The 471,450-nt window shown below is 38.1% G+C and overlaps 3 protein-coding genes and 2 pseudogenes across 13 annotated transcripts; 2 read left to right on the forward strand and 3 right to left on the reverse strand.

The window, feature by feature from the left end:
• Window positions 1-4,343: 4,343 nt before the first annotated feature.
• On the reverse strand, window positions 4,344-4,862 carry LOC118906713 (annotated as a pseudogene).
• Window positions 4,863-117,879: 113,017 nt separating this feature from the next.
• Window positions 117,880-381,544, forward strand: GREB1L (GREB1 like retinoic acid receptor coactivator). The gene is given in 34 exon segments (XM_036822897.1): window positions 117,880-118,077; window positions 242,866-242,973; window positions 255,495-255,659; window positions 255,867-256,064; window positions 264,387-264,496; window positions 264,498-264,564; window positions 276,312-276,488; window positions 278,737-278,859; window positions 308,656-308,772; window positions 309,369-309,488; window positions 310,512-310,649; window positions 312,230-312,415; window positions 316,646-316,972; window positions 318,015-318,143; window positions 318,683-318,817; window positions 321,201-321,398; window positions 341,867-342,047; window positions 343,861-344,053; window positions 350,760-350,893; window positions 354,037-354,376; window positions 358,388-358,503; window positions 359,174-359,418; window positions 361,702-362,273; window positions 362,478-362,580; window positions 365,229-365,384; window positions 365,654-365,793; window positions 367,654-367,815; window positions 367,958-368,162; window positions 372,638-372,803; window positions 373,782-374,009; window positions 374,940-375,081; window positions 375,919-376,119; window positions 376,965-377,103; window positions 378,122-381,544. Coding segments are annotated over 32 exon segments (5,769 nt in total). The 5' UTR covers window positions 117,880-118,077; window positions 242,866-242,973; window positions 255,495-255,502; the 3' UTR covers window positions 378,286-381,544.
• Window positions 328,604-329,169, reverse strand: LOC118879826 (annotated as a pseudogene).
• Window positions 381,545-384,100: 2,556 nt separating the features above from the next.
• Window positions 384,101-450,328, reverse strand: ESCO1 (establishment of sister chromatid cohesion N-acetyltransferase 1). Of its 7 annotated transcripts, XM_036874646.1 has the most exons (14): window positions 450,197-450,319; window positions 437,066-437,155; window positions 433,155-433,235; window positions 429,281-429,383; window positions 425,990-426,092; window positions 423,617-425,748; window positions 419,563-419,680; window positions 417,897-417,957; window positions 416,866-416,980; window positions 413,978-414,109; window positions 396,002-396,091; window positions 393,323-393,466; window positions 390,709-390,896; window positions 384,102-385,408 (listed from the first exon to the last, which is right to left on the reverse strand). In XM_036874646.1, the coding sequence occupies exons 6-14, from the start codon at window positions 425,162-425,164 to the stop codon at window positions 385,261-385,263; spliced, it is 2,544 nt and encodes an 847-aa protein (XP_036730541.1). In that variant the 5' UTR covers window positions 425,165-425,748; window positions 425,990-426,092; window positions 429,281-429,383; window positions 433,155-433,235; window positions 437,066-437,155; window positions 450,197-450,319; the 3' UTR covers window positions 384,102-385,260. The 7 variants fall into 7 exon arrangements, 6 of the variants coding, with proteins under 6 accessions (XP_036730546.1, XP_036730541.1, XP_036730540.1 ...); XM_036874645.1 differs by lacking the exon at window positions 433,155-433,235; XM_036874651.1 differs by lacking the exons at window positions 433,155-433,235; window positions 437,066-437,155 and having other exon boundaries at window positions 384,101-385,408; window positions 450,197-450,328.
• Window positions 450,329-450,588: 260 nt separating this feature from the next.
• On the forward strand, window positions 450,589-464,690 carry SNRPD1 (small nuclear ribonucleoprotein D1 polypeptide). Of its 5 annotated transcripts, none has more exons than XM_036874656.1 (5): window positions 450,589-450,723; window positions 459,901-459,977; window positions 461,483-461,674; window positions 464,228-464,332; window positions 464,497-464,690. In XM_036874656.1, exons 2-4 carry the CDS (start codon window positions 459,908-459,910, stop codon window positions 464,302-464,304), a joined length of 339 nt encoding a protein of 112 aa, XP_036730551.1. In that variant the 5' UTR covers window positions 450,589-450,723; window positions 459,901-459,907; the 3' UTR covers window positions 464,305-464,332; window positions 464,497-464,690. The 5 variants fall into 5 exon arrangements, with proteins under 5 accessions (XP_036730551.1, XP_036730549.1, XP_036730550.1 ...); XM_036874654.1 differs by lacking the exon at window positions 450,589-450,723 and adding an exon at window positions 454,537-454,689 and having other exon boundaries at window positions 464,228-464,336; XM_036874655.1 differs by lacking the exon at window positions 450,589-450,723 and adding an exon at window positions 454,537-454,689 and having other exon boundaries at window positions 464,228-464,336; window positions 464,517-464,690.
• The last annotated feature ends 6,760 nt before the right edge of the window (window positions 464,691-471,450 follow it).

A 471,450-nucleotide genomic window follows, 5' to 3' on the forward strand; every position in this document is an offset into this window, starting at 1 on the left:
ATTTATCTCATCTTCTTTTGGAACATCTATTATCAATACCTAGGATCTCGTCTTTGTCTTCCTTATCTCTATTTCTCTTTGTTCTTTTCTTCTACATTCTGGGAAAGCTTCTCAAGTTTGTCTTCTGAAACACTGGTTTGATTTGCTGCCCTGAAGAGTCAGCTATATATGACCTCCCAAATGGATTTTATTTGAGTTACTGCATTTTAAAATCTTGGTTTCCTTAAAGACTTTTCTACCCTGTTTTCTTTTCACCTTAATCTGTTTTCATTTCAATTTAGCCTGCTCTCTCTTTTTTAATACGCTATTCGTATTTCATACGCATGGGTTTTTTTTTTAAAAAAGATATAACTTAGATCTAGTAAAATGCACAAATCTTAAGTGTACAAGTCAGTGGAGTTTTATATATGTATACAACTGTGTGAACACCACCAAATCTATTATAGAACACTTTTAACACTCCCAAATATTTCCTCATTTCCCCTCCCTATAAACACCTCACCAAGGTTAATCTACATTCTGATTCCTATCACCATAGATTAGTTCTTCATGTTTTAGAATTTCATAGAAATGAAACAATATACTATATAGTTTCTTGTGACTGACTTGTTCTTTTTATAGATTTGGGGGCATTTTTTAACTGTAGTAAATATATATATAACTTAAAATTTACCACTTTAACCATTTTTAGGTGTACAGAAAAGTGGTATTAAATATACTCACATTGTTGTACAACCATCACCACCATCCATCTCCAGAACTTCCCAGCTTCCCAAACTGAAATCCTGTACCCATTAAACACTAGCTTCCCATACCCCCTTCCCCCAGCCCCTGGCAACCACTATTCTACTTTTCATCTCTATGAATTTGGTACTATTCATAGTACTCTATGAATGAAGTACTATTTCAGGTACCTCAAATAAGTGGAATCATAGAATATCTATCTTTTTGTGTCTAGCTTATTTCACTTAGCATAACATCTTCAAGTTCATCCATCATGTAGCACGTGTAGGAATTTCCTTCCTTCTTAAGGCTAAATAGTATTCCATTGTACGTAAATACTTTTTGTTCATTTATTCATCCACTGATGGACATGTAGATTTTTAAAAAACAGTCCTCCTAAAATTTCTTCCTGTTCCTGTAGTAAATCAGTATTCGATTAAGACTTTTAAAAAATTTCTTAAGAGATTATTTTCCTTGTCTTATACTGCAGAAATTTATTCCATAGTTCTCATTCCCCACCCCCCCGCCCCCATTTTCTCAACTTTGAATTGGGAGAAAAATATCTAGGCCCAGAGTTTGAAAACAGATTAGATGCAGTGTTGTTATTTTGTTTCCTTATCATATAGCTTAGGTACTGATGGACTCTGCTTCTCTAATATTCTGTGATTTGATATGCACAGGCCTTATTCTAGTTTTTTTTCTGCTTAGCAAGCATTTCTTTTGTGTAGTTCTTTTGAAATGAAGTAGAATCACTTCCCCATGCTCTATTAGAAAGAGGATGTTTAACCTAGAGAATGTAACTGTATTTACTCTTCCTTAAGCACAACTTTACCCCTCCCTGCAGCTTTCACTGTTTTTAGGGTTCCTCTACCTCTACCTCTACCTGAAATTCTTTTTTTTTCCATAATTGGTCAATTAAATTTTTGGGTTTTTCCTAATTTTTTTTCTTCCAGCATTATTGAGATATAGTTGACATACAGCACTCTATAAGACTAAGGTATTACATCACCTGAAATTCTTTACCTTTGTGAAGACTACCTATCCCAAGGTCTCCACTCTCTTTATCCTAAGCCTTATTGTGTACTGGGGATTGTAGAAACTGAATTGGTTAAGAGGCGCTGTTAATGACAGGAAGGGGCACCCTGACCATTCAGACATCTGTTTCCACACAGTGAAGGCCATGGCTGCCTAGATTTCTCATTAGGGAAGCTCTGTGTTCCCAAACTATGGGCAGTCAGTGAAGGGAATCTAGGGGAGCCATGAGACAGAGTCCCTTCTACCTAATTTACAGCTTTCCATATTCAAAAGATGCTGTATGGGGAATTTCCTGGCGGTCCAGTGGTTAGGACTTCACGCTTTCACTGCTGAGGACACGGGTTCGATCCTTGGTCAGGAAACTAAGATGCCGTAAGTGCGTGGGGTGGCCAAACCAAAAAAAAAAAAAAAATTGCTGTATGCCTCAGATATCAATTCTGCTTCTTAGTTTGGCACTAGTGAAAATTTAGTAATAGAAATACTTTCAGCATTCTCCTTTATGATTGACTTTTATCCTTTATTTCGAGAGTGATTGTTCATTTTCATCTTTTTGTATTACTTTGTGAATATTTAATGGAAGGCTGGGAGATGAACTATTAAATGCTGTTGTTACTCAGCCATCCCTAAAGTGTGGGTCCAAGGTTGTTTAACTTACTTTATATAATCTCCGTGTTATAAGACACCCAAGGAAGAGTCTCTTCCCCACTAGCTTGATACCTTAAATGTAAGTATTAAAATAATCTCTTTGTGTTAAGTACTTGCCATTCTCAGGAGCCTCATAAAAAGCAAATATTCTCCAAAGGGGTGAAACAGGTGCAGTATCACCCTGGTTTGATAGCTTTAAGTCATCAAGCAACACTGGTTTACTCTGGCAATGAGGGAGTAAGGCACACAAACTGGTAACAGCCCATGCTGCATTTTCCAGTATTCAGACAAGCACTTTAAATCAGAAGAGCAGAAACACTTTTACTGCTTTGAACTTCCCATAGTGCCCCAGGCAATCCCAGAAAAGGCCTCAGTACTTCTTATCTAGAATATCTCAGCTGTTTTACAAGCATCGATGAGAAGAATTGGAAAGCATCATCACAGACAGCTACTGCTGATCAACCCAGGCTCTTTACTGTAAACTAGTGGCTTTCTATTTTTGTTTTTATTTTTTTTTACCAATGCAAATACTAGCTGTTATGACATCTTACAACACTGTCCAATAAGAACAACAGATAAAAGTGGGCTGCTGCAATTGAAGCAGGGAGTAGTACCAGGGCATCCACCCTCTCCCCACTACTTTTGGTGGGGAAAGGGCTCCATGGAATGCCTAGAGCTCTGAGTAACATAATTTCTAAATCACTATCCTAGACATCACTAAAGGGTGTTTGTCCAAACTACCCACAAAAGAAGAGTATGAGAAAGGGCATCAAGACATCTCGGCATAACTAAAATGCCTGAGTTCTGACTTCGTGCGTTATTTTAAGAATACACTTGATTGGTGCTGTCTATACTTAGCACTCTTACCCCCTTCCTATTCTAGGCAACTACTGAGGGAGTTCCATTGGACCGTGTGATCACCAAGACCTTACTCTTCCTTATATTCATTTTACATATCTTTACAAACATCCTTGAAAATTTTTTTCTTACATCTAATATCAGGATGTGACTTCCACTTCCGACCAAGTTAGAGTACATCCACTATGGCCCATCTCTCCTGCTGATTACAGTGAAAACTATGGACAAAATACACAAAAATCTAAGGACTCTCAAAAGTAAATGAAATCAGGTGGATTGTGGAGTGGAGTCAAAACTTGAAGGAGCAATTCATTTGAGAATGAGTTTTCTATTTTTTCCCCTCTTTTCTCCTGTGGCTTTGCCCCAACTGCAGAACTGTTTGCCAGCAGTGATACAGGCACTCTAAAACTCTAAAAGAAACCTTGCCTTTTTGCCCAGAAGAACTGGGAAAGGGGGCCTCTGTGGGGCAGAGAATGTAGGAGGAATCCTGGAGAGAAGTGAGTTGGAGAAGAGGATATCTCAAAATTGTGTAAGAAACTAGACAGGTTCCTAACTTACCCTTGAGCTGCATATGCATGGGACAGACCCAAAGCAGCCTAGCAAAACTTTGAGAATTGAATTACGATTTAAACCACGAACCAGGTCTCAGACTAACCTCTTAGAGATGTATGTGGTTGAACAGACCCAAAGCAACATCAGCAAGGTTAGGAAACTGAACTGAGATTGGAACCACTGTCCACAGAAAGGGATTTTTTGGTTGCTGTTCTAACAATCCGTTTATTATTTATGTATCCACCCATAGAAACACCCCCCGCACTGAAGAGGTTATTTGGAGTGAGTCACAACCTGGGGCCTAGAGTCTGAAATCTGAGGTACCCTCCTCCCTCATTTTGTGGCTTAGGTGGGGGCATACACCAGACAGAACTGGCATCTCTTTTTTATACTGCATAAGCGGAGGGGACCTAGGCACACCCAGGAGAGGTGATTGGCAGGCTGGAAGATAAATTCTCTGAATAGCAGCACTTTTACCTCAATACAGGGCTGGGAGTTGGCTGGGAGTGCTGTAGGGATGGGGGGAGGAGTTAATTCGATGGAGGAGTTATTTGCAGGTTACAGAGAGAAATGAAGGGAGTACACTGACACAGGGCCAGGGTATCAGCAGGGTCAGTAGGTGCTGCTGTATGTCTTTATTATCGCAAGGGGAAAGTGACAGAGGCATCATAGCCAAAGAGGCCCGTAGAAATTAGGCCCAGTGCCCCTGCAATGATTCTGGAGCGGTTTCCTCTCTCAACAAGGACAACAATGGAGGTGATCAGGTAGAGGATGGCCGCTATGAGGGCTTGGAAGAAATCACTCCAAGGCCAGTGAATGAATTGTATCTTGGTGTGCAGGTCACACATGTAGATGACAAAGAAGATAGAAGCAAAGATCAATTCAATCACAGACAGAGAGGAATATCCTGCTGTTGAGGCACTGAAGAGGGTCAGAATCACCAGGCACAATATAATCTCAGCAAACAGGAGACTTCCCTTTTGGGTGCACAAGAAGTTGGTGCAGGTGGTCCAGCATCAGGGGGCAGATGTGTGCTGGGAATCTGCCATGGTGGGGCTGGAGTCCCTGGGGGCAGGGAGGATCTGCTTGCAGGTTCGAGGCTGGTGCACACCCAGCTGTCTTGCTGGATGAAAGTGATTTTAAAAATGTGTAGGTTGAAGCTAACTGGTTCTATCACCTGCTAAAACAGTAATAATGATAATGATAATAATAATGAATAGCATCCTTTAGAGAATTTTAACAGGATCCGTATCTACACAATTTAATATTCAAAAAGTCCAGAATATAATCCAAAATTACTTGATAAGCAAAGGGCCAGGAAAACGTGACCAATTCTCAAAGGAAAAGAAAATCAACAGATGCCAACCCCAAGGTGACACATATGCTGAAATTATAAGAGAAAGACTTTAAAGCAGATACTATAATAAGCTTCATGAGGTAAAGGTAAACACACATGAAATAAAATGAATGGAAAGATAGGAGGTCTTTTAGCAAAGAAAATAAATTATAAAAAATGAACAAAATAGTATTAAAATATACATTCTCTGAAATTTAAAATTTACTAATGAACTCAATAACAGAATGAAGATGACATGGGAAAGAGTCAGTGAACTTGAAGACAGATTAACAGAAATTCACCAATCTGAAAAACAAAGAGAAAAAAGATTTAAAAAACTGAATAGAACTTCAAGGAGTCATGGGACTATATCAGAAGTCTAACGTTTGAAACAATTGAGTCCTATAAAGATAATTGGTACAGAAAAATATATTTGAGGAAACAATGGCTGAAAACTTCCCAAAATTGGTGAAAGACATTAACTTGCAGATTCAAGAAATTCACAGAACATAAAACAGAATAGACTCAAAGAAAACCACACCCAGACACATTATAATCAAACTACTGAAAACTAAATGTAAAGAAAAAATCTTAAAAGCAGCTAAGGAAAAATGACACAACATATATAGGAGAACAAAGATGTTAATATTGATGGACCTCTCCAGCCACATAGCACAGGGAGATCAGCTTGGTGCTTTGTGACCACCTAGAAGGGTGGGATAAAGAGGGTGGGAGGGAGACGCAAGAGGGAGGAGATATGGGGATATATGTATACATATAGCTGATTCACTTTGTTATACAGCAGAAACTAACACAACATTGTAAAGCAATTATACTCCAATAAAGACGTTAAAAAAAAAAATGATGGACTTCTCATTGGAAACCATGGAAGCCAGAAGACAGTAGAACATCTTCAAAATGATAGGAAAAAACTTTTGACCAAGCATTCTAAATCCAATGAAAATATCCTCTAGGAGTGAAAGAGAAATAAAGATATTCTCAGATGAAGGTAAACTAAGAGAACATACAGCCAACTAAAAGAAATGCTAAAGCAAGTTCTTCAGACTGAGGGGAAATAATACCAGATGAAACCTGGAACTTCAGGAATCAAAGAAGAACAAAAACAGTAAAATCTGAGTAAACATAGAAAACTGTGGGGTTTTTAATGCATGTTGAATTAATACATATGACAAGTATAATATAAAGGGAGGAGGTTAAGAGACTTATATGATTGTAAAGCTTCTAAATATTAAATAGTAAAACATTACTCTAACTATACTCTGAAATGTTAAGTATTTCTGTTGTATTATTTAGAGCAATAGTTCTCAACTTGGGCTGATTTTGCCCACCAGGAGACAACTGGCAATGTCTAAAGACAATTTTGACTGCCATAATTGGGGAAGAGGTGCAACTGGCATCTGGTGGGTAGAGATCAGAAATGCTTTTAAACATCCTACAATGTATGGGACAGCTGTCCAGAACAAATAATTATTTGGTCCAAAATAGAAATTGTACTGAGTTTGAGAAATTCTTCCCTAGAAAAACCAGAAAGAGAAAGGGAGGGAGGGAGGGAGGGAGGGAGGAGAGAGAGAAAGAGAACACCAAAAAAGCAGTAGATAAAATAGAGTGGAATACTAAAACTATTCAAACTATCCAAAAGAAGGAAGGAAATGGGGAATAGGGAAACAAAAGAGCAAACAGAACAAAAACCACATAGCAAAATAATAGACCTAGATCTAACCACACCAATAATTACATTAAATGTAAATGGTCTAAATATACCAATTAAAAGATTGAAGTAGTTGTATTAAAATTTTTAAAAATCTACATGCTGGTCTCAAGAAACTCAGTTTAAACATAAAGACTTAGATAGATTAAAAGTAAGAGTATGGAAAAAAATATTCCACAGAAACAATAATCAAAAGGAAGCTGGAGTGGCTATTTTAGTATCAGACAAAGTAGACTTCAGAACAAGGAATGTTATTTAGGATAAAAAAAGGACATTACAGATTTATAAAATGGTCACTTTACCAAGAAGACATAACAATCTTAAATGAGTATGCACTTAATAACAAGGCTTTAAATAAAATACATGAAGCAAAAACAAACCTTGACAAATTTAAATAAATTAAAATCATACAAAGTATGTTAAACCATAATAAAATTATACTATTATAAAGCAACAGCAGAAAGATTGTTCTTTTTTAGTTTTGCATATGGATGTCAAATTGTTTGATCACCAGATGCTGAAAAACTATCCTTTCACCATTGAATTTCTTTGACAACTTTGTCAAAAATCAATCAATTGACCAATTTTGTATGGATCTACTTCTGGACTCTCTGTTCTATTCAATTGATCTATATGTTTATATTTACCAACACTACACTCTCCTGATAACTGTAGCCTTATAATAAGTATAAATCAAGTCATATAAATTTTCTTCTATGTCAAAGTTGTTTTGGCTATTGTACAGCCTTTGTTTATCCATATAAATTTTAGAATCAGCTTGCTAATTTCTACAAAATACACTATTGAGTTTACGATGGGATTACATTAAATCTGTAGATCAGTGTGGGGAGAATTGACATTCTAATAATATTAAGCCTTCCAATCCATGAATACGGTATGCTTTCCATTTATCTGGATCTTTTATTTCTTACATCAATAGCTTATAATTTTTAACATGTATATTATATACCAAAATATATCATATTTTTACACTATTGTAAATACTACTCTTTTCAAATTTCAATTTCTAATAGTTTATGTTACTTTATAGAAGCACAATGAATGTTTGTACATTGACTTTGAATCCTATGACTTTCTTAAATTCACTTATTAGTCCCAGTAGCTGTTTTACACATTCTTTGGGATAGTCTGTCTGTTGATAGCCAATAGAGACAGATTTCTTTCTTTCTTTTCTATCTACATTTACTTTATTTATTTATCTTGTCTTACTGTACTGGCTTCACCCTCCAGAACAGTATCGGATAGAAGCAATAAGGATGGACATCCTTCCCTTTTACCTATCTTACGGGAACATTCAGTCTTTCACCATTATGTTAGTTACAGGTGTCCTCTATTAAAACGGTGATTTTTTTTTCTATTCTTGGCTTGATAAGCTTTTTAAAAATTCAAGTATGGACGTATTTTCTGCATCTGTTGAGATAATTGTGTGGTTTTTCTCTTTTATTCTGTTGATGTGATAAATTACATAGATTGTTAAATGTTAAACCAACATTCCACTCCTTGGATAAACCCCCAACTTACCATGAAATATTATCACTTTTATATATTGATGGATTCAATTTACTTTTTTTAAAGGTTTTTTGTGTCTATGTTTATATTTCCTCCCTCCCTCTTTCTCTCCCTCTTTCTTTCTTTTTTCTTCTTTGTTTCACTATCATGGTAATGCTAGCCTCATACAACAAGTTGGGAAAGGTTCCTTCCTCTACCATTTTGTCATAGAGTTTGTGTAGAATTGTTATAATATCTTTAAATGTTTGGTATAACTCACTAGTGAAACCTAGAGTATTCTTTGTTGAAAGTTTTAAGCTATAAATTCAGTAGTTTTAAGCTATTATCAGTAGATAATCAGGTTATCTATTTCTTCCTGAGGGAGCTTTGCTAATCTGTGTCTTTTAAAGAATTGTCTATTTCATCTAACTTTTTAATTTCTGAGAATCAATTTTTTTCATCATAATCTATTGTCCTTGTAATGTATATAGTGTCTCTAGTGATGTACTGTCTTTCAATCCTGAGATTGGCAATTTACATGATCTCTTTTTTCTTGGTCAGTTTGGCTAGAGATTTATAAAATTTACTAATCTTTTCAACATATCAGCTTTTGGTTTCATTGGTTTCTCTATTAGTTTTCTGTTTTCAAATTTATTGATTTTCATTCTTATCTTTATTTCCATCCTTCTACTTGATTTGCATTTAATTTGTTCCCTTTTTCTAGATTCTTAAACTGAAAGCTTAGGCTACTGATTTTAAACTCTTGTTCTTTTCTAGTACAAGCATTCAGTTCTATAAATTTTCTTCTGGCTACATTTCACAAATTTTTATATGTTGTATTTTCATTCAGTTCAAAATATTTTCTAATTTCCCTTGAAATTTCCTCTTTGGCGAGTGGTTCATTTAGAAGTATGTTGTTTAATTTTCAAATATTTGAGGATTTTCCTGATTTTTAAAATTGTTTTCTCATTTGATTCTGTTCTGGTCAGATTATATACTGTGTATGTGTGGGGTTTTTTCCCCAACTGATTTTTTCTATTGTGGTAAAATATACATAACATAAAATTTACCATTTTAAACATTTTAAAGGGTACAATTCAGTGGCCTTAAGTATCAATCACAATATTGTGTAACTATCACCACTTTCTATTTCGAGAACTTTTTCATTTTTCACCATCCCATATAAAAACACTGCATCCTTAAAACAATAACTCTCCCTTCCCCTCAGCCACTTGTAATCTCTATTCTATTTTCTGGTCTCTATGAACTTGCCTATTTCTAATTCTTTAAATTTGTTAAGATTTGTTTTATGGTTCAGACTACAGTCTATTCTGGTAAATATTCCATATGCATTTGAAAAAATAGTGTATTCTGCTGATGGTGGAATATTCTATAAATGTAAATATGGTCAGGTTGGTTGATAATATTGTTCTTTTCTACACTATTGATACTAAATTGTTCTATTGATTCCTGAGAAAGAAATGTTGATGTCTTCATGTATATATGTGGATTTCTCGCTTATTTCTACTAGCTTTTGTTTCATATATTTTGAAGCCCTATTTTGAGGTGCATACACATTTAGGTTTGTTACATCTTTTAGATGTTACCCATTTATAATTATGTAATGCCTTTCTTTATCCATGCTAAAACTTCTTTTCCCAAATCTTCTTCAATATAAGCTCTCCAGATTCATGAACTGGAAGTACCCCATTTCACACTCCCAGTCACATATCTAAATCTAATTTTGTCAGATAACTACAGTAGTTTATGTGTTTCTAAAAACAGAACTATGTGGCTTACAGAACAAGTTGAGAGCTGTGTAGTGACTGAAACATATGCCCTCCCAAAACAAGGCAATCTCACGTTAGCAAAAGAGAAAAATTTTAGAAAGGATTCTATAGTGGTACTTGAAATTTGAAATCCTGTATGGAATCTTGGTTGTATTTTTTCTTACATTTTAGGACCTCTAGACTGTTTCCTTGTCCTGTACTTCCCCAAAACTAATGTTCTAGTAAACATCAGTGGGACTGAGCATCAGAGTGACCCCTAATGCCAGAGTACACACACTCCCACTCCCTAAATGCCAACCTAAATTCCTGAGGGAGCCAAGATCGACTTGATCTCTATTTCTGGATCTTAGAATAGTGGAGAGTTTTGTTAGGTTGTTTTTAGTCCTAAGAAGGCAGCAATAGCTGCTGTTTCAATGGTGAAGAAAATAGTATCCTCTCATTACTATTTATGACTGTTATTTCCCTGGCATGGGACTTTAAAAACAAAACAAAACACTGCAAAACCAGAAAACAGCTCTTACTGCCTAAAGAAAGGGAAAACTATCTTTGTTGTGTTTTGGCAGAAAAGTTAAATAATGAAAATGAGGATTATTCTTTCTGAGTCTCAGATTTCTCATCTGGAATATGAAGATTATGATAATGCCTGCCTCAGATGGTTCTGAAAAACAAAAAGATAACTGATAAGAAATAATAAGTTGTAGAACTCTAAGTAAATGTTAGTTATTAATATTGCTTTTTATATGCACCTGTAAGATTTATCACCTTAATAATTTAGTTTTAATTGGAAAAGTTGATACCTTTTTTAGCTTATATTTCTTTTAAATTTCTTTTTTACTTTATGGAGAAAAGCAGTTGGCATTTCAGGAATTTTTATTCTTTCAGTTTTATTGAGATATACTTGACATATAGCACTGTATAAGTTTAAGGTGTATAGCATAATGATTTGACTTATACTGCAAGCAAATTATTTTTAAAAGTCCTTTACCCCCTATACTAATTCCTCTGCTTTTTATTTTCAACAAGATGATTCAATCTGTTCACATTATTTTCAATGAAGCCATGTTCATTTAAAGGTATTTTAAGAATACAAAATATTTCCACAAATATACATGGTACATCTTAACTTTTAAAGACTAAATTTGAAAAGCTAAAAATCTTTCCGCAGCTATTTCTAGAATACTTTGCCCATAAATACCAGTCTTCAAGTTCTCAGAATTCATACCCAATCATCACTACAGCTCAAGAGGCATATATATATATCTTCTGTTTCAGATAAGGCCAGTTGGAATATAGTCTTACTGGGTAATCCAGCTTTTTCGTCTATGCAAAACATATTTTTAAAGTCTCTGCACACATAGTATATGGGTTTTTTTGAAATGTGTGAGGTTGACAGAGGTACTTAATACACAATAAATTATATATTGTTATTTTTTAATTTTTTAATTTAATTTTATTTTTTTATACAGCAGGTTCTTATTAGTCATCAATTTTATACACATCAGGGTATACATGTCAGTCCCAATCACCTAATTCATCACACCACCACCCCCACCACCCCGCCGCTTTCACCCTTGGTGTCCATACGTTTATTCTCTACATCTGTGTCTCAATTTCTGCCCTGCAAACCGGTTCATCTGTACCAATTTTTCTAGGTTCCACATACATGGATTAATATATGATATTTGTTTTTCTCTTTCTGACTTATTTCACTCTGTATGACAGTCTCTAGATCCATCCACGCCTCAACAAATGACCACATTTCGTTCCTTTTTATGGCTGAGTAGTATTCCACTGTATATATGTACCACATCTTATTTATCCATTTGTCTGTCGATGGGCATTTAGGTTGCTTCCATGACCTGGCTATTGTAAATAGTGCTGCAGTGAACATTGGGGTGCATGTGTCTTTTTGAATTATGGTTTTCTCAGGATATCAGTAGTGGGATTGCTGGATCATATGGTAATTCTATTTTTAGTTTTTTAAGGAACATCCATACTGTTCTCCATAGTGGCTGTATCAATTTACATTCCCACCAACAGTGCAAAAGGGTTCCCTTTTCTCCACACCCTCTCCAGCATTTGTTGTTTGTAGATTTTCTGATGATGCCCATTCTAACTGGTGTGAGGTGATACCTCACTGTAGTTTTGATTTGCATTTCTCTAATAATTAGTGACGTTGAGCAGCTTTTCATGTGCTCTTGGCCATCTGTATGTCTTCTTTGGAGAAATGTCTATTTAGGTCTTCTGCCCATTTTTGGGTTGGGTTGTTTGTTTTTTTAATATTGAGCTGCTTGAGCTGTTTATATATTTTGGAGATTAATCCTTTGTCCGTTGATTCGTTTGCAAATATTTTCTCCCATTCTGAGGGTTGTCTTTTCGTCTTGTTTATGTTTCCTTTTGCTGTGCAAAAGCTTTTAAGTTTCATTAGGTCCCATTTGTTTATTTCTGTTTTTATTTCCATGACTCTAGGAGGTGGATCAAAAAAGATCTTGCTGTGATTTATGTCAAAGAGTGTTCTTCCTATGTTTTCTTCTAAGAGTTTTATAGTGTCTGGTCTTACATTTAGGTCTTGAATCCATTTTGAGTTTATTTTTGTGTATGGTGTTAGGGAGTGTTCTAATTTCATTCTTTAACATGTAGCTGTCCAGTTTTCCCAGCACCACTTATTGAAGAGACTGTCTTTTCTCCATTGTATACCCTTGCCTCCTTTGTCACAGATTAGTTGACCATAGGTGTGTGGGTTTATCTCTAGGCTTTCTATCTTGTTCCATTGATCTATGTTTCTGTTTTTGTGCCAGTACCATATTGTCTTGATTACTGTAGCTTTTTAGTATAGTCTGAAGTCAGGGAGTCTGATTCCTCCAGCTCCGTTTATTTCCCTCAAGACTGCTTTGGCTATTTGGGTTGTTTTGTGTCTCCACACAAATTTTAAGATTTTTTGTTCTAGTTCCATAAAAAATGCCATTGGTAATTTGATAGGGATTGCATTGAATCTGTAGATTGCTTTGGGTAGTATAGTCATTTTCACAATATTGATTCTTCCAATCCAAGAACATGGTATATCTCTCCATCTGTTGGTATGATCCTTAATTTCTTTCATCAGTGTCCTATAGTTTTCTGCATATAGGTCTTTTATCTCCTTAGGTAGGTTTATTCCCAGGTATTTTATTCTTTTTGTTGCAGGGGTAAATGGGAGTGTTTCCTTAATTTCTCTTTCAGATTTTTCATCATTAGTGTATAGGAATACAAGAGATTTCTGTGCATTAATTCTGTATCCTGCAACTTTACCAAATTCATTGATTAGTTCTAGTAGTTTTCTGGTAGCATCTTTAGGATTCTCTATGTATAGTGTCATGTCATCTGCAAACAGTGACAGTTTTACTTCTTTTCCAATTTGGATTCCTTTTATTTACTTTTCTTCTCTGATTGCCATGGCTAGGACTTCCAAAACTATGTTGAATAATAGTGGTGAGAGTGGACATCCTTGTCTTCTTCCTGATCTTAGAGGAAATGGTTTCAGTTTTTCACCGTTGAGAATGATGTTGGCTGTGTGTTTGTCATATATGGTCTTTATTATGTTGAAGTAGGTTCCCTCTATGCCCACTTTCTGGAGAGTTTTTATCATAAATGGGTGTTGAATTTTGTCAAAATCTTTTTCTGCATCTATTGAGATGATCATATGGTTTTTATTCTTCAATTTGTTAATATGGTGTATCACATTGATTGATTTGCATATATTGAAGAATCCTTGCCTCCCTGGGATAACTCCCACTTGCTCATGGTGTATGATCCTGTTAATGTGTTGTTGGATTCTGTTTGCTAGTATTTTGTTGAGGATTTTTGCATCTATATTCATCAGTGATATTGGTCTGTAATTTTCTTTTTTTGTAGTATCTTTGTCTGGTTTTGGTATCAGGGTAATGGTGGCCTCATAGAATGAGTTTGGGAGTGTTCCTTCCTCTGCAATTTTTTGGAAGAGTTTGAGAAGGATGGTTGTTAGCTCTTCTCTAAATGTTTGATAGAATTCACCTGTGAAGCTATTTGGTCCTGGACTTTTGTTTGTTGGAAGATTTTTAATCACAGTTTCAATTTCATTACTTGTGATTGGTCTGTTCATATTTTCTATTTCTTCCTGGTTCAGTGTTGGAAGGTTATACTGTTCTAAGAATTTGTCTGTTTCTTCCAGGTTGCCCATTTTATTGGCATAGAGTTGTTTGTAGTAGTCTATTAGGATGGTTTCTATTTCTGTGGTGTCTGTTGTAACTTCTCCTTTTTCATTTCTGATTTTATTGATTTGAGTCCTCTCCCTCTTTTTCTTGATGAGTCTGGCTAATGGTTTATCAATTTTGTTTATCTTCTCAAAGATCCAACTTTTAGTTTTATTAATCTTTGGTATTGTTTTCCTCATTTCTATTTCATTTATTTCTGCTCTGAGTTGTATGATTTCTTTCCTTCTGCTAACTTTGGGTTTTGTTTGTTCTTCTTTCTGTAGTTCCTTTAGGTGTAAGGTTAGATTGTTTATTTGAGATTTTTCTTGTTTCTTGAGGTAGGCTTGTATAGCTATAAACTTCCCTCTTAGAACTGCTTTTGCTGCATCCCATAGGTTTTGGATCGTCATGTTTTCATTGTCAGTTGTCTCTAGGTATTTTTTGATTCCCTCTTTGATTTCTTCAGTGATCTCTTGGTTATTTAGTAATGTATTGTTTAGCCTCCATGTGTTTGTGTTTTTTATGTTTTTTTCCCTGTAATTCATTTCTAATCTCATAGCATTGTGGTCATAAAAGATGCTTGATATGATTTCAATTTTCTTAAATTTACTGAGGCTTGATTTGTGACCCAAGATGTGATCTATCCTGGAGAATGTTCCATGCGCACTTGAGAAGAAAGTGTAATCTGCTGTTTTTGGATGGAATGTCCTATAAATATCAATTAAGTGCATCTTGTTTAATGTGTCATTTAAAGCTTGTGTTTCCGGGCTTCCCTGGTGGCGCAGTGGTTGAGAATCTGCCTGCCAATGCAGGGGACACGGGTTCGAGCCCTGGTCTGGGAAGATCCCACATGCTGCGGAGCGACTAGGCCCATGAGCCACGACTGCTGAGCCTGCGCGTCTGGAGCCTGTGCTCCGCAACAAGAGAGGCCACAGCAGTGAGAGGCCCGTGCACTGCGATGAGGAGTGGCCCCCACTTGCCACAACTGGAGAAAGCCCTAGTACAGAAACGAAGACCCAACACAGCCATAAATAAATAAATAAAAGTTAAAGCTTGTGTTTCCTTACTTACTTTCATTTTGGATGATCTGTCCATTGGTGTAAGTGAGGTGTTAAAGTCTCCCACTATTATTGTGTTACTGTCGATTTCCTCTTTTAGAGCTGTTAGCAGTTGCCTTGTGTATTGAGGTGTTCCCATGTTGGGTGCATAAATATTTATAATTGTTATATCTTCTTCTTGGACTGATCCCTTGATCATTATGCAGTGTCCTTCCTTGTCTCTTGTAACATTCTTTATTTTAAAGTCTATTGTATCTGATATGAGTATTGGTACTCCAGCTTTCTTTTGATTTCCATTTGCATGGAATATCTTTTTCCATCCCCTCACTTTCAGTCTGTACGTGTGCCTAGGTCTGAAGTGGGTCTCTTGCAGACAGCATATATATGGGTCTTGTTTTTGTATCCATTCAGCAAGCCTGTGTCTTTTGGTTGGAGCAATTAATCCATTCACGGTTAAGGTAATTATCAATATGTATGTTCCTATGACCATTTTCTTGATTGTTTTGGGTTTGTTTTTGTAGGTCCTTTTCTTCTCTTGTGTTTCCCACTTAGAGAAGTTCCTTTTGCATTTTTTGTAGAGCTGGTTTGGTGGTGCTGAATTCTCTTAGCTTTTGCTTGTCTGTAAAGTTTTAATTTCTCTGTCAAATGTGAATGAGATCCTTGCTGGGTAGAGTAATCTTGGTTGTAGGTTTTTCCCTTTCATCACTTTAAATATGTCCTGCCACTGCCTTCTGGCTTGCAGAGTTTCTGCTGAAAGATCAGCTGTTAACCTTATGGGGATTCCCTTGTATGTTATTTGTTGTTTTTCCCTTGCTGCTTTTAATATATTTTCTTTGTATTTCATTTTTGATAGTTTGATTAATATGCGTCTTGGGTGTTTCCCCTTGGATTTATCCTGTATGGGACTCTCTGCGTCTCCTGGACTTGATTGCCTATTTCCTTTCCCATATTAGGGTAGTTTTCAACTATAATCTCTTCAAAAATTTTCTCAGTCCCTTTCTTTTTCTCTTCTTCTTCTGGGACCCCTATAATTCGAATGTTGGTACATTTAATGTTGTCCCAGTGGTCTCTGAGACTGTCCTCAATTCTTTTCATTCTTTTTTCTTTATTCTGCCCTGCAGTAGTTATTTCCACTATTTTATCTTCCAGGTCACTTATCCGTTTTTCTGCCTCAGTTATTCTGCTATTGATTCCTTTAGAGAATTTTGAATATCATTTATTGTGTTGTTCATCATTGTTTGTTTGCTCTTCAGTTCTCCTATGTCCTTGTTAAACGTTTCTTGTATTTTCTCCATTCTATTTCCAAGATTTTGGATCATCTTTACTATCATTACTCTGAATTCTTTTTCATGTAGACTGCCTATTTCCTCTTCATTTGTTTGGTCTGGTGGGTTTTTACCTTGATCCTTCATCTGCTGTGTGTTTCTCTGTCTTCTCATTTTGCTTAACTTACTGGGTTTGAGGTCTCCTTTTCGCAGGCTGCAGGTTCGTAGTTCTCGTTGTTTTTGGTGTCTGCCCCCAGTGGCTAAGGTTGGTTCAGTTGGTTGTGTAGGCTTCCTGGTGGAGGGGACTAGTACCTGTGTTCTGGTAGATGAGGCTGGGTCTTGTCTCTCTGGTTGGCAGCACCGCATCTGGTGGTGTGTTTTGGGGTGTCTGTGACCTTATTATGATTTTAGGCAGCCTCTCTGCTAATGGGTGGGGTTGTGTTCCTGTCTTGCTAGTTGTTTGGCATAGGATGTCCAGCACTGTAGCTTGATGGTTGTTGAGTGGATCTAGGTCTTAGCATTGAGATGGAGATCTCTGGGAGAGCTTTCGCCATTTGATGGTACGTGTAGCCGGGATGTCTCTGGTGGACCAATGTCCTGAACTCAGCTCTCCCACCTCAGAGGCACAGGTCTGACACCTGGCTGGAGCACCAAGACCCTGTCAGCCACATGGCTCAGAAGAAAAGGGAGAAAAAGAAAGAAAGAAAGAAAGAAAGAAAATAAAGTTATTAAAATAAAAAATAAAAAATAATTATTAACAATAAAAAAATTAAAAAGTAAAGTTTAAAGAAAGAAAGAAGAGAGCAACCAAACCAAAAAACAAGTCCACCATTGATAACAAGTGCTAAAAACTATATTAAAAAACAAAACAAAAAAAGAAAGAAAGAAAGAAAGAAACAAAAAATGGACAGACAGAACCCTAGGACAAATATTTTATTATTTATTTATTTTAAAAATAAATTTATTTGTTTATTCATTTATTTTTGGCTGCGTTGGGTCTTCGTTGTTGTGCAGGGATTTTCTCTAGTTGTGGTGAGCGGGGGCTACTCCTCGTTGGAGTGCATGGGCTTCTCATTGCGGTGGCTTCTCCTGTTGCAGAGCACGGGCTCTAGGTGCGCGGGCTTCAGTAGTTGTGGCATGCAGGCTCAGTAGTTGTGGTTCGTGGGCCCTAGAGCACAGGCTCAGTAGTTGTGGTGTACAGGCTTAGCTGCTCTGCGGCATGTGGTATCTTCCTGGACCAGGGATCGAACTTGTGTCCCCTGCACTGGCAGGCAGATTCTTAACCACTGTGCCATCAGGGAAGTCCTAAATTATATTTTAAAATAGTTTACTTAGTACAGTTTATATCAATAATTCAAAGATTTTTAGTGAGCTTCAACATCATCTTTTTTAACATCATGTAACAATAGGAACATGACTGTTCATAGAAGCTACCCGGAATTTTTTTTTTTTTAATTTCTCTGGGGGAATTCCCTGGTGGTCCAGTGGTTAGGACTCAGTGCTTTCACTGCTGAGGGCCCGGTTTCAATCCCTGGTAGGGGAATTAAGATTCCACAAGCCATGTGGTGTGGCCAAAATAATAATAATAATAAATAAAATAAAATAAAATAAATAAAATAAAGTAAAATAAAATAAAATAAAAAAGTTCTCCAAATCAGCTTGACTATTTGGAATGCATTTTGATTGGGATTTTCTTTGAAAATATGAAGTGTACAAATTTTTTCAATTATTTGATTATCTCAATTGCTTGCACTCGAAATAAACTGGAATTTTATGCATTTTTCATTAAATAGGCAATTGGGAGAGGGAAAATGCATTCATAATGACTAAGAATTGGCATTTGTGTAAGATTAAAAACACAATCATTAATAAGTGGATTGTTCACTTCATTATTCATTTCCTCACTATTAAAGCCTAATGACTAGATTTTTCAAATTGAAGCATTCAAAAAGATTAAAAAATTAAAAATATGTTTTGTATTTTTTCACAGTTAAGAGACAGCTATAGATATTTCATTAAGATATATTAATTTTAAACTTTGTAAATTATATGGAAGAAAATGCAGAGAAAGGTGTTGGATGAATTTAGTAATAATAGTTAAAATTTATAATTTTAATGAATATTTATTTATCAATATTTATTAAGCCTTTACTATGTGCCTTGTACATCCATAGAATTTTATTTGATTATCTTATTTTAATTATCATAACCCTCTGACATATCTTCATTGTATAGATAAAGTCATTGAACCTCAGAATATGAATTAACTTATACATGTCAGGAAGCTAGTATATGACAGAAACATAATTTTGAACAAGGTCTATGACTTCATAGTCTGTTAATCTGCATGTGTTTATATGTATTTGTGTGTGTGTCTGTCAATATACAAGTAAAGACTGTACTATTTTCACTTGTATTAAAAGAGGAAGCTAGGAAAAATTTTTTTACTCTAGTATCTAGTATAAGAGACCAAATAATTATATAACGTTTAAGGGTTTTCAAAAATATATGGTTAGGGCTTCCCTGGTGGCGCAGTGGTTGAGAATCTGCCTGCCAATGCAGGGGACACGGGTTCGAGCCCTGGTCTGGGAAGATCCCACATGCCGCGGAGCAACTGGGCCCGTGAGCCACAATTACTGAGCCTGCGCGTCTGGAGCCTGTGCTCCGCAACAAGAGAGGCCGCGATAGTGAGAGGCCTGCGCACCGCGATGAAGAGTGGTCCCCGCTTGCCATAACTAGAGAAGCCCTCGCAGAGAAACGAAGACCCAACACAGTCATAAATAAAATAAATAAATTAATTAAAAAATAAATAAATAAACTCACTTTAAAAAAATATATATATATATGGTTATTCTAACAGGTGTGTAGTGGTATCTCATTATTGTTTTAATTTTCAACTCCTTAATGACATATGATGTTGAGCATCTTTTCATATGCTTATTTGCCATCTGTGTATCTTCTTTGGAGAGTTGTCCGTTAAGGTCTTTTGCCCATTTTTTAAAAATCAGATTGTTCATTTTCTTATTGTTGAGTTTTAAGAATTCTTTCTATATTTTGGATAACAGTCCTTTATCAGATATTTTGCAAAATACTTGCAAATATTTTCTTTCATTCTGTGACATTGTCTATCTCAGAGTAGAAGTTTTTAATCTTAATGAAGTCCAACTTATCAATTATTCATTTCAGGCATCATGCCTTTGGTGTCATCATATCTAAAAAGTCTTCACCATACCCAAGATCATGGGTTTTCTCCTATGTTATCTTCTAGGAGTTTTATAGTTTGCATTTTACACTTAGGTCTGTGATCCATTTTGAGTTAATTTTCGTGAAGGGTGTAAGGTCTGTATCCAGATTTATTTCTTTGCATGTAGATGTCCAGTTGTTCCAGTACCATTTGTTGAAAGAACAATCATTGCTCCATTTTATTGCCTTTGCTTTTTTGTCAAAGATCAGTTGACTATATTTATGTGAGTCTATTTCTAGGCTCTCTATTCTGTTCCATTGATCTATTTGTCTGTTCTTCCACCGATACTAAACTGTATTGATTATTTTAACTTTACATTGTCTTGATTAGTATTTTAGACCATTGACATTTAATGTAATTACTGTTATTTTAGGAATTGAATGTGCCATTTTTTTGTTTTATGTTCATTCTTTCTTTTTTGCTTCTCTGTGTTCTTTCTCCTGTCTTCCAATGGGTTATTTGAACTGTTTAACAACTCCATTGTTATGTATCCATGGTGTGTTTGCATATATCATTTCGTATATTTTTTTAGGTATTACATTTTATATATGTAGAACTTATCACAGCTTTCTGGGGTTGACAATTTATCAGTTTAAATAAAGTGTAGAAACCATGTTTCTATTTATATCCTTTTACCATCCCCTGTTTTTAATATAGTTGTCTTAAATATTTCCTCTATATGCATTTAGAACTAGGTCAGGCAGTGAGGCACCGTCCCAGGTGTGCCTGACCAAATCAAAGGAGCCTTTTAAAGAAGATTAAGCATCAGAGGCCACACTCCTGCTGGTCTGCTGCCTCTGGGGGCCCTCTGAGACCCGAAAGTGGTCCCAGACCAACAGATAGCAAGAAAATGGGGATCTCTTTCTTACAACTGCAAGAAAGTAAATTCTTCCAACAGCCTGAATGATCTTGGAAGAGGACTCCAAGCCTCAGATGAGAATCATAGCCCCAGCCAATACCCTCACTTCATTTCAGCCTGGTGAGGCCCTAAGTAGAGGAACCAGCTAACTTGTACCTGGACTCCTGACCTACAACCACTGTGAGATAAATTTATTGTTGCTTTAAACTGCTGTTTGTGTGTGTGTTTGTTACACAGCAATAAAAAACTAATACACAGTTCCTGCTTTTGAGCTTTGTTAGGTGGAACTACAGCAGCTTTGTGTCTAGGGCTAATTTTGTCCCACTACTGATGCAAAACCTTTCTGCCCAGTCTCTGTGAATTATGAGGCTTTCCACTCTGGCTATGAAAACAGAAACCATTTTCATCAATGGATTAACTCCAGAGATTATTCCTTTTAATCCTTTTGGCTGTTCTTTCTCCAGCCTCAGGTAGTTTCTTCACACGAATATCTTAATCAGCATTCAGCTGTAGAGTCCAGAAGGAATCTCTTCAGGTTCAAGGAAAATGGAGCCTCCTGAGACTTCTAGTTCCATCTCTCTGGTCAGGGAGACCAGTGAGCCTTGATTGGGTTCCTTCTCCCTGAACCATGGCCTGGAAACTCCAGGTAAGTTGGGACAGTCACAGGGCTCATCTTGTTTCCCATCTTGCATCCATCACTGTCCTTTGTCACCTGTGTATAATATCTTGAAAACATCATTTCATATATTTTGTCTGCTTTTTCAGTTGGTTCAGGTGAGAGGATAAATCTGCTTCTTGTTATGCCATCTTGTCTGGAAGCAGAATTACAGTGCCATACTCTGTACTTTTAAATCTTCTTGTCTTTTCTCATTGTGTTCTCTCTTCTAGATTATCCACTTGGTGAGCTCCTTCTCATGTCCCAAGGACAGGTCAAATGTTATCTTCTCTATACAGCCTAATCCCAACCTCCAGGAAAAAGTAATCATCCCCTCCCTTGTACTCTCACTGTATCATATTTCTACTATAAGATGCATCATATTATAACCCGACTGCTTGATCAGGTGTCTGATTTTCCTGTTGGAATGTGAAAGGAAATAGTTTTTATTCAATGGACATTGCATATATCCCAACAAATCAGACCCATGTTAGGATTGGGACTACAATGATGAAAAGATATATTCCCTACTATTAAGGAATTCACAATTTAGGGAGAGGGCATCTTTTTAGGCCAATAAGCAATCACAACTCCATAAGAGAGCTGTAAGTACAGGATGCTATGTGTGTAGGAAGAAACATCACAAAACAGAGGAGTCTGTCAAAGCGTCACAGAAGTGTTATTCCTCCATCTGAAACTTGAGGTTTAAGTAGCAATCTGTAGGTAAAAGGCTAGTTCAAAAAAATTCTACACTGAGTAAGCAATGGGTCAAAATACAGGGAGATGTAAAGAACATGGTGTGTTTGGGTAAGGGCAAATAGCTTTAGCATGGCTATTTCAATGCTGTTTTCTTTCTTTATTTGCATTTGGAAATGTTCAGAAAGCGTAAACCAAAGCCACTTTATCCCTCAGTATTTATTGAGTACCTATTGTATGCCATGCTCTGCTAGATTCTTGGGCTATAATGATGAGCAAAAGGAGGTCCTATCCTTGCTCCAATGTAACTAATGGCCAACATCAATTGCTATATTGCCTAATACAGAATGTATATGTAGAGTAAAATAGCATCCAGTTGTCTTACTAAGGAAGGCCAAGTAAGTTCACGAAGCAGAAATTCCAGGTTGAATTTTTTTCACCACACTATTAGTCCACTTCTCGTCACTGGTAGCCTCAGCATCTGCCCTGTGCTCAGGGAATACAAACTCATACTAATATTAGCTGCATCAGCACATAGGAATGAAGGGCAGAAGGAAGGAAGAAAAGAGGAAGGAAGGCAAGTCTGCTGCCCTCGAAGGCAATTAAAGCATTTTTTTAACCTCCTGTTTTTGTGTTATCCATGCTACTCTTTTTATTGGTTCATTATATTTAGGTAAATACTGGCCTAGAGTAATATTGAACAGACTGTGTTTTACATCCCTGACCTTCTCTTCTATCTATAGAGACCTGTATTCATGGAAAGTGGGTTTCTCATGGGAAGTTATTTGCAATTTTGTTAAGCAACATGGTTTAGTTGATCTAAAATAAACAAATCTAGAAGAATAAGGCATTAAGGGGATGGTTAGGGATGGGGAGTCTGCTGGGCCCTGTTACTAAAGAATTGCTGTTTTCTGAGCATTGCATGTGTGTTTCAAATAGATCTCAAGAAGAGTTTATAGATCATTTTTAAAAGGAGAGGGAGAAGAGTTTGGTACTATCTGCCCTTATCTCACCAAGATGCTTTTTTCTTTTTTTTTTTTTTTTTTGGTGTAATGTATTCTTCCTCAAAAGGGCAGAATCCAGGCCTGATGCAGTGTGAAAGAAGGCGTTAGTCTGTTTCATAAACTGTTAGAGAGATTTAAAAAATAGGCAATCTAATTGACTCATACATGGCTCACAGCCACATAAATGCTTGCAAAATTGCTTCTTGCACGTTAGTAGTGACCACAGAGAAGCAGAAGTAAAATGGACTCTTAGGAAATCTTTAACAGGACTTTGAAACTTTTGTTAAACCTTTGGTTGAACCTTGTGTAGAATTGTCCTTTGGAAAATTAAATGCATTTCGATGAGCATAACGCAAGCTAACATTCACATACTTTGCCTGCAAAATAATACCTCTTCGGTGTTAAATTTCATTTTCTACAAATACATCGTCTTTCAGAAACAACTGCTGAAGAGAAATATTTTTTTTTTCCAGGAAAAACTCTGGCTACATCGTTACTAGGAGATTTGTAATCTCCTTTAAACATGTTACTAAAATAGAAGTTGACATACTACTGAGTTTGCTGTTTACATTTAATTAAAGGCATTGCTTAAAGTAAAATATATTTGGGTGTTTAAGCTATTAACATACACACACATAACTTTCTCTTTATTCACTTGTAACAAAGATTTTCTTTCGCTATCTTCTTCAAGACTCTCTGCCTTATATTATTGGCTTTACCTGTGATTATTTCCTAGGTTCTCCTTATGCTCTGCTGAAACTTGCGTTATATCATCACTCAGTATCATTTGTTTTTCCCTTGTCAATCATACTCCAAAAAAGCCTCATCTGTTTGTGCTTTCCTTTTACTAATCAATTAAATGTAATCAGCTGAGGGACTTCCCTGGTGGTCCAGTGGCTAAGACTCCATGCTCCCAATGCTGGGGAATGGGGTTCAATCCCTGGTCAGGGAACTAGATCCCAGGGAACTAAGACCCGTTGCAGCCTAAATAAATAAATAAATATGTTTTAATGTAATCAACTGAAATATAATACCATTGGTTTATAGTTTTAATCTCTAAATTGGTTGGTTGTTCCCCAACTTGGATGTAGGAATTATTTCCTTCTGTGTAAGACTTCATTCTAAAATCCTAAGTTGTCATAATGATCACAGCATAGTTATTCAACATGTTGCTATAAACAACTATCTCCCCAGTTACCAAAGACATTTTTCAGGCATCCACTTGAATTTTTAAACTAACTTTATAATTCGTTTCATTACACTTTGTTAGTTTTTTTAAAAATTTATTTATTATTTTATTTTATTTATCTTTGGCAGCATTGGGTCTTTGTTGCTGTGAGCACAACTTTCTCTAGTTGCGGCGAGCAGGGGCTACTCTTCATTGCGGTGCATGGGCTTCTCATTGTGGTGGCTTCTTTTGTTGTGGAGCACGGGCTCTAGGCATGCAGGCTTCAGTAGTTGTGGTGCATAGGCTCAGTAGTTGTGGCTCTCGGGCTCTAGAGTGCAGGATCAGTAGTTGTGGCACACGGGCTTAGTTGCTCTGTGGCATGTGGGATCTTCTTGGCCCAGGGATCAAACCAGTGTCCCCTGCATTGGAAGGCGGATTCTTAACCACTATGCCACCAGGGAAGTCCCTGTTAGTTTTTTAAAATATGAATTCACTAGAACTTTATGATATCATTTTGAGGCAAAATGAAAGACTGAATTTCTTTTAGAAACTAACAGCTAAGATTCATTATTTTTCTTTTGCCTTCTGGTTGATTTAGTTATGAAAAACTTTTAAACATTTTGCATATGTGTGTACATGACCTACTAGACTATGACACTCACTAATAAAAGAGTTAAACCATTCTAAAGGAATAAAAGTTTTATTTAAGTATTTAATTTCTTTTTATGCAATCATTAAAATTATATATATAAAGCATATATATATATATATATATATAGTTTCTTCCCTGACCTCAGGAAATTTGCCCTTCATGCTATCCCATAGCTAGTTCCAATAGTTTGAAATTTCCTATGCATCTCATGAGATATTTTGGACATTTTCCAGATCAAAAATCTTCTCAATCATTCTCACAGAATTTAGCGATTATAATTAAAATATGTGGGAAAAGGGAAGCTACCACATTTAAATTATTGCCACTGTCCTGCCCTCTTTCTCCTAGCCTTTGTGGCTTCAAACAAAGAGGCAGAGGTCAAACGAAGTTTGGGGAAAATACTACAATTCTTAACCCAAAGAAAGCCTAGGGGGCAGAGCCATAGTCATGGCTTTAGCCACGGCCACCATATTTTTGATCCTTCCTTTAGGAGAGCGAACAAATAAAGAAAGAAACTTATGTCCAGACCATCTAGATGAAGAGTAGATGTGAATAAATTTAACTTCTACATTGCTGACATTTTAGCTTCCAAACCACTGGCTTCTTGGCAGAATGATTTGGTTTCTCATCCACTTCCAAGTTTACATAGATGGGCCTAGCTTTACTCTGGAACAGAAAGGCTGTCACTGAAGTTCTGTGGGCAAGCCCTTTACCTGTGTTGACAGAACTCCACAGGGCAGGCCAGGCAAATGAATGTGCTTGTTGCTAGGACACCAGGCTGTTTCCAAGGCAGCAGGCCATTGCTGTTTGCTATTCTCCTAACTGCTATCACTACACATATTCCTTAAGAAATATGCTTGTTTTCCTTCATTATAAAGCAAACACTAAGTGGGAAATAACATAGGTGCATGGCTGCAACTTCTCTGTAGTTTTCCAGGAGGAATGTAATACACCAAATATAATTTGATTTGTGGAAGAGGAATTCATGTATTTATATAACACCTAAGTCTACATATGTAATTAAATGTATGATTGTTTGAGTCATTGTTATATGTATTTTTAGCCCACCATGTGCCACCAAGGATATAAGGCAACAAGGCATATTCTGAGGCCACCCCACATTTGCCCCATATGTGCTCATGGGGTGACTATCTTTTCATGAATTTTTCAAAGACAACCCATGATGGCTTCCTATGGAACTCACCATTTTCCTCCTCCTACTAGCATCTAGTTGTCACCGAAATTGCCATCTTGCTGTCTATGACTGCTAACCAGGGCTGGGACCATGGTGTCAAGGCACAAAATTTAAGGAGGCCCTCACTTTTGGGGACATGCATGTGCCCTGCTGCCAACACCTGCCCAAAGGTGGTAAATACCTGAGTCAAGGGTACTGAGATCTGTGTCAAGAGCAAGTCTCCTGTTACTGATGAAATCTCGAATTCCAAGGGTTCTTAATCTGTCAGCGCAGTTTTAATCCCTCCTTCATTGTCTCCCCAGTACTCTAATACTAAAGATAAGTCTTGGGAACCAGGCTAGAGGACAACTTAATTGACAGACACTGCCTTACTGAGAACCATCCTCGTCCCACAACACTGACTGTCCAAGCAGGATCCTTGGTGTCCAAGCACGGGCTCTAGGCACTCAGGCTTCAGTAGCTGTGGCACATGGGCTCAGTAGTTGTGGCTCGAGGGCTCTAGAGCGCAGGCTCAGTAGTTGGGGCACACGGGTTTAGTTGCTCCACAGCATGTGGGATCTTCCCGGACCAGGGCTCGAACCTGTGTCCCCTGCATTGACAGGCAGATTCTTAACCACTGCACCACCAGGGAAGTCCCTGTTTTCTCTCTTGCTGTGTAAGTTCTTACATAATATCCATGATTTTGCCTCTTGACCTGCGAAGCCTAAAATATTTGCTATCTGGATCTTTACAGAAAAAGTTTGCTGACCTATGCCTTAAGCACATCAGAGTAATTCAAATCCTTTAGCTTGAGGCTCAAGAACTTGCATGACCTTCCCTCAGCCTCTTTACAATCTTACCCTGGATCCCAATCTGTACTTTCACTGAACTATTTATTGTTCTATATTTTCCAGCTTGTTTTCTTTGTGACATTCTCTTTCCCTGGAATGTCCATCGCCTTCTATCTCTTGATATTAAAGTCCTCCCTTTTCTATGAGGTCTTCCAAGATTTCCATTGTCTGATTATATATTCTCCTTATCTGTTCTCTCTTACACAATATAATCAGCCCTCAGCTAATTAGGGTAATAAGACTATATGTGTGTTGGTGGCAAGAGTGGAGGAGGAAATAATACAGGCTGTCATAGTCAAAATATGGTTAGAAGTGGATTTAATGTAAACTTATTTGGCTACGGTTACATCTCGTGTACAGAGAGCACATTTATTACTTGCCTTTCCAGCAGCCATTCACTCAACTTCTAACCATAGTCTGATTTCCAGCCTCAGGTCACATGATCTGAGAAGAACTCTACCCTCAGTCTAAGGTAAAGTACATGACCTTGGCTTAAGCCAATCAGAGCATTACACTTCCTTTGCCAAAGTGGTCAGGGTGGACATATGACCTCAGCTGATCCAGAGTGAATCTTGGGACTTTTGCTTGGAATACATGGAAATATGAAGTGGAAATATACAGCCCCAGGCAACCATCTTGCAACTAGGATGGGAAAATCTTCTGAGAATGAAGTCAGAAAAAAGAGCAGAGCCAGAATTGGAGAAAGAAAATCAGGAAGCTGATAACATTTTTTGGTGTTCTATATCCAGCCACATCTGAAAGTAGACCTTAAGTTTAGCTAGCCGTCTAAGTCCCTTTTTAAAAAAAAATTTATATATAGATATAATTTTTTTTTTTTTTTGCATGTGGGATCTTAGTTCCCTGACCAGGGATCAAACCTGTGCCCCCTGCAGTGGAAGCACAGAGTCTTAACCACTGGACAACCAAGGAAGTCCTCTAAGTCCCTTTTATGATTAACTAGTTTGGGTGGGGATTTCTGTCACTAGGAACCATAAAATCCTGATAAAAGAACACATTTATTGGTCTGTAAATATCATTCAAAAATATCGCAAGAATACAAACGCAGTTGTCTGGATGAGAGCATACAGTTAAGTACATCATACAGGATGTTGGCTGTGGTACTCAGCACTTCCACTCTTCTATTGCTGCTATTCTCTTCTCCACTAAGCAAACTTGCAACCTCATGCAAGAGGTTACAAAATAAATTCATTAAAAAAATCTAAAAACAAACTAATCATTTGATCCCCATTCCAAGATAACATTTATCTACATGTGAACTGGAAAGGGATGGGTTGCTGCTAGGTTCACATAATGTGGCAAATATTGTAGTTTATAGCAATATGTAGAGGTTTTCACTGATTCATCATTATTTTTATGCTTTTTAAGTATAGATATACACATATATTGTGTGTGTATATGTATTTACCATGTTTGATCTCAAAACTGGATCAATCCACTGCTGATTTATTGAGAATTAATTCTATTGTATGGAACTGGCCATAGGTAGGTGGCGCATGGGAATAAAAAAAAAAAAAAAACCCTTAAAACTAGAACTTGTTTTCTTAGTCATAATGGAATAATAGAAACTAGATTTACCGCAGCTCACAGGCCACAACACGGGGAGAAGGAAGACAAACCAAGCCCAGTAGTGTCACTGGGTTGAGGAGCCTGAGCTGAGAGCTTGAGGACAAAGCAACTGAAATTAATGGGGGAATCTTCAGAGAAGAGAGAGCCTCACAGAGAGAGGCCATTGCTCTCAGAGGTTTGCAGAGAAGCCCCTCCTGAGTTTTAGGCTGAGGGTGAGGAAACTACCGAGGCTGAGGAAAGAGCCACAGGAAAGGGGCAGCAGGAAAAGTCCCTAGAGGATTATCCATCCATAGCTAAGAATAGTTCATGTTCCCACCAGCACTGGGTCAAGTCCCCAGAAGGGCACTGTCTCAGTAGTGAGGTCAAATTAGCCCTAGACTCAAGGCTGTTCTGACAAAGCAGATCAATGAGCTTCTGAGGCCTGGGGTAGAAGACGGACATTTACTGTAAATGGGCACACAAGGACATTTTTTGGAGTGATGGTAATCGAAAACTGGATTGTGGTGATGATTGCACAATCATATAAATTTACTAAAAACCATTCAAATGTGCATGATGAGTGGGTGCGTTTTTATCACAAATACATTATATCTCAATAAAGCTAGTAACAAATAACCAACCCCCCCCCCACACACACACACTCTGTAGACACCCTTATATCACTGAAGTCATCTTCGAGTATCTTTTATAATTTGTGCTATTATTTGGGTATGTGAGTGTGTCTCTTACATTTGACTGTTAAGTTCATCAAACATAAGGACTGCATTTTACACACCTTTGTAATTTCACCAGTGGTCAGCTGGGTTCCTGAACATAAAAAGTGTTCAATAAAAATTTGTTGAGAATTTTATGACATATTTCTTGCTTCCTGGATCTCTACCGTTGGCTCTTCCTTGCTAGTCCAACTTTATTGCATTTCATATTCTACCACCACAGATACTAGAAATATAAAGCATATTATTATTATTTGCCCATGAATACATTTTTTTTCACTGTTCTAGTATAAAGACCTGTTAGAGGTCAATGGGCAGCAGGGTCTGAAGAAGCAGACAAATTGAGTGAGAAACAGTGACTGATTTGTGTTTCTTATTGCACCAAAAGTAATTTATGCTGTGCAAAAAAGGGGAGGAGAAAAGAGGATGGTGGTTTTCTAAAACCTCCTGTCATATTTACTCAAACTATTCCTTCCTCTTTTCCATAGGATATTTTCACTATAAAAGGAGAAAAATGTAAGGGGATTTATGGCATGGAAAAATGAAAAAATAATTTCCAGAAACCAGAAAGTCTACAGAAGATCACACCTTGTCCCAATTAGATATCAAAACAAACATAAAGAAACTCACAAAAACCACTTCAACTATAGTATTGCTCTGAATCAAAATTCTTGGGGAAAAAATAAAACAAAGAAAATCTGAGTGTTCTATGTAAACTAAATTTAAAAAATAAGGCATAATTGTAAGCAAAAGTCCTTTGAAACTGATGGAATTACTGCTGCCACCATAAACAAACAAATCTTGTCCTGAAGTAGTAAACAGATAAATCTTGTATGCTAACGTTGTTTAAAATTTATGTAGAATACCAATCACCTATCTTGATTATCATAGTCTTAAATTCTTTGACAGTCATCTTTCTCTTCTGCTTTAACTTAGAACAACTGCTGATACATCACTCTTTTCTTCCCCTCTTCCCCCCATCCAAGGATAAACAAACTCACCTTATTAAAAGAGTTATCAGGACTTTGAGAATGTTGTCATGTAATAAAGCTGGAGAGAAGAATTGAAAGGAAGGTTGATAAAAGAAAATTTGAAGATCTATTTCATGGAAATCGACACAAATGGATTAATCCTTAGCAGTGTTACCTATTGGACCTACGTGTACCAGGAATCTTGCTCCCAATATCTCTGTACTAGTGTCCTCAGTATTCAGACTCAGCACATTTATTACCAATCCCTTACCATGTAGCAGAATAAACATGGCTGACATCAGACTCCTTTGCCTTATTCTATCCTGTGCATTTCTGGTCTTTTTTCTCCCTTGTGTTTTTTTAAGGGAAGAATCCATGGTAAAGTTCCTAAAGTTTTGGCAGGATCCAGATTGAAATTAGGAAAATAAAATGGGATAATTGGGACTATTCTAGTCTGTTTTAATAAAGTTAGTTTGAATTATATTTTCTTTGTTTTCCTTATTAGGACTGAATCAACTTTGTTATTTATTTACAAGGACTTTACGCTATGGACTGAGACTTAAAATTTTGAGATTAAAAATATGCTATAATTCGCTTTCACATAAATTTGCCTTTATGCTGTCTTTTTTGTCATCTCTCTCGCTCCATAGAATTATTAAGTAAATAAAGTTTTGCTATAAATTTTGCATAATATACATATCAAAACATTGAGGAAAGAGCTATATGTATCAGTTAAAAAGAAAAACTAGAACCCAGGTTTAAAATAAAATTGTTGCTTTGTTGCTTTCAATGTACATAGCAACTTAGCCTCTTTGTTGAAATACAGTTGTATTTTTTTTTAATAAATTTATTTATTTTATTTATTTATTTTTTGGCTGTATTGGGTCTTCGTTGCTGCGCATGGCCTTTCTCTAGTTGCTGCGAGCTGGGGGAGGTACTCTTCGTTGCAGTGCACGGGCTTCTCATTGTGGTGGCTTCTCTTGCTGTGGAGCATGGGCTCTAGGCGCATGGGCTACAGTAGTTGCAGCACGTGGGCTCAGTAGTTGTGGCTCACGGGCTCTAGAGCGCAGGCTCAGTAGTTGTGGCGCACAGGCTTAGTTGCTCCACGGCATGTGGGATCTTCCCGACCCAGGGCATGAACCCGTGTCCCCTGCATTGGCAGGCGGCCTCTTAACCACTGCGCCACCAGGGAAGTCCCAGTTGTATATTTTGATATCTCATGTCAACGATCCAATAAACTGCAATCATGGAATTCTTTGGCACATCTACGGTTAGACTATATCCTCATCTGACTCTATAGCTAGGAATCATCTTATATACAGATTGGAAACCCTCCTTCATGGTGTGTTTAAGGGGTTCAGGGAATGTAGCCCTTTTTGAGTACCTTGCCCATGTGTTGGTTGATGCCTGAAATTCCACTAAATTAAAAGTAAGTAGTAGTAGTAGTAAGAAGTAGCAGTAGGGCTTCCCTGGTGGCGCAGTGGTGGAGAATCTGCCTGCCAATGCAGGGGACACGGGTTCGAGCCCTGGTCTGGGAAGATCCCACATGCCGCGGAGCAACTGGGCCTGTGAGCCACAATTACTGAGCCTGCGCGTCTGGAGCCTGTGCTCCGCAACAAGAGAGGCCGCGATGGTGAGAGGCCCGCGCACCGCGATGAAGAGTGGCCCCTGCTCGCTGCAACTAGAGAAAGCCCTCGCACAGAAACGAAGACCCAACACAGCCAAAAAAAAAAAAAAAAAAAGTAGTAGTAGTGACCACATATTAAGCAACTACTGTGTGCTAGACTCTGATGTATGCTTTTTATACGTTATATAATTTAACCTAGAATTTTTGCCAGGCAGGAATGATTTATCCCCAATTTACAGACAAGGAAAATTAAGCTCAGCGACATTAAATAATTTGCTCTAGCTTACTCAGCCTGTGGGGGACAAAACAGGGACTTCAACAGGTGTGGGGCACTCCAGTCTCTTTCCATTGGCCCATATAGCCTTTCCATGGTTTGACTGTCTTCCTACAGTCCAAAGATACAAGCAGGTAGCCCACAGATGAATGCAACTGTCAGGTGTGTTAAGTTTAGCCCTCAAACGGCGGAAGTCCGAAATTTTTTAAACTGGGGGTTTTCTCACAAAAATCTGAACTGTAAATGAAATGTCAGAAGAATGGGGGAATACTGGAGCCCACAAACTGGGGTGCCCCCAGTTTGCGAGAGGCCAGTGATCTTCTTTGTCCGGGTCCCACCTCCCTGCTTTCCTTAAATGCTACTCCCTTTGCTCATTTACATCACCTGCCCAGCCCCTGTGGCATGTGATTCAATTACACTTGCTTTCGCTTAGGCTTTGATCTCCGTAATTACCTCTGGGAAGAAACGGATTGAAGCCTTGTTAGCCATGTGTATTTCTCTGGGAATATATCTGATATATTCCTGAGAACAGAAAGGAAGAGACTGTTGGAATGAACAGGGGAAGGGGAGGGGACGAGGACTAAGGGAAGGGGAGATACTTGATGTCAAATAGAGACTGTCTCCTTCACGAATCTGCCTGGAGCTGTTTTTGCGGGGAGCAGCATTTCTCTACTGGAGGACGGATGGAACTTCTCGCCGGTGAGCGCCCAGGCACAGCGCCCCTGACGCAGCCACGGCTCCAACTCCCCGCTCTTTTCTGTTCTTCACATTACTAATAATCTTGAAATATTACACCAGTGATAATGCCTTACATTTATAAAATCACTCTACCGTTTGAAAGCACTTTCACTTTCTTACCTCAATTAATTTGGTTGTCACAACAACTCTGGAGGTAGGCAGGTAGATGTTATTACTCCCATATTTCAGACGAGGAAAACAAGTCTCAGAGAGTGAAGTAACTCGTCTAAGATAACACAGAGAGTAAATGATGGAGCCAGGACTAGAATGAGCCCCCTGACTCGGAGCCCTGCTGCCCTTTGCATTTACCATGCTGCCTGCCCCGCCTCCTCCCCAGCACAATAATGACCATTTACTCTCCTAAAAATATTCGCCTGATAGGGATTAATTATACCTATGATATTCCCTTGACCTTGGTTTCCAAAATTTTATACTACTTTTTCCATAACACATAATTTTTAAAACCTCAGCCATGAGACATTTTTCTCTGGGCTGTACTACTTTTCTCGGGTCATCATCCAAAGGAGGAAAAGCATTTGTGTTAAATGAAAAGCATTTGTGTTAAGTTTTGAGGATGCTTGGCTACACACCCTCAATAAGATTTGGCCAGATTATTTCTGGCCTGACAAAAATTGTGCAAGTTAAATTTACTGCTTAGAAGTTGGAGGTCTGTTTTTCTTTTTGTTGTAAAGCTTGTCTGTCTTTCCCAGTAAGATTTTTAGATGCATTCACACGGAGAAGAAGGAACTATATTGGCAACACAGCATATTATGCCTAAGTGCATCTGAATACAAGCCACATGAAAGCAGTTTAATTTCCTTCTGGGTCTTGTATGGGAGAGCAAGTCAATATGATTCGCTCTTTAGGGCTTTGATTCCATTCCACATGACAGCCTCATCAACACACTAGAAAAATGATCTGAGCTGTGTTATCACCGGGGAGGGGTGGCTCAGGCATTAGTAATCAAAGCATATGGGCTTGTGTTAGAAGGAAAGAAAACACATTTTTCACAGAACATTAGGTGCCTCGAGTATGTAATAAAACTATTAAGATAATGTTAGAGTATATTACCAGGAATTCTATTTTAATTCCTTCAGTTTGAGAATTTATGATTTAGGAGGAATAGGGAGAAACTTAAAAGTATGGAGAAAAAAAAGTAAAGACTAAAAAAATAGCATTTAGAAAGAGGCTGAGGAGATGGAATGTTAGGGAAGAGCAAAAGGCAGCTGAGATGAATTCAGAATAAATGAAGAGTCACTATGATTAGGAGTCCTCTCCACAAAAGATTCCTAACTTGAGATATTTGGTCTGTGAACTTTGTGACAGTAGAAGTGACTGATTATGTCACATTAAAATAATATTTAAACATAGTTTTAGAAATCATCCTGCTAAATACTAGTCACTGATCAGACTTAGGATCTATACCTTAGGGGCTGCTACCAGTGATACATGGGGGAAGATTGCTTCTCAGACTCTAAAAGAACAGTAAATTTACTTATTATGCTTTGACTCATAAGGAAATCCACCTCTAATTTTACTGAGAGATCTGCTTTTTATATCTGAAAAAAAAAGGTATGTGGCCACATTAAAATTTTCTTCCATATAACTGGAGAAGATCAAGAATCCTCCATTTCAGCCCACTGGACTTAAAATCACTTCTATCTTCAAAATTCCTCAAGGCTAGCTGCACTCTGTATACAATATCTCAGCCACCATCATCTCCTCATTTTCTTTCCATTGTCTTTCTTGACTCAGTGGCTGCATTCTCACCCATGTTGGTGGTAATAACAATGTACGAGGGTCAAAACATTTTGAAATACCAGCATCGCATGAACTACTTATTTGACAGGTGTGAATGATAAATAGTAAAGACAATAAACAGTAACTGCATGTGAATCTATGGCTTGTCCCTGACACAGAAGTCACAAACTTATTGGGACAGGAATTGTTTGAGGTCAAGGTAGTTAGTATTGAAGTGCCAGACATGCTTTTAATAACAACAAAACTTATTTATGGAATTTTTTGAAGAATTAGATCTCTTTTAAAATAAAGACTTAATCTTGTAGTTTGGAAGTGTAAAGTAGTGTCTATCAATAGGCATGGTTTTGTCAATAATAAAGTATTTTTTTAAACTTGCAATACTGGTTAAAAGAAACCAAACTCTTGGGAGAGGAAAAGTAAAGTTTGGTCAGCCCAACATTAGACTGATACTTTCACATTATGAGTAACAGTGATAGAGTATTATCATGGCGGGAATAAAATTTAGCATCATCAAGAATTCAATTTTATATGTAGGAAGGCAAACTCTAACGTTTAAGTTTCAAAGGCTTTAATTCCTATATCCTTCAGGATTTGTGCACAAAGGCACCTGTTGGCATGTTCTCGGGGGACTACTATCCTGATAAACTTTGTGATACCCAGTTTACTCATTCTTCAAGATCCAAATCAAAGAAAATATGTAAGTACAGGAATATTCCTCTTAGTATTACCTACCATAATAGAAAGTTGGAAATCCACCTAACTATCCTACAGTAGAGGTCTAATAAAATGAGAGATGATATTTACTTATTCTGGAATACTATATGGCTATCTTCACTGTTTTTGATAGTTAATGATACGGAAAACTGCTCATGACATAATGTTGATTCAAAAGAATAGACAACAAAACTATATATACAATATGAACTCAATTCACTCACCTACACAAAAGAAATTACTGCAGAATAACAGTGGTTTTCACTGGGTGGTGGGGTATCAAGTGATTTTTATTTTCTTTTAGAGACTTTTCTGTAACTTAAAATTTCTCTACAATGTATTTGTTACTTTAAAAAAAAAAAAGCCAGTAAGCAATATTATAACTTTTTAAAGATCCAGCTCAGATGTTTCCTCTCTGAGGCCTTCACCAACAGGTGTTAATTATTGCCCTTCCATGTTCACATAACACTCAGTATGTATCACCTCTAACCATTCTCCATTTGGATCCAGAATGATCTTCCTAAAAATTAAATCTTATGACCCAGCAATTCCACTCCTAGGTATATACCTAAGAGAAATGAAAACATATGACCGTTCAAAAACTTGTACACAAATGTTCATCGCAGCATTTTTTCATAATAACCAAAATGTGAACACAACCCAAATATCCATCAACTGATGAACAGATAAATAAAATGTGGTATATCTTACAAAGGGTAGTAGGCAAACCATTGTACGTCTACATCTTAATCCCCAGAATCTGTGAATATATTATATTAAATGGCAAATGGGGAATCAAGGTAGCAGATAGAATTAAGATAGCTAATCAGCTGACCTTAAAATAAGGAGATTATTCTGGATTATCTATGTGGCCCCAGTGTAATCACAAGGATCCTTAAAAGTGGAAGATGGAAGCAGAAGAAAACATTGGAGTTATGCAGTGTGAGAAGGACTCAGCCTGCTGTCACTGGCTTTGAAGAAGGAGGAAGGGAACTACTAACCAAGGAATGCAGGCAGCCTCTAGAAGCTGAAAAAGGCAAGGAAACTGATTTTCCTCTAAAGCTACCAGAAAGGAATGCATCCCTGACAGCACCTTGATTTTAGCCCAGTGACACCAACACCAGACTTCTGACCTACAGAACTGTAAGATAATAAATTTGCATTAAGCAAACATGTTTGTGATAAATTGTTACAGCAGCAATAGAAAATGAAATCAGTGGAATATTATTCAACAATAAAAAGAAATGAATACTGATACATGCTGCAACACGGATAAACTTTGAAAATATTATGCTAAGTGAATAAATCTAGTCACAAAAGCCCACATATGGCATGATTACATTTATATGAAATATCAGGATAGGCAAACCTATAGATACAGAAAAACTAGTGATTGCTTACACCTGTGGGGTGGGAGGGTGGAGTGGGATGTGATTTGTTAATGGGTAAAGAGTTTCCTTTTGGAGTGATGAAATGTTCCAAAATTGATAGTGGTGATGGTAGCAAAACAGTGAATATACTAAAAACTGTATGGTATGTGAATTACATCTCAATAAAGTACATATATACACACATATAGGTATGAATATATATATGAATGAACAAATATATATATATGAATATATATACATATATGTGTGTACCTATTCTGTGATGAAAAATCTTCAAAGGTTTGGATAAAATACAAACCCTTAGGGCTTCCCTGGTGGAGCAGTGGTTAAGAATCTGCCTGCCAATGCAGGGGGCATGGGTTCGTGCCCTGGTCCGGGAAGATACCACATGCTGCGGAGCAACTGAGCCCGTGTGCCACAACTACTGAGCCTGTGCTCTAGAGCCCGTGCTCCGCAACAAGAGGAGCCACCGCAATGAGAAGCCCGCGCACCGCAACGAAGAGTAGCCCCTGCTCGCAGCAACTAGAGAAAGCCCGCGCGCAGCAATGAAGACGCAATGCAGCCAAAAAAAAAAAAAACCACACGAACCCTTAGAACAGCACACACAGCCCTTACTTATCTGGCTTCTATTCATCCCAGCTGTACCTCTTTCCACCTTCTATTATACTATGTACCTAAAGATCCATACGTACTAAATGAATTGCAGTTTTCCTCACGTTTGTACCTTTGCAAAAGTTGCTTTTCTGTCTAGAACATCCTTATCCCTCTTCTTCCTCTTCCTCTTGTTAGTTTTGCAGAACTCAGTTTAACTTTCACCTATGAGAAGCTTTTCCTGCAGTATCTCACAAGGTTAGGTTACGCACCCTTGGGTAAATTCTTCTGTATTTGTCTGTCTCCTCTATTAGACTATAAGCTCTTAAAGTCTTATGTCTTATTATTAATAGCTAGTATAGGGTCTGGCATATGCTGGCAGTAAATTCATTCAAAAATATTTACTGATTAATTAATATCTCAATGATAGTACCCCTTGTATTGTATTATAAATTGCCTTTATCCTCATCTCTTCAATACGTTGTGAGCTTCTTACCCTTATTCATCTTTGTATTCCTCAGGCAACACAATCACAAGTATATAATAGATATTCTATAATAGAATGAATGAATGGATGTTATACATAGTCATTTCTTAGGCACCTTAACAAATTTATCACATGTGACTCTCCAGAAGACTGTTAAGCTGTGGCTATTGTACTTTCTTCCTTTTTCAGAACACTGACATTTTAATGGCTTTCTGAAAGCCCCAAAACATATTTTAAAAAATGACAGCGTATGCTGCAAGTGTGATTTTAAAATATAATAGAAATATATCAATAATTTAGTTTAATTCATAAAGAAAAATTTTATTCTGCAGAGAAATATAATTTGTAAAGTAAATAGGCTCAAGTTGGTTAAAACTCACACATATTTAAAGTAATTTAACAATTGAACATCCTTGCCCAACAGACATTAGTTCAAAACAATCTTGTCTTTGTTTGTAGGATATGATCGAATCCCCAGCAGCAAATAGAATTTGCTGGTCCATTATACTAACACAAAAGCTGGTAGAATGTGCATGCCTGGTGAGTATTAAGCGTGGACATTCAGGGGTCAGGTGGAACAGTGTTTTATAAATGCAGTCTTTATTACAGAAGCAATAACAAATACTTTCACAGAAATAATCTCCATAGTCATCATATCACAGAGAGTTCATATAATTCAAATCTGAATGGCCACATTTGAAAAATAAAATGTATTTTCTACATAAGATAATAATAAAATGTTAATTTTGAAAGCACTGCAAGTGACAGTTGATTCAGGAACACTTATGGAAATAATCATATATCCATTTACAGATGAGGAAAGCAGGGCACAGAAATGCTAAGTAACTTGCTCAAGGTCACATCAGTAAAAAGTGGCAAAGTCCAAGCTGGTACCAAAGTGTTCTGGCTTTAAACCCAAGGTTCTTCCCACTGCACTGTGCTGCCTGCATCTTTTCAAGACGTGCATTGGAGATCCAAAGTCATATGAATTGAAGAGATTATAAGACCTCATGTCTGTTGATTTAAAGTCCAGTGACCATCTAACTTAATGTTGGGAGGTGCCAGAGTAAATGGGCAGTCCCCAAATTTGGTTTCACAGACATTTCTTCCTGACCTCATGGACTGAATCAGGACTTTTCTCCTCTTTGGTTGGCAATGACACTGCTCCCAGACACTCAGAAGTGAGCAATAGGGGCTTAAAGGGAGCGACTTGATCTTGAAGAAAGTTGTCCCTCTTGGCTTTTTAGCCTGGCTAAATTCATACCAGCTTTCATAGTACATATGTTAATTTACTGAGTACTTACTGTGACCAGTCATTGTACTAAGTGCTTTACACAATTTACTTCATTTTGCATTATCCCTGCAATAATTCAGGGAAACACATACCATTCTTACCATCTCATTTTACAGGCACGGAAACTACAACTTAAGGGAGGTTAAGTAATTTGCTCCAGATCATGAGGTACCAAGAGGCTGTTCTGTGATGAACTCCCATCTCCATGCCTTCAATCACTGGGTCTAGCAATTAAGACCTCCACAAAGATTTTGTATGGTTTCAGACTAATAGCTTACAAAACAAATAACAAAAGTAAAATATACATTTTGGACCTAAAAAAAGTTTCTAAGATTTAACATGATAATAGAATATCACTCAGCAATAAAAAGGAATGGACTACTTATAGATGCAAGAACACAAATGAATCTAAAAGCATTATGCTAAGTGAAAGAAACCAGATTCAGAAGACCTCATATTGTATGATTGTATTTATATGACATTCTGGAAAAGATAAAACTATAAGGAACCAAAAGAAAAAAAAAAGCCCATCAGCAGCTACTCAGGATTAGGGAGGGAAGATGGGGTTAACTACAAAAGAGAACAGGGAACTTTTGAGGGTGATAAAAATATTCTGTAAACATTTGCCAAAAATCTTATGTGCACCTAAAAAGGTGAATTTACGGTGCAAAAATTATAACTCAGGGCTTCCCTGGTGGCGCAGTGGTTGAGAATCTTTCTGCCAATGCAGGGGACACGGGTTCGAGCCCTGGTCTGGGAAGATCCCACATGCCGCGGAGCAACTAGGCCCGTGAGCCACAACTACTGAGCCTGCGCGTCTGGAGCCTGTGCTCCGCAACAAGAGAGGCCGTGATAGTGAGAGGCCCGCGCACCGCGATGAAGAGTGGCCCCCGCTTGCAGCAGCTAGAGAGAGCCCTCACACAGAAACGAAGACCCAACAAAGCCAAAAATAAAAAAAATAAAAAAATAAAAATTATAACTCAGTAAAACCAACGTTAACCAATAAATGAATAAATACTGTCTCCAATGCAGTTTTCAAATCTCCACTAGTGAGACATAACCCATCAGTGAGTTGTGGACTCAGTTTTGGGGTAGTGACTGGTATTTTATAAAAGTGAAATAGAATAGGAAATATCAGAGCCATTGCACAAGGTGAAAGGAAAATTGTTAATGAAACATTTGCTTCAGGAAACTAATGTATCAGGAAAACAGAAACCATTGTCAAAATAGAGGGAATTTAATACAGGAAACAGGCTACACAAATGATGAAAAAGTTGAGAAGCAAAACAGGGGAAGGTGAGGCAACTCAGAGACCAGCAGTGGCAGAAACCATAATACCCAGGGACCAGGGACCAGGGACCCAGGGAGGGGGCAGTGTTGGTGGATCCTGGAGCTGGGATTATCCAGCAGAAGCTGAAATCAGAATGTGCCTATTTGGCTGGAGCTAGAACCAGGAAACTCAGCCGCTGTCAAAGATGCACTACAGGCAGAGGAAGATGGGGAAAATCTTCCTAGCTTTTCCATTCCTCCCACCCTCCACTGTCATAGCAGGGCTGCCAATGGGTAGCACCCAGCCAGAAGTCAGTACATAACCTGGGAGCCTCGGAAACATAGCCTGTCGGGATCAGCATCCCTGTGACACAGCAGAGGAAGAGCAAGAGACAGATTTGAGAGCAAACAGGCCAGGGACTGGCACAGATGTGAAATAAAAGGAATTTCTGATTGAAGGTCAGATTTTAAAAAGTTTAAAAGCCATTGCTTTAGAAGGCAAAGATATTCTCCAATTTATGCTATTCTTTCTATATAAAAGAATAAAATCGAAATTTTGACCATTAGAAGATGCCAAACGTTTCCATTTTGATATGTTTGAAAAAGGCAGTTTGAACTAAAGAAGTCGAATTGGGAGACTAACCTATTTTTCTCATTAGTTTTGGAGTAGTCATACAAAGGTCTCTTAGTAGAGAAGAGAAATCTAGCAGATGAAAGTGAGGTTTAGGCTAGAAAAAACAGTGGGAATGAAGTACACAAGTGACAAATATGTAAGCAAAGGAACCAAATGTTCCTCTTTGATAATGGGCAAGGAAAATAATTACAGTTAAAAACTGGTAAGCTGGGTACCAAACTGCCTCTGTCAGCAGTTATTGGTATGACTCCTTTATAAAATTGCCTGGATTCACAAAGAACAGCGGCCAAATTTCATCAACACCATCTTATTCCTGACTCTGATGATGATTCACTCCTTCTAGTTCCAAAGCTTTGACCTTATATTATTTGGGGTTTCTAATCCCAAGAAATGGCTCTCAAGGCTCCCTCATTGAGTCAAATCTAATGCTTGATCCCTTGTGCTTAAAAACATGCAGTGCTTACTTTTTGACTTCTTCATCTATACCAATTGTGCAGGAACACTGTACTTCAATCTGTTTCTTTTATATCTGGGCTCCTTCAATCAGTCAATCAATCAGTCAACCAATCATTCAGTTGTTTTAAAATATGATTTTGGTAATATTGTTTTAAACCCAACTGTATCATTATCAAGAGTTCTTTTTAAAGGCAGTGAATATTTGTGGGATGAAGGGATGATGAATGGATGATTGGATTGGGTGGGTGCATGGATGGATGGATGGATGGATGAAGGCAGTGTGAGTCTCTGTTCTAAGATTCAGCCAGGTTGATGGGAATCTTCAAGCCAGTTTCCTGGTTCTGACTGACATGCAGTTTAGACCGTCAGAACGTCACCGCACTGCTATCTAGTGGTAGTATAACCCATATGTAGGAAATGTACTTGCAGAAACACAAGCTTGAACGCAAAATGACCGTGATTATCACAGTTTTTTTTTTTTTCTGGTTCCAGGTGCTTATAAAGTGCCTCTTTTCATTTGGCTATCTTTGATAGTAATAGAATTTCACCTTGATTCTTTAACACATGTACAAAGAACATTAGCAGGATTATATCAATAGGTGTCACCAGCTCAGGCACCATGTGGTAAGGTAGGTTCTCCTTGGTACAGTAAATATCAAAGGTCTGTGTGTATTTTGAGGCAGCCAAAATGGGCCCATGGTTTTTTTAAAGCATTATGATCACCTGTTTTCAAGGGGAAGGATGATAATAATTTTAATGCTTTTGTACTTCAGTTTCATTTTGATGATTCTCTTTAAAGAACATACATTTTTCCCCCTTTCTGTACAAACACTAGCATCTTAATTGGTGAAAACCATTTATCTCAGAACATAATTATGTAAAAATAGAATAGTTTCAAAGTTTAAGAAGACAGGAGTATAAAATAAGAACTCCATGTAATAATAAATTTATTGTATAACATGCTAGGAAACACCTCCCTCAAGGATTTTATGTTTGCCCTCTTTTCTTTTTTCTTTTTTTGGCTGTGTAGCTTGTGGGATCTTAGTTCCCCAGCAAGGGATTGAACCCCGGCCCATGGCAGTGAAAGTGCCAAGTCCTAACCACTGGACTGCCAGGGAACTCCCTTATGTTTGCCCTCAGTGGGATGTTTGGGGACAGTCAAACATGTGCCCAGAGATATTTCAATGTTTGAATGGGGCTGAAGAGTCCTATAGAAAAAGAGTTGATCTCTCTTTACAATTGGATGTGTTTAATGGACTCAGGGGTGGAGGAAGAAATATCCTAGGAAGCAGATCATGAAGAAGGTAAAAGCCCCAGGGGAATTCTCATGAGTGTTGAAGAAGTCTGCTGCGTGGGCCAGGCTGTACATCAATCTACTCAGGCCTTCAACTGATTGGATGAGGCCCACTCCTATTATGGAGGGCAACCTGCTTTACTTCAAGTCCACTGATTTAAATGTTAATCTCATCCAAAATGCCCTCACAGAAACACCCAGAATAATGTTTGATCAAATATCCTGTTTGGGTATCTGACCCAGCCAAGTTGACAAAATAAAATTAGTCATCACATGTGCCTTGGTGCAGGCCTGTTTTTACCCACTGTGCTGTGCTCTCAATGGACACTTTTAATCTACAGACTCAGATGCTTCAGTTCTGAGAAATTTTATTGAATCTTTTCTTTGAATACTTTCTTATACATTTTCCTTGTTCTGTATTTCTGGAAGGCCTATTATTAGGATTTTAGAACTTCTATTGGGCCTCCAATATTTCTATCTGCTTTTCCTATTTTCCTCTGCTAGTCTTTCACCTTGTTTTCTCAATGATTTCCTTAATTTTTTCTTTCAACTTTTTACTGGAGTGTTAATTTTTTCTATCATAATTTTAGTTTCAAGAGATTTTTTTCTGTTGAGAGGCCTCTCCTTTCTTTTAAAACAGTATTCTGTTCTTCTTTTATGTGGCAATACCTTCTCTCTTTTATTTTTTTAGCTGATCTTTTCTGCTAATTTTTTTTAACATCTTTATTGGAGTATAACTGCTTTACAATGGTGTGTTAGTTTCTGCTGTATAACAAAGTGAATCAACTATATGTATACATATATCCCCATATCCCCTCCCTCTTGCGTCTCCCTCCATCCTCCTTATCCCACTCCTCTAGTGGGACACAAAGCACCAAGCTGATCTCCCAGTGCTATGAACCTGCTTCCCACTAGCTATCGATTTTACATTTGGTAGTGTATATATGTCAATGCTACTCTCTCACTTCATCCCAGCTTACCCTTCCCTGTCCCTGTGTCCTCAAGTCCATTCTCTACATCTGCATATTTCTTCCTGTCCTGCCCCTAGGTTCTTCAGAACATTTTGGTTTTTTTAAGATTCCATATATATGTGTTAGCATACAGTATTTATTTTTCTCTTTCTGACTTACTTCACTCTGTAGGACAGTCTCTAGGTCCATCCACCTCACTGCAAATAACTCAATTTCGTTTCTTTTTATGGCTGAGTAATATTCCATTGTATATATGTGCTACATCTTCTTTATCCATTCATCTGTTGATGGACACGTAGGTTGCTTCCATGTCCTGGCTGTTGTAAATAGTGCTGCAATGAACATTGTGATACATGACTCCCTTTTGAATTATGGTTTTCTCAGGATATCAGTAGTGGGATTGCTGGGTCATATGGTAGTTCTATTTTTAGTTTTTTAAGGAACCACCATACTGTTCTCCGTAGTGGCTGTATCAATTTACATTCCTACCAACAGTGCAAGAGGGTTCCCTTTTCTGCACACCCTCTCCAGCATTTGTTTGTAGATTTTTTGAAGATGGCCATTCTGACTGATGTGAGGTGATATCTCATTGTAGTTTTGACTTGCATTTCTCTAATGATTAGTGATGTTGAGCATCCTTTCATGTGTTTGTTGGCAATCTTATATCTTCTTTGGAGAAATGTCTATTTAGGTCTTCTGCCCATTTTTGGATTGGGTTGTTTGTTTTTTTAATATTGAGCTGCACAAGCTGCTTGTAAACTTTGGAGATTAATCCTTTGTCACTTGCTTCGTTTGCAAATATTTTCTCCCATTCTAGGGTTGAGTTTTCATCTTGTTTATGATTTCCTTGCTGTGCAAAAGCTTTTGTTTCATTAGGTCCCATTTGTTTATTTTTGTTTTTATTTCCATTTCTCTAGGAGGTGGGTCAAAAAGGATCTTGCTGTGATTTATGTCATAGAGTGTTCTGCCTATGTTTTCCTCTAAGAGTTTTATACTGTCTGGCCTTACACTTAGGTCTTTAATCCATTTTGAGTTTATTTTTGTGTATGGTGTTAGGGAGTGTTCTAATTTCATTCTTTTACATGGAGCTGTCCAGTTTTCCCAGCACCACCTATTGAAGAGGCTGTCTTTTCTCCATTGTATATTCTTTCCTCCTTTATGAAAAATAAGGTGACCATATGTGTGTGGGTTTATCTCTGGGCTTCCTATCCTGTTCCATTGATCTATATTTCTGTTTTTGTGCCAGTACCATAGTGTCTTGATTACTGTAGCTTTGTAATATAGTCTGAAGTCAGGGAACCTGATTCCTCCAGCTCCATTTTTCGTTCTCAAGATTGCTTTGGCTATTCGGGGTCTTTTGTGTTTCCATACACATTGTGAAATTTTTTGTTCTAGTTCTGTGAAAAATGCCATTGGTAGTTTGATAGGGATTGCATTGAATCTGTAGATTGCTTTGGGTAGTATAGTAATTTTCACAATGTTGATTCTTCCAATCCAAGAACATGGTATATCTCTCCATATGTTTGTATCATCTTTAATTTCTTTCATCAGTGTCTTATAGTTTTCTGCATACAGGTCTTTTGTCTCCTTAGGTAGGTTTATTCCTAGGTATTTTATTTTTTTTTGTTGCAATGGTAAATGGGAGTGTTTCCTTAATTTCTCTTTCAGATTTTTCATCATTAGTGTATAGGAATGCAAGAGATTTCTGTGCATTAATTTTGTATCCTGCTACTTTACCAAATTCATTGATTAGCTCTAGTAGTTTTCTGGTAGCATCTTTAGGACTCTCTATGTATAGTATCATGTCATCTGTAAACAGTGACAGTTTTACTTCTTTTCCAATTTGGATTCCTTTTATTTCTTTATCTTCTCTGACTGCTGTGGCTAAAACTTCCAAAACTATGTTGAATAATAGTGGTGATAGTGGGCAATCTTGGCTTGTTCCTGATCTTAGTGGAAATGGTTTCAGTTTTTCACCTTTGAGAATGATGCTGGCTGTGGGTTTGTCATATATGGCCCTTATATTGTTGAGGTAAGTTCCCTCTATGCCTACTTTTTGGAGGGTTTTTATCATAAATGGGTGTTGAATTTTGTCAAAAGCTTTTTCTGCATCTATTGAGATGATCATATGGTTTTTATCTTTCAGTTTGTTAGTATGGTGTATCACATTGATTGATTTGTGTATATTGAAGAATCCTTGTATTCCTGGGATAAACCCCACTTGATCATGGTGTATGATCCTTTTAATGTGTTGTTGGATTCTGTTTGCTAGTATTTTGTTGAGGATTTTTGCATCTATGTTCATCAGTGATATTGCCCTGTAGTTTTCTTTTTTTGTAACATCTTTGTCTGGTTTTGGTATCAGAGTGATGGTGGCCTCATAGAATGAATTTGGGAGTGTTCCTCCCTCTGCTATATTTTGGAAGAGTTTGAGAAGGATAGGTGTTAGGTCTTCTCTAAATGTTTGATAGAGTTCGCCTGTGAAGCCATCTAGTCCTGGACTTTGTTTGTTGGAAGATTTGTAATCACAGTCTCAATTTCAGTGCTTGTGGTTGGTCTGTTTATATTTTCTATTTCTTCCTGGTTCAGTCTCAGGAGGTTGTGCTTTTCTAAGAGTTTGTCCATTTCTTCCAGGTTGTCCATTTTATTGGCATATAGTTACTTGTAGTAATCTCTCATGATCTTTTGTATTTCTGCAGTGTCAGTTGTTACTTCTCCTTTTTCATTTCTAGTTCTATTGATTTGAGTCTTCTCCCTTTTTATCTTGATGAGTCTGGCTAATGGTTTATCAATTTTGTTTATCTTCTCAAAGAACCAGATTTTAGCTTTATTGATCTTTGCTATTGTTTCCTTCGTTTCTTTTTCATTTATTTCTGATCTCATCTTTATGATTTCTTTTCTTCTGCTAACTTTGGGGCTTTTTGTTCTTCTTTCTCTAACTGCTTTACGTGTAAGGTTAGGTTGTTTATTTGAGGTGTTTCTTGTTTCTTGAGGTAGGATTGTATTGCTATAAACTTCCCTCTTAGAACTGCTTTTGCTGCATCCCATAGGTTTTGGGTCGTCGTGTTTTCATTGTCATTTGTTTCTAGGTGTTTTTTGATTTCCTCTTTGACTTCTTCAGTGATCTCTTGGTTATTTAGTAGTGTATTTTTTAGCCTCCATGTGTTTGTATTTTCTACAGATTTTTTCCTGTAATTGATATCTAGTCTCATAGTGTTATGGTTGGAAAAGATACTTGATATGGTTTAATTTTCTTAGATTTACCAAGGCTTGATTTGTGACCCAAGATATGATCTATCCTGGAGAATGTTCCATGAGCACTTGAGAAGAAAGTGTATTCTGTTGTTTTTGGGTGGAATGTCCTATAAATATCAATTAAGTGTATCTTGTTTAATGTGTCATTTAAAGCTTGTGTTTCCTTATTTACTTTTATTTTGGATGATCTGTCCATTGGTGAAAGTGGGGTGTTAAAGTCCCCTACTATGATTATGTTACTGTCGATTTCCCCTTTTATGGCTGTTAGCATTTGCCTTATGTATTGAGGTGCTCCCATGTTGGGTGCATAAATATTTACAATTGTTATATCTTCTTCTTGGATTGATCCCTTGATCATTATGTAGTGTTCTTCTTAGTCTCTTGTAATAGACTTTATTTTGAAGTCTATTTTGTCTGATATGAGAATTGCTACGCCAGCTTTCTTTCGATTTCCATTTGCCTGGAATATCTTTTTCCATCCCTTCACTTTCAGTCTGTATGTGTCCCTAGGTCTGAAGTGGGTCTCTTGTAGACAGCATATATACACGTCTTGTTTTTGTATCCATTCAGTCAGTCTATGTCTTTTGGTTGGAGCATTTAATGCCTTTACATTTAAGCTAATTATCGATATATGTGTTCCTATTACCATTTTCTTAATTGTTTTGGGTTTGTTATTGTAGGTCTTTTCCTTCTCTTGTGTTTCCCACCTAGAGAAGTTCCTTTAGCATTTGTTGTAAAGCTGGTTTGGTGGTGCTGAATTCTCTTAGCCTTTGCTGGTCTGTAAAGGTTTTAATTTCTCCATCGAATGTGAATGAGATCCTTGCTGGGTAGAGTAATCTTGGTTGTAGGTTTTTCCCTTTCATCACTTTAAATATGTCCTGCCACTCCCTTCTGGCCTGCAGAGTTTCTGCTGAAAGATCAGCTGTTAACCTTATGGAGATTCCCTTGCATGGTATTTGGTTTTCCCTTGCTGCTTTTAATATATTTTCTTTGTATTTCATTTTTGATGGTTTGATTAATGCATCTTGGTGTGTTTCCCCTTGGATTTATCCTGTATGGGACTCTCTGCGTCTCCTGGACTTGATTGCCTATTTCCTTTCCCATATTAGGGAAGTTTTCAACTATAATCTCTTCAAATATTTTCTCAGTCCCTTTCTTTTTCTCTTCTTCTTCTGGGACCCCTATAATTCGAATGTTGGTGCATTTATTGTTGTCCCAGAGGTCTCTAAGAGTGTCCTCAATTCTTTTAATTCGTTTTTTCTTTATTCTGCCCTGCAGTAGTTATTTCCACTATTTTATCTTCCAGGTCACTTATCTGTTTTTCTGCCTCAGTTATTCTGCTATTGATTCCTTTAGAGAATTTTGAATATCATTTATTGTGTTGTTCATCATTGTTTGTTTGCTCTTTAGTTCTTCTACGTCCTTGTTAAACGTTTCTTGTATTTTCTCCATTCTATTTCCAAGATTTTGGATCACCTTTACTATCATTACCCTGAATTTTTTTTTCAGGTAGACTGCCTATTTCCTCTTCATTTGTTTGGTGTGGTGGGTTTTTACCTTGCTTCTTCATCTGCTGTGTGTTTCTCTGTCTTCTCATTTTGCTTAACTTACTGTTTGTGGTCTCCTTTTCACAGGATGCATGTTCGTAGTTCCCGTTGTTTTTGGTGTCTGCCCCCAGTGGCTAAGGTTGGTTCAGTGGGTTGTGTAGGCTTCCTGATGGAGGGGACTAGTGCCTGTGTTCTGGTGGATGAGGCTGGGTCTTGTCTTTCTGGTGGGCAGGACCGTGTCTGGTGGTGTGTTTTAGGGTGTCTGTGACCTTATTATGATTTTAGGCAGCCTCTCTGCTAACGGGTGGGGTTGTGTTCCTGTCTTGCTAGTTGTTTGGCATAGGGTGTCCAGCACTGTAGCTTGCTGGTCGTTGAGTGGAGCTGGGTCTTAGCATTGAGATGGAGATCTCTGTGCGAGCTTTCGCCATTGATATTACGTGTAGCCGGGAGGTCTCTGGTGGTCCAATGTCCTGAACTCGGCTCTCCCACCTCAAAGGCTCAGGCCTGACATCCAGCCAGAGCACCAAGTCCCTGTCAGCCACTCGGCTAACATTTTAGGAATAATCCTTTGAATAGCTAATTTATTGGGATTCCAGCCTGAAAAATATGATCTCAATCACTTCTTAGCAGAGATATTCATGTCGCGCTCATCCTGGGGCCGACCTGGCCGTCAACCCCTGCCTGGACCCCAGTGTAAGCCAGCAATACCTTTTCTCATCTCACTCAGGATATTAATGGTGGCATTTCTTTTAAAAAGTATTTAGTTTCGTTTTGTTTTGTTTTTTCTCTTGCAACGTTCATTTCTTCCAAGTTGCTCTTTTCTGTTTATTTCTTTGGTTTCTATCTTTCATATTGGAGAATTCTCTCAGATGTCTGATAAATTCTTGGTTATTTTCATATCTTCAAAAGTAAGGAATTAAAATGCTGCTTGCACGCTCTGATGGGGAAGGGGGAAGAGAGTATGTGTTGAATGTGACCTTTACAACAGGGTGATCTGGCCAGATCACATAATTGGGAACCTCCACTGTCAGTCTGTTTAGATCTGCTTTATTAGGGTGGTCAAATTCCTCAAAGGAAACCTCTGATCTCCTTTCTTAAGGACAGGGCTCTGGTTTGCTGATTGGGAGACAAGGCCAAGTGTCTCAGGATGCAGATGTAGAAGTTTCCTTAATCTCTGTGTTCAGTACTATGTGTCCCACTTTCGATCATGGCTAATGTCCTCTGTTTTCACCTCTCCTGAGAGTGAACCTCCCAGGTTTCACCATGTCCCACCAGAGGCCCAGCTGCACAGTGGGGAGACCTGGGGTCCAGTTACTTAACAGACTCTCAAAGCGATGGTCCTATTTTCAACCTCTCCCCACTCCACTTCCTGCTTCCACACGCTGCCCCTGCCCGAGCCCCCTGGAGACTCCATAGTGTAAACTGGGGTGGGTATCAGCTTTCCCTGCTGCTGACTTCAGATTCTGTTTTGGGGTGCTTTTCTAATCCATTTATCATCCTATCTGTTTTCTACCTTCAAAATCTTACTTCTGTTGCCTCTTCTCACTTTTCTCTCCATCCTTGTGGGTTTATGTGTTTATGACAATCACCTCACTGGCGTTTTAGTGGGTTGTGAGAAGGAGCAAAAGCAGGTGCCTGTGTATAATCCACTATCTTTACCTGCAAGACCCTCTTTGGGATCTTTAAAAATAGCTTCTGTTTATGAAGTTGCCATTCATTTTAAAATTCTTTAAATATTTTTAAAGTACAGAAGTTGAGTTTTTTTTTAAGTCAAACATAATTAAACTTGTATGTATTATTTTTTTCACTGTTTCCAAAATTAAGAAGTCTTTTTCCCATAGTAGGATTAGGTAAATACTTAGATTTGTCTGAAGTAAAACTGTCAAGTAGTCATGTGTTTTTTTTGGCAACAGCCCTCAGTCTTCTATTGGTGATATGTCCTAGCCCTCCTCCTGGAGTGTCCCCAGTGCCTTTCAGAATCTCCACGATGGCACCTGTTCACTAACATTCTCAGCCAAGGCCTTTTCTTGCTTTTCATGGTAGCTCCATATGCCTCAAACCTTTTCTGATCCCATCCGTCACATCAAAACTTACCTGTCCAGGGTCTTATTTCATTATTCTTTGCTCTTTCTTAGCTAACAAAAGGTACCACAAACTATTTCAGAGGAAGTTTACATTCATTATTGATTTAATCTTTACAACAGCCTGGTGTGATAGACACTATTAGTCCCATTTCATAGATGACAAAATTGAGGCTGAGAGGTTAAGATGCTCTCATTCAAGATCATAAGGCTAGTAAATCAAAGAGGGTCTACAGCACAACAGCTTTTAACCACTGCATACAGTCTCCCTATACTAGAAAATATCTACTGGGCTAACTCACACAGTAAGACATTAAACACTTTTAATGGCTATTTTTCAAGACAGTACTTTAACCTGAATAGCGAAAATTTCAAATACATCAAAAGTTTCAGGCAGGAGGGCCTTTCACTGCCATTTAGAGTTACCTTCTTCCATCCGGCCCCCACAAAATGCCACGTCGATTTGGCATTTTTAACATTGCAGTTAAAGATTATAAAAATAAAGCCATCTCTGACCATGAAAAGCTCTGTGGAAGCTACGTTATAAACTATAACTGAGAAAGACTAGTTTTTAAGCAGTGTATTTAGGTATGTTGGTGTGTTATTAGACACATACTTGAGCCCGTTCCCCATTTCACCCCTGTGTTTTTCAATTCAAAGAAGGATTTTTATTCTTCATGGAAATAAATGATGTCGAAATCACAAGATTTGACATCTTCTTAGATTATCTCCATCTAAGGTTATATAAACACACAGTACTTATGATTTAATACACATTTTTTATCCTTACTGGGCTAAGTTGTTTTCCAAGAAAGAATAGCAGAGGATTCCAGATCTTCTCCAGAGATTCAGTATTATCTCTCCTCCAACCCAGAACACTCAGCTCTTCACCTCTGACACCCAGCTGATCAGATCCCCCACTTTCTCTCTCTCACACATACTTATTAGACTACTATGTGTAATGTATGTCATATCAAAATGAATAAGACAATGACCAACTCTTCAAAGAGCCCATGGTCTAGAGAAGAGAGACATAAAACTATAATATACAAGAAAAATATAAGAAAAATACATTAAAAATTTCATTCCTATAGGGAGAATATGAATTTTCTCTTTTATACTTCCAGACACTTCCAGACAAAGCATGGAGGTTTCAGACTCCTTGGTCACTGCCCCCCTTCACCCCAAAAAACAACTAAACCTGTATCTTCTCATATCTCTGCCTTCTCCTCTTAGTAAATGGCACTCAGGTAGTTTTTCAGGCCCCAAACTTCTGCTATTAATGTCAGTGTCTGTCTCTTCCTCTCTGCCTCCAATCCAATCCATCAACAGGTACTGCCAGTTCTAACTTCAAAATGCACTCAATAGTATACCGGTCCCCGTTTTGACTGCCACTCCAAGGATCTGTGCACCATCGCCTCTCACTTGCACTGCTGCAGTACTTCCTGAATAGACTCTTTGCTTCCATTTCTTCCCTTTTCGCTCCATGACAACCTATTCTTCACAGAGCAGTCAGAGAGCTCTTTTTCAAGTACACACCAGCTTCTGTCTCAGCCATAATCGTGTAACAGGGTCTGGATTTACCTTCCCCCATGACTAGAAAACTGGACAAAATATATTGGACAATGGTTTTCAGACATTAGACAACTGGCAGCACAGAACAGTTATCCCTGAGACAAAGGAAACAATAAGGTGAGCCCTATGGTTGTCCTGGTTACCTGAGGCAGTTTGCAGGCAGCACACATCCAAACAGATCCTGGAGGTCTTACTAAATTGAGGGACAGAGATCAGAGTTTGGTGAGGTCAAGGCAGCTAGAATTTGTGGAGCACCATTTTTTAAAAAGACATTACTTTCTGCATCAAATTACCTTGGTTCCTATGTCACATATCAACTGACTGTGGGTCTATTTCTCAACTTTCAATTTCAGTTCCCTTTATCTATTTATCAATCACTATATCCTTATCACTTATGTCCTTATCTTTACTCTGTTGTCTTAATTTCTATCTCTCTCAACAAAATCTAGTGATAAGATAGTGTATGTCTTCCAGCTTTGTTCTTTTTCAAGTTTGTTTCAGCTATTCTATGTCTTTTGCATTTCCATACAATTTTTAGAGTCAGTTTGTCAATTTCTAGAAAAAATCTGTTAGGATTTTGGTTGGAATTGGTAAAATTTACAGATCACTTTTGTAAGACTGTTTATCTTAATATTGTGTCTTCTAATCCATGATCATGATATAATTCTCCATTTATTTAGCTTTTCTTTAATATCTCTTATCAGTGTTTTGTATTTTTCAGTGTAGAAGTCTTGCACAATTTTTATAAGTCTATTCTTAAACAGTTTATATTTTGATGCTATTGTAAATGGTATTTAAACATTTATTTTCCAATTATTTGACAGTAAACAAATATAATTGATTTTTGTATATTGACCTTACATCCTATGACCTTAAATTCAGATTTTTGACCTACTAGTTTTTCTGTACATTGATTTTGATATTTCTGAATAAAGACAATTTTACTTCTTCCCTTCTATTTCTTAATTCCATTGTGGTCAGGGAACCTACTCTGTAAAATTTCAATATTTGAAGTTTCATGAGACTTGTTTTATGGCTTAGCACATGACCATGTTGGTGGATGTTCCAGAAACACTCTAAAGATGGGTTTCCATGGTCTCTGGCATCCATTGTTTCTCATGAAAAATCATTTTGCTGATGAAATGCCATCATATACCATTGTTCCTCAATATGTAACATTTTCCTCTGACTGCTTTCAATACAACCTCTTTATTTTCCTTTTTGGTAGTTGAACTATGAAGTGCCTAGTTGTGATTTTCTTGTATTTATCTTGCTTGGAATTTGTTGACCTTCTTCAATATGTAAGTAGATTATTTCCACCAAATTTGAGGAAATTTCAACTATTTTTTCTTCAGCTATTTTTGGGTCTCATTTGCTTTCTCTTTTCATTCTGGGACTAGAATTCCACTTGTGTTAGACCACTTAAGATGTCTTACAGATTACGGAGGCTCTGTTCATTTTTTGCAATCTTATTTCGCTTCGTTTTTCAGAATGTATGATTTCTTTAAAAAAAAATTTTATTTATTTATTTATTTTGGCTGCACTGGATCTTAGTTGTGGCATGAGGACTCTTAGTTGAGGCATGAGAACTCTTAGTCGCGGCATGCATGCAGGATCTAGTTCTCAGATCAGGGATCAAACCCAGGCCCCCTGCATTGGGAGCATGGAGTCTTACCCACTGGACCACCAGGGAAGTCCCCGGAATGTATAATTTCTAATGTTCTTTCTTCAAGTTCACTGACTATGGTGGTCATGAGAATTGCCTCCCAGGCCACCAGCTGTCAGGAGCATAACTGACTGAGGGCACGAGCTGCTATTCTCTGAAATTCATCATGTGTTTGTGCTGAGGCCACACTTCCTGCGGGCTGCTGCCAGTCAAACACTGAGAGTGGCAGTGGTTCTAAGGACTCCTCTGATGACTGACTTGGGCTCCAGGACACCCTGTTGGTCTTGCTGAACTTTTCTTAGACTGCATGACATCTCACCTTCCTTCCTTCTCTTCTTCACTCCAGGTCAGTCTTGCAGTGTGATCTGATGGCTATCACAGCCTTCCCCAGTCCCCTCCCCATTTTCTAAAATAAGCATTTCTCTGAATAAAAGCCTTTCATGTTTAATTCATTCTTAGTGTCTGCTTTGAGGTGGGCACCTGGATTAACACAGGTAAAATCAGGAGTAGTCTGAGAAATCAGGTGGTAAGATAAGGATTTGGGACTGGCTTTCCCAGCACATGGCAGACAAATGGGATGCTATTCTGTTGGCAGATGGAACAAGGATAGTCCCTGGCAAAAGGTAGTAGCTCAACTGCTGACTATTTTACTGGTGGTGAATTGGGAAAATGTATCAGAGGAGAGTAATGTTGTGAAAGGTAAGACAATACAGACATAAAGACAGACTGTGCTCTGGAACCTATGGCTGCATTTGCATCAAAGGCACACTTGCCGTGAATGAGTGTGGCAGGGAACTAAGGTAAAACTGCTCCTGGGAGACACAGGACTTCTCTGACAGCAGACTTTGCTTCATGGACTCTTCATTGTCCTTTCCAACCCTTCCTTAAACTGCACAAACAGTCCTCTGCTCAGATTTTCCTTCCCTCCCTCCTTCACTTGGAGTCAGACCTGCATACAATCAATGGCTTACCCAGCCTTCTCCTGCTCCTTCTCCGTTTCCTCTCACAAGTGTTTCCTATAATAAAATCCTTGCATGTTTAATCCTTTCTTGGTATCTACTCCTCAGAAGACCCAGATTAACACACTGACTTCTGCTATCCCCAGTCACTATTCAGCCCATCCAGTGAATGTTTTTATTTCAGAAATTGTACTTTTCAGTTATTGAAAACATGTTTGGCTCTTTTTTATATTTTCCATTTCTCTGTTGACATCACCCATCTACTATTCAGTCATTATTCCAGTACTTTTCATTAGTTTTCCTAGAGGAAAAAAAAACCCAATTTATTATCTAGACAAGCAAACTATAATCTAAAATATAATTGGAAAGGAGCAAATATGTCAAATGTCTTTGACTTTGAGAACCTCAAGATTTTAATCTAGCTATTCTACTTCTGGGTGTATATCTGAGAAAAGTGAAATAACTGTCTCAAAGAGATATCTGCACCCCAGATATTCATTGCAGCATTATTTATAATAGCCAAGACATGAAAACAACCTAAATGTCCATTTATGGATGAATGGATAAATAAAATTATATATATATGAAATTATATATATATAAAATTATATATATGTATGAAATTCAACCATAAAAAAGAAGGAAATCCTGCCATTTGTGACAACATGGATGGGACCTTGAGGGCATTATGCTATGTGAAATAAATCAGACAGAGAAGGATAAATACTATATGATCTCACTTATATGTGGAATCTGAAAAACCCAAAGTCATAGAAACAGAGAACAGATTGGAGGTTGCCAGAGGCAGGTGGGTGGAGGTTGGGCAAAATGGGTGAAGGTGGTCAAAAGGTACAAACTTCCAGTTATGAGATAAATAAGTTCTGGGGATGTAATGTACAGCATGGTGACTATAGTTAACAATACTGCATTGTATATTGAAAGTTGCTAAGAGAGTAGATCTTAAAAGTTCTCACTGTAAGAGAAAATTTTAGCTATGTGAGGTGATGGATGTTAACTAAATTTATTGTGGTAATCAGTTTTTAATATATACATGTATCAAAATATTATGTTGTACACTCTAAAGTTATATAATGTTATATGTCGATTATATCTCAATAAAACTAGGGGGAAAAATAAGAATCAGAAAAAATAAACTTGTTTCTAAGGGCAAAAAAAGATTAAAACTTTTTTCCTTTAATTCTAAGGAAATGTTACTAAATATAACAGTAATAGCGCATCTTAGTTGACTAGGAATTCCTGTCACAATGCTTTAGAAAGAATGCCATCTTCTCCAGAATAATAAAATTGTCAACTGACTGTATTGAGGTCACTTGACTGTAGTGCTGTTAGTTAACATTAGGGGAAGCTGGGTGAAGGATATATGGGAACTCTCTGAAGTATTTTGCAACTTTAAAAACTAAAATGTTAAAAGAAATTGCAAGTACCATGAGTCTCCTTTTTAAGATATTAAAAGTGCAAACCTGTTTCAAAATGTGTAGAGATTCCGTCTAGTGTATTCACTTTACTTAGCAAACAAGAAAATTAAAAGCAGTAGACATCTATTACCTTTTGTCTACCCTGTAGTCCTTCCTTTTTGGAATTGCCCTTTTCCAACTCCATGTGAGTTTTTAATATATACATATATATTTGTACACCCATGTTCACAGCAGCATTATTCACAATAGCCTAAAGGTGGAAGCAACCCAAGTGTCCATCAGCGGGTGAATGGATAAACACAACGTGATATATACATAGAATGTAATACCATTCAGCCCTAAAAAAGGAAGGAAATTCTGAACATGCTACACCATCGATGAAACTTGGGGACAACATGCCAAGCAAAATAAACTAGTTACACACACACACACAAGATACTGCATGATTCCACTTATATGAGGGACCTAGAGTCACCAAATTCATAGAGACAGAAAGCAGAATGGTGGCTGCCAGGGGCTGGAGGAGGAGGGAATTGTTTCATGGGGACAGAGTTTCAGTTTTACAAGATGAAAAGAGTTCTGGAAATGGATGGTGGTGATGGGTGCACAACAATGTAAATGTACTTAATGTCACTGAACTGTATACCTAAAAATGGTAAATTTTATGTTATGTGTAATTTATCACAATTAAAAAAAACTGATTTAAAAAAAAAAAAAAAAAGCCAAACCCAACAGTTGTCCAGGCTCCTTGATAGTCACCTTTGAGCTGCTGGGATCACAGGTCAATCTGAAGCTGAAGAAATCAGAGTCTCTAACAAGTCAGAGCAATGTCCACATGCAGACACAGTGCCAGGGGGGCTCAAACTCAGACCTCACTTAATCCTTACAGAGACCTTGCATGGCAAGTGAAAGGAAGTGACTGGTCCAGGGACACACACCCTCCAAGGAGAAGAGCAAGACAAAGGATGGGAATCCAGCCCTGAAACCAGAGAGGTTCTCTCTCTTGCAGGTCCTTAGGGCAGGCTTGGGTCCAATTCACCTCTGTGTTGCCAGCATCTGGCACAGGGCCCGGCACATAGTAGGTGCCCAACAAAAATTTGCTGAATAAATGAAATGTGCTGAACTAGACATGATCTCTCTTCCTGAGTGGTTCAAGGCTAAGGAAAGAGTGTGGTGGTTTTGTGATGCATCAGCTTGGGGTGGGGGCAGGGTAACATGTCCCAGAATTCACTCCCTGAAGCTTTCCAGTTAGGAGAGGCCACAAGAGGCATCTTCACATGATATTTGGTGGAGATGAAGTGGCAGCCGCTTTTGTGTTTTCATGCTTGGCAGTCTGGGCAGGCACTTGTGTAGCTCACACACAGTATCTGCTGGCTCATGTGGTTGGTGGGGGGAAGGAGGCGGGCCTGCAAAAGCTCCGCCTTCCCCTGCAGCCCCGTCAGCTTCCTGACTCCTGAGTGGATGTGTGTTTAGCCCCAGCACGGAGGACGCCAGCTCTCAGGAATGACATCCTGAGACAATATGGCTTTCAAGAAGCTTTCTCCAATGAGGAGATGTTCCTTCCACTGAGCTTTCATAGTCTTTGCTTGTATGTTAGTATCTACATTCTTCCTCGTATCCAAACTATTTATCTTAATGGTTATTTTCCTGGAGGAAACAACCTTCCCTTGCAATTCTGAGAGAGCTTTGTCTGTAATGCTTTTGGGGTGTACCACAACCCAGGGGGACCAATCGGAGTATTTTGTCCCTCTGGACACCGTGATTGGTTCCAGTGATAGGCACAAGCTCAAAGTCAGCCAATCAGAGTTTTTTGGGGAGGTCAATGTGACAAGGGAGGGAAAGAGAGGTTTGTTCTTTTCTCAGTTGTCATTAGTTTTACATTCAAACTAGTCCTGTAATTCTTTTTTTTTTTTTTGCCTCTGCATGAAAATGAAGTCAATACAACAAAGTACAATCCAGACATGAAGAGAGCCCCCTGAAGACATGGCATTTCGATCCAGCTGCACCTGGAGCCAGCCCATCCCCTGAGACTTCAGGTTACCTAGCAATGAAGTCTTACCCATGGTGGTTCAGGTAAGTCCCTATTTCTTGATGAAGGAGTCCTGGTTAATATAGTTAATAAATAGAACATGTATGCATTTGGTACTACAGTGGTCTTTGTGTGGATACACCTCAAAAGGCAACCTCTGAAATAACGATCCTTTTGGTAAATTATACTTTGATGTTGAAGAAACTGTATCCTTTTCTTCTAATATATTCTAGATAAATCCAGCTCCAAATTATTATTATTTTTTCACTAAGCATTAACGATGCCTTTTCTATCCATGCTATTATTTTATACTATATACCCTTCCTGGGCAATCGTATCCACTCTCATTGTTTCTGCAACCACCTATATGCTGATGAAAGTAAATTCACATCTCTTCCTCAGTCCTCTCCTCAAAGCATCAAGAATCAGATACCCGGAGAGACCTTCAATATGGTGCAGGAGAAAGACATGGAGATCACCTTCCTCCCCACAAATACATCAGAAATACATCTGCATGTGAAACAACTCCTACAGAACACCTACTAAACGCTGGCAGAAGACCTCAGACTTCCCAAAAGGCAAGAAACTCCCCAGGTACCTAGGTAGGGCAAAAGAAAAAAGAAAAAACAGAAACAAAAGAATAGGGATGGGACCTGTGCCTCTGGGAGGGAGCTGTGAAGGAGGAAAAGTTTGTACACACTAGGAAGCCCCTTCACTGGTGGAGACAGGGGGTGGATGGGGGGAGAAGCTTCTGAGCCACGGAGGAGAGTGCAGCAGCAGGGGTGCGGAGGGCAAAGCGGAGAGATTCCTGCACAGAGGATCACTGCCGACCAGCACTCACCAGCCCGAGAGGCTTGTCTGCTCACCCGCTGGGGCGGGTGGGGGCTGGGAGCTGAGGCTCGGGCTTTGGAGGTCAGACCCCAGGGAGAGGACTGGGGTTGGCTGCGTGAACACAGCCTGAAGGGGGCTAGTGTGCCACAGCTAGCCGGGAGGGAGTCCGGGAAAAAGTCTGGACCTGCCTAAGAGACAACAGACCATTGTTTTGGGATGCGAGAGGAGAGGGGATTCAGAGCACCACCTAAACGAGCTCCAGAAATGGGCACGAGCCATGGCTATCAGCGTGGACAACAAAGATGGACATGAAACGCTAAGGCTGCTGCTGCTGCCACCAAGAAGCCTGTGTGCAAGCACAGGTCACTATCCACACCGCCCTTCCAGGGAGCCTGTGCAACCCACCACTGCCAGGGTCCCGTGATCCAGGGACAACTTCCCCGAGAGAACACATGGCATGCCTCAGGCTGTTGCAACATCACGCTGGCCTCTGCCACTGCAGGCTTGCCCCACATTCTGTACCCCTCCCTCCCCCAGCCTGAGTGAGCCAGAGCCCCTTAATCAGCTGCTACTTTAACCCTGTCCTGTCTGAGTGAAGAACAGACGCCCTCAGGCGACCTACACGCAGAGGTGGGGCCAAATCCAAAGCTGAACCCCGGGAGCTGTGCGAACAAAGAAGAGAAAGGGAAATCTCTCCCAGCAGCCTCAGGAGCAGCAGATTAAATCTCCACAATCAATGTGATGTACCCTGAATCTGTGGAATACCTGAATAGGCAACGAATCATCCCAAAATTTAGGCAGTGGATTTTGGGAGCAACTATAGACTTGGGGTTTGCTTTCTGCATCTAATTTGTTTCTGGTTTTATGTTTACCTTAGTTTAGTATTTAGACTTTATTATCATTGGTGGATTTCTTTATGGATTTGGTTGCTCTCTTCCTCCTTTTTTTTAATATATATAGATATAGTTTTTTCCTTTTTCTCTTTTTGTGAGTGTGTATGTGTATGCTTCTTTGTGTGATGTTGTCTGTATAGCTTTGCTTTTACCATTTGTCCTAGGGTTCTGTCAGTCCGTTTTTGTTTGTTTGTTTGTTTGTTTGTTTGTTTGTTTTGTTTTTTAATATAGTTTTTAGTGCTTGTTATCAATGGTGGATTTGCTTTTAGGTTTGGTTGCTCTTTCTTTCTTTCTTGTTTTAAATTTTATTTAAAAAATTTTTATTGTTAATTATTTTTTATTTTAATAACTTTATTTTATTTTATTTTTTTCTTTCTTTCTTTCTTTCTTTTTTCTCCCTTTTTTTCTGAGCTGTGTTGTTGACAGGGTGGTGGTGCTCCAGCCGGGTGTCAGACCTGTGTCTCTGAGGTGGGAGAGCCGAGTTCAGGCCGTTGGTCCACCAGAGACATCCATATACATAACATCCCATGCTACACATAACATCAAACGGTGAAAGCTCTCCCAGAGATTTCCATCTCAATGCTAAGACCCAGATCCACTCAATGACCAGCAAGCTACAGTGCTGGACACCCTATGCCAAACAACTAGGAAGACAGGAACACAAACCCACCCATTAGCAGAAAGGCTGCCTAAAATCATAATAAGGTCACAGACACCCCAAAACACACCACCAGACGTGGTCCTGCCAAACAGAAAGACAAGACCCAGCCTCATCCACAAGAACACAGGCACTAGTCCCCTCCACCAGGAAGCCTACACAACCCACTGAACCAACCTTAGCCACTGGGGGCAGACACCAAAAACAACGGGAACTACGAACCTGCAGCCTGCGAAAAGGAGGCCCCAGACACAGTAAGTTAAGCAAAATGAGAAGACAGAGAAACACACAGCAGATGAAGAAGCAAGGTAAAAACCCACCAGACCAAACAAATGAAGAGGAAATAGGCAGTCTACCTGAAAAAGAATTCAGAATAATGATAGTAAAGATGATCCAAAATCTTGGAAATAGAATGGAGAAATTACAAGAAAAGTTTAACAAGGACGTAGAAGAACTAAAGAGCAAACAAACAATGATGAACAACACAATAAATGATATTCAAAATTCTCTAAAGGAATCAATAGCAGAATAACTGAGGCAGAAGAAAGGATAAGTGACCTGGAAGATAAAATAGTGGAAATAACTACTGCAGGGCAGAATAAAGAAAAAAGAATGAAAAGAATTGAGGACACTCTTAGAGACCTCTGGGAGAACATTAAATGCACCAACATTTGAATTATAGCGGTCCCAGAAGAAGAAGGGAAAAAAGAAAGGGACTGAGAATATATTTGAAGAGATTATAGTTGAAAACTTCCCTAATATGGGACAGGAAATAGGCAATCAAGTCCAGGAAGCACAGAGAGTCCCATACAGGATAAATCCAAGGGGAAACACACCAAGACGCATATTAATCAAACTATCAAAAATTAAATACAAAGAAAATATATTAAAAGCAGCAAGGGAAAAACAACAAATAACATACAAGGGAATCCCCATAAGGTTAACAGCTGATCTTTCAGCAGAAACTCTGCAAGCCAGAAGGGAGTGGCAGGACATATTTAAAGTGATGAAAGGGAAAAACCTACAACCAAGATTACTCTACCCAGCAAGGATCTCATTCACATTTGACAGAGAAATTAAAACTTTACAGACAAGCAAAAGCTAAGAGAATTCAGCACCACCAAACCAGCTCTACAAAAAATGCAAAAGGAACTTCTCTAGGCAGGAAACACAAGAGAAGGAAAAGACCTACAATAACAAACCCAAAACAATTAAGAAAATGGTAATAGGAACATACATATCGATAATTACCTTAAATGTGAATGGATTAAATGCTCCAACCAAAAGACACAGACTGGCTGAATGGATAAAAAACAAGACCCGTATATATGCTGTCTACAAGAGACCCACTTCAGACCTAGGGACACATACAGACTGAAAGTGAGGGGATGGAAAAAGATATTCCATGCAAATGGAAATCAAGAGAAAGCTGGAGTAGCAATTCTCATATCAGACATAACAGACTTTAAAACAAAGACTATTACAAGAGACAAAGAAGGACACTACATAATGATCAAGGGATCAATCCAAGAAGAAGATATAACAATTGTAAATATTTATGCACCCAACATAGGAGCACCTCAATAGTTAAGGCAAATGCTAACAGCCATAAAAGGGGAAATCGACAGTAACACAATCATAGTAGGGGACTATAACACCCCACTTTCACCAATGGACAGATCATCCAAAATGAAAGTAAATAAGGAAACACAAGCTTTAAATGACACATTAAACAAGATACACTTAATTGATATTTATAGGACATTCCACCCAAAAATGACAGAATACACTTTCTTCTCAAGTGCTCATGGAACATTCTCCAGGATAGATTATATCTTGGGTCACAAATCAAGTCTTGGTAAATTTAAGAAAAGTGAAATCGTATCAAGTATCTTTTCCGACAATAACACTATGAGACTAGATATGAATTACAGGAAAAAATCTGTAAAAAATACAAACACATGGAGGCTAAACAATACACTACTAAATAACCAAGAGATCACTGAAGAAATCAAAGAGGAAATCAAAAAATACCTAGAAACAAATGACAATGAAAACACAATGACCTGAAACCTATGGGATGCAGCAAAAGCAGTTCTAAGAGGGAAGTTTATAGCAATACAATCCTACCTCAAGAAACAAGAAACATCTCAAATAAACAACCTAACCTTACACCTGAAGCAATTAGAGAAGGAAAAACAAAAAAAAACCCAAACTTAGCAGAAGGAAAGAAATCATAAAGATCAGATCAGAAATAAATGAAAAAGAAATGAAGGAAACAATAGCAAAGATCAATAAAACTAAAAGCTGGTTCTTTGAGAAGGTAAAAAAAATTGATAAACCATTAGCCAGACTCATCAAGAAAAAAATGGGAGAAGACTCAATAGAGTCTTCAATTCATTTCAATAGAATTAAAAATGAAAAAAGAGAAGTAACAAATGACACAACAGAAATAAAAAGAATCACAGGAGATTACTACAAGCAACTATATGCCAGTAAAATGGACAACCTGGAAGAAATGGACAAATTCTTAGAAATGCACAACCTTCTGAGATTGAACCAGGAAAAAATAGAGAATATAAACAGACCAATCACAAGCACTGAAATTGAGACTGTGATTAAAAATCTTCCTACAAACAAAAGCCCAGGACCAGATGGCTTCACAGGCGAATTCTATCAAACATTTAGAGAAGAGCTAACACCTATCCTTCTCAAACTCTCCCAAAATATAACAGAGGGAGGAACACTCCCAAACTCATTCTACAAGGCCACCATCACCCTGATACCGAAACGAGACAAAGGTGTCACAAAGAAAGAAAACTACAGGCCAATATCACAGATGAACATAGATGCAAAAATCCTCAACAAAATACTAGCAAACAGAATCCAAAAACACATTAACAGGATCATACACCATGAGCAAGTGGGAGTTATCCCAGGGAGGCAAGGATTCTTCAATACATGCAAATCAATCAATGTGATACACCATATTAACAAATTGAAGAATAAAAACCATATGATCATCTCAGTAGATGCAGAAAAAGATTTTGACAAAATTCAACACCCATTTATGATAAAAACTCTCCAGAAAGTGGGCATAGAAGGAACCTACCTCAACATAATAAAGACCATATATGACAAACACACAGCCAACATCATTCTCAACGGTGAAAAACTGAAACCATTTCCTCTAAGATCAGGAAGAAGACAAGGATGTCCACTCTCACCACTATTATTCAACATAGTTTTGGAAGTCCTAGCCATGGCAATCAGAGAAGAAAAGTAAATAAAAGGAATCCAAATTGGAAAAGAAGTAAAACTGTCACTGTTTGCAGATGACATGACACTATACACAGAGAATCCTAAAGATGCTACCAGAAAACTACTAGAGCTAATCAATGAATTTGGTAAAGTTGCAGGATACAAAATTAACGCACAGAAATTTCTTGCATTCCTATACACTAATGATGAAAAATCTGAAACAGAAATTAAGGAAACTCCTATTTACCGTTGCAACAAAAAAAATAAAATACTTAGGAATAAACCTACCTAAGGAGACAAAAGACCTGTTTGCAGAAAACTATAAGACACTGATGAAAGAAATTAAAGATGATACAAACAGATGAAGAGATATACCATGTTCTTGGATTGGAAGAATCAATATTGTGAAAATGACTATACTACCCAAAGTAATCTACAGATTCAATGCAATCCCTATCAAACTACCAATGGCATTTTCCACAGAGCTAGAACAAAAAATGTCACAATTTGTATGCAAACACAAAAGACCCCAAATAGCCAAAGCAATGTTGAGAAAGAAAAAACGAGCTGCAGGAATCAGGCTCCTGGACTTCAGACAATACTACAAAGCTACAGTAATCAAGACAGTATGGTGCTGGCACAAAAACAGAAATAGAGATCAATGCAACAGGACAGAAAGCCCAGAGATAAACCCACGCACATATGGTGACCTTATTTTTGATAAAGGAGGCAAGAATATGCAATGGAGATAAGACAGCCTCTTCAATAAGTGGTGCTGGGAAAACTGGACAGCTACACGTAAAAGAATGAAATTAGAACACTCCCTAACACCATACACAAAAATAAACTCAAAATGGATTAAAGACCTAAATGTAAAGCCAGACAGTATAAAACTCTTAGAGGAAAACATAGGCAGAACACTATGACATAAATGACAGCAAGATCCTTTTTGACCCACCTCCTAGAGGAATGGAAATAAAAACAAAAATAAACAAATGGGACCTAATGAAACTTAAAAGCTTTTGAATAGCAAAGGAAACCATAAACAAGATGAAAAGACAACACTCAGAATGGGAGAAAATATTTGCAAATGAAGCCACTGACAAAGGATTAATCTCCAAAATTTACAAGCAGCTCTTGCAGCTCAATATCAAAAAAACAAACAAACCAATACAAAAATGGGCAGAAGACCTAAACAGACATTTCTCCAAAGAAGATATACAGATTGCCAACAAACACATGAAAGAATGCTCAACATCACTACTCATTAGAGAAATGCAAATCAAAACTAAAATGAGGTATCACCTCACACCAGTCAGAATGGCCATCATCAAAATATCTACAAACAATAAATGCTGGAAAGGGTGTGCAGAAAAGGGAACCCTCTTCGACTGTTGGTGGGAATGTAAAATGATACAGCCACTACGGAGAACAGTATGGAGGTTCCTTAAAAAACTAAAAATAGAACTACCATACGACCCAGCAATCCCACTACTGGGTATATACCCTGAGAAAACCATAATTCAAAAAGAGTCATGTACCACAATATTCATTGCAGCTCTCTTTACAATAGCCAGGATATGGAAGCAACCTAAGTGTCCATCGACAAATGACTGGATAAAGAAGATGTGGCACATACATACAATGGAATATTACTCAGCCATAAAAAGAAACGAAATTGAGTTATTTGCAGTGAGGTGGATGGACCTAGAGACTGTCATACAGAATGAAGTAAGTCAGAAAGAGAAAAACAAATACTGTATGCTAACACATATATAAGGAATCTAAAAAAAAAAAAAGGTTCTGAAGAACATAGGGGCAGGACAGGAATAAAGATAAATAAAGGGGCAGACGTAAAGAATGGACTTGAGGACATGGGGAGGGGGAACGGTAAGCTGGGACGAAGTGAAAGAGTGGCATGGACTTGTATATACATTATACCAAATGTAAAATAGATAGCTAGTGGGAAGCAGCCACATAACACAGAGAGATCAGCTTGGTGCTTTGTGACCACGAAGAGGGGTGGGATAGGGAGGGTGGGAGGGAGATGCAAGAGGGAGGCGATATGCGGATATATGTATATATACAGCTGATTCACTTTGTTATAAAGCAGATACTAACACACCATTGTAAAGCAATTATACTCCAATAAAGATGTTAAAAAAAAAAAAAGAATCAGATATCCAGTTGCTTGTTGGCAACCACACATCACTATTTCCCAAGCACCTCAAAGTTAACTTGTCAAAACGGAATGGATCATCTTTTCCATTAACCATGCTCTTTTTCTTATAATTTAAAAATATTTACTGATGAACAATCTACCTGACCTCTGAAGGATGGTGACATCGTTGAACCTTTCCCTTTCTACTTCTATGTACAATCAAGCCATCAAACCCAACTATTGATTTTGTCTCCCATTTTATTAAATCCTTCTTTTCTTCTCCTTACCACTACCATCATCTACTTCAATAACATCCAGTTTTAGTCCCGACCCCCTGCCCAGCATCCCCCAAGAACTGCCACGGTTCTATCTGAATCAAAAGTCTCTCTCTAGGGTGGCTTCCCATTACGTAGAAAGTACAAACTCTGCTTGATGTCAGCTTAGCCTCCCTCTCCTGCCTCCCTTCCAGATGCTCACTGTCCCCTGCTTTTCCCCAGGGCAGTGGGACTTATCCCATAATATCATGCTGTTACTTGATTTTCTACCTTGACTCATGCTGCTGTCTCTTTTGACAGCAATGCTCTTCCCACCCTTGTCACCTGTGACTTTTCTGCTTTATTTGCGAATCAGCTCAGGAAGTAACTACTCAGGGTGCCATTCTTGAGTCTCTGAAACCAGATTAGGGATCTGAACTCTCAGAAATTATGCACCTATTTCCCATTATTATTATTATTATTATTAATTAAACAAATACCTTTTATTTTTCTGATTTTTGTCCTGAACAGGAAGTAATACCAAAAACATTTTAATGCTGAGGATTAAACTCCAAATTGCAAGGTACAAAATGGTTGGCGAGAAGTAAACAAAATTAATTGTATACCATCATATGAAAAGCAAGTCACATACAGAATAAAATTTGTTCCTGTACTATAACTACTAATTTAAATCATGATGCTAATAATTATCAAATTACTACTAAGTATTTTCTAAGGATATATTATATGTATAGGACTATATTCTAGGCTATATTCTAGTTCCTGATTGGGTACACAAAAAATATAAAACCTAGGTCTACCATATGTTCTTTTCTTCCTTTTTTAAATTGTGTTAAACATAATATAAAATTTACCTATTTTAAGTGTACAGTTCAGTGGTATTAAATTCTTTCACATTGTTGTGCAGCCATCACCACCATCCATCCCCATAACACCATGTGTTTGTTTTTTTTTTAAATCATCTTTATTGGAGTATAATTGCTTTACAATGTTGTGTTAGTTTCTGCTATATAACAAAGTGAATCAACTTTATGTATACATATATCCCCATATCTACTCCCTCTTGCATCTCCCTCCAACCCTCCCTATCCCATCCCTCTAGGTGATCACAAAGCAGCAAGCTGATCTCCCTGTGCTATGCAGCTGCTTCCCACTAACTATCTATTTTACATTTCGTAGTGTATATATGTCCATGCCACTCTCTCACTTTGTCCCAGCTTACCCTTCCCCCTCCTCCTGTCCTCAAGTCCATTGTCTTGTAGGTCTGAGGCTTTATTCCCGTCCTGCCCCTAGGTTCTTCATGACCTTTTTTTTTTTTTTTTTAAGGTTCCATATATATGTGTTAGCATACAGTATTTGTTTTTCTCTTTCTGACTTACTTCACTCTGTATGACAGTCTCTAGGTCCATCCACCTCACTACAAATAACTCAATTTCATTCTTTTAATGGCAGAGTAATATTCTGTTTTATATATGTACCAAATCTTCTTTATTCATTCATCTGTCGATGGACACTTAGGTTGCTTCCATGTCCTGGCTATTGTAAAGAGAGCTGCAATGAACATTTTGGTACATGACTCTTTTTGAATTATGGTTTTCTCAGGGTATATGCCCAGTAGTGGGATTGCTGGGTTGTATGGTAGTTCTATTTTTAGTTTTTAAAGGAACCTCCATACTGTTCTACATAGTGGCTGTATCAATTTACGTTCCCACCAACAGTGCAAGAGTGTTCCCTTTTCTCCACACCCTCTCCAGCATTTATTGTTTGTAGATATTTTGATGACGGCCATTCTGACTGGTGTGAGGTGATACCTCATATTAGTTTTGATTTGCATTTCTCTAATGAGTAGTAACGTTGAGCATTCTTTCATGTGTTTGTTGGCAATCTGTATATCTTCTTTGGAGAAATGTCTATTTAGGTCTTCTGCCCATTTTTGGATTGGGTTGTTTGTTTTAAATTGAGCTGCAAGAGCTGCTTGTAAATTTTGGAGATTAATCCTTTGTCAGTGGCTTCATTTGCAAATATTTTTCCCATTCAGAGGGTTGTCTTTTCGTCTTGTTTATGTTTTCCTTTGCTGTGCAAAAGCTTTTAAGTTTCATTAGGTGCCATTTGTTTATTTTTGTTTTTATTTCCATTCCTCTAGGAGGTGGGTCAAAAAGGATCTTGCTTTGATTTATGTCATAGAGTGTTTTGCCTATGTTTTTCTCTAAGAGTTTTACAGTGTCTGGCCTTACATTTAGGTCTTTAATCCATTTTGAGTTTATTTTTGTGTATGGTGTTAGGGAGTGTTCTAATTTCATTCTTTTACATGTAGCTGTGCAGTTTTCCCAGCACCACATATTGAAGGGCTGTCTTTTCTCCATTGTATATTCTTGCCTCCTTTTTCAAAAATATGGTGACCATATGTGCGTGGGTTTATCTCTGGGCTTTCTGTCCTGTTGCATTGATCTCTATTTCTGTTTTTGTGCCAGCACCATACTGTCTTGATTACTGTAGCTTTGTAATATAGTCTGAAGTCCAGGAGCCTGATTCCTCCAGCTCCACTTTTCTTTCTCAAGATTTCTTTGGCTATTCAGGGTCTTTTGTGTTTGCATACAAATTGTGAAAATTTTTTTCTAGTTCTGTGAAAAATGCCATTGGTACTCTGATAGGGATTGCATTGAATCTGTAGATTGTTTTGTGTAGTATACTCATTTCCACAATGTTGATTCTTCCAATCCAAGAACATGGTATATCTCTCCATCTGTTTGTATTATCTTTGATTTCTTTCATCAGTGTCTTATAGTTTTCTGCATACAGATCTTTTGTCTTCTTAGGTAGGTTTATTCCTAGGTATTTTTTTCTTTTTGTTGCAATGGTAATGGGAGTATTTCCTTAATTTCTCTTTCAGATCTTTCATCATTAGTGTATAGGAATGCAAGAGATTCCTGTGCATTAATTTTGTATCCTGCTACTTTACCAAATTCATTGATTAGCTCTAGTAGTTTTCTGGCATCCTTAGGATTCTCTATGTATAGTATCATGTCATCTGCAAACAGTGACAGCTTTACTTCCTCTTTTCCAATTTGGATTCCTTTTATTTCTTTTTCTTCTCTGATTGCTGTGGTGAAAACTTCCACAACTATGTTGAATAATAGTGGTGAGAGTGGGCAACCTCGTCTTGTTCCTGTTCTTAGTGGAAATGGCTCTAGTTTTTCACCATTGAGGATGATGTTGGCTGTGGGTTTGTCATATATGACCTTTATTATGTGGAGGAAAGTTCCCTCTATGCTTACTTTCTGGAGAGTTTTTATCATAAATGGGTGTTGAATTTTGTCGAAAGCATTCTCTGCATCTATTGAGATGATCATATGGTTTTTCTCCTTCAATTTGTTAATATGGTGTATCACGTTGATTGATTTGCATATATTGAAGAATCCTTGTATTCCTGGGATAAACCCCACTTGATCATGGTGTGTGATCCTTTTAATGTGCTGTTGGATTCTGTTTGCTAGTATTTTGTTGAGGATTTTTGCATCTATGTTCATCAGTGATATTGACCTGTAGTTTTCTTTATTTGTGACATCTTTGTCTCGTTTCGGTATCAGGGTGATGGTGGCCTTGTAGAATGAGTTTGGGAGTGTTCCTCCCTCTGCTATATTTTGGAAGAGTTTGAGAATGATGGGTGTTAGCTCTTCTCTAAATGTTTGATAGAATTCACCTGTGAAGCCATCTGGTCCTGGGCTTTTATTTGTTGGAAGATTTTTAATCACAGTCTCAATTTCAGTGCTTGTGATTGGTCTGTTTATATTTTCTATTTCTTCCTGGTTCAGTCTCGGAAGGTTGTGCATTTCTAAGAATTTGTCCATTTCTTCCAGGTTTTCCACTTTATTGGCATATACTTGCTTGTAGTAATCTCTCATGATCCTTTGTATTTCTGCAGTGTCAGTTGTTACTTCTCCTTTTTCATTTCTAATTCTATTGATTTGAGTCTTCTCCCTTTTTTTCTTGATAAGTCTGGCTAATGGTTCATCAATTTTATTTATCTTCTCAAAGAACCAGCTTTTAGTTTTACTGATCTTTGCTATCATTTCCTGCATTTCTTTTTCATTCATTTCTGATCTGATCTTTATGATTTCTTTCCTTCTGCTAACTTTGGGGTTTTTTGTTTTTCTTTCTCTAATTGCTTTAGGTGTAAGGTTAGGTTGTTTATTTGAGATGTTTCTTGTTTCTTGAGGTAGGATTGTATTGCTATAAACTTCCATGTTAGAAGTGCTTTTGCTGCATCCCATAGGTTTTGGGTTGTTGTATTTTCATTGTCATTTGTTTCTAGGTATTTTTTGATTTCCTCTTTGATTTCTTCAGTGATCTCTTGGTTATTAGTAGTGTATTGTTTAGCCTCCATGTGTTTGTATTTTTTACAGATTTTTTCCTGTGATTGATATCTAGTCTCATAGCGTTATGGTTTGAAAAGATACTTGATACGATTTCAGTTTTCTTAAATTTACCAAGGCTTGATATGTGACCCAAGATATGATCTATCCTGGAGAATGTTCCATGAGCACTTGAGAAGAAAGTGTATTCTGTTGTTTTTGGATGGAATGTCCTATAAATATCAATTAAGTCCATCTTGTCTATTTCCCATTATTATCACAGCTACCATAGTGGCCTTTTTCATTTGCTCCCTCTCATTCGTGTTCATGCTGCAGTCAATATCTTGCAGGTGGGGTAAATTGATGAAAAATGACAGATACTCCCAATGAACACTAGATGTCACCCTTATCCTTTGTTTGAACAAATGAACAGCCACTGATTCTGTGTCTAAACTCAGTTTTTAAAAATTCTTTTTCTGATTAGATCTTGGAGTTAAAAAAAAAAGCTCTCATCTTGAAGTGTTTTTTTTTTTTTCTTTTAAAGAAACCAACTTTTTAGATTTTCATAGGTTCAGCAGTGCTTAAAGCTCAAAACAAAAACGACTCTAATGTATCTTTAAAAATCTACTGAGCAACGTTATATGAGTTAGCTCATCACCAGCCCAGCTTGTATTTGCTGACTCTCAGAACAGACATATGGATTTCAAAAGCATGTAATTAATTGTATTTCCTTGAAAAATCATGGAACTTCAGAAAAAGGCTGAAAAATTTTGTCTTAAGATTTTTTTCTAATCTTCTGGGATTTCTTTGTGTTTTTTGTTTGTTTTGTTGTTTTGTACGTCATAATTTTATTTTATTTCTTTTTTTATTAAAGGATAGTTGATTTACAATGTCATATTAGTTTCAGATATACAACTTAGTGATTTAATATTTTTATAGAGTATATTCAAATTAAAGTTATTATAAAATATTGGCTATATCCCTTGTGCTGTACATTAATTACATGCTTGTATCTTATTTATTTTATACCTAGTAGTTTGTACCTCTTAATCCCCTTCACCTATCTTGCCCCTCCCCTCTCCTCCCCTCTTCCCACTGGTAACCACTAATTTGTTCTCTGAATTTATGAGTCTGTTTCTGTTTTGTTATATTTGTTCATTTGTTTTATTTTTTAAGATTCCACATATAAATGAAAACATACAGTATTTGTCTTTGTCTGACTTACTTCATTAAGTTTAAGTTCCTCCAGGTCCATCCATGTTGCGAATGGCAAATTTTCATTCTTATGACTAATATTCCAGTGTATATAAATGTACCACATCTTTATCCATTCCACTGTTGATGGATACTTAGGTTGCTTCCACTTCTTGGCTATTGTAAATAATGCTGCTGTGAACATTGGGGGTGTATGTATCTTTTTGAATTAGTGTTTTCTTTTTCTTCAGTTAAATACACAGGAGTGGAATTCCTGGATAGCATGGTAGTTCTATTTTTAGTTTTTTGAGGAACCTCCATACTGTTTTCCATAGTGGCTGTATCAATTTACATTTCCACCAACATTGTACTAGGGTTCCTTTTTCTCCACATCTTTGCCAACATTTATTATCTGTTTTCTTTTTGACAATAGCCATTCTGACAGCTATGAGGTGATAACTCTTCATGGTTTTGATTTGCATTTTCCTGATAGTGATGTTGATCATCTTTTCATGTGCCTGTTGGCCATCTGCAAGTCTTCTTTGGAAAAATGACTATTCAGGTCTTCTGCTCATTTTTAATTGGGTTGTTTGGTTTTTGATATTGAGTTTATGAGTCCTTTATATATTTTGGATATTAATCCCTTATCAGACACATCATTTGAAAATATTTTGTCCCATTCAGTAGGTTGTCTTTCCATTTTGCTGACGGTTTCCCTCACTCAGCAAAAGCTTTTAAGTTTAGTTAGGCCCCATTTGTTTATTTTTGCTTTTGTTTTCCTTGCCGGAGGAGACAGATCCAAAAAAATATTGCTAAGACTTATGTCAGAGTGGACTACCTACATTTTCTTCTAGGGGTTTTATGGTTTCCAGCCTTATATTTAGGTCTTTAATCCATTTTGAGTTTAGGTGTGAGAAAACGTTCTAATTTCATTCTTTCACATGTAGCTGTCCAGTTTTCCCAACACCACTTACTGAAGAGACTGTCTTTTCCCCATTGGATATTTTTGCCTCCTTTGTCATAGATTAATTGACCATATGTGCATGGGCTTATTTCTGGGCTCTCTATTCCGTTCCATTGATCTATGTGTCTGTTTTTGTGCCAGTATCATATTGTTTTGATTACTGTAGCTTTGTAGTGTAGTCCGAATTGAGGGCGCATGATACTTCCAGGTTTGTTCTTTTTTCTCAAGATTGCTTTGGCAACTCAGGGTCTTTTGCAGTCTCATATGAATTTTAGGATTATTTGTCCTAATTCTGTGAAAAATGTCATGGGTATTTTGATCGGGATTGCATTAAATCTGTAGATTGCTATGGGTAGCATGGACATTTTAACAATATGGATTCTTCCAATCCATGAACATAGGGTATCTTTCTTCAGTTTTCTTCATCAAAGTCTTATAGTTTTCAGAGTATAGGTGTTTCACCTCCTTGGTTAGGTTTATTCCTAGGTATTTTATACTTTTTGATGTGATTATAAATTCTCACCTTTGCAGTAAGAGTGGGTGGTAACTATTTATGATTTATTATAATTATCTATAGAAACTTCAAAGTAATAAATAATTTAAAAGAGGTCTGAAGGATACACTAAAACAACACTGTACCAAAGAAAAAGACTTAGAACATACTTTCAGAAGGAAAGTCTTGATAGAGCTTTCATTTTTTAAAAGTATTTTTAAAATATTTCTTTTCACAGAAAGACTCACCTTATATTAACTTTTATTTTCCTTCTCAAACTAACAATCTCCCAGTTTACCAGATTTGTAAATGGTTCTACGCCCATCTAATTATTAGGTTGTTTATTTGAGATTTTTCTTGTTTCCTGAGGTAAGCTTGTATTGCTATAAACTTCCCTCTTAGAACTGCTTTTGCTGCGTCCCATAGGTTTTGGGTCATCATGTTTTCGTTTTCATTTGTCTCTATGTATTTTAAATTTTCCTCTTTAATTTCTTCAGTGATCTGTTGGTTATTTAGTAGAATATTGTTTAGCCTCCATGTGTTTGTGTTTTTTGCAGTTTTTTTCTTGTAGTTGATCTCTAGTCTCATAGTTGTTGTCAGAAAAGATGCTTGACGTGATTTCAATTTTTTTAAATTTACAGAGGCTTGTTTTGTGGCCTAGCATGTGATCTGTCCTGGAGAATGTTCCATATGCATTTGAAAAGGATGTGTATTCTGCTGCTTTCAGATGGAATGTTCTCTATATATCATTTAAGTCCATTTGTCTAATGTGTTATTTAAGGCCTGTGTTTTCTTATTGATTTTCTGTCTGGATGATCTGTCCATTGATGTAAGTGGGGTGTTAAAGTCCCCTATTATTATTGTGTTACTGTCGATTTCTCCTTTTATGTCTGTTAATATTTGCCTTATATATTTAGGTGCTCCTATGTTGGGTGCATATATATTTACAATTGTTATATTTCCTTCTTGGATTGATCCCTTGATCCTTATGTAGTGTTCTTCTTTGTCTCTTGTAAAGTCTTTATTCTAAAGTCTATCTTGTCTGATATAAGTATTGCTACTTTGGCTTTCTTTTGATTTCTATTTGCATGGGATATCTTTTTCCATCCCCTCACTTTCACTCTGTATGTGTCTCTACATCTGAAGTGAGTTCCTTGTAGGTATTATATATACGGGTCTTGTTTTTGTATCCATTCAGCTACTCTATGTCTTTTGGTTGGAGCATTTAGTCCGTTTATATTTAAGGTAATTATTGATACGTATGTTCTTATTGCCATTTTGTTGACTGTTTTGAATGTTTTTGTAGGTCTTTTTTTCCCCTTTCTTCTTCTTTTGTTCTCTTCTCTTATGATTTGATGACTCTTTAGTGTTATGTTGGATTCCTTTTTCTTTTTTGTGTGTATATCTATTATAGAGTTTTGGTTTGCAGTTACTTATCACCTAAAATTTTGTGGTCATTCTTTTTTTTCTTTTAATTTTATTTATTTTTTGGCTGTGTTGGGTCTTTGTTGCTGCACATGGGCTTTCTCTAGTTGCGTCGAGTGCGGGCTTCTCTTGTTGCGGAGCATGGGCTCTAGGCGTGCAGGCTCAGTAGTTGTGGCACGTGGGCTCTAGAGTGCAGGCTCAATAACTGTGGTGCACAGGCTTAGCTGCTCCGTGGGATGTGGGATCTTCCCGGACCAGGAATTGAACTCATGTCCCAGGCAATGGCAGGCGGATTCTTAACCATTGCGCCACCAGGGAAGTCCCTGAGAAGTATTTCTAAGGAAATAATTCTCAAGCCACTAGGATGCCTCAACTCTGGGGAAAAAAGACCAACTGCATTGTAAATAATTCTACATAGAACCCTTAAGGAACAACTCAGGTAGAAACTCCTTGTAAATTTGAACTAATCTAAGAAAATTCACATGCTATAAAGAACTATGAAACACTTTAGGTGACCAATCCTGGGAACATCATGGTTCATCTCAGTCAGGGCTTCAAGAAAAGAGAATTTGACATTGCTGTCTTTTGATCACAGCAGATGTTACTGATCATGTTGTTTTCTTGGTTGGATTCTAAATGATCTGAACTGCCAAAATAGTGTTATTTATATTAGTGAAAGAACACTGAGTCTTTTTTTTTTTGGCCTCACTACGTGGGATCATAGTTCCCCAACCAGGGATTAAACCTGGGCCACAGCAGTGAAATTGATGAGTCCTAACCACTGGCACCAAGGAATTCCCAACACTGATTCTTGAAAGCATTTCTCTTGTGGTAATAATGTTTTTTGTTATACTGTGAGTGCAGCTTCTGCAAATAATTGAAAATTTCATCTTCTTATTTTAATCAAGCAGTTCAGCCTCTTTGCAATTCATTTTGTTGGTGAATATCTATTTGACAAGCCTCCAGTTCCAAGGTGATTTTTAGTGATTGAGTTAGAAACAAAGTAACATTTTACTCCTTTCCTCGAAGAGGGGTAATTTCTCCCATAAAACTTACTGGATACAATATAGGGTAGGCTAATCTATTAAATTTTCCTGACATTTATTATTGGCTTCATTTAGGAGATCAACCTTGAGCCTGAAACTAAGCAACATTTGTATTTTGTTGCCTGACTTAAGAGGGAAACTAAGAATCATGTTTTAAGGTATTGGAATGAAGTGTTCAGTTTTCCTTTGTCTCTTAGGGTCTTCTGATTCTGGTTCTGGTTATATTTTGCCATGTGCTTTGATTCAGTATCTTCCTTCATTCTCAGTTTATTGCAGAGGAGGAACATTAAACACATACAGCTATCTGAAAATAAGATTTAAGCACCACTTTTAATGCAGAGTGTTTTGTTCCCAAATTAAAATTAATTTTTTCTAATATTTGTGTAAAAGTATATATTTATATATATAGAAAGCTTTTATCCTTACTCCAAAAAAATTTTTTCCAAGATTGGATAGAGGAAACTGGGAAAAACTGTCCAGATGATGGTAGCCTACATTATAAATAGAGTCCTGCCTTAGATATTTCTTCCTTCTCTTAATATATTTTTAATAATATTGGTTGCCATTTATTGAACATATTCTATGTGTCATTTGCTAAACTGGGCATTTTTTGTGTTTTTCATTTAACTTATTTAGTCTGCACATCAACCCTATGAGCTAGGTTTTACTATTCTGTTTTACAGTTGAGGAGATGGAGGTCAGTGACATTAAGTAACCAGCTAAAGTCACACAGCCAGTGTGTGACAGCACAGGGACTCAAACCCAGTTCTTTCTGAACCCAAAGTATGTTTGTTTGTTTTTAACCACACTGTACTTTCTCTTATGCCTTTCCCCCCAAAATATTCTCAAGTAGATAGTCATACAAATAACTTACAACCTTCAAGTGTTTGGGAGATTTTGAATCTTTGGCATTTTCTGTCACTTTCAATGAGCTAGTCTAAAATGTAATGAAACACAGAGGACTTATCTGAGTCAAGTGGACAATTTTAGAAAACACTTACCAGATTGTCTTTTAAAATACAAAAAGAAATAAGACATACAAAGTATTTTTCAAAATTAACCTGAGAGATTAGATACCCTTTGTAGTACTGAAAAAAGTCTTTCCCCATTATGTACATTCTGTGTCCATGAGAGTTGATATAAAAGCCGAAATCTGGTAGAGCACTCAATTTTTTTTTTATTTACTTATTTGGTTGCACCAGGTATTAGTTGTGGCACATGGGTTCCTTAGTTGTGGCATGTGAACTCTTAGTTGCAGCATGCATGTGGGATCTAGTTTCCTGACCAGGGATTGAACCCGGGCCCCCTGTATTGGGAGCACAGAGTCTTAACCACTGTGCCACCAGCGAAGTCCCGAACACTCAACTTTTATTGTGAGGTAGTAAAGAATCCTGTAGATGTCTAAGAGCCTTAGAAGCCTCAAGGGCTGTTAGTCCTCTGCTCAGACTACCAGGGAAAACTATGAAAGTTTATGTTGATAAATATGCTGAAGGAGCAGTAACTCAAGACCCCAACATAGATTAAAGGTGAAAGGACAGATGATCACAAGTGAAGTCAGTGGACCATGTGGAAAGGCCCAAAGAGGTGCTATACTGAGGTGCTATACAAGTCAATTTATGACTGTAGTTATCATCTTAAAAAAAAAAGAATTTATTGGGCTTCCCTGGTGGCGCAGTGGTTGAGAATCTGCCTGCCAATGCAGGGGACACGGGTTCGAGCCCTGGTCTGGGAAGATCCCACATGCTGCGGAGCAACTGGGCCAGTGAGCCACAATTACTGAGCCTGCGCGTCTGGAGGCTGTGCTCCACAACAAGAGAGGCCGCGATAGTGAGAGGCCCGCGCACCGCGATGAAGAGTGGCCCCCGCTTGCCACAACTAGAGAAAGCCCTCGCACAGAAACGAAGACCCAACACAGCCATAAATAAATAAATTAATTAATTTTTTTAAAAAAGAATATAAACATAAATGTAACTAGCAATAGTTAATTCATCATTTTATTTGCAGAACATTACTCTTAATTTCTGTTATTCTCTAGGAGGTTTGCTTTATTTATTTAATAAATGTTGGATATTAGATGCAAGCTTCATTCAAAACTGAAATATCGTCCATTTAAACTGTCACCAGAATTAGAGGCACGTATAACTTAATTTTTCATCCCTTATTTTACCCCCAGGGAAAATGTTTAAATTAAATTTAGATTTGATTTTTTTTTCAATATATTTCAAATATATTTTTTCTTCCTCACTATATTAGCTGTGATATTCAGTCATAACCAAAAACAACAACAACCCTGGAAACTAGGCGCCTCACAAATTAAAGGGAAATTAATTTTGTCCTGATTATAAGATAACTAAAATTTAGAATTATATAAATTACGCATTCTAAAGGCAAGATCTAAAGAACTTTTAATAACTATTCAGTGTTTCTAATTAAACAAAAATACTCTGTAACCATCTAAGTAAGAAGGAAAAACACTATGTAAACGTATAGGCCTTTGAGAAGTTAGAGGATTTTAGAGAAATGGGAAAACGTATAGACTTAAAAATAATAGATGGAACATTATTAAAGCTATTGAATGAGGATTTAGGTTTATCCTTCCTTCCCTGACCAAGCACAGCAGAGCTATTAAGGGAAGTAACACCTATTTAAAGGATGTTAAGAAAGTAAAATTTTGTTTCACACCACTAGCCTAACATTGCAGCCTGAGGTTGGTCAGATGACACCTTTTGTAATTACGGTGGCAGATGCTGGTCTGTATAGAGTCCCAAGAGAATTCTAGGCTCTGGGCTTAAAATCTTCGTTTCTCTTTGATATGGAGGGCTAGAGGATCCTCCCTGCCCTTCCCCAAACCCTTCATCTCACTATTCCTCTTCCAAAAGGCAGGTTCAGCAAAAACCCATTAAACTTTTCTTTATTCTCTCCCTTAATCACCCTTATTTCTTGCAATTTCATGTTTATTTGTCATCTATTTTTTATTTTATCATATTAGCCTTCTTTACCTATGTTCTCTTTTATCCTTCTATTTCCCAATAATTTTAAGCCAACATTTAATTGTTTAGTAGTTATAGAATAGGCTCTGCCTTTAAAAGAGGATGTCATTTCTCATGCATATCACCTGTAAAAATCACGTGACAGCTATGTCATTGGAACCTATTGAACTTTATAGTTCAGTTTCAATCACTAACCACTGTTAAACCTTATTTAGGCAGCATCTAGCTGTGTGTTAAGAGCTAATTGACTTTTTTTTTAAATGTCTTTGTATACTGCTTTCCCAATGTATATGATCTTTTTATTTTTTTATTTTTATTTTTATTTTTTTTTATTAGTTGTTTTGTTTGTTTTTTTATACTGCAGGTTCTTATTAGGCATCAATTTTATACACATCAGTGTATACATGTCAATCCCAATCGCCCAATTCAGCACACCCCCATCCCAACCTCACCGCAGTTTTCCCCCCTTGGTGTCCATATGTCCATTCTCTACATCTGTGTCTCAACTTCTGCCCTGCAAACTGGCTCATCTGTACCATTTTTCTAGGTTCCACATACATGCATTAATATACGATATTTGTTTTTCTCTTTCTGACTTACTTCACTCTGTATGACACTCTCTAGATCCATCCACATCTCAACAAATGACTCAATTTCGTTCCTTTTTATGGCTGAGTAATATTCCATTGTATATATGTACCACATCTTCTTTATCCATTCGTCTGTTGATGGGCATTTAGGTTGCTTCTATGACCTGGCTATTGTAAATAGTGCTGCAATGAACATTTGGGTGCATGTGTCTTTTTGAATTACGGTTTTCTCTGGGTATATGCCCAGTAGTGGGATTGCTGGGTCATATGGTAATTCTATTTTTAGTTTTTTAAGGAACCTCCATATTGTTCTCCATAGTGGCTGTATCAATTTACATTCCCACCAACAGTGCAAGAGGGTTCCCTTTTCTCCACACCCTCTCCAGCATTTGTTGTTTGTAGATTTTCTGATGATGCCCATTCTAACAGGAGTGAGGTGATACCTCATTGTAGTTTTGATTTGCATTTCTCTAATAATTAGTGATGTTGAGCATCTTTTCATGTGCTTCGTGGCCGTCTGTATGTCTTCTTTGGAGAAATGTCTATTTAGGTCTTCTGCCCATTTTTGGATTGGGGTGTTTGTTTCTTTGATATTGAGCTGAATGAGCTGTTTATATATTTTGGAGATTAATCCTTTGTCTGTTGATTCATTTGCAAATATTTTCTCCCATTCTGAGGGTTGTCTTTTCGTCTTGTTTATGGTTTCCTTTGCTGTGCAAAAGCTTTGAAGTTTCATTAGGTCCCACTTGTTTATTTTTGTTTTTATTTCCATTACTCTAGGAGGTGGATCAAAAAAGATCTTGCTGTGATTTATGTCAAAGAGTGTTCTTCCTATGTTTTCCTCTAAGAGTTTTATAGTGTCCAGTCTTATATTTAGGTCTTGAATCCATTTTGAGTTTATTTTTGTGTATGGTGTTAGGGAGTATTCTAATTTCATTCTTTTACATGTAGCTGTCCAGTTTTCCCAGCACCACTTATTGAAGAGACTGTCTTTTCTCCATTGTATATCTTTGCCTCCTTTGTCATAGATTAGTTGACCATAGGTGCGTGGGTTAATCTCTGGGCTTTCTATCTTGTTCCATTGATCTATGTTTCTGTTTTTGTGCCAGTACCATATTGTCTTGATTACTGTAGCTTTGTAGTATAGTCTGAAGTCAGGGAGTCTGATTCCTCCAGCTCCATTTTTTTGCCTCAAGACTGCTTTGGCTATTCGGGGTCTTTTGTGTCTCCATACAAATTTTAATATGATTTGTTCTAGCTCCGTAAAAAATGCCATTGGTAATTTGATAGGGATTGCATTGAATCTGTAGATTGCTTTGGGTAGTATACTCATTTTCACAATGTTGATTCTTCCAATCCAAGAACATGGTATATCTCTCCATCTGTTGGTATCATCTTTAATTTCTTTCATCAGTGTCTTATAGTTTTCTGCATACAGGTCTTTTGTCTCCCTAGGTAGGTTTATTCCTAGGTATTTTATTCTTTTTGTTGCAATGGTAAATGGGAGTGTTTCCATAATTTCTCTTTCAGATTTTTCATCATTAGTGTATAGGAATGCAAGAGATTTCTGTGCATTAATTTTGTATCCTGCAACTTTACCATATTCATTAATTAGCTCTAGCAGTTTTCTGGTGGCAGTTTCAGGATTCTCTATGTATAGTATCATGTCATCCGCAAACAGTGACAGTTTTACTTCTTCTTTTCCAATTTGTATTCCTTTTATTTCTTTTTCTTCTCTGATTGCCGTGGCTAGGACTTCCAGAACTATGTTGAATAATAGTGGTGAGAGTGGACATCCTTGTCTCGTTCCTGATCTTAGAGGAAATGCTTTCAGTTTTTCACCATTGAGAATGATGTTTGCTGTGGGTTTGTCATATATGGCCTTTATTATGTTGAAGTAGGTTCCCTCTATGCCCACTTTCTGGAGAGTTTTTATCATAAATGGGTGTTGAATTTTGTCAAAAGCTTTTTCTGCATCTATTGAGATGATCATATGGTTTTTATTCTTCAATTTGTTAATATGGTGTATCACATTGATTGATTTGCGTATATTGAAGAATCCTTGCATCCCTGGGATAAATCCCACTTGATCGTGGTGTATGATCCTTTTAATGTATTGTTGGATTCTGTTTGCTAGTATTTTGTTGAGGATTTTTGCATCTATATTCATCAGTGATATTGGACTGTAATTTTCTTTTTTTGTAGTGTCTTTGTCTGGTTTTGGTATCAGGGTGATGGTGGCCTCATAGAATGAGTTTGGGAGTGTTCCTTCCTCTGCAATTTTTTGGAAGAGTTTGAGAAGGATGGGTGTTAGCTCTTCTCTAAATGTTTGATAGAATTCACCTGTGAAGCCATCTGGTCCTGGACTTTTGTTTGTTGGAAGATTTTTAATCACAGTTTCAATTTCATTACTTGTGATTGGTCTGTTCATATTTTCTGTTTCTTCCTGATTCAGTCTGGGAAGGTTATATACCTTTCTAAGAATTTGTCCATTTCTTCCAGGTTGTCCATTTTATTGGCATAAAGTTGCTTGTAGTAGTCTCTTAGGATGCTTTGTATTTCTGCGGTGTCTGTTGTAACTTCTCCTTTTTCATTTCTGATTTTATTGATTTGAGTCCTCTCCCTCTTTTTCTTGATGAGTCTGGCTAATGGCTTATCAATTTTGTTTATCTTCTCAAAGAACCAACTTTTAGTTTTATTGATCTTTGCTATTGTTTTCTTTGTTTCTATTTCATTTATTTCTGCTCTGATCTTTATGATTTCTTTCCTTCTGCTAACTTTGGGTTTTGTTTGTTCTTCTTCCTCTAGTTTCTTTAGGTGTAAGGTTAGATTGTTTACTTGAGATTTTTCTTGTTTATTTAGGTAGGCATGTATAGCTATAAACTTCCCTCTTAGAACCGCTTTTGCTGCATCCCATAGGTTTTGGGTCGTCGTGTTTTCATTGTCATTTGTCTCTAGGTATTTTTTGATTTCCTCTTTGATTTCTTCAGTGATCTCTTGGTTATTTAGTAACGTATTGTTTAGCCTCCATGTGTTTGTGTTTTTTACGTTTTTTTCCCTGTAATTCATTTCTAATCTCATAGCGTTGTGGTCAGAAAAGATCCTTGATATGATTTCAATTTTCTTAAATTTACTGAGGCTTGATTTGTGACCCAAGAAGTGATCTATCCTGGAGAATGTTCCGTGTGCACTTGAGAAGAACGTGTAATCTGCTGTTTTTGGATGGAATGTCCTATATATATCAATTAAATCTATCTGGTCTATTGTGTCATTTAAAGCTTCTGTTTCCTTATTTATTTTCATTTTGGATGATCTGTCCATTGGTGTAAGTGAAGTGTTAAAGTCCCCCACTATTATTGTGTTACTGTCGATTTCCTCTTTTATAGCTGTTAGCAGTTGCCTTATGTATTGAGGTGCTCCTATGTTGGGTGCATATATATTTATAATTGTTATATCTTCTTCTTGGATTGATCCCTGGATCATTATGTAGTGTCCTTCCTTGTCTCTTGTAACATTCTTTATTTTAAAGTCTATTTTATCTGATATGAGTATAGCTACTCCAGCTTTCTTTTGATTTCCATTTGCATGGAATATCTTTTTCCATCCCCTCACTTTCAGTCTGTATGTGTCCCTAGGTCTAAAGTGGGTCTCTTGTAGAAAGCATATATATGGGTCTTGTTTTTGTATCCATTCAGCCAGTCTATGTCTTTTGGTTGGGGCATTTAATCCATTCACGTTTAAGGTAATTATCAATATGTATGTTCCTATGACCATTTTCTTAATTGTTTTGGGTTTGTTTTTGTAGGTCCTTTTCTTCTCTTGTGTTTCCCACTTAGAGAAGTTCCTTTAGCATTTGTTGTAGAGCTGGTTTGGTGGTGCTGAATTCTCTTAGCTTTTGCTTGTCTGTAAAGCCTTAGGCTGTCTTCATTTCTTTTCATTCTTTTTTCTTTAGTCTGTTCCGCAGCAGTGAATTCCACCATTCTGTCTTCCAGGTCACTTATCCGTTCTTCTGCCTCAGTTATTCTGCTATTGATTCCTTCTAGTGTAGTTTTCATTTCAGTTATTGTATTGGTCATCTCTGTTTGTTTGTTCTTTAGTTCTTCTAGGTCTTTGTTAATCACTTCTTGCATCTTCTCAATCTTTGCCTCCATTCTTATTCCAAGGTCCTGGATCATCTTCACTATCATTATTCTGAATTCTTTTTCTGGAAGGTTGCCTATCTCCACTTCATTTAGTTGTTTTTCTGGGGTTTTTTCTTGTTCCTTCATCTGGTACATAGCCCTCTGCCTTTTCATCTTCTCTATCTTTCTGTAACTGTGGTTTTTGGTCCACAGGCTGCAGGATTGTAGTTTTTCTTGCTTCTGTTGTCTGCCCTCTGGTGGTTGAGGCTATCTAAGAGGCTTGATGGGAGGCTCTGGTGGTGGGTCTATATGATCTTTTTAAATGTTAAGGTAGATGGATTAAAATTTGTTGTTGTCACTGTTTTATATGAAAACAGTGTCAATGCACATTTAAGTAATGTTCCCAAATGGCAGCCAGTAGGAGCTTTGAACATGGAGAGAAGGTACACCACAGTAATGCTAAACAACAGCAACCACAAAAGGCAACAACAAGGGAAACAAACCCAAGTACTTAAAGCTACCTGAAGTAGCTTTGATTTGTGGAGATTGAGTATACACTCATTTGATTTGAATTTGAAAATGAATCATACTTTGAATCTGACCCCAGCCTCACAGCCCATTCTGCCTTATCTTTGCACAAAGCTCCAGTATTCTGGAAGCAACAGAAGCATAAAAACTGAGAGTAACACAATGACTGACAATTTCTAGGGTTCCTTATGCTGCTAGGCCGTTTCATTCAGACACAATGATCCTTTAGGGAAATGGGTATTGTTATCATGATCGCTCCTTTTCTAGAAACTGCGGGTTGTCTATTAAATTCTGACACTTACAGAATCATTTCATGATTTCTGAGGGGACATATGTCCTCACGAGTGTGTCCTAGAGCATTCTTCCTTTCATTCCACAAGTGTGCTGGGATACAGGCACACATGGTACAGATGTGAACAAGACACCACAATCTCTGATTTTACAAAAGGATGCAAGGCTGACCCTCATCCCCTTGGAGGGAAACTGTTCCTTCTTTGCTGCAGAATCTAGTCAGAACCATCTTGATTTATGTTTGCAAGTTTACTGTCAAGATTTTGAACCCTTTGAACCCGCTCAGTTTGTCTCTAATCCTGCTTCCATAAAACAAAGTTATTTTGATGGTTCATCCTTTTCTTCAAAGAACTCACCTTAGAATTAATAATAATAGTAATAGTCGCTGAAAATTAATTAGCACTTACTATATTCCAGGTATTGTACTAAATATCTCTCATGCACTTTCTCATTTAATCCTTAGAACAATTTATGAGGTATATACTGTCACTATTATTCCATATTTTAAAACAAGAGAAACTGAGGATTGGAAAGAATGCAAAACTTCACCAAGATTATGCCTAGTAAGTGGTGAAAAATTGACTTTGAATCTGTCTGACTTCAAAGTTCCAATTTTTCTCCTTATTTTCCTATTCTCCACTCTCCGCTCTACTTTAGTTTAAAATTAGCACAGATGCTTTTTTCTGTCATGTGGATCATTAACAGAACTGTTTAATCTGGGATTTTTCATTACTCTGGGGACTATCACTTTCATTTTTAGCTCTATCCCAGGCCAGATTAACCAAATTTGTTGATTGGTTTTAATAAACACCTTTGGTTGTTTATTCACTTAATTAATTTGTGGCAAGGGTATTGTGCTGCCGTTTGGTCACCACCCATCATATCATCTGGCTTCTAGCTTCCAGCTTCTAGTGAAATACAACTTAATGCTTTTTTCCCTGTATTTTTCTCTTGAGGTGAGTGATGAACTCATCCAAGTTGAACTTTTGATTCTAGGTTCTCTCTAGTTAATAAGGCAGTTCTCAACAAATTGGCATCTGCCCTGTTAATGACTTACTTGTACAACTGCATCCATTTTACCATTCAAGGCTGCCAGGTTCTCCCCCACCATCGATGTCCTGACTTTTCCCATGGTGACAGCCACCAAAGCTTATGTTCAACGTGTGTCTAATTTCCTGAGGAGGGAGTGGGGACAGGGATTCTGACAACACCTGAAGAGAATAGAAATAAAAGAGTATTTGCTTCTGTAATGGTGACTAAACATTAGAGCTAAATTACTGTTACTTTTTTATAACTAGGTTATTATGACTTATCACTAAATTTGTTTTCTATTTCGAATTCTCCACAATGTGAAGGTCTTTATTCTTGAAGTTCCTCAGGCTCTTACAGCACAGGAAACAAGAACAAAATGCTTGATTTTAAGATGATTTGTAGTGCATTAATCAGCCCTTTTCAAATTTGCTTTAAGCAGAGAGAATTCTTTTGGTGATACTATTTTACCACAAGTTATGCTTGCCACGACTTCCAATGTTTACATAAGGAGAATAAAAAGATGACTCGCCACTCTCCTAGATGCCGCATTTTGCCCATCCATGCCTTTACCACAGTGCATCAAAAATAAATACAATTTAACAGCTCAGAAAGTTGATCTTATTTGAAAGAGCTTTTATAATGTTCTAAATGACATGGGACATGGGACTTGTCTGTAGTCATCGGTTATTTCTGCCTGCCCAGAATCATTTCCACTTCTTTGGGTAAACAATGTCCGGATTTTCCTTTGGAATAGTATACCTGAACCTTTCTCGGTGGGCGTGGTCTGCATCAACGTGAGACCCTGGCTCTGCCGCCTCTTTCCAGTTCAAGGATTGATCATGTGACCGGGGTCTAATTAATCAGAGTTGCTGTGATTGGTTCAGGAGTGAGTATGTGATCCTCTCCAGGCCAATGAGAGTAAGCCTTGGGTCTTTTCTAAAACAGGGGAGAAAAATTTGTCTTCTTTCTGCCCAGTTTACTAATCCCTTCAGATGTACCTTCGGAGTTGCTTCTGGCCGCCTTTAATAATACTGCCCGAGCTCATTTTCTCAGAGGAAGGCAGGGCCAAGAGATGGAGAGTGACTTGTGATGATGTTGTTTATAAACACCTGAGGTCAAATGTGCTTCTAAACTCTGCTCTACCCATAGCTTCTTTACTTACATTGAGTAAAAAAAAAAATCCCTTTTTCATTTAAGCTAATTTGAATTGGGATTCTGTCACTTGCAACCAAAATAATTCTGACTAATGCAGAGAGTAAAGGTAGAGGGAATCAGGAGAAGTACATGATAGAGTTAACCTGTTCTCCAGGAAATAATAGCCTGCTTGGAAAGGAGAGAGAGGCAGCACATGTAAAAATAAACAGATAGTTAAATGTCAAATTATATGGTGTAGACTCTAAATGCTATATAAAGGTAGCAAACACAGAGATCAACTTTCTCTGAAGTCCCTGGGAGAGGAGGTAATGGAGAAGGTAGAAACTGAGTCAGCCTTAAAGGGTAGGTAGGAATTTGAATAAGGGAGAAGGTCAAGGGAGAGAATTCCAGGTAGGAAAAGCCTGAAGGCAAAACACTGAACTGCAAAGGGTGCATTGTTGAGAGTAGGGGATAATAAGGAGGTCAGGAAGACTGGAGTGGAGGTGTGGTGTTAGAGGTCACCGACAGTAAAGCTGCAGAGGTGACTGGGACCAGGTGTTGTTGGCCTTGAATATTGAGCAGAAATTTTGTAATTTTGGGGGGGCAGGCATTAGGGAACCACTATATAAATTTGAATGGGTGATTAAATATTAAACAGGAACATTTATCTGGCAGTGTTGTGAATGATGGATAGACTTGGAAATATGGGAGAGACTGAAGTCAGTTTGACTAGGTATGTAGCCCCAGTAGCGGTTAAATGTTACAGACCTGCCAATTTATTATTATGAGGAGGTCTTTCACTGCCTTGGTTAAATTTGTTCCTAGGTATTTTATTCTTTTTGATAAGATTGTAAATGGGATCATTTTCTTAATTTCTCTTACTGATAGTTCATTATTAGTGTATAGAAATGCAACAGATTTTTGCATATTGATTTTGTATTCTACAACTTTACTGAATTTGTTTATTAGTTCTAACAGTTATTTGATGGAGTCTTTAGGGTTTTCTGTATGTAATATTAAGTCATCTGCAAATAGTGACAGTTTTACTACTTCCTTTCCGGTTTGGATGCCTTTCTTTCTTTTTCTTGCCTAATTTCTCTGGCTAGAACTTCCAATACTATGTCGAATCAAAGCAAGTTGTCTTGCTCCTGATTTTGGAGGAAAAGATTTCGGCTTTTCACTTTGGAGTATGATATTAACTGTGGGCTTGTCTCTTGATTTATTTATAAATAATTTTGGCTCACAAGAATGATGAGATGAAAAAAGTAAAGCATAATTAAGTTCTTTTTGAAGTCTTCTGTCAACAGTATAGTAACTACGCATTTAAAAAGCCAACTGAAATAAGATATAAGAAAACATTAACACATCAAGCATTTGTACCAAGATCAGGATGTTCTAAGGCTTATTAACTAGCTGACTTTTTTTTTTTAATTAATTAATTTATTTATTTTGGGCTGCTTTGGGTCTTTGTTGCTGCGCACGGGCTTTCTCTAGCTGTGGCGAGTCGGGGCTACTCTTTGTTGTGGTATGTGGGCTTCTCACTGTGGTGGCCTTTCTTGTTTCAGAGCACAGGCTCTAGGCATGCAGGCTTCAGTAGTTGCGGCACGTGAGCTCAGTAGTTGTGGCTCACGGGCTCTAGAGCACAGGATCAGTAGTTGTGGTGCACGGGCCTAGTTGCTCCACAACATGTGGGATCTTCCCCGACCAGGGCTCGGATCCGTGTCCCCTGCACCGGCAGGCGGATTCTTAACAACTGCACCACCAGGTAAGTCCCAATATTTTACTTATTTATTTATTTGGCTGCATCGGGTCTTTAGTTGTGGTGTGCGGGCTCCAGAGCACGCGGGCTTAGTTGCCCCGTGGCATGTGGGATCTTAGTTCCCGACCAGGGCTTGAACCCACATCCCCTGCATTGGAAGGTGGATTTTTAACCACTGGACCACCAGGGAAGTCCCAATACATTGTTAAAAGCAGGTTTAACTGTTATCTTTGAAATGTCTCCTATCCATCCCTGCCTTTCAATTTCCACCAACCCTGTTCAAGTTCAGACCCTCATACCTCTGCCCTGGGTTATTGAATTGGGTTCCTCCTTATTTCCTTGCCTTCTTTTTGTTTCTCTTTCCAGTTCAACTCATGTATTGCTGCCAGATAATCTTCCTAAATTACAGCTCAGATCATGCCAATTCCCTGCTCCAAAAAGTTAACAATTTCCCATTGCCTTCCAAAAGCTTTAATGGAGTTTTCAAGGTCATCCAAAGGTATGTCCTCCGCTTCCCTCCGCAGCCTTATTTCTCAGCACATCTTGCTTGCACTGCATACTCCATCAAATCAGATTATGCTTTCCTCCTTGGACAAGAGCATAGCTTTTCTGCCTGTCTGCCTTTACTCACACAATCCCTTTACCTGGGATACCCACCACACTAATCTCTACCTGCTAAAATTCCCCCATTTCCTTCCAGACCTGACACTAAAAACCTTTTTATTTCTAAACTGTTTACCTCTAAAGCCTGTACTTTCTCTCTCCTCAGGGTTCTCACAGCTTTCTATTCTAACCTCTTAGAGCACATGTCACATTTAGTCTCATACACAATAGCTGAATATCCCTCTTCCCCCAAGTTGACAATGAGCAATTTGAGGGACCTGATCTTATTCATGTTTTATCCTCCACAGAACCAGTATAAACTTTACTTTTACTTTTGTCAATATTATGCATGCAGGGACTTCCCTGGTGGTGCAGTGGTTAAGAATCTGCCTGCCAACGCAGGGGACACGGGTTCCATCCCTGGTCCAGGATGATCCCACATGCCTCAGAGCAACTAAGCCCATGTGCCACAACTACTGAGCCTGCGCTCTAGAGCCCGCAAGCCACAACTACTGAGCCCACACGCCACAACTACTGAAGTCCGCGTGCAACTAGAGCCTGCTCCGCAACAAGAGAAGCCACCGCAATGAGAGGCCCACACACCGAAACGAAGAGTAGCCCCCACTCGCAGCAACTAGAGAAAGCCTGTGCACAGCAACGAAGACCCAATGCAGCCAAAAATTAATTAATTAATTAATTAATTAAAAAAATATTATACATGCATATAGTTGAAAAAGCCAAATAGTTCTATAAGGCTTATTAGGAAAATTAGTTCTCTTCCATTAATTCCCCTGTTATCTAATAATTTTGCTATTTATCTCTATTTATGTAAATAATAAACTTATACTACTATTTTATGATTATTTTTAGTTTTAGACACAATAATTGGAACTCCATTATGGAGGACAAAGATTTAGCTCTCTGTCACCCTGACTCCCATGTTCCCGTAACATCCTTGCATCCTTCCCATCCCTCCATCCTCCCAATGCAGTTACATTGTAATTTTTGTTAGATCCATATTATACATAAATGTATACAATACATAATTATATAATATATGTAATATAATGTATTTATTATGCAAATACTATTCACAGTCAAGCCATATAGGGAAATTATTATTACTTTTTCTTTTCTGTATCACTCTTTAGTTTCTTTAGGATTAATCATTGTATAGTTTCTTTTGCTTGCTTTGTTTTCTCTATATTTTCACTAATTCAACTCCAAGGTCTCCACTAATTGTCTAAATCTCTTAACACATTTGTCATGCATCAGGTGTTCCATAAATTTAATCTTCTTAAGAATCCTTCCCTGAACTTTCTGGCTTGTTGCCATCTATCCTTGATAGCTAGGCATTATCTTGAACTATTTCTTCATCATCATTCTGAGGATTCTGTTTGCCTCTCTATTGTGTTGGATCCTTTGTTTCCTGTACTCTATATCTTGCATGTTTGTGACTTCCCCCTTTGTTTTAATGAAGTACATCCTCTCATAGTTTCCTGAGAAAGAATGCATGGAAGGTGAATCTTTGAGACCCCACATGAATGAAAATGTCTTTACTTGACCATTCCACTTGATTGATAGTTTAGCTGGATCTAGAATTATCACTTGGAAATAATTTTCCCTCAAAAATTTGAAGGCATTTCTCCATTATCTTCTAGATTTCAGTGTTGCTATTGAGAAGTTTAAATCTATTCTGGTTCTTGATTCTTTGTATGTGACCTGTTTTTTTCTCTCCAATAGCTTGTAGAATCCTCTCTTTACCCCTAATTTTAATAAATTTCACAATGGTATGCTTTGGGGTGAGTATTTTTATTCACAGTGTTGGGCCTTTTCAATTAAAATTTTGTATTATTCATTTCTAGAAAAAAATTTAATTATTTCTTTGATGATTTCTGTCCTTTCACTTTCTCTGTTGTCTTTCTGGAACTTGTATTAGATGTGTATGTTGGATGTCTAGGGCTGGTGCTCTAGTTTTCTTAACTTTTCTTTCCAATTTTTCATTTCTGGCTTTTTTGCTCTACTTTCTGAAAGAGTTTCTAAATTTTGTTTTTCAATTTTTCTATTTAGGTTTTCATTTATACCATCACATTTTCATTTTCCAAGAGCTCTCTTTTTATCATCCTGTTCTTTTATATATTCAATATCTTCTCTTATCTCTCTGAAGCTATTAATTCTTTGACATCTCCATGCATAGTTCTGTTTTCTCCAAGTTTCTTTTTTAGTTTATTTGTTTTGGTTTTTATCTTTCATGTCAGAGACTCTTCTCTAATGTCTGGTGGTCCTTAGTTATGAATTCACATTTAAGAGAAGAGCACTAAGAAGCTGGCAGGAGTCTCTGAGCATGTGGGTAGTGCTTCAGTGTAGGATGATCTGACTAGGTAAATCATTTGAGGAGTCTCTCCATCAAATACCTTTATGTCTTTCCTCTTGGAGAGGTTTGCTTTCCCCAGAGAAGATCTTCTAATCACCTTCCTAGAGGGTAATGTCCAGGTGCTAGAGTTCTCTGAGCTCAATGAGAAAAGAGGGCTTATAGGATTCAGCATGCAATTTACAGATATTCACTTAATACCTCTGTCTTCAGAATAATACCCTCACCTACAGCTGTACCTGGTGTGCCTAAGGCCTGGGACTTTCTATTTTACCCTCTTCAAAGAATAAATCTCCGGGGCTTCCCTGGTGGCGCAGTGGTTGAGAATCTGCCTGCCAATGCAGGGGACACGGGTTCGAGCCCTGGTCTGGGAAGATCCCACATGCCGCGGAGCAACTAGGCCCGTGAGCCACAATTACTGAGCCTGCGCGTCTGGAGCCTGTGCTCCGCAACAAGAGAGGCCGCGATAATGAGAGGCCCGCGCACCGCGATGAAGAGTGGCCCCCACTTGCCGCAACTAGAGAAAGCCCTCGCACAGAAGCGAAGACCCAACACAGCCATAAATAATAACTAAATAACTAAATAAATAAACCCCCAAAAAAAGTTAAAAAAAAAAAAAAAAAGAATAAATCTCCACTATTTTGCCAGGTGAGAGAAGACAGTCATCCAGCCATGTGGAATTGAGGAAGAGATCTAAGAATTTAACTGCTTCATAAAGTTTCAACTTAGCTTCCTATTTCAAGCCCCAACTTCCAACCATTCCTGATGCCACCAATTCCCAAGTCTTGTGGAAGGTCTTTGTAAATTGAGTTACTTCTAGGTTTTCCCCACCGCCAGTTTAGGAATTAGCTTTCTCAGATCTGCTAGGTTAGGTGCCAGACATCCATCTCTTTCCAGCTTCCAGAGTTTTGTTCCTGTTGTCTCCTTTCTGGTCCTTTATGTCCTTATGCATTTCTAGCTTCAAAAAAATCCCTTTTTTGTTCTTTTTTTTTTTTTTTTTTTTTAATTTATGGGTGTGTTGGGTCTTCGTTTCTGTGTGAGGGCTTCCTCTAATTGCGGCAAGCAGGGGCCACTCTTCATCGCGGTGCGCGGGCCTCTCACTATCGTGGCCTCTTGTTGCGGAGCAGAGGCTCCAGACGCGTAGGCTCAGTAATTGCGGCTCACGGGCCTAGTTGCTCCGCGGCATGTGGGATCTTCCCAGACCAGGGCTCGAACCCGTGTCCCCTGCATTAGCAGGCAGATTCTCAACCACTGCGCCACCAGAGAACCCCCCCCTTTATTATTCTTTTAATAGGGTTTCAATAAGATGCAAAAATAAATGAATGAGCTGAATTTGTCAGTTTCACCCATAAACTGACTTGGTTTGAAATATTCTATTCTTTCTAAAACTATATTGTTTTGTTTTATCTTGTTTTTGCACATAACTGAATGTTGTATTTGGGATTATTTTCCAGCAGTGAACATGCTTCAGTTCATCGTATAGGATAAATTGGTAACCTACCACTATGCCTTTAGTTTGGGTTTAGTCAGAAATTTGGGGACCAAACTGCAACAAAGAAGGGAACACACATCTGGCCCGGGTCCTAAGTATATATTTCTAAACTTCCTTAACCTCCAAACTCTAGGACGCATCTGATTAGGTGTGGCTCTAGCTGTTCCAAATAAGAAGCTGGTTGTCTGGACTTCATAGACCAGTTTTGCTCTAGTTAAAATCTCATGGATCACTGGGTATAGCAGCAGAGTGGGATTAGTGAGTGAGGGGACATTTACTTGGCATTTCACATTCTTAGCTGCTTTTTTTTTTTTTTTTTTTGGGCTATGAGTATATATTGCATTTACAAAAATAAGTTCTAATTTCTCCAGATCATTTATTCATTTATAAATATTTTTGAGGGCCAGCTGTGTGCCAGGAACTTGGGAACAAAACAGGTAAAATACCCATTCCCTTGGGGAGCTTATATTCTAGTGGATAACAAACACTTATGTAGCACTAATTATGAGTCAGGCACTATTTCAGCCCTTTAAACATAGTACTTTATTTAATGAAACCCCACTTTTTTATACAGCTTTACTAAGCTATAATCCACATACGTACAATTTACCCATTTAAAGTGTTCAACTCAATGGCTTTTAGTATATTTCGAGTTGTGCATCCATCACCACAATCTATTTTAGAACATCTTCATCACTCCATAAACTGCACGCCCCTTAGCTGTCACTCCCTAGTCTTTTAATCCCATCAGCCCTAAGGCAATCACTAATATACTGTATGTCCTATAGAGTTGCCTATTCTAGACATTTCATATAAATGGAATCATAAATATATGGTTCTTTGTAACTGGCTCCTTTCACTTCATATAATGTTTTTGAGGTTCATCCATGTTGTAGCATATATCAGTACTTAATTCCTTTTTATTGGCAAATAATATTCTGTTGTATGGTTATGCCTCATCTTGTTTATCCATTCATCAGTTCATGGACACTTGGTTGGATTGCTTCTACTTTTTGGCTACTATGAATAATGCTGTCATGAACATTCATATAAAAGTTTTTATGCAGATGTACATTTTCATTTCTCTTTGGTATATATCTGGGAGTAGAATTGCTAGGCCATATGGTAATTCTATCTTTAACTGTCTGAAGAACTACCAGCCTGTTTTCCAAAATGGTTGCACCATCTTACATTCTCACCAGCAGTGTAATTTCTCCACATCCTTACCAACACTTGTTATTGCCCATCTTTTTAATTATAGCCATGTTAGTGGATGTAAAGTAGTATCGTATGTGGTTTTGATTTGCATTTTTATGATGGCAAATGATACTGAATATCTTTTCATGTGCTTTTTGCCCATTTGTATATCTTCTCTGGAGAAATGTCTGTCCAAATCATCAGGCAAGTTTTCAATGGGTTATTTATCTTTTTGTTATTGAGTTGTAAGAATTCTTTATATATTTTAGATACAAGTCCCTTATCAGATATATAATTTGTACATATTTTCTCCCATTCTGTGGGTTTTTTCACTTTCTTGATTTTGTCCTTTGAAGAAAAAAAGTTTTTACTTTTGATGAACTTCAACTTAGTTATTTTTCCTTTTGCTTCTTGTGCTTTTGGTGTAATCCATCCCCATTTTAAAGGTAGGAAAACTGGAGCTCAGATTTGCCTAACGTCATAGAATGAGTAAGTACAGGAGCTGGAATTCAAACCCAAGAAGTCTGGTTCCAAGATTCTATACACTTAATTGCTTCACTATGTTGCCTCTTGGGAGTATGATTTCTCCCAGTTTATTTCATAATTTTAGAGATAACTACTTTAATTGGCATTCTAAAATTCTGTTTATATCTTGTAGATGTCTACTGTAAGGAAGTCAACATGAATGAAATAACAAGGCGTTCTTGTTTTATCTTTTCAAGTTGTTTTTATCATAAGAGCAATTTAATTCTCATCATAGTTTGTGATTAAAAAAGTAAAATTAAATGTGACGGCTGCTGAATATTTCAGCTTGCTATAATTTATAATTTGTTTATTATATAGATAGATAAGCATGACCCAGCTCTACTTATTTGTCCAGCCTTATCTCCTGCTAACCTCCAACCACATTAATTGCCTTCTCTATTCCTAAAGTAATTTGTTCCTGCTACCCTTACCTTTAACTCCTATACACTTCAGGCCTCAGCCTAAATTATCAATTTCTCAAGAAATTTGTCACTGCTTCTCTAAGTTAGACTTTCCTGATATATGCTTTCATAGCTCTCTATATTTTTCTTTGATGACACATACTATAATTGTAATCATGTTTTTCTTTGTATGTCTGTCTCCACCAGCACATTTAAACTTGACAGGCATCTTAATTACTTGTGCACCATTTTATCTCCAACAACTAAAAAAGGGCCTTGCACATAGTGACCACTTTGTTTTTATTTGTTAATCAACTATATGCACACAACTAATAACTTTAAAGCTAATAAGCCAAATTATTGGCCTGACTCTGCCAACTGGGAAATGGAAAATTGAGCAAATTTATTTACAGACCACTAAAATAATAGTATATTAAAGGTAGTTTTTTAGAAAGGTAATAGCCCAGTGATTGAAAGTGTATTTGTTTATATATGTTCTGCCAATCAAGAATTGGGCATCTTAAGGAATTAACAAAATGATGTTTTCTGAAACTGGAATGGACAGCCTACCTCCTTTGCCTCAAATCCCATCCCCCCTTCAGTGTTCACTTGCTGTCCCATTTTCTTCACAAAGTCTTCTTTTATGACTGAAACTCCCAATGACTTTTCCCCCTTCACTGAATTTCTGTTGCAGTTAAAGTCTAAGGTCTCCAAGTCAGCACTGGATCATATATAATGCCTTGTACTGTTCACAGTTGTTTTCTTTTTAATTTAAATATTTATTTATTTATTTGGTTGGTTGGTTGCGCCAAGTCTTTAGTTGCGGCAGATGAGCTCCTTAGTTGTGGCATGCGAACTCTTAGTTGCGGCATGCATGTGGGATCTAGTTCCCTGGCCAGGGATCGAACCCGGGATGCCAGCTTTGGGAGCACGGAGTCTTAACCACTGTGCTACCAGGGAAGTCCCCCACAGTTGTTTTCAATGTTAGTCTTATTACACTTTATTAGATTGTAAATCCATTGAAGAGAGGAACCATACTTTTATTCATCTTCTACACCCCACAGTGCCTATAGCAGTGCTGAAAACATGCTGTCTACACAAACAACACACATTGGTTTGTTTGTAGGCAAAAACAATGAGTTAATCTGACTGTACTGGTCCATATCAATCAAAGATGCATACATAGCAAAAGTTGTATTGATAATTCCTGGGAACAGTGGAAGATCTCACTTTGTGGCTACTGGGTTTGTATAAACCTTTTTAGTACAGAGTTTGTCCTCTAACCAAATTCGGCCTGGATCATCAGTGACAGGGAGGGATAGGGAGTATCCTTTCTTCCTTTTCAACTTTTTTAGGGTTTTGCCATAAAACAGGCTAAAACATAATTAGAACTATCCACACTCTGGGATCAGCTTCTCATTGAGAAAGACAATTTAACTGAATGTCAGAAAAGCAGCTGCTTTGTACTTGTGGGGAATATATTTAATTAATCTGAAGCCAAGCAAATAGAAACAAAACCAGGCTTCCATTTTATTATTGAGTAAGGCCCATTTGATCTCCAAATAGATTTGGGGCATGACATGTACTTGTCCTGCTGATTTGATGAGCTTCTCCCTGATCCACTGGAACGTTGGTAGGTTCAAGCAGTGTCTTATGAGCAAAGGCAACCTAGCTTACCATGGACCCCTAAACAATACTGCCAAGAGGGAATTGCTAGCCATACAAGCTGAGAAAGAGGGAGTTCTGAAGGTAGAAAGAAGGTGAAAGGCTGGATTCCTTTTCCAATCTTTTAGGCTGAATATTTCCCCCTATTCCACGCAACTAGTCTTTTGTGAGTCATTCAAAAGTATTTCTTGAGAAACTATCATGTGCCTAAGGTGACTCAGAAGAAAAGTAAGAATTAGTTCTAGCATTCTAGGAGCTTGCAATCTGTTTAGGGTGATAAGACATACACATGGGCCAGGTAAGTAACAATAGATGATGTAACTTGATTACATACTGATCAGAAAAAGGCAAAATCACTGAATGGGAGTTGTCAGGGAAGACTTTGCAGGGTGGCTGGAAACCCTACTGAAATCTGAAAGAGATATGTATAGTGATATTTTCGTAGCTAGGTCATTAACAGGTAACTTACCCTCCCCCCAAATTTAATTTACCTCAGATGCCTATTTACTTGATTTACAGAAACCAATTTAAGAGCCAAAGAAGACTGGAGTGTGTAGTATTTTTTACCAAGGGTCTAGCTGCAGAAACCAAGGGAAGTCTAGATTGTTTTTGCCTATGATCACTGATAGTGCAAAGCAAAGTTTCAATGGGAAGAAATAATTGCAGTTGCAAACTTAAAAAACATGTTCATTTTCTTCCTCAGGTAATCCAAACCAAATTGTAGTTATGGGTAAATCTGTATGATACTAGAACACTGAAATTGTGCCAAGTACATAATTGAAGCCCAATAATTTTTTTGGTATTAATTTTATAGTCTCTTGATTCTCTAGTGTTTCTCCAAAGATACTGCCTTAGAGACAATTTTTTTTGTGCTTAAATTTATCCATTAAATAGGCTCTGTTTGATATATGGTGGAAAATTACCTGATTAAAATAATAGTTAAGTCTGAGAAAAGTTATCTTTTAAGTAAATGAGGCCTGAACCTTTATTTGTGAGTTTGCCATCTGATAACTGCTGGAAAGTTTTTTTTACATAAAAGAGACCAAAAAAAAAAAAAAAAAAGATGCTAAGTCACATTTGTTTGTTTGTTTCAAGAATCTGCAAACACTCACTTTTTTGTTAGAAAAAATTCACCCTACACTGAGATGTCATAGCCTCTGAGGTTTTGTAAGACCCCTGCTGATTGACCCTACCCTTGACCTTAGCTCCAAAGCCCAACTCCATTCTGGCATGTTGATGTAGAGAATTTATTTATGTTAACAGTAGGGAGTCAGAATTCCAGGAATATTCTTACAAAAAGCCCCAAGATGTATTTACCAAATCTTCAACCCTACATGACTGGGAGGCCTCCACTAACACACAAAGTGGATTCTAGTGAATGGTTGCTATCAAGGGCTATGTGGATGTGGTTCAGCTCTAAGCAATAGGACCTATAGGGGTGTGAGAGAGTTCCACTAGAAATGGCCTTTTTGATCATCAAGGAAAAAAATGAAAATAGGCATATTTTAATAGCAGATTCTTTTTGATAAAGTAGGGGGGGTGCAATCCTATAAGTAATTCAGGTAACATTTATCAAAGCAGTTAGGCAGTCTTAGGGCCAATTCTCCATCTGATCTACCTTCCTCTATCTGATGATTCCTATTCTTTCTCATGAATCCTGCTGATTTTATTATAGGATTGTAAAGTGCAATTTACTATGCATTTTTACTTTTTAAAACACTTTACTTTTTAAATTTGAATTGAACAACATGCTCATTAAACATTTGTAAAATGCTAAAAAGTACAAAAGGGAAAAATTAAAATTACCCATATGATGCTGTCTAAACACATCTACTAGTAATAATTTAGTAAATTAGTTTTCTTGGTGGGGGGGGAGAGGCAGAGTCTCTTTTTATATACAATTTTCTCATGCTTTTAAAATATACTACTTTTTATAAAAATTTTCCTTATTATTCAATACATTTTCATAAGATTTTATTATAAAAATTGTGAAGCATAAGAAGAGTCAAAAACACTTTACTATGAACACCCATGTTCTCATCGCTTAGATTCATAAATATAGTTAATATTTTACTATAGGGACTTCCGGGGCTGCGCAGTGGTTAAGACTCTGTGCTCCCAATGCAGGGGGCCCAGCTTTGATCCCTGGTCTGGGAACTAGATCCCACATGCATACTGCAACTAAGAGTTCACAAGCCGCAACTAAGGAGCCTGCCTGCTACAACTAAGGAGGACATGTGCCTCAATTAAGAAGCCTGTGAGCCACAACTAAGGAGCCTGCTGGCTGCAACTAAGGAGCACACATGCCGCAATTAAGGAGCGCACCTGCTGCAACTAAGATCCGGTGCAACCAAATAAATAAATAGATAATAAATAAAATATTAAAAAAACACATTTTACTATATATGCTTTGTTGCATATCTATCTCTCTATTCATCCATCAATCATCTTATTTTTGATGTATTTCAAAGTAAGCTTATAGATATTAATTTCATGAACAGTCCTTGGAGTGAAATATTATTTTCTTTTAAACTATTTCCCTATTATTGACTGATTGCTCAATTCTCATTTTCCACTATTTTATATAAGACTTCATAGGAAGGATACATTTCTGTGGTTTAATAGTAGTTTCTGGCTGGAGTAGAGGAGTAAGACTGAGAAGATAGATACGGACCATATTGTGGAAGGCTTTGAATGCCAAGGAAATTACAGCAAAATGTAGTGTAACAGCTGTATTCTTGGAATCAAATAGATCTGACAATTATTAGGTAATTGACCCTGGGAAAAAGTATTAAACGTCTCTGAGGCTCTGTTTCCTCATCTGTCAAGTGATACGTGTATTATTTGTCTTATGGGTAATTGTGAGGGTTAAGTAACATGTATGCACTCTATCTGTATTTCATAAACAGAAGATTTCCCAAAACAATAGTTTCATGAAAAATTCAGAAAAAAAATTCCTTGGAGGCTTTACAGTAATAGTACAGAAACATGATCAGACCTGGATTTTAGGTAGCTTAATCTTGTAGAATTATGTGTGATGGATAAGAGTAAGGGAGAAAAAGTTACAGAGAGGTAGATTTGATTCAATTTAACATTTACTGAGTATGTATGAAATGCAGAGCACTATGCTAGATGCCTTGGAAATACAGAGCAGAGTGAGATCTTGACAGTTACCATAAAGGCTTGTAATGGATAAAACAATTACGCAAACGAGCTATAAAACTGAGCAGAATTCATCTATCCATCCAATGAATATTATTTTTCTCTTGTCCTACGCCAGGCATAGTTCTAGGTGCTGAAGACAAAGCATGGAAAAAAACAGACAAAAATCCTTGCCCTCATTAGCACACATTCTAGTGGAGAAGACCTATAATGTACAAATAAATAATAAAATACAGATAATAAGTACTTGAAGAAAAGCAAAGCAATGTGAAGGGATAAGCCATGTAAAGCAGTGATAAGGGTGCTATTTTGGATAGCTTCTGAGAATGTGCTGTTTAAGCAGAGAACTGAAAAACATTAAGAAGTAAACTGTGTTACTTTCTGAGTGAACAGATTTCTAGGTAGAGTCAGCTGAAATGGCAAAGACCGGAGGCAGGAGTGGGCTTGGAGGAACACCGGGGAGGGGAATAAATGTGATTGGAATGGAGAGAGAAAGAGGGAATGTGGTAGGAAGTCAGGTTGGAGAGATCGGCCGGGCTCAGGTAGGGCCATTGAGGCCTTGGTAAGGAGATTTGCTCTTATTCTGAGTAAGTGGGGAACCAATTGGGGGTTTTGATAGGGGAGTGATGTGATCTGTCTCAAATTTTAAAAGATGATCCCCTTGACAGCTCTGTGGAGTACAGCCTGGAGAGGGGGCTGTCATGGGGAGAGGGCAAGTCAGTGAAAACTAGGAGGCTGCTGCAAATGTCCAGGGTCTCAGAACAAGGTGGTAACAGTGCAGAGAGTGAGAAGTGGTCAGACTTGGGCATATTATTAAGGCAGGGTCAAGAATATTTCTTGACAGAATTAATGAGCTGTGTGAAAGAATGAGAAAAGTCAAGGATGACTCCAGATCTTGACATGGAGTGACACGAGTGCTTTAATTAATAGAAAAATGAGCAAAGAGTTATGGTAGCACATAGGACAAGCAGTTACTTTTGACTGGGGTTATGGAGAAAGAGTAGATGAGCACTGAAGCATGAATAGCCTTGTTGTACTCAACAGGCACCCAGGGTGCAAAATTTAGGGAGGCTCTCACTCCCAGGGTGGTGGAAATGCAGGGTTGGCACCTGTAAGTGATGCTTCCTTACACTTTGTACCCTAGGGCCTTGTTTGCCTCACCCTTAGTGCCAGCTCTGGTACTCGAGAAGAGGTAAATGAGCACTTAGGTTGAAGAAATGGCAGGAGCAAAGACAGGAGACATAAGAGGCTCGTTAAAAGATGGCTGCAATTCTCTGGACAAGAAGAGTTAAAAGTGTTGGGAAACCAGAGAAGCTTCTAGGCTGTTGTGCCTAGGCAGCTCCCTATCCTCTCCTGTTTTTGTGTGTGGGAGGGGCGGAGGCCCCAAGGGTAGCCTTCTTGTCTTTCCTTTTTTATGTTGCCATTGTCCCTGCATTCTTTTTCATTTTCTTTAACAAGACTGGCTTTAGAGTCTTGGAATTTCCATAAATTCCTTCTTCTTCAGATGCCCAAAGGCAAACAACCTGTTCCTTAGGTTTTGTGGAGTTTACTGTTAATCACTAAAGAATCTAATAAATATAGAGAAATCACAAAGCTAAGAAATTCCTAATATACAGAATATGAAAAATGCTCATACAACTTAATACCAAAAAAATGAACAATCCGATTTTAAAATGTGCAGAGGATCTGAGTATAAACATTTTCCCCAGGAATACATACAGATTGCCAACAGGTACATGAAAAGATGCTCAACATCACTAATCAGGGGAATGAAAATCAAAACCACAATGAGATGCTACCTCACACCTGTTAGAATGGCTATCATCAAAAAGACGTGGAGAAAAGTGTGCTCATGGTGGCAATGTGAATTGGTACAACCACTATGGAAAACAGTATGGAAGTTCCTCAGAAAATTAAAAACAGAACTACCATATGGTCCAACAATTCCACTTCAGGGTATTTATCTGAACAAGATGAAAATACTAACTTCAAAAAAATATACATCTTCACATCATTGCAGCATTATTTACAATAGCCAAGGTATGGAAACAATATAAGTGTCCATCAACAGATGAATGGATTAAGAAAATATGATCTATATTTATATAAAATGGAATATTATTCAGCCAAAAGAAGGAAATCTTGCCATTCGCAACAACAGGGACGGACCTTGAGGGCATTACGCTAAATGGAATAAGTCAGACAGAGAAAGACAAATACCATATGATCTCACTTATATGTGGAATCAAAAAACAGAACCAAGGGAATTCCCTGGTGGTCCAGGGATTAGGAACCTGTGCTTCCATTGCGGGGGCCACGGGTTCAATCTCCCATCAGGGAACTAAGATTCTGCAAGCCGTGTGGCGCAGCCAATAAATAAATAAATAAATACAAAACCAAAACAACAACAACAACAAAAAACCACCCCAAAAACCAAAAGAACAAGCTCATGGATACAGAAAACAGATTGGTGGTGGCCATGGCGGGGGTTTAGGGAGTGGATGAAATGGGTGAAGGGAGTCAAAAGGTACCAACTTCCAGTTATAAAATAAATAATGTGGCTATAATGTACAGCATGGCAACTATAGTTAATAATACTGTATTGCATATTTGAAAGTTGCTAAGAGACTAGATCTTAAAAGTTTTCTTCACAAGAAACATTTCTGTAACTTTGTATGGTGACATATGTTAATTAGGCTTACTATGGTGATCATTTCACAATATATACAAATATTGAATCATTATGTTGTCATTACGTTTCAATCATTACTTGAAACTAATATAATGTTGTCAATTATACCTCAAAATAATTGTATTGGTGAAAAACAAGAAAAAGGAAAGAGAGAAATTCCTTAAAGTTTTTAACAGCCTTAATTATGACTTCATGCCTGAGATAGTTGTAAATATGAATCTTCTTGAGAAACCTCTGTATTAATTTGCTCAGGCTGCCATAACAAAGTACCACAAATTGGGTGGCTTAAACAACAAAAATTTATTGTGTCATAGTTTTGGAGACTGGAAGCCCAAGATCAAGGTGTCAGCAGGCTTGTTCCTTCTGAGGGCTGTTAGGGAAAATCTGTTCTATACCTCTCTCCTGGCTTCTGATGGTTTGCTGACAATTTTTAGTGTTCTATGACTTGTAGATGTCTTCCCCAATCTTGCCTTTATCTTCACATGGTGTTCTCCCTGTGTGCACGTCTGTGTCCAAATTTCCTTTTTTATAAGAACTTCAGTCTTATTGAAGTGGCCCACCCCACTTCAGTCTGACCTCATCTTAACTAATCGCATCTACAATGACCCTATTTCCAAACAAGGTCACATTCTGAGGTACAGGTGTTGGAACTTCAAAATATGAATTTTGGGAGGACAAAATTCAACCCGTAACAACCTCCCTCTGCAGTGTTTTATTCCTAAAGGTAGATGGTCAAATCTCTTCTCCTTTAACACTTAAGCCTTAAGATCCCAACAGGCTAATTTTGCATCTTTTCTTAAGGACAAAGAGAAGCCATCAAAATGTTCTTAGAGGCACAGTAGACTCTGGAAACAGATTGCCTGGGTTCATGTATCTTAGGTATACCACATATTGACAGTGGTACCAGGGAAAAATCTCTTAGCCTATTTGTTTCTCAGTTTCCTTTTATATAAAATGAGGATAATAATAGTACTCAACACATAAAGTTGTACCAATTAAATTAGTTAAAAGAGCTTAGAAGAGTGTCTAGCCTATCTTGAGCACTATGTAAAAATTGCCATACATATATACTTTGAACAGGGGAGGGATATGTGTAGATTTTTATTTTTAAACACCACTCTGGTTTCTGTGGAGAAGACTGGATTGCAGGCAGGCCTGAGTGAATGCAAAGCTAGCCAAGCATCTGATGGAATGGTCCAGGAGAAGGATGCTGCTGACTGCTAGACTGGTATGGGTACAGGAAGATGGAGAGAAATAGACTGATTCAAAACCAATTTAATAGTAAAACAGAAAGGAGTTTTTAAAAAATCCCACCAGGGTAGAATGTTAGCTTTCAGTTAGTCTCTGTATTTAAAAAAAATTTTTTTTATTTTTTAACATCTGTATTGGAGTATAATTGCTTTACAATGGTGTGTTAGTTTCTGCTTTATAACAAAGTGAATCAGCTATACATATACATATATCCCCATATCTCCTCCCTCTTGCATCTCCCTCCCACCCTCCCTGTCCCACCCCTCTAGGCGGTCACAAAGCACCGAGCTGATCTCCCTGTACTATGTGGCTGCTTCCCACTAGCTATCTATTTTGGTAGTATATATAGGTCCATGCCACTCTCTCACTTCGTCCCAGCTTACCCTTCCCCCTCCCCATGTCCTCAAGTCCATTCTCTATGTCTGCGCCTTTATTCCTGTCCTGCCCCTAGGTTCTTCATAACCATTTTTTTTCTTTAGATTCCATATATATGTGTTACCATATGGTATTTGTTTTTCTCTTTCTGATTTACTTCACTCTGTATTTTTGATTACTCATTTCTGATGACCTCCAAACTGAATGATACTCAGATCACTGGGCATCTGACTCATCCTGGGGATCCCCTCACAGTTCTGAACTAGAGGGAGAAAGTCGAAAAGGAAAAGTGAGGATTTCTTGGCACAAACATGGTTGAGAAAGAATCTGTAGTATTTGCCCACTGGTTGAAGGTGGTAGAGAAGGGAAGGTGAAGAAACTAACTTATAACTATGACTTTTGAACCTGATTTGGCCAGCAAGATGGTCATGTCAGTGAAAAATGTATAATCAAGAGAATTAGGCTTGAGAAGAGGGATTAAAGTCAGCTTTTGACATCTTGAGTTCAAGGCCCTATGTTGAGTTTAAGAAAGGGGCAAACATCTAACCACCCGTTAGAGATGTGGACCTCCCTCTGAAGAGAGTAGATGAGCTAGAAAAGAGGTGATGATAGAAGATATGAAAGTGGATGAAATTGTCAAAGAAATAAATGTAGAGAGAAATTTCAGAGGAGTTATCAAAGAGTTATCAAAGAGTCAGACAAGGAAGAGTAAAAAGATAACAAAGAAAATAACAGATCAATAGAAAACAAAGTAGAAGACAGTGTTAAGAGGGAAGAAATAGTGAAATGTTTTAAGTACTGCCTTGAAGTTGAAAAGAATGGGAACAAAGCGAAGGCTATTGGATACGGCAATTAGAGGATGGCAAGTCTTTGTTAATTGATGATATGAGACAGATCTAAAGATTTAAATAGTGTGTGAGCACATGAGAAGTCAATGGTAGAGTTTTAGGTTTAAAATGACAGGATAGTAGAAAACACAGGGAAAAATTTGTCGCATATATGGAAGTGTGATAAGCAATGTAGGAAATTCAGATCAGTGGAGGAAAACACTATTCAATAAAAGGTGCTGAGATTACTGGTTATCCATATGGAAAAAATAAAATTGGAGTCCTACTTCATATTTGTAAAGAATTTAATTTTATCTGGAGTAAGAACTTAAATGTGAAAGGAAAAGCTTAAAATTTTTTCTAAAATGTAGGGAAATGTTTTTAAGACTTTGGAATACGGAAAGATTTAAACAACAACTATAAACTATGAGAAGTAAAAGATTGATAAACACAACAAATTTAAATTAAGAACTTCTGCTCATCAAAAGACACCATAAAGAGAGTGAAAATACAGGATGCAAAATTGAGAAAGGTACTTTCAACACATACATATTTCAAGATATTAATTTATGTGATCGTGGGAGCCAGCAAGTCTGAAATCCATAGGGTAGACCAGCAAGCTGAAAACTCTCAGGGAGAAGCTAATGCTGCCATTTTGAGGCAGGATTTCTTCTTTAGGTAAACCTCAGTTTTGCTCTTAGGGCCTTTCAACTGATTTGATGAGGCCCATCCATATTATCAAGAGTAATCTCCTTAACTTAAAGTAAATTGACTGTAGATGTTAACTACATCTGCAAAATACCTTCACAGCAACACTTAGTGTTTGATTAAGTAACTGGGTACTCTAGCCTAGTTAGGTTGACAAATAAACTAAACATCACAGTCACAATCCCAAGCCACACATTATGAAATGTGCTTGCCAAATGCTGTTAAAGCTGGGGGCCATGAGAAAGAGGGTGCTTAAGAGTTCAATAGGAGCCTCCTCATGCTCTGGGCGAGACGGTCAGGGACTTGAAAACATGTTCAAGATTATTATTATTATTTTTTTAATTCAAGTATAGTTGGTTTACAGTGTTGTGTTAGTTTCTAGGGTACAAAAAAGTGATTCAGATATCTATATATCTATATATCTATATCTGATATATATATATATTCTTTTTCAGATTCTTTTCCATTATAGGTTATAACAAGACATTGAATATTGTTCCCTGTGCTATACAGTAAGACCTTGTTGTTTACAAGATGCTTTTTAAAAAAAGTTTATTTATTTATTTATTTATTTTCTTATTAGTCATCCATTTTATACACATCAGTGTATACATGTCAATCCCAATCTCCCAATTCATCACACCACAACCCCCACCCCCTGCCGCTTTCCCCCCTTGGTGTCCATACGTTTGTTCTCTACATCTGTGTCTCAATTTCTGCCCTGCAAACCGGTTCATCTGTACCATTTTTTAGGTTCCACATATATGCGTTAATATACGATATTTGTTTTTCTCTTTCTGCCTTACTTCACTCTGTATAACAGTCTCTAGATCCATCCACGTCTCTACAAATGACCAAATTTTGTTCCTTTTTATGGCTGAGTAATATTCCATTGTATATATGTACCACATCTTCTTTATCCATTCGTCTGTCATTGGGCATTTAGGTTGCTTCCATGACCTGGCTATTGTAAATAGCGCTGCAATGAACATTGGGGTGCATGTGTCTTTTTGAATTACAGTTTTCCCTGGGTATATGCCCAGTAATGGGATTGCTGGGTCATATGGTAATTCTATTTTTAGTTCTTTAAGGAACCTCCATACTGTTCTCCATAGTGGCTATATCAATTTACATTCCCACAAACAGTGCAAGAGGGTTCCCTTTTCTCTACACCCTCTCCAGCATTTGTTGTTTGTAGATTTTCTGATGATACCCATTCTAACTGGTGTGAGGTGATACCTCATTGTAGTTTTGATTTGCATTTCTCTAATGATTAGTGATGTTGAGCAGCTTTTCAAGTGCTTCTTGGCCATTTGTATGTCTTCTTTGGAGAAATGTCTATTTAGGTCTTCTGCCCATTTTTGGATTGGGTTGTTTGTTTTTTTAATATTGAGCTGCATGGGCTGTTTATATATTTTGGAGATTAATCCTTTGTCAGTTGCTTCATTTGCAAATATTTTCTCCCATTCTGAGGGTTGTCTTTTCGTCTTGCTTATGGTTTCCTTTGCTGTGCAAAAGCTTTTAAGTTTCATTAGGTCCCATTTGTTTATTTTTGTTTTTATTTCCATGACTCTAGGAGGTCTATCAAAAAATATCTTGCTGTGATTTATGTCAAAGAGTGTTTTTCCTATGTTTTCCTCTAAGAGTTTTATAGTGCTACAAGATGCTTTTAACAGAATGTGGATTGGACTTCAGTAAAAGCTGAGAATGTTCCTATAGAAACCAAATTATATGTCACAGAACATCTGAGGGAAGTGGAGCTAAGTAATGTAAGCATGTCATTAAAAAAAATTGAAATATAGGTGATTTATAATGTTTCAGGTGTACAGCAAAGTGATTCAGTTATACATATATATATATCTATTCTTTTTCAGATTCTTTTACAAGATATTGAATATAGTTCCCTGTGCTCTACAGTAGGCCCTTGTTTATTTATTTTATATATCATAGTGTGTATCTGTTAATCCCAAATTCCTAATTTATCTCTCCCCTCTTTCCCTTAAGTTTGGTAACCATAAGTTTGTTTTCTATGTCTGTGAGTCTGTTTCTGTTTTGTAAATAAGTTTTTTTGTATCATATTTTAGATTCCACATATAAGTGAAATCATATGGTATTTGTCTTTGTCTGACTTCATTTAGTATGATAATCTCTAGGTCCATCCATGTTGCTGCAAATAGCATTATTTCATTTTTTTATGGCTAATATTCCATAAACATGTCATTTTTGTCATTAACAACCTAGTCTCTAGGCCAAGGGAGACTGTCAGAAGATGGAAGGAGAGGAGGAACTGACTTCTAGATCACAGGGAAAATAGCCTGTGACACAGAAGCTTCACTGTGCATAACACTATCTTCTTAAAGGTCAAAAGCTAAAAGGAGACGTGCCTGTGGGGAAAGGATATATCAAATTTGGTGAGAGTGTATTAAAAACAACAAAAAATCCAAACAGCTGGGACTGCCCAAATTCATTTTATCTTTTTTAAAAAATTAATCAATTAATTAATTTTTTAAAAACTTTTCCTAATTATTCCACTCTGCACTGTTCTTCAGCAAACAAAGGTAACTTCAAACAAAGACAAGCAATGATAAGAAAATATCAGCATGGAACATGTGTGTGTATTAAAAAAAACTGGAAAGTAATAAATAAATAAATGAAAAGGAGGAAAGAAACATAAGCAAAATGGTACAAAGGAAAACCCAATTTCTCAGAAAACCTATTGAAGGAAATGTAAGAAATTCCAACAACTAGTTCTATATGGTTTCAAAGAAATCACAGATATCAGGATCTTTCTATAAAAAGTGTCTACAAAGAGATTCAAACATGTAAGGAGGAAAGGATAACATATCTTAGAGTTTAAAAGCCAGTTAGCATAATACTCTCAAGGTTCATCCATGTTGTAGCATGTGTCAGAATTTCCTTCCTTTTTAAGGTTGAATAATAGTCTGTTGTATGTATGTAGCATATTTTGTTTGTCCATTCATTTGTTCATGGACACTTGGGTTACTTCCACCTTTTGACTATTGTGAATAATGCTGCTATGAATGATGGGTGTACAAATATCTCTTTGAGCCTCTGCTTTCAATTCTTTGGCATATGTACCCAGAAGTAGAATTGTTGGTTCCCATGCTAATTCTATTTTTAATTTTTTGCGATTTGCTATACTGTTTTCCATAGTGGCTTCACAATTTTATATTCCCACCAGCAATGCAGTGGGGTTCCAATTTCTCTACATCCTTGCCAACGCTAATTATTTTCTAGTTTGTTGTTGTTGTTGTCAGTAGCCATCCTAAATGGGTGTAAGGTGATATCTCTTTGTGGTTTTTATTTACATTCCTCTGATGATTGGTTCCTGTTGATCATCTTTTAATGTGCTTGTTGGACATGTATATGTCTTTGGAGAAATATCTATTCAAATCCTTGGCCCATTTTTTGACTGGGTTGGGTTTGTTGCTGTTGTTGAGTTGTATTAGCTCTTTATATAGTCTGTATATCAGCTCCTTATCAGATATACGATTTGCAAATATTTTCCCTCATTCTGTAGGTTGCCTTTTTACTCTGTTGATTGTGTCCTTTGATGCACAGAAGTTTTAAATTTTGATGTAGTCATTTTTTTCTATTTTTACTTTTGTTGCCTATGTTTTTGGTGTCATATCAAGAAATTATTGCCAAATCTAATGTCATGAACCCCTAGGTTTTTAATGTGTGTGTTCTCACTCTTCATAATTTTAAACTAATCTGTAATTGCAGATTAGATTTATTTTTATTTAGAAAGATTTCTTAATCATCAAGTAGTTTTATATTAGTTATCTCTTTTATAATTAATGTATAGCTTTCCAATTTTAGGATCAAAAACTATGGCCTAGGCCCTAGATTTCCATTCATCAGAATTTGATAAGATTTTCTTTGTGGCTTAAAATATTTTAGTATTTGTATATATTCTTAGACTTTAGAAAAGAATGCATACACCATGGTTTAACTCTATGTACTATATATGTGTTTTCTTGCATTATCCAAATCCTCTCTCTTTTTTTTTTTTTTTTAAACTTTTGGCTGCACTGCACGGCATGCAGGATCTTAGTTCCCTGATCGGAGATCGAACCTATGCCCCATGCAGTGGAAGCGTGGAGTCTTAACCACTGGACTGCCAGGGAAGTCCCCCAAATCCTCTCTTTTCTATTTATTTTTGGTCTATGAGATCTGTCCATTTCTTAGAGAAATGGGTTAAATTTTTAAAAATAGATTCTTCTTTTATTTCCACTAGTTATTTATTTAAATATTTTGGTGCTATAAATTTACACTTTGGAATTAGCAGATTAGGGTTTGAGTTCCATGTCTATCACTGTGTGTCAGACACTGAAAACACCGAAGCTCTCTAAAGCCTAGTTCCTCATCTGCAAAATGGAAGTGTTAACCACAGTCACTGCGTAGTGTCGTAAGGATTACTATAGAAAATCCTCAGTTGAGTGCTTGACATGTAGTGAGTGTACAGTAAATGTCTGCTATCCTTCAGAGTCAATTGGTTTTATTGTCCTACTTGATTCTTATTTTTTAATCATGACTTTCACTTTGATTTTATATTGCCACTTTTTTCCCTGCATTTGCTTGTAACTTTATTGGCCATCCATTTATTTTCAATCTTTCTGTGTCATTTTATTTCAGGTACAATTCATAAGGAGAATATAGTTAAATTTTCTTTTTTTTTTCACTCAGAGATTTTTGTCTTTTAATAGGGAAATTTAGCTCACTGAGTTTATTGTTATTAATGCTAAGAATGTATTCATACATCTTGTTTTCTCTTTATTATTCTTTATTGTTTTTGCCTCTTTTCCTGACTGTTGTGGTTCTGGTGAAGTTTTCTTTGTATGTTTTTTCCCTCAAATTATTTGAAAGTTCTACAACTTTCAATTGTGGCCATTATCTTTAAATTTAAAAAAACTGAATATGCATATAAATATCAAGAAAAAAAGTGATTATTCTTTATGCCCTGTTCTCTTCCCCAAACATGATGAGACTTTTAACAGTTATAATCCTCTCTCCAGGAACCCATACCTCCTACATTTTATGAAATAAACTGGAATTTAAATTCTACATTATTTTTGCTATTTTAATTTTTGCTTTCCTATGTAATTACCCTGTCTTAATATTTACATTAGATTTTATAAAAACATTATCAATAATTATAATTCTCTGGGTTTTTACTCTCCGGTATTTTTTGTATACCCTATCTTCCCTTTTACTGAGTCTTTATTTAATTGCAAGAAACATCAAAGGCATCACAAAGAAACTTAATTTTTTTAAAAAATGGCATTTTGTCTCATTTAACAGAGTTCAGAGGCAAGTTGCAAACACAGTTTGTTGAGGGCTCCAACTCGATTTTTGATTTTTTTAAATCTGCTCTCTTCCTTGTGTTAGCTTCCCTCATTGTATCAGGATGGTTGTAGCAATTCAGGATACACAGCTAAGAAGGGAGAATTGTTTTTCCTTAATCATTGAATAAAGCATTGCCCTTCACTTTAATGAGAGTAACACTAACCAAACTCAGTGGCAAGGAAATGCCATGTATTCGTTGGTTCAGACCTATATTATTGTCCATCCCTGATCCAATCACTAGGGTGGGGTGAGGGGAAGGAAACTGCAATGTTCATTAAACTGCTGCCCAGTGGGAGAAGAGTTGCTTGGGAGGCAACTGTGCTATAGTTTTTGAATTCAAATTGATATAGTTTTCCTTCAGAACATAGTCCCATAAATATTTCTTCATGTAATGTAGAGATCTCAGATGATGACCTGATTATTTTTCTTTATATATACCCTTTTATGGGAGGTCTGAAATCTCATAGAATTTTATCCTTTTTTTTTTTGGCTGCACCACGTGGCTTGCAGGATCTTAGTTCCCCCACCAGGGATTGAACCTGGGCCCACGGCAGTGAAAGTGCAGAGTTCTAACCACTGGACTGCCAGGGAACTCCCTAGAATTTTATTCTTTATATTCAAAATCAGAAACTTCACAAGGATATGTGTAAATGTGGTTCTTTTTGAAATAATCTTGCCCTTTCAAACTGAATACACAAATTTATATTTATCTCAGGAAAATTTTCTTCTATTATTTGTATTAATGCTGTTTCTCCTTTATGCATTCCATTTTAAAAATTGAGATATAATTTACATACAGTAAAATTCACCCTTTTAAAGTGTACTATCCAGTGGTTTTGAGTATATTCACAGAGTTGTGCAACCATCAGCACAATCAGTCTTAGAGCACTTTCATCACCCAAAAAAGAAACCTGTACCCATTAGCACTTACTCTCCATTTCCCTCCAAACTTCTTAGCCTAGATAACCACTAATCTACCTCCTATCTCTGTGGATTTGCCTGTTCTAGATATTTCATATAAATGGAATCATACAATGTGTGACCTTTAATGTCTGGCTTATTTTACTTAGCATGTTTTGAAGGTTCATCCATTTTGGAGCATGTATCAGTACTTCATTTTTTAAAAATTACTGAATAATATTCCATTGTATGGATAGACCACACTTGAATTATCCATTCATTGGTTGATAGACATTTGCATTGTGTCTACTTTTTGGCTATGGATAATGCTGCTATGAACATTCATGTATGAGCTTTTGTGTGAATATACGTTTTAAATTCTCTGGGGCATATATCTAGGAGTGGAATTGTTGGATCATATTATAACTCTGTTTTGATGAACTGCCAAACTGTTTTCCACAGTGCTACACTGTTTTACATTCCTACCAGCAATGTATAATGCTCCATTTGTTATTATAGCTTTGCTAACATTTGTTATTATAGCTTAAAAATTTTTTGAGTCTCTTTTTTTATTATTATGGTTAACTATACATAACATGATATTTACCATTTCAACAATTTTTAAGGGTACAGTTTAGTGGAATTAAGTATATTCACATTTTTGTGCATTCATCACCACCATCCATCTCTAGAACTTTTTTCATCTTCCCAAACTGAAACTTTAACCTTAACCCTAACCCTAACTGTACCCATTAAACAATAACTCCCCATCACCTCCTGCCCTCTCCAGGCTCCTCATCCCCAAATGAACCACTGTTCATTCTACCTTCTGTCTCTAGGAATTTGACTACTCTAGGTATCTCACATATGTGGAATCATACAGTATTTGTCCTTTTGTGACTGGTTTATTACAATTAGCATAATGTCTTCAGGTTCATCCACATTGTATGTGTCAGAATTTTCTTCCTTTTTAAAGCTAAATAGTATTCCATTGTATGTCTCCTGTTACTTTTTTTTTTCAAATAATAGCCATCCTAGTGGGTATAAAGTGGTATATCATTGTGGGTTTTTTTTTTTTGTCATTGTGGTTTTGATTTATATTTCCCTAGTAGCTAATTATGTTGCACACCTTTTTGTGTGATTATTGGCCATTTGTATATCTTCTCTGGAGAAATGTCTGTTCAAATCCTTTGACTATTTTTCATTTGGATTATTTGTCTTTTTATTGTTGAATTGTAAGAGTTCTTTATATATTATAGATAATAGGTCCTTATCAGATATGTGATTTGCAAATATTTTCTCCCATACTGTGGGTTATCTTTTCACTTTCTTGATACTGTCCTTTGATGCACATAGGACAGTTTTTAATTTTATGAATCAATTTATCTAGTTTTTCCTTTGTTGCTTGTGCTTTTGGTGTCATGTTAAGAAACCATTATCTAACCTAACGTCAAAGAATTCTATGAAAAGAGTTTTATTGTTTCAGCTCTTACATTTAGATCTAAGATCCATTTTAAGTTAATTTTTGTATCTGCTGTAAGGCAGATGTCCAAATTCATTCTTTTGCATGTGGATATCCAGTTGTCCCAGCACTGTTTGTTGAAAAGACTATTCTTTCGCCATTGCATTATTTTGACACCCTTGCTGAAAATCAGTTGACCATAGATGCATGGGCTTATTTCTGGACTCTTAATTCTATTCCTTTGATCTATATGTCTATCCTTATGCCAGTACCACACTATCTTGATTACTATAGCTTTGTAATAAAGTTTGAAATTGGGAAGTGTAGTCTGAATTTTTTTATTTTTAAAAAAAGATTGTTTTGGCTATCTGAGTCCCTTGCATTTCTGTATGAATTATAGGGGCAGCTTGTCAATTTCTTCAAGAAAGAAAAAAGCAGTTTTGGAATTTTGATAGGGATTGTGCTGAATCCGTAGATCAATATGGGGAGTACTACCACCATACCAATATTAACTCTTTAACTCCAACAACACAGAATGTGTTTCCATTTATTTAGGTCTTTTTAAATTTCTTTTAATGATGTTTTATAGTCTACAAATACCTATTTGTATTTTGTAGTATACGAATACGAATAGGTATTGGTATACTACAAAATAAGTACTGTAAAATATTCCATTTTTGCTTTTAAAACTTCCAACATATAAATATTAGATCTCCTGGATCTATTTTTAATATCTCTAAAATATTTTCTTTCACAATTTCTATTTCTTTATCTTTTAGCTCTGCACTCTGGAAGGACTCTTTGATATGGTCTTATAATTCACTAAATCAGTTTTCAGCAGCATCTATTTTTCTGTTAACTTCTATAATCTTTTCAACTTAAATATTCATCTATTTTTTTAATTTCCAAGGACATTCTGGTTCTCAGATGCTGCATTTTCACAATGAGCTGCCCTTGTCTCTCTTTAAATTTCAGTTAAGAACATGAACAGGATTTTTAAAAAAAGTTTTCTCCTATTTCCTGCATTAATTCCATTTTAGTGAGTGATAGCTGCTCTAATTTGGTCCTCTTCTTTCAAATGGTGGATCTTCTCTTTATGATTAGTGATATTTTTTATCTGCTCATATTTATAAGTGGAGATCTAGATCATTCAGCATCGATAACTGACGTCCCATATGGAATTGGAGAGACCACTGTTCAAGTCCCCATAGTGGGTCTTACCCTCTGAGGATGATGGTGGCAGGGTGGAGGTTGGTATTCAGTAGTGAAACCAGTGAATTGGCTTTGAGTAGGAAAATAGTATCTCCCTTCCTCATAGAAGATAATGGTTATGATGGTGCACAGGATGCTGAGCCACCAAGTCTCAAACCTTAAGCTGAGAGAGAAAGGAACAGGGTGAGGAAGCAAAGAAATTAATTATTTGAAACTATGCCCAGGAAAGAACTTTACATGGGACTATTGGCACACAGAACTCAATGGAAGCAAATAAATATGAAGTCTACTAAGTGTATGAGGGAATTGTATGGCTGAATCGCAAACCCAATTTTAAAAAACTAACTGTAAATGAACTCTCAGGACCCCGAACTTGAACCAACAGGAAATGGGCTGTGAAAACTGTGAAGTCTCCAAGGAGGGCTTACTTCCCAATAACCATTTCAGATGTGGCCATAGAAGAAAATCAGCAAGGAAGAGACTTCCAGAGTGTTGAGCCAAGGGTCACAGAAATTAGTGCAAAAGGGTATTCATTCTTGAGAGCAGAACCAGGATGTAATCATAGAACTTCCCCCATCACTGAGACGGAGGATCTTCCCAATAATCACTCAGAAGGAGTCCATCATTTATATCGACCCTGACTGCTCTGAGTCATATTTTTCACTGAACTTGGTTCTAATGCAGTGTATCTGTGGAGAAGCATTTGGGAATCATTGTTATGGAGAAGAGGAGGGATTCGCAGATGATAGCAGTTAACATTTTATAGTCTGCTAGGCACTATGCATTGTCTCAATCCGCACAGCTACTCCCTGAAGTATGTGCTATCATGATGCTATTCTACAAATGGGGACACTGAGATGGAGTCCAGTAACTTGGTCAAGGTTATATAATAGGTAAGTCTTGGAGCCAGGATTCAAAACTATGGGGCCTAACTCCAAAGTGTTTACACTTAATTCTGTCACATTTTATAATCACAGAAGTCTATTGGACATGATGAGGGATACATAAACCTCAAAAAGGAGACAAGACATATACACAAATAAATTCAAGGCAAGGGAGTGTGTTATCTAATGAAGGAGACACTGAAACATTTTCAAACTACCAGAATATAGATAGATTACCATCACTAACTTTTAACCTTGTTAGGGACTTGTTTTGTTTACTGATGAATCACCAGTTCTCACTTCGCCATCTGGCTCACAGTAGGTGCTCAATAAATATTTGCTGAATGAATGAAGAATGAATACCAGAGTTCTGTAATATTAGTCTAAGGTCCTTGAGCAACTGTGCCAAATTTACCTTCACATCTTCAGAGTCTAGTGTGTTTGGCGCTCAACGAATGGTCCTTGAACTAAACTAAGAGAAAACTGCACTGTGGTTTTATGTAAAGGCTGCTCATTGTTCCCAGTTCCCTTTTCTTTAAAATGGAAGGTGTTCCCCTCCTCAACTCTACAGACCGTGTGACAGACTGGGTTTTTCAAAAGATTCTCACCTGCTTTAACCTCTCATGAGCTTAGTTTTTATTCATGGAGGTGAACTTGAAATCTCAAGTTTCTACTTACTATCTTTTCCACATGTATGACTGGTTTTCCAGTTGAGTTTGACATTTGATTCCTTTTGGATACCTGAGCTATACTCTTAATCTGCTGCACCTTTCTGTGTTGTCGTTATTTAAAAACCACATTGATCTCATTCAGTAAGCCTGTATTGTGTGCAAGATCCAGGACTGTGACAATACAGCCATGACTGAGAAAGACATGGTTCCTGCCCTCGTGGCACATAAAAGTGTTCCTATGTGTTTTAAAAGACTGGACAATAGGGATTCAATTGTAAAACAAAGCAAAAAACATTTCTGCTCCTTATCCCCATAAGGAACAAAACGATTAAAAAAAAAAGATGGCAGTTGGGCATGTGTTCCCAGTGGAGGACGGAGAGAAGACAATCCAGATCACAAACAAATCGCTTACTTTTTGCAAGTCACAACTGAACTATGCCTTGAGTTATCTTCTGGTGATTCCGGACTTCCCGTCAGAGTCAATTCCATCTGTATTGACCAAAAGAGAAACAGGGGGGAAAAAATGCATTTCGGTTCTTAAAAAAAAAGAAAAGAAAAAAAAAAAGGGCAACACGAGCAAACAAAACCCACTGACTTAGAGATCATATGAGATCTACTTTAATTGAAGCTGTTTTTAAACGATAATTGACAATGATACCGAAACAACAGACTGATAAACAACCTGCTCGGGGCCGGGCACGGCTGTAGCATCCCCACTGCCAGGAACCAGCTGACCAGGGGCTATACGGGCCCCAAAGGCACTACAGATTGAGCAACTTTTCTTAACCTAGACTCTTCCACCACATCCAGTATGGACCTGCTTCTTCCAGAGTGTGGGCCATCCAGTAAAGGAGTCTAGTCGCCCATCTCTGGCAACAACGACAGTTAAAAAAAAAAATGGAGCTACAGCTCTAATAACAAAACCCACCAGCTGTGAAAAGTGGAGCCACATCTGTCACTATCCGGCCTCAGCATCTCTGGAGAACGTTTGCTCCCGCCGCGCCCGTCAAGGCCCTGGGAACGCGGTTAGTGGCTGCCCTGCGGGCGGAAGAGCCCTCTCGTCCCGGCAGGCTCGGGACGAGCCACCGCGAGCAGGCAGCCTCCGTGAGCGCCCGGCCGGGGTCGGCGGGCCGGAAGGCGTGTTCGTCCAGGAGGTGCCCAGACGGCTCTGGCCGGAGCTCCCGGGTCGGTATGGTTTTGTCCCCATCCTGCCCCCGCCCCACCCTCCCCCGCTCCCCTTCATGCAAAAGGCCAAGGGGTTTTGACCCACCATCGCCCAGACCGAGTTCACTCTTAGGGCCCTTTCGCCGCCGTCCAGAGGACAGAGAAAGCAATCGCGCAACGAGGCGAGAGCACTCTGTGAATGAAGGTGGAGTCGGCGAGAAAATCATTTTTCTTCTTGGCTGCGCGCGTCAGCCGCCCCGGGGGGCAGGCCTCCTTCCCAGAAGACCCCCTCCACACACCGCCGCCCTCCACACCCCTCAGTGGCCACACGCATCACTGGTGCCGCGGAGTTTGGAAATGGAGGCGCGAGCACACTGGGCTGCGGGCTCCACACGGCGTGGGGGCGTTCCCGGAGGGTGAGCAGGGAACCGTGCGCCCGCTCCACTCCCGGAGGGCCAGGGAGCCCTGAAGGGCCCTCGCGGGCGCCGAGGCGGCGGAAGGCCGAGAGGCGGGGCGGGGGGGGGGAGGGGGCGCGGGGGTCCCCGCCGCGGAGCTTCTGGGGAAGCGGGAGGGGCAGCACCTGAGGAATCCGCCTCCGGCCGCGGCGGCCGCCGCCTCGCTCCGCCCCGGGGAACTGAGCGCGCGGCCAGCTTGCCTGCCAGAGAGACGCCAGCCACCGGCGGCGCTAGCACCTCGGAGGAGGGCGGCGGAGCGAGCGGAGCGCGGCGCTGCGACCCGGACTGGGGGTGGGGAGACGAGCCCCGCCGAGGCGAGGGCCACCCCCGGTCCTCTGCCCTCGCGCGCTGCCAGGGCCAGGTGAGCGGCTGCGGGGACTCTGGGCGCGGGGAGGCGGGGAGGTGAGAGGTCGCCCGCCGGGCGCGAGTGCACGCCTCTGCCCGGCAGGGGCTGCCCTTTGGCGGGCTGTGGACACCCTTCCTGCGCGGGGAGGCGCAGCGGCTGACTTTTTCTGGAGGAATCGGAAGGCGGAGCGGGGGTGTGAGCGCCGGTGCGTTTGTGTGGCGAGGGCGGGCGCCCGTGCCAGCCCCGGACCCGAACCCTCGCGTCAGCCGCCTGAGGAGACCCAGCCCGTGCGGTCCGCGCCCAGAGGCCAAAGGCCTGTCACCCCGGCTCTCGGCGCCGCCTTTGTGGCGGGAGCGAGGGAGCCCGAGAGGGGGCTGAGGGAGGCAGCGGCGCGGCGCGGCGGGGAGCGCCCGGGACCGGCTCCCCCAGCCCGAGGGCTGCTGAGGGGGGTGGCCCGGGCGGGGGGGACGGTAGGTAGGGAGGCGCGGAGGTGACGCGGGAGGATGGAGAGAGCTCAGAGGGGCAAAGTTGAGAGGGTCCAGCGGTGGCTGGGCGTTTGCTCAGGGTCCCTGGGCTGCTTTGCTCCACACCAAATGTCACTTGGTCACGAGCGCGCGCGCGTGTCTTCCGGCCATCATTTCCCTTTTTCGTGAGTGAGTGAGGACGACCACTCTTGAGCTGAATGAGACACAAAGGGTTGTGTTGACAGCTGACCCTGACACGAGTAGACAGCGAGGTGCGGTGTGTGCCCTGGCCTGGGAGGGTGATGAGGAGGCGGTTTGTGAAAGTTAATCAATTCCCTCAGTCCCTCTTCCGAGCTCCGTGAAGAGAAGCGATCGGTACAGATGCAGTTCGCGGGGCTTCTCAGTTAAACGGAGCCCAAGTCGGGTCCAGAACCCGATTCATCTGCGCGGGGACAGCTGCTGCCTCCCGCGGAGGCGACGGAGCCCGGATCCCGGAGAAACTCCTCGATCCTCTCCTTTCCTCAAGGAACGTGACTGTTTCAAGGTCCTTATCCCCACCGCGGCCTTCTGTCTCCTGTTGAGACGATAGAAACCACATTTTAATTTCTGTTTTTTCACCCCTTAAGAGTCCCCTCTCCACCTCGCCCTTGAGGTGGGAAAACCCGCTTAAATCTCATTTTAAAACCTAGCCATTTAAATATGGGGAAGAGCTTGTCCGAAAAAGGTTTTTGAATTAAATGCCCCCCTTAGAAACCTCTCTTTCCTCTGAACATTAAAAAAACAAACAAACAAACAAACTTTAAATCCTGGAATTCTCTTTGAGTTTTGTGACTGTGTTGCTTCCTTTTCTTTCGGAATATTTCTATGTAGTTTTACAAATTGCAATACTGAAAACTTAAAATGTAGAAAAAATTTAAATTGTTTTATTAAAAATAGTACTAGAATTACGTGCATGTAGGCACGTGTTTAAAGGGAAAGTTTTAATTAACGAATATCGGAAAGTTATATGCATAGGGTAGAAATTGCAAACAGCAGTGTAAAGTACGCCCTCTGTCTCAGAGACCCCTACTCCCAATGCCCTAGTCCTCCTCCCCAGAGGCAACCACTCTCCTCAATTGTATATCCTTCCATAAGCCTTCTATTAGAATGGAATGACATTGTGGAAATAGAGGATGAAGGGAACTGAATATATAAGACGGAACTGTGTCTCAGCGGTGATGGCTCTTAATTTGATATCCACTCCTGATGATATTAGATCCTTTTATTTAGCCTAAGGCACTTATCAGAGTGCTAAAAATCTTATAACAGTATTCAGTGCAAAGCAGAACTATTAAACTGTTATCTCCCCCCTCCCTCCATCACTAGTGTCTCTATACTTGGTTTTTTATAACCTTTGTTGGATTTTTCTTCCATTTTGGAGCTCTTTAGGAAGTAGAGAATGAGAACTGTAGTTTATTCTATCCAGTGCAGTGCACATCTGAAGGCATTGAAAGGACATATGAATACTCCCATTGACATGAGATAATATAAAAATTTCAGAGGTATGGGAGAAATACGAAGGCCAAGTTTAAGACATTTGGTCACATCTCTTAGTTCCAGGCCTGAATTTGCCATAAACTAGCTAAATGAAGTAACTTTCTAAGAAATGCTTTTGTTTCCTACCCCAGTTAAATAAAGGAATTGAACCATGTGGCTTCTGAGTGTCCTTCTGACTCCAAAATCCTGTGATTTTTGGTAAAATGGTAGTTCTGTAGGTGTCCTAAGACTGGCTAAGGATAAACCAGTTGGATCTGTGGGTATTAGACAGTGGAGTGACAAAAAAAAAAAAAAATCCTAAATGGTAGATTCATAAAGAGGAAGTCAGAGATGTTTAAACAACATTTCTGCTCTTATGAGATTGATATCATTGAAGAACAGCTACTTTACTTTCCCACAAAATGTCTGTTTATGTTACTGATAGAGGCCAAACCCTGAATGGCCCTCTGTGCATCACCTTGTATGGCTAAGGAGAGTGAATTTTCTTCACAGCTCACGGTGCCACTTTTAGGAAAATTATTCTTACCAAACTCTTACTTTTCTTTTTGGTAATGTGGAAATAAAGTTCATTGACCTACTTCAAAGGGACTTTACATAATTTAATTAGTGATTCTACAAAGTATTTAGACTATGAATAATCCTTATAGCTAAGCTATTTTAGTTACTTTATAAGTATTCACTTAGAGATCATGTTCTTAGCAGGAAACTTTTCTAATCTCTAAAACACCTGAAACTAATGATTCCTGGATGGGTGCAGAGAGCTGAGGAGTGATTTCAAGGTTATGAAAGTAAAAAGAATTAGGTGATTTTAGTCACTATATATGATCTCAGTTAAGGGATTTCAAACGTACACCGTAAGTGGTGGTTACAAAAATCATTCATGTTAAAGAAGGAGATCTCATACTTTGAAGATTCCGAGTCAATAATAAAGAATATTATGTAATTAGTTTGAATGTCAGTAATATAAATAAATTATAATGGAGTTTTAGGAATTGTTTGATTGGGGTGATAAGAATATGAACTAGAATGGTAGATTTGTAAGGGTGCTTAGAGAAATCTTGATTGACAAAACTAACAAAAACAAAAGAAAATTAAGTACTAGTACTAGTAATGAAGTTCTTCTAAAATGGAATAGTTTTTGTTTTTTGCAGCTTCCTTCCCACCCTTACCATATGAATATGTATTTTTACAGATGTCTTATCACATTGCAGGCACATTTTTACTCTGATTTTTTAATAAACATTTTTCTATAATTTACTTTCTATTGTTTGCAATTAGTTTATTGTATCATAATTCACTTAGCTTTCTCTATTTTATGATTTTCCAGTTTTTAAAAAAAACATAATGGCCACCCACATGAATGTGACTTTCTTATTCTTCTTCTTTAAAATTAAAAAAAAAACAAACTTAGAATTATTTCTCTAGAGAGGCAGTATAGGTGAGCTCTAAACTTAAAGGTTCAGTGTCCAAACATAGCTCCATCACTTATGGGTAATATTGGGCAAGTAACTTATTTTCTTAGAGATTTCTAATCTGTAAAGTGGGTATAGTAGTAGCTCTCTACAAGGTTAAGATAAAAAGCAGTAATGCATGAAAACACATGTAAATGTTAGCTCTGTTTTTAATTAGGAAATTTTTGTAATTTCCAAATTACTTTCCAGGAGGATTACATAAATTACACACAACAACAATGCGTGTGCTTATGTAATTTTATTTATGTAATTTTAAACATTTATATTATTGTGACTGATTTGATCAGTGTAAAATTGTATCCCTTTGTTTTGATTTGTATTTCTTTGGTCTTGTGCAAAGTGAGAGGTAGTTCTCTCAGCAGTATTGCTACAGTTTTCTACTTGGAGTGGTGGCAATTTCATCACCTCAGTCATTTTGAACTAGACTGTAAGACAGACAAATAGGACAGGTCAGTTACAACACTAATAAGTGAACCAAATTTTCCAATAGGTTCTTTCAGATTAGTTGTAGTTTTCTTGTATTCTCAGCCGATGGTAGTTTTTATTCGTTATTATTATTTTTAATCTTAAAAATATAGCTGTTAAAATTGATAAATAATGTTATATATCAATTCTATTTAAGCGAAAATGCAATCTTCTCTTTTTTCCCTTGAAGGACTGATTTATAATTAGCATTATTATGATCCAATTTGGTGGATTTTTGCTAGGAATGCTTCCTAAAACTCGGGGGAAAAAATCAGAGAAAGTTTCATGATCGCTAATCATGTTATCTTTTGGCTACCCATGGATAATGAAGTTATACCCTCTAACTTGAGTTCTTATACAGTCAAGGTAATTTAGACTACACAAAAGCATGCTCTTGTAAGTTCTGGAGTTCCAGCAGCCCTGATATTTCTGGCAAACACACACCCAATGTGGATAACAGCAGCTCTTTGTGCTCCTGAGCCCCAGGAGGGCTTCCTATTGTGTACTCTTCCTTCCCTCCCATTCTTGACTGACTGGTGATAGCAACTCCTCCAAGTCCAGATGTGAAGCTCCCACAGGGACGCCTCTCTTCTACCCAGCTCTGTATTTATCTCCACCACCCACCCCTTCAGTGCCTTTGCTTTTGTCCTATGACATAGAGAATTCACTCTCTTCGCAAGGTTGTGGTTTCAGATTTTACTTTTAATTTATCGCTATGCTTTATGAGTGTCTTCAACAGTCCCTACAGTGGAAACTATAGGCACAATTAGCATAGATTAACACATAATCAGCACTGGATAAATGTTTGTTGCTGCGAACCATATCTTGTATGGTCTTCTCTGTTCCTGGTCATGGTTCTATTTTTAAGGTAAAAATAAAAAGCAGGCTCTGGTTGTGTGCTGCATTACTGTGTTTGCCTATATTACCAAGGTTAGGAATTAGGAAACGTACTTGTTATGGCCCGTTTAACTTTTTCTGTGTTTAGAGGAGATTCTTAACTCTTGTGCCTTTCTTTTCTTCTGTAAAATGGGATTAACAATTAAAGTACTGCTCTAATTATCAACCTTCTGCACAGAATTGTTGTGAAGATAAAATGAAATAATAAATGTGGACATGTTTTAGAAAAAAAAGGATGCACAAATCCATACAGTGTTGTCATAATTACACATTATCACTACACTTCCAGGAGTGCCCATATCTTTGAGAAAGCCTCATCTCAATGTGGAGCTGCACTGGGAGCTTGGGGTTAGATGAACATTCTTGGGGCCCAATCCATACCCTGAGGGTGGGGCCTGTTCTGTCTTTTAACAGCCCTTCTGATGCTGAACCACTGCTCTAATGAGTAGTAAATGTCAACAACCACTAGAAAAGTATTCTTTTGCTAGTTAAAAATTAGTTATAAGATAATCCAGAGATATCATAACATCACTTTTGCATGCTAAGTATGAAATGAAAGTTAGCTATTATCATTAGCTGCTGTTTGCCTTTTAACCTCTCAGAATTTAATTCAGAGCAGGAATTGTAAACTCAGGTGCTTTTAGAGGCCAAGCAGGTAATCTGAGTGAAGCAGGACACCTGTAAAATAATAGGGGATGCTAAGTCCTGGTGGGCAAGAAAGTCTGAAGGTGGCATGATTTCTAAGACTGCACTGATTTTTGCCCTGTGTGTCACTGTTACCAGATCATTTGATTTTTCAAGTGGAACTGGAAATTCATATTTTTGTATGAATTTAATGTTGGTAATAAATTTTAAAGAAAACATGTGGACCCAACAAAACAAATCTGGAAGCCAGATAATTTCCAACTTCTCAAGTAATTAACATGGGTGAAAATATTTGCATTTGAATGAGTATGATGACAGAAAAAAGCACCCTGTTCAACATTATTAATAAAGAAATGCACATAAAAACCCCACAGACATATTTCAACTTTCAGATTGTAAAGATTTAGATCAATAATATCTAACATTGGCAATGGGTAAAGAAACGGTTATTGTTATACACTATAAAATGAAGGCAAATATTACAGCTTTTTTGGAGAGCAATTTGGCATCATGTATCAAGATTTTAAATGTTTGTACTGGGACTTCCGTGGCGGTCCAGTGTTAAGACTTCCCCTTCCAACGCAGGGGGTGAGAGATCGATCGCTGGTTGGGGAGCTAAAATCCCACATGCCTTGGGGCCAAAAAACCAAAACATAAAACAGAAGCAATATTGTAACAAATTCAGTAAAGACTTTAAAAAAAAAAAAGGAGGCTTGACTGAAGCTGTTAAAAAAACTTAAAAATTAAATGTCTGTACCTACCCTGTCCAATATGGTAGTCCCTTGCAATGTGTGGCTATTTAAATTTAAATTAATTAACATTATATGAAGCTAAAGATTCGGTTTCTCAGTTGCACTATTCACATTTCAAGTACTCAATAGTTGCATGTGGCTGGTGCCTACTATATTGGACTGTGATGATATGGAACATTTCCTTCATTGGAGAAAGTTCTTATGGACAGCACTGGTCTAAACTCTGACTCAGAAATTTCCCTTCTAGGAATTAGTTAGAAAGAAATAACTAAACAAATGCAGATAGTAAAAACATCACCTGAAACATTATTTATAACAGTAAAAAATTAGAAACAAACTAAACATCATGTTTTTACTAAAAATTAGGTTGCAGTAAATATCCATGATATATTGTTATGTGAAAATATCCCTGTTGTAGAATGATTTTATTTATTTGGGTAGATAGCTTAGGTACATAGAGATTAGGGGAACAAATTTTCTCTTCCCACAAATGATTGTAGGTTTAACAAAACTTTCCCTTTCTAGCCTAGAGCTCTTGTCATGTAGTAGACTAGGTTGACTTTCACTAAAGAACAAGCAGAGGCACTTGACAATTCGCCAAGCTGCATCAGTATCACCTGGGTTCCTGTGAGAAATTCAGGGCCTCAGACCCCATTCCAAGCCTCCTGAATCAGAATCCCTGGCGGAGCCCAGCGATCTGTGTAGTAACAAGCTTTCCACTTCCTGCCTGTATCTGCCTCCTATCACTGAATCTCTCAAGCTTTATTTGTTTTATCTTGGCCAAGTGAGATCTCCTTGAACTCTATCCAGGCACCATTCTAGGTGCTTCAGAGGCTGCAGTGAAGAAAACTAACAAACATCCCTGTCCTTATGGGAATCAAACAATAAGCAAAGGAAAAACTGAGTAAAATATGTTATATTTTAGGTAGTGAGAAGTGTTAGGGAGGAAGCTGAAGCAGAAAGGGGACTTAGAAAGTGAGATGGGAGTTGAGATTCTCTCCAGGATGTCACTGAGAAGTGACACCTAAGTGAGGACCTGAAGGCTGTGAGGGACTGAACCATTGGAAGTTTAGAGGCAGAGCATTCTTGGCAGTCATGAGAGGGGTAACTAGGAGGCCACTGCTGCTGAAGAGGAGAGGCTAGTGAGGGGAGTGAGGGGGGATTAGGTCAGAGCTGTAATCTAGATCTTCTGACTTCAAAATTCTTTGTTCTCTCTAGTGTACCACACTCCTCGAATTCTTTGGTTAATCAGTTTGTAAAGAGATCAGACATCCTTAAATTCACTGTTTTTCAGTGTGATCTGTCAACACCTGCCTTATTCGCCTGGGGTGCTTGTTAAATGTGGATTATTGGTCTCGACCTGCTGAATTAGAGTTTCTGGGGTGGGACCCTGGAATGTGCATTTTAGTGATCTTCCCAGGTAGTTTTTATGGACACAGAAGTCTTAGAACCACACCTCACATTTATCATTCTGTAAGTTTAGTTTTTGTAGAGGAGGTGTGCCTAAAATTCTCACCACTGCCTGTGGAGGTCATAATGAGAAGATGTAATTGATATAGTGTCTCATTTACTTCCTGCATTTTTAAACTGATTAAATCAACACTACTTATAGTAAGTTTATGTGTATATCTCTGTTGGAGTATTCAGCAACTGTACGATTATTGTCATAATTCTTACCCACATCAGAGGATGGGGGAACCTTTTCACTTGAGGGTTCTGTCTCTCCCTCATCCAGTCTGTTCTGCTTTTTGGAAAGGGCGAATTTAAATTTAATTGATTTTTAAATTCATATTTTCTTTTTTTCTTCTTTCCATTCTCTTCCTCTCTTTCTCTCTGGTCCCTCCTCTCTCTCTGTCTCTCTGTCTCTCTGCCTCTTGTTTCTTTTCTTCTTCCTCTTCCCTTCTTCTTGAAATCTAACCATCCTAAATTAAACACCATTAATGTTTTGGTCGCCATTATTTTATGCATTTCCATGCATATTTATATATATTTACCAACACAAACAACTTTACATGATAGGGTCATATGTTTTTTAAAAAACTGTAGTCACGTCTTTTAAAAAATTCAGGAAGCCTAAATTCCTTCTTTACCCTCCCTTTTCACCTCAACAGTGTGACCAATCTGCTGTTTATTTTGTTAAAACTTTTTCCATGATCATGCAACCTAATAAACCTTGTATATCTTCAACATCTTATATATACTGTCGTATATCATATATATATAATTTATTTTTTCACTTAATACTTAATAAAACACAGGGATATACCTCTAAGTCAAATGTTAAGCTCTTATTTATTCTTTTAAATGACTACATAATATTCTGTGGTATACATATTCCACAAACAACCATTAACTTTACTGAAGGATATTCATTTTAACTAAACAAGAAACTAGAGCTGTATACTAAATGTGAGGCATATCTGATTATATAATTTAAAAACATTTTTGTAAAGCAAAAAAGAACTGAAAACAAATACTACAGACGAATGATAGATTGGAAAAAATATCTTTACATATGCAGGCAAAAGATTAGCATCTCCAGTATATAAGGAACTCTTCACAAAATGATAATAAAAATATTTTCTAAAACATAATTTTAAAGTTGTTTACAAATGATATGCCTAGGTCATTCACAGAAGCACAATTCCAAATGATCAATAAGTATGAAAAATGCCTAGCCTTATCAGTTGTTTGGAAATGCAAGTTAAAAATAATAGTAAGCTACACTTGACACCGACTTGATATTAATATAGAACTTTAGTCCACACTGAAATTTCCAGAATTAGTTTCTTTATTCACTGAAAATCTATGCAGAAACTTTTTTCTGGAAAGTTATATTAAAGCTATAAAACATAGTTATCTTCCAGGTTTTCTCTTTTGCTCAGAGAATTTGAGGGGAGATTGACTTTTATTCCCTTTTAGACTCAACTCTTAGCACAAGGAGTGAGAACAGAGCTTAGAAAACTGAAGTTTGATATCAATTGTGGGACTTTGTTTTTTATTCCTAAGGGTTTTCTTCCATTTGAAGACAGAAATTGTTGGATTTTAGAGCCATAGGTCAATCCTAAGAGGAAAACAGGGCCACAGGGTTTTACTTGACTTCCCAAGGTCACCTGGCTATTCCTGCATTCTTTCTGGTTTACTGTCCTGTTCCTCAGTATCTTTTCATGCCTTTAATTGCAGCTAATGCAGAGAAATCACATTTCAAAAATTTTTCCATTTTTCAAAAAAGTATTGAATGTACAGCATTTAGAGAAATTCAGTTGTTTAGATTTTAAGTAGAAATAATAACATGTGAGAATAATTTAAAAAATCAGCAAAGACACATATCACTTACAACCCTACTGCCCTTACAAAATGAGCTGCTTCCCCAGTTTTACCTCAAGTACTAATCTATATTCATTAATGATTTTGCAAATGGGAAGAGTTCACTAATATTTCCAAAATCTTTTGGTAACTTTGATTCAAGCCTTTTACACTGGTCTGCCTGACCCTGTCTTTCCTTTCTTCTGACCTGTTTTTCATGCATGTCATTTTTAAGCCTTGAACATTATTTCATATCAGTCTCAACCCTGATCAAATGCCTTCAGTGGCTTCCAATTGCCTACCTTAGCATTTCCCAGAGGCTGTCACCCTAAGCATTAGTATTCCAGTCTAATGCTGTCAGCTGCATGGAACCGAACAAACAGCTAAAGATGTTAAACAGTAATTAATTCCTTATATCCCCAAAATATATGGGGAGGGGGAGGGGAGGACAATTCTTGGGTTAATTCAGGTGCTTGATGATGTCGTCAAGGACCCAAGTTCTTTCATTCATTCTCTGCCATCCTTAGTTTGTTGGTGTTTGTCTTCCATCTTGTCCTTGCATTATACCAAGGTGTCAGCAGCACACTGAAGCCTCACACAGCTCTGACTGGAGTCAGAAAAAGTTCTGTGTCTTCAAGCTAAATACTTTTTAAAGCGTTTACCCACATACATAGATGTCCCAAATCCTATTGGTTAGAATTTACCACGTGCTCATGTGTAAGCCAGTCGCTGACAAGGAAAACAGAAATACCGTGACTGGTGTAGAATAATCAAGATTCACCCCAGAGCCTGAGGAAAGGTCCACTCTCTGAGATGAGCATGTAAAACCCAGGGGTTGTTAATATTGAAGAAGATCAGGAGATGGTTCGATTAGACAACTAGCAGTGTGTGCCATGAAATCCAATTTCTTCAGTTCCCTTCAAGGCTCTTTATAATCTGACCTAATGATAATCTAATATAAAACCTCTATTTTAGGCAAGCCAATCAGTTGTCTTTCTTGTCTTTCTCATGTGCATTCCTACCTATGGCTTGGCTCACCTTTCTCTTAGAAATCTCTTCCTATTCCCTAGAGCTGGCTGTGGCTATTTAAATTAAAACTAATTAAAGTTAAATAAAATGAAAAATTCAGTTCTTGAGGCATACAAATTGCATTTCAGGAGCTTAATGGCCACATGCGGCTAGTGGCTATTGTATTGGATAACACAGGTATAGAATATTTCCACCACTGCAGAAAGTTCTGTTGGACACACTACTCTAGAGATTTTTGCAAATCATACCTATTATTTAAACAGTGTTTGCCAAACTATAGGCCACCTATATCAGAATCAGCTAGAGATGTTTTATTTTTTTCTCCCAGTTTTATTGAGCTATAGTTGACACACAGCACTGTATAATTTAAGGTGTACAGTATAATGATTTGACATATATATCACAAAATGATTACCACAGAATGTTTAGGGGACATCCATCATCTCATATAGATACAAAATTAAAGAAAAAATTTTTTTTCCTTGTGATGAGAATTCTTAGGATTTACTTTCTTAAGAACTTTCATAACATATAGAAGTGTTAATTATATTTATCATGTTGTACATCATATCCTTAGTACTTCTTTGTCTTATAACTAGAAGTTAGTACCTTTTGACTACCTTCATCCAATTCCCCCTCCCCTCTCCCCACACCTCTGGTAACCACAAATCTGATCTCTTTTTCTATGAGTTTATTTGTTGGTTTGTTTCTGAAGTATAATTGACCTATAACACTATGTTAGTTTCTGTTATAGAACATAGTGATTCTATATTTCTATACATTTCAAAATGATCACCACAATAAATCTTGTTACCCTCAGTCACTATATAAAGATATTACATAATTATCGACTGTATTCCCAACACTGTACATTTCATATTTGAGATACATTTATTTTGCAACTGGAAGTTTATGCCTCTTAATCTCCCTCACTTATTTCTCTCCTTCCCCCACCCTCCTTAGGCAACCTCTTGTTTGTTCTCTGTATCTCTGAGTCTTTCTGTTTTGCTACGTTTGTTCATTTGTTTTGTTTTTTATATTCCACATATAAGTGAAATCATACAGTTTTGTCTTTCCCTGTTTGACTTTTTTCACTTAGTATAGTACCCTCTTCATCCACCCATGTTTGCAAATGGCAAAATTTCATTCTTTTTTATTCCTGAGTAATGTTCCATTTTATATATATATAATCTCCCACATCTTCTTTATCCATTCTTTTTTTTTTTAATTAATTAATTTATTTATTTATATTTATTTTTGGCTGTGTTGGGTCTTTGTTTCTGTGCGAGGGCTTTCTCCAGCTGTGGCGAGCGGGGGCCACTCCTCATCGCGGTGCGTGGGCCTCTCACTGTCGCGGCCTCTCCCGTTGCGGAGCACAGGCTCCAGACGCGCAGGCTCAGTAGTTGTGGCTCACGGGCTTAGTTGCTCCGCAGCATGTGGGATCCTCCCAGACCAGGGCTCGAACCCGTGTCCCCTGCATTGGCAGGCAGATTCTTAACCACTGCACCACCAGGGAAGCCCTATCCATTCTTCTGTTTGATGGACACTTAGATTGCTTCCATATCTTGGATGTTGCAAATAATGCTGTAGTGAACATAAATGTGCATGTATCTTTTTCAATTAGTGTTTTTGTTTTCTTCAGAAAAATACCCAGAAGTGGAATTGCTGGATTGTATGGTAGCTCTATTTTTAGTTTTTTGAGGAATCTCTGTGCTGTTTTACATAGTGGCTGCACCAATTTACATTCCCATGAGCATTGTACGAGGGTTCTCTTTTCTCCACATGCTCCCCCCACACTTGTTATTTGTGGTCTTTTTTGATGATAGCCATTCTAACTGGTGTGATGTAATATCTCATTGTGGTTTTGATTTGCATTTCCCTGATGATTAGTGATGTTTAGCATCTTTTCATGTGCCTGTTGGCCATCTGTAGGTCTTCTTTGGAAAAATGTCTATTCAGATCCTCTGCCCATTTTTTAATCAGGTTGTTTGTTTTTTTTTATAATGTGGAGTTGTATGAGTTATTTGTATATTTTGGATATTAACTACTTATTGGATACATGAAAATGCTGTATAAATGCAGATACCAAGTTCTAAGTGTTGGCCCCAAGCCACTTTTATGCCCAAAAAAGTTGAAGAACCACTATGAGGTCTATTTATTAGTTTATTATTTAAGTCTATTTATTAGTTTATTTCCTTTATGGAAATATACTAAATATTGGAGTTTTCATTAATTTTCTTCTACTCTAAACTTCTATAGCATTTGTAGTTTATGTATCACATTTTTAGATTTTCGTTATAACTATTTATAATCTCTCTTCCAGAAAGCATTTTTTTTCTGAATGTTAGACTGTAAGCCCCTTGAGAGGAGGTACTATGGCATTCTCCAAAATGTCTAATACAATGTTGGGTACATAGTAATACAAAGTATTGACTGATTAATTACATTCTACAGAATTGACTGTGTACAGTCTATATTTAGTTGGCAGTTCTTTGAAAAGTCATAATACTGTCTGCAGTATTGGTGATAGAAGACGGATGATGGTAAGGGTATTTCCACAATATTTTTCCTCAATTTCGTTTGTTAGAAATAAACCTGAAAATTTTCTGGTTAGATTTTTAACAAATATTATATGATGATGTTCCCTATAAGGTTTGGATTTGCAGCATTTTAAAAAATGGCTATTTTTAAAGTGCTCTGATCCCTTGGTTCTCTTGTGGAACATAAGCTAATCAAACCTCCAGATCCATAGCTGATAGAGAAACTTCCTGTTGCAACTGAACTCCCCATGTGGATCAGGGTTCACCTCCTATCTAGAGAATCCAGTAACTGTTCTCCTCTACTTTATTTAATAATCACTTGAGAATTGTTGGAGCAGGAGGTTAAGGTCGTGATATATTAGAGAATGACTAGACCTGTATCTTCACAAGTTGCAGCACAGTGAAGGATCAAGTTAGACTAATAATATAACTAATATTAGTAATAGCAATATTACTAGTAATGGTAGCCATGAGCAGCAGCATCTTATTTAGGACTAATGTAAGGAATGTTTCTCTTATATTCTCTTGTGCATAATTTCACAGATTGTATCATTCTATGGGTTAACATGAAAACAAATGACAACATTTTCTGGTAGGCTCATTACCTTGTAATACAAAATGAATCTAATTTATTTTTTAAGAAATAAAATCTTTATTGAAAAAATAACTATTTTCCACTGAGACTCTTGATATATTTTTGATGCTAAGACAGTTGACTTATAATTGGATTCCAAAACAGTCACATTTCTGAGATAATGGATCAATACACCAAGCAGGATGCCTAGTACAAAATCGTCCCTCAGGAAATGTCAGTTCTTTTTCCTCACCAGACTTGCTGAATGACAGGCCTCAGACTTCATCAGAGAGTAGCAATTAGCATTAAATGTTTTGCCTCCCAACTAATATTACTGAGTTCTTCTTTTTCTAGAAAAGTTAGACCATGTAAAAATCACCTTTCTACCCCTCATTCATATAATGGAATAATCTAATATTAGGGGTAATATTTTCATAGTATTTTGGTCAAAAGATGTATAGGAGCTCTTTGATATTGGCAGGTATTAAGTGCACAATCTAAAGCTAAAGCTAAAGATCTTTCGGAGTCTGGAAGTGTAGTGTCTGGGTTATGGTATTTCACATATTCTAAATGTTTGAGGTTTTTTGCCATCATAAAGACTCGTGAGTCAGTGGTATGCCTTATCTCAACTTCTGCCTCCAGAACAGGAAATGTAACAGAACAGTGTAATACATCCCATAGTTATGTATCTGGAACATCAGAGAGAAAGTATGTGTGTATGTCAGAGAATATGTGTAGGCACAAAACATAACCTTTACTAAAAAACAACCATAAAGGTCTTTATGACCCATATATGCTTCTCTGCCTAGTCCTTTTCTGCTATTATTTAATTTATAGCAGGAATTAATAATTTAACCCAATATATTAATAAAAATTAATGTACACTACATCAGGCGTTGTACACATATTATTTCTAATCTTCACAACAGCCTTGTAAAGTATGCATCATGATCCTCATTTTTATAGCTAAGAAAACCAAGCCTCTGAAAGGTTTAAGTAAATTTCATAAGCTCCCATAGGTAGTAAGTAGAAAAGTCAGAATTCAAACCTATGGGCTGGCTAATTCCAAACCTTTGTTCTTTCCTCCGTGTCACATTCTTGGGTACCTATCTTGTGACTCAACTAGAAGGTAAGATCTAGATATCAGGAATTGTATCTTACGGAAAATGTTGCTGCTCTTGCTGAAGATGGCATACATAGGTGCTAAGGGGCATATTAACTCTTTCAGGCCACCAAGGGATCATTAAGTACCTAATTTTTGAGAAACAGACTGTACCAAGGCTGTATCTTGGTTGGTGAGGAGTGTAATGGAGGTCAAGTCTTGGATTTACTCACCAAACTTGAATGAAATCTCTATGACTGGAAGTGCTTTGTTTCTTTTGCTCACTACTATATCTCCACACCTAGAACAAGCACATAGTTGCCCCTCAATAAATATTTGTCAACAAATGAATGAATGACCTCTGTAGGGACCTGTTAGCTTTCTTCTATGGCTGTGGAATCCATCCTTAACCTGAGCCAAGCTTCTTTCATATCTAAGCCACTGACTCCGGTGGAGCTGGGAGAAGGGAGGGCAGATGGAACAACATAAGCTTATCACCTCTACTGGAAATACCAAGATGAGGCCCAGGCCCTTCAGAACCTAGTAGCATTATCTTTTGCATAAAGGATGCTAATAAGAAAAAATAAATCCAAAACAATACTGTGGCAGAGATGAAAGGAAATGCATTTTATTTTCTTTTTGAGTTTTACAAAATGATGATGTCTTTGTAATCCTTCATGCATGTTCAGTTTATCATCATATTTACTTATTTACAAATTTACATACATAATTTAGGTAATATGGGCTTTAAATTTGTCAATAAATATCCTAGTTAATAAAAAATAATTGAAAGCCATATGTTTCCAGGATAATACTGCATAGTGGAAGAGAACCATGGAATTGGTAGTCTGGCAGAAGTGTTTTGGAAAATGGGACAAATTTTTTGTACTGTTTAAATATTACAATTCATTTTGCTCATTTGATTTTAAATTGATAAGTCTTCCAAAATCAAAATAGCATGGACTTACTTTAGATACCATTACATGGGAGATTACAAGATAGCTGTATGGTGTTTACCCTTGGGAAGCTAAAGTTCACGTATTGCAAACAGACACCATAATTCTGTCTTAGAGTAAAGTTTGTGTTTAACCTGTACTGATTTTTTTTTAAGGCTTTGAAGTAATAATTGGCAGCAGCAGTTGTAATATCAAACTGCCTCTCAGTTTTCGTTTGGATAAAATGTAATTACTGCATCAAATACATTTGTTACTTCCTTAAAAATGATTTTTCTCTTCACAGTTTTCCTACTGAGCAAGAAGTTTATATCCAGTGGGGATAAAAGAATTCTCCATTGGGCAGGAAATTAACAATAAAAGTCAACTTAATAAGTGTTTATCAAGTACCTATAATTGGAATGGTGCCTTGGAGAGAGAGAAAGGAAAATAAAGAACTATCCCTGACCTTGGGGAAGCCTGCAGTCTAGTTAAGACAGTTATGTGACTTGTGGTTTGGTAGATTTAGATCTAATTTTGTTTAAACTATGTTTCTCAAATCATAACTCATATAGTAAAAGATTTATACAACATAATATGTAAGCATGTTATTTATTCTGTTGCTAAATACCAAAATTACAAAAAGAATTCAGTTGAACTGATATCTAGTGGAAATTTAGTGTCCATTTCATTTTTTAAACTAGAAGACATTTTAAACTTTGTTCATGAGGCACTGAATGTAAAATTTGAAACAGTGCTGGTGATGTTAAGGAAATCCTGGTATAAGCCTTAAGTTTGTTAGTACAACTTCATGGACATTAAGTATTCTACTAATATCCTTTTTTTATTTTCTTTTTTTGGTAGAACAGAAATTAATTTTATTAAATAAGCTTATTAAATAAGCTCCCTTTGAGATGTTCTTTATGTAGTAAATATAAGGTATGAGAAATTATCATTGAGAGAGAAAATGAGTGAAAGCTTATTTTGACCTTCAGTCTATGTTTAAAGCACATTTACAGTCATACGATTAATACACTACTATTTTACTAATGCATATATAGATTATATTGAGAAATAATAAACATTTAAAGCATCAATCATAAAGCATTTTCTTATAAATACAATTCACTCTTTAGAAATTCGGTTTCTTGTCAATTTTTCATCAGTGAAAGCTATACACACTCTAATTTGGCCCTTGATATATGTTTCTTATTATGTATAGTAATAAAAAAAAATAAGACTAATCAGTGCCATATTTATTATAAATATGTTGTCTTTTTACAAGTTTTCTTTGAATTGAATGGAATTAAATTTTCTACCTGATTTGTGGGCCACCAGAAAAAGGAAGATATATGTTAAGGAAGGAAAAAAAAAAGACTTAAAGGATAACTGGAACTTAGTACTTACACATTAATATTTTAGCTTTAAACTCTATTACTCCTTTATATTAGGGCTTATTAAAGAACAAGATCATAATTTAGTCTGTTGAATTCTAACATGTTACATTTATTGTTGTTGATATAGTTTTTGTTTTTATCTTATTTAAAAGTTGGCCTTCCAGAAACTTATGTGCATGAGAAGTCTGTTCAGAGTCGACTTTTGTTGGTAGAATTCTGTTTCGAACTAACTGTTGAGATGCTTTTCCCTTAACTCTTATATTAGATTAAAGCATTAGCATATAAATCCTATTGCAATGATGTATAAATAAAGCTGACTGATTAAAAATAGTTGTAAGTCACAATTTTCTGTCTCCTAAGAACACGAGATTTAAGTCTCTGAGAACACTCATGTGTGTGGGATGGTTATGATAGTCCAGCTGTTCTTTGTGTGTGTTTCATTTAAATGTAAATTTATCTTAGAGATTCTAAAGATGAGCTCAGAAGGTAGAGAATTTTAATTTGAATAGTCATTTACTTCTTTCTTCATGAATACTGAAATAAATTCCTATTTTACACTAAAGAAAAAGAACTTGTTAAACAGACAGTACTCAACTACCTTACTTTAAAGCTTCTTAATGGATTATTAATTTTTCTCATTAGCAGTTTTTCTAATATGATATAATCCTATTAAAAGAAAATAAATTTATATGCTATAGAAGCACATATAACAATAGTTCAACAATTTCCAGTATGATGTTGAGTACTATTTTTTAGTACAAATCATAGAAATATACTTCAAATAAATCTGAGATGTTAAAAACAAAGTATTGAAGTTAGCAGAAGCACACTGACGTATGTATCACACACATACATAACGCACCAATCTATATACAGTGCTATGTATATATTTAGACTATATTTTTAACCACTGCTGAAAACTTAGTGTGATACTTTAATTTTAACTCAACTTTCAGGAACAATTTCTGAGGACAAGTTTTTGAAAAAGTTTCCACTTACCACTATTCCCTTTAAGACAGAAGTTCAAGATTTGAAGCTCTGTTATTTGGCTTCAGTTTATACCTACTTGTGGGCGTTGTGTAAGCTACAATGAATGCTCTCTTAATGGAGGTTATTTGTGCTCACTTTTTCTACTTCCCTACAATAAAACAGGCCACTTGTGTGAGTTGCTGTTGACTGCATATTTTGAAGTCATTTTTTTCTTTAGCCATTGCATTACCAGCCTGTGATTATCTTGTGTAAAAAAAAACAAACAAATAGACAAAAAAACTCTTTGATCTACCCTAACCTTTCTACATGTAAATTTTGTAAAGAGTGGCACTGTAGCATACCAATAAAATGTACTCATTGACATTTCCAAATTAACGTCAAAGGATGATAAAGTTTATTAAAGGAATTGCTATTTGTTGGTTGATAAAATTTACTTAGGTCACATAAATGTAACTACTTCCCAAGAAACCACTACGGTCATGGGTTCTCTTCAAAGAAAAGACCTTTGTTTAATCTAAGTATCTTTCTTTTACACAATTAGGAAACGTAAAGGAGTGTTTTCTGAGTATTTTAATTGGGAGATCCTGAATTTTTATTTATGCCATTTTTTAATATTTATGTTTCCATAGAGTGCTTGCAAATTTTAAGACATAATTCTGCATGTTTTGCTTTAATTAATAGTTGCTCTTTAGAACTTAAAACTGAGTTTTACAGTACCCAGTAGGGGTGTGAAATGTGTATTTACAACAGTATCCTAACTTACAGATTCTGCGATACGAGGTCAGACACATTGGTTTATAATCAAAATCAGTGATTACTTTTGTTGGTAGTTTGTCATTGGTAAAAAGTGTTCCTCGGTTACAAACCACAAGACTCTGCAAGGTGATGGCCCAGTGGTCAACCTGTAGAAAATGAGTGTGATAAATCAGTTTTCTCTGCGTTCATTTCTATTTTGTGTCATGGTTTGAGAAAAAACAGTAGATGAGAACAAATCAGTGTGAATATTTTAAATCATCCCGCCTGGTAAAACTCCATGCCATGCCTAAGAAACAGGAATTGGGTTTTCAGAGGTATTTTCCTTTCAATAACTGCTGCATAGTACCTCTTTTAACTTTTCATAAGGACTTTCAGTTTCAGTAAATTAGGTGGTGTTGAGGTGGGGGGTGGTATAGATAATTGTAAGAGGTTTATACCTTACACTCAGGGTTATTACTTGGTAACCAAAAATGCTGTCTGAATCTATTTCTGTAGTGCCAGGGAGGGTGGGGGATGGAGAGAATGAAACTTGAATCAGTGACCATCTGGCCCAGATTTGGCTGATTTCCTGTGTACTGCCCTTTGTTTCGGCCAGACAATGGATTGTTCCTTTTACAGATAAGAACGCTGTTTGATGACTTTGTGCTGAATCAGCAGGTTTGGTTTGGGATTTCAAGCATAGACTCACATTGAGGGGATTTCTGTTGTTCTGACAGCACTAACTTTTTATTTATTATAAAAATATTCTTAAGGTTCTTTTCTATAAGTTTAATAAAGTGGTGGCATTGCAGACAAGTCAAATAAAATAATTGGGAATGTAGCTTTCTTGTTATATAGTACCCGTATCAAAGATTGAAATTTTCCTTGTCCTTAGTTTCCAAAATTAATCTCTCCCTGATTGTTATTTTTGATGAATCTTTATATAGTCTCTCTTCTCTGTGTCTGAACTTGAATTTTCCACTTGAACCTTTGATGATTTAAATTTAATGTCCTAAATCTAGGCTAGGCTTTTATGATGTGGTTATGTAAATGGTTAAGTTTTCTGTGGCATCTGTTGCCATATATCTGCAAATTACATCTTAGGGTGTTAGAGCTATTTTCCTTACTTTAAATGCTATAAAATCATCACAAGACTGTTAAAAAAAAAATGGTTACTGACTAGAAGCAGGGTCCTTTGTTGCCCAGCATTATAAGTAAGCCAACCATCAGCTATTGTAGGTTATCTCAGAAGCAATAGAGATCACAGTGTGGTTAAATGTCACTTTTCCAGAAGACAAGAGGAAATGTCAGTGCTACCATTTTGCTGTGTGGCCAAGAAATACAAAAATACTCATTTTTAACTTCTGAAGTTTTAAGAGATTGTTGGCAGAGTTTAAGTCAAACTTTTAGTTTAACTCCTCTCTTTACAGCTGAATTTCCATCAAGCAATCTAATACAGAATTTTCTCCAGACAACTTTTTTCTGAAACCACTTATAACTTTTAAAATCAAGCACCTGACCAAAAGGAAATCTGATCTGCTTTGAGATCTAATCTATAATTCTTTTGTGTAGATAAAGGAATGTTCTTTAGATAGAATCAAGGGGACTGATCGTAAGAAAAAAGCTTTTTAATAGTTAGTTCCGCTGGGATCTAATTATGTAGCAGATGGGACCACACAGCGCAGTGCACTGTCATTTGATGTAATTAATTTTAGGTCTGCTTGCAGTGAAAGTGAATAACAACAAATGGCACATAATCTTAGTTTGCATCCATATGGGTCACTGTCTATTCATATATGTTGCTCCTGTTCTCTTTTAGATCTCTTTAATCAACTGCTTGCTCTATTTGATGCTAATAGGGCCTCAGAATTGCTTGTTTGGTGTAAAAGCATGGGTGGTTTGGAATATGAGAATGTTATGGATGTTAACTGGAATGGAATATTCAGATTTAGAGAACTGGTTAGTTAAATCGTAGAATAGGTAGAATTAAAAAGCTATAGTGAGAATACCGCCAAGACAAGTTCTACTTAATTTGCCCCCCTGCTTTATCAGAGACTAGTTCAGGGAACTAGTTCCAGGTAGAGGGGAAGGTCTTATCCTTTTCTCCCCCTCCCCCTTCCTGTTCACCCTTTACCCCCCCAACCTCTGACTCTCCTTCAAATCTCACTGAGGACTTATAGTCTCCACAGAGGCTTGGTTGCAGATGCCTGGAAAGTTTACACTGCAGAGAGTTGTTTTGTTTGGCATAGCTAATCAGGAGCCAGGCTGGAATTGCTCATAGCTGTCATTCAGGTTTTGTTTCAAAGTCCAAGGACCTGCTGGGAAAAACAAAAAGCTAATGAAAGCTGACTGTATTTAGGCCTCAAATCTGCGGAATCTGAAATGATGTCCTGACAGTGTATTCTTATTCTTCCACATTCTTGCCGTTACTAAGGTAACAGATTTTTAGAGGCTTTCCATCTTCATTGTCAAGTATTTGTTACACGTATTGTTGTTTTTCAGATTAGAGCAATTCAGATTATCTTCTTTCGAGATGAAGGAAAAGAGAAAAATAATGGAAATAAAACGTCTGAATCAATTTCACTGAATGCTAGTAAGATCATTCTTTTTTTCTCAACACCTTAAAATTCTTAGATTCATAACACACATTAAAATTTAGGACAAAATCAATTTCCCCAGCTTGTAAGTGCTGTGTCCGTGTGAAAATTCCATTTCTGTAATGTACAATGGTAAATATTCATATAATCACTAACAAATACATTTTTATGAGGAAAAGATATATATATGAAATACTCTGTCTTTAAGATCTTACTTCTTGAATAATAAACCAAGTTATATGAAACACTGATGTGCTTGCATTCTTACCTGTAAATGGGAAAATTAAGTAACATGAGAAGATAGACTTTGATGAAAATATTTGCTCCCCCAATCGATCTTTTAGTATTTGTTTTCACGGGATATTTTGCCTTGGTGGATTAGCACTCCTATATATGAAAATGCTATTGTTTTTATAGTCAGGAGACCATTTGGGGCACATATTACCTGTGGTGTGATAAGTGATAAACAAGGTAATTTCTTAGAGGCAAGGTGTTCTTTGGATTTGCTTTAGATTTGAGAATCCCCAGGGATGTTCCTCAATAGTGTTACAGCCTTTATGAATCTTCTTGTCAAGATATTTATTCATTGAAAGATGACAGTTTGTTTTTTTACAGGCTTATTAAATATCTTCAAGTACTCTTTCCCTGTGGCACTAATTATAATATTGAAATGATCTAGTTTTAGTACTGATTAGATCATGGCTCTCATTAGGTGTTTTTTTTTTTATACAGCAGGTTCTTTCTCATTAGGTATTGACACAATAGAAATCTAAATTCATGGAGATAGATCTGGCTTAATTTTCTTCTGAGGAATACAAGAGAGTGGGCAGCTGACCAAATGGAGAACCAGAAAGGGTCTGGAAGAGAACTGTTCAACGTGTGTCAGGAGGCCCTCATTTTAATTTCTGTATCTTTGTTCATGCTGGTTTCCCAGCTTGGAATTTTATCTTCTGTTCTCCCCACCTATCTAAATCCTACATTTCTCAGGGTCCAGCTCAGGTCCTTCTTCATCCACTAAGCCCTTGTCCACTTCTGTTACTGTCCAGAGAGTGAGAGAGACCGTATCCTTAGCTGATCACAGTCTCTAAAGAATTGTGTTCGGATATGGTTTCTGCATTTTTAGGAGGAGAGTGATCAAGAAGAGGGAGTTATGGGGGAAAATGACATAAAGGGAATAGACAGTTTGAAAGGGGCAAGTTTATTTCAAGAAGATTTAGAAACAAGATAGCTGTCTTCAAGGGCTGACATATGCATCTCGAGTTAGATTTGCTCTAATTACCTTTAAAACAGTGGTTTGCAAATTTTTCTCTGCAGAGCTGCAGGCGTTCTGTGGTGTGCCTTGGGCTGCAGGGGGAGCGGCAGAGAGGAGATGGGGGCCCAAGTGGACATGCTGAGGGCCCCCTGCAGCTCCCAACAGAAGAGTTCCACTTCTAACTGCTTTATATATTGAGCTTGTGCCTACTATTTCTTTTAAAGGCACATTGCACTGGTTAAAAAAAATAAAGTTTTGAAAAGCTTTACTGTATAGGTGAGAGTTTTGGTTCAATGTAGGATAAAATGTTTCAGCAATAAGAGGCTTCAAAAAATGAAATGGACTGCTTTTGTGAAATGTGAGTTCCACGTTAAGTCAGAAGCTTAATGGCTCTGACAAGGATGATGGAAGATTTCTACTTATGGGGAGAAGTTGTGTTGGATCCTTCCTAGGTTTCCTACAGTTCTAAGATTGTGTGGTTGATTTCTTCTTTTATTGTCAGTATCAGATGATTTGGCACTTAGCTGTTCTCAATTGGTTATTTGGGTAAACCCCACCTCCCCATTAAATCATGAGGCTCCAGAGGGTAGGAACAATGTCTTTACTGCTTTTGGATTCTTCAGATCCCAGCATAGATGTAGGGGCTCAGTAAATACCTGTTGATACAAGAAATAACTGCAAGAAATGTATGCTTGATTGCCTTATGACCTCTTCAAATTATAAAGGGTGATAAGGGAAGGTATTTGAAGGGTTTTTTGGTTTTTTTTTTTAACTATTGCTTTCTGCCCTCTAGGAATAGTAGAAATGACAAAGGAGATTTAAGATAAGCATTTATATATATATATATTTTTTTTTGGCCAGGAGGCCAGAATACTATTGTGTACTACTGTGTCTGAAAAAGTGAACATGACCTCTCCCCTCTCCCTTCTCCTCTAGGCGCCCCCTACCCTCACCGTTGGGGGGGTGCTAAAAGGTGAAACTTTGAATGTGGAAATCATGACTCTCCATACAAATTGAGAAACTGAGACACAGTAGGAGGGCAACATGAGATTTACAGGTATCCCAAGTGCAGATAGGGGAATGCATTATAAAAGGATCACATTTCTGGACTTCAGGTGTGGTTTTTTTTTTTTTCTTTGCCTCATGATTCTGTTGGTTCTGATGTTATGAGAACTAGAACTAAAGGGTATGAATTACAGGAAAATTTTCCAGATGCAAGATTTGAATCTAGTCATCGTGATAGAACTGATAGGAGCAGGCAGGTGCTTGATGAACACAGCATCCTCTCAAGAAGCCCTTTCACTCATAGGAGGCCTTTTATATTTCTTCTCTCTGTACTGGGTGGAAAAGGACAGGGTTCTCCCCCACCCCCAATTCAGGGCATGTTGCCTTGTGCCCAGTAGACACTCAAGAAGTGCTTATTTAATTGAGCTGAATTTTATTAACGGGACTTTCAGCCAATTACCAGTTACAGTCCACACCGTAGCTGGTGTTAGTTGACGTCATTGCTTAAAGTCTCCACTTATACCTCTGCAACCTCACAACCTGAGTGTCAGGATGACAGGTTTCATGGTGTCAGTATCTTATAATTCAAATGGGGAAATTGGTCACATCTGAAAATACAAACAGACTTGTGAAGGATCTCTGTCCAAGTTTGTTGTTGATAAATAACAAGGAAAATGCCTGGAGCCAGTAATGATTCCAGCATTAAGGAAGCCTTGGAATACCCCTAGGGATGCTTTTGTTAGGTGAGTAGTTATAAATCCAAACTATGTGTATTGTAATACCTGAGTACCTTCTGGAGTGAAGATGTCGTAGACAGACAGAAAGCTCAATAGGGAAGGGCTCTCAAAAATAGTCTAATACCTGTACCTGTGATACTGATGGAGAATAAATTGGGGGCCCAGATTTACTTAAAGAGCCAGGACTAGAACATAGGTTATTTGATTCCTGAGATAAATGCTTATTCATAATGCTGAGATAATATCTTTATTCATTCTGTAAATTTTTCATAATATTTAGAAATGGCCTTTCTTCTCAAGCCTGTTTTGAAATTTGGGGATTATGCATAATTCTGAAACTGTTAATATAGCCTTAAAACTGCTAAACATGTCTTAGGGCTTCAGGTAGTAAGAGGGCACTGCAGGTGTCAAGAACATCACAAAGCTGCTTACGTAATATACAGGATAACATCATAATGCCTTAGGCAACAAATTTCTTATGCAATATGGGTGAAAATAAAAGACCTATGTAAAAAATTTAAGATGATTAAGGCAACTGATTTGGAAATTGTGTGTGTAAAACAATAAGTATTGTTTAAGCATATTAAAGCATGTTGGACAGGGACCTGTATTCAATATCATGTAATAAACCATAATGAAAAAGAATATGAAAAAGAGTATATATATGTATAACTGACACTTTGCTGTACAGCAGAAATTAACACAACATGGTAAATCAACTATACTTCAATAAAATAAATTTTTAGAAAAAGCATGCTGGAGCCAATTTTTAACTCATTTAAGAGAATACGCTACTTTTGAAGCCTTTAATAAACCTCAGTTGAATGTGCATATGTACATGATTCTTAGCAACAGTTCATTAAAATATCAATCAATCCATCAACATAGCTGAGTTATGCTGGGCAGCTCCAGAGATCAGAAATAGGATCAGGATGAAAGTTTCACAGAAGAAGATTTAAGTATCTAATAAGAAAGAACTTAACTCATATTTCACTTATTAATTTTTAATTATACCAAAGAATCTAAAAATGAAAATTGTCTTCTTCTGTCTCCCAGCCATCCAAATTCCCTGTCCAGAGATAACCCCAGCTTCTTGGATATCCTTCCTGAGATTTTCTGGGCATATACATGCACATAGGGAAGCATACTGAATGTACTGTTTAGTACATTGCACTTTCACTCACTTAGCTGTATTTTGGAGATTGATGAAAACCTTTCTGTTGACTAGTGCTCTTTAGCAGTGGAACAGACTGTCTTGTGATGTAGCTGAGAAGTGTCATCAAGTGTTCAAGAAAGGCTGGAGGATTGGGTCTGAGGAATGTCGAAGAGATTCCCATCCTAGGTGGGCGCTGGCAATAGATGACCTCCAAGGCTCCCCTTCTCAAATTCTGATATATTTAAGTGCCTACTAGGTGCTAAGCACTGTGGGTCAAAAAAAGAAGTGTAATAGACATTTTGAAAGAAGACATACAGATGACCAACAGACATAAAAAATGCTCAATATCACTAATCACAACCACAATGAGATATCACCTCACACCTGTCAGAATGGCTATTATCAAAAAGACTACAAATAGCAAGTGTTGGTGAGGATGTGGAGAAAAGGAAACCCTTGTGCACTGTTGGTGGAATGTAAATTGATGCAGCCACTATGGAAAACAGTATGGAGATTCCTCAAAGAATTAAAAATAGAACTGCCATATGATCCAGCAATTCCACTTCTGGATATTTTTCTGAAGAAAACCAGAACTCTAATTCGAAAATATATATGCACCCCCCTATGTTCATTGCAGCATTATTTACAATAGCCAAGATATGGAAGCAATCTAAGTGTCCATCAATAAATGAACAGATAAAGAAGATGTGAGATATATATATATATATATATATATATATATATATATATATATATATATACATACACACACACACACACACACACACACACACACACACACACTCCAATGGAATATTACTTAGCCATAAAAAAGAATGAAATCTTGCCATTTGTGACAATATGGATGGACCTAGAGGGTACCCTAGAGGGTATTATGCTAAGTGAAATAAGTCAAAGAAAGACAAATACTGTATGACTTCACTTATATGTGGAATCTATTGTAAAAAGCAAAACAAATGAACAAACATAACAAAACAGAAACTGACTCATAGATTCAGAGAACAAATAGGTGGTTGCCAGAGGGGAGGAGATGAGTAAAATAGGCGAGGGAGATTAAGAGGAACAAACTACCAATTACAAAATAAATGAATGATGGATGAAATGTACAGCATGGGGAATATATTGTATATATTGTAATGAGGAATATATCAATAATATTGTAATAACTTTGTATGGTGACAGATGGTAACTAGACTTATCATGGTGATCATTTTGTAATGTATAGGAATATCGAACCCCTATGTTGTGCACTTGGAACTAAAATAATGTCGTAGGTCAATTATATTTCAATTAAAAAAAAGAAGTATAAGGACCTTACATTTTAGTTGGGAAGACTATACACCATTGGTGGAAGTGTGAAAAATTCCATAAGAAAAAATTAATGATATCACAGAGCTCTATATACAAATAGTTGTTGAATGAGCCAGGTAGATGACAGTCAGTACTATGAGTTAAGTGAAGGGTGGAGAAGCCTGGGGGGCTGGGGAATGAGATTGTACCTAAGCCTTGAAGAATTGAGTTTGGATTGACAGGGAGGAGGTAAGCAGAATAGTTTGGCACTGAGGAACACTGAAAGTGAGTACAGGGACACTGGGTAGGACAGTATAAAAGTGGGGAAGTAAGAAGTCGACAGGGAATAGAGCTGGTGGTTGGGACCATGTTATGGAGCAGGGGAATTCAAGGCTCTGAAGGGCAGCCTACGTTTAGGGAGTGACAAGGGCCCACTGAAAGTTTCTGAACAGGAACGTGACAGTGTGGTGTGTTAGAAAAGTGAGTGTATCCTGTTGCATAAATATGGGGTCAGGGTAAAACAGACCTCAATGTTAGTGTTGGCGATAAAAGAGAAAGAGAATAAAAAAAATAAAATGAAAAGAGATATGTGACTGCGGATTGAATTTTGGAGTCAAGGGCAGGGAATGAAAGACTGATGACTCCATGTCTTCAAGCCCCATTTGCCTGGGAGAAAAATGGTGCCATTAACAGAAATAAGGAAGACAGAAATCGGTGTTTTGGGGACAGAGGTGATGAACTTGATTTTAGATTAAAGTTGACATGATCAGAGAGATTCAGATAAAAGCGCGTAGTTGAAATAGTGGGACTAAATAAAGCTCTTGAAAGAAATTAGAACTGTGGATGGCCACATCCCCAACTCTGTACCTTTAGGTCCACAACTGCCCCCTGAGTGCCCCATCAACCCACCTGAGAAGGTGAGCTAATTTCATATCAGACTCACATCAGTTTAAGTGGGAGGGAATTGTTTACTAGTAACAATGTAATGACCACTGCAGGAAAATGTAAAAATAAGTAGACTTTTATTTGACTCAAACATTACATTTCATCTCTATGGAATGTGTTTTGTCCTACTGTGACTGAGAGTCATTTAAATCCTTGCATACTGTTTCAGCTTGTTGGATTCTGAAAAAGAGGTCTACAGTAGTGTTCTGGTGAGTTACCATCTAATATAGTATTATTGTCTTTATAGTTATTAATAAATGCAGCACTTATTTGAGTTTGAAATTTAGTGAACTAGCTTGTATCCTGTGACATAATTGTACATGCCTCTCTTTTAGCAGCTCGCACATTGAAATGTAATTATTTGAAACGTCTGTAACATCCCAAGGGAGAAAGTATATGATATTTTAGGGTGAGGGATAACTTTTATTTGCCCTGAGGAACTGGTATGCATCCTCTTCTCTGTTGATAAGAGAGTGTTGTGGTAAAAGAGCATTGTGTTCCCCTTTTTATTTACTCTGTTCCCCAGGAGCTACATCTGATGCTGAACTGTATATTTTTTGGTTAGTATTTTTTATGTCTTCTCTCTTCTAGACCCGAACTTTCTCTTACTATTTTATTATACAGTGTATATCTCTTATTGTAAGCCAGTGCACATCTTGTTGGGGGAGAGAGAAGGTACAAATAAATTAAATTTGTTATAACTGTTAAACTATTCCCAAAGCATCAAGACCATTTCCCCTCAGCACATGGAATAATTCCAAGATCATAGTAGATACTAAAAAATATTTCGAATGTTCAACAAGGATTCAGAAAAGTCAAGGAGACTATCTGAGAGGGGAAAACTAGAGATGCTATTTTGAAATAGGAGGCATTTATGCTAGACTGATAAATGAATAGGGTTTTGACAGGCTGGTGGGTTTTTTTAAGGAGGGGAGTAGCACTAGCAGAGATGTGAAGGCAGGAAAATGTGGAGGTGGGCTGTGTCCTTGTAATGGTGAATAATCCGTTTTGGAGAAGCATGGGGGAGGTGAATGGAGAGGTGGGAGGGGAGCCTGACTCACTGCCGCTGTTAGGATTATCATCTGTGGCTATTACTTGCTCTTGTCTCTTTGTCATCTTGTCTGGGGTGAGGCTCCAGAGTCCACACGTCCAGGGTTAAAGAGTTCACAGGGACGAGAGGGCACAGCCACCACTGTCCTCTCTCTGCCCGCCCTTGACTCTTAGTCATTGACTCTAATCCTTTACTTAAAACAACTTAGCTGTGATGTTATTTTAACCCCGCTTAAAACCCAAGAAGTCCAAAGGCTGTCCGACAATCTTAATTATTCTTTAGTTTGCTCACCAGGAGGCCCTGAATGTAAAGCACGCTTACACCCAGAGGAAGCAGAGACTCCCCCTCCCAGAAAATAGATTATTTCATTACTTGAAGCTGTATGGATGAAATCTGGAGGTAATAAACATAAAAACTTTTATTTATTAAGCATTACGTGCCAAATATTCTTCTCAGAACTTTCTAATGATTGTGTCATTTAGTCCTTATCACCGTCCTTAGAAGCATATATTTATTATTACCTCCATTTTAATAATGAGAAAAATGGACAAAACTTCAGTAGCATTTAAGTTTGCACAGTAAATGCCAGAGCCAGGACCTGAATCCAGGCAGTCTGACTCCAAAACCTGAGCTTTTAGCCAGTGCATTATACTGATTTAAAGAAACACATTAAAGGGAATTCCCTGGCAGTCCAGTGGTTAGGACTTCATGCTTCCACTGCAGGGGGCACAGGTTTGATTCCTGGTTGGGGAAATAGGATCCTGCATGCCGCAAGGCAAAAAAAAAAAAAGGACGTTAAGAAAGTGTGAGCAATATGGAATCTAAAAAAAAAAAAAAATGGTTCTGAAGAACGTAGGGGTAGGACAGGAATAAAGATGTAGAGAATGGACTTGAGGACACAGGGAGGGGGAAGGGTAAGCTGGGATGAAGTGAGAGAGTGGCATGGACATATATACACTACCAAATGTAAAACAGCTAGCTAGTGGGAAGCAGCCACATAGCACAGGGAGATCAGCTCCGTGCTTTGTGACCACCTAGAGGGGTGGGATAGGGAGGGTGGGAGGGAAACGCAAGAGGGAGGAGATATGGGGATATATGTATATGTATAGCTGATTCACTTTGTTATAAAAGCAAAAACTGACACACCATTGTAAAGGAATTATACTCCAATAAAGATGTTAAAAAAAATAAAGTGTGAACAATAAACATGTTGTTCCATATCCAGTAGATGATGACAAAAAATTAAGAGTTAGTGTTAAATTAATAGACCTTTATATGTCAAATTTCATGAACTGAGTGGCTATGGGTCCACTGAGGCCTTCGTTTTGTCATATCAACGTTTAAATAAAAAATTATTTTTGAATGCCTTTAGATGGGGTATGCAGTCTTCTTTTCATGAATATCCCATATTAGCCCGCAAGTTTATGGCATTGGAAGACACGTTCTGTTAGTTCAGAATGCATTTTATTATGTTAGTTCAGAATGTAGGTCCCTGCTTGAGTCAAGGAGAAGGAAGAAGGGATGAAGATGATGCCGTCTACATAGGTCCCCTTTTATCAGGAGAGGAAAGCCTTTCCCAGAAACCCCTGCAATCCACTCCCCTTAGGTCACCTCAGCTAGAACTGGGCTGCATGGCCATCCCTCACTGAAGGGAAGGCTAGAAAAGTAGGGAACAGGATTTTCATGATGAGTTTAGACCAGTCAAAATCCTTCACCTGCATTAGCACACCAAACAAAATTGGGGTCCTATTTAGCAAAGAAGGGGGATGGGTATTAGAAAAGGGACTAAGAATACCTGTCATCATCATGTTGTTTAAAATTCTGATTGTCTACATAGTACACTTACAGTGGAATGATTCATCTGAATGAGTTGACCACTTTAACAAACATCCTCAAAATTCCAGTGGCTTAATTAGTTACTTGCTGACACTTCAGTCCATCATGGTGAAGTCCTCACAGTTGCTCAGGGATCCAGGTTCCTTCTGTATTGTTCAACAGCCATCTTCGAATTCCAGCCGCCAAGATTGCTCTAGAAGGAGGAGAGAGTATAGGGAAGGCACACAACACTTAACTGTCTTGGTCACCACGGCAGGCACATTCCATTGTGAGAACTAGGAAATGTTTGGCCATGTCTCTAGGGAGAGAAAGTGGGTTTGGTGAGCCTCTAGCCAGCTTCTGCCACACTACAGTTGAGTGAAATCCGGTTTTCACTGAAGACAGTTGACAAAATGGATAAAGGCGTTCTTTACAAATGTGAAATTTGTGAGTTTTGCAAGAAGTAATAAATGAGATTTACTATCTTTTGATATTTCTTGAAGGTATTTCACCAGATATTCCTCTTTTTTTTTTAAATTTTTATTTATTTTTTGGCTGTGTTGGGTCTTCATTGCTGTGCCCGGGCTTTCTCTAGTTGTGGCGAGTGGGGGCTACTCTTCGTTTCGGTGCGCGGGCTTCTCATTGTGGTGGCTTCTCTTTTTGTGGAGCATGGGCTCTAGAGTGCGTGGGCTTCAGTAGATGCGGCGTGTGTGCTCAGTAGTTGGGGCATGTGGGCTTAGTTGTTCTGCGACATGTGGGATCTTCCCGGACCAGGGATCGAACCCGTGTCCCCTGCATTGGAAGGTGGATTCTTAACCATTGCGCCACCAGGGAAGTCCCGATATTCCTCTTTATAGACAATTAAAATATGGAGAGTAAAAGTCTCAAGCACATTATTTCCAAAGAGCCGTCCTGACCTCTCAAGACGGCAAGCAGCCTGCTGTTTTTAATTCTGTGTGTGCTGCCCCTTGGCTGTAATAACCAGTTAGCATGTATCTCACTTGGCTGTAAACTCCCAGAGGGCACAGACCATGTACAATTCATCTTTCAGTCACGAAGGTTTAATGCCAAGAAGATAATCAATAAACGTGTAATTGAATGAATGATTAAATGGATAAATGCATGAATGTATTGACAATAGTAAAACTTCAAATCAGACTAAAGGGGGAAAAGGCTCGTTTTGAATTCATGCAAATTTTGATTTACAGAATATTTATAAAAATATGTTTTTCTCTTTATGAGCATAAATCATATGAACGAGCTGCTCGAAAATAATTAGCATATGTAGTAACAGCATCTAGTTGTATACAAATGTTTATGAGGCAAAGATCTTAAAATTTTTTCATAAATAGATTAAATACATTTCAATTTGAGTGACCTTAAATTTTACACCTGTGGAGAACAAGTTAGTGAGATTTTTATTTCACTAGTAATATTTGTGATACTATTCAAATTTTCTATTCATTAACTCAACCAATATTCAATGAGTTCTTAAACAGAAGACACTGATAAACACACTAGTCTGTGATTATATAACTGTATGATTTATAATTGGAATGAATGCTAGAAGGGCAAAGAGTGACAGGGAGTACATAATTTATATTGGAAATTTAAGGATGTTTCTGAGGAGGTACTGTCTGTGTTAAGATGAAAAGGAAGAGTGAGACAAAGCTAGAAAAGAGAAAGAGCACTTCAGAATGTGTGAAGGTTCTTGGGGGAAGCGCTTGATGGGTGGGAGGACCTGAGAAAGAAGCCCAGGGCCATCAGGTTGGAGGGGGAGAGGCTGAGAGGTGGGCATGGCCAGGCCTCACGGACCTCATTGGACCTTTGCTTTAATCTATTAGCTCATGTGATTCAAAAAAAGAGAAAAAAGAACTTAGCTGTTTTAGATGGCAGCATATAATAAACCCTTTAGCCTGACCTTTTAGCCACCATAAAGCAATAAAATATATAAACACCAAGGATATACATTCAATAAGTACAATTTTTATTTGTAAATTAAAAAAAAATACCACCCTTGTAGCAACAATGAAAAAAAAAAAACCCTGAAAATATTGGTTACATTCTGGAAGTTAGATTGAGAGAAATGTGGTGGGAGATGGATTTAAATAAATGGAGGGAAAATAGTGTTTGACCTCAGACTCACTTTTTTAATGAGAAATTCCAGATGAATTAAAGACACCAAAATAACAATAGCTAACATTTATTTAGCTTGTACTATGTGTCAAGCCCTGATTCGAGCACTTTTTATTATATTGCACATATTTTACTCATTCACTCCTTGGAGCAACCCTATAAATTAGCAACTATTTTCCCCCATTTTACAGTTAGAGCAATGGAGGCTTAGAAAGAATAATGAGTAGGGCTACAGGCACTATAAACCTGGGCATTCTGGCTCCAGAGTCTGTGTTCTAATCTGTCATACACACACTGCCTCTAAAGTTCTAGGAAAAAATATATGTATTCTTGGTATACGGAAGATCACACTAATCATGATTATAAAGTCAAAAACAAGGGAAAAGATTGACAGATTTGACTACATGAACATATATTTATTTAAACTTTTACATTTCCCCCAAATAGCCCAAATGAAAAATATAAACAAGAAGAAAAAGAGGTTGGTAGTATATGTAATAGACAGAGTGTTAATATTCTTTGTATATAAAGCATTGTTAGAATCAATAAAAAAGAACGAATCCCCCAGAAGAAAATGGCTTAGGGCAAGGGTCAACAAACTGGTCCTGGACTGAATCCAGTCCACCATCTGTTTTTGAAAATAAAGTTTCGTTGGAGTATAGCCATGCTCATTTGCATGCATACTGTCCAGGGCTGCTTTTGAGCTACAATAACAGAGTTAAATAATTGTGACATCAAAGGCCGCACTGTTTACTATCTGGTCCTTTACAGAAAAAGTTCCCTACCTCTGATGTGGAGGAATATCCGCTTCTGGTGGTCTTGAAAGACAAGAGAGAGTCTGTTCCCTTTGGAATGGCTTTAGGTGGTCCAGTTGGCCTCTTGAGGTCCCTCCCTCACCTCCATCCTGTTTTATATTGAACTCATCTTGGGTTGAATGCCTGTAGACATCTGTCCTCTCTTATGCACTGATTCCTGCTAGGTCAGTCCTCCTGTTGACCTGTCTTTCTAACCTTACCTTCCTCTGCAGCCCCACCTCTTCCATGGGAAACAAACCCTGAGTCTTCAGTGCTTTCAAGACATGTTCTCTGGCCTTCATCAATACCTGACTCTCCAACCATCTACTTTTCTCTGCTCTTGCATCCATATCTTTTTGACTTTTGCTGGAGAAATTCACACAACTAGGGCAATTGGTGATACAACTACATTCATGATCTCTTACCTCTGCTAGAACTCTGTCCTGAATTCCTACGTGACCCCATGTTGGCTTCTCTCCAAGTACATCTCACGACTGCCCCGCCTAAACTTCCTTATCTCCTTCACTTTCTTCTCACACTTTACCACTCCTGTTCCCTTTTTAGCTATCTGAAAATGCACTTGCTTCTAAATCACAGAGGAAAAAAAAGAAGACAACTTCATGCAGTAAATACTGGCTCCCAACCTCTTCTGATTCCTCAGACGAGGAATCCATTTGTATCTTCTTCCTGCTTTATTGTCAGCGTTTGCCTCTAAACTGTTTTCCTTCCTGTAGCTTAGACCTATTTCACCTCTATTCTTCTATTTCAAAAAATGAAAGAAGGAAAGAATAAGGAGAGAAATAAGAGAGATAGGGACTTTCCTGGTGGCACAGTGGTTAAGAATCCGCCTGCCAATGCAGGGGACATAGGTTCAAGCCCTGGTCTGGGAAAATCCCACATGCTCTGGAGCAACTAAGCCCGTGTGCCACAACTTCTGAGCCTGCGTGCCACAACTACTGAAGCCCACATGCTTAGAGCCCATGCTCCGCAACAAGAGAAGCCACTGCAATGAGAAACCCGTGTACCACAACAAAGAGTAGCCCCCGCTCGCCGCAACTAGAGAAAGCCCACGTGCAGCAACAAAGACCCAACGCAGCCAAAAATAAAATAAATAAATTTTAAAAAAAGAGAGAGAAAGAAAGATGAGATAAAGACAAAGGGAAGGATGGAGGGAGAGGAAAATAAAGAAAGAAGAGAAGAAAGGTAGAAAGGAAGCTCTTTGATGATCCTTTGAACCCTACACTCCTCACCAGCTGTCCCTGCACATCTCTCTTTCCCTTCACAGCCAAGCATTTTTTTTTTAAATATTAGCTATATTCCCTGTGTTGTACAGTAGATCTTTGTAGCTTTTTTTTTTTAAACTAAGTTATTTATTTATTTATTTATTTATTTATTTATTTATTTATGGCTGTGTTGGGGCTTCGTTTCTGTGCGAGGGCTTTCTCTAGTTGCGGCAAGTGGGGGCCACTCTTCATTGCGGTGCGCGGGCCTCTCATTATCATGGCCTCTCTTGTTGCGGAGCACAGGCTCCAGATGCGCAGGCTCAGTAATTGTGGCTCACGGGTCTAGTTGCTCCGCGGCATGTGGGATCTTCCCAGACCAGGGCTCGAACCTGTGTCCCCTGCATTGGCAGGCAGGTTCTCAACCACTGCGCCACCAGGGAAGCCCACAGCCAAGCTTTTTGAACACACACTCCCCGCTTGTCACCGTCTCCTCACATAGTGTCATATGATTTACCTCCCACTGAGGCTCGTGAAGGCACCCTGGCCAAGTTGCTACACAGTGTGTACCCCTCCCATCCCTGCCTTATTGGACTCATTTGAGCTTATGATACAGTTGACTGTTACCTCATTCTTAAAACTGGCTTCACTTTCTTTGTTGGTATTGCTGTCTTCTGGTTTTCCTCTTTCTTTTCCCTCAAGAACTTTGCATGCTGCTACTCATTTTCCCTCCTCTTAAACAGAATTCCATCCTTGGGCCCCTCTTCTCTCCTAGGCAATCTCATTACCTCTATACTACTGACTCACAAATCTCTACCCCTACCCTGGACTTTTTTTTCCAGACTCCTCAGTCAAGTGCCTACTAGTATATCCACATGCCTTAATGTCCTAAGATCATTGCAAACTGAACACAGCAGAATTCAGCCCCCTATAATCCCCCTCATGCCATTCCACACTGTGACTCCCTATTCCCTGTCATATTGCATGAACCGCTGTGCCGTAATGCTCCGTGACTTGTATCTCTGCCCAATTCCATTCTGAGCTTCTCGAGAGCAGGGACTACTTGTTTCATCTCTGTATCTCTGTGTCCAGTACACTGAGTTTGCTCAATAAATGTGTGAGACAGTGGAAGTAAGGAAGATGAGTGAAAACAAGAAAGGATGGAACCTATTTAGGATTCAAGTGTTCCCGACAGAAATCATGACTAATCAATCAGTAGATTGTCCTCTGAAATGAACTGAGGATGGGAAATTGGCTGGATGATGAAGTGCAAAAAACATTCTTCTTTTCTAGGGCCTGTTGATAAAACAACAAAAACTCATGAGACTTGTTGAAACTGATTAAATAGCTATGACAGATGACTTTTATTTAGTACTGAAGCCTTTTAGGCTTGTAGACTGTAGGACGCAGAGGCTACAACAGTGTTCTCCTCAAAACATGAAGTTTAGCAGTAACCATTGAAAATTTTACATTTAGCACTTAGCACAGTTTCAGTTAGTACCTGAATTCTTGGTACTTGGCAGCACTGAGAACACAGTGTAAAATGTTCTGAGTGTAAAATGTTCTAGTATCAAGTGTTCTTAGAATGTTTAAGTCAGAGTACTAATCCTTGAGCAATTTGTAACACCAACTATAAAAATAAGCAAGAGAGAAAGCACCAGTCACATTGTATTATAAAGTAGAGGAATTATGATCTTCAGAGCCTAGATTTGAATAAATAAAGTGGCAATCAGAAGTCATAAAAAAAGGTATGTATGTCACACTCAGGCCAGAAACTGATCATGTTTCAACGTGTTTATATGTTGTAAACTCAGATTGTCTTAATGCCAATAATAATGTTTTATTTTTTAAAAAGTCAATTCAAGACTTTTGGAAATTTGAAATTAATGAACATTAGAATATCCTAACAGTCATATTAGAATAGTAATAGTTCCTATACAACTGAACACATGTCCTATAAAGTAAATTATCTACAACTAACTCCGTGTTTCTCTAATTTTTCTGACAAATATTTATTGTAAAAGTAAGCATTTAAGGTCTAAGTCTTCCATAGGGTAAAAAAGTATCATTAAGACACACTAGGGGCTTCCCTGGTGGCTCAGTGGTTAAAGAATCCGCCTGCCAACGCAGGGGACACGGGTTCAAGCTCTGGTCTGGGAAGATTCCACGTGCCGCGGAGCAACTAGGCCTGTGCGCCATGGCTGCTGAACCTGTGCTCTAGAGCCCGTGTGCCGCAACTACTGAAGCCCACGTGCCTAGAGCCCGTGCTCCGCAACAAGAGAGGCCACGGCAATGAGAAGCCCGCGCACCACAACGAAGAGTGGCTCCTGCTCGCCGCAACTAGAGAAAGCCCGCGCACAGCAACGAAGACCCAACGCAGCCAAAAATAAATAAAAATAAAAAAATTTATTAAAAAAAAGACATCACTAAATCCAGTATTACATTAAAGTAATACCAACAATGCAATTTGTCTCATCACTTCAAACCCCTTCCTTGTTTAAATCAAATATAACATTTTAGGGAGTTTGGGAGATAGAGAAAAAGGGAATTCTGTAATCCCACCAACTTCACACAGCGTTTTGCAGAAATTTTTTTTATAATTATAATTGCGTATATAATTTTGTATCTTGCTTTTAAAATTAGCATTCCTCTCATGAAAAATTTTCTGTGACGTTACTAAATAATTATGATTATAATTTTTATCGTTGCCTAATACCATCTAACGATGTCCATAATTTATTTAACCATTTACCCACTGGGTAATTTAGATGAGATCCACTTTTTTACTTGGTACTATGGATCTTTCCCCACAATACTTTGTACTTTTTTCTTATGGTAGATTTCCAAAAGTAAGATTGCTCAGTTGAAAGTTATACTTTTAGAGACACAATAGCATAATGATTTTCCAAAGGATTCTTGCAATTAATAGTTCCCCCTGAAGTGTAAGAGTACCAATTTCACTGCTAATTTAGCAAGTGTTTTAAAATGAGTACCTTATTGGTTGTTTTGTCTTGTTTTAGTTTATAAACTTTGTTTTCTAGAGAAGTTTTAGGTTTACAGAAAAATGGAGCAGAAAGTATAGAGGGCTCCCAGATATCCCCCCGCTACCCCCTCCCCATAGTTTTCCCTATTATTAACATCTTGCATTAGTGTAGTATATTTGGGTTTTTTTGTAATTATTTATTTATCTATCTATTTTTGGTTGTGTTGGGTCTTTGTTGCTGTGCTCGGGCTTTCTCTAGTTCCATCGAGCAGGGGCTACTCTTTGTTGCGGTGCACGGGCTTCTCATTGTGGTGGCTTCTCTTGTTGCGAGCACAGGCTCTAGGCGCGCGGGCTTCAGTAGTTGTGGCACACAGGCTCAGTAGTTATGGCTCGCAGGCTCTAGAACGCAGGCTCAGTAGTTGTGGCACATGGGCCCTGTTGCTACACGGCATGTGGGATCTTCCCTGACCAGGGATGGAACCCATGTCCTCTGCATTGGCAGGCGTATTCTTAACCACTGCGCAACCAGGGAAGTCCTTAGTGTAGTATATTTGATGAATGAATGTTATTGATGAATGAATATTGATACTCTATTATGAACTGAAGTTCATAGTTTATATTAGGATTCACTCTTCATGTTGTACACATCTGTGGGTTTTAACAAATGTTTAATGTCATGTATCTACCATTACTGTGTTGTACAGAAGAGCTTCACTGCCCTAAAAATCTGTGCTCCGCCTATTCATCCTTCCTCCCCATAAGACCCTGGCAACCACTGATCTTTTTTTTTTTTTTTTAAATATTTATTTATTTATTTATGGCTGTGTTGGATCTTCGTTTCTGTGCGAGGGCTTTCTCTAATTGTGGCAAGTGGGGACCACTCTTCATCGCAGTGCGCGGGCCTCTCACTATCGTGGCCTCTCTTGTTGCGGAGCACAGGCTCCAGACGCGCAGGCTCAGTAATTGTGGCTCACGGGCCCAGCTGCTCCATGGCATGTGGGATCTTCCCAGACCAGGGCTCAAACCCGTGTCCCCTGCATTGGCAGGCAGATTCTCAACCACTGCGCCACCCTGGAAGCCCACCACTGATCTTTATACTGTCTCTGTAGCTTTGCCTTTTCCAGAATGTTAATATAGTTGGAATCATACAGTAGGAAGCCTTTTTAAACTGTCTTCTTTAGCTTAACAATATGCGTTTATATTTCCTCCATGTTTTTTATAGCTCGATAGCTTGTTTCCTTTTATCATTGAATAATACTCCACTATAAGGATGTACCACAGTTTACCTAGTCACCTTTTGAAGAACATCTTGGTTGCTTCTAGTTTTGACAATTATGAATACAGCTGCCATAAACATTTGTGTACAGGTTTTTTTATGTACGTAAGTTTTCAACTCATTGTGTAAAGTGTGTTTTTATATCTACCTTATATTGTTTTAGACATGTGGTCTCTTCTGTCTCTGAATATATTAATGAAACAAATGTTTAAATACCTTTTTCTGCCTATAGAGTCTCTGTTTTCTCTAGATTGCTTTTCATTTGTTTGTTTGTTTTGGTCGCTATCTTCTATGTCTGAGATATTCCTCAGTTGTCTGGTGATCCTGGTTGTCTGGTCTTACTTAAGAGCAATGCCCCATAAAGCTGATAAGAAGCTCTGATCCCATGGTGAGGCCTGCCACCTGTGGGCCATTTCACTAAGAAATGCTCGCTGTTGGTATGTTAAGACTTTCCTCTTGGACTAGTTAGATTCCCTGGAGAAAAATCTTCTGACCTTCTCACTTGATGGTGTAGGACTGGATACCACCTTTTTGGAAGCTGAGTTGGAGAAGAGGTCTGGCGGTGGGTGGACTCAGCTTTCAGTGTATAAAATGTTCACCTAATCCTCGTATTTGCAGAATGGTACTGCTCCCCCTGCCCCCTGCCGCCACCCCCTGTAACTGTGCCTGTCCAGCTTTCTGCAGATGCAGGAGATAGAGTTACCTGCTTGGACTTGGGGAAGAGCTCTGGGGCCTTATCTGATTCTTAAAAGAGAATTTCAGTTAATCCTCCTGTTTCTAGCCTCACCTTTATCCTCATACCTGGAACCTAACCTTGCAGTGCCTTTGGGGGAGGTATGCGGTTTACTGTGTAAACTGGTTGTTTCTAAAACTTGACATGGGACTCAATTTTCTCAATTCTGCGAGGTCATCTGCTTATCTATCCGCTTTCCAGTTTAAATTTTTTGTTGCTATTTCTTTTGCTTCTGTTCTCTTTTGTCCTTATGATTTCATGCCTTTAAAAATCCTTTGCTATGCTTTTAGTTAAGTTTTTATAGGAAATGAAAATAAATACATTTGCATAATCTGCCATATTTATGTGAAATTCTTATATCCATTTTTGAAAGGAAAGCAAAACCAATACCCTTCTCTATAGGCAATAGATGTTAATTGGTTTAAAACTTAAGAAAAAAAAATTTTTTTTAATGTTTAATTAACATTATCTATAAATGGACCACTGCGTAAAATTTTGGTGCATGTCCATTATGACTTTTCTGTATGAATACATAAACATGTGATTTATTTTTATTAATTTTTTGTTTGTATCAAAAATATAAATTATGTCTATAGAGATAGAAAGCAGATCAGTGGGGTTGGGAGTGGGGATTGGCTGGAAACAGGCATGAGGGAAGTTTTGGGGGTGATGGAGATGTCCTAAAATTGGATCGTGGGGTTCATTGCATCACTTTATAAATTTACTAAAATTTGTATGGGTGGGACTTCCCTGGCAGTCCAGTGGTTAAGACTTTACCTTCCAATGCAGGGGGTGTGGGTTCGATCCCTGGTCAGGGAGCTAAGATCACACATGCCTCGCGGCCAGAAAAACCAAAAAACATAAAACAGAAGCAATATTGTAACAAATTCAGTAAAGACTTTAAAAATGGTCCACATCAAAAAAAATCTTAAAAAGAAATCATTGATGAGTATATATTATGGTATATAAATTATAACAATAAATTTGCTTTAAAAATTCCCTACTGGCCAGCAAACAAAACAATACATGATTTTATCATACCATATATATCCTTGTTCACTTAAAAATCTGAACATGAACACTTTTCACGTCAACAAATTTAGACCTACAAAATAGAAATTTTATGTGCATAATTAACAAATTGCACTTCTCCCAGCTCTTCTCCCTTCATCCTGCAAACAATAACATGTAAAATCCCACTTTTGTAATATATTTTTGCCTTCTTCCATTCTTATTCATACACTTATATATTGATGCACAGTTGTAATTATTACATACAGTTTAGTGCAGTGATTATAAAACAGCATCCTAACCATTTTCCCATGTGCTACATAATTATTGTTGACAATTACAAAATACTCCATAGAGTACATGTGTCATACACTAATTACTATATCCTTATGTTAGAACATTTCAGCTGTTTCAAAATTTATATTGTTAAAAATAATTATATAATGCATAAATTTATGCATATAGCTTTTCCTTTTTTAAATTATTTACTTAGGATAATTCCTAGAAAGGCTCTACTGCTCTTGAACTTAAGTAAACATAAATAAGTTCAGAGAAAAACAAATTGGCTTTTACATATATAATTTCCTTTCAGTTTATTTTAGAAGATTATGTATATGGGGAACCTATCATTTGTTACTATTACCTTTTAAGTTGTTCTGTGTTATGGCTTCTGACGTTTTGCTGAACATACTTTCTTTTAAAATAAATTTATTTATTTATTTTTGGCTGCGTTGGGTCTTCGTTGCTGCATGCGGGATTTCCTTTTTAGTTGCAGCCAGCTGGGGCTACTCTTTGTTGCGGTGCGCAGGCCTCTCATTTAGGTGGCTTCTCTTGTTGTGGAGCATGGGCTCTAGGTGCACGGACTTCAGTAGTCGTGGCACATGGGCTCAGTAGTTGTAGCTCGTGGGCTCTAGAGCGCAGGCTCAGTAGTCGTGGCGCATTGGCTTAGTTGCTCTGCGGCATGTGGGATCTTCCCGGATCAGGGCTCGAACCCGTGTCCCCTGCATTGACAGGCGGATTCTTAACCACTGCACCACCAGGGAAGCCCTGAACATACTTTTTAAGTCAGATATATTGATTTGAAGAAGTGAAGAAAAGCGGGAATTCTATGAAAAAAAAAAAACTCTAGATATTGTCTTCTTTTGCAGAAAGGCAGAAGCAACCTCACAGTGCTTTACTCTACTTAAATTTTCCAAATGGAGGGGTACGGTACCCGTCTTAGTTTGGGCAGCCTCAGATTTCTGTCTGTATTGGGATATCTCATCACTGGTTTGTAGCTGTGCTTCACTGAATACATGCTGAGAAGCCTTCTTTTAAACCAAAAACTCAGTTAAAATTTTTTAAAAATTAGCATTAATGGATTACTACTTGGCCAAGTGAGGAAGAGACTGGGCATTCTGGAGCAGGCTCCAGGAGTTCTCAGCATCCACGAAATATACCTCACCCTTTACATAAGCAGATACTCAGGTCCCTGGAGGGAGGGAGGCTGAGGGTTTTGTTCTGAAATGAACAGCCACCCGCAGCCTGAATTCACTGTCTTTAGGACACTGTGCTCAATGGATGAGTTAGATGGTAGGGTCTCAGGAAGCCCAAAGTCAAGTTGGTTCCTGAGAAACAAGGCATGCTGTCTGCAACTTTCACTGCACTTCCCTCTGTGCTATAACCAGGGCATGACAACTGGGACCTTGTCACTAACACTTTAAAGTGTAATTTTTAAAGATTGTCCAAATTGTAAAATTAGCTCCCTCCTTGGCAGCTACTTCTCTTTCTCTACCCTCTTCAGTCCCTGAGTGGCCAGGAAAACCCAACATGAGGGGCAGGGAGCACTCCATTTCCTTCCCCTTTGTGTGTGGTGCCCATCAGCCTTTCACCCTCTAGTTGATTCAAGTACCTGTTATTTTTAAACAACTTTATTGAGATGTAATTCACATGTCATAAAATTCACTCATTCACAATGTATAATCCAATGGGTTTTAGTATATCCACAGAGTTGTGCAACCATCACCACAATCAATTTTAGAAAACTTATCACCCCCAAAAAAGAAACACTTAATCATTAGCAGTTACCTGCATTTCCTCCCAAATCCCCCAGCCCTAGGCCATCACTAATCTACTTCCTATCACTACAGATTTGCCTATTCTAGACACTTCAATTTTCATTTTATGTTTTCAAGCTTCACCCATGCTGTAGCATTCATTTTCTTGGTGGTGTCCTTTGAAGCATAAAAATTTCTAATTTTGATAATGTCTAGTTTATCTGTTTTTTATTTTGTCACTTGTGCTTTTGGTGTCATGACTAAGAAACCACTGCCTAAACCAAGTGTCAGAGATTTACACCAGTGTTTTCCTCTAAGAGTTTTATAGTTTCAGCTCTTACATTTAGGTCTGTGATCCATTTTGAGTTAATTTTTGTGTATAGTATAAGGTTGGGGTCCAACTTCATTCTTTGTATGTGGATATCTAGTTGTTTTAGCACCATTTGTTGAAAAGATTCTTCTCTCCTGATTGAATTAACTAGGCACCCTTATCAAAAATCAATTGACCATAAAGATAAGGTTTTTTCCTTAACCCTCAGTTGTACTCCATTGATCTGTATGTCATTTTTATGCCAGTAGCACACAGTCTTGATTACTGTAGTTTTTGGATTACTGTGGTTCTGAAGTTGGAAGCGTGAGTCCTTCAACTTTGTTCTTTTGGAAGATTGTTTTGGCAATTTTTGGTCCCTTGAATTTCTGTGTGAATTTTAGGATAAGCATGTCAATTTCTGCTAAAAAGTTAGTTGGAATTTTGATAGGGACTGCACTGAATTTGTAGATCTCAGGCCTTTTTTTGTGTGGTTGCTTTGGGCACCAAAATGGCATCTTAGGAACCTGCCTTTCTTATTCTTCTCCGAGTCAACATGGTTATCATTGCCCTTAGTACTGAGAGAAAAGGAGAAAAGTTCATATAAAATTCATATAAATGTTAGCATTCATATAAATGATAACAATTTAGTGTGTTTTTCTCTGCCTCAGTTTCCTCTTATGTAAAATGGGGTTAATAAGTGTTTTTATGTCCAAAGATATTGTGAAGATTAAATGAGAGAATCCATGTGAAGTGCTCAGCAAGCACTTGATAAATGTTATCCATAATAATAACAATTATACTCCAAGGCATCTTTCCATCTAGACTGATTCTCCAAGTCCTTCATCCATTGGTCTCATCTCCTGCTACTGTATCAGGTATGATCTGCATTCTGGGAAAACCTGCATCTATCTGATTCTCAAAAGCCCATGGTCTTCCAACTACATTGAGAGATACATGATAGGTTAAAACAAGGAAAGTAAGGAATATTTATGAAATGTAGCAAAAAGGATGTTTTCCATTAAGAAGACTTTAATGGGAAAAAATATCATTTCTAAGCTCCAGGGAAGTGGAGAGTAAAGAAACAACTGTTGGAATATATATTTTTGATCCTTAAGAAATTCAGTTTCCTGGTCTTGGTAGACTGGACACTCATGATTTACAGCCAGTCAGGAGCTAACATATAAGGAGAACCTGGGAGTCTGCTGAGATGAAGTGTCAGGTAGAGATTACCTGTGTTTATTTTATTGTGATCTGAATGTCACATGCTCTCCAGCTTGCAGGAAGAGTCTGCTTCCTTTCATACCCAACTAGGTCTGTTCCTCAGTCCAGCCCCCTCCTCAAGTGTCTGAGAATTCCTAGGTGATACAAGTTCTCTTCTGGCTTGTCACCTTTCACGCTAGAATGTTGCTCTGGGCTTCTGCACGTAAAGATGCTGATGTTAATACTTTATAACTAAAGAACCTTGTTAATATTATAAATGTAAACTGAACATTTCTTTGAGTGGACTGTCCTTTTCCTAACATTGGAAATTTGATTTATTATATTCACTTTTTGAGTTAACAATCGTAAAATACGATATAATCCAGTAATGAGAGAAGGGATTTCCTTAACAGTTTACAGCTTTTACAAATGACATAATAGTTTTTTTTTTTAGATTTTTAAAAAAAATTAATTTATTAATTTATTTATTTTTGGCTGTGTTGGGTCTTCGTTTCTGTGCGAGGGCTTTCTCTCTAGTTGCGGCAACTGGGGGCCACTCTTCATCGCGGTGCACGGGCCTCTCACTATCGCGGCCTCTCTTGTTGCAGAGCACAGGCTCCAGACGCGCAGGCTCCGTAGTTGTGGCTCACGGGCTTAGTTGCTCTGCGACATGTGGGATCTTCCCAGACCAGGGCTCGAACCCGTGTCCCCTGCATTGGCAGGCAGATTCTCAACCATTGTGCCACCAGGGAAGCCCGATATAATAGTTTTTGATACAATTCCCACAGACTTTGAGGAGGATGTTTATGGGCAATAACCTAACGAGTGTGTGTGTGTGTAAAACTAATCTCATGCTCATTTGTTCATTCTCCACCTCATCCTATTAGCTGTTGATGCCTTATCCATCCTCTTAAGTTTCTTTCAAATGCACCTTATTCCATAAAACCTATCCAGACCCTCCCAGCTAGATGTGAGATGATCTTCTTTGAACTTCTATATAAACAGAGGTTTATAAATCTCTCACAACACCAACTAGATGTCACTTTGTATGACAGTTGTTTGTGTACTTATATTATTCCACAACTAGGTTGTAAGCTCTTTGAGTCTGGACACTGTGAATTGTTAATCTTGATATACCCTCAGCTCCTCGTATAATTCTTTGGACATACTGCGTGTTTAAATATCTTTGTTAACACTATGAAACTAGATATCAATTACAGGAAACAAATCTGTAAAAAATACAAACACATGGAGGCTAAACAATACACTATTAAATAACCAAGAGATCACTGAAGTAATTAAAGAGGAAATCAAAAAATACCTAGAAACAAATGACAATGAAAACACGATGACGCAAAATCTATGGGATGCAGTATAAGCAGTTCTAAGAGGGAAGTTTCTAGCAATACAATACTACCTCAAGAAACAAGAAACATCTCAAATAAAAAACCTAACCTTACACCTAAAGCAGTTAGAGAAAGAAGAACAAAAAAACCCCAAAGTTAGCAGAAGGAAAGAAATCATAAAGATCAGATCAGAAATAAATGAAAAAGAAATGACAGCAAAGATCAATAAAACTAAAAGCTGGTTCTTTGAGAAGATAAACAAAATTGATAAACCATTAGCCAGACTCAGCAAGAAAAAAAGGGAGAAGACTAAAATCAATAGAATTAGAAATGAAAAAGTAGAAGTAACAAGTGACACTGCAGAAATACAAAGGATCGTGAAAGATTACTACAAGTAACTCTATGTCAATAAAATGGACAACCTGGAAGAAATGGACAAATCCTTAGAAAAGCACAACCTTCCGAGACTGAACCAGGAAGAAATAGAAAATATAAACAGACCAATCACAAGCACTGAAATTGAAACTGTGATTAAAAATCTTCCAACAAACAAAAGCCCAGGACCAGATGGCTTCAGGCGAATTCTATCAAACATTTAGAGAAGAGCTAACACCTATCCTTCTCAAACTCTTCCAAAATATAGGAGAGGGAGGAACACTCCCAAACTCATTCTACGAGGCCACCATTACCCTGATACCAAAACCAGACAAAGATGCCACAAAAAAGAAAACTACAGGCCAATATCACTGATGAATATAGATGCAAAAATCCTCAACAAAATACTAGCAAACAGAATCCAACAGCACATTAAAAGGATTATACAGCATGATCAAGTGGGGTTTATCCCAGGGATGCAAGGATTCTTCAATATACGCAAATCAATCAATGTGATAAACCATATTAAGAGATTGAAGGATAAAAACCATATGATCATCTCAATAGATGCAGAAAAAGCTTTTGACAAAATTCAACACCCATTTATGATAAAAACCCTCCAGAAAGTAGGCACAGAGGGAAGTTACCTCAACATAATAAAGGCTATATATGACAAACCCACAGCCAACATCGTTTTCAATGGTGAAAAACTGAAACCATTTCCACTAAGATCAGGAACAAGACAAAGTTGCCCACTCTCACCACTATTATTCAACATAGTTTTGGAAGTCCTAGCCACGGCAATCAGAGAAGGAAAAGAAATAAAAGGAATACAAATTAGAAAAGAAGTAAAGCTGCACTGTTTGCAGATAACATGATACTATACATAGAGAATACTAAAGATGCCACCAGAAAACTATGAGAGCTAATCAATGAATTTGGTAAAGTAGCAGGATACAAAATTAATGCACAGAAATCTGTTGCATTCCTGTACACTCATGATGAAAAATCTGAAAGAGAAATTAAGGAAACACTCCCATTTACCATTGTAACAAAAAGAATAAAATACCTAGGAATAAACCTACCTAAGGAGACAAAAGATCTGTATGCAGGAAACTATAAGACACTGATGAAAGAAATTAAAGATGATACCAACAGATGGAGAGATATACCATGTTCTTGGATTGGAAGAATCAACATTGTGAAAATGACTATACTACCTCAAGCAATCTACAGATTCAATGCAATCCTTATCAAGCTACCAATGGCATTTTTCACAGAACTAGAACAAAAATTTTCACAATTTGTGTGGAAACACAAAAGACCCCGAATAGCCAAAGCAATCCTGAGAAAGAAAAACGGAGCTGTAGGAATCAGGCTCCCAGACTTCAGACTATACTACAACCTACAGTAATCAAGACAGTATGGTACTGGCACAAAAACAGAAATATAGATCAATGGAACAGGATAGAAAGCGCAGAGATAAACCCATGCACATATGGTCACCTTATCTTTGATAAAGGAGGCAAGAATATACAATGGAGAAAAGACAGCCTCTTCAATAAGTGGTGCTGGGAAAAGTGGACAGCTACATGAAAAAGAATGAAATTAGAACACTCCCTAACACCATACACAAAAATAAACTCCAAATGGATTAAAGACCTAAATGTAAGGCCAGACACTATAAAACTCTTAGAAGAAAACATAGGCAGAACACTCCATGACATAAATCACAGCAAGATCCGTTTTGACCCACCTCCTAGAGAAATGGAAATAAAAACAAAAATAAACAAATGGGACCTAATGAAACTTAAAAGCTTTTGCACAGCAAAGGAAACCATAAACAGGATGAAAAGACAACCCTCAGAATGGGAGAAAATATTTGCAAATGAAGCAACTGACAAAGGATTAATCTCCAAAATTTACAAGCAGCTCGTGCAGCTCAAAATCAAAAAAACAAACAACCCAATCCAAAAATGGGCAGAAGGCCTAAACAGACATTTCTCCAAAGTTATACAGATTGCCAACAAACACATGAAAGGATGCTCAACATCACTAATCATTAGAGAAATGCAAATCAAAACTACAATGAGGTATCACCTCATACCAGCCAGAATGGCCATCATCAAAAATCGACAAACAGGGCTTCCCTGGTGGCGCAGTGGTTGAGAATCTGCCTGCCAATGCAGGGGACACGGGTTCGAGCCCTGGTCTGGGAAGATCCCACATGCACGGAGCAACTAGGCCCGTGAGCCACAATTACTGAGCCTGCGCGTCTGGAGTCTGTGCTCTGCAACAAGAGAGGACACGATAATGAGAGGCCCGCACACCGTGATGAAGAATGGCCCCCACTTGCCGCAACTGGAGAAAGCCCTCGCACAGAAACGAAGACCCAACTAGCCATAAATAAATAAATAAATAAATAAATAAAATTTAAAAGAAAAATCAACAAACAATAAATGCTGGAGAGGGTGTGGAGGAAAGGGAACCCTCTCACATCGTTGATGGGAATATAAATTGATACAGCCACTATGGAGAACAGTATGGAGGTTCCTCAAAGAACTAAAAATAGAACCACCATATGACCTGGCAATCCCATTACTGGGCATGTACCCTGAGAAAACCATAATTCAAAAAGAGTCATGTACCACAATGTTCATTGCAGCTCTATTTACAATAGCCAGGACATGGAAGCAACCTAAGTGTCCATCAACAGGTGAATGGATAAAGAAGATGTGGCACATATATACAATGGAATATTACTCAGCCATAAAAAGAAATGAAACTGAGTTATTTGTAGTGAGGTGGATGGACCTAGAGTCTGTCATACAGAGTGAAGTAAGTCAGAAAGAGAAAAACAAATACTGTATGCTAACACATATATATGGAATCTAAAAAAAGAAAAAGAAAAAGAAAAAAAAAAGTTCTGAAGAACCTAGGGGCAAGACAGGAATGGACATGGGGAGGGGGAAGGGTAAGCTGGGACGAAGTGAGAGAGTGGCATGGACATATATACACTACCAAACGTAAAATAGATAACTAGTGAGAAGCAGCTGCATAGCACAGGGATATCAGCTCGGTGCTTTGTGTCCAGGTAGAGGGGTGGGATAGGGAGGGTTGGAGGGAGATGCAAGAGGGAGGAGATATGGGGATATATGTATATGTATAGCTGATTTACTTTTTCATACAGCAGAAACTAACACACCATTGTAAAGCAATTATACTCCAATAAAGATGTTAAAAAAAAGTTTGTTAAATTAAATTTCTGACTCAAGATAGAAGGAACTTAGCCAGACATCTGCTTAAATAGGTGGCCATTTTTGTGCACCTGATCATCAGAAATCTCCAATAGAAGCTTTCTGTACCTGGCTCTGCATATGGGGGCTGGGGTTTATATTCATGTAAAATGCACTAGTAAAAGTCCTCTTACAGATAAGGGGATGATGTTGGTGAAGCTACACTACGGATGAAAGAACAAACCAACTAGACCTTCCTCATAATGTTGTCCTCAGGGTTCATGCAGTGGGAGGACTTATTTAAATATTTTTCTAACTGAAGCATCTCATCGAAGGAGTGAAAAAAACTTAGAGAATGGCTAAAAGGGGCCAAAATGGATTAACCCTATATTAAATTCCATGCCATAGTAAGTTGTCTTGTAGCAAGATTCCAGTGGGCAAAACAACTAACACAGGTATATAATAGACGACTGTGTTTGCTCCTGAGGCAGAGTGGGTTCTTTAGAGCTTACTGTTACCTTCAGTGGTCAGATTACCTGGAACCCACCACATTGGGTAAGGGAGACTAACTTTGCTCTAGGGTCCTAGGAAGATAGCATTTAATTGAGCAGGACAGTACATTAAAGCAGTGCTTCTCAAACTGTGTGTGGTAAAGCACCAGTTTATTTCTTTTCAATTCAAGTAGACTAATAATTTTGTAAAATATGACAAGCAAAAATAACTAGAAAAAAATGTTTAAAAGACATACAAAATATAACCTCCATTTTAAAAATATTAGATCCAGCAGACTAAAATTACTTAGTCAAATTGCTGGACCACACTTTGAGTAGCACTGGTTTAGAGGGTGGACTGTCCTGATGTGCCCACACATGGACTTGGATCACATGTCCATGGAATTGATTAGGAGATCTATTTGACTAGAATGAATGCTCAGGGGTAAGAAAAGGTGCTTTGTGTTTTGAGGTGACACCAGGCTGAAAATTGAGCTTATTCTTCATTCTGTAGGCTGAAAGGATTTGAGCAGGAAGGGGGAGTCTGTGATGTAATTGAAATGGTACCTTTGGAAATGATTTTCATGTTTAAGATTGATTTTAGGGGTAAAATGAAACACAGTGGGACTTTCAAGAACTAAGTCGTGAGAGTTTAAGCAAAAGACGAGTAATAAATACCTGGTCAATTCTGAGGCTGCAGAAGTGAAGACAGAACAGTAGCAGAAATATTTACTGACTACCTATTATGTACTAAATATAGTACTAAGCTCTTTACATAGGCTATCTCGTTTCATCTTTACAACAGTCCTGTGTGGTAGTACTATTAACCTCATTTTTCAGATGAGGAAACAGGCTCTAAAAAAGGTTGAGTAACTTGCCCCAAGGTCGCTTCAGATGAATGGAGTGATTGTCAGTTGGTTGGAATGTGTAACCCAGAACCCGAATTTCTTAGGTTCTTAAGTGAGTGTCTAAATATAGAGATTTTGGCAAATCTTGCTTAACATTTTGAGCCGTGGACTTGAGGATTATCACTGTCCTTGGATACCAGATAGCCCATTTGCCATTCTCTTCAGCACTTCAACTGTTTTTTGTATAAATTTTTAGAGATTTGGCCTTGAATAGAAGAGATGAAATGGTTTAGCAAGAGGCAGTTCTGAGGGTTATAGTCATGGCTGGAGCAAATTAACCCTGCGAAGTTGACTGAACCTAGAGTGGATGATAACAATAGGCCAGAGATTCTCAATTCCAATTTTTAAGTGGCATTTTATAAATCTAATTCTAATCATGTAGTTCTGTAGTCTCTCCATTGTGTAGGCTGTGTTAAGTCCAGTTGGTGCCATGGCTTTCCAAATGAGCTTACCCTCTAAAAGATTTACATAGCCATACACAGTGTGTGTCTCAAGACTGGTGTAATGAGGATGTTGAGGGACCATGTGGTAGCAGGAGAACAGCAAGTCTGAGATACACCAGAAGAGAGACATACTTTTCAAATAGAAGACACTCACTCCCACCTCTCTTGTTATTCTTCCTTCTTTCCGGGGGAATGGATGTGGGAACGTTTCTTCCTAGACTTCTTCCTTCCATTCCCAAGTCCATGCCTGGCAGGGAGTATGGGGTAGCCCCTGATTTAAGCGGCTTGCTTTGGTTTTAGAAATTACTCCTTTTATCACTGAGCGTGTGGGTCACCATAACTGTTCTGTGTAGACTTAGCCTATGGTGACTTCTTCTTGACTGAGGAATTGAAACAACTGGCGTGAATTTTTTAAGGCCACCATGCTTTCTTTCTCTTTCTTGTTCACCCTCCTAGGGCTGAGGACGAGAAGATGAAGACTGCACATCATACCCATCAGTTAGAGATTGAGCTACCCAACCCATTGAGGGGACTCTGATTTACTGAAAGGAAACTGCTAACAGCCATCTCTCTTTCTTTTTGGTTCCCTGAAGTGCAATGGTGAAGATTCACCAGAGGGGAGCTTCAGTAAAATATGCGTTTTAGTCTTGTTCTTAATATATGTACCTATTTGGATAGAATGTAAACTACCATTTTGCTGACACTGGCTTAAATAATTATCTTGTGCCGGTTGATTCAAGTTTACTTTGCACTCAGTCTTGCCCTTGATTTTACGTAGGAAGGGGAACAGTCTGTGTTTATCTGGATGAGAAAAGTACAGTTGCTGCTGAATACAGCAACAGGCTGCATTCTTGGTTGCTATTAATTGCCTCCAGAATTATGAAGGCAAGGAGGTTTTCCTGCTGACAATGCATAGTGTTTGTAGAAAATGCAAAAAAGGGCTCCATCAGAGCTACTTTATTCATAACCAGCAGCTCACTGGCTATATTGACTGAGCTGGATGTGTTATAGGAGCTTAGTAGTGACTTACTGCTCTGTCTTCATGGTTGCTGACAAATGCTGTGCTGCTACCTGGCTTCTGGGAAATGGAAAAGGTAAAGTGGGCTTTGGCCTTGGAGTGTTGGAAAATATAATAGCATGAACACCTGGTTTCCTGTTCTACTTCTTCATTCAACTCCCAAATGGATCATTTTAATTACCTTCCAGATGTAGCCAAAAAAGAGAGTGAGGAGGCTACAGTGAATTCTAATGGTCTTACCATATTCCAAGGATAAAGTTTTTTAGCCTTTAGTTTTCAGATAAGTTGCTTGTATTTTGTATGAAATGGATGATTCATCTTTTGGTATTTAAACCACTAAGTTTGTTTTATCTTGATATCACAATACTCGAATGTAAAAAATGTTGTTACTTTTTAAGAAAAAATACATTTAAAAAAAATAAATTTATTTATTTAATTTTGGCTGCGTTGGGTCTTCGTTGCTGCGTGCGGGCTTTCTCTAGTTGTGGTGAGCGGGGGGCTACTCTTCGTTGCGGTGCACAGGCTTCTCATTGCGGTGGCTTCTCTTGTTGCGAAGCACGGGCTCTAGGCGCGTGGGCTTCAGTAGTTGTGGTGCGCGGGCTTCAGTAGTTGTGGCACACGGGCTCAGTAGTTTTGGCTTGTGGGCTCTAGAGCGCAGGCTCTGTAGTTGTGGCGCACAGGCTTAGTTGCTCTGCGGCATGTGAGATCTTCCCCGACCAGGGATCGAACCCGTGTCCCCTGCATTGGCAGGTGGATTCTTAACCACTGCGCCACCAGGGAAGTCCCCAAAATTACGTTTTATATAAATGCTTATCTAATTCCTAACTACCGGGCCGATGGTTCCATTTCTCTTTCTAAATCATGATTTGGATATTATTTTCCCAAAAAACCCCCAAAACTCAGCTTATTTAAAGTAGAACATCTCAAGTTTATGGTGAAACTTTATTGTAGGTTCAAGGTGTGTAACATTTAGCAGACCTGTACAAGTGACATTATTAGCTGTCGTTTAGATAGAGATTTCCCTTTTTCAAAGTGCTTTACTATGAGCAATATTTGTCCTACTGTAGGATGTTTTTCCAGGCAAGCAATTCATTCTCTAAAGGAGTTTTCTGTATCATTCCACTGATGTCATTAAAAATGATTCTGAGGCCAATATTCTGCCATATTCTTCAGCCAGGTGATCACAGATCAAAATCAGGCTGTTTCATCTCCTCTCCCACCTGCCCAGGCTGTGCCCGAGCCTCACTGAGGACTTGCTCCTTTGTTTCTGAAACCCAAAGCATTCTCACATCTCAGTGACTTTGCACACACTGTCCCCTTGGCTAGCCTGGAATGCACTCCCTGCCCCTGCTCTCTCAGACGCGTTTGCCTGAGGAAAGCCTGGCTCAAGTCAGTTCCAGTGTTACCTCTGTGGTGAAGCCTTCTCTGACTCACTGTCACCCTGAGTTAGGGACACCTGGGGCATTTCCCTGTTGGGCACATGCGTGTTTCACCATTACGGAGTAAGTGCTTTTTCTCTTTTGTGTTCCCGACACCTGGTGTAGTACCTGGTACTCAGTGTGTGTTGGGTGAATGAGTACAGGGTCAGAGAAAACCCATATTTTTATTCTTTTATACTGCTAAAGGAGGGAAGAAGAGAGGAACCCATGTTTCCTGAAGATATTGTGAACAGGATGGCTTTGTATTAAACAACATGCTGAAATTGTGAATCAGCCAATCTTGGACTTAACTGTGAAGTCGGCGAAGTAACTGGTCGCCTGGGCTTTCCTTGTAGGGCTAAATTCAAGCGTTTCACTGGGGACTCAAACCTTAAAGAAAGAGAATAAATTAAGTAGAGACTACTTTGGGGCATGAGGGGTGGATTGTGGAATTTCTAGGGGCCCTGAAACCACCAGCACACCCATGTGTGCAGGTATCTCTATGTAATGACACCAAAAGGCTGAAAGATTTATGAAGAATAACAGAAGCCACACTTGTGAAGTAAGAATCACTGCTCTACATAGTTTACTCTGAATATTCTATAGTATGAACTGTAAATGTTTTAATGGGTTTTCACTTTCTTCCTCTCTGGGAAGCTGGTGATAGCTCTTACCGCGTAGCCAGGGACCATTCTCTGCTGTGATGTGGGTTGAACTCTGTTTGTGTCCTACATCGCCGGCTTTAGTACGGGGATGCCTGCCCCTTGCTTGAGAACCTTAATTACAAACCACAGAAAAGTAGAAAAGTCCTTGTGTTTTACTAATGTATTGATACTTGCTCCAGAGCAGGCTCAAATACCATTTCCACATGCTAGATTTTTGTACAAGGCTGTCCTTCCTGTGAATATGCTTTGCCTAGTACTGGTTGTCCACATCATCCGTTTATGGTGCTGCCATTCTGTGCCTCTTTGTTTTCAGTGGTCTCTTGATTAGATGCCTTTTTTCTCTGTGAGATGAATGTTTGTGTGGCATGGCAGTAGATGGGGTGTTTTAAGCTATTTCTGAGGGAAGTGCCACTTCCTATTTGTAATTCCAGTTGAAAGTAGATCTTGCATTGCATAGAACCTGAATATGTCCTGTCTGGCATCCTTAGACCTGCTCCAATACCAGCAGCTCTGGGGCATCCCTGTTTAACTCTTCTATGCCCAACACCATCTTGGGATGTGTACTTTGGGTAAGGTGGAGACAAGAGGGCCAGAAAAGCGATATCTGTGCATTGGTTTTAATTATAGAACAACATTTGAAGAGTTTTATCTGCTGGGGCAGTTTTATTGTAAAATTTCCAAAGACAGAACTGATGGGCTTTAGAGAAATAGGTGGAATCAACGAATGAGAAGGAAACAAACTAGGCATGAACATGAATAAAGACAAGATAGAATGATTTACTTGAGAAATCTTGTTAGGTGCTACTGGGATCAATTAGTAACTCCATCCAAAATAGTTTGATGAGCTTGCTTTAAGACGCTGTTTTTCCTTGATGGTTCTGTCACTTGGACAGAAAACTGTACTCCCAGTCAAAGGCAGAAACAGTTCTTTTTAAAATTGAGATATAATTCACATACCATAAAATTCACCCTTTCAAAGTGTAGAGTTCAATGGTTTTAGTATATCCACAAAGTTATGCAACCATTACTACTATATAATTCCAGAACATTTTCATCACCCTAAAAAGAAAGTCCATCCCCATCAGCAGTCACTCCCATTTCTGCCTCCCACTGGCCTCTGGCAACCACTAATATTTTCTATCTCTGAGTTTGCCTATTCTGGACACTTCATATACATACAGTTACACAGTATGTAGCCTTTTGTGTCTGGCTTCTTTCCCTGAGCATAATGTTTTCAAGGTTCATCCATGTTGGAGCATGTATCAGGGCTTCAATTCTTTTTATGGCTGAATTCAGAAACATGGCTCTTGACCAGAAAATCAATGAGCAAAAGAAATTCTGTCACTTTCTGCTTGGAAAATTATATGGCATGGAATGAATGCCATTACAGGATAGGTCCTGAAGTTTGGTCACAGGAGAAAGACCACGGGAAAGCTACCGTAATCTTAGTTAAAATTTATTAACTTGACGCAGCAGAGGAGAGAGCACAGCAGGGGGACTGTGGGACACCCAGCAAGATACAGGTCTTTTTGTAGGGTTTGGACTTGGCTGAATGATTTTAGACGGGACAAGGGAAGAGATGACCAACACTAGACTGGGTGGTATCGTGAAGCAGGGGCAGTTTAGTAGCTGGGTATCTCAGCAATCTTTGTTCAGTGTGGGCAGTGGACAGAGAGAGGCTGGGGAAATCATAGGGAAGAAAGCAGGATTCACAGGAGTTGTCTTGCAGCCTGATCCGGCCTCAGGAGAAATGTTTTCTGTTGGCCATGCTGCTGGCCTGGTCTGAGTCCGTTGGAGACATCACAGAGCTGATTTTCACACTCTCGTGAGGAGGAATATACTCTGGTGCTGAGATTAAGGAGCAAGTAGACTTGGCAAGATTAGGCAAGTAAGATACAACCAAACTACCAAATAGGACTGACCATTCAACCATTGTAGAGACTTCCCTTAAAATAAAATCTTAATGGTCTTCTGGCAGAATACCTTTACGAATTATATCAGAAAGCAAGGAATTCGACTTCTCAACCAACTCATTCATATGATTAAGCACCCTTTATTCATTGCCTGCCTTGTGGTGGCCTTCATGCTAGGTATTTTATATACATTTTCTCTTGTAGGCTTAAACATAAATGAATAATTAATCCTTTCTCATTCAGCCAGAAGAGTATGTATAGACATGCCTGTATTTGTCGATATTGTCATTCATTTACAAACTCACTATAGTAAGTGCTAGGCACTAGGAATAAACAAGACATGATCCCTGCCCAGGAGGTTGAACAGTGCTGTTTAACAGAATATTCTGTGATGATGGCCCAAGACAGTATTCATAGCCACATGTGTCTCTTGAACACTTGAAATGTGGTTCATGAGACTGAGGAACTGAATTTTAATTTTAATTTATGTTCAATTAATTTAAATGTTAATAGTGGCACATGAGGCTAGTGGTGACCACTTTGGACAGCATGGCTCTAGAAATTCACAAAGAAGAGAAAGAAACACAGGTGCTCACAATTCAGAGTGTGAAGTGTACTCCAATACAGGTCCCTCTGATATGTTCTAGGAGCACAGGAGACAGCCTCTGATGGTGGAGGTGACAGGGAAAACACCCAGAGGAGAGGAGGTTGTATGGAAGTGTGACTTCAAAACAAAATAATAATAATAGTAGCAATAATTAATAATAGTAGTAATAATTATTATTATTTTGGCAGAGGAGGAGGGGAGGAAGTTGAGAGGGTCATTCCAGGCCAAAGCCATAGTGTGCAGAAGCATTGAGGCATTAAAAACATGTCTGCAAGTTCAGGAAAATGTGTGTGGCTTGGTAGGGTCTAAGTGTAGGTCACTGTAATATAACCACTATGTGACATTTTTAGCACTTATTGTGTGGTAGACATTGTTGGAGAAATGGCCACATTTATCATTTAAAATAGATGCATGAGTTGCCCTTAGGATCCCCATTTCACAGAGAGAAAACTGAGGCCTAGAAAGGCAAAGGAATTTGCCTGAGGACACAGAGTAGACAGAGTCAGGATTTGAATCCAGGCCTATTTTACTTCAGAGATCAATATCTTTATCAGTGACCCTCAATCTCTCAATTTAAATTTTTCTCAGTTTGGAATTGTGATGGATTTCCCTTGGTCTGTCTTCTGTGACTCACTCTCACCACTAGAAGTCCACCTGTTTCTGTTTTTGTTTTAATTTTCTTATTTCATATTGAAAATATTTTCTGGCCAAGAGACTGATATGAGATAGTTACTCCATTAACTAAGCATTTCATGAACTCAGGTTTTGAAAATACCTATATTGACAATTCCTTTCTTTTTCTGTATATTTATGGCACTAAGAGCCTTTTATATCCAAAAATGGAGTGGTTAGGGAATTAGTTCGTTAAATTGGAGGACCCAGTGCATTCATTCCCAGATTTGAATGGGCTCCCGTGACCATCCTGCCCAGAGAATTCTTGCTTCCCCATGGGGGGAATGGCTTGTTATTTGAGCCTCTTCACATCTTACCCTAAAGGTCATGACCCTGGGCTCTGGCTTCTTTCTTCCTTTTTGCCCTTTTCTGAGAGCTAATCTTAGTGACTGGTTAGAAGTTCTGCTATCCTTAACGAAGAGGAACTTAACTGAGAGATCTCTGCACCTGTCTGGCAGACACGGTCAAGTCCTGAAAATATCCCTTCCTGGCTGAGAAAGCACTTGTGCTCTATGAGGACTTTTTTGTTTTGTGTTTTTCTCTTCAGACGCGAAAGAACTCATTTGCTGTTATTTGCTGAATTTCCCGAAAAGTGCATCTCAAAGTCATAGCAAGGTACATCTAACATTTGTACCTGCCAGGTCCTGAGAGTGTGAAGATGGGTAATAAACAGCACCTGTTTGGATCAGCACACACTCCACTGCTGATGCAGGACAGAGGATAAGGACGGGACAGGCAGTATAGAGGGTCTCAGAGGGTCCAGCAGATATTATCCAGGGTTGGAGACATCTTCCTAGAGGGAGGACTAGCAACAGGTCCTACAAGGAGGGCAGGACTTACCTGAGCAGAGAAGGGGCAGAGATACAGGGAAGGGGGAATAATGAGAGAACGGTTTGTTTGGCTGAAGTAGAAAATGCAAATTTGACAGCACATTAAAGTCACCTGTGGAGCTTTAAAAACAATTCTTCTAAAGATTCTGGTTGGTCTGAGTTGTAGCCTGGGCAGCTGGCTTTTTTAAGCTTCACAGGTGATTTTCAGGTACAGCCTCGGTTGAGGACCATTGCCATAGTCTCCTTACTTAGAGTGCAGTCCTCGGACCAGGAGAGCCGGCCCCACCTGGAAGCTTGTTAGAAATGCTGAATTTCAAGTCTCATCCCAGACCTAGCGAATCAGAATTTTCATTTTCACAAGATCCCAAGTGGCCCGTATGCACAGTAAAGTTTGAGAAGCCTTGCTGTAGAGAAAAAATGAGAGATACGGTTGAAGAGGGCAGATTACCTAACCAGATTTTCCCAGCCCTTGTGCTGGGCTAGGAATGAATTGTGCTAGGCAGTGATACTGCTTTGCCCTCAAGCCATTAGGGATGCTTGTACTTCTTGTTGCAAGAAGTCTCTGGTTATCTGTATGTGCTCCATAAATATTCTTGCATTTTCTCTGGGTGCCTTGAGGCGAAAAGTGGCAGGGCAGTACCAGCTAAAGAATTGGACTGCACTCTATCAGTAGTTGAGATCCTCTGAAGATTTTTTTATCAAAGGGTGTTATGTGTACCATGCTGTGGTCTAGAAAGATTTTCCTGACAGAAGCATAGAGAATGAACTGGGTGGGGGATATTGTAGGGTCTAGGAGACATGGTAGAGGGCAGTTGTAATACCCACACAAGGTGAGAGAGGGCAAGAGTTAAGAGCATGGTCATGCTTAGGAATCTGTATAACATGTAAATACCTGTCCCCAAATATCCAGGGCAAAGCTTGGAAGGAACTACAACAGATATTTTTGTACCTTTTTGGAGACACCTTATAACTTTTTATTTTAGTTTATCCTTGTATGGCATTCTCTCAAAGAGTCAGGAAAGTTTCTGATGATTAAAATCTACTTGGCATAAATAAGGTGATAAACATTCAGCCCTTAACTCTTCAGGATCCTCTAGTTCTTGGTGGGTGGGGTCATCTGACTTGAGGGTTATTAGTGATTTCAAAGGAGAAAGGATAACAATGATGGTCATCATTTGGTGAATGGGCAGCGAGGGAGAATTTCAGGAAATGGAGAGGTTAAAAGTCCAAGTATGAAAGGCTGGCTGATGTGGAGACTCAGAATGATACATTCTAGCTGGGACAACACTTACATGGGAACCTGTATGTTCCAGGAGATTATTTTGTTTGGAAAAAAAAATGTTGAAATTATCAGTACACTAAATTGCTCATTCTTAGACACCAATCTTAAGTTGTCCCCTTCCATGAATTCTTCCCATCACCCCAGGTCATAGTTTGTTCTCTCTCCTTTTCTCTCTTATTTCCTAAAATTCTCTTTTAATGAGTCAACAAGTATTTTTTTTAGTCCTGATATTTGAAAAGTTCTGTGATATATTTAATATATTCAATACTTATTTTGTAATAATGCACTTAGGGTTTTTAAAATTTTTTTTCTTATTTATGAGTGTATCCTATATCCCTCAATAGACTATAAGCACCTTGAGGACATGGACCATGTCTAATTCCTCTTTGTCCCCCTGGGAACTTGTGACTTTATGAAATTGTTCTCGGGGTGCTCATAATTGCGTGTAAATGATTAAAAATAGTTTACCATATACTTTTTTGTTTTCCAAGTTTGTTAATGTTTCTTTTGAGGGAAAAAAATGAAGGGGTGGAGGGAAGGCTGAAGAATCTTCAAAGATACAGTAAAAATACATAGGGCATTTTAAACTATATTCTGCAGTTAAAAATTAAGCAAAAATGGTACCTTCAGATAAAATAATTTTTGTGTGTGTGATTCATTTCAAAGGAGGAGGTTTTAAAAAATTATAGATGTATAGTATCTTAGTAAATAGTCCTATTTTCCTAATCTTTTTATATGGTACCCATTTTCCTTAGTTGCTTTTCTCATCTTGCCATTTGGGTTTGTTTTTCTTTTTTCTTTCTGTTTGGAAGTGATACCATTTGTTTGAGGAAGGTAACTCCTGACCATGTTTGTAGGCAAGAGTGTCACTAGTCATATGGATGTGACCCACTAACACGTTTAAACTGTTAGTTAGACTGTTTTATGGGAAAGTATTGAACTTAACTACCTTAACAGTTTTACTTAGTTTCAAATCATGACATGCTATTTTCATGCCTTTTCTTCGAATTAGGAAAACTAGTATTTGCCCAAATTTAAAAGGGATATATATTTTGAAACTTGGGACATTGAAAAACTGTCAGTGTCACCTAAATTTTGTAGGGAGCAGGGAATTATTTTGATTGTAGTTTGTCCTGATATTTGACATTATGGTAAAAGAAGCATGTATTACATACAGAAAACCAGGTAGAGCTTGACCAAAAAGAGTGAAACTACTTTACCAGGATTAAATTTGTAAAAATATAATAAAAAAGCCTAAGATGGGGAAAACCTTTTAAAAGAATTCCTTAATAAATCAATCAGTAGTTTATATCCTTAAAAAATTTTTTATGGTATAATAATGAACATTTATAACAGAACAAAAATAACCTATTTCCTAACATTAGCCTCTCTGCCTGCGGAGGTCATAAGACTTGTTAATGCAGATGAGGCTGCCTTCTGTTGTGTGATGCTAATAGGAAATGGATCATTGCAGTTTATGGGGCACTTAGCCATTTTGGTTCATGATAAATGACTGACTTCAAGTGACATTCCTTCACTGATTTCCCACTATTCATCACCTGAAAGAATGGAACCCAAACATGAAGTTGATTTTGAAGTTGTCAAGAGTTTCACTGTGGTGTAAATCTATCATAAGCCAATGTTTTCATTGATTTAGGAAGAAATAGTATGAATGAAAACACTCATAAGTGTTTTATGCTATTTGCTTTTGTTCAAAAGCCAGTTTTGTAACTATTTTATCCTCCTCTAACTTCTGTTGCCTCTTCCCCTTCCCCTCCCCCTCTCCAAACATGCTCTGGGTTTTGAAAAGTCCCTAGATTTTATCTTTGCAGATGCTTTGATGTAGTTACGTTGTTTTGTTCTATAAAATCAGCCCAAAATAAGTAGGAAGAATGGAATAACTTTTAACTCATATGTCCACCTGCATGCCAGGCATTATACAAAACTAGTATGGAAAACTTCTTTCACTGCTATGTTCTTGCTTTATGCTATTTTCTCCCCTTTCTCATCATCTTTTCTTGAAATATTACCTTGAAATACTCCCTATTCCCTACCCTCCTGAACACACACAACATTTCTGAGCAGGAAGGAAAAAGGCTGCCTATCTGAATAAAGTCACACTACCCTACAATTAGACTCTCACTCTTAGAGAATTATTCTCCAGCTTAATTTCAGGGAGGCCTTTCCGGCACTGTAAGGGTTACCCAAGATCCAGCCATGCCTAGCATATGCCTAAAGGAAGTTTGAGTCTTTCCTGTGTTGTCTCCGTGTTTGGAAGGTAGAGCCTGTGTTTAATTCAGTATGTGTGATACCCTCCATGTTGCTGGCATTTGGAGAGTGTTTGATATCTGGCAGAACGCTATTCAGAAAAGAACATATAAATATTCTTGCAGATTGTCGTAGAATCATTTAGTGTAATTGAGATAATTTGCCATTTATTTCATTGGTTCTTAAAGGAATTTTGGCCTCCCTTATCTATGTGCATTGTTGGAGCGAGGATGGCAAGTTTTGTTTGCTTTGTAGAACTTAACAGGAGGAAGCGCATCCTTGGTTGCTGGTATCCTGGGAGGGAAGCCTGTGTGCAGAAACTCCCTCCCAGAGGCTGTCTTTTGACTCAGAACATCTTAGTTCCTAGCAGATCCACCTCCTTCCCCCTGCCCCCCCACCCTGGGAGCCCAACTACTCCTTTTAGCAAATAGTATCCATGTATAGCTTGTTCCCAGAGAACTTTAGGCTCATGAATTAGAAGCATTTGAGGTACCTGCATTCTTTTCATGCTCTAGAACCCTAAACATTGGCGAAATTTTGGGAGAAAGCCTAGAAGTGGTGGAACTGAAATATTATTTAGGTCTCCTGTGGTCATTTTTCCTATTAAAAGACTAGAAATAGCTAGAGGACATGATTTGATTACATGTCAGATAAATCCTATCAGACTTTTATTGCTGGTTGTGAGGTCTGATTGGAAATAACAAAACATCGTTGTTTTATTTTCCCAAATTTGTTGAATGAGGAATCACTAATTTGGAATACTTAGCTTGGCTCAAACCAATTACCAAATCTTTAAACTGGCTAATTCTAATATACTACACTAATTTATTACGACTGTTGAAACATATCCATCATTTGATTTCCGGCCTGCTTCGGCACGGTATCCATTGGTGGCATAGAGACTGGGGTGGGAGGAGGTTGCTAAAAGGAGGAAAACAGAGGAAGGGAGACAGAAGAGGAGGAAACTTTGAGAAGAGAGGCTGAGAGCATGGACGCCCTGTTAGACCGTGTGCCTTTGACAGCATTTACCACTTCTTAACTCTGCCATGTTAAAGTGAACATTGATGGCCTTTTGCTTTTTTCCTTCTCTCTTCTTTTTTCTTCTCTTTTTCCCCCCGTCCTCTCTATGGGTGTATAAATATGTTGAAACTAAGGAAAAGCAGACTAAGATCTAAGATGCACAAGATTTTTTGAGGGGGCGGGGGTTGGAAGATTGGAGAAACATAACACACTGCCCAAAGGATGTCTCAGGATTGAACTGCAGTAATATACTTTTTGGAAGGAGGGGGGAATTCCGTATTCAGAGGGTCTTAATGATCACTTTCAATCTATGTTGCCAAGCCTTTTGAATGCAGCATGTTCTTAAAGTATAGATCTTCACATGGGCACGTTTAAGGTAAAACCTGAAGTGTATATACACTGTATTCTTACCCCCTGGGTGCCGTTACTGTCATTTATTAGACTTGCACAGAAACCACCAAATAATCTCTCAGATTTACACTAAAAGTAGAAAAAGAAGTTCCCAAAAGGAAAATTACTATGCTTTGGGAGGGTTTTTTTTTTTTTAATTCTGAAATATATGGGTGTGGGGGGGATTTCCTAGAAGGACTAAACTATTAAGCATAAATATAACATTTTTCAGAGACTTTCTAATTGGTTTTGAAAGTCTCACTAAAGAATAGGTTAGCTGCTAATGATCTTCTCTCTTCACTTACTGATTCAAAGGTGTGATGTTAGTTTTATCCTGTAGGCTGTTACTCTGCTTCTTTGCACTTCAAAAAGATCTAAGGTCACTGATTATGACTTTGCCACTTCCTGCCCTATTGATCTTACAAAGGGGTTTTGTGGGGTTAGACCTCACTGTAAAGAAATCAGCCCAAGTAAAAATTCTCGATATTTGCATGTCTATTAAATTCAACACATTGGCTTCTTATTTGAACCTGTTTTATTGTATAATTTATAAGGTAATACTTATTGGGACTTTAAGAGTTCTACTTATAAGAGCTGAAATGCTTTTTGCCTTCCTTTTCTCCCTTTCTGAATCCATGATGAATCATCTACTGAGTAAGATGAATGGATGAATGTGTAGTTGAGTAAGAAAGCCAATCAAGCAGGAGCTGAGACTGTGTTGAGGAGCAACCAGTCAGAAGGTGTTTATATCTCTATGAAATTCTATTGATCTACAACGCCCCCCCAAAAGGCATTATTAACACCTTTTAGTCAGTTGCCCCTCATAGAATTTTCTCTTCTTTTGAAGTAGCAACACTGACAGATCTTTCCTGAGGTTGCCTCTTCCTAGATATTGTCAGTGAGGGACTGTTGTGTTCAGGCTTGAGCTAGAAAATCAATACATTTGCTTCTGAATCAGTACAGTATTTCAAATCTTCATTAGCTAAGCCCATATTATTGTTTTCCTGATTGTGGTAATTCTCTGCTACAAAGAGTTGTCAGTCATATGTTTTTTGGTGGAGGAATACTAGAGCTAAGCTGGTAGGAACATCAAGCAGACAAATCAAAAGTGATATTTCAGGTTTGGGTTTTATAGTTACTACTTCACACTGTCCTGTGTTTTTTCAGCACTTCAATATTTGAGGTACAGTTGCCTCCAGAGTAAATTTAAACATGCAGTCCCCACCGCTCTTGAGTTTGTTTTTCTAATAATATTTTTCATTTAGATGAAAAAAAGTATGTCTGACCTTTCTCCAGAACTCCAGATACATACGTGCAACTGTCTGCTTTATACCTCCATTTGTATATCTAATAGGTATCTCAAATATAATATGTGTAAAATGCAACTCTTGAATCCCCTACATAGCCACTCCACCTACCTCATACCTGCTTTTCTCCTTTTCTTCCCCCTTTCAGTTAATGAAAATACCTAGTTGCTTAGGTCAAAAACCTAGGGGTTATTTTTTTATGTTTTTCTTTCCCTGAGCCTATCCCCATGCAATGTGCAAGCAGGTTTGTCTCCAGAATAGGTCCTCAGTCTGTCCATTTTCCCACCATAGTTCCAACCACCATCTTCTCTTACTTGAATGACTGCAGTGGCCTTCTCCCTCTTACAATCTTTTCTCCATTCAGAGCCAGAGTTATCCTTTTAACAGAGATCATATCCTCTCTGTCCCAAAACCCTACGGCAACCTTCCATCACTCCTGGAACAAAATCCAGATTCCTTGCCCTATAAGGCACTTCATGGTCTGGTATCTGGCTACTGGTGCTGTCTTATCTCCTATCATTTCCCTCTCACTTACTGACCTTCTTACTCAAGTGTCCCCAGCTCATCCCCACCTCAGGGCTTATACCTTAGCTCTTCTTTGTCTGCAATGCTCTTTCCCCATAGCTCCACATGGCTGACTTATTCCTATTGTTCAAGACTTACCTATCAACTGCTTACCTGTCAACTCCTCACCTGTCAACTCCTCAGAGTGGCCTTCCCTGAATATTTCACCTAAATTCTCCCTCCCCTGTTTCTCTTCATCCCATTACCTATTTTATTTTATTCTTAGATGAAAGGTCACTATCTAAAGTTCTTATTAACTTCTTTACCTACTTATTATAATTTGCCATCTCCCCTAGAATGTAAGCTCGACGAGGGCAGGGACCTTGCCTATCTTCTTTGCTGATATATCTCCAGTACCTGCACCACTGTTTGGTATGTGCAGTAGGTGCTCAATTAAAACTTGTGGTTAAATTAGTGAATAAGAATATTTAGGTCTCCCTTCTCAGAGTGTGGTTCTGGGCTGGCAGCATGGGTAACGTGGGTGCTTGTTAAAAATGCAGCAACTCGGCCCCCGTCCAAGAGACCAAACCAGAATCTTCCTTCACAGCGTCTCCAGGGCTTTTGTGGCACATCGAAGTTGGAGGACATGGCTCTGAGCCGTGTGGCTGACAGGGTCTTGGTGCTCCAGCCAAGTATCAGGCCTGTGCCTCTGAGGTGGGAGAGCCAAGTTCAGGACATTGGTCCACCAGAGACCTCCCGGCTCCATGTAATATCAAATGGCAAAAGCTCTCCCAGAGATCTCCATCTCAATGCTAAGACCTAGCTCCACTCAAAGACCAGCAAGCTACAGTGCTGGACACCCTATGCCAAACAACTAGCAGGACAGGAACACAACCCCACCCATTAGCAGAGAGGCTGCCTAAAATCATAATAAGGTCACAGACACCCCAAAACACACCACCGGACACGGTCCTGCCCACCAGAAAGACAAGATCCAGCCTTATTCACCAGAACACAGGCACCAGTCCCCTCCACCAGGAAGCCTACACAACCCACTGAACCAACCTTAGCCACTGGGGGCAGACACCAAAAACAATGGGAACTACAAACCTGAAGCCTGCAAAAAGGAGACCCCCAAACACAGTAAGTTAAGCAAAATGAGAAGACGGGGAAACACACAGCAGATGAAGGAGCAAGGTAAAAACCCATCAGACAAAACAAATGAAGAGGGACTAGGCAGTCTAACTGAAAAAGAATTCAGAGTAATGATAGTAAAGACGATCCCAAATCTTGGAAATAGAATGGAGAAAATACAAGAAACGTTTAACAAGGACCTAGAAAAACTCAAGAGCAAACAATGATGAACAACACAATAAATGAAATTAAAAATACTCTAGAAGGAATCAATAGCAGAATAACTGAGGCAGAAGAACAGATAAGTGACCTGGAAGATAAAATAGTGGAAATAACTACTGCAGAGCAGAATAAAGAAAAAAGAATGAAAAGAATTGAGGACAGTCTCAGAGAACTCTGGGACAACATTAAATGCACCAACATTCAAATTATAGGGGTCCCAGAAGAAGAGAAAAAGAAAGGGACTGAGAAAATATTTGGAGAGATTATAGTTGAAAACTTCCCTAATATGGGAAAGGAAATAGTTAATCAAGTCCAGGAAGCACAGAGAGTCCCATACAGGAAAAATCCAAGGAGAAACACACCAAGACACATATTAATCAAACTATCAAAAATTAAATGCAAAGAAAAATTATTAAAAGCAGAAAGGGAAAAACAACAAATAACATACAAGGGAATCCCCATAAAGTTAACAGCTGATCTTTCAGCAGAAACTCGGCAAGCCAGAAGGGAGTGGCAGGACATATTTAAAGTGATGAAAGGGAAAAACCTACAACCAAGATTACTCTACCCAGCAAGGATCTCATTCACATTTGACAGAGAAATTAAAACCTTTACAGACAAGCAAAAGCTAAGAGAATTCAGCACCACCAAACCAGCTTTACAACAAATGCTAAAGGAACTTCTCTAGGCAGGAAACACAAGAGAAGGAAAAGACCTACAATAACAAACCCCAAACAATTAAGAAAATGGTAATAGGAACATACATATCAATAATTACCTTAAATGTAAATGGATTAAATGCTACAACCAAAAGACATAGACTGGCTGAATGGATACAAAAACAAGACCCGTATACATGCTGTCTACAAGAGACCGACTTCAGACCTAGGAACACATACAGCCTGAAAATGAGGGGATGGAAAAAGATATTCCATGCAAATGGAAATCAAAAGAAAGCTGGAGTAGCAATTCTCATATCAGACAAAATAGACTTTAAAACAAAGACTATCACAAGAGACAATGAAGGACACTACATAATGATCAAGGGATCAATCTAAGAAGAAGATATAACAATTGTAAGTATTTATGCACCCAACATAGAAGCACCTCAATAGTTAAGGCAAATGCTAACAGCCATAAAAGGGGAAATTGACAGTAACACAATCATAGTAGGGGACTTTAACACCCCAGTTTCACCAATGGACAGATCATCCACAATGAAAATAAATAAGGAAACACAAGCTTTAAATGACATTAAACAAGATGGACTTAATTGATATTTATAGGACATTCCATCCAAAAACAACAGAATACACATTATTCTCAGGTGCTCATGGAACATTCTCCAGGATAGATCATATCTTGGGTCACAAATCAAGCCTTGGTAAATGTAAGAAAGTTAAATCGTATCAAGTATCTATTCCGACCATAACACTATGAGACTAGATATCAATTACAGGAAAAAATCTGTAAAATATATAAATACACAGAGGCTAAAAAATACACTACTTAATAACCAAGAGATCACTGAAGAAATCAAAGAGGAAATCAAAAAAATACCTAGAAACAAATGACAATGAAAACACAATGACCCAAAACCTATGGGATGCAGCAAAACCAGTTCTAAGGGGAAAGTTTATAGCAATACAGTCCTACCTCAAGAAACAGAAAACATCTCAAATAAACAACCTAACCTTACACCTAAAGCAATTAGAGAAAGAAGTACAAAAACCCCCGAAGTTAGTAGAAGGAAAGAAATCATAAAGATCAGATCAGAAATAAATGAAAAAGAAATGAAGGAAACAGTAGCAAAGATCAATAAAACTAAAAGGTGGTTCTTTGAGAAGATAAACAAAATTGATAAACCATTAGCCAGACTCATCAAGAAAAAAGGGGAGAAGACTCAAATCAATAGAATTAGAAATGAAAAAGGAGAAGTAACAATTGACACTGCAGAAATACAAAGGATCATGAGAGATTACTACAAGCAACTCTGCCAATAAAATCGGCAACCTGGAAGAAATGGACAAATTCTTAGAAAAGCACAACCTTCCGAGACTGAACCAGGAAGAAATAGAAAATATAAACAGACCAATCACAAGCACTGAAATTGAAACTGGTTAAAAATCTTCCAACAAACAAAAGCCCAGGACCAGTTGGCTTCACAGGCGAATTCTATCAAACATTTAGAGAAGCGCTAACACCTATCCTTCTCAAACTCTTCCAAAATATAGCAGAGGGAGGAACACTCCACAGTCCATTCTATGAGACCACCATCACCCTGATACCAAAACCAGACAAAGATGTCTCAAAGAAAGAAAACTACAGGCCATTATCACTGATGAACATAGATGCAAAAATCCTCAACAAAATACTAGCAAACAGAATCCAACAGCACATTAAAAGGATCATACAGCATGATCAAGTGAGGTTTATCCCAGGGATGCAAGAATTCTTCAGTATATGCAAATCAATCAATGTGATACACCATATTAACAAACTGAAAGATAAAAACCATATGATCATCTCAATAGATGGAGAAAAAGCTTTCAACAAAATTCAACACCTATTTATGATAAAAACCCTCTAGAAAGTAGGCGTAGAGGGAACTTACCTCAACATAATAAAGGCCATATATGACAAACCCACAGCCAATATCATTCTCAATGGTGAAAAACTGAAAACATTTCCACTAAGAACAGGAACAAGACAAGGCTGCCCACTCTCACCACTATTATTCAACATAGGTTTGGAAGTTTTAGGCACAGCAATCAAGGAAGAAAAAGAAAGAAAAGGAGTCCAAATCAGAAAAGAAGAAGTAGGTCTTCCCTGGTGGCGCAGTTGTTGAGAATCTGCCTGCTAATGCAGGGAACACGGGTTCGAGCCCTGGTCTGGGAAGATCCCACATGCCATGGAGCAACTAGACCTGTGAGCCACAACTACTGAGCCTGCGCGTCTGGAGCTTGTGCTCCGCAACAAGAGAGGCCGCGACAGTGAGAGGCCCATGCACCACAATGAAGAGTGGCCCCCACTCGCCGCAACTAGAGAAAGCCCACGCACAGAAACGAAGACCCAACACAGCCTAAAATAAATAAATTAATTAATTAAAAAAAAAAAAAAGGAAAAGAAGAAGTAAAGCTCTCACTGTTTGCAAATGGCATGATACTATACATAGAGAATCCTAAAGATGCTACCAGAAAACTATGAGAGCTAATCAATGAATTTGGTAAAGTAGCAGGATAGAAAATTAATGCACAGAAATCTGTTGCATTCCTGTACACTCATGATGAAAAATCTGAAAGCGAAATTAAGGAAACACTCCTATTTACCATTGCAACAAAAAGAATAAAATACCTAGGAATAAACCTACCTAAGGAGACAAAAGACCTGTATGCAGAAAACTATAAGACACTGATGAAAGAAATTAAAGATGATACCAACAGATGGAGAGATATACCATGTTCTTGGATTGGAAGAATCAACATTGTGAAAATGACTATACTACCCAAAGCAATCTACAGATTCAATTCAATCCCTATCAAGCTACCAATGACATTAGTCACAGAACTAGAACAAAAAATTTCACAATTTGTGTGGAAACACAAAAGAACCCGAATAGCTAAAGCAATCTTGAGAAAGAAAAATGGAGCTGGAGGAATCAGGCTCTATGACTTCAGATTATTCTACAAAGCTACAGTAATCAAGACAGTATGGTACTGGCACAAAAACAGAAATGTAGATCAATGGAACAGGATAGAAAGCCCAGAGATAAACCCACACACTTATGGTCACCTTATCTTGGATAAAGAAGGCAAGAGTATACAATGGAGAAAAGACTGTCTCTTCAGTAAGTGGTGCTGGGAAAACTGGACAGCTACATGTAAAAGAATGAAATTAGAACACTCCCTAACACCATACACAAAAATAAACTCAAAATGGATTAAAGACCTAAATGTAAGGCCAGACACTATAAAACTCTTAGAGGAAAACATAGGCAGAACACTCTATGACATAAATCACAGCAAGATCCTTTTTGACCCACCTCCTAGAGAAATGGAAATAAAAACACATAAATGGGACCTAATGAAACTTAAAAGTTTTTGCACAGCAAAGGAAACCATAAACAGGATGAAAAGACTACCCTCAGAATGGGAGAAAATATTTGTAAACAAAACAACTGACAAAGGATTAATCTCCAAAATATACAGGCAGCTCATGCAGCTCACTATCAAAGAAACAAGCAATCCAATCCAAAAATGGGCAGAAGATCTAAATAGACATTTCTCCAAAGAAGATATAAAGATTGCTAACAAACACATGAAAGAATGCTCAACATCAGTAATCATTAGAGAAATGCAAATCAAAACTACAATGAGGTATCACCTCACACCAGTCAGAATGGCCATCATTAAAAAATCTACAAGCAATAAGTGCTGGAGAGGTTGTGGAGAAAAGGGAACCCTCTTGCACTGTTGGTGGGAATGTAAATAGATACAGCCACTATGGAGAACAGTATGGAGGTTCCTTAAAAAACTAAAAATAGAACTACTGTACGACCCAGCAATCCCACTACTGGGCATATACCCTGAGAAGACCATAATTCAAAAAGAATCATGTACCACAATGTTCATTGCAGCTCTATTTACAATAACCAGGACATGGAAACAACCTAAGTATCCATCAACAGATGAATGGATCAAGAAGATGTGGCACATATATACAATGGAATATTACTCAGCCATAAAAATAAATGAAATTGAGTTATTTGTAGTGAGGTGGTTGAACCTAGAGACTGTCATACAGAGTGAAGTGAGTCAGAAAGAGAAAAACAAATACAGTATGCTAATATATATGGAATCCAAAAAAAAAAAAAGTGGTTCTGAAGAACCTAGGGGCAGGATAAGAATAAAGAAGCATATGTAGAGAATGGACTTGAGGACACGGGGAGGGGAAAGGGTAAGCTGGGACGAAGTGAGAGAGTGGCATGGTTATATATATATACTACCAAATGTAAAATAGATAGCTAGTGGGAAGCAGCCGCATAGCACAAGGAGATCAGCTCGGTGCTTTGTGACCACCTAGAGGGGTGGGATGGGGGGGTGGGAGTGAGATGCAAGAGGGAGGAAATATGGGGATATATGTATATGTTTAGCTGATTCACTTTGTTATAAAGCAGAAACTAACACACCATTGTAAAGCAGTTATACTCCAATAAAGATGTTCAAAAAAAAAAAAAGAATATTTAGTTCCATGAAGAATATAAACTACTGAATCCATAAAAGTGAGTATAGGCTGTATCTTAGAATACTCCTGTCAAATGTTCATGATAATTAAATGGCCCAAAGGCAAGGGAAGAGACCTTTCTCTTCTGGTTATTCTATTAATTTGTGGCAAGGCAAATGAGATTGCCAGTTGTAGTCAGTTGGCTTTGCAGTATCTGTGCATATAAACTAGTCATCATTTATCAGTTGTGCATATCTTGTATTTGCAACTTGTTGTGCGTGTTATATGCTTGAACAATGGAACAAAGTGTACTCCTTGCAGATGAGTCTGAAATTTTGATAAGTGCTCATTATGATGAGTACAGCTTGCACTGAACAGGCAGTAGCCATGCATATGTCTCTCTTGAGAAAGAAAACATCAAATTCCAGACTGAGTATGGGAAGGAGCAATTAATTTAACTGTAAAGATTCTGAATATATTATGATTTTCCAGGAATTAATGAACATGTAGATAATGAACACTTACATATTTATTTTGTGACTGTAAATCTTTGCAAATCAAGTATAATACGTTGGCTGTATGCCTATGATTAAGGCAGAAGAGAGGAGAAAACTGAAGGATCTTTTTCTTTCCCTTGCTGTGGTTTGCTAATAAATGTCAAAAGGCTGCAGGCCGTATACTCACCAAAGTTAAAATATGATAAAGATGTTTTGGTTTTGTTTCTTTTATTGCTGAGACCACATCAGAATTCTTCTTAGCCTCTTCTTTCCAGTATTCCATTGTGTTATTTTTTGTCATTTGATGGATAATGTTTTCCTCTCCACTCGCTTTGGAAAAGTAGCAGCCTTCAAGGTAAGAGAGTTTTTCTCATTGACTTTCTTCACGAATTTCCCAGTCCTCAACTGTCTGTGTTCTAATGCATGGTAGTAATTTTTCCTTAGGAGCTTTGGGCACCTTTCCTTCCCCCTATTCCATTGACAAACCCCCAAATACTGAGTTCTGCTATATTCTCTAACAATAGAAGCTTTAGTTATATGCAGCAATATATTATCCTTTGATCAGTTTTCCTGATGGGAAGTACCACACCTTCACCTCTAACCAGGAGTCCAGAGTGAGTGTATTTTTGGCTGACCTTCAGGTCTGGCAGAATTAAGGTTCATAATTTCTCTGTTATTTGAACTTAACTTTCCTGTTGATTGGGATTTGATTTTTGACCTGGATGAAATCCCATTTTTAAATTAGAGTGGTACTCCTAACACTCAGTTATTGACCATCAATATAGAATAAGAGTTTTAAAGTGATTCTTTCTCATTACATCATGGAAAAATTGATCATGAATTGGCATCTTTTTTTTTTTTTTTTTTTGGCTGCGTTGGGTCTTTGTTGCTGCACGCGGGCTTTCTTTAGTTGCGCCGAGCGGGGGCTACTCTTTGCTGCGGTGCACGGGCTTCTCACTGCGGTGGCTTCTCTTCTTGTTTAGCCCGGACTTTAGGCCCACGGGCTTCAGTAGTTGTGGCACGCAGCCTCAGTAGTTGCGGCACATGGGCCCTAAAGCACACAGGCTTCAGTAGTTGCCGTGCATGCGCTCAGAAGTTGTGGCGCACAGGCTTAGTTGCTCCGCAGCATGTGTGATCTTCCCGGACCAGGGGTCGAACCCACGTCCCCTGAATTGGCAGGTGGATTCTTAACCACTGTGCCACCAGGGAAGTCCCATGAATTGGCATGTTAAACATTTCCAGACACCACCAGTTCAGGGATAGCAATCACCTATTGTTAAGGAAATCTTCCTTTTGCTCCTCCTGTTCTGCTCTCTACCCTTCTCTTCTCTCCCTCCCTGTACCCGGGAGGCTGCCTGTGAGGACTACACAAGGGCTCCTGTGCCCCCTGCCTTCTGCCAGCAGCAGAGTCCCCGTAGGAGATCCAGGGAGGGAGAGCGAGGTCAGGCTAATTATTCTCCGAGCTCCCTCCTTGTGGGGTTGCCTTGGGCTGCCTGTGGCCCTCGACCTAAGGTCATGGTTCTTCACTCTAAGACTTTCTCCTTTCTAGTTCTTGTAATCAATCCTTCCTCTCATCTCTTTCCTCTAGGATTGGTAACAGTGTTGCAGCTACAATCCTGAATTTCAACAGTATCCCCAGCACTGTGTCCCCAACTTTGCAAATAGTCCCTTTCAAATTAGTCTCCGCAAACTATCCTAATTTAAATGTTCCGTCTGTTTCCTGTTGGGATCCTGTCTAATGCAAATGTTATCATTCCTTGTATTTTGGATACTATCAACTATTCTTGTGTAAGTATCTACTGTATACCTATCACCTGAATAATCTATGGAGCACACACAAAATAAAAGAAAAAGTCACTGCCTTCTGGGGGAATCTATCATGTGAGATAGACAAGCCTTACCTTTATTACTTCATCCAGTATTCAGTCAATGTTTATTGAATGGCTTCTGTAAACCAGACATGGTATATGGAGGCTAAAACACAGGTGAGCACTATTTAGTCCCTGCCCTCTTATATCTTTATTTTAACTGTGTATTTACAGAACATTCTAGTGTTCAGATAATTATAATTCATGATCCTGAACCAGGCAGTCCCTCCATCCCAGCCTCACACATTTGCCAGGATTAAACAATAGGTTAAGAGTATCACCACCACCGTCAGCATTGGTCCATAGGGGCTGATTGTGAGCACATGGAGGGCATGGGCTTTGCTTTATTCATCTTTAGAGTATTAGCACCACACAGTGCCTTGCTTGAGCCTGCAGGAGACTTTCACCCTGTAATTTATTTTGTTTTGTTGAGTTATCCCACTAGTTCTCTAAACCTCTCTAATGCCCAGTTCCTGAACCTCTGTCACTGCTCTTTTTGGCCCTGGGCTGAGTGGGCAGGTGTCAGCCTGATTTCTGTGTCCCTACAGCCCAGGTGCTATAGACCTTATTAATCTTCAGTGGCCTCCTGCCTTGAGGGCTTGATAAGAAAGCAGAAAATCACCAGCCTATCTAGTTGTGCCTGATGCCTGATCCTGGCCTGTTCTGTTCTTAGTTCCCAACTCCTGGTTCCATACAGTGACCTCTGTGATTCTCAAGCGTGACCATTTCCTGAGCCCATAACAGGACCTCTTTTGTGCCTTCATCTTGCTAGACGGAAATCTTTTAGAGTGTCAAGGAAACCCTTCTGGGCAGATGGAAGATTTCAGGTTGAATACAGGTCTTCTTTTCTTTATGTTAACATCGGGTAAAACATATTCAATAGGTGTTATTTCAGAAGAAGGGGCCCATGGTTAAATAAATGTGGGCAATTGTCTTTAAAAAGTGTCTTCACTGTAGGACATCCCTTAGGATGGGTGGCCACCTTTTGGGAAACCTGTTTTGCATAGTTGACTTGTAGCCAGTAGAACCCCAGGCTGTGGTAACTTTTCCCTACATTGCTCTCAATGCCTGCTAACCCTGAAGAGCTGTAAAAGTCAGAGGCCACAGAATTGGGCAGGTCAAGGAGGATGTGACAGTCCCTTCCTGTGTTGGGAGGAGGAATGTGTGTGAGTGACCCTGTCCAGTTAGTAAGGCCTCCTGGTTATCTTTGACATCATTATGTGATGATTTTTGGCAGCCCTGCACTTCATGCTCCCAATGGGAGACATCATCAATCTACACGTCAGCCAAAACTCTCCCTGATATTTTCAGGGTGTGGGATGGGGGCATTGTACCTTATGATGACCCTGTTTGAGTGTTCCAAGTGTCATGGGAGCAGCCAAAGAAAATTCACTGCACTTTATTGAAGGACTAGGACTTGTTACTAAAATGTTGTAATAAACTGCACAAGAGTTTTGTGGAAATCTTCTACTCTCTGGTCTCCTTTCCTTACTCTATCTCCTGCTCCAGATATATCTCAACTCCTGCTCCAAGTATATCTTAACGTAGTTTTTTCTTTGACTTATCTTGCCCTTCTCTGTGGGTGAGCAAAACACAATCTATAATTGAATGGTTTCATCTAAACCAGAGTCTGGGAACATCTGGAGACATTTTTGGTTGTCACAACTGGAAGAATGCTACTAGCATTGGTGGTACAGGATAGGGATGCTGCTAAACATCCTACGATGCACAGGACGGCCCCTCCCAGCCCCTCAACAAAGACTTATCCAGCCCCAAATGTCAATATTTCTAAGGCTGAGAAACCCTAATCTAGACCCTAATCTATCCAATAGAACCTTCTGTGATGATGGAACTATTCAGTATAGTTGTTATTACTATATGTAGCTATTGAGCATTTGAAACATGGCTAATGCAACTGTGGAACCGAATTTTTAATTTTAACTTTAATAGCCACGCTATAGCTAGATGCTACCATACTGGACAGTGCAAATCTAGACCATGGGTCCCCTGTCCAAATACCTTGGCTTACAAAAATGATGGACAGAAAAGGTTGGTACCTTAGAGGATATTTAGAGGAATCTGAAAAGGGGGGGTGTCTTTAAAGAAGCCATGAGGCTGAAGTCAGTGCTGGTTTCCTGTGGAGAAGACAGAAGGTTTGGAGGGGCCCCATCATCAGGAAGTTTATGTGAAGCAGGGCCCAGAAAGCCATGTGGTGCCTTGTGTTGACAGATGAAGCCCCATATTTATTTCAGAATGGACAAAGAGTTGGATAAACTGTCCAGGAGGAAGAAGAAGCTTAAGTTAGTGAATTAAAAGGATTGGATATGGAAAGAAGAGATGATGATGGATAAAGTAATGAGGAAGGTGGATAAGAAAAACATGGAAGGAGAAGAAGGTAACTTAAGATGGGAAGGGGGCTGGAGGAAGAATGTGGCCAAGACAGGTGAAAGGCATGTTTCTTGGAAGAAAATTAGTTATCAACTCTTCTCCTCCTCCTTCTGCTCTCTATTTAGTTTCACTGAATTTTTTTTCTGTACCCACATATATCGATCAGGGTCCAGCAGGAAACACATGGTATACTCAAATTGGAATGGTTTGAGGGGTTCATAGAGTGACTGTTTACGAAGGTGTAGGCAGGAGGTAGAGCAGCGCAAGGGGCAGTAAGGACCCCAAGACTGGTAACCGCAAGGTGTGCTTACCACCCTAGGCCTGAGGTTCTAGGGAGGGAGCCACTACTGGGACCCAGCACCGTGGGGGCCGAGGACAGGGCTGCCTGGCAGGTGCTGCAGTCTTCAGTGGAGGACTAAGCCAGCCACAGGTGAGCTGGCTCGTAGGAAAATACTCTGACTTCACTCTCCCCCTTCCTTATACTCTCCCTCCCTCCAGGGCTCCCCTAGGCCAACCCCAACCAGAAGCCAGAGCACAGGTAACCTCAGTGGATGTGGTGCATGCAGGTCAGCCTCCCAGCACAGAGCAGGGTGGAGATGGGGACAGGTGGGGTCAAAGGGATGAACAGGAGATATCCAGCACACCTTGTCTGCTCTTTTTCTCAACCTTTTTCCTTTCTCACTGACCTTACATGTAATTTTTTCTCCCACTGTTACTCATCCTTCTCTTGTTAACTCTAGTCTGTCCTTCCCCCAAGTGCATGTGTAGTATTGGCATTATAACCCTTTGGGATGACTCCTCAGTGTCTCTGCTCTGACTGCCTAGCAGTAGAATCTCAGGCTCTGTCCCATACCAAAGCCCTGCTTCTGTCCATCTTGAGGTCGTTTTTTCTGTGCTGGAAGCAGCCATGTACCTACACCCAGTGATAGAGTGAATGATGAATGACCACACAGCAATCTCCAAAAGAACTTTCCAAGACTGTTTTACAGTATTTACCTGACAGCAGATGGCATTAGAAGTCATAGGGGCACTAAAGGGTGTTGGTTTTCAAATCACTGAGAATTTGAACTTCTTGACAAAAGAGAAAGGTGATTTAATCACCTAGGGCAGAATTAGGAAGGCCAAGACTAGGTTGGAAATGGACGGGAGAGAAGCAAGTGATGTTTCGGAGATGGAATGTATAGGCCTGGGAACCTAGTTAAATGTGGGAGCACTGGAGAAGAAGTAACAGGTAACCATCATTTCAATAGTCCAGATCTGAGTAGTTGAGATAACTGTGGTGTCATTGACTAAGGAAAGACAACAGAAGAGTGGCAGATTTGCTTGGGAAGTTGAGGAGTTATGTGTACCGCATACTGAACTTGAAGTGGTGGCAAAACAATCTATGGAGATGTCATAGGAGCATTTAAAGATGTATGTCTGGAGCTTAAGAGAGTGGCTGAGGCTAGAAAACAAAGAAGAGGTGTTTAGAATATGGAAATGGGTGAGATCCCCAAAGAGAGGACTAGAGGCTTCTCAAACTTAGGGTCATCCTAAGAATCACCCCTGGATATTAAAAAGTTGACTACTCTACCCTCTCCAGAGACTTGTGTTTCAGTGGGTTTGAGTCAATACAATTGTCCTAAAAATATTCATTTTTAATGAGCACCCCCAAGTGATTTTGTTGCACTTTGAGAAGCAATATATTTTAGCAGAGAGACGTTTCAGAGACTAATTTAGGAGAATGACTGGTGCTCTGTCAGGTTAGAGGGGAAATGGGAGGAGTGAAGAATAAGGATGAGATGAGCAGAAGGGGATTCTGTGCTGTGCCCGGTGTGAAGAGGGAGGTGGGGGTATGGAAAGAGTACCAAGAATGTAGCTATTAACAGTGTTGATGCTGTGGAGCAGAGGTTCCCAACTTTTTTGGTCCTAGGAACTCTTTACATTCTTAAAAATTATTAAGGATCCCAAAGAATTTTTAAGTGAGTTATATCCAGTGGTGTGCTGGTAAACCAGTTCTTCAAAACAAAAGCTTTGATTTGTGGCATTTGCTGATTTCTGTGGTGTAAACTCTCACCATGGACTATTTCTAGCTATGAATAGCTCTCTTGCAAACTGGTAGGAGCCAGCTCCAACACATTATTGTATCAGTATATCTATTGATATTTACCATATTGATATTTAAAACTAAGATTTAAAAATATTTATTTCACTTAAATATAGCAATAACCATTCATTACATGTTAATATAAATAACACTTTTATGAAAAACAACTTTTCTAAAACAGGACAAAATTTAATGACAAGAACATCAGTGTTTTACATTTTTACAAATCCTTTTAATATCTGGCTTAATAGAAACAACTGGGTTCTCATATCTGCTTCCTCATTCAATCTGTTGCAATATCCCATGTCATGTAGCTTCTGGAAAACTCCACTTTATACTCATGAGAGAATGAGTGAAAAAGTTAAATTCCATCTTAGTGTTATTGTGCACAGTTTTGACCTTGCAGATGCCCTGAAAGGATCTTAGATGCCCCCAGGAGTCTCTGTAAAAAAAATACACAAAGTCAAAATTTTAAGGTTAAATTTTTAAATGTTAATAAAAGTTAATTTTTTTTTTCTTTCTGCACACCAAGTATTGTCTTGCATAGCACACATCTTATTAGAGACCCATTGTTGTAGAGGATGAAGATAGACATGAGGCCTTTGGGTTTGGTGAGTAGAGGGCCTGAATGGGCAAACTTTGAGAAAGCAAAATCCATAAAGCTGTGAATATATAAGTAACATTTACAAGGAGTGAAGGGGGAGTGATGGAGGAGGAGGAAGTCAAGACAAACTGCTCTAATACTTGGTGAGGGACAGAAGGAAAATAATTGATTTTTTTGGCCAGGCAAAGACTAGGTAGAAGGGACATTCGAAGCACTTGAAAAAGAATGTAATAATCAAGACACTTTACAGAAGCCAACTGGTAATGCAAGTATTAGTTATCTCTGACTTCTCTCACAAGAGCAAAATAAACAAAACAAAGACCTTGGCAGAGACTTTGGAGATATTCTGAGAACTGTGTTTTTATAACAGAGTTGGGCAATGCAAATAGTTAATAGTTGCATGGAGCTTTGTTTATTCTGAGTAGGTCAGAACAAGTCATTCTAATGGTTCTAAATTGCCATGAACCCAGAGGACTGGTCTCTCCTTTTGCAGATAGGTATTCCTCTTCGCAAATGAGCATATTTCCACAAATAAGCCATTGGAGATAAATCCTTGACAAAATGATAAATTATGCCTAAACTGACACCCACCCACCTGCCTGCTAAATATTTCTTGCCCTTCTCCAGGCACATACGCTGCTTAACGAGGGAACTTTATCCTGAAGACATTATGTTCAGCTAGATACCACCTAATCCCCAGAGATGGCTCAGCTGATAACATGTCAAGATGTCAAGCATGAGGAGGCATACACATTTTTGCTGACCACTCTCAATGGGAGAAAAGATTTCAATAGCCAAAGGAAGACATCTCTGTTAGTAGAATTTTAGTGACTGAAAAAGAAAAATGGGAGCCAGGCAGGTAATTGCCAAGGCAAACCACGGAGGCAAGTGCCTACCTCACGAACTCTGTGAAGTCTGGTTTGGGGGCTTTAACATATATTGTAAATTATGATGACTACAACAGAAATATATTTTATTCAGCAAATAAATGCCAGTAACTGTCTTATGAGCTGACTCATGTTACCTTACTTAGTCCTTGAGAGAACCCAGCAAAGTAAGTGTTATTATCAAAATTTTGCAGAGGACGGGGCTCTGAGAAGTGAGGAAACTTACACAAGGTTGACCAGCTAATAAGAGGCAGAGGAGGAGAGCAAGTCTACAGACACAGACTCTTCTCTCTTTTACCCCAGTGATATAGGATAGCTGTACCAGTGATGATCCAAGACAACAGAGCATTCAAGACATTGGCTTTTATTTGGCCACGCCGCACGGCTTGTAGGATCTTAGTTCCCCGAACAGGGATCAAACCCGTGCCCCCTGCAGTGGAGGCGCGGAATCCTAACCACTGGCCCGCCAGGGAAGTCCCTCAAGACATTTGCTTTTGGTTTGTAGTTTTCTAATATAATTTTATGACAAATTAATTGTGCCAACAAAAAGTGAGAAAGTATCTGGGTTGTAAATAATTTCTCCCTTTTATTTTTTCATTAAAACTCAAAAAATACTTCCCTCAAACTTGGATCCAAATCACATTTCTTAGAATCTTCTGAAATACTTGGCTCAGGTTTTTGTCTTTTCCCAAAGCCAAATTACTCTGTTATTGCCCCCATCTTTATGGAGAGTAAAACAATAGTGCTGGCTTCTTTTATTTGTCTCTTTCCTCACTACACATGTATGGGCTCTTTCTTATAAATAGGAATTTTAATTTTTTAAGTAAAACAGGATAACAGTTTATCAATCTCTTGCTCATCCTGATGTCAAAAAGTGGGCAATTCTTTTCCCTGACTGGCTAAGGCAGAAACATCAAAGGAATTTATGCAGGAGGAATTACTTGGTACACAGGAGTTGTTTGTTTTGCCTGTTTGCCTGCTCTTCCTGTGTCTGCTATCAGTGATTTTTCACCAAGGTGGCTTAATTATTGCAGTTCAGACTCCAAGTTGCTACAGTAAAGATGCTTCTGCTCTCTGCCACAGTTTCTTTATAACACTTGCTCTTTACACAACTCATTCTTAGAACCTCCAAGGTGATAGGAGATGGTCTAGGAAGATTGGAATGATCCCGTTGGCTTTATGAAAGCTTGGACACATGCCCTTGGAAAACCAGTCATCTCCTTGCAGCCCCAAAATGGTGAATTATTCTTCCATGAGCCCTCAGCCCCTGGTACAAAGTCTGATTGACACATAGTAGGTACTTGATAAATGTTTGTGAAGCAGAGGAAATAGCAGCAGCTTGATCAAGATGTCAGCAAGAACACCAAAACAAAAATGCCATGCCTGCTCAGGCCAGAGCACCTGATTTGTGAAACGGGGAAGAAACTCTTGCAGATTTACTACTACTCAGTATTCTCTAACTCCCTGTTTCATGGTTTGTATTCTGAGATCAGGGGTCGGCAAACTTTTTCTCTAAAGACTCAGATAGAAATATTATAGGCGTTGTAAGCCAGCCATATATGGTCTCTGTTGCAGTGACTCAACTCTGCCATTGTAGTGTGAAAGCAGATGTACACAATATGGAAATGAATGCACAGGGCTGTGCTCTAGTGATACTTTATTTACAAAAATGGGTGCAGTCTGGATTTGGCCCAAGGGCCGTGGTTTGCCCATTCCTGATTTAAAGGATTGAAATTTAATGGACTTCGAAAGAATATCAAAAGATATTTTGTGGATGTTAACTAGACTTATTGTGGTGATCATTCCACAATATGTACAAATATTAAATCATTCTGTTGTACATCTGAAAGTAATATATTATTTGCCAATTATTCTTCAATTAAAAAAAAGATACTTTGCAAGTCAGCATCCTATCTTGAAACAAAATGACCATGTATAAAAGTCTTTAAAAATAGGCATAGTCTCTGTAACCATTAATGGAAGTCAACGGAATTGGTATGTAGGTAGAGGGTAGAGAGAGAGGTAGGGTTTGCATTCAGTGAGGTCTCCCATTAATCTAACCATTAGTTTAAGATATTGGATAGTAAGAGTTTATACCCTTTGACCCAGTAATTTTTCTTCTCAGAGTGTATCATAAGAAGCAATCAGTAATGAAGGCAAATATATATATATAGACAGATGTTTAATATATGTCATTTAAAATAAAAATTTAGGAACTACTTAAATGTTCAACATTAGGAGAAGGATTAGGTGTATCATGATATACGCCCATGAAAAAATATATTTGCCACAACGTGTTTGGAGCCTAGGGCAGGAGGAAAAATGGAGGCTCACATAACACGTCTAAATATTTAGAAGCTATAAATCAAGGTACCAGACTATGTTTCACCCTCCTACTTTGACTATCTCATGTAATTTATTGAATACTGTACTGAAAGTGAAAAACGGAATGGTTGTCTGGGTGCAGAATGGTTGTAAGCACATCAGGGTTTACCCTCGTGATCACGTGGCCGACGGGAGCTACACTCACTGCCGCTGCCCAGCATCGTAAGAGAGCATCCTGGGGTTACCGCTAGCCTGGGAAAAGATCAAAATTCAAAGTATGGTTTCTACCACATGAGTATCCCTTTTTCACCACTGTAAAGTCACAAAATCATAAGTGGAACCATCGTAAGTCAGGGATCATCTGTTATTTCCTACAGTGAGCATGCTGTTGTGTTGATAACCAGGAGAAAAATAACATAAAACACTCTGAAATTTTGACAAGAGTGTTAATAAGTACAGCATAGTTGTACAATAACTGGTTTTCTTTATCATAGTTCTCAGGAGGCTGGAAAAAGTTATTTTTCTTCTCCTTTTTATCTTTAAAATGGCATTCATTGCCTTTCTATGATGAAAGTCTTACCATGAAGGACCTCTTAAAAATGTGTAGAGGAAGGCAGTGTGGGACAGTGGGAAGAGAGGGCGGAGATCTTGGTTTGGATCTTATCCTGACTGTTTACTACCTCTGTAACACTGGAGAAATCTTTCAACTCCTCTGAACCTCGAGTTCCCTTTTTGTAAAATGGGGATAATAATAGCTGAATCATAAGATGTTTGTGGGGAGTCAAAGTAATAGCATATGAAGAGGACTTGATGTGCAGTGGGCCATCAGTATTACTTTGCTATCTGTACCAGCCTCTCCCCGTTTCTATGACTTGTGAGCTAGGAGCAGAACAAAGATAGAAGTTCTCTTCTCTTGGGATGTTTGCAAATTAATGGGAAAGAGAACACATAAAGCATAGAATGATCAGCTAGAGAACAGTATCCCAGCAAAATCTAAGTACAAAGAGTGAAACTAAGATGAACATGTTTGGAGGTGGTGGGAGCTGTTGGCAATTCATTTTTTCTGGGTCTGGTGAGAGCTTCATAATTTATTTTGATGTTTATGCATAGATGTTAAGATAACTTAAACCAAAAAATTTAAACCCAGAACTCCCCAGAGACTATGACTGGAGTTTCCATCATCTTGGGTATCTTTGTTAACTGGATAGAAAGGCACATCCTTTTCTATCCAGACCCATCTCTTCAAAATTCACTGAGAGGCTGGGTGGAGAATGTAGCTATTAATTTTACTGCGGAGTAAGTTCCTAGCTACAGCCTGCTTATTGCAGTAAACCAGGGAAGCATGTATTTGTGACAAGCAAGAAGCAAATCCGCCACCTTTAGCATTTGTGTTATTGAAGACTTCAGCAGAACTGGGACATGAGCAATTTCCTTTTGTTCCAGTCATTGTCTAAGAGAGAGGTCTGACTCAAATTACAGAAAATCAGAAAAGGTGCAATATTATGTTTAGAATACTCTTAAGATTACAGCTGAAATTTGTCTCCCAGATCTTTTTGTCTCTGCCAAATGGTAGTGACTCATTTTGATGGTGGCTGAAGAGATGTAGCCAGTATTAATGGACAGAACACCAGGCACAGAGATGATTATTCCTGCCTTAGCCACATACTTTTATGTTCTTGGGACTTTCTGAGCTTGCTTTCTCCCATGTTAACTGGCAGTAACAACCACCTCTTGCTACTGGGGTCTTGTGAAAGATAGTAGGCAATGTCTCCAGAAGTTGTTTTAAGTTGCTGAAAAGAGAGAATGGAAATACAGAGTTATACTTACATCACTTATTACTATGACTTTTAAAAATTTATCTGGTTATTACCATTTCTTGGCAACTAGACAGTTTATTGAGATAGGACCCTTTTCCTAATACATTTTTAAAATCCCCCTATCCCAAGTTATATAATGTTTAAAAAATAATAATTGCAAACTCGTTACACAATAATTTTGTATTTGTGAGACAAATCTAAGTTTAGCAATTGTATTTCATGGAGCTAAGAAGTACGATCTCCTACTCATATTCTTTCCAGCTCTGAAGTGAAAAGCCATTGAGCTGACCTGGAGTCAGTTTCAGCTTGACTGCTTATATCGGAGTAACCTTGGTTAAGTCCCCAACCCTGCTGATCTGTTTCCTCATATAGAAAAGCGGAATAAATCATGTCCTCCAGGATTGATGTGAGCGTTAAATAAGATGGTACCTGTGAAAATAGCCATTTCAGAACTTGCTATGTAGTAAGTATTCAACAATGTTTAGAGAATCTTTAGATTTATCGTTTGATCAGGCCGCAGCAAAAGAAGGAAGGTTAAGACTAAAAATAAGTAATAGTGGACTAGTTCTTAAATTCAGATGAAGACTCCACAATCCTTAGGGTGTCTTGGATGTTTTTTTGCTTTTTTTCTCCCCAAATATAGACAGCAAAATGACCTTAAAAGTTCTATCTTATCCTTTCTACATTCTTTTAATTACACACCTCTTATAAGAATCTGATCAAGATTTTTCCAAAGAACTAGTGTGACCTTAACAAGGCCACATCTATGGGTCAAAACGCAGTCATAATCGGTCTCTACCTTCCAGTACCTAAAATTTAGAAAACTCAAAATAATGTGAGTCTAATGATTATGAAACTCAGGTACTTTTTGTGCATATTCTATTTTCTGTTTTCATAGAGAGGACGTAAATGATAAGTAAACATGACAGATTTATTCCAAAAACGATTTGTGGGATGTGACAGATTCAGATTATAGTGATAACTCTTTTAACTGCATAGGAGTAACCAGGGTTCTCCATCACACATGTAAAACGTGCTTACCAGATACCCATGGGTAGCACACCAATAGCTGAATAATCATGACTGTTATCCGGTAGCCCATGCATTTCTCCTTCCAGGAGTTATTTGTTTGTTCCCAAACGTGTACTTGCCAGTTGTTACTATAAATGCACATTTTAATTAGACATTAAAGAACCAATGAAATATAGATTAAAAAAAACAAAGACAGTTATTGTTTCTGTGAAAACTATGTTAAGCAATTTGGGCAGACTTTGCAAAGGTGAGTTGCCAAAAACAATTACTGTTGAAATAGATGTGGTGAAAGTTCTATAAAAGATATTGATGGGGGAACCCTAAAAATCTAGAAGTATTCTGGACTCTGGTAATGGCTGTTTCCTCACTTCCACCTCCCAAATCTCACACCAACGTCCTCCACATCTGGCAACTCTAATACGGAACTGTATAACTATGGTCCCTAAAGAAGATTTTTTTTAAAGGGTGAAAAATAATATTTAAAGATATAACTTAAGAAACCTTATCAGAATCTAAAGAAATCTTTGATCAACAGATTGAAAATGTTATTTCCCAGCTTTTAAAAAATTAAAGCACAATAATCAGCATAAAGACATATCCTAATGAACTGAATGAATTTCAAAGATAAAGGCAAAAGGATCAACTCATCTGGAAAGGGGAAAATTAGGCCAGCCTGAGACTTCTGCACAGCAGTATTCAATTCTAAAAGATAGGTGACATATTATAGATCAGCCAGGAAATTTGTGTCTTCCTACCCCCAAATTTCATACTCAGGCAAACTATCATTTAACCTTTAAAGGTAATAGATGAACGTTTTCAAACATGTAAGAACTCAGGAATATAGCTCCCATGAGTCTTTTGTGACTATTGAATAAACTGTCACAGGATCAACTGAAGGAGTATATTGAACCCATTTAACTCTGGAAATAAGACTTTAAAATATCTGGAAAGAGAAATAAAATTTTAAAACCTAACCGATATAAAAAAAAAAAAATTCAGGGGAAATGGGGAAGGAATGTTGCAGACAATTGAAGAACGCTGATTTCCTTATCTTTTATAGCCAATGGTCAAAAGATATGATTTAAATCAAAAATAGAGGTATAAGTGTAATTTAAACTATGAGGGTAAAAACTCAGAAAAAAATATTATAATAAAACCAGATGACAGAGTAAAGAGTGGAAGAAAAGAGTAGAAATATACTAAACTTGTCATTACAGTATGGAGTCAGTAGATAATGTATAAGGAAATAGAAGATTAAATGTAATCTATAAAGTTATAAATAACCAAACGCAAAAATACTTCAAAATTACCAGAAAAAAACATACATACATACAGAAAGCAAATACAGCTCACATTGTAAAAGATGATTTTTAAAAGAAACAATAAAAATAGAAAGCATAATATAAAAGATGACTTAAAGTTGAGATTAAACCTATCCATCATGTAATTAATTCATTCAAGAACTATTTTTAACACCCCTACTATGTGTCAGGCATTGCTCTATGTATTAACCCATTTAATCCTCATAATAACTATTCAGTAAAGAAACTATTATTATCCACATTTTATAGATGAGAAAATAGAGCCACAGCAAGGAATAGTGACTTGCTTCCTAATTTTACCACTGGTAAATGAAGTAGATAGGATTTGCATCCACGTAGTCTAGCTCCAGTGCTTGGATTCTTAACTGCTATGCAGGACAGCCCTAGATGCAGTTAAAGCAGCTTTCACAGAAACATTTATTATCTAGAATGCATAAATTAGTTAACAAAATAGAATGAAAATAAGTGAATTGAGCAAACAACTAAAGTTAGAACAACAACAAACACAAGGAAAGCATATCAAAGCATAATAAAGGTAGAAGCAGAAATAAATAAATTAGAAAACAACAAAAGGCAGCAATGATAAAGTAATGCAAGAACTTGAACTTTGGCAGGGGTAGGGGGAGTAAGATTTGTGATAAAAAATTTAATACAAAAAGAGGAAGAAAATATAAATCACAAAGTAAATGCTAATAAGGAAACAATCACACACAAAAAAGAGTGGTTAAAATAATCCTAAAAGATAATGTTGATCAACTATACAAATAAATTTTAGAATATGAATGGAAGAGAGAACTTTATAGGCAAATATAATTATCAAAACTGATCTCAGAAGACAGAGAGTTTGTAAACTTACCAGTCACAAAAAATAAAATAGAAAAAATTGTTGAAGAGCTCTTCAAAAGAGAACAAATCCCAGATGTTTTCATGGGACAGTTCTATTAAATTTCTAAGAAATAAAAATTTCAGGGACTTCCCTGGTGGCATAGTGGTTAAGAATCCGCCTGCCAACACAGGGGACATGGGTTCAAGCCCTGGTCCAGGAAGATCCCACATGCTGCGGAGCAACTAAGCCCATGCACCACAACTACTGAGCCTGCGCTCTAGAGTTCATGAGCCACAACAACTGAGCCCACGAGCCACAACTGCTGAAGCCTGCACGCCTAGAGCCCGTGCTCCGCAACAAGAGAAGCCAACGCAATGTGAAGCCTGCGTGCTACAATGAAGAGTAGCCCCCCGCTTGCCCCAACTAGAGAAAGCCCATGCACAGCTACGAAGACCCAACGTGGCCAAAAATAAATTAATTAATTAATTTAAAAAATTTTCAGTTACATCTAAACTATTTGAAAAGCTTTAAAATTATTTTTTATGATACTATCATGACAGTGGTATCAAAAACCAACAAAGATAGCACAAAATGGATTAACTACAGATAATTCAAAAGCATTCTAGAAGAATGAGATAATATTAACAAGTGGGGCTTATTCTAGGGATTCTAGAATTGTTCAAAAAATTTTCTAATAGACATTTCTCCAAAGAAGATATACAGATTGCCAACAAACACGTGAAAGGATGCTCAACATCACTAATCATTAGAGAAATACAAATCAAAACTGCAATTAGGTATCACCTCACACCGGTCAGAATGGCCATCATCAAAAAATCTACAAACAATAAATGCTGGAGAGGGTGTGGAGAAAAGGGAACCCTCTTGCACTGTTGGTGGGAATGTAAATTGATACAACCACTGTGGAGAACAGTATGGAGGTTCCTTAAAAAACTAAAAATAGAACTACCATATGACCCAGCAATCCCACTACTGGGCATATACCCTGAGAAAACCATAATTCAAAAAGAGTCATGTACCACAATGTTCATTGCAGCTTTATTTACAATAGCCAGAACATGGAAGCCACCTAAGTGTCCATCGACAGATGAATGGATCAAGAAGATGTGGCACATATATACAATGGAATATTACTCAGCCATAAAAAGAAACGAAATTGAGTTATTTGTGGTGAGGTGGATGGACCTAGAATCTGTCATACAGAGTGAAGTAAGTCAGAAAGAGAAAAACAAATACTGTAGGCTAACGCATATATATGGAATCTAAAAAAAAAAGAAAAAAAGGGGAAAAAAAAGGTTCTGAAGAACCTAGGGGCAGGACAGGAATAAAGACGCAGATGTAGAGAATGGACTTGAGGACATGGGGAGGGGGAAGGGTAATCTGGGACGATGTGAGAGAGTGGCATGGACATATATACACTACCAAATGTAAAATAGATAGCTAGTGGGAAGCAGCTGCATAGCACAGGGAGATCAGCTCAGTGCTTTGTGACCACCTAGAGGGGTGGGATAGGGAGGGTGGGAGGGAGACACAAGAGGGAGGGGATATGGGGATATATGTATACGTATAGCTGATTTACTTTGTTATACAGCAGAAACTAACACACCATTGTAAAGCAATTATACTCCAATAAAGATGTTAGATAAATAAATAAAATAAAAATTTAAAAAATTTTCTACATCAAAGAAATAGCATATAATTTTCTCCACAGATGTTGAAAAGGCAATTTGTAAATTTGACAGAGGCCCTTGAATACTCCTAAAAAAATAATAGGAGATGGATACTTCAATTGCATGGTACACTATTCCTTTGCATGATATATAATACCATGTGTCTGACCCCAAACCAACACTATGCTTAATGGGGCAATATTAGAAGCATTCAGAATAAAGATGTTCACTATTATCAACTTGATTTATCATCATTGTGGACCTCTAGATAATGCAGCTGGAAAAGAAAAAGGGAAAAATATTTTTAAAATAGAAAAAGAGGAGGTGAAACTATCATTTTTCAGATGATGTGATTACCTCATAAGCTTATGAGAATCAACTGAAAAGCTATAAGATACAACGAGAATTCAGAAAGTGGCTGGATATATAATCTAAAAGTGGAAATAAGTAGTGTTTATATGTATATGCAAGCAACTAACTAGATGACATACTAGAAGAAAAGATATCATTCAGATTAGCAAGAAAATGAAAAAGCAAAAATACTTGGTATTAAACTTAAAGAGAAGTATGCTTGATCTAGATCAGTAGTTCTCAAACTAGCCAATTTTGCCCTCCCCCCACCCCCTCCAGCCCACGGGACATCTGGCAATATCTAGAGACATTTTTGAATGTCCAGCATCAATAGCGCTGAGGTTGAGAAACCCTGATCTAGCTGAAGAAAACTTTGAAATGCTACTTAGGACCACAAAGGAAGGCTAATCATGTTCTTGGATAAGAAGTTCCAAAATGGTAAAATATAAAATTTCCCTAAATTAATATATAAATTTATGAAATCTCAATAAAAATTACAAAGTGATTTTTTTGAACCAGAAAGCTGATCCTAAAGTTCACATGTAAAATGAAGCAAGAAATTCAAAACCATTTTGAGTAAGAACAGTAGTGATGGGCTTCCCAGGTGGCGCAGTGGTTGAGAATCTGCCTGCCAATGCAGGGGACACGGGTTCAATCCCTGGTCCGGGAAGATCCCACATGCCGCGGAGCAACTAAGCCCGTGTGCCGCAACTATTGAGCCTGTGCTCTAGAGCCCATGAGCCACAGCTACTGAGCCTGCAGGCCGCAACTACTGAAGCCCACGCGCCTAGAGCCCGTGCTCCACAAAGAGAGAAACCAATGCAATGAGAAGCCCACGCACCACAATGAAGAGTAGCCCCCGCTCGCCACAACTAGAGAAAGCCCACGCACAGCAACGAAGACCCAACGCAACCGAAAATAAATAAATAAAATAAATAAATTTATAAAAACAAAACAAAACAAAACAGTAGTGGTGTAGAGGACAATCTCAGATATTAAAACTTATATATGAAGCTATGACAAATATAACATTGAAGTCATTATAAGAGACCCAAATACACACTGGAACTTAGGATATAATAAAGAAGACCTTTCAAATCAGAGTGAGAAAGTTGCACTATTCCGTAGATGGGCTTAAGTTAATTGGATGCAATTGGAAAAGAAAATTATCCATGTTCTATATCTTATACTGAAATAAATTACAAATGAACTAAATATATAAGTATAAAAATTATAGGAGTAAACATGGAAAATTTTCCACTAACCTAAGTTAGGAAGGGCTTTTCAAGTTTGAAAATAAAAGACTGATAAACTCAACTGTATAGAAATAAAAATTGTGTAACAATATTGCTAAAAGTCAGAAGACAAATGATAAACTGGAAAAGTATTTGTAACTCATGTGACAGACAAAATAGCTAGTTCCCTTAATTTGTGAAGAGTGTTTCTACAGCAGCCAACAAAAAGTGGAAAAATGGGTAAAGAATATGAACACACATTTCATAGAAAGGAGCTTAAATTGTTCTCAAACTTGGGAGAATGCTTAACCTCACTCATAATAAGAGGAATACAAATTAAAACTGCAGTGAGCTATTGTTTTTCCAGTTTGTTTTTTCATTTCAATTTCCAATGAAATAACACTATTTTCTTCAGTTCAATTTCCAATTGAATAATCAGTTCTAAAAGTTATGATTCTGTGGGTAAAGGTATGGTGACCATAACAGGCTCTCTCATACATTGTTGATGGAAATCAATATAATTTCTGTGAAGAGCAATCTGGCAATATCTATCAAAATTTTAAGTGCATATACATGGAAATTCCACTTGTAGGAATTTATCCTACTTAGGTACATGTTTGAACTGGTTGTGTATACAATTAATCATTGCAGCATTCTTGGTAATAGCCAAAGATTGGATACTCACTAGTGAACTGTTTAAATCAATCATGGAATACTATTCAACCAGAAAAAAGGATATGGAAGCGCTTTATATTCTGATATGTAAAGATGTCCAACAAGAGTGTTTGTAGTATGCTACCATGTGTGTCAACACATACATTGTATATATATGATATATGTACATGTATGTATTTATATTACAGTTACATTCCATCTTCCCTCAGAAGAATAAATAAGACACTGATAATAGTGGTTGTCCCTAGGGAGAGGTATTAAATGGAAGAAAAGTTACTTTTCATTCTCTATATATTACTGTGAGTGTACGTTGCCTACTAAAATCGTATTTTTTTTTAATTTTTAAGAGAAGTGTATAACCCACATCATTGGGAAATAAAGAGTTCCTGATTTTTCCAGAGAATCATGACTGTATAGAACTTTTTAGTTGTAAAGGACCTTTAGAATTTATTCAATGAGATGCTTAGATTTTTTAAAGTATCAATTTTTTAAATAAATTTATTTATTTTAGTTATTTATTTTGGGCTGCGTTGGGTCTTCGTTGCTGAGCACGGGCTTTCTCTAGTTGCGGTGAGTGGGGGCTACTCTTCATTGCAGTGCACGGGCTTCTCATTGCAGTGGCTTCTCTTGTTACGGAACACGGGCTCCTAGGCACGCAGGCTCCAGTAGTTGTGGCTTGCGGGCTCTAGAGCGCAGGCTCAGTAGTTGTGGAGCACGGGCTTAGTTGCTCTGCGGCATGAGGGATCTTTCCGGACCAAGGCTCGAACCGTGTCCCCTGCATTGGCAGGCGGATTCTTAACCACTGCGCCGCCAGGGAAGCCGCTAAAAGTAACAATTTTATACACCTCTTTCAAAAGGTTATTATAGATTATTAATTGCTTAATAAGTGTAACTTTATCAATTATTTTGGCTATTTTCAACATCTTAGTTTTGGGCCAATCTATAGAGTAGAACCATGTACTTCTAAGTGTCTCCAGATTGTTGTGTATTTTAAGTTCTCCTTGTCTCCTTTTGAAAATTATTCTTCTGTCTTCATTGTCAGTGTCAGATTTAAAGCTTCACTTTTTTTTTGTTTTGTTTTACTGTCATTGTCCTTGCCCCTGGCATCTCATTCCTTTTAGTCTGCCAAAAGCTAGGAATCATATAATCAAACTTCCTCCAAATGTGTCTAAAATGAGAGGAAACGAATTTGGGTGGGTGCCTGAGTGGCTCCCCTTGAGTGAAGTGCAGATACTTTCAGAATGTGAACTTTGTGCTGTCTGTTGTGTCTGTTTGTATACTTGTTTGCTTACTTTTAGACACTGGACTGTGTTTCCAGTAGTTGATAATTCTGGGTCAGTGACCCCTAGAGAGAGAAGTTGTTACTGTATTGGAATTGTTGGAAAATTTGAATGTGTACATACTTAATGCTTCTTACAAATACTGTTTAATGAAATGACTACACTCAGCACACAGATGTTCAGTTCATGTTTACTGAACCTAACTGAAGAAGCACTATATTATCCTGTTATTCTGGACAAGAGTAAAAGCTGCATTAGAGAACTTGGTTTGTGAGAGGTTGAGTGCAGATGCATCCCTATTTCCACGGTGTACTAGGGGAAAGTTAAATTTTGATAAATAGGAAAGGTATTATTCATATGCTAAAATAACAGGTAACTGGAAATTTTAGGTAACTGGCAATTTTTTTTTTAACATCTTTATTGGAGTATAATTGCTTTACAATGTTGTGTTAGTTTCTGCTGTATAACAAAGTGAATCAGCTATACATATACATATATCCCCACATCCCCTCCCTCTTGCATCTCCCTCCCACCCTCCCTATCCCACCCCTCTAGGTGGTCACAAAGCACTGAGCTGATCTCCCTGTGCTATGCAGCTGCTTCCCACTAGCTATTTTACATTTGGTAGTGTATATATGTCCATGCCACTCTCTCACTTTGTCCCAGCTTACCCTTCCCCCTCCCCGTGTCCATTCCTGTCCTGCCCCTAGGTTCTTCAGAACCTTTTCTTTTTCTTTTTTTTTTTAGATTCCATATATATGCGTTAGCCTACAGTATTTGTTTTTCTCTTTCTGACTTACTTCACTCTGTATGACAGTCTCTAGGTCCATCCACCTCACTACAAATAACTCAGTTTCGTTTATTTTTATGGCTGAGTAATATTCTATTGTATATATGTGCCACATCTTCTTGATCCATTCATCTGTTGATGGACACTTAGGTTGCTTCCATGTCCTGGCTATTGTAAATAGAGCTGCAATGAACATTGTGGTACATGACTCTTTTTGAATTATGGTTTTCTCAGGGTATATGCCCAGTAGTGGGATTGCTGGGTCATATTGTGGTTCTATTTTCAGTTTTTTGAGGAACCTCCATACTGTTCTCCATAGTGGTTGTATCAATTTATATTCCCATCAACAGTGCAAGAGGGTTCCCTTTTCTCCACACCCTCTCCAGCATTTATTGTTTGTAGATTTTTGCAGATGATGGCCATTCTGACCGGTGTGAGGTGATACCTCATTGTAGTTTTGATTTGTATTTCTCTAATGATTAGTGATGTTGAGCATCCTTTCATGTGTTTGTTGGCAATCTGTATACCTTCTTTGGAGAAATGTCTGTTTAGGTCTTCTGCCCATTTTTGGATTGGGTTGTTTGTTTTTTTGATTTTGAGCTGCACGAGCTGCTTGTAAATTTTGGAGATTAATCCTTAGTGAGTTGCTTCGTTTGCAAATATTTTCTCCCACTCTAAGGGTTGTCTTTTCATCTTGTTTATGTTCTCCTTTGCTGTGCAAAAGCTTTTAAGTTTCATTAGGTGCCATTTGTTTATTTTTGTTTTTATTTCCATTTCTCTAGGAGGTGCGTCAAAAAGGATCTTGCTGTGATTTATGTCATGGAGTGTTCTGCCTATGTTTTCTTCTAAGAGTTTTATAGTGTCTGGCCTTACATTTAGGTCTTTAATCCATTTTGAGTTTATTTTTGTGTATGGTGTTAGGGAGCGTTCTAATTTCTTTGTTTTACAGGTAGCTGTCCAGTTTTCCCAGCACCACTTATTGAAGAGGCTGTCTTTTCTCCATTGTATATTCTTGCCTCCTTTATCAAAAATAAAGTGACCATATGTGCGTGGGTTCATCTCTGGGCTTTCTATCCTGTTCCATTGATCTATATTTCTGTTTTTGTGCCAGGTAACTGACAATTTTTGTATAAAAATCAACCAGAAGAAAATTTTTGTTTTAACTCTTACTATTGAAAATGTGTCCAAGGGGAATTAGTCCACGTTCCTGCTCTAGAAGGAGACCATACCTGACATAAGCTAGTTGGTGCATATGAGGACTCTTCGGGGCTCCTAGGGTTACAGTTCTCAATAGCACTTGTCACTACATCGTGGTAGAGTTGTAGATTCTGATGACTTAATACACAAGACTAACTTTTCATCACTCTTAGGACACTCACTGGGATTTGAGAATGATTTTGAATAAAAATATTGGTAAGGGTTTGTCTTATTGATCTTTATGTCAAGTTTAGACATAATTTTATAGTTTTTGAGCTTCCTAATGTCACCTAATTAGTAGACAAGTTCTGTCTAAGTTTTATCTATTTCTGCCCAGTTAGGCTAGGGAAGCTGTCATAAAGGAGCTTATAAAGAAAATGTTTTTGTGGAGGTGAACCTTCTAGTCTGAAACTTTTTGATAAAATATTATCATAAGTTTATATAGATTGGCAGCAGTATGTGCTGTTCTTCATCTTTGGTGGATAAATAACTAAATATCTGCCACATTTCTCTCTGTACCTCTCTTATGTGCTTGAATCCAACTTAGACAGAAATTGAATTGAGTGAAATAATGGCCACACAGCTCAACACTATATGGCAGAGAATATTTATCGTGCTGGCTTATGGTGAAGATATAGCCATATAATTTTTGGTCCTCAATAAACTTAATAAATTGAGAGAGTCCACTGATAAGTAAAACTACTTACTAAATGTCCTCAAACAGAGAAATGGTTATATAAATGATGGTACATTCATATGGTAGAATTCTATGATAATCTTCAAAGATTGTCATAGATTATTTTTTAGTGTAACATCATAAATTGATTTTTAAAAGAGTGGTGTGTACAATATAATACCTACTTTTTTGTGAGAGAAATTATACACACATACACAAAAACTAAACCAAAAAAAAGCCCCTAAGATAATATAGGAAGAATGTTAAAAGGAGTTCTTTCTGCTGGAACTAGGTTTGACAATGAGCAACAAAGAGCTAAGAAATAGTGGCTTAAATAAAATAGAATTTATTTCTCTCTCACTTTTTAGGAACTCCCAGGGGAGATCATCTAGGCCTGAGATGGTCCCAGTCTCTTTCCATCTTTTGCTCTACTACTATGCCTTCCATTCCTAAAGACACCTCATGGTCCAAGGTATCTGAATGCTGGAGCTCCAAACATCTGGTCCACAATCCTTCCCCACTCTCAGTAGTAATTTTATATTCTTTTTATCAAAATGAATGTGCTGGGTAATCATGTAGTGTAGTGAATAAACCAAGGTGCTTTTCATTAAAATGTCATTCATTTTGTTTACATTTGTAACACCTTAGTTAATTGTTAATACAAATCATCTTTTAATCTGACGTAGCTCATAAAACTATAATGTGACACTAAGCCTGCTGCTACCTTCTGAAAAGTACCCATGTTTGGCCTGGACCTCTAATGTCTGAAACTGATCATTAAGCAATGATCAGAGTTTAGAAACTTCCTTAGCAGTAAAATGAAGGTATCAAGTGGCCTGTTGTTCCTTCTTCCTCTTTCTCCAAACGTCCTCTCATTTCCCATTTGGCACATATAGCCTTTTGGCAGATGTCTGCTCTTCCTTTTTTCTTTTTTCGCCTAGTTGTCTCATCCTAACAGACTTGTCTAGCCACAAAACCCATTGAGCCATTCATTTTATAAAATAAACCATGAAACTTTGAATTTCTGGGGCAACCGTTAAAATTAGAATTAATAGTGGGTGTCATAGGATTCCCTTGGAAAGGATGTAGAAGTAAAGGAATACCCTATTAATGGCAAATTGAGAAATGTTATTTTCCTAAAGTTTTAATCTATTCTTAAATTCTCTCCTGGGGAGTCCAGGTGTTAGTGACATAGGGCAAACAAAAATCCTTCAGGCAATCATATGACAGTCTATAAAGGTATCAAATTAACATATTGTACACCTTATATTTACACAATGTTATATTTCAAATATATACAATTTTAAAAATTAAAAAAACTGAATTCACATTAAACCCATAAAAACACAAAAACAAAAACTAATCAATAAATTAATCTGCAGTGTGATGTTAAATAAGAAAAATAAAAGGCCTTCAGGCATGTTATTCTACAAATTCACACACACAGAAACAGGGCAACTCTTCCTTTACCACCCCTCCAAATTAATGGCATGATATTTACCCCAGTGCTCAAATTAGAAACTTCCCAGTTATCCAGGGCTTCTCCCCTCCTCACGTTCTGTGTCCAATAAGGCACTGAACCCAATCAATTCAGCATCCTACTAAGTCTTGAATAAATGACATCTCATCTCCACTCTCCTTGTTAGCCCTTAACTGTCTCCTGCCAGACCATTCTAATCTTACCAAGCTCTCTACTTTTTGACTGTTCCTCTTCCTGTTCCCATTCCAATGTCTTCCATTTGGTTCCATGTATTATCTTTTTGAAAAACAAATTTGACTGTGTCACTCTTTTGCCTACAATCTTTAAGGACGCCCTGTATCTGTTAAATGTTTTTCCTTTACAAGCCTAATTGCCTTTCTTGGCCTAGCTTCACTCTCTAGCCTAACTTGTTGGCATTTTGCCTTCATGCACTCTATGACTCAGACACACATACGATGTGACACCTACTTCTTTCACCCCACAGTTCCTTTATGTGAAACCCCCCCTTCTCTGTCATGCAAACTCCTGCTCATCTTTGAAGTCCTAACCACGTGCCGCCTCCACCCTCACTCCAGTCTTCTCGAAAACTATGCATGTTCTCTCTAATACTGTATGTAATTGTCACGTCAGTCACCCTGAGCTGTGAACTTCTGGATGATACTGTTTTATTCCCGGATGTATCCTCAGCATCTGTCATGATGCTTGGCAACTACAGGAACAAAATAAGTATTCGTTGAATTGAGTGGAAATAAAAACAAGTACAGAATGTGCTTTGTGTATCTCAGTAAGACCCCAATCTGAAAACAGTGCCAAGATAACCAGGAAACCAGGTGGTGAAGCTGAGCTGGATAAAGCAGAATGATGCTCACACAGGCCTGCAGTAGTTCAGAATCCTGAGAAATTGGGACTTCCCTGGTGGCGCAGTGGTTAAATAATCCTCCTGCCAATGCAGGGGACATGGGTTCGAGCCCTGGTCTGGGAAGATCCCACATGCCACGGAGCAACTAAGCCTGTGCGCCACAACTACTGAAGTCTGCGCGCCTCAACTACTGAAGCCTGCGCGCCTAGAGCCCGTGCTCTGCAACAAGAAAAGCCACCACAATGAGAAGCCTGCACACCGCAACAAAGAGTAACCCCCGCTGGACTCAACTAGAGAAAGCCTGTGTGCAGCAATGAAGACCCAACACAACCAAAAGTAAATAAGTAAATAAAATTGATTCTTTAAAAAAAAAAAAAAGGAATCCTGAGAAATTGTTGCTGGCCCCCGTGTCACCCTGGCCTGCTCTGTTCTTTGCTTGTTCTGCCTAATTTCCTCATTCCTTTCTCTCAACAGCTCCAAAGTGTCCATTTAGCTCAATCTATTGGGTCTGCTCCTTCCTTAGCACTAAAGGTTACTATATCGCACACACGTGTGTGTGTGTGTGTGCGTGTGTATGTGTGAAGATAAACTCCCAGAAATAGAGCTGGGTGTGCCCATCTAGAGAGTTGTGTGAATGAGGGGAGAAAAAGTGCAACAGAGAATGTCAAATAATCCATTGTTTTGTATTGAGTGTTTGCCAAGCATCAGGTTTTACATTTAATCCTCACAACAACACCCTGTAAGGTATAGACACCATTATTATTCCTACTTTACAGATGAGGTAACTGAGGCTAAGAGAGACTGAATCGTGTGCACCCTTGGAAGTGGGAGAGCTCGGATCCAGTCAATGCATGTCTTAATCTAAAGGCAGTTCTGTGAACATGATTAGTCTTAAATATTTGTAATGGACCACATTATAACTGATCCTCATCTTACAAAGATATCTCTGAAGGGCAAAAGAATGAAATGTTTGTTTTCCCTTTAGTTTTTGTGAACACTGGTGGGTTTTATTTTGTTTGGGGCTTTTTTTTAAAAGACTTTATTTTTTTAGAGCAGTTTTAGGTTCATGGGAAAATTAAGAGGAAGGCACAGAGATTTCCCATATACACTGGTAGGTTTTCTTATCAAGGATTTAACTCCAAGGTTCATTATAGGAAAGAGGATATTCCTATTGAACTTGGACTTTTTAAAATTGAAGTATAGTTGATTTATAATATTATATTAGTTTCAGGTATACAACATAGTGATTCAGTATTTTTAGAGATTATACTCCATTAAAAGTTATTACAAGATAATGACTAAAATTCCCTGTGCTATACACTATATCCTTGTTTCTTATTTATTTTATGCATAGTAGTTTGTATCTCTTAATCCTCTACCCCTAATTTTCCCTGTGCCTTCCCTCGACCCTTTGGTAACCACTATTTTGTTTTCTCTATCTTGAACTTGGACTCAAACTCAAGGACCTCATTGCTTTTTTACCCAGAGTGTATGGGAAGACTTGCCTGTCCCGGTCCTGCATCCTACACACCTGGCCTTGGGCAGCACTAATGGCCTATTACTCAAGTTCCATTCTAACCAGTTAGTGTTTATTGATCTTGACAAGATTCTGTACAATATATAATTGGCAAACAAAAGTGATGGGGATTGATTCTTGGCTACCCTCCCTGCCCCCCAACCTCCGCTCCAACACACACAATCTTGTTGCAAAGACAAGTTGTTCACCAAAGAACTACTGACCAACAAAGTGGAGCTAGCTGTTGGTGATGTGAGCCCTTGAGAGATTTGTGGGTCCTCGGCTGGTGAGGGAACGTTTCAGAGTCCCCTCTGGGCTGCTCGCCTGCCTTTCCGATCTGGCCCTCTCTCCTGGGTGACTTTTACTACCAGCTCATTCTCTGTTGACTTCCAGCTTCTCTACATTCAGACTCTGGGCTATATTCTATATTCCAATTGTTTAGAGTCTTTATCCACAAGGATTTTCCTAGGTCTTTATCCTGGATAGAGCTCTTTTTTCCTAGATCTTCAAAAGGATAACCAGTCCTGAACATAACCCTATAATTTAAGAAAAACCGAAACTAAGCCACTCTTTGCAGAACACGTGGGTCCTGGCTTTGGGCCACCTGTCAGTTGCGGTCCTTCCCTGGATGAGGCAGGTCAGCTGGAGAAGAAGCCTCATGGTGGGTCAGGCAGTGGCAGCCTGTCCTTCTAACCATGCCCAGGGGAGCACCAATGAGCCAAGTCCCTGGCCTATGGGCTGGCCTCACTGTTTGGGGATTGGAAGGATAAACAAATATTTTCACAGGGTGCGTCCAGAACTGAGTAGTCAAGGTCACTGTGGTGCAAACAGAACACATGGTGTCAGTGTGTCCCAGTGTCTGGGCTTAAGTGGCCTTTCTTGGCAGCATCTATAAAGAACACAGAGCATGCCGTAACCTCTGCTGTTGATATTGGGTGTCCTCTTACAGCTTAGTGAGATTTCTAGATCTGTTTCCATTTCACGTAGGTCACTTTGTAAGTGGAGCCAGGCTTGCATTGTCCTTGGTAGGGCCTTTGCCCAGCATGCCTTGCTCCTCTACTTGGAACTGACCCATGGTACTTTGGTTCATTAGTTCTACCCAAGGAAGTAGCAGGTACTCACAAGGAGCCTCAAATGGCCTTTGGTTTTCTTTCACAGATGGGAGTAAGAACACATAGACATACCTACATCTCTCTTTGAAAAAACTTTACTGGGATGAGTCTGAAAAAAAAATTTAAGGACGTTTTTTGTAGTACTTTTTTCTTTGCCGCACTTGATTTTCTTGGATGGTGACACATGCAGTTCGGGGGGAGTTCTTTCCAGATAACCATGATGTAGGTAAGAAGTACTGAGTGACTGTTAGGATAAGAAGTATCAGAGTTTTCTTGTTTTTTAATGGGAATGTCCATCTACATACAGTATAGTATATAACGCTTTCTAATATATGTATGCTGTTTCATAACTTTGAGAGTTTTCTTTTTTGTAAGTAGACATCAGGCTAACTGCAAAGTTTTATCTGGCTTCAAAATCAGTGCCTTGTCATTAGTAAACTTCACTTACTAGTTTTAGTCAAGTCTAAGCTGCACAATGGTTGAATTGGTGACTATTATATTTGTTTAACTGCTGTAAAGTAAGTTTGCAACAATAGATGCTCACACTTAAATAGGCCTGTGGAGCATTGGGGCCCTATCAATCATGCAGAGATTTCCCTCCTGCTGTCCTTTCTGATGGACAATTCTGCTGATGTGGATATTCAAAAAGAAGGGATCAGGAAGAACAGATGATGGATAAAGACAATCTTCTGTCTTGAGAGGAAATCGGAGAAATCCTTTTAAGGAATTCCTTTGTCATGGTGTCAGAAGATTAATTATGCTCGTGTGAGAACAGCTTTCTCATTGGGTGAAAAGAGACATTATCCTTCTGACTTGTGACAGAAGATTTTCAAAGAAAGAGAGTTAAAGATTTCAGCTACTCTGAAATCTTTTATTCTGTTGCCTTCTAAGCATCCTCCAGGACCGTTGGATTACATCCATGACATTGTGATACTCAACAAGTAATTAATGAATCAGGAATTTCTGCTTTAAGCAACTCCTCCTCCTGTTCCTCATGCAAATCTCTTCAGAGGCCTTAATACCAGAGTTTGTGCGTCAGATTTTAAAATAACATAATAATAGTACAAGTGATAACTTATTACAAGCTAGGAATGGCATCTTGTTATAGTAATGTAGAAGAAGAGACCCTGCAGTACAATGTAAAACTTGTATAACAGATTAATAAACACAGTTTTTAACTGGGCAAATAATTCTATAATCTGAAAAGGTATCCTTAAAAAAATCAACTCCTTATTGTATAATTTAACCTGCTTGTAAATAGTGATACTCTTTAAGATATTTACCTTCCTTGAAACCTCTCTGAGCCTGACAAATCAGTATTCAGAAAAACCTTTGAAAGTTAGAGACAAAATACATTGCATAAAATATTACAACAGTAAAATTGTTTCAGATAACTTTATTTTCCAGATAACTTTAAACTTAAAGCAGTTAAACTTAAAAAAAAATTGTTTCAGTGAAAGATCTTCCTTAAAATACATTACTTAATACTCTGTCTTTTAAATAATGCACATTAACTTACTCAGGGTCCTGATTATAAAGACCTACAGTTGTGCTGCACTGAAATACAATGATGTCCTCAGTGACTGTTGAAGTATTTAGGGTAGGGTTGTTTGCCTCTATGCTAAATGGCCTGAGCAGCCATATTTTTATTTTTACTGTCTACTTTTAATAGATATGGAGTCTCTTCCCTTCAGATAAATTATTACTTCTCCTTGGAATCTGTGCATCATGTGGCTGGTAAACTGCTATTTGACTTTATACCTGAGGGTCGCCTGTACCTACAATACAAACCAGTTACATTCCTTTCATTACATTGCTGTAAATTTTTATTTTTCTCTTATTTCTGGTTACGTGACTGGTTCTAGGCTAAGTGGTTGAGGATTCCCAGAAGTCTGATGTCTGGAAGGAGGCATTACTGTGTACACACACATGCACGTACCCACATGTATACACATGCACATATGCATGTGTTTACTTACTAATTGTATCAAATATTGATACGGTGTATAATGTATTGTTTTAGAGGCTCTGCGAATGTGTATCACCAGTGGCAGGCTTTTATATCCCAGCCTTAAGAATAGATCTGCAGTGACCATCTCACTGTAGACACTTCTTCCCTACCTTTCCTGGGACCCCAACACTAATGCTGTAAAATGGTAGCTACACCATGGTTTTAAATAAAAATCAACTACTAGATTGCATGGCAAAAAAAGTCTTTAAACTGAGCATTAAATATTAGCTGATGTTAGTAATTGTAAGTTTTGTAGTAACTGTAGTAATTGTAGGACCAGATTCAGATCTTTGTGAGAGTTCATAGCCAAGACTAAGTGAGTTTTATTTTAATTCACACTTGATAGTCATACTTAGATGAATAGATTTAAGTTCAAACTTTGGGATTCTTGACTTTCAGGCAGGATCTAAAATTTGAGGTATTACCAGTCTATTTTCAGTTTGAATTTTTGAAGCTGATAAACCAAAGTGATGATTTTCTTGAATACATATGTTTAAGAAACAGTTCTAAGAAATAGAAATCTGGGGAGTAGATGGAATACCTTTTCTCCTTCCTTTATAAAGAGAATATTTTGTGTTTTGTCTTTCTGAAAGAAAAATCATTCTGTTATGCCACTCTTGCCCTCTCTTTTAGCAGGATGAGTTAACCTTTGAGAGGGCTTTAATTAAAACTGGAGATAATTCATCTCAATGACATAGAACATTTGAAGAAAAAAAAAACCAGTTTACTAATTAATAAAATATAGCCAGTTATGTTTCTCTCTGTCTTTCTGACCCTGCCATTAAAGGAGAACAATCAATTCAGCACCACCAGCTGCATAAATTCAATGGAAAAGAACTTCAGGTTTTCTCCTTCCTAAACCCTTGCTGAGTTGTTCTGGCAGTACATAAAAGTGGGTCATTTGTACCTAAAATACTTTACTGATGCTCCATTAATCTTAGTGATGTTGTTCTTTTTTTTCCTGCCAGAAGTGGGATGAGGGGATACTATGGGGGAAGGAGAGGAGGTCAGCTTTTTAAAAAATGGATATGTAAACAGATAATAAGGGAAGGTCACTTAATATTTTGTAGCCTGGCCTTTTTGATAATGAATACATGATTGAAATACTAATGATTGTTTTGTGGCATATTTTATATTATTTATTAGTAGCATATCATACTTCAGCATTAAGAGGAATGTTTCAACAATTTGTGAAAAAGATAGCGTGTGTCTTTGCATATATACCAAGAAGATCTTCAGTTTAGAAACAAATGATGTGCCAGACCAAATTACTGTGAAAAGATAGATGAATCAAGGACAAAAGATGTTTTTCTCTGGATATTTTGTTTTCAATGTGAAAGCTTTATCACTCTGCTTCTTGTACACAATGATTAAAAGGGATAATAGACTAAGACTTGAGAGTTTCTCAACTGTTAGATGTTCAAATGAATCTTGTGAGACCTTGAATAAAGTCTCTATAATGTGCTTTGCATTTCCTAAAATAATTTCGTTAATAAATCGTTTTCCATCTAAACAGAGAATGCTAGATGAGCAAGGCTGCCTTGACCTCCCCTCTTGATCTTCTCTGTAGATTGGCAGGTTTCAAAGGTTAAACTAGCTATAGATGAAGTGTAATCATTAGTGACTTGGCTTCTTTCCAGATCCCTCTGGAAACTGCAATAGCCAACTTTGTTCATTTATTAAGAAAAAAAAAGAGAAGTCATTCCATGAGCAGTTTGGAATGGGAAGCAGGCACTGTCTCCTTCCTTCTTACCTAAATAAACAAGCTAAATGGAAAAATAAACTTAACTTCTTCACATCCGGTACAAAGCTTCCTCTTTTGTTGAAAGTTCACATGCTCCCTTTGCCATGCCTGGTTGTGTGAATCAGGTGTCTTCCTTCCTTCTGTAAAGTGACTTGTGTCACTATAATAAGGAAAGACCCTGGCTGCTCTCACAGTCCAAGAACATCATTATATAGAAACAAACAAAATAAAGCCCTCAGCACTGGGAATGACATCAGATGATGTTCGACCCAAGCTCCCACATACCTGTTAGTAGTAAACTGACAGGACCTTGTGACAGTGATAACGGCCAGAAATCCAAGTAAGCAAACAAATTCTGCTGGGTACCCCTTACATTGAGTCAGATTATACTTATTTGTGTGCATGAGCTCAACTTAATGTGACTAATTTTTCCATTTGTTTCCCTTTATGGCATACACCAACTGTGGCGAGCAAGATGTCACAGGCAGCAGTACCATGATTTCTGAGGCACACTGGCATTTACTAACCACCAGGATACTGTGGGTGGTCAAGATTTATCTTTGCAGATTCCCCAGTATGTCTTTTTATTCCCACCTCCACCCTCCTGTGCTCCTGGACCACTTTCTGAGGATTCCTCTTCTTTCTGGCTTTCTTTCTCTAATGAAAGACTTTAATAATTGGTATTTAATAATGTTGCAATTTTTCTGTTTAACTTTTCCATGAAATGGGAGTATCATTTGCAGCCTCCTTTACCTCAATGCCACAGACTTGATGCCTCTTATTTCATAGTTGAACATTCCACAATGTTCTTTAGAAATATACCCTTCATCTAATGCAGAATCCAATCATTACTTAAAGTTTGGTTAGAAGCCATTTTGAAAGGAAAAGTGGAATACAAAACCTAGAGGAGTTGGGTTTTTTCCTTTGGATCCTAAGCATAATATTTTATCCCAATGATGTTTATGAAGTTTTATGAGAACAATACTTCCCAGGACGTTGTTGGGATTCTTTTATTTGTTTTCAGTGTTACAATTGAATGATTTTTTTTTTTTTTTAGGTATTATAGTTAAAAACTTAGTGGATAAACAGTGTTTATAATTTTTATTTTTTTTTTAAAGCACTTTTTTTTCTTTTTTATAGCTACTTTATTTATTTATTTTATTTTTTATTTTTGGCTGTGTTGGGTCTTCGGTTCATGCGAGGGCTTTCTCTAGTTGAGGCAAGTGGGGGCTACTCTTCATCGCGGTGCGGGGACCGCTCTTCATCGCGGTGCGCGGGCCTTTCACTATCGCGGCCCCTCCCGTTGCGGGGCACAGGCTCCAGACGCGCAGGCTCAGTAGTTGTGGCTCACGGGCCCAGCCGCTCCGTGGCATGTGGGATCTTCCCAGACCAGGGCTCGAACCCGTGTCCCCTGCATTAGCAGGCAGATTCTCAACCACTGCGCCACCAGGGAAGCCCTATAATTTTTATTTTTAATGCTCTTGTTCCCTGCTAGGGCCAGCCTGAAAGGAAATGGTAAAGGTCAAATGCCACCGGCATCCAAGTAATGGTGGGCCGGGTGGACCTGATGATTATCCCTGGGGCGAGTTTTTGTTGTCCTGGCAAAATGGCCTTTTCTAACTCTCTTCTGCCCTCAGGTACCTCCTCTGAGCATAACCACAGAATGGCAAGGGGCTTAGCAGGCACCATCACTAGTTTGTTTCCATTTTCCAAAGGAGGAGATTGAAGCACAAAGCAGTCTAATATCCAGCCCTAAGATAAGGCAGCAAAGTTTTAAATTTTCTTTTCAATGTATTTGGCTAACTGTTACAAGTAAGCATCTTGTTTAACAGTCATACACACTTTTGATCTCTTTTCTTATTCAAATAAGTAGTTTTCAAACTCTAATGTCATAGAATCATGTGGGGTTAGGGTTGCCTATTTGCTAAATCTGGCAGTGCTTTCTAAAGGGGTGTTCAAATTCAGTTTCCTCGGTCCTTCCCTAGAACCAGTGACTTGTAAATCTCTGAGGGAGAAGATAAGGAATGTACAGAGTAAACATGTTCTTCAGGTGATTCTGTTGTAGTCCTTGAACTAGACTTTGTGAAAAACTCATCTAAAGGATTCTGAGCTTAAAGGGTGTCTCAGTGGCCACACTGGTTTCATCAGGAAAATCAGTAGTCAATCCAACTAGGTTTTCTATTTTGTTACATTTGGGTCAAGTATAGCCCATGCTGCAGCAGCTGCTGAAACAAAAGGGAACATCCATTCTGTTCTTCCTCACTGTGCCTCCTGATTTCTCGTTCAGCACTTTCTACCACCATCACCATCTGACCTGCAGAATGACCTTCAGAGCCTCTCTGGGCCTCCAGGTCAGCAGGACTGATTCATTCCACCTTACTTGGCTCTTGGTTGCCTCTATCCATAGCTGTGATCACTTTTCTCCATGCTTTTTCTTCCTAGGATTCTCCATAGTTTCTTTACTTTATATCAAAAATAAAGAGCACTTCGCCTTCCAACTAGGCCATTGCTCCACATTCCTCGGGTCCATTATATGTATTACCTCTCAACAAAGATTTTCTCAGGGTAGGTAATAGAATGAAAGCTTATAAGGGAGAGTGAAGATCATATTCCTTGATGAAAAATTGTCATTCTGGGTTGTTTTAAATTTATCTTATTAGAAAATTTGATGATTAAAAAATGCAACTGAAGTGGCTCATTAAATTACACGTATTATCGGAAAAAAAAAATGCAACTAAGTAGAGTCAAAATGTACTTAATTGTGTAGTCATATAAGAGTGAGGTAGGAATCCACCCCCCCTTTTTTTTTTAGTCTGACTTCTGTAGTAAACCAAGAATAACTTTTAAAATTGTTTTAAAATCTAAAGCAATTCCTTATGGATGTCATTCTAATCTCAGAATTCTCTAAATAGGGATTTTCACAATTTGTGTAAGTAAGCTCATGTTTAACCAGCTAAAATTTGTTAGTTCTCTCTTGAGTTTTAATTAACAATTTTGATAACAGTTTGGGCCATTTCATATATTCTCTTCTGTTGCTATAGAGAACACAGTGTGACTTAGCTTGAAGAGCATGACATATAGGGTTTAAAGGTTGTAGGTTTGAATCTCAGGGCTGCAAATTTTCTCAAAAAACTTACTCAATCTTTCGGAGTCTGTATTTAATGAATATAGTATGTATCTTAGCATGTTACTGTGAGGATTAAATGAAGTAAAGTGTATCCATGTTCCCTGTATAGTTCTGAGGTGTTGTTTAGAAATTTTTGGTTAATTTAATTATTGGTTATATCTAATGACAATTAGGAAATCTTTCTCAACCTGAGACCTAGACAAGATTTTAGGCAAGGTCTGTTATTTTCATGAGCTTTTCTTTGGCCAACCTAAAATAATCACATTCTTATAAAGATCTGGAACCTAGGACATTACAATTGGGTTTTACTTTTGTTCTCATTGCCTTTTTTACCAATAAAAGATACTTTATTGATGAACTTCAAGGGCAGTATATCCCTCTGGCAACTACCCTAAGTGGCATGGGTTTGTTGGATTGTATTTTTTTTACTTCCTTTGCTTGCTTCTAAGATCTCTCTCAGTTCAGCCCATGCTCCTTATCCCACCCACAGGAGCTGATGATAAAGGAATGTAATGTGGTCTCCACCAGCACAACCCCTCACGTAGCAGCACAATAGAAAAAAACATTAGTTCTGGAGTCAGAGGGCATGCATTTGAGGACATCCATCAATTTGGCTGTTTATGAGTGTGGTGATCATACAGAGATTAACTGAGATAATATACATGCATGAAAGAACTCTGAAGCATTATTCTTCCTATGGTTAGGGATTTATATAAGGAAGGGTATTAACATTTATTATATGCCTGATATATGCCAGGTGCTTTGCATATATTATCTTCTCTGTTTTAACCCTATGAAGTAGGAGATATTATTCCCATTTTGCAGATAACTAGCCTCAAGCCACATGATTGTAAAGTATTATAGCAGAGCATGATTTGAATCAGATTTATCACTCACCACACTGCCTCTCTTTATTGCTTTAGGAGCAGCACAGGTCAGGCCTTCTTGGTCCTGCCTCCTGAGTATCAAGGAGAGAGGGAAGGCGTAGATGAGAAAATGAAGGAGACTCTCCATGTATGCAGTCAGCAAATAAGGAGGCATCTGAGAAAATACACTGTCACTGACTTGACAGGGTCCTCATCTACTACAACCAACTTGCAATGTGGCTCAACCACAAGTCCCTTTATCTCCCTACTTCTTTTTTCCTCTGTCAAATAAGGGGGGTTGGCTGATTATTTATTTGTATAAATATTATAAGAATTTTAAACCTTACTATAATTTTATCATGATGATTACATAATGTTTAAACCTAGAAGAGTGGAGAAGCCAAAAAGCTTTTCGGAATTCAGACTCACGGACCTTTTCCAATGTTTTTCCACTTGAACACAAATGAAGTCAAAAGTTTTCACCTGGCCTAAAAGCCTCAGGTGATACCACCCCATTAGGTGTAAACTGTTTACTTCTGTGTCTGTGCAGCTTTGCTTATGACCCTATTAGGGTCTGACAAAACACTGGGAGCACCTCTCAAAGGGAAAGTGGGAAAGTGGGAGCTGAGCTGTTTTTGTTTTTGGTGAGGGGTTGATTATTATAATCAAATAAAACCGACGATGAGCAGTTAATTTTCAAAAAATAAAATTTACAGGGAAAAGTTATCATTATTATATCAATTTTGGCTTTAGGATTTTAGGACTGTTTAAATTATCAGAACCACTTTTGCCCATCTGCTTACCTGCTACTGATAAAGGGGGTCTCTAAATACATTTGTACAATTTCAGACTGATTGATGGTCTGAACACCTGAAAATGTTGAGTGTAAGGCCATTTTGTCTAATCTTACACATATGTGGCCATGTCTCTTTACAGGACTTTCAATAAGTAATTGTTTCTATTTTACATCAGTGTTATTAGTCTTAGCAATATGGATTCTTTAGTGAATAAAATGGCAAACAATAGTGGAAGTTATTAAATATATTTAACATAATTTCTTAATTGCCCCCCTGTACAATAAGAAAACAAATAACAGCAAATCTCAGCCTTCTCCACATGGAAGTAAGTTTTCCTTTCACATTTTCAAATTTAAGTATCTAAGTTGCATCTGAGTTTAAACTTTGCAACAAAAGCGAAACAAGCATGTAGTGATGGAAAATATTCAGGAAATTGTACCATGGCCTAATATTTTGCTTCTTTTCTTATTGACCATTCATACCCCAAAATTGTTACATATTTTCTTTGTAAATGAGGTAACAATGTGGAAGAAAAGTCACTTACAGTTGGAGAGATTTGAGCTTTTCTAGTTGGTATTTAAAGTAGCACTCGTAAGTAGAGTGGTAAAATTGAAATGATGTGTACAACAAATTTTAAAGTCATTATAGCCCTTCAAAATGTCAGGAAGAGTAAAAGGGAAAAGGCCCATGTGTCTGGTTCATGAATTTTGGTCATGAACACGTATTCAAGAACCATTTTTTGAACTCTGTTCTTCTAGGCCTCACTGCCTCAAACGCAATTTAAGTGGAATTATTTTTTTTAATAATTACTCTTAAGTACCTGATGATCTAATGAAGACAATTTCTTAATGTGTCAAAATGAGTTCTTTGTATCTTACTTGAATCTTTTGTTGTCTTAAGCTAATCTGCTTTAGGGTTCTTAAATCCAGGCATTTTACAATGCAGGCTCTAGCAATGGCATTCATTTGGAATGCTGCCTTTTGTTTACTAGCTTTCCCAGACCCTCACAGCTTCCTTTGGTCATCTGGTGTCTTCACTAATGTGATTGGTACTCCTAGGCTCTGCAGGTAGCCCTGAGTCTTTATATGTGGGATTTACAAAGGGACTCACCACCCTGGCTGCTAATGAAGGGAGCCATGGGGATTTTGTTTTGTTTTTTTCAATCTGTCTTCCAAAAGAGTGAAGGAAAATTGTGTTCTGGGTTTGCTAATTCTCCTTGTTTTCCGTTTACTTTAATTTTTACAACTGATTTACTAACTGTGGTGCAAAAATACAATTTTTTTTTTTTAGGAGTCAGAATGTTTCATCTGCCAGCCCTTCATGCTAATCACTAGAATTGTTTATTATCGAACCTGGAAAGAACAAAGTGGGGCCTCTGTTTAAACTCAACCAACTGGCATTTCAGCTTCATCTGTTTTTGTCTTTCAGGGATTTTTGACCAATTTGGTTGTTTAAAAAAAAAAAGTATATGATTAGGAGCCTTGGTTTCTAGTGCCAGGCTTGCCATTTAGTACTTCTATAATCTTGAGTCACACTCTTTGATTTCTCATCTGAAAAAAAAAAAAAAGAAAGAAAGGAAAGTGTTACCAAAGTGCACATGAGATCCAAGATGATGTTTCATATTTTTCCAGCTTTCTTCTCTTTTTATTACCAAAGTGCCCTTTTATTTGATTTTTGGGTAAACCTACATTGAAACACAAATGTGCATCTGATAAAATGTTTTAACCAGTGGTCAAATCAATAATTAAAAATAAAGTGTCAATGTCTTCATTTTAGAAGTAATATGCGTTGTAGATTATAACCCAGTTTTATAGGGAGAGAGATTTATTTGCCCATTTTCCGATGGTAAAACATGGAGCCCGCGTTTTAACTGCATTTTATGAGGCAGTGGTTCTCAGGTGTGGTGTAAAGGTCTTCCAGGGGTCATGGAATCTCTGGATTTTTAGAATGAGAAGGGACATCAGCAATCATCAGGTCCAATCTCTTGAGTTTTACTAACAAGGATTCAGGAAGCCAAGAAATGCTTAGTAACTCATCCATGGTCACAGAGCCTAAAGAGCTGCTAGCAGGGCCCACCCAAACTCCAAAGACAAAATGGCACGTACTAGGGTGGAGGCGTCCTAATTACCTCTTGATGAAAAACAGAGAGTGAAAGTTTGAAGGGAGAGACTGTTTATTCCAAGTCTGAAAACTTAAAAATCACTGCTTGATAGTAATAGACAGATAGTAATGGTTAGTTTCTACATTGAGGTTTATAGGTTAAAGTTTTTCCAATCTCACAAACGTTTAATGAGGACATACTGTGCGTGAGACAGTTCCTGCCCTTAGAGACTTTATAGTCCAACCTGGAGATAAGACAAGTATACACACAATGCTTCGCAAGTTGCTAGGAATAAAAACGATTTTTAAAAAAGGTTTTCCAAGTCTCCAAAGACTTTTTGAAAATTTCAAAGTCCAAAGGGGAGATGGACTTAAATAGAACCTGACAGGTCAAGTGTTCATTAGCAAGTCAATTCAGGGTGCTCTGGGAACTCACACTGGGAGAAAAGAAAGAAGCTAATAAAATAATGAAATTTTGGCAAGTTTTCCTATTCTTGAGTTAGTGATTGCTATGGTAGAAAATCCTCCCACCGCTCAGATTGATATCCCTATAAATTTGTTTTCCCTAACTCTAAATACAACTTAATTATACCTTTGACTATCCTTGACTGAGTCTGTCTCCTTTTTCTTAAGTAATTATTTCAGATCTACTCCATTCTCTTCAAGCCTCTACCCAACTGCCTTTTCTCAGCAGGCTGCTCCTCTCACTTCTAGGAGCCCCTAAAGAGTCCTAGTAATTGCCTTGACTTCAGCTGACCTCTAAGAACTAGTGATGCCAAGTGCTTTATCTCCAACCTGATTCCCCCTAAACTTCAGATTCATCTATCAAATTACTGCTGGATGTCTCCATTTGGATATTTCACAGCCATCTCAAAATCAATGTTTCTAAGGCCTGAGTGCACCACCTTCCCTTCAAAACCTCATCTTCCTCCTCAGAGTGCCCTTAGTCAGAGAAGACACCATCATCCTCCCCAATTTGCATTTTAGAAAAACTATTTTGGCCAGAACATGCCAATGCTGAAAGAGTGTCCTAGTTAGGAGGCTGCAATAATCCAAAGCATTGTATTGCTTGTCGTATTATTTAATACATTATATGTAATTGCATGAGAGATAACCTAGTCAAGTGATTAAAAACATGGCTTTGAAGTAAGATGGCTCTGGGTCTGATTCCTGACACCACCACTTATCAACTAGCCATGTGATCCTGAGCAAATGATTAAACTTTATAAGACTGGGTTACCTCACCTGAAAAATGGAGACAATAATAATACTAATATCTTAGGGTGTTCTGAGGATGAAATGAGATAGCACTTACGAAGCTTTCAGCACTGGTATCCCTAACTAAGATCTACAAGGACAAAGACCATTTCTAGCTTGTTCACCATTGTATCTGCAGGACCTGACGTGTAAAAGGCACTAAATAAGTATTTGTTAAATGAATACATGAGGTCGTGGCATGCCTGAATTGAAGCACTAACAGTGGCGATGGAGAAAAACAATGCAAGGTAGAGACCTAAGCTTCATCCTGATTTGCTTGCCCATTTCATTAGTCACCAATTCCTAATGATATAGTTCCTAAGTATTTCCTAATAATTCCTTAGGAATTATTTAATTCCTAAGTGTTTAATTCCTAAGTATTAATTAACCCTACCATCACTGCACCCATGCAGGCATCATAATCTCTCCCCAGGACTATAGTAGAGGTTTCTCAACACTCTCACAGCATGCTATTTTGCCTCCTCATGATCCCCTTCCAGCCTGACACTCGAGGAATCTATTCAAAGCCGAAATGTGGAACATATCATTCCTTTGCTTAACACCCTTTTGTGTGGCTATTTTTTATCTACAGTATCCAGTCTCAACTCCTCACACTTGGGCCTTCAATACATTGTATGTAATTGCATGAAGGATAACATGGTCAAGTGATTAAAAACATGGCTTCCTTTCCTCCCCCTCCCTCTCTCCCACTTGGTAGTCTAGTCATGCCAGATTGGTCTTGTCTTTTGTATATACTGTGCTATTTCATGCTTTTGAGAGGTGTTTGCTTATTTTTTCAACACCCTTCTCTCCTATATCAGTTAGGATTACATTTGTCTGCAAATGACAAGATACACTAAACAGCAAGCTAGAAGTTTATTTCTTTCCCACATAAAGTTTGGAGGTAATTGTCTAAGGCTGATAAAGCATCTCTGCTGTCTTCAGGGACCCAGGCTCCTGTCTTGTGGTTCTGCCATGTATGGGTGGCTTCCATCCTGTGCCTCTCTCCCTTCTCTATCCCTTTTAGAACCTCATTCCACTAATCATCTCCTCTCTTCTGTACTGTCACCTCTCCCTTTTCTTTGAGGGAAGAGTCTCCTCCTACAAGCATCACTCCTTCTAATTACTCTTCCCTGCCATTTTACATTTCCTACAGCTGCCAACTTATTTCCATCCTAGTTCACCATACTTCTTGGAAGAGTCATTGCTATATGCCATGGCACATTTTCATTCTTGATCCTATTTGACCTCTCTTACCTGTTGAAACTGTTGACCACCTCCCATTTCTCCAAACCCTTTTGTCCCTTGGCTTTCACAACCCCGTTGGTTCCTGGTTTCCTTCCTACTGCTCCTTCTCCACCTGCTTTGCTGGGTTTTCCTCTTCCTTTGCTTGACAGTGAAATGACGATGTTTCTGGGGCTTCCCTCATTGACCCTCTTACTCCACATGCTTTCTCTACAGCGGCAGCCCCTAGGAAATCTCACCAGTACTGCTTTCAGTTATCTGTATGGCAGCTGTCTGTCTCCAGGATCTGTCTGTTCAGTCCCCACTCCTGAGTCCCGAATTTCTAACTGCCTACTGAAAGGGCCCCTCCTCTCGGTTCCTTCTGCCCTGATTGTGGGCAGTCTCCACCACCACTTCCTAGACTCTTGCAGAACCTTTTATCTGGTCTCCAATCCAACTTTCCTGATCTCTAATCCAACTTTTGCACTATCACCAGAGTTACCTTCTATTTTTTAAAAAAATCCAATTATGTTAATTCCTTTTTTGAAAACTTCCATTGGCTTTCTCCTGCTTCTGGGATTAAATTCAAATTCCTAACTTGGTTTATAAGGTCCCTTGCAGACTGGCCCCAACCTACTTTTTAAATTTTCTTCTCTTGCCACAGTGCCCTCCAACAATGAACTTTTCCGTATTTTTAAAATATACCATGCCTTTGACATTCTGTTATATTGCTCTGGGAGGTCCTCCCAATTCTATTTGGTGAATTCCTACTTTATCCTTTAAAGACACTCATATGTTATCTCTTCTCTGATATTTTCTTCATTTCTCTAAACAGAATTGCTACATTCTCTGTGCTTTCATAGTACTTTGTTCTTATGCTACTAAACATTTATGCATGTACAGATGTCTTCACCTTTAAATTGGGACTCTCTTTGAGATTAGGGACTGCCTTTATCATCCTTTCTAGCACAGTTCACAGTACTTTCTAGGTGAATAAATGAAAATAATGAAATTGGAAACTAGGAATAGCTTTTACTTTAATGAGTTTTGTTTTAGACATTAATTTTAGACATAATGAAGGGTCATAGTGAGGTTGAGGGGAGAGCAGCAACTCAGCAGAAAAGACTTTATGGCCAATGATTTAGATGTAAGGGTCACCAGCAAAGACAATAATTAACAAATGATTAGATCCCATGTTTTTCAAGTATGGACTAAAGAAAGGTAGAACATTTATAGGCAGTAGAGGAAGGCTTAGGAGTGGGAATTTGAGATATGAATGGAGAAAATCCAAAAACATCTGTACTGGGAAAAAAAAAAAACCCAGTTGACACTTTTTCCTGTGAACTTTGTCTTTCATCTTAGGGGTTTTCAGTTTTGGACTATTTCCTATATTGTCATGGGAAATTTTTTCAAAGTTCCACATAAGCAAGCTATTATAAATAAGTTTAACAAATTCACTGGCTTATGATAGTAAAAATGATATCTTATGGGGTATTAGGAGAAGTTGTATTTATTTATAGTCTTTACTATGTGCACATTCATAAAACTGTATTTGTCACTGTCCATTTGTCTGCAATAAACCTATAATGTGGAAAGGTATTACTTGTCAAATAAGAAAGTCAATATTTTGCAAATATCGAATGTTCAGTCAAAGTCAATGAAGATAGTAATGGTGATGACGTTGATAATAATAAAAGAATACAGAGCTTAGTTAAGTTGCAGCATGCATAAAATTTGAAATCACTTCTTATAGAAAATTGGAAAATAAAGATAAGCATGAAGAAAAAAATTACATTCTATAAACACATCACCCAGTATTTATATATTTTATATAAATCTGTGGGTTTTTTAACATCTTTATTGGAGTATAATTGCTTTACAATGTTATGTTAGTTTCTGCTGTATAACAAAGTGAATCAGCTATATGTATACATATATCCCCATATCCCCTCCCTCTTGCGTCTCCCTCCCACCCTCCCTATCCCACCCCTCTAGGTGGTCACAAAGCGCTGAGCTGATCTCCCTGTGCTATGCAGCTGCTTCCCACTAGCTATGTAAAACAGATAGCTAGTGTATATATGTCAATGCTACTCTCTTACTTCGTCCCGGCTTACCCTTCCCCCTCCCTGTGTCTTCTTTGGAGAAATGTCTATTTAGGTCTTCTGCCCATTTTTGGATTGGGTTGTTTGTTTTTTTGACATTGAGCTGCATGAGCTGCTTGTATATTTTGGAGATTAATCCTTTGTCAGTTGCTTCATTTGCAAATATTTTCTCCCATTCTGAGGGTTGTCTTAAATTTACATCACATTGTTTGGATTTATATTGTTTGCTCTTTTCTTAATAGGTTACTTATGTATTTCTTTCCTCATAGAAATGGGAACCTACTGTTTTATATTTTCCATTTCATATATTATGAACATAGTTCTATGTCAAAAATATACTTCTTATAGCTTTATAGAATTCCATTTATGGATGGATTTGTGAGGTTAAATGAGACAATGTACATGGGGTACATGGTGGGTACTCAGTAAATGGTAGCGGTTGTTGCTGTTACTATAATGTGCTTAACTCTTTCCCTATGGATGGAATAGTAAGTTGTGCCCGGGACTGAGGATATTAATGTTCTACTTTATTATATACATAGTAGACATAAACTCTTTTCATTAGCTAGAAAAGTTTTTCTTTTTATTTGTTTTAGGTGTTAAATATACGGAAGTTTGATATGTTCACTAGTCAAATCTGTCAATCTTATCCTTTGTGATTTCCAGGCTTAGAAAGCTAAATTCTCACTATGATACCATAATAAATCTTGGTACATGATAAATATCAGTGTAAAAAATATTTAATTCTGTTTCCTCTTAGTTTTTATATGGTCCTATGTGGGTAGGCATAAAAATGTATTTAGGTATAGATATTTAAATTTAATCTTTTGTCTCTCTGGTATTTATTTTTAGTGTCTACTCTAAGTTGTTTGTTAGCTGTTACTTTTTAAATTGTTGATCATTACTTCAGTATAATTAAATGAACAATTCCTCCTTCCCTTTATTGTTTTATAATGCCTCAATTATCATATAATAATTCTTATATATAATAAGGTTTTTTTGGACTGTCACCAATGAGCTTCTCATTCATATGCCGGCCCTATATTTTAAATTATTAAATTATTCAAACAATATTTTGAGTGCCTGCTATGTAGGAGGATACCACAATAGGTGCTGTGATTTCAATAATAGGCAAAACCCCAAAAACATTGTCCCTACTTTCAATGTAGCTTAGAATTTAGGAAGAAAGGCAAACATTAAAACAATTGATCATACAAATTATATAGCTAAAAAGTGAATTAAAAGTTAAGCAGGAGATGAATAAGTTTCTATGAGAGCTTTCAGCAAAGTGCTGAGGGGATTAGGGAAGCAGTGCTTCAGTTGGGATCTAAAGGATGAGGTGATTTAAGTAGGCAAAGTAAAAGGATGGGTGGTGTCACAGACAGAGGGAACGTAAGTGTCTAAAGGTTGGTCAGTGTTGCTGGAGCACCACCTTTAGGAAGAGAACAGTGCAAGATAAGGCTGGAGAGATAGGCAGGGACATTTCCAATATTGATTTTTATCCTCATTAGTATAAAACTTCAAAAGTCTTTAGCAAAGAGTTGACATGATTATATTTGCACTGTGATGCAGAGAAGTGATTAGAGGGTGCCAGAGAGGAGGCAAGGAGAGCAACTAGGGAAGTTGGTCCTGGTTGTTGGCAGGAGGCCTCAGTTCCTACCTACGAGGACCTATGAGAGCTACTTGGGTGTCCTTATAACACGGTGGTTGCCCCGTCTTACAGCAAGTGATCCAAGAGGTCAAGGCAGAAACTGCAATGTCTTTTATGACCTTGGAAATCACACATTGTCACTTGTTCCATATTTTATTGATCACATAAGTCAGCCCTGATTTGATGTGGGAGTGGATTACACAGGAGGCGGGAATCATTGGGGCCCTCTTGGAAGATGGCTACCACAGACTAGACTCAGTGGAATGCCAACATTTCATTGCTGGGTAGTGTAATATGGGAGTGCAAAGGAAACTGAAAAGCAGCATAGGAAAGGAAGAAAACCAGAAAGTTGTAAGGTGAAATCCAGTGGAAGGAAAGGAAATTTCAAGAAATATACTCAGAAGGAACGTTAGATGAGAACCGAAAAATATTCACTGGATTTAGTGGCATGGATTTAATGGCCAAAAGCTCTTATGTTATAATTTAACATTTATTTTGACTCACCTCCCCTTATAACCTTTTTTGAAAAGATGTTTTTCCAATCTCTTCTTTGATAATCTTCCTTATGAATTTATGGATGTTTTCATAATGTTCTCCCCAAATTCTACTGTTATTTTGATTGGAATTGTGTTGTTTATTATTTTGTTTGAGAAACAAGTAATTTTACAATTAGGCTTCTCTACTCAGCATATTTCTCTGTGTGTGTAAATTTTCACTAAATCACCCAAATCAACTTTGGCAATTTAAAAAATGTCATCACAGGTCCGTCATTAAGATGAGTCCTGAGTGTTCTTTTTGTTGTTGCCATTGTGAATGGGATCTTTTCCCTTCCCCCATTACAACCATAGTGTTTTTGATCTGGAAATGTATTACTTTTATCCTTCATTTTATGGATATGGAAACAGGCCCAGAGAAGACAGGTGACTTGACTATGGTGGGAGGGTTGGGAACCGCAGATCTTGGACATCCAAATCTTATTGTGCTACATTAATAGGAAATCAAGTTGCTCAATTACCCAGTCGAACCTTATTAAAATTAATACTCCCTTAAAGTATCAGTTGTATCAGATTTCTTTTTTTAAATAAATTTACTTATTTATTTATTTGTTTTTGGCTGTGTTGGGTCTTTGTTGCTGCTCGGGCTTTCTCTAGTTGCGGCGAGCGGGGGCTACTCTTCGTTGAGGTGCGCGGGCTTCTCATTGCGGTGGCTTCTCTTGTTGTGGAGCACAGGTTCTAGGTGCGCGGGTTTCAGTAGTTGTGCCACACGGGATCAGTAGCTGTGGCTTGCAGGCTCTAGAGCGCAGGCTCAGTAGTTGTGGCGCAGGGGCTTAGTTGCTCTGCGGCATGTGGGATCTTCCTGGACAAGGGCTCGAACCCATGTTCCCTGCATTGGCAGACAGATTCTTAACCACTGTGCCACCAGGGAAGTCCCTGTGTCAGATTTCAAAGTAGTAGCATACATTTTGTAGCACACCTCCAGTTTTTAGCGTTGTCATTTTGAAATATAGTGTCATGACTTGGGGAACTGCCTCTCATCTCCATTCAATTCTCCCAAGACCCGATTCCTACCAGACAGGAATTATTTCTTCTTTGAGGTCTAAATAGACCTAACAACCTATTGCACTGAATAAATATTTAATGAAGATTGAATATTTCCTCTGTGGTGGATCAATTACTCTTGTTGACTCTCTAAGGAAAGCTTTTTTTTTTAATGTCATGTGGTAGGTTAAGAAATTTGTTTTCCTGAATATTATTATTAGTGACAAAGTTTGTTTCAGTTATATAAAAATTCATGTCCCGTAGGTTTTTTCAGTTATCTATTTTTCTTGGTTTATATATGCAGTTTGGATTTTTATGTTATCTCATACACAAATCTGAGATTCATTGACCTGGTAGCATGCAGTAAAGTCATTGGCTGTGAGAGTTGGTTTTTTTAGAATTTGTGGTATTTGGAGCTCTGAAAATGAAAAATATTTGCTAACAAGGTGTAAGGATAGTTAGTTGTACCTTTTTAATGGAAGAAAATATTTTTTATTGATAAATATCATCAAAACATAAATAATTCTTTTCTTTTAATTAACAAAAATCTGTGTTTCTTGTATTTTTAACTATCAGTCATATATTTAATTTTATTCTTTTAAACTTCTCTTAACTGATATTAGGTTTAAATGAAATGCTTTTATATTTGCCTGTGGAGTCTCTAAATTTATAAAGTTGATGAAATAACTTGAAAGTTTTCATCTTATAAAACCAGAATCACTATAGTGGAATCATTTAGGGCAAGTTGTTAATGTGGCATTCAGATGGAATTTATCAGAATCAATTAGAAAAACAAACTCCTGTCATTGAAATGAAAACAGAAAACAATGAACAGGTAGGGGAAAGGGTGCATATATTTTTCATGTTCTTTTTATACTAGCAAGCATATGAACATAATTTTAAAATAGAAAATTCATGCCTAGTGACAAAATGTTCTCCATTTTTAAGGAGTAACTTCACTGTTTCCCATATGATAACTTCTTGGACCTATATTTCAATTTAAATAACTGTTGACATTGTTTGGTGTTTATTTTACTAGAGGAAAATTGGGTGAGTGCGTGTGATGACAGTTACTGTTCAAATTTGATAACAAATGTAGAATAAATCAGTTGAGTCATAGTGGTCTGATATCTGTTTTTAAGGTCTTTTTGACCCAGGAGTCTGTGACCTGTGAAATCTCCACTTTTTTGGATTTGTTAAGATATTTTACAATGCAAGGATTTAAATTTACATGAACATCACTGCAGGAAGTTGGCTGATGTAGCCCAAAATGTAAAGGATATCAAGGTATAAATTGGAAAAAGTTTAAGAAGTTCTGACAACAATCAACATGTGTGAGAAGAAAAAGGCTGAAGTTAAGGAAGTTTCTTTCTTCTCCAACTTATTACAACAAAGAGAACCTGAAATTTAACCTGGTATTTTCAATGCTCTGATTACCTCAGCAGCATTCCATTTTGTGAAAGCATTGCCAAGAAAATGTACTCAAATCTTGAATTACAAACTGTTCTTGCATCTGATTGGAAGGGGCATATGAGTTGTTTATAAGGTATTGCAGATCCAAAGCTGCACAAATGAAGGTTGAGACTTGGGGGAGGGTTCAAGTCAGGGAAAGGAAGCTTCCTAGACATTACAGCTCTGTCCAGAGGCCAAATGGGAGATAAATCACTGCTGGCCACCTCTCTTATTATTGAAATGGTTCAGCCCTGGGCTTTAACTGAAGGCCTTACAGGGTTTTGAAGTGCAAATAGGATGGTGAAGGGTAAACCCTTTTAGGGTTTCATTTTGATGGATTTTTTTCCTGTGTGGATTTCTGGCACTGACTGTGATCTGGAGGAGGCCCTGAAAAAAGAAAAGTTTTGTTTTGTTTTTGATCAATCAGACAATAAGAACTTTCCACAGGGGTGTACTTTTCCTGCATGCAATATTGATCCTATTGTGTTTAAAGTAGATCTTTTAATTGGGTCTTTTTTTGAGTTTCTGCAATGGAACTGTCATTTCAAGGTCACGTATCTCTCTTGATATTAATGCCAAAGTTTGAGAGTGTTGAACGATGTGGTGCTTTTGGACCAGGAGTTTTGGGGGGATTACCTAAGGTCAATATGTATTAAACAAAGTTGTCTAGTTAAAGATCAAGTCCATATTAGAACAAGTCCTTTATATATTGATAAGCAGTCTGTAATTACTTAATCTTTTCCCCATTGAGTTACCTAATTGTATATATTCATTTAATTATTTTATATGCATTATGTTTTGCCAGTATTAAAATAAAAATCAGAAAATTCTGAGATTGTGAAATATTTGTATTATCTTATTTGCACAGATACACTGAAGCGTTTGAGGAAATAAAGGAAACATAAAACAATGTTTAAGAAAAAGCTATGTTGATTTATCAAGTTGAAAATTTTTCTTTTACCCCACAAATAATCCAAATGCAAGAGATAAAATAAAGTATCTTTTAAATTTTATATTTTTTTTAGTAAAATAGGGATGAGAAGAGTCATTAGTGACTCCAAAGAAAAATAAGTGTAACTTAAAGGTTTTTTGTACAAAAATTTTAAAGAAAAATTAAAATATTTGTACTAAAGAAATGCCATTGTAAATGCTGACATTTCTTCTTAGAAGTAAGGTTGACAGAACTTTTCTTGAGCACTTGACTCTTTATTTTAGATTTAACAAAGATATTTGTATCATTTACCCTGTTTGAAAATGATGATGAATTTAGCTGCAGCAGAGTTCTGTGTTCCTTGATATCTATTATAAAAATGGGTTGTTAATCCTCATAATTGACATTGATCACAATGTTCTTAATTGCCCTCCAAATCAGTTGTTGTTTTTCTGTTCTTCTAAAATTTCCCTTCACTGTATTAAAATGTTAGAGTTAATTTAAAATTAAATTTAAATGTTAGAGTTTAAATTTGCCTTTAGCTGCATGAAGATTTTAAGTAAGATGCTTAAAAAAATGAAAACCAAAACCCAAAAAAACCTAGATGACATCAAGCAGAGTCCCCTGCATCTACAGCATCCATGTCATTAGTTTGTTGCTGGGAGATGTTAATATGACCTTTTCTTTGTTAAAAAAGAGAGCTGTAGTCCTTCCCAGAATCCTCTTGTTAACTGTCTCTTTAACCCAAGTTGGAGGTTGTCTGATGAATGAATGGTGAGCTTCTTTTATGAGCTACACATATTGTTGACATTGTGTTATGTATTGCTTTTTAATTTCTAACGTGTTTTTAATTTGCAAAGTATGCATATGCCTTTCACAGAGGCAGAACTGAGCCAGCATTTCTGAGTCTAGATATTGCTTTATGCAAACGAGATGGGTCAGCCTTAAGGATGCTGTATCATAAGCCTTAGATTTACTGAAACACACATGTAAATGAATTTCACTTTGAATATTGTTGAATGAAAGAAGATACTTGAGGAAGGCTTTTTTCCCCAAGAACTTCTCTTGCCTCTTGGCAAGTGAATTGCCCCAATATAAAAGTGTTGAGGGGGGAAAAGTGAGCCGCAGTGAAAAGGCAATCCACAAATAATCACTCTTTTCTGCCTTTGATTGTGTCAGATTTTTTTGTGTGTGTGGCAATTGTTTTCTTTTTTGCTTAGAAGAGGTTTATGGTCCAATGTCTGTCAAGTCAGCCCCTGTCTTAAGGTTGCAGTTGTATTTCTCTCTGGAGTTCCTAGAGGTGATGTTATCTTTTGTTCACTCAGCAGTGTGGTGGTTCCTGAGAGCATCTGTCACTTTAGGCATTACAAGATGGATGGGTCTCCAGTGAACTGCTGGTTGAAGCAAATGGTGAAAATAAGAAAAGACAAGGGGTTTCAGGGTCTGCAGAGAGGACAGACAACAAGGAAATACTGTTAGAAATCAAGAGTAAGCTGAGCAATAGAGGAAGAGAGAGCAAAGATGGATCATATGTCCTTTTATAAACATCTTGGAAATCAGAGTCTTGGGGTGGCTGCCGTGATCTGAAGGGGACATCTGCATCATGGTAAACAATTCTGTGCTTTGGATTTTCAAAATGTGTCTGGACATTTTTTTTTTTTTTTAAGTGTGGGAAAAGTGTTGGGAAATAACAAAGATATAGAATGTTTTATGTAAGGATTTTGCTATTTGGAGAACTAGTCTTTTAAAATGTGGTAAAGATTTACAAATTCTTTATCTGTAATATATTACATATAAATATTCTTTATATGTATTTTTTGTTATGCTTTCCTTCCTCTTTTCTTTTTTTTCTTTTTTTGTAAGCATTTGAGCATCTATAGATAATAAAACGTTTGAAAAGTTTCAGCTACATAACTAACATCCTTACTGTTTACTGAAGTTTCTTTGATATTTTTGCAGTGGAATTCTGAAAATTCTATGCTTATGCCTTAGGGAGGCTGGGGGGCAGACATTAAGTAATTTTAAGTAACCTTCCACTTAATTTAATAGGCTCTTTGATGAGAGAAATACAATCGTTATCGATCTGTGAGAGCAAGGTGGAGATTTTGTATTATATTTAGAAATTCATTTTGTTGGTGAAAGTCAAAATTTGTGAATTCCAGCTGATACAAAGTCCCTTCTGTGGTAGAGAAGGAACAGGAGGGAGGTTGGCCGGGGAGTAAGACAGGGGAAGGTGGTGTGTGTATGCGGTTGAAAAAAATGATTTTGTCAAACTTTTTGGCATTCGTCTATGAAAAAGACCATAGGTTGAAAGGCAAAGAAATTAAGATGATTAGAAGCTTTAAGCTATACAAATGGTGGAGTATCTTCCTTCTCTATGGGTGTAAATAATAGATGAAAGAGTAAGAGTGACAACAAAGGATCAGGTCGTTTAAGAGAATGTGTGCAGCCTGAGTAGGGGTCTGTGGCCTGGGGCCAAAGGTCTTAGCTTTGAGTGTAATTAGAAGAAAATACAAAAATGTCATTACTAGCAGGTGAAGTGTGCAGCACGTGGCCAAAAATTAGCAATTTTAGACTCTGAAGCCATTGGAATTGGATTACTGACCTTTTTTTAAAATCATTAAGGTCCTTGTGGAGTCATATAGTTTCATTGGCAGTAATGCAGTTTGACCTTGCTGACCATATGGGGTAATCTTGGGTTCGGATGGAGGCAGCAAGACTCCTGACTTACAAAGATGTCTATTTGTGGGTGGGTGGGTGCAAAATACATGAGATTGAAAATCTGTGACTTGCATTTTTAATTGTTCTTTTGCCTGAAGACGTTCTTCTGACAGTAAGAGAGGTAAGATATTTTTATTTCAAAATCTAAAATGGTGCTTTTCTCTCTTTCAAGTTGGCATAAAAGGAGAATAAAATGAAAGCTTTTTTTTTAGAAATATACATTAATATTACTTTAAATGTTTTAGTGCCATAAATATGCATTTTGAAATTAGAACATTCTTGGGAAAATCCTCTTTTCTTTTTAGACACAGCAACAAAATAGAAACACTTCTAAGTCATGTAAAAAACAATGACAAATAGTTTTTATTTCACTTGATGCCTTATGACTGTATTTTCTATTTTTTCCATGCAATAGTTTATATTGACTATAATCTAGCAGAGAGAATAATATGCACACTGTAATTTTCAACCAGTTATATGTAATTATAATTATTTACTTTAATTTCTTCTAAGAATACACTACTCAAAAGGGTAGGAAACTGTAGCTCTTTTTATTCTTGCAGGCTTTCTTCCCTGGAAATTATTAAAGCATTCATTTCAAAAAGTAGAAAAATAATTTTAATCAATATTAGTTATGTCTTAAATTTTTGATACTTCTTTGGGAAGATAAATTTTGGTCAAGCACCAGAGATTATAAAACTCAAACTCCTTAGGGTAAGGAAATTACCTTTCACTAAGTTCATTTCTGAAAATAAAAATAGTCTCTGGGCTTTAAGCATTATGGTAACACCTGTCCAAAATGTAGACTTAACAGATTTATTCAACTTACATTTAGTAGGGGGAACTCTTCAGAACAGAAATTCTTTTTGAGTATATAGAATAAAGAGTGATCATCTGGGGAGTATTTAAGAAAGAGGAATATCTGTATTTGCCATTTATGACATATATGGAGTTGTGTAAGAGTTTGATAATCCACTTCTAATTGGAATTTTTGTAGAATTGTAATTATTTAAATTACCGTATTGTGGAATATAATGCATTTGGAAATTAACTCATGTCTTTACGTATATATTATTTTTTATGTTTTTGCAGGTACAAAAAAGCTTTAAACAAGTAAAATCTAGGCAACACGCTCCCTGAAGTGTTGACAGCCCAACTTAATCATGAACGTGATTCAAAAATGTTAATAAATAAACCAAGGTATTGTACAATTATAATATGCCCCCTTCCAAATTTTTTAAGATTAAATATTTTTTGGAATATATTTAGAATTTAGATAAAGCTACTATCTTTGGTACTTAAACTGATGAAGCAGATATTTCTAAGAGCTCCTCTCCTTCTGTTTTCTCTCCGCCCTGCTTTCCTCTCCCCTCCCCCATTCTCTCCACCAAAAAACAAAAACAAAAACAAAAAAAACACCCAAAACAAAACACTTTCTCAGCTCTAAGGTTTTTTTTTCTTACAACAGCCTCTGTGTTATATTTCCTGTATACCTAAATTAAGACAATAAGAGTTCAATTCTCGATTCTTCTTTGTTGATTGTGGTTTTATCTTTCAAGTTGTCTAACAAGAGAGACATCTAGATTATTGGCCTCTGCAGAAAAACCCAAACCATATCTAGTGACCACATATATTTAAACTTTTTATCATATAATAGTATCCTGAGATGTATGTTTTAAAAGTTTTATAAAAGTTTTCTTTTTCTATTTTTGGAAGCCTTTTAATTTAGAAAAGAAAAAAAAGGTGATACTGTCCTTTTTTCCCTCCTATGTCAAAGAAAATCAGAAGTTTGCTTAGAATTGAGAATTTAGGGATACTGTTTAGGTAACTCTTGTCTGTTCAGAGCATAACCCAAGACTGGCTCCCTCCTTTTGGAAGTTAAAACGTGCTTCAATAGCCTGGCATTTCCAAAAGAGGCCAAAGATCTTTTCCTCTTTTATGACCCATCGTATCCTTTTGAGGCCAAAAAGAACAAGAGGGTCATTGCCACTTTAGCCGGGTCCCTGTTTGCTCCTTCATGGTGACCACGCAGATCCTGAAACCTAGTATTGGCTTAACATTTGGGGCTGGAACATCTGGAAAATGGTCGAGTAGGAGCAGAGGAGACAGAGAGAGGGAGAACTGTTGCGTTTTGTTACACCAGGTGCTAGGAGGAAGCAACATTGCCTTTTTGATATGGGAGGCAAATTCTGCGGGCCCTGGAGTTAGGCTTCAACAATTGAAGAGGTCAAAGGACAGCTGAGTGGGGTCAGTGAGACACCATGGGGTGTATTTTGTTACTGAGTAAAAGGAGCAGCCTCCTAAAACCTTAAAGGATTCTCTTGAAAATCTGTGTTGTGAAAAGGTTTTATGAGTCTCATGGCAAAAACTCCTGATTTATCTAAGGAATGCTTGCTTTTGTCTAATGGAAGGATAATCCTTACCAAATGTTGGCAACTACTATAAGAGTCAATATAGGTCTGAAAGAACAGTTAGGGTTTGAAGTGTACTTTGCTTTCCAAAATGTTTATCATTTTAATGTTTGTCTCTCAGTGAAGAATTTTACACTGTTGAAATACCACCTTTTTCTTTCCTTGGAGCAGAAAGTGGCAGGTCTTGGGGTGGGGGGGGGGGAGGGAGGTGGGTAAGGAATGAGCTTACATTAATTTTAAAATTATTCTAACAAGTTGTTGACTGACCCCAAAGCAGGATATTATAAACCTTTAAAAACGCCAAAACTTAACTCTAAAAAGTTCTTTGACTTTATTTTAACATACAAAGGGAATACATGGCACTTCATGTGCCATTTATTTTTGGATTACAGAAGTTTTGTTTTTTTAATTTAGTTGTATTTCATAGAAATGGGTATCAGTTGATGAATAACTTTAAACCTTGGGTTTCTCCCTGACTGTGTTTCTTGTGCATTTTGTAGTAGTAAGAAGAAAAACAATGTCAGAGTCAAGAATAGAGAATAAGAAAAACAAATAGAATAAGTAATTTTCTCTTTGAAAGGAAATGGGGAAAGCGGAGCAATCTGCATGTGGTAAGAACTCTTTGCCATGCAGCCCATGACTTCAAGATACCACTTATATGATTGTGGAGACTTTCGAAGGGTGTTGCCACCTGGCAGATAGGTAGTAAAAGGTAGAGGAATTTGGCAGTATTTTGATGGCCCAGTTTATATACTATATACATGTACCTAGACATAGAATGTGTGTATTACAATACGTATCGTATAGTAAAGAGGAAAAGATAAAATGATGAGTAGTATAGAATAGGCTTTGTTAAGCATTTTCTTGCTAATGTATAACTTTACAATAAGTTTAAATTACTTGTGTGTGTGATTTTTAAAATCCTTTTAAATAATTATTCATTTTAAAGCCACATGTACATAAATGTAAGGCTTAACGGTGCAGTGTGCTCTGTGTCTAGTTTTTCAAGGTTAAAGTGCCTTTCAACAACTAATTTAGAAACCTAAGTGTAGTGACTGATAATTGCCTAGAGAAAAACCACAGCTGTTTAAGTAGCACTGAAATTGTGGCAAAACTGACAAATACAATTAGCAATGTTAATAAGATAAGAAGATGGAAAGACAGGGGCAGCTGACCAAGTGGAAAGATGAAGGGAGCAGGAGTAACACATCCCTATAAGACCAGAATGTTCACAGTTGCTTTGAATTTCCAGTGCTTTTTCTTTTAAGCTAAGCCCCTATTTTACTACTCTCTGAATTACCAGCTGAATGGGTGTTTGCAGGTTAAATAATTCAGATACGTGTGTTCAGTCCCTAACTCACATCTGATTTTGAAAGAAGACAGCAGTAGCAGCTAAGAAAATCAGTCAGATTTTGCTGATTCCAAGGCACAGTTTTATTCGTGGTGCTTTTTAAAAGTCAATTTTAAATGTATTTCTATTTGACTGTAATTACTGAGAGTGGGAATTTCTTTCCCCCTCTTTGCACCCTTATAATTCTTATTAGTCAACTGCATATATTACAAAGGAGACCAAAGCTCTGTTTTGTTTTATTATTACGAAAACAAAACAAAAAACCCTGCAGAAGTCTTTAATGTGTTCTTACTAATTATATTTATCTGGTTAATGTTCATAGCCTGATTTCCAAACAATTTCTTAGGAAAATTAAATAGGGATAGGTAAATAAGAAAAATTAGGTGAATGTTATATGAAAAATATTTAATCATCTGTGTTCTTCCCCTTATACTTGTTAAAGCATCCTATGAAATTTGGAAAATCATTGTAGTATCTTTTGAAATTCTACTCTGCATTTGGGAAATTGGTTTTTGCCTCTGGTGCTTTATGCAGATTTTAATGATTGTTGTGATAAATCCCCAGAAGTTTGTTCTCTCGGAAACCACAGAGACTCCTAACTCTCTGAGTGTGGCAGCCTTGATGGATGTGGTAAGCCACACTTTGGAAGCATTTCTGGTTATTTAATGTTTTCTGTTCTGGATTATTGACTCTTCTCCCTGTTGAAAAATTGGTCTCTGGTGACATGGTAGAGGTCACACGTTGCCTATTATTGTTTTGCTTCTTTGATCTAACACAGCAATTGCCTCTGGTAATTATACTAGTTCCAGAGAGTCTTGATGAGATGTGTTTATTTTACAGAAGAATTTCTGGTATTTCAAGGAAGAAAGTAAAATTTCCAGTGGTAACACGTAACTCCTTGTCACAAAGGAAAAATAGCATTGTCCTTTATCTTTTAATTTTGACAGTTTTTACATAATCATGAAATTAGTTTGCATATGACAGTAATTATTTCTATGGCAACTTAAGACATATTGCATATCTGTAAGTATATTGGTAAAAACAGTTAATTTTAGAATAAAGTTACAGGACTAGGTTTTTATTTCAGTACTTAAAATACTTTTGGCTTCAGAAACTGTCAAAAGAAAGTCACCCAGATTTAAATGTACAGAACTATTAAAAGAGGTTGGAAACTTTGTGTTTTAATCTGTTTCCATTTTCTAAAGATTTTCAGCAAGGAGGATGAATAAAAATGAAATAGAACACTTGTTTTGAATGCATCATTAATTTTGTGCTTTTTTTGGAATGTGCTTGGGAAGAGATAGTATCTCTTCAAACCTGTTTAATGTATAATTGGATAAGACACAAAAAAGCTCAATGTATTCTTTTTTTTTTAAAACTCAACTCCAGCTGTAAACACAATAGTTTCCCCCTGGTGATTGCAGTTTAATGGGGGAGTCAGACAAATACTAGACCCAACTAATTTTAATTAAGAGCAACAAATATCAATTTAAAAGAATAAATAAAATGCAAAAAGCACAAAAGAGAGAACTGTGAAAAAACGCTTGTTTTTAATTTTGAATTATAGACTCTTTGAGAACTTGAAAGAACCATGTTTGATTTCTTGCTCTAGTAGTTACACATTATCACTCTCATCAGTGAATATTTTTGACGGAGAAAGGACATGTAAGCAGTAATGCCTATAACAAGTAACTTCTTTATATGAAGTCAAAGAATCTGATAGCTATAAGGGACAATAACGATTTGTATGTATGATTGTAAAATTTCTTAATAAGTGAATTGTATATACCACCAAACACCAGCTTTTGGAACTTTTACATTGCTGGTCATTTGTTCCCAGAACAATGCCCCCAGATCTACTGCTGTGCCCAACACATACAAGGAGGTGCCTCAACTTTTCTTAGTATCCTCGATGTAGCACAAGCTTAAAAAAAACCCCACATATTACTTCAAACATTTTCTGCACATTTATTTTGTGCCAGGCACTATTTTAAAAATATTATATGTGCATAACTTCTCATGTATTCTCACAAAAACCTATGATGTTGATTGTACTACCCCATTTTACAGATGAGAGATTAAGTAACTTGCCCAATATCATGCAGGGTAGTAGGTGCAGGATTTGAATTAAGGTTATGTGACTCCAGAGCCTGTGCGCTTAACCACTTCACTAGTGGGATTTCTATAAATGCTGCCTGGCTGGGTGGATGATTGTTAAACTTTGGAAAGTGGGTGGCAACATCTATAGAGAAAAAGATAACAAACCACTGACAAGTTATACGAAGTTGTCTATTTAATACTATGCCTGGCACAGTCAATAAATTGTGCCTTAAAAAAAAAATTCAAACCGAAGACAACTACACACACATACACACACACACAAACAGAATGTATCATGTTCACTCTCACCTTTTTTTCTATTTCAAATAGCTTGGTTTAGTGGGGGAAAAAAAAACCATGGGCTTTTGAGTCTAAATTTGAATCTAGTTCCATCACCTACAAACTAGATAACCTTGTCTCCTTGCAGAAACTGGATCAGTTGCTCTGTCTACCTGTCCCTCTTTCTGAATCTGCTTGTTTCCACTTGGTTTCATTTAACTTGGTCCTTCATCCTATAAATGGAAGTTAGCTCTAGAGTTTGACTACATTCCTTACACCCTTTGGCAGGAATACGTTCTAGGTAGTGTGTGTGCTTCATATTGTCTCCCATGGGGAGGCACACGGTGTCTCATTGCCTCACTTTTAGTGATGCTAAACTTGATCAGTGGTTCAGGAGGTGACAGACCCCTCCGCATCAACCTTTTATCTAATGGTTTCACTTATTCTCATTGCCTAAATGAATTTTGCATTAAGGGTTGCGAAGTGATCATTTTAAAATTCTGTCATTCTTTCTACATTTATTAATTGGAATTCTTCATCAAAAAAATAAAAACTCTCAAGAACCAGGGCTGTTTGGATTCTTCAGAGTATAGGAAGAGCAGGATAAATGTTTGACTCTTTCCTTTTTCTTTTAGTAGCATGAAATCAGGTGCTTTGTTTGGGTTTTTTTTTTTTCCCCAAGAGGAGTTCTCTTTTTCTACTTGAGAGGCAAAATTAATTTGCCCATTTTTATATTTTAAATGTGCTTCAGTCCATTGCATTTATTCTCTTTTATGTTCAATTTCTCTCATCTTTGGCCCGTGGGAACTCTTCATGTTGATTCCTATGTCTTTTGACATGACCAATTAGTCTCTGATAGCTTCTTTGCTTGCTGGCACAAGATGTTCAAGGATCATAGTGTGTACAGTTGTCCCACAGTATCCACGGGGGAGTCGGTTCCATGACCTGCCGCAGATACCAAAATCCACAGATGCTCGAGTCCCATAGTCAGCCCTTGGTAACCACGGATTCAACCAACCACATAATGTGTAGTTCCAAATGTGGTATTTCCTGCCCCAGACCTGGAATTGCAGCCTTCAGGGAGACTTGATTCTTTTCAGTGAGTATGCTAGTAGGAAACCACAGAGTACTAGGAAGTGCTTATTGTTTATTGAATTGTCATTGCTTCTGGGACTTTTCAGTAGACAAAGCTTGGAACTACAAATTTGAAACCTTCTAAAAAATATATATTCCCATCTACCTGCTCCATAACCTAATTCGCTATTAAAACCAGGCAACCCTAGTGTCTTAGATTCAGTTCTTTTTCTTTTACACCCTACAGCCCTCCCTCGGTATCAACAGGGCATTTGTTCCAGGACCCCGCAGATACCAAAATCCATGGATGCTCAAGTCCCTTATTTAAAATGGCTAGAATAGTTGGTCCTCCGCATCTGCCGGCTTCTGCATCCTCGGATTTAACCAACTGAGGACTGATTTCGTGGTTAGGTGCAGAAACCCGCTGCTACCAAAGGCCAACTGTACATGATTTAAAAAAAAAAATCAGAGTCCGTCTTGTTCTTACTAGTCACTAACTGCGATGAAACCTTTAAAAAACTACTTTTAAAAAAATTAATGCTTACCTTCTCCAGATAGTTGGTATTAAAAGTCAACCTTTATTAACAGCCCAAGTGCAGTACCTTGAAAATATTTTTACTTGGTCAAAAGAACTTGTTGGGGGAGATGGTTGGGTCAGTACAAGTGTATCATAACTGGGAAAAAATGCTTTGGAGTCTTATGCTAGAAGGTAGTAGTAGAAATGCCAACTCTTAATGGGAGTTTCTTAGTTTAAACACTGGAATGAATTTTATTTCCCCTGGAATCTAAAATGCCAGGAAGAGGGTGGGGGTGTGCACGTTGCAAATTCCATTGTTCTTACTGTCTTTTTGAGTAATAAGTCTATTTTTAAAACTACTTGTTCAGGGATAGTCATAGAGTTGGGATTAACTCAGTTGCTATATGATATTTTCCTTTTCCTTTTCATTTATTGTTATAATATTGTTCACTACTTTAAAAATTGGAAGATACCGATAAGGAAATAGAAAGATCATTTAAAAACAACTCCACCCCAATAGATAAATATTAACAGTTTATTTTATGTACTTCTAGACTTTTTTCTGCTTGCATTGATATTATCTTTACAAGAAATGTATTTATGAAATTTCCAGTAAATTCATATCATATTATCAATATTGTAGTCTTTTTCTTGTGACTTCTACCTACCTAAATTGTGTCCTACCATGGATGAATGAGGGAAATTGAAATTAAATTGTGTTAACTTTTTAACAGTAATAGATTGGGCAATATCTGAAATCTACTACTTCTTTTTACATGGATGTGAGAAGAAAGACAAGGAAGATACAGTCTCAAATTCATTTCTTTTTATCATTCTTTAGAAAACTTTCTCTTGTCTTCACTAGAAAAATTAAAATTTCTTTTAGAAAGGGGAAAGATTGGAGGAAGATAGGAAGAGTTATGTAAACATTCCTAATATTTTAGGAAGTTGATAAGAATGTTTTTGATTTCTAGATTTGCCACATAATGAATTAATGAAATATGACTGCATCTTCTAAAGTTGAAAACAATGGGGAAAAACGGGTATCAGCAAGAGAATTCCCAAAGTCAGGGGACATGATGCCAATTGATCTGATGCTTTGGAGTCTAGGGGCAGGCCTGTGCTTCCTCTCCTGTATGTGTGCATAGCCGGCCCTCTGTATCCAAGGGTTCTGCATCCACAGATTCAATCAACCCGCCTATTCGGAGGGCCGACTGTACTGGCCTTTTAATATGCGGGACTCGAGCATCTGCCGATTTTGGTACCCACCAGGGTCCTATAACCAAATCCCTGAAGATATCGAGGGGCAATTTAGTTATTCTTTGTGAAGTAATTTACTCTTTGTTCATTTTTACCTTTCATCTAACATGTAAAGTGAGCTTTGGGTTTTTTTAATTGAAGAGAGAGGTGGTGTTTTTATTTTGTTTCTATTTTTTAAATTGTTGCTTGGTTTAGTGTCTATTCATCCCATATCCTACGTTCAAACTCCCTTTTCAGCCTTGTCTTGCAGCCATGATATATGTAGACAAGGACAAATCAGCAAACAAAAATCTTCTTCCTTGATTTTTATTTATTTATTTATTTATTTTGGCTTGGCTTGGCTTGGCAATTTAGGAGTACTTTATGGAGTATCCATTTCCCAGTTGGGTCATTATTGTAGGTGTTTTAACAACTGAATGGCATACATGATTAGATAGCCTAAGACAGCTGCTGCTGTCCACAAACTGATTAGAGTCCACTCCTGTCTCTTGGCCTTTTCTCATAGTATGACCTTGGGCAAGTGCCTTAACTTCTCTAGGCCTCAGTTCTCCTAAAAATGGGGGCAGTAACAGTATTTTCCTGGCGGTTAGTAAGTTCTCCATGTTACTATTATTATAATGGTTCAACGAAGAATGTTTCCTTTCACATTTCTTGCCAATAACAATGATGACAATTACTGCTACTACCATCACCACTATGACCATCACTAGTAAGAATAATAATGACAGCAGCAGCTATATCATCTGCCTGCTAGGTGCCTACCACTGTGATATGTGCTTCACATATAACTGAACATTTGAAAAATCAGAATATATATATGTATATATTCTGAAATCTGATCTGACGCTTTAAAAAAGCCTTTGGAGAGTTAGGTTAAAGGAAAATTTTCTCCTTGTTTCCTGTGTACTTAATAACTACTATAAAAGTAGTTACTGCATTAATAATACAGTAATTATTAACCATGAAACCATTGACCAAAAGGGAATGAAAACATTACTGATCAAGTTGTAGCCTCTTGCAGGGTGTATTGCTTCTCCTTTCCATTTTCAGCAGAAAAGGAGTTGAGGAGAGGTGATCGAGGCATTAGCAGGCACCTGTTTCCAAAGCTACTCTTTTCCTTATGGCTCCAGTCCCTATTTCTAAAGCCACCAGTGATAGAAGCTGCCTGTTCTACTCCGCCCTTCTTTTGTCTGTCTTTCTGTAGAGAAGAGAAAAGGCTAGAGCAGAGAGGCACCAAACCACACTGTCATGGTGGTTTGTACTTGATTCCACTTGTATTTTGAGCAATTAATTAGTGGTGCAGAAAGAGCTCATATTGGGTACCATCCCTTTCTTAGAGATTTCCTCAATACCCCAAGAGTGCCTATTTGCATCTCAGAGGTCTGTAGTGCTATAACAAAACATTTAATATAGTTTTCCCTGTGTAATTCCACAGTAATAAAAGAAAACATGGAAAAGCAATACGCTGCAGTCTCACAAACTTAATGTCAGCCAGAGACATAAAATATCTGCATATGTACAGAATTCACAAGTCTGTTCTTTTTGTATTTCATTTAACAACTGATTCTAAAAAGTATTTCTCCATTTTCTGACCTGAAGTTAGATTTATTCACACTGACTCTTAGTAGGATGCTATGTCATTGCAGGCCCTGGGGGCTGTTTGAGATTCAGAGGAAAGGAAGGCTGGTAATCTAGGTGGATAAGGCCAATGATTTCAGTGACACTAAATATTATGGCATAGGATATTAAGAATACATTGCACTAGAAAAGCTTTTTCCTTTGAACTCTGCCCATCTTTGGGTAACATTGAACTGTCAATGAAGAACTCCATACTCAGCACCAAAAAAGTTTGGGGTCAGTTTTGTTATTCTTCACCTTATCATTATCATTTTTAAAACTGCCCAGTTATGTTTTCATCTGGAATAGTCAGCCCCTTCTTTTTACTCTCCCAAGGCTGTTCCACAGGTACTTCCCGTTGTCTTCATCTCAGTATTGCTCAGGATTATGCCCTTGTAGGATTATGTGTATGTTTTATGGTGGTGAAACTGGATCACCCATGTTTATGTTACTTTAATATTTTAATCAGCACAATATTCATTTGATATAGCTGTCATATTACTCCTTATCTATGCTTAAATTGAAGGGATTGAGATCACGCAATCTTCCATGTATAATTGGGCACTTCTTTATTCAACTAAAAAGATCTCTTGGAGAATGTAGGTTTTCAATGATGAAAGGAAGATAATTTGTTGAGCAGGTAATAGATTAAGAAGAGGCAAGATTTCTAGGCATTTGGTGCTCTGGAGAAAGGCTAAAGGTCCACCTTTGAAGTTATTCCATTGTTCTCCACGGATAAAAAATCCCATGGTTGACTGTGCTAGTTCCTGGTATTTTTCTCCCTTCAACAAGGAAGAAAGGTAAAATGGCTATTTGATTTTGACTTTAGATGCATAAACTAGTGACACAGCATATTTCTCTTCCAACCCGCACCCTGTTTTGATTATGCGTGGTTCTGTTGAAAAATAAATTGCTTTAGAAAAATTAAATGTTTATAGTTGTACTGGTGGGGTTTTAGAAGCTTGGGCAAAAACTTGGTATTTCAGGAAAATTTCATTTGACAGGCTTTGTTGATTTTCTGCCACTTACAACTTTGAATTGGGTATTATATGTATACTTTTGTGTATGTACTTATTGTAAGAAAGAACCTAGTAATTTATTTTTTCCAGTTTTACTGAGATGTAACTTACATATAACGTATATTAGTTTTAGGTGTACAACATAACTATTTGATATGTGTATATATTACAAAATCATTACTACAATTAGTTTAGTTAACATCCATCACCTCACATAGTTACAAAATGGTTTTTTCTTGTGAAGAGGAACCTAGTAATTTAAATCCATGGCATTTGGTTTCTTATTACCTACTTTGAGAAAGGTTGTCAAAATATGATTACAGCTTTTCCTCCAAATCATAGGAATCTCCAACAAAGCTTTGATAAACTGAGACCCTCTGATGGGAATCTCTGTATACCATTCACTGCTACCAGGAATCATGTAAGAAGCCTCCTTTGCTATATATAGAAGCAGTTCAGGGCCACCAAAATCTGTGGAGCTCCTTTGTGTGATCTAGGAAACCTGAGAGGAGGGTTGAGATGTGGTATGCATCACCCCTTCTCTGCTCAGGGGTCATCACCACTGGATCTTGGCTCCCTTTACCTGCTGAGCCTGATGCATGCTCAGGGTCCTCTCAAATAGTCCTCCAGGGAGTCAGAGTTGGAGATACAGATGAAATTTAATATCTACCCCTCTCCTTGACGGGGAAAGTGGAGCTAAGATATTCTCAAAATTGCGTTTCTTGAAATGAGATTTACCCATGTTGAGCCCATCCTCTAGGAGTGCAAGATTTGTCATCTGGATATTGAGTCCTGGTTCTGACCTTTACCAGTGGGGTGATAGTGGGCAAGTCACTTGGCTTCTCCAAGCCTCAGTTTTTTCATTTATGAAGTGGGAAGAGGTCATACCTACTTCAGAATACTGAGGATTAAATAAAGTAATTTTGGGGAAGTGCTTGGTATACTGTCTAGCCCAACAGTTCTCAGAGTTTTCATCTCATAACCCCTTTATACTCCTAAAAATGATTGAGTTTTGTTTATGTATATTATATTTATTAGAATTAAGAAAATTTCAAAGTATTTATTAATTTAAAAAATTAACAATAAGCCCATTATATAGCAACATAAATAACATGAAAAATAACTGTATTTCCCCCAACAAAAGTTAGTGAAAAGAGTAGTCTGTCTGCTTCTGCATTCAATCTGTTGCAATATCACACATCATATAGCCTCTGGAAAATTCCACTGTAAACGTATGAAAGAATGAGAATGAAAAAGGCAAATGATATCCTAGTAATAGTTTGAAAAGAGTTTTGACTTCATGGAACCCAGAAAGGGCCTTGGGGACCTCAGACCAATCGTTAGCATAGCTAACAGTTAGCGCACAATAAATTTAGTTATTATTGATATATATGGAAGTTTTTGTAACTAGTGATGAGAAGTAAAGGCGATTGCTTCAAAACTTCTTGTTCTGTACTTTCCTAAAGGGTCCCAAATAAGACTGTGATTCAAACTAAGCATAAGGAATAACATTGTTTTTCAAATAAATACTAATAATACATGAACAAGTTCTTTGAATTTTAAAAGGCTCAAATCTTGCTTTCAGGAATTTGTCAAATATATTATCATAAAGCTTTTATTTTTTTTTCCAGAGAAGACTCTTTTTCCCTCCTAGGGTAATAAGATCTTAGTAGAGAGAGAAGTAATTTGATATTTACTCTGAAACCACTGATAGTGTTCCTATGGGGTTTTGGCAGCCCACCAGTTTAAGAAGGTGTGGCCCCATTGTCACCATGCTGGGCTTCACGATTGACAGGTCAATCTTGATTTACTAGTTGGAGGACCTTCACTTAAAGCACTTATTATGGTTTGATCCTCAGATACAAGATCCCTTAAAGGGGCTTTTTGAAAGCCCCTTTGGATTCTAAAGACAAGAAGCAAAAGTGATGTAACAGATAAATAGATAAGTTGTCTCAAGAAATATAGGTAAAGTTCATATAGTTCCAATCTTAGGATATATGGGTATAGTTTATATCAGCTATCTGTGTACTTTGCAGACATATGGCCTTCTAATTGTATCAGTTTTCTCCTTTCTCTTTTTCTTTGGGAGGTAGTGTAGACCATGGGGAATTCATATGCTGGGCAACTGAAATCTGCTCGATTTGAAGAAGCTCTCCACAACTCCATAGAAGCCTCTCTCAGATGTAGTAGTGTGGTACCACGACCAATTTTTTCCCAGCTTTACTTGGACCCTGACCAGCATCCTTTCTCATCTGCAGGTAAGTTTCTCAATCCCACACATTCCTAGACTCCTTTTAATAGAAGTGGGATCTCCAAATCTGGGGATATCCGAAATAAATGGGTTAAATGTTAGCCAATGCCAGTCTCCCTGTCCTCAGATATTTTTCAGAACTATGAATTTTTCTTTCGGTTATTTTCCCACAAGCATTTTTATTAAGTTAGCTATGATTTATTTGCTTACCCAGATGTAAAACCCAAGGTGGAGGATCTGGATAAAGATTTGGTACACCGCTACACTCAAAATGGAAGCCTGGATTTTTCTAACAATCTAACAGTAAATGAAATGGAAGATGACGAAGATGATGAAGAAATGTCTGATTCAAATAGCCCACCAATTCCCTATTCACAAAAACCTGCCCCCGAAGGGTCTTGCACTACAGATGGTGGGTTTCCTTTCTTTTTTTTTTTTTTCCAATTCCTCTAATATTGTCTGGCTAGTTTCCAATCATTGCATGGGATGCTCAAGGCTGGAAACCAGTAATTACAGAAAGGAATGAGGAATGATTATGCTGTCACTCACATCATTGCCTGTGATTTCATAGCAGGTGTCTATTAAGAAAGACAAGCATTATCACCCCATCTTATAGATGAAGAGACTGAGATTCACAGCAATTGAATGACTTCTCTGAGATGGTATGTGGCAGAGGCAAGCCTAGACCTAGCTCAGGACTTTTTCAATGCTCCAGGTGCTTCCTGCAAGAATGTGACTCTTTCAGAAACTTTATTTTAGTGATCTCTCTTTCTACGTCTTTCTGTTCCACTCTCAAAACAATTACAGAGATATCAGGTGTTTTAATATTTACCTTTTCCATATATTTTGAACATTCATCCAGTATACTGTTATCGCTAGAAGATTAAAATGAACATATTTTGATAATCCCAGTTTATTTATCTTCAACCTCCTCTTCTACCAAGGCTTTAACCACACTTTTTTTTTTAAACTAATCAGCTGACTTAGCTGCAGATTGTGTTTTAAAATTTGCCCCCTCCTTTCTTTTTTTTTTTTAAATTAATTAATTAATTAATTTATTTATTTATTTTTGGTTGTGTTGGGTCTTCGTTTCTGTGCGAGGGCTTTCTCTAGTTGCGGCGAGCGGGGGCCACTCTTCATCGCGGTGCGCGGGCCCCTCACCATCGCGGCCCCTCTTACTGCGGAGCACAGGCTCCAGACGCGCAGGCTCAGTAGCTGTGGCTCATGGGCCCAGCTGCTCCGTGGTATGTGGGATCCTCCCAGACCAGGGCTCGAACCCGTGTCCCCTGCATTGGCAGGCGGATTCCCAACCACTGCACCACCAGGGAAGCCCCAACCACACTTTTAAAAAGAAAATCCTACATAAAACGTTTTCAGTATTTCATGGTTTTGGTGATGTAACAACTTAAATTATACTCTCTTCCCTCTATTTAGTGGTATACGGTGCTGTTTTCTGGCCATCCCAGCCTGATTTCTAATTAGTTCATAATTTGATAGTTTATAGTTTGCCCATAGCTCTTTCAGCTTGGCTCATTCTAAGGTAGTTCTAAGAGTCCTCTCCCTCAAAGGCAGAAGAGCCCTGAAATTTTCCTTATGAATATGACAGTGAAATAGGGCAATACAGTGCCTGGATTTGTTTCAGCATACCACCTCTTCATGGGAAATCCTCTGTTTACCTAAGACTCCTAAGACTTAAAGGAAGGTAAAGCTATTTTTAGAGGCAATTTAGATAAGCAGATACTTAACACCCCACGGGCTTCTGGGGGTGCCATTCAGATGTAAATTCTGGCTGCTAATTTCTTATGTAAATTATTGGTAGGTTCCTACCCTGCTGGGAGGCAGTTGATGTCTAAAGGGGTAAAGGGCCGCCAAATTTTAGGCCTCCAAATACTGCTTTGATTAGTTTGTGTTTACAGCTGTTTCAGTAAACTTTCCCCTCCCCCATTTAGATTGCTCTGTAACCTTCAAGCTGGAGATAATTGGAGAATGCAAAATCTGGTTCTGTGAAGTGAAAACCTTGGCTATTAAGGAAATGCAGATGAGGTTTACAAAGAAGGGCTCTGCACTGTGGCTCCCCTTTAAAATTAAAATCACTTGCTGCAAGAGTCTTGGTTTTAAGGCAGCATGTCAGTATTACTCCCAGAAAATGAGTTTGAGAGTAGGGGCAAGTTTGTCAAATAAATTATTTGTGTGCCCCATAACGTACTTTTCTTTCCTTGACTACAGTAAATAGGCTTACACCCCCGCCTTAGGGTACTGTTTCCCAGGTCCTCCAGTAGCCTCTAAAAGAAAGATCCTATCTTTCTTTCAGGATTAGTTCAGATATAATTTAAAATTACCCTAGAGGGGAGTAATAAGGTTACTTCTTATTTTATCTTAGGTTTTAATTGAGATTTAATATTTATTATATTAATTTTCTGACATATTTCTAATAGTGGGGAAATTGAACTACCTGCTACACCAGATATCTGGATCCTATAGGTCTTGAAATATAATCACATTTCATAGATTCTTTAGCTACTTCTTTAGAGACACACAAAGCTTATTTTCAATCTTTTTAAAAAACTACATTAAATATTGCTCTTTGCATAATATATTTTTTCTTAATTGGGGATCCCTGATGATATATTTTGTATATAATTAGCTGATCTGAATCCCAAGAATGAAGGTTTGGAGGAAACAGTCCAGACCCTTGTGAGCATATTCTCAAACTAACTACAAAGTGAACTCAGGAACTTTTCCTTGACTTTGCAACCATTTCTGGCCTTGGATTGATTTCTTCCTGACCCTGTTCCTGGACTCAGCCTTGCCTTTTCTTTCTCACCTATTCTCTTTCCTCTTAATTAAATCACCTGTGTGGCTTGTGCTGGTGATTAACTAGAAGGCAAGAAGATAAAACAGGACATTTTAAAAATGGACTTTAAAAAAAATTTAAGTGTAGTTGATTTATAATGATGTGTTAATTTCTGCTGTACAGCAAAGTGATTCAGTTATACATATATACATACACACACACACACACACACACACACACACACATATATATTCTTTTCCATTACGGTTTATCACAGGATACTGAATACAGTTCCCTGTGCTATACAGTAGGACCTTGTTGTTTATCCATTCTGTATATAATTTGCATCTGCTAACCCCATACTCCCAATCCATCCCTCCCCCTTCCTTGACAACCACAAGTCTGTTCTTTGTTAGACTTTATTTAAGAACAGTTTTAGATTTACAGAAAAATTGCTAAAATAGTACAAAGTTTCTATATATCCCCACAGTTTGCCCTATTGTTAGCATGTTACATTACTAGTAATTCTAGTAATAATGAAAGTCCATAGTTTATTTGTGTTCTTTAGTTTCTACCTAATGTCCTCTTTCTGTTCCGGAATCCCATCTGGGATACTACATTAGATTTAGTTGTTATGTCTCCTTAGGCTCCTCTTGGCTGTGACAGTTTCTCAGACTTCCCTTGTTTTGGCTGACCCTGACAGTTTTGGGGATTATAGGTCAGGTATATTCTAGCAGACCTTCTATTGGAATTTGTCTGATGTTTTTCTCCTGATTAGACTGGGGTATGGGTTTGGGGGAGGAAGATCACAGAGGTAAAGTGCCATTTTCATCATACTATATCAAGGGTACGTACTATCAACATGATTTATGACTATTGATGTTGACCTTGATCACCTGGCTGAGATAGTGTTATCTCCACGCTCCCCCCCCCCCCCGCCCTCATTACCATTACTGTGGGAGAAAGTCACTGCACTCAGCCCACACTTAAGGAATAGGGAGCTATTCTCCACATTCTTGAGGGCAGAGTATCTAATACACTATTTGGAATTCTACTGCATGGAAATTTGTCTCTTCTCCCTCGTTTATTAATTTATACAGTCATTTATTTATATCATTATACACTTATGAATATTTTATGTTTTGGGTTATAATCCAATACTACTTTATTTTTTTGCTCCAATTTTTCCAGTTTTGGCCATTGGTAGCAATTTCAGTTGGTTCCTGTGCCCCTTTTATATGCTCCCATGATTACGGATAAATAGGATATTTTCTCTTTTCATTGTCACAAGCACTTTCTGAAAAAAAATTTTAAGAGGAGGTTTGCTTCCTCCTTCTATGAGAAAAACATTCTTCTCCTAGAATCGTCATTAATAATTATTACTTTTCACCTCTAGGTGTCCTCATATCATAAATGGGAAAACCTTCAAATGCTGTAGCCCTGAAAGCTATTTGTGCTTCTTAATTTGAGTGGACTGTGTAGTTTTCATTATACCACAGAAACCACTCTGAAATCATCTTTCTTCCAGAGAAAATCCTGCTTTCTTCAGATATTTTCCACACTGACTGTGTCTTCTCTACTCTATCCCTGTTTAGCCCAAAACTGAAATTGTACTTTTCCCCCTTAATCTCCCTTTGGCTGCAATGTATTGCTTTGAGAAAGCTCACCAGAAATGTCCCTCTCTAATCAAGGGACACCTTTGTGACTTGCAAAACCATGAATTTTAAGGATTCATCAGCAGGTGTGAGAGAGATGGTTGCTGACATAGCCCATGGGTGGCAGGGGCTACTGTGTCAAGTACCCCCCAGGATTCAGCCTGGAAAGTTGAGTGATGAGACTCAGCAAGGATAGGCAAGGAAGAAGCTATAGGAGAGGGTCCTACATCAGACCAGGGAAGGTGAAGCATTCTGTGAGTCAGAGCGATGTTAACGAGGACGAGGAGGAAGGAGGCTCTAACCTGGAGTCAAGAGACCTGGGTCCCAACTTGGTGGGTTGCTGGGTATTTGACCTTGGGCTGTTTTCTTAACCTTTCTGGGCCCTAGTTTCCTCATTTACATACTAAAGAGATTGGGATAGATTAGTGTTACCCAATCTTTGACTTACAAATCTCTCTTATAGTAATACATAATCTTTTGAACCCCTTAGGAATTTAAAAACTAATTCTGTCACTATATGGCATGTGATAAAGAATAGATTTTAAGTAGAAAATATTTATTTTAGATTAGTATATTAATATACTCTTTGATATTATTCATGCATGAGAAAATATTGCCAAATTTTATCATTCAGTCATTGCTGTTTATTTTAAATTGGTTGTGTAAGGAAAAGCATGTTTTGTTGACAAATTCAAAAATAAAATGTTATACTTTTGGGGGGTGGAGAAGGGGAGCCAAGTGTATTTAAATATTTCCCAGCATCAAAAAAAGAGTCAAAATCTACTTTTAATACCCAAATTTTGGGGTTTGTATGCTTTAGGATTAAAAGGATATACTAATTTATTTTTATAATTTTTGCTCTACGTGATGAAAACATTTCAGGCTGTTGTTTGCAGAATTTCTGTACAAATAACATGCTGCTGAAAGAGGTAGCCTTTTCCCTCTTACATGAAAAGCCAAATTGGATTATAATCACTAAAATTTTACCTTATCATTGCTTTTTTTTTTTTGGTGCCCTAGAAACATATTGGTGCATTTTATATAATTTTATAATTTGATGAGTGGGGTTGGGGTTGAATCTAACTTTCATATCTAGCAGAGAGCATCTTAGGTACACTTATAAAATGACTGTGTCCATCAAATCCGTGTTCCCTAAGCTTCCCATTATTAGCCAACAGCCCATTATGGGTATATAAATTAAGCAACACATCAATACATGTGACTGATAATAAAATCATTTTTAAAGTGTGTAGTAATCAAAACCACACATTGATATGGTGTTCAGCTGAGTGAGTCCTGAGTTCGTTCAGCTCATTTCCACTACCCCTACATGTATAGCATGGAAAGCCCTTAGAACATTCTGTTTTAAAAGTAGGATATTAGGGACTTCCCTGGTGGTGCAATGGTTAAAATACACCTGCCAATGCAGGGGACACGGGTTTGAGCCCTGGTCCGGGAAGATCCCACATGCCGCGGAGCAACTAAGCCTGTGCACCACAACTACTGAGCCTGTGCTCTAGAGCCCGCACACCACAACTACTGAAGCCCGCGTGCCCTAGAGCCCGTGCTCCACAACAAGAGAAACCACCGTAATGAGAAACCTGCGAACCGCAACGAAGAGTAACCCCCACTTGCCAAAACTAGAGAAAGCCCGTGTGCAGCAACTAAGACCCAATGCAGCCAAAAATAAATAAATAAATAAATTTATAAAAAATAATAATAGTAAACAAAGTGAAAGTAGGATATTAGAATAATTATTTATTAGTTTTCAGAAATTGGTAATGTTATCTATTTTAGTTTCACTTATAGTTCCCAAGTATCATGGAATACCTTTACGAATCTCTGGGATTTTGATAACTACTTGTTGGAAAATCCTGTTATCAGATGACCTTGAGGTTCCATATAGCTCTGATGTTCTAAAAAGCTTGTAATAATTTGCAGATTGGTACAGATTGGTACAGACTTGTCTATTCTTTCTAATATTGAATGACTGAAAGTTTAAAAAGGTTGTAGTACTACTTCTTAGTGACAGAGAAAGCTCCTCAAGCATCCTGTTTCCATCAATAGGTAATCGTAAACCTCTCATCATTGAATTTTCTACACCATTTGGGAGGGTATTTTATGTTTTGCCTTTTGGAGAAAGTCATAATAAAGGTGCTACCTCCTAGGGGAGATATGTTTCTAGGTTTACTGTCTATACACAAATTAATAATTCCTTTGATTAAAAAAATTAATGCTCCTTTTGAGACTTTAAAATGCCCCTAGATTTAGTATTTCAGAATTTCATGAAAAAGTCTGTGTTCACCCCTCCAGGTTTTAGCTCTGGATTATAACTATTCTTAAGCGCTTTGTTTGGCCAAGTTGAATAATACGCTTTTCACCTGTTTTTATATAGCAAACTTTCCATGTCTAACATCACTGGACATTATGGGACTCATTTTGTAACCTTGGACAAATACTCTCACCTTTCTGAGCCTCATTTTCTCCATATATGAAAAAGAGATAGTGATACCTAGCTAGAGTTGTTGAGAGAATTAAATGAGAAAATCTCTGCAGTGTTTAGCACTGTACCTGTCTTATGTTAAGCGCTCCATAAATTTTAACTGTCACTAGTATCATCATCATCATCATCATCATCATCATCATCTCCCAACTTTCAAACCTGTGAATTTTGTCCCTTAATGGGGGTGGGGACAGCAGAGTTTTTTAAGGGTTCTATGTATCTATAGGCTCCAAAATATGTTTGTAAACTGAATAAATAATATGACTCACATGTATAAATGACTATTGTCTAAATAAATATAGATGATATTGTGAATAATAAAATACAGATTCATTTAAATTGTTAAAGAATTCACAATAACATTTTGATATTATTTTTCTCAATTTGTGAACACTAGAAGTTATATTTGAATTTTTTAAGGTTAAAAGGGGATCTACAAGCTTGAAATGGTTGAAGCCCAGTGTCTTTATCATTCTAGTCTTTGATTTCTTGCTTTTTCTTATTCCATTGTGTCTGCTTTTGAGGTTTAATGATCCAGACCATGCAGCAGATTCCTATGCACCATAACCTCATACAATGTTTGGATGTTGTTTTCTTTTTATTTCTCATATACTAACTGATGGCCTCCAACTGTTTCTTGGCATTTGGTTAACATCATAATATGAATTGGTGCTGGGAGAACCTAGCATGGTTCTGGCCCACTTTGTACTGGGCAATAATGATGGTGGTCTCCTCAGGTTTGTGTGTGAGAGTTAGGTGTCCATCCTCCATTGTCCTGGTTTATGTCGGGTACCCACACCTGGAGTGATCAGCTATGACCAGAAAGGTGGGATATTCCAGTGGCCCATCTTGGACTGGGTGCCAGCTCCAGCTCAATCTGGAATATCACAGCTGTCCAGGGAAATCACATAACTAGAGTGGTGGGAATCATTTCCCAGAAGATGTGGAGATTGGTGCTTTGTAGCAGAACATAGCTGTCCTCTGTAATATTGTTTTGTAATTATCAGTTCCTTATACATTCTTCTAATTGACTACAAGTGAGTTCTTAGAGGAAGTGTACTTTGTTCAGCTCTATCCCCAGGCCTAGGACAGCATCTGTTGCAAATCATTTTTAATAAATGACGAACTAATGAATTAATGTAATACATTATGGTTACAAGTGGTTATGTAAGGTTGTTTTGTTTTTTTATTAACTGGCCATCATCAAAAAATCTACAAACATAAATGCTGGAGAGGGTGTGGAGAAAAGGGAAACCTCTTGCACTGTTGGTGGGAATGTAATTGATATGTAAGGTTTTGTCATGTCTTTCCTAGTGCAAATAACCTAAACAGTTCTGAGTTCTAGTTCTGATCCATTCATTTATGATTCACCAAACTCCAAGCTTCAGTCTCTTCCTATATGAAATGGAGAACATCTGTGTTCTATGATTGTCCCCATTTAGAGAAGTGAATTTGCATTGAAAGTAAAAATACTATATTATGTGCACATAAAAATTCCGTATGTTTTTCAGAGTTTGCTGTGTATTTATCATTTGCTTACTTGTGGATCAGAAAATGTAAAGTCATCAGTGTTGGCTAAAACAGTTGGAAATACCTCCTTTTAGTGTCTTTTTAGCTCTGCTCAGAGGAGCACATATGATAGATGTGTCTTTTGGTTGGAGTACATGGACTTTAAATTTAGTCCTTAATAGTGATTCCCACAGGTAATCAACTCTCCAAATGGGTGATGAGGAGTTATAAACTCTCTAAACATTCCACTGTGTCCTTTTTACTGGTTTTTAGGTTTTTGTCAAGCAGGAAAGGATTTGCGTTTGGTATCTCTGTGTATGGAACAAATCGACATCCCAGCAGGATTCCTCCTGGTGGGGGCCAAGTCTCCCAATCTTCCTGAAACACATCCTAGTGTGTGCTGTAGACAAGCGATTTCTACCAGATGATCATGGAAAAAATGCACTTTTAGGTGAGTATTTCATACCTACAAAATTCCTTCTGAGATAAAGGAGTTAAAATACAAGTTTATTTTAAATTATCACAGAATTTTTAAAATCACAGAATTAGCTGGGGATTATATATTAGTTTAAGTAAGAAACACTTTTTCATTTAGTAACTTCTTAAAAATTAGCTTTCACTTTTTTATTAACTCTCAAAACATTCACCTTAATGAAGAGACTTTTTTAAACTAGGCATTAAAGAACACCATACAGTTTATCAAAAATAAATATTTTGTGAAATAAAGTAGGATTCACTCTCCATAGAGTCATTGATCTGGATCTGATATCAAATAACTCTCAATTATTCAGCTGTGGATATCCAGGTTGTAAGTCATTGGTAGTTTTTCTCTACCACCCATTATTTCTAACTACACTTGATTGATGTGATTCTCATTTTATATTTAGCATTAGTTCAATCAAGATAACTAGGAATATACCTATGATGTAAGTGTTTTAACTTTATGTCAGAATTGTTTTACTTTCTAGTATTACTTTGGACTTTTTTCACAACATAGCTTTCCTACATCATGGGAAATAACAAAGAGTGGGTTTACTTTTAATTATTCTTTTTTAAATTGAAGCATAGTTCATTTACAATATTATGTTAGTTTCAAATGTACGTCATAGTGATTCAATATTCTTACAGATTATACTCCATTAAAAGTTATTACAAGATAATGGCTATAATTCCCTATGCTGAAATATATATTCATGTTGCTTATCTATTTTATACTAGTAGTTTGTATCTCTTAATCCCTGACCCCTATCATCCACCCCCTTCCCTTTATCCACTGGTAACCACTAGTTTGTTTTCTATATCTGTGAGTCTGTTTCTGTTTTGCTATATACATTCATTTGTATTATTTTCTGAATTCCATATGTAAGTGATATCATACAGTATTTGTTTTTCTCTGTCTAACTTATTTCACTAAGCATAATATCCTCTAGGGTCATCCACGTTACAACAGATGGCAGAATCTCATTCTTTTTTGTGGCTGAGTAATATTCCGTTGTGTGTGTGTGTGTGTGTGTGTGTGTGTGTGTGTGTGTGTGTGTCACATCTTCATTATCCATTTGTCTGTTGATGGATACTTAGATCGCTTCCATATCTTGGCTATTGTAAATAATGTTGCCATGAACATTGGGGTGCATGTATCTTTTCAAATTAGTGTTTTCATTTTCTTTGGCTATATACCCAGTACAGGGATTATTAGATCATGTAGTAGTTCTATTTTTAGTTTTTTGAGGAACCCACATTACCCTTTTCCATAGTGGCTGCACCGATTTGCATTCTCACCAACAGTGTACAAGGATTTCCTTTTCTCCACGTCCTCACCAACATTTGTTATTTGTAGACTTTTTGATGATAGCCATTCTGACAGGTGTGAGGTGATATCATTGTTGTCTTGATTTGCGTTTCTGTAATAATCATCAGTGTTGAGCATCTCTTCATGTGCCTATTAGCCATCTGTATGTCTTCTTTGCAAAAATGTCTATTCAGGTCTTCTGCCCATTTTTTGATTGGGTGGTTTGTTTTTTGATACTGAGTTGTACGAGCTGTTTATGTATTTGGATAGTAACCCCTTTTGGTAATATCATTTGCAAATATTTTTCTCCCATTCTATAGGTTGTCTTTCCATTTTATTTGTGGTTTCCTTTGCTGTGCAAAAGCTTTTAAGTTTAATTAGGTCCCATTTGTCCATTTGTTTATTTTTGCTTTTGTTTCTTTTGCCTTAAGAGACAGATCCAAAAAAAATATTGCTACGATTTATGTCGGAGTGCTCTGCCTACATTCTCTTCTAGGAGTTTTAGGTTTTAGGTCTTACATTTAGGTCTTTAATCCATTTTGATTTTATTTTTATACATGGTGTGAGGAAATGTTCTAATCTCATTGTTTTACATGTAGCTGTCCAGTTTTCCTAGCACCTCTTATTGAAGAGACTGTCTTTTCTCCATTGCATATTCTTGCCTCCTTTGTCATAGATTAATTAACCTAGGTGTGGGCTGTCTATTCTGTTTCCATTGATCTATGTGTCTATGTGCCAGTACCATGCTGTTCTGATTACTGTAGCTTTGTTGTAGAGTCTGAAGTCTGTGAGGGTGATACCTCCAGCTTTGTTCTTTTTTCTCAAGATTGTTTTGGCAACTCAGGGTCTTTTGTGGTCCCATATGAATTTTAGGATTATTTGTTCTAATTCTATGAAAAATGTCATGGGTATTTTGATAGAGATTGCATTAAATCTGTAGATTGCTTTCAGTAGTATGGCCATTTAAACAATATTAATTCTTCCAATCCAAGAGCATGGAATATCTTTCCATTTCTTTGTATCATCTTCAGTTTCATTCATCAGTGTTTTATAGTTTTCAGAGTATAGGTTTTTCATTTCCTTGGTTGAGTTTATTCCCAGGTATTTTATGCTTTTGATGTGATCTTAAATGAGATTATTTTTCACTCTCTCTTTCTGATAATTCATTATTGGTGTATGGAAAAGCAACGCATTTCTGTATGTTAATCTGTATCCTGCAACTTTGCTGAATTTGGTTTATTAGCTCTAATAGTTTTGGGGTAGAGACTTGGTTTTTCTATAAAAAGTATGTCATCTGTAAATAGTGACAGTTTGACTTCTTCTCTTCCAATTTGAATTTATTTCTTTGTCTTGTCTGATTGCTTGGCGGCTAGCTCTTTCAATACTAGAAGTGGCAAGAGTGGGCATCTTTGTCTTGTTCCTGAATTTAGAGGAAAGGCTTTCAGCTTTTCACCCTTGAATATGATGTTAGCTGTGGATTTGTCATAAATGGCCTTTATTATGTTGAGATATGTTTCCTCTGTACCCATTTTGATGAGAGTTTTTATCATGAATGGATGTTGAATTTTGTCAATTGCTTTTTCTGCATCTACAGAGATGATCATGTGATTTGTATCCTTCCTTTGTTAATGTGGTGTATCATATTGATTGATTTGGCAAATATTGAACCATCCTTTCATCCCTGGAATAAATCCAACTTGATCATGGTGTATGATCCTTTTTATATATTGTTGGATTCAGTTTGCTAATATTTTGTTCAGGATTTTTGCATCTGTATTAATCAAAGATATTGGCCTGTAATTTTCTTTTTTTTATAATGTCTTGTCTGGTTTTGGCATCAGGGTAATGGTGGCCTCATAGAATGAATTTGGGGAGTGTTCCATCCTTTTCGATTTTTGGAATAGTTTGAGAAGGATAGGTATTAGCTCTTCTTTATATGTTTGGTAGAATTCCCATGTGAAGCTGTCCAGTCCTGGAACTTTTGTTTGCTGGTAGTTTCTTATTATAAATTCAATTTCACTGCTAGTGATCAGTCTGTTCAAATCATCTGTTTCTTCTTGATTCAGTCTTGGCAGATTGTATGTTTTTAGAAATTTGTCCATTTCTTCTAGGTTGTGCAGTTTGTTGGTGTATAACTATTGTAGTATTCTCTTATGGCTTTTTTTTGTATCTCTGTGGTATCAGTTGTTATTTCTCCTTTTTCATTTCTTATTTTGTTTGTGTCCTCTTTTCTTCTTGGTGAGCCTGGCTAACAGTTTATCAATTTGCTTATCTTTTCAAAAAAAAACAGCTCCTGGGTTTCATTGATCTTTTCTATTGTTTTTTAAAATCTCTGTATTATTTCTTTCTTTCTGATCCTTATTATTTCCTTCCTTCTGCTGATTTTGGGCTTTGTTTGTTCTAATTCCTTTTGGTGGTAGGTTAGGTTGTTTATTTCACATGTTTTCTTGTTTCTTGAGGAAGGCCTGTATTGCCATAAACTTCTCTATTAGAACTGTTTTTGTTGCATCCCATAGATTTGCATTGCTGTGTTTCCACTTTCATTTGTCTTGAGGTATTTTTCTGATTTCCTCTTTGATTTCTTCATTGACCCATTGGTTTTAGTAGCATGTTGTTTAGTCTCTATGTGTTTGTTCTTTTCCCATTTTTCTATCTGTAATTGATTTCTAGTTTTAATACTGTTGTGCTTGGAAAAAAAAAATGCTTGATATAAGTTTCTGTCCTCTTAAACTAGTTGAGACTTGTTTTGTGGCCTGGCATGTGATCTTTCCTGGAGAACATTCCATGTTCACTTGAAAAGAATTTGTACTGCACTGTTTTGGATGTAATGTCCTGTAGATATATACTAAGTCCAACTGGTCTGTTGTGTTGCCTTATTGATTTTCTGTCTGGATGGTCTGTCCATTGATGTAAGTGGGGGGTTAAGAGTCCCTTACTATTACTGTGTTATTATCGATTTCTCCTTTTATGTCTGTTAGTGTTTTCTTTATATATTTAGGTGCTCCTGTATTGGGTGCATATATGTTAAATAGTGTAATATCCTCCTCTTGTATTGATCCTTTTATTATATTATGCCCGTCTTGGTCTTTTGTGTGTTATAGCCTTTGTATTAAAGTCTATTTTGTCTGATGTAAGTATTACTACCACCCTGCTTTCTTGTCAGTTTTGTTTGCTGAAATATCTTTTTTCAATCCCCTCACTTAAACTCTGTGTGTGTCTTTAGCTCTGAAATGAGTCTCTTGTAGGCAGCATATAAAAAGGTCTTATTTTTAATCCAGTGAGTCACCCTATGTCTTTTTTGTGTGTCCAATTTTTTATTGTGGTAAAATACACATAACATAAAATGTACCCCGCCTTAACCATTTTAAGTGTACAGTTAGTGGTATTAAGTACATTCATCTTGCTGTGCAAGCATCACCACCATCCAACCACAGAACTCTTTCCATCCTGCAAAACTGAAAACTGTACCCATTAAACACTAACTCCCCATTACCCCCTACCTCTACCTAACCCCTGACAACCACCATTTTTCCTTATTTTTTTAATCTGCCCTTCCCCCACACCCTAGCCTCTGGTAACCACCATTCTACTCTCTATTACTAGAAGTTTGGCTCTTGTTATTATTATTTTTTACCCTATGTCTTTGACTGGAGCATTTAGTCCATTGACATTTAAAGTAACTATTGATAGATATGTACTTATTGCCATTTTATTACTTGTTTTCTGGTTGTTTTTGCAGTTCTTCTCTGTTCATTCTTCTTCTTTTTGTTTCTTCCCTTGTGGTTGATGATTTTTCTTCAGTAGTTCCTTTCTTTTCAGTTTTTGTGTATCTCTAGTAGGTTTCTGATTTGTGGTTACCATTGGGTTCATATATGTTGACCTATATCTACTGTTTTAAACTGGTCGTCATTTAAATTCAAACATATTCTAAAAGATCTACTTTTTTTACCCCCCTCCCCCACATTTTGTGTTTTTAATGTCATATTTTACATCTTCATGTGTTTATCCCTTAACCATTTATTGTAGTTACAGTTTTTACAATTTTTTGTCTTTTAATCTTTGTATTGGCTTATTTAAGTGGTTGATCCTCAGTTCTTACTATATATTTGCCTTTCCTAGTGGGATTTTCCATTTTCTATAGATTTTTACTTCTTTTCTACTTAGAGAAGACCCTTTAACATTTCTTTTAGGGTAGGTTCAGTATTGACAAACTCTTTTAGTTTTTGCTTGTCTAAGCAGTTCTTTATCTCTCCTTCTATTCCAAATGATATTCTTGCTGGTATCCTAGGTTGCAGGTTTTCCCTTTCAGCACTTTGAATATATTATGCCACTTCCTTCTAGGTCTGTGAAGTTTCTACAGAGAAATCATCTGACAGCCTTATGGGGATTCCCTTGTATATGACTCTTTGTTTTTCTCTTGCTGCCTTTAGAATCCTCTATCTTTAACTTTGGTCATATTAATTACATGTCTTGCTGTGGGTCTGTTTGGGTTCCATCATTTTTTGGACTCTCTGTGCTTCCTGAAGCTGGATATCTGTTTCTTTCTTCAGGTTTGGAAATTTTTCAGCCATAATTTCCTCAAATACTTTTTTGATCCCCTTCTCTCTCTCTTCTCATTCTGGGACCCCTATAATGTGAATGTTCATATGCTTAATATTATTCCAGAGACCTCTTAAATTGTTTTCGTTTTCTAAAACTTGCTTTTCTTTTTGCTGCTATGATTGGGTGATTTCCATTATTCTATCTTTTGGATCACTTATATCACTTATGTATTCTTCTGTATCACTTAGTCTACTATTCATCTTAGTCCTTCTAGTGTGTTTTTTATTTCAGCTATTTAATTCTGCATTTCTGATTGGGTCTTTTTAGTATTTTCTAGTTTCTTATTAAGGTGTTCATTATATGTATATCAATTCTTTTCCCTAATTAAGTTAATATTTTTATTACCAGTGCTTTGAATTCTGGTAAATTGCTTATTTATACTTTACTATTTATTTTTTCAGGAGTTTTCTCTTGCTCTTCAATTGAGAGTAGTTCCTCTGCCTTTTCATTTTGATTAACTTTCTCTGCCTCTATGAATTTAGGTGAAACAGTTACCTATTTCAGTCTGAAGGGGTGTCCTTATGTGGGAGCATCCCTATACAGACTGCATGTGGCCTATGCCTTTGCTGGGAGAGCTGGATTTGATGTGGATGCAAGTCACATCCTTCCTCAGGGTGTGCTGGCAGCTGTCACATAGGTAGGAGGTGGGACTGGAGATGGAGGGGCTAGAGCTGAAGTTGGGTGTGAGACAGGGCTTCCCCTCTGCTTGGTGGCCATCACCACTGTATCAGGGGCAGAGTCTGACCCCAAGTTGCTGGAGCAGAGCCCTGAGGGTCGGGCTCATGCTGGCTCTGTTCCCTTTAAGTGTGTGTTTTTTTCCTCTCCCTGCATGGGACCCTTGCCCCAGAGGGGTGGAGTGCTGAAGCAAGTGGGGCCTGTGCAGGCTCTTGGCTCATGTCGGCCACAGACAGAGGTCTGATGCACTGCCTGTGCAGTTGCCTGCAGCTCCACTCAAATGCAGCCTCTGGGGCAAGTCCCTTTGTCCCTCACAGCCGGTCCACTGCCCCCAGGCTCTGCAGTGCAAGTGGGACCCACATGGAGTCTCAGTGTGTATCAGGGGATGGGCTATGGTGGAACAGCTGTGTCAGAGATCTGGAACACTTCTGACGTGCTGCTTGAGTAACTGATGGCTGCTACCACCCCACTCAGATGCCGCTTGTGTCACCAGGTCACCTCTAAATCCCACACTGTGCCACACTGTGACATGGAGTGAGCAGCACCAGAGCTTTCGCTCAGCTTGGACTGGGGTACATGGCAAGGTGGTTGTGAGAAACCTGGCAGCTGCTAGAGGCAGACCTCTCTCCACCTTGCTTGGGGGCAAGCCAGCATGCACACTCCTCATGAGCGTAGTCTAGGCTTCCCTCAGCCCTCCTGTTTGTCTCAGTGGCCCTCCAACCAGCCAAGTGGGATTGTCTCCTCCACGTAAAACCCCAGGACCGGGGCATCCAATCTGTGGCTCAGACCACTCACTCCACGGGGTGGGTGTCCACCCGCATAATCTCTATTTTTCTCTGAGTCTTCTTCTAGGGGCACAGGTCTCGACCTGATCGCTACAGCCTTGGTTGTACAGGAGTCCTGCCAGTTTCCAGTTAGTTTTCAGTGAGAATTGTCCCACATGTATTTGTATTTTTGATGTGTTCATGGGGGGAGGTGAGCTCCACATCCTTTTACTCTGCCATCTTGATTCAAACCCCTTAAATTAACTTTTAATAATTAAAAAGGCAAATAAGAGAGCATGTAAGGACTTCCCTGGCAGCCCAGTGGTTAAGATTCTTCGCTTCCACTGCAGGAGGCACAGGTTCGATCCCTGGTTGGGGAACTAAGATCCCACATGACTGCCATGTGGCGTGGCCTAAAGAAAAAGGAAGGAAGGGAGGAAGGAAGGAAGGAAGGAAGGAAGGAAGAAGAAAGAAAGAAAGAAGAGGGCATGTGAGGTTTGTTACTTTTTTTTTGCTGCTGTGTTTTTCTGGAGTTTGCTTTTGTTTCTCAGAATTTGTTACTGTAGATGGAATCAGATACATGTCCTCAGCACGAATATCAGTAAAAACGAAGAAAAAAGAAGAGGGCAAGAATTGTATTTACGTGAGCTGTGTGTTTGTTTAGCTTGATGCAGTCTTCCTAGTTATAAAGCATCATCAGAAAGTCTTAGAAATACATAGGTCAATATTTGAGTCAGAAAGTGATCCTGCACATGGTTAATAAACGTTCCTTAAACTACAGTTCAAAGCCTTCTCTTGGTTCATAGGAAAAGAAGTGTAATTTTCATTTTCATAGGCTCTCATTTGTTAAAATATCCATTTTTTTTCTTTCATGAAATTGAGCAGATGGTTTAATATAGACACCTAACGGTAAAGTTTTATACATTGGACTAAATTAACAAAGAAGATCCAAGGATTCGTTTGTTCATTCATTCATTCAACAGTATTTGTTCCAAAAAATCACGTTTAGGTTATGATATGTGGGCACAAGAATGATAAGACATAGTCTTTTCCATCACAGAGCTAAGAACCTAGTTGGCTCTGGTAGAACAACTTTGGGAAACTTCTTTTAGCACTTTAAAAGCATCAAAGTTTTATCGAATGGAACAGTTCGTATGTGTCTCTGACTGCAGACATAGAAAAATCTCTTATAATGTCTTTTTGCTCAATGATTCTTCATGACTAGAGGAATCCTCTTAGAATACGTCATGGGACTCACACAGAAAACACCATCAGAATAATAGATTTTATAATCCTTTGTAATTGGGAATATGAAACCAAAGAGCCTGGGCTTTGGAATTGGAACTGGGTTTAAATCCCAGATTTTCTAGTTTAGCACTTTAAGAATTTGGGCAAGCTACTTATCTTCTTGAAGTTTCAGATTCCTCATCTATATAAAGGCGCCAATAATGCCCACCTGGCAGGATTATAAAGATCAAACGGATGATGTTTATAAGGTACCCAATAGCACAGTGCCTGGCATATAGTCCTTGCTCTTTAAATGGTAATTATTCTGCCATTCTGTCATATTTATTAAATACCCTTATAGACATGGAACTTTGTTAATAATTTTTCATTAACCACTTCTCCAAGTGAAGTGTAGTACAATAAAATGATAAAAGTTTTCTCTTGAACAAGCACAATGAGATTTTTATATGTTCATTACTCTATTGTCAAAAAGTTAATATTCATCCTAACAGTTCTTACTTATGATGGTTGATTTTAGTATGCATTAAGATATAGTGGGGGGGAATTCCCTGGTGGTCCAGTGGTTAGGACTCCGCACTTTCACTGAGGAGGGCCTGGGTTCGACCCCTGGTTGGGAACTAAGATCCGACAAGCCGCACGGTGTGGCCAAAAAAAATAAAAATACAAACAAATAAAATTTTAAAAAGATATAGTGGGAAAAATTTTAAGCTTAAAATATCTAGAATCCCTGTGGACTCCAATATCAATTTGTCTAAATTTTTATATAAATTATACAGATTCCAAAGACTGGGGGGGAATTGAGTTTAGAGTAAATTGATCACTTGGCCACACATATGCCCCAAATCTGCCATGCAATTCGAAGACCTGATTGCTAGAAAAACTAGAAAGGTAATTTGGCTGTAAGAGATATTATTTATTGTGATAGTGACAGCAAGAACTTTGAGCAGATAAAATCTCTCATGAACCAAAGTTAATACAGAAACTATACAGAGTTTTAAAACTGGACTCTAAAGTTCTTACTCTTTTATATTGTTAATTCTCATCATTAATGTGAAGTTTCTCTTCTTTGAAGATTATCCAGATCCATTGATTTTCTCCCTCTTCATACTCGTCTTGCTTTTCACCTCAGAAACAGGTAGAGGAAAAGATAAAAGATAAAATCTAACCCCAGTAATTTGTTAATTCTAATTCTCACATTAATCTTTGATGAACTACTTGGACCTATCAGATAAGCCTCATTTTTTGGCACTGTCTCTATTTCAGATGAAGGTTCTTAGTTTTATTGTGTTTTGGGTATGTTGCATCTGCCTCATAGGTCAGCCAATTTTCTATCAAGGCATAATGATCACATCAGAAAGTAAGTTCCGTGGAGGCAGTGGTTTTGTCTTCCTTGTTCAGTGCTAAAAACCTGGTACCTGAAATAGTGCCTAGCACATAGTAGAGTACAGATATTTGTTGGATGGATGGATGGACAGGTGGATAAATGCATGGATTAGTGGATGGATGCATGCATTCATGGATGCGTGGACGGGTGGATGGGTGGATGAATGGTTAGATGGATGGTTGGCTTTAGGAATTTGGTAACTAGGCAGTCATTGACATCTTTCTTTTTTTGGCCTACAGCTCCAAGGTATTAGACAAATAGCCAATGCTCTCAAATGCAATCCATCTCTGAATATGTTTTAAATAACTTATGAAATTATATTGATATTTATATTTCTATAAAGTGATGGTAATAAGCTAATTATATAGAATTACTGATTTTATGTAACTGACCAGAAGTTGGGACTATCTCTTGTTCACCACTGTTTTTTCCAGTGTTTAGCAAAATGCTTGGCATATAGGTTAGGTGCTCAATAAAAATTATTGAATAAATAATAATAAATTGGAATGCCCATTTCTAAATGTTCTGAATTGATTGTCAGCATCCTGAGATTGGGACATTGTGAGATATTTGTCTTTAATCCTCATGGTCTTTCTCTACTCTCCTTATATATCTTTGTTAATTATAAAACAGGTTGGTTTGGTGTTTTAAAAGAGTGTATTATTCCATAAGTGAATTTATTTCAGTTAGTTATTTGTATATCGAGATATTGTGTTTATGAAATTTGGAATGCCCTTATTTGCCAATATGACCATACATATGTGATGTCCTCATAACTCACAACCAGAAGAACTCACTCTCTTACTGTCCACTTTTCTTCTATGTAATAAGGGAGATTGAAAAGTTGATTTCCAATCAAGCAAAGCATGACCTCTCATCCTCCCAGCCTTCTCAATTTCTTCTTCTTTCCATGTCCTCTGTTCCAAGAAGATCACTGAAAGTCTTATTTTGTGTGATTAATCTGAGTGAGAATTGTTTGGATGTTAAGTCTAAGGAATAATGAGCTAGTTTGAATAAAGAGGGGTTGAACAGAGAAGAAATGGGACCCTTAGGAACTTGTGTTCCCTAGATCTCATAGAAACTAGGAAGCTGACAATGCCCTGAGTTTATAATCTCTTGTCATGCTCTCCTATCTGGAGACCAGCTTCCTCTTCACTATTCTCAGTTTTGCTCTCTCCCACACCCTAGATGGCATAGCCCTGACTTGGGTTCCAGTTTTACAAAACCTTACATATCCAGGGTCCAGTACCATCTGACTGATTCTTTTGTATTTATTTCAGCGTTCCAGGAGAGAGACTCTAACTATCCTAGATTGGGGTCAAATATTGGTCCTCAGTCTAATCCATTGTGGCTATGGAGTTAAGTCCACATGGTGGGTAGGGTGGAGAACCAGAGGCAGTAGGTTAAGAAGGGAATACGTAAGGAAGAAATAATAGATATCTCTAGGACCAGAATTTTTCGTATTTTTTATGTTAACTATATAAATTCTATCATATGATACTATCTATTCTATTTCCTTAACCGTTATCCTTTTAGAGCATTTAAAAATTATTTTCAGTCTTTCACTGTTATAAAATAACTGCTAAATTGTTGTACATGTTTTTTTCCTTTGAATTATTTCCTCAAAATTAGGAAGTTGTCAAGCCAAAGGGTGAATATTTCTATGTTTTTTTATATGTGAAAGTATTGTAACAACATACAAGGCCGCCAGTAACTTTGTTTTTTCTTCCTTTTAGGGTTTTCTGGAAACTGTATCGGCTGTGGAGAAAGAGGATTTCGGTATTTCACGGAATTTTCCAACCACATAAACTTGAAGCTCACCACCCAGCCAAAGAAGCAGAAGCACTTAAAGTACTACCTAGTCAGAAGCTCCCAGGGTGTACTGTCGAAGGGACCTCTTATCTGCTGGAAAGGTAGCGTCAACTTCTGGGAGGGAATGGGAAGGGAATGTGGATGTTACGATGGTATTGACAAGTGACCTATACGGGGTTCAGAATCCAGGTTTGGAATAGATAAATATCCCAAGTTCAGAAGACAATCCAAAAATGTAAAGCCCTCTGGCAGGTTATTTGACCTTGCTCCTTTTTGTTTTTAACAGAAACTATTGAAATTTGGGAAAGGGCATTCCTCCTTGTATTTGTCACTTAGGGGTGTGGAATACAGCTCTTGGGGAAAAATGGACTCTTTCTAGCTCTTCTGTCATTTAGAGAGGACTTCAAAGTGTCAGTTTCCTGGTCAGATGCTCTTTCTATTTTATTTAGGGTCTTTGGTAATTCTTGAGTCTTCATTTTTCTGTTAGAACTAAGCAAACTTTGGAATAAATAATGCTCTCTTCATAATACCTGGGAAAAGGCAGTATTAAGTTGACAAAGTTTTGTTTCTCTTCAGTTAGGAAGAACTTAAACTTATTTTTGAAAATGAATCCAGTTAAAATGTCACATCATCTTGTGGTTGATAGGATTTGCCACAAGTTCTGTACATTGTTTAATGCAGTGGGACATCTAATCCTTATTCTTTTGAGCAGTTTCTTAGATGCTGAGATTTCCCCTCCATTATTAATATTATTATATTGTTAAAGACAATAGAATAATTGTCTTTAATATTTCTATTTGTTGTTTGTGCAAGATTTTAGCCTGACCATGAAAATAGCATAGTAAATCCAAATTGCAACTGAAGATTTGTTTCTGAATCTTTCACCATAATGGCTCCTGGTTGCATTTGAGGAGAGATTATGTAACTCCTTAGGAAATGGCTACATGTTCTGAGCCAGGGGTCATCAGGACCGTGATCAGTGCTGTGACCACTAAATCGTAAGCGTGGTAAATTATAGATAACTCTTTATCCTGATAAAGTCTAAAGAAGTTTCCTCTAGAAAAATCATTTTAAATGTCGTGAACCCTAATAAAAGAGTAAAATAGGATAGGTATCACCTCCCTGCCTTTTTTAGCTTTTGTTTTGGTTGCATAAAATATTTTTAAGTTCTTATTTAGTGCTCAGTGACAATTCACCTTTCTGGTAAATAATAACATTTGTGAAATAGTTTGTGATACAATGACCCTGGGTGGCTTCTGGAGCCTCACATTTATAGCATTCTATTTTGGAAATGGAATTGTATATATGTAACATACCTATCAAACTACGTATTGCATATAATATACATAACATGGAGATATCCTTTCAGTCAAAATACAGTAGCTCTTCAAGGACGGTCATCGATAGAGGTTATAGAAAACTGCCTCTAACTTTTGCATGTATCCGATAAACTTGGAAATTCTCTAAAGGACCAATAAACTTGGAAATTCTCTAAAACGAATTCTTCTTCGTTTTTACATAATTAACTTTGTCATTTACAACCATTTATATTTCTTTTTCACATGCTTACCTTTAAAGACTAATATAGTACAACATATAGTATAATTTGGTTGGAAGTTAGAGCCCTGAAAACCTGTGACACAGGTTGTCACAGTATTTGCTATCTACCTGAATCAGTACGAAGTATTATTAAAATATTACACCAAAGCCTCAAGTAATATTGGCTCATTTAAAATGAAGCTTAGTTTTGTGTGATCAGTAAGTACCTTGAATATTGTCTACCTATTTCCTCTAATAAGAACTGAGAATAATAAGCATTTGAGAATTTTCTAATTTTTCTCCTCTGTGTATAATATTTTCTTTGCTTCATTTCGGACATAAATTAAGGTTGAGTAGAGAAGGTTGAAGGCAGCCTAGAAGGACTCTAGATTACTATTCTACACGTAAATCAATCCTGGACAGAAGGTTAACTGGTGCTTGAAAGCTTATTTGGTTTTTATAAATTATTGATATTTTAACCTCAGGCATTACCCATGAAACTAACATGACTATATAGGTTATGAGTAATTTTTCTCCTGGGAATTAGTCTGTGAGGAACAAAAGTCTAATTGTTCTTTGTAACCATTTCTTTGCCTTCCAACATGACATTTGGCTCTAGGAAGACGAATTGTGTTCACCAGCTTGAACATTCTGTTGGAATCAAGGTTGGGGAAGGGGGATCTCTATTAAGAAAGTGCTGCCACTTGAGGAGCAGCAGTTTATTTTAGAGATTTTATAGATTGTGTCTCCCTCACCTGTTTTAACAGAATATTGTTTTCCTTACATAATGTGATTCTTACTCCTTTCTAGAATGTAGAAGCCGACAATCCTCTACCATTTGCCACTCTATTAAACCAAACTCTTCAGTGTCATCAACCGTGGCCCCAGAAAATGGCACAACTAATGGATACAAATCAGGATTCATTCAGACAGGTATCGGGTATTTTCTTTTGGAATTTCAAGCAGCAGATGTGTATTTAATGAGGCATTTTAACTTACTGTTGGCTGGTTTGAACAGACGTATTTTTAAATAGAGGTATTGAGTTACTATTTGAATTAGAACTCAGCATTGAGATGGATCAGTCTGTGGGGGAGCAGGACCCCAAATCCCAACAGCCCTGCTGATGCTAGGCAAGGCATGGAAAAAGGATCTGACAGTTGGTAGGGAATTTAGTTCAAGCATAGGGCCTGTCTCTAGAGGAGTCTGACAGGAGGCAATAAGTAGAAATACAGATGTGAGAGAAGTCTGCATCATAGCCATCAGGTGGCATGTATTGGAGACATATTCATGAAGACTGGAATTCTACAGTAGGGCTCTAACTAGGCTTGCCTCAACAGTATAGGGAGTATTACACCAACTTGGATACAAAGTAAAGTCCCAAAGTAGGACGAAGGATTGCAGTGGGAGAATCTAGGACCTAGTTTCAGGTAGTACAAGATAGGAGCTTGGTTACAAATAACCAGATAAAATTTTAATGTGCCTGAAACTAGGTTACGGTATCGGAGCAGGATCAGCAGAGTGGCTGATCTGATACTGAGCAGATAAGTTACTAGTCTAAAGCTTCTGAAAATTCCTCCAGTATAGAGGCCTGAACTCAGGTCAGGATAAGGACTCCAGGGGGACTTAATGTTTCAGGTGGCTGAAAGGCTGGAGGGCTGTAACTGGAAAGATCACTGCAGATAGTATTTGAGAAAATTACTCAGAACCAGTCTAGGTTATATCTTAGGTAAGAAGAAAAGTATTTTAAAGAATTTGTGAATTTTTTTTTTCAGTTCACTTGTTTTTTGAGAAGTGCTATTTTACCCACAAACTTCATAGCATATGTGCTTTGCCAGTATCCATCAACCACAACAAGTTGAAAAAAAGGCTGTCTTTATTCATTTCACTACTTAGTATCCTCTTCCAAATTTATGAAATTTTAATGAGCTGGTAAATCGTTTGCACTTATTTTTGATGGAAGTGATTATTAGACTATGTTAACAACAACTGTAGTGATAATAAAGCTAACTTTATCTGGGGCACCTTCTTGCTATGTGTCTGTACTCAGCTAAATCCACTTCATCCTGGATTTTAAAGTCTAACTTTTAAACTGTTCGAGAGATTTACATAGAGGCTGTAATTTAAGAGGAAAGAGAATATTCTAAATTCTCGTTTAGAATAAATGAGAGAAGATCATGTCACTAGGTATTGAAGAAAGAAAAAATTGGTATTGGGCTCTTGGCATTTGAAAGATTAGCTTTCATTACAGTGATGTCTCTCTTAGAATTTGATTGATTCTGTGGTATATTTTCTGCCATTAGAACTTGGGGCTAATGAAATACAATTTAAAAACTACAGTATAGTAATGAAATATTTACTTCATTCCAACAAAAACTTACCAAGTGTTTATTATGTTCTCAGACCCTTGTCAGAGGCTGTAAGGCAGGGTTTCCAGTACTTGACTACTGCTCCAATGACTTAAAAACCACTCATATACGGGATAAAACATGTTACCTTTTCTAAAGAGGTAGAGGTGAATATATATAAATAACCAGTTGTACCTGAAAAAATGAAAAGATACTGAAATATTAATAAGAAGTAATGAAATGTTAATAAGCAGTTTTGATTATGCAGAAATATATTTTGAAAATGAATATTGCTCTGAATAGAGGAATTCAAGATTCAGGCTTAGCAAAGCCTCCTTCAGTTGCCACGACGGGACACAGGCAAGACACTGACTGACTCACAGTGAACACAAGTGGCCAAGTGCTATGCCAGTATTCTTGTGTATCCCTGTTGGGGTGAGAATGGTAATTTGACCATGAAATTACCTATTTTTAGGTTGCAATCCAGAGAATTTAATAGAAGATAGTGCCTTTAAAAGTAAAGCTTTGTGTCTAAAACTTTCTTCTTGACAAATTATGGAGTCTTCAACAATAATTTCCTATGTATTTTGAAAGTAATAGACTGTAAGAATTTTACCTTAGCCTATGATATCATTGCAAACATTAGAGTATGCAGCATCTTCTTAGCAGATAGAGATTCACCCTCCTGTAGGAGATTGCCTTCTTAATCTACAATCAGTGACTGCCTGTAGTCAACATTTCTTAGCCTGAAATATAGGTACACACATTGCAAAGTATTTGAAGAGTGGATTAATTTCCTATTTGCACAGCTTTGTCTCACATTCCAACTGCCAAGCTCTGGATGTTCTGTTCTGGCTGGCTTGCCACTTATATTTTGCATATTTTCTTTCAACATATTTGTGTGATTGATAATTCAAATTTTAGCCAACAATCCTGGTAAAATATTTATGATTTGTGATTGAAGGTGGCTACATAGTTATCTACCTACATTACACAGACATACCACATACAAACATATACACGTACATGTATTGTGTTTAATAAGGACAAGAATTCAAGAATAGATGAAAAAATGGAATTCCTTGGTGGTCCAGTCATTGGGACTCTGCATTTTCACTGCCGAGAGCCCAGGTTCAATCCCTGGTCGGGAACTAAGATCCCAGAAGCTGCGTGGCATGGCCAAAAAAAAAAAGGAAAAAAAGAAAAAGGAATAGATGAAAAAAACCTTTGCCTAATCCAAGATCTTGAAAGTTTCTCTTCCATGTTTTTTGTCTAAAAGTTTTATTGTTTTATCTCTTGCATTAAAGTCTGTGAGTCATGTTGAGTTAATTTTTGGTGTGTGTGTGAGGTGAGCATCTAAATTCATCTTTTTGCATGTGGATATCCAATTGTCCAGCACCATCTATTGAACAGACTGTCTTTTTGTGAATTTCATTGACCTCATCAAATTCAAAACTTTACACTTCAAAAAGCAACATTAAAAAAATGAAAAGACAATGATGGACTAGAAAAATACTTGCAAAATACATATTTAATGAAGGATTTGTATCCAGAATTTACAAAGAACTCTTACAACTCAGTCATAAGATGACAATCCAATCAAAACATGGGCAAAAGATTTGGAATAGAGATTTCTTCAGAGAACATACACAAATGGCCAATAATCACATGAAAAAGATGCTCAACATCATTAGCTGTTAGGGAAAATACAAATCAAAACCATAATAAGGTATTACTTCTATCTACCCAGGAGAAATGAAGACATGTGTCCTCACAAAAACTTACATACAAATGTTCATATAGCAGCATTATTCATTACAGTCGAAAGCTGGAAGCACCTACAATGTCAATCTACTCGTGAATGGATAGACAAAATTGTGTATCCATACAATGGAACACCATGCATCAATAATAAGGAACAAACTATTGACACATGCTACATCGTGTATGAACTTCAAAAACTTTATGCTGGGAATTCCCTGGCAGCCCAGTGGTTGAAACTCCGAGATTCCACTGCAGGGGCTGGGTTCGATCCCTGATCGGGGAACTAAGATCCCACGTGCCTCAAGCTACGGCCAAAAAAACAGAACAAAACAAAAACATTATGCTAAGTGAAGAAACTAGACTGAAGAGATCACATATTATATGATTTCATTTATATGAAATGTCCAGAAAAGCAAATTTATAGAGACAGGAAATAGATTAGTGGTTGCCTGGGGCAAGGGGTGGAATGAAAATAACTGAAAGTGGGCATGAGGTTTCTTGCTGGGGATAAAAATGTTCTAAAGCTGATTTATGGTGATGGTTGCACCACTTGATCAAGTTACTAGAAATCATTGAACTGTACACTTGAATTAGGTATATTCTATGATAAGTAAAATATACCTTAATAAAGCTGGGGGGTGGGGAGGAAGATTAAAAGCTGCTCTAAGAGAAAGGTGAAATCCTCTGGAGTGGCAACGTTTCTCCCTCATTTGAATCCAGTCTAATTTATTGAGTGTCTACTACAGAATGAGCACTGTTTCAGACCAGATGGTAAACTGCACAGGGCTTGGAGTCAGAGTCTTGGTATTCAAATACTGCCCTGATGTATATTGGCTGAGGCTTGGATAAGCCACTCAATTGTTCTATGTCTTGGTTTTCTCATTTGTACAACTAAAAATACCAATACCTATTTTGCAACTAAGGATTAGCTCAGCCTTGCTACTATACTTCTATTTGTGTGCCATTCTCCCAATTATAATAATTTGTTAACCATCTGTATTCTTTTGTATGCTAGAAACTGTAAGTTCATTTTGTTTATCCCTGTACCCCCTAGTACCTGGCAAATGCCTGGAAATAAACGGTGTTTTTTGTTTGTTGTTGTTTTTTTTTTTCTTTTTTGGCTGCACCTCGTGGCATGTGGGACCTTAGTTCCCCAACCAGGATTGAACCTGTGGCCCCCTGCAGTGGAGCACGGAGTTCTAACCACTGCATTGCCAGGAGAATTTCCAATAAACGTTATTTGAATTCCATCTTTATTTAATTTTAAATTAGCATTTGGGGGATTGTTAACTTACTGGTGTGTACTCTTTTCCAAATGAAGATGGTATGCTCATCCACCATTAGGAGGAAAAATTAGCCCGTAGGGCAGGACGGGGATGAGCCACCTAAGCTCTGCCCCTGTGACTAATAGTGTAATTTTAAGAAGATGCTATCAGGCAGGACCTGATATGACTTCATGACTTTCTTAGGCCCTGGGCACATTTGCCTAAAGTATTTTAAAATTGTATTTTATGACTGTGTTGGTATAAAGATGAATATATTAATACTATATGCTACAATACTTTGTTCGACAAAAGAAATTAAAACATTTCTTATGATTTTAAAAGAAATTAAAACATTTTCATGAACCCCTAGAAGTACTGTGGATCCAAGGCACTGACTTCTATGCCTAAGTGAGAAGTTGGCCCTGTTATTGGAGACATGTATTGTCCATGAAATGGGATTTTCCTCTGGATGAACCACTGTAGGCTTAAAATAATGTAAACCCCTTACCATCTAATGCTTGTGCATTAAAGAAGGAAGAACAATAGCAATGAAAGGACTGCCCTATCATATATCAAGCTCATGAGGCTTTACTAATAAAGACAGAGTGGAGTTGGCACAGGGATAGACACAGAGCAGCAGAACAGAATAGAAAGTCCCCAGGACAGATTCATATACACGTAGGTATAGAGTGACTTGCACATCAGCAGAACCTTTTCTTCAACAAATGGTCCTCAGAAGTTGGATATACTATGTCGAAGAACAATAAAACTGGACCCCTATTTCACTCTATACACAAAATCAATTTCAGGTAGCTGGAGGATCTAAATGCAACAGGCAAAACCGTCAAGCTTTAAGAAGATATTGTAGAATAGCTTAGATATTGTAGGTATCTTAAAAGTACAGACAAAAAGTGCTGATCACAAAGGAAAAAACTGACATTTCACTGTTTTTAGAAGGTGCTGTAGAGTGAAAAACAAGCCATAAATTGAGAGAAGATATGTAATACATAAACTAACCAAGGACTAGTACAAAGGACATATAAAGAATGCCTATGAATCAATAAGAAAAAGAAACATCAATAGAAAAATGAGCAAAGACTCAAGCACCTCACGCAAGAGGAAATCCAAGTGGCCAATAAATACATGAAAGATGATTAACCACTTTCATAATTAGGGAAATACATTAAAAATACAGTGAGATGCCATTATATACATGCCAAACTGGCAATGATTTGAAGTGTGACAGCAGTAGATGTTGGCAAAGATTTCAAGCAACACAAACCATCATATGCTGCCAGTAGGAGTGTTAATTGATGGCACCACTTTGCAAGTGATTAGCAATACATAGAAAAGTAGAAACATGCCTATCCTATGATCTAGCTATTCCACTCCCTAAGGAAACTCTTGTACTTGTGCATCAAGAGATACGTACAAGACTGTTCAGAGTAGTGTTCTTTGCAAATGACAAACTGAACACAACTCAAATGTTCATCAACAATAGAATAGATAAATAGGTTATGATGTATTTATATAATGAAATACCGTTTGGCAATGAGAATGAACAAGTAATACCTACATGCATCCTGATGAAGGAATCTTCCAAAATGTTGAACAAAAATCTACTTACAGAAGAGTCTATCCAATATGATTTTATTCTGTTATGTTCAAAATATGCAAAACTAAATTATTTTAGGAATACGTACATAGCACAGTGGTTGCCTTGGGGAGACGGAAGGAGAAGGGATGGGGAAGAGCACAAAGGAGGCTACTGGCTGCTGGCAGTGTTTTGTTTTGGTTTTTTCCCTTGACTTGGATAGTGGTTATTTCCATAGGCATTTGCTTTATAATTATTTTTTAATAATTAATTTAATTTGTTTATTTATTTATTTTTGGCTGTGTTGAGTCTTCACTGCTGCGCGTGGCTTTCTCTAGTTGCGGCAAGCGGGGGCTACTCTTCGTTGTGGTGCGCGGGCTTCTCATTTCTCATACGGTGGCTTCTCTTGTTGCAGAGCACAGGCTCTAGGTGCGAGGACTTCAGTAGTTGTGGCACGCAGGCTCAGTAGTTGTGGCTCACGGGCTCTAGAGCACAGGCTCAGTAGTTGTGGTGCATGGGCTTAGTTGCTCCGCGGCATGTGGGATCTTCCCGGACCAGGGCTCGAACCCATGTACCCTGCATTGGCAGGTGGATTCCTAACCACTGCGCCACCAAGGAAGTCCCTATAATTAATTTTTAAACTATACATAAATATTTTGTGAACTCGCCTGTATTTTGATATATCTCATTGGGAAAAAGGGCAAATTTACCCTTTCAAACTACATACGTGTATGGTATGCAGTGTTACACTTTGAGAACAAGTGGTATCATAGGCCAGGGATCCTATGGTGTAATAGTTAATAGTTTCAGTCCTTTTGAGTTTTTCTATTTCCCACTGCATTGAATCTACTGTGGGGTTGTTGCTGTGGTGATAGAGCTGCAGCATGCAGCCCCTCAGCTGACTTTCGTCTCCAAGAAAGAAGGGGCAGAGCCAACCCTGATAGAAATCTCTAAGCGCTCATATTTCCCTTCCCTACAATGTCTTGGCCTCCTCTCCTTTGCCTTCCAAGAGTTTAGAGCTCTCTGCTGCCCTCTGTTTGTCCAGAATATTTCATGATGTGCCACATTCAACCCAGACCTTACTATTTTGTCTCCATTTGCCCCCCCAACTACAATTCCTCTGTCCAGGGTGACAGCCATTTAGAAAACAGTTTCCATTAGAATGTATTATTTAACTGTCCCTAAAATGTAACTGTTTGTCCCTTTCTTTATTTGATTTGTCCTTTAGCCACTAAACTTCCTGAGGTCAGAATAATCAAAAGTTCCTCTAGCAGGTTTTTCTAAGCTTAGTTCCTCATGAATATTCAAATTATTACTTTACCAAAACACAGTCTCCTTTTTCCAAATGTGTTGGGAACCCTTTGGCTGGCAGATTTTCCCACTCCCAACCAGATACTGAGAAAACGTAAGCTCTTCCTTTACACTGTATATTCCTTGGGTAGGGATTGTATCTTTGCTTTCTTCCCCTGTTCTATCCCCAGAGCCTAGCATACTATCTGGCCTGCTGAAGAGGTTCAGTAAGCATCTGATGAGTGAATGCATGGGTCGGGGAGAGGGAAGAAAGCCAGTGACCATACTCCTCTGAGGCAGGGCCGTGAATGTGCTTGTGAGACTCCTATTGCCCACAAAAGAGAAAATATAACTCATTAGCAAGTATAAGGAGGAATGGCCCACTCTGCGGAAATGAAGAAGCTGCAAGTAATAACAATGAAAAGTCATTTTCACCAGTTGCATTAGCCACAATACTCTATTTTAAGTGATAATATACAGGGCTGGCAAGGATGTGGTAAGACTGACAATCTCAGACCTCAGGCTGGTGGAGGTAAGCAGTGATATGACCTTTTAAGAAAGAAATTTGGCAATATGTCACAAGACCATTAAAATATTTATATCCTCTACTCTATTAATTTCACTCCAGAGGGCTTAGCCAAGAAAATAACCTAAAAGAAAGTCAAGATATTCACTGCATTTATTCTTTATATTAGCATAAAAGGAAAAGCAATCTTTTAATATAGAAACAAATAAATCATAGCATACGCACATGACAAAGATGTCAAAAAATACGGTGCAACCACATAGGAAATAATCCTGTTAAGTAAAAAAAGTAATATTAAAACTCTATGGGTATTTTTGTTATATCATGTAAAAAATATAACATGGATAAAACATAGAAGGGCATACACTAGAGAATAAAGAATGGTTTGTGGGAGAAGTGAGATTTTAACATGTTTGTTTGTACGAATTTTCCTTTATGTCATATTTTTCATAGTTAAGCACTAAAAATTCTCAGGATTAAGCCAAATGTATAGGTCAGTAGAAAAGACCTGGTTTTCACAATCTCCAGCATTCTTTATAGGAATGCTGTGTAGGAATAAGGACCAGTACCTAACATAGACACATCCAAGCTACAGCTAGAAGGTAACAAAACCAGAATTTGAACTTTCTTTGCTCACTAGTGACAATTTTATTAGGCAATTTCTGGGTTATACATAGGTGATATTGATCTCTACGTAGAATTCTGTAAAATGTTCCTGTGTCTCAAATCTCAAGGCAGGAGGAATGTGAAGAGGAGAGGGGAGCACTAGGTTGAAAAGTCCATAGAGATCAGCTCAATATCCACTTTGATATTGAATAATCAAAATGAATAAAAATGAATAAGTGGCCAAAATGAATAAAAAAGGGACTAAATTTACCCTCCCACCTGAAACAACCAGAAAAAAAAAAAAAAGACAAAACTACCTGAAAAACGATTTTAAGACACTGTCATCAGGCAACAAATGACATTGATTCCTGATCAACGGGAAACAAATAAATGTGAGTCTTACCATTTTCCCAGCTTACTGCTTGGAGAGTTTCCAGACCATGATGCAGGGAGGGGGAACTGTGGTAGAGCCCAATAGGTCCCCTAAGTTGAGTAGAAGAAACTGAGAGTGAAGGGAGACCAAAGCAGCTAGAGTTCATTGCACCAAGTGCCAGAAGGGAGAGAGCTGCACAGAGAGAGAACCCGAGTTGTGCAGAAGGTCCCCTGAAATGTTCAACATAGTACTGGTTGATGCATGCATGTGAGCAAACTACTCAAGGCTGGTAAAAAGTACCATCCAAAAGGATGAGAGGGAACATTCACACAGGGCCAGGGCCAGGGACTGTTCCCACCAGCTAGACAGGAAAACCTCACAATTTATCAGGCATTGGTTGGAGTACTTAGGAGGGTCTTATCTCAGTAATAGAGAATACTTAGCCCTAGACTGAGCACTACCTCAAAACTGCAAAAAAAAAAAAAAAAAAAGTATCAAATTGTTTCCAAGTAATTTAACTGCATTCCAGAGTAAGGCTCAAGAATATTTATAGGCAAACTTCCAATTATAAGGTAAATAAGTACTAGGGATGTAATGTACAACACGATAAATATAACTAACACTGCTGTATTATATATATGAAAGTTGTTAAGACAGTAAATCCTAAGAGTTCTCATCATAAGGAAAAAGATTTTTTCTTTTTCTTTTATTTTGTGTGTATATGAGATGATGGATGTTCACTAAACTCCTTGTGGTAGTCATTTCATGATGTATGTAAGTCAAATATTATGCTGTACACCTTAAACATATACAGTGCTGTATGTCAGTTATATCTCCATAAAACTAGAAGAAGAAGAGAAAGTACTTACAGGAATATCCAGCATCCTACAAGATAAAATTAACAATGCCTGACATTCAGTCAAAGATTACTAGGCATGCAGAGGCAGGGAAACACAATTAATATTGAGGAGACTCATTAATCAATCAAACTAACCCAGAACTGACACAGATGTCAGAATTAGCAGAAAAGGACATCAAAACAGTTATAACTATATCTCATAGTTTCAAAAAGTTAAGTAAACATTGAAAATATTAAAAAGACCCAAAATGAACTTCTCAAGGTGACAGCTACGATGCTTGAAATGAAAAATACACTGGATGTGATTAACAACAGATTAGTCATTAGAGAAGAAAAAATTAACCATTTGAAGACACAGTAATAGAAACTGTCCACTGTGAAACACAGCGAGAAAAAAATAAAAGAAACTGAAGAGAGCATTAGTGAGCTATGGAACAACTACAAGCAGGCTTTTATACTGAAACTGGAGTGCCTGAAGAGTGGGGGTGGGGGAGACAAAAAATATTTGAAGAAATAAAGGACAGAAACTTCCCAAACTTGATGAAACTTATAAACCCACAGATCCAAGGAGTTCAATGAATCCCCAGCACAGAAATATATAGAAAACCACAACAAAGCATATCATAATAAAATTGCTTAAAGCCAACAATAAAGAGAAAATCTTAAAAACAGCAAGAGAAAAATTTAGTTCCTCTATTACATACAGAGGAACTAAAATAAACATGACATTATATTTCTAACGGGAAACAGTATAAATAAGACAGAGGAGCAACATCTTTAAAGTACTGAAAGCTAAGAACTGTCAACCTAGAATTCCATACTCAGCAAAAATATCTTTCAAAAATGAAGGTGAAATAAAGATATTTTCAGACATACAAAATATGAAAGAATTCACCACCAGCAGATTCACACTATAAAAAAATGCTAAAGGAAGTCACTCATATAGATGGACAATAATACCAGACAGAAGAAAATCTGAATCTTTACAAAGGATTGAAAACCACTGGGAGAGGTAACTACCTGGGTAAATATATACATTTTTTCTTATTATTTAAATCTATTTAAAAGATAATTGACTTATACAAATATAATAATATATTATGAGGTTTATAACATATGGAAAAGTAAAATGCATGATGATAGCAAAAGGCCAGGAGGGGAGATATGGAATATATTGTAAAATTCTTGTACTATATATACGTGAAGTTGTATAATGCTACTTGAGGTTAGACTGTGATAAGTTAAGATATATACTATAAACCCTAAATCAACCACTAAAAAACCTAAGAGTTATAGTTAATAAGCTACAAGGAAGATAAAATGGAATCATAAAAATACTTAATTAACCCAAAAGAAGGCTGAAAAGAGGAAAAGGGAGACAAAAAATAGATGCAACAAGTTAGAAAATGAATAGCAAGATGAAAGACTCAGATCGAACCACATCAAGAATCACATTAAATGTAAGTGATCTAAACACCCCCACTCAGAGAATTCCCCAGCAGTCCAGTGGTTAGGACTCCACACTTTCACTGCTGAGGGCACGGGTTTGATCCCTGGTCAGGGAACTAAGATCCTGCAAGCCGTGTGGCGCAGTCAAATAAAAGTAATAATAATAATAAAAAAAATTTTTTAATAAAAAAACCACCCCCACTCAAAGGCAAATATTATCAGATTGGAAAAAAGTAAGACCCGATTCTATGCTGCTTACATGAAATACAACTAAAATAAAAAGACACAAACAGGTAAAAGGTAAAAGTATTTTTTAAATCTACCATGCTAACAGTAGTCAAAAGAAACCTTGAGTGGCTATATTAGTATCAGGCAAAATAGATTTTGGGACAAATAATATTACCAAAGATTAAAGAGGTAACCTCATAATGATAAAGGGGTCAATTAATCAAGAGGCCAGAGCAATCCTAAACACTTATGCACCTAACAACAGAGCTTCAAAATACATGAAGCAAAAACTGATAGAATTATTTTAAGAAATACATAAATCCACAGTTATAGCTAGGTATTTCAGTACTTCTCTCTCAACAATTGATAGAACAGGTAAACAGAAAATCAGTAAGGATATAGAATATCTGAACAACAGTATCAACCCACTTGACCCAATTGACATCTATGGAACACTTCACGCATCAACAGCAAGATACACATTCTCCTCAAGTTCACATAGAACATTTACCAAGTCAGAGAAAAAAGACATTTTACATAGAGAGGAACAGAAATAATTATGTTATCATGGTTATGGGCCATAAAACAAGTCTTAATACACTTGAAAGTATTCAAATAGTACAAAGAATGTTCTTTGCCCAAAGTGAAATTGTACCAGAAATCAATAACAGAAAGATTTCTGGAAAATCTCTAAATATTTGAAAACTAAATAACACACTTATAAATGATCCATCGATCAAAAGGGAAATTAGCAATATTTTGAATGGAATGGAAATGAAAAAAGAACATATCAGAATTTGTGGGATGCCACTAAAGCAGTATTTAGAGGGGAATTTATAGCACTAAACTTGTATTAGAAAAGAAGAAATCTCTTGAGTCAATGAACTCAGCTTCCACTTTAAAAAACTAGGAAAAATAAGACAAAATTAAAACAAAAGTAAAGAGAAGAAAGGAAATAATAAAGATCAAAGTGGCAATCAGTGAAACAGAAAAACAGTGGAAAAACTGATAAAACCAGAAACTACTTCTTTGAGAAAATCAGTAAAATTGATAAAGCTCTAACCAGACAGAGGAAAAAGAAAGAGAAGACACAAATTACCTATATTGGGAATGAGAGAGGTGACATCACTGTAGATTTGAATAATATTAAAAGGATAATAAGGGAATGTTAGGAACAGTTTTATACCAATAAATTTGACAACTTAGATGAGATGAACAATTTCCTTGAAAGACACAAATTATAAAAGCTTACATGAGAAGAAATACATGAATAGCCCAATATCTATTAAATACATTGAAAATGTGGTTAAAATCTTTCCTAAAAAAACAAAGCAAAACAAAAAACCCTCTAAAATGGGCAGAAGACCTAAATAGACATTTCTCCAAAGAAGATATACAGATTGCCAACAAACACATGAAACAATGCACAGCATCACTAATCATTAGAGAAATGCAAACCGAAACTACAATAAGGTATCACCTCACACCAGTCAGAATGGCCATCATCAAAAAATCTACAAACAATAAATGCTGGAGAGGGTGTGGAGAAAAGGAACACTCTTGCACTGTTGGTGGGAATGTAAATTGATACAGCCACTATGGAGAACAGTATGGAGGTTCCTTAAAAGACTACAAATAGAACTACCATATGACCCAGCAATCCCACTACTGGGCATATACCCTGAGAAAACCATAATTCAAAAAGAGTCATGTACCACAATGTTCATTGCAGCTCTATTTACAATAGCCAGGACATGGAAGCAACCTAAGTGTCCATCAACAGATGAATGGATGAAGAAGATGTGGTGTATATATACAATGGAATATTACTCAGCCGTAAAAAGAAACGGAATTGAATTATTTGTAGTGAGATGGATGGACCTAGAGTCTGTCATACAGAGTGAAGTAAGTCAGAAAAAGAAAAACAAATACCGTATGCTATCACATATATATGGAATCTAAAAAAAAAAAGAAAAAGAAAAGGTTCTGAAGAACCTAGGGGCAGGACAGGAATGGACACGGGGAGGGGGAAGGGTAAGCTGGGACAAAGTGAGAGAGTGGCATGGACATATATACACTACCAAATGTAAAATAGATAGCTAGTGGGAAGCAGCTGCATAGCACAGGGAGATCAGCTCGGTGCTTTGTGCCCACCTAGAGGGGTGGGATAGGGAGGGTGGGAGGGAGACGCAAGAGGGAGGGGATATGGGGATGTATGTATATGTATAGCTGATTCACTTTGTTATAAAGCAGAAACTAACACACAATTGTAAAGCCATTACACTCCAATAAAGATGTTAAAAAATAAATAAATAAAATAGCTACAAAAACCTTAAAAAAAAAAACCCTCTAGGCCCAGATGGCTTTACTGGTAGATTCCACCTTTAAGGAAGAAATAATACCAGTTCTACACAAACTTCCAAATAATTGAAGAGAATGGACTACTTGCTAGCTCATTCTAGCCAGCATTATCTTGATACCAAAATCAAAGACATTATAAGAAAAGTTCAAACCAATATCCTTCATGAAGTAAATACAAAATTTAGTAAGAAAATTTTAGCATATTGAACCCAACAATATGTTAAAAAGATAATATATCATGACCAAGTAGAGTTTATCCTAGGAATGCATGACTGGTTTAACATTTGAATACCAATCAATGTAATTTACCATGTTAACAAACTAAACTAAAACCATATGATTATCTCAACAGATGCAGAAAAAAACATTGACAAAATTCAATATTTATTCCTGATGAAGACTCTTAACAAACTAGGAAAAGAAGGGAACTTCCTCAACCTGATAATGGTCATCTACAACAAAACCCCACAGCTAACATACTTAGTGATAAAAGAGTAAATCCTCTCTCCCTAAGCTCAGAACAAGATAGGCATGTCCACTCTTACTACTTCTGTTCAATATTGTACTGCAGGTTCTAGCCAGTGCAGTAAGGCAAGGAAAAAAAAAAAAAAAGACATCCAATTTGGAAAGGAAGAAGTAAAACTGTCTTTATTCATAGACAGTAGGTTTTCTATGGAGAAAATCCAATGAAATCTACAAAAATGCTACTAAAACTAAGTGAGTTTAGCAACATTGCAGGATACAAGATCAATATACAAATATCAATTGTACTTCTATATATCAACAATGCATTATCAGAAATTAAGATTTTTAAAATAACTACCATTTATAATAGCATTAAAAACATGAAATATTTAGGGATAAATCTGACAAAGGGTATGAAAGAACTGTGCCCTGAAAACTAGAAAACAATGCTGAAAGTAAAGGAGACCTAAATAAATTGGAGAGACATCTCTTGTTCATGGGTTGGAAGACTAATATTGTTAAGATGTCAGTTTTCTCCAAATTGACCTATAGATTCAACACAATCCAACCCAAAATCTCAGAGGCTTTTTTTTTCTTTTGTTAGAAGTTGAGAAGCTAATTCTAAAATTCATATGGAAATGCAAATTACTTAAAATAGCCAAAACAACTCTGAAAAAAGAAAGAAAAATTTGGAAGGCTAACACTACCTGATTTCAAGATTATTATAAAGTGATAGTAATCAAAACAGCATGGTACTGGTGTGAAGATATTCTACAAATAGATCAATGGGACAGAATAGAAAGTCTAGAAACAAACACATGTGTATGTACCTTTAACGAATACAGAAGGCAATGCAGTGAGGAAAGGATAACCTTATCAACAAGTGGTTCTGAAACACTTGGATATAAATATGAAAAAACATGAACTTCAATCCATATCTCATACCACATACAAAATAATTCAAATGGGCCATAGATCTAAATGTAAAACTGAAAACTATAAAACTTCTAAAAGAAAAGGTAGAAAAAAATACTTGTGACCTGGGTTAGGCAAAGATTTCTTATATACAACATGGAAAGCACAGTCCATAAAAGAACAGATTGATATATTGGACTTCTTAAAATTTAAAACTTCTGCTTCTCAGAAGACACTGTTAAGAGAAAGAAAAAACAAGCCTCAGCCTGGGTGAAACTCTCTGCAAAGCATATATAGGAATCATATCCAGAAAAAGACTTTTAAAAACTCAATGATAGGGACTTCCCTGGTGGCGCAGTGGTTGGGAGTCTGCCTGCCAATGCAGGGGACATGGGTTCGAGCCCTGGTCCGGGAGAATCCCACATGCCGCGGAGCAACTAAGCCCGTGCACCACAACTACTGAGCCTGCGCTCTAGAGCCTGTGAGCCACAACTACTGAAGCCTGCGTGCCACAACTACTGAAGCTAAGCCACCACAATGAGAGGCTGACGCGCCACAACGAAGAGTGTGCCTGCTCGCTGCAGCTGGAGAGGGCCCGTGCACAACAATGAAGACCCAATGCAGCCAAAAATAAATAAATAAAATAAATAAATGTATTCTTTATTTAAAATAAATAAATGTATTCTGGGATTGACATGTATACACTGATGTGTATAAAATTGATGACTGATAAGAACCTGCAGTACAAACAAACAAACAAACAAAAAACAGCTAATACTCAACTTTCTTTGGGTTATTTGTATGGAAATATGTTAATATAAATGTTTCAGACATTATATGAAATTTCTAAAAATCTTATATGTTCCGGTATTATGTTATAAGTCATAATTCTAGTTATTACTTTAAAATGTATATCTCAGAAATAACTAAAAAAAAAAAAGACAATAAAATGAAATCTTAGTAAAAAAGTAAAACAAATATTTGTGGTGGGAGGGTTAAAAGAAAATCTCAGGAACAAAATTTGTAACTTGACAGAAATGCATATACACAGAATGCAATGTCATTTCCTCTGTCATTTTTCAGTGTAAGTACTATAATAAAAAGTATACTGTGCCGATGATGAAAAAAAAAAACCTCAATGATAAGAAAATAACCTAATTTTTAAAATGGGCAAAAGATATATGATGGCAATTAAACACATGAAAAGATGCTTAACACCATTAGTCATTGGGAAAATGCAAATTAAAACAATGAGATTTTCCACATACTTAGAATGGCTAAAATTAAAAGACTGACTATACCAAGTGTTGGTGTGGGTGTGGAGGAATTGGAACTCTTGTACGCTGCTGAGAATGTAAAATAGTAAAACCACTTTGGGAAACAGTTTGACAGTTTTTTAAAAAGTTAAACATACACCTACCAGATAGTCTAGCCATTCCATTCCTAGATATTTACCCAAGAGAAAAGGAGTATATGCAACAAACATTTGTGCACAAATGTTCATAGCAGCTTTATTTGTAATAGCCAAAAACTGGAAACAACCCAAATGTCCATCCAGGTGAATGTTTATCCAGGTGAACAGATAAATAAATTGTTATATACAACTCAATAAATAGTAATGAGCTATTGATATTCATAACAATATGGATGGATTTCAAAATAATTAAGGCAATAATTCACTCAAAAGAAGCCAGACAAAAGAAAAAAGAATATCATTCTATTTGTATAAAACTCTAGGAAATGCAAACTAATCTAAAGCAGCTCAGGGAATTCCCTGGCAGTCCGGTGGTTAGGACTCCACGCTTCCACTGCTGGGAGCCGGTGTTCAATCCCTGGTCGGGGAACTAAGATCCCACAAGCCGTATGGCCAAATAAATAAATAAAGCAGATCAGTGATTGTTTAGAGCAAGGGAAACATAGGAAAGAGGGATGACAAGGAGATTTAGAGGTGATGAATGTGTTCATATTTTGACTGTGGTGATGGTTTCACAAGTATATACATATGTCAAAACTTATCAGATTGCATACCTTAAGTATGTGCAATTTATTGTCAATTATGCCTCAATAAAGCTGTTTAAAAAATGAATAGTTCAAAATGGATTAAAGACCTAAGTGTAAGGCCAGACACTATCAAACTCTTAGAGGAAAACATAAGCAGAACACTCTATGACATACATCACAGCAAGATTCTTTTTGACTCAGCTCCCAGAGAAATGGAAATAAGAACACAAATAAACAAATGGGACCTAATGAAACTTAAAAGCTTTTGCACAGCAAAGGAAACCATAAACAAGACCAAAAGACAACCATCAGAATGGGAGAAAATATTTGCAAATGAAGCAACTGACAAAGGATTAATCTCCAATATTTACAAGCAGCTCATGCAGCTCAATAACAAAAAAACGAACAACCCAATCCAAAAATGGGCAGAAGACCTAAATAGACATTTCTCCAAAGAAGATATACAGATTGCCAACAGACACATGAAAGAATGCTCAACATCATTAATCATTAGAGAAATGCAAATCAAAACTACAATGAGATATCATCTCACACTGGTCAGAATGGCCATCATCAAAAAATCTAGAAACAATAAATGCTGGAGAGGGTGTGGAGGAAAGGGAACCCTCTTGCACTGTTGGTGGGAATGTAAATTGATACAGCCACTATGGAGAACAGTATGGAGGTTCCTTAAAAAAACTACAAATAGAACTACCATATGACCCAGCAATCCCACTACTGGGCATATACCCTGAGAAAACCATAGTTCAAAAAGAATCATGTACCAAAATGTTCATTGCAGCTCTATTTACAATAGCCAGGACATGGAAGCACCCTAAATGTCCATCGACAGATGAATGGATAAAGAAGATGTGGCACATATATACAATGGAATATTACTCAGCCATAAAAAGAAATGAAATGGAGGTATTTGTAATGAGGTGGATGGAGTTAGAGTCTGTCATACAGAGTGAAGTAAGTCAGAAAGAGAAAAACAAATACAGTATGCTAACACATATATACGGAATCTAAGGAAAAAAAAAAAAGGCCATGAAGAACCTAGTGGCCAGACGGGAATAAAGACACAGACCTAATAGAGAATGGACTTGAGGATATGGGGAGGGGGTGGGGTGAGATGTGACAGGGTGAGAGAGTGTCATGGACATATATACACTACCAAATGTAAAATAGATAGCTAGTGGGAAGCAGCCGCATAGCACAGGGAGATCAGCTCGGTGCTTTGTGACCACCTAGAGGGGTGGGATGGGGAGGGTGGGAGGGAGGGAGATGCAAGAGGGAAGATATATGGGAACATATGTATATATATAACTGATTATCTTTTTTATAAAGCAGAAACTAATACACCATTGTAAAGCAATTATACTCCAATAAAGATGTTTAAAAAAAAATGAATAGTGTAAGAACAGGTTAGGAAGATATCTGATTTAACATTAATTATAGGGGTAATTGTGTTTTAATTATAATGTTTTAATTAAATACTACTTTTTGAGTCAAAAGTAAAATATGGCTGACAAATAAATGATGCAGCCTCAGCATGCATTAATAGAAATATTGTGTCTTATTAGAAGGACATTAATTGCAGTCTGAATGTGAAAATAGGTCCAGAGTACTTTACTCAGGAAAGAAGCAAATTATGTAGGCTAAGTTTAGTACAGGTGCCAAGGGCAAAAAGAGAGCTTGTTAAGATTTAAGCTCTCAAGCATCTGGAAAACACTTAAGATTTAGCAAGACAAATATTTATTGAATATCTACTGTGTTCTAGGCACTTGCTAAATATGTTAATCGCTACTGTGAGGTAGGTTTTAGGACCATTTTGCAGATTATGAATCAGAATCTCAGAAAAGGTTAATATTTGGTTTTTTTAAAAAAGAGTTATTAAGTGAGAAAACCAGAATTCAGATTCTTTCAACTTGCTACTAAAATGGCTCCCTTTTTAAAAACATTTATTTATTTTGCTTTATTTTTGGCTGTGTTGGGTCTTCGTTGCTGCAAGTGGGCTTTCTCTAGCTGCGGCGAGAGGGGGCTACTCTTCATTGCGGTGCGTGGGCTTCTCATTGTGGTGGTTTCTCTTTGTTGTGGAGCACGGGCTCTAGGCGTGCAGGCTTCAGTAGTTGTGGCACTCGAGCTCAGTAGTTGTGGCTCGTGGGCTCTAGAGCGCAGGCTCAGTAATTGTGGCACACGGGCTTAGTTGCTCCATGGCATGTGGGATCTTCCCGGACCAGGGCTCGAATTCGTGTCCCCTGCATTGGCAGGCGGATTCTTAACCACTGCGCCACCAGGGAGGTCCACATTGCTCCCTTTTTTTAGAAAGTTATTCCCCCCCAGTGATTTTGCACTAACAGAGAATTATTCAACTATTGCATAAAGAGGATAAGTCGTTTTGGCTTCTTTTTTTCCACTCTATTTCTTTAACTATGATGTGGCAGACATTGTGCCAGGAGCTGGGAATGCCCTCAAGGAGCTCATGAAAAATAGGAAATTACAGACTCCTACAACATAGAGCATAGAGCTGTGACTTGCTCAAGGAATAATAGGAAATTACAGACTCCTACAACATAGAGCATAGAGCTGTGACTTGCTCAAGGAATTTTCCAAGTTTGCAAATCCTCCAGTGCTTACAAGTTCACTAGTAGAGATAATCAGACCTTGGTGAGATACAGATGCTGGGCAATCAGCTGCTTACTCACTATCTAAGCACCAGATTCTGCACAACAGCCTACAGTTCAAATTCATGTCTGAGCAAGATCACAGGCTATTGCATTTTGGACATTGGGGCTGCTCCCAAATAATCAAAACCACTAGTGTTAAATGCTGAATATGACAATGTCACCATACCTGATAAATTCAAGAATAGAAGCATGCGCAAGGTGGTAAAGATTAGGGAATAACATGAAAGGATTTACATTTTGGAAAGTTAACTCTGACCTTATCTAATGCCTAACTGTGCTTTCTGACTACATGCTTACAGCATATGGCCTTTTGTGACTGGCTTCTTTCACTTGACATAATGTTTTCAAGGTTCATCCATGTTGTAGCATGTATCAGTACTTCATTCCTTTTTGCTGCTGAAATATCCCATTTTATGGATATACCATATTTTATTTTTCCATTTATTTGTTGATGGACATTTAGGTTGTTCCTACTTTGGGGCTATTATGAATAATGCTGCTATGAACATTTGGGTACAGATTTTTGTATGGGCATGTGTTTTCACTTCCCTCTCATTTTATAGCTAGGAGTGGAATTGCTGAGTCATATGGTAACTCTGTGTCTATCCATTTGAGGAATTATTTTACAAAGTGGCTGCACCATTTTACATTCCTACCAGTAATGTGTGAGGGTTCCAATTTCTCCATATCCTGGTCAACACTTGTTATTGTCTGTCTTGTTTTGTTTTAGCCATCCTAGTGGATATAAAGTAGTATCTCATTGTGGTTTTGATTTGTGTTTCTCCAGTGGCTAATGATGTTGAGCATGTTTTCATGTGCTAATTGGCTATCTGTACATCTTCTTTGGAGAAGTGTCTATTACAAATCATTTGCCCATTTTTCAGTTGGGTTATGTGTCTCTCTATTACTGAGTTGTAAGAGTTCTTTATACATTCTGGATACAAGTCCTTTACCAGATATATGAGTTACAAATATTTCTCCCACTCTATGAGTTGTCTCTTTACTCTCTTGATGGTGTCCTTTGAAGCACAAATTTTTTTTTTATCATGATGAAGTCCAATTCATCTATTTTTTTTTTCTTTTGTTGCTCGTACTTTTGGTGTCACATCTAAGAAACCATTGCCAAATCCAAGGCCATGAAGATTTACTGCTATGTTTTCTTCTAAGAGTGTTATAGTTTTAACTCTTACATTTAGATCTATAATCCATTTTGGGTTAATTTCTGTATATGGTGTGAGGAAGAGGTCCAACTTCATTCTTATGCATGTGGATATCCAGTTTTCCCATAACATTTGTTGAAAAGACTATTTTTTAATACATTGAATTTTCTTGGCACTCACTCATTTCAAAATTCATTTGCCCATTAAATGTAAGGTTTTATTTCTGGATTCTCAATGCTATTCCGATGATCTGTACATCTTTCATTATGCCAGTGCTGCACTGATTGATAATTGTAGGTTTGTATGAAGTTCTGAAATAGGTAAGTATGAATCCTCTAGCTTTGCTTTTCTTTTTTGAGATTATTTTGGCTATTCTGGGCCCCTTGCATTTCCATATGAATTTTAGAAGTAACTTGTCAATTTCTACAAAGAAAGCAGATTGAATTTTGGTATGGCTTGCTGAATCTATTGAGTCCGTAGAACAATTTGAGGAGTATTGCCGTATTAACAATGTTAAGTCTTCCAATCCATGAGCATGGAATGTCTTTCCATTTATTTAGGTCTTTAAAAATTTCTTCTAACAATGTTTTATAGTTTTCACAGTATAAGTTTTACACTTCTCTTACTAAATTTATTCCTAAGTAGTTATTTTTTCTGATGCTATTGTAAATGGAACTTTTATCTTAATTTTATTTTTGTGTTGTTCATTGCAAGTGCATAGAAATACAGTTGACTTTTGTATATTGACCTTGTATCCTGCAACTTTGGTGAACTCATGTATTAGCTTTAGTAGTTTTATAGTGTATTCCTTAGTATTTCCTTTTTGTCCATTTTATCTGAGTCATCTAATTTGACATCTTTATGAGTTAAGTAGGGCTGCCATAACAAAATAGCACAGACTGAGTGGCTTAAACAACAAAAATTTATTTTCTCACAGTTCTGGAAGTTGCAAGTCCAAGATCAAGGTGCAGTAGGGTGTTTTATTTTTCTGAGACCTCTTTCCTTGGCTTGCAGATAACCAGCTGCCTTCTTGCTATATCCTCACATGGCCTTTCCTCTGTGCATGCACATCCCTGTTGTCTCTTCCTCTTTTTTAAAGGACACCAGTCATATTAGATTAGAACTCTACCCTTATGGCCTCATTTAACCTTAATTACTTCTTTAAGGACTCTATATACTGTCACATTCTAAGGTGCTAGAGATTAGGGCTTCAACATATGATTTGTGGGGACAGGGGCACAATTCAGTCCATAACAAAGGCATACAATTGTTCATAGTATTCCTCTATAATTCTTTTTATTTCTGTAAGTTTGCTAGCAATGCCCTCTTTTTCACTCTTGATTTTAGTAATTTGCATCTTTTCTCTTTATTTCTTGGTCAGTCTGGCTAAAGTTTTGTCAATTTTGTTCATCTACTCAAAGAACAAACTTTTGGTTTTGCTGATTTTCACTATTGTTTCTCTATTCCCTACTTCATTCATTTCTGCTCTAGTCTTTATTATTTCCTTTCTTCTGCTTATTTTGGGTTTAGTTTACTTTTCTTACTTTTTTTACTTGAGATTTTCTTCCTTTTCATTTATTTATTTTTTTAATTTTTATGTTATATTGGAGTATAATTGATTTACAATGTTGTGGTAGTTTCAGATGTACAGCAAAGTGATTCAGTTATACATATATCTATTCTTTTTCAGATTCTTTTCCCATTTAAGTTGTTACAGAATATTGAGTAGAGTTCCCTGTGCTGTAGAGTAGGTCCTTGTTGATTATTTATTTTATATTTTAGTAGTGTGCATATGTTAATCCCAAACCCCTAATTTATCCCTCCCCCTGTACCTTTCCCTGTGGTAACCATAAATTGTTTTCTAAGTCTGTGAGTCTGTTTCTGTTTTGTAAATAATTTCATTTGTATCATTTTTTTAGATTCCACATACAAGTGATATCATATGATATTTGTTTTTCTCTGACTTACTTCACTTAGTATGATAATGTCTAGGTCCATCCATGTCACTGCAAATGGCATTATTTCATTCTTTTTTATGGCTGAGTAATATTCCATTGTATATATGTACAACATCTTCTTTATCCATTCATCTGTCAATGGACATTTAGGTTGCTTCCATGTCTTGGCTATTGTAAATAGTGCTGCAATGAATATTGGGTACATGTATCTTTTCAAATTATGGTTTTCCCCAGATATATGTCCAGGAGTGGGATTGCTGGATCATATGGTAACTCTATTTTTAGTTTTTTAAGGAACCTCCATACTGTTCTCCATAGTGGCTGTACCAATTTACATTCCCACCAACAGTGTGGGAGGGTTCCCTTTTCTCCACACCCTCTCCAGCATTTATTGTTTGTAGACATTTTTATGATGGCCATTCTGACTGGTGTGAGGTGATACCTCATGGTAGTTTTGATTTGCATTTCTCTAATAATTAGTGATATTGAGCATCTTTTCATGTGCTTTTTGGCCATCTGTATGTCTTTTTTGGAGAAATATCTATTTAGAGCTTCTGTCCTTTCTTCCTTTTTTTTTTTTTTTTGGCCATGCTGCACAGCTTGTGGGATCTTAGTTCCCCAACCAGGGATTGAACAGGGACCCATAGCAGTGAAAGTGCTGAGTCCTAACCACTGACTGGACCGCAAGGGAAGTCCCCCTTTTTAATATAGACATTTACAGCCATAAATATTCCTCTAAACACTTTTTAAACAGTATCTCATAAGTTTTCAATTGTCGTGTTTTCATTTTCATTTGTCTTAAAGTGATATCTAATTCCCCTTGCAATTTCTTTGATCTATTGGTTATTTAGTAATGCATCGTTTAATTGCCACAAATTTGTGAATTTCCTTCTGTTATTGATTGCTCATTTGATTCCACTGAGGTTAGAGAATGTATTTTGTATGATTTTAATTCTTTTAAGTTTATTGAGGCTTGTTTTATCACCTAACATATTGTCTTTCCTGGAGAATGTTCCCTGTGCACTAGAAAAGAATGTATATTCTGCTTTTGTTCAGGGAATGTTCTGTTGATATCAGTTACGTCTAATTGGTTTATAGTGCTGCTCACGTCTTCTATTTCCTTCTTGACTGTCTCCCTAGTTATTCTATCCATTATTGAAAGTGGGGTACTGAAGTCTCAAACTGTTATCATCAAATTGCCTATTTCTCTCTTCAGTTTTGTCAGGATTTGCTCCATGAATTTGGGGCTCTGTTGTTTATATGTTTATATTTTTATAATCGTTATGTCTTCCTGGTGGATTGACACTTTTATCATTATAAAATGTCCTTTTTCTTCTCTAGTAATAATATTTTCTTAAAGTCTATTTTTTCTGGTATTAGTATGGTCACTCCAGCTCTCTTCTAGCTACTATTTGCATATATAGTGTGTTTTGTCATACAGAATTTTTTAAGTTTTATGTAGCTGAATATATAAATTTTTTATGGCTTCTGCATTTTGAACAATAGTTTGGCCTTTTCCATTTCAAGGTGATAATTGACTCTCCCATGTTTTCTCCTATTATTTCTGTATCATCAGTTTTTAAGTTTCTACTTTTGGTCCATTTGATTTTGTTTGGTACTTGGTGTAAGTTGTAGATCCAACTTAATTTTTTTCTTATATATCCAATTGCCACAGCACAGTTTATTGAATGGTTCATCTTCATTGCTGCTTTGAGCTGCTACCTTTATCTTATACTAAATTCTTATGTGTATTTGCATCTGCTTCTTACTGTCTTTTTTCTTCCATTGTTCTGTTTGTCTACTAATGCACTAGGACCACAGTATTTTATAGACTGTGGTTTTTATGTCTTATTATATCATCATGTTAGCCTCTTGTCATTTCTCTTATTTTTCAGAATGTTTCTTGCTATTCTTGTGTGCTTATTTTTTTCATATCAACATTACATCAATTTGCTTACTTAAACAATTTGCTTACTTACTAATAATTCTAATAGTAATTCTAATAATATCTAAACCTGTTCATATTTTCCTAGGATCATATTAAATTTATGAATTAACTCAGATTGATTGACATTTTTTTGACATTGAATATTTCTGATCTGAAACATGGTTGTCTTAACGTTTGTTCAGGCCTATTTTCAAGGTCTTCAGAAAAAATTTTTAATTTTTAAAAATCTTTAATATGAAAAGTTAAAAATAGAATAATATCACGGACCATCACTGTGGACCTATTACCCAGCTTAAATAATTATGAACACATGGCCATATTTTCAGTATTACTGCGTCTCTCCCTCCCTCCCTCAATGTTTTACAACAAATCCCAGACATTATATAAGAAATATGATAAATTTTTCTTCATATAGTTGTGTACATTTCTTATTAAGCTTATTCCTAGGCCTTTTATCTAACTCTTGTTCATTGCTTTTATATAGGAAGATTTATTTCTGTGCATTGATTTTGTACCCTTTTGTTATTATTTAAATATTTGTTTGTGCTAATTTGAATTCATTGACTTGAAAAGGTTACCACCCTTTATAATTTGCTAACCAGATTTCACCTGTATGCTCACCTGGACTGTTAGAAATATGCTAAAATTCTAGGTATAAACTAGTGTAGTAAGCTACTAGTCTTGCACCAAACAACGTATTTGTGGCCTGAAACGTAATAACCAACCTGTGTAGTGACATGTCAAATTTACCTGGGATTCCTGTCGTGTAAGTTTCTCTGTTAATACCTGAAAAACTCAGGTTGTCTTCAGTTTCCTGTCACTTTATAATGTTTTTATGTGCAGTTGCTGGCCTCTATTCTTCCTGTAGACCTTAAAATCATTCCTTGATGTAAGTCAGTCCCTCAGAGAGGCACATAACTCTTCTGAGCCAGTAGGGAACCATTTCAGTCTTTTGAGTTCTTATGATAAGCACTGATCAGATGTATCAGGAATCACACTGTGGCATGAGCACTAATATTTTAGATCATTTCTAATGTAGCACCATCAGTATCCTGCTCTTTAGAACACTTTGTTTTTCAAACTCTCAGAGTTTTAACAGTCCCTTTGACACTTTCCTGTGTTACCTGATTAAGCTGTTCTGCTGGTGTAGAGTCAGGGATTTGGGGTCTATTATATTCATTTCGGAAAACTCTAGTTGGCTGGAGTCTTTATCTCTCCCATAACCTGCCTCTGAAATGGCATATGGTTTTTCTGCCAAATAAGAATTTTCTTTTGGATGTCTCTGGTATTACATAGGGAAAAATTCTAGTTTATTCCAAATATTAAAGCAACTTTTCTTCAGAGAAAAGTTCTTTCCCCTACATTGCAATGACTTAGCTTACACGACACTTTTCAAATGACAAACTTATCTGGATAGAGATAAATATATCTCATTAAAATATGGCTTTGAGGGAAACTATGGAGACAGTTTTAATATGGCACATGATGATATCCTTGATGCCACATCATATGACTTTGACCAAGTTAAATGGCTACCATTATTTAAGGTAATAGTACCAGCCTCATTGAGTTCATATAGGAATTAGGTGAATTGATATATTTAAAGTGCTTAAACTTAAAACTAGCACCTAGCACATAGTACCCACTAGTGAGTGTTTGTTAAATACATAAAAAAGAAAATAAAACCTATGTACAGAGAAATGGACTTTCTTAAAATAGATCAAGGGAAAAACTGAAATTCTATAGTCTACTATAGTCTCTCTCAGCTCACTCTTGTTGAATTAACTTCCTTCCTGCATATATAGTTTCTAATTTGAACAACCTCTTTCATTTTAAAGATTCGTCAGTTCTCAGTCCAGCTAATTCTGCAATCAATTTAAGTGGAGCTCAGGACCTGACCCGGAATAAGAATGTTGTGAAGCCACTGGCTTTGTCTTTGCAGGTTGTAGGGAAGACTTTTGCTGCAGGTGATGTTTTCCTCACTTATATATATATTTTTAATTTATTTATTTTTAATTTATTTTTGGCTGTGTTGGGTCTTTGTTGCTGCACACAGGCTTTCTCTAGTTGCGGTGAGCGGGGGCTACTCTTCATTGCCGTGCGCGGGCTTCTCATTGCGGTGGCTTCTCTTGTTGCAGAGCACGGGCTCTAGGCACACGGGCTTCAGTAGTTGTGGCACGTGGGCTCAGTAGTTGTGGCACACAGGCTTAGTTGCTCCGCGGCATGTGGGATCTTCCTGGACCAGGGCTCGAACCCGTGTCCCCTGCATTGGCAGGCAGATTCCTAACCACCATGTCACCAGGGAAGCCCTCCTCACTTATATTTATTTGGTAAATACCTAGTCCATAAGAGACTTGTGTGAAATTTAATTGACAGTTTGGTAGAAGAAAACAGAAGCTCCTTCTTCGCCAGTTGAAGGCAAAAGTGGGGCTGTCTACAATAACACATTTTTATACAAAGCTTTGTGTTTTCTGTGTTACATCCAGAAGAGTCAGTGAATGACATTTGGCACACAGGGGAGACAAAGCAGGTTGATTCTGTTCAATGAAAATTTCTTGGATACCTGCTATAATGAGGAACTGGGGATAGATCCTAAGATAAATAAGGCTCAATCCCTGACCTCTAATGTACTTGTAATCTTGCAGAGGAGATCAACCCAAAAGAAGATATTTTCAGTGTACTGCAATAAATACATAATATCCTAGGGGAGCACAGAGGAGGGGGGGTTAGTCCAGCATTTTAGGGAGTAATCGAGAACGAGTTCTTGGGGACTTCCCTGGTGGTCCAGTGGTTAAGATGCTGTGCTTCCAATGCAGGGGGCGTGGGTTCAAACCCTGGTCAGGGAATAGGGGAAAGGCATTTCAAATTCAGGGAAAAGCAGGAGCAAAGCTTGAAAGGAAAAGGAAAGGAAAGAAGCAGCATGACATGTGCAGGAACTTCCAGCAGTTTGGACTGGTTAGAAACATACAATGTAAAACTCAGGGAGTAGCAGGAGGTGAGCAAGAGGCAGAAAAGGGAAAGGTCATAGGAGGTCAGGATAAGAAGTATGGATTTCACTCTATAACTTATGGCACAGGGGAGTGACATGGTCTTATTTTAACTTAAGCTAGATCATTTTGGCAGCAAAAAGAAAGCTTTGGGAATACAAGTTGCAGGTCATTCAGTAGTCTGTGTGAGAAATGATGAGGTCCTTGACCAGGGTGAGAATAGGTTGGAGAGGAGGAGACAGATTGGAGAACTACTCAGGATGTAAAATGAGCAGACTTGACTGATTAATGGGAGCGTAAAGCAGAAGAAGAGGTCTCAGTTGACGTCCATCTTTCTGGGCTAATGGTTAGTACTGTTGCTTGAGATAGGGAATACAGCAAGGGGAGCAGGTTCCCCAGGAGGAGATTGTGAGTTCAGTTTTGGACATGATGAGTTTGAAATACCCATGAAGCATCCAAGTGGAGCTACTCAACGGTAATTTCATTTATCGTAGGGGGAAAGTAGGACTAATGGTATAAAGTTGAGCCACCAGCGTATGGTTAAAATCACCACGTAAATAGTGTCAGTCAAGGAGAAATGTCGGGTAAGGCAAGCTATGAACTAAAGGCAGACCCGTAGAAAATTTCAGTGTTTAAGAAAAAAAAAATGGTCTGAGAGGTAGAAGAAAAATAAAGAGAAAGAGAACCTATCATTCTTGGAAACTTTCCAATAGTTAGGTATCATAATTTATCCAGACTACTTTTGTTCTTACTCTGGTCCAACAATTCTTGCGGAATCTGCCTTCCGTTTAGATTACAGACTGGAACAAACTGAATCCAAGTTTTTACAGCATAGAAGAAAAATTAATGAAATTATGGATCTTGGCAGTAATCATCATGATTGCTAAAACCATCAGATGAGAGGCTGATGAACAACTTTGTAACTTGAAGATTAGGCTGACAACTCTTAAACCCACTGATGAATCTTAACATCACAAGAAAAGAGAAAACTGGTCATTATGTGCCTCTTAATGGAAGTATACAACAGGACTTATGAGATACTCTTGCCAAAAAAAATCAAACTTGAATCTGAGCAAACATCTATATCTAATGATTAGTTTAGGAATTAGAGGAGACATCAAATGACACCATGGATATCCAATCAGCAAAATACAGGAAATGAGAAATTCTGCCAGGTTTTCAGCAAATTAATTGTTAGAAAGAAAAAGAAGAAGGAGAATTCTATAGATTAAAAGAGGTTTAAGGGACATAGCAACTAAATTCAGTGTGTGGATATTTTTTGAACCCCAGTTTGAACAAGAAATGTAAAAAGCCATTTCTGAGCTGATTGGGAGAAATTTGAATACTGATGGGATATTAAGAAATTATTGATCATTGTTAATTTTAAGTATAAAAAAGATCACGGTTATGTTTTTTAAGAGTCCTTTTCTTTTAGAAACATATACAAAAGTATTTATGGATGAAATGATATGACAAATGAGTTTGCTTCAGAATAATCCAGAGCCCATATGTGTGTATGTGGGTGGAGGGAAAAGATAGGGAGTATAAATAAAGCAGGATTGGCCACATGTTGATAAATGTTGAAGCTGGGTGATGGGTACATAGTTTATATACCCTTCTCTCTGCTTTTATATATGTTTGAAAATTTCCATGATAAAAGGTAAAAAAAAAAAGAGAGTTTTCTCTTTTCTACCCACCATCTCCAAAGACTTCACTGAAAATAATTCTAAAAGATCTCTTGGGGTCCTAGAAAATTATTTTGGGTGACATTTCATGTTAGTTAAAGTACTACTCTGATGGTTGTAGTTGGCTCTATACAACTGGGCTGTTCCATCAGTGGGATTTCTTTGAATCCTATGTGAGGTTTGTCATATGGTTGCGGCATCACAGAAAGCAGTGTCCTGCCCAGACTCTGTTCTGAGTGGCTCCTCTTGTGTACCACAGATGCTGCTAATGGAAACAGTAGCCATGGAGGAAAGAGCAGTGCGTCTAGCTCCACTCCAGCCCGCCCAGGGAATTACTCTTTGTCACCAAGACCTAGCTTTGCCTCAGGAGACCAAGGTACAATACCCATCTTAGAGTTTTGAAATAACACTTAATTATGGAAGAAGTGCTCCAGAGAGTTTGGAATGATGAATTATCTGGCAGCACACTCCCAGTTTTTTCTTAGCTTCTCGTGCAATGTTTTGAAAATTTATGATTGGTATGAACAATTACGATTACATATCTTGGTGATTCTACAAGGGTGGGCCTACCTAGGAAATAACATTGAAACAAATATATAAGAAGTGTCTTGAAAAGCCATGGGCTTTGATGACCAAAGTACAGGGTTCAAAGTTCCTCTCTGTTGTGTGACTCTGGGTAAATGTGAGCCTTCCTTTCACCATCTACAAAATGGGTATAACAATGTAGTTGTCCTACAACTTCACAGGGTTGTTGATAGAATCAGATGAAATAATCTGGGTGAAACGGTACATTGTAAAACAGCCTGCAGCTGTTAGTGCTGTTAGTGTGTGACTTTTTCTAACTTTATCTTTACCTCTAGAAAAGTGACTTCGACTTTCTGAGTATAATCATAGTAAAGGTCCTATGTTACTTTGGCTTCTTTCCCTTCTTCCATTACTAAGGACAAGGCTCATCTTTCTTTTTGTATTCAGCTACCATGTTCATTTCTGGGCCACCAAAGAAACGACACCGAGGATGGTATCCTGGGTCACCTGTCCCCCAACCTGGTTTAGTTGTACCTATTCCTGCAGTTCGCCCTCTTTCAAGAACTGGTAAGATTTCAACAGAAGATGGGTTTTAAGTTTCCTTAAATTAACAAAGGTATCTCCCTCTCTCGTTCTTTCCATGAACCCTTGAAGATAAATTTCCTTAACTAACTATTGTGTCCAGTACTATAGCAGCTAATATTTTGTCCCCATCACATCTGCCATCCCTATAAGCACATGTGCCATCACAAAAGATCTTGATTCACCATCTGTCTTTGTTTTACACTATAGTATCAATAAACCACTCTTTATGTAGGGCGTGATGCTACCAATCCACCATTATAGAGCATAAATGAACTTGCTTTGCCAATAGTGGTATTTGATGTATCCTCCTGTGATCTGGTTCCTTATGTGACCTATACTTATTATTTCTGAATTGGATGGTTCAGTCTGTGACTAGAATCCTGAAAAACCAACTGGTTCTCCTTTATAATATCCAAGCTGTGGCCATTTGGTGCTTATGTTCAAATGCTCATCTACCTTGCTGTATGAAACACAGACAAATGTAAATATACCAATTCTAAGACATAGATGGGGTTCTTTAAAAATTTACATTTGTTTAAAAAATGATTCTAAAATCTACAGAGAAATGATAAATACAGAAAGAATTATGCCGGTATGTTACTGTGGTTGCCTCTAGGTAGTACTGATTAATGATGAATTTATCCTTATTCTCACTTTTCTATACTTTTCACATTTTCTGTAATGAGTAGATATGCCTTGATAATCTAGGGTGGGGGGAGATAAAATACAAAACAGAATCCAAAATACTGTATGTGGAAAAACAACTAGAAGGAAAAACTGCCAAAATGCTAAATAGTAGTTATCTCCAGACGATTTGATAATGGTTGATATTTTTGTTTGTTTTTCTCACTTCTTATTTTATACAATAAACACAAATTACTTTAATAAAAAAGCCATTAAACTTATAAAACTTGCATATTAAAAGTATTAACACTGTGTTGATTTCAACTATATTTCATTTATCCTTCCTATCTAATCCTTCTTGTCAAACAACTTTTTTTCCAGAGTCCCTTTTATCTGCCCCAGTTCCACAGACCCCATTAACTGGAATTTTACAACCTCGACCCATTCCTGCAGGGGAAACTGTAATTGTTCCTGAAAATCTGCTGAGTAACTCAGGAGTTAGACCAGTAATCCTGATAGGTAAGGAAAGGAATTCCAAGTTGCCTGTGTCTGCTGGAATCTAGGAACACTTCTCCATTTCACTGCGTGTCTATTCATGTGTTCATGAAGGTATTCATTGATCCATCTATTAATTCTTTAAGCATTTATTGGTCAGCTCCTTCATGATATCCTAAACATGGGACTAGAAGTTGGGAATAAGGCAAAGTCTTTTGGCCCACAAGGAGCACTGTTTAGTGGGGCAGTCTAGAGGTTCACAGTCAAGCTCTCCATCATCTCAGAGGTGATGTTTCAGCTGGGGAACTGAGGCGGGGATGAGAGCAGACAAGGTTGGGGAGGGCTCATTTCAGTCAAAGGGAGCCAAACCGCAGAGAAAAGAAACAAGCTGAGCCAGCGAAGAGGCCCCACTTGGGAGAACCAAGAGGTCCCAGAGCTGCAGATCTAAACCATGGGGTAGCATTTAGGAGTGAGAGCCTTTCCAAGCTCTCTATAAGTGGAGGTGTAGAAATGTAGGGGTCCCTAGATTCCATGACTAATTTAGTGCCTTTCATACCCACATCAAGAGTGCCCTTGTCAGGGGGCTAGCCTAGGCCAGAAGAAGAAGACTGCCGGCTTTACCTTCGGGACTAAACAGATAGGGTGTTTAAGCCCACTAGATCTTTATGGTATGTCTATGTGAGGTGTTATCTGTTTCTTGCAGTTGGCTTGAGCCAGACATGGATGGTTTCGCTTTGAGCCCTGTTCTTTATCAGGCTGCCCTATCCACTGCTCCTGGACCTATAGGCACTAGGGGGAATCCCAGTTGTTTAAATTCCATATAGTCAGGAAGTTCTTACTGAACATTTGAATTGCATGCACAGTGCAACTAAGCCTTGGAAAGATACATAAAACATGAGGACCCTCTGGAGTCTGCCTTTTAGAAAGACTCACAGAGGGACTGTTCTCTTCACCATACCACCAATACAGGGTGTATTTTCAACACATTTGTGTCCTATCTACTTCTAAGATGATTTAAGGCTGTTTACTGACAATTAGGAAGAGAACACAACAGAAATGGCTAAGATAGCAAAAAGAGTAAGAACCTCCAAGTCCCTGCAGCTGGAAGAATATTGCTGTTGATCAATGAATTTAGCTTAAATTTTTTAAAAGAAAACCTCAAGAAGTGACACATGTTATTGTAGCTTGTCTGTTTGTTTGTTTTCTGACTTCTTTTCTGAAAAGAAACTTGATCAGGAATTTTATCTGAAAACATTTTATTCTTGCAGTTTTACAAAGGGTACAGAGATGTTTCTGCAAACTCTCATCAGTCCTGTATGGCAGAGATATAATATTAACATGTCTCTTATATAATATAGTTTGAGTATTAATATAATTTGAGTATTTTGCTTCCTGTTCTTCTAATTTAATGAAAGGGTAGAATTTAGAATTTAGAGCATTCGCATGAATTCCCTGGGATTGATATATTTGAGTGATTTGTTTGGTAGCCATCTCAGAGGGCAGGGAACTTCGTTGAGCATCGTTGATCCTAGTTGAGCAAATATACCTGGTTGGACCTCAAAAAGAAATGTTGAACTTTACTGACCTGCTTCTATTGGGGGCAGGCTATGGCACTTTACCCTATTTCTATGGAAATGTTGGTGACATTGTTGTGAGTCCTCTGCTGGTGAATTGCTACAAGATTCCACAGTTGGAAAACAAAGATTTGGAACAGTTAGGTTTGACTGGCAGCCAACTCCTGAGCGTGGAAAACATGATTCTTCTGACAATACAGTATCTCGTGCGGCTGGGTAAGCTATTTTCAATAATCATTTGATGGCGACGATTTTTATTCTTTTTTGGAGCATACTTTTTTCCTTTCTTACCCACTTTCTCACATTTATCCACCTCTTACTTTCCCCTCTTTCACGTCTAACATTCTTTTTCTTCAACCCCATTCTCTATGGCTTTTCCCTTTCCTCTCCTCCATTTCTTTCCTACTCCTTTCCTTCTCTTTCCTACTTCTTTTTCTCCCCCCTATTTCTCTCAGATCGAGCCTCCCTTGCTCCTGGCTTTGCTTCTTTGGGTCCTAGAAGAGATAAATTGCTCCACCTGGTGTCCAGTGCCATAATGGTCCTAAAGTCTCCCAAGTAGTTGATGTAGGCAGACTGTCCAAGGGCTGTGCCATGGGTACCTCCCTTGTGAGTCAGGCCAAGCCACCTTTCTGAAAGTGCAGCTACCATCTGGAATGCAAATGTAGCCATTGTGTTAGACAATTATTTTCCAATTTTCCACTTAGCCTTTTTATCTTGTTTATCCACTGCCCCTACACCCATTTTTTTCTTCTCCAGCTCCATCCCTTTGATGTAGTCCAAACTGCTTCCTTTCATTGAGGTAGTAACTTGGACCTCCCTGGAAGGTTTTCTGGGCTTTAGGGTAAGGGGATACCTAGGTCATGAACCCTTCACTTCCTCTATTTGATATCTCCTCCTGAGCCCCACAGTGGGTGTATGCAGGTGCCCTGACAGTACTTTAGTGGCTCCACAGCATTTACATTGCAATGTCCTTTATTTTGCAAACTGCAGTAGGCCATCTAATATGCAGCCTAATTATATACCTACTCCAGGACTTCAAACCACTGATTTACTTAGGAAAATGTTCAAGATGTAAAATTACACATTAAAAATTTTATCTGCACTCTTGTGAATTTTTTTTAATGTTTTAAAATACTTTGGTGTTAAATAATAAAAAACATGGGCCAAACAATGTTAAACACACACACACACACACACACACACACACACACACACACACACACGTTTCAGCTTCAGTCTTTGGAGATCAGCTAGCAATCATGGCTGCAACTCTTAGTACCCTGAGAGCCCAAAGGCCTGCTTTGACATGGAATCTACTTTGAAATGGGATCTGCTCTGACATGGGCTTTTGAAACTTGCAAGGCTTCAGGTATCTCATGAGCCACTTTCATGATAAATCTAGGACTTGCTAATTATTTTTATTAGTAGGTCGTAAAATTATAAAAATCACCTGGGTCTGACATTTGATGTCATAATTTTAATTGATACATACTGACTTTCAACCGTGTTCCAAGATGAAAAACTAGCTTCTAGATGTATCCAGAATCAGTTATACAAGGCCACATAAAGTAATGCTATTTTAGTTAACCAAACCTATCAGTATAGCATTTTTTAAAATCTCAATAACAATTTAAATAGTCAAAGTCCAAGTTAATTAAAGAAACTAAATGGTCAAAACAAAACCTCTTTCCTTAAATTAGTAAAAGCTCTTTTCTTAAAAAATAGAACAATCTCCATTCAATTAGACAAAACTCTTCTCTGCCCTGCAGGATCAGTTCTCTCCAGTTTTACTTGCAACCAATTAATTATGTTTCTCAATGTCCAACATAAATAGATATTTCTTTTTCTTAATCTAAATTTTGTACATTGAGACATCTCTTCTCTTTAACTCTTCTGGAGTCCTTAATTTTTTTTTTTTTTTTTTTTTTTTTGCCTTCAGAAGTTTTGAAGAAGGCAGCAAGAAAATTTTCACATATACTAAAGATTATAAATTGACATTTGAAAAAATAAATCCAAACTTCTAAAAGGACAGGTGTAATACTTGGATGGCTCAGTTATCTGAAGGTAACAGAGAAGAAGAAAAGCAAGATTTTTCAGAAAGAACAGACCTTTCCACTACAATCACTTTAAAAAAAATGTCTCTGTTATTTCACAATCTGAAAATCTTTTGAAGTAGATAATGAAATCAGCAAATCCAGAGATTCTTGGAGGACTCTGAGTCTGTTGGAAACTTGTCTTTTCCTATTATGGTGACTCTATCTGAAAAGCCTTCGGACCTGATGCCTGGGCTACGCAGAGTTACTGGAGATAAGCATTTGAAGAAAAAAAATTACTATATATTATCAAGCTTGTGAAAAGTGGAGAAAAGGCTCCTGCAATTTAGCTCTAAAGGCTAAGGATGCAGAAATGATGGGAGGTGATTGGAAGCAGGGCAATTTACTCTAAAAAGTTTCTTACCTCATTTAAACTTTGATACATTTTCCTCCGTTTCTCAATTCCTAACAGTAATTCAATCAAAACTCTGTAAAAGTGAGTTTTAAGGCAACCGAGAACGCTATGAACATGTTTGATATTTTATTTTCCCAGAATGCCTTTGTATTTGGAATTAATTATGCTGCGTAACAGAAAATGTTACTCCATGGTGGTTTGGAGGGAGCCTTATGGACACACCTGTTAACCAGCCTCCTCAGATTGTCTATGAGAGGCAGGAGGGAACTGGAGAAGTCACAGCCACATGCTTTTGAGCTGTCATTTGTTCTGATGGAAGAAAGCTTTAAGTACATGACCATCTTCCCCTCTTCTCAATGCAGTCAGTACAGATCTTGCGCTTTGAGCTCACTACTAAGTGTATACTCAGTGGCCACGAACCGTGGTGCTAATTTGATAAAGTTAAATGAAGATCAGAAGCTTTGGTGGCTCCCAGGTGATAATAAGGCATCCACTAGTAAGGGATTGGGGAAGGTACGAAAACATAAACACAATGTAAGCATTGCCATTTTCTTGCCCTCTTTCCATGTATAGTAGAGAGAAATCTGTGAGGACTTCACTCTCCTGCTTCCTTCTGGCTCCAACTAATCCTGGAAAAAACTGTTTTTTTCCAATTAAAATTGTTTATTTTTAAAATGTATGATATTTTATTTAATTTTCCTTATCCTATCCATTACTAAACTTGCATTTTTTTTTACATTCCCTGAGAAGATGGGCAGGGTCCAGGGAGGCCACTTAAACCCCTGTTAGAGGAAGGAAAGGTTTCGGACTCACTCAGGTGCCTCCTTCCCATACAGAAGTCCAGTCCCTCATCCCTGTATTCTTTGCAAGGGGATTTTGGCTTTGGATTCTGAAGCTATTGCTTGATCTCAGATCACAGACACTGAGGGGGTCTATATCTGTTTCAGGAGGCTGAGTTTCAAATCTCAGGTCCGCACAGCAAAAGAAATGACTTTGAGTAGCAGGAGTGAACATAGTCTTGCCGGTTTCAATTTAAACTAAGTGTAGGAATTCATTTGTGTCACTTGGATGCCAGACATTGACTTGCTTATTTTGTCTTAAAGACTGGTTGAAGGACTTCCCTGGCGGCCCAGTGAGTAAGACTCTGCGCCTCCAATGCAGGAGGCGTGGATTCGATCCCTGGTAGGGAAGCTAAGATCCCACAAGCTGCGCGGCTCGGCCAAAACAAAAAAAACAAAAAACAAAAGACTGGTTGAGTTTCTAAAGAGAAACAAAATCCCTCTAATTCCAGGGACCACAGATCACCCATGTAAGCTTAGCCATAACCTCGGCCAGGGAGGAGGGCCACATGCCATTCTTAACCCAGAACCCTGGGGAATAACTAGGTGATGACAGCATTCTCTATCTGGGGAAAGCGTGGAACTGCCTAAATATAAATTGGGAGTGAAAAATAATTAAACTTAGTTTTCCTCGTGGACAGTATTCTCAAAATTAGGTATAGAGGTAATACATTAAAATGTTTTTCTAAGGTACCTATGAATAAAATGAGAAATGAGTGAAGCCTGAAGCTGATTGTATACCAGTAGGTTAGCTTCTTGCTTCATTAGTCGTTAACTATTTCTGTAACGCCAAGTTTAATATGTCAACAAAAATACCAGCTTCAGTGACCATCTCCCAAGGCATACAATGGAATTGATACTGTCTTTGAGCACATCTTCTTTTAAAGATATCAAGAATAGAAGTCTGCAATTTAAAAAAACATGTATCAAGGCAAACAGAAAAGAGAGAAGGTAATTTACCAATGGAAAATGGTTAGTAGAGGCAGTATACTTGAGGCCACTACAGGAAAAAGAGCTTATTTGTCAGCTGGAATAGACTGCACACTGATGTGTGTGTGTGTGTGTGTGTGTGTGTGTGTGTGTGTGTGTGTGTGTGTGTCTTTTCTAGCTGTGATTTAAAAAAAAAAAAAAATTCTAGCTGTAATTCTCTTCAATTTAGGTCCTGATCAGATACCTCTCAGGGAAGAATTTGAGCAAATTGTGCTGAAAGCTATGCAGGAATTTACTCTGAGAGAGAGAGCCCTGCAGATGGGTGGTCAGTGCACGCCTGTGTCACCAGGACAACTCCCCTGGCTGGCTAGATTAATTGCCAGCGTATCTCAAGACTTGGTTCATGTGATTGTGACCCAGAACTCCTTGGCAGAGGGCATTTCAGAGACATTGAGGACTCTCAGTGAAATGAGACACTATCAAAAACTACCAGATTATGTTGTGACAATTTGTGCATCGAAAATCAGAGGAAATGAGTTTTGTGTGGTAGTATTAGGTGAGTAATTTTTTCAATCCATTCATTCAATCATCTGTCCATTTGAATATACTAATGGGGTGTTTCAGGCATCCATGTAATTAATCTCTGGTCAAGGGCTCCAACTTGGGTTCTTCCTCCTAATTTTAACTTTTCCTTTGCTCCTCAGATCAGATTTTTGTAGCCCTTAGTTTGGCTGGTGTCCCTGTCAGCTGGTGTGGGAGCATTATTTCAAAGCACACCCTAGTAACAGATACCCTTGCCTCATGTAACTTCTGTCCTTAAGATGTTTTGGAAATGTTACCACTCTAGCATGTGATAAAGCCATTGCCACAGGTGGTTTAAGCCAGTTAATCATATTTGCCAGGAACTTAGCTCATATATTCACCTCTTCACTAAGAGGATATTTAATGTTATAACATTGACCCTAAAGAAAATGTTCAGAAAGTTGGTATGTTACAAAATGGATTTTTGTTTCTGGTGCTGATTTTCTATCAGGCACCGTCCTGAGTTGCCACTTGGACCAAATTTTGCTTTTCTCCTCTCAGTGAATGGCTCTCACCTCTTCCTAGCAAAGGGGACAAGCCCTCTTGCTTTGACCAAACCCACCTGCCCATCTCTCTGTGATACATATTTCTTTCAAAAAGCTTCATCAGAAAGTGTAACACATTCATTTTCTAATTTTCATTTTTAAAAAGCAACATAAGTTTATATTTTTAAGACTGATATTCATAATAGCCATGCAGACACAATTTTTTAAAGGTTTTTCACATTCCTCCTGAGCCTTTTAAATAGATACATGGTATGTTCTCACCATTACAAACATAAGGTATGTTATTTTTTTCCCTTGATCACCTAACTTTGTATTATAAACTTTTCAAATGAAATTTTGAAACTGTCATTTCAAATGCTGTGTAATTGCCCATCTTTTGATGGGCCATACTTTTCTTAGCCAAGTCCCTCTAGCTACATACTTTAGTTGTGTTTCCAGTTCTTGCTGTTCTAAGTCACTTCCCGGTGAACATTGTTTCACTGGCATGTTGTCTCCCCCTCTGTTCTGCAGGTCAGCATCAGTCCAGAGCTCTGGCAGAGAGCATGCTCACCACAAGTGAGTTTTTGAAAGAAATTAGTTATGAGCTCATCACAGGAAAGGTCAGTTTCCTGGCATCGCATTTCAAAACCACATCGTTAGGTGAGTGGCAGTCAGATTCAGCAACACTGCCGGCCCCTGGCTGCGTGATTTTCTGAATTGAAATCTTAGTGTGAGCTGAGTGTGGAGCTTAAGCTTGCCCGCTGATCTTCCCTCATTTGGAATGGTTTCTCCTAAGCATTTTGTTACTGACACAGCAAAGGGGTCCAGGCACAAGGATGTGAGGCCTCAGCTCAGCCACTGCTTTGTTGTGTGACCTTGGGCAATGCTCTGCCTCCCCAGATCTCAGTTTTCTAATATGTCAAATGGAGATATAATGACCCCGTCCTGCCTGCTCTGAGTATTATAGGGGTTGAGAGAGATTTAGTATGTGAGAGCATGGAACCTGTAAGCACGATACAAACGAGGGTAGCTCTGGCTACCTAGATCCTGCTACAGGGGTGGCTGAGTGTAAATTCCGACGTGAAAAGTGGGATGACCAACAGATCTTGACGGGAGCCCAGCGTAACTGCCCAACTTGGAGACTGATACAAACATGTCATGCCTTGTGACTTTCTTATCTCCACTTTATTTTGTAATAGGTGATGACCTAGACAAGCTGCTAGAAAAAATGCAACAGAGAAGAGGAGATAGTGTGGTGACCCCTTTCAATGGAGACCTTAATGAATGTGTGTCACCTCAGGAGGCTGCTGCTATGATCCCCACGCAGAACCTGGGTAATGTCACCTCAGACCAAAAGGAGGAAACTAGTCCTCAGGACAGACATAGAAGCTAAGTCGTTCTGAGGGTTTTGAGGTCTTGTCTTCAAGTCACAGACTATGACAGGCCTTTCCTCATTATCTACATGATAAATCTGGCTCAAGTTAAAAATGCCTTACCCTGTGGCCTGGGCCCAACGCCTTTGTTCTTAGTAAATGTCTCCTAGAATTAAAATCAAAGCCAAAGACTTTATTTTAAGCAGTGCCTCTCTCTCTGTTTTTGTTTTTTTGGGGGGAGCGGGGGTCCTTGGTGTACTTTCCTTAACTCCACCAGCTGTGCCCACCACTGTGGGTGCTCATGTAGGGCTTCAAAGAACTACTTCAAAGAATCTAGACTACAGTCTGTGCAGGGCTCCTGGCTCTCTGCTCCCTGCATCTACTCTCCAGTGTGTAAAACACACATAATCTCAGGGTTAGCGAGGTCTTCCTGGCAGCTGGAGCAGAAACACTGACGCATCATCTGACCTACAACGAGCTTGCAGAATGCCAAGGCGGACGGTGGGACCAGGGGTGAGGAGTTCAATCGCTAGATTGGATTCCTTTAGGTTCAAATCCTTCCCCAGTTCCCTGTTTGATGGGGACAATCTAAGAAAGGACAGAACAGAGAACGGGAGAAGGATGGATACGAAGCAGGTCCATACAAGTGGATGCTGACAGCCTTTTGGCTTCCACTTGATGGGAATGCATCCTTTATGCATTAGGACGACCTCAGCAGGAAAAGTAGCATGGCTTGCCATCAGCTGAGGCGTAAAAATGAATTCAAAGGCAAAAGTTTTTGACTTCTGGACATTGCATGACAATAAAGTGATCATCCAGATGATCTAAAATGTGTTATGTGAACAAAGTTAAAATTTTGAAATTCTCAGATGCCCACGTACATATCCTTGATTCCCTGTTTAAGAAACATTGCTCGGGAATTCCCTGGTGCCCTGGGTTCAACCCCTGGTCATGGAATTAAGATCCCACAAGCTATGTGGCCAAAAAAAAAAAAAAAAAAGCTTAAAATAATAATAAATAAGAGATCTTGGTGGTTAGAAAAAAAAAAGAAAAAGAAAAGAAACATTGCTTAAAGATATTTTTAGGTTTCCAACTTCAAAACTTGTTAAGTTCAATTCTACAAAGTTATGCCATTCCCTGTGTTAGTCTCCATTCATCTAACCCACAAAATGAAAGAAACAACAGCCTAACTATCCAAAGACAGATTTTTATTTTGATTGGTAATCTTTGTGGGTCAAAAACTATTTGGGCTATTATTAAAAGTTGCAGTTTGGGGCTTTTCTAGTAGGTTCTCTCAGCCAGTAGGGAGACCCAACCTGTATAAATCTCCACTCACTGTCAGGGTTCCATGGTGGCTGGGGTCCCATGACTACCGTCTTTGCCTGGGAAGTATTGCAGCTTATTTTAGAAAACATTCATTAGCACAGGTTAATTGGGCCCTTGTGTGTTCCAGTCAGACTTCCACATGTGTTCCTGATAAAAAGCAGCCCTTTCAAGAAGCATTAAATGTTTCTGCTCAGGTGTTTAGCTGACTAAGCCTGTCTCTCATTATGTGTGTGTGTGCATGCACGCATGTGTAAGAGAGATTGATCGCTTGACTATAACTTGTAATAAAAAGCTACTGGCTTGTTTAGAGTATCTGGGCAATGTTTTTCTAATACGTCACCTATTGAGCAGCCAGCTGGCCATGTCATGGGTCAGGTCTCTTCAGATAGTACAGGCATCAGCATGGGAGTTGACCACAGTCACCCAGACCTGCTAGGTCACAAGCACTGGCAAAGTGGAGTCAAGTGGGAAGAAAGGTGAAGTTAGTGTCATGGGGAGGAGAATTTCAAGCCATGTTACAACTGACTTGCTGGAGAGGAAATGTTTACTGCAGTGCCATCCAGAAAAGCTCAGAGGAACTCAGCATGATTATGGTTATGGCATTAGCTCTGAACTGGGTCTGGGCTCAGGCACCTGACCTGTGCTGATAGTCCTAAAGAAACCAGGAAACTCTTCCCCTTTTCCAGAGATGAGTCCTGGCTCCAGCTGCAAGAGTGCGGTCTGTCCCCCCATTTCTGGGCAGGGGAGGGATGCTGAGTTCATGCCTTGTGAGACAATTGATATTAAAATAATACATTTGTAAAACTACTACATTCACTCTTGAGCACATCCTTTCAGCCAAGTTGTCAGGGAAAAGTGGGCAAATCTATTAAAAGTCAATAGAGTGAGGATAGAAAGTGAGGATTCTTGGTGATAGAGCATCACTCTACCCTATGTGTATTATTCGTCCCTATATGGATTCATAGAGGCCATCACAGAAGTGAATTAATCTTGTTCTTATGACTTTTTTAAATTTTAGATTTAGATAATGAACCCTTCCAGATTTATCAACCGCAGCTTACAGTCGCCAGAAAACTCTTGTCCCAGGTGTGTGCTATAGCAGACAGCGGCAGCCAGAGCCTGGACCTCGGCCACTTCAGCAAAGTGGACTTCATCATCATTGTCCCGAGATCAGAGGTTCTGGTCCAGCAAACGCTTCAACGGATTCGACAATCAGGTAAGATGGAACTTTCAAAGAGGGCCCTACCTAGATCCAGCCTTAGATTCCCTCTGCCTCTTTCTTTGGCTTAATCCAAACATTTTTAGGGCACTTCCATCCTTTTTTACAGTAATAAATATCACAGGAGTACTTTAAATATTACTTCAAATTTATCTGTGAGTATTTCCTCAAAGTACTCTGACCTTTTCCCTCCTAGGTCAAGGGTAAATTGCTGTGCATGTTTGCCTGATTCTATTAAGTCTGTGATGTCATCAGTGGATTAGAAACTGGCCACTCATTCATGAAGGGAAATTTCCTCAAGGCAAAGATAGCCCTGCCTGGGATGACGGGGTCTGTGCCACCTGAAGTCCTTCTGTGGCTCAGTGAGTCATTCTCATAGGAGGATACTTATACCTTTTGCACACTGCCAGCAGATTTTCAGCCTAGAAACCAGAACCCCATCCCCTGTGTTAGCAATGAGAAACCTCATTAAAAAAAAATTCAAAGTTAGAATTTCTCCTAATGACCTTAAGGGAATAAGTAGAGAGGAAAAAAATTTTTTTCCAGAAAATGTGAAAAGGTAGGGAGCAAATATTTTAGAAGTCTGTGGTAAATAACATCCCTCTCAAACATAAAAGTTGCTTAGAATTACAAGAAGCAATAAGGAATTTAGAAAATTGAGACTGCTGAAAATGCCTGCCTTTGTAAACTAGGTTTGAAAAAGAAATTATAAATGTGAAGTTGCTTCTGAGTACCTTAGCTGGGGGAAAACACACATACACACACACACACACACACACACACACACACACACACAGATTTTAACTGGAGGATAAATCTTTTTGCCACAGTAAAAAAATTTATTTTCAGTATATTTGAAAACAGGAAGCAGAAAACTTCAGAAGAGCTTAAAATACAGTTTATGTGTTCCACACCTGTCATTCAGTGCTCCTTAAACTTTAGGGTGCATGCAGATCACTGGGAATCTTGTTAAAATGCAGATTCCCCTTCAGTAGGTCTGGGTGGGCTCCAGATTCTGCATTTCCAACAAGCTCCCAGGGGCTACCTGGGCGGCTGGTCAGAGGACCACTCTTTGATTAGCACAGCTCTACAAAAAAATCTTTCGTTCTAAGTTCCACGGGCCAGATGAGCTGAATAACAAAAGGCTTTTCCCTCTTTAACATCTCTTAGTGGCTGTGACTGAGACATGTAAAGTCTTTCCATGCCTTGTCGAGACCCAAGTGCCTGGGTAACAGTGCAACCTGCGTTTTAGCCTCTAAAATTTTGAATGACAAGTTACAAAATGGCCTGTTAGAAATATTGACTTATAGGTGAATTAGCCAGAGACGGTCAAATGCCTTCTCTCACAGCTCTCCCAGAAACCGGAGTGAGTTCTAGACATCCTCAGCTACTGGCCATTCGTCATTTTCTTTCCGCCCCCCTCCATTGAGGGAAATGGAGGGGCTTTCGTCACACCAGGCATTAACCAGATTTTTGCTACTTCTTGTGGATTTTCCACTTCATTACTAAGGAGGGAGCACCTTCTCTTGTAGGTTTTTTACTTGTACCAAAGGGCATTTATGGCCTTCCTGAGTTTGTGATCTGATATCCCAGTCATACTCCAGCCAAGTCATCTTAGCACCTGTTTCAAGGGGTGAAATCATCCATGGGCAAGTGGTTATTCTCTCCCCAGAGCCTTTTCCTCAAATAACCTCTTGATGACCTGTATTTTCACCTTTCTTAATTAATGCAAGACCCTAAATAAAACCCTGCATTTTTGACAGATAGAGAAACTCTATTGGTCCTTCCTTTTCCCTTCTCAACGCCCTCAGATTTTTCCAAAGTGAGTATTTTGAGATCATCATTCCTCAGAAAGGACTGGTATTTGACTAGTTACATAAGCTTAGAATCCAAGAAAATCAGTGTTACAGAGAGATTCAGAAAATTCAAGGCAAAGCATATTTTTAAAATTATTCACATCTGGCCTTGGCATACATACTGAAAATTTTTGCTGCAAAAACAATCACTTCTATATATTTTTAAATAACTGTATTCATTTTTATTATAGAAAAAACCAGAGTTGTGGTTTTCTTTATTTTGAAAAATAAAAGAAAGTAGGAAATTTTAAACACTTATAATCCCACCACTCAAGGATAATCACTGTTAAAATGATTTAATACCTAGTGTTCCAGGCTCTCTTCTCTGCCTATGTCTGATATTATAGCAGGCACATTTTTCCACGTCATTAAGCTTTTGTAAGCATCATTCATAATGAATGTATATGATATTCCATATCATAACAACACCAAAATTTATTTGCTTTTTTTATTTGAATACCTTTCTATTTTTGGAACACATAACAGTTGATAGAACCCGAAGGACCAGAAGCATTTTAAGGTGTAAAGAGATTGTCCAGAGCAGAGATTCTCCACTAAAACAACTCTTGAAAGTCATTGCTATGAAAACACAGAGGATTCTCAAGAAGTCATCTGACTCCTTTTCCTCATATTTTGCCATGTGAATCAAGGAGAGCTACATTTGCCTAAGGTCCAGAGGGCAGTGCTTTGGGGACAAGGGCTGTTTTCTCATCTCTGTGTGCCTGGTGCCTCATTTCTGCCTCTCCTGGGCCTGGCACCAGGAGGGGCTCAACTACGGGTTCGGGTTCGAAGGGAGAGCTGGGGCTGGAGGGAGGAAGGGGAGGGATGGGCAGAGGGAACACCAGTGCCCAAGTGCTTTGCTCTCTGGTTCCATTTGCCTTTCCCTAAAGGAAGCATTTCAGCAGCCAGCCTGCCAGGAAAAGCACCAGGCAGGGAGAAGCAGCCAGGACATGCAGAAAGGCCACATCCTTGGCAGCCCTTGTGTGGCTGAAAGAAAAAGTTGAAAATAGAAACCATCACGTTGTTGCAGACTCAGCACTAAGGTGAAGCATTTGATACCTTAACTTACTTTCTAACTAAGGAAGGGAGGCAGGGAGGAAAAGAAGACAAAAGAAAACATTACAGAAAGAATTGGAAGGTAAAAAAAAAGAAATGAAATGGGTTAAACATTTTTAAGTTTGCCCCAGATGGACTTGCAAATGCTGCAGTGATCAGTGGAGAAGCAACGTAAGGAATTTTTAGACCATAGGAAATTCTTTTGTTTTAGTGTCAGTTTTTTTATAGACTGATGTTGTAGCATAGTTCTTCTAATTCAAGAAGCTCCAAATTCTATAAATTAGAATACTAGGTTATCAAAATGCGATCAAAATGCAAGCCACTTTCAACTCAACATGAGTAGGACGAAAACAGGAAGGATTAGTAACTGTCCATATTTTCCTCCTTCCTGCTTTTAAAATTGTATCCGTGGGAGCCCCCAGCAAACGGGAGCAGATCTAGGAGTGTCCAGTCAAGGAAGTTTTATCATGCTCAGGGGAATGACATAAATTTGAGACCTCAATTACATGCCTGATCATAAAAGAACCAGAGAGACAGTTTCGTCTGCTGATATGTAGATAGGTTTTAAGGCAGTGGTAGGGATTAGGAGGGGAGGAGAAGAGATAAAGGAAGGCAATTTCACTTTCTAAAATGTATTTTCTTGGTCTCATCAACCTTATATCTCCTTGTTAGTCAGCAGAAAATGTAAGCAGAAAAAAGGAAATGAGAAAGGCAGCAGGGAATGGGATCCCAGGGAAGAAAGTACTAGGAAAGCACTCTGCCCTGAGGTGGAGTAGGGAAACACCAGAGATTCCTCTGTACAAATATAACTGAACAAGTACCTAACGTTAGCATCCGTGAAGTCAGTTTCCAACCAAGTAGTAGCTGCCCAGTGCCCACCCCTAGTTTATAGACAGCGTTGGCACCTGCCTCACAGCCATCACCTCCCATCCAAGTGGATGACCCCACCAAATCCTAGCTTCTCTACATTAAGCTCTCATCCGCAAACACCTTTACCTCTACTGCCCCTCAGTCGCCTGCTCCCGAGTCATATCCCAGATGCTGCTGGATCCTGGAATTGTAAATTCTAACAACCCCAACACCAGACTACAGACTTCTTTGCAACATACACTGTGTGGGGAAAAAAAATCAACCTTTCCGATTGATGCCTCATAAATTCTTTCTGGTTCTTTAGTTGGCTCTCTCTCCCTCTTTCCACAGTGACTGGCTCTTGCAGACTCTGTTTCACTCACAGTTCTGACCTCATCCTTCTCTTAGCAAAGGACCATGCCGCTTGTCTCTCCCCCCCCCCACCCCCAAAGTAGGAAAACTTCAGATAAAAATTTCCTTCCAAATCTGGAAACCTACCTGCATATACACCCGTCATTCCCACTTCCTTCCTGATCAGTGAAGAGCTGCCCTCCTCTGTGTAAGCCTGATTCTCCCACCTTGCTCTGGAGGCCGTGCTCTCCTCATTCTCATGGACCTCACACTCTGATGATCTCTTCTCTCATTGTCACCTTCCATTTCCTTCCCTCCTGGAGCTCCTTCCACCAGTTTTAACCTGCCCCACTCTCTCTGAGACAAAACAAGCCTCTGTTATCCTACCTAACCCTCCAGTTCGTCCTCCTTGGCTTAAGTGACAAACTTACTGAGACAGTTGTCTGTTGTCATCTTCATTTTCTCATCTCCCGGTCACTCAACACCTTGCAAACTGGCCTCCACTCCCCACTGCCACGCTTGTAGGACTCTCACCAATGTCACCAATGACCTTTTCTGTCCTTATCTGGACTCCTGACAGCACAGGTGCCCTCCATTCCTTCCTTTAAGCACTGCAGTGCCTTTGGCTTCCAAGACACATCCTTTCCCAGCCTTCCTTCTACAAGTCATGCTCCAGTGCTACTGTGTACCCTGTGGTGCTTCAGCCTGACACTCAAGACTGCATAGTGGCTGTGTGTTGATTAATGATCTTTCTCTTCAGCTAGAAAGCAAATATTCAGGGTATAGGTCTGTCTTGTCTATGGCACAGGAGACACTTAATAAATGTGTTGAACTGAAGTTTTGTAACATTCTGTTGAATGTTGTTGAACAAACAACAATTTTGTTGAACAAAATTCTGTTGTTTTAAGTTAAAATCTATTTTAAGAAGAAGACATAGGGAATTCCCTGGTGGTGCAGTGGTTAGGACTTGGTGCCTTCACTGCCGTGGCCTGGGTTCAATCCCTGTTTGGGGAACTAAGATCCCACAAGCCGTGTGGCACTGCTGAAATAAATAAATAAATAAGAGGAAGACATAGAAGTAATTAATATTTAAGATGTGGCAGTCCTGTGGCAAAAACAAATTCAGTCAATAAAACCATGTTTCGCAAACCTACTTTGGCCAAGAGTAAAGCCCTTAACATGGGTATGTATCAGGTGTATCTGTCAGTTCACACAGGGCTCTGAAGTTGTATCTGTGTGTTCAGAATGCTCTTCTTATGCAGATCCAGTGCTGCTTCCCTCCTTGACCCAAACAAACAGCATAGTCATACACACCCACACAGAGAAGTCTCACCAAACCCAAATCAGAGAATTCTCTCCCACTGGGAGGACAGAAGGGAGCCAGCCAGGCCACCAGAAAACAGTGGGACCACCAGTGCAATGGGCACCGAAAGCAATTACCTGGAATTTTAACCAGCTGTTTCAGTTCCCAGGTTATATATTTATTTTTCTTTTACTGATATACAGAATTTATTAAGCTTTTCACATGTAATAGAGCATAGTTTCAGTTGCATCTGAAGTGCTAACAAAAGCTCCAGCAATCAAGAATGGCAGCATGTTATCAATATTTTATAACAATCAACACTTGTAGCTTTTCAGATTTGGATAAAATCATTTATCCCAAAGTAAATCTAGTCATGCTTTTAAAAAATGCTTTAGGTCACTCCAAGCTTGGCAATTAACATTTGGCTTAAACAATAATAAAACAATCACAACTTGATAAATAACAAATACAACATTGTAGGCCATAACCATACACAGCATAAGGAAAAGATAGTGGTGATGAGTAAGTAGCCATTAGCATTAATAGAGTACCTTGGCCTCCATGCAGATACTTCCAGAGGCTTTGGTTCATTCAGCCCTGACACTCAGTTTTCAAAGCAGGGGGCAATATCTACAGTATCATTTTGTAATTTCTAACACACTGAAAACAAGTAAGTAGAAAATGATGAGTTGATTTTTCTTAATGTATTAAATCCTCAGGAGTTATCACCAACCCCTTAGTATAAAATTTTTTCAAGTTATATTAGTCATATAACTTGGTGTGCTACTTACTGTAAATGCTGCTAAATGAATTAAATGAAGACAACAATGTTTCCCCAATGTGATTGATTTTAGCACTTTTCAGCTACCTAGATCTAAAAAACTTTCAGGCTTTTGAACTGAACATTTGCAGAGAGTGTTCATATTTCAACGTATTGATAATACAATATGCTTGATTCAGAACGTTAACTTGCAATTTACTCCAAAACTAAAATTTTAATCTGGTGAAAAATAAGTAGCTATAAGTGGCATAATAACCATGATGCATAATAACCATGACACTGAAATGGTTACTGTCACAGATGGTGATAAACAAGGATGTGAGGGCTCCACTCTCAAGTCACCTAGGATTTTGAATTACTGTCTGTACATATTGTCACTTACAAAACTATAACCAATTGAATATTTAGTCTGGTGTCTTCAAACACCCAAGATATAAGATAACTTATACCAAAACAATATCTATTCAAAATATTTTTTGTAGCTGGTAGTTCTTCCCTTGGAGGTAAAGAACATTTTGCCAAAACTTTTAATAACCAGGATACAGAAAATTTTAAAGAGCAATCTTATGTAGGAATCAAATATACAGAGATTCAACGGGGAAAAAAGAAAATTGTATAGAAGACAAAGATCAAACTGGTATCCCAGATCCAGAGCAAATTTTGTAAAGTAGGAAAGCAATTATGATAACCCACAGCTTCTTAGGTCATTCTAGTGAGGATCTCCAGGTACTGTATGTGTTTTTATAATGATATTTCCTAAATAAAGGGCCTTAAATGCACATGAAAGGGTGTCTCCCAGGAATAGAGGTTAAGATACTTTTACGTTGTTCAACCCACAAACTATTTGGTCAAAGGAATATGTAAAGCTCCACAAAGGCACATCTGGTGGAAATTCATGGCAATGAATGTTGACAAGATGTGCTTGGATCTCGCTTGCAGCATCTGGCAGTGAGTAGCAGAACAAAGGTGGAATCTCACAGGCTCTCCTGTGTCTCTTCTGGAAGAGGCTCCGTGGTGGTGGAACTAGCGTTTGCAGTCGAATTCAAGAATTCTCCAAAATCACCACCAGCAGGCTTGGTTCCCCCTACTTTAGACTTTAAGTTTTCAACCCTTTCCTCAAATTATTTGAAAGTTGGGGAGTTTTTTACATCTTCCAGCTTTTTGGTGATGACTGATCCAACAGATGAAAAAGAAGCTGAAGCCTTGTGTCCAGCCTGAGATAAGGTTTCAGAGGTCTTCTTGTACACAGACGTGGCTGTCACATCTTGCCACCCTTTGGCAATGTTCTGTTTTAGTTTCTGTAGTGAATTGATCCCAAGTTTCCGCTTGATCTCTGTTAGGTGCTTCTCTTTTGCTGCTAACACTTGAGACAGAGTCTGGATTTCTTCTTCTACCTTAGCAAGTTCTCTTCTTAGCTCTTCTCACTCCTCCTCTGATAGGGTCTCAGTGGCACTGGTAGTGGCAGCAACATCTCCTTCCTCGGGCACTGGGTCTGTTCTCAGTAGACCTTGCTCGCCGCGATCCATGTCTCCCGCCCACCAGCAGCGAGTCCTCGCTTGGCCTGCCCGCCCGCCGCGCTCCTCCTGTCCTCCTCCCAGGTTATTTGCTGAGAAGAGATAGCCAGGGTGAAGGAATGTCCATTGTTATAAGACTTAAAAATTCAGCATGCTCTAATGATTTAATATTTTCTGGATTTTCATTTCCTTTTTTAAAAAACAACAATAGCAATTGATTATTTATATTCTACTTTTTTGTAATAGGGATCTGAAGACATATCAGTAAAAGCAGTTATAACAAACCCATAAAATCAGCCAAAAATTAAAAAATAAACATGATTTTCATTTCCTTTTAAGCATTAGAATATTTTTGCATACCAAAACTTCAGAGAAATTAATTCGATCCCAAGGGAAGATGAACAGATAAAACCGAGAGTAGTTTTATTTTTCTTTAGGATGTCTTCTTGACAGGAAGAGCGAGAAATAAAAATCAGAAATAAAAAATTTAGAAGTAAAATTCTTTATTAAAAAACATCAAGAGATAATAACATTCAAGCCAGACCACACTGTTCTCTCCAAATAAATAAGCAGTACCGTGGGGCATTGAGGTGAGCACTGGGTCATTTTTACTGATACCTGGACATTTTAGATTTCCCTGATTATTATCAGTTTAACCTGATACTCAGGCTGATTAGCTCCTTCTAGTGATGGGTTCTGGCCGCTCATTCAGACTTTTCACCTCTATGGCTTTGACACTGGTGCTCGCAAGATATTGTGGACTTGGTGCCTGTGTTCTTGGTTTTATTCCCCTTCAAGACCCTTAGATGGTTGAAAAATTGCTGTTTCCCCTTTAAAGTTTTGCGAGGAATGGCCTTGGAGGACATGATATTGTTTTTCTCTAATCCCATAAAGGGGAATTCAGGCTAATGCTTAAACACATCTGGCTCCATAGCCTTCAGTAAAGCCAAAGGGGGCACAAGTGGCTACAGTCTAGTTGCTTGGAGTCCTTGTCCGTCCAAGAAAGTTCCTCTTCTTTGGAGTTGGTTATTTCCGTGGAAGATGTCCACGACTGGGGCACCACCTAAGGTAGCTCCCAACGTTCAGATCAATCACCTTCAGGGAACACCAACCAATCACCAAACACTTTAGGTGATTCCCAACCGCCACTGGCTCTGTTCTAGGACTCAGTAAGTTGCAAAATGTCATAAAAGAAGAAGAATTACTGAAGCCTCCTAAGTTCCCATTCATGTTAAAAAGTAAGATTTATTATTTAGGTAGACATGGCCCTGACTCTCTTGGTGCTACCATCAGTATCCCAGTTGGACCCTGCTGATGTCCATTTTTTATTGTGGAGTTGGAATAATGTGAGATTTGCTCATGATTTATTAGAACATAAACTTTTATTTAATCCTATAGAACTGTGATAAATAAATTATCAAGAATATAGAAAGTGACCTTTCTCAGACCAGCCATTTCTCGACACTTCTGACCATTTTCAGATTTCACACCTCTAAGTATATTTTTAAAAAACAAAACAAAACATGAGGATAAAACCAGAAACTAATGAAAAAGTTATCCTATATGGGGTGGAAGAGATAGGGGTGGAATGAGTATAACTTTTAATGTAGTTTTGACCTTTGATCCTTATAAATGAGTTACATAGTCAAAAAATTAAATTAAATTAAGATGATGGGAAAAAAACTTAATATTAAATGCAAACAGAAATAAATGAACCTAACTGCATATCAAATTGATAACATAACCACACACCAAAAAGAATTAATTCAAGGATTATTTTAAACACGGTTTTCTTTTTTTTTTTTTTTTCCTTTTTTTTTTTTTTTTTCTTTAGACATCTTTATTGAAGTATAATTGCCTTACAATAGTGTGTTAGCTTCTGCTTTATAACAAAGTGAATCAGTTATACATATACAATAGGTTCCCATTTCTCTTCCCTCTTGCATCTCCCTCCCTCCCACCCTCCCCATCCCACCCCTCTAGGTGGTCACAAAGCACCGAGCTGATCTCCCTGTGCTATGCGGCTGCTTCCCACTAGCTATCTATTTTACATTTGGTAGTGTATATATGTCCATGACACTCTCTTACCCTGTCCCATCTCACCCCACCCCCTCCCCATATCCTCAAGTCCATTCTCTAATAGGTCTGTGTCTTTATTCCCGTCTTGCCACTAGGTTCTTCATGGCCTTTTTTTTTTTTTTTTTTTCCTTAGATTCCGTATATATGTGTTAGCATACTGTATTTGTTTTTCTCTTTCTGACTTACTTCACTCTGTATGACAGACTCTAACTCCATCCACCTCATTACAAATACCTCCATTTCATTTCTTTTTATGGCTGAGTAATATTCCATTGTATATATGTGCCACATCTTCTTTATCCATTCATCTGTCGATGGACATTTAGGTTGCTTCCATGTCCTGGCTATTGTAAATAGAGCTGCAATGAACATTGTGGTACATGACACTTTTTGACCTATGGTTTTCTCAGGGTATATACCCAGTAGTAAACACGGTTTTCTTATTGAACATTCTCAGTGTGATATATCATATCCTAAGGGCAAAAAGAATTGCAAATGAATCTTGAATTTTAATCAGTATGTGGTTGGAAGTGGTACTGATAATCTTAAGCTATTTTGTGTATATCACAGGATAGAGAAAATGGGTAAATATTTTAATGTTGAAAACCAGTGTTCTTACATGAAAGAAAGGAGAAATATTCATTTTAGATTTAAATTGGAGATAGAAGTATAAACTTATAACTTGAAAAATACTAAATGTCTCTTAGCTTCATCCCCTGAAAGGTTTTAAAAGCAGTGATATTTTGGGACTTCCTTGGCGGTCCAGTGGTTAAGACATAGCTTTCCACTGCAGGGGGTGAGGGTTTGATCCCTGGTCGAGGAGCTAAGATCCCACATGCCTCGCGGCCAGGAAACCAAGACTTGGAACGGAAGCAGTGTTGTGGTGAATTCAAGACTTAAAAAATGGTCCACGTCAAAATAATCTTTAAAAATAAAATGATATTTTAGTATCAAATGTGTGTGTGCACACTTAGCATCTAGATCTTAGGTTATAAATACCCTTCCCCATTGTACCAGCTCTGAGGTAGGAACAGTCTGGAATCTTGGTTTCCAGAAAGTAAGAAAGTACTCAAAGATCGATGGAGGCATGTTGAAAGGACACAGCAGCCTGCTTGAAGGAGATTTTGCTGCCCAAACTTGGTAATTCGGGGCATCTAAAGGAATGATGGCAGTGGATTGTAACCTACTGGATTTTTGTAAAGCCCATGAGTCCACAGTAATGCTAAAAAAAATAAAAGGGGCAGGAGTGAGGGGTGGGACGCAAGCTCTCCTTTATAAAAGAGTACCAGCTAATCAACATATGAAAATAACAGAATTAAGAAATCCCTGTTTTGCACTACCAATATAATTATTGATTCTGGCAAGTATCATCAATGGGTACTGAAACCATTGGGTAAAATGTATTCAGTAACAAATATTCACACAGTCTCAAGTGTCATCCCACATATTAAAAATTACAAAGAGGAAAAGGCATCTTTACAATGGAGAGATCTGGCAGTAGACAGTACCATGTCCATGCAATCAAACTTCGCCATCTCCCATTATGGGACAGATTGACATTATGAACAAGGGGAAGTACATGATGTCACCTATGAAGTATAATTGCCAAAAATGTTTAACCTGAATCTAATCACAAGGACACTATCAGAAAAATCCAGATTGTGTGACATTCTACAGAACAACTAGCCTGCATTTTTAAAAATATCGATGAAAAGACCAAAAAAAAAAAAAGACAGGGGAGCTGTTTTAATTATACAGAATAAAGAGACATTGCAACCAAGTACAATGCTAATTCTTGATTGGATCTTAAGACCTAAAAATAAAAAGTAAAAAACACAGCTCTGGGAAAATTCGTGAAACTCATATCTACTACTATATGTAAAATAGATAACTAATAACAACCTACTGTATAGCACAGGGAACGCTACTCAGTACTCTTTAATGACCTATATGGGAATAGAATCTAATAAAGAGTGGATATAGGTATATGTATAACTGATTCACTTTGCTGTACAGCAGAAACTAACACTGTAAATCAACTACACTCCAATAAAAATTAGTTTAAAAAAAACAAATGTATGCTGTGTACTAGAGAATATTATATCAATGTTAGTTCAATTCTTTGGATGTAATAATGGTATTTTAGTTATGTAGGAGAATGCCTTTGCTCTTAAGAAATACATATTGAGGTATATAGGGGTGAATATTATATGTTACTTCTAAATTATTCAGCAATAATAACAACAATGAATAAAAAGTAATAAAGAGAAAAAGCAAATGTACCAAAATATTAACAATTGGTGAAACTAATTGAAGGGTATACAGGTATTTATTGCACTAGTCTTTCAACTTTTCTATAGTATTCAAAGTAGAAAGTGACAGGAAAATAGTCACTGTACATTGATGTTATATCCATCAAATAGAATTTAGTATAGTTACTAATGTCTTTAAAAAGTTTCTTAAACATGGATATATATTTGCCTTCCCCCCTTTTAAGAAATTTTAAATATTGAATAGATCAAATTTATAAATTTTATGAGGTATTAAAAATCACAATATAGTGAACACCCACGTACCCATCAAAATAACTTAACTGAAGACTCTTGTTCCCCACCCTGATGCTAACATTCGTCTTCTTTCAAGGGTAACTATTATGCTGAATTTTGTGTTTATTATTCCTTGTTTTATTTATAGTTTTGCCATAGTGCATAACTCCTAAACAATATATTGTTTAATTTTGTATACTTTAAACATTTTTGTAAGTGCATTTGTCTGTAATTTACTTTTTATACTCAATATTACGTTCCTGTGATTAATCCTGTTGTTGTGTGTAGCTGTAATTCACTAATTTTACTGCTTTTTAGTGTTCTATTAAATGAATATAACACACATTTTTAAAAAAATCAGTTCTCCTATTGATGGACATTTAGGTTGTTTCTAGTTTTTTACTATTTCAAACAGTGCTGGTACACATGTACAAGAGTTTTTCTGAGAGAAGAATTGTTGGGGCATAGGTTATGTACACTTTCAACCTTACTAAATAATGCTAATTTTTTTCCAAGGTGGTTGGTTATATTTACATTCCCACTAGCGATGTATGTGTTTCAGTTGCAAATGTTTGATATGGTCATGCTTATTTTTAAGTTTTTTTAATTTTTAAATAATTTTATATCTTCAGAAAAGTCACAGAAACAGTACAAGAGATCCAAACATGACATTTAAAAATAATTCCATTCTCCAATAAACATGTTAAAAAAAAAAAGAAAATTATCACAATATGCTGGCTGAAAAAACATCCATTTATAATAGCATCAAAAGAAATAAAATACTTAGGCATATATTTGATGAAAGAAGTGTAAAACTTAAACTCTGAAAACTAGAAAACATTGTTGAAAGAAATTTAAAAAGACCTAAATAAATATAAAGATAGTCTACATTCATGAATTGGAAGACATTAAATTTTTTTGTTTTTTTAATAAGGGGCTCTTTTTTTTTAAATTAATTAATTAATTTATTTATGGCTGTGTTGGGTCTTCGTTTCTGTGCGAGGGCTTTCTCTAGTTGTGGCAAGTGGGGGCCACTCTTCATCGCGGTGCGCAGGCCCCTCACTATCGCAGCCTCCCTTGTTGCAGAGCACAGGCTCAGTAATTGCGGCTCACGGGCCCAGTTGCTCCGCGGCATGTGGGATCCTCCCAGACCAGGGCTCGAACCCGTGTCCCCTGCATTGGCAGGCAGATTCTCAACCACTGCGCCACCAGGGAAGCCCAACATTAATATTTTTAAGATGGCAATATTCCGCAAATTGATCTCAGATTCAATGCATTCCCTATCAAAAACCCAGCTGACTTCTTTGCATAAATTAACAAGCTGATCCTAAAATTCATGTGGAAATTCAAGGGACCCAGAATACCCAAAACAATATTTAAAAAGAAGAACAAAGTTGGGAGACTCTCACTGCCCCATTTTAAAACTTAATACGAAGCTACAGCATTTAGACATTGTGGTACTGGCATAAAGATGACATATAAATCAATGGGATAGAATTGAGAGAGTCCAGAGATAAACCCTGCTATTTATGGTCAACTGAATTTTGGCTAGGGTGCCAAGTCCATTCAATGGGGAAAGTAATCTTTTCAACAAATGGTGCTGGGGCAACTTGATATCCACATGTGAAAGAATGAAGTTGGACCTTTACCTCACAAGCAAAAAGTAACTTAAAACAGATCAAAGACCTAAATGTAAGACCTAAAACAATAAAATTCTTAGAAGAAAACATAGGTGTAAATCTTCGTGACTTTGGATCAAGCAGTGATTTCTTAGATACGATTCCAAGAGCACCACCACCACCAACAACAAAAACAGATAAACTGGACACCGTCAAAATTTAAAACATTTGTGCTTCAAAGGACACCATCAAGAAAATGAAAAGAGAACCCACAGAATGAGAGAAATTATTTGCAAATCATATGTCTGATAAGAGACTTCTATCTATAATATTTAAAGACCTATTATAACTCAATAATAAAAAGACAAATAGCCTAATTAAGATATGGGTAAAGGATCTGAATGGGCACACATCCAAAGAAGATATACAGATGACCAAAGAGCACATGAAAAGATGCTCAACACCATTAAGCAGTTGGAGAAATGAAAATCAAAACCACAATGAATACTACTTCATGCCCATGAGGATTGCTATAAGCAAAAAGAGAGACAATAACAAGTAATATGTAGAGAAACTGGAAGTTCATACACTGCTGGTGGGAATGTAAATAGTTTAGCTACTTTAGAAAACAGTCTAGCAGCTCTTCAAATGGTTAAACAAAGAGTTACCATATGATCCAGCCATTCTACTCCTAGATATGAAATGAGAGAGAAGTGAAAATATAGGTCCACACAAAAAACCTGTACACAAAAGTTTACAGCAGCATTATTCATAATAACCAAAAAGTGGAAACAGTTCAAATGTCTATCATGCCCATAATGAATGGATATATAAAATGTGGTAATCTATACAATGGAATATTACTCAGCAATAAAAAGAAATGAAGTATTGATGAATGCTAAAACATGGATGAAACTTGAAAACGGTATTCCAAGTGAAAGAAGCCAGTCACACAAGATCAGATATTGTTATGATTCTGTTTACATTAAATGTCCAGAGCAAGCAGACCTATAGAGAAAGAAAATATATTGGTAATTGCCTAGGGCTGGAGGACTGAGGGGGGAATTGAGGGATGATGGTTAAAGGGTCTGGGGTTTCATGAAAATGTTCTAAAATTGCTTGTAGTGATTGTTGTACAACTCTGTGAATTTACTAAAAGCTATTGAATTGCACATTTTATATGGGTGAAATGTATGTGGACTATATATTAATAAAGCTGTTAAAAAATAGGGAGTTCACATAAACCCTTCACCAGCTTTTCTTAAAGTTGAGAATTTATATAACCATAGTACCATGATCAAAGCAGGAAATCAATTCTGGAACAAAACTATTAACCACCTAAAGACCTCACTAGTTTTCCCTTAATGTCATTTTTCGTTCCAGGATTCAATCCAGGATCAAACATTGCATTCAGTTCTTTTGTCCTCTTAGTCTCCTGCAACCTGGGACATGTCTTCAATTTTACCTTGTTTTTCATGACCTTAACTGCTATCTCCAATTCCATATGAACACTGCAAGGTTCCTTTTAGTCCTTCCCCATTTCTCTATTTGTAACTTTTTTCTCTGACAGGGAGAAATCTGATTCTTGTTATCTACAATGTACATATTCACTGCTTTGATTTTTTTTCCTAGAAGTTACACAATTGCTAACCCACACCCCTGTGGGAAAACAGATTGCCAGCTAAAGTGTTGCCATACAATTCTTTTGGTCTTTAGCCTTATGGTTTCCAGCCAAAACACTGATTTGTTTTACCGAGGTTTGCTCTTTTCATGCTCACCCCCCCTCAATGTGGTTATGTTAGGTTTCATTTGTTACCATTTGGATTCCATGTTGCCTGCCTCTCCTCCCATCCAACCCCCCATGCCCCACTCCATTCTTTTTTTTTTTTCTTTTTTTAATATTTATTTATTTATTTATTTGGCTGCGCTGGGTCTTGGTTGTGGCACGCAGGATCTTTGTTGAGGCACGTGGGATCTAGTTCCCTGACCAGGGATCGAACCCCGGGCCCCCTGCATTGGTAGTAGAGGGTCTTAACCGCTGGACCACTAGGGAAGTCCCCCCACTCCATTCTTTTTTTTTTTTTAATTTATGCAGCCAAAAGGCTGCATTGGGTCTTCATTGCTGCGCGTGGGCTTTCTCTAGTTGTGGCAAGCGGGGGCCACTCTTCATCGCGGTGCGCGGGCCCCTCACTATCGCGGCCTCTCTTGTTGTGGAGCACAGGCTCCAGACGCGCAGGCTCAGTAATTGTGGCTCACGGGCCTAGTTGCTCCGCAGCATGTGGGATCTTCCCAGACCAGGGCTCGAACCCGTGTCCCCTGCATTGGCAGGCAGACTCTCAACCACTGCGCCACCAGGGAAGTCCCCCCACCCCCCCACTCCATTCTTGATTAACTTTGTTCTATGGTTCTAAGAGCCAAAGCTATACAAAACGGTATATTCAGAGAAGCATCTCTCCCTCATACCTACTCATTCCCATTCTCCCTTCTTGACACCCCTTTCCCACCCACCCCCCTACTGGTAACCAATCTCTTTAGGTTGTGGTTTATCCTTCTTGGATTTGTTTTGCAGAAATGAGATACATAAGTATTTTCTTTCATCCACTTCTTTCTTACAATTATCTTGTTTTTTAAAATTTGTATTAATGTGGTATTATTCCATTTTATTATGGTTTTTATTTGTATTTCCCTTATTATTAATGAGGCTGAACATCTTTTCAGATGTTTATTGGCCATTTGGGTTTCTTCTAGGAAATGCCTGCTAAAGTTTTTTTTTTTTTTTGCCCATTTTCTCTTGGATTTGTAGGAGTAATTTATGTATTCTGAATACTAATCCTTTTTAGTAATACTAGTTACAGATTTGGAAGGCTCATCTTTTTATTTATAACATCTTTGATGAATAGACCTTCTTAAGTTTAGTTTATCTATCATTTGGCCTTTTGTGTTTAAGAAATCCTCTATGAGTTGCCACAGTTATTCTCCTTTATTGTCTTCTAAAAGTTTTAGAGTTTTGTCTTTTACATTTAAGTTTTTAATCCACCTGAATTTTTTTTTCCTTTTTTTTTGCATATCAGGTAAGATCCAATATAATTTCTTGGTTCTTCAGTGCTGACTGTTGAAGAGCCCATCCTTTACCACTGATCTACATTGCAAGCTTTATCATAAATCTCTGTTTTATATGCATGTGGGTGTGTTTCCAGGGTTTGCTCCATGCCAAAACCACTGTCTTGTTAATACAGCTGTATAATTCTTAGTCTCTGGTAAGGCAGATCTCTCCCACCTTTTCTACTTCAGGGCTGTCTTGACTATTCTTGGTTCTTTGCTCTGCCATATACATTTTTAAACAATTTTAAATTTTAACTATATGTTTATGGTATACTTCTAATTTAAGTCTTCTTTAATGTCATTAATAGTTTCATCATTTTCTCCATAAAGGTCTTATACACCTTTTATAAGGTTTATTCATAGATAATATTTTTTGACGTCATTGTAAAATAGTTTTTTTTAAATACTATTTCCTAACTGTTTGCTGTTGGTATAAAGAAATACAACTAATTTTTATAAATTGATTTTGAATCCATCAACTTAACTAAATTCTTATTAATTTAATTGATTTATTGGTGGATTATTTTATGTTTTCTACCAAGACATATTATTGGTAAATAGTGATAGTTTTGTTTCTTTCTCTCTCTCTTTTTTTAAGTAATTGGTGGTTCCATTTATTTCTAAATATAGTAAGAGCATAAGATATTTTTATTGAGTTGAAATAAAATGCTTGTAATGATGCCATTAACACCTGTTGAAAGAGGCCCTCTGAAGGAAGACACAATATCCATTTTTGTTTTATATTTACTAAGGAGAAGCTGTGAAGGGAGAAAGGAATTAAAATGGAATATTAAATTATATTCTGTTTATATTTTAATATACACTGCATAAGACCACCAGCTTCTATGAAAGGATAAATACTGTATCATTAGACTGGTTGTGGATAGTTTTGTTTCTCACTTTACAGTTATAGGTAAAAAAAAGTCAGGATATACAGTTATAAAATGTGAGCTAGGTAGCAGAATATCCATTTTAAAAAAAGTAGGAAGGAATGCACAAAAATGTTCACAGTGACTTATTTTGAGTTAAAGAATCATGGATAATTTTTTCTTTTTTAATATATCTCTATACTTTCCAGTTTTCCCAAGATGAGTATCTATCACTTTCATAACCAGGAAAGAAACAAAACTTAAAACTAAAAGCAAGTCTAAAACAAAATGTAAAGGTAAGGATGATATACTAAAAATGCCCCATTAGAAATAAAACAATCAAGTACCTCTGATGTGCCTCCCCCCCACCCAGATATACCACTGCAGAGCCAGCTGGCAGCATAGACTAATATACCATGTTATGTCTAAGAGAATGACCTCTGAGATTCATGGAACTTTGTCTTTCCATTAAGGGCATGTATGGACTTGACCTGTCAAAGGCATACAATTGGTCGGCATTTCATTTGTTTTGAAATGTGATCAACTCAATAATCCATAAGATGCATTTTTCCTCTTTGTGAATTATGTATGGTCTTATCATATTAAGAGACTCCTGACTGTCACTGCTTATTTCCTAAGGATAAACTTAGGAAATATAGACTAATTTTCAACTGGTTGTACTCTCCCTATTTTACAAATAAGGAAACAGAAACCACCAGAGATTAAGTAGGTCCTCTTTCTGTGCCTCTGCTCACCTCCTCTACACCAGAGGACTTTGTCTCTCATCATGACACGTGTCAAAAATATCCATCTTCTCCATCATAAGCTCCATGAGATTAAGATCTTTGTTTGTCCTGCCCTCCTGTGTATCCCCAGGCTGAACACAATACCTGACATAGTACCTGATATATAATGGATGTTCAGTAAATCTCTATCGAATGTTGAATAAATTTTATAAGCAATTCACGTTCCAAAAAATCAGACTACTTGCCAAATTAAATGTTTGATTAATTGCTTTTGGAAATATTCACAACATCATTTGACTACATGTGGGTGGAAATTGAAAACAATCTCTGAGTAAAGGCTCCTAATGAAAAAAGTTTGAAAACAAAATTACCTTTCTGTTTACCTTTTCTGGTATAATGAATTTTTCATATGGTAAAACATTTTTCCTATTTTCTTTTATACCATTTAGAGCTATTAGTATTACGGCATCTAGATGCTAATTGCATATAGCTGTTAATTAGTCTGGTTTTATATGAAAAGAAAAACTAGACAAACAAAACTAAGTCAACATAATTCATAAAAGTCTCTTCACTTAACTTGTTTATCTATTTTAATTTAAATTTTTTTCCACACAGTTGGGACTGGTGGATGTGGCTGATATTGGATGTTAAATAGATATCCTTGGAGGACCATATCTAACCCCCAAATGTGACATATCTAACCCTAATCAGTCTTCTGGTTCCTTCTGCTTGGAGGGTCATGGGCTTGACTCACAAGGCTCTCCTCTCAGAGGGCTGAGTGTCTTGGGCAGGGGAGTGTTGTGCACTCTTGTTTGGGGGCAGTGTTTTTTTCCAGCTTTATTGAGCTATAATTAACATATTGTCTAAGTTTAAGGTATACAGTGTGATGTTTTCATGCATGTATGTATTGTGAAATGTTCACCACAATAAGGTTAGTTAACACACACTTCATCTCACATAATTCACCTCACATAATTATCACTTTGTCTCTTCATTTTAAAGGAGGATTTGGCGTTTTAATTATCCAACAACAGCTTCATGTGCCTAGAACTATTTTAGATGTTTGTATGTAGAAATAATTTTACTATAGACAGAGATAATGATACAGTACAAGTTTTACAGTTTCTAACGTTTTGAGAATATAATTATCTTGAGTAATTCAGTTCATTCTAGTAATTTGGTACATAATCCAACAATCGTTGAGGGCATCCCATACTCTAGGTACTGTGCAACATTGTCACTATATAAAATGAGTAAAATACTACCTAAAAAAGCTCACGATCTAGCGATGTATCTTTGGACATCAGATTTTATTTTCCTTTTTTCTTATATGTGTTTTGTCGCTAAGTTTGGGGTAAGGAAGATTTACACGATTATATCAATTTGGCCAAGAGCTGTAGTCCAAAGCTTCATTTTTTCCAAGTGGCCTATAGTAGCTGTTAGCAGATAAATAGAATTTAATTAGACATAATTAAATTCACATATAAATATAAATTTATATTTCACATATAAATAGAATTTAATTAGACAGAGGTCTCATACATTCAAGCTTCTACTTAACGTATCAGGTCAGTCCCTGTTGTCATTTGTATGAAGTATGGGAGGTGGGTGCGGTATTCTAAAGAAAAGGAAACCTGATATTTCCTCCTCAAAACTGTTGTGGGGAATATGGAAATGGAAAGCTATCTGCTCTGTAAATCTCTATATATGGTTAGTACCCAGTATATCAGTACACTGAACTTAATCTCATAGACATGTGTGTGAAAAAGATAAACTCTTTTTTCTTCTTGGCAGGTGTCCTTGTAGACTTGGGTCTGGAGGAAAATGGGACAGCCTATCAGAGAGCAGAGAAATATGTTGTTCGTCTAGACAATGAGATTCAAACCAAGTTTGAAGTTTTTATGAGAAGGGTGAAACAGAACCCGTACACACTCTTTGTGCTAGTGCATGACAACTCCCATGTGGAACTAACGAGGTGATTGCTTCAGAGTGAGCAAATACAATATTTCTTCTACAGCAGTAATGGTCATGTACTAAATAATTTAAAAGGTGGTGATTTGAAAGACCATGGACCCTACCAGTTGGCATCTTCTCATGGTTAACTTATTCCCACCCTTTTCTTGCTTTCTCAACTTTTCTTACCACTTTAATGTTGATTTTATTTTAACTATACTGTGGGCGAATTTACAAATTCCTGTTAAAATCCCGTCTTAAGAGCATTGTGGGACTCAGCTGCTTCAGCGAAAGGTTGGCAACAAGGGGGTTGCGGTGAGTGAGCTCCCAGAAGGGCCATGTGCTTTCCCGCCCACCCCCTCTCCTCCTCGTGGTTCTTCTCATTTTCTCCTTTTCCTTGTCCTCTCTTCCTTCCTTTCCTGCTATTTCTCCTCTTTCTTGCCTTTCTCTCTTCCCTCTTCCCTTTAGCAGCAGTGGAGATGCCACTTCAATGATCTGAGAGCAGATCCAAAACCTTCCACAATTTACCTGTTTAAACAAGAGACCATCCTATCTCTTTATGGGCTTATTAATGAAATAACAGTTTGTGTGGTGTGACGGAGTCAGATCAAATCACAGTACTTATCTAGTAGGGGGTATCTTTGTTCCTATGGATTGAAAAAAGCAAGTAGTTGTTTTTTGTTGTTTTTTTTTTAAGGGCAAATAGTTGTCAAGTATTACATATCATGGTTTGTCCTCACCAGGTAGGGGGAGGGAAATTTCAGGCATCATCAAGCATTCATAGATTTTCTTTCCTCAGGACACACTGAGGTTAGGCATCTGGAATTTTTTTTATCTGTGGCAGAAATGTCAGAATTGCAAAAACACTTGTTCAGAAGCCAGAATGTGTTTGGTACTCCATAATCTGAAGTCCAGAGCCATATGTAGGTGTAAAAATGATCTGGTATAACTTGTTAGATTTGCAAGGAAGAAAGGAAGGGAGAGAGGGAGGAAGGAAAGATAAAGAAAAGAAATTTTGCCCACACCTTGTTCAGTTACTGTTCATGTTCTATGAGCAGAAATAGCTCACTGACCTTGTATTCCTCATCTTTGAAAGTTTGGGGTAATAGCTCTGAGGGTTACACATTGGATCTCTCTGTATTTAATTCTCATGGGCCTTGAGATTACTTTTTTGAATATATATATATATATATATAGAGAGAGAGAGAGAGGGAGAGGGGTGGGGTGGGGTGGGAGAGAGGGAGAGAGAGCGGGATTGGGAGTGGGGAGTTTTGAGGCTGCATGGAAACCTGGTACCTCCACATTGAACGGAACGGAAAATGACTCAGAGATATGAAAATGTTGGTCGTGGGGAGGAGGCCGGGGGAGTCCTCCCCACAGTCTAGCAGCTTCAAGGGAGGAAGGAGAGTGTGTTAACACAGAGGGGATTCCTTGTAGCTTTGGGGCCTCTTTGGGGGTACAGATCATTGCAGAGTTATAAGCATCATATTTTGATGGAGAGCTCCCTCATTCAGGTGGGCCTTCAAATTGAAGTGATCCACCTCAGCTACGGAGTTGGATATCCTTGGCTTGGATAACTGAGTTTACATTTTGAGGTGTATCAGCGACAAACTGAAAAAGGAAAAAAAAAAAATCCCTGGAATCTGTGTGAAAGGGGTAAGAAGGTGGGTCATCTTTGCCCTTCCAAATCCAATGTTGGTTGCTTCTGCTCCTGCCCCCAATTAATAGGAACTAGAAAAATAAGAGCTAAAACATTACCTCCATTTTGATATTCTGATTCTGCATCTAATCAGTTAAATTAGGAGGTTTTAATGTGACTTTCAATATTTCTACAGTGTCATTTCGGGCTCTTTGTCACATGGTGAACCTGGCCATGGATTGGCTGACAGAGTCATTAACTGCAGAGAGGTTCTGGAAGCTTTCAACCTCCTGGTGCTCCAGGTCACCTCCTGCCCATACACTCTGCAGACCCAACAGTCCCGAATCAGCGCCAACAACGAGGTTCACTGGATACAGCTGGACAGCACAGTGAGTCTCTGTTCTACCCTCTGATACACAGTCATGTTCTCAGTTCCCCCGGGGACCAGAAACTTGTAATAAAATATGGTCATGGCAAAAGAGTTCAAAAAACTAACTAACATAATGCTTTCTCTTCTAAAAGTTCCATATAATTACAATTATTATTCACTAAAAACTAGTGAATAGTGTCCTCTATAAATTTGATTCGGTGGTTCTTTTCTGGGCTATCATGCAGATATAAAATTGTCTATCCAGTATAGTTTGTCCTCCTAAAATGTGATGTCATCTGACACCATCATCAATATCCTGGATTAGCTTTGTGCCTTTAAATGATTCATTCCAATCTAAAACCTGGAAATTTTATTGTCCTCTTGTTTCAGTCTTACTGATCTAGATGTATATCTATATGTTAATTATTCTCATGCTTCCCAGCAACTGGATTTTTCCTTTTAATCAATTCTCACAGACTTCTAGTTGAAACAGAAGATGCTGGTACTGTTACTCTAAATTACTCAGGGGACTTCCCTGGCAGTCCAGTGGTTAAGTCTCCGTGCTTCCACCGCAGGGCACACGGGTTTGATCCCTGGTCAGGGAACTAAGATCCCACATGCTGCGCAGTGTGGCCAAAAAGGAAAAAAAAAAAAACAACACTTTAAACAGCAATTCCCTGGTGGTCCAGTGGTTAGGACTCCACAGACAAAACAAAACAAAACAAAACACTCTAAATTACTCAGTAGTATCATTTAATGCGTTGAGAATAGCTCAGCATTGTACACATCCAGGTCCAGTCCCTAATACTTAAAAGATATTTTCTGTGACCTATAAACTGTACGCTAAATATATTAGCAAATAAAAAAAATGAGAGTTTTATTAAAAAAACAAGATCAGCCAATAAGCAATAGAACCTTTGTTTAGAAATACTGAACTGTGAGATATTTTTAAATAAACATGTTTAAGTAAAAGAGGCCAGAAATGTCTTACATAAGAATAACTGTTTATTTTTCAACCCAGTGCATTTCACTCTGTTATGAGGTAGGTAAGAAGACTTGGAGCCCTTCTCTTTGAGCATTGGTGTGTCCCTTACAGTCAAGCAAGCTCAGGTCCCTGACTCACGTTGGCATCACCAGTCCCTCCCTTGTGAGAACTGTCTCGGTGTGTTGACTGTCACAAGGGGGTTGCTTTGAGCTTTCACTTTGCTGGTATCTTCTCCACCCTAGCTCTGTCCATGAATTGGGTGGGCAAGTTATGGGTGAGATAAGAGGCTGCCAGAGTTCCTTTGCCTCTGAACCAAAACCGTATGGTGTGCCTAGGGTCTACCCCAGTAGTTGTCCTGACATGGAATGGGATAGCCAGTAGAACTGATAAAATGAAACATTGTTTTTAATCCAACAGATAGGGCTCCAACTAAACGTTAAGTTGAACATATTGGTAGGGGGGAAAAAGGAGAACTATCCTATCCTGAACAGTTGGTTCAGTCTTTTTCTGGAAGGGATCACTCCAGTGATAGGAAGATGGGCTCATAGCTTCTGCCCTTTGTTTTCTCCTGATGTGAAATAATAGAGAAACAGGCTTAAAATAATTTTCCTTAAAAGTCATTCCTATGACTGTGGTTAATTTTTTTAAGTATAATGATGGTATTGTGGTTATATTTTTTAAAGGATTCCAATCTTAGAGATATCTAGTGAAGTATTTGTGGATTAGAGATATGATACCCAGGATCATATTCAAAATAATTGAGGGGTGGGGAGTTATTATATTATAATTAAGGTTTAAAAAAAAATCATCCCTGTGACATTGAGAGGAACATGGAGAAAAGGTAAAAACATTGAATCTAATTTACAACAACTACACATTTAGGGGTGAAGCTCTAGTGATTAGCTTCCTTTAGTTATCCTGAAGCCAATGTCCTAAAGAAGGAATAATAGAGAAAAGCGAAGAAAGTAGACTCAAAAAATATTAGTGAGCACTTGTGGGCTTGTGTTAGATCTTTCCAAGAACACACAGAGAGCTGATGGTTTAAGGAGAAAGCAAAGTACGTATAAAAGCCACTATTATTCCAAAGTAGAATAAGACATAGATAGAGAAAACAGATTGGTGGTTTTCCAAGGTGGGGGCTGGAGGGTAGACAAAATGAGTGAAGCTGGTCAAAAGGTATAGACTTCCAGTTATAAAGTAGATAATTCCTGGGGAAATAATGTACAGCAAGGTGACTATAGTTAATAATACTTTATGGTATATTTGAAAGTTGCTAAGAGAGTAGATCTTAAAATTTCTCACCATAAGAAAACAAGAATTATAACCATGTGTGCTGACGGGTGGATGTTAACTAAACTTATTGTGGTGATCATTTCACAACATATGCAGACAGCAAATCATTATGCTGTACACCTGAGACTAATATAATTTTATGTCAATTATATCTCAATTTTTTTAAAAAAGAAAAAAATCAAGTTGTACGCCTTAAATATATACGATTTGTCAAAACAAAACAAAAAATGTAATGAAATAAAAACAAAGTAGAATAAGACAATTGCAGAAAACCAAAGTGCTCTGTGGGTTGAAAGGAGGGAGAAGCCCCACCCATTTGAGAGCATCAGGAATGGCGACACAGAGGACAGAGCACTTGGGATGGGCTTTGGAGGAGAGGAAGGACAGAGCAGACAGACAGGAGAGCAGCCACTCCTGGCAGCAGACAGCTCGGGCACGACCACAGAGGAGTAAGCATCAGGCATTTTTCAGAGAATACTTAGTGGGATGAAGAGAAACCTGGAAATATACATATGGAATCTTTGAGACCAGGCTGGAAAAGCTTACACTTATTACACAGGCATGAACGATATTTTAGCAAAGGCATAGTATTATTAGAAATAACATTGAGACACAGATGGAGAGAACAAACGTATGGACACCAAGAGGGGAAAGTTGCGGGGCCGGGAGGGGGTGGGTGATGAATTGGGAGATTGGGATTGACATGTATACACTAATATGTGTAAAATGGATAACTAATAAGAACCGGCTGTATAAAAAAATAACTAAAATAAAATTCAAAAAGAAAAAAAAAGAAATAGCAGAATATACATATTTCTTTTATTTTTTATATTCACAATGTTAATGTACAGCTTGATGCATTTTCACAAACTGAACACACCCATGGGATCAGCACCCAGATGAAGAACTAGAACACTAGCACCACTCCAGAAGCCAGGCACTCTCTCTCCAGAGGGAAGCACTCTTCTGTCTTGGTTTGCCCCATTTTGAACGTTATATAAATGCAGTCATGCAGTAGGCACTCTCTTATATCTGGCTTCTTGTGCTCAACATTGTTTGTGAGATTCTTCTATATTTTGCATGAGTCATAAAACATTCATCCTTTTTGCTGTATATAGATTACGCTGGGTGACTCACCACAATTCATTTATTCATCCTATTCACTTATTTCAAATAGTGCTGCTTTAAGCATTTTAGTAGACATATGTATGCATTTTTGTTGGGTATACATTTGGGAGTGAAATTGCTGAGTTCTGAGTTCAGCTTTAGTAGCTACTAAGAGGCTGCATTTTAAGGCAATTTATCAACTATAGAGGCCAAGTCAAAGTGATTAGAAAGGGGGAGATGTGTCATCTGGCTTTTCTGATAATTCAGGTTAGAATGAACAAGAACCTAAATCAGAATAGTGGTCCTGGAGATACAAAGGATGGAAGAAATGGTAAATCTTCTAAGATTTATTTATTGGGGAAGAGGGAAGAGTCAGAGATATCTTTGAGGCAATGCCTTTATTGGGAAAAGAGAAGTCAAGAGGAAGGTGGACCTCTGGAGGGCAGATGAGACAGATGTGGGCTGAGTGAAGACTGGGACGAGTGCACCGTCGTCGCAAATGCAAAGTGGGAGTTGTGATTAGGGCTTTACAATGAGGATTTGGAATAGTTTTCAGAAATGCTAATCACTGAAGCGGCTGGTGTAGATAAAATCATGGAAGAAAGTAATGAAGAGAACGGCTGAGAGGGCAGTGAGGCCAAGGACTGAGGGTTTGGCCTCAGGAATCCTTGGTGACCTTCCAGGGAACAGTGTCCACAGAGCAGAGCATTTGGCTGGAGGAAAAGCAGAGACCGTAGTGAAAGAACAGGGAGGGCTGCAGCTGGGGGTCACTGAGAGGGCAGGACTTTGAGAGGGGAGATAATTTTCTTAAGAGAAGAGACATTATCCCCAAAGATAGAAGGATTCGATAAATTGTATCACTTATGATTTGTGATACTTGGGGATGTGTGTTTCTTTAGAGGAACATCATTCTGAGTTTGATAACTCATGTTTTAAAAGATAGTCCCATTAACTTCTACTTACAAAACTTACAAGACTGCACTTACAGTTTAATGCAAACACAACAGAATGGGGGAACTATTCACTTCTTATTTTTAGTAGCTCTAGTTCTTAAAACCATACTGCCTCCAGTTGATAATACGCCATCTATTTAACAAGCTGCCCTCTCATTTTGCTAAGAGAAAGAGAAGTAAAAATGAAAATAGGTGGAGGCTTCCTATTCAGCAGGCTATAATGCTGTCAGGAAAAGGAGCAGGCTTGGAGTAGGATTTTACATCTTCCCAAAGAAACATGATCGTGGATGAGAAGGAATGTGAAAACCACATACATGTAAGATAAAGCTTTTCCCCTTACTCTGTGCCAGTAAAGATAAAGAGGGAAACTCAGGTGACTGACTTCTTTCATCCTGAAATGACTTATTTGACACAGCTATTCAGAACACAGCCAAGAATCCAGAAAGAAACAAGCAAACAAGTAAACTGTAGATGTCGCTTCATCTTTGCTGTAAGGCTCTGATATTTATAAGAACATACTCTAGCCCTCCCATGAAGCATATTAACTCTCAAATAAGACCCTGTTCCAATAAGCAGGATAAACTGTTTTGGGGGGGGCCTCAAGAAATTAAAAGCTGCCAATTATAGTATTTTATTTTTATCTTATGGACCTTATAAATGACACAATTGCTCATCTCTTTGGATGGGTTACTTAAAAGCTCAGAACCAAATTTGTATTCCACTTCTAACAAAACGGCAGAAACTTCTGGGATGCATTTTTGAGAATACTAACTTCATCCCTGGCCCAGTCTCCTTGCTCTTACCCTTGCTTTTTCTTCCTCTAATTGCCTAATTTCATCTTATACATTTTAAGCTGCTGTGTAACCTTTATGAGTTGGAGAGTGTTTAAAGAAAAACGTCAGTACATAATAAATAACAAATAAAAGTGAGAATAAAATGCACAGGCAACACGACAGCAAGAAGAAATGACTATGAAAAAGTAGTGTACAACAGAGGAAGGAAAACTATTTAAAAAAAAAAACACCAGATACATGAACTCAAAAAGTTTATTGATTATTCTGGAGCTACTTAGTTTAAGGACAAGCAGTTTGTCACACATGTCAGGCTCCTCTGAGGAAATCTTTGTGTCACATCCCAAAATAGTTATTCATTTTCATAGTGATGAGTGAATCATCAAGAAGGGGCATAGATTAAATACTGTGTATTCTGTTTTAGAAGGAAGAAAACTATATATTTCACCTTTAAAATGAATTTTGTTTGTAAAAGGGCAAGAGAATCACCGTCATTAAATAACATCAGAAAAGTTAAATTTTCTGTAATAGAGGCGTTTTTGAGTTTTTTGATCTCCAACGAGTTCTACAGAACTCATATATATGTATCAATTTACAGAGCTGCTTCGAGAAGGAAAAAAATCTGACCTTCTGACTGTACAAGCCTAAGAAATTCTCTTCCTCTAAAAACATCTGAACAAAAGATAGAGAAAACAAACCATCGATGTAGTTATAATCTGCCTTAAGAAAGCATATCAGCATACCACTAATCACATACTAAGTTCATTTGAAGTGAAAGGAAATTTCAGTTAGTGCTTCAGAGATGATTGTAGAGTTGGTATCAGGTTATATAAGGAAACACAGTTTTTGTTCAGCTTTATTGAGGTATAACTGACAGATAAAAGTAAAAGATATTTAAAGTATACATTGTGATGATTTATGTATACATTTTTAAAGGATGAGGATTCCTTCTATCTAGTTAATTAACACATTCATCACCAAATATATGTATATATACATACACGCACATACAAATATATAATTCCTTGAGGAACCTCCACACTATTTTCCATAGTGGCTGCACCAATTTACATTCCCACCAACAGTGCACAAGGGTTCCCGTTTCTCCACATCTACCTGACACATCATCTCTTATCTTTTTGATGATAGCCATTCTAACAGGTGTGAGGTGATAGCCCCTTGGGGTTTTGATCTGCATTTCCCTGATAATTAGTGCTACTGAGCACATTTTCATGTACCTGTTGGCCATCTGTAGGTCTTCTTTAGAAAAATGTCTATTCAGATCCTCTGCCCATTTTTTAATTGGATTGGGGGGGGGTTGCTACTGAGTTGTATGAGCTCTTTACAGATTTTGGATATTAGCCCTTTATCAGATAAATGATTTGCAAATATTTTCTCCCATTCAGTAGGTTGCCTTTTCATTTTGTTTCCTTTGCTGTGCAGAAGCTTTTTAGCTTGACTTAGTCCTAATTGCTTATTCACAAATTTTTTAACCTTCCAGGCAATAGCCTATTACAGGTCCCTCCTCCCCCAACCCCCAGAAAATAAGACACATTGTATCCTGCCGTCACTGGGTTTTGCTCTGTTTTGAACCAGGAGGACATGAGCTGCGAGGAGAAGCTGTACTTCGGCATGAACGAGTACAGTAAATCTCTTCAGTGGGGAATCACGAGCCCACTTCTGAGATGTGATGAGACTTTTGAAAAGATGGTGAACACACTCTTGGAGAGGTAAATAAAGACTTTCAACCTTTTCTTTAGCTGTACTTGCATGTCTGAAATAGCCAAACGTCTTTTGTGTCAGTGTCACAGGGAATTTTGGTGGAGCCCAGGCTGTGCAAATGACACGTGAAGGCAGAATAAAAATAGCCTTTCCTAAGATGACCTTTTACTCAGATGGGTTTTCTATGATCATCCAAGACCAACAAAGGAAACCAGTGACTCAGAGTGGGAGGTAGAACCACTTTCTGTGTTCTGAATTGTCTCCCAGGCAGGCTTCATTGCTGCACCCAGAGATGACTTGGGCACAGAAGGATTTGCTTATTAAAGACCATTCCTCTGAGGTCTGGCCTTCCCCACACTTTTACATTTTCCTGTCTTTTCTCCTCTGTCCACCACAGGCAAGTACCCTCAGTAAAAACAAAACTTTATTCTGAGAGATTTGGAGTGTAGACTGAAGAAAATTAAAGAACAAACAGATCATTTAAGTGAGTTCAGTTCTAAGTGGCCCTCCTCCATCCCCGACCTTGGGGTTTAGATTCATGACTCTCTGTCTCCTTTTTCTTCCCCAATTCCAGGTCAAACTCTGGAAGAGCAAAGGGTTTTTCTGGGTTTTTTTCCTCCCTGATCTTGAATCATAGGCTCAAAAAATAGGCAGAGGCATTAGAATTTAACGTAATAGGGAATTCCCTGGCAGTCCAGTGGTTTGGATTTGGAGCTTTCACTGTTGTGGCCTGGGTTCAATCCCTGGTCAGGGAACTAAGATCCTGCAAGCCGTGAGGCGTGGCCAAAAAAAAAAAAAAAAAAGAATTTAGCCTACTAGAGGTCCCTCCCTGCCCTCCACTACAGTATTCTGTTTGATCATCCAGTGATGGGGGCAGTTGGGCACTATTTGATGAGGCACATTCTAATTTTTAGTAGCTCTAGTTCTTAAAACTGGCTCTAATTGATCACAAACCATCTATTTAACAAGCTGCCCTATAACTTTGCTAAGAAAAAGAAAGAGAAATAAAGATGAGGACAGGGGGATACATCCTACCCAGCAAGTTATAACACAGTGTCAGGAAAAGGAGCAGGCTTGGAGTAGGATTTTTTATTTTTGCAGCTGTTGGATTTGAGAAGACTTAACTGACAGTGAGATGTTAATCCTTTCACAGCACATGTGATCTTAGATTTCCAGAATCATCCCATGAGTCTCCCCTTTAAGTGTTTCCCACCCTCCTGTTCCGTCTGCCCTCTTGGAACCTATCTTTTCTTCCAGTAACATCACTCGAAGTTTTATAACTCGTATTTTAATGGATGATCCCATCAACTCCTATACAACTTCTGTAATACTTACAAAACTACAGTTACAGTTTAATACAAACAAAACAAGCTAGGGAAGCTATTCACTTCTAAATTCATAGCTCTTTCAGTGTGAAATTTAAATGCCTGTATGTCAAAGTTACTCTTTGAACTAACTCTGGCTTTCCTACATGGCCCAGCAAAAAACATTAAGCCTTAAACTTGGATCATCTGTGCCCACTTACTCTAGCCAAGTCACCCCCACCCCAGGCTAATAATAGCTATGATTTATTGAACGCTTGAAGGGATTGGCCCAGGACTGATTGAACTGAAGGATTTCTTTACTTTTCCCCAATCTACTAAATTCTTACCACGTAAGAAGACATTGTCAGAGACCTGAATAAAATCCACACTCTGTCTCTGATCAGTCGGATGATCTTGGGAAAGAGCTGAATTTCTCCCAACCTTTAACTCAGCCTCCTTCTGTGAGAAGGTAGAGAGGTCATAACCCAGGGAATCTGTGGTCCTTTCCAGCTCTAAGTACTTCAGAACCACACTAGTCATTTGATGACCCTAACTGGTATTTGACCCTGGGCTTTTCTGTGTAAGGCTGGTGATGACTGTTTCACTTTAAATAGAATTATAAAGTGGAGCAAAGGTGAAATCCCCCACTGGCCTACCCAGCTGCTAGGTGGCTGCATGTGCTACCAGCTGGCATCCAGAAGGAAAGTTCAGACTCGCCATTGTTTTGCAGCCTCCACGAGACGCTTGGCCAAGCTCGGGTCCAGGGCCTTGCTTTGCCCATGCCTACTTTCTTGATACCTGCAAGCACCTCTTCATGCCTGCAAGTGGGTCCTCTTTGCCCATTTGTATTCATTCTGTCAGCAGGCCTGGCTTTCTGAGGAATAGCACATTAATGAGAGATTTACTTTCTGCCTGCTCTGTAATCGTAAAAGCTGCCAATTTGGCAGTCCAGTGAAGGGTGGAGGGAGGGGAATGTTGAGGTGAGTCAAGGACACCCCTGCTGTTTGCTGGGCACCCTTCACCGAGCAGGGGCTCAGGTGGATAGGAGGCCACACCACTAGGGGGTGCTATTTCTCCAGCCAGCTCCAAGTTTTCTCCATCTTTACGGGAAGATATTGTTATTGCTACAAAGGAGCTGACCTCAAATTAGCAATAATAATTACTCTTTTTACTCCTGATACTTCACAGACATTACATTAGTGTCTCAGTTTCCTTAACTGTAATCTTAAGTATGAGAGAAATAAGCTAACAAGCATTCTAACCCCAAGCCACCAGCAAGAGGTTAGGATCTAGGGATCCATTATGGCTCTGTTGAAAATATGAACAGACCAGTGCTTGTCAAAGTGCAATGTGATTGTATAAAATAGATAACTAATAAGAACCTGCTGTATAGCACAGGGAACTCTACTTCGCCGCACAGTGGAAACTAACAACACTGTAAAAAACTATACCCCCCCCAAAAAATGCAATGTAATACAAATCACCTGGGGACCTTGTCCAGCCTGATTCTGATTCAGTACACGTGTGGTGGGAGGATTTGGCGGTTCTAACAAGCTCCCAGGTGGGGCTGCTGTTGGGTGATGCTGCTGGTCCAGAGACCGCACTGGGAGAAGCTCGGGTCACTAGACTGTCCCTAAACCTCGTGAACTTGCTGTACCTATCCCAGCAGGTTTTGTGAGCTCACCTTTTCCTTCTAGTGATGTGGGCTTCAAGGTCATTCTAAAGCTCAAGCCCCACTCGTGTCACGAACCCCTTCCCGCCATGCTTGGTCTGCATTCCTACAGCACAGACCTCGCTGTCCCAGTGGGCCCCACGCCCAGATGCTAGCTGCCTGTGTTCTGTTGAAGGTACCCCAGGCTGCACAGCATGGTCGTCCGCTGCTACCTCCTCATCCAGCAGTACTCGGAGGCTCTGATGGCTCTCACCACCATGGCGTCCCTCCGAGACCACAGCACGCCGGAAACACTCAGCATCGTGGATGACCTCCTCAGCTGCCCAGGAAAAAACAAAAGTGGGAGGGGACACATGCTCATTCTCAGGGTGCCCTCCGTGCAGCTGGCGATGCTGGCCAAGGAGCAGCTGCAGGAGGTGCGCGACAAGCTGGGGCTGCAGTACCGCTTCGAGATCATCCTCGGGAACCCCGCCTCTGAACTCAGTGTTGCAGCCCACTTTGTGGCGCGATTAAAGGTTAGCAATGGACAGACGTTTGTTCTGTTTTCTAGGACTCCCGTGTAGGTGGCTCAGAGGCCTGAGTTTGATAGAGTTTTGCACATGTGTCAGTGTGATCTTCGTGACCATGTTAAGGCTAAACTAAGGGACGTGTCCACTTTCCTAGTTTAATAAGATTCTGTCCGGCCCCCCTTTTAGCACATGCATGCAGTTGGTCTTCCATGCTCTCCAACTGCAGGTGCAAAAATGCGATGACCCAATTTCACCCCATGTTTATTGACCTTGTTCGAGATGCATCTAGCCCACGGCCATCTGTTTTCTCAGAAAAAAAGGTAAGTTGTTCTCGCGGACCTCCGTGGGGCACGCCTTTAAGTATCATCCGTTCACTGACTCTTTTCTGTCCGTGTAGCCTATCTGTCTGCTCAGAGTGGGTAAAGTATCCTGTTTCATCTTCAGTGCTCTTAGAGAACTACTCCCCACCTTCGTGCATGTGGATTCCCCAGCAATTTGCTGTTTCTTTGTATTTGCTTTGGCCCCAAGGCGTGGGCTGGGCTGGGATTCAGCCGAGCCTCCTGCAGAGGGATTTGTGCATGGCTAAGCGCCGCCCATCCTCCACCCCACCCGCCCCTCTGCAGGGCCAGGGACGCACTGCTTTTCCTGAATCCCTCCTGTCAGGTGTGGCAGGCGGGGGAGAATGTCTTAATCAACTAACCTAAATCTCTACCTCATGCCCTGCTCAGACTTTTCTGGGGGCTTTTATAATCCAGTGTGTCCCAGACATTTGACAGCATTTCATAAAATCCTGCGTACACACAGATATGGTACTAAGCTAGGTACTGTGTCTGGGGTAGACCGACATGGTGTCTGCACCTTGCACACTAAGCACTGAGCTGAACTGGGTGAAGAAAAACCTAGTTTGACACAAATTGTATGAAAAGAAAGCATGTAGTCTTAGGGGATTTGCATTCCCACCTTGGGCTGCAGTTTACCATCTGCAAAATGAGTGTTGGACTGCATGATCTCTAAGAGCTCTAATTTGAGGATTATTATTTAGTGTTCATAAAGCATTTTGCAAATGTAAGCCTTTGTATTGTATTCTATTACCTATCTTGAATAATCCAAAATGCAAACAAAATGTCTTGTATTAGCTTGATACGTAGCTGGAACAAATAAATCTGTCTAAAAATAGAAGCTCCTCTATTTAGTGGAAGTTGTAACATTTACATTTCGCATATGGATATATAGATATAATGCTCACAGTATTAATTTAGAGTCATAGACCACATTACAGCAGAATTCCTGGGATAACTAACAAATGAGAGTCCTGAAATTCTTCTTGCAGTATAATTCATAGAGGCATAGGTTGTGAGACCTATCTGAATAATGCTAATGATGAGGAATCTGGAAAAGCAGATAATCAGCACTGCTCTGTGAAGTCTCTCACACACCTACTGCAGGGAGGTGGTCTAAACGGATGTGAGGCTGCAGGGACTTCTCTGGGTCTCCATTCACCCTGACCAAGTGCAGCTACTTACAGAGTCTTAGGTCATTTATTCGGACCCTTCAGGAATGCCAATCACTAAGTCAGTATAAATCAGCAGTCCTAAATAATATGCCCCTCTGGGCCATTGTTTGAAAACTGCAGTCAAGACCTGAGCGTCCTAGCCTGGCTGCTAGCACATCAGAATCACCTGCAGGGCTTCCAAAGGGCTGCTGGGAGTGTGCGCCATACACGAAGGGGGTCTCAAGTAATTACTTCTCAAAGCAGTTACATCTCAGTTCTCATGAGTCGCTGCCAGGCACCAGCCACACAAAAGAGATGTCCATATGCTCAAAACCTCTCGATCACATCAACCCATCCTTTTTATATTCTCTATTTGTGTGGAAGTGAAAGTTTGAAATCCCTTTGGAATGTTCACATCCTAAGGAAGATGACCACTTGCCAGGTGGTCTCTGTTTCACCTGTTTCTTTTTAAAAAAATTTTGTTTGTTTATTGGCTTGTATTTCTACCCCCATAGCCTGAAATTTCCATGAGGACTTTTCCTCTCAATATGAATAGCACCCAATGAAGTTTCAGGCACAAAAGAGGCACATGTAAAAATCTGTTACATTAATTAACCATTGTAACATTCTTTGACTCTCATTCACTCTTTTTTTCTTTTTCACCTGTTTATTTCTAAATCACCAACTTTACCACTGACAAGATAGCACCAGTGTGCCTTTTATCTCTAACGTTGGGTAAAATCCAATGCCTCTTTTTCCATTAGATGGTCTTATTTTTGTGCTTACCTCTAATTATCCTTTAGAAATCATGGTTAACTTATAAGTGATAACAAGTACTTTGGAAGGATACAAGGTTTATATCTAAATAAATCAGTTCATCCAGAAGGCCTCTGAAGCTTTCATTAGATTTCCTTGGCCTTGAACCCCATATTATGCCTGAAGTCAGTGCTAGCCTAGTCTTCTGTGCTGTCTTTACTGCCTCTGCAGGAAAATCATCCTGAGGGCATGACAGATCCATAGAAGAATGGCAGCCATCAGTCATCAGAAGTCACAATGTGACAGAAAAGCATTTTATACGGGGTTTAGCTAGTTCTGATTGGTCAAGAGTAAAAGTGGAATTTGTTTAATCATCTTTTGAAAATAAATCTTCTTATAAAACATAATATCTGTTATCCCATCATTATAACCCAACCTCATTCTCGCTAGAACGATGAAATATATTCGAGGAGACCCCAGTGTCAGGGATATCATAAATCCAATGTGAAGGCTTATGAGTAAAACGATTCCTATTTGCAGAATTATTTGCTTTGAATTAGGTAATGTTCTGGTTCCCTTTGACATGAAAATATATGGAAAACTGAATTTGGGGGGGAGAAACTTTCTTCTAATATCTTAAAAAATATTTTGACAGATTAATTTTCTAAGACATAGAAAGTCTCTCAAACTTGTAAACAGTTACGTAGATCCACTGAGTTCTCTTTGGCATGCAAACATATGATAAAAGATTGGGCAACAAGATTCAGGTTGGTTCTTCCAATTTTACAAGTTATACGCATTTTACTTGAAGTAATTGTGGGTATATTTAATTCCAAAGACTGGTTTTCCTAGACATCAACAAATCAGTAACCAAACTCTGTTATATCATATCATATCTTGCCTGATATATTTCTTTTTTATCCCATTCTGATTTTAGCAAAGAAAGTACCAGTCTATTTTAAAATAAAATTGTATGCATTACTTAATACCTCACTTCTTAGTCCTTGTTCCCAAAAGCATTATCTGAAATGCCAGTTCATTTCTTATAATAACTCCTTCTAGAAAGCCGATATAAAGCACAGATCTACACACTTCATAAAAAGTAGTAGAAACCACCTTATCTACTTAAGAGATTGTTTATTTTCTCTCTGCTCTAAAACAGACAGAAAAATCTATAAGATCTTTCCACTTTTGAACATCTTTCAAGTTGGGATTTTCTTCCTCTTGATATATTCATGTTTTCAAGATTGATGTTCCATTTATTAAAGATATTCGTGTGTGTATATGTATATATGGGTTAATATATATGAGAAGTTGATTACATATGAGTTTTGTTGAGATTCTTTTATTAGTCATTTAAAACTGAAATGGTCTTTTTCAGTCAATCAGTCCGAAGAGTCTGTCCATTATATGAAGGAAGTGTACTTAAGAGCCTTGAGTCTCAACTAGTTTAACTAGGATTTCTGTAAGGTTTGCACCATTGGTGGAGTATTTCATATTGTATGTTTCTTTGACCTGTGTGGCTAATGTGTGATATAAACCAAGATCTCCTGTTTTATCCTACTGAGATAAAACGAAAGGCTACATTCTTCTAGAGTGCTTTGTGTATGTTTTTTAGTAGTAATTAAAATATATGTACACACACAAACACACTTATTGGAAGTCATTTGGAACCACAGATGTGTATAAAGTCTGGCTGTAGAAACCTTTAAGAAGGTGGGAACTTAAATGAAGGGTTTTAATTTTATTGTACGGGTCCCTTTCTACAGACTTGGAGAGGAAATGAAGCAGAAGAGTGGACCCCTCGGACGTACCAAGATCTAGAAGGTCTGCCTTGTATTGTGATATTAACTGGCAAAGATCCCCTTGGAGAAACCTTTCCCAGGTACAGTGTGAATCATTAGTTTTTATTTTCCATTAGCTGCCCACCTGAGCTGTTGGTTAAAACTTGGCTGATGCTCACCCATTTCATTCAGTTGGCAAGTGAGAAGAGAATTGTTTTATTCGAGGATGTAAGAAATTTAGCCTTTCTTGAGTCTTTCTTGCTTTCCAGAGATAGCCTAGCAATCTGGGGAATGGGAGATAGCCACAGATGAGAAGTGTTTATGCATCGAAGCAGGGCAGCCAGAGGGGCAGGGAGGAAAAGCACTGCCCCCAATGAGGAGTTTTGGGGATGAAGTGTCTCTGTTAGTCTGCTGTTCCCTCAAGGATCCAGGGCCTGTAGGTTGGAAGGCAACAGCACCAATAATCATAGCACTCACTGAATGCTTACTGTGTGTCAGGCATTGTCCTAAATGCCTTACCCTTGTCATGCCATTCATTCAGTAACGGGGTCAGCTGGACACTGTTACTCTATTTTGTATGTGGAGAAAATGAAGTGACTAGCCCGAGGTCCTAAGCTAGGAGGTGGCAGAGCTGAGGTTCACATCAGGCATTATCTGGTACCGAAGCTCACGATTTTGACTGCTGCGCCGCACCCAGACACCCAGACACACATAAACATGGCGTGCCTCACCAAAGACAGACTCGCCAAAGATATCATTACTTTCGTGCAGGTCTCTGAAGTACTGTGACCTCCGGTTAATTGATTCAAGCTATTTAACTCGCACGGCCTTGGAGCAGGAGGTGGGTCTGGCGTGCTGCTACGTCTCAAAAGAGGTCATCCGGGGGCCCACTGCTGCCCTGGACCTTAGTGGCAAGGAGCAGGAGAGAGCCGCCGTCAGCGAGAACGATGCCGAGGAGCTGCTGATCGACCTGGAGAGGCCCCAGAGCAACAGCAGTGCCGTCACTGGAACCTCAGGTCAGGACTTTCTCTTTCAAGGGATCAGAGGCAGGAGTGAGGAGGGGGGGTAGGAGTATGGAAGGCAGAGGCTTCTGCTGCCTCCCATCAAGGCTTTCAGAGCCTTGGGTGACTCAGGCGTCCTGTCCAGACCTTGGTTCTCCGGAAGAGATACTTGGAAAACATGACTCTTGTGCAGCCACAAGATACGTTCCTGGGGAAGCATTTAATGAAGAGCTTGCTAATAAGCTGAATAATACAAAAAATAAATTTCATCGACCCCAGCTGCCACCATTTTCCCTAGTCTCTCTCACCCTAATCATCTCATAGATATTATGCATCTGATATTTGCACAAAGGCCTTCTTTTCCTTCCAGATCCTGAAGCTGTAAGTTTTTGCTAATTGGCCTAGTATCTGGCACAAAGTGTTTGAATGAATGAATGAATGAATGAGTGGCTTTTCTAAGTACTTAATGGCAAGTGTTTGTATACTGAAGGCTACTCTGGGACCATGGGTTGACTGGGATGATCCAGTCTGCAGCATGCCAGCCACTCTCTTATTGTGTTACTGTGTGGTTGATGGCAGTGCTTGGCATCAGTTTTCTTCTGATAAATCGTATTAAGCAAATACAGCACTATTTCCATTTTTTTCTGACTGTGAAAGTTATAATAAAGCTTTATATAGAAAACTTGGAGAATGTAATGAAGTATAGAGAAGAGATAAAAAATGAAAACTCCACAACAGAGGGAACCACCATTTGTGTTCCTTCTCCCCCGTGCTTCCCTTCTCTCATCTCCATGACACACACATGCAAACACACACACAATTTCATGGCCAAAAGCAGCACCAGTCTTTCTATTCACTCTGTCAGCTGCTGTCGGTTGGGCTCCCCATGAGAACTGAAAGGCAGGTATCTGTGGGGTTTTCTGACTTTCTGTGGTGCCCCTCAGCCTGGAAGAGCATGGGACTGTCCTTTGGGGTCTGCCCAGCTGCTCCCCTCAGTCAGGGGTCAGGGCTGTACCTGCCCCACCCCATCACTACAGGCTCCCCAGTTCTGCCTCTGCGACCAGGTCAGAATAAAGGGGAGAGGTTGGGAGGAGTGTAAAGGGTAATAGAGGGGAGGGGGACTGTCACATCTAGAAGCTTTTGGATACCAGCATTAGTGACCGAGAGGCAAGGAAGGTAGGGGTGGGGTGGTGATGAGAGTTGGACTTCCTTCCTGTAGTTCTTTAATCAGCTCCACAAGCCTCACTATTCTGGCCTTGTTCTGATTAACTCACACAAAGGTAATGATTTGCCTTCTGCTGTTTTTAGAGTTGTCCCCGCTTTCAGGATGCACGTGCTGCACACACACACACATCACACACACACCCCACCGGCCTCGGGGTGACTCTGAGGGTCGTCAGGGGGGCTCACTGCCCAAGGTGTGCAGGCCTGTGGACTCCAGGGCCGATGAAGGGAGAGGAAAGCCCTCACACAAAAGTCAGATGAGCAGTGGAGTGACGGTGTCACGAGCCTCTGGTTACTGGCTGTTCATCTAGGATCTCCCAAGGCTGGGATATGACCCCTAGGCCTGGGAAGCACCGGTCTGAGCCAGAGAGGGCCTGCAATCTTGAATGTAATGAGCTTCTGGTTTGTCCTCAAGCCAAAGAGGGGCTGATGGATTAGAGGGGAAAACATGTTTGAAGTGAATTGGCCGCAGGTGCAGGGATCTCTGAGCAAGAGCAGTATCTAGCTGGGAGGAGATGAAACTCTCCCTTCCCACGGAGCCACTTCCCACGCTGGTCTGGGCGTCCGTGGAAGGGGCTGCACGCTGGGGAGGTATCCAGAGCCAGAAGCGTGGGGCCCTGGGACCCCAAGAAGGAGGCGAGTGGCACTGGGGCAGGACTTGGATGTGAGCCTGTGTCGGTCAGGGTCCTGGAATCAATCAGAAGGCTTATCCAAACGAGGTAACCTGAGGAGAGTTTAATACGCGGGCAGGATGTAGCCAAGGAGCAGGAGGTGGCGTGGTCGACCCCAGGGCGCCCGGACCACCACGCGGCCTGAAGACGCTGGGGAGGGGGTGGGCAGACATGGGCCCCAGAGGAAGGCCGCCCGGAGGAAGCCGGGGTGGGGGGGAAGTACCGATTTCCTATGGCGTCTCCACTGCCCGACCCCACGCAGGATCAGGGGGAGGGGAGGCGAGGGCAGGACGCTCTGTAGTCCGCGCACCGCCTGGCCCCCCGGCCTCCAGGCCGGTCCCCCCTGGCAGGGGCGGCGGTGACAGAGCGGGCCCGCGGCGGGCTGTTGTCCGTCCTCTTTCAGGCTCCATCATGGAGAACGGGGTGAGCTCGTCCAGCACCGCCGACAAGTCCCAGAAGCAGCCCCTGACCCCCAGCTTCCGGAGCCCGGCCAACAGCGTGGGGCTGGACGAAGGGGTCTCGGCGGGCCTGGCGGGAGCCGGAGAGACCCTGAAGCAGGAGTGTGACTCCCTGGGCCCCCAGATGGCGAGCAGCACCACCTCCAAGCCGTCGTCGTCCTCGTCGGGGCCCGGGGCGCCGCGGTGGCCGGGACAGCCGGGGCCGGGCTGCCGGGGCGCGCACGCCGCGCTGCCCCCGGTCGTGATCCTGTCCAAGGCGGCCTACAGCCTCCTGGGCTCGCGGCGGGGCGGCAAGCTGCCGGCGTCCGCGGCCCTGCTGCCGCACCCCGACGTGGCCTGGGCCAGCCCCCTGCGGCCGCTGCTGCCCGGGCACGCGAGCGCCGAGGAGCAGTCCCTCTACTACCGCCGCTGGACCGCGGCGCGGCCGCACCACGCCGACCACGGCAACCAGCCCGACCCCGCCTCGGGCGCGCGGCCCTGCCATCCCCGCCGCCTGCTGCTGACCGGGCCCCCGCAGGTAGGGAAGGGTGCCGGGGTGGGAGGGGGGGCCGGGGAGGGGGGACTCCGGAGGAAGGGCGCGGGGGAGAAGGGGGTCTCTCGTTGGGGTCCGGTGGTCGGGGCACGGAGGCCCCCCACTCCGGCAGGGAGACGCGGAAGAGCCCACGTGTGAAATCTCTTTTCTCCTTTCCGCCCCTCTCCTGCCTAAACCTCTCTCCACCAGGTGGGGAAGACTGGCTCCTACTTGCAGTTCCTGAGGATCCTCTTCCGCATGCTCATCAGGCTCCTGGAGGTGGACGTGTACGACGAGGCAGAGATCAACACCGGTGAGTTCCGAGCCGGCCGCGTGGGTATTAACACCACAGCCGGAGCTTCCCGCGTCCTCCTGGATGTGTGTACATCCACTCATGGGCAGGGTTCTCGAGAGGTTAAAGGTCAGGAGCCAGCAAAGAGTTGTAGGCAAGCTGTGGCCGCGTTGAGCTCCCTGAGGTCGGGGTGGGTCTTCTCTTTTGACCCCCATCCCTCTGTGTCTTGTGGGACGCTGGGCAAAGAGGTATCTCGTAAAGCCCTGTCAGGTGGGTTCACTGTTCAGATGGTCAAACTGTCCAGGTTTAAAGTTCGAGTGCGGTGGTCTACTGCTTAAGGGTCCAGGGCATGTTTTACACTCTGGATAACCAGGCCTTTGTTGGTTCGTCAGAGTAGACGTTATGTTTTGCCTGCTGGCTCCGAGGGAAGGTGTGTGGGTTACTACGACGAAAGGAAAACTTCCAGGAGCAGAACAGAATCCTGGTGCCGTAAACAACCCCTTGGCACTGGCAGTAAGATGCAGGGGCTGGTGCTTGACAGACTAGCCTGTGCCTCCTGCCCGGCTTCTTGGCCCTTCCACCCCGGCTGTCACCTGTGAAGGAGGCAGTTCCGCTCTGCAGCCCGTCCAGCAAGGCCAGAAAGGGGGCATGAGCAGGGGTCAGCCAGCATTAGCTCTGCAGCCGGGAGAGTGTGGCTTCAAACTATGGCTTCACATCTCAGAACAGAATGACCGTATGCTGGAAGGAACAGGGAGGGGCAGGGGCAGGAGAGAGAAGCGGTAGTTCTTCCCAGGCCCCTCAGAGATGAGTCCAGAAAAGGGAAAGGCCTTGTCATCTTCCATCAGATTAGCCCTTGGAGACCTCCCCTCACTTGCTTTTCCTGAATAGTTGGATCTGTTCTGTGACCAGCCCAAGGGACTAGTTTAGTTCAGAACAAGACTAGGTAAAATCAGCCATATTTAATCATTTTACTAAGGCTTTTGGCTCTATTTCCATCCTCACCAGTTCACATCCATGATTCCAGACACAGACACACACAATTCCATCTTCCTATCCACATCTCCTTGTTTGTGTCCCCAGCTGAGCTGTACCAGACCCCCAGGCCCACCACAGAGGGGACTGAAACACCCTGGGCTGCATGGAGTGGACTGGGCCCCAGGGGCAAGGGCAGAGCCAAGCAGACGAGGAGTGAAGGGCCGTCATCCGCTGACTTTCCCCCAGGCTCCTTGGCACTGCAGGAGAGTGTTGCCTTTACTTTTCGCCTCAGATCCTGCTACAGGGCCTACAGCTGTGAGAGTCAAACCTGGCCTTTGTAACGAGAAGCACTGTTAGTTTGGCTTTATTCCTTCACCCTCATTTTAGTGCAGGTGAATGCAGTGGTGCTCTGGAGAGGCACAGGGACGCCTTTTTTTAAAACTAGAATAAGCTTTAACTTTTAAATAAAATGCATACTTTTAAAATAAAACTTTAAAAAAATAACTTTTTAATAAGTTTATTTTTGGCTGCGTTGGGTCTTTGTTGCGGTACGCGGGCTTCTCATTGCGGTGGCTTCTCTTGTTGTGGAACACGGGCTCTAGGTGCACAGGCTTCAGTAGTTGTGGCGCTTAGGCTCAGTAGTTGTGGCACTCGAGCTCAGTAGTTGTGGCGCCCGGGCTTAGTTGCTCCACGGCATGTGGGATCTTCCCGGACCAGGGCTCGAACCCGTGTCCCCTGCATTGACAGGCGGATTCTTAACCACTGTGCCACCAGGGAAGCCCCTAAAAAAATAACTTTTAAACAAAATGCTCAGTGATATAAAAATAAGCAGTATTGTGTTTAAAAGGTAATAGCTGTAATTCTAGTCTTTAGGCCTTTTTTGTTGTTGGAATTTTTTTCTTCGTTTCTTCCTTTGAACGTTGTCTTCAGCTTGATCTTATAGTTTTTAGTATTAACAACAAATATCGTCTATTGGACACCCACCATGTGCCTGCCACTGTCTTAGCACTTTCAATATGCCATCTGGAATCTTTACAACAATCAGGGGACCCTGAGAGGTGAAGGTGCCTGCAGGTGTGAAGTCACAAGTGGTGGGGCCTGGATTCAAACCCAAGGTCCCAGGCTGTCAACCTGGACTGCATGTCGGAACCACTTAAGGAGCTTTAAACACCACGATAGGTGCCTGAGTTGATGAAGAAGGTTCTGGGCAGTGTGGCCTGGGCACAGGGATTTTACAAGCTCCGGGTGATTCCTAATAAGCAACAGACACTGAATCTTGCTCGGTGCGTCCCTGAAATCTCTTCAGCATCAACGTCTTAAAACCCTACAACTAAAACTCTAAGACAGAATTCAGATCATCCAAAATTAAATAAGATTTTAAGGCAATTTGGGGGGCTGGGGAGGGAGACCAGTTGATCTCCTAGATGTGGAAGTTTGTGGACTGGGTGTGCAGAGGCTAATGATGGGGACCAGTGAGGACAAGCGTCTCTCCCGGCGGGGGTCTGAAGGGACAGTCTGCTTCCCTCTACCCTGGACACGGGAGCTCATTTTTCGGAAAGGCCTTTGTCCACCCACCTGGGCGGACAACATACTTACATACAACTTTCCATCCCTGACACTTGAGAGAGAGGGAGGGAGGGAAGCCAGTCGGTCTGGTCTGCCTGCTCTGTGCACTTTCTTTCTTCTTGGCCTAGATCACAGCGAAAGCAGTGAAGTGAACCAGTCAGAGGGAGAACCCTGGCCTGACATCGAGAGCTTCAGTAAAATGCCCTTTGACGTCAGTGTGCATGACCCCAAGTACAGTTTGATGAGCCTGGTATACACTGAGAAGCTGGCAGGGGTCAAACAAGGTCAGTGCAAGTAGAGCCTAAAGGTCAAGCGTTCACCTAAATGAGGGCAAGAGGCCTGGGGCACTTTAATCTTTGAGAGCGGCTTCATTCATTCTCCTCTGCTTTTCTCTCGTTTTACACACATGTCACCTTTTCATTTTCATAGCTGCCTCTCAGGGCATAAGTTACAGAATCCTGGGAAAAGCCCTTCTGTGGAGTGGGGGACTTTCTTCCTAAGCATAGGGGCTTCAAGCACATCACGGGAAGGTCTTTTGCCCCTTTATACACAGAAGCAATAAAGGAATCCAAAGTTGAGGAGCCCCGGAAACGAGAAGCCGTGTCCATGATGCTGACCAAGTACGCGGCCTACAACACCTTCCACCACTGCGAGCAGTGCCACCAGTACATGGACTTCACCTCTGCCTCCCAGGTGCCGCCCCTTTGCCCTTGCCTGTTACCCAATGTGGATCTTGTATGCAAGAGAGGAAAAGTCCCAGTTTCAAGCCCTAGACAGAGGATGGCTTATATATGAGATGGAGCCACTCATTTGTGAGCAAAATGCATGAAGCAATTGATTAAGATGATTTGGGTTTATTAATAAAGGATTATGGGCGGGGGAGGGTGGGTGAAAGAAACTGAGTTTGTGTCTTAAGTCACTTCATCAAAATGGTTACATGTGTCATGCTTAGATTAGAAAGTAGCTGAGGTTGTCTATCTGTGATCCTGAAAAAGCTGGATATTACAGTATGTTTGGAAAAAGGGTCTTTTCCCTCCTTTGGGTTGTTGATGAAAAGGGTGCTATTATCTACAAATTTGTAGGGTGCGCCCTTTGAGCTGTGAACAAGTCTGTTGATTTGCAGAGACCTAGTCTCACTCTTACACCAGCGAGTGATGGTTTTGACCATAGGCATACAGAGGAGTCAGTGTTTGCTTTTTTATTTGGAGAGAACTGAGAGGTAGGAACACAGAAGGTGAGCAAATACCCCATAGCATTTAGCTTCTTATTGGCCAGAGCGTCTTTAAGCACAAAAGATGGGAAAGGCAACCAATGATGGTCATATCCAGTGCCTGTTTGGGGGATAAGCTCCATGTTGCTTTCCCCTACTTTACCTTCTTGACTTCTGTTATTTGGCTCTGAACACCTAGAACAACTCTTCCTCCCTACAGGATGTGCTGAGTGGATGCCCCCCAGACTTGCGTCTGCTCTGGAGGACCAGGTCTTCACTCTTTCCCCACAGGGTACTAGCAGGGATATACTGATCATTCTGCTCTTCTGGTACAAGTTACCTTTCATACCCCATTTGTTTTCTTGTGTTACTGAAAACTTTTGGTGGGCTAGTTTGAAATCAGTTCACAATGCTTTATAGAATATAGAGGATTCAGGTCCCCTGATCTATAAATCATTGGTTTTTAGAACATTTATTAAAAACCCTCTATTTAAATAGTTTCTGTGTGATTACAGTACTCACTAAGTAGTAAATTCCAATACTTGCGAAGCAGAATGAAGGAGAATTTAAGGGAAGAATTACAATATTATTTCTCTATGAATGTAATATTTAGGTTAAAACTCTTGGGAAAACTACCTGGGTTCTAGTGGCTGCTGAAAAGTGATGATATCTTTTCATTAAGCCAAGTATTGTCTGCATTGTAAAGACCTTTATTTAGTCATTCACTGAGATGGGTTACTGAGAGTGTGTGAACTTATCAGCAATTTAAAAAATAGGTTAGGTTTATATTTGGCTTGGATGAGTCAGAGGTCTCTCCTGGAAGCCAGAGTTCTAGGCTAAGTGACTGTTCAGATATCTTCAGCTTCCACTGTAGCCAGGAAAGATGGGGCCACAGAGGCATTTTAATAATGTCAGTCTCTATAGTTTACTTAGAAAAATGATATTCATTTGACCTGACCCACACAGAAGCGTTTTCCCCCATCACTGGGCACCTTTGGGAATGTTTACGTGGCAGGACATCCCCTTGGTATATTGGACCTCCGTAGGACTGAGCAGCAGTGGTTCTAAGAAGGAGAGAAATGCAGATAGTTTCCAGCAACAGGTATTTCTCCACACACGGAGAGGCTGTGTAGGGGCAAGATGCTTGGCTCTCTTGTCAGCGGCAGCCACTAAAAGATGAGGTGTCTGCCTTTCCAGCCCTCTCGACACTGCACGCACAGCAGGTCTGGCGGCAGGCAGAAGTTCAGGTTAGTTTGCCTCTCTCAGTAACAGCCTTAATGAGTGGCCTGGAGGTTTGCGAACCATGAGTTTACATTCCCTCCCTTTCTTCTCTGCAAACGCAGATGTCCGACTCCACCCTTCACGCCTTCACGTTCTCTTCCTCTATGCTGGGAGAAGAGGTGCAGCTCTATTTCATCATTCCCAAATCCAAAGAGAGTCATTTTGTCTTCAGCAAGCAGGGCAAACACCTGGAGAGCATGCGGCTGCCCCTGGTTTCAGACAAGGTGGGTGATAGCATCTGGACACAAGGACTGACAGGCCTCAGGTACTAGATCAGGTTCTCTAAGCTTCTTATATCTAAGGGTTCTAATTTCTCTTTTTGGCCTCTGGTCCTTTCTTTCCCTTTTTCTTTTTCTCTTTCAGCAGAATTTGAATGCGGTCAAGAGCCCTATTTTCACTCCTTCCAGTGGTCGCCACGAGCACGGACTCCTAAACCTCTTTCACGCCATGGAGGGCATCAGCCACCTGCACCTGCTGGTGGTTAAAGAGTATGAGATGCCGCTGTACCGCAAGTACTGGCCCAACCACATCATGCTGGTGCTTCCTGGCATGTTCAATAATGCAGGCGTGGGTAAGGGGGCCCCCAGGTGGGGGGAAGGGCTGGAAAGATAAACTGAGCTCCATTCCCCAGGCGTGAACTTTCAGAGGTTCCTCTGCCCCTGGATAGTGTCTTGCCCTGCAGACCAAAGGACTTTTCATTCCTCTTTAAATGAGTTTTCATTTCTCTTTATCTGCAGTTTTGCAGAATTTTTAACTTCTGAGGACTAGTAACCAAAGAAGTCACTGGTAGGTTGAGCACCCTGGGAAGGATTGGGACTCTTCCCAGTATAGGCCGCAAACGTTCCTTGCTGCAGGCTGGCAGCAGGAACGTCACAGTGAGGAGGAGAGTCTGAGGAGGGGACTTAGTAGTTCACACTCCGGTCTGGAGGGATCTCTGAGGGTCATCACTGATCTTAAAGGCACACAGCTAGTTCTTGGGGGCTCTGTACAGCTGGAGACTGGAAGCACCATCGCTGCCTACGGCCGTTACCTTAGAAGTGCCTGGAAGAAGTCTTTCCTGCTTTTCCCCAAGGAGTTTAAGAGCAATGGGCTGATTTCTCAGAGGCGGCACCTGGTTGTTGAGTGTATTGACAGAGCCGGGGAGGAACTGGAGAGAGCGGTCTAGAGCTCCTTCATTTACCTCCTGAAGGCAGGAAACCTCCACATGGACCCAGTGTTCTAGAGCTCTACTGTCTGGTCACTCCCTGCATCTAACTCACTTCCCATTGGCTTCTGTGGGTATCTCAGTGCAGAGTCTCAGAAGGGCTGAGGATCAAGAGCTTTAGAGGAAGAACATCCAGCCCAGAGCTGGAGTGAACACAGAAGAGACCTGAGTAGTGCCCTGGACCCACACAGGCCTTCTCTCCAGGTCTCTCTCTCCCTTTCTTCTTAGGTCTCTTCCGTTCTTGTTCTCCATTCCATTCCTTTTCATATCCTTAAACTTTAGCCTTAATATGGGATTAAAATATTTTCCAAAACTGGTTTGTTTTGAATGCAATTTTATTTCCCATGTTTATCACAATATCAGATGACTTAGGACTTTCATTTATTTCTGGTCCTTTATCCTCCCCCAAACGATAGATCTCCAAACTATCTAAAATCTTTTTCTATATGCATATGACCCTCAAACTACACCTGTCTGTGCCTAACTGACCTTTAGGAGAAAAAGTTCCCTCATCCCAGATCTGACTGAATTTGTTTAGTGCCAGTTTTGTCATTTTTATAATAATCTGGGCAGAGAAACCAACATATATGCAAATAAAATAAACACAAATTAAATTTTTTTTACTGTGGTAAAAAACCACAAAATTTATCTTAGCCATTTTTAAGTGTATGGTTCAGTAGTGTTCAGTATATTCACATTGTTATGCAACCAATCTCCGGAACTCTCTTCATCTTGCAAAGCTGAAACTCAGTACCATTAAAGGCTAACTCCCCATTTTTGTTATCCATTCACCCGCTGAGGGACACTTGGTCTGCTCCTCACCTTTTGACTGTTGTGAATAATGCTACTATGAACATGAACACAAATCTCTTAAAAACCCTGCTTTCAATTCTTTTGGGTATATACCCAGAAGTAGAATTGCTTAATCACGTGGTAATGCCGTTTTCAATTTTTTTTGGAATTGGCATGTTGTTTTTCATAATGTGTGTACCATTTTACATTCCTACCAACAATGCAAAATGGTTCCAGTTTTAACACATCTTTGCCAACACTTGCTTTTTCTGGGAATTTTTGATGTTGTTCGTAAGCATCCTAATGGGTGAGATGGTATCTTATTGTGATTTGATTTGCATTTTCCTAATGATTAGTGATGTTGATCATCTTTTCATTTGCTTGTTGGCTATTTGTATATCTTCTTTGGAGAATCTATTTTTTAGTAAAGTTTTTATTGTTGTTGACTTGTTAGGAGTTCTTTATATATTCTAGATATTAACCCGTTATAAGATAAGGTTTGTAAATATTTTCTCCCGTTCCATAGGTTGCCTTTTCACTGTTGATTGCATTCTTTGTGCAGAAGTTTTAAATTTTTATGTAGTCCAGTTTTTTTCTCTTGTTGCCTATGCTTTTGGTGTCATATCCAAGAAATCACTGCCAAAACCAACATCATCAAGCTTTCCCCCATGTTTTCTTCTAAGAGTTTTAGAGTTTTAGCTCTTTGATCCATTTTGATTTTTTTATGTAGTATAAGGTAAGGGTCCAACTTCATTCTTTTGCATGTGGATATCCAGTTTTCCCAACACTATTTGTTGAAGAAACTATCCTTTATCCATTGAATGGTCTTGGCATTCTTGTCAAAAATCATTTGACCATATATGCAAGTGTATGGGTTTTTTTGTTGTTTTTTTAATAAATTTATTTTACTTATTTACTTTTGGATGTGTTGGGTCTTCATTGCTGCGTGCGGGCTTTCTCTGGTTGCGGCGAGTGGGGGCTACTCTTGGTTGTGGTGTGCAGGCTTCTCATTGCAGTGGCTTCTCTTGTTGTGGAGCACGGGCTCTAGGTGCGCAGGCTTCAGTAGTTGTGGCACATGGGCTCAGTAGTTGTGGCTCGCGGGCTCTAGAGCGCAGGCTCAGTAGTTGTGGCTCACGGGCTTAGTTGCTCCACGGCATGTGGGATCTTCCTGGACCAGGGCTCGAACCCATGTCCCCTGCATTGGCAGGCAGATTCTCAACCACTGTGTCACCAGGGAAGCCCCAAGTGTATGTTTCTGGGCTCTATATTCTTATTCCATTGGTCTATGTGCCACTACTACACTGTTTTGATTACTCTAGTTTTGTAATCAGCCAAGTGTGAGACCTCCAACTTTGTTGTTCTTTTTTCAAGATTGTTTTGGCTGTTCAGAGCCCCTTGAGATCCCATGTGAATTTAAAGTTGGATTTTTCTATTTCTGAAAAAAAAAAAAAAAACTGATATTTTTGACAGGGATTGTATTAAATATGTGGATTGCTTTGTGTGATATTGACATCTTAACAGTATTACATTTTCCAATCCATGAACATGGTATGTCTTCCCATTTATTTGTGTCTTTAATTTATTTCAGCAGTGTTTTGTACTTTTTGGTGTACAAGTCTTTTGCCTCCTTGGCTTAACATTTATTCCCAAGTATTGTATTTCTTTTGATGCTATTGAAAATGGAACTTTTCTTAATTTCCCTTTTAGATTGTGGTTAGTATATAGAAACACAACTGATTTGTGTGTATTGTTTTTGTGTCTGCAACTTTGCTGAATTCATTTATTCTAAGTGTGCGTGTTATCTTTAGGGTTTTCTACATATAGGATCATGTCTGCAAAGAGATCATTTTACTTTCTAACTTGGTTGACTTTCATTTCATTTTCTTGTGTAATTGCTCTGGCTAGGATTTCCAGTACTATGTTAAATAGAAGTGATAAAGGTGGGCATCCTTGTCCTATTCTTGATTTAAAGGAAAAGTTTTCAGTCTTTGAGCATTGAGTATGTTAGCTGTGGGCTTTTCATATATGGTCCTTATGTTGAGAATGCAAACTGTTATACACAGTGATATTGAAAGGTAGATTTTCCTAAATCCTAGTACTACCCTTGATCTATTCAAACTGTTTTCCTGGCTCCTCCATAGACTTAATGGGTTTTTTTAGCCTCTTTATTTCATTATCATCTACATTTTGTTTCATTTTAGGGTGGCCCACTCATAAAACCTGGCTAATTCCTGATGATCATCATCTTAATAATCGCTAACACTCACTGAGTACTTACCAAGTGCTAGGCACTGTCCTGAGCACCAAACAACAATCCTATGAAGTAGACATTATCATCGCCTTCTTACAGGTGGGGAAGCCTAGGCACAGGGGAGTTAACTTTTTCACTGTCACACAGCTAGAAAGCAGTGGAATCAGAATTCAGACCGAAGCAGCTTGGCTCCAGTCTTTTCTCTTACTTTCTCTGTACCATATGCCTCTTACAAAAAAGCAGACCTAGGGAAAGGATACCAGTTTCCAGAGTCTTCTTCAAAGACACTGCTGCCAGTTTCCTAAAGGTGCCTAAAGCAGGGGACACATTAGTGTAAGTGGCATACCCACTATTGCAGCCCTGGTGGCTCCCTAGTGCAGGAAATGCAAGTGGCTGCTGCTGAGAATCTAATCATGGCTCTAAGAAACCAGCAGTAAGTATCTCCTCTATGTGGTATCCTTTGTCCTATCAGGGAAGCTGGATTCTTGCAGTACTCCTCAAAGTGTAGTTCATGAATCACCTGCAAAGACATCTCTGGTTTCTGGCCCCTCATCAGACTTACTAGAGTGAATCTCTGGTGGTGGGCTCCAGGAATCTGCATTTTAAACAGACTTCCTGGGTGATTCTTATCTACACTGATGTTTGAGAGCCACTGCTCTGAACATTTGGTTGACCCCCATCCATGTGCATGGTCACCACGTGAACACACGCATGCTTACGGAGAGAATGTGAGCTGTGTGCGGGGCCTCAGCCAAGCCTGAGCGAAGGATGTACAAGCCTTGGTTGTGTTGCCTTTCAGGTGCTGCCAGGTTTCTTATTAAGGAGCTGTCATATCACAACCTGGAGCTGGAGAGGAACCGCCTGGAAGAGCTGGGAGTTAAACGCCAGTGTGTCTGGCCTTTCATCGTTGTGATGGATGACTCGTGTGTCCTATGGAACATTCACAGTGTTCAGGAGCAGAGCAGGTAGTGGTGCTTCCTATGCAGTTCTAGGAGTGTGACACAGTGCTATGGAGAAGACCCTCTCCTTGGCTGTCATTGCACAGGGAAGTAAATAAGAGAGGTACAGCTTTCCAGAGCAAAACAATCATCTGTGAGACTACTCTCACTAGCACATTTTGTGGTGGCTTAGGAATTTTTTAATTTAGACGCTCAGCCTACCTTTAAGTTCTTGGACCATTTGTGCATCACAGCTTAGGTTTGCTATAAAAGTCTGTTGAAAGACACTATGGTTTATTTAGAAAGACCACTGGCTTCTGAATCAGGAGACCTGCTTCTTAGCCCCAGCTCTGCTTCCTAACTATCTGGATGAAAAGGGAAAGTTCCTTCACCTCTGTCTCAATTCTATCACATATAAAATTATGGCTGGGCCCAAATCAGTGGTTCTCCTCCTGGGGCAGAGGTGACAGGAATCCATGAGGACCCTGAAATGCTAAGCCTGGAGAAGTCCTATGCAGTAAATGGCCCCGAGTATTCACAGCCCCAGTGAAACACTGCCAGATGGTCTCTAGGCCCTTCCAGCTCAGGCATTGTGATTTTGTGCCCTTGTTTCCCCTGTGGATTTGAAGCCAGTGAAGTTTTCAAATATTCCTTTATTATTCCGTAATTACCAGAACTGGGAAGTACACTTGTGTGCTTCTAATCTCTGGCTACCTCTCTTTGGTGACTCCCTGTTCATTACTCACTTTGAAATGGGCTGGATTTCACTCTCTGCCTTTAAGTGATCAACCCGGCCCCCAGAAGGCAGCTTCCCTAGGTTAACAGTGACAGGCAGCGTGAAAACCGGGCTTGACATCCTTCTCCATTCCAGACTAATATAAAGTCAATCAGCTAATTGTATCCTTCAGGTATTAATACTGTACAGTGCTGTTAGCTCTTCATAAGTGACCCTCTCTTCAGTAATACTGAGTGGTATCTTATGTAAACTAACTCTACATTTCATAGCCAGCCCATGGAAACAGGAGTTTCCAGTAAGAATGTGTCCTTGAAGAGTGTCTTGCAGCATATTGAAGCAACACCGAAAATCATCCACTACGCAATCCTGGGCGTACAGAAATGGAGCAGCAAGCTGACTTCTCAGAGCCTGAAGGCCCCGTTCTCTAGATGCCATGTGCATGACTTCATTCTCCTCAACATAGACTTGACTCAGAATGTGCAGTATGACTTCAACAGGTAAGTCAGGCCTCCCGGATGTATGTGATCCTGGCATTCACTGATTGTTTCTGCCCAGGTCTAGCCTCAGCAATGTTTTTATTCCTGTCTCTGTGTCTTTGAGAAACTGAGACTCTCTTTATACGGACAGAGAAAGGGGGATCACAAGCCCCAAAGTGCCCCTTCGTCACCCTTCAAACTGACCTAGACCCTTAATGATAGGTGCTGCAATATGAAATGCTTAGAAAACATATTTTGGCCATCTTATTATTCAACAAGAACTGAAACAGGGACAAAACTTTTTATCAACAGAAATCAGTGTGTGGACCCATAAACCTATTCAAGATTAACCTTTCATTTACCCTCAGAACTCAGAAGGTAATCTCTTCCCTAGATGTTAGCAAGACCCTGAAATCTGGATCCTGTAGGGAAAAGCCAGCTAGCCCTGGCCTTGCTTCCTGAATAAATTATGCCCACATCTTGGAAAATCTGAAATGGCCAAGGAAGAATGTCAGAGACCATAAAGTCCCTCTTATGTCAACCCCCAACCCTGTAGCTATTAGAACATTCTGTAGCTATTTCACTTCTGTGTTTTAAATTTGGCAGATGCTTTATCCTGTTTGCAGCCAGGATTTTAAAACCGGGAGCAGCTCTGCACTCCTGTCCCACGAGAGCATACAGAATGTGCGCTCGTATTTCAGTTCAGGCATGCCTAAGGCGCTGTGGAATGTCTGGGACCAGTCACCTCACTTCCGCCTTCCTTAATGGCTGTTAATGCCCAAATCAAGAGGTTCACAGGCCAGTGTCAAGAGAGCCAGCTCCATGAGGGGGAAAGGCTGATTTTGTCTGGGGTTGTCTCCCAATATCTGCCACACATTTCTCTGTGTGTAACGATCACAGTTGAGATGTGACAGGTAGTCAAGGAGACCTGTCGTTGTGATTATAACTTAGGTATTTCTGTGAAGATGTTGACTTTAACCTGAGAACGAACAGTAGTGGCCTGCTCATCTGCCGCTTTAATAACTTCAGTCTCATGAAGAAACACGTTCAGGTTGGAGGGCAAAGGGACTTTATCATTAAACCAAAGATCATGGTAAGTTTGCAAGCTTGAGTCTACTTTTGAAAATAAGATGATCTTTCATTAGTATCGTTGTTATCAGGTACTGGCATTAAGCACTTGCCACTTGATTGGAAAGTAACACAAGGGAGCCTGTTCTTCATGTCAAATCTGCGGTCTTGTTTCCCTTACTGAGGACTCATCTAGGGCCAAACCTAAGTTTTGAAAATTCAACAAAACTACCTTTCTTTAGATTTAAGGCTTAACTCCATCAAAGCTTTAGTTTCAAACGTCTTCTATAAACTGGCAAAGTTAACATTTTTACGTTCTTTATGTAACACGTGAAGAAGTGTACATCAAGCTGCTCGCATGGTCCTTTGCCAGTCTTTTTTTTTTAAAGTAAGGCGGATCAAAACCTGTTAAGGGTTAATTCCATGGGCCTACCCTTTTCTGTTTAAGAGATTTACTGGTATCTCATCATTTTCAGCATGTGGACTCCCCAGTGGAGCTTAGAAACCTCTTTGTTTTTTTTTTGGTGCTGATGGGATGGGATTTGACCATCCACACCCAGCAGCGCTGTAAAAGGCTTCCTGTTGGTTCTTACAGTGTACATGCTAAATGCACTAACTTTCAAATAAGCCTACTTTTGCATTTGCTCCTGCCCTTGCTGTGTATAAATTGTTAAATCCAACTGCACTATTTCCAAGGGAAAAAAATTTCAGAACCCAAGAATGACAGACTTACATTTGAGCCTGGTATCTGTCTCTGTGCTACTATTACTTGCGGACTGTTAGGATGCAATGCAGTGCTTTCCTCGCCAGTTTCACACAGTGACAGACACATCTCCCATGATCATCTTGGCTCTGATTTCAGGTGTCAGAGAGCTTAGCACCCATCTTGCCCCTTCAGTATGTCTGTGCTCCCGACAGCGAACACACACTACTGGCAGCCCCTGCACAGTTTCTCCTGGAGAAGTTCCTTCAGCACGCCTCATACAAACTCTTCCCCAAAGCTATCCGTAACTTCAAGAGTCCCGTGTTGGCCATCGACTGCTACCTTAACATTGGACCAGAGGTAAAGGGGAAGGGGCTGATACTCTTATTAGATAGAGGGGCTTGTTTTTCTTCTGTGAATTTCTCGCATAACTGTCCTTTATTATGAGAAATAAAGAAGAGAGGCTTTAAATAGGTTAAAACTTGACACACAAAATAAAGGGAGTACAAAGCTTAACTAACCAGCCCATTGAAGTTTCAATAAAAAAAAGTGTCTGGGGGCTTCCCTGGTGGCGCAGTGGTTGAGAATCTGCCTGCCAATGCAGGGGACAGGGGTTCGAGCCCTGGTCTGGGAAGATCCCACATGCCGCGGAGCAACTAGGCCCGTGAGCCACAATTACTGAGCCTGCGCGTCTGGAGCCTGTGCTCCGCAACAAGAGAGGCCGCGTTAGTGAGAGGCCCGCGCATCGCGATGAAGAGTGGCCCCCGCTCGCCGCAGCTGGAGAAAGCCCTCGCACGGAAACGAAGACCCAACACAGCCAATAAATAAATAAATAAATAAATAAATAAATCCAAAAGTTAAAAAAAAAAAGAATGAAATCCATTTAAAAAAAAAAAAAAAATAAATAAAGTGCAAATTATTAAAAAAAAAATACTTTATAAAAAAAAAAAAAAAAAAAGTGTCTGGGAATTCCCTGCGGTCTAGTGGTTAGTTAGCACTCTGCACTTCCACTGCAGGGGGCACGGGTTCAATCCCTGGTCGGGGAGCTAGGATCCCCCGTGCCGGGTCGGGGGTGGGCGCGGAAGGAGTCTCCTTTACCTGACCCTGAGACAGCTAAAAAGGCAGGTGCTACTTCATTCAGCTGAAGTTGCAGAGGTTTTGCTTGCTTTTGAAATGCCTGTGCTATTTCTGCTTGATGATTCCAGGTGGCCATATGCTACGTCAGCTCCAGACCCCACTCCAGCAATGTCAACTGTGAGGGGGTGTGTTTCAGTGGACTCCTCTTGTACCTCTGTGACTCTTTTGTAGGTGCTGATCTTCTTAAGAAATTTAAGTTTCTAAAAGGTAAATCAAATTTAGCATCTTGCTTGTGAATGCTATTAGTTCCCACTGGACAAAATACAGTGGGAAAGATATAAAAGAGCACTTTAACAATCATTTTGCCAGTAAATTAAATACCTTACTTTTAAACCTGGCCACTGAGTTTTTAAATGGGGGAGAGTTAAGACTAAATGCAGATAAATATAGCCAGGTTTGTGACCATATTAAATATGTTTGCCACTAGTAATTTTAGAAAGGAATGATGCAATGTGAGAAGCGATGCTTCTCATATAATCTAATTTTAATAAAAATCAGGTTAATGAGGTATGATTCTGGTATAGAAGCTAAAGTCGTTTCAATAAGTATGCACCATACAAAGAGTTAAATTTGCCTAAGAACAAACTGCAGATTAAGCATCACAAATGATCCTGACAAGATAACCTCTGAGGTCGGTGAAAAAAGTAAGGTTCATAATGCTGTGTACAGCATGCTACCATTTTTGTGAGAACAGGAGAAACTGTATTTACTTCTATGTGTGTAAAATACATATGGAGCTGTGCGTGTGCATTGGGGGTGGGAGGGAGCGTCCCAGGGGACGCTCGGCAATATCTGGAGACATTTTACGTTGTCACAGGGCGGGGTGCTGCTGGCACAGAGTGGGTAGAAGCCAAGGACGCTGCTAAACATCCTACAAGAGCAAGACAGCTCCCACAGTAGAATTGTCCGGCCCACAGTGCCAAGGTTGAGAACACCTGCTCTACAGGGACACATGAAATGTTAGGACGTGGGTTTTATCACTGGTTACTACAGGGGAAGGGGGGATGTGGTTAGGAGGGCTTTTACTTTACACTCTTTTCAACTTTTGAATTTGTAATAACTACTTTATTCAAAATAAATAGTACAATGAACAAAATCTGACAGGTTACTTTACATGTTGGTTCTCACATGTGTTAGTTTAGGGGATATAATCAGAGGGAGGTGGTAAGATTCTTTATCATTTCAATCCCTGAGCCTAAGCCACACTTCTGCTTTCTTCCTGAAGGTGCTACTCTGTGTGTCATCTGCCAAGACCGAAGTTCCTTACGCCAAACGATTGTCCGCTTAGAGCTAGAGGACGAGTGGCAGTTCCGCCTCCGGGACGAGTTTCAAACTGCTAACAGCGCTGATGACAAGCCCCTCTACTTTCTTACCGGACGTCACGTATGAGCTTTGGAAGAGACCAAAACCAGCAAAGGGATGCCTAGGTGGGGTGGGGCAGTAACGATTATTAGGGGTGTTTTTTTTTCCTTTAAAGGACAATCACTGTGGAGCCAAGTGCAACATATTTGTCTCTTCTCCAAAGAACCCCCCAAATCTGACCTAGATCCTTGGGGGGCATCACTCTCCTTCAGTTCCAATTTCAGGACTTAAATTCAGGTTAACTCCACCCTAGGTAGTTATGCAATTACTTAAGACGTGGTCTGCCCACGGGAGGCTGAGGAGGATTATGCTTTGGAGAGGCCACAGGGAGTCTGCATTGTTTTTTTTACTATGCTGTGTCGGGGGTGGGGGAAAACTGACTCTCAGCATTAGCTAGCCTGAATGTGTTACGTGAGACTCACACCGTTGGTGTGGAATTAATTGAAGATTAACGTTTGAGGCCTGAACCCTCAGTTTCTCTTCAGATCTGTACTTTGGTACAGTATTACTCAGGGGTCTGAAATGATAGAATGTAGAAGATATTTGTATTTAAAAAAAAAAGAAGTAGCTTTGTCTTTCTCTGTGCAGTGTTAGTTTAAGATTTATAATCTTGTATGTATTGAAACTTTTGGCAAAATTTCCACAGGAGTTAAAAGTTTACTATTTAAACTGAACAAACAAATTAGTAAATGCAGAGCAGGCATTGTGTGTATTCGTGTAGCTTCTCCTGGCTTAGGTTCTTTTGCTTTATCCATTCTTCGTTTTCAGTCTCTTAAGCATGCCTGTGAGAATATGAACAGCGATTAATCTTGCACAAGGAGAGCCTGATTCAGTAGTTGAGCCAATTCAGAAGCTTTCAGCAGTCACCCCACACCCACCCTGTTTGGTTGGAATTTAGCAGTTGGCACCAGCAAAGCTAAATGTCAGGCAGGCTTAGCTTCTGTGTGAAGTGGAACTAGTTTCTTTCCTGTCAAAGACTAAAGCAAAGTTTCCTTTAAAAGATACACTGAGTGAATATTAGCTGCCTTATACTGACGACACCACAGAAATTGCTGAAATGGGAAACAGAGCCATAGAAAGAGAGGCTGTTTTAATCCTACCAGTGGGGTGTGCGTGTGTTAAAGAAGATGCCAGTAAGTCTCTTTGACTCATTAAAATCAATAGGGGGTCTCTGTTCAGTATCAACAGTAGGAGGCATAAGTAAGTTTCTGCAGATTTTTTACCACATATTTTAATCAAAAACAGATTTTTAGAAAATGTTCTAGAACAAACTAGGTCTATTGGAAGTTCACTCTTAAATTACTCCACTTCTCATCATTAAACAATCTGACATTTTTCTCATTAGCCCATATGTACCACTTTATTCCCACTTTAAATGGCCATTTTTAACTTCAATCGATGTCATATTTATGGCCTGAAGCCTGCATTTACTTCGAACAAATAGTGTTAACTGACCAGCTTTATTAGTTTGTGATAACAAGGAGTTTACAGCTAGTGAAAAGATGTACTAATCTGAAAATGGTTTCAGATCTCTTGGTTTTAATATAGCTACTTATGATGCTTTAAATGTCTCTTGAAATGAACAATTCCTTTAAACTCCATTTTTAACTGACCTTGAAAGAGGACCTGCCTTATAGATGCTTTAAAAATACTCAATTTTAGTAGAGCAGAATTCTTGGCAAAGAGGTACGTTCTGAGGCAGGCTGATTTAGATATGAATGTATTTCAGTTGTTCCTGTTTTGTTGAAAGGGCCTAACGCAGACGATATCAAGAAACCCACTATTTGTGCAATATTCCAAAAATATTTACTATATAGGGCAAATAAAATACTTGAAATAATCCTAAAACAGTTGTACCTGGGGCAGATGGCCTCTCAGGGTTTCTTCAGGCTTTATAGCTTCATAGGCTAAGGAAAAAATTTTAAAGTAGTTACTTGACCTGAGGGGACCCCATATTAGTTAGAGCTGCACTCTGAAAAATCAAATGATTCTGATCTCTTAAATACTATTTAACTCTGGGGAAGAGAAATGCCAGAATAAAGCCAAAAGCCCATCACCCCAATGATGGAGAATTCAAATTGACCTGCTTATTCTTTTCAATGCCTATCTTACTAAGGTTTGGATCTTTTAAAATAACCTTATCATCAGTATAATTCTTTAGAGAATGTTAGGTCGTTCTCCTGCAAGGATAAAATTGCACAAGCACAAGACACCATGATTGGTTAATACGTACCTTGGTGTGTTCCACTTCGAGCCTTGCCATCCCTTAAGAATACTGTGGTGTGAATGTGTTCACTAGGCCTGCATAATAACTGACCTATAGACCTGTTGAACCTTGCCACATATGACAGTTCACACAGGTTAATACTGAATGTAAACTAAAATTACAATGAGAATTGTTGTATTCAATTTTTTTGGCTGTAATTTATGCAAATGCTTTTTGTGATTTTTAGAAAAGGAGGCACCTGTGTTACTTTATTACTGTAAAATTTTCTTAACCAAAATTTGGTGAATTTCACTAGTCAGTCTACCTCACATTTTGTTTATGATTCTAAATTGTCTTAAGTTGTGTCTACAGTATGTTCTTGTCCTTTAATTTGGTGAATGTATTAAAATTCTCTCCCACCCCCCCAAAGAGAAAGTTTGTTTTCTTTACATGTTCTGGAATGTTCAAAAATGGAATGAGCTGACTACGGCAATGTCCAAGAAAGGCGAGAAGTCCACATGTCATAGGTTGGATGACTCTAAGATACTCTTCTGGCATAACAGTCCAAGAAAGTAAATATTTGTTCACTGAAAATTTGTAGCTTATCCAAAGAAGATACACACATATAAGGTATCTACATACCATGCCCATTTGCAGAGTGCCACAATTATGAATAACAGATCTAGAAACGATTATTAAAGAGATGTTAGAAATATTCATGGTACATCCCCAATCTTTTATTTTACAGATGGCAACTATACTCACTTCCGTGTCCTGAGAAGCAGACTTTGGGTTGGTAGAACTGTGCAGTATAACCCTAAGGTGTTACTCTCCAATTGATTTCTAAACTCTAATTTCACCAACTTTTGAGAGTTAACTTGTTATTCCAGGGGAAAAAAAATGCCTTTCAGTTCTATTATTATCAAGAGTGCTAAAATAATAGACTGATATAGAACCATAAAAGCATTCTTCAGGGCCAGAGGCCCCTGGCTGTTACCTCAGGAGGGGCAATAACTATTTTAAGTATGATGACAGATTCAGGATCAAGTAGAAACTGCCAGTGTTCCACTCCATGCTCCAAAGCAGCTGCCTTAGAAAGACTAACAGCAAAAAAAAAAAAAAAAAAAAAAAAAAGACTAACAGCTGTGAAACTCTGACTGCTGTACCTTTGTATTCAACTACGTAGAGCTGAACAACATCAGGGAACAAACATTCCTCAGGCTTGTCTTCAGTCATGGCAACTGGCCCATAAGCTTCCTCTGAGTCTAAGAGAATACTGATAAAACAATGAAGTACTGGCTTCCCTGAAAAAAACAAAAACCCAAAAAAGAAACAAAATAATCGTCACTAAAGATGACTTCAGGAAGAACCTCTGAGGCCAAGGGAACAGCCATTCAGACTATAAATTCCTTATGTCTTAACTGTCAAGTAGTAAGCTAAGGAAAGCATCTACGGTTGACCCTTCAACAACACAGGCTTGAACTGCATGGGTCTACTTATACACAAATTTTTTCCAAAAAAATATGTACTATAATACTACACAATCCATGGTTGGCTGAGTCTACAGATGCAAACCGCTGATATGAGGAGCCGACTGTAAAGTTACACCTGATTTTCCACTGTGTGGGGTAACCCCCATGTTGTTCAAGGGTCAACTGTGCTTCAGTGATTATGACAGCAGGTGGAATAATAAGAAAGAAAAAACAAGTTTTCTAACCACTTCTTTGTTGTTATAAGACCGAATCTTCCCTTTATCTGCCAGAAGGCCCAAGAGCCACGAGAACAGGTAGAAGGTATAGGTATGCCTGCAGTTGCTATCCCAGAAATCAATTTAGCCATCTTAACTGCCGGTGAACTACAGCTAGGCAGGAATGTGGCCGTGTTCCTACCCAGACGCCCTAGCTGGGCAGCCATGCAAAGTAAGCAACAATTAAAATATCACTGCATGTCTACTGTACTTACGATACATGCTTTTAGTAGATATACCAAATGCACTCTTGCATGTTACGAACTGGTAAAATACTGATTTTTAGAATGCTTACAAAATGAAATAAAACCATTGTATGTCCATGCAGACAAGGGCATAACCCCTAAAAGCTCATGGTTCCAGTCTATACTGGTGGTTCCTATAATGTCCATACACTAGACACTTTTATAATGAACCAACAACTATTCAAGGGTAGCTGAGAAAAAATTTACAGGCACCTTTATATAATCAGCAATTACAGAATCAACCTGTTTCGATGTCTGTGGCCGTTAGTGTTTACTCACTGTGTCCACCAGTGCCTCCACCACTCCATAGAGACCGTTCTTCTGTCATCACTCTTCAGCCTTCAACTGTGGTGTGACAGTGTCGACCGTTCTTTGAGTCTTGGTTTCTACCACTCTCTTATGGTTCTTCCCTTGCATGTGCATTCTCAGGTGTTCCTCAATACTCTCTCCTACCCTCTCATTTCATAAACCTCAGGGTGGTGATCTCTTCTAAACCTTCAAATAACTAAATTAATAAATTTGCTTAGTTCAAACTTTTCGCAAACTCTAGATCTACATGTTCAGTTATATACCAAATAGATATTTCCACTTGGAGATTCTGCAACCACCTTAAAATTGTGAGCAAAACTGAGCTCATCCTTCCCCATCTAATCTTGCCAACCTAATTCTCCAGTATGCCCTTCTCAGTCAATTACCCAAATGAAAATTACCCTAGATTCTCCTGTCATGATCCTTCTCTGGTCAGTTATCAACTCTATCAATTCTTCAGTTTTATCTCCTCAGAGTTCATCTGTCTCCCCATCTTCACCCACACATCATAGGTTTAGCTCAGTTTTCAGCAACTTTCACAAAGACTGCTACTGTAAGCTCTTAATTATCGTCTAAGTTCTAGATTCCTCACTTGTAAACTCTACCTCATGGGGTTGTCATGATAATTAAATAAAATAATGCATCACTAAACACAAGGTATGACACACGGCAAACATTCAAATGTTAAATATGATTAATAATTCTGTTCTTAGAGAAATAGCTAGATTGTAAAACTTATTTGAGGGGCTGTGTCTTTAATACAAACATGAAAAGAAACCGTTTTCCTACTAATGGTAACCTTTAAACCAACCAATAAATATAGCCTCTCTACTCCCAAGTCCCCTTGAAACCACCAAGTTTGGCTCCCCAAAGAAGCATACTATTGCTTATATGGAAATTGGGCCTGTATTATGAGATTAACAGTTACTGGGACATCTACACTACACCTGAAAATTTCATCCTGTTTTTAAAAAATTACAGTCCCTGTCAGGCAAATGTTGAGACCAGGGATAACTAGAAGAGTCTCAAGCCCAAAGAGAAAAGCAGTGTTGAGAGTTGGACCATCATGATGAATCAGAGGGAAATATTTACACTGCCTTACCACTCCACCCTATAAAGACTACAGAGCCTTACACCACTCTATTAATTTTAAAAGCACACATCTAAGGGTGATAAAATATATACCTGTCTGTTAATCATAGTTTAAAAGCCCTAATTTTTCGCTGGTTTTAATTTCAGCTCATAAAATTAACCTACGTTAAATCACGGTGGCGCTTCACTCTTGGGCCATGGCTCTTTATTTCTTTGAAAGAGCAGAAAATTCTCATGTTAGGATCTTGTCTTTTGGAGATGTTACTGACATACTTATCCTATGGCAAACTGGTGAAAACTACCTTTTAAGAAGCCAGTGTTTTAATCTTATTTCAAGGTATCAAAACTAACAAACTTCCTGAAAAAGCACAATAATAATACACCATTATCACATTTATCACTTAGAAAAAGCTATCAAGTATTTTATTATTTTATTCTACATTATATACAGGTCATAAAAGGCCACAGCAGTTTTTCAACATATAAACCCTTTAAAAGTAGAGGGCACTATGAAGGATAGACAAGTATCAAAATGAAGTCCAATAATGAGGGCATATACCCAGTGTAGTATTTCTGAGGAGTAACGAAGCAGATACCAAGTCCTCCATATTTAGCTTGCAACTATTCCCCAGGTTTTTATAAATCTCTTTGGGATTGTTAACAGCCGAAGTGTGCCAGTTGCCATTTATTTTAAAAAGTGAAACCAGAATGAAAGAATAAATACACTAGAGGGTACCATTCTAATTCTAGTCACTTATAGCTCTCCAAGAAGGAAAGCCTCAATTCTTTTCCACCTTCCACCTTTTGCTGCTGTCAAGAAGCGGAAAGAGAGAAATGGAAGAAAAAGTTCGGCTTTGCTTTTTTGTGAGGATTCTTTTAAATTATATACCAGACCCTTTACGAATTAGCTTTGAGTTCCTAAACAGGTCACATCACTCCCTCCTTGAGCAATACTGCAAAAACATCGGTTTCCACTCTGAAAATACAGTCTTTAAAACTATAACTGGTATCAGCAGATCAATATAAAAAAATACAGTACCAAGCTACACTGGTATATTTCCATAATTAAGAACTTCAAAATATACTTATCACTGAGACCATAGTCCTTGCATTAGTTTCAGTCCACTATGAACAATTATCTGCTGCATGTAAACATGTCTAACTATAGATAAAATACATCAATCATAAATTTCTGTAAAAGATAATAAAATATCTTCTTTAAAAAACAAAACAACAATAAGCAATTACTGCATTTTTTCCAATTTTATGAAAATGGAACAACCTTACAGTTGTTGCCAGTCCTGAGTTCATTGTAATAAAAATGGCCCTAGTTCCTGGTTAAAGTCAGCAACCAATCCATTCTCTTCAGTAGATGTCTTCTGTACTGCAGGCATGAATTTATTTTAGGTGCTATTTTGTCCATTAATAAAATTATATACCAGAAACTGACCAGTGCCACAGTACTGTGTTGCAAACAGTTTTCCATCAGGAGTAGGATCTGAGAAAGCAATTTCTTCTTTACTCAAGTATGAGCCATATATAAAGTTACTCCTATTAAAAAAGGGGGGGGGAGAGTAGAAGGGTAAAAAAAAGTATATTATTTTTAATCATTAAAATTGGAAAAACCTGTCAAATAAAATTTAAATAGACTTTAGGTAATGCTGTATATTCTAGAAACTTAAAAATAATTGTCTTATAAAAGCAATCATAGTTTTAAAAACATTTACCCAACACCTTTTCACGATAAAAATACTCCAACAACTCTAAATAGAAGGAACTTCCTCAACCTGATAAACAGTATCAAAAGGCATCAAAGTTAATGGTAAAAGAAAGACTGAAAACTGTTCCTCAGACATCAGGAACAGGGTAATAAGGCTACGTCTGCTCACACCTCTTCTATTAAAACAGGAAAATTAGACAAGCAAAAGAAATAAGAAGCAACCACGCTGGAAAGGAAGAAGTAAAATTATCTCTTTTTACAGATGACATTATCTTTTATATACAAAAATCCTCCGGAATTCACAAAATAACTATTAGATCTAATAAAGAATGAGTTCAGCAAGTCTGTAGGATATAAGATCGATATTAAAAAATTAATTGTATTTCTATACACTTGCAATGAACAATTCAAAATGAAATTTAGAAAACAAGTCCATTTGCAATAACACTGAAAGAGTAAATACTTAGGATTAAATTTAGAGACATGCAAGACCTAAAAAATGATAACTATAGAGCGTTGTGGAAAGAAATTAAAGCCTACTTAAGTAAACACAGACATCCCACGTTTATGAATCAGAAGACTTAATATTGCTAAAACGGCATTACTCTCCAAATTGATCTATACTGGGCTTCTCTGCAAAAATTAACAAGCTGGTCCTAAAATTCATATGAAAATGCAAGAGAAACTGAATAGTGAAAAGAATCTTAAAAAAGAACAAATTTATAGAACTCACATTTCCTTATTTCAAAACTTACAACAAATCTACAGTATTCCAGACAGTGGGCTGCCGGCATAAGAGACCAATGGAATAGAACTGAGTCCAGACACAAACCCTCACATTTATGATCAATCTTTTTTTTTTTTTATTCTTGGCTGTGTTGGGTCTTCGTTTCTGTGTGAGGGCTTTCTCCAGTTGTGGCGAGCGGGGGCCACTCTTCATCGCGGTGCGCGGGCCTCTTCACTATCGCGGGCTCTCTTGCTGCGGCGCACAGGCTCCAGACGCGCAGGCTCAGTAATTGTGGCTCACGGGCCTAGCTGCTCCGCGGCACGTGGGATATTCCCAGACCAGGGCCCGAACCCGTGTCCCCTGCATTAGCAGGCAGATTCTCAACCATTGCGCCACCAGGGAAGCCCGATCAATCATTTTTGACAAAGGTGGCAAGATCATTCAATGGGAAAGAAAAGTCTCTCCACATTGAAAAGAATGAAGTTGGATCTTGCCTCACATCATACACAAAAATTTACTTAAAATGGATCAAAGACCTAAATATAAGAACTAAAATTATAAACTCTTGAAAGAAAATACAGGCCTAAATCTTTGTGGCCTTGGATGAGGATATTGTTTCTTAGATATGTGACAAGAAAAAAAGATATGTAATTTGGAGTTCAAAATTAAAAACTTCTGTGCTTCAAAGAATACTAAGAAGATGAAAGGACAATCATAAAATGGTAGAAAATATTTGCATATCATGTATCTGATAAGGGACTCATCTCCAGAATATATAAAGAACTATTACAACTCAACAAGACAAATGAACCGATTTAAAAATGGACATAGGATTGATTGAATAGGCATTTCTCTGAAGATATATATAAATGGCCAATAAACATCATTACCTATTAGGGAAATGTAAATCAAAAACCACAATGAAATACCACTTCATACCCACTAGGATGGCTAAAAAGACAGATAATAACAAGTGCTGGTGAGAATGAGGAGAAATTAGAACCCTTGTAACATTGCTCGTGGAGTTGTAAAACAGTGCAGCCACTTTGCAAAATAGTTCAGCAGGTCCTCAAAATGTTATATGGTTACCATATGGCCCAATTCTCCTACGTATGTACCAAAATAAATATACATATGCAAGTACTTCTCTCTTAACCAAGAGAAATAAAAATACACAGCCTTCCCTGGTGGCACAATGGTTAAGGATCCGCCTGCCAATGCAGGGGACGTGGGTTCGATCCCTGGTCAGGGAACTAAGATCCCACGTGCTGCGGGGCAACAAAGCCCGCACGCCACAACTACTGAGCTCGCGCTCCTCAACGAGAGAGGCTGCATGCCATGCACTCTGGAGCCTGCGCCACAACTAGAGAAGAGAAAACCCATACGCCACAACTAGAGAGAAGCCCATGCCACAATGAAGAGCCCGCATGCCACAACATGCGCCACAACGAAAAATCCCACATGCTGCAATGAAGATCCCACATGCCACAACAAAGACCCGATGCAGCTAAATAAATAAATAAACATTAAAAAAAAAATACAGTTCAGAATAGGCAAATCTATTGAGACAAAAGTAGATTATTGGTTGCCAGAAGCTGGGGGAGAAGGAAATGGGGAAATTGGGTATCAGGTTTTGGGGAGACTGAAGGAAATGTCTTAGAATTAGACAGTGGTGATGGTTACACAGCCTTCTAAATATACTAAAACCCAGTGAAGTGTCACTTTAAAAAGATGACCAAAAAGGCCACCTACTGAATGGGAGAGGATATTTGCAAATGATATATCCAGTAAGGAGTTAATACCCAAAATATACAGAGAACTCATACAACTCAACATCAAAAACAAAACCTGATTAAAACATGGGCAGAGAATCTGCAAAGGCATTTTCCCAAGGAAGACAAAAAGAGGGCCAACAGGCACATGGAAAGATGGCCAACATCACTAATCATCAGGAAAATGCAAATCAAAACCACAATGAGGTATCACCTCACACCTGTCGAAATGGCTATTTCAAAAAGACAACAAATATCAAGTGTTGGTGAGGATGTGGAGAAAAGGGAACACTCATGCACAGTTGGTAGAAATGTAAACTGGTGCAGCCACTATGGAAAACAGTATGGAAAGTCCTCAAAAAAATTAAAAATAGAACTACCATATATGACCATATAAATTCTACTCCTGAGTACTTACGCAAAGGAAAAAAAATACACATTAAAATAAATATATGCACCTCTGTGTTCATTGTAGCATTATTTACAATAAACAAGATATGAAAGCAACCTAAATGCCCATCAATAGATAAATAGATAAAGAAGATGTTGTGTGTATACACACAACCAGAGACATACACACAGACACAAACACACACAATGGAATATTACTCAGCCACAAAAAAGAATGAAATCTTGCCATTTACAACAACACGGACGGACCTAGAGGGTGAAATAAGTTAAAGAAAGAAAAATGCTGTATGATTTCACTTATACGTGGAATCTAAGATGCAAAACAAATGAACAAACATAACAAAACAGAAACACAATTATAGATACACAGAACAAATAGGTGGTTGCCAGAGGGAAGGCGGGGGTGGGAGGCGGGTAGGGAGAAATAGGTGCAGGAGATTAAGAGGCACAAACTTCCAGTTGTAAAATAAATGAGTCAATGGTATGAAACGCACAGTATGGAGAATATAGTCAATAACTACGTAATATCTTTGTATGGTGACGTATCTGTATCTAGACTTATTGTGGTGACCATTTTGAAATGTACAGAAATACGGAAACACTGTTGTGTAACAGGAACTAACATAGTGTTGTAGGTCAATTATACTTCAAATAAACAAACAAACTCATAAAAAGAGATCAGATTTATGGTTACGAGAGGTGGGGATTTGGGGAGAGGGGGTATTCGATGAAGGCAGTCAAAAGGTATAAACTTCTCGTTATATGATAAATAAGTACTAGGGATGTAATGTATAACATGATAAACATAATTAGCACTGCTGTGTGTTATTTATATATGAAAGTTGTTAAGAGAGTAAATCCTAAGAGTTCTCATCACAAGGAAAAAATTTTTTCTATTTCTTTAATTTTGCATCTATATGAGATGGTGGATGTTCACTGCACTTATTGTGATCATCATGTCATGATGTATGTTAAGTCACATCATTTGTCGTACACCTTAAACTTATACAGTGTTGCATGTCAATCATAACTCAATAAAATTGGAAGAAAAAATGGTTAATTAAAAACAAGATAAATTTTGTGCTATGTACTTATATCTCAATAAAGCTGTTATTTTTAAATGTTTTAAATTTTGCCAGGATATAGACTATTAGTAGAATTTTCATATTGTAATCGTAACAAGGTGAGATGGGTACATAAAGGAACAATAAACGAAAAAAGTTAGAAACCTCTATGGTTTTAACAGGAAGCTTAGAGTGGCAATCTCAGTATCACACAGAACAAACACAATGACTACAATGTTTTATGTTTTTATAAACTAGAACCATCTTATGGTTTTGACAAGACCTAAGTTTTACAAGATTTAAAGGAGGGACAATACCCTCATTTAGGACAATTATTTAATCAGCTGCATTTTCCAGGTTTAGTTCTGAAAGAGCTAAAAACAGACCTGCCTCTTGTCAAGAGAAGGGTAGGTAGATCTAAGCCCTTCTGGATCACTACTCATTGATGAAATAAAAATAAGGGAGAGAGACCTGAAACACAGTAAGGCTCTAAGAGACTTAAGAGTCTTAGGATCTCACTTACAACAATAATGGATTACTTTGAAAGCTATACCTATAAGTAGTAGTAGATAGGTATTCTATGAATAAACAGATACAAGAGACGAACCTAAAAAACCTCATTTGCATGATTAATTTAAACCTCTTTCATTAATCCTTTAGCAAAGATGCTTTAAAGAGCAAAAAACATGTAATTTTCTGAATCTTCTCCTTTATACCTTTGATTAAAAATCAAGCAATAAAAGCAAGAAGAAAAACTATTAAGAGATTTAGATTATTTATAAATACTATTCTTAAGACAAATTTTCCCAAAAGCTAAACGCCCAAGAAACTTCCCATACTTCTTTGGTTATCTTTAAAATTCTCTAATATTGAACGCAATTTGAAATAAGTGGGTTATTTTGGCCTGATATCATAGATGCAAATTGAAAAAGTTAAAATGGTTTAATAATACTTAACCAATAGTGCTTTCTTCCCCCTCAGGTTAACTTCACATAAAAAGCACTCACAGATCCAACATACTGACAATCTTATGCAGATTTTAAATTAATATAAACAAAGGTTACACATTTAAGATTAACTAAATGCCAATCTTTATATAAAACTCTGCTTAAATCCTAAACTACTGAAAATGACTTGAAGAATTACATTTAAGTTACCTTAGGCATTCAATCATGCGAGAAGCAATTTTCTTCCGACGCATCATGCTGGACACCCATATGCGGCTGACCCCACAGATTGCAGGCTCTGGCAATGTTGAGCAGCACCAGGCTTTCTGCCTTTCAAATCTGACTTTTTCTTCTTCTGACCTGATAACTGGAAGTTTTTCTTCTATAACTCTGTAGCCCTATATGTAGCAAAATAGGGGGAAAATTTTAAACTTTATTTATTTTTATTGGAGTATAGTTGATTTACAATGTTGTGTCAGTCTCTGCTGCATGGCAAAGTGACTCCACTATACACACAGACATTGTTGGAGGGGCGAGAATTTTAAAGTGGGAATATTATTAAGCAACTGTCTAGTACTGACCTTAGTGAGGAGGTCACTACTGTTGTCTGGCTTCTTAACAAACTATGGGAACCACTCACGCTTTCACCCTCATTTTAGGAAATAAACAGACCTGGATCTACATTCTGTTCTCACTAGTTATGTGACCATGAGATAAAGTTACTTAATTATGCTCTGGGTTCCCTACCAATAAATTGGAACTCTCCACCACCTCCTTCAGAGAATTGCTGAGATTAAATAAGGAAATATATACAAAGCAGCCTGCCATCACAGCTGGCACATAATAGGAACTGAATGCTAATTTTCTCTACCTCCCATATCCTAGGACCAGCAAAAGGACATGTTAAGAACTCGGCAGTCACAACTGTTTCTGGGACTGCTGCCATAGTTCTAGGGTTCACAGCTGTGCAGGAACTAGGATGAGGGATGGCAGAGGAATCAAGAGTTAAAAAGGTCCTTTCCCTACACTCCTACCTCTTAAAAAAATAAATAAATACTCTAAAAAAACATACATCTCTTCTGCCAGTCTAGTGGCCAAAAAGGGACATGGCTAGCCTTCTGATGGGACATGGTACACAAGTTAAAACAATCAGACAACACAAGTGAGAGTTAACAAAGAACAAATAAGCAAATATTACACAACTATGTTCTACTCTAAACACTGCTACAAGTCATTTTTGGAACTAGGTAGAATAAAAATTTAAAAAACACAAGGGTGGGGAGTTCCCTGATAGTCTAGTGGTTAGGACTCAGTGCTTTCACTGCCGTGGCCAATTCAATCCCTGGTCAGGGATCTGAGCTCCCGCAAGCCATGCAGCGCGGCCAAAAAAAAAAAAAAAAACAAAAACAAACCCCAGAAAACTACAAGGGTTTACTAAAGAACATTCATTGTGAACAACAACAACCAAATAAAAAACACTGTAAGAAACAGTCAAAAACAAGACAGATGTCTGCAATTTCTTTTAATGCTTAGTCATTTGCCAAACAGATGTAAGAATGCTCTATCATAAAATTTGCAAATATCTTTGTCACTGTGCAAATCTGACTTCAAATATTTAATTTCCCTCATCTAATTAACTTCATTTGTTTCAATCATCAATTTTGTCTAAAAACTGATACTTCCCTCAAGTCGGTATCTTACTATTAACCCTCCTCAGGAGTAATAAATCATGCTAGTTGGAGTGAAATTAAGGGAGGTGAGTTGCTAAGGACAATCCTTAAACACACAACAGTTATTCAATACACACTGAAAGCACTGTGGCATTCAGGAAAATCAAGCATGACATTGTTGATATCTCTTAAAAGTGGGACAATCAAGACTCAGGGACCTATCAAGCGGATAAATGATAAAGCAAAGAATAAATCCACTGCAATGAAAAAATAAACCCACACGATTTGTACTATGCAAAAATTAACTCAATTACAGTATGGCAAGCTTCTATGAGTTAGTCATTTTATATCAAATTTGTATCTCCAAACTACTTTGTCAGCTATTTAAATCAAATTTGTAATTACAAACAGCAAGATTCATAAACTACACAATTTCAGGTTGAATTTTTTTAATGCAGCTTAACATATGGAAATTAACTCACGCAGATTTGTTTTGACTTTGTACTTTATTAGAAAATTTTATGATGAAGCATACACTTGCAGGCAACTAAAAGATACTATTGTTTGTTTTTTTGCACAATTTGGCTCTTAAACACAAGCCAAGTCCTCATCTAGAGCTCAACCAAAGAAGTGGTGATCCACTGCAGGGGTGCGCAACTTTTCATAAAGGGCCAGGCAATAAGTATTTTAGGCTTTGCAGCATACCTGGCCTCTGTTGCAACTACTCAACTCAGTCTTTGTAGTGTGAAAGCAGCCACAGACAATATGTAAGCAAATGGGCATGGCTGTGTTACAATAAAACTTTATAAAAACAGGCTGGATTTTGCCTTCAGGCTGTAATTTGCCAACCCTTGATTTATTCCAGTGCTGAAGGGACTGAGACAGACATTACGTTAGCAGCCAACAAGGAAACTTCCCGAACAAAATTTAATAGTACTTTTGATTTATAGAATTTTTCTCTTATACTTTATACTGACTTGAGAAACTAATTCCCATGCAAGATACAACTCCACTGTAGTAAAGAATTACACACAGGAATTCTTGCATTCATACTCTTCCTTACATAAAATGCTGAAAAATTTACCAGGATTATGTTATTCCTGTAACTCTTTAAACACCATACTACATACGACCACTCTTTAAAAATCACTTACCCATTGGATATGTTCTGCAATTAGGCAACCAACTACTTTTTTGTCATTAGAAATAAAGAGAAGTGTTTTTGTTCTGGAATAGCACATTAGTGGAGCCTGCTGGAAACCTAAATCATTATCAACCATCTCTCTAATCTCGTCAACCTGCCAAATAAAGAACAATATTTTTTTTAACAACAAAAGCATTTTATATATGTAAAAATATACTATTTCAGTTCAATAAATTGAGTGTATTATTCCAAGCAGGATATCCTCTGAAGAGTGCTTCTGAATGACTGTCCTGACCAATAAATGTTTTTCAAGCCCTGTGGACCAATTTGCAAAAGGAGGAAAGAGTGGAGAGTAATGTCAAGCCCAGCAGTCTGGGAACAAGAGTGAGAGCTCCTACAATAGGTAATAAGAACAAAGACTTCCCATTAGAAGGATCATGGGTTTGAGTATTGGAGAGAACTTCACTGGAATCTTCGCCAGGCAAGCCACGCTTTTCTTCTTCGCAAGGCTTAATGAGTACTCTCATCAGTAAAATGCAGGTGAACACAGAGGACAGACATAAATGTTTACTCCTTATCAACCATTTATAGGCCAGACATTATGCAAAGCACTTTATCAATAGTATCTGATTTAAATCCAACACCTCTTAGAGGCTTATAGTTTCTTTTGCATACGGAAGAAATAAAATTCAAAAGTAACTTTCCCATGTCAGATATGGGACATCTAGAACCAAAAAGCTGGGATTTCTGGGATTTGAACCTATAATGTTAATATGGCATCACACTGCTTCTTTCTGTTTACCTCCTAGAATTGTGGTCAAGGTCAAATACGATAAGCTCAAACTTTTATAGGTTCTCAAAGTCAAGATTTTTGTAGGCACTCAAACATTAGTTCCTTCCCCAGTTAAAAAATAATCTGTAAATATTCAGTCCAATAAACATTCATTTGTGACACTAAGTTTAAAATGCAAATAACACCTAAGAGGGTTAAGTACTCACACCTCTGACAAGCAGAATACCATGTAATACATCTCTTATTCAGTGATGAAAACTTAAGTCCTCTTAATCCTAAAACAATATCCCACAATACAATACTTGACTCAGTTCCTAAAGGCAAATGACTCACAATTCCTTAGATTTTAATTTTTAACCTATTATGGGTTACTAACCAGTAACATACTGAATTGTAGGTTACTAAGAGTCCGTCCTGAGAAATGAAAATGAGGAAATTAGAATTTCCTGTGGAGTCTTGGTAAGAAATGTCTGGACGCCACATGCAGTAAAGCAAAGTACCCACTGTGCATTTCCAAATGATAACAGTTGGAATTCCAAAAAGTCCATAATTTAATTTTCATTTAGTCAATTACTAATCCAACATTAATTCAACAAGTATTTGTTTCTGTGCAAGGATCAATGTTTCAAATACAAGACAGGTTTATGTGCCATTCTAAATACTACTTGTCTATACTGTTCAGCAGTGGTGGGCTTATTTGAGTATCGGGTATTGTTCAGTTATATATTCAGGGTACCTGAAAAGTCAGGAACCACAGGATAAACTTATACAAATGATCCTTGAACAACACAGGTTTGAACAGGATGGGTCCACTTTTACATGGATATTTTTCAATAGTAAATACTTCAGTACTACATGGTCCGTGGTTGGTTGAATCCGAAGATACAGAGGAACCTAGCACACCGAATTATATGTAGATTAACACTGCCTCCCCCAACCGTTGTTCAAGGATCAACTGTACTGTAAGTGGAATGTTAGCTATATTTTCAAATAACAGGTTCAAAGTGTTTTTCTTCAACCTCCCTTTCAGGTGAAGTATTCCTAAATCTAAAGAGGTCCAACTATTAACCTGAGAAAAGTAAATAAACTACTTTCCCTGTGTTTCTAGATATGTTGAAAACACTCTAGTTTAATTAAGTTTTTCAGATAAACAATCAGACCCATTGCTTTACATTATGAGGTACTTCTGAAAAAGCATCTGGAGGAAAAACATTTTGAGTATATTATTTGAAAATGTAATTAATATATTCATTAAAAATAAGTTTGTCCTATGGCCTCCTGACATTTAGGGTACTCTATATAAATAAAATGGTTCCAGACTTCATTATCTCTCTGGTTCATTTCTCTGAACCCTAAATTGGACTAAAACCTGGCTCACACTAGATAAGAGGATTTTAAGTTTTCTCCGTTACATTTATAAATCAGAATATATCTGATTTTCTACCTTAAGATTACGATTACTTCATGTTTAACTTAAGGATAACTATGATCTACTACTATATCCCCTTCTGCAATAAGCTTTTATTTAGAAATTTACTCTCAGAATAAAATGACATTTATTAATTTTAGTTTTATAAATTATGATTCAGATTTTTATTTTAATTTTGATTCTTGAAATCACTTATGTGGCATTATTCATTACTATGCCTTCATACCATCACTCAAATTACTGGTAATATGAGACAGTAATCAATCAATCCACTAAAAATTCATTTCACTTATGCTAGATACACTACAAAGTTAAAGCATAATTTTTCAGTTGGGTTGTGACTAAATGCTTATTTCTTGTTTTCAGAACTGGTTTTTAAATGTGCTCTGCCAGCAATAAGTTATACTCTTAAAATTAGCTGCAAAACTCTACTATTCATTCTGTGTGAAATTTCACTGGAAATTTACCTTTTTCAGGGCATACTTTGGGTCTTCAGGAAGAACCATTATTATCCTGCCATCAGGATATTCAGCTAGAATTCTTTCTTTTTTCCAACCCTAGACATATATATTAAAAAAAGAATTAATTTATTTATCACATTTCATACATCATATTCATGTACAATAAGAAAAATATATCAATGTGTCTAAAAATTACAGACACGGAAAAGTATATGCTCGTTAATATTTAATGAGACATGATAAATCAGCTAATTTGTATAATAGGTATAATACAAGCTAATTTCTCTCTACTATTCATTCAGAGATCTAATACCACAACAGCATTTCTAATTTATCATTTCCCATTTTAAATTAATTTTGAAAATGACACACCAAAAGCAAGCCCCTTAAGGTCAGTGATTCCCAGCACCTAAAGGATAACTCACCCAGTTTCTTGATAAGAGAATTAAAGTCTTAAATTTCTTTGGAACATCGTTACCTCCACAAACAAACACTCATGGTTTTATGTCTGGCATGCCAAAGACCTCCAGGAGGTTTTAAATGAACTGATTTGCATGCAGTAGCCCAATATGTAAGGAATAGTTTTTATTCTTATTGATCACAACTATCAAAGTCACAAGAAGGATACTATAAAAATATAACTACCTTCTAAGAATCTAATAGGGAAGGAGAGGCTACGTTGTGTGTATCTGAAGTTAAACATACTCAAAAAAAGAGAGGTAATAAACTCTTCTTCAGATCCACACTCGTGGTGATTAATGAGCAGAACCTGCATGAAAAAAAAAACAAAACAAAAGCCACTTAAATCTAGTAAGATGGGACTGAACCAGAGGTTAAAACTAGGAGCTTTGAAGTTAAAAGTAAGTACAGAAGGAATGAGCTTAACTGGTTGTTCCATTTGTCTTACCCAACCAACTTTAAATAAAAATGCCTTTCAAGAAGCAATATGTACTTCTATTAAAGAAAACCAGCACCTTCTTTCTGAGATTTGTTTGAGAATATTAAAGCTCAATGAAACCAAGAAAAAGGCAACTATATTTTTAAAAATACTATGGCAAGTCTGAAAGGAGGTTGATTTTCTTAAATAATCCAGAATGGTCTTTTTGGGAGAGGGCAGGATCTTAGCTGGGGACAAAAAGTCTAGAAACAAACTTGGTATAAATCACAATTTGGATTAAAGTATTTAAAATCAGAATTTGTTTAAAAAACAGAGCACCCAAAGGTAAAGTAAAATTCAGACTATAATTATGATGGTAATGCGTTCCCAAGATTTGAGAAGAAAAAAGGAGTAGAAACAATAGTTACAGAAGTCATTTTTTTCAAACTAGAAACGAAATCTGAATCATATCCAGACTTGAATGTAGGTAAATGCTTTAAAAAGGCATAAAAGATATCACCCTCTTTAAAAACAAATTTACATTAATATGTTATTTTTGGGAAAAGTTTTAAAAATAAATCTATTTCACATAAAATGAAAATGGAGACTTTTCATTTTAAAAACTAAACGACAAATTCAATGAAAAGCTATAATTTAAGTAACCCCAACTTATAACAAAGCCATACGTCCTGAACTGAATTACCTAAAGATAATTTGATAAGCTATTTTCCTACTGTCTTTAAAAATAACAATACTGGTCTAACGTCATTATATTGCACCGTAGGCACTAGATACATTATTTTGCTTTACTGACTTTTTAGTACAAAACTTTCTCTTGAAACAAGTTGAGACTTGCATGTTCACACAGGAAATATGTTATCACAATTGGATTTGATACAATTTTTTAAAATGTTTTAAATATGATTGTTTTTTCATGTACATGTATAAGAAGCAGGAATTGCAAAGGGCAGAGTTATTACTGCTTAGGTTTCTAATGTTCATGAAGACAGCATATTTAAGTGAAAACTTTTTAAGAGTTCTGGAATAAAATTTCAGGGTTTAAATCCCATTTCTTGGTAGTTGCTAGCTATACGGTCTTGGGCGAATCACTGGAACTCTCCTTGTTTCCTGACCTAGGCTATGGACAAAATCGCTGTCATCACATTCATTACTTAGGAGTTTAGAGGACTGCATTTAAGAGATGATACCTCACAGAGAGTAGCCACTCAGTAACTCTTAGTAACTTCCACTCTACCTTCCTAATGGCATCAAACTAAAATCCATGTACTACTTTAAGAAAACACAATTAATAAAGTCCCCAAAGTTAAATACGACAATAAATTCAAATCCTGGACAAGGCAAAGATGAAAGAACCAAGTTGGCTAATATCTGTCAAATAAGATACTAAAGACATTTATATGCTTCAACTGCAGTTAACTCTTTCCTGGAGTCAATAACCACATGATCCTCCTATCTTTAGAATACTTAGATGAGATGAAATGTGTCTGCTACTTGAAACTGAGGCAGAGGTGGAGGTTTTGGGAAGGGTAAATGCAATTTAGAGGAAGAACCAAATAGCCACAGCTTTTTTACAAAGATATAAATTTCAATGCAGTGCATTTACACCTTTCACCTTTAGCTCTAACATGTTACACATATCCCTCTGCTAGCAAGTGGTATTTTCCAAACCCCAAATATTCTTAATTCACCCATCCGGCTACTGAAAAGCAGAACGCTTTACACTGCTGATAGCAATCAATGATTTTTTTTTGGCCCCAACCCCACTGTAGTTACTCTAGACTTCAGAGTCTAAAGAATGGAAGGGGTTTTTCCTCTTTTTCCATTTGAAAAAGATTACAATTGAAAACAAAATACACTGGGTGGTGAATATATTGATGTATACAATTGTTGAAATTCATCAACCAAACATTTAGATCTGTGCGTTCAAGTTATATACGTTCATACTAATCACTTTCATAAAAGGCTGAATGGAAATACCCATGAAAGAATACCCTGAAAAATAAAACCAATAACCAGCTTTTCAAAAAAATTATCAACAAATATGGCAAGGAAAAAAAAAAAAAAAGACCTAGAGGGAGAAACTTTAGATTAAAAGAGATTTAACAGACATACCAACCAATGCAACATATGGACCTTAATTCAAACAGTATAGAAAATTACGAGATATTTGGGGAGATTCTGAACCCTGAGGGAATATCTGATATTAAGGAATTAAATTTTAAAGGTGTGGTTATACTCTTTAAATCCTGTTTATGGTAAAAAAAAAAAAAAAAAAAAAAGAGTAATCTTTTCATCTTTTAAAAATACATATTTAAAAATATCCACTAAAATGATAATGTGATACCTGGGTTTCACTTTAAAATAATTAGGAGGGTTGGATGCAAGAAGATTTCCCATGAATTGTGACTTGTTAAAGCTAAGTGATGAGTACCTGGAGACTCACTGTTTGGTGGTGGGGATGGGGGGCGAGATGGGGTAGACTGTTTTGGAAAGTTAAAATCACCCACTGTCAAAACTGTGCCCAAGGCCCAAGGCTTGCTCAAATACCATTTATTCAGAAGTGAAAAATGAATGTCAAATGAATCCAGTCAGCAGAGTGGTTAGACCTGAGGCTGGGAAAAGCACTGACTGCAGTGGGGGCACAGAGCGGCTTCTGAGATGCTAGTGGTGTTTCTTGTCATGTGGGTGTTCACTTTGCAAAACTACACCATTAAGCTGAGCACTCATTATTTGGGTACCTTTCTTTACATGTTGTATTTCAATTAAAATTTTACTTAAAATTACTAAAGGAATTTGAAAAACAGACATTTTTAGTTCGACAGCAAGTCTAACACTTTTTATATGTTGAAGTAGATATATTCTAAACACCATCTCTTTTTAAAATTTTAAGTCTTCAGAAACAAAAGTAAATTAAAATTAACTCAGAAACAAAAGTAAATTAAAATTAACTCATTCAAAATTCGGTCACATGCTTTTTTTGACAGTACCCAAGGCAGAAAGCATAAAAAACTGCAGAAAAACTGCGTAAGAGAAACAAATTATAGACTCTTGAAATATATAAAAATATTTTGTTGAAATGAATTTTAAACGTAAATATGTACTTATGAATATTTTAAAAGTCAGCAAGGACATACACCAAAATATAAACAGAGGTTATCTGAGTGATTTAATTTTTTTCCTTTTAGTTTATCTGTATTTCCTGTTTTTTCTACTTTAATAAAATGGTATAATAAAACTATTAATATACTTTAACTACCCCCAAGCAGCTGGTTTTAATTCATGTTTGGATACTCTGCAAAAATAATCTTGTATTAACAACAATAATGATGAAGATGTGTTTCCATGCCCTCTCCAGGCACACCACCTTTCCCGAATCTCCATGTGTTCACCAACCCAAAAGCTCTCTGAACCCTGTCCTTCTGGGTTTTTTGGAGGCTTCACTACAGAGGCAGGATTGATCAAATCATTGGCCACTGGTAACAGAACTCAATCTCCAGCCCCTCTCCCCTCCCCAGGATCAGGGTGTGAGAATTGAAAGTTCCAACCCTCTGTAGTCGGCTACACTGGCAAACAACACCCCGTCCTTGGGTGAGTTCCAAAGGTCATCTCGTTAACGTAACAAAAGACACTTTCTCCCATCACTTAGGAAATTCCAAAGGTTTTGGGAGCTGTGAGTCAGGACAAGCACTGAAGATGGGGTCAATTATTTCTGAGCTAAATTTATTGTACACACAATATATTTTGTTGAAATTCAAATAAAATAATAAGAACCTAGTCTATTACTCATGGACCCTAGAGCCAACTACGTCACTCACTAGCTGTGTGATTTCAGGCAAAATACATATCCTTCTTTCTGCTGTTTCCTCATTTATAAATTAATTGTAACTACTTAGTGATCTGCTAAAAGAACTAAGAGGAGTTTAATATGGGTAAAATGCTTAGAGACCTTAACTAATGTCATTTCTTTTCCCTCTTAAATGTAAAATAAATTAATTTGTATCAATTCATTTACCCCCAAAAAATTCCTCTGGGAATTAAAAAACATGAAGATATCTTATATATTGATTTGTGTTCAGTCAACCAGGCATGAATGATATAATCAGTCTATTAAAGCAAAATTATGCACAATGCTATCTGAAGTTAACCTTCAAATCCGTTAGCTATATTTACTACTACTAGAGTATTTCAAGATTCATGGCTTCCCATTTTAAATGACTTAACCACTAAAAGCCAGCCAACCTGTTTAAGTTAATTTTTCATAGTTTTAAAGAAGGTATTCAGAAAAACGAAAGTCCCATGACACAGTGGGGTTTTTTAATTCATTAAGTGAGTCACAAATCAAAGAATATACACAAGAATTTGTTTTATTTTAGAAAAATCTGACTCAATTCTAAAGATGTTTTATAGACTTTTCATTTTGTAGGTATGCTATGATAGCAGGATCTCCTCCAGTGTACTTTTCTCATTCTCTGCAATATTTGAACTGAACAGAAGCTAGAAGCCCTAAAAGCTTCTACTCCTCCAGTAAAACTATTTGTTTTGATAAATCCTGTATCCTATGACCAATTTTCTTTGATCCAGGGGTTAAGCTACAGGGATCTGGAGTTTTGGAATGACTAGACTGCTGAGGCCTACAATGAGACTTACTATAAATATAGACCATTAGCTCCAAAACCACTAAGACTTCGTTTGACACACACTATAGCCCAAGTCATAGCACTGAAAATTAAGTAACCAATAAATATTTTTGAAACGCTGGAGTGTGCTTGAAGGACTAAAGCCTCTATTCGTAAAACCAAGAACTTAACCTCTCTGTCTTGGTTTTGTAATCCATAAAAGAGGAATGAAAACTACTTCACTAAGTTACAGTGAATTAAATAATACTTACTGAACAATTACAAAACTTAGTTATACCTGACAGAATTTGGAAGGTAAAGAGGGGGAGAATGCAGTCACCAAGGAGTCAAATATCATTTATAAATATTAAAATTAAAGGCAATCAACAAAACTAAACATCAAAATATAGCTAATAAAAACTGGGAAAAGAAGATTTTACTAAAACACATTTATATACAGCTTGAGATATATATATATACATATAAGCTATACATACAATGTTGGAAACACTGAAAAAGACAAAAGTGCTTAACCAGTGGAGAATGAGACTGGAAATAGGGGAGGGAAAAAGGAGGTTTTTTTGTTTTTTTTTTTCATTTTATACCTTACAATTCTGGAAATTTCCATTTCCAGGTACACATACTGCTTTTATAAATTTTCTTTTAAAAGATGAGTTGAAGAATAAAAACTTTGAAGGCCACCCTTTAATTCACCTAAATTAAAATCTTTTTAAGGAAAAAAATGTGAAAGGAAAATTTTCTCCACAATGGAGGTTTGAAGAACAAATGTTCTTAAAAGCACATGTTAAAAAGAGAAGTATTTAAATGCTCTTTCTTGCAAGTAATACAATAATGGTATATAAGAAAATTTTTTCAATAATGCCTTTTCATAACTAAGGACCATCTGATTCTGAAATACAATTTTTAAAATTACTTTGGAAGGAACTCAATGATTTACAGAGCAACATCTGTTTTCAACAGTTATTTTCCATTTCTCTAACATCCTTGTCATGTGTATATATGTTTTTTTAAATTATAGTTTTCACCACTTCCTGAGAAAAATCTAAGTTCTAAGAAATAGGTTTTTATGAGAGGTGCTTAATATGTTCTGAACAGCAAAACATTTTCATGGGTAAAATGGTAGAATCTTAAAACTACTTGGAGTTTTAATAGCTTCTGATTAAGAAAAACAAAAATCTAAAAGAAACAGAAGTGATGAAGTCTGGTTTTTATTAAAGTCACCCAATTTATAATTCAGGAAAAAAGTCTAGAGCTCACCTACTTAGATATTTTAATACATGGCAGTAACTTTCTTAAATGATGTCCACCTAATCAACTTGCTGGACTAACCAATGCTCAGTTTTCCCTGGGTAACAGAAGCTGATGCCTGGGGCACACTGACTGTCAACCAGTAAACAACTACTTTGGAATTCCAAAACTAAGTGACGTGATTACCAAGAGTCATTTGTTTGTTCCTAAACTTGTTTATGCCAATTTATTTATTATTTTAACTATAAAATGCAATCAAATAAACTGACAAAATTATAGTGCAGGGACTTCCCTGGTGGCGCAGTGGTTAAGAATATGCCTGCCAACGAAGGGGACACGGGTTTGAGCCCTGGTCCGGAAAGATCCCACAAGCCGCGGAGCAACTAAGCCCGTGCGCCACAACTACTGAAGTCTGCGCACCTAGAGCCCATGCTCCGCAACAAGAGAAGCCACCGCAATGAGAAGCCCGTGGACCACAACGAAGAGCAGCCCCCGCTCGCCGCAACTAGATAAAAAAAAACCCGCACGCAGCAACGAAGACCCAAGGCAGCCAAAAATAAATGAATAAATAGGGCTTCCCTGGTGGCGCAGTGGTTGAGAATCTGCCTGCCAATGCAGGGGACACGGGTTCAAGCCCTGGTCTGGGAAGATCCCACATGCCGCGGAGCAACTGGGCCTGTGAGCCACAACTACTGAGCCTGCGCTTCTGGAGCCTGTGCTCCACAACAAGAGAGGCTGCGATAGTGAGAGGCCTGCGCACCGCAATGAAGAGTGGCCCCCGCTCGCCGCAACTAGAGAAAGCCCTCGCACAGAAACAAAGACCCAACACAGCCATAAATAAATAAATTTAAAAAAAAAAATAAATGAATAAATAAACTTATTTTTTTATAAAAAAAGAAAAGCACAGGTATTTGGGTCTGCATCTCCTCTTTAAAAAACGAGTGCAAAAATAATTGTTTTAATGAAAGTTAGGCAGAACACTCTGGAAAAAAGCAAATAGGCCAAGTCTCTTTTAAAAATCAGAAATGCAACAAGAACAATTCTATACCCAGATTCTCAGGTTGCTCTGCAATATTTAAGTTCTTCCTCTATTTTTTTAAAAGTACATCATAAAGGATGGCTATGGGTGTGATTTATATGAGGAAAAAAAACAAAGCTAAACTAATTAGAGGATCCATACTCAAAGAAACAGCTTCCCCCCATCAATTACATTTAACATACATTGATAGGCTTCAAATTAAAATAAAATGTTTAAACTGTGTAATGACCCTATAGAAGACATTGTTCTTTGCCCATCCCAAGCCATTCTCTCCCATTCTTTTTTTGACCATTTTGTTTGGGGCGGTAATATGTGTATTTCCAACAATAAATTCCAAATAGTCCAGTGTTTCTCAACAGGGCTGTTACTGGCACTTTAGGCTAGACATTCTACCTTCTTTGGAACTGTCACACGCATTGCAAAAAGTTTAGTACCCCTAAACCCTGCCCACCAAATGTCAATATTCTCCACATATTTCCAGATGCTACCTAACAGAAGTTATGTAATAAACACCCCATTCCCCTACCTTGAGAACCACTGGCATAATAAATCATATTCTCTTACTTCTTTTTGACAGATTCTTGCATTCCCAGCTCTCTTGCAGCTAAGGGGAGCTACCAGGCCCAGTTCCGGTGAATGAGACATAGGGAACTTTGCAAGAGCTTCTGGAAAAATGCTGTTCTTCACTGATAAAAGGAAAAAACCACTTGAGGGACTCTTTTTGAAAGAATACCCACTCCAACCAACATTCCTGCTTTAAATCTGAACATGGTATCTGGACTACAGAAGTTTACTTTATGGACCATGAAGTTACAGCTATGAAGCTAAAAAGTCAACACACTAAGGAGAGGAGGGCACTGAAGGAGAAATACCCAGTGTTCATGTTGGGTACTTTTAAAAAACATTTTTTTGATTGTTGAACTGCTGAATGGAACAACCCCAAGACTATGTACCTCCAGACTTCTTCTTAAGAAAACATATATCCTTATGATTTAAGCTACTATTAGCTGGGTATTCTGATACTAAGGATCTACACTTGAATCAACTTTTTTGATTAACTGACCCAATTTTCCCAATTGTGTCAGTTAAGAAAACTTCTGTAATTACATCATCAAATCTATTACTATAGGAATAATATTTCTCTTAAGGTATACTTGGGTCAGACCTAACTAAAAGTCAAATGAAGAATTATGAGATTCTTTTCTCTCCTGTCATTCGCAAATACTAAGGAATCCAAAACATCCCTTTATTAGGATTCATCAATTAAGCACTTTTCAACTTGTAGCAATAATCTCCCAGTATATAAGAAATATTTCATTTGATGTCAGTCTCATCTCAAGGTCATCTGGGCTTAGTGAGCAAATCTACTGACCTCTTCTGTTTCACTCATGATTTTAAAAAATTCATGGCCCAAACTCCACTCCACCCCAAGTCCCAAATCCATTAGTGAAAAATGTTCTCAAAATGTGTATCTTTGGGAGTTCCACTCCCAGTTAAGATAAAGAAGGTCATAAAAAGATCACTGGTCCTGCTGTAATAAGAAAACACCCAATAAACTAAAAAGCATGTTTTTTTTTAAGGCAATGAAGAGCTGTGGACTGATTTCCGGAGATGAACCCGCCCTACCTAGGTGAGCAGAGACCAGCAGCCATTTTTATCCCTAAGACATTGACCAATCAGTGTCTTAGAGGAGCAGGATTACCACAGGCAGAGAACAAGAAAAGTCTCCTACTGGGACAGGGAAAAATCAATCAAATTCTTAATGGTCATAAGTGAGCTGACATGGAAGTCTGAAATCTGGAGGAGCGCGAAACACAGAGGTAATTCTCCACCAACTCTCTCCCATGGGACGTCTGCTGAGTGGCGCTAGGAGGTATAGAGAGATCTGTGTACTGTGGAGTTTAGATCCTCAACCTCTGCTGGAGAGAGGCACCTGATCCCAACCTTAAGACGTTAAAAATCCAAATGGATAGAATAACTAAAATTTCAACCCAACTCAACTCCTAATGAAATCTAAGAGATCAGCCCCTTAACGTAGTTGCCAGACAGAAAGAAGGGAAAACTTTGGCTAGGGGGCGGGGGGTGGGGGCAGGGAAGGGAATTATCTGATTATCTACTTCAGTTGCTAGTGTTCTTTTTTTTTTTTTTTTTTTTTTATTTATTTTTGGCTGTGTTGGGTCTTCGTTTCTGTGCAAGGGCTTTCTCTAGTTGCGGCAAGTGGGGGCCACTCTTCATCGTGGTGCGCGGGCCTCTCATTATCGCGGCCTCTCTTGTTGCGGAGCACAGGCTCCAGATGTGCAGGCTCAGTAGTTGTGGCTCACAGGCCCAGTTGCTCCGTGGCATGTGGGATCTTCCCGGACCAGGGCTCGAACCCGTGTCCCCTGCATCAGCAGGCAGATTCTCAACCACTGCGCCACCAGGGAAGCCCGCTAGTGTTCTTTTATACACAATGTCCAATGTCCAAGAAAAACTTACAAGGCAAGACAGGAAGATTTAATATTGTCAACAGGTCAGTTCTTCCCAACTTGATCTATAGAGTCAATGCAATTCCAATCAAAATCCCAGCAAGCTATTTTGTGGATATTGACAAACTGATTCTAAAGTTTATATGGAGAGGCAAAAAAGTTAGAATAGCTAACACAATATTGAAAATGAACAGAGTCAGAGAACTAACACTATTGGACATCAAGACTTACTGTAAAGCTACAATCATCAAGCCAGTGTGACACTGGTGAAAGAAGAAACAAAGAGACAATGAAACAGAATAGAAAGCCCAGAAATAGACCCACATATAGTCAACTGATCTTTGGTAAAAAGAGCAACAGCAATACAATGGAGAAAAGATAGTCTTTTCAACAAATGGTGCTGGAACTACTACTATATGTCCACGTGCAAAAAAAAAAGGATTTAGACACAGACCTTACACCCTTCACAAAAATTAACTCAAAATGGACCATAGATGTAAATGTAAAATGCAAAACTATAAAGACTCCTAGGAGATAACAAAGGGAAAAATCCAGATGACCTTAGGTATGGCAATAATTCTTTAGATACAACACCAAAAGCACAATCCATGAAAGAAAGAACTGATAAGATGGACTTCATTAAACTTAAAATTAAAAACTTCTGCTCTGCAAAAGACACTGTCCAGAGGATGAGAAGACAAACCTCAGACTGGGAGATATCAATATTTACAATGACCTAGCTCATAAAGGGCTGTTATCCAAAATATACAAAGAATTCTTAAAACTCAACAATAAGAAAACAAACAACCTGTTAAAAAATGGGCCAAAGACCTGGAACGATGCCTCACCAAAGAAGATATACAGATGGCAAATAAGCATATGAAAAGATGCTCCCTATTCTGTCACCATGGAAATGCAAATTAAAACAACAGTAAGATACAATACACAACCATTAGAATGGCTAAAACCCAGAACACTGACAACATCAAATGTTGACAAGAATGTGGAGCAACAGAAAATCTCATTCATTGCTACTGGGAATGCAAAATGGTACAGCCACTTTGGAAAACAGTTTGGCAGTTCTTACAAAACTAGATATACTCCTACCACAGGACCCAGCATTTGCACTCCTTAGTATTTACAAAAACGAGTTGAAAATGTATGTCCACACAAAAACCTGCACATGGACATTTATAGCAGCTTTATTCACAATTGCCGAAATGTGGAAGCAACCAAGATGTTCTTCAGTAGGTGAACAGGTAAATAAATTATGATACATCAGGATAATAAAATATTATTCATCACTAAAAAGAAATGAGCTATCATGAAAAGATGCAGAGTAACTTTCAATGCATAATACTAAGTGAAAGAAGTCAATATGAAAAGGCTACATACTGTATGATTCCAATTACATACCATTCTGGAAAAGGCCAAACTTTGGAAACAGTTAAAAAGATCAGTGGTTGCCAGGGGCTGGGGCGGGGGTTAGGCAAGGATGAAGCAGGGGAGAACAGAAAAACTATTCTGTATGACATTACTGGATACATGTCATTATGTATCTTTTAAACCCATGAAATGTACAACACCAAGAGTGAACCCTTATACTATGGACTTTGGGTGATAATTTGTCAATGTAGGTTCATCAATTGCAACAAATGTACCACTCTGGTGTGGAATGTTAAGCATATGTAGGGGCAGGAGTATACAGGAACTCTCTCTACCGTAGGCTCAATTTCCCTATAAACTTAAACTGCTCTATAAAAATAAAGTCTAGGGCTTCCCTGGTGGCGCAGTGGTTGAGAATCTGCCTGCCAATGCAGGGGACATGGGTTCGAGCCCTGGTCTGGGAAGATCCCACATGCTGCGGAGCAACTAGGCCCGTGAGCCACAACTACCGAGCCTGCGCGTCTGGAGCCTGTGCTCCGCAACAAGAGAGGCCGCGATAACGAGAGGCCCGCGCACCGCGACGAAGAGTGGCCCCCCGCTTGCCGCAATTAGAGAAAGCCCTCGCACAGAAACGAAGACCCATCACAGCGAAAAATAAATAAATAAATAAACAAACAAATAAATAAATAAAGCTAGTGAAGCAAGCACAGGGAGCTCAATATCTAAAAAAATAAATAAATAAATAAAGTCTATAAAAAAAAGTAAGACCATGGACAGAAATAGGAAATTATGATCCAAGATCAAGAGGGGAAAAGTCAATAGAAACAGACCCAGTGTGACCCAAATGTTTGAATTGGCAGAAAAGAACTTTAAAATTGCTATTACACGTATGCTAAAGATTTTAAAGGACAAGAGGACAAACTATGTGAAAGAAGAATTTCAGGAGAGAAACTAAAACTCTCAAAGATGTAATTCCTGTGATAGAAGGGTTAGAAGCATTATTTTTATATATAAAGAAAAATTTATCTTACAGAGAATTAAAATTAAACACAACTGAAGAAAAACCACTGGTACAAAATAATCTATAATGACCTCTTACATCTTAGCAAAAAAAAAAAAAAAAAAAAAAAAAAAAAAGAGTTAAATTACTCTATTTTTCTAAACAAAGAACAAACAATTTTAGCACCTAAATTCAGTCAGATATATAATTCAATATGCAAACCTAGTTAATAAACCTCTAACTGCCACAATGAATTCAAATTTGGGCTGCTTTACATATTTTGAAGTATGTTACTATTCTAACTTACAATATGTTCCATGTCCCCCAAAGATATTTATACTATTAATTCCCAATGATTTAATATCAACAAATATCAGAGTTGCCAAAGCCCAGAGAAATCTTCTGGTTTAATCTCATTTTTAAATGAGAAAACTGAGACTCACCACTCTTGTTCTGTGGCTTCAAATCAAAATCTGTTCTTTAATTCAATGTATTTGTTGACCCCCTACTACGCATTGGCAGGTGCTCTTCAGCACAATAAACAGACTATCAAGGACTCTGCTTCGACACAGCTTCTACTCCAGTGGAGAATACACACAACAAACTTTCAGAGTGTGATAAATTATACAGACAGAAGAGGGACAAGGGGAGCTATTTTGTACTGGGTGGTCAGGGAGGGTGTCTTTAAGACCAGAATGAAGAGAGCCAGTATGTGAAGATCTGAGAGAACACTCCAAGAAAAAGTAATATAAGTACAAATACACCAAGAATGGAATGTGGTTGAAGTGGTTTAAGAACACAAGAAAGATCTGCATGACCGGAGTAGAGCAAGTAAGGGGAAGAGTGTAAGGAGATGCGATTAGAGAAGGGGGAGTGTGTGGGGCCTTGATGCCACAGTTAAGTACTCTGAGTTTTATTCTACGTGTGATGCGAATTCACTGGAAAATTTTAAAGAAAGGAAGGACATAATCTGATTCAAGTTTTTAAAAGTTTGTTATGGACAACATGGAGAAAGACTTCAGGGAAACAAAAATGGAAGTTGGGAGACCAGTTAGGAAAGTGGTCCAGGCAAAAAATGATGCCAGCTTGGTTCAGAGCAGGAGCAGTAGACGTGACAAAAGTGGGAGTATTTGGAATCTATTTTGAAGGTGAAATTCATTAATGGATTGAGTTAGAAGCACAATAAAAAGAAAACTGAAGGACTGTTCTGAAGTTTTCAGCTTGTGGATATGAGTAAATGGTGGTACCATCTCTGGAATAGAGAAAAGTAGGGGAAAAACAGATTGAAGTTTTTATTTGCCACTACATATGTTTTCCCTCCCCAGAGTCTGTGAACACTTTCTACTAAGCCTGTGCTCTAGAGCCCATGAGCCACAACTACTGAGCCCACATGCCACAACTACTGAAGCCCGCACGCCTAGAGCCCATGCTCCGCAACAAGAGAAGCCACTGCAATGAGAAGCCCACGCACCGCAACGAAGAGTAGCCCCTGCTCGCCACAACTAGAGAAAGCCCGCGCGCAGCAACGGAGACCCAACGCAGCCAAAAATAAATAAATAAATAAATAAATTTATTTTTAAAAATGTAAAATTTTGTTGCATGTAACATTCATTCTAAAGGTATTCTTTCTCCAATATATGGCCTTCACATCCCAAAGGAAAATTACTTTCTGACTGCTCCCATTCTACATTTATACACCACAATATTTTATGTCTTTAAGATATAATAAGTTAGAAAAACTAAAAATGTGGGTCAGGCAAGAGAAAAAAAACTTGGATGCTTGAAATAAGACATTTGGTAATTTTTATGTAACAAATTCCTACCTGTTTCTAAAGAAACTACTTCTTAACTTTCAACTTTCAACCTTTAAGCAGGGAAACTCAATGAAACTCAGACCAAATTCTGAGTCGGCTCTCTGAATTCCTCCTACAAATATACCTGGGCTCCCTATTCCCTAACAATGCTGGAGTACAGTTCTAAGAGCCAAGGCTACTTTGCTTCGGATTCCTTTCCCAATCCCAAGACTTAAAAATCCTTATTCCTGCTCCACACCCAGTTTCCTCTTTGTCCTAATTATCTTCAAAAGGAATATAGAAAAAGTATGCAGAAGTAAATTCACATGTATTCAAGTTTCGCATAAAAGAAATTAAAGGTTACTGGATCATGGCTTCCCTGACTCAGCTTTCTGTAGCAGCACTGTCTAACTGAACTCACTGTGACAATACAAATATTCTACATCTACACTAACACGTAGCCTCTAGCAACATGTGACTACTGAGCACTGGTTACTGTAACTGAGGAACAGCATTTTTCATTTCTGTGGTTTAGTGCTACCATACTGGATACTGCAGCTGTACATCTAATCAGGGATCTGTCAAATCCTTCTTCAAAGTTTTTCTTGTCATCAAGACATGAAAACAAACCCCTCTTCTGACCACTGCTCTACCAAAGTAATTATCACTTCTAAATTGCAAAGCTAATTTATAATTTAATTTAAATAGTTAATATTGATTTATTGCTTTAATAGTTACTTAAATCTTCTATTGTTAACTTTTCATTTCTTTCAGGCTTTGTTCCTAAATTTGAAGGCAAGGGTATATCAAATACCCTGAGAGTAAGGTCCTCCACAAAGCATTCAGTCAAATGTTAATCAATTCAAAGGAGATAAGGGAAAGACAGAGGTAAGAAAGATTAAGTTAGGAGATTTTCTGCAAAGAACCCACATATTATTCCTCTTCTGCATTACTAAAAGCTCAAAATACAGATGAGTTCTGGATAGGTTCCTTGCCTAGCAACATGGCTCAATGTTCTTGGGGGAGTTTTTCCTGCTTTCTCTTTACACCTTTAGGAAAACAGTATCTTAGTTCATGAAGGTAAACTGAAATGAACCTAGGTCTAAACCAGAATCCAGGCTCCCCCTGAAGGCTTAAGGGGCTCCTTCCTAAATAGTTTCTAGTAAGTCAGATAAAATACATTTCCTCAAATGGTGTCAATGAGGCAGATGGAGTACAATGATGGAACAGAGAAAGAGAGCACCATCACTCTCTCCCCTACCCCAAACCAAAGAGGATAAGGAAAAGAAAAAGAAAATACTCTAGTCAGCCAAAAGTAGCCTCTGTGGCATCAATTTCTATTGATACTATGGCTATATAATTTATATGTTATTTTAATCTTTTGAAAAGAAGACTTCAGCCATTTTTACCTGTCATAGATTATTACCATGTCTAAGGGAAACTTTTTACCCTAAGGAAAAACTACTTATTTTTTAAAGAATGTTTGATTAAAATATAAAAAGTATAACTCATTCTAATTTATTCTAAGTGGAAGAAAACTTGATTTCCAATCGCTGAACACTGCCCATTTGAAATAAATAAAAGCCAGAGCACGAAATGACTTCTTTTCTATGTGCTTCTCTCCAAGAATCAGACACAACAGATGGAACTGGCATTTAAAAAACTTAGATGTTTCATCAAACACTTAAGAGTACTTAACGCAAAAGCACAATATTAGGTGCCCAATAAATGATTCATGTCACAACCCAAAATCCAGGGTTGTGATCACAGCAGAATATCTTTAACATAGGTATGTTTTTATCCTCTCTCCATACACTAGAAAAGAATGCTACAATGTTCTGGAGGAGTTTCTACCTTAAAATCTACGTATACCTACACATCTGAAAACAGCAAAAGGTAAGAACATTAACTTTGATGTTAGTGAAGGATGGCCAACTGCTAAACTCGATTCCTTCTCTTGAGCTTATTTCAAAAATAAATAAAATAACCCATAGCTCTGTCCCATCAAGGAGGGCGGGGGTGGGGTCTGGGGCAGGAATCAGTCTTCCCTAAGTTGCTCTACCGCTTTACAGTTTTGCAAGAGCCAGAATTTGTTGAGAAGGTGATGACTTCACCTTGCTCCATAAACTAATTTCCTTTGGTATTGTGGAAGAGCAGAGCACATTAATTCCTGGTTGATTTCTTTACGGATTGTGTCAGAAATTAAGAACCTCCTTTAAAATAAAGAATTAAGTCTTTTAAACCAAATCTTTTTATAATTTGAGGAAACTGGTTGCAAGAATCAAATAATGTAACTTGAGCAGAATACATTTTAACTTCTACCAGATTCACGTATGTAAAATAAACAAATATTTTTGCCAAAGAAGTATTCTATAATTTAGCTGCCTGATAGAGCTATTTTTCTTTTCAAGTTGTAAGGATATTAATACAGTCAAATTGGAAAAGTACAAATTTCAAGTGACAAATCAATATCTAGCTATAGATATTCTATGTCCACACACCTTATATTTTATTTAGTTAAGCAGTAGGAGGGTGTATGTGTGGAAAAGCAGATGAAATAAGGAATATAAAGGATCATCACAGAAGGGAACCAAAAAAAGAAAACCCCACCTATCTCGGGAAGAAGTAACTGGATAAATAAAACCATGAATATAAATCCTTCAACCAAAGGTAAGGATACAAATTTAACTGAAGCCAATAAAGATCTTTAAATAATCCAACCTCTGGTGCCTATATGAAATGAATTGGTGATTTCAGTTCAGATATCCTGGAGGTCTTATTAATGTGAGTGTACAGTACTGAAGGTAACATGTATAAAATAAAAATAAATTCCATTTCAGATATGGGTAAACAGCAATTACATTAAATTACTATTTTCACAAGATATCTGAAATGGTTCAAAATTATTTAAAATTTGGCTACTTCCAAAAACAAGTATTAAATAATACCCATTATGCCTCAAATGCATATGCATCAAAAAATACATACTAAAACTTATTTACTTTGTGGGATTTTTTTAAAGTATACTACAAATTCTGAGGTTTTAACCATCAAGAATTTTTCTCTTTAATTTTATTAAGAAAAGCTCTCATGTTAGCAAAGAGAAGTTAAGGAAATCCCCAGTCTATTTGGTATAATATACAGCACTATCAATCCCTCAAATAAAAAGCGTGTCAAGCTATACTGAATATTAAACAGGCTTAACAATAGTTAATAATTATTAAAACCAAAGGAAATTTTTAAAATACTCAAGTTGAACAGCATTACTTGTTAGAAGAGGTTCAATAACACTTTAAAAATATAACTTAAATTCAAAAATCCCACAACATACACCAGCCAGAATAAATTTGCTGGGTTTTATGTTTGGCTCTGTTTTAAAATAAGCCTGTATATATACTACAAGGGCTTTGTATATATTACCATCTCCTAAAGACAAAAATTTTTCAATGACTTAAATTTGGCAATTCATCTCTAATTATCTGATTCTGCATTTTAGAAGTCATGAATTCCACTTACCACATATTTTACAGCACTTATAAACTGGTTGTGGAAGAGCAGATGCTGTGTTTCATCTTCTGGATTTGAAGCTGTGTAAAGCATGCCACAAACACTACAGGAAACTGCTCCAAATCTTTTTTGTCCTGCATCCTATTTATAAAAAACAAACAGAAGGTTTTTCCCCCCCCAAAAGAATAATTCCAGAACATCAGCCTCTAAAGCTATAACATGAACATAGAGTGAGAAGTGTTTAAAGTAACATTCAATGTTGATTATAAAAACTAAGATGTTAATCTTTGAAATCTGTATGTAATTTTATTAAGAACCATTTTCCATTTTAGTAATCACTCACTACACAGCATTTAATAACAACTGAAAGGAACTGAGAAGTATCTTTAACACTACAATCTTAGTTCTAGAGCCCCAAACAGCAAATACTTTATAAATACGAACTAGTATGTATTTTGTATCTGTGAATAATTATACTGCTAAAGTTCAGAATAAATAATGTTTCAGAGACATCTTTGGTTTTGCTCTAGTTATATTACAAAGAGTATTTATGTCACCAGAAACTCTTGAGAAAAGGTAAAATTAAACATTTTCTATTTTCTTTATATCAAATAAGTATGAAAGACTGATTATAATCACCTGTACTCCAGTAATTCATACTTGTGCTGTAGAATAGTAATTGTTTCCAAAAGGTTTTCTATTCTTGTCCTTACTTAACAAGAAAAATTACAGCAATATGACCTAACTTTAAGAATAATATATTAACTAAAAAAAGCAAAATCCCTTTATTTTCCCTGCTCTAAAACTGTATAATTTCAACTAACTACAGGAAAAAAAAAGGATCTCAGATAACTGTATGCTAGTGCATTACAGCTAGGGTCACAGAGCAAAGAGAAATCAAATGGTAAATAAAAGATTGTATATAAAACTAAAGGGAAGTTCATTCTAAAAGATTCAAACTATTGACAAAATGTTACCTGAAATTTCAGGGAGTTAAAAAAAAATTTTTTTTATTGTGGTTAAGATATAAAACATAGTATTTACCATCTTAACCATTTTTAAGTGTACAGTTCAGTAGTATTTAGTACACTCACATTGTTGTGCAACCAATCTACAGAATTATTTTTATTTTGCAAAACTGAAACTCTAGGGACTTCCCTGGCAGTCCAGAGGTTAGGGTTCCGCACTTCCACTGCAGGGGGCACAGGTTCGATCCCTGGTCAGGGAACTAAGATCCCACATGCCGCAAGGAGCGGCCAAAAAAACAAAAACAAAACAAAACAAAAAACTGAAACTCTATACCCATTAAACAACAGCTCCCCAACACTGCCCCCCCACCTCCTGGAAACCACCATTCTACTTTCTATCTCTATGAATTTGACTATTCTAGGTACCTTATATAAGTAGAATCATACAGTATTTGTCTTTTTGTGACTGACTTATTTCACTTAGATAATGTCCTCAAGGTTCAACCATATTATAACATGTCAGAATTACCTTCCTTTTTAAAGGCTGAATAATATTCCACTGTATATATACACAACACATTTTGTTCAGCCATTCACCCACTGATGGACACTTTAGTTGCTTCCACCTTTTGGCTACTGTGAATAACGAATACAGGCATACAAATATCTCTTCAAGAAGGCAGTTTTCACAGTAATGAGTAAGCAGCTACCTTAGTTTCCTCACTTGTAAATGGAAAATAATAGTAGTACCTATCTCATATTTTTTTATAAGGCTTAACTTAATTAAGTGGAGGAGATGGAACAATGCATTCAAAAATATTAGCTGCTATTATGATCATTAACATCATCATCATTACCATCAACTCTTGACCAGCACTATCCAATAGAAATGTGATCCACAAAGGTAATTTTAAATTTACTAGTAGCCACATTAAAGACTGCAAAAGCAAACAGGTAAAATTAATTTTAATAATATATTTTATTTAACAAAACATATCCCAAATGTTATAATTTCAACATGTATTAAATATTTTAAAAAATTAGTGAGATACTTTACATGCTCTTTTGTACTAATCTTTGAAATGCAATATATATGTTTACACATAGAGCATACCTCAGTTGTGACAAACAACACTTCAAGTGCTCAACAGTCACATGTGGCTACCATATTGGACAGTGCAGCTCTAGATTCTACTTGTCTAATCCTGTTTCACTATCATACTGATTTGACAACAGAAACATTATTAAATTCGATGAAACAACTTTTTCCCTCACTAATCATTCTCAAAAATTTGTAGACAATTCTTACAAAGTTATTCTCCCATATTAAAGTTAGAATCAATCATCTAGTACCAAAAAATCCTATTAATTATGTTAACTGGAACTACATTAAATGTTCCTATTATTTTCGGTTCTTCATTTTTTTATACTGTGCTCATTCAAATTAGATTTTTAATCAATCAAAATATCTCCCTCTTTTCCACCTTGCCACCTAATTGTACTTATTTTCTAATTCAAATTAACTATTGGTTTATCTTCCTGTAAAATGTAGTATTAAAATTATAACATACACTAAAATACAGATATTTAAAATCATCTTATTTATTAAGCTCCATGTTATTTTAATATTTAAACTACTAAAAAAAGGTAGTGATCAAATGACACATTTAATAAATAACAAATGTGAAATAAAGTGTCAATCTGCTGTAAATAAAACTAGAAGTACGGAAATTTGAATTTTTATTATTTGTTACAGGATGGAATCAGTGGGGGGGGGGCGGTGGCTGTCATAATACCAAGAATATTTCCATAATTAAGACTTACGGTGACAAAAAAGCTCTTTAGGAAAAAAATGAATTTATTCCTTGACAATGTGCATAAGTAAGATGTTTATAACATTTCACCAAAAAGGTCAAGTTGTATACTTACTATGATCAACTGTTTTTCATCAGCTTTCTCTGCTTCTTTTAGTTTCAATTCTTTTGGAATTGTTATCTCCAAATGGGAATTACACTTAGGCCAAGAATAATTTGGTGGTATCTCCCTTTAAAAAAACAACCAACCAAACAAACAAAAACTATTAAATGTTATAGATCCATATCACTTCAAATCACTGGTAGGAAAAAAAACCCTTATTTTCTATACAACACTGACAAATATCAATTCCAAGGGGGGAAAAATAACCTTTTAAAAACCAAAACAGGGAAGGAAACCCAAAGAAACAACTAACTTGCAACAAATAAACAAAAAACTGCAGCACTAACTATAGTATAAGTTTTACATTTCATAGTTTTAGCAATTTGAGTCACTACAGTTTGTCCTACATACTGTTTTCAGTAATGAGTAAAGCCAAAAAATCATACTAATTTAATTTTGAAATTAAAGACAACAAAAAGCTTTTAAGCTACTGAAAACACTTTTACATGTTGCTAATACTCGTATCATGGGGGTTTTGGGGAAAAAGGAGCATTCTCAAACACTGCTGCTGGGAGTATAAGACACAACCACTATTGCAGGGAAATTTGGCAATGCAGGTTAAGTCCTATAGCTATGAATTTATCCTAGATATAGTCACATAAGTGGACAAAGATATATGTGTTTATTGCAGGACTTTTTTTTTCTGACAGGAATAAACTAGAAACAACCAAAGTTTCTATAAAGTAGAGAATTGTTAAACAATGGAATATTCACACAATGAAATCTACTGCAGAATTTAAAAGAATGAGGAAGGAATGTAGAAAAGATGCCCATAACACATTAAGTAAAAAAATAAAAGCTACAAAATAGTATGTACAGACATTGAAAAAACTAAAATGAAAAGAGAACTTGTATCACCTCTATGTGAAAAACTGAGGGTTACTAGCACAACCTTTCAGGGGAAAAAACCCCCAAACTCAAAACTTACAGGTATAAAATCCTTAAGTTCTCATATTTATACTTATATTAAACTAATACCTTACCTGTTATCACTGGTCTTAGATGTTTGGTTAGTGAGTATATTGTGCTGTTTGGGAGCTGAACCTGTGATTTAATCAAAAGATGGGTTATGTACTAAGCCTTTGTACTAGCTCTCCACCTAATGGTTAAAAATTATAATAAAGACAAAACCTCAGTGCACTAAATGCTTTATTTTTAATAAACACCATTTGATAAAATTAGAGCCCCTTCCTAGAAATTACTCTTCAGAGAAGAGGCAAAAAGGCTCTACAGAGCTGCAAAGAGATCTAATGGTAGATCAAGTTTGTCTCTAGTTTCACCAATAATTATTAGCACTGAGCAATAAAGGAAACTGTTTAAATGCTTGCCTAATTATACAATCTCTAAATGGAAATAAATGAAAACATGTTTAAAAAAACCTGTAGGACTTCCCTGGTGGCACAGTGGTTAAGAATCTGTCTGCCAATGCAGGGGACACGGGTTCAATCTCTGGTCCAGAAGACCCCACATGACACGGTGCAACTAAGCGCATGCGCCAGTTACTAAGCCTGCGTTCTAGAGCCCGCGAGCCGCAACTACTGAAGCCCGCGAGCCTAGAGCCCCTGCTCTGCAACAAGAGAAGCCACTGCAATGAGAAGCCCGAGCACCGCAAAGAAAAGCAGCCCCCACTCACTGCAACTAGAGAAAGTCCGCGCACAGCAATGAAGACTCAACGCAGCCAAAAATAAAATATAAATAAATAAATTTATAAAAAACCAAACCAAAACAAAAAAAACCCTGTAGTCTCTGAAGTTTTAATCACATTACTAATCAAATAATGCTATAATCAATTTATTTTCTAATGAATAAATGCATTTCTTGTGTTCATATTATACTTCACCTTCCCCCACTAAGAGAAAAGGTTAAATGACATGAAACGGAAGCAATTATCTGAACTCAATATTTTGCTCCAAGTGTATCTTTCCTTTACCAGAGAGAAACAACAGAAATTAGGAATTTCTTTTCTGTTTCTCCTGGTGCTTCATCTGATATAGGTGAACTAATCCCCATCCAAGAGTTCAAATAATACTTGCCCAAGTTTTTTTTTTTTTTTCGGCCACGCCACACAGCTTGCGGGATCGCAGTTCCCGGACCAGGGGTTGAACCCGGATCCCGGCAATGAAAGTGCCGAGTCCTAACCATTGGACCGCCAGGGAATTCCCCCCAAAATTTTCATAAGGTTACAAAAATAAAGTTGTTTTATGGTATAAGTGGACACACTGCAGCAACTGATTAAATTCTTAATTCAAAGATAGAATTACTAAGATGGAAAACTGAGTAATTAAGGGTTAAAGAACCTGAAGTGGTAAAGCACAGTCATTTATACTTGAGAAATAAACTGCTACCACTAATTTAAGCAATTCATTAAGTAACACTTCTCCAGAAAGTAAGTCCACAAACAAAAGATTGAAAAACAAAAGAATTTTTGGTAGGGAATCAAAGAATCATCTTAAGTACCGTAAACAAGCCAATCAACAGAAGCAATTCTCCCCCTTCAAAGAATGGTGATAATCACACATCAGAAAAACACCAGCAATGGTTAAAAGAAGGATTTAACAGGTTTATTTGGTAGTGGATATAGTCTACTGTTATGCTGACAAAAATATGTCTGACCACTGTGAAATCCAAACAATATTTTCAAAGTATTACCTGGAAATTTACTCTCTCCTGTATCAATTTTTGCTTGACTGAGCAGAGTTGAAACAGTGGTAGTGGTATTTTCCACTGGATTGTTTTCAAGCTTAGATTCCAAACATAGGCTGCAATTCTAAGCACATATAATTCAAAACGTTAATATTTGCTTTTATATCAACCTTTGAGTCTTATCCCAATACTTTCAGTGAATTTTAGCACTATACTAAGAAAATTTAATACATGGAGTAATTCACACAGATATGCCTTAAAAGTCTCTTATGATCTCCCTACAAGCTACCCTTCTCAGCATCAACTTCTATTATTCCTCTTCACACTAGATTGAAAAATTTACCTCTCCATCAGATGTATTCCATATTTGCCTGGCTCTATACTTTTTCTGAGTTTCATCTACCTAAACCTCACTGTCCATTAATAGCCACTGTAACATCTCACTACTGAGCACTTAAAATGTGGTTAGTACGACTGATTTATTACAAATGTAAATCACACACCAGATTTTGAGGTGTTAGTACAAAAAAAGTAAAACACCTCAACTTTTAAAATTCATGACACATTGAAATAATAGTATTTTTATATAACAAGTTAAATAAAATCTATTAATTTTACCAATTTCTTTTTTTTTTAATGTGGCTACCAGAAATTTTTAAACGATTTATGTGGCTCACATTATATTTCTACTGGATAGTGCTAATCTAGAACACCTTACCCCCTGTATAAACTCAAGTCATTACTTAAATATTAACCCCTCCCATGAAGTCTCCTCCAAGTTTTCCGATCTCCTTTCCCCAAATTTTCCATCTACTTCATCTCTGTCTTTCATGCCCTTGTCACTTCCTATTTTGAATTAGTTATTTGTTTTTTATTAATCTCCTATAACTCTTAAGAGCAAAGGCTATTATTATTATATTTATCTTTGTATTCCCAAGAGCCCCTAAATGAGAACTCTGTCAAAGCAGATACTCAATAACTACCGAAGGAAAATACTACAAACTCTATCAACATTAGCTGTCTCAAAGAAATGGAAATGAGGTGAACAATTAACTTTCTATGTGTATGTATGTGTGTGTATCTATCTGTATTGTGATTGTTACAAAGAACATGTAACATTATTTTTGAACATGACATTTTTGAAAAATGAACATTATTTTTGTCATTAAAAAGCAGAAAAATTAAAAACAGTAAGAACAATTACATGTTACTACTTAATCTCCATTAGGAAGTTAGTAAATTACTAGTTTAAAAAACAAATCATAAAATAATTGAGCTTTAAAATTCATAAAATCCAAATAATTTAAATTCAGCCCAAAAAATTCAGAGGGCTATCAGATGCTCAGTCTTATCAACCATCATTATTTTTCAGTACTGCTGAGACTGACACCATATAATAAAAAGAGCAAAATCACAAGCAGCCACAGAAAAAGTTTTCAAATGATTTAAGGATTGTTTTTTACATTCTCCTATTTCCCCAAGTATAAATCCAGCTAGATTCTGAAGCCAGCCAATCTCAGTTCAAAGCCTGACTCCATCACTTACATGGATCTCTAAGCCTCACTTAAATCTCTAAGCTTCACTCTCCTCACCTGTAATATATGTATAATAACAGAACTCATACTGTAGAATGTGGTGACAATTATATGAAGCTCTCCTCTGCCTAACAAAGAGGCAGTGTTCATTAAACAAAAGCTACTATGATGGCTGAACCAAAACATCTTAGCGTTTATGGGAGAAGAGAAATTTCTAAGTGACTAGTACAATGTAAATTCCTTAAAGGCAGGAAACATCATCTTCTGTAGCCTTATTAGCACAGTGTCTCGGATGCAGCAGGCAATCAAATATGTCTTGAAATGATGTGGTCACCACCACATCTCCTGACCACTCTGTGATAGTAATCACATTGTTGGTGTCAGTGAAAAAGTTGGAAACAACCTAAAAGTGCTTTAACAGAGGAAAACATAAATAAACTGTGGTATATTCCTTTACAACTATTAAAATACCCATGTATCAATAAATATCAAATGTGCTGATTGCACAAAATCAAGTTGCAAAAAATATGTATATATAGAATACACACAAACTATGCTAGCATTTATGTAAATGTTTAAGATACAAACAATGCTAAGTATTCTTTATAATAGATATATATACATACACAGTGAAATCAAAAATAAAAACGTAAAATATCCATACCAACTTTAGAAGCATATTTAACTCTGGGGAGAGAGGTGAATGGAAAATAGAGGGAAGTCTGGTCTTTATATCTGTAATGTACTTTTCTTATTTTAAAAGACCTGAAGTCAATAAAATGTTAATTTTTGTCAAATTTGGGTGGTAGACACAAGTATAATACTGGTCTCTCTGTAGTATTCTAAACGTTTGAAACTCAAGACTTCTCAAGTAAACTTGTATGTAAAGAAAAATTTTAACACAAGTTTCATAGGACTGTTTCTCATAACATTCCTCAAGATAGAGGTATTGCATAAATCCAAAGCACATCTCAGTAAAAGCAGCATTACAGAAGATCAAAATAATGTAGTCTAACTAAACATCTCTATTCTAGTAGTTAGTCCAAAGGAATGGATTTCTTATTTCTCAATATATTCCCCATAAACTATCTGCCTTTTGAGTTTTGACAGGCATTTATGCAGCAAGGAGTTAAAAGATACATTCTGCAACTACACCTGGAGTGTAGCTGTCAATTTTTGACAAAGGCACACCCTGAAGAGAAAGCCACTCTGTGTCTTCAAGAGGCCACACTTATTACTCATTCTACCACTCACTACTTACTTTAATTACTATCACTATTTGAATAACTGTCTTCTAATTGATGCTTTCATTCACGTTTGCACAAAAAATAAAATCTAAGAGTACCACATTGTATCTGTTCCCTTTAAGTTCACTTTCAATTTTAGTCCATGAGAGTAGACAATAATCTATTTTTGGGGCTTCTGACACAAGCCCTGACTCCTTACTCAAATTTGCTTCTAGACCCAAATGCCTCAAAAGAGAACTTTAAATCACTCCTAAAACTTTAAGGTGACTTGACTTTTTTCTCTACCCAGGATTTTTTTCTCAAACGATCTTCTAATGTTCAGAGTATCTCACTGGAGAAAGAATGATGGGCTGAGAATCAGAACACCTGAATTCAAATCTATCTGCACAACCAAACATATGACCTAACTCACATTCCTCTATTGCTCTCAGCTTTCTCATTATAAAACTAAATAACTAAAACAAATTGGTGGAGTTCTAAAAATCAGTATTATAGAGCGCTAAAGTTTGACACATATAAAATTTCTGCCTATTGCTTTTATATATTGGTATTTTACCTATGATTTAATTTGGAAAGAAATGGGCTCAGCTGCTTTTATAAGGTTTCAAAACTACTTCTCAGATAATCATTCAAGTTTCTTCCAGCTATTTAGTTTCTGTTTTTCAATTTACTTTTCCATTTTAAAACTTCTTGGCCACTACAATTTTATTCTTAGCCTGAGGACTGAATTATTTACATCTTTCAGACATTTTATTTGCCAACTGTTTAAAATGGCCACACAAGTCAAACCAAAAGGCATCTCTACTATTAGAAATGTTTAATTTTTAAATTTTATCAGGTGGGGAAAGTTGATTTGTGCCAGCTGAAATTAATTTTAACAACTTGGTCAGAATTGGGCCCAACTTCAGAATTGGGCCCAACTTCAAGTTCTACATTTTAGTCACTCACTATGAAACATAGTTTCTGTGGTTACAATTAATAGAAAAAGGAAACAAATCAGTGTGTTAAAGGAAAAAGAAAAGCTAGACTTCAACAGGTTTATGCTTCACATAAAATAAAAATGAAGGGTGAAAATAAGGAAACAATGACAAGCATTCATGTAAATATGAGACATCTAAAGGCGTCAGTAAGTTCTATCACTCACTACAATATTGGGTTAATAAAATAGAATTCCTTAACATTTTACAACTTAATTCTTAAGTTAAAATATGTTGTAAACACTTAAATCTTATCAGAAAGTACTCAGACACCTCTATGTACATGATGAAAATAGATTACCTTATCTGGTGTTGATTCAAAAGAATCTTTCTTCTGGTTATCCAATGGCTGATCAGGAGGTGATTTTATCTGATTACCCAAACGACAATTTTCAGGAGGCTTTTTGGGGGTATTATTAATGTCAACTGTAATATCATTAAGTTTAACTTCTTCAGAATTAATTTCTTTCATTTCTTCCTGCTGGCAAGCTTTATTTTTATCATCATGTGGTTTTGACCCTAAAAATGTACTTTGAGTCACTGGATGATGCATTTCTAATGCAGGCAGTGAAAAACTGGGTCGCAATAAGCACAATTTAGGGGAAAATTGAGAGTCTAATTTATTCTGCTGCACAGAGTTAAATTTTGAGAGTTTAATTTTAGTCCAGTTGGAGTTCTTTTTAGTTGAGTTGTTTATTCCATTTAGAATACATTTCACAGGCTTTGTTTTTCTACTGGGGAAGAAACGATTACACTGAACATCCTGACTTGTTTCCTTCTGATGAAGTATTTGTCTTTCAGTATCAGTCTCTTCCAATTTTATTTCTGTAGGCTTCTCCTCCTTTACATTTTCCGTTTGTGAAGATTCCTTTTTTACCTCTACAGTATCTGACTCAATTTCACCAGCAATTTCTTCACAGAGCTGGAGAATGCTCCCTCGTTTGCTCTTTCCTGCTTGCTCCAGCTCATTATCTATATTTTGTTCAGGCACTGATGGCTGTGAACTTTTTTGGGATTTTGCACTAGTATTCACTTGTGTATGAACTGACTTCTTCATCTCATTCTTTTTAGAGACCACTGAAGTAGCCATTTTTGATCTTTTTATCTCAGAAGAAGTTATAGGCACAGATTTTGTTTCCTCTTTTCTAGTATTCTTCTGAAGACACTTTTCAGATCCTTTTATGCACTCAGAACTACAAGTATAAGCTGTCTGATGCTCTACTTTGCGTTTTTTTCCTTTTGGGGAATTTATTACTTCATTAGTTACAGAATTTTCATCCTCTTTAGAATCAGACTTTATTTCCAGTACTTTTCTTTTCACATGTTTCTGATTTGTTTTAACTTTATTAGATTTACTCTGAGTATTGCTACAGTGCTCTTTTTTTGTTGGTGGCAAACTCTGTTTAACTGCTTGAACTTGACCCTGAATGTCTCTACTACGCAGAGACCTTGTTGAAACCTCTGTTAACTGTCGTAGTCTTTGTGATCTCCGGTTAAGCTGTTCATTTGATTTAGGGGTTTTGTGCACTGACTTTTTCTGAGATAATTTCTTCTGCTTTGTAGATTCTTGTTGTGAATGTCCCTTTACAGTCACCATATTTTTATTAATAGGCTTACTAGCTTTTTTATCACTGGATGCTGACCTTGTGCTCATGCATGTTCCTAATTCAGGCTGATTGACTTTACTTTCATTGGAAGATTTAACCAGTGATTTTATAGCTTCCTTTGGACCTGATTTTTTTACTAGATTCTTTTGAGAACCTTGAATTTGTGTTTCTAGATTCTTATCTTCACTCTTTTTAATAACACTGGAGGAATTTTCTTTTGATTTCTCCTGAATGGACATCATTCCTGAGTAAGGTCCTCCTTTTCTGAGTAGTTTTTGAGATTTTTGTGTCCTGGTAGTTGTAAATGTTGAATGTCTAGTATTATTACTGAGCAGCAGGTCTTAAAAATCAACTGATACTGATACACATTTTCAACAAAAATATTAGTTTGCTAAGATTTCTGTCATCCTTATGACATGAGAAAAGCTGGCATGAAGGCTGAAAGATATTTGCTTTACTTTGGACGAGGCAACAGAAATTTGAGGAAAATTTAAATCTAATCTGATATTTTCAGAACTTTTTATGAAAAAATTTTAATTCAAGTTTGATCTATTTTTTAAATTTTATTCAATTAATATCAGTTTTCAGGCCTAGCCCTATTACTGGAGGAGTTATTTATCACTGACCTGTCTGTTTTGACAAAGTTTTTGAAAACTTTTTTCTTCTGAAGTCTACAGTTATTGGACTTTGATTCATTGGAAACATGTCTTACAGTTAACACGTTTCTTTCCTCGTTTGTTGAGTCTGTTCGTTTAAAGTTCTTATCTAACCACTTCCGTTTAATAAAACAGTCTATTAATATAGATTTCCTTTTGTGCTGCCATTTCTGGAAAAATAAAAAAATAAAAATTAAATTTTGTACAATTCAAGAAATTTAGCAATGCTGATACTATACAGAAATAACCATGACTTACATAAACTCTAACTTCTCTTTCTGAATTATTTAGTCTGTATACTTAAGGCTAACAGAAAAAAGTATCCCAAGTGCAGTCTTATAAATAATGGAAAACCTGTCTTATGTAAGCATAGAATAGTTGAAAATCAATCTATTCTTTGAGGTTACTTACATTTCCTTTCCCACAAGAAAGAATTGATCTTTCAGCCACCATAACTCATAAAAATTTGACAAAATCATTCCTTATAATTTCCTTTCAACACATTACACAGCACCTAAAAGTAAAATATTTTAAAATGTTTAAAAGGTACAAAGATGTAATCATTCATTTACATCTCATCAAATCTATTAACCAACATGTTAATCTATACTCCATAATTTTATCCTATCCTACCATTAGTCTTCAGAGCTCAGTTTACACATAGCACTTAATTTTAGTATTTCTAACCTGAAGTAAACTATGGTACATGTATCCAATGAAATAAAACGTTTCTATTTCATTGATGAAATCGATTTTATGTATTAAAAAAAGTTTTAAAATACAAAACACAATTCATAATATAGACATATAATGGTTAAGCTCGTAAAATCCTATTTTGAGGGAAAACAGTACACATAAATAACTATATTCATAGAAAAACAGTGACACACAGTAAAAAAGGCAGATTTAAACACACACATTTACATCTACTCTCATGTAATACCCACAAAAAAAAAAGCAACAGATTAAAACGAAGCAAGACAAAACTATAAACCCAAAGGATGAAGAACAAAAGTGTAGATGATAAAAATTAAACGTACAGAAGCTACAAAGAAGGACAAAATAACTAACCTCCAGACTCAAAAAAACCTGATCCTAAACTAGAAATTGAGGAAAGCCAAGTGAGAAGCAGCTCTACGTAAATCACAGAATCCCTCGAGAAGCAGAAATTGGCAGTACCAGGAGATGGGATATGGGGAGGAAAATGGGACTCACAAAAGGGGAAGGACTGCCACACAGCCATTCCAATTACCACCACCCAGAAGGCTACCCCTGCACCACTCCCTAAAGACCGGTATAAAGTTTTGGAAGGAGTAAAACAAAAGGTCTTTGGTCTGTGGGCTCAACAGTCACAGCTGAGGGAGGAAGTATCATACTGACAACAGAGGGAGTAAGTAGCAGTACACATACTGATTACTGAAACCCAATCCTTCCACCCCAAACCCTCTTTGCCTACTCAGAGACTCCCAGAGGACAGCAGCCTAGCCTATGCCTTCTAGGAAGGAAACTAAAAGATCATTTTCTAATGAATTTGACAAAACTAGAGAAAAGACCTAAAAAATACTGACAGGGCCCACAGTCATAAATCAGAGACACACACACACTCACTCACTCACACCCTACCAGCAGGAGACTACCCACCATCCAAACACAGTTTCCAATCAGTTTTTAGTGTCTCACTTGTAACCATGAGCAAAACCAGAATCACCACAGAGAACCTTAAAAAAAAACAGGGAGGAAGTAGCTTGGAAGAAAAAAACAATGCACAGACAAAAACTAAAAATAAGTTAATTCATTCATGAAACAAATATACAAGAACGTTGACAGTACAAAAGGAACTCCTGAAAATTAAAACTAATATTAAAGAAATTAAAAAGTCAATAGAAGCAATAGAAGATAAAGGTAAGAAACAGCATAAGCTTATCACCATAATATATTCGCCAGAAGTAAACCACAGATGGCTGGTGAAATAATAACAGAGTAACAAATTAGAACCAAATCAAAATACCATTTTTTACCTATCAGACTGGCAAAAGATCAAGAAGTTTAACAACACAGTCTTAGCAAGGATTTGTGACAGGTTACTCTCATATTACTGCAGGTGATTCAATGTCTATGCAGGACAATTTGTCAATATCAATCAATATTATATTATAAATGCTAAATATCAAACAATTTCATTTTCAAGACTTTATATTACAGATATACTTGCACAAGTGCACAAAGACACAAGTAAATACAAAATTCATTGGAACACTGGATCAACAGACTGAAAATCCACAACATCCATCATTATAAACTGCTTTATAATTAATGATACACTCATACTATATCATGCAATCATGTCAAAGCAGAGATGAGATTCAACTCAATTCCAGGCAAAATTTCCACAGGCTTTATATACAGAAACTGACAAGCTGATTTTAAAACTTATGTGAAAAAGCAAAAAAAAAAACCAAAAAAAACCACATACAGTAGTCAAAGCCCTTTAAAAAAAAAATTCGAAATACACTATCCAATTTCAAGACTTACTAAAAAGCTACAGTAATCAAGACAAAGGGACACAGAGATCAATGGAAGAAAATCCAGAAATAGACCCATACATTTATGGTCAGTTGAAAGAAAAGTCTGAAAAAAACAGTGTTGGAACTACTGGATATCGAAGTAGGAAAAAAAAAAAAAATCAACACTTACCTCACACAACACACAAAAATAAGTTGAGACTGATCACAGACATAATGTAAAACTATAAAACTCTAAAAGAAAAAAAAAGGCAAAAATCTTTGAGACTCTGAGGTAAACAAAGATTTTTTAGGAAGGAATCCTGTTCATTCCACATAAAAACTTGTCCAAAAATCTTAAAAGCAGCTTTGTGTACAATAACCAAAATCTGAAAACAACCCAAAAGTCGGGTGAATGGATAAACAAAAATGTGGTATGTCAATATAACAGAACACTCCGCAATCAAAGGGAACAAACTACTGGAACCACATGAATGAACTTCACAATCATGATGCTGAACGAAAAAGGCTAGACACAAAGACTATACAGACTATGATTCTACTTTTGGAAATTCTAGAAAAGGCAAACTTATCTACAGTAACAGAAAGCAGATGAGTCACTGCCTGGGGTCAGGAGTGGAGGGAGAGATAGATTTTTGGAGGTAATGGAAATGATCTCTATCTTGATTATGATGGTGGTTCCAAGAGTGTGTAAATCTGTCAAAATCCACCAAATTGTACACTTTAAAAGGGTGCAGTTTATTATACATAAATTATGCTTTAATAAATCTGTCTAAAAAATAGAACTGTAAGTAACTGATATGGACCTACAGCCGAGAAACATTGTTAAGCCAAATAATGCAAGGTGCATAACAGGGTGTACTTCCCTTTGTGTAAAAAGAAAAAAAGGGAGACAGTGGGAGGAAGGAAAGATATAGAAACATATGCTTGTTTATGCACACAACAGGTATGGAAGGATACACAAGAAACTAGTAATAGTGAAGACTTCTGGGAAAGAGAACTACGGGACCAACTGTGAGAAGTGTGACAAAAAAACACTTTTTGCTAACTACCCCAGTTTATTATGTAAACATATAATCTTGTCAAAAAAAGTTACATTTCTCTGAATATATTAAGTATATTTGGCACACTGACCAATTATCTTTGAAGGCACTGAATTGTAACAGTATAGGCCACTTACCTTCCTGAAATGAAAATCACATATAACTTTTTTCTTCAGGTTGATGGATGATGCTTCTAATGAATGATGCTTCTAATAACTTCCTGTGTGTTTGGTTGTTAATCTTAAAAAAATAAAACAAAAAGAAGAATTCTATAGCTAAACAATCTATTAAAAAACATGAGAATACAGAAACGGTATTGTCTATTAACTGTCTATTAAGTGTTAAAACAACTTAGACTAAGCTAGACTAAACAATGGCCTAGTGACGATTTTTCACTTGACATACAAAAATCGTACAACTCAATACGGTCACCATCTCATTTTTTATACCATATAATAGATTTGGTTTTTCTTCAAAAATAACCACTACCTTCTATCCCAAACCCCACCTCCATGTAAGGAGTATATTATTTTCCTTCCCATCAGATGCTTAGCTTGACCATATGTCTTACTTTGGCCTCATGGTGGACAGAGCATACTCTTCTGCCCCCATAGCCTTGCATCTGATGATTTGGCCAATGGGGTGTTAGCAGAAAGTATGCAAACAGAGGTTTGAAATATCTTTGTGCAGTTGGTCTTGCCCTCTTGTTACCTCTGTCAACATCACAAGAAGAGTTTCAGCAGGTAGATGCTGCCCCTTCAGCCTAAGCCCCAGAAGAAACACAAACAGTAAGACTGGGCCAAACCCCAAATGAGGTGCCAAGCCCAACCCAAAGGGAGAATTAAAGCCCACCCACACACCCATAGCTAAGCCTAAGTCACCTAACCCACAGCAGCTCTACAGATATATAAGCAAAAATAACTGCTGTTTTAAACCACTGAGCTATAGGGCAGTTTCTCATTCAGCAATAACTGATTAATACATATTGCAGTTAAATTTCCTGGGAAGCTCCATATTTACCCAAGATTAAGCCTCAGAGGTACAATAACTTGAAAAAACAGAAAATTCATTTAATTTCCTTTATTACTTTAGCGCCAAGAATTTTAATTTTAAAAATGATGAATTACCTTACTTTACTTCTTTTCCTCGCAATTTCTAAATATTTTAACATTTGGCAGTTGGGACCTACCATAATAAAAAGGTTAACTGATACACAAGTCTACAGTACTTGTCACTCACCTGTTCAGGTATGCTAAGGATCACTTCACTTTAGTTTGCCCTACGTGTTAAATCATTATCAACCTAGCATTATACAACTTAATAACATCCCTTTCCATTAAATAAAATCTTGCAATCAAGGACTGAAATGCATTCTCTAACCTGTTAACAAACTGACAAGATCCCTCCACAACCCAGAGCCAACTTATTAATAGAATTCTAATAAAATCAATATTGGGGCCAAAAAACAATAATCAAACTTAACATGGGACTTCCCTGGTGGCGCAGTGGTTAAGAATCCGCTTGCCAATGCAGGAGACACGGGTTCTATCCCTGGTCTAGGAAGATCCCACATGCCGGGGAGCAACTAAGCCCGTGCACCACAACTACTAAGCCTGCGCTCTAGAGCCCACGTGCCACAACTACTGAAGCCCACGCGCCTAGAGCCTGTGCTCCGCGACAAGAGAAGCCACCGCAGTGAGAAGCCTGCGCACCGCAACAAAGAGCAGCCCCCACTCGCCGCAACTAGAGAAAACCTGCGCGTAGCAACGATGACCCAACACAGCCAAAAATAAAAAATAAATAAAACAAAAAAACCCATAAAATGATCACTTCAGAAAACCCACAATAACATTTATATAGAAAGATAATTTACAAAATATATGTTAGAAAGTACCTGAGAATTTAAGAGTACCTCCAGTTTCCCAACAGTACATTATAATAAAATATACTCAAATTTTAATCATTAAAATATTTAGATTACATCACCCAATATATTTTTAAGTTTAAAGCGATTTTTTAAAAACCATTTTATAATCGGGAATTCCGTGGCAGTCCAGTAGTTAAGACTCCGCCCTCTCACTGATGAGGGCCTGGGTTCTATCCCTGGATGAGGAACTAAGATCCCACAAGCTACGTTGCGTGGTCAGAAAAAAAAATTTTTTTATGATTGAGATGTAATTTGAGATAGGACTATAAAATTCACCTATTTATAGTGTACAATTTAGTAGGTTTTAGTATATTCAGAGTTGTACAACAATTGCCAGTGGTTCCATAATATTTTTGCCACCCCAAACCCATTAGCAGTCATTCTCTATTCCTCACCCCCCTTCCAGTCCCTGGCAATTACAAATCCACTTTCTGTCTTCATGGATTTGGCTATTCTGGATGTTTCATATAAATTAAATCATAAATACATGTGGCCTTTTGTGGTTGGCTTCTTTCACTTAACGTAATGTTTTCAAGGTTCAAGCAGGGTTGCAGCATGTTTCAGTAATATCTTGTGCTTTATGGCTAAATACTATTCCGTTGTATAAATATATCACATTTTGTTTGCCTATCCATCAGTTGATGGATTGTTAGATGGGCTGTTTCTACTCTTTGGCTATCATGAATAATGCTATGAATAATCCTAAAGGAGTTTTTATGTGAACATGTTTTCAAGTTTCCTGGGTATATACCTAAGAATATAACCATTGGGCCATATGGAAACTCTATGTTTAACTTCTGAGGGACTGTTTTCCAAATCAGCTGCAACATTTTACATTCCCACCAGCTATGTGTGTGGGTTCCAATTTCTCTACATCCCTGTTAGCATTTATTATTAATTTTTAAAATTTTAGTTATCCTTTTAGGTGTAAAGTAGTATCTCATTGCAGTTTTAATTTGTATTTTCCTAACGAGTAATTATGTTGAGCATCTTTTCATGTGCTTATTGGCCATCTGTATTTCTTCTTGGAGAAATGTCTATTTGAATCCTTTCCTCATTTTAAATAAAAATTTGGTCATTTTTCCTTTTATCATTGAGTTGAAACAGTTTACCCGGACATTAGACTCTCATCAGATGTATGAACCACAAATATTTTTCTCCAATTCTATTGGCTGTCTTTTCACATTTTTGATAAGAGTCCTTTGATGTACAAAAGTTTTTAAATTTGATGAAGTCCAATCTATCTTTTTCTTTGGCTGCTTGTGATTTAGGCTGTCATATATAGGAAACTATTACCTAATCCAAGACCATGAAAATTTACATCTATGTTTTCTATGAGTTTTACAGTTCTAGCTTACATTTAGATCACCGATCCATCTTGAGTTCATTTTTGGTGGGACGTAAGGGTAAAACCTTAATTCTTTTGCATGTAGATGTCCAACAGAACCAGCGCCATTTGTTAAAAAGACCATTCTTTACTAATTGAGTTGCCTTGGCCCTCCTGTTGAAAATCAATTGCCCATAAATATATGGGTTTATTTCTGGACTCTAAGTTCTATTCCACTGATCCATATGATCTTATGCCAGTACCATAGTCTTGATTATAGTAGCTTTGTGGTTTGGGTTTTTTTAATTGAGGTATAATTGACATATTTTACTAGTTTCAGGTGTACAACATAATCATTTTAATATGTGTATGCACTGGGAAATTATCACAATAAGTCTAAATTAATATCTGTCATCTTACATAGTTACAAAAAATCTTTTTCTTATGATGAAAACTTTTAAGATCTACTCTCTTAGCAACTTTCAAGTATGCAATACAGTATTATTAACTATAATCACCATGCTGTACTTTACATCCTCATGAATTATTTATTTTATAGCTGGAAGTTTGTACCTTTTGGGCTCCCCACCCACACCCATTTCACTGACCCTGGCCTCTGTTCTTTGTATTTATGAGCTTGCTTCTTCTTTTGTTTTGGGGGGTTTTTGTTGTTGTTTCGATTTCACACATAAGTGAGGTCACACAGTACAACACTGTGATTTATAAGAATATATATATATTTGATCAGATGACCAACCTGTATTTCTCATATGTATTTGGTCTTTGTCCATGGTTCCTGGCTCACAGCTCACAAAGCCTTTGGGATTTGTAGAATTAACTGTTGAGAGCAATCAAGATGTCTTTTGTTATGTTAATGGTGGCTTTGGAAAGCACCTAAGGATCAGAGCTAGTTGCCAGTGGAGCCAACCACGTGATTAGAGGGTTGGAACTTTCAAGTCCTATCCCTTAACATCTGGGGAGAAAAGAAGGGCTGGAGGTTGAATCAATCACCAGTGATTTAATCAATCCTGCTTATGTAACAAAGCCGCCATAAAAAAACCAAAAGGATAGGATTCTGGAGAGCTTCTGGACTGTGAACATGTGGAGATTTGGAGAGAGTGGTGTACTCGGAGAGAGCATGGAAGCTCTGAGCCCTTTCCCCCATATCTTGCCCTGTGCATCTCTCCCATCTAGCTGTTCCTCAGTTATATCCTTTTATAACAAATCAGTGATCTTAGTAAAATGTTTCTCTGCGTTTGGTGAGCTGCTCTACCAAATTAACTGAACCAGAGGAGAGGTCGTGGGAACCTCTGATTTACAGCCAGTTGGTCAGAAGTACAGGTAACAAACTGGGCTTGTGACTGGCATTCTGAGTTGGAGGGGGTTGCTGGAACCTCCAGTCTGTAGCTGGTCAGTAAGAACCCCAAGTAACAACTGGGGCTTTTGAAGTGTTGGGGGGAGGAGGGGCAGTCTTGTCGACTGAATCCATAACCTGTGGGATCTGATGCTATCTCTAAGCAGATAGTGTCAGAACTGAATTGAATTACACCCTGCTGGTGTCTTAAGAATTGCTTGGTGTGGCGTGAGAAACACTACACCTACACCTACACCTACACACACACACACACACACACACACACACACACACGGAAGTGGGTCCAGGGACCTAATTTGTATGGTATTTATCTTACTCTGACTTATTTCACTTAACATAATGCTCTCCAGGTCCAACCATGTTTTCTTAAACAGCAAAACTCCATTCTTTGTATGGCCGAATAATATTCTATTGTGTACACATACCACATCTTTATCCATTCATCCATGGATGAACACTTAGATTGTTGCCATATCTTGGCTATTGCAAATAACACTGCAATGAACATGGGGGTACATATATCTTTTTGAGGTAGTGTTTTTCATTTTCTTCAGGTAAATACCCAGAAGTGGAACTGCTGGATCATACACTAGTTCTATTTTTAATTTTTTAAGGAACCTCCATACTGTTTTCCATAGTGGCTCCACCAATTTCCATTTCCACTAACAGTACACAAGGGTTCCCTTTTCTCCACATCCTTGCCAACACTTTTTATTTCTTGCCTTTTTGATATCAGCCATTCTAACACGTATGAGGTGATATCGCATTGTGATTTTGATTTGCATCTCTCTAATGATTAGTGATTCTGAGCATCTTTTCATGTTCCTGTTGACTCTCTGTTACGTCTTGCTTGGAAGAATTCCATTCAGATCTTCTGCCCATTTTTTTACAGATTTTTTTTTTTTTAAATTTATTTTTGGCTGTGTTGGGTCTTCGTTTCTGTGCGAGGGCTTTCTCCAGTTGCGGCAAGCGGGGGCCACTCTTCATCGCGGTGCGTGGGCCTTTCACTGTTGCGGCCTCTCTCGTTGCGGGGCACAGGCTCCAGACGCGCAGGCTCAGTAGTTGTGGCTCACGGGCCTAGTTGCTCCGCGGCATGTGGGATCTTCCCGGACCAGGGCTCGAACCCGTGTCCCCTGCATTGGCAGGCAGATTCTCAACCACTGCGCCACCAGGGAAGCCCCTTCTGCCCATTTTTTATTTGAACTGTTTTTTTTGCTATTTATTGAGTTATATGAATTCATCATGTATTTTCAGATATATGATGTGCAAATATTTTCTCCCATTCAGTAAGTTGCCTTTTCATTTTGTTGGTTTCCTTTGCTGTGCAGAAGCTGTTTAGTTTGATGCAGTCCCACTTATTTTTGCTTTTGTTATTTTTGCTTTTGTTGTCAAACAATCATCACCAAGACTTATGTCAAGGAGCTAACTGCCTATGTTTTCTTCTAAGAGTTTTATGGTTTCAGATCTTATGTTCAAGTCTTTAATCTATTTTGAGTTAATTTTTGTGTATGGTATATGATAGTGTTCCAGTTTCATTCTTTTACTTGTGGCTGTCCAGTTTTCCCAACATCGTTTACTGAAGAGACTGTCCTTTCCCCTGTATATTCTTGGCACTCTCTCTTTTTTTTGCCACGCCACGTCGCTTGCGGGATCTCAGTTCCCTGACCAGGGATTGAACCTGGGCCACACAGTGTTGTGAAAGCCTGGAATCCTAACCATTAGGCCACCAGGGAACTCCCATTGGCTATTTTTTCAGTTAAGTTTTTAAATGAGGAAATGTGACTCCTTCAACTTTATTTTTCTTTTTCAAGATTGTTCTGGCTTTTTGATATTAATTTTAAGATCAGTTTGTCAATTTCTGCCCAAAAAGTCAGCTAGGATTTTGATAAAGAATTGCGCTGAATCTGAGGATCAATTTGAGGAATACTGCCATCTTAATAATATGTCTTCCAATTCTTGAACATAGATATCTTTTCACTTATTTAGGTCATCTTTAATAATTTTAAACATTTATTCTTAAGTACTTTATTGTTTTTTATTCTACTATAAAAGGAATTGTTTTCTTAATTTCCTTTTTGGATGGTTCATCATTAGTAGAGAGAAATACAATTGCTTTTTGTATGTTGTTCTTGTATCTTATAACCTTGTTGAATTCATTTATTAGCTCTAACAGGTTGTTTTTTGTGGATTCCTTAGGATTTTCTCCATATAAAACCACATCATCTGCAAACAGATATAGTTTTACTTATTCCTTTCCAATCTGGATGCCTTTATTTCTTTTTCTTGCCAAATTGTCCTGGCTGGAACCTCCAGCACAATGTTGAATAAAAGTGGCAAAAGCAGATATACTTGTCTTATTGCTGATCTTAGGAGGAAAGCCTACAGTCCTTCACCGGTAAGTGTAACGTTAGATACAAGCTTTTCATAGATGCTCTTCTATTGCAACTTTGTTGAGTGTTTTTATCATGAAAGATGTTAAATTTTGTTAAATGCTTTTTCTGCATCTATTGAGGTGATTATGTGATTTTTCCCCCCTTTATTCTATTAACATGGTATATCACCTTGTTAATTCTCATATGTTGAACCAACTTTGCACTGCTAGGATAAATCCTATTTCGTCAGGGTGTATAATCCTTTTTATATGTTGCTGGATTCAGTTTGCATGTACTGAGTTGAGGAATTTTTATGTGTATATTTATAAAAAATATTGAACCATAGTTTCTTTTCTTGTGATGTCTTTGTCTAATTTTGGTATCAGGGTTTTTACAGTGGCCTCATAGAATTAGCTCAGAAGTATTCCCTCCTCTTGCATTTTTTGGAGGAGTTTAGGAATGCTTGGTGTTAACTCTTTAAACACTTGATAGAATTCACTGGTAAAGCCATCTGGGAGTGAGTTTTTCTTTTTGGATGATTTTTTGGTTACTAATTCAATCTCTTTGTTATAGGTCTATCCGGATTTTCTATTTCTTCTTGACTCAATCTCTTTCTAGGAATTTTTTCATTTTATCTAGGTTATCAAAATTGTTAGTGTGTTCAATTGTTCACAGTATTCCCTTGCAATTCTCTTTTATTTCTGTGAGGTTGTTAGTAATATCCCCTCTTTCATTCCTCACATTAGTAACCTGAGTCCTTTTTTTCTTGTTAAAACCATTTTTTAAAAAAGAGAAAAGCAAACTAGGCTACCTTTAATTTCTAGGCACAACAGCAAATCAGCAGTTTCTTTAACTGCTCTATAGCAAACTGTCAATTCTGTATATTGCACCAAATTTCATGGAGATAAGAAAAACACTGACCTTAAGCAGCAGCTGCTTCCATCCTTCTAATCCCATCTCTCATTCTTGAGAAGCAAAGTCTCTGTGAACCAGCTGCCCCATATGGGGTAGCTGCCAAAGACAGAATTAAGTATCAACCCGAGGCTTCTACTTACTTTTAATTTTTACTCAGTTTCTCCAGATACACAAGGCGGGGGGGGGGGGGGGGCCGGGGGTCCTAACCAGAGGGACCTGTGTTTATAATCTATTTTGAGAACTTTATGCTTAATATTAACAGACCATCCAACTACAATTTCTGTATGCTTAAAATAGGCAGAACACAGAGTAGCAGTGCATTACACCTACGCAATACAAGATGCACTTGAAAAAAGTGGAATTTTCACAGTAGGAAAAAAAATGAGTGTCCTCCACCAACAGCCTCCTTCTTGGATTCGTGCCCAGTATTCAATGGGTCATGATCATTTCTGTTACAGGTCTCAAAAGCAGGAAGTAAACAGGGGCAGCAGCATTCATCCATCTACATTCATGTACAGATTAGAATGTTCCTTAAATCACCCAAAGCTTAAGGACAAACAGAAATATTAGCAAATTTAAAGGTCCTAGAATTAAAAAATTAGTATTTGTTCTGGTGAATATCTGCTAGAAATGATACAGGTTCCCACCCTGCTGAGTACTACCAGTGGGCTCTTATTTTTTGACAAGGTGGGTAGTAAATGGGAACTCAAGACAAAGATGCAGGGACATCTAAGGCAGACATAAGGAGGCTGAAAACTCTATAAACTCCCAAATCCCTTGCCTACAAAGGTACACCCACCCCCAACCAGCCTTCTGAGTTAAAACCTTTCAGTTACTGCACCTGGAGCAGGTGCCTCAAAAGGAAATACATACCAGTTCTCCCCAGTCATATGAGAATTAGATCCCAACACAGTCCAGAGAAATAAGAGACCAGTCCCAGGAGGAAACAGTCTCTATACTAACCGTCAACAGGAGTCTGGAGAACAAGAGTGAATCTAAAGGTAATAAACCAACAAAGATGGAATATAAGGCTTGATAAGACTATTTATTGTCATGGGTGGACTCACATGACATTCTCTTTCTTCAAAAGGGCAGACAGCAAATATTTTAGGCTTTGTAGCTCACATACAGTCATGATTACGTATTCTTCTTTGGTTTTTTATTTTTTTTACAACCCTCAAAAAAAATGTAAAACCATTTTGAGGAATGAAGGAAAGGAGGAGAACTGACTAAATTTGGCCCAAGGGAAAAAACAGTTCATCAGTGCCTGCTCTAGAGGACACCAAAGCATTAAATAGTCTGTTAAGGGACTTCCCTGGTGGTCCAGTGGTTAAGACTCCGTGCTCTCATAGCTGAGGGCCCGGGTTCAATCCCTGGTCAGGGAACTAAGATCCCACAAGTGGCGTGGTGTGGCAAAAAACAAAACAAAAAACCAAGAACCTTAAAACAAAAAGCAATATTAAAGAGTCATATCTTAATGATAAAAGCTTCAATTCAACAGGAAGATGTAAATTTCAAACTGCACATACCTAAAAACATAGTCTGAAAACGTGTAATTCCCAAATTGACATATACAGTCCCCTAATTAAAAGAACTACAAGGAAAAATATATAAATCCAAAACTGTAACTCAGAGATTTGGAAACACCCCTCTCAACAACTGACAGAACAAGCAGACAAAAAAACAAAACAAATGCACAAAAAATCCAATGTACAGAATTATGAACTAATTATACAGAATTATGAACAAGACAAGTAATTTTAAATTTGACCTAATAAATATATACACAGGGTTTCCCCGGTGGCACAGTGGTTAAGAATCTGCCTGCCAATGCAGGGAACATGGTTCGAGCCCTGGTCTGGGAAGATCCCACATGCCGCAGAGCAACTAAGCCTGTGCGCCACAACTACTGTGCCTGTGCTCTAGAGCCCGCGAGCCACAACTACTGAAGCCCACGCACCTAGAGCCCGTGCGCCACAAGAGAAGGCACTGCAATGAGAAGCCCAGGCACTGCAATGAAGAGTAGCCTCTGCTCGCCGCAACCAGAGAAAAGCCCGCGCGCAACAACGAAGACCCAACGCAGCCAAAAAATAAAATAAATTTAAAGAAACAAATATATACACAACATTATCCCAACAACTGCAAAATATATTCTTTTCAAGCACACATCGAACATTTACAAAGGTGTCCCCAAATACAAGTCCTAAAGCAAGCCTCCACAAACATCTAAGGAATGATACCACAAGTGCTCTCTGATCACAATGCAATTATACTAGAAATGAATAACCCACAAAAGTCTAAGTAGAAAATGCCCAGATGTTTGGAAATTTTAAAAATCTATTTTACATAAACCGTAAGAAATCACACTTAAGAAAATCACAAGGTGGGTGAACCTGCCCTACCAGATATCAACACTTACTGTAAAACCACAGTAATGTGTGATATTGGCTCAGGGATAGACAAATAGACCAATGGGACAGACCAATGACACAAAAGAGAGTGCCCAGGGACTTCCCTGGTGGTCCAGTGGCTAAGACTCCATACTCCCAATGCAGGGGGCCTGGGTTCGATCTCTGGTCAGGGAACTAGATCCCACATGCCGCAACTAAAAGATCCCGCACGAGGCAACGAAGATCCCAAGTGCCGCAACTAAGACCCGGCGCAGCCAAATAAATAAATAAATAAATGTTGGGGGAAAAAAATCCCAAAACAGAGTGCCCAGAATCAGGCTCACGTTTATGGTCAACTGGTTCATGATATACAGTACCATAGCTGGGAAAATAGATTTTTTTAAAGAAATAGTGCTGGGACAACTGGATATCATATGGGGAAAAAAGTGAAACTGGATTCCTACCTCAAACCATATACTAAAGCCAATGCCAAATGGACTGATCATAGATATAAAATGTAAAAGGTAAAACATAACCTATAGAAGATTAGTATGTACAGATTATATTATTAAAATCCTACAAATCAATAAAATAGCCAATCAAAGGAAAAAACAGACAGGAAATTTGAACAAGCTCATCACAAAAAAAAAGAAGGAAGAAAGATGAAAGGAGAAAGAAATCCAAAAAGGCAATGGAAAACCACCACAATGGGCTAAAATTTAAAAGTCTGAGAATTCTGGGAATTCCCTGGCAGTCCAGTGGTTAGGACTCCATGCTTCCATTGCAGGGGGCACAGGTTCCATCCCTGGAACTAAGATCCCACAAGCTGCATGACAAGGCCCAAAAAAAAAGTCTGAGAATTCAAAGAATGTGAGTAATTTGCTGCCAGTGGCAGTATTAACTGCACAAACACTTTAGAGAAGAGGCCAAGAGAGCAACCAACCCACAATGAAATAGATGGAATGCAGGATCCCAAAAGGAACCTTGAAGGTAGTGTGGGTGGGTTAGAGAAGGGATTGGACCTGCTGTTTGAGTATGAAAAATAATACTGTCAGACATGTGACATTTGGGGAGAAAAATTGCCCTAGCATCTTAGAAAATTAAGCAAAAGAAAAGTGAGGCAATTACTAACTCCACGAAAAAATGAAAAGGGGGATATAGTTTCAGAAAAATACTTAGCTCAGCAGTAAACAATATTTGCATAGTTATAGTACCACTCACTATTGGCTTAACCAATTTGAAATATAACTCTATTAAGGTATATGGGGAAGAAAGCAGGAGAGCCAATTCTCAACTATGGAGGCAAAAAGTCAATAACATCTGAAGTTGATCAATCAAAATATAGAAGTTGCATACCACCAAAACTATGGAGCTAGATATAAAGAAAACAGCTAGGAGAGTGAAAGTGGCAGCTCCTGGAGAAAGGTACTGGGAGATGTGGAAAGGTGAGGAGTGGGATGATATTCAACACTGTAAGGCTTTTAGTGCAATTTGACTTTCGTAACAATGTACATGTATTACTTTGAAATTTTTGAGAAAGTTCTCCACTTTTATTGCATTTCTGTCCATTTATCCTGACATTCAACAGGTCTGCTTTACTGGCATATAAAGGTTTTAACCATTTTTTAAAATTTAGAATGCACATACAATGTATTTTAAAATCTCACCAAAATGAAAATTCTGAAAATAATTTACCCCAATTTACTCAATAGGTCAAAGAAAATGAGAACAAAAAGAATCTAGAATCTAGAAATGCAAGAGAATATAATTTGAAATACAAAAAATTTAAACTCACAGGAATACTATTCATAGAGAGATTTTTACTAAACTACTAAACATCTGAAACTTTAACATGTCAATAAGTGAACCCCTAATCTTGCCTCCTAAACCTAAAGCTTCCAAAGGATTTTCCCCCTCATCTCAGTAAATGACACGTTCATCCTTAATTGTTTAGAACAAAGCCTTGGAGTCATCCCCAACTTTTCTCTTAAACTTCATATCCACTCAAGCCATCATTAACCCACCTACCTTCAAAACACATCCAAAACCTGACCACTTAGCATCTCAACCACTACCACCCTGGTCCAAGCTATCACTATCCCTCACCTGGATTTCTGCAACAGCTTCCTAACTGGTAACTGTGCCTTCAGCCTTGTTCCTCCCTCCCCTGCATCCCCCGCCCCCTTCAGCTTCTTACACAAAACAGCCAAGGTAGTCCTTTTAAAATTTAAGTCAGGCTCCATTATTTCTCTGCTCAAAACCTTCCAGTGACTTCCCATCTCAATCAGAGCAAAAGCAAAGGCTCATATTAACTATTAACTACTTCCTAGTTTTTCCCCTGGTCACTCTGCTCCAGTTATCTTGGCCCCCTTGCTATCCCTTGACTGCATTAAGCATATTCCCACCTGAGATTAAAAAGTGTTCCAGGCAGAAGGAACAGCTCTGCTTTCAAATAACTGATAACTTTTCTGTTCCAGAATGCAGCAAAAAAACAAGTTACCCAAAATAATACAAAATTTGTCTTGATAACAAAACTAGTGTGCACACGCGTGTGTGTCCACACACACACTACACACACATTTCTAATCTCATATACAAAAAGATACATGAAAACCTTAAATTAAAACAAGTTAGCATTTTTAACACAACATGGGCATAGCCAAGTGGTCCACCACTACCAACTAAAATTGATAAAAGGAACACAGAGATGACCGAATTTTAGGAATTCTAGTAACACATGACATCAACCAGTCAACTAAAAACAACTACCCTATCACCTCAATGTAACCACCCCCATGCCCACCAGAAAAACACTTCTTAAAATTAAACAGCCTTTTTTCTACACAACTCTAGGACTATTTTGCCCAACTTGCTTTTGGTATTTCATACATCATTGGAAACTTCTAACCATCTCAAGGTGTAGTAATCCTGTCAAAAGATTTACTGCAGAATTCAGCTCAGTACACCTCTCAATTCCAAAATAATTTACTTAAGTTCTATTTCCCCAACTACTTCAAAAGACTCTTCAGTTCCATAAAACACTGGTACAAATTCAGAAAGCCATCCAACCAGCTGGAAAAGATTTTGCTTCTGAGATCACAGGACAACTTTTCAGCAATCCTCAGTTTGAACCTGGCATAAAGCAAAGACTAAAAGGTCTATCAATAGCGTCATTTTTGTAACACCGAAGAACTTCAATTTGCATAGATCCAGTCTCAAAGGCCCTACAAGTCATGCACATCCACCAACCAAATGCAAGCTCCTCATATCGGTTATTATTTCCTTTATTATCTTCCTCCTGACTCTATTTCCACAGTGGATCTCACTCTTTCTTAACCCTTTCCTTTGGAAGCCCACATAAACCCTTTCCCAGTGAAAATATGAATCTTGAGGTCATCCTGGATCATTCACGTGGGCCCTAAATCCAGTGACAAGTATCCTTATAAGAGTCACTCATAGGGAGACAAAGAAAGTAGAAAACAATGTGAAAACAGGCAGAGATTGGGGTTCTGTGCTCACAAGCCCAAGAATGCAACGGCAGCCACCAGAAGTTGGAAAAGGCAAAAAACAAACTCCCCTCTAAACCTATAAAGAGAGCACAGCCATGCCCACATCTTGATTTCTGACTCTGAGCATCTAAAATCGTGAGAAAATAAATTTTTGTTGTTTTAAGCCATTAAGTTTGTGGTAATTTGTTACAGAAGACATAGGAAACTAATACACTTCCTAAGCAGGCTGTATCACATCAAGGGACCTACAGCGTTCCCAGCACAGCAGTTTTTCATCTCACATGCAAAATTTTTTCCACTTTTCTTTTAAGGTTTATGCCATTCTGCTCTTATACCTTCTTTCTTCACTACAGTAATCTATTGATCACCAAAAACTCTTCAAGCATAATTTTCTTCTCAAACCGAACTATTACAAACCTCATAGGTTTTAAAATTCACATGAATGACCATAGGTTCTTAATCTCCTAAACTCTGATAACCTACCAATTCTTAGTCCATTTCAACTACACAATCCTTTTGCCACATCCAAGAGATAAGAGAAATATTCACTGAAAATCTGAGTCTGGGGGCTTGTCAAGTTCATAACCCCTTTCTGAAAATTCACCATGCCCACATGTACCTGCTTTAAAAAAAAAAAAAAAGTGGCGGCCCTTAGGGAGTTCATAAATAGTTATATCCTGAAACTCCTGCCCCTATGCCCCCAAAGAGATTACTGACAGAAGAGCAGCCAACATACAGTCACTATAATGCAAGGTTTCCAATCTCACCACTACTAACATTTTGGAGCAAACAAAATCTTTGCGGGGGGTGGGGAGGTGGTGGTGGTGGTTGTCTTGAGCACGGAGGGTGTTTAACAGCAGCATCCCTGACCTGTACCTGCTAGATATCAGGAGCACCTTGCCCTCAGTTCTGACAATCAAATATATCTCCAGACAATGCCAAATATTCCCTGGGAGGCAAAAATCACCCCTGGTTGAACATTTGGCCTACCTCGTTTTAATTCCCCCAGAGGAAATTTCTCAGCAACCTTCTGAGTCCTGAATTATCTTCAGGTTTCTATAAGGCCTAATGTTTGGTGATTCCTGTTTTTTCCTTCCACAAGATCTGGCTCTACAAATAGTCTTCTCTTCCTTATTTCTCTGTGTATCCTGCCAATCCATTCACACACTTTTTAGGGTAATCCAAGTATTTCTCACCTTCTAAAATGCCCAATTAATACTTACAGACTAAAAAGCATTTTAAAGAACATAAACTAATTACCACTAACCAAAAACATAAAATGTCACAACTGAAGCAACAATAAACCATTAACAGAATGCAACAAAAACACACACAGTAATAAAAGGTATTGTCCCTAATAAATTTTTCCAAACATTCAAAGACAAACTCTCTCTATTACACTAGATTTATAATAGATATTCAGCAAAACTCAACATTATTAGTTAAAACTCTAAAAAAGACAGACATGGACAATTTAATTTTTTAAATTCTCTTTTTCCACCGGCCTCTTACAAATTAACATTCCCCAAGTGTTGTTCTCTTACCACAAAAGACACACATTAAGTAATTTCATCTATACTCATACTTTCAATTACTACCTGTAAGCCATTAACATACAAATGAATATCCCCAACACAATTTCCATCCCTAGTGATACTCAGATATCCAACAACATACTGGACGTGTCCATCCTGATGTCTTAAAAGCACCTTAAACTCAACTATCTAACAATCAGGTCATTCCACTATGTCCGTTCTCCACAATTTATGATACTACCATCCACCCACATCAAGAAAATAAAACCAAAAAAAAAAATTACACGACAGCAACAATGACAACAGTAGCATTTACATTAGCAAAAATATCCAAAACAGCCCAAATGTCCAAAGGACAGAAAAACAAAATGCCAAGGTAGAATTTTGATAGTCATTAGAAATAAGAAGTACATAAATTGCATAAAATAATTTTGTAAGAAAGAGATAAATTAATGTCTCATATATAAGTATTCTAACACACAAAAAAACACACTGAAAGAATACATACTAAAATATCAACAGTACTTACCAGTAGGGTGGTAAAAGATGGAGATGAAAGGGTATACAAAGAATTTTTAAAAATACCTTCCCATTTTACTTATATGTTTATGCAATGTTTGAATCTTTCACATCAAAAAAGAATGTACGTATCAGCTGTGAAATAAATAACTATATAGGGCTTCCCTGGTGGTGCAGTGGTTGAGAATCCACCTGCCAATGAAGGGGATACGGGTTTGAGTCCTGGTCCGGGAAGATCCAACATGCCGCATAGCAACTAAGCCCGTGTGCCACAACTACTGAGCCTGCACTCAAGAGCCTGCGAGCCACAACTACTGAAGCCCACGCGCCTAGAGCCCGTGCTCCGCAACAAGAGAAGCCACCGCAATGAGAAGCCCGCGCACTGCAAGGAAGAGTAGCCTCCGCTCGCAACTAGAGAAAAGCCCGCGCGCACAGCAACGAAGACCCAACGCAGCCAAAAATAAATATATGAATAAATTTATACATATAAAAAAACTATATAGTGTTTATATCTATGTAAAATATATTGGGAAAGGTCAAAAGTGAAACTGGATGTCTACACAATAACCTGTACACAAATGTTCAAAGCAGCATTATTCATAAGAGCCAAAAAGTGGGCATAACCCAACTGTCTATGAACTAATGAATGGATAAATAAAACGTGGTATGTCCATATAATGGAATATTATATTTAGCCATAAACAGGAATGAAGTACTGATACATGTTACAACATGGTTTAACCTTAAAAACATTATGCTAAGTAAAAGAAGCCAGTCACAAAATGCCACGTGTTGTTTGATTCCATTTATCTGAAATGTCCAGAACAAACAAATCTTCAAAAAAAGAAAGTAGACTGATGGTAGTAGGTGGGCAGGGAAAAAAGAAAATAAGGAATAACATGTTAGTATAGGTATTTTCATCATTTTTGGAATGATGAAAATATGCTAAAATTAGATAGTGGTAATGGTTGCACAACTCTGAATATACTGAAAACCCCAGAGTTGTATTCTATAAGGGTTGATTATATCGCCATAAAGCTATTACCAAAAAAGTGAATCTTAAATGAAACAGACTTTAATATGCATCAGGCTTTTTAAATAAACCTAAATTTGTCTTATGAAAATTATCTATTTTTGTTTTTGAAGAAAAATTTCATTTAGTGACCATGGTCACAACAAAGTTTCAAATACTAGTTGAAATGATTTAACAAAATAAAACAAATTTCCATGTCAACAGGATTATCTTCATTAAAACTACTAGTATTTATTTAATAACTCAATTTTCTGATGGGTTAATATAGTCTAAAACAATATATTTTAAACATAAACAGTGACAGATGCTAGGAATCAGCATATTTTCTATCTCAAATACCTTACAGAGAAATTATCTAGGTATTATATATCTTCTAAAATGGAACTATATCTACATTATAAAGGATATGTCAGAAAGAGTGTACTATCTGTAGGGAAAAAAAATAAGTTAAATTATACTTGCCTTTCTCTTAACCATCACTAAAGATGATACAATAGAAACATTTCCAAATATAAAGTCCTTAGAACAGTTCCTGGCACATCACAAGCATTTATTAATTTACTGATATAATATTTTTGATGAAAAGAAAACATGAAAAAAAAATTTACCTTAGTTACTCATTTCACTTAACTACTTATCAACTCTATTTCAATATTACTTTTATCCCTTTCAGCTTCAATAATTACATTAATTCTAAACTATTAAATTATTTACATTAAAGCAGCAGTTCTCAAAGTGTGGTTCAGGGACTGTGGGGATTCCAGAGACCCTTTCAGGGGGTTCATGAGATCAAAATCATACACAGGTAAAAGATCAATTCAAAGTGCAAAGAGACCAATGAAATTTAATGCAACATTGTGTGAAAAGTATATAGATACAGTTTCAGATTCCACATTGCAACTAACCTTTAAGAGATTACCACTTGTTGGGACTTCCCTGGTGGTCCAGTGGGTAGGACTCAGCGATCCCAAATGCAGGGGGCCCAGGTTCCATCCCTGGTCAGGGAACTAGATTCCACATGCATGCCACAACTAAGAGCCCACATGCCGCAACTAAAAAAGGATCGGGCACGCTGCAAGGAAGATCCCACGTGCAACAACTAAGACCTGGCGCAGCCAAAATAAATAAATATTGAGAAAAAAAAAAAAAAAAACCTTCATTAAAAAAAAAAAAAAGAAATTACCACACTTGTTGAGTTCTGTTGTAGAGTCAAAGAAGAGTATCACAATTATTTGAAAATGTTATTAAAAGTACTCCTCCCAACACACTGGTGTGAAGCTGGATTTTCTTCATATGCTTCAACCAGAACAACATATAAAGATTGAATGCTGAAGTTGATAAGAGAATCCAGCTGTCTTCTATTAGGCCAAACATTAAAGAGATTTACAAAAATGTAAAACAGTTGCCATTCTTTCACTAATTTTTTTTTTGTTTTGGAAAATAGTTTTTTCATTTAAAAAGTTATTTATATTAACCTGCAACTAGTTTATTATTTATTTTTCAATGAATTAATAAATATACTTAAATTAATTTCAAATACAATAACTGTGAATAGATATAACCCACATAAAACAAAAGCTATTTGGAGTCCTACATAATTTTAAGAACGTAAAGGGATCCTGACCAAAAAGTTTGAGACCACTATATTAAAGTAATACTTAAGGGAATTCCCTGGCAGTCCACTGGTTAAGACTCCACCCTTTCACTGCCGGGGCCAGGGTTCAATTCCAGGTAGGGAAACTAAGATCCTGCAAGCTGCGAGGCAAGGCCAAAAATTAATTAATTAATTAAAAATTAAAGTATTACTTAAAACCCCATTTTTAATTTATATTCTGAGTTTTCTCTCTCGTGTATCTCACATATGAAGCCATAAATCTTTAAAGTAAGCTGAAGAGCGCAGATGACATAAATCTTGATTTCTTCGGGTGTACTAAAATGAAGTTAAGCTTAAGATGTAGCTCCCTCAAAAAAGACAGGATGGTCAAGTAAATAGAATGATGTTATTTGTCAAAAGTAACCACAGTAGCTAATATACAGAACTTTTGCAGAAATAGAGCCAAAGAACTTTCGCTGTGCCAAGAAAAAGGGATGCACAGAAAAACATTGAAGTCTGAGCTTCAGAGGGGTTAACAGAGCCCTTAATCGAATTATGTATGGTAACAACTTTACTGGAGTTGGTTTCTACCTACCATCTAAACTTCTGATCACCTTCAGCTGAGGTTATTCAAATTACTCAACGTGTAACATAAATCTGCTAACAAAACTCACGAAAAAATACTTAACTATTAAAAAATCCATTGTGCAATGCTAGTCTCCTTCATTATTAGAATAATTACAGTCAGCTTTGTGCTGTGATGAATTACCAGGCTAAAAAAGGCCATCCAGCAAAAGAGGTTAATGACATTCATTAATTAGGGTCCTTTTTCAGTTCTTCTGGAAGCATAATTTATCGATTTAAAGGCCTAGCACAAAATCTTGTTTGGGTCTGATGTTAAAAAAAACTACTTTTTCACTACAGAATTATAATACTAATCAACGAAAAATGACAGCATATTTTCTTTACCCAGGAATTAGTAAGGTGGGCAGAAGCTCATAACATAGGGGAGATTTTGTTCTAAGGGTACTTCCAAAGACACACATCTGACCTAAGGGGCATACACTGCATTCTGCCCAAAAGGGGGAAGTGTCTGTTACAGCTTTCTCATTTCTGCACATGCTCTAGGTCTGAATTTGCAGATTCCAAATTAAGCACTTTTTATCCCACTCTCATTTCTAATTCCACGGTGAGATTTTTTTAAGTTTTTCAAATTAAAAAAGTTCCATTGGTATTGATGCCCTGTGTAAAGCAAAAACTAAGGACTTAATCAGAAGAGGCTGAATATAACATAATTCACGGCATCCAAAATGTTTTAAACTGAAATTGTGTTTTACCCTTTTTTTTTTTTTTTAATAACGTTTAGGTGAGGAAAAAACAAAGCACACCCACATCCTACTCTTCCACTAAGTAGCATTCTTTTACTGGTTTCTGTTAAGGCTATTTACTGAAACATCGTTTGATAATACTATTCGAATACTGTGTGCTGCAACTACTTCCTGCTGAAAGAATCCCTTTTCAGCTACCGAAGGCTACCCGAAAACAAGATGCACACTACTTCTAAAACCTCAAGGATTTAACTCCTTCCTCCTCCCCCGCCCCCACTCCTGGAAAATACCTTACGTGCCGGGATTTCAAAACAAAACATTTGGGGATGAGGCAGGGGGAGGTTAAGTGTGTGGGAGTGGCAATGTTCTCCAGTTTTTGGAGTTGCTATCTCTCCCATTCTGTCCGAGAAAAACAAACCCCCGTTATAAAATAATCCTAAGAATAGCGATCAAAATCGAGGACCCAATTCTCTTCTGCTCGCATCTATCTCTACAAACTTCACTATGCCCCTCAACACACCCAATTTCTACTCCTGAGCAGCCCTGCCTGCGCTCAGACCTTCCTGTCCAACCAGAACCACACTATGACCTTGGACCCGGGCCACAGCTCCCCTCCCAGTCTAAGGACCGTGAGGCCAGGATCCCCACATCCCGCCCCGCAGACTGCAGAGGCCTCAGGGTTCACGCAGGGTCGGCAGGGGACGACGGGCAGGGGAGCGAGCCGCAGGACCGCAGCTCCGCCAGGGCTGGAACGGCGGGTTCGGGAGAGACGCACGGAAGGAAAGACGCCGGGGGTGGGGACGAGGCCGGGCTACCTGCGGGCCGGCGCCGACACCTCCCCGGCCGCCGCAATGGCTGCACGCCACCTCGGGGGCTCCGGAAGCCCGCGCGGCCGCCTGGGAGGCCCGGCCTGACCCCGTCCTCGGCCACGGCCCCTTACTACCGCTGACCACCCAGCGGGCCGCGGCAGGTGATGCGGCGACTGGGCAGCCGAGCCGCGCAGCTCGGTTACCTGCCTCAGGCGACCGCGCCTCCGAGCCGCCCACTCCCTCCCAGGGGCGCCAGGAGCCGGGACCCGAGGAGTAGGAAGGGCGTGCGAGGCAGCACGACACAGAGGGGCGGACAGGAAGGGGGAGAAGCGTCCGGCTCTCCGGAGGGGCTGGCAACAGGGAGGCGAGGACGCTAGCGACGCGACAGCGAGCGGCGGGGCGGTCGGGACGCTACCGTACCTTCCTCGCTCCCGGCCGAGGGTCCGACGAGAGCTAGCAGACCGCCTCACATCCGGGTATCGGGAGACACTCAGCTGCTTCTGCCGCCACAGCCGCTTCTGCCGCCACCGCCGCCTCTCCCGCGGCGCAGAAACGCCAAACTTCCGGCGATGACGGCTACGCCTCGCCCGTCAGATGGGAGTTACCTGGGACCGTCTTGGGCGCGCTTGCGCAACGCTCCTTTCTTGCCTGAACCGGCTCAGCTGACGTGCCCAGAAGATGAAGATGGCCGCCACGCTACTTGCGTGTCACGCAGTTTTTCACCCCGGCCCGGACTGCTGGGCGTCGGGGAAAGACGAGCCAGCGTCGGACCGCAGCGCAGGCGCGGTGGGAGGCCTCGCGTGCGCGCACCGCGGGTGGGCGCCTCTGCGGCGAGCGGCAGACGCTTCCCTTTCCCCGCTCGTCTCTTGGAGTAAAGCCACGCACGCCCCCAGCGGTGGTGGTTTGTGTTGAAAATCCGTCGCCACCGGTTCTTCTATTGGTTGCAGGTACTGCTCTCTGCGACTTCCAGTTCAGATACCTCTAATCTTCGACAGGGGCCAATGTAAAGAAAAGGGTAGGCGATTGACCCTTCTCTCTCCTTCCCGGCACTGCACTCCAGCGCCTCCCCAAAATGCAGGGCTTCAGCGTCTCCTTGCACACTTTCCTCCCTGGGCATCAGAGCACAAGAGTCGACAAGAAATTGTAGAAAGTTCCACCACGTTTAGTCATGGCGGGTGTTCAAAGCTTTGACTCTTAGAGACCCCTAAAGACAGAATCCAGGGTTCTCGCACTAGGATTCTTGGTTCTACCCCGCTTTTGAACACGCTCTCTGTGCTACTCTTTCCTCATTTGTAGAACTGTGAGGATGGGTAAATGGGTGCTCTTGCCCTTGAGAATCTGAAGAGAGGTTCTCCTCTTCCGTCCCTCCTTTTTTGAAGCCAAGTCCAGCCAAAATGTGCTCTAAGTTTGCGAAGCCTGATGTTTTTATGAGAATACATCTTCCACAAAACTTTATTGAGCTGCCTGTCAGTTTAGTTTGGGGAGGTTCTGTGGTTTAAAAACCAAAATGAGAAGTATTGGTGGGTGAAGCCATTGGTCACATCACCATAGCTTGTGTTGTGGCAAAAACCTGTCTTCCCCGCCCCCCCGCCCATCCCCAGTGCCTGATACATTCATTTGTCCCTCGTTCGACACAAGTTTAAACAAGTCCAGTTATACGGGGATTTTTTTTTTTTTTTTCAGTAGTAAGTACTAAAGTACTGAACAATCATCATCAACTGGTTGGTTGAATCGGAGGATGTGGGACTGGGGATATGGAGGGGCGACTCTAAGTTATGCATGGATTTTCCACTGAGCAGAGGCTCTGTGCCCCGAACGCCGGAGTTGTTCAGGGGTCAACAATATACTTTAATGGCATATACCAAACGGCTTGAATTGGGGAAAAACTCAGGAGTAGACTGCCAACCTGATTAAAGCTGGTTATCTACTGTTGATAGAATATCTGACCTATATTTGTCTTCACCTTCAGATTGTCAGACAATTGGTGGGATCTCTCTTTGTAAACCACTTTATCTGTAGTAACTCAAATTCTGGCATACACACATACACAAATCATATTTACAAGTTTCCATTTCCAAAAAATGGGCCTCTGCTTCTTTTCTTTTTTTTTAATATTTATTTATTTGCCTGCATCTGGTCTTAGTTGCAGCACGCGGATCTTTTAGCTGCTGCATGCGAGATCTCGTTCCCTGACCAGGGATGGTACCTGGGCCCCCTGCATTGGGAGCATGGAGTCTTAACCACTGGACCACCAGGGAAGTCCCAGGGCCTCTGCTCCTGAGTGATCTATTCCACTATACTTGTATTGGCCACAATCAGGAGCGTTGGAATCCTTACAAATGTCACACCATATGAAATTGTATGTATTTATTTTTGATACATAAGGAATTCATATTTGATGTATAATTCCTGTGCAATTTGTTCTAGGTTTTCTTTTATAAAACAATACAATCAGGTGTTGAAGCATGCTGTGAAAATATAAAATAGTTTGCTTTTACAATACTGTATTATACACTTCAGAGTTGGGTCATTTGATTTGTTGTCTACTAAAAAATAATCATGATCCAGTGAATAAATTATCTTGCTTGATTGAGCTTTCAAAGATCATATAAGCTCACAGCGAATTATCCTAGTAAAAAGAGAGGCTTCCAGGGCTTCCCTGGTGGCGCAGTGGTTGAGAATCTGCCTGCTAATGCAGGGGACACGGGTTCGAGCCCTGGTCTGGGAAGATCCCACGTGCCACGGAGCAGCTGGGCCCGTGAGCCACAACTACTGAGCCTGCGCGTCTGGAGCCTATGCCCCGCAACGGGAGGGGCCGCAATAGTGAAAGGCCCGCGCACCGCGATGAAGAGTGGCCCCCACTTGCCGCAACTAGAGAAAGCCCTCGCACGAACCGAAGACCCAGCTCAGCCAAAAATAAATAAATAAATAAAAGTAGCTATAAAATTAAAAAAAAAAAAAAAGAGAGAGGCTTCCATTCCTGAGAGCTCCTGAGAAAGTCCCCGGGGGGGAGAGCTGTGATTGGTTCATCTTTTGCCATGTGCACATGCTAAAAACAAATGCTGTGGCCTAAATGATGCATCTTGGTGCTGAACATTATGGTTCTGTAAATTAGTGAAGTTCTTTTTCAGAACCCTACACAAGAAACATAAGCCCCTACTTGTAAATTCTTTTGCCAAACTTAAAATTGTGAATGTAATCTGGATTTGTTTAAATTGTTTGCTTTCCTTGCTCACTCCAAATTGCAGAATGTACTTTTTTGCACATGCTTATCATTAAGACATCTACTTCTAAAAACTAATGATGAAATAGTTGTATTGCCCCACATGTTACATTCTCATTTCCTTGTTCCTTTTCTTTCTTATGACCAATCTAAATGCCTGTAATATATAAAACCTCAGCTAACTCCAAGAAGACAGAGTAGTCTCACTTTCAGACTGACCCTCCTGCTAGCAGCAAATAAAGGCTTTTCCTTTGTTGCTCCATTCTTGCTGACTTTATTTCAGGACTCTTGACAGTTTTATACTATGAGAAATTTTATACTATGTAAAAATCCTAAAAAATTTTCAAGCTAAAAAATAAAAACAAAGAAAAATTATAGCAATTTGGTCCACATTGGATCACCAGGAGATTATTAGGAACTGTTGGGAAGACAGGGGGATAGATGTTGAGAAGGCAGCACACATATGTCCATTACAGTCTTGCTACTCAGATTGAGATCCATGGAGTAGGGGCATCTTCATCGACTGAAGGCTTGTTAGAAGTGCAGAATTTCAGACCCCATACCAACGGAATCAGAATTTTCATTCTAATATTTCCTCCAGTTGAGTCCTATGCACATTAATGTTTGATGAGAATTGCCTCACAACATTCAAGAATTCTGATGACCAGCGATGAAGTCCAAGCTGGAGATACAAATTAAAGCCATAGTTTTGAAGGAGATCACCTAGGCTAAAGGAGAAAGTATCCATTAGAGAAGCATAACACGATCTCTGGATCTCTGGGCACTGTGGGGAACCCTTTTGAGTTTTGCGACCAGAATTTAAAGTGAAAATAATCAGTTAAATGGGGTGATTTTTCTGGGCTTCCCTGGTGGCGCAGTGGTTAAGAATCCGCCTGCCAGTGCAGGGCACACGGGTTTGAGCCCTGGTCCGGGAAGATCCCACATGCTGCGGAGCAACTAAGCCCATGCGCCACAACTACTGAGCCTGCACTCTATAGCCCATGAGCCACAACTACTGAGCCCGCGTGCCACAACTACTGAGCCTGCCCTCTAGAGCCTGTGCTCCACAACAAGAGAAGCCACCGCAATGAGAAGCCCGCGCACCACAACGAAGAGTAGCCCCCACTCTCCACTAGAGAAAGCCCATGCGCAGCAACAGAGACCCAACGCAGCCAAAAATAAATAAAATTAAATTTTTAAAAAGTTGACATTTAAAAAAAAAATGTGTGATTTTCTTCAGGCACGTTAAGTAATGTTGAGGTTCCTGGCGTTGGAGCAGAGTTAGCATAATCCTCTGGACTTCTCCCAGAACTTCCTTTCATTAAGGAGTAAATTTCGTGCTGCTTAATACACGGAGCCCAACCATGCCCGCTAATGGGATTTAATCTCCTCAAATTTCCCTCTTACCGGAAGTTTCATCCTAAAGCAGCCCTAAACCCCCTCAGCAGTTGCAAGGCACACCTCCAGCCGCCAGGGGCCGCAGTGGCGCTCCTCACGGCCGGAAGCGAGTAGCTCAAGGGTGGTCTCGGCGTTTCCGCCGTGCGTCCGCAGCGGTACGCGCGGTCTTTACGTCGGAACCCTGGGAGTGTTTCCGGCCATTCATATTCGTAGCCGGTCGGCGCTCGGTTTTTTGGTTTTGTGCGCTCTCGGACTGAAAGGGTGACGGCGCCGCTAGGATGAAGCTCGTGAGGTGAGGAGGTGACCAGGCGGGGTGAGGACTGTGAGGGGACGGTCTGGACGGTGTGGGCCGGGAGCGGGAGGCTGGACTGCCCCAGAGGCTGGAGGCGCGAAAGCCGCGTGTGCGCGCGGCCTGCTTACGGCCTCCGGCGCCCGCCGCTCCCGTCCCATCTTGGCCGCGCCGCCGCGGCCGCTCGGGCCCGGGCTTCAGACTGGGTCGCGCGGGGATCCCCCGTATTTTCCAAGAAGTGGAGGTAAAGGTCGGGCCATGTTTTCCCACACAGAGTCTTCGAGGCCTTAGAGGTGCAGCGCCAGACTTACAAGCTCTTACTCCCGGTTTCTTACCGACTTTCATTTTGAGTAGAACTTGTGCTCTAGTCTAGGTTGCGTTTCTGGCTCGTCTCAGCCCTCAGGAGCCGGCAAATATAACTAGGTCCACGGTCCCTGAGAATGTGGGAGACATAAAAATACTAATGCGTAAGTAGTTTAAGTTAATGCGTTTTTCGTGATGAAACTACCACCGCACTTTGAAGAGTACTTAGAAGCTGCAGGAGTTTATCTGGAAATAATGAAACCCAATTCCGAAATGTTTCAAATCAGGGATGGACTTTTGACTCCGTAAGTTGTTTTTCTTAGTGTGTTTTTCCCCCTTGTTGTTACTCAGTAGACTTAATGTTATTCAACCGACATTTCCCCTTAAAATAGGACTTTGCTTTAGGAAAAGTCTCCCAACGTGGGACAGAATCTCTTTTCTGTATTTTTTGACTGATTACACAGATAATAGAGATTTCTTGTTCATTTCTGTTTAAATTTGGCCGGTTAGCTGAGCCTACTGAAGACTTGTTTACTGATTGGAGCAATTCATTCTAAACTACTTGCAAATAGATTGGGTTTTGGTGTTTTTCCTTGAGGCTGAGAGCCTGCAGAGGTTTCTAATAACCCAGCCGGCAGTTACAAACTAGCTTAGCTAGTTTCTTGTCTGTTCAGTCAAGGATTGTCAGTGTTATTGGGCACCTGTTACACTGTGCTCTCATAATGTATTCTTTTTTTTCTTTTTTTCAAGACCGAGTCCGTGCCTTGTTGGAGCTTTATGTTTTGTGGTGAAGGTAGACAAGTAGATTGTTTGTAGTATGTTTGAAATAACATATAAAATCCTCATTGTTATATTCAGGGTGGCGTTTGTAGAGAGGGCATTTAAGGTTAACTTTTTGTCCATTTTTTTTCTTACAGTTTTATTGAGATGTAATTGGCGTACGGCACTGTATAACTTTAAGGTATACGGCATAGTTATTTGATTTACATCCATCACGAAGTGATTAACACAATAAGTTTAGTGAGCATCCATCATCTCATATAGGTACAAAATTAAAGAAATAGACAAAAATTTTTTTCTTGTGATGCGGACTCAAGATTTACTTTCTTAGCTTTCATATATAACATACAGCAGTGTTAATTATATTTATCATGTTGTACATTACATCCCTAATACTTATTTATCTTATAACTGGAAGACTTCGTCCATTTTTATTTGAAGTATAACTTTGGGGGGAAACATCTCAGAATTTAAAGTTTATTTTTTCAATTTCTCAATACCTGCCAGTCTGAATCTGTAGTTAAGTTTTATGTCATACTCTTTGGAATCAGTTTGTCTCATTTAAAGATAGTCCGTGTTGTGACGGAATTTTCCTATAAATTTTAATGGCTGTACTGAATCCTATTCTGTGTCTTACACTATAGAAACAAAATTTCTAATAACTGGAGAATGTATTTTACTCCAGGAAAAATGGGTGTTTGTCTAACTGGTTTGCGGTTTTGGTTGACTTTGTTATTTCTGTATCTCAGTTGGTGACACTGTTATACTGTCTCCCTAACCAAAAACCTGGGAGTCACCTTTGACTTCTTCCTCTTGATAATCCTGATAATCTGATAAGGTGCCAGGTTTTGGCAAATTTACCTACCTAATATAAGTATCTTTCACTATCCCGTTCTCTTTGATTTTTGAATTTAATAGTGTGAGTTTGGATACCATTTCAGTGCTATACTGAAGGATACCATTTTATCTGAATAGTTGAGTATTATCTGAATATCTTAAGTTAGAGTAAGCAGAAAGAATTCAGGTAGTGAAGGATTCATCAGAAAATAATTTGAATTTGCTTGGTTCCTGGGCTCGGATAACTGTATTTATTTCTCCTGCCCTCAATTAACCTTCCTTGCCACTCCAGTCGACACCACTAAGCTGTTCAGGCTCCCTTTTCTTCCCACCTGTGTTCTTTAATCTCACTTCTTAAAGTAAATATCTCATACAGTGAAATTCAGTGTGCATTTCCCAATTTTGAAAAATATATACACCTGTGAAACCAAACCGCTGCCTGGATAGTGAACTTCTGGATTCTGTTCTGTTTCATTGATCTATTTGTAGTTCCTATGTCTTGATTACTTTAATCTATCTATTGCTCTAGCTGCCTAATTTGTCTTCCGATGTGGCACGCCAAACCCTTCAGTAGTTCTTCTAGGGGAATTCTTCAACAGAGCTTGGGCATTCCATGAAAGGAACCTCTTCCCTACACATTTTCTTGGACTTAGTATTCCAACAGTAATACCTATAATTTCTGTGTACCTTGTGCTGTTTCTTACTATTATCTTTGCTCTTGTCTCTCTTTGCTGCATATTTCCAACTTTTCAGACTTCTTACTAGAAGTCCACTAAGATCTGACTCCTTCCTACCCATGCTACATTATATTCATGGTAAAAACCTGTGCATATCTCCATTGTGATTTAAATTTACGTAATTACTTTAAAAAAAATCTTTCATGTGTCTGTTCTGCCTTCTAGAGTTTGAGCTCCTTGGGGGCCTAGTCTTACTCATTTTTAATCCTCATTACCAAGCACAGAGACTACCAGATAATATATAATGATAAATATTATTTATCAAAGAAATATCCTTGGACTTGATAAAATGTATTTTAATTGTTTCAGAGGTTTTCTTACTTGCTGGTTTTCCTTTTATTTCCATATGGTAGACTGCTTGATTAATAATTTTATTTTTACTTGAATCCTGCCTGTTTCTAAAAATGATTTGAAAGAAATTTTATAAAAGTAGAAGTTATTACTGGGTGGGACAATTAAAGTAAAAACAAGTTTTAAATTGATAATGGAAAGAAACCATTAGGTGAAAATTCTAGGCTAATATAGTTATATTAAATTTGAGCTAAGTTAAAGAATTCTTATCTGGTGAAATAAAGCATTACCAATTCATTAAGAGAGACTTTTTTTCTTGACAGCAAATATGGAAAGGGAAGGGATTCAACACAGTTTTTTCTTTATATGAGAACAAGTTTGGGACTTGCTTTATGCAAGACCAAGTAATTTCCCCTTTTTTGATGGCTGTCTATACCACTTAATATGTTGTATTTTAAGGCTGATTTCCCTTTAATCATTGAAACATTTTAGCCAACTTATTCAGTGCCTGTTACAATCCAGGATTAGATATAAAGTTCATGATCCTTAACCTCAAGGATAGACTAGTTGGGGGGAAAGTAGGTAATCCTACATTTAGTGTGATAGGGTATACAAAGTACATACTATAGACCAGAAATTTTGAATATGAGTTGTATATTGGATCATATTGTAGGATTATTGTTCATTTTCCTAGATGTGATTGCGGTGTTATGGTTATGTGGGAGAAGGTCCTCATGAGAAAATGCATGCTGAAGTGACTGCAGTTTACTTTCAGATAATATGGTGACAGTGTAAGTGGGGGGGGAGGGGGACACACAAATGGTAACATTTTCATAGTGTGTGAACCCTTCAGCTTCCTCTGCAATATTTCATAATAAAAAGTTGGAGAACAGAGGAATAGATGAAGAGGGGAATGGATGACTATTCAGTAAACGTTATTGAGGCACCTGGCTATCCAACTTGGGAAAATCATAAAGGCAGCTTCCTACCTCCCATTGCACAGAAAAGAGACGAATTCCAGGTGGATTAAAACTCTAAATATAACAGTAGAAGAAAATAAGAGACTTTTTATAATCTTGGGGTGGGAATCATCTTTCTAAACAAATTACATACCCAAGAAGGATTCATAAATTTAACAACATAAAAATGAAAAAAAATTGTATGGCTAAAGAAAACCATGAACTTGAATTGCTGTGGCAAACTGATAGAAAATAAAAGAAGAATTCGACCTAATTGGAGTTGTGAATAACGTGAATAGGAAATTAACAGAAGAAATACAGATTTCCTGTATTCATGAAGAATTACTCAACAAGTGATAGGGAAAAGCAAATTGCCTTTTTTCCCCTATCAAATTGACCAAAAAAAGATTGGTGACAATTAGTGTTGGTGAGGATTTGCATAAATGAATTTGGTGGGGGTTTGCATAAATGTCTCCAAATGCTAAATGAGAACTAAAAGTTACAGAAGCCATTATAGTATGGCCCAGTTTCTGTAAAAGTAAATTTTATGTAAATGCTTATGTTTGCATATAAAATGGTCTAGAATATCCCCACATACCTGGAGGAGGGTTAGAAAAGGAGACTTTTACCTTATTTATACACATACAATAAGTGTATAATCTTTTAATACCAATTATAATGTATCATTTTTTTCAGTTTCATTGAAATATAATTGACATACTAAGTTTAAGGTGTACAGGATAATGACTTGACTTACATAAGCTGTGAAATGATCACCACAGTAAGTTTGTTAACATCCATCATCTCATATGTATACAAAAGAAAAGAAAAAAATGGCTTTTTTTCTCGTGAGAACTTTCAGGATCTAGTCTCTTAGCAGTTTTCAGATATACCATACAGCAGTATTAACTATAGCCATCATGTACATTATATCTCCAGTACTTACTATCTTATAATTGGAAGCTTGTGTTTTTTGAGCACTTTTATCCATGTAATTTCTTGATTTCAGTTTTGTGGCTTATACTGACTTCAGGATCTATATGCATGGATCAGAGGTTAAGCTGTATAATGGCTTAGAGAATCAGAAATGTCCAAGTGACAATTTCTGTTACTGTGCTCTTTCATAAATGTTAAGGGTATCATTCAGGGAAAGCTGAAATTGTTATGCAAGCTATTAACAGGAATTGGTGCAGATAGCGTCCATAGTAGGTTTTCAGCATCTAGAAATTTCACTCTTTGGCTTAATAAACATGTTTTTGAAGTGTTAAAAGTGAAAATTTATCATTTTATTCCTATTGTCTTTATAGATTTTTGATGAAATTGAGTCACGAAACTGTAACCATTGAATTAAAGAATGGAACACAGGTCCATGGAACAATCACAGGTATGGAGATTGGACTGCGTTTATAACACTTTTTATTTCCTATCTCTTTCACCTGCAGGCCAGAATTCTTTGGTTTATGAATGTTTTATATAGTACAAATCTCATTCCTTTTGTCTGGATTATTTCATTGACCTTCTTATTTAAGCCTCACCTTAAGTTCTTGTGCTAAGACCAGACTGGATTCCCCAGCTTATCCTATGTGTGACTGCTGTTTTTCTGCTTTATGCCTTTTCTACTTTGGCCTGTACGTATCCCCTGGAATGTTGCATCTTCCGAAACACATATTACTTGTATCAGAATTTTGTGACCCCTGTTAGATTGTAAAGTCCTTGAAGATAGAGGATGGGGTTTCCATGTCTGATTATCCTGGGTAAAAAATATGTGGGAAATGGGATGGGGGTGATGAAGAACCATAATTTTATCTAAGCATAACATATTAGAGTATTACATTTGTCTTTTTCCTTAGCTGTCTAACTCTTTGATGATATTGTATGTATGATATGTAGTTTTATATTTAAAGCCACCGTGATTCTTAACTAATAGTAGCTGCTACCCCAAAAAAGGGCAAATTTTTAAAAGAATTGATGAAAGAAAATGCTATCTTAGCATATGGTACCATTCTACTCTCTGAAATATTTAAATTGTAAATTTATAAATAATTTTTTAACATGCAGATCCAGCATCTGAGTAAACAAGAGAAATATATAGTATTAAACTGATAATATTTGTGAGTCTCCTAGAACTTTGCACCACCAATTGCTATGAAAGGAAATCTGTATAGTTTAAGGTCTGATCGTATCTGAGGAAATGTAATTTCTGTCCTGTTAAAATTCCGTGATTTTAAACAGTGATTTAGTCTGCTCTTTTCTGAGCTGTGTGTTGTATGTTGTAGAGGAAGCAGAGTGTTCTTCCTGCTTGCTAGGAATTCAAAATCTAGTGGTGGAAGACACTTACAAAAGTAATGTAATGTAAGGTTTGCCTCACATACAGTAGGCACTTAATAAATGATGTCCCAGGAGGAAAATTTAGTAAATTGGGGGAGCAAAATCTAGTAAAAATCCAATTCCCTCCCCCACTGACAACCACTGTTTCAAGTTTCTTATATCATGAATATATATTTTAGTCCTCACAATACGGATAATCATACTATCTACCATAAGGACATTGAGGATTAAACTAAAATGCCTTAGCATGCAGTTCCTGGAACATAGAAAGAGATCATAAATCTTTTGGATTTTTTTCCCCTCTCCCTCGTTGTATCAAGTTCCCCAACAAGATGGAATGTATCAAAAGTCTATTAATTTTGGGAAAGAAGAATACAGAAGATTAGTAAACAGCAAGCTAAGGAAAAATCTAGTGAAGGAAAGATCTCTGATTTATACTGACATCACTACCAGTTGTAGAACAGATAATACTCTTCTGTAACATGGTACTAAAAGTGGCTTGATAGATTAATTGGTTGCCTTCCTTATTATGCTAATAACTGCCCTCTTTTTTCCCTCCAGGTGTAGATGTCAGCATGAATACACATCTTAAAGCTGTGAAAATGACCCTGAAGAACAGAGAACCTGTACAGCTGGAAACACTGAGTATTCGAGGAAATAACATTCGATATTTTATTCTGCCAGACAGCTTACCTCTGGATACACTTCTCGTGGATGTTGAACCGAAGGTGAAGTCTAAGAAAAGGGAAGCTGGTAAGTTTGAAGGATTATAAACATTTTTGTGTCTGGTGTATTTATACCCTAATTTGCTATTGAAAATATGTTTATATTTGCAAACAACACAGGTTGGTTGGTTTGTTTTAATTGCCTCTACTTACCATGAGTACATATAGTGTTTCTTACAGTTCCTGGTATTGCTATTCAAAAGACTGATGTTGTTCTTACTTCCTGTCCCTTTGTGCACGGCCTGGTCCCCTAATCCCTGCGCACTTTGAAAGATTTGGAGATTGAGTCTTTTTTTTTTTTAATAAATTTATTTATTTATATTTATTTATTTTTGGCTGCACTGGGTCTTTGTTGCTGCGCGCGGGCTTTCTCTAGTTGCTGCGAGCAGGGGCTGCTCTTCATTGTGGTGTGCGGGCTTCTCATTGCAGTGTTTTCTCTTGTTGTGGAGCACGGCCTCTAGGCGTGCAGGCTTCAGTAGTTGTAGAATGCGGGCTCAGTAGTTGTGGCTCGCGGGCTCTAGAGCGCAGGCTCAGTAGTTGTGGCGCACAGGCTGAGTCGCTCCGAGGCCTGTGGGATCTTCCCGAACCAGGGATCGAACCCTTGTCCCCTGCATTGGCAGGCGGGTTCTTAACCACTGCGCCACTAGGGAAGCCCAGAGAATGACTCATTATTCCTGCTATTCTGAAATTTCTTAATGACTTAGCATTTTGTCCACTGTTGTTCTGGGTACTTGGTGGACCCTTTCAGTATGGATATTCTTGCCATTTAGAGCTAAGAAATTTACTTGTGTAACGTTGATAAATTTCTTCTGTTTTGCTCGTTCTGTTCTTTCTTCCTGGAATTCTTAATAATCGGGTCTTCTGACTGATTCCTTCTGAGTCTTTTGTTTTTCCTCTCTGTCTTTTATTCTGTACTTGGTGTTGTTTTCTCTGGTTTCTCTTTTTATTTGATCTCTTAGTTTGGTCTTTATGTTGAAGGTTTTACTATAGTATCTTGCATTTTGGCCATCTGTTGTTTAAGAAGGACTCTGAAAAGAGAACTTTTGGGAATGGAGGCTGAACTCCTTAGAGGGTGGGTTCAAAGTAAGTTGGCTTCTCTACTGAGGAGACCTAAAATTTCAGGATCTGGAAGTCTCTTCTGGAGCTGGTTTTCTCAGAAAAAGATTCTAGTCACCTACTGTGGGAGACATATGTCTGGCAGCCAGCATTACAGGAGAAGGGCAGGAGAAAGGGGCTGATATTAAACACAATGATTTTGAGACTTCTTTCCACTCACACTAAGAAATATATTGTACTTTGCATCATGACCTATTCATACATATAAATGAAACAAAAGCTTCAGGAAGAATTATTTAGTCTTAATACATGCAGATGCCCTTAACCTTCCTATCCTATTCTCTTTCAGTTAAAAAAAAAAAAAAAAAAAATTCAGGTGTAACACATAGCTTGAAAAACGCTGACTTGATCCCCCTGTTCCTTCCCTCCAGCTCTGTGACTTTTGCTGCCATCCACTTTCCAAGTGTTTTCAAATCCGAAGCCTTTCTGCCTCAAGGTCTTTGGGTTAATTTTATCTTTTCTTTCCTACCTACCTGTCAGGAAAATAATCATTAGCTTTGCAAGGTGGAGAAGAGGACTAGCCAATCTACTGCTCTGCATAAGGATTGTCAAGCTTTCCCCCCCACCCTGTTTTCAGCCCCCTGCCTCATCATCTCACCCCTGGCTTCCAAGGTCCTAGGTCTTTTAGAAGTTATTCTTCCTTTACTAAACATTTGTAGTTCTCAGTCTATTTTCTGACTTAAAAAATTTGTTGAAATCTTTCAACCACTGTGTTTTTTCTGTGTTTGTTTTTTCCCCCTTATGGATATTTGCCATTTTTATTCCTTTTCTATCATGAATAGTACTTCAGAGGGAATTGGAGATAAGTGTGGTTAATCTGCCTTGTTTTAAGAGAAGTGCTAGACTTACTCTGTTGCTTTGAATGGTAAGACTAGGAACAATTGGTAGAAATGTCAAGATTTTTAAAATATTCATAGATGTCTGAAAATGAAAAGTTCAGAGCTAGGATGACCAGGTAACAAGGATATTGCTACTGGATTAAAGTACTAGGTTATGATTGGATCAGATGACTTAAGATTCTGAAAAGTCAGGAAGTTTTTATTTGATGTAATATGTTTTAAGTTTTCTTGGCATGAATTAACTAACTTGGATTCTATACAGTAACAGAAACATCTGGCGCATAGTGTTTGTGTTCTGTTCCGTTAGTATTATATCTTTTTCATCTTGTGTGAGGTTCAAATCATTTGTATTTTATTTTGTGATGAATTTGAGGCACGATACAAAGAAAAAATATTTTAAAACTTGATGAATTTCTCAGTAAATAAAGTCAAATGAAACAAATATTAAGGTATTAGTAGGCCAGCAATTCTTGGTTCTGTATGGTAAACTGTTGGGAAAGGGTGACTGAGGTTACATTTGAGAGAAGCTGAATTAAACTTTTCTTTACTGTAGGTGCTGTTTGTGGTGGCCAGGTAACATCAGCACAGAAGAGAATTTCCTTTACTTTGTTTTTCTCTTCCCTCAGTTGCAGGAAGAGGCCGAGGCCGAGGAAGAGGAAGAGGACGTGGCCGAGGCAGAGGAAGAGGGGGTCCTAGGCGATAATATCTCTCAAGACTACTATTTCGAAGTAGTAGGTATTATGGGATATTTTTTGTACAGGTTTTGTTTGTTTATGGCAGGCGAGGAAGAGGAAGAAGACATGGCCAGGGCAGAGGAAGAGGGGGTCCTAAGCGATAATGTCTCTCAAGATTACTGTTTCAAAGTGATAGGTACTATGGGATATTTTTTGTACAGGTTTTGTTTGTTTATGGCAGACGAAGAAGAAGAAGACGTGGCAGAGGAAGACTACGTGGCTAAGTTAGAAGATGGTGGAGTCCTAAGCAAACTGTGTCTCTCAAGGTTATGGTCTTAAAGTGATCGATGCCCTAGCTGTTTTTTGTACAGGCTTTGTTTGTTTGTGGCAGTTTTTAATAAACATAAATGTAGGACAGAGTTGTCTATTGACTATATCATATTAATTTTTAATAGTTCATATATATATTCATGATACAAACACAATAAGACCTAAGCATTACTACTAGGCAGTCCCAGAATAATTCCAATCTTAGATCAGGCTTTTAATTTTTTGAACTAAAATATTTCTTTTATGAATATATGTAGAATATACACCTTTTTATATCACATGCACTGACTATGCGGTTTTTTTTTGTTTTGTTTTTTTAACATCTTTATTGGAGTATAATTGCTTTACAATGGTGTGTTAGTTTCTGCTTTATAACAGAGTGAAGCAGTTATACATATACATATGTTCCCATATCTCTTCCCTCTTGCGTCTCCCTCCCTCCCACCCTGACTACGCGTTTTATTGTTTTACCTTGACTCCATTCTGTGGAACCTTCCTACAAGTGAAAAAAGTTCTTTTTGGTACTTAAGAAACTAAAGTCCTATGGAATGAGGTATAAAATTGATTCTCCTTTCCTGAGTTTTATTCCATGGAGACTTAGGTTCTTAGTAAATGGTGATGATCATCTTCTAAATTAAGGAGTCATTGCTTTTGTTGTCATTGTTAATGGTTTTTTTGGTTTTATTTTACTTTTTTTTGGGCGCACCGCAGGGCATGTGGGGTCCTAGTTCCCTGACTAGGGATTGAACCCATGCCCCCTGCATTTGAATTGCGGCATCTTAACCACTGGACCCAGGGAAGTCCCTGTTTTACTTTTTTAATAGGTTCTTAATAGAATATAGTTTGGGGGGGGGGTTGTTTGTTTTTTTTTTTAATTTTATTTTTGGCTGCGTTGGGTCTTCGTTGCTGCACGCAGGCTTTCTCTAGTTGTGGTGAGCGGGGGCTACTCTTCATTGTGGTGCATGGACTTATTGCAGTGGCTTCTCGTTGCAGAGCACGGGCTCTAGGTTGCGTGGGCTTCAGTAGTTGTGGCTTGCGGGCTCTAGAGCGCAGGCTCAGTAGTTGTGGCGCACGGACTTGGTTGCTCCGCGGCATGTGGGATCTTCCTGGACCAGGGATCGAACCCGTGTCCCCTGCATTGGCAGGCGGATTCTTAACCAAATACTTTTTACAAGTAGTCCTTTAAGAACAAAAGGAAGAAGACTTCTTTGCCAAAAACTGGATTCTTTCTGGTCATTAATAAGGATTTTTTTAAAAATTGTTTTAATTGGTTAGATTTAGAGGAAAAATACTTCTCAGTATATGGTTTCTTACAAAGCTTACTACTGTTTGTTTATGTACTAAGGAAAAAAACCTAACTGAGGATTGAACTAGATCTGTGTTTTCATATAATCATGTATGTGGGTTTGTTTGTTTAATGAGAAGGAAATGTTCTGCAAAGACTGTTATCAAAAAAGGAAGTTTAGGCCTTGTAGGGAAGTTAATGTAATTGAGATGGCGAGAGCATTTGTGTGTGGTATGTGTATATGTGTATCTCATTCTTTTCCATCCTTTGTTGGTACTCCTATTAATTGAACGCAAGCAGAAGGCAAGGGAACACAGTGATGCATCAAGGTGGAGAGATTTGAAGGGGACAAACAGAAAAGCACAAGTAGTGAGTAAACAAACATGAGTTGACTCCTGCCCTCCTGGAGCTTATAGGCTAAAAGGGAAACAGATATACATTGATACGTAATTGCAAATTGTGAATACTCTGATAAAGAATACTTTGTATTATCTTGTCTGTTTTAAAAGCACTGGAGGCTCATATTGATTTTAAGTCGAATGCCAATAACAAAGGATTTTTAAGCGTGCCTCGGGGTCTTAGTTCTCCGATGACAGGTGGAACCTGTACCCTCTGCAGTGGGGGCGCAGAGTCCTAACCACTGGACCGCCAGGGGAGTCCCCTAACTGTGTCTTACTTTGTGAATTTTAACGTCTATAAGTTTGTAGTGTGAAACCAGTCTAGTAACACTGTTTAAATGTAAGGCTAAACCCTAGTGGGTACTAGATTGAGTTTTTCAGCTTTAATAATAGTTATTTTATCAGCAAAAGTGAATTTATTTGAGAATAGCCAGAAGAATTGCAATTTGGCATATACAAACTATGGCAGGCCATAGGCAAATCCAGAGAACCAGGAAGGGGAGCTTGCTTTTATAGGGCATGTGGGTGGGGACCTTGGGAGGGGCAATAATAAGCAGAGTCCTTTGCAGGAAGAGGCTTCTCATTGGTTGGGTGACTACAGTTTCTGATTGGCTGGGCTGCCCTTGGGAAAAGAGCCGTTTTCTTCCTGCTGGATAGCAAAGTAGGCATCACCTTCCTGTCCAGATGTAGGGCCACGTCTCTTCCTGTTTGAAGTAATTGGGTTTGCAGTGAAGCTGGCCAGTTGGACAGCAGAACTTTCCTTATTGTCTTGTTCCCTCTGGTTTTGCAGGGGAGGCTTCACCATGTGTGTGGTATTACAAGAAGCAGTAATGCCTTCTGTTTTTATGTTTTTGGGGGTTTTTTGTTTGTTTGTTTTTTTCTGGCTGTGCCACTCAGCTTGTGGGATCTTAGTTCCCCAACCCTGGGATCGAACCCAGGCCCTCAGCAGTGAAAGCACGAAGTCCTAACCACTGGACCACCGGGGAATTCCCAGTCTGATATCTTTTAAAGCTTAAGATTTTATTTGTGAAATTTGGGGATTTGTTTAAAGAAAGTTATTGTGAGTTTAAACAGAAAACTAAGTGAAATAATAGAGAAATTGTATTTCACAACATGTTTTAATCTATAATTAGGTTGGTTAAGCAAGGATGGCTTAGTATTTTGAAATGTATTATGTTCAGCAGTCAAAATACACACAATCTTCTATAATAGATATCAGAATAGCATTTAATAACACAACACTCATTCCTGAAAACCTAAAATGGACTTTCCTCTTCATGTTAAGGAAGAATTTTCTATCTTAAACCAACAGCAGACATTTCTAGAGACATTCCAATTAAAACAACCAAAGAATATATCTGATATTGGTCTTTATTTAATGTGAAAATTTTTGTGAATCCACAAAATAAGAGGTATACTTTTGAGAAGGAAGAGAAATTTTGCAGTATTACTGTTTTCTCTGCAGGAACATGGTAGTATTCCATTTATCTGAACCAGCCTTTCTTCTCAGTAAAAGTTTTAAAGTTCTGTGTATTTCCTATATTTTGAGTAAGGTCAGTATATAACATGAGATTCAGTTTACAAAAGAATAATAGCAAAAGCTCTAGATGTCAAATGCAGTAGATTCTTGCTATTGACGGTAGTTAGGTTCTATAAAGTTGCTGTGAACCCTGAATTAGTGAATAGTGAACCATTGCTCCTAGGAGGAACACAGGTTCTCTGTGTATGAGTCTCTTGTCACGGCATTTTCATCAACTCATCAATGCATAACCTCGTTTTATGTGTGTTTTCTGTTTAAAAACACCTTATTTAGTATATATTGTTTCATTTACATTGAATTCACAATCTACAGCACTGTAATGTATGCCTGAACAGAGTTTTTCTAAGACATGTATTTTTTCCAAATGGCACATCACAGCATTCTTGCTTTATGGATACTAGATAGCACTATGCTTGGGGGCCATTTTAAACAAACTCACCACCAAAAAGCACAAAAGTACCAAAAAACTGTGGCACTAAATTGACCATGAAGGATGTTTGTTTACCGTATGAGACCAGAAACAAAAGGCACTGTCACTTTATTCAGCCTCAGCCTGGAGCAACCAGGTGGCACATCAGGTAGCGTTTTTTTGCTGCTCTAAAGCATGCATGGTCCATGCATGACCATGGAAGCACCATTAGTACTGATTTTGGAGTTACAAATAAATTTTAGCAAGGAAGTGACTTCCCGAGTACAGAATGATTAATGATGATTGACCATACTTAACATATTTTGGTAAGGTTATTCTGAAGTATTTTGTGTATTTTGTTACTATAGTGAGGGATATCTTATCCCACTATTTGAATTCTAACAATTTCACCTATTCTAAGATGGATTTTTTTAAATATATTTTAATATCTCTGAAATTGAGATGCATCTTAAATGGTATAAATTTAGATTTGGTATCAAACTTAAATCATCAAGCTTTTTTCTTTGTTAGTAGTACATACAATAACAAGTGCATCCAAAAATTGATGTCTTAGATTTGGTGAACTACAGAAATTATGGTGTGATTCATATGGCTCTTAAGTAGAGCCATACTCTACTTTGTCTTTAAAGGATAATATGCATTGTGAATCTGCAAGGAGAGTAAAGATTTTCCATGTTTTCTAGAACTTTGTAATTTTCTCCTCTTTGAGTGCTTGAGGAACAGTGGCAAAAATCAGTTCTAGCTTTTTAAAAATTCCTGAGCCATGAAGTAAAAAATAGTACCATATTCCAGTGTAGGAAGACTGACCAGTGTAAAGATAGAAATTCTCTCCAATTTATAGGTTTAGTGCAATTACCTTGGTGAATTTTTAACTAACTTCTTTACTGACAGTATGTCAACTAATACATACTTAATGCTTATTCTGTGCCCAGTTTTTCTGATTAATTTATAGATTTAATGAAATTGCCAAAAGGGTTTTTTTAATGGACAATAACTATTCCTCCCATTTGACAAATATTTGGGTACTTAACTCTGCCAGGTTCTGTGCTAATAAGCCCTTTACATGTTATTTCTTTTTTTTTTTAATAACTCACCTTTTAAAAATTTTTATTTATTTATTTTTTAATTTTTTGGCTGCATCGGGTCTTAGTTGCAGCACATGGGATTTTCATTGAGGCATGCGGGATCTTTTGTCGCGGCACGTGGGCTCTTTGTTGCAGTGCGCGGGCTTCTCTCTAATTGTGGCATGCGGGTTTTCTATAGTTGTGATGCACAGGCTACAGGGCGCGTGGGCTCTGTAGTTTGCAGCATGCAAGCTCTCTAGTTGAAGCTGTGTGAGCTCAGTAGTTGCCGTGCACGGGCTTAGCTGCCCTGTGGCATGTGGGAACCCAGGGATTGTACCCTCGGCCCCTGCATTGGAAGGTGGATTCTTTACCACTGGACCACCAGGGAAGTCCCCTACATGTTATTTCTTTTAACCCTCGGAGCAGCTCTGTAGCAGAAAGAAAACTTGTGCCCAGAGAGGTTAGATAACTGCCTAAAGTCTGAGTTAGTAAGCAGCAGAGCTAGAATTTAGATGCAAGTCTCTAAGAACCCTGTGTTTTTATATGGTAAATTGGTTCCAATGTTCATTCTGAAGAAGGAATAGGCTGTAGGAGATTCATTATCTTTCTAGAAAGGAATTAGAAAGGTGTGGGAGAACTTAACCTTACTAGATACCAAACATTGTAAAATATTAAAATCAAAGGAAATTATCTTGATACTCATGCAGTTTTCAGCCAGATTTCATTTTTGGTTTATCAAGTAATTTTTTAATAGTGCTTATTGCTATGAAGGTAGAAGACCATTTGGAATAGGTTAATGGGAATCTAAATTGAAAAACTTTAAGCGGATTAAGATATGTCAGAAGTCTTAAATTTTTTTCTGTACTTTGATGCAGGATTCCATTTGAGAGTCCAAGGGAAAAACGTTGACAGCATGCTCATTATATTTCTTAATTAAAAAGGAAAACAACCCTGTCTGTCCAAAATTAGAGGAATGGTTAAATCACCTAAAGGATAAACCTGGAGTCACCAAACTTTTTCTGTAGAGGACCAGGTAGTGAATGTTGTAGGCTTTATGGGCCATATGGTCTCTGTCTCAACTATTCAACTCTGCTCAAAGCAGCTATAGGCAATATTTTTATAATAGTAAAAAATAAATAAGTAAATCCTAACTATCTAAATGTCCAACAGGAAAAGAGTTGAGTAAATTGTTTATGTATATAGTAAACTACATCACTGAAAATGAACTAGAGCTGCATGTGTCAACATGGATGAGTCAGACAATATTGAGCAAATAATGCAAGTAGCAGAATACATATGTTATTCTATGTAAATACTATATAAATAAGGAAGATGTAAACTGTATTTAGGGATGCTGACGTGGCTAAAGTTTAGAGATGTGTGCAAGAATGATAAATTCAGGAGAGCAGTCACTTCTGAGGGATGGAAGGAAGGGGGGGAGTGTGATAGCAGATGGGGATGCATGATTTTTAACTGGGTAATGTTCTGTTTCTCAAGCTGGCAGATGCGTATACTTAGGTTGAACCATATGAAATTGCTGATGTTTGTCTTGACCTACAAAAACATTGATTTCATATCGTTCAGCTTACTATTTCTGTGCATTTTTTAATATAAAATGTTATATAATTTTTTAAACTGCTTGAAAATTTGGCTAAAGAAAAATAAATATTCAGCTACACTGTCTCTGAAAATGACATTGATGATTTTGGGCACAAGAGGTGGACATTTGCTATAACTATGTTTGGGTGATAAAAGTTAAAGCTTGTTAAGAAAATTTCAGATGCCCGTCCACCGTCAGCCTGTGATGTGTTGGTAAATGTTTAACAATTTGTGGCATTTGCTGACTTCCTACCTTGGAAATTTAACCATTGCCATGCTGTTAAACAGCTCACAACATTTCTGAAATTTTGACAAACTGCCCTTTTACACTGGTATTGCACACCCTGAACATCTCCCTACTCTCTTCAGCTCTTTTCTCTCTGTTCTGGCTTGAAGTATAACCACCTCATTGTTTATATCTGGATTGGTAAATTAGACCTCTTTTGATATGGTCCTGACAGGATGAAGCTGCAGAATTGGAGGTAGATTTGGGAGTTTGTTGATGCAGGTCCTGGGAGTTAGAGTGATG

Source organism: Balaenoptera musculus, chromosome 14 (assembly GCF_009873245.2).
Source record: "Balaenoptera musculus isolate JJ_BM4_2016_0621 chromosome 14, mBalMus1.pri.v3, whole genome shotgun sequence".
Classification (NCBI taxonomy): domain Eukaryota; kingdom Metazoa; phylum Chordata; class Mammalia; order Artiodactyla; family Balaenopteridae; genus Balaenoptera; species Balaenoptera musculus.

Coding starts and splice junctions, on each gene's coding strand:
- SNRPD1 (XM_036874654.1), top strand. Junction 459,978..461,482: donor GGTCCATGGAACAATCACAG/GTATGGAGATTG, acceptor TTTTCCCTCCAG/GTGTAGATGTCAGCATGAAT. Junction 461,675..464,227: donor GTCTAAGAAAAGGGAAGCTG/GTAAGTTTGAAG, acceptor CTCTTCCCTCAG/TTGCAGGAAGAGGCCGAGGC.
- ESCO1 (XM_036874651.1), bottom strand. CDS start 425,164: ATGATGTCCATTCAGGAGAAATCAAAAGAAAATTCCTCCAGTGTTATT. Junction 414,110..416,865: donor ATGAAAAACAGTTGATCATA/GTAAGTATACAA, acceptor TTTTATAAATAG/GATGCAGGACAAAAAAGATT. Junction 396,092..413,977: donor TAAGTGCTGTAAAATATGTG/GTAAGTGGAATT, acceptor ATATATGTCTAG/GGTTGGAAAAAAGAAAGAAT.